This window comes from Urocitellus parryii, chromosome 4, assembly GCF_045843805.1.
Source record: "Urocitellus parryii isolate mUroPar1 chromosome 4, mUroPar1.hap1, whole genome shotgun sequence".
Lineage (NCBI taxonomy): Eukaryota > Metazoa > Chordata > Mammalia > Rodentia > Sciuridae > Urocitellus > Urocitellus parryii.
The window spans coordinates 199704331-200185132 of NC_135534.1; the positions used below are offsets into that span (position 1 = coordinate 199704331).

General features: G+C 37.4%; 10 protein-coding genes, 3 non-coding genes and 4 pseudogenes across 31 annotated transcripts; 8 read left to right on the forward strand and 9 right to left on the reverse strand.

The window, feature by feature from the left end:
- The first annotated feature begins 7844 nt into the window (after positions 1-7844).
- LOC113181075 (olfactory receptor 1N2-like) lies at positions 7845-15739 on the forward strand. Its single transcript, XM_026386444.2, has 2 exons — positions 7845-7864; positions 14803-15739. Exons 1-2 carry the CDS (start codon positions 7845-7847, stop codon positions 15737-15739), a joined length of 957 nt encoding a protein of 318 aa, XP_026242229.2.
- A 5518-nt stretch (positions 15740-21257) lies between these two features.
- Positions 21258-23667, reverse strand: LOC113181076 (NAD kinase pseudogene; annotated as a pseudogene).
- Positions 23668-28734: 5067 nt separating this feature from the next.
- On the forward strand, positions 28735-31350 carry LOC113181077 (olfactory receptor-like protein OLF4). Its single transcript, XM_026386445.2, has 2 exons — positions 28735-28820; positions 30792-31350. Exons 1-2 carry the CDS (start codon positions 28735-28737, stop codon positions 31348-31350), a joined length of 645 nt encoding a protein of 214 aa, XP_026242230.2.
- Positions 31351-41426: 10076 nt separating this feature from the next.
- Positions 41427-42410, forward strand: Or5c1 (olfactory receptor family 5 subfamily C member 1). Its single transcript, XM_026386561.2, has one exon. It carries the CDS (start codon positions 41427-41429, stop codon positions 42408-42410), a length of 984 nt encoding a protein of 327 aa, XP_026242346.2.
- A 6980-nt stretch (positions 42411-49390) lies between these two features.
- On the forward strand, positions 49391-50341 carry Or1k1 (olfactory receptor family 1 subfamily K member 1). The gene has a single exon (XM_026386584.2). The coding sequence runs from the start codon at positions 49391-49393 to the stop codon at positions 50339-50341; it is 951 nt and encodes a 316-aa protein (XP_026242369.2).
- A 14364-nt stretch (positions 50342-64705) lies between these two features.
- On the reverse strand, positions 64706-79930 carry Pdcl (phosducin like). Its single transcript, XM_026386402.2, has 4 exons — positions 79769-79930; positions 77724-77900; positions 68519-68700; positions 64706-66616 (listed from the first exon to the last, which is right to left on the reverse strand). The coding sequence occupies exons 2-4, from the start codon at positions 77893-77895 to the stop codon at positions 66065-66067; spliced, it is 906 nt and encodes a 301-aa protein (XP_026242187.1). The 5' UTR covers positions 77896-77900; positions 79769-79930; the 3' UTR covers positions 64706-66064.
- An 18708-nt stretch (positions 79931-98638) lies between these two features.
- Rc3h2 (ring finger and CCCH-type domains 2) lies at positions 98639-149492 on the reverse strand. The gene is made up of 21 exons (XM_026386545.2): positions 149306-149492; positions 142182-142479; positions 139486-139603; positions 136570-136803; positions 130409-130584; positions 126566-126766; positions 125444-125576; positions 125219-125337; positions 123824-123936; positions 113477-113785; positions 108766-108980; positions 105505-105938; positions 104759-104926; positions 102111-102257; positions 101565-101778; positions 101239-101323; positions 100896-100977; positions 100663-100797; positions 100202-100309; positions 99959-100107; positions 98639-99322 (listed from the first exon to the last, which is right to left on the reverse strand). The coding sequence occupies exons 2-21, from the start codon at positions 142410-142412 to the stop codon at positions 99127-99129; spliced, it is 3567 nt and encodes a 1188-aa protein (XP_026242330.1). The 5' UTR covers positions 142413-142479; positions 149306-149492; the 3' UTR covers positions 98639-99126.
- Positions 125658-125768, reverse strand: LOC113181179 (small nucleolar RNA SNORD90). Its single transcript, XR_003300567.1, has one exon. It is a non-coding gene; the product is annotated as a small nucleolar RNA SNORD90 (small nucleolar RNA).
- Positions 149493-150832: 1340 nt separating the features above from the next.
- On the reverse strand, positions 150833-170680 carry Zbtb6 (zinc finger and BTB domain containing 6). 9 transcript variants are annotated; one of them, XM_077797091.1, is made up of 3 exons: positions 159955-161364; positions 155829-155993; positions 155662-155726 (listed from the first exon to the last, which is right to left on the reverse strand). In XM_077797091.1, exons 1-3 carry the CDS (start codon positions 161324-161326, stop codon positions 155722-155724), a joined length of 1542 nt encoding a protein of 513 aa, XP_077653217.1. In that variant the 5' UTR covers positions 161327-161364; the 3' UTR covers positions 155662-155721. The 9 variants fall into 9 exon arrangements, 8 of the variants coding, with proteins under 8 accessions (XP_026242169.2, XP_077653218.1, XP_026242166.2 ...); XM_026386378.2 differs by adding an exon at positions 170605-170678 and having other exon boundaries at positions 155674-155993; positions 159955-161234; XM_026386379.2 differs by adding an exon at positions 170609-170675 and having other exon boundaries at positions 155674-155993; positions 159955-161234.
- A 148-nt stretch (positions 170681-170828) lies between these two features.
- On the forward strand, positions 170829-334534 carry Rabgap1 (RAB GTPase activating protein 1). 6 transcript variants are annotated; one of them, XM_026386295.2, is made up of 26 exons: positions 170829-171039; positions 194078-194277; positions 218769-219003; positions 219976-220180; positions 222149-222323; positions 223016-223173; positions 226768-226878; positions 227258-227324; positions 228090-228192; positions 228999-229168; positions 241697-241871; positions 245793-245886; positions 250200-250350; positions 296288-296401; positions 299648-299722; positions 302780-302905; positions 303501-303644; positions 305337-305378; positions 305614-305742; positions 320704-320796; positions 321202-321312; positions 328376-328480; positions 329249-329332; positions 329896-329967; positions 331524-331721; positions 332758-334534. In XM_026386295.2, exons 2-26 carry the CDS (start codon positions 194128-194130, stop codon positions 332878-332880), a joined length of 3210 nt encoding a protein of 1069 aa, XP_026242080.1. In that variant the 5' UTR covers positions 170829-171039; positions 194078-194127; the 3' UTR covers positions 332881-334534. The 6 variants fall into 6 exon arrangements, with proteins under 6 accessions (XP_026242080.1, XP_026242079.1, XP_077653219.1 ...); XM_026386294.2 differs by lacking the exon at positions 170829-171039 and adding an exon at positions 180326-180401; XM_026386297.2 differs by lacking the exon at positions 170829-171039 and adding an exon at positions 180329-180401 and having other exon boundaries at positions 194217-194277.
- On the forward strand, positions 267830-268967 carry Gpr21 (G protein-coupled receptor 21). Its single transcript, XM_026386305.2, has one exon. It carries the CDS (start codon positions 267830-267832, stop codon positions 268877-268879), a length of 1050 nt encoding a protein of 349 aa, XP_026242090.1. The 3' UTR covers positions 268880-268967.
- Trnae-uuc (transfer RNA glutamic acid (anticodon UUC)) lies at positions 293712-293785 on the reverse strand. The gene has a single exon. It is a non-coding gene; the product is annotated as a tRNA-Glu (tRNA).
- LOC113180993 (heterogeneous nuclear ribonucleoprotein F-like) lies at positions 311514-312781 on the forward strand (annotated as a pseudogene).
- Strbp (spermatid perinuclear RNA binding protein) lies at positions 318950-479778 on the reverse strand. Of its 6 annotated transcripts, none has more exons than XM_026386303.2 (18): positions 479646-479778; positions 404366-404535; positions 400039-400259; positions 396869-397034; positions 392155-392299; positions 383550-383641; positions 382935-383030; positions 381593-381704; positions 380681-380778; positions 380362-380473; positions 372071-372163; positions 371140-371339; positions 369662-369820; positions 366222-366356; positions 365879-366019; positions 362411-362534; positions 357605-357649; positions 318950-319395 (listed from the first exon to the last, which is right to left on the reverse strand). In XM_026386303.2, the coding sequence occupies exons 2-18, from the start codon at positions 404366-404368 to the stop codon at positions 319391-319393; spliced, it is 1947 nt and encodes a 648-aa protein (XP_026242088.1). In that variant the 5' UTR covers positions 404369-404535; positions 479646-479778; the 3' UTR covers positions 318950-319390. The 6 variants fall into 6 exon arrangements, with proteins under 6 accessions (XP_026242088.1, XP_026242086.1, XP_026242084.1 ...); XM_026386301.2 differs by lacking the exon at positions 318950-319395 and adding an exon at positions 338164-339809; XM_026386299.2 differs by lacking the exon at positions 318950-319395 and adding an exon at positions 354030-355066.
- Positions 336516-336622, forward strand: LOC113181173 (U6 spliceosomal RNA). Its single transcript, XR_003300563.1, has one exon. It is a non-coding gene; the product is annotated as a U6 spliceosomal RNA (small nuclear RNA).
- Positions 429932-433036, reverse strand: LOC113181078 (adiponectin receptor protein 1-like; annotated as a pseudogene).
- Positions 431672-432208, reverse strand: LOC113181012 (dual specificity protein phosphatase 18-like; annotated as a pseudogene).
- Positions 479779-480802: the final 1024 nt, after the last annotated feature.

Sequence of the window (480802 nt, forward strand, 5' to 3'; positions counted from 1 at the left end):
CACTCACAGATTAACCACAAAAAGGAGAAAGCTGAACCAAGGAGACACACTGTAACTGAGAACAAGAATAATTCTAGAATAATCTAGGCACAAATAGATCAGGGTACCCATCCAAATCACCCAACTGGGATTAGACTGAAAACACTAACAGTGAGTGATTATTAGTTTGGGGCACAAGTCCTTGATTCTTTAGTTTTTAAACTCTGATTTATGTTATTGCTTATACTATAATACATATCATCATAGTAAATATGCCAAACATAAACAAATAGGAAAAAGAAAAAACATGCATCCTTCCATTTAAAGACAACCAACCGCTGGGGTTGGAGTTATGGCTCAGTGGCAGAGTGCTTGCCTAGCACATGTAAGGCACTGGATTCAATACTCAGCACAACATAAAAATAAATAAGGATATTGTGTCCATCTACAACTAAAAAAACTTTTTTTAAAATAAAGAAAGAAAGAAAACCATTGGTAATATAGTACTCATTTCTCTTCTATTTCTAAATATTTTTATCTTTTACTTTGTTGAGAAAAATAAGTGCAATTTATATATACTTTTCCACTTAGTCTTATAAGTTATCTCTGTATTATTATTAACTTCCCAAAAAGCTGTCCAAGGTGACATTAGAACACAGATCCATGATTTATGTAACATTTCATTATTGCTGCATGATTGGGGGGTTTCTAAACTTTCAGTATTACAAATAACAATGAAATGAAAATCTCTAAAAAGATTTTGTATTTATAATTTCTCTATTTTGTATTTATAATTTATTACCTCTGATATGTTCAGAAGAAGAATGTCTAAGTAAAACATTCTTAGAGCTCTTTATTCATTTTGCCAAAATGCTCAAATAAGAATGATTTTTATTTACATCTTTTAAGATTTTGATGTTTGATGTTCACATTTTCTCCTTAATATCAATTAATTTGATAGCCAAATAAACGATGGCAACCTCTTGCTTAGTTTGTTTCTGGGTTTTTTGTTTGTTTGTTTTTGTTTGTTTGTTTGTTTGTTGTTACTGTTTGTTTTGTTTTGTTGTTTGTTTGTTTTTGGTATTGAGGATTTAATCCAGGGCACTTTTTCTCTGAGCTACATACAGAATCTTTTTTATTTTTGTTTTGAGATTTTGTTTTTTGGTTTTGGAGGGGTGTTTGTTTATTTGTTTGTCTGTTTGATTTTGAGAAAGGCCTTCGCTAGTTTGCCCAGGCTGGCTTCGAATTTGCAATCCTCCTGCTCCAATCTCCTGAGTTGCTGAGATGATCAGTGTGCACCAAGGCACCCAGCTCAATATATTATTTTTTATCTCATAGTGGAATGGATTGTTTTCTAATGTAACCATGCATTACTTTAGCATGAAATCATATAGTTGAAATAGTTCCCTCTCAATACATCCCTTTCACTTTCTGTAAATCATTCCCCTGCATTCTGTTGTACATTAATAATTACAAGTACTAACTGTCTCTGAGCAGGGATCTGAAGAGGAACCTGGAGCACTGCTCATGATCTGGGTTTGTTGATGTGTGCACCCTTTGAAAAATTCCAATTCGCTATGCATGTATGTTTTTGTGCATTTTCTGTGTACTTTAACAAATATTTGTTTAGTAAAATGTTCACTCAATGTATATACATTAAAAAAAGATTGAAATTAAACAGTTGAAAAATAATATGTTGGAATGGGGCTGAGGCTCAGTTGCAGAGCACTTGCCTAGCATGTGTGAGGCACTGGGTTTGATTCTCAGCACCTCATACAAATAAATAAATAAAATAAATGTCCATCCACAATTAATAAAGAAAAAGAAAAAAGAAAAATAATATGCTGTAAAAATATTGTTATGGCTTTATTATTATTACCAACCAAATAGACTTCCAGGTATTATTACAAATATAAAGGTTCATGTAATAAGAATAAAATCTTTCATTAAGTAGGGAAATATAGCATTTTCATTAATATTTTTTAAGCAATAAAGAAGCCACAAATATACACAAGGAAAAAATTATAGAACAACAAATAGACAAATTCATTCTTTTATGTTTTTTTTTTTCTCCTTTTTGGTACCGGGGATTGAAACCAGGGGCATTTAACCACTAAGCCACATCCCTAGCCCTTTTTATATTTTTATTTAGAGACAGGGTCTCACTGAGTTGCTTAGACCCTCACTGAGTTGCTGAGGCTGGCTTTCAACTTACAATCCTCCTGCCTCAGCCTCCCAAATCACTGGGATTACAGGCATGGGTCACCACATCTGGCTAGACAAATCCATTCTTATTGAGAGATTTTTAACACATACGTTGTAACTGATTGAACAAATTCCTTTAAATTCAGAACTTAATACTTGAAAAGTACAACTAACAATATCAACCTAAAGGACATGTATACAGCATCACCAAGAATATAGCATCTGTGAGAAGTAAAGAAAAATTTCCAAAACTTGTTCACTTACTGAGTCATAACATAAAGCAACTTCAGAAAAGGTCAAAGGGTTGAAATCCTACAAACCATATGCAACTAAGCTAAAAGTCATAACAAAGATATGACTATAAATCTCCACATGATTGAGAATTGGGAACTCATCTAGGAATAATCTAGGAGTAAAAGAAGAAACCAAAGTGACTATTAGAAAAATCTTTTTATCCGGTATCTCATAAAAATAGAAAGGAGACCAGCACGTAAAAGAAAGGGATCAGGGGAAGTCAGGAGGGAAGGTACTAGAGAGTGAAACTGACAAACTTATGCACAAGTACAAATATACCACAAAGAAATCCACGATTCTGTATATAGTATTCATCAATAAAGATGGAAAGTATTTTTATCTAAATGTAGACCAACATAAAACGTTATTTATAAGAAATTCATTACATGTGAATGCTACAAAAGAAACAAAGGATGCAAAACAATGAGCTAAGCATCTATCTTGAGACATTATGAAAAGAATTTAAAATCAGTTCAAGGAGGATAAAAGAGACAAAACAGATGAAAGGAAAATGTAACAAAATAGAATAAAACATAAGACAGAAGAGACAAATGAAGATAAAAGATTATTTCTTGAAAACACAATTTACATCTTTTGATGAAAATTATTCTATGGGGAAAATAGCAATAACCAATACTAGAAATGAAAAAGTGACATCATCTCTGATATTAAAATAAAGAAAATATTATCAATAATGTTAAGCAAATTAATTTTTAATTAAATAAAAAAATGTCTAGAAAAATGTAACTCATCAAGACTAACTTAAGCCATAAAGAAAAATCTGAAAAAACATGCAACCATTGAAAGGGTTAAATTAGTAAAAACAAAAAAAAAAACCCTCTTTCTTCAAAGAAAATTCCAGCCCCAGATGACTGACAGTGAATTCTATAACCAATTCAATTCAAGAAAGAAATCATTTCTGGCCTGCAAAACTCTTTCAAGAACAGAGTACACTCACCAATTGCCTTTTAAGAACACCACCATGCCTACCTGGATACCCAAAGCTGATGGAAAAAAAACACTGCAAAGGAGTAAAACAGGTAATTCACCAACCCTAAGTAAAATACTAGCAGTGCAATGACAATAATGCAAAAGAACAAACAATGTATCATGACCAAGTTGGGTTTTCCCAGGAATGCAAGGCTGATAAAATATTCAGAAATTATTTAAAGTCAATCAACATAAATGAAAAATGAACAAAATTTGTAGGACTATTTCAATAAATGCATTTTAAAAATGTTTGCTACAATTCAACATCCACTTGTAAAAGTCCTTTTAGCAAAATGGGGATAGAGAAAAATCTTAAGAAACCTGCCTTTTTTCAAGCATACAGCGTATATAATGTGTCATGGTGATATATTTAAATCCTTCCTGTCAAAATGAGGAACTAGATAAACTATCAGCTCTCACCACAACTACCTCATTTTTAATTAAGCTTACATTCCATGCAATAAGATAAGAAAAATGCATAAAAGATATAAGTACTGTAAAGGGAGAAACAAAACTACATTTTATTCATAGATGACATTACCATATTATTGCAATTCAAAAGAGTCTATAGATGTGTGATGAGAATTTATAATTAGGCATCCATGTAAAAATAATAAATAAATACTCCCCCATTTTACATAATACACAAAAAATCAATTCCAGTTAAAATGAAGAGTTATTGGTAAAAGAAAAGTTATAAACTTTTTAGAAGAAATTGCCTTTCTGAACTAAGGGAAGAAAGGACTTAAGTCAGACACAAGTAAAGCCCTAAGAAATATATTAAAAAAAAAGGATGAATTCAATATATTTTTAAAATGTATTTATAAAATAAAGCTCTATTAAAAGAGTGAAAAGAGCTGGACACAGTAGTGCATGCCTGTAATCCCAGCAGCTTGGGAGGCTGAGATAGGAGGATCACAAGTTCAAAGCCAGCTTCATGAGGCACTAAGCAACTCAGTGAGACCCTCTCTTTAAATAAAATACAGAAATAGGGCTGGTGGCCAAGTGTCCCTAAGTTCAATCCCTGGTATCAAAAAAAAAAAAAAAAAAAGACTGAAAAGACAAGTCACAAAGAGAAAATATGTATAGTACATAAGGCTAGTATCTAGAATATTTAGATAGTTCTACAAATTAATAAAAAGTAAAGCAGATAACTAAATGAAAAAGAACAAAAATTTAAACAAGCAATTTCAAGATTAGGAAATAAAAATGTAATTAGTATTTAAAAGATACTTGTTCGGGGCTGGGGATGTGGCTCAAGCGGTAGGGCGCTCACCTGGCATGCGTGCGGCCCGGGTTCGATCCTCAGCACCACATACAAAGATGTTGTGCCCGCCGAAAACTAAAAAATAAAATTCTCTCTCTCTCTCTCTCTCTCTCTCTACCTCTTTAAAAAAATAAAATAAAAAAATAAATAAAAGATACTTGTTCTCATCTTTTATCTCATTATTAATCATTGAAATATCAAACAGCAGGAGATGCCCCCAAAACACCCCAAAACGACTTTAATTATAAAGACTAGCGCTAAGTGTTATCAAGGAAGTGACACATCCAGAGCAGCACATATTGCTGAGAGAAGTGTAATTGGGTACATACAGCCTCTTTGGAAATCAGCCTGATATTGTATAACAAAATAGAAGATGTGGGCAATCTAGAAACCTAGCTTTTTCACTCCTAGGTATATGTGCAACAGAAAGGAACACACAGTTTGTATCAAGAAACCGAAGTAAGAATGATCTTTGCAGCATTGTTCCTAATAGCCAAAAAGCAGATTATTCCTTCAACAACGGATTGCATGAGTAACACGTGGGTATAATTACACGATGGAGCAAGTTGTAATGATGAACATGAACAAAGTACCTCTATACACGGTAATCTAGACAACTCACCAATGGAAAACATTGACATAGGAAGCCACGAATACATCATATACGACTACACAAAGCTCAGAAAGGAGAAAAGAGACAAGACTAACATAAAACATTAGGAGTACAGTGATGACTTAACTTCAAGGAGAGGAAAGAAATGATTAGATGGATGCACAAAAGGAGCTTCAGCATACTGGCAATGTTCTGCTTCTTTTTTTATTAATGCAGTATAGCTATACATAATATTAGGGCTCATTTTGACATAATCTCAGATCATGGAATATAATTTGTTTCATTTCAGTCCCCAATACGTCCTCCTTCTCTCCCCATCTCCCCCCACCTTGTTTCCTCTCCTCGATCCTCTTGGCCTTCCCCCCATCTATTTATTGGTTTTGTGAATTAATACTTTATAGGAATATTTAAAGGTGGAATTCACTGTAGTATATTCACGCATGCAAACAGCATAATGTGGTCTATCTCATTCCTCCATTCCTCCCCTTTCCTGTCCCTTCCCCAACCCTTCAACCCACCTTATCCATTCCTCTGAGCTCCCTTCCATTTTCATTGTATCCCCCTCCTTCCTTTTCCCCCTTTTTGGCTCTAGCTTCTGCATTTGAGGGAAAACATTAGAGCCTTAACTTTCTGAGTCTGGCTTATTGCACTTAGCATGATGTTCTCTAGTTCCCCCTATTTACCAGCAAATGCCCTTATTTCATTCTTCTTTTAGTTGAGTAAAACTCTTTTGTGTATATATAACACACATTCTTTACTAAAAGAATATCTAAGGCAGAAACTAAGAGAGAACACACAGGAAGTGAAAGAACATTTCAATGAAGATAGTGAAAAAGAACCAAACAGAAATCCTAGAAATGGAAGACTCAATAAGTTAAATTAAAAACTCAGTTGAAAGCACCAGCAAAGATTAGACCACTTCAAAGACAATTTCTCAGGCCTCAAAGACAAAGTTCATAATTTTGAAAACAAAATAGACAATAAAGAAAAGATGTTCTGTTCAGAGAGGTAGGCAATACCTGTGTCATGATAGACGCTATTCTGAGGTAATAACGTTATACTACCATGATAGGAATCCAAGAATTACCTGTGAAAATGAGGATTCTTGAGCCTCCACTCAGATACTCTGATTCAGTGGACCTGCAATGGGGACCCCTGTTCTGAATCATTTGGGGGGTTCTGAGGATTGAATGCAAGGGCACTTTACCACTGAGCTACATCCCCAGACCTTTTATTTATTTATTTTTATTTTGAGATAGGCAGGGTCTCTCTAAGTTACTCAGAGTCTTGCTAAGTTGCTGGCTTTGAATTTGTTATTCTCCTGCCTCAGCCTCCAAAGTCACTGGGATTACAGATGTGCACTACCACACCTGGCCCAAATCTGAATTTTTAACCAGCTTCATAGGTGATTCTGATAATTTCTCCACTACTATTTATAAACCTTGCCTTAATATGATTGTTTATTCTAGATGAATTTTTATGTTGATTTTGTTCCTAGGATTTCCCTTAGATAATCTTCAAGATTATAAGTGAGAAAATAAAGTTTCTTAATTTGACTCAAGATGTTAAGAGACCATGAACAGAATATTCAAGAAATCTGGGATAACATTGAGAGACAGAACTAAGAACCATTGGCATACATGAAGGAACTTAAATACAAACTAAAGGAATACACACCTTTTCAATGAAATAGCATCATAAAATTTTCCAAATTGTAGAAATGAGATGTAAATACAAATATAAAAGGCATTTAGAACCCCAAATAAATAAGATCAACATTATTCTTTCCAAAATACATTATCATTCAGACACTTCTCAGAAGGTGATACACAATCAATCAACAAATATATGAAAAAATCTTCAACATCTCTTGCAATTACAGAAATGCAAATCAAAACTACTCTAAAATTTCATCTCACTCCAGTCAGAATGGCAGCTATCATGAATACAAACAATACTAAGTGTTGGCGAGGATGTAGGGGAAAAGGCACACTCATCCCTTGCTGGTGGGACTGCAAATTGGTGCAGCCAATATGGAAAACAGTATGGAGAATCCTTGGAAAACTGGGAATGGAACCACCATTTGACCCAGCTATCCTACTCCTCAGTATATACCCAAAGGACTTAAAAGCAGCATACTAGAGGGACATAGACACATCAATGTTTAAAGCAGCACAATTCAAAATAGCAAAACTGTGGAACCAACTTAGAGGCCTTTCAGTAGATGAATAGATTTTAAAAATGTGGTATACATACACAGTGGAATATTATTCAGCATTAAAATAGAATAAAATCATGGCATTTACAGGTAAAAGGATGGAACTGGAGACTATAATGCTAAATGAAATTAGCCAGTCCCTAAAAACCAAATGCCAAATGATTTCTCTGATTTAAGGATGATGATTCATAATATGCTGCGGGGGGGGGGGCAGGGGGATGGGAGGATTACGTGAACTCTAGATAGGGCAAAGGGGAAAGGGGGAGGGAGGATAAAGGATGGGGAAAGATGGTGGAATGTGATGGTCATCATTACCCTAAGTTCATGTATGAAGATATGAAGGATGTGACTCTACTTTGTGTACAACCAGAGATATGAAAAATGGTGCTCTATGTGTAATATGAATTGTAATGCATTCTGTTGTCATATAAAAAATTAAAATTAAAAAATCAAAACTTGTTTTAAATTTTTAAAATGCCTATTATACAGTAAAAGGATAGAATTTTTAAAATTTCAAGAGAAAAACAGCAAGTCACATTTAGATTTACAATTTACAAATCATTTACAATGATTTGTCAGCCTAGACCCTAAAAGCAAGGAGGTTGCTTCATACTGGTTCAGGGAAGCATCCAACAAGATATAATGATTGTAAATATTTATGCCCCTAATATCAGTGCACCTACATACACACGCACACACACACACACACACACACACACAGCTCAAAATAAAGAATGAAATAAACAACAATTCAATAAAACTGGATGATTTCAATACATTTCTCTCAGCAATAGATAAGTCATCCAGATATAAACTAAGTAAAGTTTCTATTTCTTGATCTGGGAAGAAATACACAGGTGGTTGGTCTCTTTTTTTTATTATACCATAACTGCAAGATTTTCATCAACCTATTTTTGGGAATTTTTGTATATCCTACTGGTATTTGCACTTTATGAACTGGTTTCCAGTTTACATTTCTTGCAATTTGATCTACTTTTATTTCCTTACAGTGAAATCTTGAAATATTTTTAACATTTTTGTTATTATTTTAATGGTACATATTTATGGGGTACAATGTGATAATTTGATAGATATACAAATGCAGTGATCAAATTAGGGTGGTTCACATTTCCATCTTCATGAACATTTTCTCAATTCTTGATTAAAATGTAATAATTGTGCATATTTGAGAGGTACCATGTGAATTTCAATACATGCATATAATGATCAAATCCTAGTAACTCATCTCTTTATCATTACTGTGGGTTTAAAGTCTTCAAGCTCCTCTTTTCTAATTATTCATAAAAATTTTAATAGGTTTCTAATAATTTCTTGGGTAGTATGTTTATAATCTATACAGTTTTATCTGTGTGTTATATTTCACTATTTAAATTTTTAAATGTACACAGGGGTTAAATAATACACACCTGAATAGCTATCTGTATTTCCATCATACAGAAAGGTCTGAGAGGACTGGGGATATAGCTCAGCTAGTTGAGTGCTTGCCTCGCATGCACAAAGCCCTGGGTTCAATCCCCAGCAGCACCAAAAAAAAAAGTCTGAAAAAAGGAAAAGCTCTATTAAGGTTTGTGATGAACTCATGTAGCAACAAACCATGATTGAATTTACAGGGGGCTGTCTGTAGTCCTTGTTAATTATACATAACTAATATATAGTAATTAGTTGTACTTATGAAATACTCATTCATTCTCTTGTGGGAGACACTACTTGTTTGACTATGGAGTATTAACCCAGAACATGCTAAGAGACTCTTAGTCAACACATATATCATTTCAAATCCAAAAACTCTAAATTCTTAGTAGGCAAGAGAAAAGAGTTTATAGTGAGGAAATATTGACTGTACAAGGCAGGAGTGAGCATGAACACCCTTCAGCTCCATGCATCCACGTGAATGAAGCTCAGAGAATAACGTTGAACAAAATTAGCAAAAGAAGAATTTTAAAAGCATAATTCCATTCACACAAGGACAAAAACAGGCAAATTCAGGGCTGTCAGGGTCCCAAAGAACCCTCTCATATATAACATCTGAAAGGAATGATTGTGACCTCTGGTCTATTTTATTCTTTACTTGTTTTCTGCAGCACAATATATTTCATCCACGAGGACTGTGCTCTGATTAAAAACTGTGAGCTAAATGGCAGGGAAGGGCTTTGCTCAACGTGAGGCCTGACAACGATGAAACCAACCTGATGCTCACCCAGGGAAAGGGCAGGAGCAGTGACCCCATGAATCCCAGCCCTGGTCACTCTGAATGGAGGCATCAGGGACTCTGGAGACCACAGTCCAGCGGGGCAGCTGGTCATTGGACAATTGCTCCATCTTGCCTCTAACTAGCAGGTCTGGGATTGGGTCCCAGGAGACACTGCTGGTGAAAAGACCGCACCTCCCTGACAGCTGTGGCTGTGCCTGGGGTGACACTAAAGACCCGAGGCTTCTATCCATGTTGCTCCTGCAGGCAGGAGGGGCTCAGTGACTCCAGGCACATTTTCTCGGGTGCCAATGGGACAGTGGGCCCAACATCCTTCGTGGCAGTGGCACAGTCTGAGGCTGGACAGTATTTCCAGGTAAGAACAGAGGCATAAGAGTGGGGAGGGAGAGTGGAACCTACCTGAGGACCAGGTGCATGCACACACACACACACACACACACACACACACACACACACAGAGCTTCTCCTGTTTTCATTTCTCCCCTTCTTTTCCTTTCTCCCTCTCCGCCAGTCATTTTCTGGCTCTTCTGATCAACATGACGGGTGCTAGTGTTGTACTTCAATTATTTTCTTTATACTCCTAGGACAGCCTCAATCCTCAACTTTAATTCATATTCCTGAAAATATCCTGGTGTTCATCAGGTCCTTGATGTTCCAGCCGTGAGATCATTGTGAAAATGAGGTGCGTTCCTTCCCTAAGTCCAATAACGGACCAGCACCCAGCACCTGAGCAATTGCAAAGCATAATTTACTCTCAGCCCACAGGAACAGTGTGGTTCCCAGAATCACTGTCAACCCCCACATCAGGTCTCTGCCAATAATTTACTCCTCTGCATCCATTTACAGTTTACCAACCTTATTCACATCCTTTTCTTCAGATCTGAGCTTGTAGATAGAAATTTATGGGTCTTGTTTATTGCCTATTCTACAATTAATATTATTTGGGCTCTAATAATTATTACTTGACCAAGTAGATACTTGATTTCCAGATGCCAGAAAAAAATATGTTCAAAAGTGGTGGTGGTGGTGGTGGTGGTGGTGGTTATGATAATGATGAGTCTTCAGTTTGCAAGCTCAACACTCAGGCTGTAACCAGGACAAAACAATTAGGACAAAGGACATTTTATTTTAAACAATAAAAATAGTGGATAATATTTACTGAACACTTTCCGAGTTCCAGCCTTGTTCTAAATATTTTACAATTGTTGTTGAATTGAATCCTCATAACTGCTCTGCACAGTCCACTCTACTCTTTTTTGTGTGTTTTCCCATAAAACCTTATTTATCAAAACCAGCAGTGGGGATGGTGTTGTGGCTCAGCGTTAGAGCGCTTGCCTAGCACACGCATGAGGCACTGGATTCAATCCCCAGCACTACATAAAAAATACTAAATAAAGGTATTGAGACAATCTACAACTAAAAAAAAAAAAAAAAAAAAAAGAACAGCATTGAGCCCAGCACAGTGTGCCGGCTTATAATCCCAGCAGCTCAGGAATCTGAGGCAGGAGGATCCCTAGTTCAAAGCCAGCCTCAGCAAAAGTGAGGTGGCTAAGTGACTTAGTGAGATGCTGTCTCTAAATAAAATACAAAATCGGGCTGGGGATGTGGCTCAGTGGTGGAGTGCCCCTGAGTTCAGTCTCTGATACCCAAAAGGAAAAAAAAAAGCAATGAGATTGTCTCCTACTTGGCCACTTTCCTGGGTGCCACTCACTGCATGATAGCCTAGTGCTCCCTTTGCAGCCTTCATCAGCCTCCACTGCCCCACTACCACCCTGCCCTGCAGCCACAGCCCCCACTGCCCCTACCTGTATCACGGCTGACTCGGGACCTGCCGCATGATTAAGTCACATCTTCAATGAGTAAACGTATTTCTCAATTCTGTGGTCACACATTTATGGAGTATCTGCAGGGCAGTGGAGATTACTGCCAGACACAGCACGGCCTCTATGCAGACAAGTGAACTGTAGAAATTCATTACTAGTCCACCAAGTAGCCCCCACAGGAGTGGTTAACTTGGACACAGAAGTGTTGGGTTGAAATCCACAAAGCATTTTACAAGGGTTCTGATCTGGATGGGGTAAACCTCAGTGCACATCCGTTCTGTTGTCTCAGTATTACAGGATCAAAGAATTGCTGCTTTTTGTTAGCAGGTGTATTTTATTCCCCACTCCCAACTTCATACTAAAAGCACTGAGACTATCAAATGGAATATATTGACACTGACATCAATTACTTTGCATCATTTCTGTATTCAATTTTTAAAATTCTTTCATAATCCTATTGAGTGTTTTTTTAACTAAATTAACGTGGCTCAAATAAACTTCCCTGATCCTGTTGGAAGTTACATAAAACATGAGGATCTTTATCACACAAAATGCAACCAATGTAACCTTAAACAAACTTATACAAGAACTTAAGAAGTATGGCATTACCACAATAGTAAGTGAAGCAACTTCTGACACTACCCATGTTCTCGATTGGCTTTTGATGATGTATGGGTTTTATTGAATGCAACAGCTGTTTCTATGACCTCTGGCATCTTTAAAGCACAGCCACATTTTAGGACCGTATTTCTCTAGCTATAAGAGTTGCTTACTGCTAAGATTTCCACGCTGTTTTGTCTTATGAATTGTGCTGAGTCTTCATATTTCATTCCACCTTTAATTAATGCTAGGCAACAAGCACTAGAGCTCTCCCAAGGTCTGCAACACAATGGATAGCAGTACAACAGCCAGGTTCTTCACAAAACTTAATTTTCACAAGACTTAACCAGTCATCAACAATCTGGGTGGATGGATATATAACATCATCATAAGGCCAATAAGGTCTACTCTTATCCCACTTAAACAAGTGTGGGAAATTAAATTGATAGAAGTTACATGACTTTCTCAAAACCACAGAGAGTAGGGATATTCTATCAGACTCCAAAGGGGATATTGTATTTTAATCAATACAATAAACAAATGTGACATGCTGCTACTGAATATTCATTGTATTTGTTACTCTGCACTGTGAAGCAGGAAAGCTGGAATTTTTGGTTTTGATTACATATCATGGTTCAGATGACTTCAACATTTGGTCCCAACACACCTATAAGTAGGATTGTTATCTACATCTTATAGGTTAAAAAAAAAAAGCTAGGCTTCAATGGGGTAAATAGTTCCCAAAATTCAAAAGGCACGTGAAAAACAGAATCAGAAAGCAGGTCAGCTGATGCTTCCCATTACTTTTTGTTCCAGAGTCAACCCATCAACTACTGAAGAATAACAGTTACCACTACCCTCCACAAAGACCTGCTTCCACTTGTATTGTCTCAACAATAACTTCCATACTCTATGAAGAAGTTATACATGGTACAAACTAGGAAACAGCAATTCAGAGAGGTTATATTTTTTTATTGTTGGTTGTTCAAAACATTACATAGTTCTTGATATATCATATTTCACACTTTGATTCAAGTGGGTTATGAACTCCCATTTTTACCCCGTATACAGATTGCAAAATCACATCAGTTACACTTCCATTGGTTTACATATTGCCATACTAGTGTCTGTTGTATTCTGCTGCCTTTCCTATCCTCTACTATCCCCCCTCCCCTCTCCTCCCCTCTTCTCTCTCTACCCCCTCTACTGTAATTCATTTCTCCCCCTTGTATTATTTTTCCCTTTCCCCTCACTTCCTCTTGTATGTAATTTTGTACAACCCTGAGGGTCTCCTTCCATTTCCATGCATTTTCCCTTCTCTCTCCCTTTCCCTCCCACCTCTCTTCCCTGTTTAATGTTAATCTTCTTCTCATGCTCTTCATCCCTACTCTGTTCTTAGTTACTCTCCTTATATCAAAGAAGATATTTGGCATTTGTTTTTTAGGGATTGGCTAGCTTCACTTAGCATAATCTGCTCTAATGCCATCCATTTCCCTCCAAATTCTATGATTTTGTCATTTTTAATGCAGAGTAATACTCCATTGTGTATAAATGCCACATTTTTTTTTATCCATTCGTCTATTGAAGGGCATCTGGGTTGGTTCCACAGTCTTGCTATTGTGAATTGTGCTGCTATGAACATCGATGTAGCAGTGTCCCTGTAGCATGCTCTTTTTAGGTCTTTAGGGAATAGACCGAGAAGGGGAATAGCTGGGTCAAATGGTGGTTCCATTCCCAGCTTTCCAAGAAATCTCCATACTGCTTTCCAAATTGGCTGCACCAATTTGCAGTCCCACCAACAATGAGCAAGTGTACCCTTTTCCCCACATCCTCTCCAGCTCTTGTTGTTGTTGGACTTCATGATGGCTGCCAATCTTACTGGAGTGAGATGGTATCTTAGGGTGGTTTTGATTTGCATTTCTCTGACTGCTAGCGATGGTGAGCATTTTTTCATGTACTTGTTGATTGATTGTATGTCCTCCTCTGAGAAGTGTCTGTTCAGGTCCTTGGCCCATTTGTTGATTGGGTTATTTGTTATCTAATAAGATAACAAATAATTGTCTAATTTTTTCTAAAAATTTTCTAATTTTCTAAAAATTGTCTAATTTTTTGAGTTCTTTGTATACTCAGACTGAGCCTAGGGAATAGAGAAAAAAATCCTATTTCATCTCCAGGAAGCCAAACCCCTGATTCTGAAACAAGAGATGTTGGTATGTGTAGAGTTAATGAAAATTAAAATGATGTATCCCTACTGATGAAGTGCTTTTTGGTTCCCAAACTTCTTGCATCCACATTAATTCACTGCAACGGTGGTCAGAGGCAAAGGGGATCAGAGCTCTCCCAACAAACCCTGAGACCCCTAAGTCTCAGCTGGCTCCTCTCTGAAGGCTTCATTCTTTTTTCTGTCTCCCTCAACATATATACAGGAACATACACAGGCACACATACACACATACACAGAATCCCTGGAATTGTTTACCCGATGTTAGAAACACATAGCAAAGTCATCAGACTCTGAAATTTTCAGACTAGCTCACTTAACCATAATTCTATATTTATTTCTCTTCCTTGGAAGGAAATTAGAAACCAGACCATCGTCTCTGACTTCCTGCTGCTGGGCTTCTCTGAGCACCCAGAGCAGCAACCTCTCCTGTTTGGGCTCTTCCTGGGCATGTACCTGGTCACTCTGCTGGGCAACCTGCTCATCATCCTGGCCATTGGCTCTGACCCGCACCTCCACACACCCATGTACTTCTTCCTGGCCAACCTGTCCTTCGTCGATACCTGCTTCTCCTGCACCATCGTCCCCAAGGTGCTGGTGAACATCCACACGCAGCAGCACACCATCTCCCACACTGGGTGCCTCCTGCAGATGTACTACTTCATGGCACTAGCCCTGCTGGATGACTTCCTGCTGGCTGTCATGGCCTATGACCGCTACGTGGCCATCTGCCTGCCTCTGCACTACACCACTGTCATGTGTCCCCAGCGATGCCTGCTGCTGGTGGCCATGTCCTGGCTCTGCTCCAACCTCCTGGCCTTTTCCCTCACTCTCCAGATGGCTCAGCTCTCCTTCTGTGCCTCCCGCTCCATCCCACACTTCTTCTGTGACCTTCTCCCACTCCTCAAGCTTGCCTGTTCAGACACCCGATCCTTTCAGATCACAATGTTCACTGAAGCTGCCCTCTCGGGCGTGGTCCCTCTCACCTGTGTCCTGGTCTCTTATGCCCACATCATGCACACCATCCTCAGGATCCCCTCTGCTGGGGGGAAACACAAAGTCTTCTCCACCTGTGGCTCTCACCTGACAGTGGTCGCCATATTCTATGGTACCCTCTTCCTGGTGTATTTCCAGCCCTCATCCTCCTACTCAGCAGATACTGGAATGGTGGCTTCGATTGTGTATACAATGGTCACCCCTATGCTGAATCCTTTTATCTACAGCCTGAGGAATAAGGACATGAAGGGGGCTTTGTGGAGATTGTTTGGCTTAGGAAAATGCTGTACTACTCATCAGTAGAGGGCAGTTCCCCAGAGTAGAAGCCAAAGCTCTTCAAAACACCTTCCTAATTGGACTCCTCTATTACAACTTTTGAAGAACTCAAATTCAAGGCAGGATGGATACTTAGCATCACAACGAGATTTAACCAGTGAGAAATGCCCAATTTGGCCAGATTGGGAATAGGACTAACTGTTCAAGGACAGGGCTACAGTTTGGCGAAAAAGAATCTCAAAATCCCTTCAGGATGGAAAGGCAAAAATTTATACCAAACAAATTTAAACAGTAAGGAAGACTTTATTCAAGGCCACCATAATAGAGGGAGAGCCGTAATTCAGTCTGTACTTGAGTTCACTGAAACAAAGGTCAGGAGGACTTTTAAGTGTTCAGGCGAGAGGAAAAACAGAGGTCATCTGTGTCTGCTAATTCACTTTACCAGAAAAAAAAAAAGTTCTCTTATCTTTTCTTAAATGCATTCTAGGTGTACATAATAGATTCATTTTGACATAATCATGCATGCATGGAATATGATTTACTCCATTTCAGTCCCAAGTACTTTCTTTTTCCCTCCTCTCCTCCCTCCCCTTGATCCTTTTCCTCTAGTTTACAGGTCTTACTTCTATTTAGTTATTGTTTTTCTTTTTTTAATATTTATTTTTTAGCTTTAGGTGGACACAATATCCTTATTTTATTTTATGTGGTGCTGAGGATCGAACCCAGTACCTCACGCATGCCAGGTGAGCACGCTAGTACTTGAGCCATTTCCCCGGCCCCTAGTTATCGTTTTTCTTAATTGGTGCTTTATAGATATGCATGAAGGTAGAATTCACTGTGGTATGTTCATATACATACACGGCATAATTTCATCTATTTTTATTCTGCAATTCTCCCCTTTTTTGGTGCCTCCTCTTTCCCTTGCAATTCCCTTCCTCTGCTCCACTAATCTCCCTTCTATTTTTTTTTGTTTTTTTATTTGTTCTTTTTAGATACACATGACAGTGTATTTTGACATATTACACATGCATGGAGTATAACTTTCCATTCTTGTGTTTGAACATGATGTGGAGTTTCACTGGTCATGTATTCATATATGAGCACAGGAAAGTTAGGTCGGATTCATTCTAAGGTCTTTCCTATTCCCATTGTCCCCCTTTTCTTCATCCCTCTTTGTCTAATCTAATGAATTTCTATTCTTCCCTCTCCCATTTATTATGTGTTAGTATCTGCACATCAGAGAGAATCCAAATCTGCTCCCACTTTTTTTTCTTACTTTGATTTAGTTTCCACTTATGAGAGAAAACATTCAGCTCTTTACTTTCTTGGTCTCTTATTTCACTTAGCATGATGATCTCCAGTTCCATCCATAATCAGCAAGTGCCATAATTTCATTCTTTATAGCTGAGTGAAACTTCTTTGTGTATATATGCCACCTTTTGTTTACTATCATCTATTGACGGGCACCTGGACTGGCTCCATAACTTTGCTATTGTGAATTGAGCTGCTATAAACTTTGATATACCTGTATCACTGTAGTATGTTCATTTGTTAATAAACATTAAGGAGTAGGATATCTGGTCCATATGGTCCATATTTCTAGTCTTTTGAGGAATCTCCATACGGCTTTCCAAAGTGTTTGTACTAATTTGCAGTCCTACCAATAACATATGAATGTACCTTTCCCCCACATCCTCACCAGCATTTATTATTTTTATATTCTTGATGATTGCCATTCTAACTGGAGTAGGAGGGAGGAAGGCAAGAAAAAGAGGGATTGTGGGATGAAATTGACCAAAATTATATTATGCACATATGTGAATATATCACAATAAGTTTCACTTTTATGAATATCTATAAAGCACCAATTTTTAAAAAACTAATAATAAATTTTAAAAAAAAACCTCTAGAGCAGAGGAAGGAGAATAGGGGGAGGGAGGAGTGGAGGGAGCACTGAGGACTGAAACAGCAAATTATATTCCATGTATGTATGATTATGTCAAAATGAACCTCAATGTTATATGTAACTATAGCATAATATAAAAACGTGAAAGAATTAAAATAAGAGTTCACCAAAGAGAAGTTTCTCCTACCTATGAGTAACCCAGTGCATACACTGTTCACATCTTGTTTCTTCAGTTGTAGACAAAAAATACAGTGTAGGAGTCACCATCATGTCCTACGGCTTCAATGGCCCCACCTTGAATGAGTAGGAACCGTAAAATTCCTCAAACCCTTTTGTCTCCTACACTTTTAAACTCCCCCAGATACTTAGGAATTGAGGAACACATTTAGGATCATTCAAGAGTCAAAGAAAAATAACTATGTATATTAAATATATATTTTATGTGAATGACAACCAATATGCTGCATATCAGAACATGGGAGATGCAAATAAAATATATTTCGAGAGAATGTATAGCCATGTATTCAAATGTAAAGAAAGGGAGAAAGCTACAAAATAATGTGATACCCATTATAAGGACTTAGGCATAGAATGGCAACATCGATGGAAGGGGATCGATCCTTTTTTCCTTAAAAAACAAAAGTAATGCAGATGAGAGGGGTGGGAAAGACACATAAAGAAGTTCACAAAGCAAAAAGATTATTCTTCAAAAAGCTGGCATCCCATCCCTGCCTGGGAGGCCAAAGGGGTGGTGCCACCACCACTCCATAGGGTTTGTTGGAGGGTATGGTCACAGGGAGGTTGCTTTTTGTCAAATACCAGCATCTTCATTGTAAATGCCAGCCTGTGATGATTTCTGGGTGCCCAGGAATCTGAGATGGCTTAGCTGCCTCCTCTCGCCTTCGCCCTGACATTTGTGGCCATGAGGCCATGATAGAATGAAAGAAAAATGAGGGTGTAGGGGATTCACCTCACTGGTTGCCTGAAGGGAGCTCACAGGATGAGGAATGTCACTTTTTTTTTTTTTAAGCTGGATAGTGTCATCTTAGGAATCATTTTGTTTCTCTTCCTAACTGCATGTATATTATTTTCTTTTGCCTGAAAAACCAACATTGAAAGTAGGTGGAGAAAAAGAAGCCATGGAGAGAACTAGAAGGGTCCAGGGAGCAGGGCCAGGATCCCCTGCACTGTCTGGCCCACTGTGCCCTGAATAAGACAGATGTGCATTCTAGGAGGATCTCCAACCGCCTTCTGTACCAAGAATGCCCCTCTCCCTCCTTACTGTCTTACTTTGTTTGCCTTCTGACTGCAGCATGGACTGCACCATGGGGAAACCCACCCTGATTCCATAATATAAACACCTTGAGAAGAGGAGGAAGTTCCATTCCACACTGACCCTGGCCCAGTAAATAGTTGATTATTGACACATCAGGAAAGAAGAGCTCAAACATCTTCTTGGTTGCAAAATAGTTGTAAACATCTGCTGCAGTCCTGGTGAACTGTTTTGTCTTGCCTTTCCTTTTAAAGGTTTGTCACCTGGTTTCTTCATCTGGGGTCACTATTTGCCTGTTTCATTATTCAGCTTCACAAGAAGACAGGGAAAATCCATTAGCAAAACAAAAAAGTATATTGCAAAAAAAAAAATTATATGTCTGTGGTGAAACCAATCAAGAAAAAGAACAAGCACTAACCAATAAACAGTAATAAGAATGACATCTCAATATACATTACCAGCAGAAATCTTTAGTGTTCATAATACAGAATTCATAAATATCAAAATATTTAAAAGTTTTTTAAAAAGAACATCTCTTCAAATAGGATGTTACAAAAAAATTTCTAATAACAAACTTGAAATTTTAGGTTAAATAGATAACCTGCTTAAAAAATATAACATCAAAACTAATGCAAGAAGAAATTAAAACCCTGAAAGGCCTATAATAAGAAAATTAAATCAGTACTCCAAAATCTTTCCTCAGAGAAAATTTCAAGCCCAGATGGCCACAACAGTGAGTTCAAGTTAAAAAAAAAAAAAAAGTTTTTAAAGAAATCATTGATTGCTATCTTATGAAAGCTCTTCCAGATACTAAAGAGAAAGAAATAAAAGGGGTCAGGCAGGAAGATAAAAGGGAGATCATGAAAGCAGAAGGTACCAGCAGAGTACAGGAAGGGGAACAAGGAGAGAGAGAAAAGGATGGAAAGGGGAGGTACTGGGGAATGAAATTGACCAAATTATATTATGTACATGTATGAATATGTAACAATGAATTCCACTATTTTAATGCACCAACAAAAAATGTTTAAACTCTTTCAGATAATAAAAGTAAAGAACATTCACAACCCTCCTTATTAAGGAGAGCAAAACCTTCATACCAAAAGCTGACAATGTCATTGCACAGAAAGACATTCCAAGCAAATCTCAATGATGAATACAGACTCATAAATCCCAAACAAAATATGCAAAACAAACCCAGCAATGTATAACAAAAGATCATTTTTTATGACCCTGTTAGTTTTTCTCAGTAATTTCCCCAGCAAAGTTGATATAACTTTCAAAAGTTAAAGAAGTTTCTTTTTCAGAAACAATATCTAAAAGCATTGTGTTAGTCAGGCTTCTCTGAGCCATCTTCAATAGCAGGCCTTGACCTTGGTCCTATCCTGTCTTTGGCCTGCATAGACCAACTCTGGAAAGATTCTGCATAGCCCAGTATAGCCAGAACCCTCCCACCCTTGATATCTGATCAGTCCCTCATCTCCCACCTATGATGTATAAGTCCTTGGTCTGCATTTTGCAAGAATCCTATTAAGTCAGTTTAGCAAAAATCTTCCTACCCTTGATGTCTCCTCTTGGTGTTTTACCATCCACAGATTCCTGACCCTGCTGGTTGACTGTAAGTACCCAGTCATCACTGCTGCATTCACAGTTGAATTCAATCTCTCAATCTCTCATTTTAACAAACATCAAAGTAATTATTTTATTTAGCAGGTTTCCAAATGGCCCAGTGCTTGAGATATCAATGTAGGTTATGCTACAATAGAGGCCCTAACAAAACTATTTGTCCTGAACCCCAGGTAATAGGTTTATCTTTTTACCAAACAGCTTGGGAAAGCAATGAAAGTCCTCCTGCAACATGTGATGAGGCCAAATTTGAAGGGTCATTCTATGACATTAAAGTTCAAAGGAAGTTGTCTAAAACAAATAAATAACAACAGCTGGAATCCATGATGTTTCCACGTGTGCTAAATTGTCTGTCAGGATCAAGCATGCTTCTCCTTATTGAGCATCAGAAAATCATTACAAAATATTGCAGACATAAGAACAAAGTCAGAAAGCTAATTTTTTTAATAATGCCATTTTTTTCCCGGGCTGAGGCATTTATTTCAACACAGAAAGACAGATTAATTCATTCTGACCCCTCTGAATTTCAAGACTGATATATGGAAAGTTTCCGACCTGGAGTCGCAGGACCCCTGCTGGGGGAGTGCAGGGTGCCCAGCACAGCTCTCACTGTACTTTAGAAATGAAAAAGAGTTATATTAGAAAAGGTTAAAGAGCTGATCTGGTTGGCAAAAGGCAGACCAGGCTCCCCTGCTGCAGATGACAGATGGGACAGAGTGGCACCATAGCGCTACCCTGCACAGCTAGCTGTCTTCCTCATCCTCCATGAGGGCTGGCTTCTTCCTCATGTCCAGTGCAGACACTGGGGCAGGCTCTTAAACCAGTCACTCACCTGGCCCCGCACACAAATGGAGGGCAGCAGGTGGCAAGAGGCGGTGACGGTGATGCTGTTTCCATGGCAGACTTCCTGAGGCTTCCATGTATCCAAGGACACCCATGCAGTGTTCCTGGCTTCTGGTGACACCATGATCTTCAGCTCGACCCCTGCAGGGACCACCTTGGGCCAGAAGGATGGCAAGTGTGAGCAGATGGGTGTGAGCATAATGGCCGGCACTTTGGGGTGGATCATGGAAGCTCCCACTGCAGCTGCATAAACTATGCCGCTGGTCCGGGCGGACACAATCACTGCATTGCCCTGCACCGTGGTCATGAAGTGTCCGTCCAGGTAGACATCCATGTTGGACAGGTATGAGGAGGGACCTTTATCAGTCATCACTTCGTTCAACTTCTGGTACTGCATGGGCTGCTTCCCAATCTCTGTGTCCAGGCCTGGGGCTGGCAGGCCATTCTCACTGAACGCATTATGGGTGGTCCTCTTCTTGCCTCTGAGCTCCTTCACCACCCTGACCCTCATCCCACTCCGAAGAACAATAGCTGCATTCCCTACTATCACCTGGGTTACTTGGGACTGAAAGTTCTTGAGGTTGAACAGGGTCAGGAAGCTCAGGGAGCCCAGGTAGAACGCTATGACTGGAGGCACTCTCCCTGGAAGAGCAAGGAGGCACAGAGCAGGATCCCATCACCCCCAGGCAGATGATGAAGTCGACCTGGTTGGAGATATCATAATAATCTTCCCAGAAAGTGCAGAACCTCTTCTTCATGGACCCGAAGTTTTGTCACTCACTATAGCAAGGTCTTCCAGCACCTTCTTTTCCATGTACATGATCATGTTGTTCTCTTCCAGGAGGTACACGCACAGCTTTTTGAAGGGCTGCAGCAGACTGGTGTCAGGGACCTTCCTAATGACAAGCATGCACTTTGGAGATTTGCTGCGTGTCAACCTCAGGCTGGCAGGGTCCTGAATGTGCCTGATAGTCTGGGGGATCTACAGCACACTGGCCTTTGGTCCAAACATGGTCAGTGGGCAGGGCTCATGGAGAGAGCATCCTCCTGAACTCCTTGGTGCTGCCCCAGGCAGGCAAGGCCGACAGGCTTCGAGACTTGGTGCTACCCAGAACAGGGTGGCTGTAGCTCCAGGTGTCATCCCCATGTCATGCCAAACAGCAGTACAAAGCCACATCTGGGCCCAACTCCTTACTCACAATCATTTTTTCTGTTCCATTTCCATAGTTGATAAATGAGAACTTCTGCCAGAAAAGCAGACTCCATCCACTTCTTCGCACCCACGGTATGTCTACGTGTTGGGGGCAAGCCCATGGGCCCCACCGTCCTTGGGCAGGTGCCACCGAGCAGCACTTAATAATGCAATTTTTAATTTAAAAAAAATCAAAATGCTTCTGGACACAGTGGTACATATCTCTAAGCTCAGGTAATTGGAGTCTGAGGCAGGAGGATCACAAATTCAAGACCAGCCTGGACAACTTAGCAAGACCCCTTCTCAAAAAATATAAATAAATAAATAAAAAGGGCTGGGGAATGTAGCTCAGAGGTAGAATTATCCTGGTTCAATACCCAGTATCAAAAAAGAAATCTAAATACTTTACATACCAATCAAAATAATTTACGATATTAAAAACAAAAGGACAGATGATTCAACAGATGGAAGAACAAGAATTGATATAACTGAACATTCAATCATGATAACTCTCTCAACAAAAAGAAGACAGGGAGTGACCTCAGCAAGATGGCAGACTAGGACTTTCCAGTGCTTTTTTCCTCCTCTGTGTACAAAAGTACAGATAAGAACAGCTAAGGAATCAAATGAGAAGTTACAGCACATGCCTGGAGCATAGGAATAAGAAGAGACTCATTAAAGATAGTAGGAAGCACAGATTCACATTATCTGGGTCACTCTTCTCCCACAACCAAGCAGGCCTTGTCCTCCACATGGGGGAAAAGAAAGTTAGCTCATCACTGGACTTTGCCACCATCCCAGCACTAGACCTGCCTAGTGAACACCAGTGACAGGTCAGCCCCTGTTTCCCCAGGCACAGGGTTAGATCCAGGCCAGCAGTAACAACATTCCAACCCCAGACCCATCCTGGGCTTCAGACACAACCCAGGCTCCATCCAGCCCCTATAGAGTCATGCTCAAGGCTCATCCCAGCAATAGGGTGGCTCCTGCAGCCCCAGCCAGGAAGCCTACTGCTGTACCAGGACCACCCTTACAACATCAGGCTTCAGACCAGATCCAGACTCCAGACCCACCCACATAAAAACAGGCACAGGAATTGCCCCAAGAGATTCCAGCATCATACCAGCCCCTATATCAGCCTATGCCTATACCAGACCAGCCCCAGCAGATTCAGGCTCAAGGCTGGCCTCAGTGTCTGAACAATGCCCATGAATCTAGGTGTCCCTATGGATATAGGCTCTGGGCCCTCATCCTCACTAGGACCCAGTGAACTGGCCAACTGAAATGGACCCTAGTGCTAGGCCTGCTGCCATAAACTCAAGTGCAAGTCTCACCGCACAGACTCAGGCCAGGCCCATCCACCACTGACCAGACACCAGGCCTGAGGACTCCAGCAGCAAGCCCACATTAGACCCTACCATGTAGCCAGCTTAGAATCTGAAGACAGGCTGACTGATAAAGGGCTTTTCTGGCCAAAGTCAACCTATAAAGACTGAATGAGTAGCTACTTCAACAAATGCACAGACACCGACACAACCAAAGATGATGACATCACTAGGGGAACAAAATAAAACATCAGTAACAGACCCTAAAGAAATAGAGAACTTACAACAATTCCAAATAATTATCACAAAGAAGCTCAGTGAACTACAAAAGAACACAGATGGTAACTAAATAACATCAAGAAAATAACACAGGGACAAACTAGAAGTTTAACAAAGAGATAGAAACAAACAACACAAGCACTCAATAGCAAGAAAACAAACCAATTTTTAAAATGAGCTAAAGACCTGAATAGATATTTCTCAAAAGAAGACATGCAAATATCCAACAGGTGTGTGAAAAATGCTCAATATCACTAATCATCAGAGAAATGCAAATTAAAAGCAATGTGATATCAACTCCTGTTAAAATGTCTATTATCAAAAAGACAAAAGATAAATGTTGACAAGGATGTGAAGAAGAGGAGATCCTTATTCACTCTTGATGGGAATGTAAATCTATATAGCCATTATGGAAAACAACATGGAGCTTGCTCAAAAATTTAAAAATAGAACTGTGATATGCTCCAGCTTCTGAGGAAATATCCAAAGGAAATGAGTATCCTGAAAAGATACTTGCACTCCCATGTTTATTGCAGAATTATTTGCAAAATACTGAACCCACCTAAGTGTCCATCAACATATAAATGAACAAAGAAAATGTGCACATACACTGGAATATTAATCCACCTTAAAAAGAAGGAAACCGTGCCCATTGTGACAACAGGGATGACTTTAAAGGACACTATGTTAAGTGAAATAAGCCAGGCACAGAAAGATGAGTATTATATGACGTCATGCATAGGTGGAACCTAAAAGGCAGGGTGTAGAATGATGGCTTCCAGGGACAAAAGCATGAGAGAAGTGGGGAGATAACAGTAAAAGGGTACAAATGTTCAGTTTCAAGGTGAATATGTCTTGAGGAATTAATGCAGTGTATAGTGACTGCAGTTAATAATTCTGTATTTAGTTACTTGAAATTTCCTAATTGCCCTTACCACACACACACACACACAAACACAAAAGGTATAGCGATGGATCTGCAATTAATTTGATTAGAAATGACCCCTAAGCAGTGTACAAGTATATCAAATCATCACATTGAACCTTGAATATATGATTTTTAGTAGAAAAAATAAAAATAGAAACAGAAACTTTTACTATTTTTTAAAAAGACTGAATCAAGCTGAGCATGGTGACACATGCCTATAGTCTCAGCTCCTTGTGGCTGAGGTGAGAGGATCACTTGGACCCATGAGTTGGAGACCAGCCCGGGCAACATAAGAGACCCCTCTCAGGGGAAAAAAAAAAAAAAGTGAATCTAACAAAAAAAATTACTGGATTCTTAAATAGGAAAAATTTGATATTTATAAATGATCCTCATAACTGGGTGTATAATAGTCATAAATTGAGGGTCCCTGTTATGAGAGCTTCTTCTCTGAATGGTTTAAATCAGTTCAGTTCAATTGAATTAAATTATTCAACAAATGTGTGTGTGTCCGAGCCATTATTACAGCATTTTTCAATTCTGTTTTGTCTTATTCTGTTTTGTTTTATGGTACTGAGAATTGAACCCAAGGAGCTATATCCCTACTCCTTTTTATTTAATCAGTTATTTTAATTTTGAGACAGGGTCTCACTAAGTTGCTAAGGCTGTCCTGGAACTCAAAATCCTCCTGCCTCAGCCTCCACAGCTGCTGGGATCACAGGCGTGCACCACTGTGTCCAGCTACAATATTATTCTTATTGGCAAAATCCTGGGGTATTCCTTCAACAGGAAATTCAATGAATAATACATTATATCATCGCACAATGATGCATCTCACAATAATGAAAATGAACAAACCACAGCTATATAGAAATATCTGGGTGGATCTCACAAACATAAAATGTTGAACCAAAGAAGTAAGAAAAAAACAGACTACATAGTACGTCATTCCATTTATATAAATTCAAAAGCATAAAAATCTAAAATAAATGTTAAGGAAGGGATAGTGGTTATTTAGCTTATAAAGAAGAGGAGTGATTAGCTGAATGGGACAAAGGACAGCTTCAGGAGCAGGCAGTACTCCACATCTTGATCCAAGAAATGATCACAGGTGTTGCTTTGTAAAAACTCATTGGAAAATGTGCTTATGTTTTATGCATTTTTCTGTATATGTCTTATAATTCACTGATTTTAAGAAATAGTTTTGAATGTACATAATGAGATATCATCACACCATCATAATATCTACAGTTCTGATATCCAAAAGACGCTGGCAACACAAAGCTTTTTTAAAAGCCTGCAGCAAACTCATTTAGAAACAAAACCTGATCTAAGTTGATATGATACTTCTAGCCTTTAATAGGCCTACTTAATTTATTAAGTGGTAGACATGCTGTGTGTCTGGTTAACAGAGAGTTCTGTTCAACCTAATGGAAGAATCATAGATGATACACACACATACCATTTAAAATTCAAAAGTCCTGCTGGGTGCAGTTGGTGCATGCCTACAATCCAAGCAACTTGAGAGTCTGAGACGGAAGGATTGCAAGCTGGAGTCCAGCCTGGCCCATGTAGTGAGACCTTGTCTGAAAATAGAAAATAAAAAGTGCTGGGGATGTAGCTCATAGGTAAGGCATCGCTGGGTTCAATTTCCAGATTCAAGGAAGGTAGAGAGGAAAGGAAGGAGGGAGAAAGAAAAAAGAGAGAGAGAAAGGAAAAATTCCGAAGTCCAGAAACCACAACACAGCTGTCAATGACAGCTTGTGTTGGGACGCCTGAACCAGACATCAATAAACAACACTGCTCCACAGCAACGTGCATTAGCATGAACCAACTTCAAACATCTAGTACTGACAAAAATAAGAAAATTATTTAAAATAAAAAAGTTTCACAGAAAGGACAAATGCATGCTAAAAAATGCACAGCCATATGAAATAATGGGCATGGTAATTTGTTTCACTACTACATGATAATTTGTTTTACTATCTGTATGTCTCTTGTGCTAAAAACTTTAAATATACACAGCAAAATTTATTTTAAAAATAAAAATGCATACCCAGATAATATAATTTTCAGTTAGATGTGTGTATGTGATAAAAATATAAAGAAAACTAAATATTCACCATAATGGTTTCCTTTAAGGGGAAAGGAACAGGAATGAGGAATGTTATCAGAGAATGGCAAAGAAGGGGTTTCTAAGTGATAGAAATCAATCATTCTATCTTACTGAACTTCTGAGAGGTGAGAACATGGACATTCATTTTATTTTATTTTATTTATAAATGGACATTTATTTTATTTTCATTCTCTAAGCAGCAAGATATGTTTAGACTTTCTTTCGTATGTAAGACAGAGTTTACAACAAAGATCAACAAATATATCCATGGATTCCCAGATCAGCACCTGTACCTTCCATACATTCTACATATTGGTAATCCTTTGGCTCCATCAGGTCACAAAAAAAAAAGACTGTGACTTCTACAGGACATGTGAAGCTCATGACTATGAACACCCATCTATTTCACTATTACTTTTTACTTGATGTTTTGGCTGGCTTAGATGTGAAATGCCCCAAAACTCATGTGTGAGATAATGCAAGAATGTTCAGAGGTGAAATGATAAGAGAGTTGTAACCTAATCAATGTCTTAATTCACTGATATGGATGGTGACTAAAGGCGGGAAGAGTAGAACTGGAGGAAGTCGGTCACTGGGTCATGCCTTTGGGGTTTATATTTTGTCCCTAATGAGTGGAGCGCTCTCGCTGCTTCCTTGTTGCTGTGTCCTGAGTTGCTGTCCTCTGCCATGCCCTTCTGCCATGAGTTCTGCCTCACCCTGGGGCCAGAGCAAGGGAGTTGGTCATCTATGGACTGAGGCCTCTAAAACCATGAGCCCCAAATAAACTTTTCCTCCTTTACATGGTTCCTGTGAGGTCTTTTGGTCACAGCAGCATAAAAACTGATAAAAACACTGTCTACTTGGAAGGTACTGTGTTTCACGAAGAAGATTGGACTCTACTTAGAAAGTGTGAACTCCAAGACCAGGGCAGGCCCTGTTCAGGGTCAGGGATAATTATGATGAAACCAATTTGAATCTCACCCAGGGGAAGCAGCAGGAGCAGTGGCGGCCTGGCCACTCTGAATGGAGGCATCACTATCACTGCTGAAACTCTGGAGGCCACAGTCCAGAGAGGACATCAGGAAGTTGGACTATTGCCCTATCGTTAACTAGAAGGTCTGGGATTCAGTCCCAGGAGACACAGAGTGCAGAAAGTCAGCAGCTCTTCCTGGATCCTGTGTCTAAGGGCACGGACCTCCTGCCCTGAGTCTTCAGAATGTGCAGAAAGGAACTTGTGGCTCCCATGATGCCTTCTTGGAGAGACAAAGAAGCAGAGAACCCAATCTCTTCAGTGATGGGACCAGGGACAGAGCTTGGCCAGAATCTCTGTAAGCATGGAGGCACAAGACTGGAAAGATAGCAGAGTCTACCTAAGGTGCACACACACACACACTCAAACACACACACATGCACACCCACACCGTACAGCTTCTCCCTTTTTCCTTTTTCCCCTCCTCTTCCTTTCTCCCTCTCAACCAGTCATTTTCTGACTCTTCTTATCAATGAGGGGCACTTACCTCTAGTGCTCATCAGGCCCTTGATGGTCCAACCTGTGATCATTAAGGAGAACAGGACTCAGAACAACTTCCCCAGGCTGCAGCAGTGTCAGAACACAGGACCCGTACAGTAACAAAACCTGCGGACATGAGAACTTTGTAAACTGAACGGCCCTTTGTCAGGAAAGAGCATCTTATTTTCATTTGCCTCATCAACCCTACCACCACAGCATCCGTCGCAACATGAGGCCATGAGTCCCCGGTGGGCATTGTTCCCAGAATCACTCTCAGCCACCACCCTAAGTCAACACCAACACTCTCCCCCTTCATATGCACTTACAATTTACCAAACTCTTTACATCCTTTTTTTAAACCATCAAATAACTGCTTAAAATGTACTTTTTATCCCCGTCATAGTTAATGATATTGGGGATTGAATGATTAAGTCATCTGACGAGTTTGCCCAGGGTTTCCAGACTCCAAAAATGCTTTGCCACTGACAAGTGGGAGTGCAGTCATAATCACCCAAGGTTAGTGACATTGATGATCATGATGACTCTTCATTTTACGTCACCCAACTCACAAGACCCTCTCCCATCAGGTAGTAACCAGAATCAATGGCCCTCTTCATTTACTATCAACAATGGCAAATATGTAAACACATGGAGGACACCAGAAAGAGAAGGTGACCTTCTCAAAGTCACAGGGAGAGTAAAAAGTGAGGAAATCCTGTCCCATTCTAGAGGGCACATTATCCTTGTAATCATCACATTAAGCAGGTATGAGATGAGCTGCTGCCACGGCATATTCCATCTCTTCCTCCCGCTAATAATCAGGAACCTTGGAATTGCTCATTTCAACTCTACGACATGGTTCACAAAGAAATTTTTCAAGTGATTCCAGCCAGCCTGTGACCCCTCAGTACACCCACCAGGCAGGATGATTATATGCTTCTATTTACCAGTAAAGTGAGGCTCAAAGGGGGCAAACATTTACAAAAGTGAAAAGAGGCGAGTGAGAAACTGAGCTGTAAAGCCCGCTGTCTACATGAGCGAGGCGCTGTGGGTCCCGGCTCAGGTGCATCATCTGCCACTGCGCTGGGAGTAATGATCACTCCCACATTGAAGGCATGCCTTTCACATGCTATCTCACGATAACTTCAGTGACTCTATGAAGCTGGTACACACTGCACAGACAAAAAATGGAAGATCAGGGAGGCAAGAGACAGCCCAAGAAGGACAGAGGAAAAAAGAAAGAGAAAAGATTCCCAGCACTCTAGACCTTAAAGCCCATGATCCTGAAACTGATGCTGCAGCTGATACTGTTGATGACAAAAATGACACAATGTGCCCTGTAATGACAAAGGGCTGTTCCATTTATGATGTTCTAACATCCATGTTAATTCATTGGAAAGTTCCTTGAAGACAAAAGGGCAGAGCACTCTCAGTATACCAGGGATTGATCCCAGGGGCACTTAACCACGGAGCCATATCCCTAGTCCTAGTTCCCCCCACCCTCCTCTTTTTGTGTATTTTATTTAGAGACAGGGTCTCACTCAGTTGCTTACAGCCTCGCTAAGTGCAGAGGCTGGCTTTGAACTCATGATCCTCCTGCCTCAGCCTTCCAAGCTGCTGGGATTACAGGTGTGCACCATGGTGCCCAGCTTCACTTCCTTTAAATGCACACTCACATATATAGGTGCACCTCGCATCACCCACTAAATCCTAGAATTACATGAACCCAAAACAAGTTCCACAACATAGAGATTGAAAAAGTTGTTGTAAAATATACAAAGGAATTAAAGCTTAGAGAGGTTCATTCTAGCTGAAATCTAGCTCAGCCTCATTCAGAAACATGGGGGTCAACTTGCCTGATCACAGGAACCAAGTCACCAACACCCCCAAGGTGATGCCTGATTATCATGGTCCATGGTCCCCAAACTTTTCATGTTTGTATACATGTAATTATATCTACTACTGAATCTCAGTGTCCTCTTGAAGGAACAGAGGAAAACAACATCACAGTTCTTAGACTCTGTGATTTTTTGAACCTACTTTTTGTAAACAACAATCTGCTCTATTTTCTCTATCTTGGAAATTAGAAAGCAAACCATCATCTCTGACTTCCTGCTCCTGGGCTTCTCTGAGCACCCAGAGCAGCAACCTCTCCTGTTTGGGCTCTTCCTGGGCATGTACCTGGTCACCCTGCTGGGCAACCTGCTCATCATCCTGACCATTGGCTCTGACCCCCACCTCCACACACCCATGTACTTCTTCCTGGCCAACCTGTCCTTCATCGATACCTGCTTCACCTGCACCATCGTCCCCAAGGTGCTGGTGAACATCCACACGCAGCAGCACACCATCTCCCACACTGGGTGCCTCCTGCAGATGTACTACTTCATGGCACTGGCCCTGCTGGATGACTTCCTGCTGGCTGTCATGGCCTATGACCGCTACATGGCCATCTGCCTGCCTCTGCACTACACCACTATCATGTGTCCCCAGCTGCTGGTGGCCACATCCTGGCTCTGCTCCATCCTCCTGGCCTTTTCAGCAGATTTTGGAATGGTGGCATCTGTGATATACACAGTGGTCACCTCTATGCTAAGCCCCTTTATCTACAGCTTGAGGAACAAGGATATAAAATGGACTTTATGAAGACTACTTTGCTGGAGGAGATGTTCTTGCCATATAGAAAGCCCTTCTGCCTAAGTTCCCAGACTTTTCAACACATTTTCCTCCCTAGACTTACACATTTAATATATGGGGGGAAAATCACATTAAAGCAGATGGATGCTTAACTTGAAATGAAGACTCTGACATTGTAATTGTAAATAGTTAAAGATGCGGCAAATAAACAAATGAAACTGGCCACAGAGATAGCTAAAAGAGCCCACTCTCCCTGGGGTGTGGAGCTCCTAGGGGGCTCTGGCCCTGGATAGCCCCCCTAATCGGGCCTTTACCAATGATTCTCTTAGTAATTCTTATAGGTCCTTGCATTTTCAATTGCTTCCAAAATTTCTTGATGAACCAGATAAATATCTTCACCAGTCAACCAACCATATGGTCCTGGGTAGCTACATAAGACTCCAACCTGAAGGATACCCAGAGGATCACAGAATGACCACACCTGGAAACTATTTAAAAAAAAAAAACCTTAAACCCCATGACCACACTTCCCTACCTGGAGACCACCGCCCCTTCCCAGCTGCAAGTAGCTACAGAAGACTGACCTTCAGCCTTCTGCCATAATAAAACAAAAAGGGGAAAATAATGGGATATTCTAGACATTAGTAACTCCATTTTGGTTCTGGGACTCAGAACCAAAACTTATAAACTGCCAAGAAAAAGAAACTTAAGATACTCTGTTCCCATAACCACCCCACTTCCAAGTTCCCTAAATACAAAAATCTGATGTTACCCAAACACCTGCACCCCAGGTCAATAGCTTGATGCACTCAAGGTCATTTTCAGCTTGCTCTTGTTCCCTGTTTAAAAAGATATAAAAACCCTATTCAAATAATTCTGGCTGCTGTGCCACTCTCCTGGGCAGCCTCACAGGCCTTACCTGCTAATAAATTTTGCTTTCTGAGCATGAGACTCTATCTCAAGAAATTTCTTTGAGCATTCTATCCTAACAGTTGGAAATTCCAAGACTAATTAACAGACATTTAAAAATGCCACTGAAGAAAACTAGAAGAATGGCTTCAGCAAGTTACCTGACATCGATGACAGGATATCCATCTGTTGTTCAAGTGCCCACAGAACACTGACCAAGATAGACCACACACAGAGAGAGTAGCATGGATCAAACCCAAAGCATTAATCTACATAAATAAAATCAGAGACTAGGAGCTGGGGTTGTGGCTCAGCGGTGGCTGAGCGTTTGCCTCGAAGGTGTGAGGAGGTGGGTTCAAGCCTCAGTACCACATAAAAATAAATAAACAAAATAAAGTTATTTTGTTCCTCTACAACTAAAAAAAATATATTTTAAAAAAATCAGAGACTAAAGGCTAGATGTATGCTCCATTGTGTTATAGCAACACAACACTCACTGAGACACAGTGTATCATTGAACTATCAACTCTCTGTGATGGTTTTCCTCTCTTCTTTACTTTCCCAGCAAACTTTGTTAAGTCATAGGTCTCCAAACCTTGCACACAACTATAGTTTCTGAAAACATAGGTGTATCTGAGAAAGATGGCTCCATCTGACATATAAAATACAGAATTTATTGTGCTGAATTTGGTCTTAGGTCATGAAACATTGGATCATAGCCAATTTTTCCCATATGACTCCAGGGCATGGAAATCCCATGTGACCAGTCATTCCAAGAGTATACCAACCAGATGGGCTCTGTTTTATTGCACACAGCTATACAGAATTAGTGTGTCTTGGCGAGGGTAGTGCTGCTGGGGGTTTGGAGTGCTGTTGTTGTTGTTATGTATTGTAGCAATGGGTATCACATAATAGCACTCATTGCCTTGACTAGATTGTATCATTTAGTTCTTTGTTTGTTTTGTTTTTGTTTTTGTTTTCATTATCTTTTTTCCTCTGACAAAACATAAGATTCAGATGTCATTGGCTCTTTGTTCAGAATATGGACTGGTTCATTGAAGACACTCCATAAATATTTATTAAGTCAACAATTGAGCTTTTTTCCTTCCTCTGCATCACCCACCACAGCCCATCACCAAGTTCCATTGATTCTACTCCAAAGTATTTATCAAATCCATGCTCTCAAATCCTCTCTCCTTGTACACTGTCATACCTCAGACCAGATCAATGCCATCTCTGTCCTGGACTATGAACAGGCCCCTGACTGGTCTCCCTTAAATCCTTTCTACTCACACCAATCAGAGTGATCACTTGAAAACGTACATTTCATCATGATGTAGCCCTTCCTTAAACCTCTCAGTAGTTATTCATTATTTGGGGGATATAAAAGAAAGACATATATACCACATGGCCAGAAAGTCTCCACTATTTTGGCCTCTGCCTCTCTCTGTAGGCACAGTAGCACCCCCTCTCACCACTCTCTGAGCACAAGCCCCATGGGCCTTCTTTCAAGCCTTCAAACGTTCCACTTGCATTCGCACTTCCAGGCCCTTACACATGCCTTTACTCTCTCCTGAGATACTTATCTCTCCCCAATATTTTTTGTTTAGTCATCTTTGACCCTTTCTCCCTGCAAGTTTCATGAAAGGGACCACGGCTTTTCCATTCATAATTTTATCCCACACTCTGAAAAGTTCAGAGCATAGCAGAATTAATAAACACTAGTTACAACTAAAGAACACTTTGCTAACCTGAAGGACAGGTTAGCTGTAAGTCACATTATAGAAATTAGGTGATGCCATATCATGACCACCTACTCCCCAGAGCCTGAGTCATTTGGCCCTGACTTTAGGCTCAGCCCCATTCCCATCTCCAAGGAGTGGTTCTTAATCCTACATGGACATTCCAAGTGGTTTTAAATCATGAGAGCTTTAAAAAAAAAATCACTCATGCCTGGACCCATCTCTAGCAATTCTGACTTGATTTCCTGAGGGCTTACTCTATACCTGGCCCTGACCTCAGTTTGCTTCCAGTCTAGGACAGCATCATACACAGTCATCTGGGTCCTTGTCTGTCTCTGATTCATGCTGTTGTGTGAGCATCTTCAAGATGTACAGTGGAAAAGAGAAGCTCTGGGGGCCTGGGGCTGTAGCTCAGTGGCAGAGTGTTGCCTAGCATGCATGAGGCACTGAGTTCAATCCTCAGCATCACATAAAAATAAATAAAGGCATTCTGTCCATCTACAACTACAAAAAAAAAGAGTATCTCTGCTGCAGAGGCAGGAAGTCTTCCTGCAGAAGGCAATATCTGAGCTTTTCCTAAAGGAGGAGTTTATCAGTAGATGAGGAAGAGGCAAGATATTTCGGGCAAGAGGAAGAGCATAACTTGTTAGAACCACAAGAAAAATTGAGTTTGTGTAGAAGGGCTTCAAAGATTCTAAAGCATAGTGAAATATTTATATACTGAGTTGCAAAGAAAGTGAGCCAAAGGGACCCCTTTTGTGGAGTAATATGTTTGTCTTCCTCACATAGAGCCTGGGGACCCACTCAAACTTCTCTAATCTCCCCAGGAACTAAAAAAAGTGAGTCATCCTTGGCAATCCCCTGCCACCCACTGTCACAACATCCACAAGGGATATGGAGATTCTCCATGGACTCTGGGATAGCAGAGAGAGAAGGAAGCTTCAGGAGGAAAACAGAAAGCCATTCCCTCAGGGGCCAAGAAGACTTTAAGTCCCCTCTTCCTACCTCCTGGCTGGGGCGCATCCCTGCTCCCTTCTCTGCCATTTTCACCCCCAAAGACTGGACTGAAGATGCTCTGATGAAGAGCTCCCTACCTACCTCCATTTATAGGTATGTCCTTAAAACCCATAACCACACACCATCACAGGGACAGCAGCTGGTGTCTGGGTCAAGGCATATTACATGACTACATGCTGGGGAGAAATAAGCTAAGAACTCAGGGTTGTTAAGAAAAGGACAAGCCACACATTGAGAAATGGCAGGAGGCCACCTTAACCAGACTGGAAGCTCGGCTTGGGAGGGCCAGATCAGCTGTACATCAGAATCACCCGGAAAAAAATTAGGGATGGGTAGAGATTGAACCCAAGATACTTTAACACTGAACCCAACCCCAGTCCTTTTTTTTTTTTTTTTTAAGACAGGGACTTGTTATATTGCTTAGGGCCTGCACTAAGTTTCCCAGGCTGCCTCCGCCTTCCAGGGGGAATCAGAAGTGTACACCACCCCACAGCTACTTAGAACTTTCTTTTTTCAGTTGCAGATTCCTGAGCCTCACTCTAGATCAATTGTTTAGAATTTCTGGACACTTGTGTAGCAATGTAGCTTTCCACAAAATTCCACCAGTAATTCCAATGACATCAATCCATAGAGTAGAGTGGGAAATGTTGATCTGGTCCAAACTGCTCAATCTATAGATGAGGGGACAAAAAAAAAAAACTGCAGCGAGTAACTTGGTAATTTATTAAGAGGCATATTTATGGTCTCTTTTCAGAGACAGCATTTTAAGGAAATATAAGGAGATCTGAGCTCAGGTTCCAGATCTACCCCTTCATAGCTGTGTATTCTGGGACAAGTCTCTTCCCTTCTGCAGAACTCAAGAAAGAAGGTCAGGCATGTGAAGGCAAAGCCTTTCTTCAGTTACAGAAATGGGTTCCATACAGCATTCCCCTCACACATACTCCTCACATTCCTGAAAGGGAAGAATAATCCCAGGCATAGGGATCAACCATCCCAGTTTGCCAGGAATGGAGGGGTATTTGGAATACAAGACCCCCAGGGATAAAACTGGGACAGTTCTAGGCAAACTGGGACAGTTGGTCACCCTAATCCCAAGCAGGAGGGGTGGATGGATGGAATTTCCTTGGCTGCAGAATGGAATACATAAAAGCCTTTAGCCAGTCACGGTGAATATATGCGGTAGCTGCTTTCATCATTCCAGAAGAATTTACTGAACACCCACTTTGTGCCCAACTGTACCAGATACTTGGAAATAACAGAGAAAGAGACACTACCTCCATTCTCACAGAACTTACAGCTGAAGAGAGGAATACTTCACAACTTTACCGTGATGTTGAACTCTCCAAGTTACCTTCTGCCCACCCTTTCTGCTTAGTTTGCTACCTTTACAACAGGCACCAAAGTAAATTCCAGATGCACTAAACATTTAACCATAAAAATGAAACTATGAGCCAGGCAAGGTGGTGCACGACTTTAATCCCAGAGGCTCAGGAGGCTGAGGTAGGAGGATGATGAGTTCAAAGCAAGCTTAGCAAGTGAGACTTAGTGAGCCCCTGTCTCTAAATGAAATACAAAATAGGGCTAGGGATGTGGCTTAATGGTCAAGTGCCCCTGAGTTCAATCCCTGGTACTGCCCCCCTCAAAAAAATGGAATTATGAAAGTATTACAAGAAAAACATAGGAGATATTTTTACAATCTTAGAATAGATAGGTACATATGTGCATTGATACATAAATACGTAGACTTCAGAAGCTTTAAACCCAGGGACTCAAATATAAATGTGCAATTAAACAAATCAGAAAAGTTGAAAAGATTAGAAAATGAACTTTTATATATAATTGTAATGCACTACTTCAAAATAATAATAATAGAAGAGAAACCATTAGAGTAGAATAATGTGGCTGGGAGGGAGGAGTAGGTAGGGAAAGAGGACGTGCTGGGGAATGAGAGTGATCAACTTATGTGCATGTATTAATATGTCACAATGAATCCCACTGTTGTGTATAATCATAATGCACCAATAAAAAAAACATTAGGAAAAGAAAGTCAACTTTAGACTAAATAGAGCCAGGAGCCTTAAAGTCCAGTCATCTGGTTCCTTGAGCACTGATTGGCACCTGAGAGCAAATCCAGAAATGATTTCTTGTGGAAGCCTGAGTCCTCCTGTTTCCTTGGCAACTCCTACATGGAACTACACACCCAACCTAGAATTTCAAGTTTTCTTCCCATTGGTAGTAAGACAAGAGAGAGAAAGAAAGAGAGAGAGATTAATGGAGAATTATGTTTTACACACACACACACACACACACACACACACACACACATACACTCACTCCATAGAATCTACTTAACTGAAGCTTGAGGATCTTTGCATCAAAAATTTCAAAGCAAAAAATAAAAGCCCTGAAAACTTATTATCCCCATTTTACAGATGGAAAAATGGAAAGGCACTCAAAGCAGTTCTACCCCTCACTTTGTAAAGGTGAGTGATGATGGCTTTGTTTTTTTTAAATTTATATATGACAGCAGAATGCATTACAATTCTTATTACACATATAGAGCACATTTTTTCATATCTCTGGTTGTATACTTAGTATATTCACATCAATTCATGTCTTCATACATATACTTTGGATAGTAATGATCATCACATTCCACCATCATTAATTACCCCATGCCCCCTTCCTTCTCCTCCTACCCCTCTGCCCTATCTAGAGTTCGTCTATTCCTCCCATGCTCCCCCTCCCTACCCCACTATGGTGATGATGGCTTTCCAGATCGATAGAACGAAACACACAAGGGGTTGTCCATCAACTGGGTTCTGCATGCAGAATTTCATTCAGGCAGTTGACTCTGTTCATGGGCAACCTGAAGTTGAGTGGAGCTAAACCCCCACTGTATTTTCCTACTCCTAGAATTTATCTGACTTCCACCAGTGACCCCAAGTTGGAGAATGAAGAGATCCCTAAACACCTATGTTCCTAAGGGTGGAAGGGTGAACTAGACAAGGTACCTGAACTCAAGATGCTCCATTAGGTGGAGGACAAACACTTAGGTAGGGTTATTATAGGACAATGAAGTGCCACACAGTGTGATCGAGCATCGAAACATAGTTCTCTAGTCTGAGCTTTGGACCCTTTGGCATTTCCCCTTTCCCCTTCCTTCCTTGCTCCAGCCTCTAGTAACCACCTTTCTGCTCTCTGTTTCTAAGAGATAACTTTTTAGATTTTGCTAGTGAGTGACTACAGTTTATAATCAACTATTATTATTGTTGTTGTTATTTTGTATTTTCTTATCAATCTGTATTTTTTTTTGCAAGTTCTGGATTTGAGCTTTCTCCATATTGATGCATCTAAGTGACTCCTTTCCCATTTAATCCCCATGAGGTAATTGATAAAGATTGGGTATCACTAATGGTTGGCCATTGTGAAGAGTCAAGGAGTGGATGCACCCTTATGTGTGTCTCCCTGTATACACGTTAATGTTTTCAAAAGTAAACACCCATAAGTGGAATTAATAGGTGTGATGGAACCCCAAATGTGAGCCCCAAATCAATGTTGAAATCCTAATCTCCCCAATATGTAGCTGGTATTTGGAAAGTGGCCCTTTGAGAGATAATTAAGTTAAATGAAGCCCTTATGTTATGGCGAGATTGCAGTAAATCACGGAGTCGATCTTAAAGCAGGAGTCGGAACCATCCACCAGCTGGCAGGAGGCTGCATGCAGGTTTACACCCTTCAACCCCCTCCCAGGGGGTTGAGGTACACCTTTTATAGTCCAAAACCATATTAATCATAAGTGGCTGTTGCCATGATTCAAAATCATAACCAAACGTCATGAAATCTAAAAACATAAGCAGAAGGGGGAGTGGGTCAAAACATCCCTAATTGAGTACAAGTTAAAGAATGGTTACTAATGTCTGGATAATCAATCTCTGACAGGTACATTGTTCAAGAAAAATGAGAACCAAAAAGAGAACAATTTTATATTGTATAAGAATTGCCATTTTGTGTCACCAAACAAGCTATGCTAAGCAACTGTTGATGGGCACAGAGGTGGGGTGTTCCCATGGGAGAAGCATTTCTTACATGATGTGGAGTCTCAGGGTAAAAGGGACTCTGTTTGGTCTTTGCCCATGTACCCTGGCCCATAACACTTAGGGTGGGGGTCCTCATGATAGAATCAGTGCCCTTATAAAAAGAGATCAATGAATGTTCCCTTTCTCTCTCTCTCTCTCTCTCTCTCTCTCTCCCTCCCTCCCCCCTTTCTCCCTCCCTCCCTCTCTCCTTCTCTCTCTCTCTCTCTCTCTCTCTCTCTCTCTCTCTCTCTCTCTCTCTCCCTTCCCTTCCCCTTCCCCCATCTCTCCACTATGTGAAAATACTGCAAAAAGGTATCTGTCTGCAATCCAGAAAGACAGCCCTCACCAGAATCCAACTATGCTGACACATTGGTCTGATCTCAGACATCTCAATCTCCAGAACTGTGAAAAATAAATGTTTGTTGCTTAAGCCACTGGGCCTATGGCAATTTTCTATAGAAACTCAGGCAGGCTAAGAAACTAGGGAATGCACAGTTATAGAAAATGTCCCAATTTACATTCCACAAGCGTGGACCTCACCAACATGTGGTATCAGTATCCTCAAACTTTTTCATCCAAGCTGTGCTTTGTAGAAAGATTTTCATCATCTTCACCAGAAAGGGATGTTTCAAACTTCTAACCTCTATTTTTAAATTAGAGCTTAATAATTATCCATAGTAGTTGGGTTCATCCCAACAAACTCATACATGCATGGAATTCAATTTTAGTTCATGATCCCCCGTTCTCCTCCCACACATCCAACCTTCTGTTAAAGGGAGAGAGAAAAAGCTGGGCGCAGTGGCTTTACATTACACACCTGTAAACCCAGACACTCCTGCAGGCTGAGGCAGGAGGATCACAAGTTCAAGGCCAGCCTCAGCAACTTAGTCAGCCCCTAAGCAATTAAACCAGACCTTGTCTCAAAAAAATAAAAATAAAAAGTTCTGGGGTTGTAGCTTGGTGGTGAAGCACCCAATCCCTAGTACTGAAAAAAGGCGGGGAGGGGAAGAGACTTCACTCAGCTCCGGGCCCTTTGCTACACACCCATTGCCTCTTAGGCAACAGAGATAGGGGAGCCAGAGTGACTTGCTTGAAGTTACAGCAGGAAGTGACGGAAACTGGACTCAAAACCAATCCTAAATGCTGCTAGTCCATGCTCTTCTCACTGTTTTTACACCCAACTAACATTTACCAAGCATTAATTACACACCAGAGCTTGGAAAATCAAAAATGAATTACAGGCCCATTCTTATCACATAGCAATATTCAATAAATGTTTTTCTTAATGATTATTGAAACAAGGAGCTCAAAGCCCCCAGGAGAGCAGACACGTCAAAAACGTTTGGGATTGACTGGTGACATGCTACCATAGATGCGATAGATGCATGTTCCACTGCCACAGGCACAGATGAGGGGGAAGTTTAGATTCTTTTGAGGAGATCAGAGAGGACTTCACCCTGGAGATAGTCTGTGTCAAACACAAAAAGAAGAAATGGGTTTTTAGAGGGAACAAGTACAAAGTCAAGGGAGTGTGAAGCTACATTGCCCTTGGGGGAACTAGGCTGATTTTTGCTTGCCTGGGAGTTGCTTCCTTCCTGTATTGAGCCAAAAGCATCTGACTCAATTCAGTTCAGTTCACTGGAACTTCTATAAATGCCTGTTAGGTACCTGGCCCTGTGTGAGATGCTTTACATGCATTATCTCACTAAATCCTTGCAGCTTTCCCTATTGCCCAGATGAGAAAACCGAGGCTCAGAGAGGTGAAGAGTCAGCACAGTAAAGGAGTTGACCCTCTCTGTTTTTTCCACACCAAACTCTCCCCAAAGGATACCAAGGCTTTCCTTTCCCAGGTCTTACTCCTATGGAAAAATGTCCTCCCAGAAAATGTTAAAGTCCATAATTAGTTGCCCTTTGGATCAGGGGACTTTTCTGCCCATTCCATTTTCTCTTTTCCTCCCCAGGACACTGGAAAGGAAAATGCAGATATAGTCATAAAATTTTTAATCCTTGGCCAGACACTAAATTAAATGTCATCCTGGTTCATTTAACAAATATTTATTGAGCATCTGCTATGTGCCAGGGAATGTTCTCAGTATTGTGGATACAAAAGTGAGTAAGACAGACAGACTCCTGTCTTTGTAAGGACAAACTTGCCATAACTTCTCAGTGTTCAAAATAAAGGTTTTGAGAAGTTATGTGGCTTGTCCAAGGTCTAACGGCAACTTTGTTTCAATTAGGATTGAAACCCAAGTCTACCTGACTTCTGGTGCTTTCTCTTTCCATGATGGCCTCTCATCTCCCTCTTACTTTGCCTCTCCTCAAGTCTCTGTCCAGCAGGATGAGCTCAGAGAATGTCACCTGGGCCAGGGTTGCCCCTGTTGAATTCATCCTCCTGGGCATCACAGATCGCTGGGACCTGCGTGTGACCCTCTTCTTGATCTTCTTGCCCATCTACCTGGTGAGCCTGCTGGGAAACATGGGCCTGGTGCTGCTGATCCATGGGAATGCCCGGCTCCACACCCCTATGTACTTCTTCCTGGCCAACCTCTCCCTTCTGGATGCCTGCTATTCCTCAGCCATTGGCCCCAAGATGTTAGTGGACTTGCTGCTGCCCCGTGCCACCATCCCGTATGCAGCCTGTGCCCTCCAGATGTTTATCTTCGCGGGGCTGGCTGATGCAGAGTGCTGCCTGTTGGCCGCCATGGCCTATGACCGCTATGTGGCCATCGGGAACCCACTTCTCTATTCCACGGTTATGTCCCCACGTCTGTGCTTGGCCTTGCTGGGGGCATCAGGCCTGGGAGGGGCAGTGAGTGCCTTTATCCACACGACTTTCACCTTCCGCCTGAGCTTCTGCGGCTCCCGGGAGGTCAACAGCTTCTTCTGTGACATCCCCCCACTACTGGCCATCTCATGCGATGACACCAGTCTCAACGAAGTCCTCCTCTTCGCCGTCTGTGGCTTCATCCAGACGGCCACGGTGTTGGCCATCGCTGTGTCTTACGGCTTCATCGCGGGGGCTGTGGTCCGCATGCCATCTGCCGAGGGCCGCCGGAGGGCAGCCTCTACCTGTGGCTCCCACCTCACAGCTGTGGCCATGCTATATGGGACCCTCATCTTCATGTACCTGCGTCCCAGCTCCAGCTATGCCCTGGACACCGACAAGATGGCTTCTGTGTTCTACACCCTTGTCATTCCAGCCCTCAACCCCCTCATCTACAGCCTTCGCAACAAGGAGGTCAAGGACACCCTGAGGCGGACCCGGAGTCGATTCTGCTGTCCAGGGAGAGGTACCAGGGACGGGTCCCAGGAGGCTGGTTAAGTCTGACTGTGGAAAGACCAGGACACTCTGCCCCATCACCGCGGGTAAAGAAATCGCTGTTCTGATTTGGATGTCTTCTGTCATTGTTTAAGGGATTATCAAGGGGGAAATGGAAGCAACCAGGAGGGAGACAGGAAGCCATGAGTATTCTATGGCTAGCCCTAGAGCCGGCATCAAGACCAGGTTAATGTTTCTATGGAGCTCCCTGAAGGTCCTCAATGTTCAAAATATAGAAGTTCCCAGATGTTACCGGGTAAAGTCAAATAGCATTATTTGCCACCTAAAGAAGCTGACTGGAGCTGGGGCTGCAGCTCAGGGGTAGAGCACTTGCCTAGTATGTGTGAGTCGCTGGGTTTGATTCTCAGCACTGCATATAAATGAACAAAATAAAGGCCCATCAATGTCTAAAAAAATATTTTTTAGAAAGTTACATTTTTTAAAAAGAAGAAAAAGAAGGAGGAGGAGGAGGAGGAGGAGAAGGAGGAGAAGCTTATCCCCACAAAGGCTAAGGGAGAGCTGTGTGGTCTCCAGTTATTCCTAGATTCTCATGGCCAGTGAGTATGCTCTGAACTCCTTGACCACAGGAAAGCAGCCTCAGAAGCCACTCATGCCAGAGTGAAATGATAAGGCAAACATTCTACCCTTGTGTATTTCACATCTCAGGAAAATGGCTGAGCGGTTGCATGACAAACAGAAGCTCATTCCTAAAAATCCCTGCACTTGGGTTTGGATTTGGCCAAGTTCACACTAGTTCATGCTCATGGTGGAGGTTAGGATCTGTATTATGAGTATGGTTAGATTAGGGTTGGAATTATGGTTAGGATAGCCTTTATGTATGGCTAACAGTTGAAAACTGAGGCTTAGGGTCAGATAGAATTAGGCATTAATCAGGTAATTTATGGATGGATTAAAATTATGTAAATTTTATGGTTCAGATTGGTTTATATTAGTAGCAAATATGGGATAAATTTAGGAGGCAGAGTTTGGATAAACTTAAGACTAGTTAGAAAAGTTGCAAATATCTTGGGGTTAGAACATAAGACTAATTAAATTGGGGCTGTGAGTTACAGTTCAGTTTGTATTAGATGTCAGTTAAGTGGTGTGTGATTAATGATTGTGATAAATTTGAGTCATGGTCTAATTATTTCAGTTAGGCTGGGGTAAGAACTGGAAGAAAGGCCCAAGAATATTTTATGTATTAAACTGGCATGTTTTGGTGACTTAAGACTTAAGGTTATGAAAAATGATTAATGTTTCTTAAAGCCTAAGATATTGGTAATTGGTGGATTTAGTTAAATTTCCTTTGGAATTACAAGCACACTCAGATTAGCATATGGTAAGGTTAATGCTCTGTGCTAAGATCAAGACATCCAGAGCTAAGGTTGTGATGAGGGAAGGGAACACCATCACCCTGACCTCTTGGGCAACAGTAACTGCAGTGCACCAAGTCGTGGTTTAAAAGTACATCCTTCAGAACCACTGTTCTTCGGGCCTTCACACACCCATAGTTCACAATTTTTGTAGACTTCCTTTGTCTTTTTGACTCAGTTTCACATGGGCAAATCCAAGGCACTGCGGCTGCCTGGGAAGCACTTCCATGCAGGAGCAAACAGGAGTTATGGGGCGGGAGCTTCCAAAGAGAGGCGGAACACAGCCAACAAAAAATGTCAACTCCTGCCTTATCACCCTTCCTCTTCCCTGATTATGGATGAGGGGGTTCAGGGTGGCAATGTGTGGGACTCAAGCAATACTTCAATATGACCCCAAAAGGCTCCCAATGGAGTCTCTTCCTTGGGCCCCCGTCTGGGCTAGCCTCATCCCTCCACTTTCCTCTTTAAGGAGAAATCAGCCACCTGGCACTTAGATTGCAGAAAGACTACAGGCTTCAACCTGGCTTCCTGGGAAGGTAATGTTCCTTGTTATTGGAACCAGGGTCCTCTCACTTGGTAACTATGGCCTTCTTGGAGATCCCATGCTAATGGAGAGAAGAATGTAGATGTCTCCTTGAATCTTACAGAACTTCATAGTTTTCCTGAAAGAATGACGACTCATCCCTGTTCGCTCAGAACTATTCCAGTCTTATACTCGAAGTCCCATATCCCAAGATGCCCTCAGTCCTGGGCAAGCCAACACAGTTGGTCACCCTATTTCCTGAAGAAATGGTATCTTGAGAGCAGATACACAATATCCCAAACTCAGCACATTTGGACAAAAGTTTGATAAATAAATTTAAACCCCTTCTCCCAATTACAAGCTTCTATCATCTTTTCCCAACTCCCCAACTCCTCCTGCCTCCTGTCACCATAACAATCCATAAGCCACAACAAAGGCTGGAAGTATTATCAGAAGAGTTGACAATGGCAGGACTGGGAACTTAAGATTTGCCCCCAGTTTCTAATGTATGGATTTTCATCCACTCAAAGATCTCCTTTATGGTCTGTGCTTCTTTCTTGGGTTCTCAGGGCATGGAGCACCCACCACAATGAGGAGAGTTTCCAAAGGGGCCGGTGCCCTACATCTTGGCCTACAGGATGTGTTTAGGTGCTTCCAGAGACAATAACTACATGAATCCTAGAAACCAACCAGAGGAAACAAGTTTCGGGCTATTACACTGGGCCTATTTGATAGATAAGAAAACAAGAAAGGAGAGGGGGGGGTTTGAAGTCAGTAACAGGGCCCCCCTGGAGAACAAAGGAAGAGAAACTGTCAGATTGCCATTTCTAAAGTGAGATACCCAGCAGGGCTCATCCAACTCTGATAACAATATCCCTTTTAACCTCCTTCAACACTATTTACTAGGACAGACAGAAGAACAGTGAGTTTGAAGTGGGGAAAGCTGAGGGTCTTATTTGGAGCACTTACTATACCAGAGGAGTTGGGCTCAGCAACATGAGTGGGAATCGAGAGGAAGGGGCATTATGTTGGGGGCAGGGACAAATGTAAAAGAAAGGCACAGGACTAAAGTAAGGTCAGGTGGGGAGAAGACTCTAAGAAGACCAATTTAACTGGCTTGAGAGTATTGGGAAAGATACAGAGGGAATTTTGAAGACTGTGGATCTGGGATGAGAAGGGCACCTGCAGCTTGGATATGAGGTAGGGGAATTTGGACTTTACTCCACAGACAATAGGGAATCATTGAATTTCATATTTAGAATCTTTCTTTTATGGTGTCATGGAAAGCCATTCCCATCTGGAATGCTACATGTAGACACAATTCCCTCTTAGCACAAACACAATGAGAAAAAACAAACACACCCTCACCCTAGATCCAGGCTCCTATGGGAAACATTCCTGAGCAAAGGGACAGTCTCAGAGGTGTGGCCACCCCCACAGATGCAGATGCAGCTGCACAATTAGACACACTCAAGCTCCTGGATACATATGGTTACACAGGGCCATGCTCTCCCCACACCCAAGCACACACTCTACACACAGCCATGTATATTGCCATAGTCACCAGAGGGACAAACCCTCTCAGACTCCCATACTTCCTATAAGAAGCTGCCAGCCCAGCTAAGGTCACAGGAGGGTTGGCCCCAGAAGCTACTGCTATAAACCCTGGACTCCCCATCATTCTTCTGGGGGTCCAGAGATCTGCCTCATCCTTCTTTCTCACAGGGAGCAGCAGCTTTGCCATACACATACACAGGGCTTCTGAATGTCCCCTGAGTTGGAAGCAGCACCCATCACCTCATCTCCCACCAAATTGGGCCCAGAGAGAAAGGATAACAAGTCCCAGAGCTGAGCTTCTTCCTACTCTAGAGATGAAGGCTGGGGCTAAGGGGGTTGCCTCTGAGGAGAAGTTAAGTTGCCCCCAAGGTCCCCAGACCCATAAGTGCAGCCAATCATTCCCTCCTCAGACTCTCCAGTGGCAAGCTACATCCAGACCCTGCTGCTGCTTCCTCCTGTGATGTGGGAGGGCAGAGGATACACTTGGGGACAAGGGTCAGGCTTCAGAATATGCAGCTGTCCTCCTGTGTGTGACAGTGTGTGTGAGTCCTACGCGTGAGTGTGAGAGCATGTGTTGTTTGTGAGGCTGTGATTGGGCATTGCCGTCACTGCACAATGGTGTCACTGGGAGTGAAAGCAGTGCATATGTGGAAGTGCCCCTCTAGGGTGGCACATCTCTCTGTGATCCATGACGGGCCCAGGTGAGTGTAGCCATATGCGTGAAGGTGCAAGACTGCGGACTCTGAAGCTATGCATGAATGTGTGATCAACAAGGAGATTGGGTGTGAATGGGTGTGCATGAACAGGCACCTGGGAGAGTGTTCACAAAGAGTAAGGTGCCAATGAAAATGTACATGATGGTTCACAGCACATATCATCTGTGTATGGTGATACATGCTGCCACGAACAGGTGTATATAAACAATTGTCGCCCTCTAAGAGCTTATGCAATTGCATTTGACTGTGAGTTTACACGTATGCTGATCTGGGTCTTTAAATCTTGTGGTTCTACTTGCCTGCCTATTTGAAAGTGAATGCATATGTTGGTTCCACATTTCTGGTACGATTGATCATGCCTGTGTATTTGCACGTTTGCACACTTGCTCGGGTGTGTTTGCAACTACATATAAATGTTTCTACAGTCGGCTCAGTATATCTGAATGTTTATTGGGACCAATTTAAACAGGTTGGAATTTCAGTTTCCAAAAGCAGGTTTCTCCTCCATCCTACCCAGTCATCCTTATGTTTTTCACCTCTTGGAAATTTGGAAATGGTTGGGAATTTGTGAAAAGAAGAAGAAAAAGCTTAACAGGGAGACAATGCCAGAATATTCTTCTTAACTGGTAGAGGAAGAAAAGGAGGACCATAAGATAAGGAGGTCTCTATCTGATTGTCTTATTTTTTATAGAGAAAGAGTTAAAATAAGTTAAGAGATCATTCTCCTGCAGAGGTAGTCTCAGCCTAGTCTTCAGCAAACCTGTGTCCCAAATCCTCTCATTTTAAAGCCCCTCTTAAAGGACTTCCCAAAGTGTCTGCAATGAGATTCAGACATGGAAAAAAATAGAAGCATTGGTTCAAGTTGCCTCTGTCCTTAAGAATCAAGCCTCTGTGGATGGGGATGTAGCTCTGAGATAGAGCAAATCACCAAGCATGTATGATGCCCTGGGTTTGATCCTCAGCACTTAAAAAAAAAAAAAAAGAGTTAAGTCTGCACCTCCACAGACATGTCTGTTCCAACAAATTTCTCCCTAAAGCTTGTACCTTGGCACTTGCAAGATGTTCGGTAAGTATTTTAATTTTATGAAAAAAATTTTCCAGGGATATGGGGAATCTTCCAGATTTATTTGCTCATTTTTTTTCCAATGAGAATAACAAAGTCATGAAAGTATTAAAGGGAGTGAACTCCCTACCTGTGTCTGCATGACTCTAGAGACCATTCTTTTAACTCCTATGTCTCATTCCAGTATCATGGCTGGTTTATCAGGATAATGCTTGAATCGTTAACAGCTTCATAGGTATACAATAAACAACTTTAAAAACTTTCATTTCTTTCCTTGATAGTATGATTGGACATTTGTTACTGCATCTGATTTTTTTTCTTTTCCAGTGCTGAGGATGAAACCCTGGGATTCACACATACTAGGCAAGTGCTCTACAACTGAGATATACCCCCAAACCCAGATTTTTTTGTTCTTTTTTTTTTAACAGGTCTGAAAATATCTTCTTTCTTTTCTTATACTTGATTAGTATTTTGGTTTAACATAAAATTCTAAATTCAAAATCTTGTTTCTCCACAATTTTTCAAATATTTTTTAGTTGTAGATGGACATAATACCTTTATTTTATTTTATTTTATTTTTTGTGGTGCTGGACATTGAACCCAGGGCCTTGTGCATGCAAGCACTCTACCAACTGAGCTATATCCCCATCTCTACCTTTATTTTATTTATTTTTACGTGGTACTGAGAATCAAATTCAGTATCTCAAATATACTAGACAAGTGCTCTATCACTGAGCTACAATCACAGCCCCTCTCCATAATTTTAAGATATTATCTAACTGTGTACTACCATCTACAATTGATGAAAAAACTGGTGGCAATCTGATTATCAGAATACCATGGGTGCACTTTACTCTATGCCCTTGGGAAGTATTTGTTATTCTCTTTATCACCAATGTTCTAAAATTCCATTATTTATGTCTAAGAGGTGTGAGCTCATATTCACTTTAATATAACACATGAACCCATAAGATTTGGAGTTTTCCTAAGCTGGGTGTGGTGGCACACACCTGTAATCCCAGAGGTTGGCAAGGTTGATGCAGGAGGATCATGAGTTCAAAGCCAGCCTCAGCGACTTAGGCAAGGCCCTGAGCAACTTAGCAAGAACCTATCTCTAAATAAAATAAAAAGGGCTGGGGACATGACTCTGTGTTTAAGCACCCCTGTCTTCAATCCCTGATACCAAAAAAAAAAAAAAATACACACACACACACACACACACACACACAATTTTTCTAGTATTTCTTTGATATGTTCTTCTCCAGCATCTTGATTCTGGTTTTTTACTGGGGTTTTGTTTGTTCATCTTGCTTTTTACTTTTTCTTTCTTGAAATAAATGCCTATTGGTCAGATATTTCTAAATTAACCCTCTGTTTTATCTTTTGTATTTTGCTTCTTCCCTATTCTATGTCCTTGAACAATATCATTTGTTCTTTTTTTTTTTAATCACAAAATACCAAAGCCAGAAGTGCCCTTGTAGAGTACCTAGTTCAACTGCCTTATTTTCATTACTTTATTTTACAGATTGAGACTCTGAGGCCCAGTAAGAAAGAAGTGTCCAGAAGTGTAATGACTTGCCCACAGTCACATCTGTGTGTAGAACCAGAGCTCCCTGACTCCAAATCCATGACTTTCTCACATCCAGCACGCCTTGAACAATAAAGACCCTCACTTTTTCCCTCAGACATCGTGGACATGGCCCAACCGTAAAAAGGAACCCCTAGGTTCCAGGGGAACATCAAGACCAGCCATGGGCGCTGTCAATGAGTCCTCAGAGGGAGCACCATTCATCCTACAAGGACTGACAACAAGCCCAGGACAGAGGTGGCCTTTCTTTGTGCTGTTCTTGTTCTTGTATGTGGCGGGCATCCTGGGTAATGGGCTCATTGTGGCTGCCATCCGGGCCAGCCCAGCCCTTCATGCACCCATGTACTTCCTGCTGGCCCATCTGTCCTTTGCTGACCTCTGCTTTACCTCTGTCACTGTGCCCAAGATGTTGGCCAACTTGTGGTCCTATGACCACTCCATCTCCTTGGCAGGGTGCCTGACCCAGATGTACTTCTTCTTTGCCCTGGGAGTAACTGACAGCTGCCTCCTAGCCTCTATGGCCTATGACCGCTATGTGGCCATTCGGCACCCCCTCCACTATGCCACAAGGATGTCGCGGGCTGTGTGCATGGCCCTGGTGGGGACAGCTTGGCTGGTGTCCCATATCCACTCCCTCCTGCATATCCTGCTCATGGCCCGCCTGTCCTTCTGTGCCTCCCACCAAGTCCCCCACTTCTTCTGTGACCACCAGCCTCTCTTAAGGCTCTCCTGCTCAGATACCCGCCACATCCAACTGCTCATCTTCACCGAAGGTGCCGCGGTGGTGGTCACTCCCTTCCTGCTCATTCTTGCCTCCTATGGGGCCATCGCAGCTGCTGTGCTCCGGCTGCCCTCCGCCTCTGGGAGGATCCGGGCTGTGTCCACTTGTGGCTCCCACCTGGCTGTGGTGGGCCTCTTCTATGGGACAGTCATCGCAGTCTACTTCCGGCCCACATCCCGATATAAGGCAGAGCGGGGCCGTGTGGCCACTGTCATGTACACCATAGTCACCCCCATGCTGAACCCTGTCATCTACAGTCTCCGGAATCGCGATGTGCAGGGCGCACTCCGAGCCCTTTTCACTGGGCAAAGGATCTCTGCTGGTGTCTCCTGAAGGTCGGACCACACCAAGAATAGATTTCATCAGCCACAGCGACAACTCATAAACGTAATCCTCTGTTCTCTGCTAACCTTCAAAAATCGTAACAATGGTCATCATTTTCTGAACACCTACATGAAGCAGATCCTTGCCTAATCTCACTTTATTACCATGGCAACAGGGAAACAGATATCATCACAAAGTGTTACAGAAGGAAACTGGCGCTCAAAGACAGGAAGTGACTTTCCCAAGTTTACCCAATTCTCAGGGGACAAAATCTGGACACTTTCTGATACATAATGACCTCTTCTAAGAGTCACTCCCAGGCATTTGGACATCTTCTAAAGACTTAGTGTGATCTAGGAAAATACTCAATCCCTGGGACTTGTTCTGTGGGTTAGGGGGACTGGAACTTTATTTTCAATCATATCATTGTGTGTTCTAAAATAAATTGACTTCACAACCATCTGAGACATGAATAAAATTTCCCGTACCCATGTTTGACCCCTCCATACACACAGTCTGGCCCATAGGAGGGGCACTCTGCACATCTGAGTTGAACTACTGTATTTTTACGACAACAAACATTTAGAAGCAATCTGTTTTCCTTATCTTTTTCTCTTCATTGCTATAATGTTGCCTGCTCAGATACACCTGGAAATGCTGTGGACATGATATGGACAAGCACAGTAATAAAATAAAACAAAATAAAAGCAAAGCTGAGAAGAAAGGAAGGTGCAGATGGAAGAGTTACTCATCATATATGTCAGCACTTCATTTATGTTTACCCACAAAGAGCTTACATACTGTTTTTAAAAAAATAAAACATTCCAGTAATTTTAGTCAAGTCAACAATGCAAAAATTTCAATATATAAAATAGAAATTTAATCCTATTAATGATAAAATTCCTTTTGTAGTACAGTTTTATTTTTTTAATCACTATTATTTGTTGTAATCAGTAATACATGACAGCAGAATACTCTTCGATTCATTGTATACAAATGGAGCCCCAAAAGATAAAATGGCCTGGAGACAAATGGCCTAGATAGGTCCTTCTGTCCCTAGAAAGACCACTAAAGAGTCTAGGCCGCTAAAGAATTTTCCCCTAGATCTTTTTTGCATGAAATATAGAGACTAATTTTTTTTTTTTTTTTTTTTGTACTGGGGATTGAACCCAGGGGCACTTATCCACTGAGCCATATCCCCAGCCCATTCATTTTTATATTTTATTTAAAGACAGGGTTTTGCTTAAGAACTGGCTAAATTGCTAAGGCTGGCTTTGGACTTGGAATCCTTCTTCAGGCTCCTGAGCTGCTGGGATTATAAACTAGTGCCAGGGCACCTGTCGAAAAGACTAGCTTTTTAAGAAAAACAAATGTATACAAATGACTGAGTCCCTTCCAAACACACTCCTTGGAAAAGCTTATACTCATTCCAGAGAGGCTAGTTCCATTCAAGGGATTTTGCAGTACCCCCCTCCCACTGCCCCACTTTAGAAAAACCTTTGAGCCACACCAAGAAATCGCCTCTGCCTCTTCTCACTCGACACGTTCCCTGAGCTTGTCCTCAAATGACTTCTGACCATTTCAGAATTAATCCAGCCCTCTCTCCTGGCATTGATATGTTCAGTCCTTTATTTTATTCAAAACAATGTATAGCAGTGTGAATCACTGCATCCCAAAAAATAATAATAATTTCTAATCTATAAAGTAAGACGGGCTTCATGTCAAAAGTATAGTGATTGGAGCGATTTTAGTAGTGAGAGAGACTCAGATCATAAGTGGTAAAGTGATTACTCCTTTGAAAGGAAACAAAGAAAATTTCTATAACCTTAGTCTTCTTTCAGGAAAGGGCTTCCACAGGGAAAATGAACCCATTAGAGTTGCAAAATAAAAACATAAAGATTCTCAATGCAGGAAGTAATGTCTGCTTGAACACTCCTAGAAATGGATCGATAATCCAAGCTCTTCAGGCAAGCTGTTAGCTCACGCTGAACCACTGGCGCTTCCTTTAGCTCACCCTAGCCACATCTCCTCTCCTGTTTTCTCCACCCACTTTTCCTTACTTGTCTATCCTGTTTTCTCCTTTTGGCCCTGTGTTTCTACTTTCTCCCCTCTTTGCTCTTCTTCCTCTCCCTCTCCACTCTCTCTCCTTCACTAATATTTGCTGGGTACAAAGCCCCCCATCGAGGGCACTAGGACCATAGACAGCCTTGGCCCTTGCATACACAACAACAAAGTGGATTATGATCAAAGCCAGAGAGAAGCATGAAGTGCTGTAGGAGCATCAAAGAGGGAGGAGGGACTTGGGATTGAAAGGGAAGGGAGAGTTGAAGAAAACTCATGGAGGAGTATGGAAGATGACATCAGTGACCTCAGTCCCTCACCTGTTCTTGAATCCATGTCCTTGGCCACTTGACTTTGCCCTCCCATTGTGATCAAATAAGTGATTCTTTGGCCACCAGGGTGTTAGGAGCCATGACAGGCAGAACCTGAAAAGTATCCATGATAGTGGGTCATTCACTATGTTTCTTTCGTTGTCTGAGAAGTCCATGTCTAATGTGTCCACTGGTCCCAAGAGGAGGAGAAGAGTCACATGGAACAGGACTGCTCTGGCCAGAGTGACCAGGGCAGAGCCCCCAGCTGACCTGCAGATATAAGAGCAAGCCCAGCCTAGATCAGGGAAGCCCAGCAGTGAAGTTAACTGATTCAAGTTTTAAAACACTGAGTATCAAGGTGTCCACTCTGAAACTCAGGTGGAAATTTGGTCCCCAGTGTATCAAGATTTAAGGAGAGGCTAACAGGTGATTAGATCATTAAAGAGGGATTAATGCCTTTCTCACAGGACTGGGTTGATTTTTAAGAGAGTGAGAGAGTTTGAGCTCTCGTGGAACTGAATTACTTACCACAAGGGTAGAATGTTATAAAGCATGTATTTTATCTCCTCTGCATGTACCTTCTGGCCCCTCATACTTCTTTCATGTTATAAAGCATCACAAATCCATCACAGATTTGGTCACCTGATATTCGACCTCTTGGAATCCAGAAGTATGAGCCCAAATAAATCCCTTTTTCCTTATAAATTACCTAGTCTCATGTATTCTGTGATAGCAAGAGAAAACACTAAGACTGGGTGGTGTGTTACACAGTAAAAACAAACTGAGGCAGCTCCCTTCACTATTTCTGATATTTGTCTTTTCCTCCAGCGCAGCATCTCTCTCTCTCTCTCTCTCTCTCTCTCTCTCTCTCTCTCTCTCAGCCCCTTCTAAGTCCTGAAAATTTATCTATCAATATATACTTTCTTTTTCTCTTTGCTTTGAGGAATTTATATTGGTATTCTGAGCATGTTTCTGCCCTCAAACATAGGCTGATCTACCTGGGATTCTTTGAGAGTGTGAGTTAGTCATGGACTGGGAGCTCCTAGAAGTTAAGCCTTTCCTGTCTCTCAATCAAATCTACTTTCTCATTATAGAGACTCTGAGTCCTCTCTTGGCCGCCTTCTTTGGAGACTTTGAAGTCACTCCCACACGCAGATCCAGACTAAGCTGGGACACTTTCTCTTATGGGGAGGGAAACTGAAACTGGCAGAAGTAGTGGCTGTTAGAAGGAAGGGGTGAACAAAACCAATGACATGCCCCCCTGTGGGAAAGAGACTTCACACGCACACTCCACTGCCCCTTCTCCTCTTCCAGGACCGCAGAACAACCCACAGCTGGCAAAATGAGGACCAAGGTGACCACCACCTCACACCTCATGGAATCGAGCAAGCTTTGACCTCAAAAGGCACAATGGCAGACAGAAGTCAGCACAGGCTGCGTTGGCTTGGCATTCCTTGTACCATGTGTGCTGTTTCATTACCTGGCAGACGTCTGAGGGGCGAGCAGTTGCATGAAGAAGAGACAAAAACATAAGGGGCAGGCTTGCTCTATAACAGCCCACTCTTGTGGCAAGTAATCCAGTTCAGGAGAGCTAGCACTCTCTCACTACCTTGAGAATTAACCCAGTCCTGTGAGAAAGGCAGAAATCCCACTTAATGATCTAATCACCTCTTAACAACCCCCCCACACACATACTTGGCCTTCCTTATGCCATCCGTAATGTAATACAGTATCCCCAGCTTGGTGAGGTCACTTTCCCACAGCTCCAAGCTAGGAAGTGGTAGGACTGATATTTGAGCACATATCCATCCCTAGGCATAAAAGAGGAATAGTGAACCCACCCCCCACCTCAGCCCATTCTTATTCCAGATCTACTTGCTATGGATTCGAATTTATGAATAATCGAAATGCTCAGATAAAATACATATTCTGTCCCTTACCCCTGAACTTTCATCATCAGTGGATCTGGGTGAGAGCGGGGACTTGGTTTTTTGGTTTTTGTACTGGGAATTGAACCATATGTTCAGTCCCCAGTCCTTTAGCACCCAGTCCTTCTTTCTATTTTTCATTTTGAGACAAAGTCTCCTAAGTTGCTGAGGGCTTCACTAAATTGTCCAAGCTGACCTGGAACTTATAATCCTCTTGCCTCAGCCTCCCAGATCATTGGGATTATGGGCATGTGCCACAGCCTCGCTAGGACTACATTTTGAATAAGCATTTTGATGGAAGCCCTAAATCATGTAAAAAACAAACAACCCAAGATTGCCAAAAGAGAGGTGGTAACCTTGTCTTGGGGAAGGCCAACCCGGCCAGGAAGTATTCAGAGATAACACGAAGGCTATAGGAAATACATGCCTATGCAAAAGATGGACAGCAAAGTTTCTCATGAGGAGAAGGTTCTGTGACTCTTACCAACTCTCATTTGATTTACAATTGAGATGTTATAGATCTTCTATTTTGAATTTATAGAAATTACTAGGAACTAGTAACTGACTGCAGGCTGTTATCACAAAATACCATAGACTGGGTGACTTAACCAACAGACACTTACATCTTACAGATCTAGAGACTTGGAAATCTAAAATTAAGGTGCCTACAGATACAGTTGTGGGTGAAGGCCCACATCATGGTCTGCAGCCTTCTTGCTATACCCTCATGTTGTGGAAAAATGAAGCTCTAGCATCTCTTCCTTGTCTTAAAAGAGCACTAATTCAATCCTGGGGGCTCTATCCTCATAACCTCATTCAAACCTGCTTGCCTGCCAAAGACCTCCCCACCTGATACCATCACATTTGGGGTGAGGGCTGCAACATATGAATTTGGAGAGGGAAACATAACATGTGATCGGTAACAATTTAAGCTTTTCTCCATTAGCCCCAGATTGTCGAGGGGAACACTGTGCAAGGGAAAGGGTCTTATCCAATGCAAACTCTGAGTACCAGCCCTTCTACGTCCTCTGTATGCCCCTGTGGCAGGGTATCTGTCATATTCTCTCAAGTCTGTTTCTGTGTCTTTTCTCTTCCCATCCCACCGACCACCTACCACATGCATCAAACTAAGAATCCCATGGGGGCAGAGAGCATATCTGATTTCTCTTCCACCTCAGAATACCATGCATAGGGCATGACCCTGAGTAAACAAATAGAAAATGTATGCTGAAATCAGGAAATGGGCTGAGGGAGGAAGGACTGGGATGGTGAGAGTTGGAGACCTTTCTAGGAGTATCATTTGTAGTAACAAAGCAATGGAAAACAAGGTCACAGGCAAGAATAGCTACATTTCCTGACCACAAACTGCATTAGTCAGCTTGAGCTGTCACAACAAAATACCATGCACCAGGTGGCTTAACAACAGAAAATATTCTCTCAGTTCCTGAAGCTCCAAGTCCAAGATCAAGGTGCCGTCAGGGTTGGTCTCTGGTGAGGGCTCTCTTCCTGGCTTGCAGACTGCCACCTCCTGGGAATGTCCTCACAGAGCCTCTTCCCAAGTTCTGGTGTCTCTTCCTCATCTTATATGGACACCAGTCCTTTTGGATTAGGGCTCATCTTTGGAAACTCATTACTTCCTTAGAGACCCTATCTCCAAATATGATCACATTGGGGGTTAGGACATTAAAAGAAAATTTTGAGAGGATGTGATTCATTTCATAACACCAACTATAGTACAGGCATCCCTTATCTCTTTCCAACAGCTTTTTGGGTGAACACAGTTATTACCTGTTCATAATCAAGACAGCCATGGCAGTAGTAAGATCTTGAGCTCTGAGCTCTGAATTCCTAGTTCCTAGTTCCTTGAGTTAAATGTTTATTAGGTGGCTGGCCTTAGGAAAATTGTTTAACTAAATAAATTATGCTAATTTAATCACTCTTGGGGTTTTGTGAGAATTATAGAATAAAATACGAATAAAATACTTTAGAACGATGGCCTGGCACACAGTAAATCTCAATACGTTTGGGGCATTCTCAGTATTTAAGGCTGAATAGTCATTGAGAATAAATGGTGGGACTGGGATTTGAACCAAAGATTGTGCTCTTAACTAAGGAGATCCATCTCCTGCCGAGTCCTCACTGCACCTGGGGCCTGAGGGGGGCCTACTGTCATCCTCTTTCCTTCTGCAGTCTACATCTCCCTCCCTCTTAACCGACCAAGGTCTGAAAGTTAAGTGTATGTTCATTCATCAGTTTACATTTTGTTTTCTCCTATACTCATTATTTAAAGTATATGGATTGAATTCTCTCTTGTTCTCAGTCCTAAAGATAACTTCTCTGACATTATTCTTACAGCAGTGCTAAACATATCACCCTGGGGCCCTAAATCTCTCATCTGTGGCCTGGTTTGCTCAGCAGCAACAAAACTATTCATTTCTGCTCCTCTGCTGCCACCTTGTGCCCATTTGAGCATTTCCACGTTACTTGGCAAGGGTGGTGTGAGTTGGAGACCTTTTGGATTGATCAAGATCAATCTTGATCTAGTTCTGTTTCTTAGTGAGCATAGGTAATACACCTATGACTATATATATGAAATATTTATGGGAAACAAACATAACAAGTGACCTTCTGTCCCATCATGATGAATCCAGCCCACCCATGTTGCTTTGGGATTTTCCCTACATAAGCAACATATTGATTTTTGACAGGACACAGTCCCTGCCCCACAAGCTTTCATAATCTCTGTGTAATCAAACTTAAAATTCAACTTTGGCAATGCTACATGAAGACAGGGTTACCCAACAAGAAAGGGTGGCAAGATTATTCAAATCACAAAGACTCATATCGTATAGTTAGGGGAAAGTTTAAATGTTTCATTAAATTAAATTAAAATGGAGTCAGACTTCAACTCAATAGTACAGCATTTGCTTAGCATGTGCAGGCCCTGGGTTCATTCCTAGCGCACACACAAAAAAAATTTTTTTAGTTACAATTATAACATAATGACAATAATTTCTCAAGATTTTTCTTTTTTTAAGAGAGAGAGAGAGGAGGAGAGAGAATTTAATATTTTTTTCATTTTCGGCAGACACAACATCTTTGTTTGTATGTGGTGCTGAGGATCAAACCCAGGCCGCACGCATGCCAGGTGAGCGAGCTACTGCTTGAGCCACATCCCCAGCCCCAAGATTTTTCTTTACATTAAGTAAAATACCATATGCTTTCCCAATACTTACTCCTTTTTCTCTTGCCCCAGTGCTGTTGGTCTAACAAGTAGGCTATGCAAGTGGAAAAGAAAAGGTTCTGGCAGTACTTGTGGGCTGCAGGCTTTGAACCCTCAATCCTTTTCTTAGTCAATGACATCATAGCCTGGGGGAACATGTGGTGATGTGACTGCTTCTCTCTGAAGAGTCGGCAAAGACTTATTAAAGACTCAGAAGATGTGAGATTTGAGCTGAGTTTTTAAAGATAAAGAGGGTTTTGCCAACTTGTCAAAGGGGATGAGGGAATCTCGAAACATAAGAGGATGAATGCTTGTGTAGAGTATTGCCATCTATCCCAGCTGCGACCTATGCTGGGTTCACAAAATCTGACTATTACCGTAACTTAAGAAAATGGCGAAGAAATCTCCATACTGCTTTCCATATTGGCTGCACCAATTTGCAGTCCCACCAGCAGTGTGTGAGTGTACCTTTTTCCCCACATCCTCGCCAACACTTACTGTTATTTGTCTTCATAATAGCTGCCATTCTGACTGGAGTGAGATTAAATCTTAGAGTAGTTTTGATTTACATTTCTCTAATTGGTAGCAATGATGAACATTTTTTCATATACTTGTTGGTTGATTGTATATCATCTTCTGAGAAGTGTCTCTTCAGGTCCTTGGCCTATTTATTGGAAAATTGGGAATGGAACCACCATTTGACCCAGCTATCCCTCTCCTCAGCCTATACCCAAAGGACTTAAAAACAGCATACTACAGGGACACAGCCACATCAATGTTTATAGTAGCACATTTCACAATAGCTAAACTGTGGAACCAACCTGGATGCCCTTCAATAGATGAATGGATTAAAAAAAATGTGGCATATATACACAATGGAATATTACTCACCAATAAAAGAGAATAAAATCATGGCATTTGCAGGTAAATGGATGGAGTTAGAGAAGATAATGCTAAGTGAAGTCAGCCAATCCCAATAAAACAAATGTCAAATGTTTTCTCTGATATAAGGAAGCTGATTCATAGGGTAGGGAGGGGGAGCGTGGGAGGAATAAACAAACTCTAGATAAGAAAGAGGGGTGGAAGGGGAGGGAGGGGCAATGAGTTAGAAATGATGGTGGAATGTGATGGACATTATTATCCAAAGTACATGTATGAAGACACGAATTGGTGTGAATATACTTTGTATACAACCCGAGATATGAAAAATTATGCTCTACATGTGTAATAAGAATTGGAATGCATTCCACTGTCATATATAAATTTTAATTAAAAAAAAAAAAGAAAACCATGAAGAAAGCAGGCAAACACACAGAAGTATCTTTTCAAAATCTGGGGATGGCTCTGTGACCTTAGAGGTCCCTGGAAAGAGAGAGAGGGCCACTGGAATTCTTTATTCTTACATAGGGACACACAAGGAGAGGTGCCATGGAACATTCTATCCCAAATAGGGCAAAGGGATGGGATTACAAAAGAACAGAAGGGCATAATTCAGCCCACCGGTGATGCCCACTCCTGGAGCCACACCTACCGTATGGGATAGAGGTAAAGCCCAATGTATTGTGGGGAGCAATACCTGTTCAGTACCCATTTACTCAGGACTTACAGATGTGCACATAGTTTCTGTCCAGAGTGGCTCCCGATAGTAGAGGATGGATAGTCAAGAATAAAAAAGACATTTATGAGATACTGTGCTGAGAACTTTGGCTCACTGAACAGTTTTTAGCCATCCTGAGACCATTACCATGACCTATGAGACTGTTACCATGATTATCTTCATTTGGGATATCCAAACACTGAGGGACTAAGACATTTACCCATAATTATCCACACAATCAAAAATAAATATTTTTAGTGAGTGTGGCAGTGCACATCTGTAATCCCAATGATTCAGAAGACTGAGAGGAGGATTGCAAGTTCCAAGCCAGCCTCAACAAAACCCTGTCTCAAAAATAAAACTAAAACCATATTATATTGTTATATCATGTGCATGTACAAATATATAACAACAAATCCCACTATTATATATAGAGTTATAATATACCAATTTAAAAATATTGGAGAAAAAAATCTACTATCACAGGTCCAGAGTGGCTGGAAAGGAAAAAATAAATAAATAAAATAATTTGAAAGGGCTGGGTGTATAGCTCAGTAGTACAGTGCCCCTGGGTTCAATCCCTAATACTGAAGAAATGGGTAAGTAAATAAATTTTGGTTGTGGAGGGAATAGAAGGGGGATACTGGGGATTGAACCCAGGGGTACTTTACTACTAAGCTACATCCCCAGCCTTTTTTATTATTTGACACATGGTCTCACTAAGTTTATAAGGCTGGCCTCCAACTTCTGATCCTCCTTCCTCAACCTCCTGAGTTGTTAGGATTACAGGGTATGCCACCATGCCCAGGTTGTATTGGCTTTTAAACTGATAAATGTTTTATATGTTCAAAAAAAGTTAAATCAAAAAGGATTTTATAAAAAATTGAATTACACTGAAACAAATGAGTCTTCTCTTGCAGCAAATTAATAGCATGATTATATAAAAAGTATTTGAGGGCTAGAGTTGTAGCTCAGAAGTAGAGCACTCACCTAGAACATGCAAGGCCCTGGGTTCAATCCTCAGCACAAAATAAAAATAAATAAATAAAATAAGGTATTTTGTCCATCTATGACTAAAAACTAAATATTTTTTAAAAAGTAATTGAAATTATTTTTAACTCAATATACTATATATATTTAGCAGGTGTGATGGTTACTTTCAGTGTCAATTTGACTGGATTGAGAAATATCTGGAGAGTTGGTAAAGCCTTATGTCTGGGTGTGTGTCCAGAGGACACTGCTGAGTTGGTAGACTGAGAAGATCTGCTGTCCACATTCATTCAGCCAGCCCATGCCCATTTAGAACAAGAGAGTGACTTCCTCTCACTCCCTGAGAGCTGGGACACTTCCTCATGCTGTCTTTTAACACCACAACTCCAGATGTCACTCCTTTGGACTGCTGGACTTACACCAGGAATCCTCTAGGTTAACAGACCCAAATTTGGCCTCAGCTTCCTTGCTGACTGAGCCCGAGACAACTTGTTGTGGGGCTCTCCATAATCCCATGATTCAATTCCCCCAAGAAAACCCCACTTAACACCTGTATCTATTCTGTTGGCTCTGTCTCTCTGAAGAGCACTAACACAGCAGGAAACTTTCAGGTCAAAAATATAATCATGACTGCAAAGGGAAATCTTGGAAACTTTTACCTATAGTAGTTATTGCTAGTGGCATAGGCACAATTATGTAACTAATATGTGTATATTTTATGATAATAAAAGTGAGTAAATATATACATTGGGAACTGAGTTTCCATTGGGAGTATCAGAATTCTCAAAAAAACTACTGGGTCATCTCTAAAGAAAACAGGAATGGTCTTGAAAAGCATCAAAAAGAATTATGGTAATAGACACTAAATTTTTTAATATCTGTAAGTCCACAGTGAAACTCAGAGAGAATGAAAAGTAGAGTTCTTTTCTGCAGAAGATTTGCAGTAAGTATAAAAGAAATAAAATGACTTAAAAATCACATTTAAGCATCCCCAAACATAAATAATTTGATTCAGACAAGAATTATTAAAAAATTATCAATGGATGCAAAAACTATTAGGGGAAAGTTTGTTGAGAGAAATTAATATTCACCTAGTCTCAAATCATCACATCAAAGATTACTTTCTACCTCTACTGGAGAAAATAAATTTACAGCATAGTGATTTGCCATTGTGTTAGTCAGCTTTGAGTTATTTTAACAAAATACCCATAGTGCGGGGCTGGGGTTGTAGCTCAGTAGTAGAATGCTTGCCTAGCATGTGTGAGGCACTGGGTTAAATTCTCAGCACTGCATACAAATAAATACATAAAATAAAGGCCTATCAACAACTAAAAACATATTTTTTAAAAATACCTGCAGTAATTAACTTTCTAAGAGAAAAGTTTTAACTGGGCATGGTGGTGCACACCTGTAATCCCAGCTACTTGGAAGATTGAAGGCCAGCCTGGGCAACTTAGACCTTGTCTCAAAATTACTTTTTAAAAAGGGCTGTGGATGTAACTCAGCTGTAAAGTGCTTGCCTGACATGTACGAGGCCTTGAGTTCAATCCCCAACACCACAAGAGAGAGAGACAGGCAGACAGACACTAAGTTTTATTTTGGCTCATGGTTTGGAAGGTTATGGTCTAAAACTGGGTGGCCTGGATGCTTTGGGCCTCTCAGCAGGATGACACATTGTGGTGAGAACAGGTGATAGAGCAAACTACTTCAATCACCAGCCAAGAAGCAAAGAGAGGCTCAAAGCCTGGGGTCCTCCAATCCCCTTCAAGGACATGCCCCAAAGACCTAAAGACCTCGCGCTAAGCCCCAACTATTAGAGGTCCACAGCACTTCCCATACCATCATGTTGGGGACCAATTCTTAAACACATGAATTTTTGAAAGACACTAACCTTACTAATCCCAGACTTGAGGCAGTAAGAAGTTCACATTGCCTCTGGTTGTTATTATTGCCCAAAATGAAGAAACAGAATGTGCAACATTCTATAAAACTGTTGGCCTAGGCTCTTTAAAAAGCCACAGAGCCCAGCATGGTGGTGTACATCTATAATCCCACTACTCAGCATACTGGGGTAGGAAGATTGATTACAAGTTGGAAGCCAGCCTTGGTAATATAGAGACTCTGTCTCAAAGTAAAATAAAAAGGGGCTGGGGGTGTAGTTCAGTGGTAGAACACCCCTGGATTCAATGTCCAGCACAAAAGAAAAAAAAAAAAATCCTTGTCAGTGTCAGCCTGTTTTGAGTCTAAGCCCTTACCCTCTACACCACACACAGGGAGTAAAACAAAGTCCAGGCCTTTGCAGAACTTCCATTTTGGAGGAAAGTGAAGTCTGAAAACTACTAGGACACAGTTTGTGTTTTCAACACTATAACCTAAAGATCTGACCAGAACAATGTAGAGGAAGAAAAGTATATTTGGGGCTCATGGTTTTCAAGGTCTCAGTCCACAGGCAGCCACCTCCATTGCTTTGTGCACAAGGTGAGGCTGAACATTGTGGCAGAGGAAAGCAGCTCAGGACATGACAACCAGGAAGCAGGGATTCCCCTCACCATCTAAAATGCAAAAGGCATACCCTCAATGACCCATCTCCTCCAGTCACCCCCTACCTGCCTACAGTTACCGCCCAGTTAATCCCCACCAGGGGATTAATGCATTGATTAGAATGAAGGCTCTCATAACTCATTATTCCACCTCTAAATTTTCTTGCATTGCCTCACACATGAGCTTTTGGGAGATACTTCCTACCTAAACCATAATGATTTATGATAGATAAATATTAGTTCCTCTTTTCTTCCTCCAATTCCATAGCTAAAAAGGAGAATTACATAAAATAAGAGGAAGAGAATCAATTTGCATACTACCCTTTCAACTCCTTCTCTCCTTAACTCTTACTCAAAAAAGATACCAGTAGCAGGGAACCAGTCGAGAGGGGACAGTCACCAACCCCTTCATCCCTAGGTCAGTGCTCCTCCAACTTAGGCCTCAGAATCGCCTGGAGGGCTTGTCATACAGTTTGCCAGGACACTCAGCATTCCTGATTCAGTAGGTCTGTGAAACCACTGAATTTGCATTTCTCATAACCCCCCACACCCACCCCATGATGCCGATTTCACTAGAGGACCATATATAACAACCACTGTCACATAACAGCTCCACAAACAGGTGACTATTCTCATTATAAACATGAGGAATCTGAGCCTCAGGAAGGCTGTGTTCCTCACCAGAAACTACAGAATGAACAAGTGACAGAATCAGAATTCAAACTCAGATCTGCCTGACTCCAAATTCCATGTGGGTTCCACTACATCTGAGTCACAGATGTGATATTTTAGGATTCCCCCATCTCATGTCTGTTCCCTTTATTTTAGAATTTCTATTCCTGAAAGGCAGTCATTGTTGTATGTGTGTTTATTTTCATTTCCAGAGAGAACAGAAGATGGACTATAAAAGCTGTTCTGAAATGTTGCTGTCCATTTGCTCAGTGATTCCTCTTCAAGACGTCTACGAGAATGGCCCAAAACATGGCCTAAAACACAAAGATGATAAGTGCTTTAGCAAAACACTGAGAATTGAAATATCCAGTATAAAAGAACTGGTTAAATAAATTATGGTACATCCAAATGATAGAAATGATGAAGCCATTATAAATTATTTATTTAGAATTTTTATAACATGTCAAAGTATTTATCATATAATATTAAGGCAGAGCTATAGAACTAAATTCAAGAAGCTTTCAGTGTTATGAAAAATACTGAAAAAAAAGACTAGAACGAAAAAAACTAGAACACTAGTAACAGTTGTCTCTGCTTCCGATCATTTTCTGAACCTTCCGCACTTTCTACAATGAACTTCCCTAGTCAGAAAAACCACATTCTTTTTGTTGACTAAATGCTTTGAAGACTTTTCTACAGTTAGTCAATTCCTGAATCACGAGGAAAACCAAAACTGTGAATTTTAAAGTTAATATTTAATTCCAGATTACATCTTCCCTGACGCCAGGATATACATTTTAAGTAGGAAAAAACTTGAATAACAATCATTTTTTAAATTTTACTTTCACTTGTTCTTTAACAACTATTATTATAAATAAACACAAAGACCAGAAAGATAAACCTGTAAAAATAATAACAGAGATTAATTTGGTTAACAGAATTATATGGCTTTTTAAATCTCCTTTGCTTAACAACTCTTATCACATGTTCTACTAAATATCTACTACTTTCATAATAATTTTTAAAAAGTGTTTGCTTTTTTGGGGGGGGCGGGGGAGCTGCGGGGGTACCGGGGATTGAACTCAGGAGCACTCAACCACTGAGCCAAATCCCCAACTTTATTTTCTATTTTATTTAGAGACAGGGTCTCACTGAGTTGCTTAGCACCTCACTTTTGCTGAGGCTGGCTTTGAACTCACAATCCTCTTGCCTCAAGCAAATTACAGCACATCTATACAATATCATAGCCATTAAAAAAAAAAAAAAAGTTAAATCTTATATATTATTAGTTGATCATACTATAAAACAGTATGTTCAGAATGATCCCAATAATTCAAAAACAAATCAATGAAATGTGTAGGTATACACAGAAAATGCTTTAGTAAGAAATATTTATAGTATATCAGAACATTAATAGTGCTTCACTCTAGATGATAGAATTAAAAATTATTCTAATTTTTAGATTTTTTTTCTGCATTTTGGTCAATTTTCCTCTATTAAATATGAATTATTTTTCAATATCCAAAAAGACCAGTTTATTAAAAAAAATCTAGAGTAAATAAAAAGTTACCTTGTTAAATAACAGAGACACAGAGACAAGAAAAAGCACCTCACTGAAAGTTCTCCAGCTCCACCCAGCTCCAGTGTTTGTAAAGAAGATGCTTGTCTTCCAGCATGAGGACAGCATTCAGCATAAATCCTTTCTCCTGTTCTAGATTTCAGAGTGCTGAGCAGGGTACTGACTCTAGCAGTAGAGGCCACCCCTCCTGACAGGGCAAGCACACATCCTCTAGAACCTGTGTGGGCTCTTTGGGTTTTTGGTTGTTTATTGTGTTTCTATAGTACAAAACAAAGCCCTGGGAGTAGAACCCAGGGCTTTGCACCACTAGGCGAGTGCTCTACCACTAAGCTATATCCCCAGCCTCATCTGGAACCTTTATATAAGACCATGGTAGAGCAGAGCATCTGGGGGAATCTAATTACAAGTCAATATAACTACAATCATTTGATTAAGGAAATATACTATTTACATTGCAAATAACATACTAACTAGAGAATTCTACTCTCAGACCTGGCAGGACCTCCAAGGTCAACAGGAGACAATTTCCAGGACAGTCTTTAGAATGCTATGTAAATAGTGACTGGAAACAATAACAGAGATGTCATGCTAGAGAATCTTAAGTAAACAGTTCAAAGCCTAGCTTCCTGTTTATGCAATTTAAAGTCACTTTATTGCTAGCCACAAAGTAATTCAGCATTCTGATCTAATCTAAGAATTTCTTGACTTTCTATGATAAAAGGACTACAAAGAACAGCTGAAAAGTCAGAAGACGAAGAAGGAACAAAAATAAACACAGACATGTATCTTCCAGCCCAAACAATGAGAAATCTATGCAACTAGACCATCCGTTCAATCTATTTCCAGATCGCTGTCTTCACTGTGACAGGTGGCAGAGTTACGCACAGATGTCAGCACCAAGACTTCCTTTTCGGGGAGTAATCCAAATTCCTGTAGAAAAGCTTCAAGGTCCACAGCAAAGAAATCTTCCCCCAGCTGGTCAGTGATGCGCACAAAATTGCCAATCAATTCACCCCCCTTGTAGATCAGCAGGGCAGGAAGGGCATTCCGGGTAAACCGACTGCTGGCCCCGATGACCGAGCTCTTCACCCGACAGAATTTGACAGCTGGGTACTCCCCAGCCAGGCAGATCATGCAGCCATTCATGGCTTCAGTCCCTGGAATGCCATCCTCATAAATATGGACCATGATGAGGGTGCTTTTCTGTTCTTTATCAATCATGTCTAAAAACCCTTCTCCACTAGGGATTTCAAAAACCTGTTTGAACTGGGGCCCCTTGTGGAGCTGCTGCCGCATCTCTTCCATCCTCTGTTTCCGGTACTGCTGTAGAAATTCTTCATCATCTTGGTCCTCATTCATCATGGCAAACTCCTTCAGAGTCATCTGTAAGAGACCAGCAGGTAAGCAGACACAAGTGAACACTTTTGATAAATACTGATGTGCACCTTGTACTTAAGATACATGCAGCACCACACTGAGCACTTTATTTGCATTATGTCTTAATAAGTTGTTGTATTTTAGGAGGGTTTGGGATTGTTTGGGGTTTTTTTGGTTTTTTGTTTTGTTTTGTTTTGTTTCAGAAAAGGAAGTCTTACTATGTCACCCAGGCCAGCCCGAAATGCCTGAACTCAAGCAATCCTCCCACCTTGGTCTCCCAACAAGCTGGGCCTACTTGTGTGAATGCTACCATGCCTTACAATAATCCCATTGGGAAAGAGATTTTATAATTCTCATTTTGCAAATGAGGTTTCAAGACTTATGTTAGCTGCACAATTCACACAAGAAGTATGTGTAAGACCAGGACTCAAACTAGATTTTCAACACCCTGGTTTATATTACACCATACTGCCTCTCAACCCAAGCAGGCAGCATCAGATAGTACCACTTCACTGAGCTATTTTCATTTTGTCAGTCTCGACAGTGGATTGCTTTATTCACTGTTTTGTTTTCATAAAAAATAACAGGACATTATGCAACTTCAAAAGAACACTTATAATCCCTGCCCTGCACAAAACACGTCTACACACAACAAACACCCACACATTCACATACACTCTAAAATTTTTCTTCTTATTATCAGTCACATGCTAGATTAGTTCTGCTCTTAAAACAGAAGCCATGGGTGTACCAATTAAGATATAACCTACTCGGTCTCTTAGCTAATGTTAATAATAAATTCTAAGTATCTCTTCATTTTTCTAAATAGTTTTATAAAATTATATATGTGTCATATTTTGCTTAACCACTCCCCTATTTCTGGCATTCAGGCAGTTTCTAGTTCTATTCAACTGTAGGTAATTCAGCAGGACAAAGATAGCCTCTCACTAGCTTGATTCATGTGGTCATGTGATTATGGCTTCGTTCTGGTCCTTCAGCCCAGGATAAGAAAGCAGCCAAGCAAAGCAGGCACACTGCCCAAGGGCCAGCTTACATCACAAGGCATCTTCCTTCTCCTTCCGGGGTGCAGCAAGACGCCCCTGTAACAAACCTTCACTAAGCCTAATCGTGTACAGATTAGGGGGTGGGGAATAGGGCCCACTCTAGGTCAGAACAGACATCATTACTGGGTCATACTTATTACCAATTTTCTTCCCATCACATAGCTCTCCACTCTATCTCAGCCAGCTATTTCTAACAGACCTATTATGGTCTTTGCCGACTTTCATGCACTGAAATCATCCTCTGGTCAAGGTGAATGACTCCTGACTTAATGCTCCATGATCCTGGCTTGTGCTTTGGCTTTGGGCCACACCTAACTGATCTTGGGCACTCTTAGACTTTCTTCCATGTATGTGAGTAACACAGGCCCTTTAATACTGAGAAGGTATTAGGAAATGTCAGGGACTTGTTCCAAATATCTTCCAGAGGGCCTATCTGCTTCTACTCTAATGCCTCCTCAGAATAAATCCTTATGATAGGCTTCAAATGAAACACAGTAGCATCACAGAAAGAACAAGAAAATTTGAATTAGAATCTTAGTTCCTACGACAGAAAACTAACATTAAATGAGCACTTTTCAGTGGGCCAGTCACTACAATGGGCATTTTATCCACACAGTTCTGGGGTGGGCGTGACCTCAATAAACTAATCAAAAACCAAACTCAGAAAGGAAGAAATTTATTTCCCCACAATCATTAATGGCAGAGCTGAGAGTCAAACCCCAGGTGGCTCTATATTTTCCCCTGTACTGCAAAGCTTCTCAGAGGCAAAACCAACATCCTCTATCTCCCAAATCACCAAGCCCAGTTCTAGTGGCCAGGGCAGCTTCTGAGAAAAGCTGATTACCTTCCCACTGATCTTTTCCTGGAGGTCCTTCTGTTTCTGTTGCTCCTCTTCTTCATCCAAATGGGACCTGCAGGTCATAGACAGCTTCTTGATCAGCCTTTCCATCTCCCGGCACTGCTCCTCTCTCTGCTCAGTTTCCAATTGCTTGTAGCGGCGCCAGTCATTGATCACACCTTTTGGACCTGAGTGACATGAACATGGATGTGACCAAAAATAATGAGCAAAGAATTATGGAGCAGCTCACATGTGCAGGTGGGAGCTCACATCTGTCTAAAGCTTGCACAACTAACACAGAACCTCCATGTACTATGACTAGTATAGCGATATAGCAGTACCATACAAGGTGCAATCTAACCTTCATTGCTTTCCTAAATATGCATCCTAAACACCCTCTTTCCCTTTCTCCGATATCGTCAAAATATTTCAGTCTTTTTTCAGCATTTATAAATCTTTTATGCAACTTCATATTCACTCCACCAAATGCCTTTGAAGAACTCCCATTTGTGATTAAAATATTTCACATCTTCTTAACTCTCTAGTGATTCTGATCAGATTAAAATTGACCATGTTCAGGACTTGGGACAGGTCGGGAAGGAAACTGCTTTTCATATCATATAACATAAAGGTAGCCTTAGTTAAACTCAATACTTTCCTAAAAACCAGGCCTTACTTTGAAAATTGTATAATCATGTTATGGTAAATCATCATTTATTCATTAATTACATATGCATGAACATGTGGGATGGCGGCAAGCGTGGGTCTGAGCAATATCCAACTTAAAATATCTTAAGTTGAACCATTAGTCAGTCCTGTCTGTGGGACCTACTACTGCCCACCTTTCATGTTTGTGAAAATGAGGCACAAGGAAGTTAAAGCAGGAATTGTAGCTCTAGCCTAGCTTCCAGAGTCTTCAGTGTTAACAAGGAATTCTCAACAAACAAAACCTTCTACCATTTTTAGAGTTTAATTGCCATGTCTATGACCAAGGGCTTGATAAGCACTTTCAACTGAAATAGCACATAGCCCATGATAGGGCTACCTTCTTTTTTTTTTTTTTTTTTTTTATTAGTTGTTCACAACATTACAAAGCTCTTGACATATCATATTTCATACCTTAGATTGAAGTGGGTTATGAACTCCCAATTTTACCCCAGATGCAGATTGCAGAATCACGTCGGTTACACATCCACAATTTTACATAATGCCCAATTAGTAATTGTTGTATTCTGCTACCTTTCCTATCCCCTACTATCCCCCCTCCCCTCCCCTCCCATCTTCTCTCTCTACCCCATCTACTGTAATTCATTTCTCTCCTTGTTTATTTTCCCATTCCCCTCACAACCTCTTATATGTAATTTTGTATAGCAAAGGGAAATTGCATGGAAATGAAGGGCTACCATCTTACCAACTCTTCAGGAGATCCTTGGAAACATTTTACTATGAACAAAAATTGTTAACAGTACCCTGTTATTATTATAAAAGTTTTTAAAATTGAACTATAAGGGTTGGGGATAAAACTCAGTTGGTAAAGTGCTTGTCTCACATGCACAAGGCCCTGGGTTTAATCCCCAGCACCACACACACACACACACACACACACACACACACACAAAACTGAACTATAAAACTTAGAGCTATTTAAAATGCTTCCATCCCAAATCATTATTGAAATGCTATAAAAACTAAAATTCTCACAGCTATATTTTATAAATCGAGAGCAATTTTCTGGATAAATTTAACTGGAGAAAATTTATTGTTATATGAACATAATAATACTTATTCCTTTATCTCCTGACACAAATAATGCATGTGATTAAAACAGCATGATAGAGTATTTTTCTTTAAAACATTTTTCTTGGCTCAAGGAAAAAGGGCAAACTATTGAAATGACATATGGGATGTCCTTGTTTAAAAGATATCAATTTCTGACCACTAAAGGGAAGAAAGGGCAGGAAGAAGCTGCCCAGAGAAGTTCTGGGACTCACAGAGCAGAGATGCCAGGGGCTGGAAAGTGCACGAAACCTCTAGTTCTAACCCAAGTGTCTCTTACTTTTTATTTGTGCTCACTTCACTTTACAAAATTCACTATCAACAGAACCCAAAGATAAGAGCAATTCTACATAAGGCACTATGCTTCTATGTAAGTAGTATCCCTGAGATTTCACATCTCCACTCCCTAGATCCCAAGTGTTTGCTCTCCATGACCTTTAGCTGTGACCAGAAGGAGCTGCTGGGTGTGGAGGCTGCATGGCATGTGGTGAAGCACTCAGCTGCTACGCGGCCCGCCCTGCCCACTGGCCCAGCTTTTGCTTCCTGCACATGAGATTATGTAGATGAAGCCATAGAACACTCTGGAATCTCCAATGCCTTGCCCAAAGCTGCAACACCTCCTCCCCACATACTTCAGGGAGGGGTCGGAAGACCAGGAAAAGGATTCCTTCAGCTCAAAGTGAACCAAAGTCTACACTGGCTCAAGGGGAGCATCTCTGCCTATATTCTGTCAAGGGGAGCAAGTCCATGTCTACCTTGGCTTAAGGCAAGTAAGTCCCAGTCTACCCTGGCTCAAAGTGAGCAAGTATATACAGTGAGCAGTAGAGAGAGGTACAGTGGTATAGGCCTAGGAGAGGATAGAGGATGGCCAGTGAGCTCCAGCCTTTGCCCTGAAGCCAATCTCTAAAACAACCACACACACACCAAAAAAAAAAAAAAGAAAAAAAAAATATATATATATATATATTAATCTTTGAAACATCAATTTTATTATATAATCTGTGAAAAAAAAAGGAATTCAGAATAAATTTCTCCCAAAGCATAAGAGAAAGGACAAAGAGCAGAGAAGGAGAAAGTGTCCTAGGGAAAAGTCTCTATGATGTGTTTTGCAGTGGGGGGCAGAATAGACTCCTGGTGGATACAGATAAACTTCGGCCTGGAATCTGTGCAAGAAGCCTGAACCAGTAGGCACACCTCACTCCCACACCATGATGTCAAATCCAAGAGCTCAGGGTCCTCTGGCTGTCATTCAGTTCTGTCTGTCTTGGCTGGGCATTTCAATTAGAGCCACTCTTTTCCTGAACACTAGCAACCAAAGCAAGGTATGCAGCACAGTTGTTGAATGAATTTGGCAATCCTCCTCCTCAGCCTCTTCCAGCCTTTGCTGCTGTCCTGGGATTGCCCTGTGGAGGTGCCTTGGAAGGATGAGCTGCTGGGCACAGGGTCCTGCTGGGAGGCTAGGCTGGGAGGAGGTGTGTCCACATGGAGGATGCAGAGCTGAATGGCAGGCACACTGGCACTTCCAGGACCCTTGTGTGGGGACTGCTTGGTCTCCTCAGGCTGCTGCTGCTCACAGGGCAAGGGAAGGCTCACTGCAATGCTTCTCAAGGCAGACTCTAGGAGGATCCGAGGGCCTGCCCCCTGGATTCTCTGGCACTGTAGCATGAGGTACACAGCCATCGTGATGTCAAATCTTCAACTTGCCACAGACACTCAGGTATTATAGGGGTGGAAACCCATGTTGATCACGATTTTTGTAATTATGGGATCTGGGAGTTTGGGAGTATCTCACTATAAGGACTAAGTGAAGCAGCTTCCTCACCCTGGCTCAACCATGGGTGCCCCATTACCTCTCTAGGTGGGTGGGCTTCTGCATGGGGTCCACTGTCAGGATTTCATTGATGAGGCTCTGTGTTCCCTTGGAAATCCATGGGGGGAATGTCATATGTTCCCTGTATGATCAGCTTCTTTACCTGCTTATTGCTGCTTGCCTCAAATGGGCATTTCCCTGTGAGCATAACATAGAGAACGACACCCAGGATCCAGACGTATGGTGGGTGGGGGGTAGTGCTTGTATTCCTTCCCATGGATGACTTCAGGGACAACATTAGGACAGTGTCCCAGAACCTATTCAGCTTCTTCCCAGCTATGAATCTGGTGCTCAGGCCAAAGTCAATGAGTTTGGTGTTGCCGCTGGCATCCACCACCACATTCTCTGGCTTCAGGTCAGGATGCACATTATCCTTGTCCTGGAAGTACTGCATGGCATGGATGATCTGCCTAAATAGTTTGCAAGCCTCCTCCTCCTGCATGCCATCAGCTTTGGGGATGAGGTCCCATAGCTGTCCCCCACCTGCATGCTCCATGATAAGGTAGATATATTCCATGGTCTCGATGCCCTGGAAGAACTGGATCATGTTTCAGTGGTTCAAGGCCACCATCAGATCCAGTTCAGGTAGGAAGGGGAAGTTCGAGGCTATTTTTGCCAGGACCTTCACCACAACCTCTGTCCCAGTGAAGAGATGGCAGGCAAGTTTCACCTGGGCAAAGCCCCCTTCTCCAATGTCCTGCAGGACCATATAATGGTCCATCCATGGAGGCTGGCTCCTAATAGGAGCCCCACCCCTGCAGCACTACATTGCTCTAACTACTCTCACTGCTCATTCCTAAACTGGAACAAGGATGCGAGCTAAAGAAAAATAAATAAGGACCAAAAATAAAATAAAATAAAGCCCAAATCAAAAAAACAATATCCAAAGACCACAGCCACAAGCCACTAACAACCACCAAATGTGCTAAATATCTGGGAGTCCGACAGGTCACCACCAAGAGCTTCCTGTACTTACAGACAAAAAACAAAACAAAGCAAAACAAACAAAACAGCTGCAGCCACCCTCTTATATATCTGCTGTTTGAAATTTCCTCACAATGGCTCCTTGTGAGGTCAGAGTAAGAAATGACCCAGTCACACCTGGACATAACCCCCAGAGGTCTTCTCACTTTTGGATCTCCAGGACCTTTTCCACTTTCAAAATAATAAGAAAGGACTCTGGAAGATTATTTGCTTTAGTGGGTTATGGAGACTAATATGTACTTGTTTAGAAATTAAAATTTGTATATTACTTCAGTGGTCTCTTCATTTTGAGTCTGAAAATCTGTAATAACTTTGTGGCTTTGAAAGACCTCATCATATCCACACTCAAGCTCTCTGATCCTTTGCTGCCCTGAACTGAGCAGCTTTCCCCATTGGGCCTTTCCCCCATGATGGACTTGGGCAGAGCAATGGAGTCAGCCATCTGACTGAGACTTCTGGAACTGTGGGCCCCAGAGAAGTTTTTCCTTCTCCAAGTTGTTCTTGTTGGGTGTTTTGATCCCAGAGACAATAGAGCTAATGAAATCACAGCCATACATCATTGTACCCAGATGTATGGCGTGCACGTGCACACTCACACAGGAGAGTAGTGCTAGGAGCTAAACCAAATCTTTGCACAGGCTGGAGAAGCTCTCTTCATGTGCACATCCCATCCCCGGGGTGGGAGTTTCCTGGCCTAACCAGCTGTCAACAATGTCACATTAATGTTGAATAGTCAACAGGAATTTTGAAGGGATACACACATTCAAACCACAGAATGAAATAAACTACATCCCAGGGAGTTGGTTCCAACTAGATATGCCCTGTGCAACCCAGAGGACATTAGATAGAAACTCAGATCTTGATGAAGAAAGAAAATCCCTGGTAAAGCAAATTCATGACAATTAAAAAAGCTAGTGCTACTGTTGTTTTCTACAAGAAGTAAGAGAATAATGTATCAAAACACCTCAACTTTATTCTACAGTAAAAAAAATACCTTATATAACACTGTAACATCAGTAACTGAAGGGGAAGGGCTGGAGAGTTATAGCAGCCACATCTGCACACCACTGAAGTCATGTTGCTATAGATTTATATCACAGTGGCATGTCTTTCTCATGTTAAATAGGACCTCCCCATGGGAACCACAAAGAAATTCTAGTAGAGCACACCCAAAATGAGAGGTAAGGGAATCAAAATGTTTCAATACAATCATCAACTAAATAGGAGGGAAGATAATCATATAACAAAGCAAGTCACATTGAATCAAAGCTTGTGCTGCTCTCCTCATAAAGGACACAAGCCATTGGAGCTGGAGTTGTGGCTCAGTGGTACAGAGCTTGCCTGGCACGTGTAAAACACTGGGTTCAATCCTCAGCACTACATTAAATTCATAAATACATACAAACATAAATAAATGCATTTAAAAAAAAAAAAAAAAAAGGACACAAGCCATGCTGAATCAAGGCCCTCCCAGCTGTCCTTATATAGACACAAGCCACACTGAACCAAGGGCCCAGCCCTGATCTCCTTATAAGGACAGAAACCACACTGAACCAAGAGCCATGATAAACATCAAACTCCGGCACATGTCAAAACTTCCAGGCTATAAGCATTTCTCCAAGCCTATGAACTTTCTGAAGTGAGAACAGGGACTGGATCTTCTTTAATTTTCAATGCCCAGTGCCTGGTATAAAATTTAACACCTAAGAGTTTTTCACTTAATTTTGGTTAATTGTTTCTTTTTGGCTGACTGGGTAGGTGGGTAGATAGATGGACAAATAGACAGATGGACAGATCAATGAGTAGGTGGTGGTATGGATGGATGGCAGGAAGGAAGGAGGAATGGTTAGACGAATGGTTATGATACCAGTCTTGAAAATCAGGATGGGGTCCTTGATCCCCTGGTGTTGAAGATTAAACACCCACGAAATGCCGAGGCAAGCTTCAATAGATGAATGGATTAAAAAATGTGGCATTTATACACAATGGAGTATTACTCTGCATTAAAAAATGACAAAATCATGTAATCTGCAGGGAAATGGATGGCATTAGAGCAGATTATGCTAAGTGAAGCTAGCCAATCCCTAAAAAACAAATGCCAAATGTCTTCTTTGATATAAGGAGAACAACTAAGAACAGAGTAGGGAGGAAGAGCATGAGAAGAAGATTAACATTAAACAGGGACAAGAGGTGCGAGGGAAAGGGAGAGAGAAGGGAAATTGCATGGAAATGGAAGGAGACCCTCATTGGTACACAAAATTACATACAAGAGGAAGTAAGGGGAAAGGGAAAAAAAAAAAAACAAGGGGGAGAAATGAATTACAGTAAATGGGGTAGAGAGAGAAGATGGGAGGGGAGGGGAGGGGAGGGGAGGGGGGGATAGTAGAGGATAGGAAAGGCAGCAGAATACAACAGACACTAGTATGGCAATATGTAAAACAGTGGATGTGTAACCAATGTGATTCTGCAATCTGTATACGGGGTAAAAATGGGAGTTCATAACCCACTTGAATCAAATGTGTGAAATATGATATGTCAAGAACTATGTAATGTTTTGAACAACCAATAATAAAAAGAAAAAAAAAAGAAAAAAGAAATACCGAGGCAAGAGCAAAAGGTAAATTTTATTTAAGAAACAGAACTGGGAGGGGGTGGGGAGGGAGACTCCTACAGAGAGGAGGGGACCCAGAGCTGGTGCCCAGGGGAGTGGATATGTCTTGCTCCTTTATAAATTTTAGGTTCCTTTCTTCTCATGCCTACATGACCAAAAGGCAGGAAAAGAGCAGCCCAGGGGCTGATGGCTTGTGTTGGAAAGTGCAATCCTTCCCCTCCTCCAGAAGTGTGAGCAACAGGTTGATGGGGAAGTGCTATCTACTTATTTTTTTCTTTGATAATCAGCTATCTGCCCTTTGCCCCTGACTCAATCAATTGGCAGGCTGGTTAGATGAATGGATGAGAGGATGTAAAGTGTCTAAAGCAGTGCTTGATACATATAATAAATCGCAACTGTATATTTCTATTGTCTTACAGAATATAAAAACCTTATTTTCATATATTGAAACATTTGTGTCTAAAAATTTCCACTCATTTAACCTATTTTAATACTGTTTTTCTCATGATATAAAAAATATACACATTGTGTCATGTTGTGCATAGAACCCAACTACAAATGCATTCTGCATAAAACCTGCTACCTTATGTTACACTGCTAAGCATTAGTCTTTAAAAAAAAAACAAACAATTATTTGGCATGAACTGAAATAAACAGATAGGCTTTTTCCTCAAGGACAAAGCCTTTTTTTTTTTTTTTTTGTACTAGAGATTGAACCCAGGGGAGCTCTACCACTGAGCCACATCTCCAGCCCTTTTTATTTTTTATTTTGAGACAAGGTCTCACTAGGTTGCTTAGGGCCTTGCTAAGCTGCTGAGGCTGGCTTTGAACCTGAAATCCTCTTTCCTCAGCCTCCCAAGCTGCTGGGATTACAGGCATGCACCACTGCGCCCGGCACAGCACTCCTTCTCCTTAGGATCATGTCCACTGACCTTAAAGCTTCTTGCGGAGTGCATCAGTGCCACAGGGCAGAGTGGTCTACACACAAAGAGGTGTGCTACAGCACAGTTCGTAATAAAGGGCCAAGATAATGCCCAACATTAGGAAACAAGTTAAAGAAACTATGAAATAAAGTAACACTGTTCAGGGAAAATAAAGTAACACTCAGAAAGATGAGGCAGTCTATTCCCTGCAATGAAAGATTCTCCAAATATATTAGTTTACATAAAAATGACAAGTCTGGTATAGTAATACTGCCTACAGGCCCAGCTACTCAGGAAGCTGAGGCAGAAGGACTACTTGAGTCCAGGAGTTCATGGACAGCCTGGGCAACAAAGCAAGATTCCATCTCTAGGGGGAAAAAAAATGCCTATTTGTCATCTACCAGGGTGGCAAAAATCAAGAAATTTGATAACCCAGGAAGAAAAATATAAGAAACATTGTACTGCCAGTTAAATTATAAATTAGTGCCACCTCAACTAACAGAAATTCAACAATATTAAATTAAAAGTGGAGTTGGAGACAGCTCAGTGGTAGTACTTGCCTAACATTCAAGAGGCCCTGGGTTCAAGGACCAGTAAAAAAAAAAAAAAAGAAAGAAAGAAAGAGAAAGAAAGGAAGGAAGGAAGGAAGGAAGGAAGGAAGGAAGGAAGGAAGGAAGGGAAGGAAGAAAGGGAAGGAAGGAAGGAAGGAAGGAAGGAAGGAAGGAAGGAAGGAAGGAAGGAAGGAAGAAAGAAGAAAGAAAGTAGGTAAATATGCCATTTCTAGGAGTTTATACTACAAATATACTCACATCTATGATTTATGCCTATCAAATTATTAATCTGACAAATAGGGTTCAAACCCAGGCCAATCTGTTCATTGTCTGTTGCTCTGCACTGTGTAGTAAAAAGACTACAAGCACACACAATGAATGCCAACACTGGTTATCGATAGAAATGGGATAGTTAGAGAGATCAGTAGAATTCTAAGTGATACATACTTAACAGACATTTTAAAATCTGTTCCCAGAGCTCAAGACTTTCCAGTACCTGTATTAACTGAGATGCCTTCACCTGCCAGCTCAGCCTCCACAGGCATGGAACTGCTGGCTGGGGCACCCCTGCCTCTGTCCTTGTCTTCATGGTCACTGTCCTCATCCTCACTGCTGCTGTAGTAGTACTGCAGTTTCTCCCCCAGCAACTTGTCATCCAGGGTTGTCATGATGCCTGGAAGAAGGCAACATATCAGGCTTTTTGTGGGCTTAAGCATGAAGTCATGAATCTGAAGAATAGGGGACCCACTTGGGCTAAGATCCTATAGGAACCTAAAAATTATTTTTTTTCCTAAATAGAATCTCAACAAATCCCTACCATGACAGTGATAGAATTTATTATGTTCTTTTGTAGAAGGTAAAACTGAGGTTCAGATAAGGGAAGTTACTTTCCCAAGCTTTCCAGAATGTGGTGGAGTGGTAACAGGCCCCAGGTATGCCTAACTCCTGTAGCCTGAGGGATGAGTTACTGTCTTCTGAATATTGTACTAGTATCTATTGTTCCAAAGTAGAACCTGATACGGGGTAAAAGCGGGAGTTCATAATCCACTTGAATCAAACCATGTAATATGATGTATTAAGAACTATGTAATGTTATGAACGACCAATAAAAATAAATAAATAAATAAAAATCAAAAAAAAAAAAAAAAAAACAAAGTAGAACCTGTGTTTACATTACTGACTTGTGATTTTATCTATGCTTAGTTTCAGTTTGCCTACCAAGTAATTAGTAATTGAAAACTTCAGTAAGAATCCTCAGGAAATATTTCAAAAGGGATCATAAAAAGTGTGATGCTGGGGACTGAGGTTGTGGCTTAGTGGCAGAGTGCTTCCCTAATAGTGTGAGGCACTGGGTTCCATCCTCAGTGCCACATGAAAATTAATTAAATAAAGATATCATGTCCATTTACAAATATAAATATATATATATATATATATATATATATATATTATATATATATATATGTATGTATTTTTTTAAAGTATGATGTTGAATCTAAGTCAAGCCGTCTCACTGCAAACTTGGATGGTCTCCAAAGCCCTACTAATTCTGACTAGTTAAAACTAGTGTCGATGCCAAGATTTTAATAAAAACCAAGTATATTTAAAGGACCACAAAGCCAGTGTTCTGCATCACAAGCAGCCAAAGGCATTTTTGGGGAAAGTGCAGTTTAGCCCCTTTACAGGCTTGTTTGAGGATCCAACAGGAATAGTTAAAAAAGGAAAAACAAAAACAAAAAACGCCTAACCCTTTAGTATTTCTTCCTCAAAGCATCCCGACATTATGCTGTCTTCATGAAGACTTCTCACAGGGCCTGTTACACTTCATTACAAAATGACTCTCTCCCACAGGCTGAGAGAGCTCTGGAAAGAAGAAACATCCAACAACTAATCCCTATCTCGAACACCCAGCAAAATGCCCCAAAGGATGATGAATCACTGAATCCCGCGACCCCCACAGTCAGACCGGGAGTATGGTGCAAAGGAAGCAAGACTAATTAAGAGAAAGTGCAGGTTCTAGGGAGGAGCAGAACCAAACTTAAGGGAAGTGGGCAAGCCAGGAACGGGACAAAAAAAACCGCCTGAGGGTAGAGAGCGACCTAAAGGAGCCGCGCCCGCTCACAGCACAGACAAAGGAGGGTGCAGAGGGGAGGCGGGACCGTGTAAGGGAGGAGGCGAGGGGCGGACCAATGAGACGTGGAGAGGGCGGGGTCAATGGGGAGGCCGGGGTGAGAAGGCGGGGCCAGCAGAGGGGAGCGCAGAAAAGGCGGGGCTGCTGAAAAGAGCGCAAGGGGGCGGAGCCGGTTGAGGGGTGAGCGAAGGAGGCGGGGTCCCCGGAAAGGCGGCAGAGGGGTGCGCCAAGCCTTGGGAGATCCTGGAGAAGGCCGAGGGGAGGTTGGGGTCGGGAGAGAGGTGAAGCAGGGAAGTGGCGGGGTCCGTGGGAGACTCGAAGACAAGGCAGTTTTATCGAGGCTCGCAAACCACCGTTCCACCCATATTCCACGCCCATCGCTTCCTCCCGGCTGACCCCAGTGCATTTACCCGGACTAGCTCAGTCTGGATCCCTTTGGGCTAGCAGCTCCGGGCACCAGAAAGAACGGAGCGCTGACTTAGAGGAAGAGAAGTGGGTCGGCGCCCAGAGCACCCAAGAGAAAAGCTGCCGGAGTCCTGACTGCGCGGACCAATGAGGCGGCCCTCCTGCGTCATGGCGGACGCCGCGGCCCAATTAGAAGAAGCTTCTCCTGGCGGCTGAGGGAGAAACTACAGGTCCTAGTTTAGGACAAATTACCTGGACAACTTTAATACGCTTGTTTGTCTTGTTTATGTTTTGCTCGGACACACACACACACACACACACACAAACTGAATATATACTCCCAGCTTTGAACGAGGAAAAAATATTTTCTCCCCTCAAAAGTTCCATAGCCAATCCAAAAAAATTTTTAAACAGCTTCATTACATCTATTGAGCGGTAAATTGAGTCAAAAGACATTAAATGACAGCCATTAAGTCAGAAATTAGAATAAAACTAAAAAAAAAAAAAAAAGCAAGGCCTATGACACGTAAACGTAACATGAAATCCTGGATTGGGATCCTAGGACTGAAAAAAAATTAGAATGGGACAACTGATGAAATTTGCATAATATTAATTAATAGTATTAAATTAATAATTTCCATATTTGAACTCCGGTTATCTTGTTAACCTTCGAGATTCTGGATGAAGAGTATAGGGTAACGATAACCTGTTTTTCCAACGGTCTTGTTAAACCTAAAATTATTTCAAATTCTTAGCCTTTGTTGAGATATCCAGTACACAGCTATGAAGTTACTCATTAAAAAAAAAAAAAAGTCTTGTGAAATTGAATCATATACAATATACAAGAATGATATACTATTTTAAAATAGGGTTATTCGGAAAGCTAAGGCAGGAGGGTCACAAGTTCGAGGCTACCCTCAGCAACTTAACGAGACCTGTCAGAAAATAAAAAATAAAAAGGTTTGGGGATGCCGCTCAGGGGTATGTGCCCCCAGGTTCAATTCCCAGTACCAAAAAAAAAAAAAAGTTTTAATAAAATAGGGCTGTAAATTCAGGGGAGAGTATTCTTAATTTGTGGCTATAAGACCACCTGAAATTATCTGCAGTTTGTGTATGTGCATGTTTTTCTGTGAAACTGTTGGTTCAGTCTGTCAAAAAGAATCTGAAAACTCTTCCCCACTGCACTTCAAATTTCAGAATTATTCATTTAAAGAGTCCAATTTGTTTGCACAATGAATGCCTTACTTTAATCAGCTTGTGTGACCAACAGACATGATTATACTTGTGATCTGCACAAGAGATCCTTATAAATAAATATTTGTTAAATGAATTCTCAATAAATGCTTTTGTTTTAATTTGCTTTTATTCAGTTCTCCCTAAAGCAGTGACTTTTCTCATCCATGGCAGTTCCTTGTCCTTCACAGTTCACCTTCTTTTATTCATTCATTCATTCATTCATTCATTCATTGGTACTGGGGATTAAACCTAAGGGCCATTTTCCTTCTAATTTTTTATTTTGAAACAGAGTCTCCCTAAATTTCTGAGGCTGATCTGGAAGTTTTCACCTCCTGCCTCAGTCTCCCCAGTCACTGAGATCATAGGCATGGACCTCCAGCACCCCACCAAAGTTCACTTTTAGTGCTATAATCCTCAAGGGGACCTCAGTGCCACCCAACAATCTTATATTTCCCTGAGCAGTTTCCTCTCCCATTCCAAGAAAAGCAATTCATATCTATTCTCTCAAATTTTCAAAACTTCTACTCCTATCCTGGCTCAACTGACTTGTAATCTTATTTCAACTGAAAAGCAATTAGAAGAGACTTGCCCTTGGTTTAGCTCCCCAAACTTGTACCAAAACCCCCTCATCTATACCAACTGATTGAATCACTGATGAAGTAAATCCCATTCCTTCAGCCCTTCCCCTGAAATTATTTCCCTTCTCTCTCCCCTCTGAATTATCAGGCCTTTTTTTCCTACAGCATATTCATATGCTTTCATAGCTCTCATCTTTAAAAAGGACATATACTCTTAAACCAGGTACAGTAGTGCACACCTGTAATCCCAAGGTGAAGCTGAGGCAGGAGAATGGCAAATTCAAGGGCAGCCTCAGCAATTTAGTGTGGCCCTAAGCAACTTAGTAAAACCCTGAATCAAAATAAAAAGGGAAACAAATGCAGCTCAGTGGTAAAGAACCCCTGGGTTCAATCCCCACCAGTACAAAAAAAAAAAAAGGACTTATACTCTAAGATACTATTTTCTACTTTTTCAGTTATTAAAAATCCAAAAGTTTGAGGCCAGGAGCAGTGGCACATGCCTGTAATCCCAGCAGCTTGGGAGGCTGAGGCAGGAAGCTCACAAATGCAAAGCCAGCCTCAACAACTTAGTGAGGCTCTAAGCAATTTAGCGAGACCTTGTCTCAAAATAAAAAATAAAAAAGGGGGCTGGAGATGTGGCTCAGCGGTAGCGCGCTCGCCTGGCATGCGTGCAGCCCGGGTTCGATCCTCAGCACCACATACCAACAAAGATGTTGTGTCCGCCGAGAACTAAAAAATAAATATTAAAAATTCTCTCTCTCTCTCTCTCTCTCTCTCTCTCTCTCTCTCTCTCTCTCTCTCTCCTCTCTCACTCTCTCTTTAAAAAAAAAATTTAAAAAAAAAAATTAAAAAATAAAAAGGACTGGGGATGTGGCTCAGTGGTAAAGCACCCCTGGGTTCAATCCCCAATATGGAAAAAAAAATCCTAAAGTTTGATCACACGAGATCGGAGGAGGGTCTTGGTTTGTAGAAGTGCAAATTGATTCAACTCATATTATGAGTGGCCATTGAGAACCATCTATCAATGTATCAATGTTGCAAAAATACATATTCAGCAAGTCCTTTTCCAAAGTTTATTTATAAGTATTCTTGCATACTTATATTATTTAGCAAAACAAAACAGAGAACAGTACTTATTATTCTGGGGTCTTCTACATTAAAAAGTGGAGACAAATATTTATTCTGTACATAGAGAGAAAGCAATGAAGGCCAAGCATGGTGGCACACACCTGTAATCCCAGCAATTTGGGAGGCTGAGGCAGGAGGATTGCAAATTCAAAACCAGCCTTGGCAAGTTAAATAAAAAAATAAATAAATAAAAAGGGCTGGGGATGTAGTTCAGTGGCAAAGTGTCCCTGAGTTCAATTCCCAGTACCCCCAAAAAATTGAATGCCCCAAGTTTTAGCCTTTTGGCAACTTCTTTTTATATATACTCACTTTTGTCAAAGAATAACATGGAGGCAGTAAATTATATGTAAACTATTTATTTACTCATATGAAGAAGAGTCAATAGGTGAATGTCAAGACATGTAAAAAAATAAAAGAAATTTAAAAGGTAAATTTATAAAAAGAGGTGGATAGGTGGGATGTTGAGACGCCATGGTGAATCATGTGCATTTTTCAGGAAGCAAATGAACTAACTGGTAGGTTGCAAAGCGATCAGTCTAGGCAGTCTGCCCTTGAGCTGGCTGGCTGAAGTCATCAAAGACAACAATATTATTTCTGTATTCCCCAGAAAACCTTGCACTTGATTTGGCACCCACCCACCCACTCACCAAATGTATTATAAGGAATTGGCTCATGTGATTATGAAGGCTGAGAAACCCCAAGATCTTGAGTTAGCAAGCTAGAAAGCCAATGGTATCATTCCGTTCTGAGTCCAAATCTGAGTTCAACTATAGGATAAGACCAGTGTCTCAGCTCAAAGACAGGCAGACAGAGGGAGTTCTTACTCAGGTTTTTTGCTCTATTCAGGCATTCATTGGTTGTATGTGTATATGTGTGTTGCAAGGATCAATCCTAGGTTCTTGCATGTGCTAAATATGTGCTCTAGCACTGAGCTACCTCCCAGTGCCAGGCCTTCATTAACTGAATGAGGCCAGCCACACCCGGGTGCTTTGTTCAGTTTACCAAATGATTCAATTGTCAATCTCATCCAGAAACAGCCTCACAGACACACGCAGAATAACACTTGACAAAATATCTGAGCACCCCATTTCCCAGTCAGGTTGACACACAAAATTAGCCATCACATCCAGTTTTGTTCCTGGGATATAACTGAATGGTAGGACACATGCTTGGCATGTGCCAAGCTCTTCTTTTGATCCCCAGCACACACATAAATGAGCCACCTATCCACTTTTTGGAAGTACTTCAAGAAGTACATTTGATCATGAGGTTTCACTGTCTTTGATGCAGGAACATCAACTGGATGTTGACTTTAGATAATGGTAGTATAACAACCTTTAAATATCTAAATATCAGTACAAAAGGGCAAAAAGTATGCATACAAACATTTTGAGAAAAACCTGAAATTACTTTGTACATAATTTTTATATGACTTCCTAACTAAAGGAATAATTTGGGGGGGGGGAACGCAGGTTCCAGGACCTGTAATCCAGGGACACTTTACTACTGAGCTACATCCCCAGCCCTTTTTATTTTATTTTTTAAATTTTGAGACAGGGTCTTGCTAAGTTTCCTAGGGCCTCGCCAAGTTGCTAAGTCTGGCCTCAACTTGCTGCCCTTCTGCCTCAGACTCCCAGATCACTGCGATTACAGGCATGAGACACTGCCCCTTGAGGATCTGTAAGTTGTAAAGCAAAGTAATATACTCATAAAACATCTGAGGAAATTCACCTGTGCAGTGGGCACGAAACTTATCCTATACGTTCCCCTTGCTTGTAGGCAAAGTGCAGCTTTCTACTGTACCTTGACCTGCCGCTGCCAAAGAGTGAGTGAGTAATAATATGTCAAAGCCTTGAAAAAATTAAAAATAAAAAGGGCTAAAATAATAGGTCAGTGGTAGATCTTCCCTGCTTTCAATCTCTAGAACCACAGAGAAAAACAAAAAAGGAAAAGAAATGAATGAGTTATCAAGTCATGAAAAGATATGGAGGAGTATTCCCATAAATAAATATCTTAGTCACTTGTACTTTTGTAGCTAAATCTAAAATTTGAGTTGCTTTGTGTAGTATTTGGGTCACAGAGAAAATTAAGGATTATACATTTTGAATGGGAAGCTATATTCAGGGAAGAAATCCTAGCACAACTCAATTAAATAGAGTCTTGGACCTCTCCTGCTAAGTTGTTACCATTGGGGCTGTTTATAAAATGTGAGCAACTAAAATATTTGTTTTAAATATTTGGGAAAATTGGGAGTGAAAGTGCATGCTTATAATCCCAGCAACTCTGGAGACTGAGGAAGGAGGATTGCAAGTTCTAGGCCAGCCTCAGCAATTTATGGAGGCCCTAAAAACTCAGTGAGAACCTGTCTCAAAATTAAAAAAAAAAAAGAGCTGGGGTTGTAGCTCAGTGGTAGAGCACTTGACTCACATGTGTGAGACCCTAGGTTCAATCCTCAGCACCACATAAAAATAAATAAACAAAATATATTGTGTCCATGTATAATTAAAAAATATTTTTAAAAAAATTTAAAGGGCTGATGACATAGGTCAGTTGTAAATTGCCCTTGGGCATCACCCTCCCCCCAAAAATAAACAAATAAATAAATAAAATAAATATTTGGAAAGCATTTGACCAAGTCCAAAACACAAGTCACATTTTGATGTTGTAAGCATAATGAGGCCATCTGAGAGACATCATCCTGAGAATGTCTTAGTAAGTATTAATGATTGTCTGAATTTAGTCCTATCTTTTAAAATCATGTGATTCCTCTATAAATTTATGAGAAAATAATTGGACCATAATTTATATTATGAATCCCAATTTTTATTCTTTTAAAAAAATGTGTCTTGGGTTTTGTGATAGTTAATCTGGATTGTCAGCTTGATCAGATTAAGAGATGCCTAAGATTCAGAGACTGCTCGGTATGTCCATGATGGTGTTTCCAGAGATAATGGGTATATGAGGGGGCAAACTGAGGGGGGAGACCTTCCATCCAATAGGTTAGGGGTCTGGATGGAAGAAAAGCTGGAAGAAGGAGCAAGCCAACACAGACACAAACTCCATTCTTCTTGAGCGGGTGCTTCCATTATGGCTGTGATCCTGAGGACATTGAACTCTAGCTCCTTTACTTGGACCAGCAGTTCTCCAGGGAGTTTCCTGACCTTCAATCTAGAACTGGGGCTGCATCTTTGGTCCCTTTTCTTCTGAGGCTTCATCTTCTTGAACTGAGCATCTACTTGTTCCTACAGGTCTCAAGTCAGTCATTGTGGGATTATCTGGCTTCTGATCATATAAGCCAATCTGATAAATCCCCTTTGGTTCTGTTTTTCTAGAGAGCCCTGACTAATACAGGTTTCTTTACAGGTTCTAAGAAATATGAGTAAACTGTATTAGTTATCTATTGCTGTGTAACAAAGTATCCCAGTACCACTGTCTTAAAACAAGTTTTTATTATCTTATAGTTTTGTGGATTGGGAATCTGACCATGGTTGGCTTATTTGGGTGGCTCTAGCTCAAGGTCTGCCCTGATGTCATGATGTTGCAGTCAAGTTGCTGGCATGGAGGCTGAGGTCTCAGCTTAGGGGTGGGGACAGTAGAGATCCACTTTCTAGCTAATTTGCATGCTTGCTAGCAGACTTTCATTGTTTAACAAGTGTTTCTTCATAGGCTTCCTGAATGCCCTCATAATTGAGGGCTGGTGGGAGGACAAAGACAGGCAGAGGGAAAGAATGAGAGAAGTAGGAGGAGAAGAAGGGGAAGGACAGGGGAAAGCCAAAAGGAAGGGAAGGAGGAGGAGGAAAAGAAACTGCCCATTTTTTCTCCAAAATGTATTCTGCTGTTACTTGCTATTCTAAACTTGTTCATTTGGTACTGGATGGTGGCATTGGGATATTCTCTGTTGTTCTCTGGTTAAAGTTTAATCTTAGCCAGGTCTTATGAGTTTTAGACATATATCCCAAAGGGTTTTCCTATCCTTCTTCTTCTACTGTAGCTATGGGCCCAGTGCAAAATCTTGCAGGAGTATGTTTTTAGGTTTTTGTTTTGTTCTTTTTGTTTGTTGTTGTTTTTAACTCTTTTCCTTGCTCCCAGAAGTAATGAGTTTTCATCTATGCCTTAAAAGCATTTTCCTCCCAACCCCAAATTAAGGCTTTTGTTAAAAAGGGAGATGGATTTAGGTAGTTTCTTTCTTTCTTTCTTTCTTTCTTTCTTTCTTTCTTTCTTTCTTTCTTTCTTTCTTTTTTTTTTTTTTTTGTGTGTGTGTGTCTTCTGGGGATTGAACCCAGGGTATTGGGCTTGAGAGACAAGCACTCTACCAATTGAGCTATACCCCCAGCCCCTAGGTAATTTCTTTTTATGGTACTGAGGTTGAACCCAGGCATGCTTAACCACTGAACCATATTCCCAGTCTTTTTTGTTTTTTATTTTGAGATGGGGTCTTGATAAGTTGCTTAGGGCCTCGCTAAATTATTGAGGCTGGCTTTGAACTTGAGATCCTCCTGTCTCAGCCTCCTGAGCTGCTGAGATTACAGGCATGTGTCACTGTGCCCAGCTGGATCTACATAGTGTCTTGCCTCTTCTGAACAAATACTATTCCTTCTTCCCAGGTCAGAACCATGGTATTTCTTAGGCTCCTTTCTCATAATTTCTCTGCAAGTTGATGTGATTTCTGCAAGGAAAGAAAGAGCCCCCAAAGGTGCACAGATGTCTCCTTCCCCATTCCTACTTTCTGCAACTTCCAGTAATTTTACCCTGCCTTCCTAGTCTGCACTTGACCTTCATGAACTTGACATACTAGCTGAATTCTTAACTGTTCTTACTGGTTGCATCTAACTCAGATGAGAAAGTGCTCAAATTTCATCTCTTCTTATACGTGATTGTCCCTCCTGAGATTTTTGGACAATTGGTTGCTCTATAACCTTAGCTTTGTGATGTGATTAGGCCATAATTATGGTACCCAAGAAGATTCCTGGGACTGAGAATATGATTGAAGCTGATAGGTAGGTTAATTCGATCCTAGCATTAAGAGTTTGTTTCTCATGGTTTCTGTTTTGCTACACTCCTCCTTGCCTTACTCTCCAAATAATTAACCAGTAAAGTCAATCTTGCCTGAAAAGAAGAATGAAGGAAACCATCAAAGAACAGTACCAATCATACAACCTCCTAATTAGTAATCATTTTTTAGGTTTACAGGAACCAGGAGTGTTTGGAATGCCTGGTGACCTGTGGACAACATCCAAACTATGTCAAGAGAATTGATTACTCCCTTAATACCATTGTAGGGCCAACTGGCTATGGCTAAACTTGGACTCCCCAGAAACACCATATAAGCTTTGCACCCGTGACTCCTGGCAAGATGCAATTTGGGTGAAAGCCTCTATCTTCCAACTTTCTGGCTCATTAGCAATCAAACTTCTCTCTCTCTCTCTCTCTCTCTCTCTCTCTCTCTCTCTCTCTCTTTCTCTCTCTCTCTCGTTATTAGCTTCACTGTGCAGCAGCAGAACTGGACCTTTCATAGTTACATGATGAGATAACCCATTGTATTATGTTACCTTATCTGACAAAAGAGAAGATATGAGTAAGGTATTAATCAGTTGACTTTATAATTATTTATTGGTTTACTTAGTTATTGGTACCAGAGATTGAACCCAGGGGCACTTAACCACTGAGCTACATTCCCAGCCCTTTTTTATATTTTACTTAAAGTCAGGGTCTCCCTGAGTTACTTAGGGCCTTGCTAAATTGCTGAGGCTGGCTTTGAACTCATGATCTGCTTGCCTCAGCCTCGTGAGCCACTGGGATTACAAGCATAAACCACCATGCCCAGCTCAGTTGACTTTAAAACAGGGAAATTTGGGCTGGGAATATGGCTCAGTTGGTCGAATGCTTACCTTACATGCACAAGGCCCTGGGTTCAATCCCCAGCACCACAAAAAGGAAATTCTCCTGGATTATCTGAATGGGCCAAATGCAATCAAAGGAGACTTTTGAGAGCCTGCTTTCCTTCCTTCTTCCCTCCTTCCCAGTCTCACTGTATTCCTCAGGCTCAAACACCTGGGTTCAAGTGATTTACTTTTAGATATCACTTGAACCTAATAAGATTTATCAAAACTCAGGGTTAGTCAATAAAATTGGATATCAAGACTATACGATTTTTTTTTTTTTTTTTTTTTTTTGTGGTGCTGGGGATTGAACCCAGGGCCTTGTGCATTCAAGTTGAACACTCTTTCAACCAGCCCCAAGACTGTATGATCTTAAGCATATTTATACTGGGAGGTAGATATTAAATGCTTATATGTATTAAAGCTTAGGAATGATTTTTTTTTTTGTAGTTAATAATACCTGCTATTCCCAACATCTTCATTGGTGTTGCTTCTAATATATTTAGGCTTCTAATTGTATGTTATACAGAAACATAACCAGTGGCGGCTTTGTTGGGAAATTCTCTTGCATCTGTCAGGAATATCGTAACTGTCAGATCAGGCCGGGAAGGCAGCAACCAAAGGAGGCAGATTTAAAAGGGCCGCTGAACAGCTTTATTGAGATATCACTCCGGGGCGGAACTCGATCAGACCCACAGAGGGGACAGGGGAAGGGTCTGAGGAGAAACCAGGTGGAAGCTGAACCTCACTGGACTTTTATAGGGCTTACAGCAGGAAGGGAAGGGCTTGGGACAGGAAAAGGTGTTTGTAGGGTCCCGTGCCCCCTTGGAGTTGGTTAGGGGAGTTGGCTGAACTCCAGGATTGGCCAGGGGGTCCTGCTGATTGACAGGCGTTAGTGAGGAGATCTGGCTGATTGACAGGCATTTCCGCCAGCATCTGATTGATGTTGTTTTCCGGCGCAGGCTGCTTTGTTCTAAGTCGCCACCAAGTCGCCACCACCGACCTAATAGTAACAAGAACCTAAGGGCAGCTTTTGCTAAAAACACTAACTCTTCATTTGGGCCTGCAAACATGAAAAACATGGCAACTCTACCTCCATTTTGCATTTGTCTTTTTTTTTTTTTTTTTTTTTTTAAAGAGAGAGTGAGAGAAGAGAGAGAGAGAGAGAGAATTCTTTCAATATTTATTTTTTTTTAGTTCTCGGCGGACACAACATCTTTGTTGGTATGTGGTGCTGAGGATCGAACCCGGGCCGCACGCATGCCAGGCGAGCGCGCCACCGCTGAGCCACATCTCCAGCCCTGCATTTGTCTTTTTTGCTCTGAGTCAGTCACCTTGGATTCCAGGAACAGGCCTGACTGATAAACATCTTGTAAAGTGATGAAAATATCCCCCAGGCTACCTCAACTTTCTTAACTCCACCCACAAGTTCCAGCCAACCAATCCTGAGGTAATGATCAGCCAATCCTCAGTTTGATCAAGACTGCTTGACTGTGTGTACCTGGTCCTCTCATCTGTTATCTGGGAGCTCATATTATACATGATATGAGAAAACAAGATTTAGTTTTCCATCAACTTTCTTGTGTAACATTTTTTTTCCATTAATATTTTTGTGAATTTAGAACAAATTTGTCCTTTTCTCTGGATCATTATTGTTAAATATAAGTACAAGCATGCTCCAAATAATGACATCTTTGTCAATGATGGGCTGCGTATATATAACTGGTCCCATAAGATTTTGTCACCTAGTGACATCACAGCCTTCTTAGTTTCTTAGTGTATTCTAGGATGTTTGCATGATGAAATCCCCTAACAATGCATTTCCCAGAACATATCCCAGGTTCTTAAGTGATATATGACTGTATAAAGGGTCTAGAGATTTTTTTTTTTTTAAAGAGAGGTGGTTCTGAATGACATCAAGTAGTATGAGGACTGTTTGAGATCCTCTGTCCAGATGGCTTGTCGCTTCCTCTCTCTTCTCCCCCTCCCTCTTTTCATTTCCTTTCTTCTTCTCTTTCTTTCTTTCTTTCTTTCTTTCTTTCTTTCTTTCTTTCTTTCTTTCTTTCTTTCTTCCTTCCTTCCTTCCTTCCTTCCTTCCTTCCTTCCTTCCTTCCTTCCTTCCTTCCTTCCTCCCTCCCTCCCTCCCTCTTTCTTTCTCTCTCTCTCTCTCTCTCTCTCTTTCTTTCTTTCTTTCTTTCTTTCTTTCTTTCTTTCTTTCTTATACCAGGGATTGAACTCAGGGGAGCTTAACCATTGAGCCACATCCCATTTCTTTTTAATACATTTTATTTAGAGACAGGGTCTCACTAAGTTGCTTAGGGCCTCACTAAGTTGCTCAGGGCCTTGCTAAATTGCTGAGGCTGGCTTTGAACTTGTGATCCTTCTGTCTCAGCCTCCTGAAACCATTGGAATTACAGGCGTGCACAACTGCACGCTCTAAATTTCTTTCTAATGTTTTTTTGGGGGAAGGGTGGCAGGTACCAGTGATTGAACCTAGGAGTGTTTTACCTCTGAGCTATATCCTTAGTCCTTTTTGAGACAAGTTCTCATAGATTTTCAAATTCTAAACCAAATTTGTATTCTGAAATAAACTCTATTTGAACTTGCATTATACTTCATGTTTATTTGCATGCGTGTATAATATATATATATCATGTATATGTATGTGTTATATATTAAAATGCTTATCATATAACATCTTAAGGATTTTTACATCTTTATTCATTAGGAATATTAATCTGCAATTTTCCTTGTAATATTGTCTGGTTCTGCTCTCATGTTGGCCTAATAAAACTATTTGGAAGTTCCATCCTCTTCCACTTTCTGAAATAGTTTTGGCAAAATTGGCATTATTTCTCCTTAAATGTTTAATAGAATTCACCTGTGAGCTGGATGAGGCAGCACAAGCCTATAGTCCCAGTGACTCAGGAGGCTGAGGCAGGAGGATTACAAGTTCAAGACCAACCTCAGCAATTTAGCAACGCCCTAAGTGGGGAGCCACTCTGAATGATTCGCGCCTTGCATCCTGAAGCAAGAGGCTTTGACCCTGAAGCAAAAGGCGTTGACCCATCACTAAGTTTTGTAGTGACCTGGACATTGTCCCGGTCCAGGAAGTTGAGGGCGTGTCTTCAGATGTAGGTGTGTCACTCTGGGAGTTGAGCTACACTCACCTATTCCTTGGTAATACTACCCCTTTGCCCTGTTTGGGATAGAATGTTCCACGGAAACGTCCTTTGTGTGTCCCCTTCTCTTGCTCTGCCTTTGGGTATGGCATTCCTAGATGTTAGTCAACCTGCTGACAGCAGACATCATGAAGCTAGACTCAATCCCCTGAAACCTGACCCTTTAATGTGTCAATGTTTTTAAAAACAAACAAACAAACAAACATGGTATCTCCATACCAGGGAATACTAAGCAGTATAAGGAACAAACACATGCAAAAATGTGGATGGATATCAAAGGATGATACCGAGTTGGGGGGAAAGCCAATCTCAAAGCCCATAGACAGTATTTCATTTATTGAGCACCTTTCAAAATGTCAGAATTGTAGAGTGGTTCTAGTGTTTAGAGATGATAATTGAAAGGGAGGAAAACATAAACATGAACATCAAGAGGTAATTCCATATACAAAGGGAATTTTGTATATGGAATTACATTACCAAACCCAAAGATAATGCTCTGTCCTACTTTCAATTCCATTTCTTTTCCTCCATCCCTGCTTATGCTATCAACACTTCTTGCTTATATATTGTTGACCTGGCCTCCCTGCTATTCTATCTCCAACTTCACCTTTCACATTACTGCCCAAGTGATCTTTTTATTACTGAAAACTCTTCTTCAACTTCTAAAACTAACTCAGAGTCTCTTTTTAGTATGGTAGTCAATGTCCTTCAAAGAACTCCCCACCCATCTTCTGTTTATGTGACCGTGGGCAAATTCTCCAAGGTCTCTGCCTCAGTTTTCTAGTCTGCAAATGGCAACAATAATGGTCCTAAGTGATAATATACTACAGCACTTAGAACTGTCTGGAACAAATTAAGTGCTCTAAGGGTTAGCTATATCATCACTCAGTAAATCAACGTTCCTTAAACCCCTTTCACTGTAAATAATTAGGCAAAAATAGGATCCAACCACAATCACGACTTCTTTTGGAGGTAGAAAAAGGACAGACCTGAATCAGAAATCTGACTCTCCACTACCTTCTAGTCATAGAATCTTGGCAATTTACATAACATCTATTAACAAGTATAAAACAGGTATTATAATATTGATAGAGAAGGATTATTATTAAAATCACATGGGTTGCCATACAAGCAAGGCTTTCTTCTCTCATTCAGTGAAATGTTACTCAGTTTTCAAATCCTCAGAAGTCATCTCATAGAGAAGAATCAATCTCTGGAAGCTTGGGAAATGTCTTTCTATGAGCTTCTGGAGAAAAAAACCTCATGCTTCTATTTTTAAAAACTTCATTTTAGAAAGGGCTCATGTTTCATTCACCTTAATAACCTATATGATCAGCACAGACAGGGGCTTAAAATATATCAGATGAGCATATGAATAAAATTACACAAGGCCCAGTAGAAATGCTGTCTAGATTCATTCAGGCCATTCTCTATTCATATTCTGAGATCCACAGAATTGTCTTCATACTTCTGACATTTTGTGGGCATTAGTTATTAGGTATCTTGACTGCAAACTCAGTGATTATCTACATCCTTGTCTTCCACTTAAAAAGTGCTGTTTCTTGGTGTGGGGTGGGGGGTTACTGGGGATTGAACTCAGGGAAGCTCAACCACTGAGCCATATCCCCAGTCCTATTTTGTATTTTACTTAGAGACAAGGTCTCACTGAGTTGCTTAGCACCTCATGCTGAAGCTGGCTTTGAATTTGTGATCCTCCTGCCTCAGATTCCTAAACCACTGGGATTACAGGCATGTGCACTGTACCTGGCTAAAAGTGCTCTATTTTAAATGCAGTGACAAATAGAATTGAATATTTCAACCTCCTTGCCTCCTTGGGTGTACTCATTCATTTCAGATCCTTCCCAATGACACATGGATGTGTGTTTTTATATGTATATATATAAAATATTATATATATATATATATATATGTAAAATGATGCTGGGGATCAAACCAAGGGCCTCATGTATACTAGGAAAGTACTCTAGTACTGAACCACATCCCCAGTCCTTCAGGTGACCATTTAAATCCCCACTTAAGGAGTGTTCTGGTAGCTTTGTTAAGCCAAAAAAAAAAAAAAAAAAAAAAAAAAAAAAAAAAAAAAAAAAAAAAAAACCAAGAAAATTAAGACAATTAAATATACCACAAACTTAACATTGACAATAAACAACTTTTAAGGTGGACAAATAATTTTATTTTGTGCATGCAAATACATGTCAAGTACTGCAAACTTTTCCATCAAATTTCTCTCAAACACTGAAAATCATGATGCTCTATTTTGTGAACAGCCAAAGCTAATTATCTCTTCACTTCAGTGCTACAGCAAAAACACACAGAATTCACTCTTTGCTATTCACTATCATCACAACCCTCATTGTTCCATCTCTGCCCTCCCCCCATATACAGGCCTTATAAATCCTAGCCTTCCCCCATTTAATCCTATTCCTATAGCACAAAGGGAAACATTACAATTTGGAAATTCAAATTGAAATAAATGGAATAGAATTTATTCCCATATATATTCCCCATTTCATTGTACAGAATTATTTTAAATTATAGTTTTAAATAGAAGCTGAGTATATGCCTTAAAAATGAGCATTAAATCCATCTTAGAGATGGTGCCTGCTTTTTACATGATGGGTGTACACCATCTTTAATTTCATTTACATTTCAATCGAACAATAGATTTGCAAAGAAAATGTCTAATACAGACGTAAAAATATTCACACTAGAGCTTCACAATCGGTTGTACAATTGACAAACAGGCCTCTTTTCCCAAACTTTCCAGCTAAGCAAATTTATAAAGTGTAATCAATGCAACAAGAAAAACATTTCTCTTTCACTTCCAGGGAAAAGAATATGCAATAAACAGTATAAATGCAGACAGCAGTTGCTGCAAGCTAACCACGATACTCCCAAGTGGCTGTACAGTGGATATGTGCAGTACAAATAAAAGCCACATGTGTTGTATCACAACTACAGTATAATTGTTTGCCCAGCTAAGAGAATGCATGCACTTCCATGCCTTGGGTTATAAAGTGAGGCCTAATTCTTGACAGGTTGATGGAATATGTGCAAATGACCTTGGCTTTTGGCAGTACTAAGTGCAGCCAGTGTCTGTTTTCCACTGGTTTGGGGATATTTTTTAAATTTTATGTTAAAAACAAAAAACAAAACCCCAAACATACACACACACACACACACACACACACACACACACACACACACAAGCACGCGTGCACACACAAACTGCTAGTTTCGGACTTGGGGGGAATAACTGCTCTTGGAGTAAACACACATCTCCAATCAAATGTGGGGTGTTCTAATCTGTGGTCTTGACTCCTTATATTCCCTTGCCAGCAAAGGGATACAAAGAAACTGCTAGTATAAAGAAGTTACTAACAAACTTATTTATCCAGAAAACGGGATACTCCATGAGCACTCTCATTTGTGTTCTGCTTGCAGAAGGGGTCCTTATGTAGGAGTCACATACAGTAAGTGATCCCATCAACATTCTTCATTCACTAAAACACAAGAAAGTTCTTCCAGGAAACTAATACATAGTTGCAATCCAACTTTTCCCTTTAATGATCAGTTACCAATACTGGTGACAGCCTGCTCAGAAAATGACTTAAGAAGCTAGGGAAGAAATACTCAGATTCAAAATTGAAATCACTCAGAATCTGACTGTTACAAATTCCACCCCTGTTAAGGAGACAACATGGGCTTTAACATTCAAAATGCAAAAGCAAGGCAGATAGTTTTTAGAATATATATTTTTAAATGTTTAAATGATTCAATTTAAAATTCCTATGAATTTCTGTGCATTTTGTATTTTCTCAAGCCAATAGGTAAGACTGGAATGTTACTTATATACTTAACACCACTTTGAAATCTGAGTGACAATTTCAGTTTTAGTATGTGAGGTTTCAATTACTATTCTCTTACTAAAGACCTAATAGAGGAGGAAAATCAGTGTCACTGGCCTAATGAACTATCTTTTCTTGAAAATTACAATGCACAACTTTTCATGTATGACACTGGTTCATCATATGGCATTGAAAGTAAGTCACTGCAGCAAAGGCAAGGGAATCTGATTGGTTTGGGTACCAACTAGGAAGAAATACATATATAACTTTCTCAGAATTCATAAAATGAAATGAGACCACACCACACACACACACACACACACACACACACACACACACACACACACACACAGAACTACTGATACTACATCCATAGCATCTAAATGAGGCAAATGGACTTTGGAATGAGACTTAGAAATTCAAAAAAGAAAAACACAAAAAAGAAAGAAACCACCACTTTCCTGATTTCCAGACCTCAGATTGCTTTTTCCTGATTGGCAACAGAGTTTAGTTACCAACATTATAAAATTTTCTCTCCTGTTGCTTTGTAGTCTTTGATTGCAAATATGTGTACATCACAACATGTTGGTAAAAGGGTCAAATGACCCTGGTCCTCAATGTTAAGTCACACTCTAGGTCTGACTGTACAATTTTCCTTTTTGACATCAGTAGGTACCATTTTGAAGAAAGATTAGATGAGCTGTTTTCTTCTAAAGTGGTAGGAAACCAATGGCTTTACTTCACATTAAAATCCACCATGATAGGCAGAAGGTGGCCACCACATACAGAAAGATGCAAAGCAGAATAATCTCAACACAGAAACAATTCCTATGTTGTTAATGAGAAAGAGAGCAACATATTAAGAATAGGGAGTTATGTTTTATGGGATCACCTGCTGCAAGACAAGCATTATTTTAATATAAATGTTCTGTGACATACCAATAAGGTGGCAGGTATATACATACAGTGATGCAAATGTAATTTACTGGACAAGTAGGCAAACACCTAAGCAGTTTATCCCAACCCCCTCCAGCAGAGCACAACCAAGTTTCAAAATTTCAATTTTAAAATTAAAAAGATAAGGTTAAATACACAAGATCAATTTATGTAGTATATATTCACCCTCAGAACGTGCTGAAGATGTTTTGTGTAGTTCTGTTGCACAGAGGGTTCTTTCCCTGAGGGCACATAAGGAGCTCTCGAACTGTTAATAGGTCTCTATTTTGTAACAAAATAGCAATTTTAAAATCTTAAAAAAAAATACATTACCTTCAACATGGAAGATCTCACTATTAAATATCCATGAAATAGACAGACTGGTTTGCATATCCTTTTTTAGAATTACAAACAGCAAATAAAGTACATTGGAAGCATTTAAAATGTAATATTTATAGAAAGGTTCTGATATAAATTATATAACAATCATGTTCCTGTAATATCCTAGGCTAATTAATAATGTCAGAAATAAGTTAATGTAATAACATGGTTTAAAACTCTTGTTCCTATTCATTTCAGATTATAGAGTGAAATAAATAAAATGTCTTTGTAGGGATGGGGAGCACTGGCCATGGCAAAAAGGTATAATACTAACCAAAGGAAATTAAGTCAAGGCTACTGTGCTGTTATGCTACAAACAAACATCTTCATACATTTGAGTATTAAATAAATGTGTAAGATCTTCCATACTGACACCAGAATATCAAAACTACCCCTTTGTTTCTCAGGTATATTTACAACTTATCAGTCACCTTATGAGCATGTTCATTAAGACAGGTATCAAACACCAGTATTTACTCATTCTGATCAAGAAATTTCAGGGAAATGTCAACCCTCCCACCCCTGGAAATGTGCACAAAACTTTTATCAAAATCTTATCTGATACAATGCTGTGGTTTTGTAAAATAACTAAATAGCTCAGACGACCAATAACATGATCCTGTTTAAGCATCTTGCTAGCAGGAAAAGCCCTTACATACAGTACACCTGGTGAAAGATCAGCTTGGCTTAAAATATTCCAGTACAATTTTCAGAGTAAACAACTTCACAGAAGTTAATTAAAAAAATAATAATAAAAGTCAAACTAATCTTAAAGAAATGAAGGAAAAACAAAAAGACAAACTATAGGCAAGATCACCAGGAAGGAATGCCCAGCTTTTGTTTTCAAATGTTGACTGAAATTTATGTTTCAATAAAATACCTCCTACAAATCTGAGGCACGGCTGGTTGAACATACTGCATACTTTCAGATGCCAAGTCAAAACAATTTCAGTCACATTATGGCAGGGCAGATATTATTCATGTTTTTAAGTATGAGTAAATGTTAGCCAATGTTCTATTATACATGGTTCATAGTCTTATTAACCTAACAGTCAGAAAATAAGGAAAATTAAAACCCCAACATGAAGTAACAATAAACAATATTTAACCAAGATAATGCAATGAACATCCAAATTAATTATTTTAAATTAAAAACCCAGCAATACCATCTTGTTAGTCAGTGCAAACGCTACATACAGGGTTTTCTCAAGAAAGCTGAAAGCACCTGATTCTTTTGCCAAGTCATCAGATTCAATAATGTACAGGCTTAAATCTGCATTTTAAAAAACTGCCATTACATTAGTGCATAATTTATCAAAATTGTAAAAACGATTCTGCATAACTTAGGAGAATTTAATATCTAGTACATCAGCTGAAAGACTTAGGCACTTGGTTATATTTTTAATTAATTACTTCAACAAGTAGCCTGTGTGTAAATATTAATAAAGCAGAAACTATTTTTTGAAAAATGGAAAATCAAAAATTAAATGCTACAGATAAAAGCACTGCACCACACTCCTACATATAATGCAGTAAAGAAAGCTAGTATATAACCCTGTAAAATTCTATGGTAAGAACGTCTAACTCCACTCTTCAAAATTAAAAAAAAAAAAAAAAAAAAAAAGAAAAGAAAAGAAAAAAGAAAGAAAGAAAAGAAAAAAGAAAAAAAATTCATGCAAAGTCCCATGAAAAAGATAAATAAAGCAGCTGGAATGAGATGGAAATTTCTCTCAGTGAAACATAAAATAGAAATAAATAAGTTAATTAAGTCTACTTTCACTAGATGTATCATTGTAGGATCCTGCTAGTTTAATAACTGAGTTGTTAATTTTCTATAGAAGCCATTTAAATAGGAAATGGCTCAGTTACTGCACCGGATTGCTACAAACTCATAAAAAGCTGCTTGAAGCTTAAGTTAAATGTTGTCCAAATTCCAATCACTTCTGGAAAGTGAACGTATTACCCTAGTAAAGTAAATTTTCTTTTTTTTTTTTTCATAATGCTAATAATGCAAGAGGGCTTGAAGTATCAAAGAGTCCACAGGAAATGGATGCCCCCAGTAATATCTTTTTTTTTTAAAAAAAATATACATTATATAATATATATTATATATATAAAAAGCTAGTGTAAATGCTTCCATGGTGTGGTCACAAATTTGAAAGATGAACCTCCTTTCAGCTGTTAACCATCTTCCCATTTGCAACAGGTTTTAAAAAGTCATTTTTATCTTCGGACATAACATGAGTTTTCAGAATGAGGCTGCCAACACTGACCGAGGTGGTGATGGGGAGGCAACTTGCATTGCTAATAGACACTGGAAGTGGCTGGTTAAAGCAAGAAGTTACCGGCAGAATTGTTTTTTGCTCCTCCCTGAGAGAAAATAAATGACAATGAAAACAAATTAGCTTTAAGTGAAAACCTTTTAAGAATAACCATATTGGCTTAATGAAATTTATATCAAACTTTCAAGATTCCCCAGCAAAAAGCAAGTCTTCTTTATCAATAAAAAGTATCAGAAATCATTAAAAAAAGTCCCATTTTCCAAAAAATACAATAAAAAATTAAAATACTGATTAGTTTAAGGCCATACAAACTGTCAGGTTCAAGATTAAACTCATATTTTGGGCAGAAATTATACAAAATGGCAATATGGTATCCAAGAAAATCTTAAAATGATTTTAAAAACAAGAAACATTTCATTTAGGTTCTAATTCTCCATTCTGTAGCCTAGAAGTATGGCCAAACTGAAGACTAACCTAATATTGGAGCACAAACTAACTTTTATCCCAATAAAAAAAAACAAGTTTCATGTTATTACAATGGACTACTCTGTTAGTTCAAATTCACCTTTTCCCCTAAAAATCCAGACTGATCAAAAATCACTACCCTATTATATAAAGTTCTTTTCTCATAACATGAAGCAAAAATGAAACTAATACAGTAGCTATTTCTCTATGTATTCATGCCCTGTGCCCACTGGTTATGAATTTTCTGTCTAACACTCACAGAATCACATGATCTTCACCTAAACTCTGTCTCTTCTGCTTTAGTGGCTCCTTCTGGTGCTGCTGGACTGGATGCCCATTTTCAACTGCAGTTCCATTCAGCAACTGATCATTTTGAGAACTGATACCAAGTTGCATGTCCAGGATTTCCTAGGAAAACAAAGTGTTAATCCTTTGGAATCAAAGTAACTTATACTTTCTAATTTCCAATGAACAAAGCCTTCTAAGTAACTGTGGCACTTACTTCAATTTGTTCACTTTGTCCATCAGGTTCATCAGTATCAAGTGCTGAAAGCTCTAACTCAATATCTCTATCAGGCTTAGTATCTGCTGCATCTTCGGTATAATCACTCTGTAAATAAGAAAAATACTAATTTTATATCTGTAGGGTGTCCCTTTAATTTAAAGTGGGAATCCCAATAATTTAACTAAAGAATGAGTTAGGAAATCTAAGACTACAATCTCATTTTTACTATAAATTTTAAGTGTAATCAATAGTCGACCAGAAAAAGGAACACTAAAATGCACTAAAATAATGGTATAAACCAATGGGCTGCAGCAGAGAGCAAATAGCATGAAGCTGAGAGGTTCAGTTTCTTTCTTTTTTTTTTTTTGGTAATGGGGATTAAACCCAGGGCCTTGTGCTTGGGAGACAAGCTCTACCAACTGAGCTACACCCCCAGCCCAGAGGTTCAGTTTCTTTACCTCTCCATTTCTCAGTTCAATCTCCTTGCTTAGAAGATTTAAGGTAAGGTGACGGCCTTCATCCAGGGAATTCCACTTCTGTTGCATGGCAAGAGCATTAGCCTCCCTCTGAAGAAGTAATGAGTTACTCTTGGCCTACACGAGAAGAGAGGAAAACAAACTTCGCTGCTAACTAGAGCTTTCAATCATCATCCTAGGTTTTAAAAATCAAAACTGAGTTATATAGAGCTTACCTGCTGAAGTTCAATGCTCAAAAGGTCTCCAGTACTGGAATGCTTTCTATGACCAGATAAATCAGTAACAATGAATCTATCCCTTTAAAGAGAAATATGTTCATTGTAATAAAATGAAATACATGCAGCAATCAAAGCAATAATGACCATAATATGCTGTATATGACTGACCAACTCTCAAACTTTCAGTCAATATTCCCAATGTAAACTTTTCTTCAGACATTTATTACATAGCTCAAATTAGCTAAGCATATTTTATGGACAACTCGGGGTAGGTTTTATATTCTGAGGATGCAAACAAGTCTGACAATGGAGAATCCTAAAGAATTAAGAGTAATGTTACCGTTCAATATAGTGCGCTGATGATGTGGCCTCACTGCCATATGAACTCCACCTTGAATCAACAGCATTGACATAAGGGACATAATCTATAGAAAGATAGAAAGAAACAACGAATAGAAATATGAAAAATCAGTGTACAGATGTGAATTATACTTTTCAAAAATGATGTGTATTTTATCCCACTAGCTACAAGATCCTGATTAAACCATTTAAATCTAAGTTTACTATGATTATTAAATGGAAGGAAATGTTATTGGTCTCATCAACTGGGGAATAAAAGCACAGAGATTAGAATATATCAGGCTAAATATTAATTAAATGGATTACCCGATACGCTGATGGGCTTAGTTGCACTTCCTTGGGAAGCAGTAGCCTGGACAGGATCCGTAGTATGGTAACCTGTGCGTGAAGATCGGGAAATTGCACCCCATTTTGAGATGATAGGTCCATCACTAAAGGGAATTATTGGATCTTCTTCTTTTGTCCTTCTCTGAGTTTCAAATAAATGCACTCTTCTCTTAACATCTCCACTGTCCAGGTCCTGCATGAACCAAAGAATATCAATGAAAGACTGCTGGCAATTACTTGAATTAGTGGTACAGTATACGTTATCAAAAGATCTGCAATCAGTTTCTTTTTGGTAAATTTAACACCTGCTGTAGATCTCAATAATAATCCAACAACTATACTAAACCAGAGAACTGTTCATGTACTTTAAACATTAAATGCAATTTATTTCAGACTTACCTAAATATAACCCTGATGCTTACAGAACTACAAAGCAACAGGAAGATAAAACCATTCATTCTAAAACTTGAGTCAACATGCATTATCTTCCCCACCCCCAAATTTCCCACCCCAGAAAAATCATACCATTAACACAGCATTTGAATTAGCAATTACATCTTTCGGCTCTGAATCGATGGCATTTATGCAGGAGCCTATGGTACCACAGGACCAGGGAGAATAATGGGAAAGATGATCTTCTTCAAATTTTGTACCACTCACAGTCTCAGAGAACTGATTGGGGAGAGGAGGAGAAAAAAGGAAGACAGTATGAAACTTAAACTTACAAACTTCTAACTAATATAAAGTAACTATTAAATTAACAATTGTACTTTCAATAACAGCACAGTTTCTTTTTACTTTGTCCTTTAAGTGCTGAGAAGAAACTCTTGACTAATATTATCAAAACCAATCAATAAATATTTATAATCTGTTGCAGACATGGAACAGAGTGTGCTAAAAAAATTTAAAAGGCAAAAGAAAATAAATACATAGGCACAGAGATCACAGTCCATGTCTTAAAGTTTATAATTTTCTTGAGAAGAAAACAACACGTGTGAATAAAGGAACATAACTGATAAACCACACAGTACTAAATAAAGAACAGAAGGAATTCAAATGTGGCTCCAGAGCTAGAAAAAGAGAAGAATAAATTTTAAAGGTACTATAAAGAATATTAAGGGACCAGAATACTAAATTTGTAAGAATTGTTAAAACGTTAAAATAGGGGCTGGGGTTGTGGTTCAGTGGTAATAGAGCACTTGCCTAGCATTTGTGATGTACTGATGTGATGTCGATACTCAACACCACATTAAAAAAATAAAAAAATAAAATAAAATAAAAATAAAAGGTTAAAATAACTTGTTCCAAGTCATCTTGCTAGCTGATAGCAGATCTGAATCTCAGGAAAATACTTATTTCCTAAATCAGTACATAAAAAAATGAAAATATTTTTCTTTTTTATTTTGGTACCAGGGATTGAACCCAGTGTTAAGTTACACTTGACCACTGAGCCACATTCCCAGCCTCCCCATTCCTTTTTTAAAATTTTGAGACAGGGTCTTACTAAGTTGTGTAGGGCCTTGCCAAATTGCTGAGGATGAACAGGCTGGGGATGTGGCTCAAGCAGTAGCGCACTTGCCTGGAATGCGTGCGGCCCGGGTTCGATCCTCAGCACCACATACAAAACAAAGATGTTGTGTCCACCGAAAAAATAACAAATAAATATTAAAAAAAAAAAATAGTTAAAAAAAATTGCTGAGGATGACTCTGAAGTTGTGATACGCATGTCTCAGCCTCCCAAACCACTGAGATTATAGGCATGTGCCATTAAACCTGGCAAAAACATATTTTTTCTATCAAGCAAGTGGCAGTTCTACTGCTCTGTTGCTAAGATGTTTATCTGCTTTGAGGAAGTGGAGAGGAAGTTTGAAGAAGTTTGAGGAAGTTTGGAGAGACAAATTTGAATCTAGTTTAAAAGTTGTAAGTTGCATGCTTTACTGAAATATTTATAGGCAAAAAAACTGTATCTAGGATGACTTCAAAATAATCCAGTTGGGCAGAGTACAGTGGAGCAAGCTTGTAATCCCCGAAGCTTGGGAGGCTGAAGCAGGAAGATCACAATTCCAAAGCCAACCCCAGGAAAAGGGAGGCACTAAGCAACTTAGTGAGACCCTGTCTTTAAATAAAATACAAAATGTGGCTCAGTGGTTGAGTGCCCCTAAATTCAATCCCTGGTACTCTCTGCCCCCAAAATCCAGTTGGAGCAAGTTTGGCTAAGGTGACAGTTGTGGAAGCTGGATGATGGGTAATGATGAGTACATGGAGTTCATTATTCTCTAAATTTGTGTTTGTTTAAAATTTAAAATGAGAAGACTTGGAAAAAAATATTTTATATCAGAACCTCTGGGAGTGGGGAGTAAACTAGAGGAAATGTTAAAAAAAAATAACTATCTTTCTCTAAATATAACAGTACTAAAAACAGCAGTTTAAACTGAAATCATCCTGGCACAAAAAACTTGTTTTTATATTGCCAAGAACAATAATTAACAGTGATGTAAATGGCAGGAATAATAAGCAATTCTGGACCTCTTGTGAAGAACAGAAGAAAAATGCCTCAGATAAAGACTGGGAACAAATACTAGCTACTTATAGGCTGAAAGATCCTTCTCTGAGTAGGAATCTTAATATATAAAATAAGGATAATACCTGCCCCTTAAGGTTTTTGTGAGAATTAAATAAAATAGCATTGTGAACATGCTAAGTATAGTGCCTGGAATGAGTAAGTATTCGATGAATGACACATATAAATCTTAATTTTGGGAGGTGCTGGGGTCAAAACCAGGACCTCCAGCATGCTAAGCACCCATCAATTGGGTCTTGGTGTACACCTTAGTGGTATGGAGTATGTAATGCTTTGGGTTTGATCAGTATCACCAAATAAAACAAACAAAAAGCACAGCATAAAAATAAAAACTATACTGCTGAAAAGATCCTGAATTCTTGGTAAAGGACTATGCCTCAATGGTCTTCAGAGTCTCATAATACTTAACTAACCATTGTATGTTTGTTGTACGTTGACACTCATTCTGTTTATACACTCACTGTTTATTGAACTAAATTCAACTGCACACCAAACCACTGCAAAATATCCCAAATAGCTAGTCCTGATTTGAATAATTTGAAGTCAGCTATTTGACCGATCCCACAAATCAAGTGATTAAAACCTTTCTTACATCTGTGCGGAAGTCTACACTGAATAGAGGAGAAGGTGGTGTTGGTGACTGTGTTGCAACAGGAAGAGTTGAAGAGACAGGTGCTTTCTGAGTGTGGTACTGTGCCCACTGATCTGGCTTTCTTCGTATCTGCTCCTCGCAACTGGTTTTCAAATGACCACAAGGTTCCTAAGTGGGGGATAAAAGAAACAATCTTGATCATCTAGGGAGTAGTGAATAAATTCAACTATGCTCTGTGAAAATAATGTAAACAGTTTATGATATTGCTGGGACAAGAAAAAAATAAAGTTAAAAAAAAGCAGGAAAGTCTCCTAGTCTATTCTCCACAGTTAACAGAAAGTTTAATATTTATTCAACTGATATTAAGTGAAATCTGAGCACTTTTTAGTAGTGAAGTCATTTGTATATACATAGATACTGAAAAAAAGGCTCTGTCCTTATATTTGAGATCACTTTTTATCTTCCTATCAGTTTCCTATTGGAACATATTTATTGAGCATGTGCCATATGTATCAGGCCTAGTACTAAGAGCTTTGTTTTTCTAATTTAATTCTCACAATAGCCTTATGAGGTAGGTACTATTATTTCTACCAAACAGAAGAAAAAACTGAAGCATAGGGAGGTCAAGTAACTTTTGTAAGTCAAGCAATTAGTAAGAGGAGAAGTCAGGAGTCTGGGTGGTTTGACTCCATACACTGGCTCTTTTTCTACACTATAATAGCATTTCTATTTCCATTATCACTTACCCTTGGTAAAGGCATCGTTGTCCTTGGCTCACTTGGTGGCTGACAAGCCACTGAATAATATCCATCTAACGAGTTATATCTTTCCCTCAAAGATGTCTGATAGACAGATGAGTGCATCACATCCATTGGAGGTAAAGAATTGCTTCTAATAATGTCATCTCGTTGGTACATGGGTGGACGCCAGATGCGCCTGCTGTCGTACACAGGAGCATACATTCCAGAAGGTACTGGAGGAACTGGTCCATACTGCTGAGGAGGAGGAGGTTGGTAAGGAGAAGAATTCATTCGATCTCGAGGGGAAAATGTACTGTAATGATCGGCATATGGCATGGAAGCAGGTGGGAGGGAGGACTCTGGAACATTATTGGACCTCACAAAGCGAGGAACACAGGGAGCCACACCAGCTGGTACCGTTGGAGGTGGTGGGTAGTATCCTTGAAAATTGGAAAGAGGAATATTTAATGTTATCTTAGTAAAATTCAACATTTTATAATGGTTTAAACTAAAGTAGCCTTTAATCAGAGGAAATATAATAGTAAGCACTGTTATTTACCTGTAAAGAAGCTACACATTTTCAAGATACCATTATATGAAAATCATTAACAGTTAACACTTTGTTAAACTGCCCCTTAAAAACATCTGACAGAGCTATTAACAGATGGCTGGTAGATTTCCTTTAGGGTAGCCACTGCTATAGATTTTCAATTATTACATCATTGAATCTTATTAACCATTTTGGGAGCAGAGGTCAAAGACCTCTTATAAAATCCATATAAACTGTTCACTTTCTTTCCAAAATTGTATATAAGCATACATAAGTAATATAATTTGCATATCATTTCAGGGAATTTACAGAATGCCTTGAAAAGTTATTCATGGGACTCTATTTGATTGGTATCTTGATAATTCACATGCAGAAGAATGAAACCAGATCCCTATCTCTAACTAGTCTAAAATCAACTCAAAATGTAAGAAAGACTTAACTATGAAAGTGCCAAAAGAAAACAAAGGGGAAATGCTTTAGGACATTGGAATGAGCAAGGATTTTTTAGACAATTTATAATTTTAAGCACACAGGACACAAAGACAAAAACAGACAATAGAATTGTATCAATAAAGCTTTTCCTCATCAATGGAAACAATCATCAGAGTGCAAAGGCAACCTATAGAATGAGAGAAAATATTTATAAAATTTATATCTGAGAGGGGGTTAATACCCAGAATATAAAAGGTATCAGAATATTTAATAGTAAAACAAATTACCCAAAAAATATAAGCAATAGACCCAAATAAACATTTTTCAAAAGAAGACACACAAATGGACAACATGTATGTGCAGAAATGCTCAACATCACTAATAATCAGGAAAATACAAACTCACTCCAGTCAGAATGGCTATTATCAAAAACGCTAACCATAAGCAAGTGCTAGTGAGGAAGTGGAGAACAGGGAACCCTTGTACATGTTAGCGAGAAAGTAAATTAGTATAGTCATTATGAAAAACAGTATAATAGTTACTTAAATAATTAAAAATAGAAGTATCATATGATCCAGAAATCCTACTACTTGGTATTATATTCAAGGAAAGGAAATTAATACGTGGAAGAGACATCTGCACTCCCTGTTTATTGCAGCACTATTCACAATAGCCAATAAATGGAAACAACCTAAGTGCCCAACAACCAATGAACAGATTAAGAAAATGTGGTAATATGCACAGTGGAATACTTTTCAGCCATAAAAGGATAAAATCCTGCCATGTGTGACAACATGGATGGAACTGGAAATCATAATGTTAAGTCACATAACCTAAGCACAGAAAACCAAGTATTGCAAGATCTCACTCATACATGGAATCTAAATAATTGATGTCATATATGGTGGTTACCATAATTTCTCCAGAGGTTAGGGAGAGTAGGGGGAAGAGAGAGATGGGGTTATAGTTAGTTAGGAGTAAGAAGTTCTGGTGTGTTACTGCACAGTAGGGTGACTATAGATACCAATTATGTACTACACATATTTCAAAGAGCTAGAAGAAAGGATTTTGGGTGACTATAGATATTAACTATGTACTAGATATATTTCAAAAAGCTAGAAGAAAGAATTTTTGAATGTTTTCATCATAAAGAAATGATATATATTTAAGGAGATGGGTATGTTTAACCTGATTTAAACCTTAATACAATGTAAACACATTATCAATATATCACATGGTACTCCATTAATATATATAATTTTTATGTTTTTGTATCACTTACTAAAAAGAAAGGAAACAAAACAGGCATAGACTAAAGGGTGGCAGAATACCATGATGTATAACTTTTTGCACAAGGATTATTTTGAGCTGAAGACAAATGAAAAGCAGCTAAACCAAGAAAAAAGATCTCTGTCTTCTTCCTATATGCCTAAACACAGTATATAACATTTGTAATTGTAATCACCAGAGACAATTTTAGATTCTTATTGGCCTGAAGGTGGCACCATGGGAACCATAAAAACCTTACTGACTACCCCTTATCCTCCAGTAGTTCCCGCATTTATCTAGCTTCCCATAATGTGCCACACTAGAAATTTGAAGTCCTTTTCCTTTTTATTTTGGTGCTACTAGAGACTGAAGCCATAGAAGCTCTACCACGGAGCCACTCTGCCAGCCCTTTTTATTTTGAGACAGCATCTTGCTAAGTTGTTGAGGCTGGCCTGAGTCTCTGATTACAGGCATGCACTTGGATACTGGGCTCCTTTTCTTTTCTCTTGTCAGTTTTCTAGTTTTATTGTTCTTTAGTTAAGATGACATATAAGGGCTGGGGATGTGGCTCAAGCTGTAGCGCGCTCGCCTGGCATGCGTGCGGCCCGGGTTCGATCTTCAGCACCACATACCAACAAAGATGTTGTGTCTGCCGAGAACTAAAAAATAAATATTGAAAATTCTCTCTCTCTCTCTCTCTCTCTCTCTCTCTCTTTAAAAAAAAAAAAAAAAAGAAGATGACATATAAGCTCATGTTTTAACCACCCCTTTGAATTACCTATCATTGAGTCTCTTCCTGTGTATTCACAATACATATATTAATGAAAATCTATATACTGGCATCTAGAATCAAAGATTTTTACATCAGGGAGAAAACTTACAGGTCATATTAACGTCAAAAAGATTAACTTTTTAAAGCAAACATTCTAGGAAAATATAAATCATTCACTCATTTATTATAACAAATGTTAGATGACAGTTTCTTTTTTTTCTTAGAATTATCTAAAATTACTTACCTGTCTGTGGGTACTGTGGGACTTCAAAAGGTATCTGAGTCCTTGGATCTTGAAAATACTGAATGTTTTCAGAATGCTGAGGGTATACTGGTACTCTAGTGAGAAATGGGCTGGATTTTGGAGGCACAGAATTCAGTTCTGTTCCAACATTAGAGGGCCCAGCTGAGGTAGCAGTTATGTTACTTACAGGAGTCTTGGGTGGAGAACCAATTTTACTGGAGAGAAAATATAACAAAGGGCAGAGGGTAAATCACTATCTATGACTGTTAAGTCTTCCTCTGTAGAAATTTTTCATAAACTTAAAACAGTGACGCTATTAATAGAAAAAACTTCAGATATTTCCAGTGATAAATAAAGGCAAAGATTTTCACTATCACCTTATACTGTTAATTTACAAGATTATAGTAACATCTTATATTCTGGTGTGGGAAACAAGAAATGTTTAGGCAATATGGTGACTCATCAGTCCCTTTTACGCCTTTTAAACAAAGATTTTTCCTAAAGGAAATTAAAAAAAATAAAAAAAATTCTGTTTAATAAGTTCCCAAGAAAAACATCAGTCAACCAGTAGAATTCTTTGGGACAAATAAGACAGACATAGTAAGCAAGAGTTGTTCTCTATTAAGGATTAGATTAGCTGAAATGTAATATAAGATAATTATTTGTCTGTTTTGTTAACCCTCATATCCCTGGCACCTAGAACAATTCCTAAGAGGTAGTAAACACTTGTTGGACAGATAAAATAACTCCTGGCACACAGTAGATACTCAGTAAGCATCTGCTGAATGAATGAAATGCCAATGAAATAACTCATTAAACTGATGCAAAATACTCAAGCCTTTTACCTTGTTTTAAACAAAACAGAATTTTCTGGATTGAGTACCAAGTACTCAGCTGAGACCATCTTATCATAGCTTGTTATGCTCAAATATAAACAACAAAGTGTATAGACTGTCTTTAAGCCTAGCATGGTAGATTAGCCTAGCAGATGTTTATTTCTATGTATAATTATATCTTAAAGTGTAGAAAATAGGATGGGTATGATGACACATGCCTGCCATCTCAGCAGCTGGGGAGGTCAAGGCAGAGAGACTGCAAGTTCAAAACCAGCCTCAGCAATTTGGCGAAGTTCTAAGCAACTCAGAAAGATTATGTCTCTAAATAAAATATAAAAAAGGGCTCGGGATGTGGCTCAGTGGTTAATCGCCACTGGGTTCAATCGCAGGTACCAAAAAAAAAAAAAAAAAAAAAGTAGAAAATAGAGCTGGGGGTAATAGCTCAGTGGTAAGGCCCTGGGTTCAGTCCCTAGCACTATTTAAAAAAAAAAAAAAAAAGGTAGAAAAAGGTAGAAAATAAATAAGGAAATGTGGGTAAAACAGTACATACAAATATCTTGGCTTGGAGTTTAAAGATATTTTAGGGTTTTGTTTATTCTTTTAAGTTAAACACAAGCAATAAGAAAATGATTAGAATTTCCTTTTAATAATAACAACAACATTTACAGAACAGTAACTGAATACATTTTAGGCACTACACTAAGTGTTCTACATAGATAATCTGGTCGTTCCATGTCAAAATGTTATATACTAAAAATCTGAATTAGTACTTTGAAATGGCAAATAAGATTTATCATAAAAATAAGATTTATCATAAAAATTCATAAAGATTTATCATAAAAAAAGGTAAATGTAACCCCAGAAAAGCATTCAAGCTATCCCCAAAATCCAGACTTCAGGACAAAGCTAATTAATCTTCAGCTACATACTAGTCAGGGAGATAGATGATTTCCAGGATACTAGGTTTTCCTTCCAAACAATTCCCCTTGTAACTCCATGTTTTTGCTTGTGTTGCTTCCTCTATCCACAAAGATCTTCCTGCCTCGCTATGCATACTTTTAGAACTAGTTCAAGTGTTGTCACTTTACCTCTAAAAGTCTTCCACAATATCTCCCTGTAGAATTAGTTATCCTTAGGTGGAGGGAAGTGAAGGGAGGGGAGGATGTATGGGGGTAGGAAAGATAGTAGAATGAATCAGACAGACATTATTACCCTATTGACCAGTGGGATTCTACATCATGTACAACCAGAAGAATGAGAAATTATACTCCATCTATATATGATGTATCAAAGTGCATTTTACTAATTAGAACAAGTAAAAAAAAAAAAAAAGAATTAGTTATCCTTTTTCCTGTGTTCCAATAACAACTGGAATACAAATTTCATTGCAGAACTTTTCGGATTATATTATATGATATCTATTTACATGTCCATCTCCCAGACTACACTGGAAGACCTCTGGAGGCAAGAGTATATCCACAGCTCATTTTCATTGGCTAAACCAGTTGGCCTGGTATTTAGCATTTATTAGGTGACCCATAATAAATGAAGGAAAATAAGGGATTTATTTACTTATATTTATTTATTATCAGCAGCTTTTTCACTGTTAATGTACTTTTTTAAAAATTGAGATATAGGGGCCAGGGAGATAGTTCAGTGGTAAAGTATCACAAAGAAAAATAAACTAAAAATTGATCTATAATTCACCCTTTGAAGGTGTGCAATTCATTGGCTTTTGGAACATTCCCAAGATTTTCCAACTATCACCACTATTTAATTCTGAAATATTTTCATCATTCTCTAGAGAAACTTGACACATTAACATTCAATTCCCATTCCAACACTACCCTATGTCCACAGCCACCATTAATCTATTTTCTGTTTCTATGGATTTGCCTGTTTAGGACATTTCACATAAATGAAATTATAAGTGGTGTTTTATATCCAACTTCTTTCACTTAGCAAAATGTGGATTCACCCATTCTATAACACACAATAGTACTTCTTCTTGATGAACGATATTCCACTGTATGGATATAAAATGTTTTACTTTAACCTTGCCAAAACCCTTTAAAAGTCAATTTCCCAAACATATGCAACATAAGGATCTCATAATCCAACATCAATCTAGCTATCTAATCTTATTTTACACCAATTCCTAATATAAACTTTTATTTCTAAAAGGCTGGTCTCCTCAGTATTCCATATAACTTAACCCATTTTATTGTTTGTCTAAAATCTGCTCCCATGTTTCTCCCAGCAATATAAAATTTCCTAACCTTTAATCCCCCTCCAGTGTGCTTCATTTGTGTAAATGCTGTCTCTACGACAGCAGCATCATAAATCCCTTAAAGGCAGAGATATCTTATGTCTCAGGTATTTCCAACTGTGCTAAAAATGGAATGCACAATAAGTATACAGATAATATTTACTAGACATTATTTTTGATACATATTTTTGTAAGATATCTCAGTGAAGATCATAAGGGTCCTTTAACAAACAATTTCCCTATCATATGCAAAAGTAGAGAATTATTACTTTTTGCCTATTTACCCTTTGTTAGATGAAGTGAGCAGCAGTTTACTGTGTGCACAGCACAGTATAGTACTCATGTAATAGATGCTGACAGACTTTATGGGCAAAAAATCTGAAAATACTTTAACTCAGATTTGAAACCTCAAAAGAATACCAAAGTATGAGATTTTAGAATTAGAAATAACTTTTCAAATCATCTGCAGTTTTAAAAGTTTTTTCTTTGTTGTACTGGGGATTGAACCCAGGGTCTAGGAAAGTGCTTTGTGCTTTACCACTGAGCAACATACCACCCAGACCTAACACTTCTTTTCTCTCTCTCTCTCTCTCTCTCTCTCTCTCTCTCTCTCTCTCTCTCTCTCTCTCTCATATGTGGGACTGAATCCAGGGGATACATCTGCAATCCTTTTAATTTTTACCTTGAGAAAGGGTCTAATTAAATTGTCGAGAGTGGCCTGGAACTTGTGATCCTCCTGTCTCAGCCTCCCCAGTTGCTAGAATTATAGGGGTGCACCACTGCACCTGGCTTAAAACATTTTTATTAAGGCAACAAAACCTTTTGCTAAATCAATCTCATGCTGACACCCAACAACAACAATGCTGGTAAAAATAATAATAATGATGAGGCAGATGTTCATTGAGTGCTTACTAACCATAAGATACAGTTTAAAGTACACAAAGCAGTAAACTCATCTAATTCTCATAACCAATATATGAAGTAGGTGTTCTTTTATAATGTGTGTGGGTGATGTGTGTTTGTGCATGCGTGTATGTATATAGCTGGGAATTGAGCCCAGGGCCTAGTAAATGCTGGGCATATGTTCCACCCCAGTCCATCAAGTAGGTATTCTAATTTTATGAATGGGTAAACTAAGGAAGAAAGATTAAAGTTGAGAAACAGTGAACTATAATGTGAGCCCAAAGAGTTTTGCTACAAAGATTCCCCTCTTTCTTTATTACTATGCATCATTGTAAAGTATGAAGTAGAAGTGCTTTGATTTAAATAGGGCTAGAGGCTGAGCCTCTTACCTGTTTAGGTTTCTACTTAGTTCCTTTCTGGCACCTCTATGGCATCATTCCTGAAGTTCAAGGAAATATGGTATGAAAAACCCAATTCAGGTTCAACCTCCTTTAGTGTATAGTTGAGGAAACAAAACTAGGAGTTGAAGTAACTTTCCAAGTTTACAGAGCTATTCAATTGTACAGCCATGATTAAAACGCAAATTTTTCATTCTATATAAAAACTCTAATTAACTACTGTTCTTCGAGATTAAAAAAAAAAGTACTCAGGCATTTCTAAAAAGGATAAAGAAGTCTTATTAAGCCTTTTACCTAATACCTACTTTTCAGTTACAGACTCTGCAGAGGGCCCAGCAGCATTCTGACCATTAGTGCCAACCTTCCCCACTTTCTTCACAGACTCCAGAGCTCTTAAAGTACTGTCAGTACTACGTGGGATTAGCTGGGAAACACTGTTTTCTGCATTTGATATTCCATTTGTACTTGGAACAATTTTCCCGGTTGTTTCAGTACTTCCTATGACAGAAATGACATTTCCGGCTGTGGTTGTGACAGTGTTGTTTACACCAACTTTATTTAGAAGAGGAAACGTTCTTACAGTCGCATTGATCTTTTTGTTCCTTAATCGATACCTGTTTAAAAACAACATTGGTGAATATCGTTCTAAATCTTATTCTAAGGAAGAAAAAGGCAATGGGAAATATGTTTTAAAAGAAAACAGTTTTGAAAAGTTTCTTTAGCTAAATATCAAATAGTCTATACCAAATGTACTGTTACAAATGTGACACATGAAAATATAGATACTATTTACATATGTCTATAATGTACATGTATACATAGACACAAAAGTAATATAGCAACTAAGGTACACATGTATTCAGAGAACAATTTTTATTGAGTGGAAAGAAAATGCTTGAAGATCTTATATAACTGAAATATAAAGTAAAATATGTAAAACCAACAAGAACCAGCACCAAATTTGATTGGGAAACACAGAATGAAGAGGAAAGATATATAAGAATTGAAAGCATCCTTCAGTTATTTGGGAGGCTAAGTCAGGAGGATCTGAAGTTTGAGGCCAGCCTTGGCAATTTAGCAAGACCCTATCTCAAAAAACAAAAGTCTCACTAAATTGCACAGTCTGGTTCCAAACTTGTGATCCTCTTGCCTCAGACTTCCGAGTCACTGGGATTGCAGCTAACACCAAACACAGCCACAAAACTCAATTTTTTAGCGGGGGTTAGGGTGGAGGGGTTTGTTACCAGGGATTTTTATTTTATTTAGAGAGACAGAGTCTCACTGAGTTGCTTAGGTCTTTGCTAAGTTGCTGAGGCTAGCTTTGAACTTGAGATCCTCCTGCCTCAGTCTCCCATCAAGCTGCAGGGATTACAGGCATGTGTTACTGTGCCTAGCCCAAAACTCATTCTTATTTATTTTTTTTTTTTGTAGGGGGGATTGAACTCAGGGGCATTTGACCACTGAGCCACATCCCCAGCCCTATTTTATTTACAGATAGGGTCTCACTGAGTTGCTTAGTGCCTCACTTTTGCTGAGGCTGGCTTCGAGATCCTCCTGCCTCAGCCTCCTGAGCCGCTGGGATTACAGGTGTGCACCACTATGCCCAGCTCTCTCCAATATTTTTAAGTGGTGAGAAATTAAGTTTTATATGAATGAAAAGAAGTCTACATACATTTGGGGTCATCATTATGTCTAAATGTGATATTAATATTATGCATAAACATAGTAATTTAATATAGTTTTAGTGACAAGTAATGCTTTCATAATAGTTTCCCTTTTAGTCCTTCAACATCTAAAAACAGCTTCATTATTCAATCCTTTCTCTTTCTGTCTCACCATATACATACACTGATAGGGAAGATGAAGCTTAATAAAAGACAAGGGCTCCCAGAACAGGCTGGCTGAAGGTGGAATAATAGGCACATGAAGTTTATAACAAAACAAAACAAAAAAAGATGAAACACAATAAAAACAAGGTACAGTGGCGCATGCCTGTAACCCCAGCGACTTGGGAATGAAGGTGGGTTCAAAGCCAGCTTCATTAATTTAGTGAGATCCTTAGAAACTTAAGGAGTCCCTGTCCCCACCAAAAGGGGATAGGGGTAGGGTGGGAATGTTAAAAAAAAAAAAAAAAAAAAAAAAAAAAAAAAAGCACATCTGAGTTCAATCCCAGTACTATAAGAAGACTGGTGATGGCCAATTTATATGTCATTGCTAAACACTGGGGGAACCAATGATTACTTCTTAGAGGAGGAGGAACATGAGCAGACCTATATTTCAAAGGCAATTTGATGGCATGAAGAGGTCAGAAACCCCTGTGCTTTCCAACATGCTTTCTGAAGGCTGCTTATTCTTCTCTTCCAATTTCTTATACAAAATGCTCAATTGTGCCTTGCTATCCATACTCAAATGACAATTTCAGATATTCATAAGGTGATTAAGCAAGCAAAAAATAAAAGTTTTGTATGTGAATTCTCAAAAAACAGGAATTAGAAGTCAAAACTTAACCAAGTGTGGAAAACTGAGTGAGGAGTCAGGGTTCATAATGAACTTCTAGCATGTGGGCAGCTAAAGGGTGAAACAGAATTTGCAGTTCATACTTGAGAAACCCAACTGCTTCCTATTTTTAAATCATCCATAAGTTCCCTCAAGTACTTAGAAGTACTCCCATCTTAGAATCCAATATCTACCATTAATTCCTCTCTTGCCTGTTCCCAAGCAGAGCAGTTAAATGTTGGTGGAGAAAAAAGGTGCAATATGCTTTATAGATTCTAGTTCAAAATTATGAACTATTTAAAATGGCAAAGCAATTCATTAATACATTTCTTTACTAAATCTACTTTTCTACATCTAACAACCTTTTCCATTCCACCCTCCAGAGTGATATTGTATATTGTATGTGATATTGTATCCCTCCTAACAAAGAAAAGAGATGAATCGAGAATTATCTTACTATAACCAATTCTACTAACCTTCCTGTATCTATAATCAAGCACTCTTTCTAAGAAAGGGACATAGAGTTCCTGTTCCTAAAGCAAATCTTTCCACTTGTGTCTCAAAACGATTTGTCTCCTCATAGACTTCAATTCTGTAACTATCTTTCTATTTATTTCATTACAATGTCTACTTAAATGTCATTCTAAACCATCTCCCATTCAATCATTCTTTCGTCTTGTATAATTTTCTTCTTAGCACCAATCAAAGACAGTATGCTTTCTATTTATTTGTTTTATATTAGCCCCTTCTACATCAATATAAGCCCTGTGAGGACAAGGATTTTGCCTTTCTTATGCACCTCTCCATCTTTAGCACATAATATAGTCTCACGCATACTAAATGCTCAATAAATACTTCTTGCATTAATGTGGAGTAAGCTTCAAACTTTGTATGACCAAAAGAACTACTGATTTTCTGTCTCAAAGCATTTCACATCTCAGTATCATTCAATAATGCACGATACAAACATTTTTCTTTATAATCCACATTCAATCTGTCCATCTTGTAAGCTCTATTTCCAATATATATCTCAAATATGAATACTTTTCATCAATTCCAATACTATAGTCCTAGGATTATGCTATCAGTCTTGCACCTGGCCCACTGCAGAAGTTTAACTGGTCTCCATCCATATAGACATCAGAGTGACATCTCTTTCTTTCTTTTTATTGGTACCAAGGATTGAACTAAGGGCGCAAAACCATTCATCCACATCCTCAGTCCTATTTTGTATTTTATTTAGAGACAGGGTCTCACTGAGTTGCTTAGTACCTCATTGTTGCTGAGGCTGGCTTTGAACTCGAGATCCTCCTGCCTCAGCCTCCTAAGCTGCTGAGATTATAGGCATGTACCATCTTGCCCAGCCAGAGTGACATTTCTTAGACAAATTAAAATCTCATCATTCGATTTGAATAAAATCCTATAATGGCTTCCTGTTGCAATCAGAATAAAATCCATAGTCTTTGCTGTAGCTCACCAAACTGCTAAAATGTATTATTTACATGTTACTGTTCCTGTTTCCCCACTTAGAAGCACTTCAGACAGTACCAAGGCCATAAAAACCTTTTTAAATGAGTTAGTTGATTCCAGATTTTTGACACTTTTCAGAATTGCAACAATTCTTGGGAATAGGTTTCTAATATACTTTTAATAAAACATATCCACTTAAATATTTATTCTAAAGAGGGATTGTTGGGCATTTACATTTTATATGGTTAGAGGGGTATGTAGTAGAGAAAGCAAGCAAGGGTAAAATTAAGTCAAATATATATTTGTTAAGCTTTTGGTGTGTTATGTGAACTAAGATAAAAGAACTTGTCAAAAATCTGTGAGATTAGCAACGTAAATTTTTTAAATCAAGATGACACAGCAACATCGCCTCATTCTCTAATCCTTTGTATGACTCCTATTTGTGAAGCTGTCTGGAAATAAGAAATAGGAACTGTAGATTATTTTATTTTTGACATAAACATTTTGAGTTTATTCAGCTATTTGGTAGATTCAGGAAATATAAAGATAGATAAATGAAGATAAATGAAGCACACAGGTAAGTAACACTTGCAATACAGACATTTTATAAAAACTAGTTATAATTACTACATATGGAGTGTTGCTATGGTTTGAACATGTCTGTCAAAGTTCATGTGTTGGTAACTTAATCCCCAATGCAACAATGTTGAGAGGAGGGACCTTTAAGAGATGATTATGTCATAAGGTCTCTGCCCTTAAGAATGGATTCATGCTTCTGGGCATGGTAGAGCACTACTGTAATCCCAGTAGCTAAGGCAGGAGGATCCCAAGTTCAAGGCTAGCCTCAGCAACTTAGGAAGGCCCTGGGCAACTTGCTGAAACCCTGTCTCAAAAAAGACTGGGGATGATGTGGCTCAGTGGTTAAACTCCCCTCAGTTCAATCCCTGGTATCATTAAAAAAAAAAAAAAAAGAAAGAAAAGAAAAATTAATGTCAATACCACAGGAGTGGTTTCCTGATAAAACCCGATAAATGAGCAAGTTCAATCTCCTTTTGCCTTCCACCATGGGATGATGCGAGAGACCCGTAACAAACGTGTCCCCTTAATCTTAAAGACTTCCCAGCCTCTAGAACAGTGAGCCAAATAAATTTATGTTTATATAAATTATCCAGTCTATGAAAATAATAGAAGAAAAAAACTATAGAAGACACTGAAAGAGGGAAAGACCTCCTATGTTCTTAGATAGGCAGAATTAATATTGTTAAAATGGCCATATCACCAAAACCAATCTACAGATTCAATGTAATATCCATCAAGGTACCAATGACATTATTCACAGAACTAGAAAAAATAGTCCATTTATATGGAAAGAAAAAAGACTCAGAAAATCCAAAGCAATTCTAAGCAAACAAACAAATAAAAAAAATGCTGGAGGCATCACAATACTGAACTTTAAATTGTACTACAGAGCTATAGTAATAAACTACACAGTACCAGCATGAAACAAACAGTCACATAAATTAAGGGAACAACAGAGACAAATCCACATAGATACAGTCATTTTATCCTTGACAAAGGTAGCAAAAACCTATGGAGAAAAGATAGCCTTTTTGGGTTGTTGTTTTTGGTACTGGGGATTGAATTCAGGGGCACTCAACCACGAAGCCATATCACCAGCCCAATTTTTGTATTTTCTTTAGAGATAGAATCTCACTGAGTTGCTTAGTATCTAGCTAAATTGCTGAGGCTGGCTTTGAACTTGAGATCTTCTTGCCTCCGCCTCCCAACCTCAAAAGGTGGCCTTTTAAACAAATGGTGCTGAAAAAATTGGCTAATTATATATAGATGAATGAGACTAACCCTTATCTCTCATCCTGCACAAAAGTATACTCAAAATGGATCAAAGACTTAGGAATTAGACCAAAAACTTAGCAAATGCTCGAAGAAACATAGGGTCAACATTCCAACACACAGGCACAGGCAACAACTTCCTCAATAGGACACTTAAAGCTCAGGAAATAATACCAAGATATGACAGCATCAAATTTAAAAGCTTCTGCACAACAAAGGAAACAATTAAGAACATGAAAAATAAGTCCACAGAATGAGAAAAATCTTTGCCATGTACTCTTCTGACAAAGGATTAATAACTAGAATACAAAAGAACATAAAGAACTTAAACACCAAAACAAACAAAAACCCGAGTCAATAAATGGGCAAATGAACTAAACAGACATTTTTCAAAAGAAAAAAAAAATAACAATAGCCAACAAATATCTACAAAATGTTCAACATTTTTAGCAATCAGGGAAATGCACATCAAAACTATACTAAGATTTCATCTCACTCCATTTAAAATGGTAGCCATCAAGAAAAAAATAAAAATAAATGCTGGCAAGGGTATGGGGGAAAAGGAACACTTGTATACTCTCGGTGGACTGTAAATTAGCACAACCACCATGGAGGTTCCTCAAAAGAATAGAATGGAACCACAATATGACCCAGGTCTACAATTCAGTGGTATTTATCCAAAAGAATTAAAATCAGCATACTACAGCAACATATGCTTACTCATGCAGTACAACTAAATAACAGTCAAATTTAGAAATAGTATAGGTGTCTGTCAACAGATGAATAAATAAAGAAAATGTGTTATATATACACAATGGAGTTTTAGTTGGTCATAGGAACGAAATTATGTCTTTTGCAGGAAAATACATGAAACTCAAGGGCATTATGTTAAGCAAAATAAATCAAACTCCTTGAAAGTCAAGGGTCCTATGTTTTCTCTCATATATGGAAGCTAGAGAAAAAAAAAAGTGTGTGTGGGGGGACAGTCTCATGAAAATAGAAGGAAGACCAGTAGAGTACAGAAAGGGGACCCCAGGGAGGAAGGAGGGAAAAGAAGAGGGGAGGTACTGAGGCATGAAAACCACCAAATATTCAGTCTATAGCATTCTGTTATAGAAGGATGAAACCAGTAAGACAAATGCTATAGCGGCACAGTAAAGAGAACAACCAATATTGCCTAGGTAAGTTAGGGAAGTCTGTGGAGGGAAGATGATACCTAAATATGATAAGAAACAGTTCTCCAGAGAGAAAAGAGAAAAGCACACAATATAGAAGGAACAACATGTGGAAGATTGAACAGTGAAAGAAATCATATGGTAGTCAGCAGTAATTAACTGGATGCACTAAAATTATCCATTATGTACCTACCATGTTTGAGCCCTGGGTTCAATCCCAGCACTGCAAAACAACACCCCTCCCCCACAAAAAAGTAAAATCCAAAAAACAATCTATATCTGTATCTATCTATTTCTAAAAGGCAAAGCTTGAAAGTCAGGTTGGACCAAATTCTGTGATGTACTGAGGAATAAACTAAGAATTTAAAGTAGAAGATAAAAATGACACATCTTTTAGAAAGAAAATCTTGGTAGAAACAGAAAAGACAAGATGAGACATAGAGAAATGTTACTAAAAAACTAATTAACCACTAGGGTACTTAACACTTTTGAGCTAAACCCCCAGATCTTTTTATTTTTAATTATGAAACAGAGTCTCCCTAAATTGCAGAGGCTGGATTTGAACTTGTGATCTTTCTGCCTCAACATCCAGAATCACTGATATTCCAGATGTGCACCACTGCATCCAGTATAATTTGACTATTTTTATTATTAATAAATTTATTACTACATTGAAAGTTGTGTAAGTGATAATAAAGTTCTGAACTAGGTTCTGGGGATAGAGTAGGAAGCAAGCTTGAAAATATGAGAGGTATAAAAGATTTTCAGATGGGGCACTGGTTGAGGGTGGAATGACAATGAAATGAGTTTCCTCTCTGACATTTTAGGACTAAGCAAGGTCCTCTCAAGATCTTTCTATTTGAGCTAAAATGCTTTATTTCAGATATGGATAAACTGAATTTTATCTCCCAGAATCTTAAAAATTATCAATGTGAAATTCTCTATACAGGGCTGGGGATGTGGCTCAAGCGGTAGCGCGCTCGTCTCGCATGCGTGCGACCCGGGTTCGATCCTCAGCACCACATACCAACAAAAATGTTGTGTCCGCCGAGAACTAAAAAATAAATATTAAAAAATTCTCTCTCTCTCTCTCTCTCTCTCACTCTCTCTTTAAAAAAAAAAAAAAAAATTCTCTATACAGAGTTAGACTGGGTGCATACAGCTTCTTTTTTTTTCTTTAGGACTCCTGCAGCCTCTTTGGCTCTTTAAAGTGAGGGGGAAAAAAAATCAAGAGAAGCATGTTTTTGCTCTTGTTTTTTTTTTGCACACACACATAATCTTCTCTATCATGCTACTGCTACTGGAGAGCTCATTAAGTGCAGGGCTCAGTGATAGCCAGGGAGGAAAGGAGACAACAAAAAACAACATATAGGCCATGGAGCTTACACTTAGTTAAGTAAGGTAAGCAAAGACTCAATGAATAGATTAAAGGTTGGATAATTATAGCATGTGGGCCAAAATTGCTTGTTTTTATAAATAAGGCTTATAACCATGCTTTTTATTTTTTCTAATTAAATTAAAATTAGGTTAAATTGTGGTATTGGAAATTGAACCCCGGGCTGCTCTACCACGAATCTATGTTTCTAGCCCTTTCTATTTTGAAACAGGATCTTGCTAAATTAACCCAAGCTGGCCTCAAACTCATGATCCTCCTGCCTCAGCCTCTCAGTAGCTGCAATTACAGGTATGTGCCACCATACCAATTTTACATATTGTATATGGAGGCTTTTTTCTTGCAATTCATAGTTAAATGGTTCTAACAGAAGTTGCATGGCTCTTCTGGGTACAGTGGTACATGTTTGCAATCTCAGCTACTCAGAACAAAGGTAGGAGGACTTATTGCCAAGTTCAAGACCAGCCTGGGAAACTCAGTGAGACCTTTTCTCAAAATAAAAAACAAAATGCTGGGGATGTAGCTCAGAGGCCAAACACCCCTGGGTTCAATCCTCAGCATTAGCCTCCTGGAAAATAAAAAATTATATGGCCTTCAAAGCCAAAAATATTTGCTATTTGGAATTTACAGAAAAGTTTATCAATCACTAAAACAGACCATTAATTAATTGTAAAAATATGACAAAAAGAACCTGGTTCTTATGAAGTAGTAAAGAGAGCCCCCTGAAAACAAGAAGGATAATCAGATCAAAGGAAAAGACCCAAAGGCAAGGCTGGAAGGACTGGCATTATTTAAAAAACAAAAGAAAAAAAAAACCCCAAGGTGTGAAGGAACATGGTATATTTCAGGAACTGACAAAAGTTAAGTGTAGCTTGAGTACAGAGTATAATTACAGAGTGTTGCAAGATGAGATCAAAAAGGCTAGCACAAGTTACATGATGCAGGGCATTAAAGGCCATAACCCAGACTTTATATCTTTATCTGTAAGGCAATGAGAAACTATCACAGATAGCTACAGAGGAATAATATGAGTAATCTATACTTTCAGAAGATTTCTGTTTTGTGGGAAATAATGGGAGAGGAGGTGTGCAATGGTAGATGCAACTTATGGATTAAGGGAATTATAGGATGGACTATAAGGATGTAAAGAAGAACACAGTTGAGGGATATATAGGAAGTGGAATTGGCAGAGTTTAGGGAATGATTAAGCTGAAAAATATGAAGGAAAGACAGCTGACAAAGGTTCTTACAACTTGGCATGTATAACTGCTTGACAGGATACACAAGGGGAGAGCAGAATGGAAGGAAAAGGAGGTATAGGAGGAAAAAATGAACTCAATTTAAGTGTAAAGTGTCTAAAAACAAAATGGAGATGTCCACTTAAGAGTTCATACATGTGCCAGTTGTTTAGTTGAAAGGGTGAGATCAAATTTTTGGTTAGGTTTAAACGATGAAAGTTTTTGCTAACTGGATGTATGTATCATAGCTTATATCTATTACTTTTTTGTATGGAGTAAACAGACATAGAAAAAGAAATTATCCCTAGGAGAAGAGAGAAGACAGCACAGGCGGGAAAAAAGTTAAAAAGACCTAAAGCCAGAAAAAGAAAATGTACCCGCTTTACCATTTTTGTGAGATTTTTCTGTTCTGCTCAACTGAACTCAAAAGTTCAATTAAAGCCCACTTGAATCTAATGTATAAAATATGATATGTCAAGAGTTTGTAATGTTTTGAACAACCAATAAAATAAAATAAAATTCATGCTCAAAAAAAAAAAAGTTCAATTAAAGGCAATAGGGGTATTTTCATTCTATACAGTTAGAAGAAATACAGATTCCCAGCTATAAAATGGTCTCAAAATATGATCCTTAAGTAAGATTTGAAGTCACTTATCATATTACTTTTGAGCCTGGATTAATCATCTTATCGTTAAAAAAGAAGAGGTTATTTTGCATTCTAGAGAACTTAAAATGTTAGTTTTTTCCCTTGGTAGTACTGGGGATTAAATCCAGGTGTACTCTACACCACTGAACTACATCAACAGTCCTTTTTAAAAATCTGACTTTGAGACAGAGTCTTGCTAAATTGTCCAGGCTGGTCCTGAACTTGCCTCAACCTCCTGAGTAGCTGGGATTACAGGTGCATACAATCACATTCTGCTGTGAACTTTTTTCTTTGGAACACTACAAAGTTGAAGACTATGAATGATACTGTCATTATAATGATAAAAAATTAAACCCATATGAAAGAGAATTCTCAAAACTTACTTTTCAAGCTCTTCCTGAGAATGGGCAAATGTACAATTTGTTCCTCGTGGACACCCCCCTTGCTGTCGCAAATCTCGGCACATACTAGTCTTGTACTTGCTATTTGGCTGAGGCTACAAAAAAGAAAACATTCAATTGTGAAAAATGATGATTCCAGTTGTTATTCACTCTTGGAACTTCAGAACTTTAAATCATACACTTAATTCTTTATCACATTAGACAAGTAATTCTTGTGCTGAAACAACTATCATTCCATATGTGACATAACCCCGAGTTAGCATTTTAGACATTCTTTCTGAAGATCATCTGAAATGGTTCAATACAATGCAATATCCATGGATAGAAAGATTTTTCTCACTAACTTATTGCTATATTAAAATTGTGATACCAATATTAAATAATTTTAAAAAGCCTTTTAAAAAAAGTCATAAGCTTTGTCCATTTAAGCTTTCCCAGGAAAGGCAGAATACCATTTTCCTGAAAGTGAAAAATTACCAGTTGTAAACTTGGAGGTACAATTTTATTCTTAGGCTTAAGCTGTTTAAGTTTACACATATAATGAGGAAGACTATAAAAACCTCATAGATGCTAAAATTTGCATCAAAGTCTCAGAAGAGGTCATTCTTATTTTACCATCTGAACAATATTATTCAGTTGATATTTGAATATAATATCTTCTAATCAAATAAGGATAGAAGAGCGAAAGATAACAGACTCTGGGATAGGTTTAATCCAAGTTGTCACTTACTGACATCATCACCTTAGATGTTCTTTAACCTCTTTAAATTTCAGCTTAGGAACAGAAATTACCTTGTAGGTAGCTGTGAGGATTAGAAATAACATACATAAAATATTATACAGAGGGACTGGCCCACATTAACTTAACAAATGGAAGTTATTATCAAAATAATGATTATAATTTAATTTTCTCTACAGTACACTGAAGATAATATCTTATAAATTCAAATGGAAATTCATTCAGGAGATAGCAACTGTAGAAAAGAACTTAACAAAATCTTTGGAGGGAATCAATAAGCTATACTTGGGTCAAAACCATTCTGCTTTCAGTGAACTCATATCAAAGATAACCTCTATACTCTTGCTGTGCTATGTACTTATCAAGTACATTTAAAACTGAGTTCTCTCAAAAACAAAAAAACAAGAGATAATAAAAACATGAGATGGATGGGGATGCACCTTAGTGGCAAAGCACTTGCTTAGTACGCACAAGGTCTTTGGATTTGATCCCCAGCATCACAAAAACAAATGAATAAACAAAAAAGAAGTTTTAAGAGAAGAGTCACAGGAAGAGTCCATTAACCAAACAGGTTAAGAAGTTCATGATGAAACTGCGCTAGAGATAAGAGTAGCCAGAAGTGCAATAAATGTACATACTTGAGGTGTCTCATGGCCTTTTCTGCTATAATTCTGTATGAAGTCCACAAGGCCATGAACCACTGTTTTAACAGCTACCATTGCATTTTCTAGCTGCTCCCAGGTAGGCGAAACAGCATCTAAAATAAGCATCAAGGGGATGGGGAGAATGTGTTAGCAGTAATTCTCGTGTTATTTACCTCAAAGGTAGACACAGTACAAACATTCGAGCATTTTTTCACATACCTGGATTAGGGTCTATGTTTGCAAGAAGCTCTAAATGAGGCCTTAGTCTATTCAAGTTAGCTGGGTCACCGGTTCGTTGCAAAACAATTGTCAATTCCTGAACACTCTTTGCAAATGATTCTGGAGACTGCAGCTAACAAATAGAAAAAAAGAATGGTTTTTACTCTTTGACACATAATATATTCTAACATTTTTAATGTCTCAGTTACTTAACAGGTTTTCAAGTGTCTTCAGATTTCATAGTAGGAGTATCAATGATGAAGTAAATTTTCATCTCAGAATCTGCCCTATGAAACTCATCATTAGACACTTAGAAAACATATTCATAAGCTGTATTAGCTCTCTGGGGTCAGAATACAGATACACTTGAGACCTTGTAAGCCTGGCTGCTTTTATACTGGCATCCTATGTTTGTTTCCCTAATACATTTCCTAGTCTATTTATTTATTTATTACCATTAAGTGGCACTAATCACCGAGCCACATTCCCAGCCTTTTTATTTTTTTCCTTTGAGACAGGGTCTCACTCAGTTGCTCAGGGCCTCTGTAAATTGCTGAGGCTGGCTTTGAACTTGCAATCCTCCTGCTTCAGCTTTTTGTGTCACTGGGATTACAGGTATACACCACTATATTCAGCTGCCCCTAATTTATTTTGAAGGTTAAAAAAGTAATATTTAAAAAAAAATTAGTTTGGAACAGTCTGATATTTAAAAACATGGAAATCTCCACTGTTTGTCTCTTTAGTCCCTTTAGAACAGAGATAATCTTAAGACTTATTAATGGTTTGACTCATGATTTTTCGACTTTACAATGGTGTGTAAGAAACACATATTCAGTAAAAATGTATTTCAATTCCATATTTGACCATTCCCCTGGCTAGTGATAAAGCAGTATGATATTCTCTAATAATGCTGGGCATTGGCAGTGAGGCTATATGATCATTGAGGATAAATAATTGATACTTTAACTGTTTATTCTATGATGATGTTCATTAAGTTAGGTATATTAAATGCATTTTCAACTTAGATGGGTTTACCAGGACACGAGCAGGGGAGCATCTGTATTCTAATACTCTTCTGTATAACAATAATGGTATAAAATTAGCATCTCTAATTTTACAAACCTTGTCAATGATAGATTGCATGTGTGATTTATGAGCCAAGTCACCATATAAAAGTGAGGACCACTGTTCAGGTGAAATACGAAGTCCTGCTTCCATAGCAATATGAACGATTTGGGCATCATGTTCTCTGCGTAGTGCCTCATAACTCCGGAATTCCTCCTTTAGCTGCATCAGGGAAGAGTCTTCATCTCTTTTAGTAACCTAATAGAAAAGCAAAAAATAGAACTCATCAAAACTCATCTGCTCTTTTACCCTCAACCACTTAATTCATTTTTTTGGGGGAGTGAAAGAGTCCATACTACATTAAGAGACACCACACAAAGTAGATAAAAGTAAGATAATGTTCACACCACATTCCTTTTTGGGACAAATTTATTTGTGTAACTAAATATATAGTCCTTCTTTTATGAGTTCAGCAATTGGCAGAGAAGAGACACTTGTAAACAGAAAATTAGGAAGAGTGCTATTATAAAGCTCTATGGCAACATAGAAGAAAGGCAATTAAATGTGATTGTTAAGGGGAGGAAAGTGATCTCTGCAAAAGCCTTCTTCCAGCTACAGACTACATGAACTACATCTTGGAGAATGAACAGGAGTTTTCCAGGCAAAGAAAGATGAGAAATAGAATTCTCAAAAGAGCAGCAGTGATAAAACAGAAACATGAAAGAGCGAAGGAATAGTTAAAGCTAAGATACAGACCAGAGAAAAATCAGATGGCCTTGTATATACTGTGTTAAGAAATTTGAATATTATTCTAAAGGGTATGAAAAGTCACTAAGAACTCTTAAGAAAAAGAGTGATATGATCAGATTCATGTTTTAAGAAATATAACTTTGGTAGTAACAGAAATAGATACAGATAAGCAAGAAATCTAGCCAATGAGGGCTGGGGTATAGCTCAGTGGCAGAGCACCAGCCTGGCATGTACTTAAAAAAACAAAACAAAACAAAACAAAAAACCAGAAGAAACTCAGTCAATAGTCAATGGGTATACAAGAGTTAGTTTTCAAAGAGTTTCACACGAACTAGTGAAACTGTCTAATAACATAAATGTGTAGGTATATGGATGGATAATTTCCACAATAAATGATATGTACTTACTCCTGAACCACTAAAACTTCAGATAAACCGTTAAAACTACTAACCAGTAATGATAACCAAAACTTGGTTAGAATTCAGAACACACAAGACTAGTTCAGGTTCTGAAACAGACTGGAAAAATCATTCAAATTACTCAAAATTTAGGTTCCCTGTTGGTAGAAGAAAATAGTCCTATGCTGAACACTGGGCTGAGGCAGTAAGATTTCAAGTTCAAGGCCAGTCTAAACAACTGTAGCTAAGGGATAAAGAGCCTCAAATGCGATCCCAATTATCAAAAACAAAACAAACAACAACAAAACAACTCCAGACCACCTCTGTGGGTGTTTTATTGCTGTTGTTGGCACATCGGACAATAGTGACAGGCCACCAAGAACATGAATGAGGTAATCAGGTCATAATAAGATCACAATTCTCTTTGGGAATCCATAAATACATTAGAGAAGAGTTTGGGAAATTTAGAATTTTAATTAATACAATCTCAGGTATTTAAGAAAAAGCAGAATATGAGTGTACCTAGGAAGTAACAAAAATCTATGTTCTATCATAACCTACCTAAAGAAGCAATGAGGAAACAAAAGGAGGAATTATCAAAACTTAAATAACAGAAAAAACAAAGTTAAAGATCTAGAGGATGGTCTCCCTCATCTAAGCACCACGTATGATACAGTGTGTACCAGGGGCAGCATAAGAAGTACAGAAGTCAGACATAGGTAGTGAGCAGAACCTGGTCCTATTGAAGTGCTAACATGTATCAAAATCATCTGTGAAGCTTTGAAAGACAGAATCTCAGATCTACTGAATCAGAATCCCTGGATTCAAAGACTACACAATTAAAAAGTATTTTTGAAATCTTAAGTCCAACTTAAGATAAACTCAGTTAGAATTCTTGGGGACAAAGCTCAGCAATGAATATTTTCAAAAGCTCCACAGGTGATTCTAATATGTACCTTCAATTAGGAAATACCGGACTAGGGGCTGGGATTGTGGCTCAGCAATAGAGCACTCACCTAGCACGTGCAGGGCCTTGGGTTCAATTCTCAGCACCACATAAAATAAATAAGTAAAATAAAGATTGTGTCCAACTACAACTAAAAAATAAATATTAAAAAAAAGAACTACCAGACTAAAACTTAGCATCATTAATTCCCCTTGTTCTCATTCCATGTTCAGCAAACAAAGGTTTGATACTTTTTACAAGAAAATATCTACCAATGTGAGAATTCATAGCATTCAAGAACTGCATTTCTCATTACAAATTAATAAAGCTCTTGATGTATTATTATATGCCATCTTCGCTAGATGATCATCATCCTGAAGACAAATGTACTGTACGAGCCCACAAAATTTAGGTATGAGTATGAAGATGAATAACAGACCTTGGTCAATGATGAATCTGTTAAAAGTAAATTTCACCAAGTAAGGCCTTCTGGCAGTAAGTCAACATGATATCCTTTTATTCATACAATCACTGCACTTTAACATTTTAAACCATGTGGCAATAAGGGTGAAATGAGAACATAAAATTGAAACAACTTTCTAAACTAGTGTTATTCAAATATCACTTATCAGGAGCAGTTATAGATATATGCCAATCATAAACCACAAAATCAATATGATGCCTATGAAGAAAAACATTGTATCAGTGATACACAGTGTGAAAACCTAGTCATTTCAGAATGGCAAATGATCTCTGTAATTTGGCTGCTTAGCCAATAACTTAATATTTAAGGAATCAGAGATTGATTTCATGTCCCTAGGGACATGAAATCAAGCATTATAATTGTCATGCATATAAGAGTCCAAACCTCATTATTAGAGTTAAATGAATCCATTTGAATACATTTCTATCATCAATTATCTGTTATCTAAAATTGAATAGTCTGCTAAGGAAATCTCTTTCTGTCTGTACAGTTTTTGTTCTTGGGAATTTAAAAAGAGCAAAATAACCTAAACAGGCTTTGGTTTCAAATTAGATTTGGTTTCAAATTAAATTTCACAGAGGCCCAGGGTCTATTTCTAAGTCCTAGACCTTTCTCAAAATATTACACTCCTGTAATATAGAGAAATTTTAAGGGGATACCTGCTTTCTACCTTTCTGAACACCTTTCACTATCTACCAGCCTGTTAAACAATGAAACATTTTTAAAACATCTTGCCCTTTCTACCAAACAAAAAAACCACAAAGAATGCAAAATAAGGCAACCCCCTCAATTTTTCATTTTCTTGTCATCCTTAGGATTTCCATATTAAAGACTTTAATATTACATAAAATGAAGTATATATACAAAAAGAAGTTTTTAATATAGTTACTGACTCCCTTTTAAGATGACAAATGTAAATAAATTAGGCTTCTTTCTTCCACTTTAAGTTTTTTTTTTCCCCTAATTTAGAGTCAAAAATTCACCAAATTAGGGGCTGGGGCTGTAGCTCAGTGGCAGAGTGCTTGCCTTGCACGCGTGAGGCCTTGGGTTCAATCCTCAGCACCATATAAAAATAAACAAATAAAATAAAGGCATGCTATCCAACTACAACTACAAAAAAAAAAAGTTCACCAAATTATCCTCTGTTCTACTCTGTGTAACTGAAACCATATTTGGTATCACAGATGCAATCAATGTAGAAGGAAAAAAAATTTTTCTCAACTTTTTTAAGCATTCTGTTACCAGATTGGGTAATACAAATTCTAGAAAGCGTCTGACTCACATAGAAGTATGAATTCTTTACATAGTTCCTCAATGCTTACCTTAAAACAAGAAGCTCGATACAGTAGTTGCACAACATGACCAATACTTGTTTTTGATGCCTGAGGAAATCTTGGTTCTAGTCTTTGCACAACAAAAAGTACCAGAACTTTCCTGGAGAGAGCAGAACCATCTTCTAATGCCAGCAACACCAGCTTCAAGGCCTCTTCTTGCATAGCTAGAAATTATTAAAGGAACATTAAATGTTCATTATCCTGCAGATCACGTCTATCAAAGGCATCTCTGAGTATTAGTTTATGGTGGTCCATTCCCACAATCGGTATTTAATTAGCACAAAGAAAGGATGTCACCTATAGATGAATACAGTTTATTTTAAAAATAAGCATGCAAAAGAAAACATATTTCCTACTAATAACCAATCAGAACACCAGTCAAAAGAACTCAAAATTATCATTTGCAGGTATACAATAATCAATTAGATAATGATAATGTTAAGGTGAAAAGGTAATTCATAAAATACTTAGAACTACAGATAATAACATGTAAAGATGGGGTTGGGGTTGTGGTTCAGTGGTAGAGCACTTGCCTATCATGCATGAGGCACTGGGTTCAATTCTCAGCACCACATAAAAATAAATAAATAAAGGCATTGTGTCCATTTACAATAACAACAACAAAAAAATTAAAAAAGAATAAAAATTAAAAAAAATAACATGCAAAGAACATACAGGTGGCATATGCATGAGAATGTTATTCTGCCTGTCAGAAACTACTCTGTAAAAAATTTATAAATGGTTAGTCTCTAGATGCAATACCCAAAGAGGGTATTTATACTGTTTTAAAACCAGGGATATATAGTGTATCCTGAATCAAATATGAGGGAACATGAGGCAAACGTAGATTAAGAAATATTCTATCACCGTGTGTAGTGGCATATGCCTGCAATCCCAACGACTTTGGAGGCTGATGCTGGGGATCCCAAGTTTGAGGCAGGCTTGAGCAATTTAGTGAGGTCCTAACCAATGTGAAACCCTGTCTCAAAATTTAGAAAAAGCTTGGGAGGAGGAGGGGGAAGAGAGGGGAGGGGAGGGGAGCATGGGGCTGGGGATACAGTTCAGTGGTAAAATGCACCTGGGTTCAATCCCCAGTACACACTCCACCCAAAAAATTTGTAAAGTAAATGGCATGTGTTCCTCAAAATAAACATCATGGAAGATAAAGGTTGAGAAGTGGTTCCAGATTAAAGAAAACTAAAAGATAAATGACAAATACATTAAGTATGAACTAGATCTTACACTAGAAGAAAATAAATGCTATAAAAGACATTTTTGGAATAATTGAAAAATTGGAATATGAACTATAAATTGTACTGTAAAAGTTTTTGAATGTGATAAGCATATTGCTATTACATACAGAATATCCTTGTTTTTAAAAGTATTTTGGTCAATGTGGGTAAAGAGCATTCAGGAGGGCTGGGGTTGTGGCTCAGTGGTAGAGCGCTCCCCTGGCATGTGTGAGGCACTGGGTTTGATCTTCAGCACAATATAAAAATAAATAAATAAAATAAAGGTATTGTGTCCATCTACAACAAAAATAAAACAAATAGCATTAAGAAAAAAAAAGAGCATTCAGGAAATTTCCTGCATTATTTTTGCAATGTTTCAATAAATTTAAAATTATTTCAAAATTGAGCCGGGAGTGGCAGTGCAGACCTGTAATTCCAGCAACTTGGGAGGCTGAGGCAGGAGGATTGCAAGTACAAAGACAGTCTCAGCAACTTATGGAGGACCTAAGCAACTTAGCAAGACCCTTTCTCAAAAAATAAATAAATAAATAAATAAAATAAAAAGAGCTGGAATGTGGCTCAGTGGTTAAGTGCCCCTGGGTTCAATCCCTGGTACCAAAAAAAAAAAAAAAAAAAAAAAAAAAAATTCAAAATTGAAATTTAAAAGTACATGGTTATCAATTAAAAAACCCAAAACTTTAGAGCTGAAAATCTACAGTCAAAATCAAACTCCATTTTCCAAGGTGAGGCTATTCAGACCCACAGAAGTTAAGTGACTAAACTAATGTAACACAATTAGTTGGTAGCTAAACTAGAGCTTGAAACAAAGACTTACAAACAAAACAAAACAAAAAAACCAACTTAAGGTAAAATTCACATAAAATTACCCATTCAAAAATGTACAGGGCTGAGAATGTAGCACTCATGCACACACACAACAAATGTATAATTTGGAGGTGACATTTAATACATTCATAATGTTGTATAGCTATCAACTCTATCAAGTTCTAAGAATTTTCATTACTCCAAAGGAAATCCCATAGTCATTAAGCAGTCACTTCTCATACCCTCTATTCCATAGATCCCTGGCAACCATTTAACTGGTTGTCAGGTCTCTTTCACTTACAGTGAAATACTCATAGTATTTCCCACATGCAGCATGCATCAGTAATACTTCAATCTTTTTTTATGGCTGAATAATATTCTATTTATGCATATATCTCATTTTGTTTATTTATCACCTAACAACTGGACTGTATCTACCTTTTAACTATTATAAATAATACCACTATAAACATTTGTGTCCAAATATATTTGAGGACCTATTTTCTATCCTTTTGGGTATATACCTATGAATGAATCTGTTGGGTCATGTTTAACTTTAGGGGAACTCCCAAATTGGTTTCCCCACAGTAGTGCAGTTTACATGTCCTCATCAACAATTGTTATTTTCTATCTTCTAAAATTGTGGCTACCTAAATAGGTGCAAAGTGGTACCCGATTGTGATTTCTTTATTTTTGCAGTGCTGGGGACCAAACAAAGTTCATGACTCATGAATGCTAGGCAACTGCTTTACCACTGAGTTATGCCCCCTATGTGTCATTACAATTTTGACTTGTATTTCCCTAGTAACTAAAGATGCTCATATGTCGAGACGACCAATTAATATTTTCTTACTACAATTAGGAACTCAACCCATCACTCATTTTTATGTCTAAATTGTCCATTTATGTCCAATGTAAGCTTCTTCAAGTTCAAGTCTATGACTTTTTAACAAGATTCTATACGTTTCTGATACCTTTTTTGCTTTCTAGCACAAGATTTTCCAGGTTTATCTTTTACTTTCCCATCTTACAACTGGAATAAGACATTTATTCAAAGAGTCCTGCCTCTTTTTAGGGGGAACTGATATTTATTCAAGCTTACAATATTGGTGCTTTAATTATTAATTGCTTCTAAATCTTTTCAGCAGACAGACAAGGATATTAACAATTTTTAGAAAGAGAAAAACAAGTAAATCTGAATAAATTCTGCCAATTCTAATTTAAGACTACAGGGTTTTTACTTAAATTTCACTGATTTCATAGTCATATCATTTTTAAATGCTGAAAATACTGGTTTCTGATGGCATTAATATAATAATGTAATTGATTTATAAAACCGTGTCTTATTAGTTTCAAAATAACACCACCAGAATTATGAACAACAGGCTCATTGAATATAATTTAGGATTTATACATCCCACTAGGGATAAAGAAATCAAAATATTATGTTCTAAAGTTACCTAAAATAATTTATTCCTATATGGATATGCATTTAACTTCATAAATTTTAGCCTTATTAAATTTTTATAGCACTGAGGATCAAACTCAGGGTCTTGTGCATGCTAGCTAGGTAAGCACTCTACTAAGCTACATCTATCTCCAACCCCTTAACTATATTTTTAGATATTATTTTGTTTTAATCACTTTTAAATTTTGGGGGTGCGGGTACCAGAGATTGAACTCAGGGGCACTCAACCACTGAGCCACATCCCCAGTCCTGTTCTGTATTTTATTTTGAGAAAGGGTCTCACTGAGTTGCTTAGTGCCTACCTGTTGCTGCAGGTGGCTTTGAACTCATAATCCTGTTTCAGCTGCCCAAGCTGCTGAGATTACAGGTGTGCACCACCATGCCGGGCTTCGCTTTTAAATTTTTAAAAATTTTATTTAAAACCTTTATAAGACACTTATGTGGTTCCTAAATTCAAAAAAAGGTAATCAGCATTCTCTGTTCCTTTCTTACCTTTTTTCTTCCACAAAATTTTATTTTTTTAAATTTTCCCTCCCAATGTTTCTTTTGAAGGATTTAAATGAAAAAAGTAGGTAACGATTCTGTCTCCCTCTTTTTCTTACATAGAATAGTACACTATTCTGCACCTTGCTTTTATTTTTTTAACTTAAAAATATATCTGGAGATCATGCCCTTCCTCACTGCTCTCAACAGCTGCATAGCACTGCACCAGAAAGATAAACCACAGTTGAGTCAGAACCTTATTATAGATGTTCAGGTTACTTCTAGATGTCTGCTTTTACAAATAGTGCTTTATAACTTTATGTGTTTTGTATTTTTGCTGTATATTTGGATTGACTCCTTAAGTGAGATGGCTGAGCTAAAGAGTAAACACAAAGGTGATTTTGCTTAATGTTGCCAAATTTCTGTCTTTAAGTTTACACCATTTGCTGCATTCCCACCAGTACTGGATAAAAGTGTTTCCCCACAGCTTGGTCAACAGAATACACTGTCAAACTTTTGATTCTGCCAATTTGATGGATAAGTAATGGCATTCCAGTATGACTTTAATGTACATTTTTCTTTATATAAGAAACACTGGGTATCTTTTTATATGTTTGAAGCCATTTGTATTACTTTTTATATTATATCTTTTGTCTACTTTCACTATTTGTGAATCTTTCCAATTTGATTGCTAGTCTTTGTTTTTTGAGAAAAAATTAATTTTAATGTTTTCAGTTGTTGTTGTTGGTACTAGGGATTGAATCTCATCCCCAGATTTTTTTATTTTTCATTTCAAGACAAGAGTCTGGCTAAATTGCTAAGACTAGCATTGAGCTTGTGATCCTTCTGTTTAAGCATCCTGAGTCACTGGGATCACTGTCTGTATATTTGGAAAAACCTCATATATTAGTTATATTAATCTATGTACTGGATGACATTTATAAATATTTCCCCCAGCTTGTTATCTTTTTACTCCGCTTATAATTTTTTGTGATGCAAATTAAACACAATATCATTCCTGGATTTTGAGTAAAAATTTAAGAAGTGTTCCTATTCCCTACCAGGTTATAAGAGAATTACCTATTTCATTTGTTTTTATTACTTGTATAATTTACTCTGTAATCCCAAGTATTTCTGAACTATTTGTAATTTAGGCAGTGACAGCATATAAGGAATGCATCCAATTTTATTTTTCTACCTGTCCATCCAGTTCTCCCAATCCCACTTATTAAAAAATGTTTCCTGTATGCCAGGCGAAGTGGCACACACCTGTATTCCCCACTACTCAAGACTGAGGCAGAAGGATCACAGGATTGAATCCCTTCTGAGCAACTTAGTGACAACACTGTCTCAAAATAAAAAAAGGCTGGAGATGTACCCTACTATGTGTAGTACACCCCTGGACTCAATCCCCAGTATTGCAAAAAAAAAGTTTTCTTCACAAAATTAAATTCTGCTCAAACTATATTTCTAAATAAGAAAGGTAAAACAAAACACCTAGAAGAAATACAGGGAAGTACTTCATAACTTTGGCATAAAGGTTTTCTTAAGCAGAATATGGACAGAATAACCATAAAGAAATTAACCCCCGGTGACTTATACTTTGTATATTTTCCAATTTTTAAAAATAATCAAGAGATTGATATTTTTTTCCTACAACACACACACACACACAATAATTAACCTTCCTTTACTTATAACCTATGCAATCCTAAACTCCTTCTAGCTCAATTTTCTAATTTGTACATGGTCACCCATCTGTCTATAAGAGATTATAATACATAAGTCATATAGTCCATTATATTACACAGTCTATAATATATAATATAAATTATGATTAACAAAAGCTTTAACTATGTCAAGATGTATAAGGGCTGGGGTTGTTTGTGGCTTAGTGGTAGAGCACTTGTCTCGCATGTATAGGCCACTACATTCGATCTTCAGCACCACATAAATAACATAAAGGTATTGTGTCCTTCACAACTAAAAATCAAATACCCCCCCCCCACACACACACATATACATGTATAAAGATGGGTTGAGTCCCAGGATTTTAATTTTGCCTTAGAAACTGGCATCCTCAAGTTTTTTACTCAAGCCCTAATTATCAATAAAAATGCTAAGATAGTCAGCTATCTTACCTGGCCCTAGAAACTGGCATCCTCGAGCCCTGACAGCAGCCCACAAATTGGCAGACAATTGCTGAGGATTCTGGTGCTGTAATATCAGTTCTGTTACAGTTCTTTCTCCAAGTGAACGGGCTGCTCTCATGGCTCTGACACGACCTTCTTCCTCCACCAGCTGACAGTTCACAAGTGTCACCAGTTTCCTTTGCATTGGACGGCTCAGTGCACTCTGGTTCAAACTAGCTACACCTTTAAGAAAAGGGAAACAAAGAAAACTAAATGTTTTTCAATAAATTAAACAATTACATTATCTATATTTGTATTTAGCCACAAATCTTAACGAGTCCCTTGTAAGTAGTTTTATTTTTCTAACAGTGAGTATACTGTCTGTTTATTACCATTTTGTAATAAGAAGGCAGCTCACTTTTAGTTATTTCAGATTTTATTTAGGTATCATGTTTTCTGGTTTGTCTGTACCCAGATGCAGCACTTTGTATTTATTTAGTTTTCTCTCCATCTTTACTATAAAGCAATTGAAGATAAATTCAAAGATGCCTGAGTAAAAATTCTAACTTATAAAGACTGATTAATCATGGTTCTAATTTTTAAAAATTGTACATGAGACATTTAGAACATTGCTCAGTGATAATCTCATACATCTTACTCCTTTGAACTAACTCGGGGACACTGCTCCAGCAATTCTCTCCTCTTACGTATCATCAATTTTTCCCTCTCTCCCATAAGCATACAATAAGAAAAAGTATGCTATTATTTCATCCATCTTAAATAGAAGTAAGGACTGGTTGTATAGCTTAGTGGTATAGTATTTCCATAGTATGCACAATCCCTAGCTTGATTCCTGGCACCACAAGAAAAAAAAAAAAAGAAATCTTTCCACTGATCCCTCCTTTCCCATTAGTGGTGCTCCATTTCTTTCTTCCCATTTGTAGCAAATCCTCTAGATTTTGTATACTATTTCCAGTTTCTTACTTTACAATCTCTAAAACCTACTCTGATTTTGTCACTATCTCTTGACCAGAATTGAGCACAAGACAATTATCTACTTTGTTTTTTCCCCCCAATTGTCTCTACTTTGTAAATCCACGGTTAATTCTCAGTCCTTATCATATTTGACCTTCCAATAATATTCAACACAGATGATTACTCTTTCCTCCTGTATTTATAAATACTTTCTTTGGTTTCTAGAATACTCCATTCTTTTGGTTTTCTTCCTTCCTCCTCCTTTCCTTCTAACTTCCTTGCAGATTTAAAATCATCTTTTTCCCCTGATTATGTTAAAGGACCTCAGCACCCAGTCTATTTTTCCTATCTAAATTCACTACTTAAATGACCTCATCCAGTTTTGTTCCTTTAAATACCATCCATATATGTCAGTGACTCCCAAAGTTACAGATAGCATCCAAGTAAATATTACAAATCTCAATGTACTATGACCAAAACGAAACTTGACTTCCTACCTAAACCTGATCTAACTTTACTATTCCCTGTGACAACTGATGGCCGGCCACCCACATTTCAGTTACTCAAGCCACAAGATCTAGGAGTCATACTTGACTCTGCACAACTTCTCAAATTCCAATTCAGAAATACTTTTGCCTGTATTTTAAAAATGTATCCCAGATTGAGCATTTCTCACTCCCTCCACTGCTGCAAACGTTGCTCCAAAAGCCTCTTAACTGATCATCCTACTTCTGCTCTTGTCCTTCTATGGTGAATTCTCAATAAAGCACCCAGTGATCATTTAACATTAGTCAGCTATCAATGCTCTGTTCAAAACTCTGCAATAATTCCCTAGCTTTACTCATAGTAAAAGCTTGTCTTTAAACCAACTATAAGTCTGTACATCACCTAAGCTCATCATTTAGTTTCATCTTATATTGCTTTGCTCCTCACTCACATGCCTCCAGGCATACAACTTCTACTTTAATTAATTAATTAATTTATTTATTTATTGGTGCTGGGGATTGAACACAGGGCCTTGTGCATGCAAGGCAAGCATTCTACCACCTGAGCTATACCCCCAGCCTTGCTTTTCTTTAAAAACATGAGGATGCTACACACACTAGTCCCTCTGCCTGAAACTTTTTTTTTTCCTATTCCTAGTACTGGGATTGAACCCAGGGTTGCATGCATGTGAGGCAAGAGCTCTACCACTAAGCTATATCCTTTTTATCCAGAAACTACATGGTTAATTATTTCACCTCTTTCACTTCAAGTCCAAAAGCTACCTTCTTTTTTGGGGGGTTACAAGGGATTAAACTCAGGGGCACTCTACCACTGAGCCACATCCCCAGTCCTATTTTGTATTTTATTTAGAGACCGTATCTCACTGAGTTGCTTGCGCCTCACTTTTGCTGAGGTTGGCTTCGAACTCTCGATCCTCCTTACTTCCCAGGCTGCTGGGACACCACACCAGTCTTAAAAGCCTCCTTCTCAATGAGGTCTATACTAGACAATCTGTCCTTCTATTCTGACTCTGACATTGCCAAACCTTCTAACTGCTTTCTTTTAGATCAGTTTTCACCTATACTATATAATCTTTTTTTATTATAGTCTTTTGCATTTCTAAAATATAAGTGCTATGTTTAAAGGCAGGTATATTTTTCTGTTGCACTTACTAAAGTATGCCAAACACCAGAACAGTGCCTGGCACTTAGTCCACAATCTTCTCCAGGTACAAGATAAATTCATTTACTATCTATTATACCTATAATATGCCCCTCACTGGCTATGTAGTGATAAACAAAAATTAATATTCCACTTTTTGTCATAGCACTTAAAATACTTTATTACACTTGTACACCTATCTCCCTCAGTAGTCTGTAGGCTCCATGAAGGCACACTACACACGCTCAACATTTAAATTTAACAAGTCCTCTTAACCAGTAAAAATGCTTTTTATGAACTTACCTTTTCCTCCACTTAGTGGTTTTAAGTAGAGTGCCAAATCCTCAACACATTTCTTTGCAACCTCATAGTGTTTATTCTCACCTAGATTACTTAACTTTATTGACTGATGATCTGGTACCTAAAAGAATGAAAAATTGCAGAAATACATTTATCCAGCTCATGTAATTGTTATTTATATACTTGATAATAATCTTAGTGAGCACAAAATTATAAAAGAGATAATACATCAAAGTGATTTAAGAAAAACTTTAGCTAAGCTAATCACTTAGCCAAACTGCTTCCCAAAACCCAAGGCTATCATACATAATTGTAGAGGCTAAGTAGATTAATGTGTGTGTGGGGCAACTAGCTAATAGTTATTAATGTTAATTTCAGGAGGCTGATAACTGTGCTATAATTATAAAATATGTTAACACTAGGAGAAAGCCATGGAAAGTTATGCAGGTCCCCTGTACACCATTTTTAAAATAACACTTTTAGTAAGTCTAAAATAAAAAATAAGAAAGAATGCATGAATTTTCTCCCCATAGCAATTTGCTAAGCACCACTTTGCTATATTATTTGTTAGGTTTTAGAATTTATAATCTGTTCCCTTTGCTAGAACATAAGAACCACAAGGCAGTGTTCTCAAAGGTCAAACTCTGGGGCCTGGGGGATATAGCTCAGTGGTAGAGTGCTTGCCTAGCATGTGTGAGACCAAGGGTTTGATCCCCAGCATGGCAATGCAAGAATTAAAAAGGTCAAAAACTTGGGTAAAAATTGCAGCTCTGCCACCTCTGAGAAATCTCGAAAGTTATTTAACTGTTCTTTGTCATAAATTATATATCTGCAAAATGAAGACAAATATCCATATTTTATGGTACCTTTATGAAAGTTCAATTTAATTCAACAAATATTTATATTCATGGAGTACTCACGTTCCGGGGGCACAGTTTTAGATATTAGGTGTCTAAAATTTTGTTTTGGTGCGCAAAACAGAAAATTTCTTGTTCTGTGAAGCTTATACTCCAGTGAAAAGGAATCAGTAAATAAAAAAAAAAAAAAAAAAAACACATACACACACACACACACACACACACACACACACACATATATGTATGGTGTTAGAAAGCAGTGAAATTACACAGCAATGATAAGAAGGAAATGTTGGAAAAGGGTTGCAATTTTAATTGGAGTGGTCACAATAGGTTTCCTTGAGAACGACATTTTAAATAAAGATGTAAAAAGATGGAATGAACATTCTAGGCAAAAATAAGTCACTACAAAAGCCCTAGGTGGTAATATGCTAGGCATATTTGAGAACTGGCTCAGGAGGCCAAAGTAAGAAGATAGTGGTAGATGAAGTTGAAGAAATAGAAGTCACACTGCACAGACTTGTAATAAGCTATTTAAGGATCAACAGAGATAACACTTATAAGGAACATTAACAAAATACTTGATCTATAGTAGATTCTAAATAAATGGTAGCTACTATTACAAAAAGTCCATGTATTTTACTGAATCTAAAATGCCACCATTTGCATGAAGCAATATTAGTTTATGCTCCACTAAGAAAAATATGCTACCAATTAAACTGTAGCATCATTATAGAGTCACCTTGATTTCAGAGTGTCAAACCTGATTATTAACACTGAAAATAGATTTTGTGCTTTAAAAGGAAAAGTGCAAATATCAAGATACTAAGGGGAACAAATAGAATATTTTCAGTTTGAATTTTTAAATAAATTTTCTAATAAATCAGAAAAATCCTTATTTTCTTGCTTTAAAATGTAGCATATAATGTACAAAATTTTATCTTCTTCCTTACTTGTAAAATGGGGATAACAACCACCTAAAGAGCTATGATAAGAGTAGTGATTGGGCTGGGGATGTAGCTCAAGCGGTAGCGCGCTCGCCTGGCATGCGTGTGGCCTGGGTTGGATCCTCAGCACCACATACAAACAAAGATGTTGTGTCCGCCAAAAACTAAAAAATAAATAAATAAATATTAAAAAACCCCCTCTCTCTCTTAAAAAAAAAAAAGAGTAGTGATATGAGTAATAAAAGATAATAAATATTTACCATCATTTATAAGAGTAGACCCTCATTAAATGAAAGTTATTATAATAAATCTAGGGTCTTGCTCTGATGCAATAATATGATTATAACACAAAATATTCATTCCATAGTACATGTGCTCAAGACACTGAACATAATTTGTTACTGACACCCTATTAATAGGTTTTTCAGACATGGACACACACACACACACACACAAACACACACACCCCTAAATAAGACTTATTTTCTCATTTATATTATCTTAAATCAATTAAACTTAAAAACAAAAAACAAACAAAAAAACAAACTTCATCTCAGGGTTCTAGTTGATTGGTTTCTGGCCAGAACTTTATATTTTCCACCTAATGAATAAATATTATGTATGTATATGTAAAGTATTTCTCATTACCCAAACCACTTGTACACATAAATTTTGACCAGAACATTGAAGAAAAAAAAATACATAACTATAAAAGAATTCATGATTTTACATAAGAATTTATTATATAAAGGTATCTTTTTAAAGATTAAAATCATGAAAAGCACATACATTGACAACATTTATGTCTTTTGTATCACTAAACATCTTATACCCAATAATAAACAATGTTTGATGATTACAATAGATACTAAATTAGTGAGGTACTGAAAGTTACCTGGGCTCCAACTAACTGGAGAAGCGCGAAGTTGACAGGAAGTACATCAATGTCTGTGTTGATGGCAGTCTGGTCAAAAGGACAAGCTTTTCGGTGAAGTTTATTCAAGCAGGTCTTGCAAACAGTGTGTGAACAACCTAAACTGATGGGTTTGTGCACATTCTCATCAAATTCATTATAGCAGATTGGACAGGACAGAAATTCTGTCCATTGAGCTGCCTGCACAGGCATTGTGGAAGCTGGATGCTCGGGTTAGCAGTCTAGCAGATCATTATTTTGCTGTGTAGTGTTTTGTAAGCTGGAAATGGACAAAAGTAAGAATTTACTACATATTCATTATTCTCCTTTCAAGAATTAACTGCTAGAGTCAATTCTCATAGCTTCAGAACCTGAAATTCTTAATAGTTTTATATGCTTTGGATGCTTTTTAAAAAACAAAAAACAAAACTGTGTGTTAATGTTGCCCCCAAATAATTCACTACTAGAGATCCTTTCAACTACACTCCATATTGATTGCCACACAATTTTGATTGCTCATCAAAACTTTTATGTATTTTTCTTAAATCATTTTGATTGTTGAGTTAAAAAAAAATTTAAGTGCTTTTTCTTGGATTACCACTAACCCAATACATATTAAGATAAGAATTAAGATAATTAAGAATTAGTAAGCTTTGAAAACTATTGATAAAAACAATATTGTAGTCAAATCAAATGTAAAGGAGGCAGCCTGGTCATATGAAAGAGGAAATCCCTGGTCAGGACTTAACTCAGAGGCTAACTGAGGTAACAAAAAATCTACATGTAAGAGAAGATTGTGATGACAGAGTTGTTTGTCCATAAATGAAAGAACGTTGACTAAAAAGTATGGTGCCAAAGTAAAACAAAGAAAATATTGTTTTAAAAATTTTGTAGTAATTCACTATAATACTTCTAACAAAACTTTATTATTTAGTGATTGATAAGTAGAAATAAAACCTGTCAGGTACAGTAAGAAAGATCAGGAAAATGAAACACTATTCTTACCTAATAATTCTAAGGAGAATATATGCAAAATATAAATTTCTATCTTTACTATGATTATAAATTCAGAAAAAGTGATATGAATATGATTTAAAACTGGAAAGGCACTAGAAAATAATTAAGAGAATTTTATTTCTAAGATTAAAATCTGCTTCATAATTTTTAGCAAAATAAGATTTATTATACTAACTTTACATTTCACAAATTTTCTGTATTTTTCAATTCAAATCTTATGTAAGTCTGACAAAGGCTCTCTGGTGAATAAGAAATCTAGGTATTTAGGGCAATTAAAGAGCTAATACTTTATTTCATAGGAATGTTTACCAACCCAGATATATTAATTACACAGAAATTAGAAGTTTAAAAATGCAGTTAAACTCAGGATAGAAAAGTAGATAACTAAAAGCATTCCCCAATATTCCAAAATAAAAATGAATTCTATTAGTCCCCCAACCTTTAAAAAATTTTTTAGTTATACATGGACACAATACCTTTGTTTTATTTATTCATTTTTATGTGGTGCTAAGAATCGAACCCAGTGCCTCACACATGCTAGGCAAGGGCTCTACCACTGAGCCATGTTTCCATCCCCTCTAATTAGCCTTGTGTTTTTATGTTCACAAAAACTGAGACTCTAAAAATATCTTGGTAAAACAGTCTTCTATGTAAAAAGCACCCTATATAAATTTTTTCTCAAAGTTCTAATGCAAATCTTATAAATTACAATTTATTTTTACACCAGTCACCTTCACATTGTCATACTGATTAAACCAGCAATCTAAAAATCAGTAATTATGATTCCAAGTTTAGAAATGAGGCCTAAGTAGGTGAACCGATAACTTCCTAAAACTAATGTATTTAATATTCAGTTTCCTTTATTGCAAAATTATACAGGGAAAATTTGTAAATCTAAGCAAAAATTAATTTTGTCTTAAATCTACTATTGAGAGCCTCAAGTCAGTTAATAACTTGAACCAACAAACTTTTTCCACAATGGAAAAAGTTATTATTTGGAAATGTTAATTTTGTGGATTAGGGTGTCTCAGTCCACTGGGTAATGGGAAACGGGGCAAATACCTTTCTTTAGTTTTCCAACTACTGTATTCAAGAATGCACTTGATAGTTTGAGCACTTGCCTAGCATGTGGGAGGCCCTGGGTTTAATCTCCAGAACTGGGGGGAAAAAACAAAAAAACAACCTAACAAAGTTTGGGTAATAATTCCTAATAATTCCAAATTTGCCTCCTGCTATATGTCAGATTCTAACTTTTTGACAACAAAATTATGAACTACATTTTCCTTAAATAACTTGATATAATGAATTTTTTGATTTTTTTAAAAAAATTGTTTTTGTTCATTACCATTATCAATAAATTAGATTGCTCAAGACAAAAACATAAAATTTTATCTGAAATACAGAAAAAACTTACATAGTCCATTAAAATGTTTTATGAGTGAGGACAAAATTGGGCTTTAAAAATGGTAATTGTAGGGACTGGGGATGTGGCTCAAGCGGTATCTCGCTGGCCTGGCATGCGTGCGGCCCGGGTTCGATCCTCAGCACCACATACAAACAAAGATGTTGTGTCCACCAAAAACTAAAAAAAAAAAAAAAAAAAAAAAAAAAATTAAAATTCTCTCTCTCAAAAAAAAAATAACCCCAAAAATGGTAATTGTAATTTACCTAGAAAATATTTTTATACCTACCCAAAATGAGAGAGAGAATTTTTTAATATTTATTTTTTAGTTTTCGGCAGACACATCTTTGTTTGTATGTGGTGCTGAGACTGAACCCGGGCCGCACGCATGCCAGGAGAGCACGCTACCGCTTGAGCCATATCCCCAGCCCATATACTAGCACATTTTATGGGATTTATTTGACTCTATGGAAGTCTAAACTGCTGTTAACATTTATAGTTAACACTGAAGTATTCATCTTAAATATACTCCTAAAACATTTCAAGTTGGGATAAAATGGATAAAAGTCCTTGTCACTAAATACTGTAGAGATTACTAGATTACTTAAAAAAAAATCCATCTTTTGTAATAACTAATTTTAGTTACTAGCTTCTAACACTGAAGGACAATAAGACAAAACAAAGAAATGCTAAAGTAGGGGCACAACCTTAAACAAATTTTCCCTCATATAATTTTCTAAGCCATAAGTTCCTTGCTATGAGAGCTAACTCATAAAATAAGAAGAGACATAAAATAGGAATAGACATCTCTCATGATGCAAATTACAAACTGCTTTATTAAGAGCAAACTGCATACCAGCTAAGCACTTTCATTTTCTGTTATTAGTCCACCATATTATGCAGCCAGTTCAGGACCATGGCATTTGATTTCAAAATGTCAGAGTAAAGTTTACATGTTTTTCACTGTGTGTGTATATATAATTTATGTACATGCATATACATACATGCATATTATTTTATAATTCTGTTTATAAAAATATAAACATTGGGGCTCAGGTGTGTAAATTAAAACAATCATTGTTTTTTCATTCTAGTTAACACATGTGAGGATTATAAACTATTAAAATGGATAACAATACTTGTCAATTCAGAAAACTTTTAAAATAATTACCTTTGGACTTAAAATTATATTTAAAGCACCAGAAGCACAATCTAGGTCTTAACCTAAAAAACAAGCAAAGAAACAAAAAACAATCGAAATAATTTGTAAACTCTAAAACTCAGCACCCAAACACATCAAAAGGATTGAAGAAAAAGATACTGAATTATAAACACTGTGATTATATGTGACTTTAACTTATAAATATGTAAGACTCATGTTTTATTTCCTAAATCAATTACGGGGTTGAAACTCAGTTCTTTAAGTGTATGATATAACTTTCAATACCTTTTAATAGGGAAATAATAAGGTAAATTTTTTTCTTTTTTCTATTATTAGTTTTTTAGTTGTAGATGGCAAGCATTCTACCACTGCACCACACCCCAAGCCCCAATGAGATAAATTTCTATTCCAACTAATAAAGTTTTGCTTCTTTAGTGATAGCTTGACTTCAAAGATGGATTATTTTTGAAAAGGAACTTAGGTATTTATTTCTGCCTATCAAATAATAGCCATTTGATAACTTTCTTATTACCAAAGTATTTAGCTCTTTGATTTTTCTAATTATAGGAGTATACTCTGTCAGGTTTTCATGTATCTACTTTTGGTTTTCATATATCTACATTTATTGACTGATTGCAGTTCTAGGGATCAAATCCAGGGTCTCACTCATGCAAGGAAAGCAATATACTACTGACTATATCCCCAAACCCATATGTTTACTTTTATTTAGTTAATTTCTTTCTTTCTTTCTTTTTTTTTTTAAAGAGAGAGTGAGAGAGGGGAGAGAGGGGGGGGAGAGAGAGAGAGAGAGAGAGAATGTTTAATATTTATTTTTTAGTTCTCAGCGGACACAACATCTTTGTTGGTATGTGGTGCTGAGGATCGACCCCGGGCCGCACGCGTGCCAGGCAAGCGCGCTACCGCTTGAGCCACATCCCCAGCCCTTAATTTATTTCTTGAAAAAGTAGTATTCCTCTAGAAAAGCAATGTCCAATAAATACATAATGCAAGGTGTTAGAGGTATAGCTCAGTGATAAGAGTAAATGTTCAGCATATGCAAGGCTATTCAATCCCCAAAACCAAAATAAACAACAAAAAAGCAAGTAATTTAAAATCTTGTCATATGAAAAAAAAGTGAAATTAAGTTTATTAATGTTTTACTTAGTCCAACTTATCTAAAATATGATCATGTACTCAGTATAAATACCAGCTACTATTATACCCTTCTAATACCAGCTACTCAGAAGACTGAGGTAAGAGGATCCATCCCAAGTTCAAGACCTGCCTAGGCAACTTAGTGAGACCCTATCTTTAAATAAAGATAAAAAGGTCTGGTAATGTAGCTCAGAGATTTGTAGAAAGTTTCTGAGTTCAATACCAACTACCATATAAAAGACAAAAAGAAAAAAATTATTGAAATATTAAAAAAGAACTTAGTATTAAATCTTGAAAATCTGTGTTTTTTATTCTTATAGCACATCTCAATTCACACAGCTTCAAGTTCTCAATTTCCACATGTAGCTTACTGGTTAGTAATGGACAGAGGAACTCAGGATTACTAAAGATTATGAAGAAATACTCAAAACTACTTTCTATGAAAAAATTTGAGATGAAAGTCACTATTAAGGCATTCATAAAATTAAAAAGCCCTCATCAGAAAGATGTAACTTAAAACAGACATGAGACTGGGTGCCAAACATCAATTTAAAAAATTTTCAACTAGCTTTATTTTTACAACATGCTTCCTTTTTCCAACATTAGGAAGTGAAATTTCAATGAGTCTAACCAAAACAATAAGCAAGTTCTTATTACAACTTCTTATAAGTTTATTTAACACTTTTACCTATCACAGTTTATGTTCTATATGTGAATATAAATCCTGTGTAAAGAAAAATGCTCTGTCAGTGGAAGACTGCAAATTACAAAAGTAGAATGGGAATTAATGAAAATATGAACAAAGGACATAAGTCTTCTTACATGTCAGGTTAACACAACAGTAATAACAGATCAGTAGTAACTCAAAGGATCCCCTAATGAACACAACTGCAATTAGATCATCAGAGAATAAAAAAGCCTGCTTGAATTATAACATCCGCTTTTTCTAAAGGAGAGTGGAATGTATGTTTAACATTTTGCCCTTCTAGCAATTTTCCAAACTCCAGAATTTGGAAAAAATAAATCTCCAAATCAAAAAAAAAAAAGAAAAAAGAAAAAAAAAGAGGCAATAGTGAAGAAAAGTACTTCGTAGGATGTGAAAGTAAACAACATTAAGACAGGGATACTAGCTTAACTTTAAACTAGATAAAAAGAAGGTGAAAACAGGAGAATCCATGCACTACACTTAATGATTCAAAAAGCCTCAACTAAGTTCTGTACATATTTAACTATAAAAAGACTGCACAAACTAATTTTTCTTTGCTTTTGGGTGAAATTATATCGCTTCGGTCTAGCAATATTAGCTTTCTCAGGTTAATCAAAAGTTCCTATTGGAACTTTAAGTTTTGACTAACACAAAAATGGAAATGATTTAAGCACTTTATTTAGGACACAAAGTCATTCTGATCACAGTGGGTGGGGAACGAGTAGAAATAAAAAAGAATGGACCTAGGTAAGAGGACAGTAGGAGTTAAAATGAGAATCCAGGTGGGTTTTATGAAAATATAAAAAGGGTTGAGAATCAATGGATTAGGTCTACTTTATGTCAGGGATTACTTGAGACTATTTTGGTGTGAAGATTCTGTCTGCCGATACCTTAAACTGGTGATCTGAAGGATGGAAATGACAGCTACCCTCATCTCCTTCCTTCCTGAAAGCTAAGGAGAGAGAAAAGTAAAGCTGCTTCTCTGAGAAACAAAGATGCTCTCTACCATTCTTCTAAGATGGTGGAAGAGTCTTCTCAAGAGGCTTCCCCAAGGAAAAAAAAATATGAAAGGAGGAAAAAAGAGAGCCATAGCAGAATTCCCTGGCTGTGTTTCATGCCATTGCTTCTAGTCAGATCCTCTGTGCAACCACTCAGGTCGGGCCATCTCCCTCCAGGGAGGTTAAGCCCTCGCAGGGCATTGTTTGGCCAAGGTCCCTATTTATACCGCTCACATCGCCTCCACCATCCCTGCGCGAGGGTCTCCGGAAGCCCCAGGGCAGCAAGATGAAAAGCCAGAAGAGGACCAGATTTCGAGGACCTCTTCCAAAGCCCTCTCTTACTAACTGGGGGAGGAAAGGGAGAGGGAAACCTGGCCTTCGCTTGGGTGGGTTCCTTAGTGGTCAGAGGCGTCCTCTCGGTCAGTATTGGAGGAAGGTGGCCATTTGAGCCGGTCGCTCCGCATCGAAAAAGCCCTACCCGAGACAGGGGCCTCCTCAGGCCCGGGGTTCCGTCCGAGTGTCAGGTGCGGCCCTCAGTTCCCAACCCTCGGGGTTCCGGCAGCAGCAGTGCACAGGCCCCCGGGTTGAGACCGGTCTCCCGCCCGACCGCTGGGGACCTGGCACCGGGCTGGGGCCCGAGCCGCATCGTGCCCGCCCCCGCCCTACCTGAGGGGGCCCGGGCGGGGTCGCTAAGGGCCGCTCCCGGGAGCCCCGCGACGGCGCGGCTCGGCGACGGAGGCGCCTCGTCTCGCCGGGGCAGAGCTCGGCGGCGGTTTCAAGGCCTCAAACTCCATCGGGAGCTACAGGGACAGCCCCGTTGGCGGCGGCGAAGGCCGCGGCGGGGCCTCCTCCTCCTCCTCCACCCTCCGCCTCCTCCTCCTTCTCCTCCTCCTCCTCCTCCTCACCACGGAGGCGGACCTGGAGGGATCCCGACTTAGCTCTCGCGAGAAGATTCTCTCCAGTACACGCGAGATTACGCAAGCCCGGGAGTTGGTGAGGGGAAAGAGAAGCTTAGTAGTCCCTGCCACCTAAACTGCGCATTGGCTTCTCTCTGGGCTAACCAATCCACCCTCATCACGTGACGAGGAGGCCCCGGAGCACTGTGGGACTGCTGTGAGGAATACTAGGCTAGGCGAAGGGATTGATGGGAAAATCCCTGTGCATTCATCTGCGCCGGCTAGACACTGTCGTGAGGTACTGTACTGTCAGTCTCCCACAACGAAGCGTGTTCTTTGAACAGAATCTGATACACCCGTGTTACTTTCTACTTCATTCTCCTGTAATGAAATGCTGAGCGGATCCCTCAATTCTTTCACATTGGTACCACGTAATCTGCCAATCACAAAACAAAAACACCAAAATGAAAAAGTTTAATTGGCAGACACTTACACCTCTCTAATCTTATTAAAGAGAAAACCCTGAGCTCCTTCAATGTGGAACTAGATGTCCATCAAAAAGTTCTATGGAAGTAAACCAAACATTAATTAAAATATGCATAATGTTATATAATGAGCTTTAAAAACATGGCTATTACTGCCTGATGACAAGATCAGCGCTTTTGGAAAAATTCATTGGCCCCCATCAGACTTTTATGTATATGTTGTTATCCTTTAAATTCACTTTGCTATATGGAATATATAACAATCCAAAATAAATGTTCCCAACAATCAGCAGTTCATTTTTATATTTTCAACTGGAGAGTGATGGGTGATTATATTTATATAGTTGCTTTCCAACCTATTGTATTTTTCAATTCTATGGAAGACATATATATGTGTGTGAAGACATATATTTGTGGGTATATGCACATAAACATGTAAATACATATGTATATATGCACACATGTATATACACAATTATTTCTATTCCACAGACGAGGGAATATACCTGATTTTTCAAAAGTATACTGATCACTACATATAACAATCCCAACCCACTTTCCCTAGACTTCCTATTTCTATCTTCAAACCCGTTTTCAAAATTTGACATACATTAATTCTACTTGTTTACTGTTTTGTCTCCTTCCACTAGAATAAAAGTTTCATGAGTACAGGGATTTTTGTTTTTACACACAGATTCTAGTACAGATAATTAAAAACTCAATAGGTATTTTTAGAGTAAATGATTAAATAGGAGAAATTGTGACCTAAAATTCACGGACATAGGCAAAACATGAAGTTCTCTATTCCCACATCCACTTTATTATTTCTTATGTAAACATAAAAGCTAGTTACATCAAGGAAAAACAGCAAGGACTTTCTCTTACAACAAAGTAACAACTACCTTTCAAGGTCTTTTATATTTATAAATGCAGTAAATAAAAAAGCTGTTCACAAATAATTTTATCTTATCAAAAACAGGAACAACTAAAAGTGAATATTTTAAATGAAGAAATTCTACTTTGCTTTGCCATGCCTACATATTAAAAATGATTCCATTCACCTGCAACTTTTAAGACACATCATGCAAACATACTCTCCTAGGAATGTTTTAAGATCACTGTTCTAGTTAACAGGAATAAATAATATAAATAACAACCATCACTTTTACAAAACACCCTTCCCCCAAAGCAAAAATCTCAAAGTGCTCACAAAAAAATTTTACAACAATCTTACAAGGCACACATAAACCTAAACATTTTCAACCAAATTTTTCTCAAACATCCAAGATAGTAAATGCCAATTCCTAAAAAAATTCAGTTTATTTTACTCTCTCTTCCCATCCCGAGCCCCCCCACTTCAAAATTTTATCCTAGTAAGGAAAAATAAGTACTTCAAACACAAACTATTCCTGAAAGGGAAATACTTTCACAACTATAAATGGTCACTTACTCAAATGGGAAAGAAAATTAAGCACTGAAGTATTATATTACTCAGTGGAACAAAAACACTACTTTAGAAAAATTCTGTATCCAATGGAGTATTTATATAGCAACATTCATAGACACAAAACTCTCCTCTCTTGCTTTCCTCTTTTCTCAGTTCTCAAATAGAATTAAATATAATATGCAATTTTAGACCTGGAAATGATCTTACAAATTATCAAGACCAAAATTATTATACATAAAGGAACATTAAAGGACAGGTGACCTGCCCAATGTTATTAATTAGTGACCTGGGTAATAAAGTCAGTTTTTCTCATCAAATATGAGACTTAGAATCTTTAAAGTCTCTCCCCAGAGTAAAATTCTATGGAGAGTATCTTTCCCACATGAGTATCACAAAAACAATATTTTACATTTATAACAATCAATATGATTCTTCATGAAATTCTTATAAGTGGTACAAAGTATATTATGTTTTAAAATACAGGACATCAATAGAAATTAATTACAGTAGAAATTTTACATAAAGCTGAGTTAAGTAGAAAAAGCATAGAACAGCCTGAAAGTTAAATTTGTCCAGTCAGGCTTCTTTACTAAAAGTAGTTCCTGCATTTTAGAGGAGGTGATTTGCCCTGTGATATATTTTGATCTTTGTTATGACAACAAAAACAAGTTTTGTATTATATGTAGGCAGGGACATTAAGAGAGCTGACTCAGAATATTACTCCTACTATAGTAATTATATGGTTTTGCTTTTCTGGAAATATCAAATAAAACTCTAAGAATTGGTAAGATTTTTGTTTAAAGAGCAGATAAAAATGCATTAAATGAAAATACCATCACTAATAATTAACATTAGCAGCTATTCACATTTAAACCATTCATCTAGTGACAACTAAAATATATTGACAATTAAAAAGGAAAAAGGGAATGAAAATTGATACCTGCATGAATGAACCTCAAAGGCATTATGTTGCGTGGAAAAAAATCTCAAAAGGGAATATACTAACATTCCATTTATCTGACATTCCAGAAAAGACAAAATTATAGAGATGAAGAACTACTGCCAGGGTTTATAGCTAGGAAGAACTGACCACAAAGAGCAGCATGAAGGAGATAAGGGAAGTGATGGAACTGTTCTATATTCCAATGGCAGTGGTGATACAAAAACTAAAAATTATGATTTAACTGTATTAAGTAAAATCAATAGCCCCATTAATTATTCTAAAATATGTATAATGATAATAAAAATGAAAGTACTTTAAGGAATTTAACATTTTCTAAGGAAATTCTATTCCAAAGTGAATCTGAATTGTGTTCCTTTATAATTTAAAATAATAGGTATCTTGGTGTTTGTTTAGCAGAAAAGGAAAAATGTTCCTAGTAATTCCTGTTCTTAAAAAAAATGACTAGTAATGAATAATAGTGCATTTTAAAATTTATTTTCTTTCATTATTTTGATTAATTAAAGTTATTATATAGTTGGATTTAACATTTAAATTAATTATCTAGACACTACAAATCAGAATCTGCAAATACAGTCGGATCCTCGGTCATCAGAATAAAAAATATTTAAGTAAAACACTATTTCTCAAAGTGTACCACTGGGACTTATATGTAACACACACGACAAGATAAGTCCCATAACTTTTTCATGCCTCTCACAATTTTTTGGAACTGTCAGAAGTTCAGAAAGAATAACATGTGAGGCAGACCTAAAAGGGGAAGGGATGGGGAACAATAAAATTATTACAAATACTGCATTTCTAAAACCTATGAGAATGATACAAAGTTTACAAAGGAAGTCCATGATTCCATTTATAGCAGATCTTGCCTTTTAAGATCAGGTCTAGGTAATTTTTCACCACTACTTCTGCCATGAACAGAGGTTAAATGCTTTTTGAGAGCAGACTTGTGCTTGAAATCCATATCACAACAATGGCACTTGTATGGCCTATCCCCACTGTGTATGTTCAAGTGGTCCTGAAGTGTGCTTTTAGCAGTAAAGGTCTTCAGACACACAGTACACTGAAAGGGCCGAATGCCCATATGCCCTCGAATGTGCCGGTTAAGATTTTTCTTCTGTGTAAATGTTTTCCCACATTGTAAACACAAGAAGAGTTTATGCATCTTAAGGTGGCGCAGGTAGTTTTCTACATGAAGAAACCCTCGTGGACACCTGGGACACTGGTGCCTCAGTGAATAACTCTCCTCTAGGTTCTGAATCTCACTTGCTGTACCATGACTTTCATCAGTATTCTCACAAAATAAACCCTGACCTTGATTCCCAGGAACTTCTGCCACTCTGCTCTCCACTGTAGAATTAATCAATGAATGCTGTGTTTCAGAGAAATACAGGCTTGCTTTTGATGAGGTACAAGGCTGTGAAAACTGCCCATTTTCTCCACTAGCTGTACTGATAGATTCCACATGAAGGATACAAATTTCATTGTCTTTAAAACCCACATCTATTGGGGATAGCTCTGGTGACTTCATTTCCTTTCTCTCTGATGTCAAGCTTTCTACTGTGGTCTGTAACACATTGTCTTCCTCTTGTTTAACATGGAAATCTATGTTTATAGGGCTATCTTCTGAAATTTCAATTATCTCACAGTCCTTATCAGAACTTTCTTCTTCATTCTTAACATCTGGATCAGAAGAGTGACACAGGTCAGCGTGTTGATTGTTGTTTTTCATAGATAGATCAATTTCCAGATACTTTGACAAAGCTTCTGTGCACTTTTCCACAATGTGAACCATCTGAAGGTAACTGGCAGCAGTCAAATATTTCAAAAGCTCTTTCCTTTTTACTTCAAGTGCTCCAGTGTAGCAAGAGAGCAACAATTTTCTGCCAACTTCTGCACTTTGCAGAATGGTGATTCTGACATGTTTTGATTGTGTGAGTAAAAACTGATCTCTCATAAAAGTGGAACAAGCAGCCAATATCACCTTGTGCCCCTGGAACTCAGTGTCATTAATATAAATTGATACATCACAAAATAAATTCTGCTGCCTCAAGAGATTCATTTTCTGCAAGACCACATCTCCTTGCTGTTCAAACTGGAAGTGCAAAACATCAGACTCAGCAGCCATGGTCAAAATCTAAGCAGAATAAAACACAAACATTGATATAAGGATAAGGAACGCTTCGTCCCGCTATGATAGTAAGAATAATTCCCTTCCTCTCCAAAACCCAAAGCTGAAATGGAAAAAAAACCCAAATTGTACTCTGGGTGCTAAGAGTGAACCTCTATATCACCATCTCAAAATCCAGAAAAGTATAATGCATTTGTCTATGACCTCAAGACACATTTCTCATATTGGCTAAATTTTATGTGCCTTGTGATCAAGAACAATTTTTAATATCCAGTAATAGGCAAAGTGATCACAAAAAACTACACTTAGCATGATATCCCAAATTAGAAACTTTTATGTACAGACCTTCTGTTCCCTACGACTACTACAGTTCCTCACCCCTGTTCACATGGATCATTGTAATGTTTTCCCCCAGGCTTCCTCAACATTAACAATCTCTTGTATAACCCTCCTGATTTCCACCCGAATTAACATCATCATCATAAATTAACAACAAAATAAATCTCTCTTCTGATTTAAGTCACCCATTGCTCTCCTTTAACTCCAGGATGGCCTTTAGGTTCTTAAAAAGAACGCACGATCCTTCGCTATTTAAGCCTAATTCACTTTTACATCTTGATCTCCCTCTACTAATCATACTCTTAGTTCCTTAGATATTAAATTCTTCATAATCGCTCAGATAAAAACACCTAAATACACCTCTGCATAGTTACTACTTTCGCGTTTCCAGCTCCTTTTTCCAGCTCGTGATTAGGCTCCTTTAAACATAAAACAAATGAGACTACAGTGACTCCTCCCACAGGGTCAGTAGCTCTCAGAGCACCACGAGAAGACGCCTGATTCCTCCGCATTCCTCCGTGAGTATAGGAGCTACCACAGAGGGGGAAGAGGTCAGGCAACACTGTGGACCTAGCACTAGATCACGGTGGCCCGGACGATCCCTCCGGCTCCGCGTACAGCACGAGCCGAGTTTTCCAGGGCCAAGGCCCTATCGGCCGAGGCACTACAGCACCCAATTAGCTTCTCGGGGGGTCGCGCACTGCCGCCGTCTTCCTCCTCTTCAGGCCTCCACACCTGGCGAATCGCCTTCGCGCTCACTTACCGACCCTGAAAACCGGTGTTGAGGCTTCCGCGGTAGCGGCGGCCGGGCCGGAAGGAGGACTTAGCCTAGGAGGAAACACATCCGGTGTCAATCAGCTTTATTGCTCACTCGGGGAGCCGCCTGGGCGCCCCGGAAGGACATCTGAGACTTTTCCTCAGACCCCCTACCTCCTGGAACGACAGGAAAGCACTCAAATGCCGGCGAGCCTCCTTTCTTCTTCCCAGTTTCGGGACGCGAGCCATTTCCCTTCGTGAGTCCTCCCCAACATCCATGTAGGAGACGAGTGTGAAGTTGGGTCACGGCACTTGCGTTCCAGTACCCAACGCCGAAACCTGTGGAGGGTCCTTGCGGATTATTACGGGGCGGGGTTTTCCTTTACGAGGCTATTTACTTCTTGAAAAGTGGCTGAGGAAAGGAGAAACTACCATGGGGAATCTGTATTCAAGATTGCCTAACTAGTGCCATCACGATCTGGGCCCAAAGTTTGAAGATAGCAAGATAAGTTTCAAGTCCACTCCCCAGTGCCCACCCTCTTTGGTCTGTTATCTTTTTCTTTTTTTGCTGTGCTGGATCAAATCCAGAGCCTTGCTCCTGAAAGGCAAGACCATCTAGCTACATTCCAGCCCCAAAAGAACTGGGGATAAGCAGCGGCTTTAACCATGCAAAGCATTTCTTCCCACTTATCCTAATTGGTTCCCACTCCTATAATCCATTTGTCATCAATACTGCATTTATCATACCTGTTTTGATATTTGTGTCCCATACAGGAGGTATGGGACCTGTTTTGATATTTGTGTCCCATACAGGAGGTACTTACTGATTTTGCTTTCCTAAAGTTTAGTACTTACTTAGTAGGCATAAAATGTCTGAACCAGTTTTTAAAACACCTGCTTTACCTCTCAGCCAATTCTCATGGAAATAGCCGATTCCAGTAATAACTAATTTTGGTTAACTCGTATTTCCTTCTGAAAGTATACTCAGCATATTTGATTAATGTGCTTTAAAGTATACTGGATTCATATTCAAGCAACCGAAAAAGCAGGAGGGGAAAGAAAAGAAAGTAAACCATTGACACCAGAGTTTTAATTGTCGCACTTTTATTAAGGAAACTTCCCCATAATAAGTGAAGAGGTAGTTCATAGTATGTCTAACATACAACAGATTTAGAACAGCTAGTCATGAGCTGATATAAAATGTGTGGTTTGTTTAGGACAAGATTTTAGAAGTGGTGACACTGGTCACCTTCCATCATAGACCTAATGAAGAAACTAAAACAAATTAAAACCACATCTGATTTACCTTAGAACCACTTCAATTTGGAGTTTGTCTTTAAAATTAAATAATAAATAAATAACTGAGACACAGCCATTTTTAAAAACCAAACTGGAAAAGAGTCCTTTCTCCTTCTTAATTATGCTGGGGATGGATGAAATACAAATGCTGAAAGACAAAGATTTTAAAATTATTCTCTATAGGAACATGACTATGTTTGAAAGTCATCTTCCTGTATAAAATTTACTTTATATCAGAAACTTGACCTCTCTGCAACATAATCTAAGAAACATGTATAAGCTAAGAAGGAGAAAAGGCAAGTCTCACCAAAATTAGAAAATGTCTCACAGAAACAAAACACCTCTCCAACCAAGAATGGAGGAGACTGCAGATACTTCAGTGGTTTGCGCTTGCAAAAAGTGAGAATTAAAAGTTTTACCAAGAGAAAATCAGAAAAAAATGCTTTAAGTGACCAAAGAAAACAAGGCAGTTTTATTATTCTAAGTAGAAAATCAAATTGAGACCACATAAGATTATAAGGTCCATTAGGGCAGGGACCATATCAAATCTTACCTTCATATCCTCAGTATCTATATAGTACCTGGCAACAGTAGGTGCTTAATAAATGTTTCTTGAGGCTGAAGGTGTAGTTCAGTGGTAGAGCATGTGCTCAGCATGCACAATCCCCAGCAAAAAAAAAAAAAAAAGAGTTTCTCAAGTGACTGAACTAATTCAGAAATAGTCTCCAACCAGAGACCAATCATATTTGAACCCCTGCCTTTCAGTCTTCAAAAATAGTAACAAAAACAGGAAATGCATATGACCAAAGGAAGCTTTCCAACTTGAAATTTTCCTGTGAAGAAATGATATTCAGAGAAAAAACCCAATACTGGTTGATACTCTAGTCTTACTGTTGCATAGAATTTATAGTCTTTGGATCATATACAAATCAGAATGCTAGAAAGCAACATTAGACTATAATAATGAGTGATGCTGGGCATATAAGGTACCTAGTGATCTTATCACTCAACTGTATTCTCAAATTTTTAAACAAAAGAAATTATACTTCAAATTTGACTCACATGTAAACATTTCAAATTATGACCCATCAGACTATATGAATTAGCCTTTTTTTTGGATTATCTTTGTATGCATTCTCATTGCCCAAAAATAAAAACAAAGTCCTGAAGAAAATGAAATAAACAGTTTTCCAGACAAATCAATTTCACATTGGGAGCCTTCTCACATTATTCTTACTTGCCTTTTCCCTCTCTAACCAATACTTAACATATCAGTCACTTGCTTGAGGAGAATGTAATACTTATCAAACTAAAAAATAATTAATGGGCTAGTGATATAGCTCAGTGGCAGAGTGCTTGCCAAGCATGCACGAGATGCTCTGGGTTTGATCCCCAGCACCACAAAAAATAAAAATAAGATAAATCTAAAAAAAAAAATAACATAAATAAGTCCCTTGGTGATATTTTGTTGGCAAAATCCAGGCTGTCTCAGAAAGCCAACAAGTAAACACAGAGGTGAAACAAACTGGGAGCTTTTTGCTAATGCATTATTCTCCATTGTGTACTAAATCTCTTTAAATCAAGGTATAATGGGAACAAGGAAGGAGATATTAATTTATATTTAGTCACTTATCAATTTTGGCCAGTCTTGGCCAGGACAGCTCTTGAGCTTTGGATGTCCCAACTTAAAATGAAAGAGATGGAATAAATGATTTCTTAGGATTCTCTAAGTACTCTCAACAGTCCTATTGCTAATTCTAACTCAGGGTCTTAAATAAAACTGAAAATTCTATGGCTGAAATGTGCTTTGGGAGAAACAGTTGTTTTGTTTTTCCATACTAGAAGAGCAACTTTGTATTATCAATCTATTGAAAGTGGGAAAGTGGGATGGGGTCCCTTTAAGAGGAGTATCTGAAAGCAAAATTGTTCCAAAAGCACAGATTATTCCTGTGTCCCACCTAACTTTTTTTTAATATATATTTTAGAAATTAAGATACATGAGGGAAGAATTAAGATACTTGTAGTTAACTGGACAAAACTCTATAGCCAGACTCACCTTTCTGATGGCTGAACTCTGATGTAAAGTTCAGAGACTCCTCAACAGCCCCCTTCTAGAGAAACCATTATTCTTTTGCACATTTAAAGTGTGCCTGAAACAATCATGATTTCAAAAGCATCACTAAGCTATGCTTTAAGAATATGGTCTCTTGCTGGGATATGCTACTTGGAAGACATTCCATGTGAGTACTGTTGTATTAATTATATTTTTGTCCTTTGTTAATTAATACTCCTCATGGTGATCTCTGTCTCCAGATGTGGCTGAAAAGTTTGTACTCTGGTTTGTGTGAACAATGAGATGAAGTTGGGCTTCACTAGTGTTGAAAAGGGCATAGACCAACCAACGTACTTTTTGATAGCCAGTTGCAAGGCAAGTACAGATGGTAGGATGCAGACTCATTAATTTATCAGACATGGATGAATTATCAATAGGCAACCAGACGGTTCTATCACATTCAGATCAACAGCAGTATTATCATATATCTCAACCTATTTTTTGCCAAAAACCAAAACTATTCACTTCTCTTAGCATAGCATCTATTAGTGGAGAGTGGGATGATATTGTTAATTTGTTGGTGACCTTCAGACTGCCTGGTAAAAGCCTAAAACAGTGTAAGTCTAAGACAATATTAGGTAGACAAATGGAAGTATTCCTTGGGAAAGGAAAACAGACATCACAGGATAAATAAAACATAAAATGGGAGAGATCAGAAGGAAGGCAAATCCACTCCAAGTGGTAAGTTGCCTGGTCTATTAGTGCTTTAACTCACCCCATACCACCTGCACAGAGGCTTCAGAGAAGTCAAACTAGCAAAACCACTCCTAAAAATACTCAAGACTATTGTCACATTCTCAGTCACTGCTAGTTGTGAGCATTAAGTCCCTACTCAATTCACACAAGTACTATCACTCCTTAAGTTCAGGACAGCTTGGGCCAGTTTACCTGCATCCAGGACCTGTGTTGCGTCAGGCTGTGGCTGACACCCTTTAGAGTCTGTGACTGTCGTACATGCAAAAGAATCAAAATCCACTGTGAGGTCTTGCACATTTCTCTCATTGGCATTATCAAAGCTGTTTTTGCCATGCAGCTGCTTAAGGTGTTTCCTCAAAACTGGCTTATGTGCAAAAACCATGTCACAATAGTTACACTTATGGGGCTTATCTCCACTGTGAAGGTTAAGATGATCCTGTAAGGAACACTTCTGAGAAAAGGTTTTCCCACAGATTTTACACTGGAAAGGTTTAATTCCGGCATGTACGCGCATGTGTCGATGAAGATTGCCTTTCTGAGTAAAAGTCTTGCCGCAGAGTAGACACATAAAGAGTTTGTGCATTTTTAAATGGTTGGCGTAGTTCTCCAGGTGACGAAACACCCTGGTACACTTTGGGCACTGGTGATGCCACTGTAAGCCTTTGTCTACACCTCGAATATTAGGCCCAAAAACATCTTTTGAGGTCATGATGATGTTATCACTGCCTGTATAAGAAAGGGCATAATTGTGGAGATGGTTTTGTTCTATTTCACTTACTCTGTTTTCCACAGTTGAATTTATCAGGGAGTGCTGGGGCTCTGATGAGTGTAAAGCAGTGGGTTCAGAAGAAATAAACTGGTTCTGATCTTTCTTACTTCTAACCTCAGATACATCCCCAATAGATTCTACCTTAACAATCTGAATATCACTGTCCTCCATATCCATACTGTCTTCAGATGGATGAATACAAGGTGAGTCCTGCTTTGGGGAGCCTCTGGCATCTCCCTGCTGTTCTTTTGACTGGGGAGAAGCACTCTGTGGTTCACATCCCTCTTTACTATCCATTGGTTGTTTTGGCTTTATAAACTTCCACAGGGCCTGTGTGCATCGTTCTACAATGTGGCTCATCTGAAGAAAACTCGCAGCAGTCAAGTAATTTACCAGTTCCATCTCAGGGAATTCCAGCACACCACTATAACAGGATAAGAGCAATTGTCTCCCCACTTCAGAACTCTGTAATATTGAGATTTTCACCTCTCTGGAATCATTCAGTAAAAACTGGTCTCTTAGGAAGGGGGAACCTGCAGCAAACACAATTTTATGCCCCTGTACCTCAATATCATCTATGAGAACTGTAACATCACAAAATTTATTCTCTTCTCTTAATTTGTTCATTTTTTGTAACATTGAATCTCCATAATTTTCAAACTTGAAGTGAAGGAGATCTGATCTTTCAGACATTTTGGCAGACCTAAAGAACAAAAATGTAAAAAGGTTGAATTTAAGGAAATTTAAACAATTAAGAAACCTGGATTTACCTTTCAAAACCAAATTTGTTGTCATGCTTTGTATGTATGCATATGAAATTTTCTTTGAAAGAGGAAGCTTTTGATGGCTATTAAAAATTGCTCCTTACCAATATCAAGGGTCAATTGCACCTAAAGAGTAGACATATATAAGTGTAAATAGCTGGGCATTCACTCAAGTTTTTAGACACTTAATATAAGAATATATATTATATTGGATAATGCTAAGAATATTTATTCACTTCTCAAATGAGAATTCAGTCAGGTTTCAAAAGCAAACTAAAACATCCCAACCAAAGTAAAGATGAAGTGATTAGTTTCTTTTGTATGAAACTGTGGACCTCTGTCTCCTAAATCAAAATACTCTTCCTTTGGTTTGTATTTTAAAGAACCACAACAACATTGTTTGCCACATGCATTCCTGGACAGTCCCTTTCCTGTCTAGATCAATGTGAATTCGTTTTATTTTCATTTTTGTTTTGTTTTTCCACTGTGAATACATATGAGTAATTCTGTGATAAAATGAAAAAGTTACAGATGTAGAGGGACAATGTTTGACAAGTATTCAAACATATTTCTTTATTCTGTGCATTGTGGATAAATCTAAACTCTGTTTTAAGAACATTTCTTGAGTTCGGTACCTTGGTACATGCCTGTAATTCCCCTTACTCAGGAGGCTAAGGCAGGAGGATCACAAGTTCAAGGCAGTCTCAGCAACTTAGTGAGGCTTAAGCAATTCAGTGAGATCCTGCCTCAGAATAAAAAAAGGTCAGGGATGTGACCCTTGGGGATTCAATCCCTGGTACCTTCCAAACAAACAAAATCCTTGATATATAAAGAAAATACTTGATACAGAAAAGTCACGTGTTAGGAACATTAGTAGGAGTAATATAGATCTAATCAACCCCTTCTAGATTCTGTTCTTTCCTCTTTTTCCCTATTTACCCATCAGTACTTTCACATGGACTACTAAATCCGATTCATAAGTATTTCTATTGGCTTCCAGTTTCTATTCCCTCTTATACATCACATGCCATCTTTTAAACACATGATTATATCCCACCCTGCATGAAATCCTTCAGTGACTTCCTGTTGTTTCTTGAAAGAAGACTAACCTCTTGAATAAGCTTGTTAACGTAATAATAATTAAGGCAAACATAGGCATAACCTTTTCAACCATAGAGAAAGTATCTTTGCCAAAACCCTTTGCATAGGGCTGGGGGATGTAGCTCAGTGGTAGAGGACTTGCCTAGCATGCATGAGGCCCGGCTCTCTGATCCTCAGCAGTGTTTTTTAAAAACAAAACAACAACAACAACAACAACAAAACACTATGCATATTGGTCTGTTGACATAGCAGTTCTTTTGGATAGTCTCCATGTTCAATTTCCACACTCCAGATTTTCTCAAAACTTGGCTTCCCACGTGTCTCTCTAAAGGGAAAAGATGAATTAACCATACTAATGGTCTAGTAGTCATTGTAAAGAGAATAAACTGACAGTCTCTTTTCATATCTTAAAGTTCTACAATCTCAATACATTTGAAAATTCACCTTGAATTTTTTGTATTCATCAGTCTTTTAGTTCAGTTAAATGAGACAACTAGTTCTCCTGGCCTTATCTAAACCTAAGGCCAATCTCTGACATTTTAAGTTCAATAACACTGATTTTCAGAGGCTCACAGAATATCAGTTCATGATAACAGAGTCCAAGTTTTGTTCCTATTCCTCAGAACCTGGTATGAAAGGTCATTATTCTATTGACTCCACATCTTATCACGTTTCCTTAGTATAGAACACTAACTTCTAGTCAGTTTTTATTTCCTCTGAGAGGCCCTTCCCTGATCCCTTAGAGTAAAAGAGTTGTCTCTAGGGCCCTTAGCAAAGTATTTCTATCAAAACCCTAAAATACTTCATTAAATACTTCCTTCCCCTCCAAATTCTGGTTACATGGCATCAGGGAAACCTCCATCCTATTCAATGAACTAATGCTGGAGCCCATATCTTCTTGGGTGAAATAGTCTTTTCTTTTGCTCTAAATTGTACTTATTGCTTGCCTCATTACTGGCTAAACTCTTCTATTCAAACTGGTGTATACTCCCTTCACCTACTATTATATAAACACACAGCAGGTGACAATTTGTATTGGCTGAACCTATAGGGTTAATCTGAAAATATTAAGAAGGAAGAACTGTTATGAAGACCATTTTATTGCATGCACAGACATTAAAAATCTGAAGCCACGAGGGCTTACAAAGGAATAAAAATGGGAATGATGAGCAAGTAACAAAAGATCACTTAGAGAACTTGAAAACTCACTGGATATAGAGAATGAAAACCATAAATGTGTAGATTATATACCAGGTAGGTCAGCTGAATGTATATGAAAAATGGGAACTAGTATGGCACAGTTGATTAATAAAGTATATGCTTTCCCTCTGTATAGCATTCTGAATATATGGATAACAAATGATCACAATAAGTATTAAAAACTTCACTGAGAAAGAAGGGATGTAGAGAAGCAAATGTATCTAAGGAAAGGCAGTATCAAATATAGAGGAAACTAGAAGATACAAGGAAGTATATCAGTAATCTAAAGCAGCAAATTCTTTGTCATTGGTCAGTTTTAGCAATTGCAGTAGCTTAAAATGTCCACTGTCAAACTGAAATGGTGAATGTTGCAGTTGATAACAACCAGAAATTATAAAAAAGTTAAGTGGTTAAACAAAAATGGGATTCTAATTTTAAGAGTTCAGCTGGTCTTGACTGTATTATACCTGATCATGATACCCTCAAGTCAGTATTTTTCTACTCATTGTTTCCAACTACAGTGTGATAGCACTCACAGTTTTACAGGGGTAATTGTTCCTTGATACTCTAAACATGAGGAATGGTAATACAATTTCATTTACTTTTTATTCATCAGTTCTCAAGAAACTTACCATTAGTAGCCAAACAGATATCTTAGAAAAGTGCTTGCTTTAATCAATCTGCTATAGTCCAAGAATGTGAGGGAAAGTTACTCTTTTTAGGAAATTTAAGAAATACCTGTCATTTTGCTGCATTCAAACTCTTATTTCCAGACCATATAGTGTATCCTTTAATTGTTTCCTGGCATGAGTTCTCTTTTCAGTAGATTGTTAGTTATTTGATGGAAAGGACCAACTGTTGGTTATGCTTCACAAGTTTATTAAACAAAGATCAGCAGAATAATGCACTCGTAATGTTCCCTAAGGAATTATTATTGAGCGATGAAAGGAATGCTCTTTAGTATCATGATACTCTGTTGAGTACTTGGGGTAAAACATTTTTCAGGGGTTTGATTCCCAAAATAGTTTTGGCCACATAAAACCAAAATTTAAACACTTTGTTTTGATGTTTTAAAAATAGGTAATAAGGAAAAAAACAAAAAACAAAATAGGTATTAAAGGGCTGGAGTGTAGCTCATTGTTAAAGTGCTTGCTTAGTATATGCCCAAGGTTCTATTCATCCCTAGGATCACCTATACAGACATGGCCACAAAATATGTAATATAAAAATTATTAAATTTCTAATAAGCTAGCTTAATTTTTTATTTTTTAAAAATATTCATTTTTTAGTTTTAGGTGGACACAGTATCTTTATTTATTTATTTATTTTTATGTGGTGCTGAGAATCGAACCCAGTGCCTCACACATGCTAGGCAAGCACCCTACCACTTGAGCCACATCCCTAGCCCCTTAATTTTTTAAATAAGAGAAATAATAATACCTAACCTTTTCTGCATCCTTGTTATAAGCCAAGTGTAATTCTAAATGTTTTACCTAAATTGACTTGTTTAATCCTAAAAATCTCTATAGCCAGGTATCATTATTATCCAAAACAACTTGCTGAAATTAAGTAGGAAATGTTAAGTGTTGGAGCTACACTGTGTGCCCAAGCTGCATTTATGCCAAATTCCATATATGAAACTAAGCTAGATGCAGTTTTGCCTAAAGGATTATATTTTAACTGTATAATAGTTCAGATTTCTCTCCTCAAGAGTAGGCCAAGAAAATCTATTGAGCTGTATACTTAAGATTTGTACACTTCTGTATGTTTTATTAATGCTTTAATACAAAGCTTATGTTCAGAAACAAAAACTACCACTTAAAGCCAAATTTGCATCAAGTATAAAAAATTTTAATGGTATAAATCATTTCTGCATTGGTTATATTCCTGATTGCATTTAATGTCTTTTGCCTTGTTATACCTTACTTTCCCATCTAACTTTAATATTAGTTTTCCATCTTTTATATATTTACATTTGTTGATTGAAACTTAATACTATTTGCAAATAACACAAAACAAACATGAATATATTTGATTTCAGAATCCCCACCTGTAAGTAACTTCTAAGTATAGTAGTAATTATTCATAATATTAATAAAAATCACTTATACAATTCTGGATTATAGTACGGCTCCTTGTTACTGAAAGAAAGCAAAGAATTCATCAGGTAGAATGGAGACATGGGCACCACATTCTGTTGATTCTTTCCTTAGAATGATTCCCAAATTCTCTTACTTGTTCTTAATGTCATTGCCACAGGTCAGGCCTCCTTACCATCTACTGCCCAGGTTACTGAGATTAAGTCTAAATACTGGGCTGGGGTTGTAGCTCAGTGGTAGAGCGCTTGCCTAGAATGTGTGAGGCACTGGGTTAGATTCTCAGCAACACATATAAATAAATAAAATAAAAGTCCATGACAACTAAAAAAAATATTTTAAAAATTTAAATACTGCTGATAACCATTTCTTTAACATCAATGTAAACAGAGATATTCTCACTTAAGATTACATTTTCTTTGCTTATATTTACACAGTCCTTCTATTAATATTTTAGAACAGAATTAAAATTTTCCCTTTGTTCAAACAGGAATAATCAAAAAGGGCTAATGAATAGCCTAGGGTGGCCAAGCAGTGAGAAAGTACCTAAGTTTCTTATCTCAAATTCCCATAATAACTGCTGCTAAGAGAAACTTTTCTTTCTGGATAATAAACTCCTAAAACCATGCTAGTCTGTTTCCTTATTTACCTCACAGAGGGCCCTTATCCTTCAATTCAGCACTAACAGTGACCTGGTAGTCTTGTTTCTCACTAACATAAGATGCCATTTTCTCAAATAGACTGTATTATGCTGCAGCCTTCCTATCTGTAAACCTCAGTACTTTTCTTCTTTTGAGTGACTTTCATTAAGCTACATTCTCTTAAGTTCTCACTCCTTTGTCTTGTTTGGACTTTTTTATTTTTCAGGGAGGGGGGAGTGCTGGGGATTGAACCCAGGAACTTGTGCATGCAAAGCAAACACTCTACCAATTGAGCTATATCCCCAGCCCTTGTTTTGACTTTCAAATATATTAAATATATATAGAAATATATCCTTTCCAGAAAAATTTTAATCATTGTAGATAAAATTCCTTTTCGCGGGTGCCTACCACTCAATACTTGGTCTTTCCTGATGCTCATTGTCCCTATTTTATAAACAATATTAACACATGGCTACCACAGAAAACATAAACATGTTTCTTATACATAAATTGTTTTGCAACTTGCTTTTTTCATCTATTCTTTTTGAGAGCTAACTGGGTGGACAAATATAGAGCTAGCTCATTCTTTTTATTTATATTATTTCATTTTTTATAGTTGTAAATGGACAGAATGCCTTTATTTTGTTTTATTTTTATATGGTGCTGAGAATGGAACCCAGTACCTCACACATGCTAGGCAAGTGCTCTGCCACGGAGCTATAGCCCCAGCCCTATTTTATTTTTGTGGTGATGGGATTAGAACCCAGGGCCTTGCACAAGCTACATGCATTATACCACTGAGCTGTATCCTTAGCCCTAGTTCACTTTTCTTAAACTAATGTACAGAAGTAAACCAGTTTCTTACCTACTTACCTCAGTTTTCTTTTTTCTTGTGGTGCTGGGCTTTGAGCCCAGGGCTTTGTGCTTGCTAGACAAGCACTCTGCCAACTGAGCTATATCCCCCCACCCCAACCTCAAAAAGTTTTTTTTAACCATTGTTTTGCTAGTCTTTCCTTAAGGATTCACTAAATTAAGTGAAGGAAGTATATCCTTCAAAGCTCAGTCTTGGATTTTTGCAATGCTTTTTCAAGACTTACTCAGAAAGCCTGTATTGTTTCTCAGTGTTTTATTATCCTCTTTATGTTAAGAATTCCTAAACCCACATCCTCATCGGTAACCTTTACCTCAATTTAAGCTACTCAAAAGTGCCTGCTCTAGGCTATTTCTCTATTACTTAAAATGCGTGTTGCCCACACTGTTACACTATATCAAACTCAGCCAATTAAGAAAAAAAAATTATGGAGATGCCTTACAGAACAGTGACTGCACAGGCAAGGAAACCTTTCATATGATGTTATTCTAACAGATTAAGGCAGAAAAGATGAAGGCCTGAATAGAAATGATAATGTGGATGGGCAGAAAATAGATTTAAGAGATGTTTCAAAGAACTAATAATCTTGCCAAGGGTGGCTCATACCTATAATCTCAGCAACTGGAGAAACTAAGGCAGAATGGTAAGTTTGAATCCATCCTCAACCACTTGGTGAGACCCTGTTTCAAAACAAAAGGGTGGGGGGTCTGGGATATGGATCGGTGGTAAAGAGGGCCCCTGAGTTCAATACTCAGTAATGCAATTAAAAAAAAAAAAAAAAAAAGACAATCTTGGTTACCAAAGTGGAGAAGAAAGGAAATAAGAAAGTCAAGATGACTCCAAGCTATTTGATTTGAGTGACTAAATATCTTTGGCTGTCATTCAGTGAGCTAGAGAATACTAAAGGGGATGAATCTGGTATTAAAAATAGTGAGTCAGAAAAGCCTACATAACATCATGTAAAGATTTATTAGCTAGGTGGATTTGGATTCATGGCAAGTGATAAATGAAAGCATAAAAGTGGAAGAAATAGACCTAAGTTGGCATAGAAGAGAGGAAAAAAGTAAGAAATATATCAAACATAAATTCATTACTTACCTTTTCAAATTGTGTCTCCTTCCAAGCCTCTCCATTTTTTTTTTAAAGAATAAGCCTATCTTTTCTTAAAATTTTCATACTTACTCCTTTGCCTCCAAAAATATTGTCTCTGCAAAGTAGTGGAGGCAAAACATAGACTCTTGAGCCATATTTTCTACAAGTAAAACCCTGCTCAACTATAACTATGTGACTTTGTGCAAGTTACTTATCAATTCTGCTTCAGTTTTCCTGTCTACCAATAGTAAATTACTTTATACTGTGGTTATGGAGAATTAAATCAGTTAATTTGTGGGGGGAGGGGCATTGGGGATTGAACCCAGAGGTGCTTAACCACCAAGCCACATCCCAGGCCTTTTTTATATTTTATTTTGAGACAGGGTTTCACTGAATTGCTGAGGCTGTCTTTGAACTCATAATCCTACTGCCTCAGCCTCCTGAGCTGCTGGGATTACAGGTGAGAGCCACCACACCTGGCTAAATCAGTTAATTTTTTTAAAAAGCTTCAAATGTTGTATGTGATCTATAAGCATGTGTTAAGTAAATAGACAAAACCTGTCAGTTTTTATTGTGAAATCCTTCATATGCATTCTTTTCTGATACCCACTTAACCAATTCTTCATATATCATTTTTATTTTTTAATTTGAGATAGGGTTTTGCTAAGATGCTGAGGCTTGAACTTGTGATCCTGCCTCAGTCTCCAAAGGTGCTGTGATTACAAGCATGTGGCACCATGCCCAGCCTAAAATTGACTTTAAAAGGCCACTAATGATCTCTTAATAATGAAATTAATCACTTTTTCCCCTTCTTATCCCTCAGGTGCTTTTGCATGAATTAATCGAGTGGAGTCTTCAATTCTCTTGATAACTGGGTCTTCTTGGTTGCTAGAACCCTCTGTTTCCACTACTGTACCAACTACTACTAGTTACAGTTCTTTTTTAGCTTCATAAAATGCATCCACTACCTTCTCCTGTCAAAATATCCTTCTTCCTCAACACTCCCTTTTTGATGCCAGCTCTTCCTATAGCTTCCACCTGTATGCCACTATGTTTTGGCTGATCTCCAGATGTACACTTCCAACTCTATGCTGGGCGAGTTCTGTGTGGCTATCCCATTAGATTTCAAAGTGTACAAAAAGTGAATTTGTAATCTACACTAACCTTATCATTCTGTTTCTGATTATGGTATCATATTCTTCAAAGGCCTAAAGTATATGAATGAGATTAGATTTGATACCTTTTTCTCCCTCAACATAAATTACCTATGGAGTCTTGACACTGTTATGTCAAGCAACCAATATTACTGTCATAACTCTAATTCAGGAATTTACTGCCATTCCCCAAACTTATCCTATTACCCCCTTTAAACTTAATTACAATAAGTACTTAACCATTATCTTTAAAAGTCCAGATTCAGTTAATAGGAATTTCTTCCTTATAGGCTTATTATAGAAAAAAAATGACTTTTTGCAATGAAAATCAGACTCATCAAAAAAACTGTCATTAGAATTAAACCTTTCACTGTCTGGCCCCAGTCTACTTTCCTCAAACTCCATCTTATGCACAGAAGCTCCCCCAGCCCCACCCCGATTTACTCTTTCACACATTACACTCAGTCATTATTTAGTAGCACTCCAACTGTTCGTTCTAATTGAAAGCCTCTTCCACACTTTATCCTCGCCAAGAAGTATAATTCAGATTTCTCTTCTAAAGTCTTCCCAGAACTGCTCCTTGAACAGTTCGTACATATAAAGCAAACTATCTATCCTTTTTACTTTCCCTCTCTCTCTGAGGTGCACTTGTTTATATATGGCTCACACACTAGACCCTGAAAATTTTAACGACATTTAACGAATCCCCAGCGCCTGGCATAATGCCAACAATGTACAAAGTGTTCTGGCCACTGGCTGAACTGGGGAAATCCCATTGAAAGAGTAACTCGTATTCTCATGGGTTGGCGCTAAAGGCCTTGCCTTAAGCAGGCTCCAGCAGATCGTTTTCCCGGGCCTCAACTCTGGCACTTTCAACAAGACGTCAGGGTCCAGCATCGGGGTCAAATGTTGGGCCCTCGGTTGGGGTGCCAGGATGCGGTCCCTAGGGTATGTTCGGGCTCCCCACTCCAGAAGCAAGGAATGGGGAGGGAGGCAACGTGGGCCGGACTAAGGGCTTAATTAAGTCCCCTAGGGCCTAGGCTAGTCTCTTGGCCCTCTTTTTAGTGCAGGTCCCGGCCGATCCAGGGCCCCAAGGGGTTCCATTTTGAGAGATCCCGTATCCCAGCCCGGTGCTCCGGCCGCGTCGAACTTACAGACCCGGGGGAAGGTCGCCGTCAGGATCCGGCACAGCCAGGAGCTCCGGCCCCTCGGGGCTCCGGGAAGGGGGAGGGGCAGGGAACCGGAGCCAAAGGGGGACCCAACGGAACCGGAAGGGCAGCCCTGGCCGGACAAAGACAACTTCCAGGTCCCGTGGTCATCTCCACCAATCGGAATGCTCGGAGGACGACGGGGCCTCGAGAGGGACTTTCCGCGCTGTAGGCGGGGCGCGGGCAGAATGCCCAGTACTCTTGCCACTTCGTTAGCTTCCCGCTGGAGCTGTGGTTCGTGAAGTGTCCGTGGCTTTGGCCCTGTGTGCTTCTCGAGGATCAGTTGACCCAGGCTCCCTTCTCGGCGGCTTTTCTCGAGCTGGGCCTCCGCCGTCTGCTGCATGGCGTGGGCCTGAAGGGCGCCTCCGCTCTTAAGCCTTGGTAAGTCCCTCCCGCTTAGGGATGTGGACTCGACGCGCGGGAGCCAGGAATGCAGAAAGCAGTTTATTCTCATTTCGGTGTTTGTTAGGAATCTTGCCTCGGGGTTCTTTCTCCTCCCGTGTCAGTCCTAGGGTAATCTCTTGCATTCACATTCCAGATCCTTTACAGATCTCTCTCGACATCCCAGATACCTGTGTTGAGCTCCAGAGCCAACCGTCCAGAAGACATCTTCCAATTGGTTATCCCAGTGTTAATATGCCTTTTGAGTATCTCAAGTTCATCTCCAGACCTGCCTCCACTCAGCCCCTGTAGTTCACGTGTTGGTGAACTGCATCATCCATGGATTCCTCCCTAACCAGAAAATTTTAGTATCATTCTAGAACCCTTTTCATTGCCTTTCAGTCCCATTGTTTACTGAATTCTCCCTATTTCTCACCCCCCCTTGGGGCTGTATTGTGAGAAAGTATAATCATTTTAATCTTTTGTGTTAAATTCTGTGATTAATTACATTCACGATGTTGTGTAACCTTCACCGTTAGTTCTGTTCAACCTTATTCTTTTATGTGTGATATACAGTTTTGTTGAAAAGATGTCTTTCCTCGATAAACGGTCTTGGCATTCTTGTTGAGAATCAACTGGCTACATATACGTAAACGTGTATTTCTGGACTATCTATAGTACAGTGGTCCATATATTTTGTTAGTACATTTATTACTATTAGGATTGAAGTCAAGGGTACCTAACCACTGAGCCACATCCCCAGCAAAGCTGCTGAGGCTGGCTTCAGACTTGTGATCCTCCTGCCTCAGCCTCCTGAGTCAATACTGTTTTAATTACTTTAGTTACAGCTGTTTGGAAGTTGTACCTTGTGAGCTCTTCAGTTTTTTTCTTTTTTCAATATCATTTTGTTAATGTCAGATTTTTTTTTTCACTTCCATCTGAACTGAGAATTGACTTTTCCAGTTCTTCAAAAAAGGCTTTAGGAATTGTATTGAATTTGTACCTTGCTGTGTATATCATTGACAACTATGTATTATTATTATTTAATATTTTTATTTCAGATGGTATTTTTATTTAATTTTATGTATTTTTATATAGTGCTGAGGATTGAACCCAGTGCGGCAAACCTGCTAGATGAGCACTTTACCACTGGGCCACAACCCTAGCCCTACAACTGGATATTACTGACAACAGTTATGTGTACCTATCCATGAACATGGGATATCTTCCCATTCTTTTAGTTCTTTGTTAATTTTATTCAGCTTTCAAGTTTTCAGGATGTGTCATTCATTTAGATGATATTTTGATTGAATTACTTCCTCTTCATATTGTTTATTGCTAGTGTGGAAAACAACTGTTTATGTATATTGTTATTGTATCCCTGGAACTTTACTGAATTTGTTTATTAGCTATGGTAGCTATATTGTGGATTCTTTGGAATTTTCTGCATATTAGATAGTGTAGTCTGTTAGTCTGTGATTAGAGATTACTTTATCTCTTTTCCAATGTAGTTTTTTTTTTTTTTAACGTGTTTGCTTTCTTCTTCTTCTTCTTCTTCTTCTTCTTTTTTAATCTAGTAGCTCTGGATACTGGAACAGTGTTGAACTGCAGCAGTGGAAGTGAGCATTATGTTTTATTCTTGATGTTAAGGAAAAAGCTTTTCATCATTGAGTATGAAGTTTCTCATACTGTGGATTTTTCATTAATACTTCTATCATGTTAAAGAATTTCCTCACTATTTAAGTTTTCTGAGATGTTATGAAAGGGTGTTGGATTTGATCAGATCTCTTTTCTGCACCAATTGGGATGCTTGTATACTAACTGTCTTCATTCTAGTTTTGTAATGTATTATATTAATTGATCTCATGTGGAACTAATTAGGATGAATTCTACTTGGTTATGATGAATAATTCTTATAATATGCTTTTGGAAAAAAAATATATATAATCTTTATTTATTATTTATTTATTTTTATGTGGTGCTGAGGATCAAAACCAGGGCCTCACAGCTTTTGAGGCAAGTGCTCTACCACTGAGCTATAGCCCCAGCCCTGATTTGTTTATATTTTGTTGATTATTTTTGCATTTGTTTTCATAAGAGATATTGATCTGTAATTTCTTGTGGTGCATTTATCTGGCTTCGTCACCAAGGTAATGCTGGCCTCATAAAATGTGTTAAGACACGTTCCTCCTCCTTCAGTTTTTTGCAAGAGTTTGAGAAGCATTGTTAGAAATATCTCCCTAAAAGTTTAATAGAATTCACAGGTAAAGCTGTGTGGCACTTTGTTTTGTTGAGAAGTTTCAATTGCTGATTCAATCTGTACTTGTTATACATCTGTTGAGGTTTTCTATTTCTTCTTGAATCAGTTTAGGAAATTTTTATGTTTTAAGGAATTGGCATGTAATTATTAATACTAATCTCTTATATCTGAAATGTTGAGAGTAAACGCCTCACTTTTAATTTCTGATTTTAGTCATTTGTGTAATATCTTTTTAATTCTTCATTAGTCTAGCTTAAGTAAGGGTCCTCAATTTTGGTGTGTGTGTGTGTGTGTGTGTGTGTGTTTGTTTTAAAGAAACCTTGCTATGTTGCCCAGGCTTGTCTCAAATTCCTGGGCTCAAGCGAAGCTCCTATCTCAGCCTCCCAAGTAGCAGAAATTACAGGCAGTTACCACCATTGATTTTTGTTTGTTTGTTTTTCTGTACTCTAATTTGTTGATCTCTAATCTGATTGTCTTATTCCTTTTCTTCTGTTAGCTTTGGGTTTCGTATGCTCTTCTTCTTATAGTTCCTTAAGGTGTGAACTTTAGGTTTTTGATTTGAGAACTTTCTTCTTTTGGAGGGGGGAGTTTACTGGGGATTGAGTTTAGGGGCACTCTACCCCTGAGCCACATCCCCAGCCCTTTTTTGTGTTTTATTTAGAGACAGGGTCTCACTGAGTTGCCTAGCGCCTTGATTTTTTTCTGAGGCTGGCTTTGAACTTTGGATCCTCCTATCTCAGTCTCCTGAGCCACTGGGATTACAGGCATGCACCACCGCACCCAGCTTCTTCTTTTTTAATATGGTTATTTACAAATGTATATGTCCCCTCTGATCACTGCTTTTACTCTTAACTTATAAGTTTGGGTATATGTTATTTTTATTTGTGAAAATTTCCAGTTTTTGTTCAGCTGCTGTTTTCTTTTTTCTTTCTTTCCTTTTTTTTTTTTTTTAGAGAGAGAGAGAATTTTAATATTTATTTTTTTAGTTTTCGTCCGACACAACATCTTTGTTTGTATGTGGTGCTGAGGATCTTTGTTTGTATGTGGTTATTTACAAATGTATATGTCCCCTCTGATCACTGCTTTTACTCTTAACTTATAAGTTTGGGTATATGTTATTTTTATTTGTGAAAATTTCCAGTTTTTGTTCAGCTGCTGTTTTCTTTTTTCTTTCTTTCCTTTTTTTTTTTTTTTTTAGAGAGAGAGAGAGAGAGAATTTTAATATTTATTTTTTTAGTTTTCGTCCGACACAACATCTTTGTTTGTATGTGGTGCTGAGGATCTTTGTTTGTATGTGGTTATTTACAAATGTATATGTCCCCTCTGATCACTGCTTTTACTCTTAACTTATAAGTTTGGGTATATGTTATTTTTATTTGTGAAAATTTCCAGTTTTTGTTCAGCTGCTGTTTTCTTTTTTCTTTCTTTCCTTTTTTTTTTTTTTTTTTTTTTTTTTAGAGAGAGAGAGAGAATTTTAATATTTATTTTTTAGTTTTCGTCCGACACAACATCTTTGTTTGTATGTGGTGCTGAGGATCGAACCCGGGCTGTATGCATGCCAGGCGAGCGTGCTACCCCTTGAGCCACTTCCCCAGCCCATCAGCTGCTGTTTTCTAACATCATCTCATCATGTTTAGAGAAGATACTTTAGTTATCTATCTTTTTAAAAATAAAAAAACTAGACATGTTTTATAGCCTAATGTATGGTCTGTCCTGGTGAATGTCCCACATGCACTTGAGAGGAATGTGTATCCTATTATTGGATGGGATGATCTATGTCTGTTAGGTCTAGTTGGTTTTAAGATGTTCAAGTTCTCTATTTACTTATTAATCTGGTTATTCTAGCACTTATGGATTATAGGATATTGTAGTCTCCAACTATTATTGTAGAACTGTTTTACTACTTCTTTTAATTGTATCAAGTTTTTGCATCATATATTTTGAAAGTCTGTTACTAGATAAGTATATTTTTATATAATCTTACTGTATTGAAATGTTTATTAATATATGTTATTCTATCTTTTTAACCTTTTTAAATTAAGGTCTGTTTCGTCTAAATTTAGTATAACCACCCCAGTTCTCTTATTTACTATCTACATGGAACATCTTATTTTATTAATTTCAGCCTTTTTCAACCTAATTGTGTCTTAAGGTCTAAATGAGTTGTAGACAGCATGTAGTTGGACCATGGTTATTTGTTGTTGTTGTTGCTATTTATTTTATTTACCAAAGATTGAACCTAGGGATGCTTAACCACTGAGCAACATCCCCAGGCCTTTTTATTTTTTCAGACAGGATCTCGCTAGTTTGCTTATGGCCTCGCTAAGTTGCTGAGCTGGCTTTGAATTTGCAATCCTCCAACCTCACCCTCTCAAGTTGCTGGAATTACATGTGTGTGCCACTGTTCCCAGTTGGACCATGTTTTTTTAAAAACTATCTGCTCATCTCTGTCTTTTGATTGGAGAGTTTAAACCATTTATATTAATAATATTAAGGAGGAACTAATATCTGTCATTTTTCTATTTTTTATTGTTGATACCTTACTGCTTTATAAAGTTCTCATTTCCTCCATTACTATTGCCTTTTCTGTTTAGTTAGTTTTTGTTTAATCTTGAAGTGTTTGATTTCTGCATTATTTCTTTTTGTAATCTACTGATACTTCCTTTGTGGCTACAATAGGATTTAACATCTGTATTAATCTGTTTTCTGCTGCTAACAATATCGCAGACTGGGTAAGTTAGAAAAAAAAAAAAAAAGGTTTATTTTGGCTCACTGGTCTGGTTCAAAGTTGAGGAGCCAGTCTGTTGATAGACTTGAAGCCTGTAGAGTCCCAAAGTGGCAGGGGACATCATTTGGAAAAAGTGTATGTGTGTGCGTGTGTGTACCTTTTCTGGTCTCTCTCCTTTTTCTTATAAAGCCATTAGTATTAAATCATGTAGTCTCCACCTGATAACCTTGACTAGTCCTAATCATATTACAAAGGTCCCATTTCTCAATACCATAATCAGATTAAGTTTCCACCCTCTTAATACCATACAGTGGGGATTGAAATCCATCAATTTAATCATCTAATTTGAATTGACACCAATTTAACTTCAATTCATTCAAAAGCTCTGGTCCTATATAGCTCTGTACTTTTTTGTTGATTGAGGTAAGAGATGACATCATATGTGTCCATTAATAAAGGCATTTTATACATTTGACTTTTAGGTCATTGAAAATTAAAAGTGGAGTTAGAAATTATAATTAATCTTATTGAGGATCTGTTTTTGTTTCACAGGTTGCTTCTTTGTTACTGCTTTGGAGATTGTCTTTGGCTTGTGACAGTTTGGTTCTAATGTTTGATGAAGTATTTCCTAGTAGGAATTTGTTGAACTTTGTAAAAATCATAACATTTGGGGAGTTTTTGACCTTTATTTCCTCAAATACTCTTTCTGCCCTTCTTTCTGTCTTCTTTGGAACTTGCACTTTCTGACTCAGCTTCAAGAAAGAAACAGTATTTGTTTTGTTTGTATGTTTCCATATTATTTTATTTGGGAACCAGACATCTAAGGATTAGGATATTCAAAGCAATCACTTATATGGAGGAAAATAGAAGGCTTTAATCAGGGATGGATACAGGCTCAGAAAAGAACTAAGAAGACCATAAGCTTTTACCTTAGGCTGATCCCCTAGCACAGAGAGAATTTAAACACCAACCAACCAAACAAAAAACCAGCAAACCTGATGGAAGAGAGAGTTTCTGATTTTGAGTCACCATGTTTTAAGATTCAGATGTCCAATTTTCATGAAAAAATCACAAAGCATAAAAGATTCAGCAAAGTATGAACTATTCAAAAGAATAAATCAACAGAAACTGTCTCTCAGGAATACCATATGTCTGGCTTATAGACGAAGGCTTTAAAACAACTGGTTTTTGTTTTATTTATTTATTTGAGATAGGGTTTTGCTAAGTTGCTGAAGGTGGCTTCAAAGTTGTAATTTTCCTTTTGTCAGTCTCCTGAATCAAGTCGCTGGAATCATAGGCAGGCATTCTTACCAGAGTGATCTTTTATTCTGATCACAGATAGTGTCATTATCTTAAAAAAAAAAAAAAGCAAGGCATCCCTGTAACTATAGGTTGAACTTCAGTTTCCTTATTTTACTATTCAAGGATTTTCCCATTCTGCCTCTTGCCTATTGCATTGTGCATTGCTTTTTTTTCATACAGACCCATATTCTACTCATACATTAATATTATTGTTCTAAGGTACAAAGCCACATGCTGAAAAAAGTTAAGCATATTTGAAAACCAAAGTTAGTTTTCTTTTTTTTTTTTAAAGAGAGAGTGAGAGAGGAGAGAGAGAGAGAGAGAGAGAGAGAGAGAGAGAGAATTTTTAGTATTTATTTTTTAGTTCTCGGCGGACACAACATCTTTGTTGGTATGTGGTGCTGAGGATCGAACCCGGGCCGCACGCATGCCAGGCGAGCGCGCTACCGCTGAGCCACATCTCCAGCCCCAAAGTTAGTTTTCTGTGAATGGCATAGGATATTGTAACATATGGCAATGGTAGGCATTGAAAGAGTATATAAAGTCTGTTTGGAAAATGGACTCAAAGATAAAAATAGCATGTATATCATCACTGATTCAATGGCCAACATCAGAATTGCTATATTAGATAAAATACACAATATTCTACAATGTATAATATGTATTCTATCTAATATCAGGAAATAATATGAAGTGTAATATGACATCATATATGATGTGCACTAGTTCAAATGTTTAGCTTGAATCCATTAGGCATTCAGATATTATGTCTAATTTGCAGGAAATATCAGGCATGGAAGAATAAATTCAATAACTCCTTGAGGAAGCAACCATTCAAATTCAGGATTTTTGCACTGCAGTTGACCAGATTTCTGCAATGAAACAGTGCCTTTAATTAATCACTCACTCAATCAATTAATTAATTTTCTGGACACCAGGGATTGAACCCGGGGTGCTTAACCACTGAACCACATCCCCAATTTCTCTCCCCATTTTTGTATATTTTATTTCGAAGTAGGATCTCCTTAAATTGCTTAGGGTCTTGCTAGATTGCTGAGACTGGCTTAGAACTTGTCATTCTCCTGTCTCAACCCTCCAAGCTACTAGGATTATAGGAATGTGCCACCATGCCTGGCTCAGTATCTTGATTTTTTAACTGTCACATTTTAAAAAGCTTAAGGGCAGTAGCTTAAATACAGTGTGTGGATTGGAAACTGGGAATGGTCAATAGAATATTTACTTGTAGTTAGTTAGGTGTTACATGAAGGGAAATTTTCCTGAAATATTACTGATTTGAGACGGCCAGCTGTAAAGATAAAGTTTAACGGAAAATGTGAATGTGATCCACGAATTAGAGAAAAATTTACTCAAATTAGAAGATATTGTGTATCAAATAAAGCAGATTACTAAACTGGTTTCTTTAAAAAATGTATACACACAACAGGATGTGCATGGAAAATACTGATTGGTAGTGGAATTTAATGTTATTTTAGCTTGTCTCTATTTTCTATTTCTTGGCAAAGCATATTATAATGAGTATGTAAGAAAATTTTATTTAAGCAAATTATATTAAGGTTTACTTGTATGTTTGCAGTATATATTTGAATTAAGAAATACAGGGTCTGGGGTTGTGGCTCAGTGATAAGAGCACTTGCCTTGCACATGTGAAACACTGGGTCCTATCCAGCACCACATAAAAGTAAATAAAGGTATTGTGTCCATCTACAACTAAAAAAAATTAAAATAAATAAATACATAAAAGTTGGTAACCAAAATATTAACCATTGTTTTGTCAGGATGTCAGTTCAGAAGGTTTATAACTTTTTTCCTAATATTATTTGAATACCTTAAAATCAGTATTACATAACTATATAAGGAGACATGAAGCAAAACTACTTCCTGCAGGGGTGTAGCCATGTCTACGGTAATAGACAAGACACAGAGAGAGCATAATTTTTTTTTTTTATTGCTTCTCTGTTTGATCTGCATGCACTATCCACAGGGAAACATTTGCAAATGACTAACCAGGAAAACAGCCTATGCCTTTTTAAGAGTAAAAGAGGCCAGAATTATTTTAAACATCAAGACTTGTGTAGTACTTTAATAATCATTGTTTTGTTCCCAGATACACTATAAATTCACTCAGGACAAGGACTTTAAACTTAATTATGCTGTTGCTTTGTATTTCACCATTGAATGCTTTTAAAATAAAATTCCCATTTTCCAGTCACAGTTTGAAATAACCTTGCTCATTCCTATCCTCTTTTTTTTTTTTAAGTTGTAGGTGGGCACAATACCTTTATTTTATTTATTTATTTTTATGTTGTGCTGAGGATGGAACCCAGTGCCTCATATGTGCTAGGCAAGTCCTCTACCATTGAGCTACAACCCCAACCCCATTCCTATCCTCTTCACTGACTGAAATACAAGGCAGCTATGTTGTACCAGTGGCTTTTGGACTTGGGAGTCAGAAGTTTTGACTTAGAGATTTCCTTTATCATACCATCCTCATAGCGTAAAGCTTAAATGAGATGCCTGTGAAATTCTTACCCAGGTACACTGTGGGCTCTCAATAAACTATGGGTGATTTGAGTCACAACTGTTAAGTGCTGCTTTCAAACAGGGCTTACACATGAAAGATGGGCAAAAGATTCCTTGCTCTAGCACGCGTTCTTCCTCTTAAGTTCCTCTCAGGCCGAAGCTACCCCTGCTCCAAGCGGCTGCTGCCATCACAGTTGCTGCCTGTCCAAGTCTAGACATTAATCTAACACCGCACAGGTGCAGCCCAGGCGAGCACGCTCTGCGCATGCGCATTTCCAGAGTCGGGCTAAAAACCGAGGTGGGGCTCGGTGAAAAGGAAACCCCGCCTTGCTGCCCGGGGCTCGGCCAATGAGGTTTCTTGTCTTCGTCCCTAGCCTATGAGACGGGACAGGGGGCGGAGCGGAGGGCGGAAGGAGCCACTTTCACGTGAGTAGGGGGCAGGGTGCGGGGGCAGGGCGGCTGGGGAGGCCCTGGTGGCGGAGCCTCCGGGACGGTGGACAACAGGCGGTAGAGGAGGAGACGGCGGGTCGGGTAGGGCCGCGTTTCCCCTCCTACCAACCCCGGGGGCATTTTGCAGTAGCTCCTGTGGGAAGTCAAGCTGTGTTCTCGCCCCGCGGGTTTAGCTGGAGGCTGCGTTCAGGTCCCTCGACGGGCGAGTTTTGAGGATAGCCGTGATTGGGGCGGGGGTTGGGGCGAGCCGTGGTTGGGAGAGGGCGCATGCGCAGCCTGACGCTCCGGGAGCCCCTGCCCAAACCGGTTCCCCCTGTCTAGGTGGGTGTCTTATCTTCTGAGACCTGCGTTTGCTGCCCTTCTCCCCTTCAGCCACCCCCCCTCCCCAGCGAAGCCGGTTTTGACTTTCTTGTTTTCGTTTCTCCCCTTTGGGAATCAGACTGCCCCTTCCGCCTCAGTTTCTCCCAGTTGCCCACTAGGCCTATATGTGTGGCTGACTTGGGCCTCAGGCTTGGCTTCCTGGGCTGCGCCGAGTATCAAAGGCTTGCTCTTTTAGTGTCGTTCTTTCATCTCATGTTTGTCTTTCTTTTTCCCCGCCTGCAATTAAAGTGCCTTTGACATCCCACTCATCCTATCTACTAGAAGCGTCTGCCTCAACACCTTGTTGCTGTATCTTGGTTTTCAGCAACCTTCAGGGTTTTGTGTGTTAAACTAGAGGGTAACCCGGGCCTCCAGGAGTTCGCTATCCATTGCTTAGTAGTACTTTGGTCCATGGGCTTCTAACATTCAAACTGTTCTAACAAGCATTTGCATACCTCTGGTTACTGAAGATTCCTTTTCATTTATCTTAGAAGTAAATTCCTTTTCATTTATCTTAGAAGGAAACTGTTAAATGATTATGCTACTAGTGTTCCCTTAGTTTAAAATCATATTTCAACTTGAATTTGAGATCTTGGCTTTTGTCAATTGGAGGGTGTGGCGCGGGGAAACTTCACTTGATATTTTCATTTAGACCAACACCTGTATTTATTTTTGTTATGAGTAGAAGTAACGAGTGTGTGCGTTTCCAACTGCTTTCTTTAGGCAGGATAAACTTTACCACATTAAACCGTTGTTTGAAAAGTAGTTAGGAATAAAGTATAGGTGCCAAGAAAGGACACTTTTTTTTTTTTTTTTAATGGAGGACCTTTGCCTTAATTCAGGTCTGTGTAGGGTGCTATAAATTATACTAGAAACTTTAAGTAGAGCTTAAAAAACTGAAAATGAATACAGGAGAGATTGATGATCTTTCTTGTACACTTTAGTTTGTATTAATAAGATTTGAATCCATTATTGATTTGTATGTATTGGTGACATTTAAAATTCACATGTAGCTCTAATACAAAATATTAACTTGGTCTCATGCCAAAGTTGCCATATTGCTAGAGTGTGGTACACTTCCTTTCATTGTTTCAGATTTGTAAGTTTGTAGTTAACTCATTGGTCTTAATAAGAGATGTTTGAAAAGTTAACCTGTCAGCTGTATGCATTTTGGCATATTTGGTATTGTATTTTGTATAAAATATAAAAGTGATTAACAGTATGGGAGTACTCTAATACATGTTTCCTATCTTCTCTGCATGTTGAGAGAAGTGTCTCGTATATATTACATACTCTACCTTCATGAGGGGACATGATTTTCCATAATATAACCAAACTTAACAGCCTGGACTCTTTAGAGCAGTCATTGTCTTTTATTTAGTAAAATTTCAGTTAAAGCTTCATTGTTTTGATAATGGCTTTTGAGTATAGGCATTAGAAAATAATGGTTTAAATCATTGCTACTTTCAGTATCTTTATAAAAACACTGGTATGCTAAGGATCTGACATAGGCTGTACATTATTATGTTTGCAATTTCAATATTATGAGATATTAGATTATCAAGAATGTGGGATAAATGAATACAACACTCTTAAATCTTTCTTGTCTATAGAACTCAAATATTATTTTAAAAGTGCCAATTTAACTAATATATATGAAGCAAAATTTGGCATGTCATTTTGGCATGTTTTAGCTGCTTTGTTTTTTACTGGTTTTACATAGTTTAAATTCAGAGGAAAGGAATTCCAGAACTTAAGAAATTGATGCCCATCCCATGGCTGTACCTGAAAAACAACAATCTGGGTGTAGTGGCCCATGACTGTGATTCCAGTGACTAGGGATGCTGAGGCAGGAGAGTTGCAAGTTAAGGCCAGCCTCAGCAACTTAGGGCACATCCTGTCTCTGAATAAAAAATAAAAAGCTAGAATGTAGCACAATTGCACAGTACCAAAAAAAAAATCACTAGAGCAACTTAATGTGTTTTTAATTTTTTTTAAAAGTTATACATGGGCACAATATCTTTATTTTTGTTTATTTATTTTTATGTGGTGCTGAGGATGGAACTCAGGGTCTCACACGTGAGAGGCAAGTGCTCTAATGCTGAGCTACAACCCCAACCCAACGTGTTTTTTTTTATGTTTGCATAAACTGGTATCTGATCATTCTCTTCCACCTTCATCTCTCTTCTTGTATTGTTATTTAGGAAACTTTTAAGTCAAAACAATATTGGATGGACATTTATATTGTAACCACTCTTATTGGCTCTATTTGCCTTATTTTTATTCCAAATATGGAAGTATGTAAGTCATGAACATGTTTATAGAATTTAGCCTAGAAGTGTCCCTTCTCTTTCCAAGTCAACTACTCTGAGGCAGTCATCAATGAGAATTTCTTGATGTTTCTTCCTTCTCTCAGTCCAGAGTTCTATGAGACCTGATTCCCCCTGCATCCGATTTTCTGATCACCATAGAGTAAAATAAAGCTATAAGCCTGCCTTTAAGTTTGTGCTTGACATTAAATAGTATATATTACTGTGGCTTTAAAATGTAAGTGTATTTGTATGTTTTTGTATGTTGTTGTGGTTGAACCCAGGGCCTTGCACATGCTAGGCAAGTGCTCCACCACTGTGCTACATCCCTAACCTGAGAAATATTAGTTGTATGGCTGTGTTGCCAGATTTGAGGGTTTGTACCTGTCCAAGAGAAAACGCATAATTGTTACATGTTTTCAGTTAGGCTCATACCAGCATCAGCACTGTGTTAGAAACCACTAATCCTTGGGATCTGTAAAACTTTGTGGTAATAACATTTTTCTCCTTACTAATGTGTTACATTTATTAAGATATATTAACAAATGAATTTCTGTGGTAACTTTAATGTTATTTATGTTATTAACATAGCTTAAAAATACCCTATTTAAAACTTTCTCTTTTCCATTTTTATTTATACATTTTGGTAATGTAACTTGACAATCTGTAATTATAAACTTGTTTTCCCTAATCTGAAGATGATGCTTCTGTCACTTAAAGATGAATTAATGTAAGAATGTATTAAATATAATCAAGAGTAAAAAGATCATTCAAGTCTAAATTGTATTGAATATTGGGTACTTGTATAATATTAATAAATAGAGCCATGAGTTAATCATTTTAATATTTTTTATAGAGGTAATAAATTCTCTTGGACCCTTCAGGGTATCTTAGTAAACTGACTCTGGGATTGTGTTATAAAAAAGTCACTTTTGTACTGTGACACATGATTTTCTATCTAGACCTCAAATACACCTGCAGAAGAGAAATGGTTCCTTCCTTATTATAGTTACCTGTTGAATTCTGTGAATTCAGGAAAAGCTGATTTCTGTCTAACCTCAAACTAATACTTACCTCAAAAATTGTCTCCCTGCAGATAGTCTTTTTTATACTTTTTTAACTGTATGGAAAAATCTATCAGATAGGGTTAAAATACCTGTGGAACATAATATTTGTGAATTTTGTATCTTTCTAGTGGCTACTATCTGATGTGAATGAGGGGCTCAGTGCAGTGTTAATGGACTGCTCACTTATAAATGTTCCTCCATTTTTGTTTAACTGTGGATCAGGTCCTCAGATAAGAAGGTGAAGAAAACTTATGTCTTCTGCCAAACATTTTTGGTTTCCCAATGTCCATTTCCCTGGCATGCAAACAGAAATCACACAAAAGAGAAACTATGTTTTACTGCATTATCTTAGATTTTGATAAACATTGGATTCTTACTTGCTTGGCATTAAATTCACTTAGATAAAAGAGAAGTAATACAAAAAACATTTCAGATCTAAGTGCAACAGACAGCTGGATATTCTAAATGAAATAGATTCATTTCCTTACTAAAGGAGAAGGAACTATATTGACTAATAATAAGAAGAAAAGGTTTTAGAAAACCCCTTATTGCTTAAAATATTTATATTTTTATATTTATAAAATGCTATGTAAATTCCTCAGAAATGTGTTCAGAAAAAGGATACTTAAAAATATGCTAGCAAGGTCAGAAGTGTAATTTGACCTTGTAAATGAGTAGTATATTAACACTAAGCTGGTTTTCTTTGTATTCTCAGAGGTAAGTTCTTTTGTGGAAGTGGCTTCCAAATAACAATATCAGTATTTAGTTTTAATGATATTTTATAGAAGTGACATAAAGGCAGCGTACCTGGAGTTCTGGAAAAAAATCATAGTCCTGTTTCCTGAAATAGCTAGAGGAACATGGAGATTTGTTTTTTTTTCAGGTGTCAATCATATTGCACTCACGCAATCAGGCAGAGTTAAATGAATGGCTTTATTTGCATTTCATCCCCTCTTCTTACCACTTGTATCTTTCATGAAAGGAGTCTAGGGAGACTATCGACTTAGGGTCAGAATAACATGGACATCCCAAAGTCTTGCACTTAGCATGTGACTCAGGTAGCTCTGAGACTCAGTTTCTTCATTTGTTAAAATTGATCTTCTTACACCTACCTCAGGAAATCTACTGGAAAAAAAAAACCTGATATTTTCCCCACTTTTCTAGGTACTTAGATTCACAAAAGTATAGAAAGTATTGGTCCCCTCCTATTACATAACTTGATCATAGCATTGCCCAAGTCAAAAAGAGGACCCAGGAATTCAATGTCCAAGTCTGTTTTTTCCTAGTTGTAGATGGACAGAATGTCTTTATTTGTTTAATTTTATGTGGTGCTAAAAGTCTAACCCAGTGCCTCACACATAGTAGGCAAGTACTCTGCCACTGAGCTACAGCCCCAGCACCAGCACCACCACCCCCCCCCCCGGTTTTTTTTTTCCTATTATAATAGTTAAAATCCTAGTAAGGTTTGATTACTCATGAAAAAGTGAAAAATGACTGAAAACAATGGTTTTCTTTAGGCATTTTACTGTGTTTTGTGAGTTTTTGACCTTAAAAATCCCCAAAACTACAGTCAGTCTTTAAATAAACTTTTATTGAAGGATGAATTGATATATGAAATGTGGCATACATACTAATGAAAAGTTAGCCTTAAAAAGGAAGGAAATTCTAACACATGCAACATGAATAATAACACATGCTTACTGAAATAAGCTACTTACATAGAACAAATACTCTATAATTCCATTGCTTATAAGGTACCTAAGTAGGCAGATTCATAGGGACAAAGTAGAATGTTGGCTCCAGAGGCTGTGGGGAGAGGAAATGGAGAGTTACTATTAATGGGTGCACTTTCAGTTGGGAAATATGAAAACATTCTCGAGGTAGTTGGTGATGAAGATTGCCCAATAGTGTGAGTGTACTTAATGCCAAAGACTGTATTCTTACATGTGACTAAAATGATAAAGTTTATGTTATGTATATTTAACTACCAATGTAAAAAGATTGCAACTTGTAAAATATTTTTTAAAAACTTTTGCTTTATAAATTCCTATATTTTATTTCAGATATCTTTTCTATATTTGGGGTGGGAGGGTACTAAGCATCAAACCTAGGCACACTTAACTACTGAACTGAAGTCCCCAACCCTTTTTGAGACAGGGTCTTACTAAGTTGCTAAGGGTGGATTTGGACTTTTAGTCCTCCTTCCTCAGCTTCCAGAGTCAGTAGGATTACAGGTGTGTGCCACTATGCCCCATTCAGGTACTTTTTATAGTTCATCTGGTATTTAAAAAAAAATCATTTAGTAGTTAAAAGAAGTGAACTGTCACAGGCATCATAGGTTAAAAATTGTCTAAGAGGAATTTTTAGATAAGCTGGATTTTCTTGCTTTTAATAGTGAGTTCCATCAAGATAATTAATTTTTTAATTTTTTATTTTTTTTTAGTTTTGGGGTTTTAAAGTTAACCTGGAATCAATCAAAAGGCATAAATTAATATGGTTATCTTAGTTCACAAATATCAGAGAAACAGCCTTCAAATTCAGTCAGATTTCAAACAAAGACACATCTATTATTTAGCAATTAGTAGTGGTGAAAAGGAATTTTTTTTAAAGGTGGGATGGGTTTTCTATTGATTTTTGTTAGATTTGTCTTGCCCTCTCATGGGATAGTCTATAAGAAAAATGTGAAAACAAGTGCAGGGAAACAAAATACAGGGATGGTGGTGTGTGGGGGAGAGTTGATGCTAACATAGTATCATTTTTATAACTTCTTTGTATCCTGCTTGTTTGATTTAGTATTATTTTACTGTGGTGCGGGGATGAAACCCAGGGCCTCTTGCAAGCAAAGCATATGCTCTATCACTGAGCTACACCTTAACTCCTTTTTTAATTTTAAAGGACCATAAACCCCACAAGAATTGTCCTGTTATAGCATCTTTGAGATGTGATTCTTTTGCTGCTTCCTGTCTTGTTCTTTTATTTGAACAGAGAGTAATCTTACCAGGTTTGTGTTATAGAAAGATACATCTGGGAGCAGTGTAAAAAATCGATTGGAATAAGAAAAACATGGAGATTAGGGGCACCAAGGAAAAAAGAGATACAGTCTAGAAATGAACGTAGGCTTCTAGATACCTGGGTTTGGACCAAGTTCCATAATTTTCTCTATGAACTTAAGCAAGTTACCCAATCTGTCTAGACCTCAGTTTGTCTATCATCTGGTATTAAACCCAGAGGGTCTGTGTCATTGAGCTACATTTCCAGCTCTCCTACCTTTTATTGAGACAGAGTTTTGTTAAGTCACCCAGACTGACATTGAACCTGTTTCTGCCTCAGCCTTGGGAGCCTTTCTGATTAGGTTGTGTGCCACAGAGCCCAGCTATGAAATTGGTTTTGAGATGACAATAGGGCACATATAATAGAGCCTTTCTGAATATTCACATGAAACCCTTGTCATATCTTTGCTGTACCAAGCATTATACTGTATTATAATTACTTGTCTATAGTCCATTTTCTCTCCCACTGTAAACCTAGCAAAGGTAAGTAGTACGTTTTATTCCTCACCACAATACTATTCCTAGGGCCTGGCATATATCAGACACCTGATAGTGAATAGAAAAGAAACAAAAATACTCATGTGGTGTTCAAGAGAAAAGATAGGATAGAATATTATCAGCATACAATAGAAAGGTATAACCATGTTAGTTAATGAGATATTCAGATAAAAGAGGAACAAAGGTGGAATTAAAAAAAAATAGGCAGAGAAGCTGGGCATGGCGCTGCATACTTATAACCCCAACAGCTTGGGAGTCTGAGGAAGGAGAATTGCTTGAGAACCTGTCTTGAAATAAAAAATAAAAAGGCCTGGGATGTAACTTGGTTTTAAAGCATCCCTGGGTTCAGTCTTCAGTGAGATAGACAGACACAGAAATATACATACACCAGCAGAAGGAAAGGTACCTAAATAACTAAGAAAAGTTGGTCAGAGGTAGAATGGAAGCAGAAGCTAGTAAGAATTTCAGAATAAGGAAATGGCCATTTTCATTTCTTTATGCAGATAGAAGTAAAGTGAGAATTGAAAAATTCTTTGGGGGCTGGGGTTGTGGCTCAGCAGTAGAGTGCTCGCCTAGCATGCGTGAGGCCCTGAGTTTGATCCTCAGCACCACATATAAGTAAATTAGGTAAAGGTATTGTGTCCAACTATAACTAAAAATAAATATTTTTTAAAAAATAGAATGAAATTACAAAAAAAATTCTTTGGGTTTTGAAATTTTGCATTATTAATAGTTTTTAAAAGAGGTTGCCACATTTTTGATAGGGACTGGTTAGTGATAGTTGGGAATTCCACTGAGGTAGAAGAGGTGAAAGCAGTTAATACTCCTTCAAGAAGAACATCTCAGCAAAACCAAGGAACTAAAGGTCAAACAGTCTCTGAACTAGAGGCTTGGCACTAGCACATTTTGTTTTCACCATGTTAAATTCAGTTATGAGTATCATCTACACTCTTTAAAAACTAGATCACTTACTGTGAGGTTGTTTTTGCTTCTATTAGTTGCATGTTAGCAAATCCATGCCACAAGTTAACTGTTACTACTCAGAATATTAGTAACTAGAAACAAAATATCTAATAGTCCAAAAAAAGCTCATTTTTTAAAAAAAGACAACACATTATCCAGTAGCCAGGTGCTTTTTAAAGATTGTCCAAAGAGACCTTATGGGCAGTTTGTTCCATTTCAGTCTCCAATTAATAGTCTCCAATTAATTCGTTAACTCGGTCTAGAGAAGATGGAGAATGAATATGAATCTTCGTTCAGCAAGAATGAGATGCATTTTTTCCAAGTTCTTTGCAAAAGTGCATAATTGAACATAAACTTGTCACTTAATGGCACAGATAGTGAATTTGGGCAAAAAATTATTAGGAGTTTTGACATCATGAGACTAATTTTCAGTCAGAATCCCTAGTGACCTTTTACGTGACAGTAAGAATAAAAACAGTGAAAGGATAAATGTAAGAAATATAGCACAGTTGAACTTTAGGTATGATTCAGGAGGCAGCATAAGTGAACAAATACCTGTCATCTCAAGTGACTTTATTAAAGGAGTTGTAGAAAAGGAAACATCTTTGAACTTATGCTTACAACATGGCCCTCTTGGAATTGACATGCAGAAACAAACCATCAGTGCCTGCCAGACCCCAAGCATTCATATATATATCATCTTACCTAAAACAGTAGATAATAATAACTTGTCAGCTTTACAGAATTGTTAGGATGAGAAAATGAGGTGATGGGTACATCTTATTCTTTTGTATTATAGAAAGATAAGATGTCTTTATATTGCATATTCCTTTACATATATTTTGATAAAAACGAATTAGAGTATGAAATTAGGAAATCCAAATGTTTGCCCCAGTAATGTGTTTACTAAGTTTGATTTCTTTTTTTAAAATTTTATTTATTTTATTTTTATTAGTTGCTCATGACATTCAATGACATATCATACATTTGATTCAAATGGGGTATGAATTCTCATTTTTCCACGTGTACAGGTTGCAGGCTCACATTGGTTATATATACAGCCATGTATATGGCCACATACAGCAATACTAGTGTCTATTGTATTTTGTTGCCCTTACTAAGATGAATTTCTTAAATCAATTAATATCTTATATTTTTTAATTGGAAGTTGGTTTTGAAAAGCTATGATTTTTGAATGCTTACAGTATTGTATATTGTTCAGTGTTTCATACATATAGTCCCTGATAATTTTTTTATTATTTATTTTTTAGTTTTCAGTGGACACAACATCTTTGTTTGTATGTGGTGCTGAGGATCGAACCCGGGCCGCATGCATGCCATGCGAGCGTACTACCGCTTGAGCCACATCCCCAGCCCCGAGTCCCCGATAATTTTTATAATAGCTTTATGAGATAGAGAGGAAAACTTTTTCTCTTATAGAAACTGAAGCTCAGGGTGACCAGGCTTATGCTATTAGTAGAACTAGTAATCTTTTTTTTTTTTTTTTTTGGTGGGGGTAGTCCTGGGGCTCTCAGTTATAAGCATATAAGCATGTGCTTTTCTACTGAGATACATCCCCAGACCCTAGAACCAGTATTCTAACTTGTGTGTTTTTCTAACTCCTAATTGTTTGCTTCATCATCACACTTATGACTGCTGATTTTATTGTCAGTTTATGAAAATTGTTCTTAACCTTTTCATTGGGTAGCTTTCTTTTTCCATCTTTATTTGCCATTCAATTTCTTTAATAAATGTTGAGCACCTACTATATCAAACATTGCTGCAAGTGCTAAATATACAGAGGTTAATGAAACATGAAAATGGAGCTTAGGTTCTAGTTTATATGATATGTTAATGATTAAAATGTTCAGTGTGTCAAATGGTGAGAGATGCTATGGAGATGGAGCAAGGGGGATATCAGTGCAGTGTTTGTGGTAAGAAGTTTATATTGTCCATGGAAATTGGAAGTACAGATTAAAAAAAAGGGTAGGCAGCTTCTTGTGGTAACTGATATAAGTAGGGATTAAAAATAAAACAAACTTAGGGCTGGAGCTGGGGCTGGGGCTCAGCGGTAACGCACTTGCCTGGTATGTTGAGGCAATGGGTTCCATTCTCAGTACCACATATAAATAAATAGAATAAGGGCCTATCAACAACTAAAACATTTTCTAAAAAGTAAATAAATAGAACAAAATTAATCCTCAGCATCTTACAACAGAAGTTGTAAATCTCTAGAATATTGTCAACCAAGTTCTGGGGCAGCTTTTGGCTAGGAAAGGGGTAGTCTTATACAGAGCTTGTGGCAATCATGGACTCCTGCTTCTGTTCATGGAAGCAAGAGAAAAGGAATCTTATTTTGTGATCCCTACACCCCCACTAGTCTAGTTAGTTAGTGTTTTGATAATCACTAGTTCTTGCTGAGTGATTCAGTTACTTTCAGATGCCAAAACAAACAAACATCTTATGAAGTGTATTTTCCTATCACCTCCTCAAAGAAAATGGGTGAAACTTTAAGCCTGCTAGATCTTCTTTTTTTTTTTTTTTTTTTTTTTTTTTTAGAGAGAGAGAGAATTTTTTTAATATTTATTTTTTAGTTTTCAGCGGACACAACATCTTTGGTATGTGGTGCTGAGGATTGAACCCGGGCCGCACGCAAGCCAGGCGAGCACGCTACTGCTTGAGCCACATCCCCAGCCCTCAAATCTTATTTCCATATCCTAAAAACTGAAATGAATTCTTTTTAAGTTTAGAGTATAATGGAAAGTTATTAATGTCTCAGAGCATAGCTTTAGACAGTTTCCTTGGGCTTTCTGCTATTCTGTTAATCACATTTTAAAAGAGAATAAAAGATTGATTAAACATGAAAACTTAAAGTTCAAGTTCTAAATATAGAAAAAGACTCAATACTGATTGGGGAGAGGTTCAAATTTATGTCATTAAAAAGCATTGTTATATAACAAAAAGGACACAGATTTGGAGTAGTAGATAATTGGGTTCAATATTTTGTTGCCTCTAACCATTTACATTACCTTGAAAAATTATACCATCTCTCTAAACCTTAATTTTCTCATCTGTGAAACTTCTTCCCCCCAAAAGCCTTCACTGATACCCCTTTCCTTCCATTTTTCTGTAGTTCCTCTCACCCTTTGATACACTGAACATTTAATCATTTTGATATCATGCAAGGTAGAACCAATAAGCTCCATTTTTAGAAACATGAAGAGTAAATCAAGACACTCATTATTAAATTATAAAGCAACATAATAGGTTTATAAAAATCAAGTGTTAGATACTGTGGGAACAGAAACAAGGGAAAAAAATTCATATGATTCTGGAGTGAGAATGGACAAGTGGGATGAGAAGACAACTAAAAGAAGGAGGTTTAGATCAAATTGGAGTTGATCAAATACAGAAGCAAGTAAATCACTCTAGGAAGAGAGTCCTATGAGGGTGAATATCTAGAGGTATCAAAGTATATATCCTTAGCCGAGGTCTGAATTATTTCCTCTCTTAGTATGCTCCCATAATTTTCTTACTGTAAATCAGGACCCATTAGCCTTTACAATTTACTTTGGTAAAGTGTAAACTCCTTTTGTGCAGTTTGTTTACTATAGCTCACCATTTATGCACGAGATACTCAAGAAATACTCATTGAATGGATAAATTAAAATAAAATTTTTCTTTTAATTTTTTAGAAGACCATTTTTAGTGTAACATGGGAGTCCAGAATTCTAGTTTTAGCTGTGCCATTAACTAGTTAAATGACCTTACTTCTTCATTTGGGCCATTTTCTTATCTGTTTAACAGTATTGATAATACCTAAGTTTTCTTCCAACTGTAATACTCAGGAATTGTGTGATTTCTGTTGCCAGGTGTTTATATGTGAGCCTTAGAGGGGGATATAGTGTTTGTCACATGGCATGTACTCAGTAAATACATATTCAATTAAAAAGTCCAAATGTATCAGAACTTCTCAGTTGGAAAGATTAAACAGATTTCCAAAACATTATAAATGTAATGAACCTATAAGCTACTTTTCTTTTTCTTCTTCTTCTTCTTCTTCTTCTTTTTTTTTTTTTTTGGTTGTACTGGGGATTGAACCCAGGGCCTTGTGCCTTCGAGGCAAATACTCTACCAAATGAGCTATATCCCTAACCCCTACTTTTCTTAATTGGTTATGTTGTAAGATTCTCTTGATGTGTTGGCAACCAAATGAAAATGGGGAACCAGGTTTTAAAATGGTAGTTTTGTGTTTGAGTTTTATTCTAGGGGTCAATAAATAATTGAATGACTCTTTTAAGTGACACATCTTTATATTTTCTCCTGGGATTTTTGGCCTGAAACTCATGTATTGGATAATGTTCATATTTTTTTTTTTTATTATGCTTTGTTCAGTTTTAGTCTCAGTTATGTATTTGTCCCAAACATTTGAATGCTTTTCTTGGTGGATACATTGAGGGTAAGCTTAATTTCTGTTTATATGCAAAAAACAATTTGTTGACATTTCTACTGCATAAACAGCATTTAACAAATTATGCAACACTGCATCAAAAAAACAAAATGAGGATTTAAATTAATGAACCTGATTTTCTTGATTTTTCCATAAAATCATTTTAAAAGCTACCCTTCAAATAGATCTAAAGTGTTTTTTAAAAAACACTGTGGGGAATCCAGTCAAAGATGTATTCTTTCTGTTGTGTTTGTAAATATAAAAGTAAATAATTAGAAAAGAGAAATAAAAGTCAAAGAAAGAGTCCCTTAAATATACTGTCTTGAGTGGAAATGGCAGGAATTTAAATTGAAATATAGACATTATCCAAATGAGTAGAATCTCAATCTACAAACTTACATATTTTAATCCTTTTTTTTTGTCTTTCTCAGAATCTGTTAGGGTATGGATAATGTTCATATTGAGTTGAGTTTTAAGAAGTTGGTGTGGTTAAGATTGAGTTTCAATGGAATTCTGATTTCTTGTTATGTAAGATATTTCCCAGCTATATTATTAATGCTTGTCCTGACTTGAATTTCTGTCTCGGGGGTGTTAAGGTGAAATTTTGTTTTTTAAAACCATGATGGTATTTTAAATTTAAGTATTGAGAATGCAAGGAAAACCTTAGTTAATACGCTTTCCACAATAATCAAGTGCATTCATTTCATTTATGTTTACAGCTTTACAAGTTAAGGAATAGAAAACAGAAGTTTAGTACTCCATTAATTTTGGAGACTTAAACTTCCAACATATGTCAGAGAAATCACGGTAGATAGGTAGGGTCATTCTGAAGGGAAAACATTTTATTTATTTGAAGTCTAAAATATTTTGACCCTAAATAGTATAAAATTCCCTTATTATCAGAATAGAAAGCCATTATTAGTAAGTAGTGAACATCCTGGGAAAATATTTTGGAAGTGTTGTTTAAAAAATTTTTCACATGTGTTCTGTAAGAATTAAAGCATAATTGACTATCTGGCAGACATTCTATATGAATATCTTTATGGTTTTTGTTTTTCAGGCGTTTTAAAAATATTTAATCATTCATGAGTTGAGCCTCATTCTTGAGTTATGGATGACAAGGCTTCTGTTGGAAAAATCAGTGTCTCTTCAGACTCAGTGTCTACTCTTAATAGTGAAGATTTTGTCTTGGTTTCCAGGCAAGGAGATGAGACACCATCTACAAATAATGGAAGTGATGATGAGAAAACAGGACTCAAGGTAAAACTTAAAAACTTAAGTTTATTTCACTTAGCTTTGCTAAGCCCTTTGCAAAACTTGGACTTAACAGAAAAGGGACATGGTGGCAAAGTGAGAAATTGGAATTAATGTACTTCCTTCTTATAGTGTTAAAGCAGTCTATGTATACTTAGTGAGAAATTTATATTTAGTTAAAATTTCTCTTTGATTAGCTTCTTCTAAATTTTCTAACATTCCTGTCAAACTTCTAATGGTTATCATGTTAAACATTTGTAATTTTAGTATTGTTTTCACTTTATCATAGAATTAGAGGTGCTTGTTTTTTGGGGGAGCCTGTTATGTGTATTGTAAGGGTACTGATAGGTCTGCAATGAAGTTTAAGATATTGAAACAACTTTATTATCTGTGGTGCTGGGGACTGAATATAGGACCTCACATTTGCTAGACAAGTGCTCTACTACTGAGCCACATCCCCAGCTCATGAAATAACTTTAAATACCTGGTCTTTGACCACTTTTGTCTTTTCTCCACCAAATAAATAACTATTACTTCTTTTTCTACACTATATTACTAGTCTACTCTTTATGGATAATAATGAAAACAGGTTATCTGTTAATGGTTGTCATGTAATTTATAAGTAGTTTTTAAAATAGTCCAATTCTCTTGTACATCTGTTCATTCAATAAGTGTTTATTGAATAATGACTGTGTGCCAGGTTTTGTTCTAGGTACTGGGGATTTAGTGGTAAACAACACAGGCAACTCCCCCTTTCTTCTTAGAGCTTGTATTTCTGATGGCGGAAATAGACTTTAAGCAAATAAAAAATAAATATATCAAGTAAATTTAGGTCCTACGAAAAAGGAGGTTACAGTGGATGAGGAATGAATGATTTGGTGGTTGTCTTTTGACCTTTGTTTTCAGAATTTTGGAAACACTTCTGTCACTTATAAACATACAGTGGAATAAGAGAGAAGTAGAAGAAGATCTTAGAAGATGGAAAAATATACCCTGTTCATGGATAGGCAGAACTAACATCATCAAAATGGCGATATTACCAAAAGTTCTCTATAGGTTTAATGCAATGGCAATCAAAATCCCAATGGCATTTCTTGTAGAAATAAATAAAGCAATCATGAAATTCATATGGAAAAATAAAAGACCCAGAATAGCAAAAGCAATTCTAAGCAGGAAGTGTGAATCAGGCGGTATAGTGATACCAGATTTCAAACTATATTACAGAGCAATAGTAACAAAAACAGCATGGTACTGGTACCAAAACAGGAGGGTGGACCAATGGTACAGAATAGAGGACACAGAGACTAATCCACAAAGTTACAACTATAAGGGGCTAAAAGCATGCAATGGAGGAAGGATAGCATCTTCAACAAATGGTGTTGGGAAAACCGGAAATCCATATGCAACAAAATGAAACTGAATCCCCTCCTCTCGCCATGCACAAAAGTTAACTCAAAATGGATCAAGGAGCTTGATATCAAATCAGAGACTCTGCGTCTGATAGAAGAAAAAGTTGGCTCCAATCTACATATTGTGGGGTCGGGCTCCAAATTCCTTAATAGGACACCCATAGCTCAAAAGTTTATAACAAGAATCAACAAATGGGACTTACTTAAACTAAAAAGTTTTTTTCTCAGCAAGAGAAACAATAAGAGGTAAATAGGGAGCCTACATCATGGGAACAAATTTTTATTCCTCACACTTCAGATAGAGCCCTAATATCCAGAGTATACAAAGAACTCAAAAAATTAGACAGTAAGATAACAAATAACCCAATCAACAAATGGGCCAAGGATCTGAACAGACACTTCTCAGAGGAGGACATACAATCAATCAACAAGTATATGAAAAACTGCTCACCATCTCTAGCAGTCAGAGAAATGCAAATCAAAACCACCCTGAGATACCATCTCACCCCAGTAAGATTGGCAGCCATTATGAAGTCAAACAACAACAAGTGATGGCGAGGATGTGGGGAAAAGGGTACTTTTGTACATTGCTGGTGGGACTGCAAATTGGTGCGGCCAATTTGGAAAGCAGTATGGAGATTCCTGGGAAAGCTGAGAATGGAACCACCATTTGACCCAGCTATTGCCCTTCTCGGACTATTCCCTGAAGACCTTAAAAGAGCTTACTACAGGGATACTGCCACATCGATGTTCATAGCAGCACAATTCACAATAGCTAGACTGTGGAACCAACCCAGATGCCCTTCAATAGATGAATGGATAAAAAAATGTGGTATTTATACCATAGAGTATTACGCAGCACTAAAAAATGACAAAATCATAGAATTTGCAGGGAAATGGATGGCACTAGAGCAGATTATGCTTAGTGAAGCTAGCCAATCCCTAAAAAACAAATACCAAATGTCTTCTTTGATATAATGAGAGCAACTAAGAACAGAGCAGGGAGGAAGAGCAGGAAGAAAAGATTAACATTAAACAGAGACACGAGATGGGAGGGAAAGGGAGAGAAAAGGGAAATTGCATGGAAATGAAGGGAGACCCTCATTGCTATACAAAATTACATATAAGAGGTTGTGAGGGGAATGTGAAAATAAACAAGGAGAGAAATGAATTACAGTAGATGGGGTAGAGAGAGAAGATGGGAGGGGAGGGGAGGGGGGATAGGAGGGGATAGGAAAGGTAGCAGAATACAACAGTTTCTAATAGGGCATTATGTAAAATTGTGGATGTGATTCTGCAATCTGCATTTGGGGTAAAAATTGGGAGTTCATAACCCACTTGAATCTAATGTATGAAATATGTCAAGAGCTTTGTAATGTTGTGAACAACCAATAAAAAAAAAGAAGACAGTAAAGGGATGGTGTCAGCTCAGGGGTACAGCACTTGCCTAGCATATGTGAGGCACTGGGTTTGATTCTCGGCACTACATATAAATAATAAGTAAGTACAAAGGTTCTCAACAACTTATAAAAGAAGACAATAAAAATACTGAATGACAGGTACTATTTTAGAGATGATCTTGAGGTGAGACCAGAGTCAAAGAAGGTAGAAAGCCATGGAAGAACTGGGGAAAGAGCTTCTCAGAGGAAGCAGCAGATACAAAGACTCTTGGAGAGAGCGGTCAGAGCACAATGAATGAAGTAAAAAAAAAACATTGCGGGATGAGATCCCAGTGATGGGCAGGGACTGGATCATATAGAACTTGTGGAACTTGGTAGGGAATTTGGACTTAGTTATAAATTTGAAGGGAATTTTTACAAAGTTTGGGCACATGATCTAGTTTACTTTTTTGGGGGGGTGGTGGAGTACTGGAATTGAACTCAGGAGTTCTCTACCACTGAGCTACATCCTCAGCCCTTTTTTAATTTTGAAATTTTAAATTTTGTCTCAAAATAGTTGAGACTGAGTTGCTGAGGCAAGCTGGCCTTGAACTTATGATCTTCTTGCCTTAGGCTCCTAAGTCTACAGGTATCTTATACTACCACACAAGGTAGATTTTAGTCAGCCTTTTCACTGCTGTAACTAAAAGAACCCAATCAGAAAATTGTAAAGGAGGAAAGGTTTATTTAGGTCTCACAGTTTATAGAAGGCTGGTTCCATTCCTTAGGGCTCACAGTGAGGCAGAACATCATGGCAGAAGAGTGTGGCCGAGAGAAGTAGCTTGCTTGTTGATCTCAAGCAGAGAGAGAGGAAAAACTCCATTCTCCTGATACAAAATATATACCCCATAGCCATACCACCAATGAATCATTTCCTCCAGCCACACCCTACCACTTCAGTTACTACTTAGTTATTCCTACCAGGGGATTAATTCACTGATTGGGTTAAGACTCTCACAACGTAATCATTTTTTCTCTGAACCATCTTGCATTGTTTTGGGGGGATGCCTTACATCCATACTATAATATGGGGCTCTAATTTACATTTTTAAAAGCCCATTGGCTGAGAGGGACTTCAGTTCTTATAGCATGTCAGGAAAGCAAAACTGGTGAATATTACTGGGGAAAAAGCCAAAAGTTTAGTCTCTGGAAATGTTCTAAAAGAAGTCAAGCTATTGAAGACAATTTATCCAAGAAAATTTATTAAAATTTGGTAAGAGCAACAAGAATCTGTGTTATTTCATCCAGAACCCACTTCTTCCTTACCTCTCCCAACTGAGATAACTCTGCTCCAGAATGTTAGTCTGTTCCTTAGTTCCAGGCCACTGTCTGTCTTCTGGGGAGGAGTACACGAAACATGTTTCTTCCTGCCTCCAGCTGCTGTTGTTAGCCAAGTGTAACCAAGAGATGGGCCCCCACCCCTTTTCTACTCAGTCCCTGCTCCTGGGACAGAGGCTCTATTTTGGACAAGTGAAGCTGAGATGTCACCCAGTGAGAAGTGTGCCATTTTCCCCACTCCTAGCTCCAGAGCTTTGGCTCAGAGATTTTTGCCTGTTGAGAAAACAGGGCCATAAATCAGCTCCTAATCTCTTCCTGAAGGAAGAGTGTAAAGAAGTTCAAGCCTAAGGTTAGTCTCAAACTGTGGAGGTTGCGGTGAAAGGTAATTGGGAGAAAATTGGTAGATTGATTAGACAAAGGCTTAGATATAGAACCATTAGTTTGCCTGAGAATACCAGCGAAAGACAGAGCTGGGAGGAGACCACCATGGGTCAAAATCTCAAACATTGATTTCTGAAACTCTCTCTTAGAAGGAACTCAGGTTTAATTGGTTTAGTCTGTGGGTCTAATTGGTTTAGTGTACTATTGAAATCAGTAAAGCAGTCAGCTAGCAATTAAAGGAGCTTTAATAGCTAGGCATGGTGAAAAACAGAGCCCTGTCAAAAATCAATCTCATCACAGGGTAACTGTGGCAGTCCCATATCTGAACCCTCTGAGGAGCTGCATTAAAAGTATAACATTCTGGAGACAGGAGTATAAAACTACCCAAAACCAGGATACATAAAGACCAGCTCTAAAGTGGGGCAGTGAATTCAGAGTTAATATAATATGCTATCTAAAATGTCTGCTTTTCAACAAAAACAACAACAAAAAATTAGACATGGAAAGAAACAGGAAAATATAACCCATACACTTAAAAAACAAACAAACAACAACAACAACAACAACAACAAAAAAACAGGTGGCAGAAATTGCTGATATGAGAGTGACCAGTTGGATTTAACATAGAATGCTTTCAAAGTAGTCTTTATGAATACATTCCAACAAATTGCATGAAATCATGCTTTAAAAAAGGAAGATATAGCTGAGAGCAGTGGTGTGTGCCTGTAATTCTAGCAGCTTTGAAGGCTGAGACAGGAGGATCACAAGTTCAAAGCCAGCCTCAGCAACAGCAAGGCACTAAGCAACTCGGTGAGACTCTTGTCTCTAATAAAATACAAAATTGGACTGGGGATGTGGCTCAGTGGTTGAATACCCCTGAATTCAATCCCTGGTTACCTCCTCTCCCTCAAAAAAAGGAGGATATAATGACATCAGTAACGAGATAGAATTATTTAAAACTAAGCAAATGGAAACACAGAATTTTGAAAAGCACCATAAATGAAATGAAATGAAAAATTCACTAGAGGGGCTTAAGAGTAGGTTTAACCCAGCAAATAAAAGAATTAGCTTAAAAGATCAATAGCAATTACTCCAAAAAAAAAAATGGATTGAAACAACAGAGCCTCAGAGAAATGTGTTACAGTAATAATTTCATCAGCATATTCATAACAGACGAAAGAGGGTCGTGAGCAGGAAAAAATATTAAATTAAGTAATATCTGAAAACATCCCAAAGTTTTTGAAAAGAAGTAATCATATGTAGGAAACTCATTGAACTCAAAGTAGGATAGATGCATAGTTACTTCTTAATAATAGCTAATTGCCAAAGACAAGGAAAAAGTCTTGAGAGCAGCTAGAGATAAATGTCTCATCATTTAGAAGCGAATCCCAGTAAGATTTATAGCTAAGTTTTCAGCAGAAACAATGGAGGGAAGACATCAGGGGATAACATTCAGAGTGCTCAAAGAAACTATCAGTCGACCTATTTTTTAGTCATGCCCTGGAGATATTATGGGTTCAGTTCTAGACCTGTATAGAAAAGAATTCCACGATAATGTTAGTCACAGAAATATTTTAGTTTCCCAGTGCATATAAAGTTATGTTTACACTGCACTATAGTCTATTAAGTGTGCAGTAGCATTTGTCTAAAGAAGAAAAAAACAATGTGTATACCTTAGTTTAAAAATATTTCCTTGCTAAAAAATGCTAATAGTCATGAGCCTTCAATGAGTTGTATTCTTTTTGCTGGTAAGTACCATATCTTCAGTGTTGATGGCAGCTTGACTGAACAGAATGGTGATGGGTGGTTTAAGATTTAGGGTGGTTGTGGCACTTTATCTTAAACAATGAGGCTTGCCAGAAATAGTCTCCACAGACTATTCCTCTGTAGCATGTCATACAGTTACAGAGCATTTTACCCACACTAGAATTTATTTCAGAATTGGAACCAAATTTCTCAAATCTTGCTTCTGTTTTTGTCAATTGAATTTTTGTAATATTTTATATTGCTTCTTATCCTTTGAGAAATATTCACAGCATCTTTATCAGGATTAGGTTCTATATCAGGAAACTACTTTCTTTGCTTATCCATAAGAAGCAACTCCTATTAGTTAAAGTTTTATCATGAGATTGAGGTAATACAGTGACTTCTTCAGGATCCACTTCTATTTTTCTTGCTATTTCTACCCCATCTTCAGTTACTTCCTCCACAGAAGTCTTGAACCCTTCAAAGTCATCCATGAGAATTGGAATCCCCTGCTTCCAAACTCCAGTTATTGTTGATATTTTGATCTCCTCCTGAGATTCATAAATGTTCTTAATGCCATCTAGAATGGTGAATCTTTTCCAAAAGACTTTCAGTTTACTTTACCCAGATAAGTCAGAGAAATCTTTTTCTATGGCAGCTATAGTCTTATAAAATGTATTATTGAACAATGACATTTGAAAGTAGACATTACTCCTTGTTCCATGGGTTGCAAAATGGATATTGTGTTAACAGCTGTGAAAAATAACATTATAATCTCATTTTATATCTCCATCAGAGCTTTTTAGGTGACAAGGTATCTTGTTAGTGAGGAATAACATTGTGAAAGTGAGCTTTTTTCTGAACGGTCAGTCTCAACAGTGAGCCTAACATATTCCATAACCAGATTCTAAACAGTTGTGTGGTCACCCAGGCTTTGCTACATTTGTGGGGTATAGGGAGAGTAGATTAAGTGATATTCATAGGATCCTAGGATTTTCAGAATGGTAAATGAGCATTGGCTTCAACTTAAAGTCACTAGATGCATTATTCCCTAACTGGAGAGCTAGCCTGTCCTTTGAAACTTTCTTGCTAGAGATTAATTAATTCCTCTTTACCCAGGAAAATTCTAGATGGCAGCTTCTTTTCCAATATAAGGCTGCTTTGTCTTCACTAAAAACCTTTTGTGTAGTATAGCTACCTTTATCAATTATCTTAGGCATATCTTCTGGATAATTTCTGCAGCTTCTGCATTAGCACTTGCTGCTTCACCCAATGCTTATATGTTATAAAGATAGTTTCTTAAACTTCATGATCAAACCTCTGGTAGCTTCACATTCAGTTCTGTAGTTTCCTAACCCCTCTCTTTTTATAAAATTTTTTCTTCTATTTTTTTTTTTTTAGTAGTCAGTGGACTTTTATTTATTTATATGCAGTGCTGAGAATTGAACCCAGATTCTCACATGTGCAAGACAAGCACTCTACCACTGAGCCACAACCCAAGCCCCTAACTCCTCTTAACCTTCATAGAATTGGAGTTTCCTTTTTTATCAGCAATAAAACTGTTATTGTTTTTTTTATTGGTATGTTTATTGGAGTGGCATTTTTAATTTCCTTTGTTTCCTTCCTTTGGCTGTTTGTCAAAGAAGCCTAGCTTTTAGTCTCTCTGCTTTTGAAATACCTTCCTCACTAAGCTTAATCAGTTCCAGCTTTTGATTTAAAGTGAGAAACTTGCCTGGCTTTTGTTCAGTTAAACTCTTAGAAGCCACTGTAGTGTTATTAACTGGCCTAATTTCAGTATTGTTTTGTCTCAGGGAAAAGAAAGGCCCAAGGAGAGGGAGGCAATGGGGAACAGCTGGTAGATGGAACATTCAGAATTCATGCAGCATTTCTCAGGTTTGCTGTCTTATATGGGTATGGTTCATGGCACCCCAAAACAATTAAAGTAGTAAGATACAGATCACCATAAGAGATATAATTGTAATAACAAATTTGAAGTATCGTGAGAATTACATATGTGACAGAGACAAAACATTAGCACATGCTGTTAAAAAAATGGTATGCATAAACTTGCTGTAGTCAGTGAAACCATGAGCCTTCAGTTTGAAAAAACAAAAAACACAATGTCTGTGAAGTGCAGTAAAGTTAGGTATGTCTCTGTTCAAAACTGAAGGTTAAATAAGACACTGAGATAAAGAAAAATTTAGAAAATTTATTGCTAGTAAACCTGTCCTACAAGATACTAAAGGAAGTTCTTTAGGCAAGTGACTTGAATTGGTAGTTTTTTAAAAAAAATTTTACTTGTTGATGGACCTTTATTTTTTACTTACATATATGTGGTGCTGAGAATTGAACCCAGTGCCTCACACATGCTAGGCAAGCACTCTACCACTGAGCCAAAATCCCAGCCCCCAAATGGTAATTTTAATCCACACAAAATATGTATTTAGGTGTACATATACTGTCTTATATTATAATAAAAGACAGTATACATACATTTCTTTCTTCCCTTTTGCATTATATATGTGTATGTATCTCTGCGCATAACATGCTTAGATACATTGTTGCAATATATTTGCCAATAACAGGAAAAAAGAGTTAGGTGAACTCCATTAGGACTGGGGAAATGACTGTATGCTAACTCAGATACACAAGAACAAATGAAGAGAACCAGAAATGATAAATAACAAAAGCCATAATTATGTATTTGGTCTCCTTTCAACTTTTAAAAAAAAGTGTTTATAGAATTAATGGTAATTATAGTGTGTTGGTGGATATGTAACATTTTATAGATCTGATGTATCTAACAGTACTACAAAAAGGGAGAAAAGGAAGTAGTTAATAAATGTTTCTGTATTTCAGTGAAATTAAACTATTATAAATCAAGAGGCTTGTAATATGTACATGGTAAGTAAGTTACTAGAGCAGAGCTTCTAAGGATATAATTACCAAACTTCATATGGAAAAAAATGGAAATGCTATCTTAGAAAATATTTACTGAATGCAAAGGAAAGCAGTAAAAGGACAAAAAACATGAAGCATGTATAAAACAAATAGTAAAATGGTAGACCTAAGTCCAACTCTATCTAAAATATTAAGGGTAAATTTTTATACAATATAATCAGAAGGCAGAGACTATCAGACTAGATTAAAAAATCATGATCAAAATATGTGCTGCCTACAAGAGACCTTTTAGATTTAAAGACACAAATGGAGTTAAGGTAAAAGAATATGAAAAGGTATCATGCAAACAACAAGCACAAGATACCTGGAGAGGTTATTCTGTTTTTAGACATGATACTTTAAAGTAAAAACTATTAGTAGAGATAAGGGATATTGTATAATCTTACAAGTGTCCGTCCATCACAGACACTTAATAGTTATATAGCTAATAATTTCAGTGCCACAATACACAACATAAATACTGACAGAAATGAAGAGAGAATAAACATCTCAACAGTAGTCATTAAAACATACAATACCATGCTTTCAATAATGGTACGAAAACTAGGCAAATCAATAAAGAAATAGAAGGCTTGAACGCCACTGTTTCTGAGTGGATATGGCAATGGATTCTTAGTATATCAGAAACATAAAGAGTTAAGAAAAACAGTAAATTTGTCTGCATGGGAAAAACAGTAAATTTGTCTGCATGGGAATTAAAGTCTTTTGTGTTTGTATACTATCAAGAAAGTGAAAAAATAACTGGGCATGGTGGCACATTCCTGTAATCCCAGGTATTCTCCCAACTCTGTGGGAGCCTGAGGCAAAAGAATTGAAGCCCAGCCTGGGCAACTTGGCAAGAAAGACCTTGGCTCAAAATAAAACTTAAAAAAATACACACACACACACACACACACACACACACAGCTCAGTAGTAGAGCACTTGCCTTGAACATGCAACACCCTGCGTTCTATCAGCTGTTCCCCCCCCCCAAAAAAAAAAAGACAAAAGGGGGGGAGAAAGAGCCCACAGAATGGAAGAAAGTATTTGTAAATAATATATCTAATAACTTAAGAGGGTATGTAAAGAATCTAAGCGTCTGTCACTTGTTGAATGGGTAAACAAAATGTGGTATGCAATTGAATATTATTCAGCCATAAAAAACATAGGCAACATGCTAAACAACATGTCAGTCACAAAAACCCCCACAGATTATGTATTTCTATTAATATGAAATATTTAGAATAGAAAAATCTTCAGAGACAGAAAGTAGATTAGTGATTGCTTAGGTCTGGGTTTCTGGGAGATGATATCTAAGTTATTATGATAGTGCTTTTTTTATTTTATTTTTCCCTTGTGATGCTGGGTATTGAACCCAGGAGTGCTCTACCACTTGGGTATACTGCCAGTCCTTTTTATTTTTTATTATTTGTAGTGCTGGGGATTGAATGCAGGGTCTCCTGCATGCCAGGTAAGCACCCTTCCACTGAACTATATTCTCATAGTGTTTCTTTTTGAGATGATGTAAACGTCATAAAATTTACTCTGGTGTGGCTACACACATATGCAGATAGGCCAATTCAATAACAAGGACATCATTTTGAGAAAAAGGTTTTACTGCTTTCCTGGCAAAGGAGAAACACAGGAAACTTCTGTCCCAGAGACTGTGATTCTGCCCATCATGGGGAACACAGGGTTTTTAAAAAGGTGACTCAAAAACTATATTCCAGCTGTGCCCTAATTTGGGGGAAGGGGATATCAAAATTCACTTGCTAATTTGGGAGATGGAAAAGAGGAAAAAACATGTTCATTTTTCAGATAACCTCATTGGTAGAGTATCAGAGGTATATTCAAAGCATGAGGCGGACCACTGTTAACAATAAAGGAACTAGATACTAAAGAGAGGAGTTAGGAAGTGATTCTTGGGGCACTTCAGCATTTAGAGATTGAGCTGAAGAGAAGGTAACAGAGAACACTATGAAGAAATAAAGTAGTAGGTTTATGGAAAAGTACAAAAGAATGCCTTGCAATATAAGTGAAGAAAATATTCCAAGAAAGCAAGAGTAATATTTCTGGTTTTTTTTTTTAATTTTTTAGTTGTAGATAAACACAATCTCTTTATTTTTATGTGATGCTGAGGATTGAACCCAGTGCCTCACACATAGAAGGCAAGAGCTCTATATAACACTAAACTCCAAGAGTAAAATTTCTATTTCTGCTAAGAGGTTAATATAAATGGTGACTGAAAAATGACAAGATGGAGGCCTCATTGACCCTCAAGAAGAGTGTCTTTCTGGAAAGATGAGAGCATTACTAGATTGTGGGTAGTAAATGGGGTGAGAAAGAAGTGCCAAAATATAAAAACAATTCTTTCAAAGATTTGTTGTATAAAAGGAGGCAGGCAGGAAAATTGAATGGTGGCTGAGGGGGTTTGGTTCTTGTGATCAATTTTAGGATATATCTGTATCGATAGGAATTATTCAGTAAAGAGGACACATTACTAGTACAAAAGAAGAGTCAAATCTTTGAGTAGGGAAAAGAACTTCCTCTACATAAATGGAAGATTTCGCCTAGGAACAGTTACTGTACTGAAAGAATATAGCATTGCAAGTTCAAATAAATCAATCTTTGATTTGAAAATTTTCTTGTAAACATTTCAATTACTGTTTGATTTATTTTTCCTCTTTCTGATTTCTTGAACTCAAAATTTATGTTACAGATGAAGGATCCTTATGGCTCCTCCAGAGAACTTTGTTTTTGCTCTCATTTATCTTGTTTATCAGAAAAAGGTAACTTCTGATTTTGTAGAGAAGGAAACTGAGGAATATGTTTTCCAAGTTTAAAACACTTTATGTATTTTCACTTAATTTCAGTACATCTGAATGCTGTATAGGCTATTGTACATAGAACTGGTAAGGGAAGATGTAATAAGACCATTGTTAAATTTGTAAACTCATCAAAAGAAGGTATAATAGGATTAAATAGGATTACTGAAGATTATTTGCTCAGTGATACTTGTATTTTTGAAACTGTTTGCTGAGCACCTTAGAGTAACAAAATAACAATAATAAAAACTTGTACAATATCTTATCAAACAGTAAGTTCCAAGGATTTCAGGTTTTTTTCCTTCATTTCTTTGGTTGCATTAAGATACATGCTCAGAACATAAACAGTGACAGTAGGAACATGTTGGATCTAGAAAACCCTTTTAAAGTTCTAAAAAGTCACTTTTCAACCACAAAGTCCCAATTGAGTATTTTGTTGAAAGTTTGTCAACTGGTAATCTGCCATTGTTGTTTTAGCAACTGGGGGTAAGAATGCTCATTTTTGGAAATATGTATTAATCTAGAAACTGTAAAAATGTCCCAATATAAAATAATTAGGGAAAGCTGAAAGAAATATAGCAAACACCCTTTTAGTTGGATAGTGGTATTCACAAGAAAGGAATGAAAATGTCTAAGAAAATGAGGAAACTGAAAACTAAAGCTATACATTTGAGTTGATATTGGAAGGGCACTGGAGAATTTCTGTTCTTTATAATCAAGGTACTTGGATTTTGATAATTGAATTGGGCAAAAAAAAAAAGGTCTTGGGTGTAAAATAGAGAGGTGTTGGATCCACAATCTCATAAAACATCCTCAGAGTCTACATCTTTCCTGAAAGAATGGAAGAAGATTTCTACCTATCATTATGGGAAGAAAATAAGAAAACCTATTATGTCTTAGCTTGGGTTACTTTGAATGGGGGGTCTTGTTGAGAATTTGTGCCAATAGGCTTATGTGTTACTCAGCTTTTTGTTGCTGTGACCAAAATATCTAACGAGAGAAGGAAAGATTTATTTTGAGGTTTCTTTCCACAGTTGGCTGGTTCAAATGCTTTGGGCCTAAGATGAGGCAGAATTTCCTGGTGGAAGGGTGTGGTAGATGAAGGCTGCTCAGCTCATGGCAGCTGGGAAACAGAAAGAGGAAGGGGCCAGAGACAAAATATAGTCCCCGAGGTCATACCCCCCCCCCAGAGACCTCCTTACTCCAGCAATCCCACCTACCTATAATTTCTACCACTTCCCAGGAGTCCATTCAAATTATTAATCCATTAAATGAATTAATGCATTGATGAAATTAGAGCCCCCCGTGATCCAGTTGCTTTCCCAAAGCCCTACTTCTGGACATTTCTGCACTGCAGACTTACTCTCCAACACATGAGCTTTGGGGGGACATTTCATATCCAAACCATAACAGCTTGCTTTCATGTATGCTTGGGGTTTGAATTTTTACTACCTGAAGATTCTTGGGTTGATAATGTTCTTGAGACATTTGAGAGAAGCAATTGCAAAGCTATTCTGGAGGAATGTTTTTGCCATCCAGGCTACATAGTATTCCCATAGATAGTATAATCTCAGTAAAGAAGAGCACACAATCCAAATAATAAATATATACAAAGGACATTTCACTATGAGCAAGTCAACAAACTCCAGCAGGGTTGAATCCCATCAGAACTCAAGCATTAGAATTATTAGGTGTAACCTTTAAGGCAAGTATGATTAAAATAAGAACTTAAAGAAAAACTGAAAATATTAGAAAAAACAAAATAATCAAGAAATTTTAAAGGATTAAGGAAACTAAAATTAGAATTTCTACAAATGAAATTTAGAAGCCAGCAAAGCAGACGTGGCTAAATGGAGAATCAGATACCTGGAAAATGGATCTGAAGAAATTATCAAGAAGATAACATTGAAATATGATAAAATAGAATTTCTTCTACAACGAATTAGCTCTGTGGCAGTTGGTAGGAATTAAAGATTTGTTGGGCCTAGAGTCAAGACCACTGTATATAAAACAATTTATTGTGTTTGTATTTTTCTCTCAAGATCCTAATAGCTTTTGTCACTTATTTTCTCTAAATGTGTGTGTGATATGAAATCAAACAATAAAAAACCTGGAGACTTAAAATCAGAAGGAATGACATATATCTTAAGTGTTCCATGAGGAGAGAATGGGAAAAAGGAAATACTTGATAATTTATTTTCTTAACGTGATAAGAGGTATAAATCTCCAACTTCAAGAATATACTGTGTTTCAAGAGGGAAGATAGCGAAACTGGAGAAGATATTAAAAGGTTGAGTGGACACGGTGCCTGCCTTCAGGTGGATGAGAATTTTTAAAAATCATGTTATAGTTCTATGTACTAGTCTTTGCTTTGTAACAAACTATTTCACTCAGTGGCTTAAAACAATTTATTATTTCTCATGATTTTATGAGTTGAGTGGATGATTTTATTGCTATTGTTATTTGTGTTCATGCCTCTGCATTTTTCTAATGTGTTAGTTGGAGGTTGCGCTTGACTGGTATAGCTGGGTCTCGCTCTCTATGTGGTCTTTTATCTTGGACTTCTTCACAACCCAGTGGTCTTGGGGTAGGAGTGGAAGCTGTAAGGCCTCTTAAGGCTAAAGCTTAAAAATTATATTGTGTCACTTCTACCTGATTCTGTTGTTCAAAGTCAAAAGGCCAGTCTCAATTCAGAGTTTGGGGAAATAGACTATCTCTTGATTACGGTGGTATAGAGATTTTGTGGTCATGTATATTTTCAACATCAATGTAATTAGATGAATGCTGTGGTAAAGGTAAATAAAGGGTGCTTTAGAGTAGTTGAAGCCTAACTCAACTTCAGGCAAGAGTCAGGGTAGGATTCTTGGAGTGGGTAAAGCTTTAGGTAGCCCTTCAAAGAATAATGTTATGTGATGATACGGTTATAAAAAACAAAGACATTTTTCTTCACAAAATGTTTTAACAACTCAAACTCTGAGAACTTGCCATAAAATCAAAACATTTTATATTTTCTCTATCTGACCATAAACTCCTTTGAGATAGCAATCTTTGACTCTTAGCCAGGGATATTCTGTGAATGTTGTTTGGGGTATGTTTATGAGCTAATATTCATTAGGCAGAATAATCTGGTAGAGAATGTAAAATATTTAATCCTCATAATTTTTTTCTTGAAAAATCAAATTGACATTATTTAGTTGGAAGAAAGTTGCCAACTTTTACTAAAATTGTTAGATGCAAAAGTCACTCCATCTTAGTAATAGGTGAAGTAATCTTCTGACCTCAGTTTGTGATATTATTTGTTGTAGAATCTGGTAATCTTGAAATACAGACCTTTTTTCAGTGAGCAATTTTACTGAACTATGAATGCAGTTTAATTAAGAAAGAGGTCAGAGTGGTAATGGTGGAGACACATCTGTGAATGTGTCACATCTGTAAATATGATACAGTTCATCAAAAAGATAGGTAGTGCAAATTTGTGTAAGAACATAATTATTATTATTTTTTTAAAATATTTATTTATTTTGTAGTTTTTGGCGGACACAACATCTTGGTTGGTATGTGGTGCTGAGGATCGAACTCGGGCCTCACGCATGCCAGGCGAGCGCGCTACCGCTTGAGCCACATCCCCAGCCCCAAGAACATAATTATTGACTGAAGAAAAAAGCTGGGTTTCATAGAGTAGATAACAATCGAGCAAAGCCTTGCAGAATTACTAAGAATTTCTTCTACAAAGAAGTAGGTCTGTGGCAGTTGGAAGGAATTAAAGATTTGTTGGGCCTAGAGTCATGACCACTGCATACAAAACTATTTATTGTGTTTGTATTTTTCTCTCAGGATCCTAATAGCTTTTGTCATTTATTTTCTCTAATTATAAAAATAATGTGTGTGTGATATGAGATCAAACAATAAAAAAATTAAAATAACTCACCTGTAATCCCATTATTTAGCAAAATAACAATAAATGTTTTGGGTCTTTCTACTGTTAACTTTTTAGGATTAATTCTGTCCCTCCTCTTTTTGTTTTGCTGCAGTGTTAGCAATTCCTAATGGTAACCTTAGGTTGTTTTTTTTGGTCCTTCCTTTGTACAGTGTGAAAAAGAGAGAGTATTAGAATAGCTGTAGTTATCAAGTGAAGCAATTTATATTTAATGATTCATTTAAGATCACAGAATGTGAATGGATTTGAAATTAGTAACTAAATATTCAAATTGGACTTTTGGTTCATTTGTGCCTTCCCTTCTGACAAAACTAAGCTTTTATTTACTAAGCTTTATATCCTAATGGCTCAGCTTTTATAGTTAAACTAAGCAAGATTATTAAATTTGAACAATTTTTTGTTTATTTTTTCTGCACCAGGATAAAAATATTAGGAACTCTGCAGATCATTAGGATGTTGGTTTTTTGTTTGTTTTAATTTTTGAATCATGTAGGGTTTCTCAATCACAAACTTAGATTTCCTAAGTCTGCTTTTTGAACCTGTTTCCAGAAAAGAGTCCCAAAATGTCTAAAGTAGCCTTGTATAATAACTGGCACACCAAGTAAGGCCTATTTGGTATTATAGTAGTAAAGGGAAACAAGGGTTCTAAAGTTAGAAATAGAAGATTAAGGCCAGGAAATGACTCTGGCTGTTGCCTGTGGAACATTTTGGGCTTTGTTTCCATAAATGTAGTTTTGCTCTCAAGGAAACAGACTTGTAGCCAATTCTACCATATAAGTTATTACTTTTATTTGGTATATTTAGAAGGACATGTTATTCCAATAGGATTTCTTTTGCACATGAAAAATAGGTGTGTTCTTGGAATTCTCTGAACCAGAAAAAGAATTTCTTGTTCTGTATCTTCACTACTAGTTTTTTTAATTATTGTTCTCCCTTTTCAAACCTGAAGTCTAGTAAGTGAATCAGAGTTTATTTTGAAAGAGCTGCGTGGAGTAGGGGATACTAATACTTGGATGCTTACTAATTGGCAGGTACTGTGATATAAGATTTAAATGAGATAATTCCTGTAAGAAACACATAATGCAGTTGCCTGAAATACATATAATTGGTACTGTGTTCAGTTGCATTTGCTACATACAGGATAGTTCTTGAGTGCACAATTTGATTAGTCCATGCTTTGAATTGTGCCTCCTAGAGTTGTGCTATATGGAAGTTCTGAGCCCCCATTATTATTCCTCCTATGCTTTATAAGCAGTAGGAGTAACAAGTAACTCATTTGCCAGGCTCTGTCCTTAAACACATTTATGTCATATGCATAGCATTTATGTCTGTGTTAAATTGTCTATTTTAGGTTTATTGTTTGTCTTCCCAATTCAGGACTTTCTTGAAAAACTCTTCTTTCCTTTTAATATAGATTATGTGGAGATGAAAACAAATCTAAATGTGACCTTTTTAATAAAAACTTTGTGTTAAGTGATTAAATCTCTGTGGAACTTGAAAAATATTATTTATGTATTGCAGCATGCTCTTTGGTCTTCTTCACTGGAGTTTTTTTCTTTTTTTAGCTCCATTTTCTTTTTGTGATGCTGAAAAGTGAACCCAGGTTCTTATGACCGAGGCAAGCACTCTACCACTGAACTACATCCCCACCCCACCAACACTCTCATTGTGAATGTTAAATCTTAATGACACTTGCTTAAAATGGGAAATGATGGTGTTTTTGTTTTTAAATAAATTTAAAATCATTCAGATTTCTTTTGCTATAACTGAGCCAAGTTTTATAGAATGTCCAGTATCATGCTTTGGCTTCTGTTCTTTGCATTTTATAAAGTTTATATAAAAATGTGTTTCATATGTATCCTATATCAGTCACTCTTCAAAGCTTTAAGGATTCAAGGATAACTTGAATCTGGGTGCAGTTGCACACGCCTGTAATCCCAAAGGCTTGGGAGGCTGAGACAGGAGGATCACGAGTTCAAAGCCAGCCTCAGCCTCAGCAACAGTGAAGTGCTAAGCATCTCAGTGAGACCCTGTCTCTAAATAAAATACAAAATAGGGCTGGGGATGTGGCTCAGTGATCCAGTGCCCTTGAGTTCAATCCCTGGTACCAAAAAAAAAAAAAACAATCTCTGTGCAGTATAGAACATTCTCCAAAACAAGCAGCAATACTAGTAAATATGTGTGCTAATAATATGGTAGCCCTGAGAAAGAAGTGATTAAATTCTGTCTAGAGTGGTTAAGATCTCCCAGAGGAAGTAACAAAATTTAAGATTGATCTTAAAAAATACATAAGAGAAAGAGGCCTGGGCTAGGGTTGTGGCTCAGTGGTAGAGTGCTCGTCTAGCGCTTGTGAGACCCTGGGTTCGGTCCTTAGCACCACATGAAAATAGATGAATGAAGTAAGGATATTGTGTCCAACTACAACTAAAAAATAAACATTAGAAAAAAAAGAGAGAGAGAAAGAGGGCTATCCAGAAAAGGGAACAGTCTATACATGAAAGTTTGTTTCCTAGGAACATTTAGTAGTTTGATGTGATAGATAAATGACTGGAAAAGATAGGTTGGGCAAAGTTATGAAAAGACTAGTAGAATAAACTTATGAATTTGAGCTTTATCCTACGGATTTTAAGGAGCTAAGGAAGGCTTTAAAAATAAGGCAGTGCTTGGTCAGAAATAAAATAACTTGAATGACCATATGAAAGAGTAAAGGGGAAGGAAGGCATGGAAACTACCAACTTCACTTATACGAAGTGATAGGCTTTATACTAAGTTATTAGCTATGCACAGAGATAGAAGAAGAGGAAAATATATGAGCAAAGATCAGTAGGATTTATGAGTTGTTTGGGAATGAGGAGTCAAGGATGATTGTGATTCTTTGGGCAGGGAGTATATAGTAGTACAATCACTGACAAACAGATGCAGGAAGAGGATGGGAGAGTGAGTTAAGGTTTGGACAAAATACATTTGTAATGTTTAGCTGATGCTCTCTGTCCAGTAGCAGTTGAGGAAGAAATTGTAGATAGATTTGGGACTGTTTGTATATCATTGGGAGTAGATGCAGTGGAATCTCTAAGAGGAGGTTAATTGCAAAGCCAAAGTCTTAGATAGGGATCTTTTATGGGGCAGATTATTTAAAAGAAAAACAACAGTTATATTCTCAGCTTTCTTCTTTTTTGGAAACCATATATATTTTTTTAAATCAAATTTGGAGGGGATGTTACTGGGGATTGAACTCACGGGTGCTTCACCACTGAGCTACATCCCCAGCCCTATTTTATGTTTTATTTAGAGACAGAGTCTCACTGAGTTCCTTAGCTCTTTGCTTTTACTGAGGCTGGTTTTGAACTCAAGATCATTCTGCCTTAATTTGCCAAGCTGCTAGGATTACAGATGTGTTCCATCGCACCAGGCTAAATCAAGTTTTTAGTAAATGCAATCCTCTGAAGCATACAATTCTATGAGCTTTAATACGTATAAACTCTTAAATATACAGCACCACAGTCCAGATAGAAAATAATTTCATCACTCCAAAAAGTTCCTTTGTGCCTTTTTTTTTTTTTTAAAACTCTGCCCCCCAATTTCCAGTCCCTGACAACCCTTCAAGGGAGGCTTGAAAACTAAACTACTCATTTCTGTCACTATAGTTAGGTCTTCTCTTGGATGCCATTTAACTGGAATCATTTAGTTTGCAGACGTTTGTATCTGGCTGTTGCTACTTTTTTTCTTCTTCTTCTTCTGACACTAGGGATTAAACCCAGTATCATCATACATGTGAGCTACATCTCCAGCTCACCTTATTTATCTATTTATTTATTTATAGTATAAAAAATGTTGGATATAGTTGTACCATTTTCCATTCCCACCATAGTATGTGAGTTTTCCATATTATTTCCAGTTCTTATTATTGTCAAGTGTTTTTTGTTGTTTTGGTTTTTTGTTTGTTTTGGCCAATATAATACAGGTATAGAGGCTTCCTGTTGTGGTTTCAGTTCCTCCACTGGTTAATGATACTGAGTTTCTGTTCATGTGCTATTTGCCATCTTTACATATCTTTGGTGAAATGCTCATTTTAAAAATTGAGTTATTTTCTTACTATTGAGTTTTCAGAGTTCTCTGTATATTCTGGTATAAGTCCTTCATCAGATACATGATTTGCAAATATTTTCTCCAGCTCCGTGGCTTTTTATTCTCTTAGCTTTTGTTGTTGTTGTGCTTGAGATGGAACCCAGGACTTCTACATGCTAGAAAAGCTCTCTACCACCAAACCTTGTCACCAGCCCTCATTCTAATAGTTTATTTTCTCAGTTGTTCCCTTGATGGTTCATACTTTTTGTGTTCTAAGAAATTTTTGAATCCCAAGATTACAAAGATTTCTTCTGTTTTCTTCTTAAGTTTTATAGTTGTAGGCTATACTTGTATGTCATTCATTGAGTTTATTTTTACATATAATATGAAGTGTTGGCTGAGATGTATGTCTCACATATGGATATCAGGTTAAATGTTCCAGCACTGTTTGTTTTATTTGAGTAATTACCTTTGTCCATTGAATTACCTTGCCAACTTTGTTGAAAATCATTTGATCATATATGTTTGTGTCTGTTTCTGGATTCTGTTTCATCTGCGTGTTTGCCCTTTCTCTAATACCATACCATCTTAATTACTTTATGTGAAACCGTATTTTAGAGATGATAGTTGTATATATCAGAAATGCTATTGACAGAAGGAAAGAAAATGTCCGCCATCAGTTTTTGTAAATGAACTTTATTGTAGCACATCCACACTTGTTTATTTGTTGTTTATGGCTTCTTTCATGTTATAGCAGATTCGAGTAGTTGTAACAGACTACAGACACATGGACACGTGGCTTGCAACACTTATAAAAAAACTGTTTTTGTTATTTTTGCAGTATTGAACTGGGTATTGAATGAACCCAAGTCCTTATATTTGCTAGGCAAGGGTTCTACCACTCAGCTACCTCCCTAGCCTTTTTCATTTTGAAAGTGTCTTCCTTAGTGGCCCAGGCTGTCTTGGAACTTGGTATTCTGCCTCAGCCTGGGATTATAGATGTTTGGCTGAGTCTAAAATATTTATTATCTGGCTCTTTATAGAAGAAAATTTTCAACTCCTGATCTATACCATTAAAGACCAAAGTTTGTTTTTTTTTTTTTTTTAATTTACTCTATTGATTTTGGCTTTATTGACTTTTTGTTCTGATGTCCTCATTGTCACAAGACTTCTCTCAGGGTTCCATATTCCTATTCCATGGCAAGGGGATGGTACCAGTCATGGTATTTTTTTCTTTTTTCCTTTGTGTTCCTGGAGCATGCTAGGCAAGTGCTCTACTCCAGTCTTCATTCCCAGCCTTCATGCTTGGGGGAAAAAAGTCTTCCAGAGACCTCCACAGACAACTTCTGTTTATCTCAGTGTCTAAAATTGTCTGATATAGTAAACCAGAGTTATAAGGGAGGCTTGAAAACTAAACTACTCAATTTTTCAGCCACACTAGCAGAGACAGGCAAATAAATAAATGAACTCTGTAAGTCCTACCAGTGATTTTCACACTTTATTGCACATAAAAAAATCTCATAAGATGCTTTTTTAAAAATATAGCTATTAGTGGCCCATGCAGAGAGAGATTTCTCAGGTAAAGTCAAGTGATTTGCGTTTTCAGAAAGTGCCAGAGATTATTTTGATGCCTATGTGGAGCCTCTGAATAAAATACTATGTTGGCATTTTAGTTTGATTTTGATCTATGGCAGTATTTCGCAGTATATCAGAATCACATGTGGTCTTAAAACGAATATACCTAGGCTGTCTATTATCTGATACTGATTTAGTTGTGGGGGTGGGAGGTGGGGGACTAAGGTAGGAGCAGGTATTTGTAAATGTGTTAAATAGTCAAATTAAAAATCATTAATTTAAGATTGTTTCCCAGAGTGAATTCCCTAGGTCAACAGCATCATTATTTCCTAGGAATTTTTTAGAAATGCAAAAAATATCAGGCCCTATCCCAGATTTACTGAATTGGAAACTCAACATGTTGAGGGATCAACATGATCATTGTTGAGGTATTGTATTTGACCTTATTATCTAAGGCTTTGGATAGGTTGCTATTTTTAAAAAATTTTTTTTAGTTGTAATGGACACAATACTTTTATTTTATTTATTAAGTTTTATATGGTGCTGAGGACCGAACCCAGTGCCTCCCACGCCTGCAGGGCAAGTACTCTACCACTATCATGCCAGCTCCAATAGGCTGGTATTTTTAAACAACTCTTTTTTTTTTAAATTTATTTTTAGTTGTAGGTGGGCACAAGACCTTTATTTTATTTTTATGTGGTGCTGAGGATTGAACCCAGTGCCTCACTCATGCTAGGTGAGCACTCTACTTCTGAGCCACAACCCCAGCCCCTTAAACAACTCTTAAAAGTCAAATTTTAGCTGGGCTCTGTGGCACTGGCCGTTAATAATCCAAGCAACTCCATAGACTGAGGCAGGAGAATTACAACTTTGAGGTCAGCCTCAGCAATTTAGTAAGCCTCTGTCTCAAAAAATAAAAAGAACTGGGGTATAGCTCAGTGGTAAAGCAGCCCTGGGTTGAATCTCCAGTACCAAAAATAAATAAATAAATAAATAAAATTTGTATGCATATGTTACATTTTCCTAGCCTTTATGGAAAAGTTAAGGAAACATAAGATAATTGTTTGTAAAATTTTTAAACTAGGGAAACATTAAAAGTAAATATGTATAAACACAAAGACAACATTTTATGTATACTTTCAAAGTAGGCATATTCTGTAATTGGTAAATATATTACAGTGGAGGCAGCCTATCCCACAGAACACTTGGGTTCACTTACCTCATATACCAAAAAGCAAAAGAGCACTTTGTAGCATGTGAAATAAATCTTTCTATTTTCTTTCTAGTTGTAATTATTAATTGCTTAAAGAGGGAATCTGATATCTTCTCACTTTTTGTCTTCAGGAAGTTGTAACTCCTATATTATTTCTCCTTACCCTTGGAAGCAATTTAGGTTCAGTTAAGCTCTGTTTTGTTTAGTCCAGGTGAAACACTATTTTACCATCTTTAAAAGAATCAGAGGCTTTTTGAAACTGAGTTCTGGTTTGTTTTTTAGGTGCTTTGAAAACTATTTAAAGCAGAACTGGAAAAATTCAGCTTTTAGAAATATAGAACCAGGTTTAACAAACAGTTAAAATTACTCAACCCACTTGTAGTTCCAGTAGCAATAACTTCCATCATAAAATGAAATTCACAGAAAGAAAAGCTGTCATTGAAGACAAAGATCTTTAATTCCATGACAAAAGTAGTTGAAATGCTAGAATTTTCTCAGGAAAATATAGTCAAATAGTCTAAAAACTGTTTCTCAATTAGGATTTATAGGCTAAGAAAATTGAAGTTTGTAGGATTACAAAAGCCCAAAGCATTAAAAGATGTTTGAACTGGATTCCTTGGTAGCCCAGATGTACCCAGATGTGAATTTTGCTTTTTAACTTTAATTTTGCTGAATAGTCTTTTTTTTTTTTCCCTTTAACAATCCCACAGCCAACCCATTTTAATTTTTCAGGATTTAGTCTTCAAAAGTCTTCGGCTTAGAAGTCAGCCCCTTCTTTCTTTCCTTCTAAATTCTTTTGTTAATTTTTCCATTACTTCTTGAATAAACAATTAGTGACAATACTAGATTTTGTCGTGTGGTATTTCTTAGTGTTGGGCAGTCATCACTTGATTTTGCACTTGTTTTACTTCCTGTTGAGGAACTAAATAAACCATCATGACTCCAAAAATACTTGATGTTGAAAACAGTGCTTTTATTCTTCAGTACTTTTTTACACTCATCTCCTCAGCTTTATTCGTGTGTTTAAGAACTTTAAGAACGTGTTCATATCAAAGAAGTCTCCTTCAGAAATACAGCAGATTTATTTATAGCAAAAGTCTTAAAAGTGCATGTGGAAATCGATTACCTTATAGGAATATTTCTGTTGATAAATTGGAAAAAAGCACATTTTTCTTTTTTAAAAATTTTTTTTAGCTGTAGATGGATATAATAGCTTTATTAATTTGTTTGTTTGTTTATATATGGTGCTGAGGATCGAACCTAGTGCCTCACATTTATGACGCAAGCACACTACCACTCAGCCACAGCCCCATTATTTTTTTCTTTAGGTTAAAAGAAGCTGCTAAAGATATTCCTCTTAAAAACATCACTTCTCATTGGACAAATAAAATTAGAAATATTTTAATTGCCCTTATTTTAAGACAGTGTAAAAAACATTAACAACATTGGCAGGCTAATCCATAAATTTCTGGACAGTGGGCTCAATCAATATACTTCTGCATGAAAAACTGAATTAAGAGAGCAGCTGGAGTCCTTATTTGTAGATCTTGATTAATTCTATTTTTAAAAAACATTGAGAAGCTATCTTTTCATTACAAGAAATGCTGATAATTTTCTTTAGAATGTGAAACCATTTTAATCTGTATTGACACCACTCTTTTCTCACTTTGCTGATTTTTGACCTGTAGATTGTAGGGAATGGAAGTGAGCAACAGCTGCAAAAAGAGTTAGCAGATGTGCTGATGGATCCTCCCATGGATGACCAACCAGGGGACAAGGAACTTATGGAAAGGTCACAACTGGATGGTGAAGGAGATGGGCCTCTTTCTAATCAACTCTCAGCTTCTTCCACCATTAACCCCGTGCCATTAGTAGGGCTCCAGAAACCAGAGATGAGCCTGCCAGTGAAACCTGGACAAGGAGGTTAGGATTGCTGCATTGCTTGCGTAACTGAAGGTTATTGTTTTTAATATTTGAGTGTCTGCACTGTATTAGAACTTGTCTGAGTTCTCCAGAATCTCCAGATACTAGGGAGCTGCCATTCTCATTCATTTTCTCTCCCTCCCTCCCTCCCTCCCTCCCTCTCTCTCTCTCTCTCTCTCTCTCTCTCTCTCTCTCTCTCTCTCTCACACACACACACACACACACACACACACACACATACATACATATATATATTTCTCATTTCCCTTTAAATATATTTAAGTTATATAGAAAGAAAAATAGTAATTAAATAAAACTGAGGTAGTCTTTTTTTAGAATGCGTGAAGATTTTTCCAGAAGAGAAGGAATTTGAATACAATATTGGAGTAATAGAGGGATTATGCTTGGTGAATAGATGTTTGCTTCATGCCTATATACTCTCTGAGAGTTGTCTCCAAGTTGGAAAAGGGAGACTAGTACAAGAGATAGGCATAGCAAGGAAGGAGGAAAAGGACAGTTAAGTTTTATTTGGAAAAGTAGGGTGTTAAAGCTAAATGTTATTGGGAAAGTGAAAGCAAGGAGATTAAGAGAACCCAATAAAGTGGCTAAGCTGTTAAAAGAAAGCTTTAGAACAGAGTAGATAAGTAAGACAAAGCAGAGGTATGATTTTTCAGAATGGTAAAATACTGCTGTGTATTTAACTTAAATGTAAGTAATAAAGTCAAAATTCAGAAGTGAATTTGATATGAATCTGGATTGACTCCTAGAAGTACTACCTAAAAGTTTTGGTGTTATCATGAATTCTAGTGTGAGCTTTCTAGTTTTTGTGGACTTTCCTTTAGAGGTATGGCATTTTATCTCATTAGTATTTGATTTAGAACCTAAATGTTGTTTGCAGATTTTTATTTGCTGTTTATATCAACAAAATGTCAAAATGAAAATAATCATCTTCTTATTCTTTTTTTCTTGCAGATTCTGAAGTGTCAAGTCCTTTCACACCAGTGGCTGATGAGGACAGTGTAGTTTTCAGTAAACTAACTTATTTAGGCTGTGCCTCAGTAAATGCTCCTAGGAGTGAAGTGGAAGCTTTGAGGATGATGTCCATCTTAAGAAGCCAGTGTCAGATTTCACTAGATGTAACCCTCTCAGTGCCTAATGTATCTGAAGGAACTGTGAGGTGAGACATGGCCTTTAAACTCTTTGTCGTATTCATATCAGTTCTCTGATGTTTTGTTTTACAAACAAGCAATAGTGAATAAAATACATTATTTTATTCATGTAGTGTTTAATTTATTTGGCACCAACATTATATTTACCAAAGATTACGATCTTCATGAAAAATGGACACTCATTTGTATCAGTTTGTATACTATCTCTATCCCAATCCTGTGTAGTACATTAGTGAAGTGAATTAAATAAGCTTTAAGAATATATTGACCATCAGAGTTTTCTTAACAAATTAATATATGTTTTCCTTGTCCCCCCAGGAAAGATACTAGTTTGACACATTGTTTCAAAATGGAATTTCATACTGATTTTGGAAATTAGAAAAAAATCCGTTGGTAAATATTAGCTATTCCGGTATAGCCCGTTCTTTTTTTTTCCTTGCAGTACAGGGCTTGAACATGGGGTGCTCTATCACTGTACTACATTCCCAGCCCTTTTTTATTTTTTATTTTGGGTAGGGTCTTGCTAACTTGCCCACACTGGTCTCAAACTTGTGATTCTTCTGCCTCAGCTCCTTAATTGCTGGGATTACAGGAGTGTGCTACTATATCAGGCAGTTTTTGTCTTTTAATGAGAAAAAGCACTAATAATAACAATAACTAACTAATTTCTGTTGGGCACATAAATGCATTATAAATAATTTCCTTAGTATAAATTTCTCAGATATAGATTTATTGGGTAATTTTTATTGCTTTTGATATATTGCCAAATAGTTATCTAGAAATATTGATCCAGTTTATACTTCTGTAAGCAGTGAATTTGTGTCTCAGTACTTCAGAGGCATTTGGGGTTTTAATGGTAAAAGAATATAGCTTCATGTAGATAGTAGTCAGTCTGCATAATTTTCTCTGTGAGTAAAGAACAATTGCACAAAGATTCACAAATTCTAATTTTGTATTTGTTAAAAGAAGCTACTAAAAACAAATAAATATTTGTTTTGCAAATGCCAGCTGAAGCTTTATACTTTAATATTTTTTAATTCTATAAAAGCAATGAGAAAACTAATCTGTCTTGTCTCACATTTTCAGAGCTTTCATGAAAGTGCCTTCAAACCTGGGTTAGATCCCCTTTCCTTTATGAACAGGGCCCTCTGTGGCCCTGCAGTGTTGACATTATGTAATTCCCCCTGTCCCCCCCACCCAGTGCTTTTCACAATTGTGTCCTTTTTTTTTTTTTTTTTTTTTTTTTTTTAGAGAGAGAGAGAGAGAGAATTTTTAATATTTATTTTTTAGTTCTTGGCGGACACAACATCTTTGTTGGTATGTGGTGCTGAGGATCAAACCCGGGCCACACGCATGCCAGGCGAGCGCGCTACCGCTTGAGCCACATCCCCAGCCCACAATTGTGTCCTTAGTACCCTGAACATTGAATGGAATATTTTAAGTATCACACAAATACTTGATGAATTAATAGACTTGGGTGAATGGCATCCTTTTTATTTTATTCGTTACTTTTTTCAGGAATTAGCATTTTATATAATCTCACCTTATTTTCATGAATCAAAACATGCTTCACTCTTGAAAAAGACCTTAGTTTTTCTATTTTCTTAAATAATAATACATTTTAGGTAATTCTTTGAAATTATAATCAGAACACAACTTTACTGATCTACTTTATAGTCTAATTTACCAATGGACCTTGTCTCTATTTAGTTGCAGGCTGCAGAAGAAACATGTGCTTATTGATATTATTTCAAACCTTTCTATTGGCCTCCCCAAGCCATGAGACTATTTAGTTTTTAGTAACATGGAACTATATAATTAATCACTGTAGTATTCTACATACAACTTATTTTCTAAAATTTAATAGGATTAGCATACAAAAGTCCTGTATGGTTATCTTGCTAGAATCATAATATGAATATGTTGCAAATTGTTCATAATGCCTCTAATCTCTTTATGTCTTTTTTTCTGAACAGACTGCTAGATCCTCAGACAAACACTGAAATAGCAAACTACCCTATCTACAAAATCCTCTTTTGTGTCAGAGGGCATGATGGAACTCCTGAGAGTGACTGTTTTGCTTTCACAGAAAGTCATTATAATGCAGAGCTCTTCAGAATACATGTCTTTCGGTGTGAAATACAAGAAGCTGTAAGCCTTTTTTTTTTTTTTAATTTTTTTGTTGTAGTTGACACAATACCTTTATTTAATTTACTTATTTATATGTGCTGAGGATCTAACCCAGGGCCTCACACGTGCTAGGCAAGTGCTCTACCCCTGAGCCACAACCCCATCCCAAGAAGCTGTAAGTCTTTAAGAGAAAATCGTGAATATGAAACTTCACTATTTGCCTCTGTCACTGATAGTGACAGAGGAAATTGGTTAGCTGCTACTTGATTGGGTTAGATAGGCATCCTGGTGCCATCAGTGACATATTTGCAAACCATTTTTTAGAGCTAAATTTATTAGAACTATTGAGGGTGTAACTTCATGGTAGAGCACTTGCATAATATGTCCAAGGCTCTGGGTTCAATTCCTAGTATGACAAAAAGAAAAAAATTGTTAAAACTATTTTTTATGATAATATATGTGTTCAGATATCTTCTATCAGAAAGTGATTTATCATTTGGATTTCTAATTTTTTTCTCTTTTCTTAGGGAAAAAATACTTTCTGGTGAGGTTTGGTATTTGCTTTTGAGGCCTAACAAATTAGATAATTTTCCAAAAGTATCTTATTAGTAGGGGGAAGATGATTACCCCCCTTCAAAAGTTGATCACCTTCTAGACTTAATCAAAACAGTGTCTCATGGTAACAGCGCATTTCTTAACATGTCTGGTTTCAGGTAAGCCGGATACTCTACAGTTTTGCCACTGCCTTCCGTCGTTCTGCCAAGCAAACCCCACTTTCAGCCACTGCTGCACCACAGACTCCTGACAGTGATATCTTTACCTTTTCTGTGTCTTTAGAAATAAAAGAAGATGATGGTAAAGGTTATTTTAGGTAGGGCACATTATTTTATTCATTTTATTGAGTTTGTATTAGCATGCTCTATTATATGTCATTCAAGGGAAAATCCAAGGCAGATCACATATACCTTTCATACCATAAAATTATTGCTTTTACAGGGAGAGTTTCTTTTTAAATGTAAATGATAAAAGAAAAGAAAGAAGTTTATAGAGGCAAAATTTGAAGAATTTTCAGGCAATAAAAAATCCATGTGACCTCAAAGTAGCTGGCTGACTACTCTAAAAAATTATGACTAGCCAGGCACAGTGGCACACATCTATAATCACAACAACTCAGGAGTCTGAGGCAGGAGGATCTTAAGTTCACAGCCACCATCAGCAACTTAAGAAGGCCCTAAGCAACTTTGCAAGACTCTGTCTCAAATAAAAAATAAAAAGGGCTAAGGATATGGTTAAGTGCCCCTAGGATCGTCTCTCATACCCAAAAAAAAAAAAAAAAAGTGACTAAAGTTCAGTCAGCTAGATCAGTAGCTCTATTTGTTTTGCTCATTTGTTTGGTTGATTCGTTTGGTTTACTTGATTTTATTTGAAGAGCGTGAGGCTTTTTTTAAAAGAGAAAAAACTTTTAAGTTGTTGATGGATCTTTATTTTATTCATTTATTTATATTTGTGTTGAAAATTGAACTCAGTACCTCACACATGTGAGGCAAGTGCTCTACCACTGAGCACATCCCCAGCCCAAGCTTAAGGCTTTAGAAATCAAGTTTTACCATTAAAGTTTATCTGGACACAGTAGAAGGAAGGTTTTGTCTGAAGTGTGACCTACTATATAGAGAGTTGAAAATAACTTGTTTAGGTTTTTAAGCGAAATAATTATTTGTTGGAAAACCCTGGAATAAAAATAAAAGCAGGTTTAGTTTAATTATTGCCACTATTAACAGTATGACTTTTTCTAAGTTTCTTCACATCACTTGGCAGTAGTTTCCTTACTTATAAAACAAGAGGCTAAACTCTCAAATCTTTTCTTGTTTTAAAGTTTTATGGTTGCAAATTCAGTTTTTACCTTTATATATCACATATTACAAAATGAGTGTTTATTAGAATCATAATCAATGTCATAGTTAGATACAAGTTTTTGTTCCTCCACAACTCTCATAAAATGTGTTAAAATGAAATGATATAAAAATATAAATGTTGTTTATTAATTGCTTTTAAATTAAAAAGCACAGTGACTCAATTGTGGGAAAAATCGTTATCCTTGGTCTCCTTTCAAACTTTGATATTTTCATGCCATCTGGTGGCCAATTTAGGATATACTGGAGTATCAGTTTTTGTTTGAGGACTAAAATGTTAGACATTTTGTCTGTGCCTTCTCATTAGCTACATTTCCAGTCTGAAAGCAATACCATGAGGTAATAATTCCTACAGTGTGCATTCATGCCCTGGGAAAAGAAAATTGCAGTTAATACCATTTTTAATATTTTTCCTTTAAAAAAAACAAAGTAGTTTCTTTAAACTTATTTTTTGAAGATATTTGTGTAGTTCCTCTTGTAAAATTTCATAAGCATCCCTGTTTATCCCCAGATAAACATCTGTTTATCCTCAGATCAAGGAGATTTTCTTACAGAAAATTGTTAGATGGTCTGATTTGCTTATCATTTGTTTGTTAGGCCTTTGTCATCTTTTTGGTGCATGATTTTACTGAACTTGAAGTTTAAGGTAAATACTAGTGTTAACCCAATCTAGTGATGAAATTGTTAGAAAATATGCTTTGCTTTGTCAGATTGAATTTGTCTAATGCAATGCCTTTATCTAGTAATTAATATGTATGGGAATTTATATATAGAAATAATTATTCAGTACCCAAAAAATTAGTCCACATGAATGTTCTCCTTAACACTGTATATAATAACAAAATTAAAAAATGGAAATTAAATATTGACAGAATGGAGTGATTAAAATATGATGGTATATCCATATGATTTACCATATATTCCAGAGATGTATGTGTATGAAATTAACCACAAGTCTGATAATCAGGTATTTTTTATAACATAAATTTAGATAATGTGCATTGGGAAGAATGAATGTTTTCTTCCCTCCTTATTTCTGAAAAAATAATTCTTCATTATTATACTTTTTATCTTCTTAATTTAGCCCTCATTTATATTTATACCATTGAAAGCAGTTTTATTTATTTATACCGTTCAAAACACTTCTCCTGTGTGTGTGTGTGAGAGACAGAATATTTAAATTACCAAGCAACCTCATAAGTTAAGTTGGGTTGTTAGTATTATGCTTTTCTTATAGGTAAAGAAAATCAGGGAAATTAAGCCTAGACCTTGGTTTCTTAGTTTCTACCACAGGAATTAAGTGTCGGATCCATTCAATGACACAATTATATGATTGAGGCCCCTGACATTTGTTCAGGTTCACTGATTATACTTTAAACTCATATGTTGATGTAGTCCTTTTAGAGTCAGGAAACAACTTTATATATACTAGTTTAAATTGATAAATGATGAGATTTTATTTACTTATAACTTCAGTACCCATAGAACTTAGAGAACAGTATCATTACTGATAGTTTAAGTTGAGTTCCTTTCCATCTCAGGTGAGAATTTTATTGGCCATGAATTTTGCTCTGCAAAATTTTTCTTTGAACATGTTTGTCCTTTCTACACTGCATTGTTAATATTTTTTTTTGTAATCTGTTATAAAATGTTCTTAATTTTGTTAATATACAAATGCAGATGGGTTTCAAAAATTTTCAGAACCACCTTCAGTAGGTGGTTAGAGCTTTAATATAGTACTTACTTTAGTAGGTACTTAGCTTTAATATAGCCATATATTTTATCTACTAATTGTTTTGTTGCCGTTATGTTAAAAGTTCTACAGAAATAAAATACAGTTTAGACTTATTTTTGATTACCACATACAGGTTTTTGTCTTTGAGAACAAAGGAGCTAGTGAACATGATGTGTGGGAGACTAAGGGATTATTTTGATAAACTGTTATTTTAAGAACGTTTTTTATTTTTTTATTAAGCTGATGCTTATAAACTGTCATCAGTGTTTTTATAATTAGTTACAAAGGTTTATAATAAGGTTATCACTGCTTAAGAGAAATGTTAGCAGCTTATCATTGGCCATCTATTCCTCATTCCTATTATTTTTTAAAAATAACTTGTTTTGATACTCAAAGGGTCTATGATTGTCTTTTTGTTCATTATATATTTAAACAAATTAGGCAATAATAATTTATTTGTAAAAACAATTACAAAATATATTGGTTGCTATGCTAGGTACTTTGCAACTATTTAATTTTCACTGCAACAAAAGACTAAAAAATAGGGATGGGAATATAGCTCAGTTGGTAGAGTCCTTGTCTTGTATGCACAAGGCCCTGGGTTCAATCCCTAGCACCCCCACCCCCCCAAAAAAAAGACTAAAAAATAAATCTACATTTTAGGAGACACAGGAGTGTTTTTTGTTGGTGGTGGTGGTGGTGTTATAAAACTAGTCATAGAAAAAAGAATTAGAGATTTGAGGTCTTTGTTTATAAAGATCGTTTTAATATGTCGCAGGAAAATACTTTGCAAAAATCATTGAAATATGTTTGTCTACAGTGCTGTTCCCAAAGACAAGGACAGACAATGCTTTAAACTACGCCAAGGAATTGATAAGAAGATTGTCATCTATGTACAACAAACAACTAATAAAGAACTTGCCATTGAAAGGTAAACAATTTTAGTAAGTTTAGCGTAAATAAAATTTTTTTTTATTTTTAAAAACCTAATGAGAGAAACACTTTTTAAAATGTATTTGCAAATTTTTTTGTCCTCAGGGATTATTTTTGCTTATTGAAGTAAATACTTTTTTACTTTGAAGTATTCAAAGTAAATTATTAACTAATATGCGAATCTCAATTACATGGTAATAAGAGACTTACTTAAGTTAAAAATGTGAAAATTATCATTTGATCAGCATTAATGTATTGCTAATTCTAATAAGTGTCCTTTTCCCCCATAAGAATTTTTTTAAAAAGTGATCCAACTTAAACATTTTAGTGTACTTTGTCTTTTCCCCAAAAGTTATGGCAGTTCTTTTTTTTTACAGGTGTTTTGGCGTTCTCCTTAGTCCAGGAAAAGATGTACGAAACAGTGATATGCATTTGTTAGATTTGGTGAGGATTTATTTTATTTTTTGTACTGGAAGGTTAATACTATTTCTGTAGGAAAGGTTGTTGTACTGTATCATCAGAATATAATGTTAGAACATGTTTATGAAGGTATTATATGTAAGCTATAAAACAATACACAAAGATAAGGGGATTTCCTTATTCTTAACATTTGTATTTAGAAGTCTGACCTTGGATAAACATCTCAGCTTTTGTTTCTGGACTGTGTACTAGTGTTAATAATTATCTAGTTTTTTGGTTTTTGATTGTTTACCAGTGATAATTAAAAAATAATTCTTGTTTATTGGGTAAGATTGATGTGAAAATTTATCAGAGAATTCTTTTGCAAACTACCATGAGTTTTACAAGTAGTTGGAGATATTAGGATTAAGGCTATTAGATGAAATCTTTATTTTCAAAACTAAAAAGTATATGGTGATTATATACTTGACAGAAGAATTCATCATACTTCTAAATTTTATTTATTTTTGTAGAGATAATCCATGCACATATGATTAAAAATTGATGTTTATTCAATTTAGTATGATTTTCAAGCATTTAATTTAAATGTAACTTTTTAGGAACAATTGTACAAATAAATGGCACATCTTTAACTATAATTATTCACATGCACTTCTTTAACAACAAAAAAAAACTCATTTTTTTCAACTCCTATTTAAGTGTTTTTTAAAAGCAACAAAATGGGTTAGCTGTTGTTTATCCACTTGAGTATTAAGATGTAATTTTCCTTTTTTTTTTTTTTTTTGTTAGGAGTCTATGGGTAAAAGTTCAGATGGAAAATCATATGTAATTACTGGAAGCTGGAATTCCAAATCCCCACATTTTCAAGCTGTAAATGAAGAAACTCCTAAAGGTGATACAGATTGCTGACATGAACAGAAATTTTAGTTTCAGGATAATACTTAGATCTTAGGACCACTTGCTTGACCTATCTCCAGTATTTACTCAATTCTGGTGAAACAAAGAAATGAATAGTTCTTGTGTTTATTGTTATTTTTGACCTTTAAACAAAGTACCATTTTTGGCTATTCATTTTCCCTTCCTTCTCTTCATTTTCCCTCTTCCTCTTTTTTTAAATTTCTATTTATATATTCATCATACTTCTAAATTTTATTTATTTTTGTAGAGATAATCTATGCACATGATTAAAAATTCAAAGGCTATATAGCGCAAAGTGAGTCTAGCATAGTCTTTATCCCCACCCAACCCAATGAGAATCACTATTAGCTCTTTTTTTTTAATATAACTTTTCAGATATTTTGTACAGAAAGAACTTTTTTCAAAATATTTCATACTCTTCCCAAATGATCTTTAATGGCAACGTAATATTCTGTCCCGAAAATGTAATGTTACTTGCTTAATCAGTCTGTCTCATTGAGCATTTCTTTTTCTCCTTCAGTTTTTCATGTTATTAGTAGTAACATAGTGGATAAAGGATAAAACAGTTCTAAAGTATTTTGACTGTTGGTGAGAGAGGTATATAAAAGAAGCCATACATTAATCATGTATACAAAACTACCTGACAGTATGTTTCTTTAGTTGATGGTTGATCATAAGATATCTTGAATGTTTGTGATAAAATTACTTTTATATTAATAGTATGACTAAGTGCATTTCTGTATCTTTTGTTTCACTCATCATTTTTCTCACTTTCTCTAGATAAAGTGCTATTTATGACCACAGCTGTTGATTTGGTAATAACAGAAGTACAAGAGCCTGTTCGATTTCTCCTAGAGACAAAAGTTCGAGTTTGCTCACCTAATGAAAGATTATTCTGGCCCTTCAGCAAACGTAGTACTACTGAAAATTTTTTTTTGAAACTAAAACAGGTACTGAATTTTTTTATTAATATAGAGGGGGATGGAAAGATGAATTCATTTTTGAGACTAACTTACAATTAAGCTGTCAATCAGAATTCAAAACAGTTATGTGTATTTTAAATATAGTAAGGGGGGGGAATGTCACTTTTAGATCTATCCACCTTCTTAAAATTTTTGTTGCTCTAATTTTTCCTAACAATTCAATTTCTCATTTGGTCTCATTTACCCTCACATGAAGAACTTCTTTTAACATTTCTTTTAGTGCACATCTGCTAAGGATGTATTCTCTTAGCACTCATTCTCTGAAGATGTCTTTCCTTCACTTCATTTTAGTTAGATATTTTTACTAGATTGAAGATTCTGAATTGATTGTTTTCTTCTTTCAATGTTTTCAAATACTATCCCACAGTCTTCTGACTTCTGTTGTTTTGGATTAGAGGTCATTTATATTATTATTCCTATATATATATATAATATATTGTTTCTCTCTGGCTTTGAAGATTCTGTATTTTGGTTTTAAGACATTTAACAATTATGTGCCTAGTCATGATTTTTTTCTGTTTATCATTCTTGGAATTTGCCAAACTTCTCAAATGTCTAAAATTTTTAAAATAAAATTTTGGAAAAATTTGGCCTAGTGTTTCTTTACCTTTTTGTCTGCCCAGCTCTCTTGTCTCTCCTTACAGTATTTCAGTTCCCAAAGTTTTAGATATTTTGAGCTTAGGAGTATTGAACCACTAAGCTACATCCCCAGCCTTTTAAATTTTTATTTAAGTTGCCTAGTCTCTCCTCTACCTTAGCCTCCCAAGTTGCTGGGTTACATGCTTATGCCTTTATACCTAGCTGCCTCATTTTTAAAAAATTTTTATTTAGTTAGTTGTTGATAGACCTTTATTTTCTTTTTTAAAAATTTATTTGTATGCAGTAGTGAGAATCAAACCCAGTGCCTCACACATGCCAGGCAAGTGCACTACCACTGAGCCACAACACCAGCCCTTCTAGCTGCCTCATTTTTAATTAAAAAAAAAATAATAATGGGAGTTATTGAGGATTGAACCTAGGGCCTCATACATGCTGGGCACATGTTCTACCATTGAGCTATATGTCAGTCCCCTCCTCTTTTTCCTGCTTCATGGTTGTTTTCTCCTGAAATTTAACTTTTGTTTTTGCTTTGCTGTACTAGGGCTTGAACCTGGCATGTGCTGTCACTAAGTACATCCCACCCCTTTTTAAATTTTTTATTTTGAGATAGGATCTCACTAAATTGCCTAAACTGACTTTGAATTTGGATAACTTAGTAAGATCCTCCAACCTGAGATTATAGGAGTGCACTACTGTGCCTGGTCATTTATTTTTTTATGAGCAAGTTTCCACTTAATCCTAGAGCATCATTGTAGTATAACTGCTTCAGAAATCCTTGATTGCTAATTCTCAAGTATGATGAGTAACATTTTAAGTGATATATTGTAGAGATTTTGGATTCTAGTGTTTTCTTCTGAAAAGTATCTCATTTTCTTTTTTCTTTTTTTTTTTTTTTTTTGATCAGGTAGTTAACTTTGTCAGTCAGACTTCTTACTTGTGTTTCCTGTGGTGGGCAGCAGCTGAAATATCTGTTTCATTCTCTTAGGTTTTCTTGGCTCCTAGTTGTGCCACCACTTACTGCCCTCCATTCCCTACCCCCTACCTCCCTCCTTGTCTTCCTTTTTTTGTGGTATTGCAGATGGAATTTAGGACCTTGCACTTGCTAGGGAAATGTTCTACCACTGTGCTATACCTCCAGCCTTTCTACCCCCATTTTACTTTGTAGCTAGCTAGCAGAACTCTTAGGAAGAAATCAAGGTGCCCTGTGACCTTTTAAATTGCTAATCTGAGTCATCCTCCTCTTTACCTATCTTCAATATTGGATATAGGTAATCACTTCTTTCTTAAATACCCCTTCTTTGCTTAGCTTTCAGGATATCTCAAACTTAACATGATCAAAAAAGGTACTCATTATTTCTTCCCCACCCTCAGATGGCTCTATTTATCTGTCGTTAGTGTTTCAGCTTTAGTTGTATATGCCAAGAATTTTACTTGTATTTCTTAAACTTCATATCCAATCTGTCAGGAAATCCTTTTACTTTAGTGTTTCAGTTTTAATAGTTGTTTAAGCCAAGAATTTTACTTCTATTTCTTAAACTTCATATCCAGTCTATCAGGAAATCCTGTTTACTTCCAAATACAGAATAGGTACCACCTCTCACCTAGATTATATTACCTTACATTTATTCTAATAACCTCTTTACTCATCTGTCCCCATATAATCTGTTCTCAGCATTTTTCTGCCCAAAACCCTCAAACCCTATTCTGTTCATTAAAAGCCAGTTTTCATGGTGGCTTACCAGATCCTACCTGATCTGCTGCCTGTAAGGTTATAAACAGATTTCTCTCTTTCATTGTTCGCTCTACTGTCACCATACTCTTTTGAACTTTGTTATATTCACTGTCCCATCTACTTGGAATGCTCTTCCTTTTTTAAAATTTCTATTTATTTATCTATTTATTAATTTTGTGGTTGTAGATGGACAGAATGCTTTTATTTTGTTTTTTTATTATGTGGTACTGAGGATCAAACCCAGTGCCTCATGCACATGCAATCGCTCTACCACTGGAATACCCCCTGGAATACTCTTCTATGTTGTACTTCCTAATACTCACATGCTTCAGGTCCTTTAGTCGGTGTTCAGATCTACGTCTCAACAATTTACCCTTACCCCTCACTTAATACTGCAATTTGCCTACTCTTCCACTAGTACTGCCAGTTCTCTGTACCCTTAAGTGATAGATGTGTGTGTGTGTATAAATAAACATTTGTTTATTAAGTTTTTTATTTTTTCATTCTCTGCTACAGCAAGATTCTTAATCTGTTTTGTTCACTGATTTATACCAAACATTTAAGACATAGTAGTTCCCAGTTATTTACTGAATTGAGTTGTTTACATGCAACATCAATTTTTTATTACACAAAATTAGTGTTATATATGGATTCACTTGAATGTATATTTACTTGGTTATATTTAGGAAAAGGATGCAAGCAAAGCAGGAATAGAGATTTCTTCCCAGTGTTGTCTTGAGAGATGGAATGTCAGCCCAGGTCTTAATAGGAGCAGAGGATTATCTTAGAGTCATCATCTAGGACTTGGATATGGAGTCAGAGTCTGGATTTTACCACTGACTGGTATTACGACTTTGAGGAAGTTCCTGTAAATTGACAGCAATAGTAGCATCTCCCTTGTAATAGTATTGTGATATGAAATGAGAAACTGTACATCACACTTATTAGAAGTTAACAGTACATAATAAATTTTCCCTACATTTTAGTTATTATATTTGGAGAGGTACTGTGGAACCTCCGTGGGACACAAGAAAAATGAAAAAAGCACTAAATCTTGAAATCACAACAGCATTGATTATATAGGTGGAGAATCTGTGCCAGAAGAAGAATGCTTCAGATGTTAAACTAGTTTATAAACATTACTGCACGTTTAGGCAGTGAAAGGAAACGAGCAAGAAGCAGTAAATAGGGGCTGGGGATGTGGCTCAAGCAGTAGCACGCTCGCCTGGCATGCATGCGGCCCGGGTTCGATCCTCAGCACCACATACAAACAAAGATGTTGTGTCCACTGAAAACTAAAAAATAAATATTAAAAATTATCTCTCTCTCTTTAAAAAAAAGAAGCAGTAAATAGAAATTAATTGAATAATATTTTAACATAAATTTGTATATTAAAAATTTCTCTTTAATTAGCATTCTGTCTCTTCAACCGTATTTTAGTGAATGTAAAATAAACTACCCTGATCTTAAATTTCCCTTAGGGTCTAATGTTACACAACCTTGACTTCAAAGACTATATGAGTTTATAGGAAAATTAGTGCTGTGGTTGAGTGTGGGATTATGTATTTTTTTCTTGAAAATAAATTTGTTTAATTTCATTTCCATGAAAGATTTACAATTTATTCTAATATAGTATGTTATTCTGACACTTTCTGCATATTTATTTTAACTAGGCTAAAAAAGACCTAATAGGATAAACTAGCCAAAAACATACCCGATATATAGTTCAGTAGACTTCTTTTTCTGTTAAGATTACAAATTAAACATAAACCTGATTGTCAGTCATTTATTTGAAAAAAAAATCCCAGAAGTATATATGTGGAAGCTGGGAGGGGGACAGGAAATTCCTGATGATAATCTTTCATTTTTCTCCTTATTTGGTTAAGTCTTTATGGATGTGCACGAGGGGAGAGGTGAGGGCAAAGAGAGTTAGTATGTGAAGACCTTGAATAATTATGTACTGTCTTGGAGCACTTGTACTATTGTTAATCTTACATAAAATGGAAAAAGTTTGATCATCTTTTTACTGTCTTATAACACTTAGAGCACTATTAATTTAATCCCCTTGTAACTTAATAAACTCAGTTGATTGTTTTTTATATCCATGCCATGAAAAAGTAATATTTACCACTAATTGGAGTCCTACTGTGACCATTACTCTTCTAACCACTTGGCTTTCTTTTTAATGTAACTTGCACAGTGATGCAACAAGCATAAATAATATTCTCTTTTTATGGACAAGGAAACTGACATCCAAAGATGTAAATTCGTAGATTTTATGGAAGTTGCTTCAATGAGAACCTTCTAAGGTTCTCATCCAGGCTTCTTTCTATAGAAACATGCTACTTTTGTCTTTGTTTCTAAAAGAAGACAAAATTTTAAGATTTACTTGAATGAAGCATAATTTAAAAATTTTAACCATTTTCAGTTCTTATCAAAATGAAAAGGAAACAATACTACCAAGCAAATTTTAAAATATATAATGTATGTTATTTCTGGTTTTTGCAGCCAGTATGGGAAAACAGTCATACAGATTTTTAAAATATCTTTGAAATTGGTTTTTTTTTTTTCACTTAAATTATATGTTTTAATCAGAAGCCTTCCCATTTGGGGGATTATTACATTAAGATGGCATCATATTAAAGAAGATGCTTTTAAAATTAGTAAGAAAAGAAAGATTGCTTTCTTGGTTTTAAGTTTCCAGATACCATTTTCTGAAAGAGGAAGAAAATGATATAAATACAGACTGAATTTTCCAACAATGACATAAAATGAGCAAACGACTAAGTAATCTTGGAACTATAGAATTTTTATTGCCAAAGAAACTGTAGGGGACTTAAATCCTTTATAAAATTACTATTTTATAAATGAAGAAGGTGATGTCTGAAAGACTAAGATCATGCAGACAGGTAATTAATAGTATAGTTGGAACTGAAAACCTGGGCCTGTTAAATGCTATTTGCTGTGTGTGTGTGTGTGTGTGTGTGTGTGTGTGTGTTTTGGATGAATGTGCATTTGTACTGTACACACATGTACGTACACGTGCACTAAATTGCTATATCTCTTGAAAGATAAATGTCACCATGCTTACAGTTATACCATAGCTCTTCCACTGCTAAATCAGGAGGTTTATAATACCAAGTTGTTATACTTTTCTGATGAAAGTGTGATGATTTGATAAAAGTGGGACCACTGGATTTTTTCCTTTGTAAAAATTGAATTTTCTCTTCATATTTAGCAGTTAGTCTGTAGGATCTTACTTTGGTAAGATTCAGTAACGATTACTTGAACACAAGCACTGTAGTACTCGGTCTGATAACCAAGGTGTCTACAAAGTGACTAATAGAAGGGTAGCCTATTCAGTGTGGATATACTGCACAAAAGGAAGGTTCACATGCTGGGTAGGTTGGCATGAGATAGCACAAGATTTCACCACACTGCTCAAAACAGCACATAATTTAAAATTTTATCTCTTGAATTTTCCATTTAATATTTTAAGATTGCAATTGATGGTATTTTGCTAAAACTGGAGCAGGTAGAACAAAGATAAGAGGATTCAGTTGTATCCTGTTCTTCAACTTTTTTTTTTTTAATATCTTTATTTTATTTTATGTGGTGCTGAGGATTGAATCCAGTGCCTCATGCATGTGAGGCGAGCGCTCCCCCTCTGAGCCACAATTCCAGTACCCTCAACTTGTTTTTAATATTCAAATCAATTTTATTTCTGTATATCAGCAATGAATACTTGGATTTGAAATGTAAAGCACAATACAACTTACACAGAACCAAGAAATAATAGAAAAATATGAATTTGACGAAGATCAATATAACAATACAAATTTCTGGAAAAAAATTAAATGAATAGAATGTAAATAAATGGTAAGTTAGTCTATGATAATAGATAAGAAGTTTAATATTATTGAAATGTCAGTTATCTCCAGTTAGGAAAAATATATTGAACACAATCATGATAACAATCTCAACTTTTTTAAATATATATTTTTTAATTGTTGATGGACCTTTACTTTATTAATTTATTTACATGTGGTGCTGAGAATCTAACTCAGTGCCTCACATATGCTACGCAAGCGCTTTACCACTGAGCCACAACCCTAGACCACCAGTCTCAACTTTTAAACTTATGTTCTAGTATCCATTGTTGATACTTGCCTGAATTATAGTTGAGTTCATTTACATATTTTCAATAATACTTTTAACATTACATTTTTATCTTTTTAATAAATTATTAATGAAATTTAAGATTTTTGGGAGAGGGAAGTACTAGAGCTTTGAACCCAGAGGGCTTTTACTACTGAGCTACATCCCCAGCCCTTTTATTTTTTATTTTGAGACAGGGTCTCACTAAGTTGCTTAAGCTGGCTTCAAACTTGGAGTACTCTAGCTTCAGCCTCCCAAGACACCAGGATTACAGGCACATTCACTGTGCATGGCTAAAATTTAAGATTTTTACGGAACTTCTTTTTGTCCTTTGAGTGTGTTGCAGTAATATTATAAAATAGGAACTTAGAATAATTTTTTGTTTGTTTTTTGGTGCTGGAGATCAAACTTAGGAACTTGAGCATGCTAGCAAGTCTTCATCTTCAGCCAGAATAATTCTTTTTTGTTGTGGTTCTGTTACATTTGACATATAGTTAGGTTTACTTGTTTTTACTTATTTTCAATTTGGGGCTAGGATTTTTTCGTTGTGGTGGTGAGTACTGAACACAGGGATGTTCTACCTCTTAGTTACATCCCCAGACCTTTTCTAATTTTTAAAATCATTTTGAGACAAGGTGTCTGTCTAGGTTGTCCAGGCCAGTTGAATGTGTGATCTTTCTTCCTTCAGCTTCCCAATAGCTAGGCTACAGGGGTATGCCACCACACCCAGCTCCTTTCTTTTTTTTTAATGTCTGCATAATACTATGTTGTTTGGCTAAACCATGGTCTTTTTAGTGAATTTCCTATTGATGGGCACATAATAATGTTTTATGATCTGTTGTTTTTTTCCCCATCATTTACTATTTCGTGTCATGTTGCAGTGTTAAAATTTGTTGTGCATTTGTCATTTTAAAATTTTATTAAAGTGCATTTTAGAATAGTTTGCTTTTGATAGAATTGCTGGCACATAAGGTCAGTGTATATATAATTTTAATTGTCAAATTCCTCTTTATGAGAGTTGTAATTATAAGGATTAGTAGGTTTTGAGACTATTGTTTGTTTGTTTTTCATTCATAGACTTGTTGAAAATGTGTTTCAATTAAGGATCTGAATTAGGTGAGTCATTGGTAAATAAAGAGTAGTTTTAGTTGATTAGTGAGGTCAAGCCATTTTTCATGTTTATGTGTGACTTTCTGTGTATTTCCTATTTATATCTTTTATCCATTTTTTTTCTCCTAGATTTTAGTATTCTACCTCTTAATTTTTAGAAGTTTTTATTCATGAGATTAACCTTTCGAGATACACTGTTTCTCGTTTGTCACCTATCTTTTGACTTATATTTTGGCAATTTTCTTTGGGTTTGCCATGCTGTTTTTTTTTTTATGTACTCAAATTTATCAACCTTTTTCTTTAAAGCTTCTGAATTTGGATCAAAATTAGAAAGAGTTCCTGTCCCCAGGTTAAAAAGAATTTACACATCTTTCACCTGGCATTTACATCAGTTCATTTCATTACTGTTATTTAGATCTCTGATTCATTTTGCATTTTATTCTGGTAACTCCGGTGTTTAGTTTAAAAAATGACCATCCATTTATCCCAATACTGTCCATTAAAGATTGTAACTTTCAGTCAGGCATGGTGGCAACACTCTTTAGTCTCAGTGACTTTGGGGACCAAAGTAGGAGAAGCCCAAGTTAAAGGCCAACCTGAGCAACTTAGTGAGAACCTGACTCAAAATAAAATTTAAAGGAGGCTGGGGATGTGGTTCAATGGTAGGACACCCCTGAGTTCAATCCACAGTAACTGAAAGAAAAAAATTGTAACTTTCCCTTCAGTGATTTCTGATGCTGCTTTTGTTATATTTAACTTTCAAGTGTACTTTAATCTCTTTCTGGTTTTCATGTTCTGTTCCATTGGTCTTACATCAGTATCACACTGCTTTAATTATATGGATTTTATAGCGTTTTAATATTTGGTACGGCCACCTTCCTTTCTAAATGTTTTGTGTGTGTGTGTGTGTGTGTGTATGTGTGTTTGAGAGAGAGAGAGAGAGAGAGAGAGAGAGTAAGAAGAGAGAGAATTTTCTTGCATGTTTTAAATTATTTATTTTTCTTTTAAACCTGAGCAATAACTGATCTAGCTCTGGGGAATAGCTACTAGTATTTTTATTGGAGAAGAAGTCATCTCATCCAGGAACATGGGTTTTCTTTACTTATTTAAGTCCACTTTTCTTCTGTCTTACCAAATTGCTTTCTGGTATTAATTATACATATAATTCACATATTTTATATGTATCATAACCTACAATTTAATGTTTAAGTTATATGATAATTATATATATGATCTCGTATATATATGAAATCTGTATTATTTTTATTTAAAAGCTTTTTATTATAGATAATTCAAACAAATTTTATTAAAATAATGTAATGAGTCTCATGTACTGTGGCACAGCTTCAACAATGAACATTTGTTTTTTTATAGAATTGTTTTTTTATATGGAATTCTTGATTTATAAGGTTGGTCTCATCCTTGACTCCGTTTAGCTTCACAGTTTATATTGCTCTGGTCATTGTGAATCATAGAACTGTTTGTAGGTGAACTTCATTGGTTATCTCTTCTATTATCTTTTTAAAAATGAAGAATTCATGCTGATTGTTGAACTGTTTTATATAACAAGTAATGTTTCAAAGAGCAATATATAACAAAACAAATAAAATTCTGTTCTCTATCAAAGTACAGTTTTTGAAAATTAAAAATCATAAATTTAAAATGAACATATGTCAAAGATTTTAATTGGATTCATTAATTAGTGAGAAAACCAGAAAATTGGTAACTGGTTCTAAGTATTTGAGAAACAGGTTTTATATGATCCTTCCTTTTAGACACACACACATACACACACACACACAGAATAAGATTGCTATATCAGAAACAAAACTAGTTAATGTCCCTTTGGGTTGGGTTTTTGTTTTTTGTTTTTGTTTTTTGGTAATAGGAATTTAATCTAGGGGAGGCTCTATCAGTGACTCACATTCCAAGCTCCTTTTTGTTTTTTATTTTGAGACAAGTCTTGCTAAATTGCTGAGGCTAGCCTTGAAACTGTGGTCCGCCTGTCTCAGCTCCCAAGTTGCTGGGATTACAGGCATGCACCACTGGTCCCAACTTAGGTTGTCCTTTGTTTTGGTCAGAAATTATTTACATATCTTCTGGGCACAAACTTACAAGTTAATATGTAACTTCTGAGAGTCTGAATTCTTATTTTTTAAAATTTATTTATTCTAATCAGTTATACTTCAATTCATTTTATACAAATGGAGCACAATTTTTGACTTCTCTAGTTGTAACCAAAGTAGGGTCACACCTTTTGTGCAATCATACATGTGCCTAGAATAATGATGTTTGTCATTTCACCATTTCACCATAGTGGTAGGAAAGATGGTGAAATGACAAACATCATTACTCTAGGCACATGTATGATTGCACAAATGGTGTGACCCTACTTTGGTACACTACCATCATGTTCCCTCCCCTCCTCCCCTTTGCTCCAACCAACCATCCAAAGTTCCTCCATTCATCCCATGCCCCTCCCATATTATAGATTAACATCCAATTATCAGAGAAAATTCGGCCTTTGTTTTTTTGGGATTGGCTTGATTCACTTAGCATGATCCATTTACCTGCAAGTGCCATAATTTTATTCTTTTACTGCTGAGCAATACTTTATTGGGTATATATAACTCAATTTCTTCATCCATTCATCTATTGAAGGACATCCAGGTTGGTTCCACAGTTTGTCTGTTGTGAATTGTGCTGCTATAAACATTGATGTGGTTGTGTTACTGTTTTCAAGTATTTTGGGTATAGACTGAGGAGTGGGATAGCTGGGTCAAATAGTTCCAATCCTGGTTTTCGAAGGAATCTCCATACTGCTTTCCACATTGGTTGCACCAGTTTGCAGTCCTACCAGCAATGTATGAGCGTGCCTTTTCCCCCACATCCTTGCCAACACTTATTGTTGTTTATATTCTTTATAGTTGCCATTCTGATTGGAGTGAGATGAAATCTTAGAGTAGTTTTGATTTGCATTTCTCTAATTGTTAGAGATGTTGAACATTTTTTCATATATTTGTTGATTGATTGTATATCTTCTGAGTAGTGTCTGTTCAGCTCCTTAGCCCATATATTGATTGGATTGTTTCTTTTTTTGGTGTTAAGTTTTTTGAGTTCTTTATATATCCTGGAGATTAGTGCATTATCTGATGTGTGTGTGGCAAAAATTTGCTCCCAAAATATAGGTTCTGTGTTTACCTCATTGATTGTTTCCTTTGCTGAGAAGCTTTTTAGTTTGAATCCATCCCATTTATTGAATTCTTTATTAATAGTAAGTAGATAATAGTAATTGGCATATTTCTCTAGAAAATTAAGTAATCCTCAGACATGTTAAACCAAAGTAGGAAATGATAGTGGTTTAAATTTTACCTGACAGTTGATTTTATAAAGTTTCTTTGGAACACAGTCACACTCCCTTAATTTGCATGTTGTTTATGTCTGCTTTTGCACTCAAATGGCAGAGCTGCATAGTTACATAGACTACCGGCCCACATACCATTAGGTATCTGTCCTTTGGCCCTTTATAGACAAGCTTACCAATTACTGTAATCGCTTCAGGATGATACTGAAAGGACATATTTGGCAGTTGAGGCCTTTCTCTCAGGATTGAGATTTGTTGTTTTGTTTGTTTTTAGAATCCAAGTGGACATATGCCGTGATAACTGGGCATGATGATGTATGCCTGTAATCCCAATTGCTCAGGAAGCTGACACAGATGGATTATAAGTTCAAAGCTGACCTAAGCATTTTAGTGTGGCCCTAAGCCTCTATCTCAAAATTTTTTAAAAAAAGAAAGAAAGAAAAAAAAAAAACTGGGGATATGGCTCACTGGTTATACACCCCTGTATTCAATCCATTGTAACCCCCCCCCCCCCCCCGCAAAAAAAAAAAGAATCTGCTCTGATATTTTGATAGCTTATTAACCTCTTATTGCCCACTCTTCTTTTCTGTGTTTTGTGTCTTTGGTGTAGCCACATTTCTAGTTTTTTTGTGCCTTTTCTTTTAGAACTTTTCTTCTCTTCTTGCCCAGTATTTCACTTTATTTTTTTCTCTCCTTAACATTGACCATAATAGTAATGTTAGTATATTTAAAATATTTATCGTATTGGTAAAATCTTATATTCCTTGTCTTTAATTTAGGTGAGTATAAAAATTGCCTCAAAATAAACCCAAACTACAAATCTGCTGGAGTTATCAAAATTTTTGTGTTTTTTTTAAATTGATATTGCCTGCCATTAACAACTCCCCATCCCACTCCCACGCTGATTTATGGCTTTCAATTGAAGAAGTTGTTCCTTACACTACTTTTTTTTTGGTGGGGGTGGTACTGGGAATTGAACTCTGGGACACTCGACCACTGAGCCACATCCACAGCCCTATTTTATATTTTATTTAGAGACAGGGTCTCACTGAGTTGCTTAGCACCTTAGCACCTCAGCACCTCACCATTACTAGGCTGGCTTTAAATATATGATCCTTTTCTCACAGCCTCCCTCGATGCTGGGATTAAAGCGTGTGCCATTGTGCTCGGCTTCCCTACACTACTTTAATTGAAGAAAAGAAGTGGGAAAAAACATGGAATAAATGTCATGTTTTAGAATAATTTAAAACTTATATAAAGCATCTTGGAAGATACAGAACAGCTATGTAGTTTACATCGAGTAAATATTAGTAGTTACTTGGCACATAAAATTATAGAACTAGAATTCTACTCAGTAAATTTTGTATTTTTCTAAGGGGTTTTAAATCTAACATGCTTTTCTATTTAGAAAATGTTAGTGATAGGTATTCAGATAATCATTATTTATTCTTACAACCTATTTGAAATCAGAACTGGTGATCAATTAAAAACAAAGTATTAACTGCATAATAAATACTTTTTCATTCTCAAGATAAAGCAGAAGGAGAGAAAGAATAATTCTGACACTTTATATGAAGTTGTGTGCTTGGAAAGTGAATCAGAAAGAGAAAGAAGGAAAACCACAGCCAGTCCTTCAGTTCGCTTGCCACAGTCTGGATCTCAGAGTTCAATGATACCTTCTCCTCCAGAAGATGATGAAGAGGAAGGTAAATGGAGTGCTAAATTTATATTTGAGGGCAGAGGACCTAGCAGACTACAGCATTGTGTTATGGAGTTGATAATGACGCCTGGCATTTGGAATTCATTGTCTCCTATGTCTTAGAGCAATGGGAGATTAAAAAATGATTAACATTGGAAATTCTTTAAAATCAAATTGGTAAAATTAGATTGTATAATTAGTGTTTTTTAAATAATCAGTTTAGTTTTAACTGGTTGGATTAGCACAGTTTTAAAACTAATTAGACACAGCTCTAAGTAAACATTTTCATTTCAACTGACTCCTTTTACAAGAATTATTCAAGTGCCAAAACATGACTTCCACATATACCCTTTTACCAAACATTTTTTGTACACACAGTTGTATATTATTGTGTTTCCATGCTGATAGACAATTTATTGGTTCATTTTTCTTTTTGTTTCTTTATTTCATGACTAGATCTATTGAATTGTCCTGTCAGTTTTATTAAGACCTGGTGTATAGAAGTGTGGGAAGAAAGCACAGAGCACAGAAGAAGTGAACATTCATATTTCAATTTATAACTTAGTACCTGGGCTTAAAGATCAATTATGAGGTCATAAAATGCTTGTATCTGTGTGAGGTTTGCAGGAAATGTTCTGGAAATTTATAGAGAATCAATTTTTCAGTGTGGAATATATGGTGGTACATCACGAAGAATAGTTTTGAGCTGGGATTTTAAAATGCAAGAAGAATTCATCAGGGATAAATGGGCTTCTTTAGACATTTCTTTTCAAAAAATTGCATTAACAAAGATATGGAGATGGGAAGGATGATTGGTTTGGTTTAAAGAAATGTATATCCATGATTATATGTACTTTTTTTCAAATTTAGAGTCAGCACTGATAGCCAAGTTTCCATTGTTCTGTTGAGTAATCACATTCTAGTGAGTAATCACCTAAGAGTCATGTATTAGTAATACCAATGGCCACTAGTTACTTGATGCATATTATGTGGTAGGCAAATGCTTTGTTTATTTTACATAATCCTCAAAACAACAGTAATTCTGAAAATAGAACTTATCCTCATTTTATACATGAAGAAATGGAATCTTAGAAAAGCGAATTTTCCCATGGTTACAGGGTAGAAGAATTTGGAGGTCTTGACTTGAATCCAGATCTAAGATTCCACAGTCTGAATTATAGTCTATCACAGTCTCTTGCATTTATTTCTCATGAAGCATTTTGAAATGCAGGAAAGGTACATACGTTGTTTTGAAGTCAGAGATGCAGTTTAGAGTCCCCTGCAGAGCCACTTTAAGTTAATGTGATCTACATGGGAATGGTGGAATTGTTCCTCTGTTTGAGACTATCTGCTGTATAAATGGTAGTCTCAAGAGTTACAGTTTCTCTTCTAAGTAATACTGGTTAAAATTGCAGGCTGGCAAAATGTTTACATAACTCTCCTCCCTTTAACTAAGCAATAAAAACAAAAGAACCAAAAATGAAGAATGATACTCCCTTTGTCATGAAATCAGAGAATGCTCAAATCTTCATACTGTAGATTTAGAGGATTATCTGTTGGTTACAAAGAAATTTGGGCTCAACTAATGGTTGCCATCTAGTTTTAATCTATAGCAGGCAGAGATTTTTCTTATTTTTGAGGAAATTCAAAAGGCCTCTATTGATAGTTCTTAATTAGGAGAGATGGGACTAACAGCAAAAATCAAAGAGTATCTGCTTTTACCCCATATTGTTTCCCTGGTGTGTACCACAACACTTGGTATGCAGTGGGTGACCAATAAATATTGGCAGGCTGAGCTGTTCCCTAGGATCCATTTCCATCGTTTTTCCATAGTAAAAAACAAAAACAAACAAACAAACAAAAAAAAAAAAAAACAAAGAAAAACTAGTGACAGGTGAGCTTCAGAAGAAATTGCAGGCATGCCATTTTCCAGTTCTCTCTAATCTGGATTACAAACCAGGGAAACTGCCTTCTTGTGTTCTGATTGCTACCTGGAAAGAAAAGACTAGTTCTCTAGAGAGGCTTCTTACTCATGGGACAATAGAAAACAAGCAGTTATAAAATGGAGTTTTTCAAAAGCAACATTCTGAAACTCAGATTGCCTTTTGGTTCCCCATCTTTCCTCCATTTTATGCAGAATGGGACTCTACACACAGATTTCAAACTGCTACTATCTAGATTTGTTGAAATCATCCAGAAAAGTAAAAGAGAATTTTTGAAAGATGGGTCTTCCTAGTCTGTTTGAAGGAATTGTGATTCCTTGTAAATTTTAATTTTTTTTTAAGAATTTCTTTTTTAGGTGTAGATGGACACAGTACCTTTATTTTGTTTGTTTATTTTTTAAATATGGTGCTGAGGATCGAACCCAGTGCCTCACACATGTAAGGCAAGCGCTCTACCATTGAGCCACAACCCCATCTTCCTCAAAAGAATTGTATGTAGTATATCAGTACTTAAATAGGTAGAAAATTATTTGAAGAATTAAAGTAGTCTGGAAAGCTAATGAAAGTTGGGGAAAATTTACCTTAGTGCCCTCGAGCCTTTTTCTTTTCTTTAAATTTAAATTATTCATCCATTTACAGAAATCTCACATCTTTTTCTGTCTCACCATTGAAACTAATGATAACGTCCAAGACACTGTATAAAGAAATTTTATAATAAGTAGCATGGGCTTCTGAGTCTTTAAAATCAGATCTCAGATACTGCCTTCTCTAGTAACAGTTCAAATTCATGATGCAGTCATCAGAGGTTTGCCAAATTTTATGTAGGTATGTTGAGTGAAAAACAAAATAGCAAAACCCAGCTTGACGAGGACATGTGGAATCAAATACTGTCGCACCTAGTTAGCAGAATGTAAATTGGTAGAACCATTTTGGAAGACAGAGTCAGAAAATTTCAAAATTCTTTTACAAGTATGTGGTGTTTAACTCAGGAAGTCCACTTTTAGGCATATGTCCAGTGAATTAGTATATCCATTCTGATACTGTTTATAGCAAAAAAGGTGAAAATATCTCTAGTATCCAACAGAAAAGAATTGTCTTGGTCTATATTTTTTTGTCCTTTCATTATTCTTTTCATGCCTGTGTCAGTGTCACTGTTTTGTTTTTGGTTGGATTGCTTTTGGTGCTGGGAACTGAACCAGAACTTCACACATGCTCAGCATGTGCTTTACCACAGAGCTACCTCCCTAGCCTTCAGTATCACTTTTTTCACAGTCTTCATTCATATCTTATAATCTCTAAATTCTTACTTGAACCTACTTTTCTTTGCATAAGTTTAAAGTAGTTCATCTTGGTCCTTTTAAAATATTTTTGTGCTTTCTATTAATGTGTACCATTTTGTAGACTTAGAAAGTCATAGATATATAACAGAAAAGTATCAATCATAACTCTCAGAAACAAGAATTATTAATGTTGTGGTGTAGTTCATTCTAGTCTGTTCTATTTTTTAACAGACACATGGAATATTTAATTTCATTTTTATGTGGTATTTCGCATGTCATTGTGTAATCATGTCATCGTGCAATTACCTTGTATACATGTGTCATAATTTATTCCATCATTCTCTACTCTCCTCTTTTGAAGATTTAGGTGCTTCAAAATTTTAATCTGGTATAAATAAAAGTGTGGTATTTCCATACATAAAGCTACTTGCTTTGGAATAAGAATGAGAACATACCATATCTTGAGTCTTATAATTTTATTATTAAATGACTCTTTTCTATAATTGACATACTATGTATGGACCTATATGAAAAGCAAAAGAAAATCAAAGAGGTTACAAAAATAGGACCATTTTAATTTTATTTGTAATTATGGCTGTATACTCCCAGTAGAGTCTTTAAATTTGACTGTTAAATTCCCATGTCATTCTTTTGGCTAGTATAGCCTCTTCTGTTATCCTTTTTTATGTGTTTTATTTATTAAAGATAACGATGAACCTCTCTTGAGTGGATCTGGTGATGTATCCAAAGAATGTGCAGAAAAAATTCTTGAAACATGGGGAGAACTGCTGTCAAAGTGGTAAGTTATAATAGCATAGTTCTCCTTTTCATCTGCAATTCTCATTGTATGTTTAGAAAATCTTAACTAAAATATTCAATTTGGAACCAATAATAGAAACTACATATGAGGCTTGCATTCTAGAGTCTCTGTTTTTAGAGGTTTATAAGGATAATAGTGAAGACCTGAAATCGGTTCTCAGAATATTAGAATCCTGGGCTGGGGTTGTAGATCAGTGGTAGAGTGCTTGCCTAGCAAGTGTGAGGCACTGGGTTCAATCCTCAGCACCACATAAAAATAAATAAAGATATTATGTCTATCTACAGCTAAAAAAAATATTAAATAAGGAAAAAAACACTTAAAAAAAGAATATTAGAAATCTAATAAATTCTCATTGTTGGAGAAAATATTTATCCAAACATGGAACTTATGGGCAGAATAAATTAGAGAAGAGGCGTGTTAAAGAAATTAGCAACTGTTAACTGGTCAAGTGGCTAAGACAGTACACAATAATCAGGAAAGTTTAGAGGACGTTCAGGGAACACACACAGGCCTTAGATGCGTCTTTACTTTATTGTGGTATGTACCTGCAGTGGCAGAGCAGAGAGTCAAAAGTATGGTTTGTTACCTGTTCTGTCAATTACTTTTCCTAGTAACATGTTTAAAACTCAAGAATTTCCCATCAGCTCAAGAGATGCTTGACAGTAATAAGAAGCGCAAGCCTCTACATTTTCTAAAAATAATACACCAACTCCAGGTACTTGTTAACATAACCAAAGATATTCTGTTAAGTCAGATTGGTAAGACATTTATGTAGTTTCCCTTTCTCCCTAGGTAAGATGCCAGGGAGGGAAAAGAGCCTGAGTATGGGTCTATTTCTGATGTTTTGGTTATTAGGGTAGTCATATAAGCTCCTGTGGACCTACACTTTGGTATTTAATTTTTCTCAGAAGTTTTAACTGTTGAATTCTTTCACTCTATTCTTGGTAAAGCTGTGTCTCAGCATTAAAAAATATATATATATATTTCATGCCCTTGACAGGACTAGAAATGGGCATCATCTGCTCCCTCATTCTTTTTTTTTTAATATAATTTTTTTTAAGAGAGAGAGAATTTTAATTTTTTTTTTTTTTTTTTTTTTTTTTTTTTAGTTTTTGACAGACATAACATTTTTGTTTTGTATGTGGTGCTCAGTATCGAACCCAGGACACACGCATGCCAGGCGAGTGCGCTACCGCTTGAGCCACATCCCCAGCCCCTGCTCCCTCATTCTTAACAATGCTTTACACATTTGGGAAATGTCAAATAGGTACAGGAGAAAAAAGCACACCAAAGCTTGGTTCGTCTTCACACAAGTGGTTTTAATACGTGAACTCGGCATAAGTGCCCAGAGCAGTAATTCTCATGCTTTTGATACTTCTTTACAATCAGGAGACAAAACTGCTGACACATTTGTCACAATTATACTTTCCAGTTCAGTCAGTTTGGAGGGTTTAGGCTGCTGTTGCCAGGAATTTCATCCGTATAAAAAGGTTTCTGCTCTAAAACAAATGAATTCAGTCTTGAATTGGTTTCATAATACTATGTTTAAAACCATCTAGTATACTATTTAGATTCTAGAATTATACTTCATTAGAGTAACCCACCAGCATTGTATATAGTGTCTTAGAATTTGTTTTGTTATCATACTTCGATATTCATTTTGCTACTTAACAATCAACTGTCTTCTCATTCCTTCATGTATATTAATTAACTGAGTTTGTCTCTACTGTCTTCAGGTTGTTTAAACTGTATTTGCTTGTTTTAGTCTTCACTATTATAGCCTCTCTTCATTTCATCATTATTTTTCCCATTATTTATATATGTTTTGCAGATAGGAAGCATTGTAATATCATGGAATTTTAGAGCCTGATAGATGTGGCATCATATCCTATCTTCTACTTCCTGTAGGGTAGCGTCTCGGGCAAGTCACTTAACTCTTCTAAGTGTGTTACTTCGTTAAGAAAATAGAAGTCTATAAAACTAACATTGAGGATTTTTTTAATTTTTGAGAGAGAGAGAGAGAATTTTTTAATATTTATTTTTTAGTTTTCGGCGGACACAACATCTTTGTATGTGGTGCTGAGGATCGAACCCCGGCCGCACACATGCCAGGCGAGCGCGCTACCGCTTGAGCCACATCCCCAGCCCACATTGAGGATTATTACAGATTAAAAATAATGGTATATCATCATTATAGTAATCATTAATAAAAAGCAATTTACCATCAGCTAGGCAGTATACTAAGTTATATGTTATATTTCAATTCTAACAACTTAAGAACTGAAATCCTTTTATTGGTACTGGGGATTGACTTCAGGGGCACTCTACCACTGAGCCTCATCCCCAAGCTATTTTGTATTCTATTTGGAGATAGGGTCTCACTGAGTTTCTTAATGCTTGCTATGTATTGCTGAGGCTAGCTTTGAACTCATCCTCCTGTCTCAGCCTCCCCAGCTGCTGGGATTATAGGCATGTGACACCCCACCTGGCATCTGATATCCACTGTTATAGGTGAAACTGACTCATAGGTTAAGCCATTGTAATTAGTAAACTGTCAGAACAAAAATTGTTAACACAACAGGTCTGATCCCAAAGCTGGCTTACTGAACTCTGTTTGGTTTTAGTGGCGGTATTAATTAATATGTCTTTGAACTGTAACTCTTCAAGTTCATTTTAGTGTGACTCTTAGCAGATATGAGGTCCAGTGTTCTCATTATAATATAGTATGCTGAGTTGCATAGATAAAGTTAATTAATATCAATGAAAAAATTATTCTGGAAGCAATTTTACCAATATAAATTGTTAGGGTTAGCAGACTTTTTTTGTGAAGGGCTAAATACAACTGTATTAGACTTTGCAGACCAATAATAATCTGTCACAACTATTCAGTTCTGCTGTCATAGTGTAGAAGCAATCATAGATAGTACCAAAACAATTAAGCGTGGCAATGTTTCAATAAAGGTTTGCTTATAAAAAGAGATGGTGGGCTGTATTTGACTTAAGAGGCCATAATGTACCAATCCTTGAATTATGTAACAGACTACTTTTGGTTTTTTTGTTTTTTTTCTGCTGGAAACTTTTCAACTTTTCATTCATATACATGTAAACACACATGCATATATATTGAAATCTAAGCAAGGAAAAATATTGAATTGTCTGTAGCTCTCACATTAGGGTACAGTTTCATAGAATCAATCATTTTTAAATGTACTCCACATTATTCACATAGAATTCTGGAAATGTGAGAAAAGTCTCACCTCTTTGTAATTTGATAGTGGTTCTTTTATGGCAGTGACTTCAATCTGATACTGACTGGAGCTTTTCTTTGTAAGGATCCTGCTTCATTGACTATTAATAGTGGCTTTCAAATGACAAAAAAAGAGCATTCATTGGTCTTAAGAGTTTGAGAACTACCTCAGTGATTTAATTGACCTTCCTGACCTTTTTCTCCATCTGTAAAACTAAAGATACAACACCTACCCTAGATGGTTGTTACAGGGTCAAATGAGATATTGTATGCAGAAGCACTTTGAAAATCTATACCAACATTTTAGCGCAGGCTTTATTTTCTTAATTTTATAGATGATATAAATGAAGCATAAAGACTTTTAGTAACTTGGTTTTTATTTTTGTATGGTACTGGGGATCAATTCCAAGGCCTCACATGCTACCGCTGAACTACATCCCCTGCCCTGGTAACTTGTTTTGATGTAGCAGTAGTGTACTAGAAACAATCTTAGCTACCACAGGTATTTGGAGAAGTTATGTGAAAGAAGATATCATGAAAATTGCTGAAAATATACTCAAAATATTTTAACTTAGAACATATAAATATGCAGTTCACTTGTCAATTTTAATATAGGGCCAAGCCCTTATCTTTAACTATGTGCTTGCTAGTTGCAACTTTGCTTTCTGTCTTTCATGATGCTTTTTTTTTGGGGGGGGAGGGCAGTGTAGGGGATTGAACCAGGGCCTCACACATGCAAGGTGAGCGTACCACCAAGTTACATCCCCAGCCCTGTCTTTTCTTAGATGGGCCATGACCATAAAGCATCCTCTGTGGTTCCCTGTTTTGCTTTTTTTTTTTTTTTTCTTTTTTCTTTTTTAAGTAACAGTTGAAAGATAGTTAGGAAGCAGTTTTCAGAATTCATGTATACTTTTATTTTTTCTTTCACCTATTTTGGTCACATCTAATCCAATAGCATTTCATCTTTTTCTTTATTGTATTGCCTTTCGAGTATTTAAAGACAATTTTCCTTTTATAAATTTATGAGTTACAACTTTATTTTTAGGCACCTCAACTTGAGTGTGAGACCAAAGCAATTGTCATCCTTAGTAAGAAATGGTGTCCCTGAGGCTCTTCGAGGAGAAGTCTGGCAGCTGCTGGCAGGCTGTCACAACAATGACCACCTGGTAGAAAAATACCGAATTCTTATAACAAAGGTAAGGAAACAATAATTCACCTTCAGCAGTAATGCTTTTAGAGATTTGTAATGAAAGATCATTGTGACTATTTGACTTCCAAGAATTTTTTGTAATTTCTTTTAGAACTATTATACTTCTAGTCCCAAGATGTTTCTTCTGTTGGCACAAAGGCACAAGGTTTTCTTCCTTGATTGGTGTTACCTTAGAGGGAAGGGATATCATCTAACCTACAGTACATTTGAATTCTTTTTGATAGTAATTACATTTTCAGTCAGGTAACTTGTGCCATGCAATGTATAGTTCTTATCACATTTCATTTGGTAGGGATCCAGTTTCTGCAATTGTGAGTAAATAATTCTGTAATCTTTTTTTTTTTCAATATTTTTTTAGTTGTAGTTGTACACAACGCCTTTATTTTATTTATTTTTACATGGTGCTGAGGATCAAACCCAGGGCCTCACATGTGCTAGACGAGCTTTCTACCCCTGAGCCACAATCCCAGCCCAATTCTGTAATCTTAAACCACATTTGTTTTTGTCTCATTCCTCTAAGTGAAAAAATCCTTATTTTTTCTGTATCCCTTTCTCAGGTTGAGGTGTTCTTGAGAATTTTGCTAACAAAGCAAGAAAAACTATTACTGTCTGACATACAAAGTTATTTTCTGCAAGATTAGGCAGTCTTTTGTGTCTTTGAATGCCCTGAGTTCCTGGTTTTAGTTTTAGTTTTCTCAAATTCTTCAAATGATTTCTTTAGGAAGCAGTTTCCCTGGTGGTATGCAAATCAGAAACATGAGTTAAGAATGCTTTGCTTAGAATCTGCAGTAATATTTGAGCATTTTTCATTGTGATAAAAGGTGAAAACTTTTTTAAGTTAAATTTTATAAAATATGAATAACATCTTTATAAAGATGTTATTTGAAAACAAACATAAAACACCTTATTAGGGATACAGCATTTAAAAATGAAAATTGAAACTTTGTTCACCAAAAAATTATTTTTCTGTTCTCAGAATATTAATGTTCCTTATCATCATCTTAATTCCAAACAGATTTTTGTTTATTTCACAAAGTAATATGCTGCTTCCTCCCATTATGTTGATATAATTATCTTAACCAGCATTTATTGGGCATCTGTTACAACCACAGTCCTGGAGCTAAGAGGTTAAACATGAGGGCAATTGACTATCATGTGATAGAATATGTCTGAAAAAGCACAATGGGAACCATCAAAAGGAGTGATTAATTTAGTCTAGGAGAACAGGGGAATCTTTATCAGGAATACAACATTCTAAACAGGTTCTAGAAAAGAGCTCCCAGGCATAGAAGGATGGAAGAGAAGTTTATTATCCACTAGAACGAATGAAGGCTCAGAGAATGAGGTTACATAATGTGTGAGCTAAAAAGATATGCACAGTTGATTATTTCTTTTGTTGGCAGAGCATGTTTTGGATTTGTAATACTGTCTTTCTAGTTCTACTTTGGAAGTCCTTTGAAATGTTTCGCCAGAAATGACACCCCCCCCCCAATGCCATTGGTACTTATTGGTACTTGTTAACTATACAGAATGGTAAAATTATTTGATCAATTTTGCTCAAAAATTGTTTCTTAGGAGATCATTGCTTTAAAGATTGTTGGTAGAAACTCTTCAAATAGATAATCTAAAGACATAAAATATCTGTGATTGTTTATAAAAATGATAACATGTTTGTAGAAAAGGAACCTGGCAGTTATGTGATGTGTAAAAGACCATCTATTAACAAAGTCTGCTATGTTTGAATAGTGACTTATATACACTGGCAATATGGACTTTATATTTCACATTAAACTTCTGTTATTGTACGTTTGGCTAGAACCTTCAAAAAGTTTTAGTTTGAGTTGTTGGTGAATGATCAGAAAACACAATTTAATCATAATAATACTGGTGAATGCTCTTTTTTTAAACACAGTGATATCCTGTGAAAGTTGGTTATTGTCCCAGAAACAATATTCACCTTATATGGAAATGGTTGTAATTGACATTTTTTAACTTAATCTGAAAAAAAAAAATTTTTAAAGGAAAGAGCACTACTTTAATTTTTTAAATCAATTTTTATAGCAAGGTATAATTTAAAAGGGCAGAATACAACTTGAAAGTGTACAGCTTTATGACATTTTCCATATAATACACTGCTGTGATTATTGCCAAGAGCAGGGAATACCCATCACACCCCTCATAATTATTCTTGTCCATTTCTTATCATAACAAACACTTCTATTATCACTGTTGTGACTTTTTCTCTCTTTAAACTGTTCTTGAACTTCATTAAAATGCAGGTATAAAGTATATACTTGTTTCTATCTAACTTCTTTTGCTCATTCCTTTTGGGAGTGTGTTAGAAGCTCATTTTCTAAATTTGTTTTCATTGTTTCAATTGCTAGGAATATTTCATATTAATAAGTAACACTTAAAAATCCATTCTACTGTTATATATATTTGGATTTGGGGTCCAATTTTAGCCATCATGAATAAAGCTGCTGTGAATGTTCTTGCAACTGTAGTGGGATTTGTACATATTATTAGACATATTTGACATTTACCCATATTACTCAATTTAAGAAATTATTGTGAATATGGCTTCTTTGCCAAATACTTGCTTTGTAACCTATAGTTTTACATGTGTTATTATGTTACAGTTTTTAAAATTTGCTTAGCTTCTTCAAAGACTAAATTTACAATAGGAAAAATAACTTACTGAGTGAAAGCACAAAAATTGATTTGGAAAAAAAACTGATGAATGTCTTTCTCACCATCTTGCTATAATTGTCAGTCGTGTCTTGTGAGGGGTACACGTAGGACTTTTTTTGAATATCTTTTTTTTCCGCCCTTTGGTGTTGGGAATGGATTCCAGGGCCTTATGCATGCTATGCATGCACTCTGTCACTGAACTACATCCCCAACCCCACATTCCTTTTGTGATCCAAGGATAAATGATGTTTTTAGTAACACAAAATACATTGCATATTTTTAAAGGTGTTTCTTATAAGCAGTGAAGTTATTTTGGAGGCACTCTTTTCTTTCTACTTTCCTTTTGAAAGTGAAAAATGTTTTATTCAGCTTTTGTACTTTGTGCAGGGATCCAGCAGACAAATGACATAACAATAATAATAGTTACCTTTTTTGAGTGCTTAATGTGTGTCAGATGCTACACAGAGCATTTTATATCCATCATCTCTTTAATCCTAAGAAATTCCTTGTGAGGTAGTAATTACTATTTCCGTTTTAGAAAAAAATAAAGAAATGTTGACTCACTGAGGCATAACAATATGCTATCATTCACTTAACTAGTAAAGAAGTAGAGGCAGGATTTGCACCACTTAGTACTGACTCTACCTCGAATTCTTTCCCATAATCCTATTTGTTTATCTTCAAACATAAGTAAAAATTTCTTTACAAAAATGTAAATATACATAATTTTATGGAATCACATAAATATGCTATATACATTTTTATTTTGCTTATTTTTAAGTGTCTTTTTTTTACTGGTGGGCCTTTACTTTGTTTCTGATTTTTAGCTTTAATTTTGTTCTCTTTTTTTTTAAGGTTTTTTTTGTTGTTGTTGATGGACATTTATTTATTCATTTATTTATATGTGGTGCTGAGAATCAAACCCAGTTCCTCACACATGCTAGGCAAGCGTTCCACCACTGAGTCACAACACCAGCCCCATGTTTTTAGCTTTTAAATAGTGCTTTACTAAATATTCTTATACATGTTCTAAATCTTTTGAGTTTCATGGAAAGGTTGTAGGAACATGAACGCTAGATCAAAGGGTGATGTATTTTTAAAACTAGTTAGTTGGTTGGTTTGTTAATAGTTGGTACTAGGGATTGAACCAAGGGACACTGTACTCTGAGCTACATCCCCATTCTTTTTATTTTTTGAGACAGGATCTTGCTAAGTGACCGAGTTGGCATTGAACTTGATATCCTCCTACCTCAGCCTCCTGAGTAGCTGTGATTAGAGGCATTACCAAGCCCAGCTTGGTTATTTAATTTTGTATTTAATTTACTTATTTTCTGTTTGGCTTTCAGGATGTGGTAGTTTATAGTTCCACTAGCAATGTAGTTCCACCAGCCAACGAACCTATTGACATATCCCAGCCTGTATTATTATTATTGTTATTGCTGTGTTTAATTTTTGCTATCAATAGATGTGATACCAATGAATTGTTAGTTTGCAGTTCCCTGACTGCCAATAAATGTGATTTTGCTCTTCTGTGAATTACTTCTTCATATTCTTTGTACATTTTTTTTTTGCTATTCACATTTAAAATTTTTTTTTGTTGTAGTTGGACACAATACCTTTATTTTTGTTTATTTATTTTTATATGGTACTGAGGATCGAACCTAGCTTACACAAGCTAGGTGAGTACTCTACCGCTGAGCCACAACCCCAGCCCCATGCTATTCACATTTTTTATTGGAGATTATTACAGTTGTACATAGTAGTGGGATATGTTGTTGCACATACATGCACACAATATAACAATATAATTGGGCCAATATCACTCCCCAACATTGTACCTTTGTCTATTTAAGAGGTTAATTTCTGATCACTCTATAAATTATGAATATTAATGTTTTGCAACTGCATTATACATATTTTTAGTCTATTTTTATTTTTTTATTCTAATTTGTTATGTATGACAGCAGAGTGCATTACAATTCATATTATACATATAGAGCACAATTTTTCATATCTCTGGTTGTATACAAAGTATAGTCATACCATTCGTGTCTTCATACGTGTACTTAGGTAATGATGTCCATCTCAATCCACCATCTTTTCTATCCGTGTGTGTGTGTGTGTGTGTGTGTGTGTGTGTGTCTATACACGCCACATTTTCTTTATCTATTCATCTACTGAAGGGCATCTAGGTTGCTTCCGCAGTTTAGCTATTGTGAATTTGCAGCTATATACATTGATGTGGCTGTGTCCCTTATAGTATGCTGTTTTTCCATCCTTAAGGTATAGACCGAGGAGTGGGATAGCTGGTTCAAATGGTGGTTCCATTCTCAATTTTCTGAGAAATCCCCATACTGCTTTCCACATTGGCTGCACCAATTTGCAGTCCCACCAGCAGTGTATGAGTGTACCTTTTCCCCCACATCCTCGCCAACACTTATTGTTGTTTGTATTCTTAATAGCTGCATTCTGACTGGAATGAGATGAAATCTTAAAGTAGTTTTGATTTGCATTTTTCTAATTGCTAGAAATGTTGAACATTTTTTTCATATATTTGCTGATGGATTGTATGTCTTCTTCTTTTTTTTTTTTAAAGAGAGAGAGAGAGAGAGAGAGAGAGAGAAAATTTTAATATTTATTTTTTATTTCTCGGCGGACACAACATCTTTGTTGGTATGTGGTGCTGAGGATTGAACCCGGGCCGCACGCATGCCAGGCGAGCGCGCTACCGCTTGAGCCACATCCCCAGCCCTGTATGTCTTCTTCTGAGAAGAGTCTGTTCAGTTCCTGGGCCCATTTATTGATTGGGTTATTTAGTTTTTTGGTGTTTAGATTTTTTAGTTCTTTATGTATCCTAGAGAGTAGTGTTCTGTTTGATGTGTGTATGGTAAAAATTTGCTCTCAAAATGTAGGCTCTCTATTCACCTCACTGATTGTTTCTTTTGCTGAGAAGAACCTTTTTAGTTGAATCCATCCCATTTATTGATTCTTGATTTTAATTCTTGCACTGTAGGATTATTATTAAAGAAGTAAGGGGCTTAATCCAACATGATGGAGATTTGGGCCTACTTTTTCTTCTGTTAGATGCAGGGGCTCTGATATAATTCCTAGGTCCTTGATCTACTTTGAGTTGAGTTTTGTTCATGGTGAGAGAGAACAGTTTATTTTCATTTTGTTGCATATGGATTTCCATTTTCTCAGCACATTTGTTGAAGAGGCTATCATTTTTCCAATGTATGTTTTTGGTGCCTTTGTCTAATATAATATAACCGTGATTATGTGGGTTTGTCTCTGTGTCCGTTGGTCTATCAGTCTATTTTGGTGCTAATACCATGCTGTTTTTGTTACTATTGCTTTGTGGTATAGTTTAAATTTTGGTATAGTGATGCCACCTGCTTCACTCTTCTTGCTAAGGAATGCTTTAGCTATTCTGGATCTCCTATTTTTCCAGATGAATTTCATGACTGCTTTTTCTATTTCCGTGAGGAATGTCATTGGGATTTTCATTGGAATTGCATTAAATCTGTATAGTGCTTTTGGTAGTATGGTCATTTTGACAATATTAATTTTACCTAAGAACAAGTTAGATCTTTCCATCTTCTAAGGTCTTCTTTAATTTCTGTCTTTAGCGTTCTATAGTTTTCATTGTAGAGGTCTTTAACCTCTTTTATTAGATTGATTCCCAAATATTTTTTTTTTTTCTATTTGAGGTTATTGTGAACGGGGTAGTTTTTCCTCATTTCCCTTTCAGAGGATTTGTCACTGATATACAGAAATTCCTTTGATTTATAGGTGTTGATTTTGTATCTTGCTACTTTGCTGAATTTATGTACTAGTTCTAGAAGTTTTCTGGTGGAATTTTTTGGGTCTTCCAAGGATAGAATCATATTGTTGGCAAATGGTGCTAGTATGAGTTCTTCTTTTTCTATCCACATTCCTTCAATTTTTTTCATCTGTCTCAAAAAAAAAAATGACCAAGCATTACATCTCAAAGCCCTAGACAAATAGGAAACAAATCAATACCAGAAGCAGTAGACGACAGGAAATAATTAAAATCAGAGATGAAATGAATGAAATTGAAACAAAAGAAATAATTGAAAAAATTGACAAAACAAAAGTTGGTTCTTTGAAAAAAATAAATAAAATTGACAAACCCTTAGCCATGCTAACAAAGAGAAGGAAAGAGAAAACTCAAATTACTAACATTGATGATGAAAAAGGAAATATCACAACAACACTACAGAAAGACAGAAGATAATTAGAAATTATTTTGAAAACTTTTACTCCAATAAAATAGAAAATGTTGAAGACATTGGCAAATTTTCTAGAGTCGTATGATTTGCCCAAATTGAATCAGGATGATATGCACAAATTAAACAGATAAATTTCTAGCAATGAAATAGAAAACGCCATCAGGAGCCTACCAACCAAGATAAGCCCAGGACCGAATGGAAACACAGCTAGTTCTACAAGACCTTTGAAGGAGAACTAATACCAAAACTCTTCAAGTTATTTCATGAAATAGAAAAAGAGGGAGCACCTCCAAACTCATTGTATGAGGTCAATATCACCCTGATTCCAGAACCAGGCATAAACACATCAAAGAAAGGAAAACTTCAGACCAATATCTCTAAAGAACATAGATGCAAAAATTCTCATTAAAATTCTGGCAAACATATCAAAAAGATAGTGTACCTCTATCAAGTGGGATTCATCCCGGGGATTCAAGGCTGGTTCAACATACAAAAAAAATCCATAAATGTAATTTATCACATCAGTAGAATAGGAATCATATGATCATCTCAATGGATGCAGTAAAAGCACTCAACAAAATACAGTACCCCTTCATATTGAAAATACTAAAAAACTAGGGATAACAGGAATGTATCTCAACATGGTAAAAGCCATTTATGCTAAGCCCCAGGCCAACATCATTCTAAATGGATAAAAATTGAAAGCATTCTCTCTAAAAATGGGAGCAAGAAAGGGATGCTCTCTTTCACCACTTCTATTTAGTCAATTTTTAATTGACTTTATTTATGGTTTCATGCCTTGCAAAACATTTTCAATTCCTATGTAGAAAATGTGTCATGGTTAAGATATTTCCTATCTCTTGCCAGGCATGGTGGCACACGCTTATAATCCTGTGGACTCAGGACGTTGAGACAGGAGGATGGCAAATTCTAGGCTAACCTCAGCTACTTAGTTAGACCCTGCTTCAAAATAAAAAGGACTGGGGATGTAGCTCCATGGCAGAACGCCCCTTGTTTCAATTCCCAATACCAAAAATAAAAGGGTATGTAGTTTGGTGGTAAAAAAACCCTGAGTTTGATTCCCACTACTACACAAACTTAAAAAACCTCTCCTAAGAATCTTTTGTAAATGTAATTTGGAGATTTTGATACAATATTTTTATTTTGCATGTTAATTTTTATATCTTTAGTCCATCTGGCATTTATTTTTGAACACAGCATAAGATAGCATTCCAATTTTACTTTCTTCCAGATGGATAACCAGTTGTGTTATTCCTATTTTCCTACTGAGTACAACTACCATCATTGTCATATCTTACATTCTATCATCTATACTGGGATTGTTCTGTTACTAACCTGTTTGTGTTTTCCTCTCTCAATACTCTTTTGACTAAAGAGGCTATGATTTATGTTCTGATACTTTGTGAAGCAAATCTTTTCTATTTCCTATGAATTACTTGACTATTCTTTCAATTTTAATCTTCCACAAAAGCCTTAAAATCATTTATCCAATCTCATCACCACCACTATCTTATAAGGTTATGTAGTGATTCTAATTTGAATTCATTAATTGACATTGAGTGTGTAAATTGAAAATTGTTATTATATCTTCACAACTAAGAATAATGGGATGTCTTTCTACCTGTTCAGTAAAGACTTCAGATATGCCTTCTTGTGAGTCTTGTGCCTTTTTTATTTTATTCCCAGATTATCTTAGAGTACTCACAAGGTAAGTGGAGGGTGTTTTGTTTTTTGTTTTTCCATTTGGTACAGTGGAGAAAAAACATTGATAAATTTTCTCTTCATCTAGCTGTTGAGTTTTGATGATTTCCAAAAATGCATATTTTAGATTTCTAAATATACAGTAAAAATGTTTCACCTCTTTGATTTCAGTGTCTATGGAAGCTATCGGTTGTCTTGATTTTGTTTTTATATGTGGTAGAAATATTAAGACAGTGTCAGATTTGATGATGGTGATAATTAAATTCCTTCTCTAATTCCTGATTTTAGTTAAAATGATTTTAGCTTTTCAATCTTTGGGGGAAATATGCTATTTATTTTTTATAAATAATTTTTATTTAAGTTTTCTTTCTTTCTTTCTTTTTATTTTTGTTTTTTTTTTTTTTGTTTTATTCTTTGTTGGAATTTGTTGTTGGTGGTGGTGATGGTGCTGAGGAATTGAACCTAGGGGCACTGTACCATTGAGCCATATCTCCAGCCCTTTTTATTTTTTGAGACAGAGCCTTGTTTAGTTGCTGAGGCTGCCTTGAACTTTCAATCTTCCTGTCTCAAGTCTTATGAATTGCAGGGATTACAGGGATGCACCACTGTGAGCAGCTTAAGGTTGGAATTTTTATTAGGAATGTCTACTGAATTTTATTAAGAGCTTTTTCAGCATTTCATGAACATGATTTCCTTTCATTTGTTGATGGAGTGCATAGTTGATCAACATGATAGACTTGATATTGTCTACAGTTGGCTTCATGTAATAAATTTCTACAGAACAAGTACCTCTAACTAAATTCTTTGTGTTCTTTTCTTTCTGGTCTTTGGCCAGGAGCTCTTCAGTCCTGATCTTTAGATGGTACTAGTAAGACTCCAATGGAAGCCTCTTAGCTCCAGTTGCCAGTTATCCTAGGGTTTGGTGACTTATGTTAAGTTGGAGTTGAGAATAAAGACAAAGGAAGGCATTTTCTATTTCCAGAATCATCCTGTTCCTTCTTTGTTTTGTTTTGTTGTTGGTGGTGGTTTTAGTTTTTTTTAGTTGTTTTTTTTTTCTTTAGAGAGAGAGAGAATTTATTTATTTTTTAGTTTTCAGCGGACACAACGTCTTTATTTGTATGTGGTACTGAGGATCGAACCCAGGCCGCACGCATGCCAGGCAAGCGCGCTACCGCTTGAGCCACATCCCCAGCCCCAAGTTTTTTTATTTTATGTAAGTATATCTTTCTGTTCCTTTTAAGTCAGTGTTTAATAGGCAAAATTTACACCAAACTACTTCTACAACAGATTTTTTCCCCCCAGCTCTTTTTATTTTTAAGACAAGTTCTTGTTAAGTTGCCCAGGCTGACCTGAAACTTGGGATTCTCCTGTCTAAGCCTTCCAAGTAGCTGGAATTGTAGGCTTACACCACTGTGCTGGGCTCGATGAGACCTTTCTAATAATGAGAAAATAATGAAATAGCAATGTATCTTGATGTTTTTCCTTCCTTCCATCCTTTTGGCCTTTTTTCTGAAACTAATCTGCATTGTTTTCTTCAGTGATTGTCAATTTCAGTGGAAGGAACATTTTTGCCATGAAGCTTTTATTCAGAACCTAACTAGTAGCAAGCTCATATAACCAATATTTACATTTCTAATTGTTTATTCAAAGGAGACTATAAAGGCCCAGATGCAATTTTACAAGTCTGGAAAAATAAAATATTAGTTATGATTTCATTATCAAATTATTAGTTATGATTTCATTATAAAGCAGATTGATTTACTAGGCAGTGATTAAATAATACTTACTCACAGGAACCTGCCTGTGGATGCCCAACAATAAAAGGGGATTGATTTATCAAGAACAGTGCTGGATGTGAAGTTTGAAATCCTGAGTACTAGTCTTAGTGCTCTAACTGGCTTCCTTGAACTCAGATGGGATTCTGTACCTATGACCATTCATCCATTTCCTCTTTTCTAAAATGAGGTTCCTGAAGTAAGTGATTGATCCTTCTTTAAATTTTAACATTGTGGAAAATCAGATACTGTTGGTCCTCTATATCCACAGATTACATATCTGTGGGTTCCATATCCCCAAATTTAACCAATTAGAGATTGAAAGTGTTAATTGAAAAAAGTTGCTTCAGTACTGAATATTTACACACACTTTTTTTTCTTGACAATATTTTTTAAACAACATAATAGTTAAATAGCATCTACATTATATCAGTTTTACAAGTAATCAGGATACAGGAAGATTATGTAGGTTAAATGCAAATACTTCACCCTTTTTATAAGGAACCTGAGCATCTACAGATTTTGGTGTCTGACACAGTTCCCAGAACTAGTCTCCCTTAGATACTGAGGGACCATTGGAGTGTTTGAGCCCTGCCTCAAAATACAGGCCATGATTCCAGTGTTTCACAGCTGAGTTTTTTTTTTTTTTTTTAAATATATGACAGCAGAATGCATTACAATTCTTATTACTCATGTAGAGCACAATTTTTCATATCACAGCTGAGTTCTTTTGCGGTCTGGTTCTATAGGAAATTAGGTTGTTGTGAACTTTCCGGTGCATTGCATGCTCCAATAGAGCAATTAACTATAGTAGATCCCTTTAAAGTTTTATTTGTGAAAATAATTTTAAACCATGATGTCTCTATGAAGTCATTTCTCCTCTAGGGAGTTCTTGTAAGTAATGTCTGTCTAGGGAGCTTTAAAGGGTTTTTGTTTTTTTGTTTGTTTGGGTTTTTTTTTGGGGGGGGGGAGTGTTTGTTTGGTACTGGGGATTGAACCCAGGGACACTTAACCCAATGAGACAGAGTCTCATTGAATTGCTTAGTTTTGCTAAGTTGCTTAGGCTGGATTTGAACTAGTGATCCTCCCGACTTAGCTTCCTGAGTCACTGGGATTACAGGTATGACCACCACACCTGACATAAAAGGTTTTGAACTTACTGGAATGTAAATGTAGAGCTGGGCTTGTAGCTCAGTGGTAGAACGTTTGCCTAGAACATGTGAGGGCACTGGGTTTGATCCTCAGCACCACATAAAAATAAATAAAAGTATTGTATCCATCTACAACTAAAAATGTATCTTAAAAAAAAAATATCGGGGCTAGAGTTGTAGCTCAGTGATAGAGCACTTACCTTGCATGTATGAGGCCCCGGGTTTGGTCCTTAGCACCACATAAAAATAAAGATATTGTGTGTAGGAGACCAACCTTACACGTGACTGGGTCACACTCCCTGGCTGGGTGCTGAGGCGCTCAGTCACAGAAATGTGGTCGGTGTCTCGTGCATGGGTATGTCTTGCTATAGCCCCATGGGTGAAGCTATGCTTACCTGTTTCTTTGTAATATAACCCCTTGCCCTGTTTAGGATAGAATCTTCCATGGAAGTGCCTTGTGTGTGTCCCCTTCTCTTACTGTGTCCTTGGGTATGGCCTACCCAGGTGTCAGTCATCTGCTGACAGTTTACATCATGAAGATACTCAGCCCCCTGAAACCTGACCCCTGGCCTCATTTGAGTAACTTCTCCTCAATAAAAGGGGTCAGCACGTGCTCTGGCTCTCTCTCTTTCTGCAGACCCTTAAGGTCAGAGGAGCCGTCACAGCGACCCCAAAGAAAAAGGTATTTGTGTCTCTTGTGTGGTTATTTCGTGCAGCCCAGTTAGCCCAGTTTAACTGGAGTGACCCCTGAGCCCTTTAGTCGCGAGAGCAGAAACCCGGCAATTGTGTTCATCTGCAACTTAGAAGAAATTTTTTTTTTAAGTGTATTGAGCTTGATCATATTAAAATTGCTGACTTTTACCATGCAAAAATGTCATATACCTTAACCTAATTGAGTATTCCTTGTCTAAAATGCTTGGGACCAGAAGTGTTTCCTATTTTGGAGGTTTTCGAGTTTTGGCATATTTGCGTAGTCTTTGCCAGTTGAACATCCCTAATCTGAAACTCTGAAATCCAAAATGCTCTAAAATATAAAACGTTCTGAGCATTGTATCAGTACTCAAAAATTTGAAATTTCATAGCATTTAGATTTTCAACCTTCACATTAGGGATGCCCTACCAGCAGTTAGAATTATCATACCAGATCATTACTTGAAAGATACTCCAACCTAAAAGCAGAACTGTTTTTGTATTAGGCACCTGTTGCTTATTCAGTCAAAAATAATTGAATGTGGTGGCACAGCTTAGGTGGCTGAGGCAAGAATATCAAAGCCAGCCTCAGCCAGAATGAGGTGCTAAGCAACTCAGTGCTACCCTGTCTCTAAATAAAATACAAAAGAGGCCTGGGAATGTGGCTCAGTTGGTTGAGTGTTCCTGAGTCCAATCCCCAATGCCAAAAAATAAAAATAATAATAATCGAATGCGTTCAGTTTCCTGCAAATTAACTTGAGAACATTATGTTAAATAAAATAAGCCAAACTCAAATAAAAGGTCATGTGTTTTCTCTCATATATGGAGGCTAAAGAGAAAAAACGAAAAGAAAGATGTGAGTTGGGGGGGTGTTTCCAATGAGAATCAGAGGGGAAATATAGGGAGGAGAGGGAAGGGGAAAGTACTAGTGAATGATATGGACCAAATTGTATTGTTATATCATGTGCATCTATAAGGTCTCTTTTTTTAATTATTTTTTTTAAAGAGAGAGTGAGAGGGAGGGGGAGAGAGAGAATCTCTTAACATTTATCCTTTAAGTCCCCGGTGGACACAACATCTCTGTCTGTACGCGGTGCCGAGGATCGAACCGGGCCACACGCGCGCCAGGCGAGCGCGCCACCGCTTGAGCCACATCCCCAGCCCTAAAATGTCTCTTGTTTAGAAATGTTATTAGGAGGTAGATAGTTGGGGTAGCATAGAGTGCTACATGGCAGGCATGATGTTAAAGTCTGAGGAATGTCATGTACTCAAAAGGCAGAAAAAACTTGCCAATTTCCGAAAGCCTCATGGGTCAGTGTTATTTTAAAGAGAAAATGTTCGTGTGGATTTTTGTAAGAATATGGATTTACTACCTTTCCCAAGCCACTAATATTTTATCTTTTTGGAACAAAATATTTTTCTTCAGTTCAAAACAAAACATTTAATTATTGACTGATTTGCCTACCTATAGCTATTAGCCCTTTTCATTTTTTAAGTTTTCTATATGAATATTTTGATTGTAGTTCCGAGAGTGGTTTGTTAGAAAAATGTTGAAAGAACTGAACTCTTTAGTTTTATACAAAGGACCCTGAGATGTAGAGGGAATAAGCTGCATGACCAAATTCACAAGTAGTAGAAAATTCTGGATTCCTTACTTTATCAAATACTTGTTCCACTTATTGAAAATAAGTAATTCAGAAATCATTCCTTTATTAATTCAATATTTGTTAATCCCTCAATAAAAAAGGGTTTAGAATAAAATTTATGATGAGCATATAGAATAGTGAGTAACCTGGACTGATTGGGGGAAGTGGAATGATAGTATCAGATTGGAAAAGCAGTAAGGGAACCATTGACTTTTTTTTTTTTTTTTTTTAAACAGTGGAGTACCATAATAGAATGTATGCTTTTGAGTATTTTATCAGGAAGAAATGAAGAGATTAGGCAAATGAACAAAGCTGGAAAGTTATTAATAGTGGCTTAAATTAAAAACTAAAAGGAAGAAATAAATTAGAGAACAACTGTAAAAAATTCCAGGACTTGGTAACTAAGAACATTGCATTGAGGGAGAGAATTGTCAAGACAATTCCTTAATGTTACGCCAGAGTGCAAAGAGAGGATTATTTGTGGGAAAAAAAAAAATGTATTTGATTTTGGACATATTGCAGATAAAAATCTGCAAGGGCATGTAGTTGAAAGGAAGATGTAAGCCTCAACAGGCAAAACTGTAAATGAAAGAGGGAGCTTAGCGTGAGATTGGGGCTGAAGACCACAGCATAGCAATTATTTGTGTAGAGGGAATAATTGATACCATATTATTCTTTCTTCTCTCTGGGTATCTTAACTGTTGTTGTTGGTTTTTTTTTTTTAAGATATTTTTAGTTGTCAGTGGACTTTATTTATTTTTATGCGGTGCTGAGAATCGAGCCCAGTTCTTCAGGTATGTGAGGCAAGTGCTCTACTACTGAGCCACAACCCCAACCCCATTTTCACTGTTTTGCATATGCATAGCCTTAATGTATTTGAATAATGCATGACAGTATTGTATCCAGAGAGCTGTTGTGTGCCTTAGAACTTTGCAGTAATAGTAAGAGAGGACGCTTCAGGATACAGAGGAGCCCAGCCTCAAGTAGTGCACTGGCTCTTGGGACTACTATTTCAGTTGCAAGGGCAGAAGGTGAACAGTTAAATACCTTGTATGTCATAGGTGTTTGTAAGTCCTTTGAGTTTGAGTGCACTTTTTATTTCCCAAAAACCTCGTGAAGTGGGGGGAGTATTGTCCTGATCTTACAGATGTTGAAACAGAGGCTGAGAGAGGCTGAGTAAAATCAGAACAGAGATGTTCCTTCAATTATTGATCTTTTTACTGTGCCATACTTTGCCATGTTTTCCAGTAAGACCTGTTGGATGTTGCTGTCAGGCTTATGCTCAAATAGTTTTTTCTACTTAACTGCTTTCATGTAGTAAGCACAGTATTTTAGATTTGAAATGTTATTCATTGAATTCTGATGGAGTGAACTTTTTCCTGGAATCAGAAAGCCACATGTATAAAATGAATAAAATTAAAGTTGGATCACCTATGTCTCTACCCAGGTGTGCATACCTCCTAGAATACTTACAAATGTCAGCATTATTTTCTTTTACTCTACTGGGTATGGGGAACTTTGTTTAGAAAGATGAATTAAAAGTTAAAAGAGGGCTGTTGTTGTAGCCGAGGGTTGGTAGAGTGCTCACCTAATGTGTGTGAGGCACTAGGTTTAATTCTCAGCACTGCAGGTAGATACGTAGGTAGGTAGGTAGATAAAATAAAGGTCCATCAACAACTAAAAAACAGTTTTAAAAAAGGTTCAAAGATATCTGGAGGAAAAGATATTAAAATTACACCATTTCCATAGCATCCAACTTAACTGAAAATTGTCATTTATGACATTACCAGAAGAACCACAGTATAACTCCAGTTTATATTGTTTTAAATAGGCAGAAACAAGATTTTTTGTGTATCATGATACAAACACTGATTTGCACCATGAAACTTCCTGTAATTTTCAAGCCTAGGTGGAAATAGAACATTTACTTATTCATTTTTTGTATATTTGTGTACTGCTTCTCAGTAAACTAGAAGCAAGAAATGGTATCTCAGAACTAAAGGATAGTATTGAATATGGGAACAGTGTAAATTTTCTTCTGTGTGTGTGTGTGTGTGCTTTTTGTAATATCAGATTGGGGAACATTTTCTTTATTTTTATCTTGAAAAACTGATTTTAAAGTTTCTTAAAACTGGTGAATATCCAGTGAATCATGAGAGAGAAAATGCTGAATGTTTAACTGTTCAGCTAGAACTTCTCATGCAGCTGAATTATGATTTCTCACTTACCATGTACAGTTAACACACTTCTTCTTTAATATTCTTTGTTCCTTGGAAAAATGCTAAAAGAAAATAGGAATTTCCCATTGTTGCCTTTGTGGAAATGTATTCATATCTAATTCCTGACTCACTGCCCTGGCTACTACCCATTTTCCTTGCTTTTCTGCTTAAGAGAGGGATTCCAGACAGACGAGGAAACAGCTTTTAAATGCTGCACTGCGGGTGTACTAAGCCATTCCCCCAAGGTGCAGTCTGGAAATCCAGGAGCACCTCTCTGGCAATGCATTCTAATGAGTTGCTAAAGATGCCAGAGCATGTGCATGCATTTTCTTTCCCCTCCCCCTTTCTTCCTTTTTCCAAGCCCCCTCTTCTCCCTGTTTCCCCTCCTTCTCCTTTATCCCCTCCCTCTGTGTCTCAGTTCTGCAGTACACAGGAGGGAAGCACACTCCTGCATTGCAAGGCTTTCTCTTAAGGATGTATTGTGGCTTTTGTTTGGATTGCAGCGTGCAGACTTACAGGTAACACTGAAATTGAGTTAAACAGTTATATTCTATTAAATTGTTTTCAGATGTAAAATATTACATTGGGTTTCATGGAAAAAATAAGTTAATCTTGGCTAATTTTACTAGTGATTGTAATGAAATGTTTTCAGAATTACCATAAGCAGATTCTATAAACAACTCAAATGAAAGAAAATGGGGGTAGATCGATCTGTGATTGCTTTTGTTTTATGTTGATCTTGAAAGCTTGGTGTGGTGTTGCTTCTCTTTAGAGTGTTAACTGTGGGGTGTTATCGATTGTAGCCATGATAGTGATATCAGAAGGGGTGGAGTGGGAAGGGTGACAGCAGCCCAGGCTAGCTAGGTTCTTCGATTTAGGGCACTGGATGCAAATGTAAATTGCTTTCTCCTTTTCTTCTATCAGCTGTTCAGAGGAGACTCATTACAACTCCTGCTGAAGCTCCTAATCTTCCTCCCTTCTTCTAGTCCTTTTCTCTACCCTAACTTGGCCTGAAGACATTGTCCCCAAAATTTACCTTTCTCCCTTGGTGCTATATGTATGGTGAACTTGGCACTATGGCCTCGTCTGGGACTGGCCAGACGACGGTTCTTGGCTCTCCCTATTCCAAGAAGGATTTAAAGGGAAATTGCACTGCAGGCAATGCATCAGAGCAGCAGCATCGGGAGCTTGGGGACTGAGGCTCTTCTGGCATTATTATACACATGCACAGCTGACCGCAATGACAGCAGCTGCTCCTTTGAACTGTTGGCAGCAGCCAAGCGGCAGCATGAAGTGAGAGATCACTCCTGAGCTCAAGATGAACTCCACCTTGGATGGTAATCAGAGCAGCCACCCTTTTTGTCTCTTGGCATTTGACTACTTGGAAACTGTCAGTTTTTGCCTTTTGGAAGTGCTGATTATTGTTTTTCTAACAGTATTGATTATTTCTGGCAACATCATTGTGATTTTTGTATTTCACTGTGCACCTTTGTTGAACCATCACACTACAAGTTATTTTATCCAGACAATGGCATATGCTGACCTCCTGGTGGGGGTAAGCTGCTTGGTCCCTTCTTTATCACTCCTTCACTATTCCCTACCATTAGAGGAGTCCTTGACTTGCCAGATATTTGGCTTTGCAGTATCAGTTCTGAAGAGTGTCTCTATGGCTTCTCTGGCCTGTATCAGCATTGATAGATACATTGCCATCACTAAGCCTTTAACGTATAATACCCTGGTTACACCCTGGAGACTACGCCTGTGTATTTTCCTGATTTGGCTATACTCCACCCTCATCTTCCTGCCTTCCTTTTTCCACTGGGGCAAACCTGGATATCATGGAGATGTCTTTCAGTGGTGTGCGGAGTCCTGGCACACAGACCCATACTTCACCTTGTTCATCGTGATAATGTTATATGCCCCAGCAGCCCTCATTGTCTGCTTCACATATTTCAACATCTTCCGCATCTGCCAACAGCATACAAAGGAAATCAGCGAAAGGCAAGCCCGCTTCAGCAGCCAGAGTGGGGAGACTGGGGAAGAACAGGCCTGTCCTGATAAGCGTTATGCCATGGTCCTGTTCCGCATCACTAGTGTATTTTATGTCCTCTGGTTGCCCTATATTATCTACTTCTTGTTGGAGAGTTCCACTGGCCACAGCAACCGCTTCGTATCCTTCTTGACCACCTGGCTTGCTATTAGTAACAGTTTCTGCAATTGTGTCATTTATAGTCTCTCCAACAGTGTCTTCCAAAGAGGACTTAAACGCCTATCAGGGGCTGTGTGTACTTGTGCAAGTCAGACCACTGACAAGGACCCTTATACAGTTAGGAGCAAAGGCCCCCTTAATAATGGATGTCATGTCTGAAATGGCTCAGTCACTAGTTCACTAAGAAATCGGGGACAGAATAATTTGACTAAGCAATAGCACACAAGTAATCTATCCAAATATCTTTTTTTTTAAGTTTGCATGAAATTTTTTCCTAAATGTGATTTTGAATCAGAAGAATCAGGATCATGAGGATAAATTTCTCTTGTTCCAGTTTTTGAAATGTCATGGAAATGACTACATTTCTCAGATTTAAAGGAATAAAGCCATACCTAACACCTCTCTCCAGCTGGCGTGACTGAACCTGGGTGTGAAAAAGCGTCAGCATTTTAAAAGTCATCATTCTCTTGTCACTTTTCTAGATTCTTTCCAGCATTTGGACTTCCTGTGCAATTGATATCTTTCAACAGGGAATGTTAAAACATACTGATAAATTAACAGAGATTTTTTTTAAAACACTGCAAGTTTCAACACTGTCATTTAGACAGCCAAATGTTTTGCATTATATTCTCTTGAGAGAACTCTTAATGGGGTGAATAATGTGAACAATTAAACATTACTTTTAAAATTTTGCAATGAACCACAGAAGTAAAAGTGCAACAAACTCATAGTTTATGAAACACTGAGCTACTTTTTTTGTGCTATACTTCACAGAGATTTTGATACATGTGCATATAAGTAATTGATGCAATATTTTTGCCCAGGTGTTTGTGTATATTGAGAATATTTGAATTGAGTTAGATTTCTCATTCATGACAAAATGTATTTCAGTGAGCTAAAATTAATTGCAAGCAGTTGATAACGGTGAAAATATATAAAAATGTGACTTTAGTGTTTTTTGTTCTTTTTTATCCAAAGACTTTTGAAATATTAGAACAGCAAGCAGAAGAGTGCCATAGGTAATCAAGTCAGAATATATTATTGGCTGGAGGTAGGGCTCAGTGGTAGAATAACATGGTCAGTATATGCAAAGCCCTGAGTTCAGTATCCTGCCCAGGGAGTGGGGTAAATATGTATGTGTACACGCACTGTAATATACTCATTTTTTAAAATGGAGTCAATTGACATGTTTTCTTCATGGTTAAATAGAATCAACTAATACAGTAAAAAACTAATTTTGGAAAGCATTCTTTCAGTGTTAAAGAATCCATGTTGAGTGAAGGAAGGGGAGATTCTGGTTAATCTGAATCTCTTTTATTGCTTTTTTTTTTTTTACTGGAGAAAAAAATCTTTTGGCATACAGTTTTTTCTTTAAGTCTTTTTTTCATTTTTGTTTTTCCAACACACTGGCAAAATCTGTAGGATTTTATTATCATTTTCTAGAATTATTATCAGAATGGTATGTGTTTGTGTATAGTATCATGTTTTGTTCTTAAAAATGATTATCTTTAAAGCAAGAAGTTTACTTTTCTAAAAGGAGAGAAGGATTTCTGGCAGCTCTAGGCATAAAATATTTCCTCCACTTTTCTGCCTGTTTTAGTTTTTAGAAATCTTCAGATGACTTATTTGATCTCTGCCTTTGGCTAAATGTTGGTATCTTAATGCAGCAATGGTGTTCAGGGAGATGGAAGATAGAAGAAACCCAAGGGACGTGGTCTAAAGTGGATTTCTGAATCCAAGAAAGGACATGGATATTTATAGAACAGGCAGATATGTTTTAGTTTTCCATCCTGATGTTAGAAATCTCTTGCCCTTTTAAAATAAAAACCAACATTTGTTTGATTTTAGGTTCAGTTAAAATCAGTTTGATTTTAACCTCAAATGTCTTCTCTTTAAACTTTTTTATTTTAAGTGACTATTATATAAACATTCAAGCATCAGATTTTCAGTTCTTCTCAAAAGCTTACTGGCTCTTTATATTTAGTGTTAGCAGATTCGATTCTAAGCTGTTTCAGAATTTAGAACTCATACTGAAATTGCAAGTTAGGTTAGAAATGACTTTGTTGAATTGCTGTTTCAAGTGGAAAACCTTTACTGCTGGATTCTGAAAAATAGTTTTTATCATACATATTTCATATTTGTTAAAATGGTACAGATGTAAAAAAAATTACCTTTTTTCATATCTGCTAGAGAGTGTAACCTATTCAGATTTGCAGTTTGCTTATGAATTTTTTGTTCAGTAAATATGGGAATCTTAAAGACATAGAAAATTGATGTTAAATCAATGGATTTTACTTTCTTAAGATCAAAGGAGCTGGGCCTTTTTAAGTTTTTGCTCTGATAGGGGTTCATTTTGTAAAAAGAAAATAATACCTATTTAAATTTTTTGGTAATGGCTAACCAATGTGGTTTTGTTTGTTTGCTTGTTTTGGTACTGGGGGCTGAACCAAGGGTGGTTAACCACTGAGCCACATCTCTAGCCCTTTATATATTTTATTTAGAGAGAGGGTCTCACTAAGTTGCTTAAGGCTTCTCTAAGTTGTTGAGGCTGACTTTGAACCTGCTATCTTCCTGCCTCAGCTTCCAAGTTGCAGGGATTACAGGCATGTGCCAGTAGGCCTGGCCAATCTGTTTTTTTGTTTGTTTGTTTTTTTTAAATGATTGCAAAGACAGTTCTTTTAATAAGATCTTTTTAAAGTAGATATTTTCATTGTTTTCCTAGTTCCAAATTTGGATTTTATTAGACAGTGTTTTTAACCATTAGAATATCTGTTAATATCTGAGTCCAACAAAAGTGGAAGCAAAGTAGATCAGTAATTTTTAAGAAAAATAAAAAGTGTCCTCCCCCACCTGATGCTTTTTTAATAGCAGTTTTCTTTCCAGTTTATCTTGTCTTCAGGGAAACCTAAGATTTCTTCCAGGTATCAGCTCTTTTATTCTCACATTAATTTTCTGTACTGCCATTTGTTCATTTTGGTTTTTGTTTTGTTTATGTGCATGTATTGGGTGAGGGGGGACAATAGGTTCATAGTTCCAGTCTTCAGTGGTGCGATTACTTTCTGCATGATACATTGGTAGTTTATCAATGCAGCATTTAATAACATTTAGTTTAAATACCAAACCAACTAGTTCAGAATGAGAAAACAGTATATTTTTAGACTCAAATACTTTGAATAGCTCATTTAACTTAATATGGTATAAGACTAGTATCAGAGGACTTATTTAGAGATTATATCAGAGGAATACTGTTAGAGATTGTATTGGAAATTATTTCATAGTAAATTTTAAAATAAGATTATACTGTTTTATTTGTAAATGAGTTATATGTTTTAATGCAGTGATTTCAATGAAGATATGTTTTTTCCTTATAGACATAAAAAGCAATTATAAGTGAACTAGTGCTCCACTTTAGTAAGAACATTATCTTATACCAGAATGGATAATTGAATTTTTAAATTTATTCTTTTATTTTTTATAGTGGGGTTAATTTTATTTATTTATTTATTTATTGAGTTGTAGATGGACACAATACCTTTATTTTATTTATTTTTATGTGGTGCTGAGGATCGAACCCAGTCCCTTGCGCATGCCAGGCTAGCGCTCTACTGCTGAGCCACAGTCCCAGCCCAATAGTGGGGTTCATTTTGACATAATCATAAATGCATGTAACATGGCTTGCGCATTCTCATTCAGTCCACAGAACCTCCCTTTCCCTCTCCTCCTTCCCCCTTGATTCCCTTCCTCTACTCTACTGGTCTTCCATCTATTTATTATTTTTTACATTGGTCCATTATAGTTAATACATAAAAATGAAATTCATTATGATGTACTCATAGATGCAATATAGGATAAGTTGATCAATTTTGTTCTGCATTTGCTCCCTTTACTCATTCCTCCTCCCTTCCCCTGGATCTACTCCACTGTTCTACTTTTTGTTTTCCTGATATCCTCCTCTCTCCCCACCTTTTTTTCCTGTAATTTCTCTCTAGCTTCCATGACTATTTGAATTTTTCATGATCCTGTTGACTCTTACCCAGAATTCTATATGGGTAAGAGTTTTGGAAAAGGTTTACTTTAAGCCTTATTGCTTGATAAATTCTTTTTTAAGTCTTTTATAATGACTTTTCATTTGTACTTGAATAATGTATCTCATTATTTCAAAAATTGGGAAAACTTGAATTTTCATACCACAAATGCATTGTCTATCTCTTTGAAATTGAAAATTCAAGTGACACAGGCTTCCAGATGGTAGAATGATTTTGGAAAGAGTTTACTCAGCTTTTTAGGTTTATTTGAAAATTTTACACAGTGACTTTGTAGAAAATATCTTAATTTCATTGACTTTGTGTTTCTGTATCATAACAGATTTGTGAAATAAATTATTGACAAACCAGAATTTATTGTTATATGAGCAGATTTTGGAAGGCTTAAGGATGGGAGAAGTGTGGTACTGTGACCTTTTTAAAAAGTGTTCATAAGTCATTTTGTGATTTTATTTTTGCATAATTTGTCTATTTCAGGTTGAGGAAAACTAAATATTTATTAAATGCATATTGTAAGTATTTTCCAGATCCTAGAAATACTGTAGATTCTTCTTATGGCTATAAATGAGTCATTTGACCTTTCATAGTTTAAGTGACACGGGGCATCATGATAGGATTAAAAAGTTTAATTTGAAGATCTGTTTGTCTTACTGTTTAGTTCATTAAGCTTAGTAAGAAAGCACTTAATTTCTTCCTGAAAAGAAACTAATGGTCTTTTAATACCTTATAGGATTACTTACTTAGAAGATTAAATTCAGATAATGAATATAAAAGTACTTTGAAAGTTGTAAAGTGATTTGCAGATAAAACTGATTACTGCTATTTGTATCTGCCATGCTTTTACAAGTAAGGACATAATAGCTATATGTCATGATGACCTTTCCCCATTAAAATCTTTGAAGCTCAATGGTAAATCATACTCCATGCTATTTAGCAATTTCCAGACCTGAAAAAAGAAACAAAAATAAAATTCTCATCTTTTAAAAATGATAGTAGCCTTAAATTCAACATATTGTTACTAGACTCCTCATCCAGAGACCTGACGGCAAACCGGGGTTCCAACAAACCAGGTTCAGTCACTATAAACACCAAACAGAAAGGGTAATGATGAAAAGCAGGAAAACAAATGTGAATCAGTATGGCTCTATGGGGAAGGCAAGTGAGATCCAGCATCTCAGCCCTGACTTCTAGGCGCTGATAAGGGCTTTAGGTTCAAATCAAAGAAGAATTGGGACAGGGCAGATTAATGCATAATTAAGCAGTCTTGGTCAGATGGTGGTCCGGTTATCATTCTCTCAGTTCTGGTTCTGTGAGTGGCTCCAGAGAAGTTCTTTGTCACTTGAGGGGAGCAATTTCCAACTGTTGCTCAGGATGTTTACTTCTCAGACCTGTGTTCCTGGAAGAAGGCAATGACTTGAGACTTTTAGGCACCATTCCAATAGTCTGATGCAGCAAAAGCTGACAGTCAGATGTTCTTGCAAGTCTTGTCTTGGTCTTGATGGGTTAGGTAAATTTGGAGCTAATAAACCTTGTATTACTGATTTTTAAATGAACATTCCTTAGATGATTAGCATGTCTATGTGCAGAGCTGAGCAAGAATCTGAAGACAAATACAAAATGAAGACAGATGCCAAGCTTAATCCTGCTTTAATTACCCATTGGTCACTAGCAGGCCTAAGTAAAGAGTCAGTGCTTTTAGCAAAAGTGGTATCTCTAAGTTACTGTTAAACACAGTACTATGCAAGAGCAGTGGCTTTTAGGGAAAGTTTAAGAAGCAGTCCAGAAGTACTTATCCAGTAAACTCTGCTGTGTGCCAGGCAGTATCGATTGCCTCAGAGAGGGATGTAAAGAAGTGCCATTGTTTTCTTGTAGAACTTTATACTCTCCAGATGTTTTATGTGGGAAAATTCTATGATTATCTGTCTCCCAAGAAGCCTCACAGAGTGACTTTATCTGGTGGAATTCATCAAAGCCTCCTGTTGGGACACAAAGTAGGTCCTGATTCTTAGGGTGAGTTCACATGGTGCTGACATGTAAAATCATTATGTCACTTTATTATTTCAAAATTAGAAATAAATGCTAGCAATAGGGAGCATTCTTTCCATGATGGTGGATCTTTTTGGGAAGCCAAACCATATGCAGATGAGGAGAAAATCTCAGAACGTGATTCTGTAATGTGTTACTGGTATCAGACTAAGGCCAAAGACCAGTCTCTACATTTAGGAAAACCTTATCATTTGGATCATGTTAAAAGTTGAAATCATCTTTGTTTCCAGTAATGATCAACCTGCTTTCTAATTGACATACTATTTTTTAAATTCAGTTACTTCTTTTGTCACATTTTATTCAAATTCCTTGGAACTCTGAGTAGTCTTGCTAACCTGCAACTCATTCTTTTCTCTTTAACTCGTTATGCCCTATCATCTTATATAGAACTTGTGACTTAATGGATTAAGATTATTTTATATCACATGTATTATCTTTTACCATAAAACATACTCATTTTATGTTTGATAATTATTCAAAGGGCAGACTTATTAATCTCTTTATGTTTAGGAGAACAGCTCATTTTGGTTTTCATGTAGTGCCTACTTAGAAAAGTAAGATATATGAAAATATCCACAAAAATTAGGTAAGTCACATAATTAGGGTTGAGACATTAAATATATAGAATGTCAGATCGTGTCTAGCAAAGGGAGGATATAGGAGCAGTTAAATGGAAAGGACCTTAGAATAATCATTTAGTTTCATTCTGTCATTGTGTAGACAGGAAACCAGCCCAGTGGGCACACATCTGTTTATGATAAAACTCAGACTTCTGCTTCTAATTCATTGCCTTTTTCTAGTATACCATGTTACTTTTGCAGAGGAGTTGGAATTTGGCTTCACTCAGCTATGCCCTGGGATATGCACAAGTAGGTGTATGTGTATAGTTCTAGGCATAGGTAGCATAAACAACAAAATAAATGTTTCCTGAGGCTCATTATTGTTTCAAGAGATTTTCATAAACCTTATCAAATTAAATCTACCAACACTGTATAAGCTAGTGACTATTAGTGGTCCCATTGTATAGATAAGGAAACTGAGATTCAGAGTCACATAGCTTGTAAGCAAAAGATATGGAATTTTAATCCAGGTCTTTCTGATTCTAAAGCCTAAATTCTTACCTCAGTAATTCTCACAGGAACCTCCTAAGTAGTTATTTTTAATTTTCCTGATTTATGTGTGAGGAAACAGGCTTAGAGAGGGTAAGATTCTTCCAAGGTTACACAAATAGTAAGGGAGTGTTAAGATTCAAATCCAATTATTTGACTCTAAGGTCTGTGTATTTTAGCAATGGATAAGCCAACTCATGAGCTTTGAAATATAAACTTCCTGCTAAAATATGGCAGATTGAATGTGCATATTTATATCTGTTAACTCCACCATAAGAATAGAACACCAAAGGTATAATGCATATGGCAGATGACTAATGCCAGTAAAATTTTGAAATATAGAAACCCAGTGGACAAGTGGTAACTGACTCCACATAATCAGGAAAGCTGAATCCTGAAGTCAAGACGTGGGGAAGGGCCAAAAAAAAAAATGAAGAAGAAGAAAAAAAGCATGCTTATTTGTCCATGGAACCCAGTAACTAATTTGGAATTAGATTCTTAGGATGCCCCTTCAAGCATAGGGTAGTATGAAACTGAAGACAGAATTGATAGAATTTTATATAACGTTTAGACACCATTACCCTACACCTGTGCCCCACCTACCCTGATTCTCATCCTAAGCTGGCACAAATAAGCAACTGATTTTTACCATCCCAGCAAAACACAGGAGAAATTGAACCAGACACTCCAGATGCCAGTCATAGCTGAAGATAGCACAAAGATATCTTGTTGAAAACCTCATTAAGATAAAAATTTTTATGAGAAGCCAGGCGCAATGGTGCACACCTATAATCTCAGTGATTTGAAGGACTGATATAGGAGAATTAGGAGAAAATTTGAAGTCAGCTTCAAATTAGAGAAACCCCATCTCAAAATAAAAAGGATAGGGGATGTAACTCAGTGGTAAAATGTCCCAGAGTTCAATCCCCACCCCCACTCCCATCCCCAATGGTTAAGTCTATGTGTGAAATAATTACTTCCTGTCCAACTACACTCTCACACTTAAAGAAAAAAGGCAAATGAGTTTTAGCAGAAGAAAAAAGAAACCAGGGAGGAAACCTGGGCTAGAACATAACATACTGCTGAAGTAGGAAATGAAGGCACACTAGCACTAACCACCTATGGCTCATTATAGAGAAGTTTCCTATTCATCATTTCATTTCATCCTTCCAGAAAGAGACAAAGTCAATATTTTTGCCCTTTTGTCAACATTTTTCAGTCTCAAAGAACTTTTTGGTAAGAATCTACTATATCATCTGCCTCGTGTGAATCTTCTCAGATTTTTTTTAAAGGTGTGTATGTTTTGCCAGGAATCGTGTGTTAGGCAAGTGCTCTATTACTGAGCTATGTCCCCAGCCCCTTAGTTTTAATTTTACTAAGAAAGACAGCAAATACATATTTTTTCTCCCTCCCTCCTTCCCTCCCTCCCCATCTCTCTCCTTCTGTACCCACCCCCCTTCTCTCTCTGTTTCCTGGTACTGGAGATTAAAACCAGGTGTACTTTACTACTGAGCTACACTCTTAGCCCTTTTAAAATTTTTTAATTTTGAGACAAAAATCTCACTTGGTTGCTAAGGGTTGCCTTTTCAGTACTCTTACCTCAACCTCCCAAATCACTGGGATTGCAGGCATGTGCCTCTGTCCTCAGCTGTATTCTTCTTTCATATCATGAGAAGGAATGCATGAAAACACATATATTACATATATGTGTGAATGTAATACATTCATATGTATGCATATGAGTATATGTGTTTACCATGCTGGTGCTTAAGTATATCTAATACAAAACCCAGCATTATGAGATCATGAGAGGAATGCGTAGTACTGTCTGAAGTTCATAGGTAAGGAGGTACATGTTATATGGATTTCCTTCCAAGACAGTGTATAAGATGGGCGAGGTTGTGAGTAGAGTAGGATTTGTTTCTTTTGTTCCTTTCCTCAGCCTTCCCATTCTTTGCATGAGATTGACATGGACTGTCCAACTGGAGAGGATTAAAGGAACCCAAAGGATCCCAAAGGATCAATAGAGAAAGAACATAATAAAGTGATCTACAACTTATTAAATGATGGGACATTAAAAAGAAACCTTTACAAAGCAAGAAACATAGCTTTAGGTTGAATAATCATGATTATAGTCATTTAAGGTCTTCTTACAAAGAGATTATGTTGGCTTTGCCTCAAATGTGAAAATAATAGTCTTTCCAAAATAAATCTTCAAATTTTGTGTCTGCAGTTTTTAACAAACAGTGAATTGAATTGAGTTGGTAAGACAGTATTTTGTGGAGAAAGCATTTAGACAACATGATGTATTTCTGAAATTTTTCCAGAAAAAGTAAGGAAATCCCCATTGCTAAAGCCATTTATGTAGAGCTAGGAACCCTCTTCCCCACAAGAGAAAAGTAAGAAGGCCATTTGTGGCCTCTGGGGAACAAAATCTGACCCAAGCCTTTTTCATTTTTAAAGGTTTCCCTTCTTCATGACATGGTATTTGTAGGAATTGAAACCATTCCACTAAATGTTAACATCATTTTATTGAGGATGTGTGTTGTGGCCTGTAGAGCACTGGAAACAAAACCAAATTTAGACCCTGCTTCTGATAATTAATTAGATAATCTGTCTGAACTTCAGAATGATCCTCATCTTTGAATGAAGGTGACACTATCATACTAGTCTCTTCAAGATGAAGTGCATGTTACATTAATAAATTAATCTTGAAATTGTTCATGTGGTTACTGCATATTCTTATATCATCATTTCTCTTATTTCTGTCCCTCCGAAAGGGGAAGATAGTGAAAAGAAGCATGGACTTTTAGAATTTGAGTGCTTGATTTTCTATTCTATAAAATAGGATAACATTTCATTAAAATTATTGTGAAAAGTAGATACTGTCACATCTTAAGTATGTAGGACTGTGCTTGGTGGCATGGTCAAAACTCAGTAAAAGATTGCTCCTAGTTTTTTTTTTTTTTTTTTTTGGCCAGAGTTCAGTATGTCCTAGTGACTTTCAGGACTGCAAAAATTGGCACAGACCCCCAGAAGAAAGCCCCATTGTGAAAGTGGAGCAGCCTGGTGTGCTTCCTTATCTCAGGGATTATAAATCCCTCAAGTTTGTCCTGTGTTGATGATTTGCTCCAGTTCATACTGATGTTTTATGTTTTTTGTCCTGCTTTCAGAAAATGCTTTCCAAAACGGTGCTGCTATACAATTCGTGGACATTAAGATTCACATACAATATTTAGTTGTACTTCATCAAAAAACATTGGGGTTTACAGTGAGACCTTTAATATTTCAGAGATAGAAAGGAAATTTGAGGCCAAAGTGCTAAAAAGGTATTGATTTAATGTAATTGATCTCAGGAGGAAATTAAAGTTTTGGTTTTTAAGCTTCAAAGGTTTCATGAAAGGGAGCTTTTTGTTTGTTTGTTTTGTAGGACTGGGGACTGAACCGAGAACCTTGTACATGCTGGGCATGCATTCTACCACTGAGTAACATCCCCATCATAAGAGGGGCCATTTATATACTTAAGGAATAAAGACACTGCGTTATGTAATGATTTAAAGTGTATGCTTGAGATGGGAATAGATCTGGATTTGAATCTTAGCCCTGCCACTTAATAGCTGTGAGACTTGGGGTAAAGTACACAATTGCTGTTAGTTTCAGTTGTCTTAACTAATAACACTAATAACATTCAAGTATTGTGAGCATTAATTGAGCTAATGCATGTAAAACTCAACATGGTACATCGTACACAGTAAGCATTCAATACATGTTAGCTGGTGCAGCTGTCTTCCTTGTGAATAGGGTAAAGGAGTAGAGGATTCAAATTGAGGTCATAGTGAAGAATAAAGTCAGAAACAAACTGATCAAAGCCTGAAATAAGTGACTAACAGATTTGGATCTAATTAGGAATTAGAGGTAAACTTATGATTTTTGCATAGGTAATGGGACAGTGCTAAAAGATCCCTTAGGGGCCATACCCAGAGTAGTGACAAAGTTAGTTGCACAGTTGGGATTGGAATCCAGGATTAGATGTCTCTTAGATTCGGTAATACCATACAAATAAGTCAAAAAAGTTGTTCAACATTTGTCTGGCTCTTAGAAACAGGCGTTTCCAGCAGATTTAGAAAGAAAGGAAACAAATGTTAGGTTTGGAGTTCAGTAAAATAAAAATAATCTTTCCATTGGTGCTGTCCATCAAAAAAAAATTAAAATTTGACATTGTGTTCATTTTTTAGCTAAAAAGTTCTCTTGATTACTGGTAACAACCTCAGAAATGTTTGTTAGAGGAAATAAATGAAATTGATGGTCTAGAATGTCTTCATTGATGTGTGTAATGTGTGTACTGCTAGTGAGATTGAAGAGCAGAGATTTTGCTTAAGTGAAATTGAAGATCACAGTTTATTTAGTAACATTTAAAGTTTTTGTTTTCCAAGAATTTTAAGTAGAAGAATATAAGAATTTAATCCTAGGAGGGCCCATTAATACATAGATCCTAGTTCTTTGACTGAATGATTTCCTGTGTGACAAGTTTTAAGTTTTTAGATTGATAGAAAAAGATCTAGTTTGCTTAATAATTTATATATTAATGATAAAATAATATAGATTTAAGTATTTGTTTCTCAAGATTAATTCTTCATTAGAAAAGTTAAAATCTTAAACCGATTTTTTTTTATTCCTTTGGGCTCCAGAAAATATAATTTTTACCTGAAAGCTATATAAAAAATATAACTAAAATAAACATTGATTTTCAGAATATATACCTTTCATCTGGAATATGTATATGAATACAAACCTTGTACAGAATTATGAATGCAATTCTGCAATTTGCTGATAGAAATATTTTGGAACCACTGTCTTTAAAACATACATTCCTATTTAATTTTTTTAATTCATTTTATTATTTTTTTAAATACACGACAACAGTGGAATGCATTACAATCCTTATTACACGTATAGAGCACAATTTTTCGTATCTCTATATATAAAGTATGTTCACATCAATAATGTCATTTAATTTTTAAAAATATTTTAAGAGCAGGAAACTTCCATAGAGTTGTAATTATGTTTTAATAAGTCTAGCTATTTTTAAGGGGCTGTTTATTTTTGCTTCTCAATAGGCACACTTAATCTAACTTTAAACTTATTAATTTCAGAAGAAACTGACTTTTTGAAACAAAACAGAAAACATAAACATTTTTAGAATCATAATTAATTAGGTTGTGTGGAAATATAGCTTAAAGAATGTGATACTTGATCCTGTGTGTGGGTAGTATGTATAATGAGTACTGTATATTAGTTGTGGGTGATTTTAAGGATATTTTTATTCATGATACATGATGCTTTATACAGCCCTCAAACGAATAAGTCAAATAATACAATCAGTGTTAAGCTGTATTAATAAGCAGTTTACTCAGTATCATAAATAATAAAGTTGAATGAAGTACTTTAAATTATCAGAATCATTTGTTTGGAATATGATTTTGTACATAGAAATTCTGTTCCTTCTGATTTGGCTGACTCATAAATTCCACCCCCCATCCTCCCACCCCAGCCCCCATCACCATCACCTTTTTTACTCAGTGGCACCGTGTGTGTTCACTTTTGTCATTGAACACACATGACAATCTTCAGTATTTCCTACCTGTTGGGCCTCCCTATGATGGGTTGCTGTGAAGGACAATCAGTAATAGTGTCACTTAGGAAAAGTTAGGCCTTGCAGTTAGCCTTGTCTATACATGATTTGGAATAGTTCTGTGAAACATTGAATAATTTTCCTGTGGGAAACTTGAGCCCTAAAAGGAAATGAACGTAGCTAAAGGGCTGCATATCACTTGGGATTTGGACTTATTTTTAGAAGGGCACTATACTGCCATATTTGGACTAAAACAATGTAATAGAAGTACATTATTTTATTAAATAGCCATCTTTTCTGAAGAAGTCAGTTACTTTTCTATTACATTGTATGCCATAGAGTCAACATAATACTTAAGTAACCATTCAGCTAATATAGTTTTAAATTATAAAATTTAGAGAAGCTGTTTTGCAAATGTTTCTAGAACAGGCTTATCAAGTCTGGCTTCTGCAGTAAAGGTTCTGTGACAGTTCATTAATGACAATACATGGTTGCCTTTTGTTTTGCATGTTTGGGATAAATTGTTTACTGGGGGAAGTAAAGAAAGGGTAGAGATGTTTGGAGTTGCAAAATTATTTGATAGTCTTTTAATTAATTTTTTAAATTTATATATGACAGCAGAATGCATTACAATTCTTATTACACATATAGAGCACAATTTTTCATATCTGTGGTTGTATACAAAGTATATTCACACCAATTCGTGTCTTCATACGTGTACTTTGGATAATGATATCCATCACATTCCACTATCCTTGCTAATCCCCTGCCCACTCCCTTTCGCTCCCACCCCTCTTCTCCATCTAAGATTCATCTATTTTTCCCATGCTCCCCCTCCCTATCCAACTATGAGTCAGCTTCCTTATATCAGAGAAAACATTCGGCATTTGTTTTTTGGGGGGCAAGATTGGCTAACTTCTCTTAGCATTATCTTCTCTAACTTCATCCATTTACCTGCAAATGTCATGATTTTATTCTCTTTTTATTGCTGAGTAATATTCCATTGTGTATATATGCCACATTTTTTTAATCCATTCATCTATTGAAGGGCATCTGGATTAGTTCCACAGTTTAGGTGTTGTGAATTGTGCTGCTATAAACATTGATGTAGCTGTGTCCCTTATAGTATACTGTTTTTCAGTCCTTTGGGTATAGACCGAGGAGAGGGATAGCTGGTTCAAACGGTGGTTCCATTTCCAATTTTCCAAGAAATCTCCATACTGCTTTCCACATCGGCTGCACCAATTTGCAGTCCCACCAGCAGTATATGAGTGTACCTTCCCCCCACCCGCATCCTCACCCACTTATTGTTGTTTGTATTTTTAATAGCTGCCATTCTAACTGGAATGAGATGAAATCTTTTTGCTAGCAATGTCTTGATATAGAAGAACTTCCTAAATCACAGTAATAATGTGGAAACCCAAGTGGATTTTACCTCTGACAAATGATCTACCAAAAAAAAGAAAAAAAGGTTAATTAGCAAAAGTATTTCATATTGAGCTCTACAGTGTGTTTGGATTAGTATGATTTATAAGCTAAAAAGACAAAAACATTTCTTATTGTATTATATTTATAAGTGTCAGGTTTTTTGCTACTGGGTTTATCTTCTTTAAAATTTCACATGATTATAATAAAGTATAATGTTGATAATATATAATAGATTTCAGAATTACTTACTGTGATTGTAGATTCCCCCACAGGGCACTAAGTCCCAAACAGGAAAACCTGCCAAATACACATTTTGTCCCTTGGCATCTCTCCCAAATTGGAAATGGGCCAGCATCATAAATCTCAAATCTTGTGGGAAAGAGTTACCACTGATGTATCAGGCCTTATGCCACCTACTTTCTGTGCCATATTTCTTTTGCTTCTGATAAGCCTCATGAGTCAGGGGAAATTGCATAGATTTTATGGATAGAAAAGGTTCAGATTAGTAAGTGACTTGCCCAGAGTCATGCAGATTAGTAAGCAGAAGAGTTGGTTTTTAGATAGAAGTGCCTAACCCCAGAGAGTGTGTCCTGTACATGACATTGTGAGCAAGGTAGAGCATCTGTATTCCATTTTCTTCATTCCTTGTCTGTGTCCACTATGCACACATTGTGGCCAGCTTTTGAATTGCCTTTAAGTTACCCATGTTCATGTAAATATTATTCCAATCTGGTGTGTGTTTGATGTATTGAAGCTTTGGAGTTTTGAATCCTTCTGCATCAGCCTCTCAAGTTGCTGGGATCACAGGCTTGTGCCACTGCACCCAACAAAAATACTGATTTTTAAAAATCTGAAATCATTGGGCTGGGGACATGGCTCAAGGGGTAGCGCACTAGCCTGGCATGCGTGGGTCACTGGGTTTGATCCTTAGTACCACATAAAAATAAAATAAAGATGTTGTGTCCACCGAAAACTAAAAAATAAATATTAAAAAAAGTCCTCTCTCTCGAAAAAAAAAAAAATCTGAAATCATTAAGATACATGTGAAGGATACCTGATATTTAGAAGAAATAGCCATTTCTCCCCTGTAACATACAGAAGAGAAGAGCCATTCATTGAGATTTGACGTACTTTTTTTTTTATATTTAAGAACATCATATATGTCTCTATCTACATGTTATTAGAGACAGGTGTTAGTTTTTCTCCTTTTTGATAAACATTGGACAGCCTTCATCCAAGGAAGCACTTCGTATGATTAAAAAGAAAAGGCCTGTTTTCTTTCCTTCCTTCTTTCTTTCAAACCCAGGGGCAGTTGGCTTAGGCTTTTTTTTTTTTTTTTTTTTTTTTTTTTTTTTTTTTTAAAGACAAGATCTCACTAAATTGCTGAGGCTGGCCTGAAACCTGGGGTCCTCCTGCCTTATCCTCCATGTTGCTGAGACTGCAGGCGTGCACCACCATGCCCAGCCAAAAAGCCCATTTTCAAAGTTTGTTTTATGTAGACTTTTTTTTTATTAGTTGCTCAAAACATTACAATGATCTTGACATATCATGTATCATACATTTGATTCAAATAGGGTATGAATTCTTATTTTACTTTTTTTTTAAAGAGGGAGAGAGAGAATCTTTTTTGTAGATGGACACAACACAATGCTTTTATTTTTATGTGGTGCTGAGAATCGAACCTGGGTCCCGCCCGTGCTAGGCGAGTGCTCTACCCCTGAACCACAATCCCAGCCCTATGTAGACTTTAATTAGAAGAATTTAGAAGAAAAAACATACATTATCTACTGGTGAATTTAAATGTTACTTACAGTTCAAAAAGTGAAGGGAATAGTTTCATTTTTATAATATATTTATTTGGGGTAAGAATATGGGCTAGATTTAGATGCGTCAAGTCTGTGAAGATGCATTTGTCAATAAGAAATTACTTGTAAGTAAGTGACTCTGAATCCTATTGTCTGTTCTATATCCCCTTGAAAATTAATATTCAACAAGTATTTGTTGAGTGCCTCCTGTATGTTACGTGTTTTTTTTTTTCTTCCTTAGTTGGAGATAAAGAACAAAACAAATCTTGACCCTAATGAAGCTTAACATGCTAGCAGATTTGTTAAAAGTGCTGAATACTCTGCTAAGAAAATTGCACACAAAACTTTCCATACAGTATCAAAGAATTTACGGTAGCCACAATTCTGTTCATGAAATCCCAGGCTGATCACACTGTACATAACTTCTTTTTATTGTGTCATAATTCTTATGTGGCATTTCTTAAAGAAGAGTATAGTGTTTGATTTTAGAAGGCAAATCAATTATTACAATTTTCTTTATCCCTTTTTTTTTGGCTCTATAAAATTAGAAATGCTATTAGATGTAATGTGACCTTTTGAAATAAAATTTCCAGATTTTGCAGATTTTTTAGGACCATCTTGGTCTTCCCAAAACAGGTACATCTGTTTTCACAGGTTTAACAGTCTTGTTCTTTATTTTGTTCTCTAAATCAGTTTTACTTCTAAACATGAATTTTGAAATTACACTTAATAAAACTTGGTCTTCAAATCATTTTTTTTTTAAAGAGAGAGTGAGAGAGGAGAGAGAGAGAGAGAGAGAGAGAGAATTTTTAATATTTATTTTTTTTTAGTTCTCGGCGGACACAACATCTTTGTTGGTATGTGGTGCTGAGGATCGAACGCGGGCTGCACACATGCCAGGCGAGCGCGCTACCGCTTGAGCCACATCCCCAGCCCCTTCAAATCATTTTTAACAAGTTGTTGCTGAATTTTTATTTTTTTAATTTATTCTGATTTGTTATACATGATGGCAGAATGCAATTCATTTCATATTACACATATAGAACACAATTTTTCAAGACACTGATTGTACACAAAGTATTTTCACACCATTTTTGTCTTATACATGTACTTAGGGTAATGATGTCTAATTTAAAACGAAGATGTATCCAATGAATTGTTGTTTTATTCCTGCAGAATATATTATAAAAGCTATGTGTGGTGGGACACATTAGTGATCACTAGCTACCCTGTAGGCTGAGGCAATAGGATCATAATTTTGAGGCCATCCTGGGCAATTTAGGGAAACCTTGTCTCAAAGTAAAAGATATAAAGGGCTGTTCAGTGGTAGAAGGCTTACCCAACATGCACAGTAGTAGTAGATTTGCTTTTATTTGGGGTAAGAACATGGACTTGAATATGGGTAAGAATTCGGGTTTGATCCCTAATACCTTACACACACACACACACACACACACATTCACAAGCACACAGTAAAGATAGGTATGTTATAATGTATTGGAGTGGGGTTTTGGTGGGGGGTTGGTTTTATTTTGTTTTGTTCAGTATTACAAGATGACTTTTAATAAAGCATCTATAGATACTAATACATTCAGGATTAGTCTTAAGAAGAATTTTTCTTTGGGCAACAAGCAACTTAGAAAACAGTAATCTTTCCTGAGTTGGTTATTTCTCATGGCAGCTGTCCACTGCATTTTCTTTGTTTGGGTACTTTCTTTTTCTTCCTGCCTTTCTTATTAGCTTTCTATTTTTCAACTTGGGTTTACAAAGAGTATCTACTCAAAGGGTTTCCTCCAGTTCCCAATACCTTATAAATCCTGAGAAGTTACCCAGAGGGCCAATTCTCACAGTAAGGTATAAAAATAGTCATCCAGAAAGATTGCAGAAGTGGTACCCCTGAGTTTTGAACTTGTGAATAGCTTTTAAAAGCAGGATGAGAAGAATAAAGCACAAATGTTATCATTTCCTTAGCTTTTTGTCTGCACAAACTATTTTCAAAGAGCTTTAAAATTTAAGAAATTGTAACAAAGTCTCACCATTGCTTTATCACATAATACTAAGAGAACCATATTTGGGACCAAGAAAAAAGTCTCTTAGAAATTAAGAGATGGAGGTAAAGAGGATTGCTAATTCAAAAGTCCAGCCTCAGCAATTTAGCAAGGCCCTAAGAAACTCAGGGAGACGCTGTCTCAAAACAGAAAGGGCTAGGGATATAGCCAAGTGATAGTGCACCCTGTGGGTCCCCAGTAACCACATCCTCCACCCAAAAAATTAGTCACATGAACAGAGCCTACCTTTGATTACTGTTGAGCATATATCCATAGCTTGAGCACCAGTTTCATTCTACCAGTTCAAGCCATTTTACTGAGTGCCTTAATAAGTGCTTAACTTGGGTGGCCAGGTTATAAACTCAATTGGCTTAATCTAAGTCTAAATTTCTGACCTGTATAATAAGGAGGTAATGGGTTTTCTCTTTTAATAAACTTTATTTTAAAGAATGTTTTAAATTTACAGAAATATTATGAAACTAGTGCAAGGAATTCCCTTCTACCCTTTCACTAACTCTTGTTACTAATATCTTATAGTGGGATGATAAGTTTGTTAAAATTAATGACCCAGTATTGATATATTACTGCTAACCCAAGTCCACTTTATTCAGGTTTCTTTAGTTTTTATAAAATGTCCCTTTTCTTCTTTAGGATTCCATCTTGGTTACTACATAATTTAGTCCTCTCATATTCCCTAGGCTCTTTTTTTTTTAATATTTATTTCTTAGTTTTTGGGGGACACAACATCCTTGAACCTGAGCCACACGCATGCCAGGCGAGCGCGCTGCCGCTTGAGCCACATCCCCAGCCCCCCTAGGCTCTTTTCACCTGTGACAGTTTCTTAGATTTTGATGACTTTTTAAAAAATATTTTATTTTTTAATTGTAGTTAGACACCATACCTTCATTTTATTTATTTTTATATGGTCCTGAGGATCAAACCCAGGGCCCTGCACGAGCTAGGCAAACATGCTACTGCTGAGCCCCAGCCCCAGCCCCCCTTTTGATGACTTTGACAGTTTTTTATTTGTTTTTGTTTGGTACTGGGGATGGATTCAAGGGTCATACAACACAATGTTTGACTTCACATATACTTTATCTTGATACTCATGACCAAAATGATCTTATTGGACTGTGCTTTAGGAAATTAAAATTATCTGACACAGGGGCTGGGGTTATGGCTCAGGGGTAGAGCGCTCACCTCGCACATGCAAGGCCCTGGGTTCCATCCTCAGCACCACAAATAAATAAATAAAGTTAATTGTGTCCAACTACCACTACTAAAAATAAATATTTAAAAATAAAATTATCTGACATAGTCATGCTGATAGAAACAAAGAGAGAAGGTCATTGCTGTGGTCTGTATTATTTATGCTCCCCTGAGTTTGTATGTTGAAACCTGATTACCAGTGTGATGGTAGGAGGAAAGGAGGCCTCAGAGAGTTGATTAAATCATAAGTTTGACTCCTCAGGAGTGGGATGATAAGTTTGTTAAAATTAATTAAACAAATAACAACACCAGAGATCCGGCTTGCTCCTTCTACCTTGTTAGGGCATACAAAGAGTTAGACATGGCAAGAAGGTGATATCTAAAGACCCAGAAAGGTGACCTTCAGCAGACATTAAATCTACCAGCATCTTGATCTTAGGCTTCCCAGGCTTCAAAACTCTGGGCAAAAACTTTGTTGTTTCAGTGACTTAGTTTATGGTATTTTGTTATATGAACAAAGGCATTCATTCAGGCTATCTACTATTCTCCATAAAAACATAGGCCTGGCCTTGGATGGTGCATTGGATGTGAATAGGAAGAGACAGAATCCATACTGTACTAATCTCTAGATCAGTGATCATTTATGGGAGCTGTTATCAGAAACCTGTGAAGTTCTGGGCCTGAATGACAGAGAAGGTGGTAAAACTTTCTTTAGTAGAAATAGAGAAGTCTTAAGAAATATTGATGGCAACCAGTGGGGAATGAGATTAGTGTTTTTGTAAGCATAGTACAATTTACATACAATAAAACTGTATACTTCTTTTAAGTGTTCAGTTTGATTTGCTTTGACTGTTGTAAATGTCTGTGTAACTACCAGCCAAAGAAAGTATAAACATTTCTATTGTCTGCGATCATTTCCTCCTGTCTCTTTATAGCATCAGCACCCCAGGTATCCACTTTCTGATTTCTATCACCATAGACTTTTGCTAGACATAATGATTTTGAGATTCATCTATGTCATTATATGTATTAGAGGTTCATTTTGTTGCCAGATAGTATTTCATAGTTTGAATATATGACTTTATCTCTCTTTCTGTTGATGGACATTTGGGATTTCTAGTTTGGGCTATTAGAAATAAAGTTATTAGGAGTTGAATATCTGGGTCAGCATAGATGTATATTTAATGTTATAAGAAACAGCCATGTAATTTACCAAAGTAGTTGAATCACTTTACAAACACCCTTATCAGTGAGAGTTCCAGTTGTTTTATGTCCTCATCAATATTTGGTATTTTTTTTTAAATTTTTGTCAGTCAAATGTGTGTCATTGTATATGTTTACAGTTTCTGAGCTGTATATATAATTTATTTTGTTGCTTAAAATGTAAGAGAAAATATATCACTATAATTACAGAGTTTCATTTAAACCTTTCTACATTGCATATACAAGACTTTTGAAGAGTTGACTTTTGCAAGATGCAGCAAATATTTTTAACATACATTACTACATGAAAAAAAAGCAAGTGTTTAAAGGGGTATACATTTCAAATTATAGCAGGTTATTTGTGATAGTTTCTGGGCAAAATGTGTAAAATTAATCAACAGTAGCCTATAATTGCATTTAAAATCATGAGAAAAAAATCTCTCTGGTCATATTGCCCATGACAAATTACTGTGCTGTATAATTATATCAGAGGTTGGCAAATTGCTGCCTGGGGGCCAAATCTACCATATCTCTAGTTTATGTAAATAAATAAAATTTTATTAGAACATTGCAGCGCTCACTTATTTATATATTGTCTATGGCTGCTCTACAAAGGAACAGTTGAATACTTGCAACACTGAATGGCCTGCTCAGCCAAGAATTTTGTTGTTGCTGTTCTACTGTTTATTTTAAAACAATTTTTACTTGTTCTTTTTAGTTATACATACAGTAGAATGTATTTTGATGTATCATATATACATGGATTATAATTTCCCATATCTGTGGTTGTACATGAATTAGAGTTCACTGATCCTGTATTTCTATATGAAAATAGTAAGTTAATTCATTCTGTTGGGTTTTTTTTATTCCCATCCTCCCCTCCCCTTTGTTTCCCTTTGTCTAATCCAGTGAATTTCTATTACCCACTCCCCACCATTCCCCACCCCACTTATTGTGAGTTAGCATCTGCATATCAGAGAAAACATTTGGCCTTTGGTTTTTTGGGATTGTCAGCCAAGAATTTCTGCTATCTGACCTTTTAAGTTCACAAGATATCAGAATTGTATAATCCTGTGGCATTTTTGTTTTCTTAAGGAGATGGAGGCTGTTTTTCTTGAGATAGATGAAACAGCCAAAACAAAACTAGTTGATGAAAAAAAACACTTCTGTCATAATGTCCATAATTTATTGTCAGGACATATAACTTGACGATAGTTTTGCCTTTCATTCCTTGTATTTACAGCATTTACAGCAGGTTGAGAGGATGTATCTGCTTGACTTGATCAGTTTGCTCATGATCAGTTTGCTCATGCACCATGTGTTATACCACAAGCTTTTTACATCAGCTACATCTATGTTTTACTTCTTCGGAATGAAAAGAATATGTGTTCTTGCATCAGGTTTAATTTTATATGCACTTGATTAGAATGTTTTGCAAGAAATCTTTGTTGTGTTCTCTTAGGAAAGGGATCATCCTTAATGTTGGTGTGATTTGTTTTCAGAACCTTTTCAAATTTAATGATGTCATTATTCTGGTAGGAGCTTACTAAATTTGTCATTGTTAGAATTTCTAGATCGTTTTTGTAAGGGCTTGAACTCTGGTAATTCAAATGGATTTCTTCCAAATTCTTCAGTATATTTCCTAAGACCAAATATTTTAAGCAAATGGTTCACATGGAACTTCTTAGTTTATTATCATTCTTGAAGTCCTCAGAAATTCAGTATGTGAATTTTCAAATTGACCTTCTCTTGAGAGCATTTTACCCTTTCATTCTTCACTGGCTCCCATGATCAGTAGATAAGGAATGATTGATGAAAACTGAACGATTATAGAGTGTTTTCAATTTTTAAAATTTTTTTCCATCCTATGTGCATTTACATTTCCAAATAGTATTTTTTTCTAGTAATTATATCCTTTTTCAGATTGTCTTCTATATCATTAGTCTGGTAAAACTGATGCAACTGGTGTAAAAAAATTCAAAGATTTTCATATTCCTATCACTTCTTTTCCTTTCAATTCTCAATTCCTTTCCATTAAGAATTTTCCTTAGAAGTTCAAATGTTCAGATGGAGGTATAATTCAAGAATAGAGTTAATAAGCTTTGGCTGGGGGGGTAGAATTTAGTGGCACTTGCTTAGCATGTGTAAGATCCTGGGTTCCAGCACCCAAAAAAAAAACAAAAGAATTAATAGACTTTTTCACAAAATTTCTTAAAACTTCATTTTGAATATAGATCAGTAATAATATATGTCTGGCCAGGCATGGTGGCACAGACCTATAAATCCCAGCAGTTCGGTAGTCTGAGGCAAGAGGATTGCAAATTCATAGCCAGACTCAGCAACTTAGCAAGATCCTGTCTCAAAATAAAAAAGGTCTTGGGCGGGTGGTATTCCTCAGTGATAATGGGTTCAATCCCCAGTTCCAGAAAGAGAGAATATCAATGTATGTCTGTTCATCATTTCTGGAAAGTTTTGCTGGTTAGAAATTCATATTAAGCATAGTTAGTACTTTAAGCATCCACTTTTTTTTCCAAGTTTCAGGCTCCTTCAGCGATTGCTTACTATCCCTTTGATGTTTTTTTTCTTTTTTCATTATTTATTTTTCAGTTTTCGGAGGACACAACTTTGTATGTGCTGAGGATCGAACCCGGGCCGCACACATGCCAGGCGAGCGCACTACCGCTTGAGCCACATCCCCAGCCCCATGATGTTTTTTTTCTACAACACTTTCAAATTAGAATTCTGATTTTCAGAAATCCCATAAGTATTCCAAGTAGTAGTCCTCCTCATCTTTGTATGAGCAATCATTCTCCCTTTGCAGACATCTTGTTTGGATGTCTCACTGTGGTTTTAAATTAGCATTTCTCTACCTTTTCATTTATTTCATTTATTTATTTGTGTTTGTCTATTTTCTTCTGCAAAGTGTCAAGTGTGTCCTTTTTATTAAGTTGCCTTTCCCTTTGAGTTCTGTGTGCGTATAAATATATTGCTTGCTCTTCTCTTTTTAAAAAATATTTTTTAGTTGTAGACGGACACGATACCTTTTTTTTTTTTTAATATTTATTTATTTTTTAGTTCTCGGCGGACACAACATCTTTGTTGGTATGTGGTGCTGAGGATCGAGCCGGGCCGCACGCATGCCAGGCGAGTGCACTACCGCTTGAGCCACATCCCCAGCCCGATACCTTTATTTTATTTGTTTATTTTTATGTGGTGCCGAGTATAGAACCCAGTGTCTCACAGGTGCCTGGCAAGCACTCCACCACTGAACTACAACCCCAGCCCTGCTTTCTTCTCTTAATGGTATTTTTAAGCAGAAATTTTAAATTTTAATGAATTCTAGTTCATTTATTCTCTTCATGATGCTAAGGGTAATGTAAACTCTTGGTCATGCTCTAGTTTAAAAGATTCAAGCTAGTACTCATGGTTTGCTGTAGATTAGTTGTGATTTTTCCCACAAAGTTTTATGTGTTAGAACCTTGGTCCTCGTTGTAGTGATGTTAAGTATTGGTGGTATCTTTTAAGAGGTGGGGTCTAGTGGGAGATGGTTATGTCATTGGTGGTATTGCCCTAGGACAAGATTAAGGTTGTCCTCATTGGAACCCAGGTAGTTCCTGAGAGAGTGAATTGCTTCCTGTCTTGCCACATGATGTCTCTTGTATGTGCTCCCACCATGGTGCCTTTTGCCCTGTGGTGACCCAGTCAAGTGACTCCTCACCAGAAACTGAACCCATAGTGGGTAGGTGTCTGATCTTGGACTTGCAGCCTCCAAAACTGTAAACCAAATGACCCCTTTCTTTCTAAAATATCTAGCCTCTGCTGTTTTGTTATATCAATGAAAAATGTACTAATACCTGGTCAGTCCATTGTTGTTTGTTTGATCTATTGGTAAATTAAAGATTTGTTAAACATAAAAAATTTTTTATTCACTACCATGTAATATATGCTCATGTCCATGATTTTATCTGTGTTCTGTTTTACATTGTATGTTCAATTTGTTTTATTTGTTTATTTTTTATGTTTTATTTGTTTTATTTGTGAACCCAGTCCCTCACACATTCAAGACAAGTGCTCTACCACTAAGCCACAACCATAGCCCGTGTATGTTCACTTTAAAACTGAGTTCATTACTCCATTATCAGATGTATTTTATAGGTATTTCATCCTGGTATGTGGCTTACCGGTTCATGTTATTAACAGTGGATTTTTGAGTAGTGAGATAGTGAGATTTAAAATTTTTTGATGAAGTGCCCAGTTTATCTTTTTTTTTTTAATGATTTATGACTTATAGGGACCTTTCTAGGTAATTCTGCAGCTCTCTGTTCATCTTCCTTTCTTAGTCCTATGCGTCACACATTCTAGCCTCCTTGTCCTCCACAAACACCACCTGTGAGATTGTTCTTTCCCTATCTCCCCCAACTCATTTTTATTTATTTATTTATATGTTTGTTTATTTATTTATTTATTTTTGTGGTACTGGGGATTGAACCCAGGACCTTGTGCACGAAAGGCAAGCACTCTACCAACTGAGCCATATCCCCAGCTGTCTCCCTCAACTCAGGCAGGTAGTCCCTATTTCTAGCTCTGATTCAGTTCCCTATCTATGAGTTGTCACCTGGAATCTGCCACCATATAGTAAGCTGCTGTAGTCTTGGGTCTTACCTTTTTTTTTTTTTTTTTCCTTTTGTCAGGGATCAACACAGTCTTGAACTGCCTTAACTGTTATTAAAACAGTGTTAATAACTAGTAATAACATGTGCCAATAAAGCAGTTTGGCAGTCTTGCAGGAATAAGTAGTTTATCAGAACTTTTAAAAACATAAGCTTTATATGTTATATACCACAGTGAATTTCATCATCATGTATATCCACAAGACACTAACATTAAAAAAAAAAAAAAAAAAGCCTAAGTAAATTCCAGAAAGTTCAATAGAGAGAAGGGATCATGGAGAGGAAGGAGGAAAGGAAAAGGGGGCGATACTAGGGATTGAATTGGAACAAATTATATGCTTTTATAATTATGTCAAAATGAATCCTAATGTTATGTATAACTAAAAAGAACCAGAAAAAAAAGTATATAAAGTTTTTCAGTTCAAATTTCACAATTGTAAGATACTCATGGCCCTAGGAACATGATTATCCCAAAGGCTAGAGAAATTACTGGAAGAAAAAAATTATCACTTTCATTTTTCATGTTAAAACCAGAATACCATCCAGGCTCTTGAATAGTATGCTGCTTATGATATATTCTTATCAAGAAGAATCAAGTCTATTTCTTAGCTAAGAAGGCAGTGCATTATTGAAGTTCTTTAGCATGTGAGCAAATAGGATTTAACAAGGGAAGGAATTAGAAATATCTGGGTGATTGGTATGTTTCATGAAGGATTCCTAACTATCATTTGTTCAGTTTTAGTTAACTCATTATAGAAAAGGAAGCAGTTTTTCTCCATTGGCAAAAACAAAGAATACTTTCTCATAGCATGTTTAAATTCCTTTTCATTTGGTGATCTTGTTTCATACCATGTTGATTGCTACATATATTCTTATGCCATTTGCTCCAAGGACAAACCCTAATTAAGAAAATTCTCTTTTTCATTTGACAACTGGTACATGGGCTTCATGTTCAAGAATCAATGAAAGTAGCACTTTTTTTTCTTTTTCTTTTTTTTAACCATACAATTTATTTTTATTATTTTTTAGTCATACATTTCAGCAGAATATATTTTGACATATAATACATACATGGAATGTACATACATCAGTCATATTGTCTATTCTATTCTGCTGCCCTTCCTATCCCCCCTACTCCTCCCCTCCTCTCCCATCCTTTCTCTCTATCCAATCTAATGTGACACACTTTTTTTTTCTTTTTCTCATCACAACATCATATATGTATTCTGTATAACAATGAGGTTCTCCTTCCATCTTCCGTGCAACTCCCCTTCTCCCTCTTTTTCCCTCCCACCTGTCTTCCCTATTTAGTGGTGGTCTTCTTATGCTCTTCCTCCCTATCCTATTTTGAGTCACCCCCCTTATATCAGAGAAGACATTTGGCATTTGTTTTTTAGGGACTGGCTAACTTCACTTAGCATAATCTGCCCTAATGCCATCCATTTGCTTGCAAATGCCATGATCTTGTTAGTTTTTAGAGCTGAGTAATATTCCATTGTGTGTAAATGCCACATTTTTAATCCATTCATCTATTGAAGGGCATCTAGGTTGGTTCCACATTCTAGCTATTTGAATTGTGCTGCTGTAAACATTGATGTGGCTGTGTCCCTGTAGTATGCTCTTTTTAGGTCTTTTGGGTATAGTCTGAGAAGGGGAATAGCTGGGTCAAATGGTGGTTCCATTCCCAGCTTTCCAAGGAATATCCATACTGCTATCCAAATTGGCTGCACCAATTTGCAGTCCCACCAGCAATGTATGAGTGTACCTTTTCCCCCAATCCTCGCCAGCACTTATTTTTGTTTGACTTCATAATGGCTGCCATTCTTATTGCATTTCTCTGATTGCTAGAGATGGTGAGCATTTTTTCATGTATTTGTTGATTGATTGTATATCCTCTTCTGAGAAGTTTCTGTTCAAGTCCTTGGCCCATTTGTTGATTGGGTTATTTGCTTTTTTGTTTAAGAAAGTAGCACTTTTTGTCATCAGTTATTCTAACAGAAACACCTTACCCCTCCGCCTTTTGAAGTTAGATTGAGTATTTTCTATGGGAAACTGATTTTGAATATCACATTTTCTCTCTTACAATAGAAAGGTCACCGGCTACACTTCTTTGCATTAAATATGGAATATAAAATGAGGTTTATAGAGTAAAGGAGTTGCTTGTCTTTCATTTTCCCACAACCCCTTAACATTTGCTTTTACTTTGGCTTACGTGATTAGCCCTAGAGAGGCAGTGACTATGGACATGCATGTGTACATGTGTATCTTTGCAGCATTTTAAAATATGTAAAAGAAAAGATCGTGTTTTATAAACCAAACAAATATCAATAGTACTGACCCACTAAACCTTTTCTTCCCATATGTTTTTCTACAGGAGTCTCCCCAGGACAGTGCTATCACACGGGATATTAACCGGACATTTCCAGCCCATGATTATTTCAAAGACACAGGAGGAGATGGACAAGATTCCTTATATAAAATATGCAAGGTATTTCATGTCAGAAAAAAAAATTCCATTTTGAATGGCGTTCTGGTTCTTTGAAATTATATGATCACAAAGTGTAGTTCGTATTTGATGGTCAAGAATGCAGAAAGGAGAGAAAAGGCTATAAAATCAAAGGTATCAACATAATTTTAGATTCATTAAAGAACAGGAAATAGTTAGAAATTAGTAGTAGAGATTTTTTTTTTCTCCCTTATAGTTAGGGTTTTCAGATGACAGTCCTCTGGATCCCTATTTATACTTTTGCTTATATATTAAGAACCTCAGAGCCGTGTAACATAGCATCTTCTTTGCAGTATTTACATTGTACATGCTAAACTTTTCACATTGGGTATAGTCCAATAGTGGGAAGTGCCAGGATGCATCCAGGTGGATTTATAGCACTGCACCATGGTGGAAAATACTGAATTCTGTCAGAAGCTCTGTACCTCAGCACTGTAAGGAAAATGATAGCCTGTTTCACTTCAGTAATCTCGTTTTCAAAAAGAAAATGATATATCAGAGATATAGAGATAAAAGAAAAAATTGGGACCAGTTTTTCAACTTTGACCTAGAACTAGAACTAGTTTTTAGTCTTTTTTTGCTAGAACTAGTTTTTAGTCTTTTTTTCCCCCACAGTATTAATCAAGTAATTATTCAAAATCAATTATGTAGTAGACACCTGTCCTTAAGGAACTTAGAATTTTATGATGGAGAAGGAAAAACTAACAACTGGTTTTAGGATAGGATAGCAATAAAGGATGGACTCTCCAATGATGAAGAATATGATATGAACTCAGAGGATAACTAGAGTTGACAAATTTTTCTTAAATTTAAGTTAAATTTCTACATAAGACACACATAGCTCAGATTTTTAATCTTGTCTGATATAGACACTTCTTTTTCTTTTCTTTTTTTTTTTTTTTTAGTTGTAGATGGACACAATATTTGTCTATATATAGTGCTGAGGACCGCACCCAATGCCTCACACATGCTAGGCAAGTGCTCTAATACTGAGCCACACTACTGCCCCCCAACCCTTTTTTTTTTTTTTTTTTTTTAAGAGGGACTTGCCGAGTTGTTTAGGGCCTCCCTAAGTTGCTAAGGCTGGCTTTAAACTTGCAATTCTCCTGCTCAGCCTTCTGAGCTGCTGGGATAACAGGCATGTACCTGGCCTTTTTAACTTCTCTTCTTAGTTGTATTTTCCACTTAAGTAGTCACTCTTGTCATTCCTCGCCTTATTACAGATGACCCAGAAGGAAACCTCTGGTCCCTCATCTGAGCCCTGCAGTCCAGCCCGAATCTCTCTCGGTGATTTTCCCTGCAGCTGTCTCCTCTTGACTGGTCATACTCTCACCTCTCACAACTTCACCAACTCCTTCTCCTGCTCTCCTTCTCTGCCTGACCTTATGACAGAGTCCTTCCCCTGGGTGTTCACTTGGTAGTTCTCTCCAGCTATGCACTGTCCCCTGGGAGATCCCTTCCATCTGAAAGTAGCAGCTATCACAACTGCATTGGTGTTCTCAAATCTAGCTTAGCTCACAGTCTTAAGTCTCCGTGTCAGGGTATATCAAGTACATCGAAAAAATGAGTGTTAAAATAGAGTTTATTTTAAAACATGTTTTATTATGAAAATTTTAAGACAGACATAAAAGTTGACCAGTATTCTGAATTTATGTATATTCCCCACACAAAGAGCTGTGTTGGCATGTGTTACTACCAGTTTTTAACACAATCTTAACAACTTTGGAATCAGCATTTGTTCATTTGTAATAATTTGTTAGATGGAAAATGGTATCTACTTGTATCGTAAACAGATCATTTCTTAAAGCCCTCTTTGCATATCCTGTCTTTGGAAAAGTATATGTTTCTCTCAACCTATGTCCCTTTCATCAGATAAGCTGTGATAAAGTGGGAAATCTAATAGAATTACATTTGATTCTATCTGAATTTATGAAAGCATGATTATATGTATGTTTAAAAGCTATAGTTTCACTAAAAGATAATGATGAAACCTGTTCATGTATTAACTAGATTATTATCTGATAAGAAGTGGCATCACATTTTGCTAAGAGATAATTTAAACATACCCAATTTTAAATTGTTTTCTTGGGACACAGGAACCTTAGTACAAAAAAGTAGGTGGAGAATAAAGTTTCACCAGATATAAACTTATTAAATAGGGAAGAACATCTTGAATCTGTAGGGATTCTCTTTCTACATTAGAACTGCCACTACTAATCATTTAAGATAATGTTCAGAGGAGATGGTAGTAATCATCTCCTGCCAAAAAAAAAAAAAAAAATAGGATTCCAGAGGAACGCACAAATGTATTCCCCCTTACCAGAAAAGTTATTGCTGACATTAGGGGAAGAATTATATTTTGGTGTCTTTGCCAAAAGACTTTTTCCCTGAAAGAAAAATGAGTGACATTAACAGTGTTAGTAAGTGCCTGCTATGTGTAAGGTGCTGCCTAGGTTGAATAGGACATCATCCCAGACCTCAGAATATTTACAATCCAGAGAGAAGATAGTGGGGTAGGGAGGGGGAGCACGGGAAGAATAGATGAATTCTTGATAGGGCAGAGTGGTGGGAGGGAAAGGGAGGAGGGGCAGGGGATTTGCAAGGATGGTGGAATGTGATGGACATCATTATCAAAGTACATGTATGAAGACATGAATTGGTGTCAGCATACTTTATGTACAACCAGAGATATGAAAAATTGTGCTATATATGTGTAATAAGAATTGTAATGAATTCCACTATCATTTATTTTTTTTTAAATCAATAAAAATAAATAAATAATTAAAAAATAAGATGCAGTGTGGTAAGTGCTATAATAACCATGGATGTAGTGCCACAGAAGCACAGAGAAGAGAGGAATTAGTGCTCGGTAATTAGAATATGGTAGGGGCTTGTAGGAAGACTGCATTTTTTCAGACAGAGAAGAAGGGAATCTCTAGGGTACAGCATGAGCCATCACAAATTTTCAGAACCTTTTTCAATGCTGAAATTGTTTTTCGCTTAATCTCCACTCCTTGGCCACAGGAAGTGGTGTGATGTCAGTTCTGTTTATTGTAAAAAAAGAATTGCAATTGGAAAGAGGTATTGGCACCATTCATTGGTCATCCAAATGCCCCAGTGGAGTGTCTGTAGCATCCTCCAGACTTCTGTGTTCAAGATCCTAGAGGGCAACCATGGCCCATGAGTCACTGCATTCCTTTAAATTTCTTGTTTTTCCCCCCTCCTCAGGCTTATTCTGTATATGATGAAGAGATTGGTTATTGTCAAGGCCAGTCATTTCTTGCTGCTGTGCTGCTTCTCCATGTGAGTAATTAGGTCTCTCCTATGATTTACACCTGGTAGACTTAGCTTATACTTATCTATAGGCTGGAGGATAGTCTTATTGGGTTTGGCCAGACTCTAGGAGTTTTAACTCCTGTATCTGAAAACTACAAGAGAAACATGGTGAGAATAAATGACAAGTGTTGAAAACTAGTACAATGATAGACTTTCTTTTTATTACTAGGAAAATTGGGTAGATTTTAGTATTGGTTGGCTCCTTGGGGATACTCTGTTGTCTCTAAAGGAGCCACTATCATTAATGTTTGTTTGGGGATTTATGTATTGGGGTGAGAAGAAGGCAGAGAACTTGGCTTGCTTTATTGCCATTTTATTCATGCCTTTATTCACAAAGACCTTTACCCTCCAGATTTTTAATTTTCTTTTAAAGCCAAAACAAAGTTGAAAAGTGTAAAGGTAGAGTACTCTCCATCTATTATAAATAAGTGTTTTCCACACTGATTTCTCTTTTTGTCTCTCTCTGCATCTCTTTTTCTCTTTCACACACACATTTTATTTTTTATTGGAAAAAAAATAATTGAATTTTGCTTTGTTTTGGTACCAGGGATTGAACTCAGGAGCACTCTAACCACTGAACTACATCCCCAGCCTTTTCTTTATTTGGGTCTTGCTAAGTTATTTAAGGTCTAGCTGGGTTGCTGAGGCTGGCTTTGAATTTGGGATACTCCTGAGCCTCCTGAGCTGCCAGGATTACCGGCTTGCACCATGAATTTATTTTTTGAAAGGAAGTAGCAAACAATGAGATTCTGAGCATATGACTTGTAAGGACATGGGCATTCTATAGCATAACCATAATATAATAATCACATCCAAAAATGCCATGTTTATTCAGTAATGTCACAGTCCACATTCATTTTTTTTCCCATTTCTACTTGGCAGAGTTCTTTACAGTCCTTTTTTTCTCATCATTATCCAGGGAAGATTTGGACATTGTATTTGCTTATTATTTCTCTTTTTCTTTTAATCTAAACTGGCCCACTTTCCTCTTTTGTGTTTCCTGCCATTGATAGTTTTGAAAAACTCAAAAAAAAGTCGTCTTGTAAAATGTCCCATATTCTTAATTTATCTAATTATTTCCTCTTGTTTAAGTTGAAATGTGTGGCAAGAATACCACATAGGAGATGTCAGCAAAGGGTTTTAAGTGCTGTGCTGGAGGTCAGAGGTGAATAAGTAGTGGACATGATCTTCATCCTAATGGGTGTAATGCTAGTGACTTCTCCTAGTTGTAAGGAAATAATCATACAAATTTCCGTGTTACTGTGAAGGTAAAATAAAACGTTTAATAAAAGATTGTAACAGAGAGCCTTATTTAGATTTAAAGGCTTCTCTGGGGAGGTAGCCTTGCAATATACCCTGAAACATGAAAAGGGGTGCTACACTGTTTTGTACTTTTCAGTGTTATTTTTTCCTTTTTAAGTTGTTGTGGAGATAAACTATTTTAAAAGCATGAATGAGTGTGGAGAGGAGAGCATCACTGGCAAAGGGAATAGTATAGTATATAGAAGCCCTGAAATGGGGAACCACTTGTGTATGGAAGGAATTGGAAGAATGTAACTAGAATATCCTACATGGAGGGAGGAAGGGGTAGGAGCTGGAGAGGGAAGCAAAGGTTCCCCTAGGAGGCCCTGGAGGCTAGGATCTCATGTTGTTTCTCTAATCAGCAGGAATCCATTGAAGGGTTGGGAGCTATATTATGTAGGTTGTAATACAGGTAAAGCAAAGGCTACTTTGTAACTCTTCTCCGTTGTGAACCCAGCTTGGTAGTATTTTGATTATATAAAAAGCTGTGATGTTAATAAAGAGTTCATATAAAAATATGTTAAAGCTGTGATATTAATAAAGAGGTCAAGTTTTTAAAATTTTGTTTGGTTGTTTTAGTCAAACTTTATCTTGGTCTCACAAGCCTGTGTTGTTTCTTTTGCAACCTTAGTCCAGTGACATCCCCACTTAAGTACTATAACCCATGGAAAATGGCTTTCCCAGATTCCCCCGGTTTTGATTTGAACTTCTGTTGCCTGCTGCAGTGTGAAGATCAATGCTTGTTTCAGTGTGAGGAGAATCAGAAATCCTGTGTGGTCAGGCCACTTCTCTCACATGTGGGAAAGTGAAGTTGCCTTCTGTGATGAAGACCTCAAAAGATCTGATTTATTGAATAATATGCTATGTTTCTCTCGTTTATTCCTTAATCTGGTTTGCTCTTTGGTCTTCTTTATTCTCAGTGATTTCTGTGCTTACCTAACCTCCCTACTCTTGTTCCACAGAAGCCTGCCCACCTTCCCAACTTTTGAAAGGCTTGTTGCTGTCATACCAATCCTTAAATAACATTGTCAGTGCTTTTCTTCTGTTTTGAAAACTAGACATCTTGCTAGGTTCTCAGGGAAATATTTTCCCATAAAGCTATGAAGATGTATCTATTAGTATAAATAGATTATTATAAATATGTATTATTTATAAATAGAAGTAAAACAGGGGTTTTTTAGCTGTACTGCAAACATTCCTTTGATACTTAAGGCATTATGGTAAGCCTTAACATGTGTAATGTTCTTTTATAACAAGCTGTGTTTTCAATAGTGATGGAGAAGAAAAAAAATTTTACTAGAAAATAAAGGCAGCTAAGGGAAGTACAATGATTAAATGGAGGTCTCATGATTTAGGAAAGATGAAACCTTCTCTGTGTATCAGCCTGTTCCTAAACTCATCTCAATTCCTGTCCTCCCCACAAAGCCTATTCCTGACTTCTGGCAGATGCAGATCTTCCTGTCCTGTGTTCTCACTGATCCTTCTACCTAATTCATATTACAGTTACTATATCCTAGCTGTACGGGAGGCTCCTTGAGGACAGGCACAGTGCTGACACAGAGTAGGCATCATTGAACATTTCTTGCCCGAGTAATCAAAACTTTAGACCTGAGGTTCTGCAAACTACATTTCCTGGTAAGACAATAGAAGGACGGATTTACTATACTGAGAAAATTTGTGTGTATGTTTTGTAACTTTTCCCTGGTTGCCTGTCTGTTACAGATGCCTGAAGAACAGGCATTCAGTGTTCTGGTCAAGATCATGTTTGACTATGGTCTCAGGGAACTTTTCAAGCAAAACTTTGAAGATTTGCATTGCAAATTTTCCCAGTTGGAACGCCTCATGCAGGTAAAAAGAGAAACCAGCTTGCCTTCAATAAAAAGAGCGGGGTAGGGAGAGCTAGATTGTGGACTCAGTATCATCCTTGATTAAGAACAGGTTTTTGTTTCTGTCAGTTCTCACTGTGGTGAGGAGGTCAAGATTAATATAATGTGAACCTGATGGGATGAGCTGATTTTTCAGTCTCAAAAACAGCCGAAAGAGCAAATGACTTTGTAAGGCCCTTTGTCACAGCACATTCAGGCAAGAAGTGCTCACTCACCATGGCTGTGAAGCTGGTTAGGAATTTCATAACAAAAGTGAAACAAACTTTCCCAAACAACTTTCCCAAACATTTCATATCTTGGAAAGAAAAACTGGCTTTCCAAATACTTGTCACCATGTGGGGAATCCTTCTTGCTTTAGAGCTAGTTTGTGGTCTGGAAAAGAGGCTGAGTGCCAGCTTAATACCAGATGATAAGTATTCTGAGCATTTCAGAGATTTTTTTGAAGAACACAAGTATATGGATTTTTTGCCCTATTTCTGGCAGATTTATGAGCCTCCCAAGAGGGAGTAGGATGGCTACACATGTGCCCAAAACTAATTAGAGGTTTGCTATTTCAGGAATACATCCCTGACCTGTATAGCCACTTCCTGGACATCAGCCTTGAAGCACACATGTATGCCTCCCAGTGGTTCCTTACACTTTTCACTGCAAAATTCCCTCTCTACATGGTCTTCCATATCATCGACCTGCTTTTATGTGAGGTGTGTATTAGAGGCCACAGCGCTTTGACTCTTGTCTGCAGCATACTTTCTGTGTCAGCTCTGTCAAGAGTTTATTCTAAGTTATGTTATTTTGTTGCTGGGAAATCCAGGCTGAAGTGAATCTTCCTTGAGCGAATACTATTCACATTTGTTGAAGTGCTCTCTGTTGAGAAAAGATATTGTAGACATTTGTATTAGTTAGAGTTAGGCTTGACTGCATTTTATAAAGAAACTGAAAATAACAGTGACTAATTAAAACAGAAATTTCTTTCTCAGGTAAAAGAAGGCAGAAGGTTCCATCCTTAAATGGAATAGAGTTCCAGCCTTCATATCTTTTATTATGGCCAAGAGTGGAGTGGGGGCAAGTGCTTCCCTTTTTAAGAAATCTTCTACAAATTGGCCAGAACTTCATTATATGACTGTTTCACCCTGTTTTTTAAAGCTTGGTAGGAATTTGCTAAATCTGGGGAGATATATTATTAAACAGAAGAGTGATTCAGAGTAAAGAACAGTCTTTGCTGAGTTTTGGGTTTTGAGATGTAATGTGTGTATTTAAGAAAAAACTAAATATAAAAATAAAATGTTCATTATAGAAACTTTAAAACATGAGCAAAAAGTTAAAATACTTCTGGTCCCACTTTCTAAAAGTTAACTACTTTAATATTTAGTTATGTGTCCTTTCAGCCTTTTTTGTGTGTTTATATATATTCATGTTTATAATTTCTATATGGGTTACTGTGTTTTTCCATTTGGGACACACATAATGTTATGGTTCAATGTATATACATCTTAGAACATGATTATGCTATATATACTATTCTGTTTTTTCATTTCAAATACTTGAACATCTGGGAACACACATACCTATATTGTCCTTTTTGTCTCATTATGGCATATTCAAAGCATACAAAAATCCATGAGGAATTTATATCTGTTAGCCTCATTCATTCTTATATTACCAACATGCCATTATTATTACTTGCTACCCAGCACCCCATTATTTGGATATGCCATAATTTATGTAACCAATTTCTGATCTCCAAACTTTAAATTATGTCTAGGTTTTCATAATTAGAAATAATCATCTGTTAAATAGTTACTAAAGGCCAGGTGGCTTACTAAGTAATTTACATAAACTTTGCAACTAATTATCTCAGAAAACCCTTAGGAGAACATTGGTTTTGGAAACTGAGGCAAAGTGTTTAACTTGATCACAGATGATAATGCCTTTTTCATAGTTTCTTTGCCTCCATGATTCCCAGATTGGTTAGATAAGAGGAGGCAGACTGGAAGGAGCTCAGAGCAGACACAGGTCTGGGATCTAGAGCTCAATGGATTTATGTACTGGGATTGGGGTAGCCCAATATACAGGGCAAGTCCACCAGGAGTTATTTTTTGGTCATTCACAGTTTTATAATTCTCATATTTGATTTGAAATCATGGCCTACTTTGGAGAAGCATTCTTTCTTGTCAAATGTGAATATAGGGCTAGAAAAGCTCTTCTCTGAGAAAACCAGGAGAATGGGTTGACTTTAAGTGACTTTTCAGTGATAACCCTGCAATTTTTATTTTCCAAGATAATTCATTTCCTAACTTATATTTTCATAATTTCTCTAAAATCGTGGGCTAATCTGAGGACTAACCACATGCATCACATATGACACTGAAAAAATTTTTTACCTTCTCTTTCAGGGAATAAGTGTTATTTTTAATGTCGCCCTTGGATTATTAAAGGTACGTGTTTATTCATAAGATGAATTACCTGGCACACACCCTGGCTCTATTAGTCTTAGTCTCATCTAAGTGGTTGCTGTGCTCTGATATTATCACTGATGGTGAATATGCATAGGTAGCTAAACAAGAAGAAATATCATCTGGGTATTTTTTAAATGCATGATTTTAAAAGCTTCCCAGGCATCTTCACAGCGAACCTTTTTATTCCGTGATTGTATTTTTTTCTGTCTTCAAGACTTCCAAGGATGACTTGCTATTGACAGACTTTGAAGGTGCCTTGAAGTTCTTCAGAGTTCAGCTTCCTAAAAGATACCGCTCAGAAGAAAATGCAAAAAAACTGATGGAATTAGCTTGCAACATGAAGGTAAAATAATTTTTGCGCTAATTAAGAATCTTATGGGGCTGGGGTTGTGGCTCAGCGGTTGAGCACTTGCCTTGCATGTGTGAGGCACCGGGTTCAATCCTTAGCACCACATAAAAATAAATAAACAAAATAAAGATATTGTGTCCACCTACAACTAAAAGAAATATTTTTTAAAAAAGACTTCTTTTGTTCAGTTAATTTTCTCACTTTTCCTGATGAAACTCTTTTAACATTTATAACATGTATATCTCTTATTCCAAATGGTTGGTGGCATAACATTTGGGATTGCAGATCTTTCTAAATCCCAAATTCATTTGTTTATATATACCTTACCCACAGCCTGAAGGTCATTTTATGTAGTATTTTTAGTGCATCTGACTGATGCATCAGATGAGGTCAGGTGTGGTGGAGTTTTCCACTTGTGGCATCATGTTGGTTCTCAGAAAGTTTCAGACTTTAGATATTTTTGATTAGGAATGCACAACCTATGATAAATAATGATGTTTTCTTTTGTATGACATCATGTTTTTCTTTCCAAATTCTTTCATATACAGCCGGCCCTTTGTATCCATGGGTTCCACATCTTTTAGTTCAGGCACAGATTGAGGATATTCAAGGAAAAAAAAAAATAGGTCTGCACTGAATACATATAGGCTTTTTTCCTTGTCATTATTCCCTAAACAATACAGCATAATAACTATTTATATAGTATTTACATTGATTAGGTATTGCTAATTATTTAGAGATGGTTTGATGTATATAGGAGGACATACATGGGTTATATGCAAATAATATGCCGTTTTACAGAAGGAACTTGGGCATCCTCATATTTTGCTATCCAAGGGGGATCTTGGAACCAGTCTCCCAAGACACTGAAGGATGACTGTATATGACTGTATTATATAGTGTATATAATTACTGTATTATATAGTCATTAAATTCAATCTCATTGCCCCACTTCCTGAATTCTAGGAATGATATTACTATCCCCATTTTGAAAAGAAACCAAAACACAGCAACAGTGGTAGCCCCTTTGACATACACCTAGTTAGTGGCAGAATTTAGCTTTCATGATTTCTCTTGCATTGTCCTTTTACTTTCAGCATTTGTTGTTACGGCTAGAAGTTCCCTAAATTCCCTAAATGAAACTAATAATATGTGAGACTCCCCACTTGATTTTATTACTTCATATAGCTTTTATGACATGTATAATTCTTTTAAGATAAAAACATTATTGCCTTTTGCTCATGTGTTAATAAAGTTGTATTTTTTAAGAAAGAAAAAAATAATTGAAAGTTTAGTTTGGAATTTCAGGGTGTAGGCAGGGATAGAGTAAATTGTTATATTCAGATTTCTATAAGGTACATACATAGGACATAATTGTACCCTCAAGTAGAACTAAGATTCATGTGTCAAGGCAGATATGGGGGCAGCTTCACTATCTACAAAATAGAGCAGGGGTTTAAATTCAAGAGTTACTTCACCTCTGTGTAAGGTTTCATTTTCTCTTCGATAAAATAATATTTAACTGCTGGTTCTGATTAAGTATCAAATTGAGCTAATTCAGACTACCTTTATTCTTTGAACACAAAGAGGCTAGACAGAATACAACCCAAGAGATGTTCAAATACTTAAATGAACTTGAAAAAAAAAAAGGTAGATAGAGAGGCTTGGGGCTGTGGCTCAGTGGTAGAGCGCTCGCCTAGCACATGTGAGGTGCCGGGTTCGATCCTCAGCAGCACATAAAAGTAAATAAATAAATAAAATAAAAGTATTGTATCTGACTACAACTAAAAAAACAATTAAAAAAAAAAAGATAAATGGATGTACTGGGTGCCCAAAAGAAAGTAGCTCAAAACTAATGTGTGTAAATTCATACGTCAGCATCCCAAGGGAATATGGAACCATGTTGTTAGGGTTTTAATGATCACACATACATAGTAGACATGACTTCAGGCCCTTAATAGGCATTTAAATCTGAGACCTCCACATAGGTGGGACTTTTTTCCTGGTCTATTGAAGGGAGGATACAAAAACTCTACCTATTAACCCAAGAAACAATAGAAGGCATAATATAAAGTGACTTGAGAATTTGAAAACAAAAAGAAATAGAACTTCTGAAAATTCAAATTATCATTAAAGTTCCATTCAGATTAAAATTATACATCACAGATATTATGGCTAACGTTTAATGATAGTTCACCATGCATCAGATCCTATGGCTAAGCTTGTGTGTGTGAGGTAAGGGTTAGCTATAATTTTTTCATATATATATATATTCTCTCTCTCTCTCTCTCTCTCTCTATCTCTCTCTCTCTCTCTCTCTCTTTCTCTCTTTCTCTCTCTTTACGGTGCCTGAAAAGAAATAATGGCTACTACTATCACTTCCTCTCTAGTTTTTCTAACAGACATCAGATATTGTGCAGTAAAAAGTTTAAAGCAAATGGATTGCACAGAACATAGGCCCAAATAAGTTCTGAGATTCAGAGTCACTCTTTCTACCTCAACCTGGCTCAGCACACAAGAAGGTGCCAACTCTTTTGCTCTTAATGTCTTCCCTCTAAAACCTTCTTTTTCAGTGTCCCCATCTTAGTTAGCGGTATCTAGTTGCTTAGGCCAAAAACCTCATTGTCATCCTTGACTTCTCTTTCTCACACTTGACATCTTCACACTCCACATTAAAGTATATCCTGACACTCTGATCAGCCTTCATCATTAAGAGCCCAATCTCACTGTATTTCATTATTACCACCATTTCTTGTTTACATGGTGGGCCTCCTTGCTGACTTTTCTCTGTCCCTTTTTTTCCTTGCTTAAAACTTTCTAAAGGCTGTGTGTATTTGTGTGTGTGTGTGTATTAGTGATTGTAATCATAATAATGGGATTCATTAATCCACATATGTACATGTACATAACACAATTTGATTATTCTCATTTCCTAATACCTTCCCTTTGACTCCCCTCCTCCTTTCCCTGATCCACTTGCTCTAACTCTACTGACATCCCCTCTATTATTGTTGTTGTTACTACTAGTAGTTTAATTAGTGCATAATTATATGTATAATACTGTGGTATACTCATACATGGACATAGCATAATTTGGTAGATTTTGTTTCATGATACCTCCCCATCTCCCACCCCTTCCTCTACCCTATTGGTATCCCTTCTATTTTCATAAGACCCCCCCCCTCTTTTTTCTTCCCTGATAGCTTCTTATTTTACAACAGAACTCACAGTTCCTACCATGTCCTGCAAGTCCTGACAAAGTCACGTGCATGACCCACAAGGTCTGGCGTGGGATCTCATGCTGCTTTCTCTGTTTGCTCTTTTGACTTCAGATCCCCCTGGCCACCTCACTGTTTGGGTACATGCCAAGCTTGTTCTCCCCCCTCTGGTCTTTACCCTGGCTTGTCATATTCTCCTAGCTGTCTGTGTGGACGGTCACCTCATCCAGTCATCAGCTCAGATATCAGAAGCTTTCTGTAGTCACAATATCAAAAGTAGCAGTCTCCCCAGCCCTTTATGCCCTTGTCTCATACCCTATCTGATTTTCTATCCCTAGAGTGGGGGCCCTGCAGCAGAACAGATTTTTGAATTCTTAGAACCAAGAACAGGGTCTGGCATGCAAATACTGATTGAATGAATGAATATGCTGTTGAGTTTTTCTAAAGTGTTTTACAAGGAGGATTTAAGGTGAATTGGGGCAAAACTTAAAAAATAGCTTCTAGCTAGAGGCTTTAGTCTGGATTTTCATTAGCTTGAATCACTTTAATAGTATATAAATTCTTTATTTCCATAATCCAGATAAAAGGTATCTGATATCTTTTTTTTTTCCCTTGCTACACTTAGAATAAAGTAAAGCTAGCAAGGCTGTCTTCAGGGTGTCTTCATAGCACATATATTTTGTGCATAAACAAATAATTCCTTCCAGCCCTGGAGAACTTTGCATATTTGAGGTACACTTTGGATGATTTTCCCTATTTGCACATATTTTAGACAAAATAATAATTTTTTTCTTGAAATTCAGTCATAGCATGGAAAGCCTATAGATTCACCAAGACATGAGAGAATACTGGGAATTTAACCCAGGGGCGCTTAACTTCTGAACCACATCCCCAGCCCTTTTTGTTTGTTAGTTTGAGACAAGGTCTTGCTAAGTTGCTTAGGACCTCAATAAGTTGCTGAGGCTGGCTTTGAACTTGCAGTCTTCCTACCTCAGCCTCCTGAGCTACTGGGATTACAGGCAGTAATCTTGGCTCCAATACCAAGAAATATTAAGGGAGATGGAGATAGTAGTTGAGCCAGTTATTGTCAGAGTGATAATTCACAGTGATTGTGTTCCAATTCAAAGTTAAAAAAGAATCACTGGCAAGTGCACTTCGATCTGTGCATGCTGTGGCATGCATGAGGTAGGAGGCCTCAGTTGGCACAGAATGCTCCAAATCATCTATGGCTTGGAGCCCCCTTTAGACATGGAAAAGGCACTTCATGATTTGAGAATGGTTGGGAAGCTAACTTTTGAACTTCTGGCATAGAATTTGCAAAGGAAACTTTGGATGTGCAACTTGTTGATATCCTGTTCCATTATTTTTAAATTGTTCCTTGGTTTACTCAGTTGTATTCCCTGATTAAGGTGAGAATTAGGAGCACTTTGCTTCATGTGCCTAGGAAACAAATAGTTTACTTTTGTCATTGTTGTGTTTTAACATTGTGATCTTATTGCTGTAATTTCTGATATTTGTGTAATTCTTACAAACATCTTCTTTCTTTCTCCCAGTATTCAACAAGTAGGGTGTACCAAGTGTAGAAACAGAAGCTTACGGAAGTCATGTAGCTTACTCAAATGGTACTGGTGGGACAGTGTCAGGAACCCTAGTAGAAATTCTGATTCCACATTCCTAATGCTTTCTACTCCATTCTGCTGCCTCTTTTACAAAAGTCTAATGAGAGTTAAATTTGGTGTGGCAATATCTGAAATGGCCACAAGATGGGTGTGTTGCTCAAAAAGACTTCATTCTCTGCCCACAGATCTTTCCTTTCTCTGTCAATCTGCATGCCTGACTTGGGTCTCTTTACTTTTTTTTTTTTCCAGACCTTTTATTTCTCCCTTTCTCCTTCTTTCTCCTTAAAATGTGAACTTATTATGGAATCTTTTCTTTCTTGAAGAGTTAGATTCCCTGTTCTTAAAATAAAACTTAATATACATCAAGACTCACTTTGCTGTTTTTGTCAAGTGTGTTCTTTCCCTTTATGGGTCAGTGATGTGAGATAGAAAAATTGTTTCCTTCCACTGCTGATATAATATCCACTTCTACTTTAAATGTATTGTTCTAGATCATGAACAGCCCTGGGAGTTCCACAGTGCTTTCATACTCATAACTATGTCATGCATAGTTTGTTGGTGTGGGGGGGAAAGGATGGTTGAAAAAAATAGTCCTGTGTCTTAAAACTGGATTCAAGAAATTTGAAGCTTCCGCTCCTATACTTGAGACCCAATGGCCTAGCCTGGGCATGGTGAGCTGCGCATGGGATAAGAACAAAAAAGATGCACCTGGACTTTCCCCGGAGACTTCTACGTTTTTTAAGTGTTGGGTGGAATTTGCATTCTCTGGCCACGAGCCACCCTTGCTTAGCAAAAGTAGAAATCAGACCTACCTTCCTCAGTGGACAACTTATTACCTATTTTAAGGGTCTCCCACTGACAGCATCCATCATTCCTTGAGAAATCTGTGCCCAAACTTGTCTGACATCTGCCTTGTCAAGTGTTCATCATGCTGGTAGGCCCTGAGGGAGGTGAAGGTTTTGTGGTCAAGCTCCATGGCTTGCCCTGCTCCTGATCAATGGGGAACATGGAGAACTTTCTCTCCGACTGCCTGATCCATGATGGTTGCAGGTGTCCATTTCAAGTACACTAGACAAGCCAGGCAGAGGGGTGAGGCTTTTGTTGAACTTGAATCAGAAGATGTAAAAATGGCCCTGAAAAAAGACAGGGAAATTATGGGACACCAATACATTGAGATGTTCAAGTCACGCAGAACCAAGATGGATTGGGTGTTGAAGCAAAGTGGTCCATACAGTGCCAGCACTGCCAAAACAGCTTTGTGTGGCTTTGGGGACTCCTGTTTGGATGCACAAAGGAAGAAATTGTTCAGTTCTTCTCAGGGTTGGAAATTCTGCCAAACAAGATCACATTGCCTGTGGACCCCAAGGGCAAGATTATAGGGGAGGCCTTTGTGCAGTTTGCTCACAGGAATTGGCTAAAAAGGCTCTAGGGAAGCACGGGGAGAGAATAGGGCATAGGTACAATGAAGTAAGGAGGAATTTAGATCATAGTCTGATCCACCTCTGAAGTTCATGTCTGCAGTGGCCCTATGACCAGCCAGGTACAGCCCGGAGGTACATTGGCATTGTAAAGCAGTTGGGCCTGGAGAGGATGAGATCTAGTGCCTCTCATGCAGGATATAGAGGCTATGAAGACTACAGCGGCCTGAGTGATGGCTATGGCTTTACCATCAACCTGTTTGGGAGAGACCTCAGTTACTGTCTCTTGGGAATGTATGACCATAGATATAAAGTCGGTGAATTCATGGTGCAGAGGAAACAAATAGTTACTTTTATCATTGTTGTGTTTTAACATTGTCATCTTATTGTTGTAACTGTGTCCATTCAAGGGGGGCTGCCCTACAAAGCGACTGAGAATGACATTTACATCTTCTCTCCACTCAACCCTCTGAGAGTCCACATTGAGATCGGCCCTGATGGTAGAATAACAGGCAAAGTAGTTGTTGAGTTTGCCAATCATGAAGAAGCTGTAGCAGCTATGTCAAAAGACAGGCCAACATGCAGCACAGGTATATAGAACTCTTCCTGAATTCAATGACAGGGACCAGCAATGGGGCTTATAGCATCCATGTGATGCAGGGCATGGGGGTATCAGCTGCCCAGGCCAGAGAGCCAATCAGTGAGTGGCTGTTATGGGGCTGGCTGTAACAGTCAGAACAGCATGTGTGGATATGACTATTTTTGTAGTAACATTTGATTTATTTCAATCAAATTTTTACAGGCAGTCAACAAGCAGTGAAAAGCAGTTTATAACTAGAGGAAGCTGTGGGGCTTATTTGCACCATGAGTTGGTGAAATCTGGATTTAAAAATTACCTCTGCAGTGTTTTCTCATGCAAACTTTTCTTCTAGCATGTGATATTAAGTAAACTAAAAATTACTTTCTTCAGTTTTTCTTGATTAACATTTTGGTAGTATTCTTCAGAGTGATGTTATCTGAGTTAAAGTAGTTTTAAGTATGTTGAATGTGGACTTTTACACAACACCACAGTGAACACATTGGGGAAGATATACTTTTTTGGGAGAACTCAAAGGTGCTAGGTCCCTAATTCAGAGAGAAACATTTCTCATGTTATAATTTTTTTTCTTCTTTATTTAAAATTTTTAGATTAAGATTAAGCTTTTTAAAGTCAGCTTTGAGAACTAAGACACAATACTAATCTGTAGGAATTGGTGAGGCCTTGACTTAAAGCTTTCTTGGTATAGTGATTTCCTTTTGGGTGTATTTTGCTAAGTGAAACTTGTTAAATTTTTTGTTAACTAAATTTTTTTCTTAAAATAATGACTTTTTCACATACACAAAGAAATTTGAGAAGTGCTTTCTTTGTTCTGTGTAAGGATTTTTGACAAGTCTGATGTGTGGTAGTAGTTTAGAAGAGGCAAGAACTATGCTGTAAGAGATGGCTCAGTGAGTTCCTTAAATCATACCTGAATAATGGGGCCTAATTTGTTTGTGTGTACTTGCTTAGAATTATGCCTGAGACAAAATGGAATTTCTGAACCATTGTCTCCTTCGAACTTGGTATTTCAAAGAAAAAGTGAATGTACTAGATTGCAGACTACTTATAAGCAAAAAGTTTACAAAAACCAAATAGCATTATCTCTAGATTAATGAAGTTTGTTATTTGGAGAAGCAGAAAGATCTTTGGCATTTGTTAGTATTTGCCCTTAGGTCATATTTTTATTCAAGAGCTAAAAGCTGGATGTGAGGGCGATCTGGCTGCGACATCTGTCACCCCATTGATCGCCAGGGTTGATTCGGCTGATCTGGCTGGCTAGGCGGGTGTCCCCTTCCTCCCTCACCGCTCCATGTGCGTCCCTCCCGAAGCTGCGCGCTCGGTCGAAGAGGACGACCTTCCCCGATAGAGGAGGACCGGTCTTCGGTCAAGGGTATACGAGTAGCTGCGCTCCCCTGCTAGAACCTCCAAACAAGCTCTCAAGAGCTAAAAGCTATGCTAGTTTGAACTTCATTCTCTTTTCAGATCATTTGTGTGATCAGTAGTGTACATTAGGATCTTAAGCCCCATGAGGGCATTGACTTCTCAGTCTTATTTCTTGATGTGGTCACAGAGTGAATTAATCCTTACAACTGTTGTGGTCCTTTTAGAGAGATGCTTAGAAAATTGAAGTAAATTTCAAAGAGTATTAGTAAGCAATGGAGTTCGGTTTGGATCCCAGGAAATTCAGACTTTACACTCAATGCATATATAGTCATTGTGCTTTGCTATAAATGAAGGATTGAACGAATGGAACAAAAACGTGCTTTTGTATTGGCTCCCTTTTTTTATGTTGATCATGTAATCATGGGTAATTCAGTCTGTGTCAAAGTTGAAACTTACTCTATACAGTGTAGCTAAATTCAGATGTCCTTTCAACTAGACCACACTACAATGTTGTTTCTTTGTTCATAGCTTTTAACTAGGATTTTATGGAATAGTTGAGTAGGTGCCCTCTTCTTTTTAACAGCCTAAATGTTGCCAGTTGATGCAAGGGCAGCAGTGATACTACCTTCTTTCTTTAATAAGCTGGTGTCCCTTGGTCCTTATCTTGGTCCTTACCTGTTGTGGCCTCCACTACTAATTTCCTTCTTGTATTTTAGAAAAACATTCTGATAATAGAATCAAAATGCCTTAATTCTGTTTTGTGATCTTTCAAGGAGTTTGAGTGTAAAAACTATTTGAACAAATTTTAAAATGCCAAAATGAAATGAAATGTTTGTTCATTTCAAGCAGTTAAGAGTGCAGGCCATGGAGTTCCAAAGGGTTGGCTCCTATCCTGACTTTGCCTCTGTTGCGTGACCCATGACCTGGGTAGGTTGCACAGCAGGGTTGTAGTGAGAGACAGAAGTCAACCTTCCCTCCCTCCAGTGAGTCACTGCTGCTCACATCCTTCAAACCCCAATGGTCTTTTGGCTGTCCTGTTTTGACAACCTCTGAACAGGCATCCAGAGTACTGTCCTAAGTCAGTGGACTTCAAACAAGCATTTATGAATTTTCTTATGTAGCAGTACTTATAAGAAACAGATAATTATGGAATAAGAATCACCCTAGATTCGTATTCTTGTGCTAGTGTTGCCACTTAACACTGGGTACTTGACTTTGAAGAAGTTATCTATCCAGATCTCTATTCCTTATCAGTAAAGTGGGGTAATAATCCCTGCTTTGAGAATTAAATAAAACAGAAGGTATAGAGACATTTTATTATCTTGAAAAATATGATGTAAATCAGATTCTTTTAATTAGCAACTGAAAAAAGCACAATCCCTGCCCCAGCATTCTTAAGCAGGAAGGTGGGTATATGTCAGATTTATTTAGCTTCCTGTTAATTCTGCCACACAAAACACTCAGGATTTTGTAGTTGGGATCTCCAGACCTTTTCTTATTTAACCCTACCATCCAGCCATTCAGCCACACAACGTGTACAGCAACTAACATTCAGCCTCCCTTTGCTGGACTCCCTATGACTCCAGCCCTGCAGGGGTTCTGACCTTTTCAACACATGCTTAAGCCAGACCTGGAAATCAGCTCCTCTTCCAAAGGGCAGCCTATTTCATGCTTTTCTTGTTAAATGGACCTTGTCTGAATGACTCACTGTTTGCAGCACATGTTTAAAGAATTGTTCCTTCTCTTGATTCAGGACAAGATGCCAGATAATAAGAACACCAACAAGTAATAACTACTATTTTATTGAAAAGACCTTGCTATTACTGTCTCTCTCACTACAAAAATACTAGGCAGTCTTCTGAGCACTGCATATACATTTTTGCATCATCTAATCTTCATAACAATAGTTCTCATAAGGACCATTGATTTTTATTTTTAGTTGAGGCTGAGATTAGGCATCTTGCTTCAGTTATATAGTTAGTCACTGGCAGAACCAGGACTTGAACCTTGGTCTGTTATCTGCACCAAGTTCAGCTCTTTTTCTTTTCTTTTCTTTTTTTTTTTTTTTTTGCAGGGGGTGGGGGGTAGTAGTGGGATGGAACTCAGGGGCACTTGACCACTGAGCCACATTCCCAGCCCTATTTTGTATTTTATTTAGAGACAGGTTTTCACTAAGTTGCTTAGCACCTCAGTTTTGCTGAGGCTGGCTTTGAGCCTGCAATCCTCCTGTCTCAGCCTCCTGAGCCACTGGGATTACAGGCCATGCACCATCGTGCCCAGCCCTAGTTCAGCTCTTAAGTGAACAGACTGTACCATCTTTCTCCCACACACACCAGTAGACACTTTCTTTTTCCATCCTTGGTGGCACTACCTTTTTCAGAGGCTGAACAAGGACCAGCTTCCCTAGGACAAGTAGCATATAGTTTAAGAGCACATTGTCAAATTTCCTATGACAGATTTATGACCCATGAGTGACCAAAGGAGAGGTGTTCTAGGCTGAATTTGCACTTATACCAAAATATCAAACTGGCATGTACAAATCTCTACCTCCTAATTCAAGGTTTCTTAACCTGGGACCATGGATTGACTTCAAGGGTCCCATTAGCCCTCAGAAATGGGATGTAGAGCACTTTGTTGAGGGGAGGGAGGGAAGGTTGACTTCTGTGTTCAAAAAGGGAAGAGCCATGTGCTGAAGAGACTTTCAAATTGGTGTTGTCTCTAACAGTGTTAGGAGCCACTAGGCTAATTGCGCTGGGGTATAAAATTGGTTTACCCAAATTACAAATCCAGTCTTCTCCCAGGAATTTGTTAAGGTTCTTTTCCCTGTGAAGGTACATTTAAACAGAACAGGATTGAATTTCAAGTTTGATTTTTATTTGAGAGCAAAAGTATCTCTGTGTGAACCTATGGCTTCCAAAGCCTTCAGAAAGAAGTCAGGTAGCAGTGGGTGTGACTCAGAGCTCGGAAGCTGAATCTACAGCTTTTCTTGTTTCCTTAACTCAGTTATAGTGTCATTTTTTATAAGTAAGAGACAAAAATGAATCTTGGGCATTTTTTCCCCTTCAATCCATTTATCTATTTACTCATGTATATTTATAGGACTGGGGATGGAATCCAGGGCCCCACATGCTGGGCAAGTGCTCCACCACTCAGATACATCCCCAACCCTTTTTATTTATTATTTTGAGACAGAGTTTGGCTAAATTTCCCAGGCTTGAACTTGCAAGCCTCCTGAATAGCTGAGGTTACAGGCCTGGCTGCTACACCTGACTGAATCTTGGAAGTTCTAAGAGTAGAGACTTTGTCTTTGTTCATTAAGTGCCTTCATGCTTACTATAGGACAGGCATTAGGAATTTCACAATGAATGAAGTTCCTGCCTTTGTGAAGTTTGCATATGGGAAGCTAGGTACATTTCATATTGCTAATACATAGCAGTGAGCACTGCATGTGGTTGTCTCAACTAGTGGGAAATGTCAATGTCTCTACTGCACCCTTACTAGGTGGAAAGGAAGGCCTTCACTCTTTTACCTTTGATTTATTTAACATCTGATTACTGAGTCCCAACTGTGTTCCAAGCATTGAGCTAGGCACTGGAGGAGGTACAGCAGTTAGCAAAATAGAAGTGGCATATTAAGTAAGCACTGAAGTAATTGTGTACTGTGGAGAGGAATTCAGTTGATACTCTAAGAAGATATAATGAAAAGACCTGGCCTGGAGTGTGAGGGAAGGGTTCCAGAAGTGGTTTTGGATTCTGAACTGGAAGGTGAATAGGCGTGAGCCAGGTACATCCCAGCAGAAGGAAGAGACTTGCACTGTACATCCACTCGGGTTGCCATTTCCACTCAGAAGAATGGTCAGTGCAGAGAACAGGGGGTTTTTTCTCATTAATTTAGCAAGCATTTCTGGGTACTTCCTGTGTACATGGTAAGAGACAAGTGAGATGGTTCTGGCCTGGAGAAGATATTGATAATGTGACAAGGAGACTGAGAGGTGCTGCTTTCTCCTGGCTGCAGCCTCATAAGGAGGCTTGAAATTTGAATTGTTGCTTCTGCTGCTGGCACTTCCTGGTCTGCATTCACAAGACAGGCATCTTTTTGACAGGGTTTGTGCCTCAGAAATAGCCTGAACCATTTGGTTCTGGTTTGCAAACACATGCTCCAAAAGTCAGCATCAGCTGTGGGTCTATGAGAAGTCATGGTGTGTGTTTATGTTGTTTGTAGTGGGAGTGAGGCTGGGAGGTTAGGCAGTGAGGCATTTGAGGGAGAAAGAATGAAACTGAAAACGAGTAAGGCTGAAGGATGGGGGATGCTGAGCTGGTAAAGAGGTCAGAATTCTGGACCAGCAAGCTCTGGAGAAGGTGGGAGAGCTTTGTGTATATCCATCCCTGAGAAGTGACCCCTGTGGACCAATTGAAGAAAGGGGAGGCCATTATTTAGAGAAAAGAGCAGGGCCTTGTCTTAAAGAGCTCAGAACAATTGTGAGAATTTATTTTTAAATAGCAAGTTTATTATTTCTTATAAAAATAATTTATGTTCAATGCAGAAAACATGGGAAAAGCAAAAAGAAATGCCCACATCCTATCACAAAAATGTAAGATCCAATCAGATGGTGTATGTAAAGGGTCTGGCATTTCCCAGGCACTCCTTAGCTTTTGAGTAAGAGTCGAGTCTTTTTCTGTGAGAATGAGGCAGTTTTAGTCAGGGATAATGAAATGTAAAAGATTATTTGGCAATTAGTCTTTTAAAATGTATATTTGTGGGGGAATTGTTAATTCTTTATCCAAGCATAAGACTGCAAAGTTGAATTCTTGTTAAGGTTTGGGAAATGTTTTATAAGATTTGGTGTCAGTTGTTTTTTTAGAAAGTGCTGGGGAACACAATACCCACCGCCCTCCCTTCCCTTTTACCAAGACTGCAAAGAGCACTGGGAGGGAAGTGTTTGCTACCCAGAAGCCTCATTTATTTTCTGTTCCCCTACTATCGATTTGTTAAGGTGGTTTATAAATTTTCTGATTACACAGATATATTATTTAGGTGCTTTTATTGTGAATCACTTAGGTACACAAAAAAAGTTTACCCCAATGTTGGCCTTAAACCACAAAGACCTGGGTTGAAAGATGTCAACTGCCCAGCTTGTAGCTTACCGTAAGTGTTTGATAGGCATCTTTCTCCAGACTGCAGCCTGAGCATAGGGCTGTCTTCTTGGCCTCCTGCTCTCCTGCAGCAGGCACGTCCTCAGAGGAGAGCTCCAGATGAGGAAGACCTGTGAGCCTCCAAACTAAAGAGGCATCCACAGAGCCAGTAGGAGTAAGAACACTGGGCGGCTTGAAGATGACAGAAATGGGGACAGAACAGGGAACTGGAGAAGCCACATGAACATGCTGCAAATCTGGACCCATCTCATCCCCTTTGAAGTCTCTGTTTTTAATCTGTAGAAAAAAAAAAAAAAGTTGAGCTAGACTAGCTTCTGGTTCCTGGACCTGGGCCAACAGCAGATCAACTGTTCATTGCTAACAACTGAAGCTTTGAGAAGGGAAAAATGTTGGCTTTATAGTCATTCTTTAAACTCTACATGCCTGTTATCACTTTTCTATTTGTTATATCTCATAATTTAAAAAAATATATAATTTAAAGAACACCATATGAAATGGATAGTAGTTTAAAAGAGGGAATCAAACAAAAGAGAATTGCAAATCATGATAGGTTAACATGGATAATTCAGAAAGAAAAAAAATCGCATCTGGACTGGAGAAAGAGAGGGGGCCAACCAGTAAAAAAGAGAGAGAAGCTGATAGGAAGTAGGAGAGCCAAGAAAATAGAAAAAGAGAGACAAGTTTCCTAGAAGGAAAAGGAGTGTTTGTCGCATTGAAGCATGAAAATCCAGGAGTTGCAAAGTTCGAGCAGGGGAGCGGTAGGACCACTAGGATGGAGTGAGAAAGAACCGCCTTTCTCCTGAGCACTCAGCAGAAGCCTGATTGAGAGACAGTAGGTAAGGAGGTTGTGAAGCTGTGGAGTGGAAGATACAAGCCTGTGGTTGGTAAGAAAAGGCTTGAGAGAAAGAGGACAAGAGTTGGTTGGGGAAAAGGGCTTCTCAGTGCAGTGGCCCACAGGTTGATGTGCTTAAAGTCAAAGGGTATTGTGCCTCTTTGGAAGTAGCACAGAAGGAGCTGGTAGACAGGAAAAGGGATGGACAAGTGGAAGGAGAATGAAGGGGCTGCAGCTTGGACTTCAAATGGAGTTCAACATCCTGGCCTCAAATTCCAGATCTGCCAATCCCTTGTTGAGTGACCTTGGTCAAGTTGTACAACTTCCATATGGCTCAATTACCTGCCTATATATGAGGATAATTCTTTAACTCCTTGTTATAGAATTTAGCAACGCTGTTTGTATGTACTAAATAAAATGGTAGTTTATTATTATTATTATCACTAGAGGCAACTAGAACCCAGAACTCTGAAGGGGCCATCTGTACGGTGTTTATTTGAATACTTGTCAGTGAAGACCTTAGGAACCAAATATCCCCAACAGGGTTCTGGGCTGCAAAATTGAATTCTTGTTACGGTTTGGGCGTTTACTGGGTTTCACTTTTCCTGCTGTGATGATATCCAAAATGGGAAACACCACTTCTTTAGTATCTGGAGTCACCCAGGTTGAGTGGAGAGTTAGTCTTCATCACAGGTACTGAAACATCACCATGTTCTGATTCTTCTTAATTTGTGCTGTGGTTTATTCTATAGATTGGTCAGAAGAAGCTGAAAAAATATGAAAAAGAATATCACAACATGAGAGAACAGCAGGCCCAACGAGAAGACCCCATTGAGCGATTTGAGGTTTGTTTGCTTATGAGCTAGATGATGTAAGAACTTTTGACTTTTCATGTCAGATACTTTTTAAAATTCAGTTCCACTGTTTCTGAACTCAAGTTGCAGTTTGAGTTTGCAAATAAGAAAGCAAGATCTATTTTGCTCTAAACCAACTACCTAGTTTGTTGCAATTCAGTGGCCTTTCATCAGTTAATAAGAAATAGCTGCTTTACAAGGTCACTGGAATCTGTTAAGTATTAATTTGTGGAGATAGAAAATAGGAGATTGTTTATTTGGAGACACATTAGGACCAGCCACATCTCTTTATTATTTCCATAGGACTCAGAAATTCATTTTGAGGTTTAGCTCTGAGAAATTGTGGTTTCCGTTTGGTTTTGTTGTGTCTATAACTGGTTTCTCTCTGCCCTTCAGCGGGAGAATAGGCGGCTACAAGAAGCTAACATGAGGTTGGAACAGGAAAACGATGACCTGGCTCATGAGCTGGTGACTAGCAAGATTGCTCTGCGGAAGGACCTGGATAATGTAAGTGTGACAGGTCTGAAGGGAAAGATCACACAGAGATACTTCTCTTCAGCGACTGGAATCCTTGCAGTTCATTGCTTAATCTCCAGTTACCTGCAGAGCTTCTGATAACAGCTTGCTTGTTGATTGTGCGTCACTCCTTCCCCAGGGTATCCTGGTTGTCCCCTAAGCCTCCTCACCATATTCCTCTCTTCCTGTACACAGCTCCTAGGCATCATGGGATTAAGAGACCTTTTGACTGATTCTGAGGCTATCCACATAACTTCCCCTAACCCCAAGACAAGAAATGATTTTGTTATCTGGTGTATTTTGTACCAATTGAATAACCATTGCTGATTGGAATACAGTTCAGTGCCTGAACAATGTGTAATCAGTAGTTTACACCCTGCCCCTGTTCTCTTCTCCTTTGCTTCTCCTAACCTGAAAAATTTGAGATGATTGTTTTTCCTGGCAGGGTGCTTTTCTATTTTCTTAAATTGCAAGCTTCCCTTAGATAAAGCACAGGTTCTCATTCATGGCTTAGTTCAGGCTTAGCAAAACTTTTTTCTAGAAAGGGATAGATTGTAGGTATTTAAGGTTTTGTGGACCATATGGTCTCTGTTGCTACTACTTAGAATTATGACATCAGTGTAAAAGCAGCCACAAACAAGATGGAAATGAATCAACATGGCTCTTTTCTAGTAAAAGTTTATTTACAGAAATACGTGATAGGGGCCAGTGAAGTGGCTCAGTGATAGAACACTCTCCTGGCATGAGGCACTGGGCTTGATCCACAGCACCACACTAAAAAATTAATTAATTAACTAATTAATTAATTAATGGTATTTAAAAAATAGGCAATGGACTTGATTTGACCTTGGGCTGTAGTCTGTTGGCTTCTACCTTTGATTTCCTTACCAGGCTCCTAGAATTACTGTTCTGCTTGTTGGTTTCTTAGGGATAGGGATAGGTTCAGGCTGCTGAGTGTTTACTGGGGTTTCACTTTCTATATGTTGACTCTGTAGAGTCCATGAACTTCAGGAAGTTCTTGACATCCACCAAAAGTATATGAAATCTTATGTATTAGAGTGTAGATGACACTAGTAATAATATTTGAAACCTGACCTGAACAGTGTGAAACCTTTTTCAAGGTGTCTTTATCCTGATAAAGTAGTCAAAAGAACTAAGTCATATACCTGACATCAGAAATGAACAATAATAATAGATGTTCCCTTTTAGTGAGGATCTGTGCTGCCAGGCACCATTTATTTATAAATACTTCACTAAACTCTGATACCTCTTCTCCTTGCCTCAGCCTTTTAAGGATAGTAACATTGGCTCCATTGATGGATGGGAATTTTTTGTTAAGTCATAAAGCTTGATACTTGAAGCACCCAGAAAGAAGCAGAGCTGAGTCTAACTCAGACCCATCTAATTGGAATGCCAGGCCTCTTCCTGTGATACCACCTGTCCCCATAATAAGTAGGAGAAAGGATCGATGACTAATGATTCTGACACATTGACAAGTGCTAGGCCTTTCACTGAGTGCTTTATATAGACCTTCTTGCTTAATCCTCAAACAGCCCAGATTGTAGAAGGGGTATCCTGATGTCTCTTTTACTGATCAGGAAGCTGAGGCAAAAATGAATTAAATATCTTACACACAGTCACCCACCTAGTCAGAGGCAGAGCCCTCAGATTGAAACCTAGAGCTCCCAGTCCTCAGCAGGCCCAGCAGCCTCCTCCAGCATTTACAGGGTCAGGAGACATTCCTTTCTAAGTTAGTCATCTCTCTTGATTGTTTGGAACCATCACCAAAAATCAGCTCAGTTCTTCCTGTCACCACAGTGAGAATTGTGGGTCCACTCACCTTTCTTTTGACTTCAGGGTCTCAGGTTTTCAAAAGAACTTCATTCCTTTCAACTCTCCCCTTCCTGCATCCCAGAAAAAAGCGATAGCAAGGCTTACACAATCTCCAGAAGCCTCCGTGTATTTCAGTTGATTTTATATCACTTTTGTTATTCATCACCTGTCACTTTTGCTGTTCTTCACACAGCAGTTGTGGAGAGATTCCACGTCAGCCCTTTAATCCCTAAGTAACTTCAGTCAAGATTTCTCCCCTGTGCAGTAGGAATGATGGCTAGAAGTGACCCTGGTGCTGAAAGAATTGAGAGGGAATCTACAGAAGGTCCTAGGCAGAGGGTTGACAGGACTGTGTCCCAGTCCCCCCTGGTGTGGTTCTTCCTCTGCCTTAAAACAGAATGACATGAGAGCAAAGGAAACCAACTCAGGAGCCTACCTGCTTACTAGTTCTGTGACCTTGAACACGTTGCTCAACTTTGTCCATTAAGTTACCTTGACCCCTTTATCAAAAATCAGTTGGTGCTGTGTGCAGATTTACTTCTTAATTCTCTTTTCTGCTTCATTGATCTGTATGGCTGTCCTTATGCCAGTACCACTCTGTGGCTTTATAATAAATGTTAAAATTGGGTCCTGTGAGTCCTCCAACCTTGATGTTTTTGAAATTCACTTGGTGTTTCTATATAGAGATTAGAATTAATTTGTCAGTTTCTAGAAATAAAAGCCATCTGAGATTTTTAGTGGGATTTCATTGGATCTATGAATCAGTTTTTCTGAGAATTGACATTTGAACAATGATTGAGCCATCCAATTCATGAGCATGTTGTAATTTTCACTGAATAAGGTGTTTTTCATAGCAGTGCTTTTTAGTTGTCAGTTTTGTAAGACTTAAACCTGATTTAATCTGTTATCAGTGGTGGTGTTTTCTTAATTACATTTTCCAATTGTTGCTAATCTGTAGAAGTACAGCTGATTTTTTCTTTTCAGGGGGCAGGTACCAGGGGTTGAACTTAGGGCACTTGACCACTGAGTCACATCCCAGCCCTATTTTGTATTTTATTTTGGGACAGGGACTCACTGAGTTGTATAGTGCCTTACTTTTGCCGTGGCTGGCTTTGAACTCGTGATCCTCCTTCCTCAGCCTGCTCAGCGGCTGGGATTACAGGCGTGTGCTATAGCGCCCAGCCAGTACAACTGATTTTTTTTATTATTATTATTATTTTTCTAGATGTTGATGGACCTTTATTTTATTCACTTATTTATTTGCGGTGCTGAGAATTGAACCCAGTGCCTCACACGTGTGAGGTAAGCACTGTACCACTGAGCCACATCCCAGCCCTACAACTGATTTTTGATCTTGCTGAAATCACTTCTTAATCTAGTAGTGCTTTTTCCCCCCACCACTTAGGTTTTCCCCCAATACAATCATGGCATCACCAAATAAAGACAGTTTCACTTCCTTTCCAGCTGTTCTTGCTTCACTGCCCTTACTGGGATCTTCAGAGCACTGTTGCATGGAGAAAGTAGATGTCATTGCCTTCTTCCAGATGTTGGCGATGGGTTTTACACAGAGCAGGCTGAGAAGGTTCTCCTCTGTTCCTCTTTGCTGAGAATTTTTGTCATGATGAATGATGAACTTTGTCAGATGGTTTTCCTGCATCTGTAGAAGTACTTGTTGCTTAGTTTTTCTCCTTAATTTTATTAATATGGTGAAGTAAATTAAAGTGTAAACCACCCAAACGATCCTAGGATAAGCCCAGTTGGAGTTTCTATTTTTTTTATTAAACATTTTAATTTTTATCAGTGTTATGTGCATCAGGAGTGTTTGGAATTTTCTGTAATGTTTTTGTCTGGTTTTGCTCTCATAGAATGAACTAGGCTTGAAGTGTTCCTTCCTGTTTTCTTAAGGACTCTACAAAGGATTGTTCTTTGATTAAATCTTTAGTTCCCTATTGAAGTCATGTGGGCCTGGAATTGGCTTTATAGAAACCTGTTTAACTGTGAATTCAATTTCTTTTTGGATAATAAAGCTACCCTGATTTTCTGGTTCTTCAGTGCTCATTTTTATGGTTTGTCTTTCAAGTAATTTATCCATTTCATTTTAGTTATCAAGTACAGTGATATAAACTTTTATTTCCTTCTTTGAGTATTTGTAGAGTCTGAAGCGATGTCCCTCTTTTATTCCTGATATTGGGTAACTTATGTTTTTTTTCCTGAATCTAACTAGAAATTTTATCAGTTGGATTGATCTTTTCAAAAGTCAGCTTTTAGTTTCATTGATTTTTCTCTAGTGTTTGTCATTGATTTCTGCTTTTTATTTTTTCCTTCTATTTTTGTTAGGTTAATTTACATTTTTTCTAGCTTCTCAAAGAGAAAGGTTGAAAATTCCATTTCTTCTTCACAAAAGAACCTTTCTTTTCTGAAGTAAGCACTCAAAAGTTAGTTATCTCCATGTAAGCACAATTTCCCTCCATATTCACTGCATTGTGTGTTGTATTTTTATTTTCATTTAGTTCTTGTGATTTTTGTCTTTGACCTAGACAAGTGAAATAATGTGTGTTTATTTTCTAATTTAGTTCTCTGGTTGTCGGAGGACATGCTCCATTTGAACGCAGTCCCATGGCTCACCACTCTGCATGTGGAGAGTGGGTCCTGTTGCTGTGGGTCAGCTGCTCTGTGTCAGTCAGGCAAGATGGTTGAAGACTACATTTAAGCCTTCTGTAGATTCAATGATTTTTCTCCCCACGTGTCTTGTTACTGACTGAGAGAGCAGTGTGGAAAGTCCCCTTTCTCTATTTATGCATTTATCTATTTCTCCTTTCAATTATGTGGGGTTTCATTTCACATCATTTGAACTTCAACATAAATTTTAGATTGCTATGCCTTCTCCATGTAGTGACTCTTGTATCATTAGGACCCTCTTTGTCTCTGGTAATACTCACCATTCTGAAACCTACTGTATCTGGCAGGTATACAACCGCTCTAACTTCTGTGGCATTGCACTATATATCTTTTTCCATCCTTCAGTTTTTAACATCTTTGTCTTTATATTTGAAATGAGTTTTTGTGTATAGCAATTTGTTTTCTATTTGTCCTACTTGCTTTTTTTCTCTTTTTGCTTTAATTATGTGTTTACAAAATTTTGGATTTTCTACAGTTTTCTGTACTGTTGCATGATTTTCTCTTCTCCAGAGCTCTGCTTCACAACTCCAAGCCACCTCAGCCATCCCCCTCCACGGTGTGCTGACCTTCTGAGGCCCTTACACTCTGCTTGGAACCCAGGCAGAAGCCAGAGTGGGAGTAGTACACACATTTCGGTTTTTTCTCCTAAGAACCACAGTTCTGCATTTATTGTTTTCAGCATCTGAAAATAGTTGCTTCATATATTTTGCCCAGTTTCCTGTTGACGATGGTAGGATAAATCTGATCCCTATTAATCCTAGACTAGAAGTCTGGATCTGTGTTTATGACCCAGATGTTCTCATTTGCTCATGAGTGTGGTGCTATCAGAAGATGCTGGTTAGATCAGTAACTTCTGTGCACCTTCCAAATGGCACAGTGCTGAGAGGCAGCTCTGGGAGTGCAGGGACAGATGCTGGGCCCAGAGTCTGGTGAATTGGAGGCAGGAGCTGTGCCAGGTGGGCCCTGAGAACCTAGCGGAACCTCCTCACCTTTCTTCTTCAGGGTGGGCACTCCTGAGTTAGAAGACCCAGTTCACCTGGGGCTTCTGTCCCTCCCAGAGTCCCAATAGTGATCATCGTCTCTGGTAGTAGTGAAACAGGAGAAAACCTCAGTGCACAGCCCAGGTGCTCCACCGTGGTGCATGAGATGTTAACTGAGTCTAAAGCAGAAATTATAGGTTCCTTTGATTAAAATGGAATAAAAATCTTTAATTAGTCTTCATTCTACTTACTAGTTGTTTCCCCTGCTGCTTGAGTCTCCTCATTTCCCCCTTTGATTGTGCATTGGGCTTGAGCTACAGAAGGAGATGGCAAGCTATCCCCAGAAAGGGCAGCTCTTAACTCTGGTATCCCATTTAATTATGTTCCTGTCAAGTTTGCCAGACATAGTGGACTTTTGAATTGCATGTCATACTAATTCTCAGTTCCTTATCTAAGGTCGTTTTCTGGAAATCTGTTCACGTTCGAGGAAGCCTGGGGAGCAAAGACCCTCTCATCTAGATCTTGACCTTGTTCTAGCATGGTTTAGGGGGTCATTCTTCAGTTTTCCTGGGAGGGACCAGTGTCAGGAGCTCAGACATCAGACACAGGGATATGATTTTTCAATGGATGCCCACCAGATGTTTGCATGTATTAGAAAAAAGGACTGGGGTAAAATGTGGTCATTGAAAGGAAGAAAAAAGAAAGTGCCAGGAAAGAGGCAACCTCTTGTATGGGGCGACCTTAACAGCAAAATGCAGAACTTACTGGATGAAGCACAGGAAATACAGGCAGTTTGGAAGAAGAAAACCAGCCAGGCATCGTGGCACATACCTATAATACCAGCAATTTTGGGAGGCTGAGGCAGGAAGATTGCAGGTCTGAGGCCAGCCTGAGCAACTTAGTGAGACCCTAAGCAACTTAGACCCTGTCTCAAAATTTTTCAAATAAGAAGGGCTGGAGATTGGCTTAATGGTAAAGCATCCCTGGGTTTAAACCCATGTACCACAAAAAAATTTTTAAATGATGCCAGTGTGGCTCAGGGGGCTGAGGCGGGAAGATTACAAGTTCAAAGCCAGCCTCGGCAACTTAGCAAGACCCTGCCTCAAAATTAAAAATAGAAAGTGCTGAGAATGGTGGGATGTGGCTCAATGGTTAAGTGACCCTGGATTCAATCCCCAGTACCAGAAAAAGAAAAAGATGACAGGGATCTTTTATTATTGAGAGTTCACTTATTCTAGGCACTATGCTGAGTACTTTTAATGCTTTGTCTCTGAGAGAACCCGAAGTTTAGAATTCTCCGTGGCGTGTCTGGCACTTCGTCAGTGAACAATGGCAGTTGAGCCAGCCTGTTTGCTACCCAAAGCTGCACTCCTGGCCCATATGCACTCCGCGTGGGAGGCTGGCCCACCATTGTACATGAGCTGAGGCTCACTATGACAGTGGGCATGTGGTTTCCCCTATGTGGATCGGTTTCCCTGTCTTAAAATGGGATTGTGCTCAGTAATTTAAGCCCTCTTCAGTGCTTAGTTCTCTACCGTGACAGCATATCTTAAATATCACAGGCGGAAGAAAAGGCTGATGCACTGAATAAGGAGCTACTGATGACTAAACAGAAGTTGATTGATGCAGAAGAAGAGAAGAGACGGTTGGAAGAGGAGTCTGCTCAGGTGAGGGAAGCTTTGCCTGCCATGCTGCTCCGTGCCTGCCCTGCTGGAGAGGTGGGAGTTCAGGAGAACCTGGAGATAGCTGACTTTAGGTTCTCTCCAAAGGGCTTTTATATTTAGTCTGTGAAGTATAATGGTTCTTACAGTTGAGGAGGTGACAGTGGGCCAAAGCCTGTCCTTTGTTGGGTTCAGAAAAATTCCTGTGCATCAGCACAGGAGTGTCACAGAAGAGGAAATGTCTGGCTTTTCTGTACCTTGTCCTCTGAGGTCTCCCTCAGGGTACCAGTTACTAGGACACACAGCCGTAGTCACTGGATGAGCTGTGGGTGCCATGTACCTTGGAGCTAGCCCCTGCCCTCTCTCCCCACAATCCTCAGGGGTGGTATACCCTGTCCATGGCAGGTGGGACTGACTGGGCTGAATGTGACAAAGGCTCTCTGAGTTAACAGCAAGGCGCTAGGAGAGCTGCAGCCGTTACATTAGCTTGTTTCTGTGTTTGGTTTGTGCTCCTCCTAAGCTAAGGTGACACTCAGCTTGGGGAGTAGCACCAGCAGGAAGGACTTCAGCAAAAGCCCCAGTTGCCAGTGGGGTTTGGCATTTTGGGAAGTTTGTCCCTCTCCCAACAACAAGAACAATGGATTAAGGACGGAGAAAGAAGGTGTGGGAATTCAAGCCCTTCCTGAGTTGATCGAGGTACTTTTTGGAAGGCCCAGCACTAAGCAGTTAGTTATTTCTCTTAAAACATCCATTTTTGTTTTCTTATGTGTTCAGTTAAAGGAAATGTGCCGTCGGGAACTTGACAAGGCAGAATCTGAGATTAAAAAAAACAGTTCTATCATCGGTGACTACAAGCAGGTGGGTCCCTAAACCTTGGCTGTGTACCCTCCCCTTGCTCTCCCCTTAATGTCAATTGTAAAATGAGAAAAATAATCCCTGTCTCAAAGTGCTGTTATGAGGATTCAGAGAAATAGACTCGTAGAATACCTGGCATGGTGCCCATCATATAGTAGGTACTTAATAAATTAAAACCACTGTATGTTTCGGGGCATTTCAGAGTAAGATTATGGACTTAAGTTTTACTTGCGGTTGGAAACGAGTTCTCTCTGGTTGAGTTTTGAACCATCACTGCATTAAGCTTGCTCCTTCCTATGCCAGGATTTCACGTCTGCAAATGTTCCAAAACCACTGATTGTTGAGTACATCTGCAGATTCCTGCAAGCCCTGGTGATGCAAAGGGGGCACAGCTGGAGAAGCTTCTGCTAGTCTTTCAACTTCACACCCCTCCTGATACAGCCTGTTCAGTGCTGTGTTAGTTCCATTTGGCATATTCCAACTGCCCACTGTACAATGTACACCAAGGCCAAAGTATACATGACTGCATTGCTCCACAGATTACTATTTTCTCTTTGTTTCTTCAGATCTGTTCTCAGTTGAGTGAAAGACTGGAGAAGCAGCAGACCGCTAATAAAGTGGAAATTGAGAAAATTCGGGTAAGACTTCCTTTACCAAAGAAACTGTACACGACCTAGTTCATTTTATAGTTTTATTCAGCACAGCAGGTTTTATGAGGCGCATTGAACTACTAAGTGTGAGAAGCTGAGGAGTAGATGCAGTCCCTGTCACAGCCTGGCTCGGTGTTTATCAACTGATATTTTGCCTGTTTCTCTGGAAGGGAGGATAGATGGAACCCAGGGAGTCTGGCTCTATGTCTCAAACTACAAGTGCCCCAGGATTTCCAGATGTCATTGGGAGGACAGTGGGCAGGGTGCAGAGGTCAGGATCATGTGCTAACCCTCCTCCTCCACCAGTTTCTGTGGAAATCCTCCCCTCCTTTCTGCTGTAGCAGATGTAAATTATCAGGAAGACTTTAATTTTTTAATATTTTATTGCCAAGATAGGGAGATTTTATCACTTGATACTTTCTTTAAGCTATATCTGTGTTAGAGTTCTTGTCAGATTTAACAAGGTGAGTGACAAAGATGCTGTACAAACATGTACAACTCAATGGACAGTAAAGTTTCGTGCCCGTAGCCATGTTTGCAAAAATCACCATGACATCCAGAGCAAGGTGGCATCAGCCTGCATTGTTAAGTATTGTTTAACCAAAAGCATCTATTTTTAAAATACCATTTATATTCTGATTCTAAAACTTTAATAATGCGCTTCCAGAAAATTAGGGAAATGAGAGCAAATATGTTGAAAAACCCTTATATAATGCTATTACCCACCAATGAGAGTCTTTTTGTATATATACTGGAGATTGAACCTAGGAACTTGCACAGTGCTATTAAATATGTACCCCACCCCTGTGCTATACTCCCACCCCCTAATGTAGTCATTACTAGCACTTTGGTGTATATTTTTTTCAGTCTTTATTCTGTTTCCTATAACATGTAAAATTTCATAACTTCTAACGTGTATTTCACATTATCATTGCTAAAATTGAGCTTTTTTATGATGGCTAGCTTTTTGTGGCTTACTTGACAAAATATTTTCTTAAGAGAAACATAAAATAATGTTTATTAGTCAGTGGCACCTTATTTTGATGACATGGGATATTATTGGTAACCATATTTTATATTTCTGTGACCTATTTCTTTGAACTAGCATTTAGCCATTTTCCCGTATTAGGAAGTCTTTCTCAAACCTTTTAGCAACCGTGTTCTTCCATAAACAAACACAGCACAGTATATTTCATTCTCCCAGTTCTTGGATCGTTGGAGCCCTCCCCCCTTTCCCTATCCCTAGTTCTGCAGTGAAACCTTGTAGGTAAATCTTATCTAGTCATTGCTTCCTTTTCTTAGCTGGGTCCCCGGAAATGTGACTGCTGGGTCAAGACAAGAATATTTGTTTTCTTTCAGTGTACACTACCGGGCTAGCTTTCCCAGTGGGTTGTCTGCCAGTTTCCAAAGAAAGCCAGGTGTCAGAAGCTACGTGCTCAACAGAGATGCCCTTTCGTGGATCTCCTGCCCCAGGGGAGGTGCTTACAGCGTCCCCAAGGGCTGGTTTCTCTTCTTTGCCTCTTTATCTCTGACTTCACTTACAGCAAAAGGTGGATGACTGTGAGCGCTGCCGGGAATTTTTCAACAAGGAAGGACATGTGAAGGGCATCAGCTCAACCAAGGAGATGTTAGATGAGGACACAGATGAAGAGAAGGAGACCCTCAAGAACCAGCTGAGAGAGATGGAACTGGAACTGGCACAAACCAAGCTCCAGTTGGTGGAAGCTGAGTGCAAGATCCAGGTAATGTCATTGGCACTCAGATGCACGCTGTAGGCCAGATTCCCTGAAGGGGATGAAAAGCCCCAGAAATGACATTTATAGTGTAGGTTCTTTTTCATCATTTTTAAACTTTTCATCGTAATCCTCCTGGAAGAATGCCAGTGGTCAGTATCTCAGTGCAGTTCAGGTCCGGAGCCGCAGCAGTTGCGCTCCCACTGTATATTGTCCCTGGACACCTGCTCTTTGCCAGGCCTGTTCTCCTGTTCTAGGTCTGGGATTGCAGAGCTAAGCCTTCCTCATGGAACTGCCCAGGACAATCAGGAAAGGCATCCCCAAGGCAGCAGTCAGTGTGTGGGCTGTGGTCAGAGAATGGCCAGGGCATGCAGCTGCAGCAAATGAAGCACGAGCACCAAGGCAGGAGGTCAGGAGTGGCTTGTTCCACAGCCAGAAGAAGGAGAGGACTGCCCAGTGAGGAGACAGTCTTATGGGAGACCTTCCATGTAGGAGGAGGGGATGGAGGTGGGTGCTAAGACTGGGAGAGAAGATGTGGGCCCAGGGTATGAAGCATCTCAATTGAACTTTAAAAGTTTTAGTTGGAAATTAATGGTATAATCAAGAGCTAGAGCATGAGCTGTCTGCTTCGTGGATAGAAGGGGGAGACATTCAATTAACAGACCATTGGTTTTAATAAATACACCAGACAAGAAATGAAGGTTTAGCCAGGCACAATGGCACATTCCTGAAATCCCAGCATCTCAGGAGGCTGAGGTAGAAGGATTGCAAGTTTGAGGCCAGCCTCAGCAAGTTAGCAAGAATCTATCACAGATAAATAAAAAAACTGAGGATGTAACTCAGTGGTAAAGTACCCCGGGTAACAAATCCCAAGAGACAGAGGTCTATCTAGGAAAGCTCCCCAATCTCTAGCTATTACAGACCTTCCTCTGCCAGCTTGAAGCAGGGGAAGTTTCCAGATGTAACTTTTACCTGGCTCAGTTCTGGGGAGGCAATGTCATTGACACCAAAGCTGAGATCCTCATATTCATCTTTCCTCCTACAGGACTTGGAGCACCACTTAGGCCTTGCTCTCAATGAGGTACAGGCAGCTAAGAAGACCTGGTTTAACCGAACCCTGAGCTCCATAAAGACGGCAACCGGCGTACAAGGGAAAGAGACTTGCTGAGAGCCCAGGCTGCCTCCAAACACCTTCAGAAAACATGCCACCTTTTGTTGCCTTCTTTGGCCAGATGTGTGATTCTGTGACATGTCCCAGGACCAGAATGTACCTAATTCAAATCTGTTCACACACGTTGGTAGGTCATTGGACCAGGGCTCCTGAGCAGGCAGCTCTGGGTAAGGCTCTCCTAACTGCTGATACCAGCAGGCCTGCCAACTTAGCTGATGCTCCGGACACACCAGAACTCACTCCTCAGTGTGACCTCCCAGGCCCTTCCGTGTAGGTCAACACCTCACCCAGTCGAAAGGCTGAATTTACATTATCAGCATTTGGGGATCCTTCAGTGTGTTGATTTTTTTTTAAACCAGTTTTTTTTAAAATATGCATTATATACATGGGGGCGGGGGAGCAGGGATCAAAAATTAAAATAATTCTTATCTGTCTGTGCCAGCAGGTGGTCCCCAGGTAGATATGAGAAGCACTTTGTTTTAACAGGACGGTTTCCTAGTTATAGCCGAAGCCACCTAGTTTTACTAAACTATACGAGAGACAGGTTTTTGGTTTAGCATTATTCACATGTTTCTGATAAATTCTATGCAATTCTCGTAGTTCCTGTTTTTAACATTAGCTGCCAAAATGATTTCACAAGGCTGGGTGGATGATGTGACTTGCAAAGCTGGATTAATCATAATGTGGACAAATCTTATTTTGCTTAATGTGTCATGTGTACATATATATATATAAATATCTTCCCCAATGTACCCAGCTGACAGTGTTTAAATCCCAGACTAGGACTGCTGATCTGCTCAACTTTACTGACATGGTTACTTGGCACTTACTTTTACTTGAGTTTTGTTGGGCCCTGCTCTCCTCCCTGCCACTGTGGGAACTGTGAAAAGGGCCCTCACTTCCAAGATTCCTAGTGTATTTGCACAACAGGTTGTACAAGTGAGGACTGCACTGTATTTATGTAAATGTGAGCGTGCACCGGCCTTGAGGTCTCCACCCTCCTGGCCTAGTCCCTCCTGACTTGGCTTCTGAGCCCTCCGGGAATGTGTGGCTGGGCACAGACTTCATTGTCCAGATGGGCTGCAGGTTCTCATTTCAAAGCTATGATGGAGGTTTTAGCACCTTTTTTATTAAAAAGCAAAAGACAAAAAACTTTTAATTTATATAGTGAAATGCTGACAGGCTGTCTGCAAAATGATTGTCCTCTTCTTGGCATTCAGTGCAGAGGTGGCTGGTGACAGGAGGCACTGGTTGTATATAGAGACACTGGGCTGCTGTTCTGTATCTCTCTTCCTGTTGGCTGTACTAACGCTTGCTGAGGTCTTCTGAGAAGGGAGATAACAAGTGGCAACACCCCCCCACCAACACCAACGACCATCCCCTCTGCTGCTTTCTGTCTTCTGAGAAGGGAGATAACAAGTGGCAACACCCCCCCACCAACACCAACGACCATCCCCTCTGCTGCTTTCTGTGTCTTTCTTATTCAGTTATCAAAACAGCTGTAAGCCCATCTAATCCTAGGTGTGTGGACATTGTGCTAGGGTAGGTAGTTTGTGTGTCAACTTTACGAACTGAAATATAAACCAGTAAAATTGTATTACTATTTCTTTTGTTGGTTTTATTTTAACAGCATATTCATTAAATATTTTGGTACAAACAGCATTTCTTTGTAAAATCCAGTTTTCTCTTTACATGTTCCTCTTCCCTTCCTCATCCCACACAGCACAGGAGTCAGTCAAGAGAGGACAAGACTGCACTGTCTTGTGTGAGCATCAGGCAGCACCTTCTGCCCACCAACAGGCATGTACCTGAGGTATGCCAGGCTGCACGGGGGAGAAGACACAGCAGAGGGGGGAGTCCCTACAGTTGCTGTGCAGTGCAGTACTTCGGTGACTGAAACAGATGGAAACCTAGGAGTCCTTGAGGTCCAGGGAGGGTCTTACAGGAGAGAGGAAAGGAAGGGTGGAGTTAGGCCTGAAAACACAAAAGCATCTCTTACTGTGTGGTGAGGGGAGAAGGAGTGACAGGGCAACAGCCAGAGAGCAGTAAGTAGTTAAGTGTAACCAGGGCCCAGGTGTGCTCTGCCAGGTCTTAGGGAAACTGGTAGCATGGCTTTCTCCTCACTGTGGTCCTTCAGCATACCTGCTTCGGTCTCCCTCCCCGTTTGACCTGCTCTCCATTATCTGCCCCCCTAACACATAGCCTTTGAATGGAAACAGATCCAAATCCAGAGACCACGGCTTTATGCCTTCAGAAAGAAAGGGAGCCCATGCAGGTGTTCTTATAGAGGCCAGGCCAGTTTCACAGCTGGGGTCCTTTGAATGCTCACAGGCTAGAGGGAATATTTCTGGGGTCTATTGCTGGCCAGCCTGCTCCATGCTTTTCCAGTCCCAAAGGTCCCATGTTGAGGAGTATAGTAGAAATCCTGATCCCTGCAGCTCTCCCCTGGCCCCAAGAAAGGATTCCATAACTCAGATGAGTGTCCCCCTTTCAGGACGGGGCCCTGGTTAAGACTGGAGAGAGATTAATAATTGAAATGCCAAATGGTAAGTACTTCCGGAGGTACAGAACCCTGTGAGACCACTAAAAGTATATTTTCAGGGCAGACAAGATGATCGTACCACAGCATTTTGCACAGTATTTTGACTAGGTGATTTGCTGGATAAAGGGGCAAGAAGATGGAATTTGGAACAGCTGTCTGTCTTGGAAGAGACAGTGATGAAATGGAACTGGGTAATTTGAGGCCACACCAGAAGTTGGAAGGGAACCCTGGAGAGTTTTACACCAACTCTCATAGGGACGTTCCTCATCAATGCTTTAGGGAGAAAATTGGGAAAAGTTAGTTTGGGCAGGGATGACAGAGAATGGAGTCAGGGAAACTTGGTGAGTGGAAAAAGCACACCAGGAAGATAAATGTAGCTTTTAAGTGCGTGGATTTGGAGATCCCTTGGGACGTGCAGGGTGGAGATGTCTGGAATCTGTGGCCCAGAGTTTCTGAACTCCAGCACAGACGTTTGGCTGACGGTGGTAAAGGTCAGCTTGTGCGGCAGGGCTGAGCACCATCACAGGCCCCTGCCCAGCATCACAGGATGCCACAGCCCGGAAACAACCCCAGGTGTTACCAGATGTTGGGGACTGGGAGCAGTCACTCCATACAGTCATTCCTTTAATTTGTAACCTCTAGGCAGGAGAACAGAAGATACTGCAGATAAGACACACGTTAAGCATGGGCTACACAGGCCCAGGAGTGGAAACTCAAGGGAAGGAAAGGAGTGGGCGCTGTCTTGGAGTGAGGGCAGCTCATTACAGGACCATTAGATCTGGGGAGGTTGCCAGCGGCTACCACAGTGGAAGCGAGGAATGGGGAGGGAGAAGGCAGAGCCAGGCGCACACACACAGATATTATGGAGCCTGGCTATGAACGAAGTGGCCAAGGGCAGCAAATGGCCAGAGACCTGTGGCAGGAGGAAGGGCAGTTCTGGGAATTCCTGCTCTGCTTTTGACACTGGGCACAGTTCAGGCTGCTCTGAGAGGTGGTGAGAATATGACACAGGCCAGGCTGCATCCGGCAGCCCCTGTTGCAAGCTGAGCTGATGCAGGGCACTGTCAGTAACACCGGGGGAAGAAGGCAGGTGCCCCCTTCAGCAGCACATATACTAAAATTGCAATGATATAGAGAATGTCAGCAGGGCCCCTGCACAAGGATGACACCCAAATTTGTGAAGCAGTCCATATATATATGTGTGTGTGTCAAAATTTCAAACCCTAGTGGCAGTGGGTGAGCAGTGGGAGAAGGAAAGGAGAATCCATGAGGGCTCAAGGTGGGTCTACAGCATTCCTGGTTCTGAATTGATTCAACAGTTGCGAAAGCAAGAGCCTCTGCCAAAGGGGTATGGTAGGTAATTTGGGCCCCTAGTGGCTTAGGAGAGTCACTTCGCTGCTCAAGAGATTTGTGTGTGATGCCGACGTTGGGACTACTCTTGGACTCATGGGGTTAGGGTAGGGGCAGGTGGTAGGAGATGGAGCAGACAAACATGAAGCTTGGAGCCACGCAGAGTAATGACTAAGGTGCTTGCTTGAAGAACAGGCCTGAGCACTAAGCTCCCCACCCTTCTCCCATTTTAAAGATGAGGAAGCTGGGGCTCATAGGGCCCAGGCCACACAGGCTGAGGTGTTAACTCCAGCAGGACAGCTGGTTCAAGATGACCACATGGACACAGCTCTGCACCACACATTCATGACCTTGGATACATCTCTTCCCTTCTGTGCAGCAGGCTCCGCCTTTCTCAGGTTGCTAAGCTGCTGTGGCGCTCTTGACTCATGTACTCCCTCCCCACAGTCGCTGTGACAATTATTATCACTGCCAAATTTCAAAGTGAAGGTCTGCTTGTAGCCACACAATCTGGGGGTCCTGTTTTCCCTGCCATGTAGGACTGCGACCTTCTCTTCTGGGGTTCAAGACCAAGAAAAACAAGCCTGCCCCCTCCTATTCTCCAGGCCCCCCTCAACAGCCTGTTTCTACAGACAAGAAAGCCTGGCTTCCCCTCAGGCCCAGAAAGGCAAACCCGGGATGGAAGGAGCAGAGGTGGGCTGGCCTGGTCAGCTCTTCTTCTGGTCAATGCTAGTAGCATGGCTGGAAAGCCAAACTCATGGTGTGCAGGGGAAAAGTGGGGCAAGCACCCAGTGCCACTGTCCACTCAGCTCCCCACTTACCTGCAGGCAGAGGCAGGAGTTTCACCCTGGTCTTGGGCTCTGCTTCCTAGGGCTGCTCATTTACAGGAACCTTGCAGGGGCACCGCAGAGCAGGCACTGGCAGGAGCAGAAGCAAGAGCTCCAGGTTTGGAGTCCCATTGCTGCTGCCCTCTAGAAGCTTGATGCTCTTAGGCAAGTCCCTTTATCTCTGAGCCCTGGGTTCCTGATCTCATCTGAGGCTTGCCAACCCCTGGGATGGTCCTGAGGACATAACTGTGAGGGGTGTGAAAAGCTCCAGGCGCACTCTTGACCTCCCACTCACTGAGCCAGGCTGCCAGCTTGAAGTTTCATGTGGAGTAAACTTTTTTCACTTACGAGCAGAATTTTAAGGACCACAGACAAGAACATGAAATAAGGTCTGGTCCCACTGGCTTTGTCAGGAGCCCTTCATCCTGTGTGTGAGGGAAGATCTTGTGAGACGTACTGAGCTGGTCTTGCAGGCCAGGTGAGAGGGGCCAGCACTTGAACCTTTTGAGCCAGAGTCTCTGTTCCGCCAGGGTGGGTCCTGCACAGAATGGTTCAGTCCACTGCCATTAACACAGAAGCATTTATTTTTATTCATCCAAAGAGGGGTAATGCAACATGTCAGGGCATTACAGACAAACTGCAGCAGCCAGACAAGAGTTATCAGTCTACAGCAGAGTCCAACATACTCAGCACAAAGTAGCCACAGTGTGGGTGCTGCCTGTGGAAGTCGGGGCAGCAGGGTCCCTTTGGGTGAAGGCCAGGCATCTCTGGGCGAGGCACTGGTGAGTCCACACATGCAGGCTGCTGCTTCAACCACGCTGACGGTGTCAAGTTCAGTCCTACATGTGACCATTGCCCCGGTGGGGCAGACAGTCCATGGTGGATGTGGTTTCCAATGTTTTTTAACATAACACATAACATAAAGTTATTGCCAAGGACTTTGCACTGCAAAATTATACTATTTACACTTGTATATTCAGGAAAACACAATAAATAGATATGGATATTTTAAATAGACTTCTAAAAGCTAATTTCATCACCAGACCAGAGCGAGCTACAGCCAGGAGTTGAATGCCACGTGTGTAACCGTGTGATGGGGAAAGTTTTTCTACCCACGACCACACATGGCTGCCTCCTGTACCCTGGCCCTGGAGCTGAGGAAGGGCTGAAGTGAAGCCAGACCACCCTACTATTCCTTAAGAGGGAGCCCCATCTTAACAGCCCAGAGCTTCAGTTCATACTTACTTCTCCACTCCTTCCCAGTCAGAGCTCTGTCTGCTTGTGAGTGGGTGAGAAGCAAGCCTAACAGGCCCTGCCACCAGAACACTACAACACAAGGCAGGAAGACCCTACCACAGCAATTGGGCTGGGGGCCTGATGGCTTGAGGCCAACCCCAGGCCAAACCCCCAAGGATATCACTGCATTTGGGCCCAAGAACCTCAATGTTCCTGGCAGTGCGCTTGCCCTAGCATGGAGCAAGAAGACCAGTCTCCCAAAGGAGTGGCTGGGCCCTAACAAACCACTTAAGAGACCAAAAGTTTAGCACAACAGGGCCAGACAGATGGATCCAGGGTGAAAGGCCTGAATGCAAAGATGCTCTGGGGCTCTGGTAGAGGCTAAAGTATATGTCTGCCCAATAGCAGGTTGTTCCCACCTGGACTGAGCAGTCACTTTGCCCACCTGAGCCCTGATGTGCTGTTGGAAGAAGTCCCTCTGGATACCACTCGCCAGCCACAGCCCACCCTCATCCTGTGAGATGGCAAGCAGGCCATGAGGACACCCACAATCACTCCCTAGCCCAGTTTCTACAGATGAGCCTTCCTCTCCATGAAATGAAGTAAATGGAGCTAAGCACCACTCTCACAGCAATGGCAGATCCCATGGCTGAAAAGCTGCCATACTAAATGAGCCAGGAGAAAGCAGCATTCAACACCCCAAAGATGTGGGTTACATAGGGCCAATCTCAACAGGTGATGGAGGGAAAGGAATGCATCCTATAGCAGCATATCTGGTGACAGCAGAGGATGTTGGAAGCAAGGCTCACCTGGCTTTTACATGGCACCTCACACATGGGCCCACCTGGGGTGGCCAAAGCTACAGCTGAGGGAAGCAGGGTCCAAAGAGATGTGGATAGTATGTCAAGGAGACCAGTGTGGCTGAATCACTTGTCTTGTCACAGACCATGAGCAGAGATCCAGCATTAGACCTGGAAGGGTAGAGAGGGTGAGCCACCCAGAAGAGGGGAAAGAGCTAGAAACAATCCAACTTTCTAAGTTATAAGAGGAGAAGAACCTTAAAGATATTCTTCCTAGCCACCTAAACTCCTGTCCCTGCTCTTGATTCATTTCCTTAATTTTAACCCACAACTTTCTGACCATCTGTTTCCCTGCCCAGAAAGAACAAACGACATTGAGCCTAGATTGAAGGCTGGCACAAGGTCACCCAGGTGTGGCCTTAGTTCTGTAAGTGACTCGCAATGCTGACAAGAGCCTTCCTGTGAAGTACAGCACAGCACAGTACAGAACTGGCTGCCAAGGAAAGGCCACATCTGGTGTATTGGCCGGGGACAGGCTACAGTCTTCCAAAGCCAGGGCCAGTCTCCATCTATACCAGCCTCAAGTTTGTCATTTTCTCTTCCGTCAATCCAGAAACTTTTTTCTCTAGAAAAATGCAAGGACTACTTGTAAGAGATGAGAAGTGATACAGCTGTGTCAGGTCCTGGAGCCATCCCACATCCCCAAGAGAAGACAAGAGCAAAATCCAAGGCTTACGCCCCCTCCTAGAAAGAGCGCTGGACAAGACCAAAGACCACAGCCAACAGGCCTCAAGGCACGTTTTCTCTAGGATTCCTTCCAAATCCTTCACAGATTAACAGTCTCACTGAGAGCAAGCAGCTCCCAGCGCCTTAGGCTGTCACCAATGGTCTCTGAAGATCTATGAATATAGCTCTTTTCAACCTGCCTAGAAACCCCAAGGAAAAACACTTTGCAGAGCAGGAAGTATGTTTACCTGGAGAAGTCCTTGTGGGCCCTTGTGCCATGTCTGATTCACAGCAGTCCTGCACCCCACACAATGTGAGGCCTGGCCCTGAGCAGTCTGTGATGTACCTAAGTGGTACCGGCTTCCACCTGCCTTAAGTAATCTGCAGGCTCCTGGAGGGTACAGACCAGCACCTGCAGGCAGCACCCCAGCCTGGCACACAGAGAAGGGAAGCAAGTCTGCTCCACACAGCAATACCGTGCCCTGTGACTTGATTCCAAAGCAAGGGGGCATAGTCTCTGTTCATTTTTCCATCACACACCAAGGCCCTATACCAAAGGTAGATTTCAGACAAAATGTTTTTAAAACTTTGTTTTGCCCCTCCTAATGATCTTCAGTATCACAGGCCAAAAAAGCCTGAAGTGGAAGATTTGTCAAGCTCTGTCATTTCAAAAACAAAAATGAGGCACTCAACTGACCCACTAAAGCCAATGGCTAGAAAAACCATCCAAATCTCTGGGTTTTGCTTTCCAACCCCAGGACCAAGAGTTACCCATCCCTTGGTGAAAAAGTCTAGACTAAACTTAAGAGGTATAATTTGTACAGATGTGATTTCCCAAGACCAGAGTGATATTTCTGAATGCATCTGTGACTTTACCTTATTGAATACAACATCCACTGGCTGCTCACTGCCCAGAGAAAAATGCCTGCACTCTGTGGCACCTCAGATCCTTCCCAAGCTGGCCTCCATGCCTATGTGATGACACTCAAGTTCCCTCCATAACACAACTTCACCCACCATCTGAGCTATTCATTTCCTGAAGGAACTGTCCCTCCTCTTCTAAGCCTCTAGAGCTGCTTTCTCCCTAGAGCGTTCCCCAATCATTTCAGCACTTCACTCCTCTGAGGGCTATCACTGAGAATCTTCCTGAGCCCCGCATTGGATTTCAATTTTTAACCACAACTGTACTCCCCTTTCAGTGTCCCACCTGTCACTCAAAATTGAAGTTCCTTCTTGGAGGGGCTCCACCATCCTCCTCCTTAATGCTCACACAGGAGAAGCGCACAGGAAGCCACTACAGAAAGATACATAGGCCTAGGCAGCAGATAGGAAGATAGTCTGCCACTACGATTAAGTCAAAGGGTATGTCATCTCTGCAGTCTAAGGCAAAAGATGGAAGATATGGTCCTGTTCTGGTTTTATTGAACACAACATCCACCAAGTCTGAGGCACTTCTGTGCTACAATGGCAGAGGGGAGTAGCAGTGATAGACCACACAGTCTGAAAAGCCTGGAATACTGACCAGAGTGTCTGATGCTGCACAGAGGTGCAGGCTCCAGAGCTAGAGTGCATCCATAATCGTCACACTGTAACACACGTGAATGACACTGTGTGGCCCATGAGGGTAAACAGACAAGGCAACTGGAATTCTAGCCACCCAAAGGATGGCAGGGATGTGTTTGTGTACACCTATAACCCTTTCAAAGTTCTGACCTAAGGCTTCAAAACCAGAGCTGCCCAAAAGAAACAAGGAGTGTGAAGAGAGAGCCTACAGAATAGGAGACAGAAGATATTAATGCTACCTGCTCCTCAGGGCATTCATATCCAGAATGTACCCCCCCCCCAAAAAAAAACCTCAAAAAGCTTAATACCAGTGACTGGGGCTGTAGCTCAGTGGCAGAGCGTTTGCCAAGCATGTGTGAGGCACTGGGTTTGATCTCCAGAACCACAACCACATAAAAATAAAGAAAGGCATAGTGTCCATCTACAACTAAAATTAGAAAAAAAAAAAGAAAAACTCAACATCAAAAACAAAACAAAACAAAAAAAAACAAATAACCCAATCAATAAAGTGGGCAAAAGAACAGATATTTCTCAAAAGAAGAAATACACATGGTCAGCAAATACATGAAAAATGTTGAACATCTCTAGGAATTAGGGATATGCAAATGAAAACAATATTGACATTTCATCTCATTGTAGTATAACAATTATCAAGAATACAAACAATGATACATGTTGATGAGGATGTAAGGGAAAAAGTACACTGTTGGGACTGCAAATTAGTGCAACCACTCTGGAAAGCAGTACAAAGACTCCTCAAAAAACTAGGGATGGGTCAGAACCATGTGACCCAGCTATCCCACTCCTCAGTATATATCCAAAAGATTTAACATCAGCATACTACAGGGACACAGCCATATCAGTGTTTATAGCGGCACAATTCATAGCTTGGCACAATAGGCCAAGCTATGAAACCAGTCCAGGATGCACTCCGATACATGAATGAATAAAGAAAATGTGGCATATATATATATACACACACACACATGGAATATGAGTCATAAAGAACAATGACATGGCATTTGCTAATAAGTAGATGGAATTGGAGAATATCATGCTAAGTGAAAATAGCCAGTCCCAAAATGACAAAGGTCAAGTATTTCCTATGATATGCAGAAACTAATCCAAAATAAGGGGTTGGGGGCGAGGAAAAAAAGAGATAACGTCATCAAAATAGAAAAAGGATCAGTAGAGTAGATGGAAAAGGGGGGGCACTGAGGGGAAAAAAAGGAGGGACAGGAAAAGAAAATAACAGTGGAATGAAATCTGACCAAAGTTTCATATGTACATACAGGAACGTAGTACAGTGAATCCCAACATAACTATACAGACCCACAAGATACTGGGGGAAAAAATAAAAGCAATAGACATGGGTGGCATACACCTATAATCCTAGTGATTCAGGAGGCTGAGGCAGATGGATTGCCAAGTTCAAGAACAGCATCAGCAATTTAGTGAGGCCCTGAGCAACTTGGTGAAACTCTGTCTCAAAATAAAAAAGGCTGGGGGACATGACTCGGTGGTTTAAGTACCCCTGGGTTCAATTCCTGGTACTCAAAAAAAAAAAAAATACACTATAAATAAATTGCAGAAAGATTAGTAGAGGGAGGAAAGCATGGGAAGCTGGGAGAGAGTGCCAGGGACTGAATTAGAGCAAAATATATTCAATGTTTTTGTGATTATGTCAAAATGTATCCTAAAGTTTTATATATAACTAATTTTAAAAAACCAAAAGGGCTGCCTCTTGAGCTCTAGTCCCCAGCAGAGGTGCAGAAACCTACCCTGAATGGCTAGACATGATGGAGCATGTGGCTCTGGGTTCCTTTAGAAGCACTATAAAAAAGGAGCGGGGGCTGGGTGTGTGTGTGTGTGTGTGTGTGTGTGTGTGTGTGTGTGTGTGTGTAGGGGATAGATGGGGAGGAACACAGGCTGATTCCATCAGCCTGTCCAGGACAAATCAGAGGTAACAGGACTGAGACACACAAAACTGAGGATCAAAGCAATCATAATCTCAGCCTCCATTTTCTCTCTCCTTAAGAAGGCCTGCACTCTCCCACTAGCAAAAGACCTTGTCCCACAGATGATGAATCTAATAAGTGCTAGCCCTCACCCACATGGGGGCGGGGATGGGAGGGCATTGTTTTTTGAAAAGCAAAAGGCCTTGGTGTAAAGGAACAGCCAGTACCTATCCCTGTGCTGACTGGCAAGCCCAGCCAATTGAAACTCAGGGAAAGGGTAAAGAGGTCAACCAACAGAGATGCTTCCCAGCACAGCCCCATCTCCTAACCCAGCAGAAACAGCTCCTGCTACATCCCAGTGCTTTGCACTCTTAGCAAATTCCTCCTTCCTCCATCTTGGTCCATGGCACCTTCAGTTGCTCTGTCACCTGCTGAACAGTAACCTGGAGAAGAGCTCTAGCAGGCTGTAGGGTGTCCCTGCTCAATCAGCAGAGAAGCCTGGCTCATGTGGAGACCTCACTCCTGCCTCCCTCTCTGCTGGGAGCTCCGTCAGCCCCTCACCCTCACTTGGCATCAGCAACAGCCACTTCCTCACCAGCCCTGCCTCGTCCTTAGCTATCCAAATCAATTCTCCAGAATAATCTAACCTGTTGGTTGATGAGAATCACTGAAGTGCACAGCACTCCGGGCCTTTCACAAAGTGAACCCTAACTACATATCTCAACTGCCACCTCACCCTCTTAACCAACCGAGACCCCATAACAAAGCACTTTGTGCTGCCCAGTGGAGCATGCTTTTCCGTGCATGCAGCTCCCCTGGTAAGGTCCCTTCTCCACTCGCTCACCAGGCAAACACCCACCCAGCTCCATGCAATCCTGATGGGAAGATTATGCCACTTGGATCAGAGCTGCTGTAACTTTTAAGCCCCTTCTGTCAGATCAGTCACATCACAGGCCTGGCGCCTCTCCTGTCAGGGGGGAGGACAGCATCTCTAGGCAGGGGTCAGAGATAATGATGAGAGCCTACTACAGGAGACAGTTCGGGTTCTGTTCAAGCCCCAGGCATGCTCCTTTACCCTTCTGCACCCTTCCTTCTCCCTCAATGGTCTCCCCTTCTCAGTTCTCTAAGCGGAAAACCTCCAACTACTCCTTCAACCCAACACAGAGCCTGGCACAAAGTAGCAGGTACAGTGAATGTTTTCTCAATAAATCCATATGCCCAGGAAGAGTGATGCTGTCTCAGCAATGTCAACAATCCCATCAAAGTTAGGTCCAAAATGGAATGAATCTCGTCTACACTGTCCAAACTACTGGCAGGTTTTTTGTTTTTTTGTTTTGCTACTGAGGACTGGACTCAGGGGTACTCCCTCACACCCTCATTGTGGCACATCCTCAGTTTTTCTTATTCTGAGACAGGGACTAAGTTGCTGAGTTTGGCCTCAAATTTGTGATCCTCCTGCCTCAGCCTACCAAGTCGCTGGGATGACGGGTATATGCCACCATGCCTGGTCCTAACAACTGGCTTTGTGACCATGCTGATGACAAGGAACTCATTTCTCACCCAGCCTGCTCTCCAAAGAACTCCATCTACCCTCGTGGGAGATGTGCTCTAGATCAAATTGCCCTTAAAATTGTGAGTACCCACGTTTGTCCCAGGCCTCCCCTTCACTAGCCTCGACATCCTAATCCCCTGATTTCATTTCAAGGTGCCATCAGCTTTCCTGAATCCCTCAGGTACCAACCTCCATAAGTTGTTTTACCTCCTGAATGATGCCCTCCAGATTTCCCCTTAGGACACAAGGGATTTTAGAAAGTAGAGTGACTTCTGCAATTATCTACATAAAGAAAAACCCCTGCATCAGAGAACTTGGAAAGCATGTCACTAGGAGGGTGACCGCTTGGCTAGGGCACATGTTGAAGGTGGCCAACAACCAAAGTGTAGAGGAAGCTGACCATGAAATCATACCTCTAACAGCATGTGCCCTGCCCGGCTCCTTCCAGCCCAGGCATCTCCTCAAGCAGCTGATACTGATCATTCACTTTATTATAGTTTCAATTATGGTATGAAAAGATGATCTGTGGAAACAGACTCAAACTTGCAACTGAAAAAACCAGGCTGTCTGGCCCAGGAAGTCTTAGTTTTATGGAGGCAGAGGAAAGTCAGAGAGGGTGGGTTGATTTTTGCTTGTTTTAAGTCCTGCAGGATACAACCACAAAGTGTAGAAAAAAGATGAGGTCAATGCTTTAGAGAAAGGGGACACTGGTGCCTAATAGCCTTGGAAAAACAGGACAGTCACTGCCTGAGTGAGGGATGTACATACAGCACTGCTGCTTAACAGGTAGCATCAGAGTCTACAGGTTCTGCCACGGAGAGCTGTGTGATTCGAGGCAAGTCACTTTATTTAAGCCCCATTTCCTTACTGGAAAGGGAAAAGATTTCCAGATCCGACTGCTGGAGAGTTCAATACTAAACTCTCAAAACAGCATGAAAAATGTTATTTCTTCTGAGTGCTTATAAACTCACTATTAGGAACCAGAGTATTTCACCACAAATAAGCAGGATGGTTAAGAGAGACTTCTATGCATCTGTCTGCGGAGCAAGAACTGCAATTCTTGCATCACTGCTTCTCCAGGAAATGCAATGTAGAGTGGAAAGGGGCTTTGCAGAGTCCTGTGTTCTAACCATGCCAGGTGGCCGGACTCCTGCCTGCCTCACACATCAGTGCTCTACAACTCGGTTTAAAAGATTCCCTTTTCTTTCTCCCCTCCAGGATGACAGTGGGCTGCTCAGAAAACTTGCCAATTATCAAAGACAACAATGACTTGGGCTGGTGAGGAATACTTTTCCCTAAAAAGGATTCTGAATCCATCCCCATACACACCTACCCCAAGTGGAGACTGAGTTGGGATCAACTAGCAAAGAAGCCGGGCAGTGATTTGCAGCAGCAATACAATCAGACACACACAGCAGAATGGCCTGCATGCAGCAAATTAGAGACCCCAGGGCTTTCCATGCCAAGTTCACCAAGCACAGGCCCAACAAGGGGAAGATGCAAGCTCCAGGCCACCAGAGCACCCTGATGTCCACTGTAAGGGAAGCTCCTGCTAGTGAGAACAGGCCCTGCAAACTGCCACTGCCCTCACTCTCTTTGTCCCTATCCAGGGATGTCTCCCTATACCCGCACCCCACCTACCTACCTCTCTTCCCTTTACCATGCAACCAAAACTTCACCAGCCTCCCTTCAGAGCCAAGTTTCAGTCTTTGAAGACATCCCCATAACCTTTTCCAGCCAGGAAGCAAGTATCCAAAACCATGAGCTAAGGAAAAATGTACCTCAGATTCTCATTAATATTCAAACAGAAGAAGCAGCTTTAAATACAAAAGCTTCCTCTGCTGATACAGCCCCTTTCAGTTCATCTTTCCAATTTGTTATTGTTCTAAAAATGATCCCTGTTTAAGATCAGGGTTTCTGGTCTTGGTTGTCCCCAGATCAGAAGGCTCAGGTTCCAGGTATAGCCTTCATCCCCAACCTGGTAGTCCATGACATACCTAATATAAATAGACTTTGGCATTGAATAGAGTTGACTTTCATTTCTAGATCTAGCACTTGGAGCATCAGATATTTTCATCTGTAAAACAGAAATAATACCAACTCCAAGAAGGTTGTTGGAGAGTTAAGAAGAATGTCCAGGTACGTGGATGTCCAGGCTACCAACTCTGGCAACTTGCCTTCCTCTCTCCCATTCTGCAGGCTTTAATCTCCTGACAATGGCCCAAAATGACCTACACAGAAGGCTGCAACTAACTGAATGACTTTGGGCCATTAGCTGACACTGGAATACAAATCAAGGTAGGAAAACCTAAAACAAAACAAAGAGAGACTGGACCCCTAGGCAATGCTGAGGATAAAGTCCTAATAGTGGCCACACTAATCCTATTCCTTCCTGAAGGCTCCCAGCACCATACATCTCCAGATAGGGCATGCAAGTTAGACATGTTTATGTGGCCTGGGCCAATGGTGGAAAGCTTTACACAACCCAGCAGAGGCAGCCATCGGCATTTGCACATGCAGCAAAGTTCTGCTTAGAAAGACCACAACATTCCTCAGGAGAAGCAAGAAATTAGGATGTTAATAACTAATCAGGGGTTGGGGGATCATCCCTCAATGTTGGTTCAATGAAGCAAAGATTCTACCAAGAGCCTCAGCTAAGGAGAATTCAGTGACTTCTGCCAGGTCCACTACCTTTTGGTTTACCTGTTGACTGCAATGCAAATCTAACTTACTTTAAAAGTAATATTTATAAACTTAGAGCATTTCACAGCTCAATCTGTGTTCCCCACTTAATTCACTTCCTACCAAGAGCCAGGGTACACCTACCACCTTTCTTCAGAGTCTCCTGAATTATTTGCAGACATGTGTAAGCCAGGAATGGAGAGTAAGCTGTATACTTTATATTCAGTCCAACAGTAGCAATATCACTATCTAACCATTTTTCCTCTTGCCAAACAGCAATGTCCCAACTGTAACCAACAGGTAGATAAATAGATAAATGGACAGAGAGTTGAAAAGACTGACAAACGTTTTTTCCTAAGATTAACAGAAGGGAGGCTCATGTGATATCAAGTCTGGGTATTCCCCCCAAAGTGTCAAAGCAAACTAAAGATGAGTGCAGGGATCTCTTCAGAGAAGCATCTGAATACACAGCCTTCTAAGCATTATCACCTAGGGTGGGCCTCTCCTTTCTGTGGCTTGGATTAACTTGTTCTCTGCCCACCAAACACCATGAGCCCTGAAGGTCAGATTCTGGTGGTAGCTATAATCAAACACCAAGGGTTTTTTAATTATTAATGCACTGGCAGGAAACTTAAGAATCAACAGTATACTGTCTAATCTCAGCCTTGTGAAATTCTAAACATCCTTAAGTCCCAAAACAACTATTTACAAACCCTTGGCAGCAGACTGGCTGGTGATTAACTACTACAGCAGAAACATGAGCAATGCTTCAGTTTTCCTGCCACAGTAGCAATCAGCAGAGCTTTGGTTTGTGTTTCTTATGTAACTCCTGAAGCTAGGAGTACCCTCACTGATCATGGGAACAAACACAGTTCCATCCTAAACAGGTCATGCACCTGCTTCTCAGTCACCTGTCAGCAGAGCCTTGCCTCCCACAAATACCTTCCACTTTGGCCAAACATAGAAGACTCAGCATTTATGGAGTACTTCCTATGCACTAGGTACAGTTCAAAGCACTTTATGTGTATTAACTCATCTGATTGCCAAGCCCCAGGGGAATGTGCTGAAGTGAGAAAAATAGTTTAGCCCAGATTCCCACATGGTTTCTATTCCTTATTTCTAGCTCTGCTGTAAAGCTTATATAACCTAATTTGCATTATGGTACTATTTTTAAAAACCTCCAAAGATCACTACTTCAAACATCAATGAAAGCTATTAACTCCTAACTGAAACCACAATGTGGAAAAGGATATCTAGTCTTACAACTAACTTAATTTGAATTCTTGACTTAAAACAGTATTTATGGAAGATGCTGTTAAAAAAAAAGGAAGAGACTCATTCTTACATAAGAAGCTCTGTGCTCTGTAAATAAGCATTAGAGAGAAAACACACCAATATTGAAACTCAACTCAGCAGCAGTGAGTGTCTTGGCTGTTATTCATTTGCCACCCATCTTTCTTCCAGGTCTCCTGGTAATACTGAGCAACCCATGGACACTATATGGCATCACATTATTAATAAACAATGATGAGAACACCATGATACCTTTCTTGTTCTGGATGACTTTAGAGATGCCCCCACCTCCCGTAGAAGGCACTGGCATAAGAAGAATGGGAATTACAAGAAGACCATTCACAGAACAAGCTGTTTTCAGCTTTAACTGCTCTTAATGCCCCTGGTGTTTAAGGCTCTGGATTGCTAGAAATCCAACTGCCACAAGGAAAAAAATTTTTGCTTTTTCCCATAACTCACTACTGAATATTTTCCTCTACTACATTTACTAATGAAATGTGAAAAACAGGGAAATTATAATGAATGATTAATTGTAAGAGCAAAACTTTTCCAAATGTCATCAAATAATGTGGTACAAGGCTAAAATATATTTTTCTTTGTTACACTATAAAAAAATGCTTACTAAAGTATTTATCATTCATTTTGTTCAGTTCACGAATTTGGACAGAGAAGTCCATGAAGAAAACCAGAGCAGGTTTCAGGCCCTCAAAAGTGCCAGGGAGGGCTGGGGTTGTGGCTCAGCAGTAGAGCACTCACCTAGCACATGCCAGGCATGGGTTCAATCCTCAGCACCACATAAAAATAAATAAATGAAGTAAAGATGTTTTTTTTTTTTTAAAAAAAAAGTGCCAGGGAAATATATTAAGTGAGTGAATTTCCAAGTTATGCCAATTTCAGTGATGTCAGACAGGCTGCACTGTTCAGTAGTTTACAATGCCATTAACTAAATTAATATTTTTTGCCACAGCTAACCACACACTATTTGCCTCACAAAGTAGGATATTTATAACAGGACCAATTCTAACAACAAGGAGACTCTCAGACTTAAAATGCTTCACTGGTTGAAGCCTAGTTCTCTGGCACCCAGAAAAGCACCTCCACACATTGTAGGCACTGGGCTGCTTGAGTAGAACTGGGCTGCCCTGGGAACTAGTCAACTCTACCATGTACAACCTTTTATAGATGTCAAAGCCACGTGAAATGTACACACGGATTCTGTACTGGGAGAGAAAAGTTGTTCTAGCAATCTTACAGTTAGCAATAAACAGAAATTGCTACTTAGAAACAAATATACAACATGAAATTTACACACACACTCACACTCACTCAAAGTCTTAGCACAGAACATCTAACACATAATGAAATACATTTATGGAAACACTAAATGAAGTAAATCCTTATTAAAATATTTGGCCTAACCCTCACATATTTTAAACGAACCCCAAGATGGCTAAATGAGGTGGGAAGTAAATATTCTAGCTACCTAACCTGGAAGAGACAGATGAATTGCCTTAAATCTATTTGGTCTCCATAGAAAAGTTATTCAACTTTCTGAGTCTTGCAAAGTTGGTCCTGCAAATAATTAGCTTAACTCAGTCAATTATCGGTTTTCCCATAGTTACCTTAATGGTTTGGTTTTTTTCATTTTCTATTGCTTTTTTTTTTTTTTATGGCTTCTTGCTGTTGTTGTATTTGGACATACAACACAGATCAGAGATTTTGATTTCTCAGAGAAGTTTCTCTCCTTGAGAAATTGGCACTTTGATCTTCATTTCATATAATAGCTACATATAGAGATCCTACTAGCATGGTCACCAATCTTGCTACTTCTCAAATTTCAGCACTTTGGCCAAGAGTGGCCTGTCATTAAACTCCTCTTAGGTGAACTGCTCCTACCTACCATTTAATTCTTATATTTAAACAAGTACCTGTATAATTTACATACATGGTATATCTTAGTTTCTACACACATACACACATTTAACTCAGTGAACGTGAAATGTCTCTCTTGAATAAAAAGCATTTGCAAGGGTATTAAAACAAATACGGAAGCTAACTCTTTCACATTTAGATCATAAATTTTTTAAATGTAATGTGATGACGTAAGTCCTAAGAGATCAAATACATCATATATGATTGTCATATATGCAGGGTGTGTTAATTATTTTTCGCTTTAATCAGAAAATAAAAGTGCTTACCTTTGTATACTGAGATCACAGCTTACAGTCACTATATCTCAGCCTATTTTATACAAGTGATATGGCTACGAAGGTCCGAGGAGAACGAGAATAAAGTGAGATAAACGTGCTGAAAACTGCTTAAAAGTATTAACCTGAAATACACAGAGGGTCCAACACCAATTTTAAAAATACATTAACGAGGTATTCCCAGCTCTTCAATTAACAATGGTGACTGATTCGTGATTCTCAAACATTCACCCAAAATTTTTAAAAAGAGAAAAAGAATTGGCTAATGCCAGCAAAACTGATTAGTCGTTTTGTTCCCCAGGTTAACAATTTGAGAGAGATTATAAATATCAGGAACCACGTCAACCTGATTCCTTGCTTTTCCATACTATTCGCTCCACCTCGTCAGCATGAGGTATGTTGGAAATCTATTGGACCATTACCTGGCATGAGGAATGGGTGCTCCCATAACCACATCCCTAGTGAGGCGCCAGCCCCCACAAAAAGATATGGCTTCAACAAAGGAGAACCCTTAGCTTGGAAAAATAATAGTGCCAGCTGACTCAGTCAGGAATGTAACTATTCAATTTATGTGCTAAAAAAGTTTTAAAAAGTGTCAGATTAGCACAGCTCACACGCAAATTCTTAAATTCTACATTGGTCTGTAAACTCCCTGACAAGAGCTACACTAAAAGGGGTTAAATACAGATATTGCTAGGTTTCCAAAGGAAAAGTTTTTAAACAGACACCGTGGCTTTGGACAAAGTATTGCTCTTCTTTAAAATGCTCAGTCATTGCTTTCAAAAAGAAGGTGTCAGAGTGGTGTATCTGAAAGCTGGAAAGCCTCAGGGTATCACATTGCTCTTAAGACCAAGACAGAGAAATTGCCATTTCAAGCCAGACAACCTGATGGTTCTAGAAGTCAGAGAAGAAATCTTGAGGGCCCAAGTGAATAATAAATGGTGCGACGCTCAGAGGCTGGCAATAGGGGCTGTCAATGAAAAAACCACCTACAGTGGAGAAAAGAGCAGAGAAGCAAAACTTTATGTTAATTTCACACAATTTGGTGAAGCCAAGAGCTTCATTTATATTTCTCTGCTCTTTCAGCTGTAAGTGGAATTTTCATTACAAAATGGAGGGGTGGGAAGGGTAAAAGGAAGGGGGACACTTAATTCATTACAGAATTTTAACAGTTGAACTTGCATGGTTATCACTTCTAACGAAAGACTGACAGCTCAATTATTTTAAGTAAAGCAGAGAAATGTAAAAGTTTGCAGCAACTGGGCAGGTTTACAACATGGTTAGTAACTTCCAACAAACAACAAAATTAAAAAAAAAAAAAGACTTGGTAGAAACCATTTGAAATGACTGCCATCATGTTGGAAAACAGCACAGCTCCCTTTTCTCCATCAGAGAGGGGTTAAGTTCTGAAGCAGAGTCAGCTACTTCAAAAGAATTTTCTAAAGAGAAATCTCCAGGGAGATTCCAACTTGGAATCCAAATTTGATGATCAATTTCAAATAACAATACAACCGCAGCTGCCAATTATTAGTATTCCAAAGAAAGAGAACGACTGTAAACATATAATTAATAAAAATTGGACACTACCAGCCATGCTTTTTCTTCTCAGTGATGGCTCTGTTTCATCCATAGGTCAGCAAAACGAATCAATGAAACATGAAAACTCCCAGCTGAAATGGGCCCTTCTTGTTTATGTCTAGCTGCTAATGCATAGGATGAGAATGACAAATTACAGCTACTTCCAGCAAGTGATGAGGTTTTATTAAAGTATCACCCACCAATAATAAAGACAAAAGGTCAAGAAACAATTATGTGATATACATCCGAGAATTGACATTAACATCTGTGTTGCGTTGCCCACTTCACCCTCATTTAGTGGTCCCAAAAAAATCTGACATGTTAAATTTGTCAAATTTTGTGAAGCCCACTTTCACTGATGGGCACTGCTCAGTTCTACAAAGCACAATTTAATAGGCAAAAGGAAAGTTAATTCATAGTTTAAAAAAAAAAGACATTTTTAAGACAAAGTGACGAATATTGACAGGGGACCACACTGTTGCCTTCATGGGGGTGAGTACCTTAATGAAACCATTACCTTCTAGTAACATCATTGGCTTTCCAAACAAGGTGAGAATGCAAGTGGAGGTCTCCGGTCTGCACCCTTTACAGAACAGCACAATGTTACCAATTGATCAATTTCCACCAGCATAATCAGGTGTCTTAAAAATAAATGCTGACCCATGGCTGAAACCTGTCACTTTTCACAGCAGCACTCAACAAGAACTGGGACAATCGAAGAGCAAGTTTTTATGGGGACCCTGTTGCTGCTTTAGATTCTGATGTAATTGAAGAGGAAAGGAAACCCTTCAATGAATCCCAGAAAAATCAATCACTAATCTTCTATCTGCATGAAAAAAGTCAGGGAATGAACACAGTATCTTACAGAGTGAAGAAGGCCACAAGAACAAAAGAGGGTGATTGATTGATTAATTTATTTTTTAAAACTTGGAAATTCGTAAACTAAAATAATCACATTCCTCCTTCCCCATCTCTGGGTAGTGCCATCATTTTAATAAGCAATGCTACGATAACAGAATGTAACCTTTATTGTGGGGACACCCTTGTACATCCAGAGTACATAGGGTTTACAAAGTAAGTAGACTAGCTGGAACTAACAATCGCTTTTGCCTTGTTTTAGCAGTTTGCTTACAAATGAATGGGTTTCTCGGGATAAGTTATTATTAGTTTGCAATTCCTTATAATTTGATACCAAAGCATATCAAAAATAATAAGCTAAAACAATATTCAAACCCATATTTTATTGGCTTTAATTACACACTTCAATATTTACAAAGTTAAAGTTTAAATGAAAAGTCTCTATTGTTTTTTAAAAAAAAATAACTACAGCCCGAATTAAAGTGCCCTGGGGCAAGTACATATCAATCAGCTAAGAATCAGTGACTGCATCAGGAACCAGGCAGTACTCTGTGTTACAACAAAGCAGTTTATTTGTGATCAGTGTTTGAGACTATACATCCTTCACAAATTTAATTTTACATAATCTGATACTCTCTTAAAACTTAAAACTTTGAACTGCTAGACTTTTATTTCCTTAGAACAGAAGGGCTGGTATAAATTATTTTCCAGAAATGAGGTACCGTTTCACAGAACTGGTTTCTCTTTTTTTGTTTGTTTTCAAGTTTTAAAGAACTAAATTTGTATTTGTTAAAATCAAAAAGTAGGAAAGATGTTCTTTACAAATAATTTTGATCAAGTATGTGTTCAAAGAAAGCAGGATAAAAAGGCTTTTTCTCTAACATTCTGAATTGTACTGTATTGGTGTTCAATAGGAATGAGCTTCTGTCATTTGCTAAAAGAATGAGTAGTGGGGAACAGGATATGTTGGGAATTTCATAACGGGTAACAGAACCATTCTCTTGGGCAAACCTACAGAGAAAAGAAACGGAGAGGACTCCAAATAAGTTTAATACTCCAATAAAAATTTCAAAAAAAAAATACCTTACAGTAAATATCATTAACCTTTTCCAGATTAGTCATTTAACATGTACCATTTTGGAAGAGGCCCACAAATCTCTTATACATCTCCAATTTTGAAATTACTCTTGTATTTCAATAAATAATATTTCCTACTCAAAAGTAAGATGGCTACATAAGAAGAATGATATTCAGAAATGACATTTGAGTAAGCTGCCATGAATTCTACACATCAAAGTGATGCTATTAATATTTTAAAGTAACTCTAAAAATCCATATTAGTTCTCAGTTTGGCACATCACATATTAAAGGAGAAACAGGGATTGTCAAGATGCAAATCACAACTTTCTGGGAAGGCCTCAGTTACCTGGAAGTCGGCTCCAAAAGGAGCCTCAACCAGGTGTTTAACTTCTCAATGGCTACTGCCAATATTGGCATGGCAAATCTGGAAAGATTAATTATTTTCTTAATTTGTAATTAATACGTTCTTGTGGCCTCACAAACTTCTGCATACTCATGTAGGATTTGAAATCTGCTCCTATTCCTATTCTAATATTTAACCTATGGAGAAATCACAAAGCAGCAACAGCAGGTATTTAAGAGCACCAGATGATCAGAGGGAAATTATCCCACATGCAACAGCTTTACAAAGGCCAAAAGACATATTTACCTTACAGCCAAAATAAAGCATCATTTTAGTAGGTTTGCATCACAGTAACATTTAAAAACCAAATCTTTTATGTGAAAAATGGGGGCATCAAATTTTACCAGCTTTGGAAGTCAGTTATATGGCACGTGGAAGAGAGGAGCCTTCTGAACGGAGGCTCAGAGGCCACAGGGTGAAAGTATAATGTTAAAGGAGGAAAGGGAGGACCAAGAGGGGAAAATTAAAGAGACTGAGGGGAAAACATGGATGGTAACTTAAGAGGATAGATACCAAATATTTTATAAAGGGAAAAAATAAGCTCTCACAAACCTTTATTAAAGAATCTGAAACTTACTGTATGACTGAAAGACACAAACCTAAAATCCTGCCCTGGGAGGCACATGCTCTGGTCCTCACATAAGAAACAGAGCACGTGAGTCAAATGTGCTATATTTGGATAAACTGAACAGACCCCATTTGGGATTGGGGTGGCAGCTAACTGAAGGGCAAGAGCCAATGGCCAAGCCAAAAGGAGCTAGACAGTATGAATTCAGAAGGAAATCTGGGTGGAAAACATATATTTGAATTAGTCCCTAATTCCCAATCACCCCATATTGCTCCAACTCAGTACACGGGGAGGCCTTCGCCACACTGAGTGTGCCAGAGAAGACATAAGGAAAAGGATGTTAAGTCTAGGTTTTGTAATTGCTCCAAATATTTTACCCTTGCTATTTCTCTACATCTTTCCAGATATACATTTTCTATCTTAATGGGCAAGGAAGTCAAACTATTCATTTTCTACTTATTTCTACAGTTATGAAATCATATGAAGCTTCAGTTTAGCAGTGTCTTAAAGACCCACAATTTTCATCCAAATAAAAATGGCAAAGCTGATGTGTGGAAAGAAATAGCACAATGTGAAGGTCTGAGGCTCAAGTAGAGAATTCATGCTACAAATAGCAATACACAGAAGGCCTTTGTCTTCTGGGTGCATGCACACCCAGCCTAGGGCTGAGTGGACAAACATCCTCGTGCATGTGTGCTCACACGCACGCACACTCACTCTCTTCTTCTCTCAATGACAAACATCCTGCAAATGGTTGATTCTTTAATGTACAGCACCTGAGTTACGAAAAATGTCTAAGGCATATCACTGACTCCAAACCTACTGCCTCCATTGCCACATAAACCTCATTCAAAAGTTAACCAAAGGGCCACTGAGGTTCATTTGCATATTTCCTTTCTTTATTGAGGGGGTAGGACAGTCCTATGATTGTATAGCATGAACTACTTCTGCAGAAGGAACTTAGGGAATACCATTGGTGAACCTCTATTATCTCCTCCCTAGGATAAATGACATCCATTTATTTCATCCCCAAAGCAAAAATGTATAAAAAAGGATGATGGCTACAAAATTTAAGTGAGCATTTTCTATTCTTGACTCAAATCACCCACAGTTTACACAATTCCAAACCAGAAACTTAAATATAACTATATAACTGGCATGCGGCCAAGCTAGAAACTGGTATGGCCCTTCAGTAGCCTTTGAATGGAGTGTAAGTTGGCTGTAAGAAGAATTACTTAAAATACTTAATTTCAATATGGTCAAAAACAGGCAATTAGAACAAGCAATCCTTCAATCAGGCAAAGCGGAGAGAAGAGCAACTCCAACCAAACCAAGAACCACAAGGTTGTGGCATTTTCAAAGGGAATTTAAGTTGGGTCACTAGAATGATTAGGTCTGAGATTCTTCAATTCATGTGCTGAAACCCTGGATACAACTGTGCTTTGGATTTCTGTGAAAGACTAGCTAAGAGAAGAAATGAGTAAGATGGTGTACATACCATAGGCAGGGGCAGCTGTGCTGTAACCATATGGTGTTCCATAGCCTGGTGCAAAGAAGAAGAAGGCAGATCAGTCCAGGACCAAAGGGAGCCAGAACTTGCCCAATTCATAAGCCACCTGGTTGGGCACCCCAGGCCCTCAGAACTTTTTCCAGAAACTGTCCATAAGAATGATTCCCAGAGTGGTCCTAATCTAGAAGCTCTCTGTGCCTGACTGATGCAAAAATCATAGCCTACTAGGCTCTCCCTGAACTACCACAACATCTACATCTAGAGTCTCCCTGCAGTTCCACACTATACTGTAATTATTGACTCTGTGGTTCCCATTAGAGTGGCAAAGACCAAGTTTTACTCATCATTCTATCATCTGAACCTAGCAGAATGTACAGCATTTGTTGAACAAAAGAATGCTTAGAACTAAATTAATTTCTCAAATTTGGAAACAGAATTTTCTAAGTCTTGTTTTTAGAAAACATCAACAAAGAAGATTGAGGCCTCAGCTGCCATTAAAGGAGGTACATGGGTCAGGTCATAGGCCCAAGGGCAAATTCTATGACTTGTTGATCAACATCTGAACAACTGGCCCCAGCACAGGGTCTCCCAGTAATCATTGGTGAACTTGAAAATAGCACCCAGTGCCTATGAAAAATGTTCATTATTATTAAGTTAAAACTAATATAAAGAACACAGATTTCCTCTACCCCATGGTACTGGGAGTTGAATCCAGGAGCCTCTACCACTGAGCCATATCCCCAAACCTTTTTTTATTTTACTTTGAGGCAGGTTGTCAATAAGTTGTGTAGGCTGGCCTAGAACTTGCAATCCTTCTGCTTCAGCCTCCTAAAAACCTGGGATTACAAGCATTTGCCACTGCACCTGGCCACAAATGCTTTTGGGTCAACTGGTTCTAACACCAGTTTCTTATATGTCCTCACTTAGACAAGTAATGTCTGAGTTGCCATTTTCTCATCTCTCAAATGAAAAATCTCCCAAGCTACTTTGTAGAATTGTTATAGGAATAAGAAATATCGTCTTAATAGATTAAGTCATAATTTTTAATCATTCAGGAAAAACATCTTAAAATATATGAATACAAAATTGCTTGGGTAAATCTCTAGGGGGAAAAAAGAACAAGGATATAATATCTACAAGGGCCCTACACAAATCTCTACCCAAAACAAATCTAGCTTTTTCATATTATAACTCCTTTTTCTAGAATCATTTCTGCTATTCACAATGTTTCAGCTCCTCTCAGTAACCAACTGTAACTCATTCCTGAGATTAAGATGTCGTATCAATCCCCTGGGAAGTCTCCCAGGCTCGCTGCCCACTCCTCTGCTCATCCAGTGCTGCAGCTTCCACTGATATTGCACTGTGCTTATCCCAGAATCTCTCCCTGCCTCCCTGACCTTGGGCACTAGGGATAGGTAGGCTAGGTCTGAGTCATCTTTGAATGCCCAGTTCTCAATGTCCTGTTTGGGGGAAAAAAAAAACAACACTCAAATGTAAGCTAAAGAGGTAAACTGCTTTTATGCACCAAATCAAAATATTTCTTGAAGGATGACAATTTTTTTTGCCATTTAGTCTATATTTAAATCATGTAGAGTTAGAGGGAATACAACTCAGTTTTAGTGCTCACTAAATTGTGTATTTTAAGAACATATAATACAGCTGAAATAAGCAGTAGGAACTGAAGATGGTAGCAGAAGCCAAAAAGAGAAATTAATGCTTTAAAGAAGGTTGTATAGCAAATCAAGAACTGGGAGCTGTTTTTCTAAGGCTAGTTTGAAGAGTTTTACCAAAACCCTTAAAAGAAGATTAAACTAACTGTTTAGGGGGTCACTGATCAGATGGGCCATTGGGATTCTAATCCTGACTTCACCTTTAACTAGCAAGGTGTCTTTGTACCTATTATTTAACTTTTCTGAGCTTCAGAGTTGTATTCAATAGCTGAGTTGGTAATCAACAACCTATGACAGTCCTTGCTGCATAGACTATACTCCACAAACAGCATATTTCACATTCATCATCTAAACTGACCTAATCTGAATCTTCTCTAGGCCATAAATGAATTTCTTTTTTAAAAGCTTCAGGATTCAGCCCTTGCAGAGAGATCAAGGTAACGGCATACAGGCAAGAGAATCTGGAAGCCACCAGGTACATATAATTTCTCTCATGATGACTATACTTGACCATAGCTGCCTACCCCTCAAGCAGGAGGCAAACAGCCCAAGATCCAATAACAAAAGATGAGACCATATTAAGCCCTCATGGAACACACTGTCAAAGACAAAGTTCATCTCAATAACTTGCCCATTGTTGTTTAATGAAAGTTCTGGCCTTTCTATAATGCAATGAATGGGGCTAAAAATATTAAGTTTCAGTACAGAACATAAAAATGTCTTAATTTTAGAAACAAAACATAATACACTATAAGAAACTCATGCCATTTTCCATATTTTAGTGGTTGGGGTTTTTTTTAGTTTTGTTTTACATGGGCGTTGCTGGGGAATGAACCCAGGGGCGCTTTAGAACTGACCTACATTGCTCAGCCCTTTTTAATATTTTGAGACATTATCTCCCAAGTTGCTTTGGGCTTTGTTAAATTACTAAAGCTGGCCTCAAACTTGCAATCCTCCTGCCTTAGCCTCCCAAGTCACTAGGATGCCTCCCAGTTCCTCTAACTAAAAAAAAAAAAAAAAAAAAAAAAAAAAATCCTACAGTGGTACATGCCTGTAATCCCAGTGGCTCAGGAGGCTGAGGTAAGAGGATTGTGAGGTTAAAGCCAGCCTTAGCAATGGCAAGGTACTAAGCAACTGAGACCCTGCCTCTAAATAAAATATAAAATAGGGCTGGGAATGAGGCTCAGTGGTCGAGTGCCTCTGAGTTTAATACCCAGTACCAAAAAAAAAAAAAAAAAAAAAAAACACCCCTAGGCAATACCTTTGAATCCTCACTCTTTAACATTCTATATATTCACTTCATCAATTTTGTTTCCTAAACATTCCTTCAGTCTCTTTACTTCTTGCCACCCATCTACTCCCCTGCATCTGCTGGGTTCCACTATCTCTTGCCTAGGAGATCCATCTACAGTAGGCTTCTAATTGGTCTTGTCATGCCCATACCTGTCCCTGTAATCTATTCTTCACACTACAGAAGGTGTAATCTTTACAAATAAAGTCTGACTTTGTCACTTCTCTCCTCATGACTTCCTACTGCACTTAGGATTCTAAAACCAAAATCCAAGGCACAGCCTATAGTATTGGGACTGAGCTCCCACTTCAACTCACACATCATTCCCCCACCTCTCCCTTTACCCACAGCTCTCCACACTCCAGACATTTTGGCCTTCTCTGCTTCTTCAAATGAACCCATTTCCCCACCACCAACACCACAAAGTCTCTGTACGTGCTATTCCCTCTGTGTGCAACACTCTTCTATTCCAGTCCTCTGTCAGTTAACACCTACTCATTCTCCAATGCTATTTTCCAGTGTCACTTCTTCAGGGACCCATGAGACTAGATCAGGGGCCTCTGTTACATATTCTCAGAGCATGATGTCCATCTTCAGTTTAAAATTGTTATTAACTTAAGTAATATGTCTCACTCTTCACACCATAAGCTGCAGGAGAGCAAAATTCACGCCTGGTATGTAAAAAAAGCAGGCACACTCTTATACATCTATGAGTGATACAACTGCATCAACTTCTAGAGGTATAATACCAAAGCCACATTATTGATAAAATTTCTTAAAAGACCAATTCTTTTCTTAGAGGAAAACACAATCTAAGAAAATTTGGAAGGACATCACTTAGAAATAATGACTAAATAAGATCCAAAAGTACAAGTGGCTTACTCATCAAGTGAAAACTTCCACAGTTTCAATATTGCAAAGAACTTCATTTTAACAAGATCGTTGTACATTCACTGCTAAAGTGACATATGAACTAAATGGAAATAGGGCAGCTTCACAATCTCCTGCAAGCTATGAGATAAAATGGGAATAATAATACAAACTTTGGAAATACAAGCCCCTGCAATCAAATTCTAACTCTAATGCTCAATAATAGTTTCACCTGGGACTAGCTATCTTATCTCCCCCCTTACTTTCTTTATCTGGACAGTAATTTCTACTGTGAAGGTTAAAAGTTAAGTGAAATAGGGGCTGGAGTTGTGGCTCAGTGGTAGCGCGCTTGCCTGGCATGCGTGAGACACTGAGTTCGCTTCTCAGCACCACATACAAATAAATAAAATAAAGGTCCATCGACAACTAAAAAATATTTTTTAAAAATTAAGTGAAATAATTTATATAAAAATACCTGACGTATAGTAAGCTCTGGATAAATAAGTTCCCCCTTTTCCCCTTCTCTGTAATTTTTTTGTCTCTGGTGATACACTAAGTTTAACAAATGCTACTGATGCCAGGCTTCACCCCAATTAAGAAGACTCCTGTTTTTTCTCTCTCAGTATAACTAACCTGATCTCTATGCCCCCATAGAATATTCCTGCTCAGGTGTTCAAATACCTCAATCTGTGGAACATCTTTCAGATTCCTCATTTTCAAAATATGTTCCCTTGACCTAGGTGCAATATTGCTTATTTGTCTCTCCCTCTGGGAAGGCTCTAATTACGCAGCAGATTCTAGGGAAAAAAATATGAAATTCTGTAGATCCTCTTCAAGTTGTATACACTTATCTCACACCTGTGATGTTATTTCCAGAGATCCTATACAACCATGGAAAATGAAAATGCTATTCTTCAGATCTGAGTTCCAAAGAGGCAGCCATCTCTTGCAGTTAGTACTAACCTGGAGCTATGTAGCCAGGAGCAGCTGTAGCCCCAACAAAAGCTCCCCTTGTCAGAGTTCCTCTTCCTCTGCCCCGAACCGCCTGGACTGCTGCAGACACAGCTGTATTCACGACACCCTTTGCCTATAAAAAGGACATTTTTCATCAATGACAGGAAGAAGAGCCATCAGCCTCTCATCTCTTTGATGCACAGCCATGATAAGAAACTATGGGCTAATCAGGTGAGACAATCAGTCATCTGTAACAAGGATCTTTGATGTGTCACAGGCAAATCGGAAATGATACCTACCTTACAGAACTGTTCTGAAGAATATGCTGGGCACATAAAAGGATACAAATAACTTCTTTTCACAAGGGTTAACCAGAAAAAGGTTATACACACAAATTTCAATAGTGAAATCATATCCAAAGTCATTTTAGGCTCGACAAAAGTCATTACAGACAATTAATACCTAGGTTGGAAAGCACTGAATTTTCTGCCTAGAGGCAGAAAACATTCCAGCAACAAACTACCCAGCATTAGGTGCAAACCTAAGTGATAAAAATAGAACAGACCAAGACAGAAAGACCAAAGATGTGGACACCAGTTCCTCATCTGTGACCTTAGGAAGATCATGGATTTTCTATGAGCCTATTGTTCTGCTGTTGGTATGTTTCTATCAATCATTAATAAATACCACCACCAGTCCTCTTCTTGCTCTAAACTGGTGAATTTACATCATATCTCCCTCTCTCCCTCTCTCTCTCTCTGGCAGTACCCCCACTGTAAAATGAGGATAATGATATCCACTTCATTTTCCTTAAAGTAGAAACAGTAACTGAGAGTACAGACATGAAAACAAATTAAAAATTAAAACTGGGAAATCAAGGAGCAAGAGTACAGAAGACTACTAAAACACCCCTTTCCCAAAGAGAAAATTTAGAAAAATCAAAAAGAATTTAAATTTAAATATTATAGTTATTTTTAGTGCAAAAATGCAATAAAACTCAAGCTTGAAACCACTAAGATTCCTTAAAGAAATAAGGTACATAGAAAGTGGTGCACAGCTTCAAAGCACACTGTCTGATAAAGTCAACAAGAGCCTTCAAAGAAGACAGAATCAGAGGATACACACGTTCATCTCACATGGAAAAATCATCATCCCTTTGTTCTCCTAAGATAGCTGCTACCTCTGATATGACTAGCCAGAAGATACTTCCAAGGTCAAATATATCATGCACGGGGATTGTCGTTTTCCTCTTTGCTTGAAATAAACCAACCCACACATCCAAAATAGACTGCTTCTTGACTGTCAAACACATTGAACACATGAGTTTTACAGTTTCTAGTACGAAAAATTTCTAAAACTGAATGAACTTCATATAGACTTTTTAAAAAAGAAAAAATAATACAGCTTAGTTGAAAATAATTAGGAACCAACAATCTGACAGCAGCAAGTGTTTCCACCCAGGTTGAACTCCTGATATGAGCAACAAGCTTCACTATCTAATAAATACTTGACCCTACACTAGGCTTTTTAAATTTTTTTTAATATCTTTATTTTTTATTTTTTTTTTATTTTTATGTGGTTCTGAGGATCGAACTCAGTGTTGTGAGACAAGTGCTCTAACACTGAGCCCCAACCCCAACACTGCTTGGCTTTGTAAAGCACTAAAATTAACTGACCACATCCAAGATGTAACCTATGGGGAAAAACAAAACAAAGCAATGTAACAATGATTTTTGTGCTTAATCTAGAACATAATTTGTCCTATAGTTACTATAAGATTTTAGGAAAAGAAAATATTATTTTCTACATATGTGACACCATAATTTAACAGCTCTATTTTTATTATTATTTGGGGGTAGGATTGAACTCAAGGACACTCAACCACTGAGCTGCATCTCCAGCCCTACTTTGTATTTTATTTAGAGACAGGGTCTCACTGAGATGCTTCATGCCTCACCATTGCTGAGGCTGGCTTTGAACTTTTGATCCTTCTGCCTCAGCCTCCCAAGCCATTGGGATTACAGGTGTGTGTGCCAATATGCCCAGGTCTAGTTTTATTTAATCTTAGTAAAAGTTAATTTTCTCTTTATATTTTAAATCCTAGAGTTTAATCAATGTTTATTACAGCTGATATGAGAAGTTTAAGTAAATATAAAACAAAAATCTGGATGGATATCACATGCAATAGAAACACCCACAGCCTTTCAACAGAGACCACCCAGTTTGAAAGGGAACCTCTATCATCAATTAGCTGTATGACTGCATCCAAATTTCTTAGCTTCCTCTTCTGTAAATGAGATAAATTATACCCTCCTACAATGGACTTAGCAAATGGATAAAAGGGCCTGAATATAATTTTTTTTAGTTATAGTTGAACACAATATTTATTTATTTATTTATTTTGATGTGGTGTTGAGGATTGAACCCAAGGCCTCGCACGTGCTAGGCCAGCACTCTACTACTGAGCCACAATCCCAGCCTCATAAAAGGCCTAAATATAATTTTTAACATACAAGTTTAAATAGCTAAGTTCCTTCTATTAATCTAAGCATGTTTAATGTCTCTATCACATAGTACATTCAGATATTATTATTACATTAGCACTCTCCATAAATCAGAGAATGTGTCTTATATTGACTTACGTATCCCTTTTCCCCTCACAATCACACATAACGTACATGTCCAGAAACACACACACACAGGGGGACGTACTGGAGATTGAACATAGGGGTGCTTTTACCACTACGGCATCTCTAGCTCTTTTTATTTTTTTATTTAGAGACACTATCTCACTAAGTTGCTAAGGCTGGCCTTGAACTTGCAATATCCCTGTCTCAGATAAAGTCACTAAGATTACAAGCATGCACCATTATACCCCACTTAGAAAACATTTTTTAAATGAAGGGATGGAAGAATTTCATATGCAAAAAACATGTAAGGAGGGAGTTATCTTTTCCAAATACCCTGAGAAGATCCTGGGTCTTTAGTAGCACTGACATTCCTAGCCAGTAATTTATACAAGCAACAGAGTGTCATCTTTTTGTGCCGCCCACAGAAGGAAACCCCAAGTAAACAATGTCAAAATACACAGTAGAAAGAAAATGGAAGAGGAGATGAAAAGTTGCAAGAAAAGTGTGAATCCTAAGCAGTTTGTCAGCCTCCTGAGCTAGACCAATGCTCACACCTACCAAAAGTCCAAATCACCTCAACATTTCACCTCATCAAGAATGACCCCAATCCTTCAAATATTGCTATCTGCCTCTCTTACAGCTATACAATGTGCCTTAAAAAAAAAAAAAAAAAAACAGAACAGGGAACAACTGGTCTTGATATATATTATTCATGAGCTAGCCCCTCAAAAAAGTTGCCAAATAAATGATAAAGAAACAATTTCAGAAAAAGGTAAAGGAGCAAGTGTACAGGAAATTTCTTACAACATTTTTCAAACGTTTTGTAAAGATTTAGCCAAACTCATACCTGAGGAATGATCTTCTTTTTCTTATTATTTGCTGCATTGGGTCCAGAAAACAGCTTCTCCAGGGCAGCTAAGGCTGCACTTGCCTTGGCCACTTTCTTATTTGGACCTGCACCTCTGAATTTCTGTCCATCTACTTCTACCTGAAATCAAGAATTCCACTTTGCAATTATCCCATGCAATTCCTCTATGTAGCTTTTATTTAAACTCATACCATGGAAAACAACAGAAATCAGATAGTACCAAAAGAACAGATTGAGTCTAACAATTTTTTTAATATGTACGTTCAGGATATCCTAGGTCTGTCAGAAGAAAAATAAGACTGCACATTATCTAGAAACACACCTCCATTACAAAGCGCTTGTCATGGCTTCCACCAGTTTCTGAGATGAGTTCATACTTGAGACCTCTTCTTTTTTCATTGAGCTCCATTACAGGATTTTTGCCACTTGCTGTGAGGATAGGGCCCTGAGTTCTTACCTAAAAAAGAAAGAGAATCTGGAAGTTCAAATAAGATTTTAAACTATTAAATTCTTTTTTTAATTATTTATTTGTTCTTTTTAGTATATATGACAGAAGAATGTACTCTGACATATCAAACATACATGGAATATAACTTCCCATTTTTTGTGGATGTTCATGATGTGGAGTTATACTGGTTATATATAAATTTCTTATTAATATGATTATGATAAAAAGAAAATTCAAAAATTCAACTTTAAAACATTTAGGGTCTAGGATGAGTCACTTAAATATAGTTATGGCAAAATATCAAAGGTGTGGAAATCTACAAGCAATAAATGCTGCTGTCAGCCTGCCTTTGAAGCAAGTCTATCCCAACAGAAGAGTACTCAAACCCAATAAAATTTAGCCTTGTCACTCCACGACCATGACAATGCTAAGTGACTAAAAAGGAGAATAGAACAACTGGGATTTATATGACACCACATTTATATTTTCACCTTTTGGGTTAGGAAGAAATAATTGGGATGTGAAAGGAAAATATTACTATAAACCTTTCAATCGCTAAGCATATTGAAGAGCACCTATAGGAAAAACCAGTAGACTATAGACTATGAATTGTGAAATATTAAAATAACAATATTGGCATCATTCTCTGTCCTATAGGAGCTACAGTATACTGGAAAGGACAGAGCTAATCACTATAAAACAATGTATGTTAGAGAACAGATGCATGCTGTGGAAACACAGAAGGGATCACTTTCTAGAGCAATCAGGAAAGTTTTCTTGGAAGTAACACATGACCTTAAAGGGTTAAGTACCAGACTATCCTCAGGAAAAATCAAGGAGAAAGGGCATTCTGGATGGGAGAAACAGCAATGTAAAGGCCCAAGAGAGGCAAAGAATATTTGTTTGGAGAAAGATGGAAAGTTGGGCAACATGCGGCAGCAAAAGAGAAGAAGTTAGTGTACTAGGACCTGATTGGAAATACCCTGGAAGGGACCAAATCACATAGGACTTTGAATGCCAGAAAATGAGCCTTGACTTTATAATGGACAATCTGGAGGCCAGTGAAAGAGTTTAACCTGGCAACTGACACAAGGAGAGTTGTATTGTAGGGAAATCACTCCAGCAATGGTACAAAGAATTGGCTTGAAGAAGGATGTGATTATAAATTGGGGGGGGGGGGGGCGCGGGATTTCACTTAAGTATGTGAAGGTTTAAATGAAGAGAAAGATTGCACCAAAACAACAACAACAAAAAAAGAAAAAAGAAAAATGCTGGGAGTATTATTTTGAGAAAAGAAAGACCTGACAGACTGAGTACTCTTTGAGGTCAGAGATCGTGTCTGTAATTCCACTACAGAAATTTCTCAAGACATACTGAACAAACAAAATGAATGCCCAAAAATGAGATGATGCATATAAACCTAATGAATATCAAGAGTTTCTTAATAATATACTCTGTTGATTAAGTAGTTGCTGCTATAGAAGTGAAACAATGGACAATATTTCACTTCTATAGCAGCAACTACTTAGAAAATTGGGTCTTTTGCAATATACATCCATTCATGATCAGTTTTCATAATTTACATTTTGAAATTTTCATGGCCAATTTCCAGTCTCCATCTTTTAAAGATAATAATGAGTAATTTAAAAAACTAGACCTATATAAGCATTCTCTGCTTCCCAAACCTAAAATAACTTTTATAAAAATGAGTCCAGACAAAAAAAGTATTTGAATTTTAGGGCTAGAGGTGTAGCTCGGTGGCAGAGTAAATGCTTAGCATGTGTAAGGTCCTGCATTCACACACATGAAAAAAAAATTTGTTAATCAGTAGTAATCAGTTCCTAAAGGAAGAAATTAAAAAATAAGGATTTTTGTTCCCTGCCATTACCACATTACAGAGAAACAAAGTATAGATGGAGCAGCTACCAAAACATCCATACATTCATATGGCTGCTCTTAATGCAGCTCACCTAGCTCTCCCTTCCTAATTATCTTTGTACTTAATGGTCTGAATCACGTAATTTACAAGGCATTTCTTCTCTTTGATTTATATGACAGTGCCAGCAAAATAACACCTCACCCTGTGCTTTCCACAGCCAGGAGCCACTTTTGTTCTCATGGAGAGTCCAGTGTGACTTTCTCAGGCTTCAGCCCCATCAGTCCTCTCCACACTGGCCCACTTGGCACTTTCAAACATGTACTTTCAACTCTAGGTCTTTACATCTCCTCTTCCTTCAGTCCAGAATTCCTCTTTCCACCTTTCCCCACATGGCAAAATTTACCATCTATGACCTTGCTCATGTTGTACTACCTCTGATTTTACATAACTGTGTAAGTGTATGTGACAGTCACATAACCACTTCCTTGAGATTTCACCTTATATATTCATTTTGCAATTACAGTACTTTCACAATATTGTATTATCAGTTGTTATTAACATGTCTTTTTGCCTTTCTAGCCTGGGAACATCTTCAGCTTCTGGAAACAAGATCCTGCAGCACCGGCCCATACTAAAAGGGGTTTATGGACTAAAATAATTAGTATATTAAATGACAAAGTATGTTGGCACAGAGTTCTATTTAGGCCTTTTTGTTTGTTTGTTTTTGGGGGGGGTTTTGTTCTTACAAATGACAAAGTTAAAAAAAAAATTAAATGCAAGCTCTGTTACGCCAAAGCCAATTTCCTTGACAGAGAATCCAGTAAATGAGGGTTCCATGAATCCCTCAATGTGCTGTGTATGCTCAGTACTTAAATTTTGTCCCCATTCTATTATCTGTGGTGATAAGCTCATATGTCAGGACTTCCTCAGATTCTAAGGTACATTCTGAGTCGGGCTAGGCCCTCCTTCAGGGTTGTATCAACTAAATGACGACCCAAAATGCCCCACAAACACACACAGCTTAGCACACACCAAATAATCCCAAATTTCCTCCATTAGATCTGGCCTTCAGTTAGTACTGAGACTCTTGATATGTTACAATTATGAAATACCAGAAGCACCTTCCATGGCCAACAACAGGGAAATGCTAATTAAATTATGGTATATTCATTTGTTATGCTGACAAATATTTTTAGAAAAAAAAATCAAGACTTAAAACTGCATGAAAATATAACTATCTTCATTAAAATATTCATAAAATAGATCTGGGTTGAAATAAACCAAAATATTAATAATATCCACTACTAGGATACAAAGTTAATAATATCTGCCACTAGGATTTTTTTATTTATTCTTTTCCACATCTTTTAAATTTTCTACAATGCACCATATTACTTTTTTTTTTTTTTAAGGAAAAAAAAACACGTAACTATACCTCTAAGGTACTGGAGGTTTCAGTTGTAGAATTTCCAGTATTATTGCTTGAGTTTGAAGACACTGTTTCATTTTTGCTTTCATTGTCTGATTTTTCATCGGAACTCATACATTCAATATCTGCATCAAAGCCTGTTGGATATCCCATGGCCTGTAATACCTGTGCAAATTACATTAAGGTACAGTTTTATTTAGATACCAGAGATCACAGAGAATAGATGTAACATTGAGAAAAAAATTTCAAATTCATAACATTTTGATTCATAAAATACCTTTGAGGAAGAACAAGATTGTGCTAAATCTGTAAATCTTTGGTTAAATAAGGTACACTTATCAGGGTAAATTTCCTCAGAGTAATTAGGTTTAAATAAAAAATTATAGAAATGCAAACCTGAGGTTGTTCCTAGTTCATTTAATTTGAATGTGAGAGGTACAGAAAATAAAGAGCACAAGCAGGCTCAATCAATGAGATGAGAAATAAAGTAAAACAGTACATTGTCAAGTATACTGAACTAGAAAAGACCAAAGAGTCTAATCCTGTATTTCTCTTCTACTCCTTAATTTTCCAATCTGCAAACCAGGAAGACTGGATTGCTGGCCTCTAAATTCTATGACTCGGGCTAGGTGTGTAGCTCATTGGTAGATCACAAGCCTAGCATATGCAAGGCCTTCAGTTTTGAGCCCCAGAATCACAAAAAAACAAAGAATAAATTCTGTGACTCAATTCCATGAAGGGAAACTGGCCCAAAAAGGGAATCAAGATATTTTTTACCTTTCAACACCTTTGTGTGTTAATTACAAAATAGTATCTAAAGCTTTAGTTACTTTATGGTAGCTTGATGAAAAATCTGGAAATGGCAAATATCTGATGATAAAGAAATATTTGAACAAATAACAGAATATCCATATCATGTCAATCAAAACAGCCATTAAGGTGCTGGAGCTGGGGCTGAGGCTCAATGGTAGAGCGCTTGCCTGGCATGTGTGAGGCCCTGGGTTCGATTCTCAGCACAACATACAAAAAAATAAATAAATAAAGGTCCATCAATAACTAATAATTAAAAAAAAACAGCCATTAAAAACTACTTATGAAGATTTCATAAACAAGAAAACACTAAAGTTAATGGAAATATTAGAGGAAAAAATTATATACATAATTATATAAATACTGTGAGCCCAACTTGAAAAAACAAATAAGACAGGGAAGGGCTGGAAATAAACCTACACATAAAAATACCTCTGCCTCAAAAAATGCAACTGACATATTTTTATTTACTTTTTTATGTATTTTCCATACTTCATATAATCAATGTATACTATTTTACAGAAAATAATAATAATTTTATGATTCAGAGGTAACAAAAGTTTCTGTTATTGGTATGAAAATCTTAAAGATACCATTCATTTACTCCAGGAAAATAAGCATATTATTTGGAACATTAAATAACAAAACATTGTTAAGGAAAAGAAGTACAGTACCTTCACTGCTACGTGAAGTTTTGCTGTTTTCTTGGATGGTCCTGAGGCTTCATATGTTGTGCCATCCACATCTACAGACATTGTGAAGACTGGGGCATGGACAGGGCCAGACTGAGACAAGAGCTTATACTGAAGCCCAGGCCTGATCTGATTTAGCCTCATTAGTGCATTCATAAGGTCTATTGCTTTACTATCCAAAACTATTAAAGGAAAAAAATGAGAAATTAACTACAAAGACATTTTGTCTTAAGGTAAGCATTTGTAATTATTATAAGTTTAGTAATTATTTAGCATTAGTAGTTATTATAAGTTTACCATTTTTTTAAACTGAGAATTTCAAAACACAAATTTACATCACCTTGTAAATAGTTCTAAAATGAATTATTATGCTAACATCACTATAAAACTAACATGCATTAGTATATACATTAATTTCCACATGTGTTACTAATGTGTGTCTTAAGCAATAAAGCTTGGAAACTTGTGAAAGTTGTTTGATGATCAATTTCCCAGTGAAGAGCTTTCCATTTTGGGGGAATACTGGGGATTGAGCCCAGGGATTCTTGTATGATATGCAAGCACTCTAACACTAAGCTACATTCCCAGCCATGTCTCTAATATTTATTTCTGAAACAAGGTCTCAGTCATCCACCCAAGCTGGTCTTGAACTTACTATCCTCTGCCTCAGCCTCCCAAGTAGCTGAGACTAAAGGAGTACCCCACTTGAGATCTTATTCTTAAAACTAATCAAATCAATCAAATTCTTTTTTATTCCCAGTGTTGGGGATTGAAACCAGCAACTTGATCTTGCTAAGGAAGCACTATCACTGAGTTGGCACCCCTAGCCAAAATCCTTCCACTTTTTATTTTCCCTTTCTGAGGCTGTAAACTCTCTCTAATACACATCAATAAGGATAAAGAGTTTACACACTTTTCCTTAGGTTTCGTTTCATCTTCTTATTAGGATCTTTATCATCTCCTAATCCATCTTCAAATGGCCTCTTTAGAGCTGAAGACCCAGCACCTAAAAAATATCATGAGAGTTTCACTATCAGTTGAAACAATGATCTTATTTATTCTAATATATTCAGGTAGGAAAACATCAGAAATTACAAAGATCACACATATTTTTCACTGACCAATTAATCTATCATATTTATAATCTAGAAGAACAAAATGTTTAAAAGCCAGTCTTCTAAACACAATTTAATATTATCACTTTTTACAAATATTTATTTTCCAAATTTATTCATTATACACATATAAATACCTATGCATATGATATATGCTCTGATCTCCACACAGTGGTGCTAAGAACTGAGTATGTGGCAAGTAATCAGGTCATTAGGGCAGAACCCTCATGAAAGGGACTAGTACACTTAATAAAAGAGGCCTGAGTTTGTCCCTTCCACAATATGAGAATACATAGCAGGTGCCATCTGTTAGGAATAGGCCCTCACCAGACACCAAATCTGCATGAATCTTGATCCTGGAATTCCAGCCTTCAGAAATGTGAAAAATAAACTTGTCACTTATAAATTACCCAGTCTAAGGTAGTTTCTTATAGCATCCCAAAGAAACTAATATAGCATATATTTACATCTATCACATGCATGAACAGCAAAAGTGTGGAAAGTTATACACCAAAATGTTAAAAGTAGTTACCTCTGATAGAATTATTTTTATGTGTGTCTTCTCAAATATTTCTAAATCTTAATATTTGCTTCTTATATAAATATTAAATATCAATAATAAATCTTATGCCTCCAGAAATCTGATTATCAAACTATAAAATATCTTCTGCCTCTTCAAATCCTATTTAAGATTTTATTTACAATACCCCTTCCTCCATAAAGTCTTTCATATTGACTTTTCTAACAAAGTGTCAATGGGATCCAAAATAAGCCTGTATTGTTGTCTATACCATCTATATATTCTTGTGTGTCTTTAGTGCTCTTTGAAAGTTGAAGATATTTTCTCCTTATCTTCTACTTTATAAAGTATCTTAATCCAAGACTTAAGAGACAACTTAATAGGTATGGAATAAGAAGTAATAAAATTAATCAATATCTTGGAAAAAGCTGTCAAGCAAAAACTTGATAATTTTTTTTAATAATAGAGAAAACCTCTCATCAATCTGTCCCAGTATGAAAAAGACTTTTCTGTGCATTAAACTTAATAGGTGGTTGTTAACTTTTTCCTAAGGAAAGCCGTGCTCGAGATATTCATGCCACAAAATTTCTAGATACTTCTAGTGAAAATCTGTACTAATATTGAGATTAATTATCTATTCTCTGATTATCAAGACTTATTGTCCCTTGGGGTAAACACTGACTTTGGCATTTGACTGAGTCACTATTTACCTCTCAGGTCAATCAATCTTCAACAGAAGGTAATATTTGCTTAATACTGTATTTTATTTGCATTACATAAAACCATGAGTGTGCCAGTCTGCCAGAATGCAGCCTTTAAGAAATAGAAGTAAAAAAGGAATTGTGTCTATTCAATCACTCTCTTGCTCATTAAATTACAATAAAAGTAGCTCCCTGACTGGAAATCATAAGCTTGTTAAATGCACAGAGTTATTCTCTAACTCTTCCAGCTACATAAATAAAGCTCAAGCTAATTAAGCTTCATTCTATCATCCCACCCACTGAAAAAGGGCTGAAAAATCTCAGGTTAATGATAACAGTAATTGGAAAAGGGGGGAGCTTGCTTTACAAAAAGCTAGTTTTAAAACCTTTTTATTATCTAATAATAAGAAGTGATCATTTCCGAGACAAGAACATTTAAAAATAACAGTTGAGTGCTTACATCTACCTGCCTGGCACTACTATTAGTACTTTACACATATTGACTTAGTTAATTTTCACAAGCACCTTATGAAACTGGAACTTTTATCAATCCCATTTTAAATTCATTCATGTATTCATTCAATAACAAATTTTAATTATTTACTATGCACAGGACAATTTTAGATGCTGAACACTTAACAGAAGACAATCTTCCTCTTCCCAAAGAGCTTAGGCAGGGCAGTAGAGACTAATCACAACATGACATATAGTAGTGAATATAATGAAGAACACTAAGAGGGGCTTCATGGTGAAGAGGTGTTGCTATTTTATGTATGGTACTCATTAGAAGGGTCAGAATGGCATCACTGATCAGGTGATCTTTTGAGCCATTTGGCAGGAAGCATCCAAGCAGAGAAAAGAGCATGTAGGTCCCAAGGCAGAAACACACTAAGGAACATGATAAAGGCTTGGGTGATGGGAGTGGCACAAACAAGGAATAGGTAGTAGCAGGAGATGAGGAGAGCTGGATTACATTAGGTTCTCAACCCTATGCTATTAACTGACAAAATGTCAAGGTTCCACTTCCAAGATATGAGAGTAAGTAAATTAGAAAAGAGTTCCTGATGAGATCCTTTAGAAAGGATGAGATGTTTACAAAGCTAAACAAAACTTAGAATAAATATCTGTTCTCAGACAATGAAGAATTAGTCTTGAGAGGTAAAGGAAACCCTGCACTGGGGGCCACATTTCCCCTATGGCTATTTTCCAAATCCAAAATAGTGTACAAAGAACTGAACAGACTTCTTCCAACAGGTTCCCAGGTCTCAGGGTTCCAAAACTGAAGTTCAAGGACCACCAAGAAGAGAAGGCATGGTGGATCCCCATAATCTAAGTTGGGCTTCTAAAATGTTATAAACTAAATGTAAGATGATCTGGAAATAGTCTATACTTCACAAAGACTGAAGCCCAACTTCCATCACCTTAATCCCAGAGTGCAATAAAATTATCCAGGACTGCCAAATCCATTTGCCATCTCACATTAAAATTAAATAAAATCAGGCTTTAAAGTCTCTATAATTTTCATCTTAACCTTCAACATTTATTATAACCAGGCACATGAGAAGATTTTGTGTTCAAAAATCCAAGAGAAAGCAGAAAACATAAACAGACCCAAGAAGGACCCAGGTGATGGACCTTTCAACAGCAAACTTTATTACAAAGAACTTCTGGAAGAAAATATGAAAGTTAATACTTTATAGCCAAAATTCTAGAAATGAAAACTACAACATAAGCTTAAAAACTGACACACCAGCAAGAGGGTTGTGGTGGGGATCTTTCAAACATATGCTCAGATAATGGCAGAATAAGTAAAAACTCAAAAACAAAAAGTTAAATAGAAAATGCTCATTCGTCTGGAAATGAAGCAATGACATTTAAATGAACAATGTGTCTAAGAATTAACAATAAGGGAAAATAATAAATGGTTTTAACTAAATAATAATAAAAGTATCAAAAGAACATGATGCACTTAAAATCTGTGCTTAAAAGGAAGCTTACCCACTTAAAAGTATATGCAATTAAATAAGAGACTGAAAACATAAATAATAGAACAGAAAAATAAGAGACTGAAAACCATAAATAATGGTAACAGAAAACAGAAGGCAGAAAAATTAAAGTAAGCACAGAAATCAGTGAAACAGAATATGAACATACAACTAACATAAACAACAAAACCAAAAGTTGATTTTTAAAAATCATAAATCCCTATTGAGAGTGATCAGGAAAAAAAGAAGATATGAAATACATGAAAGCAATGCAAATTTTAAAAGGATTGACTTACGAACTACTTTATTTCAAAATATTTTTAAATTTAGGTGAAACAGACAAATTCCCAGAAAAACAAAACTTACCACAAATGTTTAAAGAACATGACACTCCTATGCCTATTAGATCCATGATTTAAAACTTCCCACAAAGAAAACCACATGCCCAAAGGCTTCTAAATATTTAAGAGGAAAAAGTAATATCAATTCAAAAGAACAGAAAAAGAAGTTAATAATAACTGGAAGTTATTGTAATAAACAAGGTAAGAGATGATGGTAGCTGAGGCAAAAATATTAGCAAAGAAGAAATTAAAGAAAGATGAATACTGGACAGACTTTGAAATAAACAGACAGGGTTTGCTGGTGGTTTGAAGATGAGTAAATGAAAATGAATTCAAAGGTAGATTGAAAGATGTGGGTCTGAATACACAAGGTGGAGAATTTCCACAACTGGGACAGGGATACTATGGCAAGAGAAGAACAGTGACAGAGTGAGGCTGGAGTATGGATTTTAGAAATCTTAGGTTTGAGATGTGTTAGGCAGCTATGTGGGAATACTGAGGCACTGAGTTGAAGGACTGGAAGTCTGGGATGTAAGTAAATTTGGGAAAATCTACAGTGTACAAAAGAAATTTCATGAAGAGCGACTAAAGGAGTCAGTGCAAATAAGGTCGAAGAACTGATTCCTGGGACACCTTAAAATTTGCAAGTTAGATGAGGAAGAACAAGCGAAGATAACTGAGGGGATGCCAACAGGGCTAGAAGAATGAAGAGAAAGTGATTACCTGGAAGTCAAATGAAAATTACTATTTTATTTCAGGAAAAACTGTCTGGCAGTATCAAAATGGTGCTAAGGATACAGGGCAACAGAAGCTTTGATACACTTCTGGTGGGAGAGTAAGCTGGTATGTGTAACAATTCACTAAGTCACTTACTGGACTACAGTAATTCTAAGACACATACCTCAGAAGACATGTCTAAGAATACTCATAGCAATACTGTGAGTGTATTGCTAACGATCCTAAACATCTTGCAAAAGTAGAATGAATAAACTTTAATATACTTAAATATGTACTGCTGAGCTATTAAAATGAATAAAATAATGCAGCACCATGGAGTAATAGCAAATAATGCTGGAGAGAAAGAAGCCAGTCACAAAAGAGTAAATAAACTCAGTATAGTTAATTTCTAGAAAGTGCCAGGCAAAATCAAATTATTTAGGAAAGCATATGTAAGTAGGAAAGTGATAAAACAATCTAGGAAATGACTGGCAAATTGTTGGGAACGATAGTTCATGTGGCAAAAGAAAGTAATGGGGCAGAGTAAACAGATGGTTCCCAAGGAGCTATGATGTTTTATTTTTTTAACTGATTTTTTTAATAAATGACAGCAAAATGCATTACAACTCTTATTACACATACAGAGCACAATTTTTCTTATCTCTATTTATATACAAAGTATATTCACACCAATTCGTGTCTTCATACATGTACTTTGGATAATGATGTCCATCACATTCCACCATCATTGCTAACCCCATGCCCCCTCCCTTCCCCTCCTACCTTTCTGCCCTATCTAGAGTTTGTTGATTCCTCCCATGCTCCTTGTTCCCTACCCCACTATGAAATAGCATCCTTATATAAGAGAAAACATTTGGTATTTGGTTTTTAGGGATTGGCTAACTTCTTAGCATTTATCTTCTCCAACTCCATCCATTTACCTGATGTTTTGTTTATTGACTATGGCAGTGATTAAATATTTTTTTTAAATAATTACTTTTAACCCGTATGCTTTTTCTATTTATGTGCAGTATCTCATAATAAAATAAACATAGGTGCCAAAAGTTTCTGAAAAGTTGGCTAAGACAAAGACTGAAACCCAACCCCAAAATGTGGTAACATGAAGGTCACAAGCAGTAGAGGGTGAGGAAGAAAGTCTGATTAGAACAGGTTCAAAAGGGAACAGAAAATGAGGAAAAAGAAGTAATAGGCCACTCTATCCAAAAGTACAGCTCTAAAAGTGAGCTGAGAAATATAACTCTGGTAGGGGCAGCTATAAAACTAAAAGAGTTTGTTTTGGCTTTGGCTTGCAGATGGGAAATACTATAGCAGGTTTTTATGTTGATGAAAATGACTCAATAGACAGGGAGAAACTGACGTTGGTGAGAGAAAAGAGAACTTCTGGAATAATGTCCACTGACAGGCAAGAAGGAATGCAATACAGCAGACAAGTAGAAAGGTTCATCTTAACTCCAGATTACTACTAATGTGAGAAAACAGAAGCTAACAAGGTCATTGGATGAGAGTAAGGATGGGGAGTTAGAGATTTGAAAGAGCTATCTAGGAAATTTGGAGAACTCTTGATTTTATGGGAGAATTGTCAGACAACATAAGTAGTCCCCATGAGGTTAGTGTCACAGACTGAAAGAAAAATGGTCAACATGGCTGTGTTTTTTATCCCCAACTATGTTCATAAATCTGATGTAGGAAGAAAGATGGAATTCAATCAGTTAGAATATTATCAGGAAGAGAGGATCAAGGAAGTGAAAGTACATGCCAGGGAGTGATCACAAGGATATGCCAGAGAACACAAGCAGGGTATAGACAGAAGGGAGACCATGAGAAGAATAGGGACTATGTAAAGATAATAAATCAATGGTAAGTTCAAGAAATAAGAGTACTAGAGAGAGTAACAATAAGAAGAAGCTGGAAAGGGTACAGGAATAGTTATTGCTGAAGACAAGGTCAAGGGTGCATCCATAGAATGAGTAACTGAGTAAGTGTAAGATAGAATAGAAAGTAATTATGGGAGAGGAAGTTAAGGAATTGAGAATGTCAGAGTTTGGCGGAATAAATCACCTGAAAGAATACTGAAATCACCAAGAATTATAGAAATTAAATTGAAGTATAAATGTCAGAAAGCTAGGTGCTAAAAATATGAAATTGTGAGGGATATCATCTTATAATTAAGGCACAAAATGAGAAACTGACTTGCTCAGATCATGCAGCTACTAAATGATACGGGCTACAACAGGAACACTAGGACATTCTGACTCTATTTTATGCTCTATGTTGACAAATTAGCAGTTCCCAAACCTCTGAGAAAGATCTTTAAAATTAAAAACAAAAACAAAACCTAAGTCACATGATGGCAGATATAGTGGGAGAAAAAAAGTACTGTGAATTTGGCAACAGAAATTTTTTTTGCTACTAATCATAAAATATACATTTTTTAAAATTTTTATTCAATCATGCCATTCATAGACAACTCTTAATGTGGCATGATTATGTAAATCCCTCTCAGTAATCTCATTGTCAACGTGTGAATACACTCTTGAAAAAAGAAACTTTTTCTTCCATAAATTTTATTGAGCACTCCTTTATAACAATGATATGGTACAGTGTGGAGGATTCTCTCCCCTGATGAGTTCACAGTATAAGGCAGTGATTCTCAAACTTTTTAGTTCAGGACTATTTTATATTCTTTTTTCCCATATTTTTTATTGGTGCATTAAAATTGTACATAATGTTAAGATTTGTTATTGCATATTCATTCACACAAAAGGACAATATAATTTGGCCAATATCATTTCTACTTTATAGTCTTACCTTTGCTTTTTGGGTAGTATCTATTTAGCATTATAGAAATTAAAATAAAGCTTGTTAGCCTCTAGAAAATTGTACACTCAGGAAAGAGTGGAAAAGAAACAAGAAAAGTTAATAGTATTACTATGAAACAATTTTTGATCTTGTGGATTCCTTTTAGATCTACTGGAAATCTAGTGTCTAAATAAATAGATTGAGCACCTGCATTATTTTTGTCATATAGAAATTACTAAGATAATGTCAACTGTGGGAAGTGGGCTGGATTCTAGGTGGTATTAAATATCCCACCTTTTAGTATAACGTGAGAGACAAGAGAACAAAATTAAATATTTTCTGTGGCACAGTGAGAAGAGTAAGTGGATTCAGACTCAAATATTTGCTCTATTCCAGGCAGTGAGCCAGGCATTTTCACCTGACAACAGTCAATAAAGTAAGAAAGACTAAAGTAATATGTCTACTAAAAGGAACTAATTGCTCAAGGCCTCAAACTAGTAGGTAGTTGATTCCCACTGGAATCCAGGTCATACTGATCCTATTTTTGTTCAAACTCTGAGTTCAAACAGACTAGTACAAATGGAAGATGGTCCTGAATGGTCCAATATTCATTCCTTCTCCTCCTCTCTATATATTTTGGTTTTTCTGTCTTAATTACATCAAACTTTCAAGCATGAGAAAGATCATTAAACTGATCAGTGATGATCTCTTCTCCTTGGATCATATGATCTGCAAGTATGGTCTCTAATTCAATATGTAATAACAAAATACGGCTAACACGGACAAATGAGCTGATCATTAATAAGAACAACTGACAGCAAGCTACTGTCACTGATGGAGATATAGGCCAACAAAGTCAGGCGGGAGAGGAAGCAATAAACTTTCTTATAAATGACTTAGATAAACAAGGATTAAGTTCCTTAAACTCTAACAAGAGAGGCATCCCATAACCATCACTGCGAATCCCCACCCAACCCTAATATAAGACATTTAGATTTAGCTCACCTTCTTTATCAGTAACTGACCAGGAATACTTCTGAAAAGGCTTACTAGAAGGAAGGGGGTCCATCTCCAGCACTTTATAAATCTGGCCAAAAGCTGATAGTCTAAGCGCATGCTAAAGAATAAAATATTGATTCAATCAGATTTCAGTAGCCATTCATAAATCCACTAGAACATCTAGCTAAAATGACATTCATTAAATGCTGATATGATGGTAGAAGTCCCTAATAGCATGCAAGAGAAAAGTGTTCAATCTGAAGAGTTAGGAAAATTAAGTTGTGATATATCTCTAATAAATCATCATGTGTGCCAAGTCTTCTACCTGTGCACTGTGGGTAATATCTTCTTTTTGCTGGATGGTCATATAGCTCAGAGCATCTGTTGGGTCTCGCTCACAAGGATCATGAAGACCGGGACCCCCTTTGGCAAAAGGCAAAGGCAAAACATAAATATCATTTAGAATTGGGTTGAGAATTCAATAAACTAACACAAAACAGAGTGAGAAAAGAAAAGGGGAAAAAAAAAAAAAAAAGGAGTAAAAGTCTATTCAATTAACTGGAGTTTTAAGGACACTCTCATTTTTGATACGTTAGCACTAAACTGCCCATATTTTATACTGGAAGTCCCTTGTATATTTAACAACAGCATGATGAATCATTCCAAAAGGATTGCATATGAAAAATAAGGCCAAGGGGCTGGGGATGTGGCTCAAGCGGTAGCGCGCTCGACTGGCATGCATGCGGCCCGGGTTCGATCCTCAGCACCACATACAAACAAAGATGTTGTGTCCGCCAAAAAATAAATATATATTAAAAAAATTCTCTCTCTCTCACTCTTTCTTAAAAAAAAAAGAAAAAAGAAAAAAAAAAGAAAAAGAAAAAGAAGGCCAAATTTAATTTTTCCAAATTTAACACCAGACTGCAAACAGAATGAACTTCATACATTTTGTATCAACATCTGCATTTTCAAATTCAGACTTCTAGGTAAAGCAAATTCATAGCAGACATAAGATCTTATTAGTACCCTTTATGTTAGTACATAAAAAAAACAAATTATAATTATTGAAAAAGTTTAATAGCACTTTTCCAACACACAAACATTCTACTTGCTAACATTCTAACCAAAATAGCTCCCTCACACCATTTTCCTATGTAGAGGACAAATTTAGCACATATTTAGAAAAATAAACTAAAATTAGATTTTTTTTTTTGCCTCCAGAGTTTGAAACCCTTACCAGGAAGTAGTATTCCAGATGCCAAACACTCCATTACTCGTCTCAAGGCCTCCCCAGCGCCCAAAGGTCTATTACAAGTACCTATAGACTTTTCACATATAAGCTCTAGTGGCTAGAAGATATTAAATTACAAATTAGTACATGCACCAAGTGTTAAAAGGATTCCAGTTAAATGTGAGCTGACATTTGTATCTACAAGGGAAGCCAAAAAAGTCAAAAAGTCAATTTAATATTTAGGGACCACTTCACTCTTCCCCCATGATTAAAAAAATTTTTCCCCAAATGGATTTCAGGAAGCGGGGAAGGCAGTGCTTGGGGCTGAACCCAGGGATTTGCATATATTAAGGAAGTGTTCTACCATCACTGAACTACATATACCCAAAACCCCCCAACCAGTTTTTAAATTGAGCATTTATTGAGATATTCTCAAATGACACTTTAGTAACAAAAGCCTTCTAAATTTAGTTACCCTGAAAAAATTACTAAATAAATTATGGTCATCTAATTCATTTAACAAAAATTTAATAGAGCTTTGTGTAAGGTAGTAATAATAACAAGCCAATATGCAAATCCAGTCCACCAAAATCCCACATAATTTATTAGGAAATTTTCAAACTATAAACATCTCAATGTAAGAATAAGAGTTCATTTTAGATAGTCTGCTCCAAGTACTCTAATTAGAATAAACAAAGAACCAAATCTATATTTAATAAACTGAAAACTAATGATACTTTATCAAAGTAATAATTGTTAGAGATTTATGTATAAATGACCCTTTACAGCCTTATTTGAATTGTTTTACAGAGTTCTTAAGTTGTAGTCTTGATTGGGGTCCAGTATAATTTCCAAATTTAGTCAATGTTACAATATATATCATAAATTAGGTCCACAATTGGCTTGGAGTGCACAATTTGCCTGACTTTAAGTACTAACATGATAAGTTAGCAATTAACTGTGTCTCCACTTGTCAGATAATTTCAACTATAATGGAAAGAGGCACTGAGAGAAATGGGTCAGCCAATGAGGCTTTTGTGGGCAGCAGGTGACCAATAAGTGATCAACCATCAATGAAGAGCTGAGGGCAGGAAGATACTTATCAAAAAGGTATAAAACTTTTTGTCAGAAAAAAATCTGATTCTGTAACATGAATATAGTATGGCATATACAAGTTATATGCATAATAATTCAAATAAAAGATGCATAATTTTCCCCCAGAGAAAAAGAGATAACACATACCTTACTAACACAGAAGGTAGTCATTTTATAATAACATACCATTCTTATAGGATTTCCTCTGCTACAGCTTTGGAACTTGCTTTTAACTAAATATTTAAGTACTTACCCATCCTTTTAATGGTGCCCATGTGGGGACTCTGTTGCACAAATCACGCAGAATGCGAAGGACAATTACACATGATTTTAATCCATTTGCCCTTGCCTAAAACAAACAAAATGATTCCAATATCCCTGTTGAAATCCATTCTTTATTTTAAGCATATTGATCATGGATAGGTTCTTTAAGTGAATACTAATTAAAAATTAACTAAATATTTGGTTTTCAAGCAAACCAAAATATCAAGCTATCAAAAGTAGTAAACAGCAGTTCAGAAAGGTAGATTTTAAAGTAAAAGGAGCTTCCTTTTAAAATTCCTTTTGTAGCCTTATGGCAACTCCATTGCAGGAAACTATTTTTATTTTTAGCTTTTTTACCCATGGTTGTATTTTACAAGTCATCATTTAAAAGTCAGAATAATTTTAAGCCAAAATGAATTATATGATAACAAAACATCATCATTAACTATTCCAGGCACTTCACCTAAGTTAAAACTCTTACTCCAATAACCCTATGAGGTGTAAAGTACCCCATCTTACATAGTACACAGAAACCAGTGTTGAGTGCTCCAAGTGAAATCTGCACAATTCTACAATAACAGTAAGATAATAACAAAAAGCCAACCTGAAACCATTTGGCATGTCGAAGAGACGCCAAGGCGTTCAGGCATTTCTGCCTGTCCAATAAGTCCGGAGGATCTTTCATCGCAACATTTTCTAATGGTAAAATGGGATAGAGAGAGACAGATACAATTTGACCAAGGGGTTCCTGTCAAATTTCCAAACAATTTAAAAAAAAAGAAGAAGAAGAAGAAGAATAGCAGCATCTGAGTGAATAAGACTCCCAGAAAATTTCATGGTTTGGTTTTGTGCTTCTTATTTAAATTACGTGCACAATTACGTAAGTAAACAGGAACAGCATTTGTGCACAAGTACAATGGAACATACAGGAATTCATTTTGTCAACAAATCAGTGACCCTGTTTCTTATAATCTGGGATCTTATTAATAAGCATGTATAATATCATGGCACAAAATAAGTACATAGCACTTTTTCCTTTGTTAAGACATAAAGAAGGAAAATTTAGGACCAACAGCAATAACAACTTTTATTTACAGAAAAAAAAATTGATCACTGATTAGTTTTTAAGGAAAACTGGAGCTCTCATGTTAATGGTCAACTTGAGATTTACTGATTAAACACTGATTATGCCAAAACACTTTTTGCAACTAAATAAACTCATTCAAAAAATAACCATTACTAGAAACTTTACTCCACTGATGAGAACGTAAGTGTTATCCTGAAGTTCTCATGTCTTTTCTGAACAAAATTATTAAAAATTACAAATATAAAACAAATTGAAATAAATTTCCAATTTTATATACCTCCTTTTGAAAAAAGGCAGTTCAAAGACTACTATCTGGGCTGGGGATGTGGCTCAAGCAGTAGCTTGCTCGCCTGGCATGCTCAGGGTACTAGGTAAGATCCTCAGCACCACAGAAAAAAATAATAAGGGAGGGAGGGAGGGAAGGAAGGAAAATAAGGGAGGGATGGAGGGAGAGAGGGAGGGAAGGAAGGATAATAAGGGAGGGAGGGAGGGAAGGAAGGAAGGAAGATGGATGGACGGGTGATGTGTCCACCGAAAACTAAAAAATAAATATTAAAAAAATTATTTCTTTCTCTCTAAATACTACTATCTAATTACAGCTATTTGACTTGCCTTAATATTTTAAAAATTGGTTTAGATGGAAAAAAAATTGGTTTAGATGGCCCAAAGCAGCAAAATTAAAAATTCAAACATGATTAACGACCAATACCCACACTTAAGATACTACATGATACTAAATCCAAGTTTGGAAAGGCAAATTTATTTCCTCTAAGCTACAAAGAAGTAGGCTTTTTTTTTTTTAAGTCTTGATGCATATTTAAAAGCATACAATACACAAATGTTTCTTGGGGGATGATGTTTTATCTAATCTAAATCAGATTTACTAATTTCTTTGAAGAACTCTTATATTCAAGAGAGCCCATCTACACTTCTTCCTAGTATTCCCCTAACAGTAGTAGGCTTGGTTATACATTTGTGTGGGCCAGCTAATACAATGTAAATATTTTTAAATGAAGGACAAGAGCAGTGATACTTTTTGGTTTCTTTAGTTATCAGACTCCACTATAGCAAATACATTTATTCTAGTGGATAAAATATCATTATCTAAAACTGAAGGCATATGCCCAATAGAAAACAAATCTCCAGCCAGGCATGGTAGCAGACACCTGTAAAACCAGCGGCTCTGGAGGCTAAGGTAGGAAGATCGTGAGTTCAAAGCCAGTCTCAATAAAAGCAGGGGGCTAAGCAACTCAGTGAGATCCTGTCTCTAAATAAAATACAAAATAGGGCTGGGGATGTGGCTCAGTGGCCAGGTGCCCCCAAATTCAATTCTGTCACCTCTGTTGACCAAAAAAAAAAAAAAAACTATATGGGCTGGGGATGTGGCTCAAGCGGTAGCGCGCTTGCCTGGCATACGTGCACCCCGGGTTCGATCCTCAGCACCACATACAAAGATGCTGTGTCCGCGAAAACTAAAAAAATAAATAAATATTAAAATATTCTCTCTCTCTCTCAAAAAAAAAAAAAAAAAGACTATAAAGGACGAAGTGCTACACGCTTATTTTATGACAAGGTGAGCTCTACAGCAGATATCTGCACTGTTCCCCATTAGCCCTGCCGACAAAAGTCACAATACAGGGAATCTCATTTTACTACCCTCGCCCCCTCCTTTTTTTAACTCTTCAAATGGAAACCCTTGTAAAGAATTATTAATGTGGATTTATTTATAAACATTCATAAATACAGTATGGGTATTCACAGGTGATCCAGCTCCTAGAGAATTTTGTCTTCACAATGACACAAAATGTACAACTAACCCATTTTAATGATTTATGTCAAAATGTTTAACCATGGTCAATACAAGCATCTCTGTAAAGCTCACATACCAGATAAAACAAATTATGAATGATTAGAATCTTAAAAGTTAGACATGACAAAGGTTGACTGACTGCGCTAAGTAATATAATCCAAATAAAAGATATAGAATGATTATTTTCTATCATTTCAATTTTTTAATTAATAGGGAAAAAAAAGTAAAGCAAGCTAAGCTTTATTCTATCATCTTACCAAGTATGGATATCGGGAAGAGGGAGGCAATAGAAGAGGGAAGTAAGGCAGAAGTTTTGATAGAAAAAGGCAAGTCAAAACTCTTTTTGTGCTTTCTAGTATTTCATCCAGTGGTCAGAGTTCATAAATTATACCTTAGATTGATTGTATTTATAACAGATATTTATAACAAGACAACATAAAAATATTTCAATAAATTCTTTCATCTCTAAGTCAGAGTCTAACCACAAACTCTTATAAAAAAAAAAAAACTCAAGACATCAGCTTGCTACAGACAGTCAACATTTGGAGACAATAGATTCTACTAAAAAGATATGAAAGGGCAGACACTGGACAGAAGACTTGCAACAGATTCCCTTTACATCACCATCAGAATGGTCATGTTTCTTCATGCTCTGATAGTCAAAAAGTCAAAAGATCCAAATGTTTCAAGGGTCATAAGATAGGAAATAGCAGAGGAGATAAAATAACTCATCTCATTTTATATTCATAGTTTTTTATATTACACAAAATAAACTTATATGGTACAATAGTGCACCTTATTAGTCCACCATGTCTATTTCTTTTATGTGGTTAATAATATACAGTTTATATATTTTCATTGATTAAAAAGTAACTTCATTATTAATATGGCAATCATAGGACTGGTGCTAGAATTTAATACTTTGGGATTTCAAAACAAGAGTTTCAATTTTGTAGTAGGGAAAAAGCTATTCTGATGAAAAGACAGGGGAGTCCCCCATGGAATCCTTAATAGAAACAATGGAATTGTGAGCCATTTCATTTTTTACTATGGTGACCAGTGAAACAGGTAAAAATAGCATAGGAGGTTCTAGTGGTGGAGTATTGGCAAAAATGCCAAAGCAAAAAAAAAAGCTTTTGAAAATGTTTTTACTCAGGAACCTGGCACCAGGGCATGAAGGTACACTCAACATTCTGAACAATGAAAGCATTGGAAAGAAGTCTGTTATACCTAACCATGTTTATTTGGTTAGAGGTTAGATCAGTGAACAGAATCACACCATACTGCAGGAAATGTTGGTCAGTTTCTCTCAGTGCCTCATTACATGCAAACTACCTGGCCCTTTTAACAAAGTCACTAGCCTGGAGATGGGGGCAGGAAAAAAGCCAAACGTGGCTGGGCTCTTTAAAGGTAAAATAATTTAGTTGGGATATCATGACAGGCTCCTTGACAATCTGGATGAAACTGAGTTACTGGGTTCATGCTGACATAATTTTCTAATTAGCCTGAAGATATCCTGGCAGCCCCTCCTCTCTCAATTCCTTAAAGCTTTCTGGAAAGAACACATTATGCCCAATGGCACTGTCCATGCAAAGTAACAGGACACAATAATGCAGGCAGTAAATGTAGAAACAAGGTAAAAGAGAGACTGTTCTAATTTATGCTAGTAATGTCACTCAGGATGACTTTTCTTCAGTGGCAGTCAAGCATTGGAAAGATATGGCCAAAGGTTTGCCCTGGATAAACAACCAGAGCAGCTGGTTAATAGCTGGGGAAGACAGAAAAATAAAGCCTACAGCATCAGTTGTGATGTCTAGACTGAGAATCTACTGTCTCAAGACACCCATGCTAGTGAACTTCTTCTGCCAAGAAGAGTCAGAAGTTTACAATGTCAAGAAGAGTCAGAAGTTCACACTGGCACCAATACATAAAAAGAAGACTCTCAGGCAACTTCTCCCTCAACCCCTGCATACTCCCCCTCACCCTTGACCCCCAGTTTGGGGGACAGAAGTTTATATTAGCCTTAAACAGAAGAGTCTCTATTTTCCCTATCCACCTGGTTTCAAATTGCTTTATAAATATAATTTTAAAAATGATTTATCATTCCCAATCACATATACACTTCTGGTTTAAAATCACAAGCACCAAAAGAAACTTGAGACTATAATGTTCAGAAGGATTAGATCTGGTAAAGCACTCATGCAGTAACCCCAGACAAGAATGGGAGAGTAGACTGCACAAGGAACTTTGGTTCATAGGACCTGGGCAAAATGTGAGACTTTCCTCATTTATAAGGCAGGATAGTAACTAACCCAAGAGGGCTGCTGTGAGGTTTTTTTGTTTTGTTTTAAATAAGTCACATATAAGGAAATGCTTATCACAAAGTAGGTGATAAAATACCTTGAAAGACAGAGATCTTAAAAAATCTATTACTTGAGCTTTAAGATGTTACTCACTGTTAATGCTTCTTTCCTACATATTGGACAGTCCTATTTTAATCAGACAATATGGTAAGTAAGTACATAAATTCACTTCACTGATTTATATGTGGTATTGCTTGATTGCCTCCTATGTGTTGGTCACACGTTAGTTGTAGGTACTAAGGAAAAAGATTAGCAGTAGTAAAAAAGAAAGATACCCACTCTCAGTGAATCATTAGCTATATAATGAGCATTCTCACTATGAGCATTATAGAAAATCTGTATACTGATTCTATTATTATACACTTCAATGAGTTTTTAAGAATTTAAAAATGTTTACCTCAGGTTGCTAGACCTACTGTGTACATATTACTCACATTATTAACTCAAGGAAGTTTGAATAGGTATGTTTGTGCTATGAATCTTTAATAAGCTGAGTTATTACTACTATTTACTGAATAGATACTTTGTGCCAGTTATACAAGTCACATTATATAAATTATCTTATTAATCTCTGAGCAACTTTTTCAGGTATTTATTATCACAATTTAAAATGAAGAAAACATGCCCAAGGACACATAGCAGTAAAAACTAACAGAGTTAATACTGAACGTAAGGCTGCTGCACACCAAAGTCTGTGCTTTTTCTCCAATGCCTTCTTTTTTGGGGGTGGGGGGACCGGGATTGAAATCAGGGGCACTTGACCAGTGAGCCACATCCCCAGCCCTATTTTGTATTTTATTTAGAGACAGGGTCTCACTGAGTTGCTCAGTTCCTCGCTTTTGCTGAGGCTGGCTTTGAACTCGCAATCCTCCTGTCTCAGCCTCCAGAGCCGCAGGGATTATAGGTGTGCACCATAGCGCCCAGCTTCTAATGCCTTCTTCAAAAAGAATATATGGGGCTGGGGATGTGGCTCAAGCAGTAGCCCGCTCGCCTGGCATGTGTGGTGCACTGGATTCAATCCTCAACACCACATAAAAATAAAAAATAAAGATATTGTGTCCACCTAAAACTAAAAAAAAAAAAATATGTAGTAATGAATGAGAAAATTATTATTCTACAGGGCCTATAAATAAAGGATTAGAATGAAAGAAAACTGACTACAAGAAGGAGCTTTACATATGAAATTTTAAATAATATCAAAGATTTACTGTGTACTCTGGCAATTTAAAATATATACAGTAATTTGGAATGAGTACTTAAATCCACTACTGCACAGATTCTAACACAAAAGATATAAATTTGATTTTCTAACTTGTCCCAATCCTCCGGTTCTACCTGCTATTTTTTTCCCTTGTTCAGATTTTACCCAAATGTGTGGCAAGAAAGGGAAGAGAAATGCATGAGGTGTGTATCTACTGTGCATTGTTTATTTATGGATAATCAAAAGGAGTCCAGATACTATAGGAAAATGTTTCCAAAGATCAAAGAAGTTACAATGGATATGTTTTTTAAACTTTGGAAAATGAGTAGAAATTGAAAAATGTGTTTACCTTTCGGTCCCAGAAATCCCTGGAACCTGAATATTTTTCCCCCTCTCCAAAGAATTCTTTTTTCACTATACCATTATTCTATTTACTTATTTTTATGTGATGCTTAGGATTGAACCCAGGGCCTCACATGTGCTAGGCAAGCGCTCTACCACCTGACTGAATCTTGTGCTTTCATCCCATAAAGCTGCAAATAATTGCATCAAGGAGCTAAAGGATGCCTACTATGAGCAAACAGAGTTGTAAAAACACATCTCCATATTCAATCATGATGAATCCTTCAAGTTGCCCAAGAATCTATAAAAACTGCTGGCAAAGGACAAAAAGTTTCTTTTAGACAAAGTGAGTCAACAGGGTTGGGATGTTAAGGATAATGCAAAGCAAAAGTTTCTGCCATTCAAAAGGTAAAGTGATATGTGTAAAACATTAAATCCAAGATGGTTCCTTCACCTTACTTGACCCCACACACTAGCTGAGTCAACTCATAGGTGTCTTTGGATCCTTAGTAACTCAAAATACCTTGAACAGAAACTATGTGACTCTCCTGTTTTATTATAAATGTCATTCTTTAATAAAGTGTTCCAGTGAGGGTACAATGCTCTAAGAATCTATTGCTAAATTCTCTCAACAGAAATTAAGGTTATAAATGCAACAGACTAAGCTTAAGGATATCACTGCAAGCTATGACAAAATCCCATGTAAATACACAAAACCACAGGGAAAAAGAAGCCTGACATTCTCTTAATACCTTCTAAAGGTAATGGAAGGAATATCAACAGGTACAAGCAAATATATAATTCACCTAGTCTTTGGCAACTTCAGTCTTTTTCTTATCCCCCTATAATCAAATTTTTAATAATGCTTATAATTACAATTCTACTTAGAAATGTTTTCTTTTAATTTTGTTGTTGTAGTAGTAGTTGGACACAACACCTTTATCTTATTATTTTTTTAATGTGGGTCGAACCCAGTGCCTCACACATGCTAGGCAAGTACTCTACCACTGAGCTACTACCGCAGCCCAAAATGGTTGGTTTTAAACTACAGGGTCAAGAGAACACAGCTTACCAGAATTAACATTTATCTTGACACATCAGAAATGAGAAATCATAGTTCTGCTGTTAAAAAAATTAAGTCATTTAATTTTGGTTCTTCAGAAGTGCTATGGATACATATATAGAGAAAAAAGTACTGTCATAAACCCAATTATAGATTGGATACACTTTGATTAAAATGATTCATGAATATATTTAGTTTATTTTTGTGGGCATAGTAGAGCTGACTTTAATCATTCAAATAAAAAATATTTTTTAAAAGGTATCACTTTTAGTTTAAGGAGCCTATGAATAATGGCTACCAAAAATTTAAAATCTAAGGTAAATATGCTTTTCTACCCTTATCATCAACTTTATAAATAAACTATGAAACTGACCAATATTTCTTACTACACTGGTGGTACTTCAGGTAGGGGAATAAGCAATGGGACTTGTTGAAATTCAAGAGATGAAATAACAGAGAGTTCCCCCAGGCCCAGATAGGCTGCACTGCCTCTAAATTGTCATGACAGAGTAGCCAGTTGGTCAAAGGTCTGACACAGGAAAAATACCATATGGCAAGTTTCTAGGAACAGGACTGAGAAGCAGAATCAAGCTAACTTGACAGGATAATAACATCAGAAAAAGAAACCCACCACACTTCCATGATTACTTCTCAAAGATATCAAAAGCTGAATAATTTCTCACTCTACTTTTAGAGGATAACACTGCCATACAGCAATTCTTTTTAATTTAAGAAAGCTAGTTGAAAGCATGATTCTTGCATATATCAGAAACCTAAAAAATTTACTAAATATTATGCATTGATAAAAAAAAAATTAATCACCAATTCATATTCCTTACACTATAAAGCAAATCTACACATAGGCAACTAAGTAAAAACAAAATTTTGCAAGATTATATAGCTATTAGAAGTTAAAAGCAATATGCAAGTGAGTAATTTTGGAATAATAACTAAGTGAATTTGAAAATAATGCCATATTGGTCCACATTTAATCCTGAAATCTGGCCATTAAGCCAAAATAACAGATTGGTTGATATCAGCAATGTAATACAATACTAGATAAAGTAAAACAAAACACCAAAGTGGTATAAAAATTGAGAGTTAAGGCCCGCATTTGATATGCACAGGTTTTTGGAATAACCTACTTTATATTTTGAAATTAGACATGTTCAAAAAATACATTAATCATTTAGAAACAAACCTGTTTAAAATACTATGAGTGGCATAAAAACAAATGAAGAGTGATTTCCTAAACCCATAAAGCAGAGCTAACAAACCACTGGGAAGACCTCTTACACAAACAAAATAATACGATATATATATATGCATACACACACGAGTACCTCCATCTTTCTTCTCCAGTTCGTCCCTTATTAGGGGAGAAGTAAGTATCACCTTCAAAGTCAGTATGGGCTCTTTAGTGTTCCGGATTACAATAGATGCCTCATTTATACATTGTTCCACTTGATATTTCTCTTCTGTAAGTTTCTGAAAAATCACCAAGATTTCCATAACACCTTATAATTAGATTGAAATCTCAATTGCATTAGGTTTTCAAATGTCATTAACTATGGTATTACTGTACTTAAAGACAATGTCCGTAACTAGTTTTTAGTTTTGAGAAAAACTTCTCCCAACCTACAAGCAAATCCTTTCCACCTCTCAAAAAGCAACCACAATGTCAACCATTCCAACAATTATGAAACAATGTTTAAAACTATTCTAATATTTAAAAGTAAAATGTCAACAGCATCACTGAAATTATTATAGAGAAGTGCTTTAGAATAATAAACAGCTGGGAATGTTTTCTAAACCAAAAGGTTTTCTTTTTTCTTGCAGTACTGGGGAATGAGACAAAAAGCACTCTACTACTGAACTACTTTGAGACAGGGTCTTCCTAAATTGCCCAGGCTGGCCTCAAACTTGCAGACCTCCGCAATCAGCCTCTGGAGTTTCTGGGACTATAGATGTGAGCCACATAGCTTTTTTTTTAGAACTAAAGAGGAACTTCTACTTGCCAAGGACTTGCAAATATAAGATTATATGGATTTCTCTAATAGAAATTGAGTAAGCATGAATGAAAAAGGATCTTCTTTTTAAATTTTTTAAACTTTTTTTTAAATTGTAGATGGACACAATACCTTTATTTATTTTTTAGTGTGGCTTGAAGCCAGAGCCTCACACATGCTAAGCAAGTGCTCTACCACTAAGCTATGACCCCAGCCCTAAAAAATGATATTTACAATTTACTTACCAGAAAAAAAAATGTGTATAAACAAGTAGTTTTCACACTTCTCTTACAAAAGGACTCTCAGCCACAAAGAAAAATAAAATTATGGCATTTGCCAGTAAACAGATGAACTAAGGACTCATCATGCTAAGTGAGATAAGCTAGTCCCAAAAAAACAAAGGCTGAATGTTCTCTGATATGGAAATGCTAATGCACAATAAGGGTGAGGTAGGAAAGGAAAACAGAAATTCATTTGATTAGACAAAGGGGAATGAAGGGAAGGGAGGAAGGGATTAGGAAAGACAGTAGAATGAATCAGACATATCTTTCGAATGTTCATATATGAATACACAACCAGTAAAACTCCACATCATGTTCAACCACTAGAATAGAATCCTAATTAAGATAAGTTATACCATGTTTGTGTATTTTAACACTCTACCGTCATGTATATCTTAAAAGAATAGATTTTTTTAAATTTTTTTAAAAAGGTCTCAGTGATTGTCACACTGAGACTTATCTAGCATTATGAGACAAGTCATCTGTCAGCCACAGGGAAATTTATATTGCTTTTTTGTGTGTGGTGCAGGGGATATATTGCTTCTTTTAACAAATTATAATAAACACAGAATTTGCACAAAATAATCACCCAGTTAGAATCACATATTAATTTATATTTAATATTATTATGTATTAAATATTTAATAAGTCACATAGGGCCTTCCTTAGTGATGAAACTTTCAGTATCTATTCCTGAAGGGAACCACTACTAGATCTCTGATCATTGGTGTGTATTAAAAGAACTCAAAGTCATTTACACAAAAATAGCATTTTACTATTGAACAGTTCCAAAAAAGAAAACTCATTATCCTAATTTTGAATATAGGAAGCCAAAAAAAAAGGAAAATTCACAGTAAATGAAAAAACAAAACCTATCTAAAGCAACATCATAAAACTGCTCACATTCATTTTGCCAAAAGAAGAGGTATATAATAAATTTTCAATTATGCATGTAGATCCTTACAATGCACAGAGTAATAAACATGGTATGAATTTTAGACTAGACTAAGTGTTTTCTAGTTTTGGTCATCCTCAAAATCACCCTAGAAAAGAGTATAGAGGGAAAGGTATGTTTCAGCCTTATTTAATTAAGGTACTTAGATAAATGGAGGTTTTGTTCTAAATATTCAGGAAAAAGACTTTTAATCCATAAGAAAATAAGATCCTGTCAGATATTATTACACATAAACACTAAGAAAACAGAGTGGAGGGTAATATGTAAAAGTCACACTCATTATTAGAGAAACCTCCTGGTTAAATTAATGTCTACCATTGGTCCTAATAGTTCAGACTTTTTTTTACCTTCCCTAAGATAGCCCCTTCAAAGAACTAAGAATATTTCTTTCTTTCTAAATCTTCTCTTCTTTAGCCTGAAAAGCTCCTATTTCCTCAATGGATGGCATTAGAGCGGATTATGCTAAGTGACGTTAGCCAATTCCTAAAAGACAAATGCCGAATGTCTTCTCTGATATTGGGGGGGGGGGGTAGTGACTCAAAATGGGATAGGGAGGAAGAGCATGAGAAGACTACCATTAAATAGGGAAGACAGGTGGGAGGGAAAAAGAGGGAGAAGGGGAGTTGCACGGAAGATGGAAGGAGAACCTCATTGTTATATAGAATACATATATGATGTTGTGATGAGAAAAAGAAAAAAAGTGTGTCACATTAGATTGGATAGAGAGAAAAGATGTGAGAGGAGGCGAGGAGTAGGGAGGATAGGAAGGGCAGCAGAATAGAATAGACAATATGATTGATGTATGTACATTCCATGTATGTATTATATGTCAAAATACATTCTGCTGTCATGTATGACTAAAAAAAATAAAAATAAATCATATGGTTTAAAAAAAAAAAATCTCCTATTTCCTCAAATTTGAGATGGTCTCCACAACCTATACTCTCTCCTGGGTTCTTCCCTTGAACATATATACTAGGTCCAAAAGAATATTTTAAAACTAGTGCCCAGAAATAAAAACTGCCCAGGAGAGGAACAAGCAGAGTTTACATCATTATGTTCTGCGCAAAGAACACCCTACTGGTGCAGAGCAAGGCTTGACCCAATCTTCCGTATCTTCAAAGCTGGAGAGATGTGACAGATTCTTAGTAAGAAACTCTGGTTTATTATAGCACTGAATTTCAACCTTTTTCTCCACTTTGACACATCTGATGATGAGAAATATGACCATTCTCATAGAAAACAATACTTACAAAAAGGAACAGAAAAGAAAAGGTTGAGATGGCTTAAAAAGCCTTTATTACAGACTTGAGATAACAATGTTCACCATAATAAAAGCAGAAATGCAGATTAAATTCTAAAGCAATAAAAAAAAGGAAACAAGAATTTTAATAACATTCTGATAAGAACAGTACTGGTAGATAGCTGTTACTGAGCTTTTCATTTCATAAAACTTCATTATATTTCATGTCCCTTATCATTGTCTTTCCTCAAATGACCACAAAAGGATGAAAGAAAGAAAAAGGAAGATGTTCAACCCTATTAAAAAAAAAAAAAATCAGAAAAATCTCTCTCCATCAGTACTTAAAGTGGGAAAGATGAAATGTTCTGTCACTTAGAAAACCATATTTCAAGGTTTATGACAGAATAATTAAAAAAAAACAGTGCCCTCAAAATTAACATAGGAAAAGGCATCAACAAGCGATATAAATTTGAGTACCAAGAGTGGTAGATCTTTAAAAAAAAAAAAAAAAGATAGTTTTGAAATTCAGTTGGTAATATTTTTTAAAAATCCAGTAACAAATCATATGAAAACAAATTCAGAATTCATATTACTTGAGCAGGGGAAGAACCACTTTCAGAAGAAGTACAAATAAAAGAAACTAATAAAAGAAATGGGAGAATTCAGAAGCAAGAAGTCTGGACCTGGGGGTAGACATCTACTTCTGTGACGTGGATATAAGGACAAACTGAAATGATATCATCAAACAGCCACAATCTAATTCAGGAGACACACATCTTAAACTAGAAGATGATCGAAGCTGCCCTAGAAGATGATCACAACTGGCCCTTAGGATGGCTGGCAAAGCAGAGCCTAGGAGCCTTCCACCTTTGGTAGCATCCTCCAAGGAGCAAGGCAGCATTAAAATTTTTTTCTAAATACGTCCCAGTGTGAAAAAGGTTTGGAAACAAGGAATTAAAAGTGACTTCCCATTAACAGTCATATTAATTTACTTTTAACTATTATAACTGATAAATATAGTTAAAACTAATCTATAGGGCTGAGGCTGTAGCTCAGTGGTAGAGCATCTGCCTCGAATGTGTGAGACACTGGGTTTGATCCTCAGCACCACATAAAAATAAATATATTAAGATATTGTGTCCATCTACAACTTTAAAAAAGATACTTAAAAAAATATTTTAAAAAACAAGTTATCTATAAAAGTCTCAAGTTGTCTAGGCTCTTTTTGAGTTTTCAATTTTTGTCTGCATTTCACCAACCCTTCCAAGTGTTTTATAATGCTGAGAGATCTAGTGGAAAAAAAATGTCTCTCAGCAAGATAAACTTGAAAAGTTTAAGACTGTACCTTAATAGTCATCTTAATTTGTTTAACTATATCCTGAGTACTAATCACCATAAATGTGTTTCAAGTATGATGAATTAAATCACAGACCCAGAGTAGTGGCATTTCTTTTGTTTGTACCTGCCCCTAAATTTTGCACCAATTCTTGTTAAAAAATTCAATCAAGGTTACTCCCTATTTTCACCTTTTCAGAAATTCTTCTAGAGGTGCAGTTAAACTGTACTCACCTGAATCTGAATAGGAAGATTATCTTTGACTGTATTTAACAGGGTCTCTGTGGGTTTGTCTTTGCACATTAAAACCAGCTCCAAATCCATATCATCCTTAATCAGCAAGCCTTTTGCAACCAGGCCAATCCTCATTACACCACACAATGTCCGACCACCTTGATCCCTAAAAATAAAACCTATTAGCTTGATCATCATTTGGTTTCCTGGATATTCTTATGAATTGATAAGTATATAAATCCAGACATCAAAAAATCTACAGATTAAACTCTCAGATTGAAGAAGCATAGAGTATCTATCTTGCCTTAAGGATTCAACTAGGAGTATATTTCAAAGTGTATTCCTTTAGATTCTGAACTACATTTATATTCCTTAAATGACCAACATATTTTATCTCCTTAAATAATTTTCAAATTATTATTTTTAAACTCCCATTATTTTTTAGAAATAAACTAAAGAATTTTCAAGAAACATGAATATCATCGAATATTGAGAATTTTTAAGACAGAAATCTAAACTACCTGAATTCTACCCCTGGCAGTTCCTACTGGCTTAGTAACCATAAATGTCAAATAGCTATTGGCTAAATAAGCAAAGTTCCCTCCTAGCTGCATCACTATAGGAATTCACAAAAGTTTATGGGGAAAACTGAAAAATGTGAAGAGTTGAGGAAGGAAATAATAATCTCTCAATTATGCATTCCAAATCCAGCAGAATATCAAGTTATGAATAGAGTGCATAAGAAAAATATGCACCTAGGGCTGGGGCTATAGCTCAGTGGCAGAGCACTTGCCTAGTATGTGTGGGGCACTGGGTTCAAACCTTAGCACCATATACTTTCCAAATAAAATAAATGTATTCTATCCACCTACAACTACAAAAAAAAATTTTTTTTAAAGAAAAATATTCATCTATCTTTGGTTTTAATTCTATAAGCTTCTTATTGGTTCATTTTCCTTAAATCACAAGTGAAAATATTAATTAAGCTTGGCAGTAATTCAATAAGTAAGGCAAGTATTGAAGCATATGAAATATACTAAGGACAGCCAGTCTCTCTTGCTGGTTACACAGTGGTTAAATTACCAAACCAATCACAGATTAGGTACCATACTTAAAAGAGAAAGACAAAGAAACATCTGAGAACAAACCTCATGCCATATATTCTCATTTAAACCTCACAACAGAAAGTTTGTAAGACAAAGAATGTGAACATCAGAAAAGTTAATTGTTCATATTCACAAAGAGGGTAAAAAGGCAAAGCCTGAATTCAGACCCAGATTGGTTTGACCACATTTAGGTGATTTTTTACACTGTTATGATTGTTTGCCAAGTTTAGAAAGGGAGGGGTTAAAATTAAAAGAGATCAAGCAAGGCAATGTGAAATGGAGTCTAATTCGACAAGATGGGAAAAAAAGACAATTTTAGCTAGAAGCAAGAATCATCAATCAGGCAAAAGTCAGTGGAGTTAAGAATGAAATGAGGAAGGTAAAGAAACAAACTGCGGCAGTGGAAACTAGATAGGAAATTATAAACAATGCAGCCACTGATTTGGTATCTGTCACACCTTAAAGATTCAATAAACATTAAAACCATAAAGTTGGCAAAAATAAGCATTTTAAAGCAAGTGAGCCAAGTGTAGAAACTGATTGTTTCACTGTATCCCTGTCCTCTCATCTCTCATTCTCCCTAATCTAATAATGGTTTATAAATTAATCCTCCACCATAGTCACCCTCAAACCACTGTGTTCAAATTGTTCAGGCTCTAATTACCTTAAAAGTGTACTATCTCAATCACCTCCACCTCATCAGCTTTACTTTGACTCCTCTCTGCCATCCTCAACCTACTATATACAGTATGCTACAACCAGAATAATCTTTGAAAGGCATTACACCTCTTATTTTCCTTAGTGAACATACTGGGAGGCAATTTAGAAGGCAGTCTGACTTTCTGGTTTGAATCCTGGCTTTGTTACTGACATTGAACAAATTACACATACCCGACTTCTTTGAACCTGTTTCCTCATTTTTAAAACAAGAATAATCCAAATATCATTAAGGCATATCACAAATTCAGTCTCTGAATATTGCTAATTAACATGAACTCGAAATTGGACCATAACAATTTTAAGCTATCATATGAGAAAAATTGAATTAATTCCAAGAACCTTCAAACTGACACCAGATATAATGTATAAATTACTTGTAACCAGTTAAAAAATAAATTATATTTGCCAGCAAAAAACTGACAGATTATCTTTCAACTAAAGATTAAAAGGTTACACTACCTTTCAGTGAAGAAAATAAATGTATCAATACATTCCCACTATTCTTTATAAACTTATCATGCTGATTTAGAATTGAAAGCTGGAAAGAATCATTTTATAACCTTCTCTTCCACTTACAAAAGTTACAGGTTTAAAAAATAATGTTTTAAACCTATTAATATGGTATAATAAAATCATATGGGCTTCTTCTTTCACAATAGGATATTCACTTATTCCAAACATAGTGACATTGCTCAAAACCATCACTCTACACTTAGCATGGCACAGTCTCATGATCTGACTCATTACCACTGCTGTTTCATCGCCAATTGCTTCTGTTATTACAACAATTAGAACACTTTATTGTAACTGAAATATCTGGCTCCCATTAGACCTTCTTTCATTCCACAAATATATTAACATTTACGATATGCAAGACCCTGAACTACATTTTGAATCCACAAGGCAGATTTCAATAAGGCAAAAATACCTTTAAAGGTAGACATCAACAAGGCAAAAATATCTTTAAAATACATTTTCATGTACTCCTTCTTCTACACCAGGATTAAAATCTCTGATAAAAAGAAGTATTTCCCCCATGATCTAAAACACTATTATTTCAGAACTTTGGAAGCTGTACCAACACAGCAAAAAGATGACATATCATAACCTTCAAACACAAAAGGACTTGGGTCTCAAAAGGGATCCTAACTAATCCATCTTCTTTTTCTGGCTCTTATCATTATACCTTCCTTACTTTCCTTTCAAAATTAACTCAGAAAAACTCCATTTACCTCTCTGGTTATAGTCACACATATGAAAAAACCCAAGGAACAATATATTGTAGGGACTCTAGGGCTTTTCTGGGTACTCCAGTAAACCATCACAAGGCCAGTCCACACTCACTTGGAATAATTTTCTACAGTTTCATCTTTCTTCACTTCTGTCTCGCTCTCTGGTTTTGTGCCTTTATTTGTTTCATCCAGCCAATCTGAGACATGTTTAAGAGCACATTCAACAGTAGACACCATATTTTGAACAGCTTCAAGTTCCTCTGGAGATGGATAAATTGTTGAATGTTTCACCATAACATGGCGATCATCATTGGCAAAAGATCGAATAGATCTCTGTCAGAAGGAAAAAAAAATTGCTTTAATAAAAGAAATGTCACCTAAAAAGTATAACAGAAAAAGATAATTTCAGTCAAATCATGCCATCAATTGTCAAACAATTATAAAACAGTTAACATCAAGATACTAAAAACTTGCTCAGGAATGGTGTGGAGTTTAATAAAATGGGCTTATTAAATTAGAGATCTTTCATTCATGTTTTGGTAAGGCTCACCTAGGTCACACCAAGCACAATATGACCTATATAGATATGTTTTGGCTAAACCTGCACCTTCTGAATACCCCTTCAAAAGAGGGCATCCATTTCACACGACATTTGCAAAAAATGGTCTCTAGGAATACATATGGTGACTCATGACATTGAGTCACTCCCTTCTAAACTGGTGGAGACTTTCATACCTTAAAAACTTGAGACTGCATAATACAGAAGAAATATAAAATATAAAACTATGTATGAACTATAGAAAATATTAGAATGCTGTTTAGGGCTATTCCTAACCCATGTGGGCAGCTGAACTTATGTGAATTTCCAGGGACATCAAATAAAACACAGACACACACTTTACCTTCAAAACGGCTTCTTCACTCTTGGCCTCAGGCTCCCCAAATGAGAGAGCAAGAGAAAGTCACACATTCAGAAGTGGGCTTTTATTGTGGGGGACCCTTATTCTTAGAAAGTTCCATCCAAAAAAGGTCAGAAGGGGCAGGATTACAAAGGACAGGTGAGTGTAATTTGACCCAAGGGGCCATGGGGCAACACGCCTATGTCTGAATACCTGCCCTCAAACTTCTGGGACCAGGGCAATGTCCAGGTCACTATGAGATGTAGTGACAGTCAAAGCCCCTCCACTTCCAGAATGTAAAGCAGTTTAGTATTTGACATTAAAACCTCTGGTGCAAGACCTTATTTAAAAAAAAAAAAAAAAAGATTAGCAGGAGACATTCCAAATTCCAGAATGGGGAAAATACATAATGCAAAAACAGCTTCCCAAGCTAATTTACACATGTATCACATTCTAAATCAAAATCTTCTTAGAACTGATTTACTTAAATCTCAAAGAAAATCATTTTAAAGCTCATTGAAAAAACAAAATCAATAACAGTATTAAGAAATATTCTACAAAGATGAATTAGTACCATTATACTAAATAAAATATCAAAAAATCTTAAAAAGCAACAATTAAATGATTGCTGGCCCAGAAATCAGTGGAGCAGACAAATACTCAGAAATAAAATAAATTTCATAAAAATAAAATAGATCCTCCACACACAAAAAAACCCTCATGAGTCACACATCCATAAACCTTTTAGTAGTTCCAAATTTACAAATATCATGAAGACACTTGTACCAGCATACCCAATTGAACCCTGAAGGATAACTTGGTGGATTTTCCATAAAACCCAAAATATTCCTTTTAAAGGATGGTTACAGTGTCTTTACTTACCTGAAATTGTGTGATAACAGATGGAAAACATTTTGAAGTCTCCACCACAAAACAAAAAGATTCAAAATCTTTATCAATCCTCTCTTGTTTTTTAACTATCAATGTTTAAAACATATTAGTTTGGAAACTAGAATGTTGACACTACAGTGTCACTGTCCCCTATAAAATGAAGCAAACTATAATAAAAAAGATATATGAACCTTTGAAAATATCAATTGTTATATAAATCTAGAACTAAAATCAGTCATAAAGCTTTCCTTTTTCTTCTTGCTTAACATGCAGGATCAGTTTTCCAACTGGAGCCTTTTGCCACAAAGAAAAAACGTTTTAATCCCTTCATGAGAAGATTTATTAATTTATCTAAGAACAAGTAACCATATTATGAGTTGGATTTTAGGTTGTTACCTAGACTCATATATGAGCTGAATTCCTCAGTCCTGTACACCAGCCTCATCTAAGCAAAATTACATAGTCCTACATCACACAAACATTTGGTGTTTCACAAATAATTTAGACTGCCAATGTTAAATTCAAAAAGATTAAAACATAACAGGGTCCCCGGATACAACAGGATAAGCACTGTGAAACAAAGGTGTGAGAGGAAGAATTGACAAATGGTATAACAAAAAAAGAAGAAAAATCTTATTTACTCAAACAATATATAAATGGATTTTTCAAGTATTTTAAAAATTAAATCTAAAGAACAGAAAATTCCCATTCAATTCATTCAACTCTAGAGAGGTAAGGAGCAAGAAATAGGAGAAAATGGAAAATATTCACTGATTATACTGAAGCAAAAAATTTCTTGTCAGAAAAATCTAGGTTAATTTAAAAAGAACCAACCAGAGAAGGAACTCCATCAACCATTACAATATGAAGCATTTCTTTACACTGTAAAATTACTGAAACTATAAGAAATGAGTTGAAAAGACAAATAATTCTCATGGCAGGCAACATAAGTTTCAGGGTATTGGGGGGGGGGTGTTTGTTTTTGTGTATGTTTTGGTTTGTTTTTTCAGTCTTTTTGTCCCTCATTTTACCATAAAACTAAAAGGACAGAGAAAGATAACATTTCTTTCCTCATCAATCAGATCTAAGATATTAGTAGAATTTCTTCTCTATAAAGAGCAAGTTGAGGGCTGGGGATGTGGCTCAAGCGGTAGTGCGCTCGCCTGGCATGCGTGCGGCCCGGGTTCGATCCTCAGCACCACATACCAACTAGGATGTTGTGTCCACCGAGAACTAAAAAATAAATATTAAAAAAAAAAATTTTCTCTCTCTCTCTCTCCCTCCTCTCTCACTCTCTCTTTAAAAAAAAAAAAAAAAAAGAGCAAGTTGACTTATCACCCTTGGCACAAAGATTTCAAAAGGCAAATGACATTTAAAGAAACATCATCAGATTTGCCACAACACATTCAAAATACATTGATACTTTTTTGTGCTTTTTCTTCCACTTAAAATTTCTCATAAGGGGCTGGGATTGTGGCTCAGCGGTAGAGCGCTCGCCTAGCACGGGCGGAACCCGGGTTTGATCCTCAGCACCACATAAAAATGTGTCCATCTACACCTAAAAAAAAAAATTAAAAAAATTCTCATAAAATCCCTTTCTCTTTTAGGGAAAAAATTCACACAAAATCTCCAGAATGAAAATACTAGGGGGGCTGGGATTGCGGCTCAGGGATAGAGCGCTTACCTTGCACGTGTGAGACCCTGGGTTCAATCCTCAGCACCACATAAAAATAAATAAACAAAATAAAGATATTGTGCTCATGTATAACTAAACAAATATTTTTTAAGAAAGAAAGACAGAAAAGAGAAAGAAGGAAAGGGGGAGGGGAGGGGAGGGAAAGGGAAGGGAAAGGGAAGGGAAAGGGAAGGGAAAGGGAAGGGAAAGGGAAGGGAAAGGGAAGGAAAGGGAAGGAAAGGGAAGGAAAGGGAAGGAAAGGAAAGGAAAGGGTAAAAATTTCAACACATTTTACCAATTAAAAACCTAGGCACCAGGGGCTGGAGTTGTGGCTACAGGTAGAGAGCTGGCCTACCATGCGTGAGGCACTGGGTTCTATCCTCAGCACCAAATACAAATAAAAATATTGTGTCCACCTATAACTAAAAACAGAAAATATTTAAAAAAAAAAAAAACCTAGGCACCAGAGATGGCCTTATCTAACATAAATTCAATGCAAGTATGAACTCTCCACAGAAAGTATCAGTTTAGTACTCCTAACAATTGTGATATAGATGAGAGTCTTTGAATTAAACACATATTGTATTAAACCCCTACACCATTCATGTCATCAATTAAAAGACCAGTTCAGAATGGGAAAAAACAGATAGAAAGATAGATAACAATTACTTAATTTCAAGTTCAAGATCACCTAGCTATTTGTATTGGTTTGGGGATGCCAGTTTTACTTGAAAATATTATTTATGAGCATTGCCTCCCTTGCATTTAATAATTTATGGCCTGTAGACTCATGGGGCTTCATCTTGTGGCTTAAAGGTCTCATAATAAATCTAAACTCATTTGATTTAAATAGCAGAATGCCATCTATATCTGATGCACTGGAGCCAAAAATTAACACTGTTGTTTTTCCTTGCCCTCATTGTTAACCCTTCCAATTTTAAATCACTGAAATCAAGGAAATGTAAGTAACCTACCATGGTTTTCTATATTTTAGCTTCTTTTTTCGATCCTTTCCTCTCTTTCTTGTCGTCTTCACTAGACACTGTTTTGTGTGACAGTACCTCCTCATAAGCCTGCTGAGTCCCCTGACAGCTCAGCATCAAATATGGCAAAAATGTTTTAAGACTTGTTCTCTGGAACACACCTGTAAGAGAAGAGAAAACAACTTTTAAAGATGCTTACTGACAATTATCTTCAAATCTGAGTGTGGAACCATAAGCATGCTATTGGTTTACACTTCATAGAGGAAAATTACCTATTTCAAACAAAACCCAACATCCTTTGGAGGAAAATCACCTCACTTCAAACAAAAACGTAACATCTTTTGAAAGCCTAGATCCAAGAACCTAATTGATTTGGCTATAAAAGTAGCCCTCCTGGTAGTCACAATATGACTAGTAGTCACAATATGATTCAAGCTGGCTGACTTGAATTACATGAGATAAATAGATCTGCAGATACAGACTTAGTCAAGAAACACCATCTGAAAGAACAATGCTGCTACTGATGGCAAGAATGTTGCTTGCAATTAACCATCAGACTACCAATTAAAAGTTGGCAGTAGTCAGACCTGTGTGGAATTTCCTTAGACACGGCATCTAAAGAAATAGCAACTGTGTCATGATGCTTTTCTGCTTGACACAGCCATTAGACAAACAGTACATGTTGACATGGTTTCTCCTTTAATTATTTTTAGGCTTAAAATTCAGAATGTATTACTAGCTCTGTTCCCCTGACTTCAAAGAGACCCAACACCCCTTAGCCTATGCACACCGCTATGCCAAACTCCTGAATACTTCCTAGATCCTGACTTCCTGACCCCCTGAAGTCCCTTGCCAAAATCCCACAGCATATTTCTTCCCAAACTCCTAATTATCATTCTGCTACACACTTTGGTTCTACCTATGTGACTTTATTTTATTCCAGACAGAGTAAACTAAGCTCTTCTGAGTATTGATAGTGTTTATATAAGCCTAATAGTATAAATAATCAATCAAGGGCTAATATCAAAACAGAACAGATGCACCAAGCATGGTGGTGCATGCTTATAATCCCAGAGGCTCAGGAGGCTGAGACCGGAAGATTGCGAGTTCAAAGCCAGCCTCAGCAACAGCAACGTGCTAAGCAACTCAGTAAGACCCTGTCTCTAAGAATATAAAATAGGGCTGAGGATGTGGCTCAGAAGTACAGTGCCCATGAGCTCAATCCCTGGTACCAAAAAAAAAAAAAAAAACAGAACAGATGCTTTAACAGTGCAGATATAAGAAGTAACTTACACACTATATCTCATTAAAATTCACAAAGGAAATAGCTTCCTTTTCATCTACATATTTTTCCATTTAAGCTTCCTTTAAGTAATGAAACCCTGTTAAAAGACCATTGTTGGTAACAGTTTCTGAATATCACAGCTGCTCTCTTAAAGAATTGCTTTTTGGGGCTGGGGATGTGGCTCAAGCGGTAGCGCGCTCGCCTGGCATGCGTGCGGCCTGGGTTCGATCCTCAGCACCACATACCAACAAAGATGTTGTGTCCGCCGAGAACTAAAAAATAAATATTAGAAAAGATTCTCTCTCTCTCTCTCTCTCTCTCTCTCTCTCTCTCTCTCTCCTCTCACTCTTTTTTCTCTCTCTTTAAAAAAAAAAAAAGAATTGCTTTTTGGATTTTGGGGCCTACAAAAGTTATAAGTATGACATTTAACTCTCCTCACTACTTCAAATGAAAACACAGGCCCACAACTATAGTCAAATGACACTTAACTGTGAACTAAACAAAGCTATTCATGTCCTATAAACAACTTCCCTAATTCTGGTTTACAAAATCTACCTGAAACTTTGAGAGGAAGGAAAGAAGGAAGGGAGGGAGGAAGGGAGGGAGATGAAACTGAACAGTTTCTAATAAATGAACTTACTTTGATTATTACACATATCATATTAATGAGGAAATGAAAAAATACTAATGGGGTCCTTCTGTACAACAAAGTTAAGTTAAAACATGATCCCATGGTAAGAAATACCTCAAAATTATTCTTGTCGCTAAAATTATACCTTCCATATAGAGTCTATAGTACACAACTTTGGAGACTTCAGGATTTCCCATTCCTATTTCATTCTAAGGGATACAACTATTCAAATTTTAACTCTAAATCCAATAACCAAAAAGATTGTTTTGTGCAGTTAAGGACTGAATGAAGTCCACAAATTTTACTCTTTAAAAAAAAATGAGGCCAATAAACCAAACATATAAAAAAAGCACATTAAAAGCAGAAGCAGGAAGAACAATGCTAAGAGAGAGTTCTTATGAAACGGAAAAATTGCGATCACCAACATTTGGCAGTCATTTAGCATAAAGAATGAACTACCCTATGGACATGTATCAAGAACCTCTAGAGGACTGGAGTTGTGGCTCAGAGGTACTGCGCTCGCCTAGCATGCAGGAGCCACTGGGTTCAATCCACAGCACCACATAAAAACAAAATAAAAATATTTCTCCACCTATAACTAAAAAATAAATATTTTTTTAAAAAAGAACCCCTAGAAGCTTCATAGTATGGAAGCGTAGTACAATAATTCATGATAAAAGCACAGTGTCTCAAAATCATATCCTATTGGGGCTATAAAATGAACTCAGAAATCATCTAACCTAATACTCCTCTCAGTTTACAACTGAAATAGAATTAGACATTAAGGTCACCCAGCTAACCAGGTACAAGAAATGGGCTACCTAAGTTATAGCCCAGTGCTTTTTCCCTACTTCATTCATCTGATTGAAAATAATGTCAAATTGTCAAATTATATTTGATACACTTGAAACGGAGAAACTGCAGAGCATTTTTTAAAATAGTTTCTCTAAAATTTTTTTTTTAAGTTTTAACTTAGCAGATAAAATTCTGGACTTGAAATTAAAATAACAACTACTTTGTGCCAGGCACGGTGGCTCACACTTATAGTCCCAGTGGCTTGGGAGGATGAGGCAGGAGAATCGGAAGTTATAGACCAGCATTAGCAACATAACAAGGTCCTACACAACTTGGTGAGAACTTGCCTCAAAATAAAAAATAAAAAGGAATGGGGATGTAGCTCAGTGGTAAAGTACCCCTGGGTTCAATCCCCAGTACCAGAAAAAAACTTGGTCATTTAATAGCCATGTGACTTTAGAAAGGTGTGTGACTCAAAGTCACTTCTTCAGGGCTAGAGTTGTAATTCAGTGGTAGAACACTTGCCTAGCAATGTGTGAGGCACTGGGTTAGATTCTCAGCACCGCATATAAATCATAAACAGATCCATTAACAACTAAAAAAAAATTTTTTTAAGTCATTTCTTCCCCTTAATCTATAAAATGAGAAATTATTATGCACTAATTAATAGATAATATTTATGAATCTCAAGCTTCAGGGTCCTGTTCAAAAAACTTTTTATACATTAACTCATTAAATCCTCTCAACAATCTCAATTACTATCTCCATTTTACACTTAAAGAAATTAAAGCATAAAAAGATAACACAACATAAAGAAAATCACAAAGAAAATAAACAGCAGAGTCAAGATTCCAGTCTAGACAATGTCCTTTATGGGCAGGCTTTGGAGTCAGACAGGCATGAAATCAAGTACCAGCTCTGCTACTTTACTCTTCCACACCTGAGTTTTCTCATCTGTGCAATGGAAAAACTCAAACTAAATGAGATGGCTTACACAAAAATACCTAATATCTACCAAACAGTATATACACTTACTAAATGATTTCAGAAAAAATAACATCTCAAATTTCCTAAAGTCAAATGAAAACATTTTTATCTGTCAGATATAAGTATACTTCTCTGAAAAACTATTATTTTTTATAGCAGTTTTAGGTTTACAGAAAAATGAATGGAAAGTGGAGAAAATTCCCATATGCCCCTTCTTCTCACAATTATATGTTGTACATGTACAATTTCATGTTGTACCTTCTTTGGTTTCAAATTTTGAAAATTATAAATAAAGTTGCTAAAAACATTCATGCACAGGGTTTTTTATGGGAATATAAGTTTTCAACTCTTGGGTACACAGCAAGGAGTTTGACTGCTGGGTCATATGCAAGAGTATGTTTAGTTTTGTAAGAAACTGCTAAACTATCCTCTTAAGTGGCTGTATCATTCTGCATTTTCACCAGTTAACTTATAAGAACTCCTGTTGCTCCACACTCTTGCCAGTATTCAGTGCTGTTAGTATTTGGGTTTTGGCCATTGCAATAGTTATACAGTGCTGTCTCACTGCTCTTTCAATTTCAAATACCCTAATGACATATGATGTTAAGCCTCTTGTCATGCTTATTTGTTATCTGTGTAGTACTAGCAATTCTAACCAGAGGAACTAGGCAAGAAAGCAAATAAAAGGAATAAAAATAAGAAAGAAAGAAAGAAGTCAAATTATTATTACTGTTTGCAATCTGATCCTATACACAGACTGTCCAAATCACATCACCAAAAGATTGCTAGAGCTAGTGAACAAATTTGGCAAAGTAGCAGGTTAAAAAAATCCACATACAAAAAAACAATAGCTTTCCTATGTACCAACAACAAATCTGCTGAGAAATAAGTCAGAAAAACAATTCCATTCACAAAAACCTCACATAAATAAATAAACAAACAAACAAACCAAGGAGGTGACTGACCTCTACATGAAAACTACAAAACACTGAAGAAAAGAATTGAAAAAAGACCTCAGAAGACAGAACATATTCATGGATAGGCAGACTTAATGTTGTTAAAATGACCATAATACCAAGAGCAATATACAGATTTAATGCAATCTCCATCGAAATACCAATAACATTCTTCACATCACTAGAAAGAACAGTCCAAAAATTCATTTGGAAGAATTAAAAAGACCAAGAATCAGCAAAAAAAATTCTAAGCCAAATAAGCCACGCTGCAGGCATCATAATACCTGACTTCAAATTATACAACAGAGCTAGAGTAACAAAAACTGCATAGTAGTGGCATAAAAAAACAGACACACATACCAACAATATAGAATAGAAGACACAGCAACCAATCCACACATCTACAGTCATCCGATCCTTAACAAAGGTGCCAAAAACACACTGACAGTCTTTTCAACAAATGGGGCTGGGAAAACTTGTTATCCATATATAAAAGAATGAGAAGACTCTATGTTTCACCTTGCACAAAAATGAATCAAAAGGGATCAAAGGCCTAGGAATTAGACCAGAAACTTGCAACTCCTAGAAGAAAACACAGGATCAACACTCCAGCATACAGGCACAGGTACTGACATTCTTTTTGGTACCAGGGATTGAACCCAGGGACACTAAAGCCACACACCCTCACCCCTTTTTATTTTTTATTTTGAGACAGGGTTTTGCTAAGTTGCTTAGGACCTCATTAAATTGCTGAGGCTGGCTTTGAACTAGTGATCCTCCTGCCTCAACCTCCCAAGCAGGTGGGATTATAGGTGTGCATCACCACATCTGGATAATGACTTTCTTAATAGAACCCCTAAGGCTCAGGAAATAATGCAAATAGTTAATAAAAAGGGTAAGCATCAAATTAAAAAGTTTCTGCATAGCAAAGAAAAACAATTAGGAATGTGAAGAGAAAACCTACAGGATAGGAGAAAATCTTTACTAAGTATTAATATCTAGAATATATAAAGAACTAAAAAAAAACTCTTTACACCAAAAAAATAACCCAACTAATAAATGGGCAAATAAATTAAACAGACACTTCTCAAAAGAAATACAAATGACTAACAACTGTGAAAAAATGTTCAGCATCATCAGCAACTAGGGAAACGTAAACCCAAACTACACTGAGATTTCATCTCACACCAGTCAGAATGGCAGTCATCAAAAATACAAACAACAATAAATGCTGGAGAGGATCTAGAGAAAAAGGAACACTTTTATACTGTTGGTAGGATTGTAAATTAGTACAACTGATTTCAAAGAGAAATCAGTGGGAGGAAAGGGACCAAGGGTTGGAGTGGAGGGAGGAATAGTGCTGGGGTATGATACTGATTGAATTATATTTTATATTGTGTGCATATATGAATATGAAACAAGAAATCCCATCTTTATGCACAACTATAATGCAAAAACCTTCCTTGACTTCTTTGCTTCACTATAACTACTAACCAAATTCTCTGCTCCCCTTTTTTGTTTGTTTGTTTTTATTTTTTGTTTTGTTTTTGTTGTTGTTTTTTGTTTTTGACTTCATTTCATCTCCTTCCATTCTCTTTTAAATCCACTCCAATTAGGCTCTCACCCCAAATTTCCTCAGAACCAGCTCCTGTCAAGGTCCCATTAGACTTCCAAAGTGCTTGATGCAATGAACAATTCTTGATCCTCATCTTAGCTGACCTCACTGCAAAAGGTTACACAGTTGACTGTTCCCTACTTGAAACATTTTATTTCCTTTCACTTCCATCCAAAACATCATTCCCTTCATTCACTTCAAACTTCTTTTTTTTTTTAAAGAGAGAGTGAGAGAGGGGAGAGAGAGAGAGAGAGAGAGAGAGAGAGAGAGAGAGAGAGAGAGAATTTTTAATATTTATTTTTTTAGTTCTCGGCGGACACAACATCTTTGTTGGTATGTGGTGCTGAGGATCGAACCCGGGCCGCACCCATGCCAGGCGAGCGCGCTACCGCTTGAGCCACATCCCCAGCCCTCAAACTTCTTACATTACTCCACTGAGGTCTCCTTTTCTTATTATCTCCACACCTCTAAGTACTGGCTTGCCATCAGGACTCAGCCCCCTGACTTCATCTCTTCATAATCTAACACTACTCTCCGCTGGCAATATCATTCAGATTTGAGGCTTTAAATACTATCTGCATGTACCCTGAGGACTCCCAAATTTCTACCAACCTGAATTTCAAACTCAAATACATAAGCAATAGGGCTGGGGATGTGGCTCAAGCAGTAGCGCGCTTGCCTGGCATGCGTGCGTGCGGCCCGGGTTCGATCCTCAGCACCACATACAAAACAAAGAGGTTGTGTCTGCAGAAAACTAAAAAATAAATATTAAAAAAATCTCTCTCTCTCTCTCTAAAAAAAATACATAAGCAACATATAAAACTGGACATCTGACAATCATCTTAAACTTAGTGTCTCCTTAAAATTAACTCTTGGCATGAGTGCTCACTCTCACATGAGCTCTCTCTCTCCTTGCCACACACAAACTTTGTTCCTCCCAAGAGATAACTACTTCAATCCTCTGATTGCTCATGCCAGAAATTCAGGAGTCATCCTTGACTCTTGGTCTCCTCTCACACCCCCTATAATATGATCCATCAAAAACACTTTTACCTTCTAACTGACTACTTCTACCCTACACCAGTCTGATCCTGGTCTGAGCCAAGGACATCACTAAATTAGATTATACTAATAGTTATCCTGCTTCTCCACCTAGAGTATATTCTCAGCAAAAGCATCCAAGGTTTTCCTTTAAAAATCTAACTTGCGTTATAACATTCTTCTGCTCAAAACCCTTCAATAGTTCCTCATCTCTTAAGTAAATACTTCAAGGCTAAAAAGCTCCAAGAATCTGCTTTCCACTAAGTTCGTGGCCTCATCTTCTGTCTCCTCATTCATTGTGCTCCATCCACACTGGCATCCCTGGGCCTGTATGCCTGCTAGTTTACCCCCAATATCCACATAACACCTCCCTCACACATTACTGTCTCCAAAAAGCAGGTATATATTTAATTTTGCATAGTGAACTTTTAAAAGCCCAACTTCACATCTATTCCTTTAAAACATGATTAGACATTTAAAAGCACTAGAACTATACATGCTACAGAGGCTATTTATTTTCCTCTGACTACAAGGCTGTAGAGGTCATCGGACACTAGAATTTACAAATGTCAAGACAATTCTGACCAAACAAAGGGGGGGGGGGGTAATGTGCCAAGAAACAGTTAAAAATTCAAGTATTCTCTGTCCTTCTACACTATATCACACTTAATACTAAAGAATAAAAAACACCTTGGTAAAAACAAGCTTCAAACAGTGTCAATGGTTCTCAAAAGACCTCTGTTACCTCTCTGCAGAACAAAGCAAGGCAAAGAAACCACATCTTAAGACAGAATGAACACAAATATAACGTACAATTATGTTATAACCAATCAGTAATGTTTCAAATTACCAATTTTAGGGGTGGGGTTGTGGCTCAGTGATACAGTGCTCTCCAGGCACACGTGAGGCACTGGGTTCAATCCTCAGCACCACATAAAAATAAACAAAGAAAATAAAGATAGTGTGTCCATGTGTAAAATTAAAAAAAAAATTTTAAATAAAATTACCAACTTTAAAACAAATAAAAGTCATTTTCTTTTATCTTGGCAAAGTAAATTGGTTTTGCAAAAAAACCAGATTCACTAAGTATTATGTCAATACAGGAAATTTTTTCTTATACAAAAGTGATAAAAATTAAATCTATTAAATCCTTCAATAATATAATAATTTAATTTCCAGATTCTTGTCAAAATTCATTCTTTCTGGCACTGTCTGCCACAATTGGAAATTATGTATTTTACTCAGAATAGACAAGTAGCTGGGAATCAATATAACAAAAGAGGTGAAAGACCTCTACAATGAAAACTAAAGAACACTAAAGAAAAAAAATTAAAGAAGACCTTATAAGATGAAAAGATCTACCTTGTTCTTGGATAGGCAGAATTAATATTGTCAAAGTGACCATACTACAAAGTACTATACAGATTTAATGGAATTCCAGTCAAAATTCCAATGACATTCCTCATAGAAATAGAAAAGATAGTCATGAAATTCATCTGGAAAAATAAGAGACCCAGAATAGCTAAAGCAATCCTTAGCAAGAAGAGCGAAGCAGGTGGCATCGCTATACTACAGAGCAATAGTAACAGCATGGTATTGGCACCAAAATAGACTGGTAGACCAATGGTACGGAATAAAGGACACAGAAACTAACCCACATAGTTACAGTTATCTTATCTTAGACAAAGGCACCAAAAACATGCATTGGAGAAAAGATAGCCTCTTCGACAAATGGTGCTGGGAAAACTGGAAATCCTTATGCAACAAAGTGAAATTAAACCCCTCTCTCTCATCATGCACAAAACTCAATTCTAAGTGGACCAAGGGCCTAGGAATTAAACCAGAGACCCTGCATCTAATAGAAGAAAAAGTAGGCCCAAATCTCCCATCATATCAGATTAGGCCCCTACTTCTGTAATAAGACTCCTATAGAGCAATAATTAAAATCAAGAATTAGGGCTGGGGATGTGGCTCAAGCGGTAGCGCGCTCGCCTAGCGTGCGTGCGGCCCGGGTTCGATCCTCAGCACCACATACAAACGAAGTTGTGTCCGCCGAGAACTAAGAAAAAATAAATAAATGTTAAAAAAAAAAATCAAGAATTAATAAATGGGATGGATTCAAACTAAAAAGTTTCTTCTCAGCAAAAGATACAATCAGTGAGGTGAACAGAGAGCCTACAGAATGGGAGCAAATTTTTACCGCATGCACATCAGATAAAGCACTGATCTCTAGGGTATATAAGAACTCAAAAAGCTAAACACCAAAACAAACAAATAACCCAATCAATAAATGGGCCAAGGACCTGAACAGACACTTCTCAGAAGGTGATAATCAATTAACAAATATATGAAAAAAATGTTCAACATCTCTAGCAATTAGAGAAATGCAAATCAAAGCTACTCTAAGATTTCCTCTCACTATTAAGAATACAAATAACAATCAGTGTTGGTGAGATGTGAAGAAAAAGGCACGCTCATACATTGCTGGTGGGACTGCAAAATGGTGCAGCCAATATGGAAAGCAGTATGGAGATTCATTGGAAAACTGGGAATAGAAGTACCTTTTGACCCGGGCTATCCCACTCCTCAGTCTATACCCAAAGGACGTAAAAACAGCATACTACAGGGACACAGCCACATTAAGGTTTATAGCAGCCCAATTCACAATAGCTAAATTGTGGAACCAACCTAGATGCCCTTCAGTAGATGTAGTACATATACACAATGGAATATTATTCAGCAATAAAAGAGAATAAAATCATGGCATTTGCAGGTAAATGAATGGAGTTGGAGAATATAATGTTAAGTGAAGTTAGCCAATCCCAAAAAAAACAAATGCCGAATGTTTTCTCTAATAAGGAGGCTGATTCATACTGGGGTTGGAAGGGGGAGCATGGGAAGATTAAATGACCTAGATAGGGTAAGGGGAAGAGAGGGGGTAAAAAAGATAGTGGAATGAGATGGACATCATTACCTTAAGTACATGTAAGAAGATACAAATGGTGTAAATATACTCTATATTCAACCAGAGATATGAAAAATTGTGCTCTGTATGTATAATATGAATTGTAATACATTCTGCTGTCATATATAACAAATTAGAATAAAAAATTTGAAAAAATAGACAAGTAGCTTTTCAGAACAGTTCAATATCTTTGGCTCAAGTATTGATATTATAATTCAACCCTTTCACAAACCCCTTTTAGAATAGGCTCTGACATAAATCACAAGATTAGCATTACTGATATTTATGAAAAGCCAATGGGAAAAGTACCTATAAAACTTAAAAAACTGAGAGAGATAATGGACAAAAGAAAAATATAAGATAAGGCATACAATATAATCAGTGTAAGAGTAATAGATTTATGGTCAGAACTATGTTCTACTTTGAGCTGCTACCAATGAATGAGTCAATTTTTAACAAACCTCAACCTCTCTGTGCCTCAATTCCTTTTTTATAAAATAAAAAGATGAAACTATACCTAGATTACTTTCTAGGTACTGCTTGGTTAGACAGGATTCTATGATAAATGAAAAATTTCTAAGCACATTTCATATGAAACTGATTCAACATTCTGTAAATTGTGGGGAGGGAATAACTAGGGATTAAACTCAGGAGCATTCCACCACTGAGCTACATCCCCAGTCCTATTTTGTATTTTATTTAGAGACAGGGTCTCACTTAGTTCCTTAGTGCCTCACTGTTGCTGAGGCTGGCTTTAGCAATCCTCCTGGTCTCAGCCTTCTGCACTGCTGGGATTATGTCTAACTGCATTAAACCAAAGCAAGTAAAACTCTAAACCTACCTTGGAGAGCAACTTAATAATAACTAATAAATTCAAAGATGTGGATATTTGCAGTAAAACTGTTTCTGGCTACAACATCTAGAAAAACACCAACACATAAACCCAGCAACACCAACGTTCTCTGTAGCACTGTTTATAATCACAAAATACTAGAAACCTAAACACCCATCAACAAGAAAAGGATGATCATAAATTGAGTAGCTTTGGAATAACTGGGACCCATTTTATCATGCATAAACTCAAGACAATGCTGAGGGGAAAAGCTACTTACAAAATAATATGTACAAATTAATGCTTTTCATATGAGGTTGAAAATCCCCAAATGTCACATATAATTTATAGAGAGAAATATACACTTTTTTAGTATAAAAACATTCAATGTAATGACAAAAAAAAATCAAGAGGGTAGTTATCTCTGAAAAAAAACAAGATCAGGGAGGAATACATATGCAGTACAGATGAGCTACTATTTCTTGGGGCAGAAATCTGAAGCAAGTTTGGCAGAACATTAGAATGTAGAAAAGCTGCATGTGGTGAATACACAGTTATTTATCATATTCCATTATCTATATGCTTTTAAACAATTTATAATTTAAAAAGACTTTTGAAATTATGTTCAAGAACAAAATATTCAAAAACAAAAGGAAACTTTAGCAGGAAACTACTTTAGCTTTGCCCTTAACCTTTAAGGATTAGCAAAATAACTAATGTAAACTAATATTGACACTAAGTAGAAGCCAGAAGAATTTTTTTATTTTTTAAAGTGGAATGAGACATATTTTGAGTTATCTAGAGAAGTAATAATTAAAGACACTGAAAGTATCAAAGGGTTAAGACTAAAGTCACTATCACTACTATGAAGATCCCAAAGCACACAGTAAATATTGCTTCCCAAAACCTTTTCCTTTTTTTTTTTTTAAGGTATAAAGTCTAGTAATACTTTTTATTTTTTTCTAATTTTTTGTCGTTTTAGGTGGCCAGAATGCCTTTATTTTATTTGCTTATTTTTATGTGGTGCTAAGGATCGAACAGCAATGCCTCACACATGCTAGGCAAGCACTTTGCCACTGAGCTACAGCCCCAGCCCCAGTAATGCTTTTCTTAAGGCAGGTCTATAGGAAGCCAAAAATGTTTCCCAAGTTCCTCCACCCTGACATAAATCAATCTCCAAGTTCTGATTCCCCTGAAGACTTTGTCAGAAACTGACTATAAGCTTGGGTTCACAGCAGGCCTTAGCCTAGAGCAGAAATCAGCAAACCTTTTCTTAAAAGGGCCAAAAGGTAAATATCGTTGCTTTGTGGGCCATACCATATTTGTGGCAAATACTGAACTTCATCACAGTAATGCAAAATTAGCCAGAGACATTATATAAATGAACAGGTGTTTGTTTTAGTAAAATTTTATTGCTATAGTTTGCTGTATCACCAGATGACTGTGGTATTGATTAGGTCTCTTAATTGTGGCTGGGGCATAGTGCCAATATCCCCCAACTATACACCTTTACTCTCTCTGTTCCACTGCCAATGCTGTAGCAGCCACCTGATAAACCTTCCATAGTCTTTCCCCAAAATGAAGAGCCCTCTGTCAAAAATTCACAAGGGACTCACATACAAACATTTGTGAGCCTCTTCTATACAGCTTCCTTTTCTCTACCCTGAAATTTTAGCCCAAACCAATTCTCTGCCTCCTTAGCACACTTAGATTACAGTCTGTGCTGTCTGTTGCCCAAAGGTCAAAGGGTTATTTCATATATTTTTTCTAGTTTCTTGGTGTTTATGGTTGCTCTATCATACCCAGATGCGAAAGTCTTAATTAATATTTTAGCATCTAAAACTACCAAGATCTCAGCTGAGGCACAGTGAAGAATGAAACTATATTGTAATCCAAAGAGTATTAGAGTAAGAATAACTAGCCATTCATTCATTTATTCATTCATCTATCCATCCATACATACACCCAGCCTACCAGCCAACAAATACAAAGTGCCTACATGTACCAGGAAAAGGCTAACATAATGCCTTTGAGTCTCAGTATTAGCCAAAAGTAGGACTACAACCTGCCCTGCTAGTTACATAGGTTTTAGGTAAGAATTAAATATAAGAAAATGCACATAAAAGCTCTTGCTAAAGCACTACACAAATAAAAGGTAACCTTGTACTGGCAATGAATCATACCCTTTAATAAAGCACAGTTCTTCTGTGTAACTTTTTCAACAACAGAAATAAAATGCATAGGATGATGATTAAAAAACAAACAAACAAACAAAAAAGCATAGCAGGGCACAAGCACTATGACAGGGGACTCCAGATTTCCAATCTGCTAGAGAACAGAGTGCATATATAGAAGTGACAGGTGGTATGTGGATTTATCACACAAATGCTGTTGATAAGCTGAGTGCCTAGCACAATACCATTTACGTGAAACAATTTTTTAAATTTAAAATTGGGGTATAAAGAATTATTTTTAAAATGTTTTATTACAGAAGATTAATATAAATTTCTTAAAGTTTAGCAAAAGAAATATTTTCTAAAATAAATAACATGAATACATGTAGTAGCCGTTAAAATTTTGTCTAGATGGACTGTAAAGGTCATACTCATTTTCTTACCAGACACTACAGAAAGAAAGAAAGAAAGAAAGAAAGAAAGAAAGAAAGAAAGAAAGAAAGAAAGAAAGAAAGAAAGGAAGGAAGGAAGGAAGGAAGGAAGGAAGGAAGGAAGGAAGGGGCTGAGAGAAAGGGTAAATCATTCAAGAAACATACACTGATGAGAATTTAGCAATGCTAGTAGACTAGTAAACCCTTCTAGGGTACTTGAGTTCAAAACACAGATGTGAATCTAGCTTTTAACAAATTATTTTTATCTAGGTGTTGGGGATAGGCAACACAAACACAAACACACACACACACACTACACACATGTGTATATGTATTCTAAAATGCTTCCCATTCTGCTTTCATTTTCTTCTTTTCTGCTGTTCTACCACTGCAATCTTGAAACTTTTTAAATAAATGTCAGCTATAGTGGTAACAAACACTGACAATATGAAAAAAAAAAAAAGAAAAGCCAATTATTTCTTTTTTTTTTAAAGAGAGAGAGAGAGAGAGAGAGAGAGAGAGAGAGAAGTTTTTAATATTTATTTTTTAGTTTTCGGCGGACACAACATCTTTGTTGGTATGTGGTGCTGAGGATCGAACCCGGGCCGCATGCATGCCAGGCCAGCGTGCTACCGCTTGAGCCACATCCCCAGCCCAAAGCCAATTATTTCTAAAAGACACAAGAAGTGTGACTATAAAATAAATCTGAGTACATTAAAATCAAGAACTTCTGTTCATCATAAAAACTGTAGGGGTCTAGAAATGTCCCAGCATCTCTCTCACACTCTCAAACACACACACATGCGCATGTGCACACGTGCGCATTCTCTCTCTCTCTCAATACACACACAAAATGTATATAAAATATATATGATATACATATAGCGTGTGTGTGTGTGTCTATTCTACATAACATAAAAAGAAAAGTTACAAACCAGAAAGAGTTTTAGAATATATACATCCAACAAAAAGTAAGCATGGAGAATATAAAGAAGTCTTAAAAATCAGAAATAAAAGCACAAACAACCCAGGAGTTCAGGTGGTGGGGAGTAGGGATGAACAAGCATTTCACAGCAAAAAAAAAAAAAAAAAAAAAAAAACACAAAGCCAATAAAAATGAAAGAAATGTTCATATAAAAAGTAATCAAATAAATGCAATAAAAGTGAAATACCATTTTACATCCATTCAAGCTCCAAAAAATTAAAAAGTCTCAGAAGCAAGAGCTAAAAAGGACAGAGATCCCATGGTTTTTTATGCATCGTAGCTGGGGGAAATATTTGGTCTCATTTCTGCAAACTGAATACCACCACACTTTATAATCCAGGGACTTTACTCTTAGTTTTACATCAAGAGAGATGTATACCTATACCTCAAGAGACATGTGAGAATGTTCATAGCAAACTGCTCACAATAGGGAAAAAAAAGAACTGGAAAACATGCAAAATGCCCATAACACAGGAGAATGAATTAAGATATATATACAAACATATGTAAACAAAAAAGGTTTTTATTCAGAAAATAATCAATGAATTGCAATGATATGTAACAATAAGAATAAATGTTGGCCAGGCACAGTGCACAAGCCTGTAATCCCAGAGACCTGGGAGGGTGAAGAAGGAAGATCACAATTTAAAAGCCAGCCTCAGCAACTTAGTGAGGCCCCAAGCAACTCAGCAAAATCCTGTCTCAAAACAAATATAAAAAGGGCTGGGAATGTGGCTCAGTGGTTAAGCACTCCTGAGTTCAATCTCTGGCAATAGAGGGGGAAAAAGAATAAATTTTAATAATACAATATTAAGTAAAATGCTAAATCCCAAATGATTAAATCATAGAGTAATTGTTTTATTTCATAAAATAAAACCAAAATTAAAAAAGCTTTTTTCTAATAGGTATAAATGTGATAAAATTATACAAAAACTGAAAGCAAGGTGGGCATAGTGGCACACGCCTTTAATCCTAGGAGTTCAGGAGGCTGAGGCAGGAGGATCCAGAGTTCAAAGCCAGCCTCAGCAACTTGGTGAGGCCCTAAGTAACTCAGTGAGACCCTGTCTGTAAAGAAAACAAAAAAAGGGGGGGGGCTAGAGATATGGTTCAGTGCCCCTGGATTCAATCCCCAGTATCTCCCCCCACAAAAAAAAAAAAAAGGCAAGGAAATGATGAAGACAGAATTCAAGACTGAATTCTATGGGGGAAGGCATAGAATAGAATGGTTAAGAGAATCTATACAGTCAGATGTAGAATACTACGTACCTACCTTTTTCCCCAGTAGTGAATAAACAGCTGCCTAAGTTTTAAAAGTAAAATTAAAAATAGTCTATACATGGGCCAGTGAGATCATGTCAAAAACAAGAATTATGGCTGATTCATTATCCATCCTTTAAAGTTGTTTGGCCTAAATTTTTACTGAATTGAGTTTCTGTCCTCTTAAGTGAGGTGTGTGTGTGTGTTTCTCTATACACACACACACACACATTTTTTTTTTAAGTCAAATTTACTTGACTATGAACAGTTGCTGGGCTAGGGACATAGCCTATAAGAATACCTGCCTATAAGGTGTGAGGCTGAGGCAGGAGGATCCAGAGTTCAAAGCCAGCTTAGTGAGGCCCTAATAAGCAACTGAGTGAGTTGAGGGTTGAAGATGTGGCTCAGTGATTAAGAGAGGTAGGGGTAGGGGTGTGTGTGTGTGTGTGTGTGTGTGTGTGTGTGTGTGTGCATATGCATACCTCCCTCCCCTCAAAAAAAAAAAAAAAAGAATTTGTTCTAAAGAGTTTCGACTGCTGCATTTAATCCTCTTCCAGTTAATATGGCATTTATAGAACTTTATATTCTATCTCTGACAGTTCACGAGGGAAGCAATAATTGGTAAGTACTCAAGAACAATGATTTTCACACGTGAAAAGGGTCCTCTTGTCCAAATTTCTACTGTAAAAACAAACTTCAAACCTCTAAATAAATGTACTTATTAGCTGCAAGGCTTTAAACTATCCAATCATCGGGTAATACTGAGCCGAGACAGAGACAGAGAAACACAGGGATAGAACAAACAATGCTAGCAAATGATATGAAATGAATTCAGTCATTTAAGTGTTGTTATTCACTTGTCAAACACTCACAGGTCTCCAAGGCTTTCCTTAGACCCTTTACATCACTATCAAGAATAATAACCCCCAAATAAGCATTCTAAGAACATTAAAGGTAATCTAGAAATAGGAACACTTCCTTCCTACATTATCAGTAGCAATCAACAAAGCTACAAGTGAATAAATTTGAGTGTTAAATAAATATTTCCATATAACATTCTATTAAATAATTCTGATACAGCATTATGCAAAATAAATTCAGCATCACAATCCTATGTAGTTCAAAGTCTTAACATTTGGCAGACAGAAAAGACAAACTTAAATGTTGGATGGCCATTTACAGCCATAAAGACCTTTTTTCTTCTGCCTCCGTGAATTCTGCTTTCTGAAAAATAATACCTCCTGCATGATATGCTCCCCAAGGCTACTGTGAAATAACTAACATTCAGGAAGTAGTCTAAAAAGTACAATGTCTAAAAGAGGAAGATTACCCTTTAATCTTCCAATTTTCTGAACTCAAGGAACAGTAATACAATACACCATGAGCTTGTTACTGGTCCTTTCTGTCTCTAACAAATTCTGCAATTCAACAATACTACTAAATTTCCATAATTCTAAATATCCATTATTTTAGGACTAATAAAAGGAAAAGTATAACCACTTGATATTATTAAGACAGAAAAACAGAACAGGCTAAATTCCCTCAGCCTAAAAAGACCTTCCCAATAATCCCTAATAGTAATAATGGCAAAGCATTCAGCTACATATTTTACATGCATTACTTCATTTAATCCACATAAACCCTCTATGGAAACTACAATTATATCACTTGCACAGAGGAATTGATCATTTCAAGGAATGAAATAACTTATCTGAGATCAAGCAGCTAGTCAATGGCAGATGCAGAATTTGAACCAGATCACCTGTCTGCAGACATGGGGCTCCTTCATGACTCATAATGCCATAAAGTTTCTTCCAAAAAATCCCACCCACCTCAATGCCAGCTCCACAGAAAGCCTCCCCTCATCATATCCCAAACATAAAATTAATTCTTCTTCTGTGCTCACAAAGCACTTTTTAGTTCCTTTCTGGCAACATCTGAACCTACTTATAGTCAAATGAACAAACAAAAATAAAAATCTGGGGGTTGAGGTTGTGGCTCAGTGGTAAGAGCCTAGAATGCGTGAGGCACTGGGTTCAATCCCTTGCACCACATAAAAATAAACATATAAAATAAGGGTATTGTGTCCATCTGCAACTAAAAAAAAAATTTAAATCTTAAAATAAATAAAAATCTATAATACACATACATAGATTGGAATACATATACCAACATACCATATACCAACATATGTGTATATACACCCACACACATATATGTGTCAGTGAGTTAATGTGTTTAAGTATATTTTGTATATATAAAATCCTGGGGAGAGGTTCTTGTTTTTGTTTTTTGTTTTGTTTTGTTTTGTTTTGTTTTTTTGGAATTCAGGATTGAACCCAGGTATGCTTTGCCTCTGAGTTACACCTCCAGACCTTTTAACTTTGAATTTTGAGACGGAGTTTTGCTAAATTGCAGAAACCAGCCTGGAACTTGTGATCCTTCTGTCGCAGCTTCCGAAATAGCTGAGATTACAGGCATGTACCACTGCACCCAGTAAAATTAAAAACAAAATTTTACTTGAAATCCATAAGCTTACTTTGCATTGTAGTTTCTGGTATCCGCATCTTAGCCCCTATTCCTTACCCACCTCATTAATAATCAGAGATTCTGGTCTAAATAGTGATTACCACCATTCAAGGGTTAATGGCCTTGAGCAAACATACAAATTCTCTCAATCTCAGGTTCTTCATCTCTGAATAACCACTTTACTTCAGAGGAGTTTTTTGTTGTTGTTGTTGTTAAGTTTTTCTGCAGTTGCAGATGGACAGAATGCCTTTATTTCATTTGTTATATGGTGCTAAAAATTGAACCCAATGCCTCACCAGTGCTAAGCAAGCACTCTGCTACTGAGCCACAACCCCACCCCCCATACTTCAGAGTTATTTTAAAACTGGACAATCTTGTCTTTAAAGAGCTCAATGGAAAGATTAAATATTTTGCCCAAAATCAAGGGCTAGTGAGTATCAGAGCAAAGATATAAATTCAAGATTCAAAGATATAAATTCAAGCTTATGTTTCATAACCTGTGTTACTAAGTCAGTTTCGTGATTCCAAAGTCCAATTTTTAAGTACTACCTACATAGCTCCCCAACTCATTATGGCCTCCCAGATCTTAATTTTCAATGCTTGGAATCAGGATAGGGATCTGAACCATGAAAACCTCACTTATAGTCCAATGAATGTTTCTTGCATTGATTATGAGAACTCAATAAATACAGTACTGGTAATATTCTAAAACTGCATGAGCAAGAAGGCACTAAGTTTCCAAGTGAGATTTCAGACTCTTGCCTTTACGAAGTTATTTCTACTTCCAATTCTCAATAACATTAAAATAAACTATTTCATAAATCTGATTTCTCACTCTTCTGCTAAAAATAATATTCAACTGTACTTACTCTATAATAAACTACCTACTCTCACTAATAAAATGTTTATCCCTTGAAATTAAATTTTTCAAAATACCATCCTTAACTTCTTAAGTTATGAAAGAAATGATCATAACTCTCCACAATAACCATACACTCAACATAGATAATGCCTTCTCCCTAGGAATCATCTCCCCTGATCTTGACACCTTTACCCACTTCCTAACCCTATGCCTAGTTTGGACTCAATTAAGGAACACTTCTATGTGCTCTCACTGAATCAGTTTTGTCTTATGTTGTACCACTTATCAGCTCTCTATGTACATGTTCCTTGAAGCCAGATATGCTTTTTTCCCTGCTACATTCCTAGTACATATCATAACACCTAGATAATAGGTTCTCAAATATTTGTCAAATCAATAAACAAATGAATAAATGACTGACAACCCACTTATGACTTTAATACCTCTGGTGGATAATATGTGCAAGTCCTCATCATTCTCTAGAGCTGTAGCACAGCTAGACACATAACTTAAAAACAGTCTTGTCACTGATTCTCTCTACCAGCTCTAAGCATTTTACACACCATGACCATAGCTTCAGTGTGCTTACCACTTTTTACTGAGAAGCAAATCCAAGTTTACAGGAATATGCTTTAAAATTGAAATGCTGACCACAGTCATCCTAAAGGGTACTTTATTTCCAAATAATTCATTTAAGAGAACTGTTCACATAGATAGCAAGCACTGCTACAATGTCATGCACAATTGCATGACCAACTTTGTAAGCTGACCACCTTGACAAATGAATCTTCATTTTTTGATCTCCCATGTTTCACAGAATAGACAAGATGCTTTACACTAATCATGTAATTTAACATTTACATCAACACTACAAGGGGAAAACCATATGATCTGTCTTCATTTTAAGAATTAAGAACAGAAACTCAAATAATTAAATAACTTGTCCAAAGGCACACAGGGGCAAATCTACAATTTGAACCCAAGTATGCTATATGCCAAAACCTGTGGTCCTCCAAACTAAAATGCCCTGAAGTAAAATATAGCAACCTTATCTGCCTCATAATTATTATGAATCAATTAAAAATTGCTCTAAGAGTGGGGGATGTGGCTCAAAAGTCAAGTGCTTGCCTAGCATATGCAAGCCCTGTGTTCAATCCCCATACCACAAAAAATAAAGAATGAATGAACTAAGGAGTCAGGAAGAAATGATCATCCAGTAACATAAAATGTAAAGCTAGGTTTCCCATTTAGCATTATTTATACTGCAAAGTCAACCTAAAAGATAAAAGCAGCTTTAAGAATCACTATAAAAATGAATAATAGCCATACAAACCTAAATGATATTGTCATATGAAAATATAAGATGGGTTTTTTTAAAAAATGTTATTCAAAATTATGGAATAGGGGCTGGGGTTGTGGCTTAGCATTAGAGAGCTCTTCTAGCACATGTGAGGCGCTGGGTTTGATCCTCAGTACCACATAAAAATAAATAAATAAAGGTGTTGTGTCCAACTACAACTAAAAAAATATATATTAAAAAATTATGGAATAGATGGAAAATCTGTTAACAGGAGAGTTAAAGGTTGGGAAAGCACATTAGAAAGGGGGGAAAAGTCTCTTATTCCAAGAATAACAGGCTATATTCAAAAATACTCGTTTGCCAATTTATAAAAAAACAAAAGGATTATGGAAACAAATAGAATGTGGCTCAAGTGGTAGGCACTGGGTTTGATTCTCAGCACCACATAAAAACAAAATAAAGATATTGTGTCCACCTAAATCTAAAAAATAAATATATATTAAAAAAAAGAAATACTAGTAACAGACCAGAGCAGACCTATAATACATTCTTAAGAAATACACCATGTGTTTAGTTCTTCTGGACTTACAGAATGTCCACTGAAAGGCAAATTCTCTAGCCAATGCAAATTTACATGATCCTTAATAAACAATCACATGATAAAGTTAAACCTCACTTAAAATTACAATTAGCTACTCATTCATTTCCCTAAAAGCATTTAATGCTGAACTCATCTACTATTAAAAATAAGTGGTGGGGCTGGGGATGTGGCTCAAGGGGTAGCGTGCTTGCCTGGCATGCGTGTGGCCCAGGTTCAATCCTCAGCACCACATACAAAGTTTCCGCCGAAACTAAAAAATAAATACTAAAAGTTCTCTCTAAATAAATAAATAAATAAATAATAAGTGGTGCCCATTCTCACATTATTTCCCATTGCCCGTCATGACAATATTTGAAGATGGTAGCCTTTTAATATTGCAAATCCACACTGGCTTCTCTGCCACATGTTTCCTTTTCAACTTCTTAAAGATTAATGAACTGTCATGTAAACGCTTTTCTTGCCTATTAGTCTTGATGCTTCAAAAACTTTAAAAAATTTCCTTTGGAATAAAATTTTAACAGAGTAGGCAGTTCTTTAATACTTCAAATTAAACAGTGTCCACAGATGATATTTCCAAATTGAGCAACCACATTTTTCTTATGACATTTTTAGGGATTTCTTTTTTGATTTGAACTAATAGTAACTTCTTTCCTTTTTTCTACAATTCTTAGAATGTTTGCTTTGCTTTGCTTCACCATTGTTTTTATTAACAAAATGAATTAACTTTGAAGAGTGAACTAAAATGACACAGAATATGTAATAACAAAATGATGTACGGGGGAAATAACCTTTAAGTGAACTGTTAGTTATACAGTAAATACAACTTTAAGGGTTTTAATTTGCTGTTAAATACAGAAGTATTAAAATATAATTTGGTTACTAATATGTATTCTACTGGTGACCAGAATTGTGATTACCCACATGCCAGACATTAGGGTGAATATTAACATGCATTTAGTAATGATTAAGATGATAATAACAGATTATGCCTAACACTTAAATAGAGCTTACTATGTTCCAGGCACTGTTCTAAATACACTGCACATATTATTTCATTTAATCTTCATAACAACCCTCCAAAGTAAGTACTATTATTTCCAATTAAAAATGAGAAAACGGGAGACTTTGAAAAGTTAACTAAATTACCCACAATATAAGCAAGAAACTGACAAAGCTGTAATTGAAATTTTGGTTGGAATATAAAGTCAAGCTGTTGTCCTCTAAATAATCATTGAATCACCCCCCTCCCAAACAATTCTTCAAAATACTACCTATTCCCTAAATGATGAAGAAACAAAATTTATGGTACTCCATAACAAGGCACCCATCTCACATACAATTTTATAGCCAAAAACAATATTTAAACTTCAACTATAGCTAAATTGATATTGTCATCAGTCCCTCAAATCCATCATTCACTCCTCTACATCTTTCTTCATAACTTTACTCCTGACTAAAATAACCTCTACAATTTTCACCCCAAACTCTGCCTGAGATTCAAACCAAATTCCACCTCATTCATAAGACAGGTCCAGTCTGAAATTGTTTGCATAAACTCTTATTATTACAATAAGCTATCATTATTAATTACATACAACCTCATATTTTAACTTTAAATATGCTTTTCTCCAAACTATAAGCTGAGGGCTATAACTATGCTTCAAAATCTAGTATACCTACAAAAGCTGAAAAAAATACTGTTAAAAACAGATGAAAATGCATTTTGACTTAGTTAGAGCTAGTAAGGCAAAGTAAGTAAAGTAAAAGATTTTTGTGACAGACCTGAATTTTAATCTAATCCATTTTTTAATTTTTTTGTGTAGTTGTAGATAGACAGAATGTCTTATTTTTATGAGGTACTGAGGATTGAACTCAGTGCCTCACGCATGCTAAAAAGCGCTCTGCCACTCAGCTACAGTCCCAGACCTAATCTAATATTTTCTAACTATTTGACAGTGGTAAATAATCCTAAATTTATATTCTCGTCTATACAAACAAAAGTAAAACCTACATCTCAGAGTTGTTACAAAATTTAAATGAGAAAATAGATTACCTTGAAAGAAGGGATAGACTGACAGTTCTCAGTGTTAATAATAAAAGCTAGAAAACTGAGAAACAGCATCTTTAATGTGCTTAAAAAAAATGCCCATAAAGAATTCTATACCCAATGTATATATTCCTACAAGAATGAATGCAAGCAAAAGCATTTTCAGAAAAACAAAACAGACTATACCATCAGCTAACTGGTACTAAGAGAAAATTCTAAAAGGTATTCTTAAGGGTAAAAAAAATTACAAAAGATCAAAGGTCTGAAATTCAGACACGAAAACAGCTGAGAAAATGCTACAAATATGGGTAAATCCTAGTCAATACTAACAACTCTACTATTATTAAAACAGTATTTAATACTTTAACTAATTCTATATATTAAGTATTTAGAATAAAGTATACAAATAAAATTAAGTATAGGTTGAAAAGGGGTAAAGGGATTCTAAGATGCATACAATGCCAGGATAAAGATTAATAATAGTATCTATTAACAATAATTCAAAGATGTACACTGCCATCTACGTCCACCATTGGGTGCAATGATAGGGAATTCATGCATTTTAAGTTCGCTCAATAATAAGATGTGTATCCTCCAACAAGTTTCCTATTTCTGCACTTTTTTCCCCAAAGGAAAATGAGAGGTTGAATTATATGATGTCTTAAAATACTTTAGACTCTCACATTTTATTATCAACGTTTTTTAAAATCCACCTTTTTTTCCTGCTCTACTTTTATTATCATCATAGTCTTAGCATCAGGAAACATAGAAATGATAGGTTTTTTAATATTTTATTTTTGTTGATGAACATTTATTTATTTATTTATTTATTTATGGTACTGAAAAATCAAACCCAGTGCTTCACACATGCTAGGCAATTGCTCTACCACTGGAGCCACAATCCCATCCCAGCAGGTTGTTGTTCTGGGGTTTTTTTGTTTGTTTGTTTGTTTTTTAATTTATTTAGGTATATGTGACAGAATGCATTTTGATTCACTGTACACAACAGCAGCACAATTTTTCATTTCTCTGTACACAATGTAGCGTCACACTATATGTGCAGTCATACATATATCTAGGGTAATAATGTCCATCACATTCCACCACCTTTCCTGTCCCCATACTCCCTTCCCCCTCCTGTCCCTCACCCTTGTTCAATCAAAGTTCCTCCATTTTTCCCCTTCCCCCACTCCCACTATGGATCAGCATCAACTTATCAGAGAGAACATTTGGCCTCTGGTTTTTTGGGATTGGCTTACTTGGCTTAGCATGATATTCTCCAACTCCATCCATTTACCCCAGCAGGTTTCTTTTTAGAGCTTAGTATTAAATATTAAATATCTTTCCTCAGTTTAATTTTACCTTACTCTGCCAAGAAAAAAAAAATTAAAACTCAAGTTATTTGAAGCCTGGACACATTTCCATGATTAGTTGTGCTGTGTAAAATTTGGTGTCTGTATTCTTCCTGCTATGTAAGCAGATCAAGGCCCAAGAAAGATAGAAAAAGGTTATAACTGTTTCTGGAAAGTGTGCTACAGGGGATTGGGGCTGTATCTCAGTGGCAAAGCACTTGCCTAGCATACGTGAAGCACTGAATTCAATCCTTAGCACCACATGAAATCAAATAAAGGCATGCTGTCCATCTACAACTACAGAAAAAAAAAATTTTTTTAAAGAAAAATATGGAGGTGGGGATGTGGCTCAGTGGTAAAGCACTTGCCTAGTATGTGTGAGGAACTGGGTTTGATGATTCTCAACACCACATAAATATAAATAAAGGCCTGGGGATGTGGCTCAAGTGGTAACGCGCTTATCTGGCATGCGCAGGGCGCTGGGTTCAATCTTCAGCACCAAATAAAATAAAAAGATGTTGTGTCTACCGAAAACTGAAAAATAAATATTAAAAAAATTCTCTCTCTCAAATAAATGAATGAATAAATAAATAAAATAAAGGCATTGTATCCATCTACAACTAAAAAATAAATATTTAAAAAAAAAAATGAACAGCTTCCCATTTCACTCACAGTACAGGTTTTGGGCCTAAAAGGACTCACATGATCTGCTCCCTTCCATTCATTTTCTTTATCTCTCAGACCTCATCTCTAGCTGGTCCCCACACCTGGCACCCGAATTCAGCTGCTCTCCTAGGGAGACTCTGAACTGGTGATCACCATGCTTACGCCCCTACAACATGGCCTTAGAAAAGCTCAGGAAGCCCAGGGAAGATATTACAGGGTTTCAGCTTTTCTGTGTCTTTGAACAGATTAACAAACATAGGCATCTGGTATTTCATCTGGAGTGGTTCTCATGCTTGTTGTGGGTGGGTAACTGCCTAGGAGGGTGATAATTGTGTTGACCATCCCACCCTCCCCAGCTAGAAATGGAAAGTTTATTGCCCACTGGCTATGAAAAAGAGCTGAAGCTTGACTGGCACTGAATTATCTAAGAAGTTTCTTCTAGAAACATGCAATTCGGACTCTTCCTGTCACTTCAACAAAGAAGTTATTTTTAAAAGCACTTGGGTTCAGGGGCAGGGAGCAGGGCTCAGAGGTAGAGTGCTCGCCTACCATGTGTGAGGCACTGGGTTCAATCCTCAGCACCACATACAAATAAAATAAAGATATTGTGTTTGCCTGTAATTAAAAAATAAATATTAAAAAAAAGAAAAAGAAAAAGCACTAGGGAAGTTCCTCCTCCACCCCAAGGTGGGAAGGCTTAGAGAAGTACAGCCACCTTCTAGGCCGTATCAGAATTCCTGAAGGTTAGAGACCCCACAGAAGTAGACCAAATCTGCTGCAACCATCAAGACATGGAAAATCTGATGCAACTGGAACCAAGTGTTAAACCACGTTAAAGAGCTCAAGAATCCAAGCAGCATAAAGTTCAGCTCCCATGATATACATCATAGCCATGAGGAAGAACCAGCCCATCTGGCCCACTGTAGTGGCCTTGATAAATCCCTAATAATGAAGTGCATGGTGAGTATAACATCACTCAAGCCAAGTTCCAGGAATATGCCTGCTCTTTTCTACTTGTGCTTAGGAGTGGGAAACCAGTCCCACTATGCCACAAAGATGACAGAGATACCCAGGACACAGATGATGGAGAGGTAGAAGAATCGAGGCTATGGGGAACAGTAAAAGGAGTAATAAGAGTCAGAGGACAAAGCTCCCCATAATCAGGAGAGCAATTAAGGAATAGTCCAGTTTGGAAAAACTATGTGAGACATTCTCTGAATGACAATAGACAGTGTGGAAAAACCAGAAGAGCACTATACCCAAAAATATGCCAAAAAACACTTTCTCCTGAAGAGAGGCCATGAAATACATATTTGGTCTAAGCATGGTTAAGATTCCCAAAAAGAGAAACAGCACGAAACAAGTAGAAGGCTCCAGGGGTTGCCAGGTCCTGTGAGTATGTGGAAGAGGCTGCTTTTATTTCAATAACAGTGGAATGTTTATTTGAAAACTATATTCTGTGTTAAACCTTATCTAGAAAACTAGAATAGGGTCACTGTGGTGGATGTGCAGTTCTTTGGAGCCCCTAAGATTCCTAGAGAACTAGTGAAGACCACTTATCCACTTATTGTGAAAAGTTCAGGGGGTGTCATGATGCCTAAGGTTCTGGCTTTTGGGTTTGAAAAAACAAAGCAGGACTGCAGCAGGCTCATTTCTCCAGTCCAGGTAAGGGCAGCAGGACTCCAGGCATTGGGGCACTGGTGTCTTTGTCCAAGATATCATCTGCCTCATTTCACCCTCTGGCCAGCAGCCACGCCCTGCCACTCATAGGGTAGAAAACGTATCTTCACCATCTAACAATTGAGTTTAATCTTTTAAAGATATGAATTCCAAAGTTGAAAGCTGTGGCATCACTTTCTTTTTTCTTGCCCTTAAAAGACATCATCTGGTATATTCTTGTATCAACAAAGATTGTTCAAATTCAGATCCTGATATAGGATCAACAGGTCTAAAAGCTGACCCTAAAGCAGGAGTTTGGGGGATGATTTATAGTGGAATCATCAAACAGACCTCCTTCTCATAGATGTCAGGGATCATTCCCACTGGGGAGCTAACCATGTGTACAGTATTCTTGTCATACTGCTGAATGGTAGATGAGCTGCTCCCAAAAGCCACCGTTGGGTTGGATGATGGGCTGACATGACTAGGTCCACAGGGTTCTTCAAGAGGTCGGAAAGGTACAAAGTGGTTGAGTGGCTCATGCCACTGGCACAGTGTAGCAGTGTACAGCTCTGCTTCATTTCCATACTGTGGATATGGTGGGTGAAGGGTTCAAAGAAGTCATAGAGTCTGAGAGATGCATACATCAGCCACAGGCACACACGTGGACTGGATATCCTCATAAGAAGGTATTTACCATCTCTACTGAGACGTTGATGACTGAAGAGATCTGATTCCTGGATAGCAAGAGCTTGTTATTGGCAGCCACACCAATGCTGATGTACAGGCTTCTGGTAATCTGTGAGAAGCCACTGACTGAGGGCTGCCCAACTAAACTAAAAAGGTGCACAGGGGTGCTGTCATCAAAGCGGTGGGTCAGCAGCTGGTGACATATGAAGCCTGCATCTTTTTACTAAGCTGTGTCCATGGAAAATTCTCTCCAACAGGAGTGTGAGGGGGTTCATTCATGAAGAAGCAGCATCGATTATACCCAGGCAAGGGTTTCAGGGAGAAGCCAGTTCCAATTCTAATCCCAGGAGCCAAAAATCCCAGCTGGCCCAGCAAACTGGTTTCCTCAAGGGGAAGAATCAGCTGCCCAGAAGATGCTCATAAAGCAAGCCCAAAATGAGGGCATGAGTGGTCTGTGGCCATGTAGCAGATGGTCATTGTCCTTCAGTCATTCAAGAAGTACGTTATATGGGATTGACCCTCCAACGCCCCTCCCAGATTTCACACACTAACTAACTCCATCTTCTCCATGGCGTAGTGGGCCTGCAGGCAAAGCATCAGTGCCCATACCTCTTCTTCTTCTTGGGGCCCTGGGCATATTTGCTCTTCTTCAGCCTTGTTTGGGTTGGCAATTACCGGCTAGGACTTCTCTTCTAGCAGCAGTCCCAGTTGAGCCAATTCCACTGAGTCAGTTTCCCTATTACTGGCAGAAGCCCCAACTGCCCTGTGCCACCACAGATCCTTTGTGTGAAGATATCTGGTAGGTATCTCAAGTTTCAGCTTGGGAAAAGGCTGGTGTCTCTCAGTCCCAGGGGCAGAGAATTTCCTGTGATGGCAAACGAGTCCTGTGGGCAGGCGTGCTGAGGGCTGCGGTCCCCCAACTACATCCCGCAGCATTGGAGGCCACCTATAACCAAGTGGCCCAGGATCTTCAGCACTCTCCTGGCACTGGAAGGAGCACATGATCACCAAAATCCACCTTTCATTTTCAAACATTAAGTCCCTCAGAAAATGTTCAAGAATATTATAATTAACACCTTTATACCCTTCACTTGACTTCACCAATAGTTGAGATTTTGCCACATGTGCTATAACTATTTTTTGTGAAACCATTTAAAAGTAAGCTGCAGTCCCCTTGACCTCATCTCACCCTAAATACTTCTACATCTTCTAAGAATCAGATCACTCTCCCTCACAATCACAATACCATTATCACATCTAAGAAAATTAACAGTTCAATGATATCAATAAAGACATAATAAATTTTCTCTGTTTCCTAAATCTTTTAAAAGTTTTTTAATCCGAAATGCAATCAAAATTCACATACAGTATTTTTTGTCTCATCTAGTCTCTTTTAAGCTAGAACAGTCTCCTTTATCTTTGTTTTTTCATGTCAATGATTACATGTCCAGACCAAATGCCCACATGCTGATTCTTCTAACTGTTGCCTCATTCCTAGCAACAATGTACACATATGTGATATTGGGTGTTTCAGTTCTGAGGGTAGTTGATATCAGTTCATTGACCTTAAATTTAATTACTTGATTAAGGTAGTAAATGTCAGATCTCTATAATATGAACTTTCTCTTTCACCAATAATGGTGACATGATTCTTTGAAACTATGTGAATATCTTGTTTCCCAACAATCTAAACATCCACTGATACTTGCTTGAACCCAATTATTACATTTGAGTATGCAGAAAGGTAATTTCCTAATCTTACATATTCCTTTCACATATATAACCTGGCCATCTTCTGCAAAGAGCTCCATCTTTCTCATTCCCTTTGTCCCGTTCTCTAGCTCTCTGTGATACAATATCTACTACCATCATGCTTTGTGATACCCAAATTGTCCCAAATTTGATGAGTGGTAGCCTTTACAAGTAAATGTCTGTGCCTTTTCCTAGTCTTTTCCTTATTTTTTGATAAAATATCCCAGACTGTTGCTGATCATAATCTAGAATGACACAATCTTGAAAGCCATAATCCCAAATGTTAAAATCTTGAAAGATCAAAACTGTGTTTAAAATTCTCAAAATTACAATCTCAAAATACTAAAAATCCCCAAATGTAGAAGTCCTAAAAATCCCCAAAACCACAATTTCCATTTTTAAAAAGGCAAAGAGGAGGAAAAAGCCAAATTCTTTTTAAATTAAAAAGTTTTTCTTGGGGCTGGGGATGTGGCTCAGGCGGTAGCGCGCTCACCTGGCATGCATGCGGCCCGGGTTCGATCCTCAGCACCACATACCAACAAAGATGTTGTGTCAGCCAACTAAAGAATAAATATTAAAAATTCTCTCTCTCCTCTCTCACTCTCTCTTTAAAAAAAAAAAAGATCAAAAGTTTTTCTTATTGCTATGTAATATACCAATAGAAAAACTTTTTAATTTAAAAACGTGTTATTTGTTGGCACTGGCATTCCTTCTGGCTCATGAAATTCCAGCACCCTTTAATAAGTTAAAGCTTCATTTGGTTGGGCACAATGGTACACACTTGTTAATCTCAAAGCCTAGGGAGACTGAGACAGGAGGATCTCAAGTTGAGGCCAGCTTCAGCAACTTGATAAGACCATGTCTCAAAATATTTAAAAAAAAAAAAAAAGGGAATGGAGATGTAGCTCTGTGGTAGAGCACCTATGGAGTCAATCCCCACCACCACCATAAAGGGGGGTAGAGGAGAAGCTGCATTTACCTAAAGAAGCCAGCAAAGTTATTGACTAGTTCAAAAATAAATTATGTACACCACAGGATAAGACACTTAAGTAACAGAGTTGCTAGTTTATCACCAGTATTGTTTCTGCCGGATTTATGGCCTATCTATGAGCACAAACAGGATGAATTGCCATATACCCAAAACACCACAGAAGCATGACACAAAATTTAGTATGGAATGTTTGATATGTACCAGATGATAGAATTTTGAAAAGAGCAGCACCACACTGAAAATGATTGTGAACCTATGCTCCAAGGAAAGTTGTGACCTTAAAAAAAAAAACAAAAAAAAAACAAAAGCAGCTATTCATCCATATATAAGACTTCAAAATATAAATTAAACAGTTAAATTCAGCCAGTTCTTATAGACTACCTCTATGCAACTGCCCATAATCACCCTTCAATACATTTTTTCATATTAATTTCTCTTTTTAAGTTTTGGGTTTTTTTTAAGCTCCCCCCGCCAACGTACACATACACACTGTTTTAAATTGTATTATTTTACACAATTCACTATACTAGGCATTTCATCTTTGCATCATTTCCAATATTGAAGGTATATACTATGCAGAAAATTTTAACAGTCCTAATTCATTATATGTATTTTTTTTCAAATCAGACTCCTTGAAAGTGCATTTTCACAATGATGACTTTGTGCATAAGCATTGTACATATACATGAAAATGATAAAACTTCCTCAGCAAATGAAGAGATGTCTTTTTTGTACATATTCACTTATGAAAAATAAAAATTCTCCAAATTTCAGTTTTTTGGGTGACCATTAATTAGTATGTTTCAAAATTCTGAATACTGTAATGCCACAGGAGACAGAGTATAAAAAAGAAATCATCTATTCATATTAATATATTAGTTTAAAAAACTACAAGGTTGATGAAAGCCCCATTTCATAAAGAAATTAAAACAACAAGATTAAAGTTTGTTTTGTTTTGTTTTGCAGTGTTAGGGCTCCAACCCAGGGTTCTTGTGCATGCTGGGCAAGCACTTTACCTCAGAGCTACACCCTGAGTTTTAACATCAAGGTTTTTGATCAATCTCATCAAAAGACTTAGGTTGGGCTGGGATTGTGGCTTAGCAGTAGAGAACTTGTCTAGCAGGTATGAAATCCTGGATTTGAATCTAAACACTGCATATAAATAAGTGCATAAAAATAAGTGAATAAAATAAAGGTTCATCAACAACTAAAAATATACATTATATATAAAAACAGTAATTTTAAAAAAGACTTGGGTTATCTGTCATGGTAATTCAAATGACCACAATTATAAAGCTTGGTACATGCAATTACAAACCACATTGATATTTGTTTATGCAATCTGTTATGTGAACTATTTCTTCATGAATAGGGTTTATCTACTTATAACTTATGCCTAAAAAATAATAACTTATGCCTACACAACTGTCACTAGTATGCCTTAGTATTTGTTTTTTAATATGTATATCATTGCCTATTTTATTATATAAAGTGATCTATACATTGTTCTATGTTTTATGTTCTCAGATATAAGATAAATGTATTTTTAAATAAATTTGCTTTTTTCAGGAGTTATATTTTGGGAATTGTGATCCTCTTTAAGATTTTAAACTTTAGGGATTTTGACCTTTAAGGATCTCAACATTCAGGATTATGGTAATAAGGATTGTGACTTTCTGGATTATTGATCAAACCCATCCAGACTCCGTACTTTTTTGGCCCCACACCTGGAATCAGCCATTTCTCAAGGTTCCTTCTAGAGAGAAACAGAATTAAAAACAGAATTAAAAACTAGGTATGTTTGTCTCTTCTGGCTGTCACTGCTTCTACCCTTTTGGTGAATAAAGCAAGAAAATACATTTATTTCATATGGATAATCCAAATTCCAACTTAACTTTACAGAATGTTTTGTTGTTCTTGTTGTTATTCTTGGTTTCATTTCTTTTTGACTAAAAATACTGAAGCTTGGGGCTGGGGTTGTGGCTCAGTGGTAGCACACTTGCCTAGCATGCGTGAGGCACTGGGTTCGATTCTCAGCACCACATACAAATAAAATAAAGGTCCATCAACAACTAAAAAATATTTTTTAAAAAATTTAAAAAATATTGAAGCTAACTATTAATTTACATTTAATTGATGTTTTATTATAATAAAAACTATCAAAAGCAATGCAGTGTATTTTGTAGGACAAGCCTTAAGAGATGAGACATTTCATACCACTTTATGTTTTATTTATTTCTAATGTAAGCAGAACCAAAAGTGCTAGCACAAAAAACAACGCAAAAGAGAATACAGAACCACTCCAGAGATACTATAGAATTACACATGGATTACAAGAGCAGAAGCTGAATTTCCTTTCATATATCATACACTATGTGTTTCAAAACTCTTGAATCTTGTAATGTCAAAGAATATACAGAGAATTATAAAAATCTACTCATATTTGCATATTAGTTCCAATCATCACAAGATAAAAGAAAGACGAAAACCCTATTTCATTAAAAAATTTAAACTACAAGATTAAACTGACCAAAGTCACATAATCACATCTTGTATATCTGTCTCCAATTCGGGGCGGAGAACACTTCTCTAAACAAAAACACATTCCTTATTCAATGGATAAAACACCTTTCAAATAACTCTCTCCCAACTCAGGAACTAAAAATGGCTACCAGGGCTGGGGACGTGGCTCAAGCGGTAGCGTGCTCGCCTGGCATGCGTGCAGCCCGGGTTCGATCCTCAGCACCACATACAAACAAAGATGTTGTATCCGCCGAAAACTAAAAAATAAATATTAAAATAAATCATATCTCTCTCTCTTTAAAAAAAATGGCTACCAATTACCTACAGATTCAGATCACATTCCACCTGGATTAAATAATCCTATCACCCTCTGTTTCCATCACTTCTAATTCCACTCAGACCAGTAAGTTCTCACTTCTAAAAACTGTGGAGATTATTCCATCTCCAGACATACTTCTACTCATTTTTCCATGCAACTTCACTATATGTCTTTTGTGCCTGTACTAAGATAATAGAGGTAAAACATGAAATCTCCCTCAAAGAGATAATGAAAGAGATACACAACTGATTAGGTAAACTCGAAAAAGTATTATCCTGTGGCACAAAGTCCTTCTGAAGCACAAAAAGATGCAAAAAAAAAAAAAAAAGATATATATGACCAATAAAAACTCATGTATACCATGAGAAGAAAGAGAAAATGGAAAAACTACTGTAGAAAAATTTTGGCATGTTCTCCTACCTAAAGCTGAACACACAAAGAATCCTTGGCCCACTAACTCAACCCATGTTATATACCCACACAAATGTACATGTGCAAGCCAAAAAAGACAAGTACATAACACCACCTAACTGATATTAGTCAAAAAACTAGAAATAGCTTATATGTCCATCAATAGTACAATGGATAGTGTTATATTTGTATAATGGAACAATATCAACAAACTCCTGCTACACAAAAAGAAAATGGATGGGGTTGGGGCTGTAGCTCAGTGGTAGAGCGCTTGCCTCACATGTCTGAGGCACTCCGTTCAATCCTCAGCACCACATAAAAATAAATAAATAAAAAACAGATATTGTAACCATCTACACTAAAAAAATTTTTTTAAAAAAGAAAAGAAAATAGATGAACCTCACAAAGCCTGAAAGAAAGAAACCATATACCCAGAATACACAGCTTTGATTAAAGCTTGAAAATAGACAAAACTTTCTGGGCACAGTGATACATGCTATAATCCCAGTTACTTGGGAAACTGAGGCAAGAGGATCCAGCCTAAGCAACTGAAAAAGAACCTGTTTCCAAAACTTAAAAAAAAAAAAATTTTTAAAGGGATATAACTCAGTGGTAGAGCACTTGCCTAGCCCTGGATTCCATCACCAGTACTACACACACACACACACAAAAAAAAAAAAAAAAAAAAAAACACTAAACCAGTTAAATAAAGTCAGAATAAATAATGATTACCTGGTGGGAAGTAGGGTTCCATGACTAGGAGGAAAAGGGTTTTAGAGTGCTAGTATTGTTCTATTTCTTCTTCTGGGTACTGGTTTAAAAAGGTGAATTCACCTAATGAAAATTTATGAAGCTATACACGCATGATTTATATATTTTGTTATTACACTTCAGTAAAAAACTTACTTACAAAAAAGATGAGACAAAAGGAAAACAGGAAGATAAACTAGTATTTATATTATGCTAAGCAAGGGCTGGGAATGTGGTTCAGTGGCAGAGTGGCAGGACCTAGATGGTGATTCAAAAGCTAATGACTCAAAAGAAGGTAGATCCTTAGAGAATCATTCCGGTAAGCTGAAAGCAGAATAGCAGCTTCCTCCAGATACTAAAGGCAGCAGTTCTACTTGTAATGTCTAACATTCCTTAATGGAGTTGGCAATTCAAACTCCAGCGACTGTTCCTAGGATAATGTCCCTGGATACGTAAGTTCTGAATCTTGTCTCTCCAGCTCTCCAAGAGAGTCTATGAGCCATCTAATATCCTATTCATAAGTTCTTCTGCCAGAGTCAATTTCCGGTTTTGGCAACTAAGAGTCCTAATACTCCATTTGATGAGTATGAAAAAGACTCACTCATCACTTTGAAAAACAAGTTTTTATAAAGTTAAATTTACTCACCATATAGCCCAGCAATCCCATACCTACTTATCTTCCCAAGGGGGGGTAAAAATGTTTATAGTGGCTTTACTCTATATGTTCAAAACCTAGAAACATCCCCAAATCCACTAACTACTGTATGAATAAATTGTGGAAAATCCATACATTGAGATATTAGTGGGCAATAAAATCAGCTCCTGATACATCCAATAACTCGGATGAATCTCAAAACCATTAGGCTATATGAAAACAACTCAAAATGATTAACATTTAATAACTTCATGTATATCACATTCTGAAAAAAGCAAAACTAGAAATCAGATCAGAGAATGCCAGGGGCAGGAGGGGATGAGAGCAGGCTGACTACAAGACTACAAAAGGACCCAAGAGCACTTTTGCAGTAATGGAAATATTCTACAGATTCATCCTGGTGTTTACATGACTGAATATGTGTGTCCAAATTCACAGAACTGTAAACCCCAAAAGGGTGAATTTTATTATATATAAAGTATACTCCAATAAAAATAACTAAAGGGCTAGTACCATATAAAAATAAATAAAATAAAGGTCCATTGACAACTTAAAAAAAAATTTTTAAATAACTAAAAAAGACTCAAAACTAGCTAAAAAGTGATGGGCACAGTGGTGCATGCCTATAATCTCAGTGGCTTGAGAGGCTGAGGCAGGAAGATAGAAAGTTCAAAGCTAGCCTTGGCATCTTAACAAGACCCTGTCTCAAAAAAAAAGGAGAAGAAAAAAATCTTGCTCAAAAATCATATATACAGATATACAATCAGGCACAGTGGCTCACGCCTGTAATCCCAGCAGCTCAGGAAGCTGAAGCAGGAGAATCGTGAGTTCAAAGTCTGCCTCAGCAAAAGCCAGGCTCTAAGCAACTCAGTGAAACCCTGTCTCTAAATAAAATACAAAATAAGCCTGAGGATGTGGCTTAGTGGTTGAGTGCCCTGAGGTTCAATCTCCAGTACCCAACCACCCCCCCAAAAAAAAAATTACAGAATGTTGAATCAGTTTCATATGAAATGTACTTAAAAATTTTTCATTTATCATAGAATCATGTCTAACCAAACAGTACCTAGAAAGTTCCTAGAGTAACTTCCTTGAACAGTTGAGAGGGGGATGATATCTAATACATAAGTGAAGGGCTTGTCTTTGATAAAAAGACAGATGATTGGTTATTCTATGCTAAGAGGAGTTAAGGGCAAATGCATAAGTACAGAATGCTTCAATTTTCTTAATGGAGAAAGAAGCAAGGTCTTCAGCTGAATGGGAGAGAGCTGTCACCAGTTTTAAAAAGGGGGGATAAATCAAAACTAAATACATAAAGGAGTAAAAAGGAAGATCAATAGAGTAGAGGAAGGAGAACAGGAAGAAGGATGAGGGGGGGAAAAGGGAAGATGGAGATTAATATCAAATTCCTTGCATGTGTTATTTTGCCAAAATGAATGAACCCAAATACTATATGCATAATTATAATGTTCTAACAAAAAGAAAGAAAGGAGAGTGAGAGAGTAAATGAACTAGGTACATACAATTGCCTGACAGCATTAAGGGCCCACTTAAAGTTCAAGCTCATCAAATGTATGATATGTCAAAATAATTGTACTGTCATGTGTAACTAATTAAAACAAATTTTTTTAAAAAAGTTCAAGTTCATAAATTTAAAAATATTACCAATCAGCATGATTGTGGATGTACAGGTACGTTTTCCAGAAACATTCAGTTGTACAGATGCAGAATAAGAGGGGAGTCAGAATTTTTGCCTAGTGAATATGTTTAAATTATCATGGGCACGTAGGTATATGCAGAGGAGACTGTATAATGATTGACTATGGTATTTAAGATGGATGAAGAAGAGAATGAGAACAACAAGGAGATAAAGAACAATGAAAAGGGTAGTATCAGACTAACCCACAAAATTATAATTATCTTATATTAGACAAAGGCACCAAAAACATGCATTGGAGAAAAGAGCTTCTTCAACAAAACAAATAACCCAATCAATAAATAGGCCAAGGAACTGAACAAGACACTTCTCAGAAGATGATATACAATCAATCAACAAATATATGAAAAAATGTTCATCATCACTAGCAATTAGAGAAATGCAAATGAAAACCACTCTAAGATTTCATCTCACCCCAGTCAGTATGGCAGCTATTATGAAGATAAAACAACAGTAAGTGTTGGCGAGGATGTGGGGAAAAAGGCACACTCATACATTGCTGGTGGGACTGCAAAATGGTGCAACCAATATTATGGAAAGCAGTATAGAGATTTCTTGGAAAATTGGGAATGGAACAACCATTTAACCCAGCTATCCCTCTCCTTAGTCTATACCCAAAGGACTTAAAAACAGCATACTATAGGGACACAACCATATCAATGTGTAGAGCATCACAATTCACAATACCTAAACTGTGGAAACAACCTAGATACCCTTCAATAGATGAATGGATTAAAAAATGTGGCATATATACACAATGGAATATTACCCAGCAATAAAAGAGAATAAAATCATGACATTTGCAGGTAAATAGATGGGGTTAGAGAAGATAATGCTAAGTTAATTTAGCCAAATAACAAAAAACCAAATGTCAAAAATTTTATATGATATAAGAACGATGATTTATAGTGGGATAGGGAGGGGGAACATGGGAGGAACTGATGAACTCTAGATAGGGCAGAGGGGTAGGAGGGGAAAGGAGGAGCCATGGGGTTAGAAATTATGGTGGAATGTGATGGACATTATCATCCAAAGTACCTGTATGAAGACATGAATTGGTATGAATATACTTTGTATACAACCAGAGATACGAAAAATTGTGCTCTATATGTGTAATAAGAATTGTAATGCATTCTGCTGTCATATATAAATAAAAAATTAATTAAAAGAAAAGGGTACTATCAACAAATCTGAGACCCATGGTACAAGGAAAACAAGATTACACAGAGAAGAGAAGAGTACTCAAGGAACTGAGAGGCCAACATGTCAGAAGAATCACCTATGTTTAAGTCACCCGAAAATTCTCAAGCCCAAAAAAAAAAAAATCACTCCAGTCTCTGGCAAGTATAGTTTTATAATTACCATATAATTCGGCTTTCAAATTTCTTTTATAAGCCATACCCAACTCAAACACTGGGGGGACAAACTTAATGCAAGTTCCACGCATTTTTACCTATTTGCTTTATCTAATTTTTTATTCAGTAACCTACATAAATTCCCTAGCAGATTTCCAGACAGCAGTTGTTAATAAATACTCATTGGGGTTGTGGCTCAGTGGTAGAGCACTTGCCTTGCAAGTGTGAGGCCCTGCATTCAATCCTCAGCACCACATAAAAAATAAATAAACGGGGCTGGGGATGTGGCTCAAGCGGTAGCGCGTTCGCCTGGCATGCGTGCGGCCCGGGTTCGATCCTCAGCACCACATACCAACAAAGATGTTGTGTCTGCCGAGAACTAAAAAATAAATATTAAAAATTCTCTCTCTCTCTCCCCTCTCTCACTCTCTCTTTTAAAAAATAAATAAATAAATAAATAAATAAACGTATTATGTCCATCTGCAACTGAAAATTTAAACAAAAAGATACTTATTGATGGATATAAGCCCCTGGTGGGTTATAAAGCAACGCAGTAAGGGAATGAAAAGACAGATGAGTAAGCAATTGTCTTTTCCATATCACAGATACCAAAGATTGTTTTCACCATTTATAGCTGTCTGCCTTTCAGACTACATCACACAATTTACTTACTAATCACCTTCCTTCATATTCACTACTCAAAGACACTTTAGGATGAGACAAGTTTCTATGTTTGGCTGCAAAGGCAGAAAAGTCATAACTATCTAAATTAATCAAAGGAAACCTTCTGTTTTAAAATTGTTTTATTAGCAGCTACTATAGCAGAAAAAGCAAATAGGTAAAAATGCGTGGAACTTCCACATATTTTTCAAAAATACAATGCATGATTATTTTAATAAAAAGCATACTTTTTCTATTCATGGTATTGATGAGGTGAAAGAACTGTGTTCAAAACAAATTTTAAACCTGTGTTATGATCTAAAGCAATTACAAAACTCTATTTTTGCAAAACTCTATTTCTCAGTCATGGATTGTAGAGAACAAGTGATCTTCCTGTAACCCAATTGTTCTCTAAGTGTTATAAATAAAAGTACATGGGGCTGAGGATGTAGCTCAGTGGTGAAGCACTTACCTTGCATGTGTGAGGCACTGGGTTCAATCCTCAGCACCACATATGAAGATATTGGGTGTCTATCTATAACTAAATAAAAAATTTAAAAAATAAATAAAAGCACAGGCAACTTTTAAACCTAGATATTATGTTCTCACTCCCAGAGATCAGTTTAGTTGGTCTATGGTCAAATCCAGGTTATCAGTATTTTTTTAAGCTCTCCAGAAGAACCTAATGTACAGCCAAGCATGAGAACTACACATCTAACTTAATCTTTTCATTTCTATCTATTGGCAGCCCAAACTTCTCTACTGCACTTCAAATTTCACATCCAATTGCCTTCCATGTATCTCCATCTGGAAGGTTGCAAGGACAACCCAAATGTCAAAGTCCAATCCTAAAGTCAACAATTTTTCTCTGAAATTTATTTTCTCCTATGTTTCTGTTCTTCAATATTTTAGAACATGAAACACAATTTACGATTAGAAAAATGCATAAAATATATATGCACAATTTAATAGTCCTGGAAAAAAGTACACTTGTAATCATCAGTGAAGACAAGAAACATGATATTGCCAGCATCTCAGTCTCCTGTGGTTTTTTATCTGTTAACCATATCCGGAAACCAGGGGACATCATCTTCCCTCTCCCTGATATCAAATAAATCCCAAATTCTGAACATTCTACTGACTAAATATCTCCTCTCTTCATTTCTGCTGCTGCCATTTTCTTAATCCAAGCTCTCAAAAGATCTTCTGTCTGCCCCACTTGCCTCCGGTTCATTCAATGAAATGACACCAAAAGGAAATGAATCTGATTGTTGTCGGTAATCTTCCCTGGCTCCCCCTATCTTGCAAGGTAAGGTTTTCCATGAACTAGCCTCATCTCCCTCTCTGGCCTCGACCAAAGCCTCTCCACTTCAAAACTTATCCTACAAAGGTACAAACCTGCTAATAGCTACCTAAAACACACTATGCCATTTCCTGTCTTTCTCTTGCTGCTCTTCTATCAGGCATATCCTTCCTTCCCACTAAATTCCCACTGCATTTGAATTTATCTTTCAAAACCCAACACCAATTTATCTAGGAAGTTATCCCTGACACCACCCCCCCCACTCCAACCTAAATAGTGATTCATCCCCCTCCCTTTTCTTATCACACAGTTAGAAGCAGTTTTCAGTTTCAGCCTACAAATGACTCCGGAAGTTATCTCTGCTATTCCTCCTACCTTCAGCATCTACAAAAGCAGGCTTCCATCAGGAAATATATACTGAAAAACCCTGCCCTCAAAACAAATGAGCCAGGGCTGGGCCAATCAGATTTCACCTTCCAAGAATATGGACATGAAATAAGACAGAATACTGGTATGTCAATGTAACTGAGAATGGTTAAATGTAAAAGAATGGCTGTGAGAGGCAGTCAAACATATGTACTAAAAAGAGAAACTAGATCTTCAAAGAGAAGAATGGAATGAAATGGATGACAGTGAAAAAAACAGACTTTTTTGCCTTCCAGTTCTTGGTTCTAATCATATCCAAAAGCCCCTATGAATTCCTTGCCTTTGGTTCTTCCTATTATTTGCAACTAAAAGATCCAAATAAAACAACTACTATACTGAACTTCCTTTCTTACAAGTCTCTCCTGTTCATTCCACTGGCACCGTGAAGGCAGACACTGTCTTATTCATCTATCTACAAGAGTAACACAGACCCTGAAAAATGTCAGGTGTTCAATTAATGACTGCCATTCATGGCACAGTTAGAAAACTGTGTATTTTTACATGTGTAAATTTCAACCAAAAAAGCATAAACAAGTACTGAATTCTAGCTAATAATATAAATGTTGAAATGTGGGGAGTAAACAGTAAGGATATCTGCAGCTTATTTTAAATTGCATTGAAAAAATAAGGTGGGGGACAGTTACTAATATGGCATTATGTAAAAATGTGGATGTGTAACCAATGTGATTCTGCAATCTGTATTTGGGGTAAAAATGGGAGTTCATAACCCACTTGAATCTAAAGTATGAAATATGATATGTCAAGAGCTTTGTAATGTTTTGAACAACCGATAAAAAAAAATTAAAAAAAATAAGGTGGGGGAAAAAATTAAGATGGGCTGATAGATGCTGTATATATAGATGGATAGTGGGATGGACAAATGAGAGATAAAGCTAATAAAAGATAATGTTAACTGTACAACCTAACTTGCATTAATTGTAGAATAAATGAATGTTCACTGTACAGTTTTCACCTTTTTTCATAATAAAAATGTAGAAAAAATTTAGCAATACATCTGCACATATTAAATTATTTCATCACCCATAACTTAAGATAAAAATTCAGAAGAGGGCTGGGGTTGTGGCTCAGTGGTAGAGCACTTGCCTAGCACATGGTAAGGTACTGAGTTCAATCCTAGCACAACACAAAAATAAATAAATAAATAAAAATAAAATTATTTTTTAAAAATTCATAAGAACCTGAATAAGCACAATAAGTGAATTTCTTTCATTGAGCAGTAAGCTTTCAAAGCATTTTGTCCATCTTTACAGTTTTAAGGCTTCTTTTAAAATGACAACAGTGAGGCACAATTAAAACATAAAACTAAATGCTTCTAATTTAGTGATTCCTTTAAAACTAATTTTAGAAAACATATAATAATTCAAATCAGTTTTCTATTATCATAACTCTTCATCAAAACAAAAAAAAAAAAAACAAGCCACTCATACTGTTAGCCTCCCATACTCCCATATAAGAGAGAGAGAGAGAAAATATGAATCACAGGCTGATGTGGTCAAAACGATTAATACAAGAAACTTATTAATCAAGAAAAAAACTAAGGCCCAGAAAAGTGTCTTGCCTAAGATTATCAAACAACATATTAGCAGGTCTGACTCAAACTCTGAACTCACAGTTAAAAGTTTAGCTGTTTTTTTTTTTTTTTTTTTACCCTAGATTGTAGTCTTAAACTTTTCCTTTCTCTCCTCCTACCCTTTGGAAGAATAATATTACATGAAATGCATCATGTTAGCATAAATATTTTTTGTTTGTTCAATTGGCTTTTTTTTTAAATAGGCATTCAGGTTATGAATATAGGAATCACATTATGACCAGGATTCAAATGACATACCTTAAAATTTGATGTAACTCAACTTCATTAAGATGACCTGTAAGTGTTATCTCATCATTTAAAGCAAATAAAGAGAAACGAAAAATTTTTAAAACATTGCCACCAGGCATGGTGGTACATGCCTGCAATCCCAGCAGCTTGGGAGACTGAGGCAGAAGGATCACAGGTTCAAAGTTAGCCTCAGCAACTGAGTGAGGCTATAAGCAATCTAGTGGGACTCTGTCTTAAAAATAAAAAGAACTAGGGATGGGCTCAATGATTAAGTGGCTCTGGGTTCAATCCCTGTTACCAAAACAAACAAACAGATACATACTTCATACTTGCCTGCATTCTTTTTGTCTATAGCAGAAGGCCAAATTTTACATTTAACTTTTTAAAAAAGTAAATAACTTGTGGCTCAGTGGTAGAGTGCTCGCCTTGCACATGCAAGGCACTGGGTTCGATCCTCAGCACCACATAAAAATAAATGAAATAAAGGTATTGTGTCCAACTACAACTTAAAAAAAAAAAAAGTAACTCAAAGCTACACAAGTTGAAAAAATTTTTTTTTGCTCCATCTATTTTTTCAGCTTATTTTTTTTATTTAATATACATGTCAAAATAATGAACTAAAAAAGATCTGGATAAAGAGATTCTTGCAAAGTATTCAAAGAATACTAGCCTGAGTTGTATAAGGACTCCAATAAGGCTTCAGTGAATTTATAATATAGCCACTGTATTTCTTTTGCAATCCTATGAGACAACTGAAAATCTAAGCAAAAACTGGATAAGGCACAACTTTAGCATAATACACTAGTTATAGATCATTACCCAGGTGCTAAGATAATATATTTGTTTGTCTGAACTCACAGTTAAAAGTTTAGTATTTTTTTTACCCTAAATTATAGTCTTAAACTTTTCCTGTAGAGAATGTCTAAAGGATGGTTTATCTATATAGAAAATAAACTGAAATCATATAATTTCTATTAAAATCAGCTATCCTAAAGTCACCTCTTCTGAAATAATTTAATAAAAACAGTGTTAGCAAGACAGAATTCCAACAAAAATAATCAAAAATAAGAAAATCTGAATGAGTTTTCTGTCTTTGTTACCTGAAAATGGGAATGTGCACAAGGCTGGGGTTATAGCTCAACAGCAGAGCACTTGCCTCGCACATGTGAGGCACTGGGTTTGATCCTCATAAAAATAAATTAAGAAAAGATATTGTGTCCATATTTTTAAAAATCATTTTTAAAAAATGGGAATGTGCAGGTGTCTCCATCTTACTTTTTGATTAATAATCCATCTGGTACAAATACTTAACATTCTGCCACAGTCCACAGCATTCAATCCCTAAATCAGATTGCTATAAACTCTACAGCTAAAAATGCCCCAACAAGAACATTTCAATACTGATGAAAATATACAAAATGCTAAAGAATGGCACCTTGCCTCTTAGTGTCAACAAGGAGAATAAACTCCTCCAGCTGCTCATAAGCAAAATATGTTCTCAGCTTGTTGGGCAGCATATACTAAAGTAACTTTTACCACATAGCACTGCAAAATAATCTGTGGAAGTACACAGATAAGTACTGTATTTCATAATACATTTTTTGTACTAAAAGAAAACATAACTGTCCCAATATTTTATTTCTATTTTTATGTCCTATTTTATTTCTATTGTTATCCCCTTTGCTTTTTCTACATGTCATTTTATCTCCTGAAAACAAGAATATAAATCTTCTTTTTTTAATATTTATTTTTAGTTGTAGGTGGACACAATACCTTTATTTTATTTTTATGTGCCTCACGCTAGGTGAATACTCTACCCCTTGAGCCACAACCCCAGCCCCTAAATCTTAACTTCTAAGGAGAGTAAAAGCTGTTACCTGTTATCCCATTAGGTGATATACATCTAAAGTATGACATTAAGTATGAATGTAATGATGACTGTGAGGCAACGCAAGTATTTCCTGAATCTTCAAAATAAGATCAGTATATATTGGACATCTGTAAATACTGAACACACTATTAAGAAAGGACACAAGAGCAGTGACCACAGTAAACTGCTATACAGAATTTTCTGCCCCCCCCCAAAAAAAAAGGTGTTTTATACAAACTATACTGGCTGAAGCCACAAGACCTAGATTTTAAGTCCCAGCTAAATAGTTTCCTACAACACTTAATCTCCCAAGCCTTAGTTCTCTTACTTACATTAGGAAAACCAACACCTGCTTTATCTACTTACTTACCTCACAGGTCTGACACAAGAATATAAATTGAATGTGTGCAATAATATGTTACAATGTGTAGCAGTGGGCTGTTCGGGAATTCTTGCTGAAATTCACAGTATTATAGCTACAGCAGAGACTGCTGACTCTCCACCAAAATCCACCCTCAATTTCTTCCCAAGGTAAGTTTAGGATGAGGTGCCCACTTTCATATTCTAAGCTGAAAATGTACTCCCAAGAATATTTCAAAACTGATGAGATACTCAAAATACTACAGAATGATACCTTTCCTCCTAAATTCAACAGGGATAAAGAACGTTACAATTACCAATTCCTTTATAGCTACTTAAGGTAATGAATTAGGAGCTTAGCATGGAAGTGAGCACAAATTATATAGGTACAACTTTCACCTCACAAGCTTAAGAGAAAATTTCTTGTCCTGTACTTCCAGTGAATACCTTAGAAGGAATGCATTGAAGACAGTAGATAGTAAATGCCTATATAAAATAGAGCCACAAGTTGACGTGATAACAACCATCCAGACTAGTAAACACTGAATTTGGAGGTTTTAGCCATTGCATTTCAGGATTCTAATTCAGCAGCTAGGGTTATTTAACAAATACAATAGCCAACTCTTTACATACATAGAAGAATACTACTACTACTACAAAATCTTAACAGAATGTTATGATTTAGACATGAAGTGTCTGCCAAAAGCTCATGTGTAAGAAAATGTAAGAAAGCTTAGAGGTGAAATGATTGGGTTATGAGAGCATCAACCTAATCATGCATTAATCCTCTGACAGGGATTAACTGAGCAGTGACTATGGGCAGGTAGGGTGTGGCTGGAGGAGGTGGGTACATGGGAGCCTGCCCTTGGGGTTTATATTTGTTCCTGGAAAGAGGAGCTCTCTCTGCTTCCCGGTGCCAAGTCTCAAGCAGCTTTCCTCCACCTCATGCTTCTGCCTTACCTTGGGCCTGAGGAATGAAACTGGTCATCTACGGACTGAGACCTCTGAAACCATGAACCCCCAAATAATATTTTCCTTCTCTAATTGTTCTTGACAGGTCTTCTGGTCACAGCAACGAAAAGCTGACTAAAACAGAGGATAAGCTTCTAATGACCGCATGCAGAATAATACATTAAAGGGCTGGGGATGAGGCTCAACCGGTAGCGCGCTCGCCTGGCATGCATGCAGCCGGGGTTCGATCCTCAGCACCACATACCAACAAAGATGTTGTGTCCACCGAGAACTAAAAAATAAATATTAAAAATTCTCTCTCTCTCTCTCTCTCTCTCTCTCTCTCTCTCTCTCTCTCCCCCCCCCCTCTCTAAAAAAAAAAAAAAAGAATAATACATTAAAGATAAAATAAAACTCCCACTATGAGTTTCCCAGAAAGGCCTTATCTGAGGAGACCATAAAGCATATTGGATAAGAGAATATGTAGAGTATATCCTGACACCAGACAACATGGGTTCAAATCCCTGTTTCACCACTTGCTAACCATGTAACCTTAGAATAGGAACTTAAACCTCTCTGTCTCATCTTTAAAGGGGAAATAAAAGCAGTACTCACCTCACTGAGCTCTTGAGATGTTTAAATGAAAAAAGAAAGAAAGGCTAGAGTTAAGGCTGCTTAGCAGACTGCATGGCGTACAGCACTCAATGTTAAACTATTAATAAAATTATAAAATCCATCACGATACTGCACAGTTTCATGAGGCTGATCATGTATCAATAAGACACCAGAATGTTATCAAAAATTCTCTTTGACATACTTGGTGGTGCAAAGTATTCTAGTAGACATGCAATTAAATCCCTAAAGACAAACTAGGAGACAATAAATGAAGAAGACAGCTACATAAATGAAGCATGACCTAGGGTCTGGCTACTTACAAAACCATCATAGTGACCAAAAGAGAACAATGTGTTGTACTAGGACAACCCAGTTTCAGCACAGGCTGTACAGGACTCTACTAGAACTGTTTTTCAAAACAAAAAGTCATCCTAGAATCAATCCCACATATGCACATGAATTCAATAGCTGAGGTCCAAATAATTTAAAAATGTAAACAGAGACTACTCAAAGAAATTTCAGAAATTTACCCTGCCTTTCTAACAATAAATCTTACAGTATGAAAGAGAACTTTTTTAATTTATACGCATACAAAAAAATAGATATTAAAACTAAGTCTATTATAAAAACAATTCAGTTTTTGTAAAAAGGTACCCCCCCCCCAAAAAATAAATTCTACATTACAATGCCATCTGGAAAGCGGACACAAGTTCATTAAACTGTACAGGCAGAAAGGTAAATTCATTTATAACACTACAAAAAGTTTACGAATGAGAATGTTTTTAAGTATTACAATAGCTTTCTACAGCACTGGCAGTCACATTTATACTTCTGCCTCTAAAAATAAACAGTATATAAAATAAATGCTTTCTTAATATCGAATGCCCACCCATGTTTATTTTTCCTGGGTTACATTTAGTCTCATTGACACAATGAAGCCTGTACCAACTAAAATGTACTTACATTTAATTTGTTCATACCACAAATTTAGGCACCAGAGCACAGACTGTCTTACATTTTTCCCCAATTTCTTATGACTTTTCACCAAGATCACAAACTCCTGAAAGACAAGGATTATCATCTTTTTGCTATGCTATTCTTTTCAACAGCCAGGTGGTAATAATGTTACCATCTAAAATTTATCAAATGCCTAGCAATGAACTAGGAGCAATCCATAAAAACTTTTTAATAAAAGTTTTAATATATTTGATAAATACAAAATATGTATTTATAAAATATGTTCATACAATTAAATATCTGAAAACCTGACCTGAAGTAAGAATTAGTACAACACTATTACTGTTGAAGCTACTCATAGTCTCATTTTCATAATAGTCCTTTGTCCACATAGGTTTGTCCACAGAGAAAAATGGGCTCAAAGAGGTCAAAGGAGTCGTCCAAGGTTAAAAGCTCTTAAATGAAAGTCCTCATTAAATCAGGTCTTCTAACCAAAGAGCCAATTTTCTTCCCATAATTTATACTATTCTATTGCCTGAATTAGCTTTTATCCTCTACTTAAGTCCTACTTATTCTTCAGGCCCCAACTCCTTCAAGAAATCCTATGCAACTACCAGTTATATTTTAGTATTCTTTTTTTACTTTTTCATCCAAGTTCAATGAAAGCAAAGCATGTTTTTGTTTGTTTTAACCTCTGAGCCATATCCCCAGCCCTTTTTTATATTTAGAGACAGTGTCTCACGGAGTTGTTTAGGGCCCCACTAAATTACTGAGGCTGGCTTTGAACTCAAGATCCTCCTGCCTCAGCCTCCCAAGCTACTGGGATTACAGGCATGCGCCACCATGCCCAGCACAAGGCATATATATATTTTATACTCATTTTTGCATTCTCCCTCAAATTTAGCACTATGCTAGACCCAGAGTAATCACTTAATATATATGATGTTTTCTTGATGAAACCATACATTGTCTTGTATAAAAATTCTTAGCATTCTGCCCACCACACCAAAATATACAAATCCTGCATTTCCTGTAATGTTTTCAAGTCTATAAATTCCATAGGACAAATGAAAAAGAGATCATGCCCACAAAGGATGTGATTCTACTAGCATTCACTGAAAGCAAACATCATTAACTATTTTTCTAACAGACAGTAGTTTCTAAATGTATCTTCTTATCTGTTCCTCCAACTTCACATCATACCCCCATCAGTGGATATCACAAAACTTTCTTATATTTCAATGAAGGCATTTAAACATTCATTTTTCTATATCTTTATCTTCTATAACTTTAGCCACAACATAATAACATCACCAATGAATAAACGTTTTAGGCTCTACTGCCTCTACCTCCATCCATCTCTTCCAGATGTCAGAATGTGCCAGTGCTCCAAGACTCTGTTCCAGGCCCCTTTTCTTTCATCACACTTTCTTTTCAGTGATGTCTCTCAGTTTCACAACTCTATGTCTATATACAGATCACCAAATTCCATCTCCAATCCTGGCCTCTCCCTGGACTCCAGACTTGCATACCCAATTGATGACTGATATCACTGAAACATAAACATAAAGCAATCAAAATAGGACTGTAGATTTTTTTCCCCTCCAAAACTTGTTCCTTTCCCTAAGTCTTTCCTAATCTCATTGAACACCAATAATCACCAAGTCTAGGCATTATCCCCAATTACTCTTTCCTTCAGTTCTTATATAGATACCATCAACATAACCTGTTGACTCTATCTCCAAAATCTATCAAATTCTTCCCTAGGATCACCCCTAGTCTGAAACAGCCTCATAACTCATCTTCCTGCTTTTGTTTTGCCCCTTCCTAAAATCCCTTTCTCAATACAAAATTCAAGTCACCTTTTGACAACATCAAACTGTTTCACCACCTTCCTGTGGTTTCTCATACTCAGAATAAAAACCATTCTCCTTACCCTGGCTTACAAATTCCCAGTTGATCTGGCCTCTGCCTACTTCACCAACCTCATTTGTACTACTCTTCCTCTCACTCATTACACTCCTGACACTCTGTCCTCCTTTTTTGTTCCTCCACTGCATTTAGCTATTCCCTCTGCCTAGAATAATCTTCTCCCTTTTCTTCCCAAGGCAATCAAGTAGCCACCCCATTTACTCTTCTATTTTAATATCCTATTTCAATTGTCTGCATGCCCTTCTTGATGTATTTTGTGATCACTTGTTTACCATCTTCCCACTGGAATAGTGTAAGATCAATCAAAGTTGGGAGAGTGTCTGTTTTATTCACCACTATATTCTAGTACCTAGACTCATGTCTGGCCAAAACAGACATGGAATGAATTTATGTGTGGGAAGCCATTTCTGACACGTGATTGGGTGGCTCCCGTTAAGGGTCTGAGGCGTTCTGGCTGTGTCGGAACTTTCCCGGCCCTTTCCTGATGAGAGAGCCCATCCGTGTGTGGGGGTGTGCCTGACCACTGACCCCGGGGGCCCAATCACTGACCCTGACCTTGGAGTGCAGTCCCCCCTCAACCTTCATTGGATGGAATTCTCCCCTAAATCTCTTGTTCCCCAATAAAAAGCTACTCCCAGGCGTGTTCAAACTCTCTCTCTCTCCTGCTAGCCCTGAGTAATCCTTGCTGCCCTACTGGGCGGTTAGAGGAGGGAACCAGAGAGGGGAGCCGTCTCAGACCTGGCAATAGAAATAAGGTAACTGAGTCTGTGTGTTTTATTTCGATCTCATCTAGCTAACTTTATGCCAAGAACCTCATTAATGAAACCACTGCGCTGGCCGCATGGTGGATTTATGGAATGAATGAAAAAATACCTTCAATTTCCATTGATCTATTAATGGTAATTTTTAACACAAAAAGGAAAGTAAGGACTTTAAAAGGTTAATATTTTGCTAATTACAAATAATCTTTAAAGCAATTAGAAGACTGTCTCTATAGAACTGCTTCTCTCTAATCTCATTCCAAACTCTCATAATAGTAAAGGCACTCCACAGAAAAGATATGCATTTTCCCCAAATTGATCTATGAATTTAATAAAATTCCCATCGCAGATTATAGACATAGCCAAACTTACTCTTAAATTTACTTACTCTAGGACAGCTTTTAAAATTTTTTTGAAAAATAATAATAAAAATGGGAGGAATCACTCTACCTAATTTAATGTCTACTACAATCAAGATTATATGGAATTGAAGAAGGATAGACATGGGCTGGAGTTGTGACTCAGTGATAGAGCACTTGCCATGTATGGGGCACTGGGTTCGATTCCCAGCACCACATAAAAATATATAAATAAAATAAAGATATATCAACCACTATAATAATATTATTTGTATACAAAAAAAATTTTAAAAAAGAATAGACACAAAGACCAATGGAACACAGAGAACCCAAAAATAGGTCCAAAAAAAAAAAAAATCTGTCCAAGTAGTTTTCCCACAAAAGGACAAAAGCAATTCAGGGGGAAGAAATGACAATCTTTTCAACAAATGAGAATGTAGAACTGGACATCCAAAAAACAAAACCAAACAAAATGTGATGCATATACCAACCATGCTTTCTATAAAATCTAATTCAAAATTAATTACACACTCTAACGTAAAACTACACAATTTCTAGGAAAAAAAATGTTTTTAGGGAAAAAAATCTGGGACATTGGGCAAACTGAGTTTTAATAACAAAAGCAAGATTCTAAAATAGAAAACCTGATAAATCGAACCTTATCAAACCTAACTTTTGTTCTACGAAAGACCCAGTGCAGAATATGAAAAGGGATTGCAAAGGTAGCTTGGGGTAGAGTGCTTACCTAGCATGCACAACGCCCTGAGTTCAATCCTTAGCACCACCAAAAAAGGGAAAAAAAAAAATCCATTATTAAGGAAATAAGAAAAGACAACATATATCCAAGCCTGGGAGAAAAATAACTGCAAGCTACCTGTTTGATAAATAATTTCTAAATAGAATATATAAAGAACCCTCAAAATGCAACAGTAAAAGAAACAAGCAATCAAATCAGAAAATGGGCAAAAGACATGAACAAACCTTTCACTGAAAGGACATACAAATGGTAAATAAGCACACAAAAATATTTTCAATATCATTCATAATAGATATGAAAATTAAACCACAATGTGATATTACTACAATCTATATGAATAGCTAAAATAAAAAATTAATTAATTGCTGGTGGGAATGCCAAATGGTATAGTCACTGTGGAGAAGTTTGGCTGGTTATTACAAGCTAAGCATAGTCTCATCACATAATATAGGAACTGCACTCCTAGGAATTTTCTCAGATGAGTTGAAAACTTAGGTCAACACAAAAGGCCACAGACAAATGTTTAGATAAAGTCACTTTACTCGTAATTTCTAAAACTAGAAACCAAGATATCTTTCAACCAATGAATGGATAAATTGCACATGGTACAGCCACAGTTGAATATTGTGGTACATCCATTATGGGATATTATTCAACAACAAAAAGAGTTTCAAGCCACATAAAGACCCAGAGAAATCTAAAATATACATTGATTAGTGAAAGAAACCAGTCTAAAAGAGCTCTATATACTCTATGACTTCAATTATATGACATTCTGGAAAAGGCAAAACTATAGAGACAGTAAACAGTAAAAAGATCAGTTGTTGAGCTAGGGGAATTGCTCATTGGTAGAGCGCTTGCCTAGAAAGCATGAGGTCCTGGGTTCATTCCTAGCACCATAAAAAAAGGTGGAAGAGGGATGAACAACAGCTAGAGCACAGGGGACTTCCAGGCAGTGAAACTAGTACTATAATGGTGGATACAAGACATTGTTCATTTGTCATCAAAAACCTGTAGTAGGGCTGTGGCTCAAGCGGTGGTGCGCTCGCCTGGCACGTGTGAGGCCCAGGTTCGATCCTTAGCACCACATACAAACAAAGATGTTGTGTCTGCCGAAAACTAAAAAATAAATATTAAAACACTCTTTTCTCTCTCTCTCTCTCTCTCTCTCTCTCTCTCTCTCTCTCTCTCGTTCTATCCTCAGCACCACATACAAAGATGTTGTGTCTGCCGAAAACTAAAAAATAAATATTAAAACACTCTTCTCTCTCTCTCTCTAAAAAAAAAAAAAAAAAACCTGTAGTATTGGGGCTGGGGTGGTGACTCAGTGGTAGAACGCTTGCCTAGCATGTGTGAGACACTGGGTTAGATTCTCAGCACTGCATATAAATAAATAAAATAAAGGTCCATTGACAACTAAAAAATATTTAGAAAAAAAAAACGTAGAACTGTTCAACAGAAAAAGTGAACCCATATAAACTATGGACTTCAATTAGTAATAATGCCTCAATACTGGTTCATCACATGTAACAAATTTACCATAATAATGCAAGATGGAACTCATGAGGGAGAAAGGTATATATGGAAACACTCCTCAATTTCTGTAATCCTAAACTGTTCTCAAAAATAAAGTCTATTAATTTTTCTTTAAAAATAGTGATAATGGCAAATGTTGGTGAATACGTGGAGAAACTGGATTGTTCATACATTGCTGGTGAAAATGCAAACTGGTACCACCACTCTGAAAAAGTACAGCAGTATCTTACAAAACTAAAAACACACTGACCATACAACTCAGGATTTATTCAAGAAATGGATAATTATGATAATACAAAAGCCTGTCCATAAATGTTTATAGTAGCTTTATTATTAATAGCCAAAATGAAAGCAATCTAAATGTCCTTTAACAGATGAATAATTAAATCAACTGTATGATACATACCTACCTACCATGGAATACTACTTAGCTATAAAAGGGAACAAACTACATAAAAAAACTTGATGGATGGATCAAGGGAATTTGCTGAGGAGGGGAAAAAGAGCTAATCTTAATTACTTACATACTGAATGATTCCATTTATAAAACATTCTTGAAATGACAAAATTAAAGAGATGGACTACTTACAAAAGCATGTGAATCTACAATTATCTCAAAATTTAAAGTTTATAAACTCCAACAGTAAACATATATTCTCCAAAATTTCCCCCTTAGGTTGGTTAACAAATTTCCCAGAAAATCAAATGCATATTGGAATTACCTTTAAAAACCCAGATGTTTAAACAGAATATTAAATCGGAATCCCTCAAGGATTAATTAAATCAGAATCCCTCAAGGTAAAAATCTAAGCATTTGTATTTCTCTAAACTCTCAAGTAATCCCAATATTCAATCAAGAATGAGAACCACACCAGTGTTGTGGTATTACACACCTGTAATCCCAGCAGCTCAGGAGGCAGGAAGATCCCGAGTTCAAAGCCAGCCTCAGCAAAAGCAAGGCACTAAGCACTGAGACCCTATCTCTAAATAAAATACAAAATAGGGCTGGGAATGTGGCTTAGTGGTTGAGTGCCCCTAACTTTATCTCCAGTTACCCCACCCCACCATACACACACACACACACATATATACACACACAAAAAAAAGAAAGAATGAGCACCAGCATCCACCAGAGCTAGAAAGTATTATAAAAAGTAAAACCCAGAGCCAGATCCAGTTGTGCTCACCTGTTCCAAACTACTTGGGAAGATAAGGAAGGAGAATGGCTTAGATCATGAGTTCCTGGTCAGCCTGGGTAATATAGCAATGACCGGGTTAGGAGGAAGAAGAGGAGGAAGTAGCAGGAGCAAAGTGTAATTATTAGCATGCCAATATTATTAAGAGTTGTTAAGTATCTAGCTATTAACAATTTGCTAAAATCTTAGCAACAAAAATCATTTCACCAATAAACAGAAGTTTTAGCCCAAACCTCATCCACCTTCCAAGAAACAAAAGAAGACAAGCCCACAAAACAATAATTCATTAGGTATATTTTTAAATAATGTTCCTACATGGCAACACAGTCTTGAGTCAGGAGCTGAATGATAGGTTCATTTTATCTATGAAACTTCTATAAATACAAAAATGTAACTATTAATCTGGCTTTCCAAAATATTTAAAGCAAAGAGGTTACCGCAGCCCATGTCAGATATAACCTTAAATCAAAAGGAAGGATTTAAAATAATCTCATGACTCTCGCAAATTTAACTACCTACACACAAATCCTGAGAACAAACTACTGAACATTAAGCATTTCAAATAAAATAAGTATTCTTTTCTACCTGCATGCGGAAAAGCAACAGTAACAGTATCAGAACCTAATGTCTGTATGAACCTAAATGTCATACAAAAACACCCAAACAAACCCACATACCACATAATTCTATACACCTAGGCAGCAGTCAGTAAGTAATGGGATAGCATGGCTACTGCAAGAATTTTGGCAGACTAATGTAGAGAAACTCACATTCACTTATTTTGGTTTTTAGGTTTGTTTTGTAGTTGTGAGTAGTGGGTTCTCAGTATACTGCACAAATTATTAACTTAAAAGGGATTCCCCACCCAGGAAAATTAAGTAAAACAAGAACACTATAACATAACAAAATGTGACACTATGTGTTGCTTAAAACATTAAAGTGATAAGGTCACTTAAATATGTGTAATCTTTTTACAAGTTCAGAAGAACCACAAATTATGGAGCTACAAACCACCAGCTATTCAAAGGAAAATTGTAGCTTATAAAATATTGGCTGACTGCCAGTACAAATGTATTTTTTCCTCAAATAAGCTTTGTAAGCCACAATACTCCTTCAAAAGTGACTATAACCATATTATCCAATCAAACAGTAATGTTATTAGATGGTAAAGGTAAGTCAATTCTTGGCCAAAACAACCTACAAAAGCCTACAAACTGGTCTTCACCAATATAGTAAGACTGAACAGAAGATTTAGAAATTTTTAATTCATTACTATTTTCCCATAATTTCATTAAGTAATTAAGTGCCTTAATTATTTTTTTAATTGGCTTTGGGGGTGCATTAGTAGAGGCCTCAGCTGTTTGAGAATGTGCCTTCTGGACCCCCAAAACCACAATAGGTGCTGCATTACACAAGTCACCAGGGCTCTCAGCACCTCAACTTGCTGCCAGTCCCACATTCCCATTTGGTCTCAGTACTATGATGGTGGGTCTGGGAGAGCTGAATCAAAGCCCTACCTAAGGCCCACTCCCACTTGAGGAAAGGAATGTTTTTGTTTTTTTTTAACTTTTTTTTAATATTTATTTATGTATTTATTTCTAGGTGTAGATGGACACAACACAATGCCTTTATTTTTATGTGGTGTTGAGGATCGAGGGTTCTACCGCTGAGCCACAATCCCAGCCCAGGAATGGTTTCTTTAAGTAACATATTTCTCAATGTGAAGAAATGCCCTGGGCTGAGGGTGGGGCTCAAAACTTGTCCTAGCATGCAGGAGGCCCTGGGGTTCCATTCCCAGCAGAACACCCACCCCACCAGCCAAAAAAAAAAAAAAAAAAAAAAGCCTTTATTTTCTAAGAGAATAAAGGTGATTTAAAAAAAAAAAATGGCTTTGGAATCCAAACACCAATCAATACATTTTTTTTAAAGCACAGAAGAGCCACCATTCAACACCTCCCCAAAAAAAGCTATCCATAGAAAAACAGCTAAAAAAAAGTTCACTACAATCCAAAAATATTTCAACTTACTGCCACAATGGAAAGGTAAAGGATGAAACTCTGGAGACAGAGATATGGGTTCAAAGCCAGCTATACATCTTACTTTTAAGGACCTATTACAAGCAATTAACCATCCCAGCCCTCAGTTTTCTCACTTATTAAATGGAAACACCACTGCCCACCTAACAGTGAAACTGTTTTAAGAACCTAAAGACGAAATGCATGTAAAATGCCTAGTACAGTCAGTACCTGAACATAGTAATATAATCTCCATAGAGTCCAGAATAGTTGGATTACTACCTTCAACAAATGAAGAGATCAGAATATTCAAAATATTGAGAAGTCGAACATCTTATGATACTAGTACACTGAAGAAAACTCTGAGCTGAAAAAGCCATATTAACAACAATAATAATAGCTGCCGTATGTGCTTTCTGGTGCTAGGCACTTTATAAATTTTTTAAATATTTCTAACAATTCAGTAAGGAAACAAGTAGGCAAAGATGTACACAAGGTACTTCGTGAAGCACTAAAATACTGTGGTTCTACAAAGTCTTAGATGAAAATGCCTAGCCTAGGGACTGGGGATGTGGCTCAGTGGCAGAGCACCTGCCTTGCACATGTGAGGTACTGGATTCGATCCTCAGCACCACATAATAAACAATTTTTAAAAAAAGAAGAAAATGCCTAGCCTAGTTATTCTATATGAATTCTCCATTCCAACCTAAAAAGCACTGCACTTTCCCATAAAACAGCCTCATCTCTCCTTGTATGTCACATTTGTGACAGACAACACAACATTAGTCGTCTTTTCATAAGATTATGTATCTTGCCCCTCCAGCTAGACCATAAATTCAAGAGAAGAAATTCTTTCTCAAACTTCATGTCTTTTAACAGTACCTAATACAATGCCTTATTTTTAAAGAACATTCAAATATGTAATAAAAATTCACCACATTTCAAAATTAGGCTGCTCTTTATTTCAAGGAATAAGATGGTTTCTAAGATTAAGGCTTATATAACAATCTACTCCATAGTAATTTCCAGACTATGTATTTATTAAAGCTGTGTCTGCAAACATGGTTACTCTATTTAGTTTATCAATAGATCCAACTTCATGGTTCTCCAAGTATGGCGTACCTTTTGAAATCTTCAAAACACTTTCAGGGATCTACTAGGCCAATACTAATTTTCATAACAGTATAAGGTTACTCTCACTCTCTCTTAAGTATAGATTTTCCAAAGATTACATAATGTATGAAGACGGTTTATAATGAAATGTGTCAGATTTGGAAGATCAACATAATTCAGTGAACTAGCATTTTCCAAATGGCCAATTTCTTTTTCATATCCTCAACCAGAACATACTACTACAGACTAAATGCAGAAGCAGCCATTAGAACCCAACTGTCTTCTGTTACAGACACTAATGAAATTTGCATAATTGTAAAGCAACACTACTTTTCTCACTAATTTTTTTTCACCTTGGATATACTTTTAATTAGGAATACAGCACTTGTTATGAAGCCCTGAATTCAACTCCTAGTATTCCAAAACAAAATCAAAAACAAAAGGTTTGAAAAATGCTGGCTCAACTAAATGTAGGTTGATTTTAGTGTTCTGTGTACTAGGCTCCCTGGCCATTTAACTTGGAGCAATAGTCACTAGGCTCTTATTTATTTATTTATTTATTTATTTATTTATTTATTTATTTTTAGCTGTTTGTTTATTTTAGTTGTAGGTGGACACAATACATTTATTTTATTTATTTATTTTTACGTGGTGCTGAGGATCAAACCTAGCACCTCACATGTGCTAGGCAAGTGCTCTACAATTGAGCTACAATCCCGGCCCATCACTAGGCTTTTGACGAATAATTTATACTCATTCTGCTGTGAGCAGTATTCTCCTCCAATGAACAATAGCTTAAGATTATTCAGAGAAAGGCTTTGGCAAAAAAACATCAACATTCTCATTGATTCCCATTTCATAAACAATAATCACTTAGCCATATGACCTGTTCTAAGTAATCAAGAAAAACAGTACAGCAAAACAGACAGCATTTATTGAGCTCAGAGCAAATGCCAAGCACTGTGCTATAGTTACATTACCTCATAATCCTCACAACCCTGCAAATAACGTAACAGAAAAGTGACTCAGATTTACTTGTCAAAGGTCACACAGTTAATAAATGGTGGAATTAGAACCAAATCAGGCTGATGTGACTCCAAAGTCCAGGGCTCTCTCCATTCAACCAGGTTACCTTCATATCACTGGAACAAAAATCAGACTTATAAGTGACTCCATTTCCTTGAGCAAGCCACAACTTCTCTCAGCCAGCTTTCTCATCTACAAGATAAGAGGGTTAGTCTAACTGATCTCCAAAGTCCCTTCCAAGGCTAATAATCTTAGATTCTGATTCATCATAACTTCAACCCTACAGTTACAGAGTAAAAGTTTTTTTGTATGTTTCTCTGAACTGAAGTGAGAGAATTGATACAAACAATAGGCAAGTAATGAGTAAAATTAATATTCTAGAATATAGCTTTTCATGCTTTAATATTAACAATCATCATAAAATATACTATAAGCATTGAGTAGGCACCATGTACTTCTTTCATTCCAAACAAAAAGCTTCCTTTTCTGACATAACCTCAGGCATTCTGCCAAGTGAAATCTTTAAGTCTGGAAAGCACCTGTTGGCATGCTGCACAGGAACATCTAACTGAAGGACTGCTCTCAGGGAGCAAATGCCTCATCATAAACTTGCATAGCACCATCTATTCTTTAACGTAAATTTACATTTATCAATGGAGACATATGCCAAGCATTTCTGAGAAAAGGAGAACAAGCTTCAGGAAATAGTGAAAATAACATACAGCACTTCAAAAAATAGACACACACACACACACACACACATACACACACACACACACACACACTCCAAGAAGAAATGTACTAATTGCAGGACAGTGTGCAGATGAAGTTTTATTGATTTGTATTACTGTAGCCTAGAATATTGTTTAGGCTACCAAAAATTTAGGCTTTTGCCTAAAACAACTACAATTTGAACACAATTTACTACATGCCACATACTGGGCTGAGCCCTTTAGAAACATGACCTTTAATCCTACTGTGAAGAGTTGTAAGGCATGATATTCATTTTAAAAGGTGAAAGAAAGTGACACATTTATTGAGTGTCAGTGAAAAAATTGAAAACAATTCTGAACAACTCCAAAGCCTAGATTCTTTATATTTCTTCTGGTTCCAGAGAGAACAAGAAGTTCTACACCAATCAGAAAAGTGCAATATTTGGGTCAAGTTATAAGGGCATTTTAAATGTTTTGGATAAAAGATTTTAAAAACTCAAAGTCCATTTATGGAGATACCTATTTAGACATTAGCAAAAGTTATAAGGTCACTATCAAAATCTATACTTCTTTGGACAGCTAGCAATACACTTAAATACAGGACATTTGTAGATGGTCAGTGTTGCTGTGGCTTATATTCTTGTTATACTTACAAAACCTTTTTAAGAAACCTTTTGTCCAAAGTAGCTACCACCCTTTTACCTAAAACCCAACATCTTACACCAGTGTCTATTCCTAAACAGAAGAAAAGTTACATCATTCAGGCAAAAACGCAAGAGAAAACTAACAAGGTTTATACTACTTGGTGACTTAACAGTTTTTTTAAGAGGAATGGCTGAAAACTGGTATACCAAATGTTCTTTCACTGGGTGCAGTGGCACATGCTTTTGCAATCCCCATGGCTCAGGAGGCTGAGGCAGGAGGACTGTGAGTTCAAGATCAGCCTTAGCAACTTAGTGAGGCCCTAAACAACTCAGTGAGACCCTGTGTCTAAATAAAATACAAAAAGGGGCTAGGAGTATAGTTCAGTAGTAGGGTGCTGCTGGGTTCAATCCCCTGTCCTACCAAAAAAGAAAAAAAAAGTGAGGCCTGGTGGCGCACACCTGTAATCCTAGCAACTAAAGAAAATGAAGCAGAAGAATCACAAGTCTGATACCAGCTTTAGCAATTGGGTGAGACTCTGCCTTGAAATAAAAATAAAAAAGGACTAGGGTATAACTCAGTGGTAGAATACCACTGGAACCAATCCCCAGTACTATCAAAAACAAAAATAAGGGGCTAGAGTTGTGGCTCAGCAGAACACTCAACAAGCATATGGGAGGCCCCGGGTTTAATTCTCAGCACCACATTAAAATAAATAAATAAATAAATATCATGACCAACTACAAATAAAAAATAAATATTTTAACAAAATAGAGAGAAATCAAGTTCCATACTAATATTTAACTACTCAGAACATTAATTTTAGGAATTTAAAATCAAATTAATGATTCACTAAAAACAAACAAGAAGAAAAAAAAGAATTTCTAAGAACAAATCTCAGAAGCAATGTTGTAATTTTTCTATTTATAATAATGTCCACTAAAAAAGAGTTCCAAAAGCTATTTCTTATTTTGTTTTTCCCCAACTGCCACACAGATCACAAATGAACAGAAGTGGCTACTAATGGCACAAATACTAAAGTGGACTAGCAAACTCAAATCTTCTTCCCTTATATTTGCACTGTCCTAATAAGACTATACTGAGTCGACTTTTGCCTGCTCACTCCTAGATTCAGTGAAAATAACACCCAACTTTTCAAGTCAAAACGACATGAATTTGAATCCTGAAACCACAATTTATCGGCTGGAATTATTGAATAAACTTTAGTTTTCCATCTGAAATATAGTAACCATTCTGAAAGGCTAGCATGAAAATTAGAGATTAAAACAAAACACCATATCTGCTATCAGTATTATTAACAGTTATGGCCTTTTAATGTTGCAGTTGTTTCTAAGTATAATACATTCAATACTAAATAACAAAAGGAAGATTCTACTTTTTTTTTTCCCCCGGTGGTTGGGGGGTTTGTTACTGAGGATTCAACCCTGGGGCACTCAACCACTGAGCCACATCTCCAGCCCTATTTTGTATTTTATTTAGAGACAGGGTGTCACTGAGTTGCTTAGCACCTCACTTTTTCTAAGAATGGCTTTGAACTTGCGATCCTCCTGTCTCAGCCTCCAGAGCCACTGGAATTATAGGCATGCACCACTGGAGAAAGACTCCATTTCTTTTTCTTTTTTTTTTTAAAGAGAGAGAGAGAGAGAGAGAATTTTAATTTTTTTTTTTTTTTAGTTTTTGGCGGACACAACATCTTTGTTTGTATGTGGTGCTGAGGATCGAACCCGGGCCGCATGCATGCCAGGCGAGCGCGCTACCGCTTGAGCCACATCCCCAGCCCAAGACTCCATTTCTTAATGGCAAATCAGAAATAAGTGCATGAGCACAAACTTACTAGAGCTGAACTTATTTTTCAGGGCAAAGACTCATTCTAATGGTTTAAACTTTTTTCAAACTGCTTAGTGGGCAAGGGATTTTACTTTGAAGTGATGGAATTATTCTGAAACTACATAAGATAGTATATTCAACATTGGGAATATACTAAATATCACTGAAGCATTCCATTTTGAATGGTTAGTTTTTTTAAAAAAAAAAAAGTATTTTCAGCAGGAATGAGGGAAATGTATTTCTAGTGAACATTATTAGGGGTTAGAATGTAAATAGTAAAGGTTTTCTGGTCCACATTTCTAAAAGTAGGAAATGTGGACCAGAAAGGTGGAAGGAGCCCAAGACTTCCACCTCTCACACCCAACTATGCTTCTAGTTTGTATGATTTTTAGACTAGTACCTTAATTTCTCTGAAGAAAAACCAGGCTAAAAAGATCTCAAAGGAAAAATATTTAATAGAGAGAGAGAGCCAATATCACCCTTTTAAACAAAGAGGGTAAACTGCAAGTTTTAATAAACTCCGATGGTGCCTTTTTTCAACTAATAAACAGTGCATTAAGTATAAAATAAAAATATCATGCATCATTAACCTATAAATAAAAATTGTACTTCTTTTCCTATAAATAACACTCATGAGTTTAAAAACACCTCTGGTTTCAAGGTTCTAAAAAGTATACAAATCTAAAAGAATCTTATTCTGTTCTTGAATTTGCCTGGAAATAGAAGCTAAATCCTCATATCTTTTGTTAAAAATTTTTTTAAGTATAGGTTGTTATAGAAATGTTTTAGCAAATAACACCTTAGCTATTATTAATTAGGTTAGAAGGCCTCTCCTCTTCCAATGTAGTTCTATCTCCTAGGTAGTTTTAAAAACGGAGTATAGCGTAATTACACAAACTTTTTAAAACTAAAATCAGCAGTGCCTTCATATTAACACGTTGATCAAGGTTACTAGTTGGGAACTCCCATCCGTTGTCTTCAAAGGAGTGACAGACATTAGACAGCTATAGCCAATGAAGCAGCAATAAAGAAAAGTTCAACGGATAACATTTAAATTGCATCAAACTGCTGAGAATATATGAGGTGCTTTTAGAACACTTATCTAGGGCTGGGGATGTGGCTCAAGGGGTAGCCTGGCATGGGTTCGATCCTCAGCACCACATACCAACAAAGATGTTGTGTCCGCCGAGAACTAAAAAATAAATATTAAAAATTCTCTCTCTCCCTCCTTTCTCACTCTTTAAAAAAAAAAAAAGAACACTTAATCTAGTAAAATTAGTGAAACAAGTTAAGCCACTTACAGCTCAAAAGAAAAATTCAGATGACTTGACAGAAGTATTTATTCCACATCAATTAGCTAGATTCTGACCCCACCAATAGATTCAGCAATTGAGTCTTCTCTTTCTAGCAGTTATCTGTATCAAAATGAAGGCACCAAAGCCACAGATGCACATCTTATTTTCCTTTCATATGAATAATCATCACCTGGATGGCACCATCACACCTGCAAACTCAATACTAAAATGAAACATTAATTCCCAATCTTACTTATCTTGGGTTTCCTACTTCTGTTAAGGGCACCCAATCAACTAGATTTGAAATGCTGTAGTTTTCAGACTTGTCACTCAAACTTCACATCCAGTTACAAAGTTTTCATCTGTTCCAAGGCAGCCATTCTATACCCACTTCAATTGCCAGATTAAAAGACAATCCTAATAATATCCTTCACTGAAGCCACACAGCTAACAGAACAGACTGGGTATCTTATCTTGTATGCAAGGCTTTCCATCAGTGACTAACATTCCTCTCCAAACTTACACTCTACTAAGTCATATTCCTTTATCTTTAACTAAATGAACCAGTTATTTCTCATACAAATTTTTAACAGTCTTATTTTGCAAATTCCTTCCAAATGGAATTCTCTTTTCCATTTTCTCATAATCAAATCCTACTTGTTTTCCAGAGATTCTACACAAATACCAGATACCATATACCACATCCCTCTGAGGGCTCTCCTTTATTCCTCTCAGCTAGAAATAATTTCTTGCTCTTCTGCATTACTGAGCCAGGGCTGAGATGTGGCTCAGTGGTAGAATTCTTACCTAGTCTGGGCAAGGCCCTTGGTCCAATCCCTAGCACCACAGAAAGGGGAAGGAGAGGGGTTGTAGTGTCATCTGAATTCCTAGTCCATTTCATCTCTTGGGTACTCATCTTTAATTTTTTGAAGCACATGCTATCATCTCCCCTAAGAGAATATAGGCTCTGAAAGGCAAAGGTCTATGTATATTTTATCCCCCAATATAACCAGCACAGGGCTTAATAAGGGCTCACAAATTAGGATAAATTAATAAGGGTACTCTTGAAGAAAAAAAAACAGAAATACATCAAAAATACTTTAAAGGTGCATAGTACTCCAAAGAAAAACTGAAATTCCAACTACAGCACTACAACCATGGCATCCTTTACCAAGTAACAGATTGCAATAAAACTATTAAGTGTCAGGCACTGTTTTACCAATGCTTAGAAACTGCAGAAAACAAACTCCTCATAGAGCTTATACTCAAGTGGAGGGGAAAAGGTAACAAAATAAGAAAAATCTATTATAAATTAAATGGTTTAAGTGATATGGACAAAAAGGGACTATCAAGAGCCAGAAACAGAGGAACTGCCATTTTAATAGAGGTAAGAGAAGGTATCACTGAGAACGATATATATGTTGGAGCTAAGCAATTATCTGAGAAAGGTATTCCAGGTAGGTTAAACACCAAATGCAAAGGACCTAGCATGTTAAAGGAATAGCAAGAAGGCCATGAATAAACATAAGATGGGAGTCAGAGAGCAAAGAAGGGATCAGATCACAAGAGGATCTGATAGTACTTGGCCTTTACTCCGAGCAAGATGGGGAAATCACCAGATAGTCTTGATCAGAATTGACAAAATCCAAGGTTTGTTGTTGTTGTTGTTTGGTACCAGGGATTGAACTCAGGGGCACTTTACCACTAAGTTACATCCCAGTCCAAAAAATTCATTCTTGCTACTATATTGAGAATAGTCTATAAGGGAGAAAGAGCCAAAAGTGGCTACTGCAGCAATTCAGACAAGCTTAGATCGGTGAAATCACGAAAAATGGCCAGAGTCTGGATATATATTGAAGACACAGCTGGCATGGTTTTGTGGTGGATTAAATGTGGCATGTAATAGAAAGTAAATAAAGGATGATTCCAAGTTTTGACCTGAGCAACTATAAGATGAAGTTGCTACTTAACTGTGATTTGGAAGACTGTTAAAAGGGGCAATAAAAAGACATAATAGGGTAAAGATTAGGAGTTTAGTGTGTACAAAAGGCCAACCATGTAACACATCTGTAATGCCAGCAACTTGGGAGGCTGAGTCAGGAGAATTTCAAGTTTGAGTCCAGTCTCAGCAACTTAGTAAGACCTGCCTCAAATTCTAAAAAGCAAAAAAGACTGAGGATGATGGGGATGTAGCTCATGGTAAAGCATCTCTGGGTTCAATGCCCAGTACAAAAAAAAAAAAAGAGAGAGAGAAATAGATACATAACTCAACTGAAGTGATAACAATATAAACAGACAAAATAAGTTTGCATACACTGAGGCAATGAGAAGAGTGTCATATCTGTCACCTGAATAATTATTCAATGCCTTTAATGATAAGATGCAACCCTGATTTCAATTTGTGAAAAATGCTATCTTAAAAACAAATGACTGAGGCCTAACAGCTGGGGAGGTGGAGGCAGAAGGTCCAGAGTTCAAAGCCAGCCTCAGCTAAGCAATTCAGTGAGACTCTGTCTCTAATAAAATACAAAACAGGGCTGGGGATGTGGCTCAGAGGTCGAGTGCCCCTGAGTTCAATCCCTGATACTCAAAAAAAAAAAAAATAAATAAAGACTGGTTTGGAACAAATTCAGTGTGAATACCAACAAAATATATAAGAGGGAAATGTAATTTCTTGTAGTAGGATAGCCTGGAGTTCCAGGATAGGGGGGAAAATGTCAGAGTCATCAACACATACATGGTATTTTTTTGATTGGAAGAGAGCACCAACAGAATGAGAATAAAGAGAAGAGACCCCTAGGGTGGTTCAATATTAAGAGGCAGGAGTGTCAGGCACAGTGACACATACCTATATTCTCAGCTTCTCAGAAGGCTAACACAGAAGGATCAGAAATGGAGGCCAGCCTTGGCATCTTATCGACCCTGTATCAAAATCTTAAAACTAAATAAATGCAGGGGCTGAGGATGTGGCTCAAGTGGTAGCGCGCTTGCCTGGCATGCGTGCAGCCCGGGTTCAATCCTCAGCACCACATACAAAGATGTTGTGTCCGCCGAAAACTGAAAAAATAAATAAATACTGAAAAAAAAACTAAATAAATGCAAAGATCTGGGGCTATAGCTCTATTCTAAGGTACCCATGGGTTCAAAGGGGGCAGAGATAAAGAATGAAGAAGAACCAACAAAGCAGACTGAGAAAAGGTACACAAAAACAAGCAGTGTGGCATCCTATAAACCAAAGCAGAAAAGTGTTTCAAGAAGGAAGCGAAATGTTTCCACAGATGAATTAAGCTTCATGGTTTTAATAAGAGCAGTTTTATCAGACTAATAAGAGCTGTAAGTCTCACTAGAGCATGTTCAGGAAAGAATAGGTGATCTGCAGTTGAGAAGAAATAACTTTTTCAAAAAGTTTTGCAACAAAGAAAAGCAGAGAAATTGGGTAGCAGCTAGAAGAGACGGTGTAATCAAGAAAGAGCTGTTAAAAATATACATACAGGGCTGGGTTTGTATAGCTCAGTGGTAGAGCGCTTGCCTTGTACAAGTGAGGCCCTGGGTTCAATCCTCAGCACCACATAAATAAATAAATAGATAGATAGATAGATAGATAGATAGATAGATAGATAGAAAGAATCTAGATAGATATTGTGTCCATTTACAACTAAAAAATTTTTTAAAAATACACATATAGAAGTAAAATACAGTGTGTGCTGAAATGGAATGAGTGTTATATAGAAAAATAATGATGTTTCAGGAAAGAATAAACAATTTAATTTTTATTCTCTAAATTTACTGAAATTTAGAGAATTTCACTGGAAGACTCAAATAGCCCAATGAAGGTAAAATTTAAATAGGCTAAGTGGATAATAATTCCAGAATACTCTTACCTTTGCAATACTAAAGAAGGGTAATTCACATGCCATAGGAGGTTCTGAAGAGAGCCTGGGCTACTTACTGAGAACATTTGTATCAAGCAGTTTGCATATTATTTCATTTAAGCTCAAAATAACTTGATAAGGCATTGTATCTACATGTTACAGATAAAAAACCAGAAGCTCAGAGGGCACAAGTAATATGCTTAATGCACAAAGCACAGTGGTAGAGCTATGTTTCAAATCCAGGTCTTTCTGTGTACAGGATAAAAAATTATTGTTAATTGGGTGGGAAGTTAAGAGTTTTTCTGGTTCTTACTGGTTAGAAATATGTGCAAAAGTATTAATGGATGGAAGTGTGTATGCACATCGCAAACACTAAAAAAACAAAGTAAATGTAATCAAAAAATGTAGGGGCTGGGGATGTGGCTCAAGTGGTAGCGCACTCGCCTGGCATGCGTGCGGCCCGGGTTCGATCTTCAGCACCACATACAAAGATGTTGTGTCGGCCGAAAAATAAAAAATAAATATTTTTTTAAAAATGTAATAATGAGTGAAGGACCATGAAATTAGGGCAGCAAAATGCTGTTAACTGTTGAAGCTGGTTGATGATATGTGGAAATGCATAGTACTGTGGGGTATGGTGACACGGCCTGTAATTCCAGAAGCTCAGGAGGATCATGAGTTCAAACCCAGCCTCAGCAAAAGCGAAGTGCTAAGCAACTCAATGAGACCCTGTTTCTAAATCAAATACAAAATAGGAATGGGGATGTGGCTCCCTGGTCGAGTGCCCCTGAGTTCAATCTCTGGTACCCACCCACAAAAAATGCAGGATATTATTCACTTTTATGTACATTCCAGGACATTCTGAGTCAATTTTCTACATCCCTTCAAAAACTGCCCTCAATTCTGCTCAATCCTCCCTTTGAAAGCAATGTTATATGCTTTGCAATTTACAATTTTTTTCTTTAATCCTCACTTTACACATTAGAGGTTTTATTCCAATTTTGGACATGAGAAAAGAGAGACAACTAAAAAACACCAGGATCTGACCTCAAAGCCACATTTTCTAGTGTCAAAACCATTCTTCTTCTAACACACCAATCAAAGTCACACACCAGGTGCTCAGAGCAAACTTATAAGGACAGTCCACCCAGAGTCAGCCTTTTTCTTAGGTTCATTACTATTTCCATAATCCTGGGATCCTGAGCTTTGTAACATGGCTAAGGATTATCCCACACAGTCCTTGAATACATTCACTGAAAGAAGCAAACTTGCTCAACCAATCAACCTTCCTCAATAAAGCAAGGTCTAATAGGAATTTTTTATACACTTCTTCTGAAAGTGTAATCTGAAAGCCTGTCTCTCTTTGCTTTAGAGTCAATTCCTTGTGCCTCCATTTCTCCAAATGTAATTATCTGCTATTCTTCTATATTATGTAGCTATTATAGAGACCAAAGTCCAGGTATATGAACTGAGTTCTACAAATAAAGGATATCACTAAACATAAAACTCACCAATTTCAAAAGTTAATTTTGTATAATTCCACAATATTTACCCAAAGCTGGCAGATTAGAAAACATCACAATACTCTAAGATATCATCTTTTTAAAAAACCTCATTAGTAATATGTTTAATATCTGTTCTTCCATGCTAACCATAACATTACAAGTTTATTCATAGCCTACTTCAAAAACAACTGAAAACATGCACATCACAGGCATGTTTCAGATGTTTATTCTCTCTGGCTGCTAATCTACATCAAAATTCTAATACCTTTTCCTCCTGCTCATTAGCTTTGCCAACCAAAATTGAGTTATCTGTCCAGAGTTATTTAATTCAACAACTACCCACTCCCAAAACTTCATTAGGTTAAAATGTAGGCAGGCTAAGCTGTACAGAAGCCTAACATTAGATGCGATGTTAGATGAGTTACAATTTACTCGAATTTGTAAAATCTTACGAATGAAATGCTTCCGTTTTAACTTTGAAAATTAACCACTTCTTTATTAGGTAACATACTGATTTTCAGTTAGGCTTGACTAAACCAAAGACTTCATTTTCATTTTAAGAACCAATCTATCAGCCAGGCACAGTGGTGCATGCCTATAATCCCAGTGGCTCAGAAGACTGAGGGAGGTGGATCATGAATTCAAGGCCAGCTTCAGCAAAAGCAAGGCACTAAGCAACTCAGTGAGACCCTGTCTCTAAGTAAAATATGAAATAGGGCTGGGGATGTTGCTCAGTGATTGAATATCCGAGTTCAATTTCCAATTTTTTTTTTCTCACACACACACACACACACACAAAAAAATCTATGTAGGGTTGGGCGTGTGGCTCAGTAATAGAGAGCGCTTGACTGGCCATGTGTGAGGCACTGGGTTCGATTCTCAGCATTACATATAAATAAATAAATAAAGGTCCATTGACCAAAAAAAAAAAAAAGAACCAATCTATCTAGAGAAGGATCTCTTCTTTACTCAATAAAATACTACTGAACATTAAGAAATCTTAAGCTTGGCACAAACATGTTTCTGAGTCTAAATGCCAATGCATGCTTTGAGTTAAACTGGCAAAATAAGCTTAGTAAAAGAGGCATACTTAAAAAAAAAAAATCTAGAGACACCTTCATTACTAGAATATTACTAATTGCTGTATATGTCAACAGAACTAACTTGGTAATATTAAATTCATAAACAAAATGCTGATCTGCCCAATAGAACATTGTGAAAAATCTTAGCACCTGGAAAACTGCAGAGAACAGGAAATTCTGCAGGTACAGTAACAAACTACATCTTATCCATGACCTAGAAATGCCTGAGAATTTATTACACAACCTGCTGCAGAATTCTCACTTTTCAAATGGAAATGAACCATGAAGTCACACAATGCAATGCTCTGTTTTTATTATTGATATAATCAACTGTAACCTTTCAAGTTGTGCTAAAGTTAACTAAAGAAAGCAGATTTTTACATAGTGTTGGTTATGTCAGAAGTTAAGAGAATTTGAACATCAAATAATTAGATTTTAGAACAGCTTCATTCACTCAGCCACACATACGTATGCAGAATCTTTCATGAGGTATACTTCTCAAATATGGCGCACTTAAATGACTCTTAGGAAAAGAAATAATTCAAATTAGGCAGAAACTGACAAATTAGTTATCTTAAAACATACCGATTTTCAGTTAGGCTTGACTAAACCATTCCATGCAAGATCCAAAAGCTAGATTAAAGATTAACAGACTTTTCAGGCTCAAATAATTTATCTATATCACCATTAATTTAGCCTCATTATTTTACTGGCTTTTTATACACACACACACACACACACACACACACACCTTTATTTTGTTGTGTGTGGGGTTTTTTTTTGTTGTTGTTGTTGTTTATGATGCTGAGGATCAAACCCAGTGCCTCACACATGTGAGGCAAGCACTAGACCACTGAGCCACAACCCCAGCCCAATATTGGCTTTTTATTTGTTTTTTTGATTGGTTGGGTTTGTTTTTGTTTTTTGGTACTGGGGATTGGACCCAGGGGTGCTTTACCATTGAGCTATATCCCCAGCTCTTTTTATTTTGAGACAGGGTCTTGCTAAATTGCTTAGGGCCTCTCTAAATCACTGAAGCTAGCCTCAAACTTGAGATCTCCCTACATCAGTCTCCTGAGTCAGTGGGATTACAGGTCCATGCCACCACACCCAGTCCTACTTTCTTTGTTATAACTGACATAAAAATTTAACTTACATATCTCAAGAAACAGTTTTCTAAAATTAGAGTGAAGTATGAAGATACCTGTGGTTACCTACCACAGTTTTTCCACAGCTAAAGAAATTTTGGAAAACAACCAATCTTTTGATAAAAGGACCTGTGCAAAACAAAAGAAAACAGAAGAGCAATAAGATGGGTAATTAGGGCCAAACATGTGTTACATAAGACAGTAAACTAAATAGTTTTGTCCAGCATATTAGGTCACAATTCTTGATTAATTTTTTTAGTTAAAGATCACACATGTTATATGATTTTTATACCAAAGAGATAGTTGCTTCAGTATTATAAAAATAATTTTCTTATCTATTCTGAAAGTTGCAATTTTTAAAATGTATAAAAATAAACTTATTAAAAGAAAAAAAGACAGTAAACTATTATATTAGATCAGCTATCACAATGAAACTATAGTCAGAGCTGGGTGTTACCAAGCTCAAGGCAAATTAATGTCTAATAAAACAACTTACTATTTACATTTTTGCAACGTCAGTCATGACTAGCATCTGGTGGCTCCTTATAACTAATAAACCAAACATAATATTGAAAACCCCATCCTGTGACTCAGTGGTAGAGCACTTGCCTACCATGTGTGAGGCACTGGGTTAGATTCTCAGCACCACATAAAAATAAATAAAGGATGGGGGCTGGGGTTGTGGCTCAGCGGTAGAGCACTTGCCTAGCATATGCAAGGCGCTGGGTTCAACCTCAGCACCACATAAATAAATAGATAAAATAAAGGTATAAATAAATAAATAAAGGCCCACCAAAAACTAATAAAATATTTTTTAAAAAAAGAAAGAAAGAAGGGGCTGGGGACGTGGCTCAAGCGGTAGCGTGCTCGCCTGGCATGCGTGCAGCCCAGGTTCAATCCTCAGCACCATATACAAACAAAGATGTTGTATCTGCCAAAAACTAGAAAATAAATATTAAAAATTCTCTCTGTCTCTCTCTCTCTCACCTCTCTTTTAAAAAAAAAGAAAAGAAAGAAAGAAAGAAAAAAAGAAAGAAAGAAAGACAGACCCATTAAAAAAAAATCATTCCTCATCAAACACAGTATACCCTGTCGATGAACTTGGAGATATCCAATGATGGGGGATGACTTGATAACTAAAATTTTAAAAAAGGAAAAAGTATTCAATAAATCAGAAAAAGGGAGCTTAATGTCTCTGACAGAAGCAACAGCTCTATTTTTCTGTTCATGCCACTGAGAATCAATTCTCTGCAAAATATATATGAACTATATATTTATTATTCCTAATTTAAGAATTGAATTCACTGTCTCTGCAAATCATGTCTAGAAATGTTCGTGAACTTACAACTAGAACTCAGAATGTCTCCCACAAACTTCTGCTGGGGCTGAAGAATTCAAATCAACACCAACACCCAGCTGCAGTTATTCCTGCAGTTATTAAGCCAGGAAAGGTAAGAACAAACTTCAATTTGCAGACATCTCTGATGTTAAAGTCTCATTTCTAACAAAGTTTCTCACAACAAATCACTCCACCTAATGGCAAATTTTGAAGCACTAATTAATATCTGACCTGTCTAAAGGCTGCAGGGCTGGGATAGAGAGGTAAAGAAATGGACATCTATCCCTATATTTACATAGTTCTAGTCTTCTGAAAAGACTTAAACTTGTTTTATATAAACCATCTCACTACCTTGGGAGGTAGATAAAGAGTCAGGTTTCTGGAGAGAGAAATAAGAACAAAGGGATTAAGTGTCTTGTCCAGCAAGTTACAGTAAAAATAAAACTAGAACCCAGTTATTTATCCTACAAAATCTAAATAACCTGCCTTCCTTAGTTCATAAACTCAGTATAATATTTTAAAGTGCCTGAAAATTACCTCAAGCTAACAATACATATAATCAGAACACTAAACCAAAATTGAATATTTTGAGCAAGAAAGTACTGCTTAACCCAAATCAATAAGATGAACAAAATGGACTTAAAATACACAAGAAAAAAACAATGTCCATATTAGAGAGAATTTCCAAAGGTCTCTATTTATCTTATACCCTACTGTTCAAATTCTCTGCCAACGAACAAAGGGACCAGATATGCTTGCTATCTATAATTATATTCTAAACATATATCAAATCTCAAATATTCCAAGAGTTCCAATTAACAGTATACTGTACTCAAAAACCTTTTCCTCCAAAAATGATAGAGCAATGCATTATTTTGCTGCCTACACGGCACATTTCATGACAAAATTCAGATTTTTAAAAATCATTACCTTCACAGATTACTTAAAATTTTGCTCAATCCTTGTTATGTTTAGGCAAGATTCCTATTTCCACTCAAATATTCTTTGAACATGCAAAGGCTGCATTAAGATACTTCCTAAATTGACAAAAGAAGAGAACTAATCAACCCGGAAAACTCCCAAATTTCCAAAGCAGACAATTTGTATGAAGTCAGAGTAGCTACCATAATACTATGCTGAATGAAGCCCACAGAGTAACAACTGAGGTTACTTCTGCAACATGATGAAATTTACTTTTTAGCAAAATATGACTAGACTTAATTTTCAACTGTCAAAAGAGAAGTTGTTTTCCAAGATTTTAGGAACCCTGCTTACTGAAGCAATCTCAGAGCACTTTGCTTAATCCTTTCAAATCCCAAAGAATTTAACACAAGCCACAGAACACTGAAATGTCTATGCTCAAACTCCTAAAGGTTACTTTCCATGTGTCTGGCAAGCTGACAGCCATATGTACATCCAGCCTGAGGTGTCTTTTCTCAACAAAGCTAAAACCATGCTCTGCAACACAAATCTAAATACCAGGGAATCCAGAAACCTCCAACTAAATTTTACTTTGGGAGAAAAAGCCAATGACCCAGTAGCATTTATTCACCCTTTGAAAGAGTCAAAAGGCTCCATTTCTGCCACTTCAGGAGATAAGTATATATTCCTTCAGTCAGCCTGTAGTATGAGACTCAGATATTACATCACCCAATGCCTAAATACTGCCCCATTACCCAGAAAGCACCAGGATTATCTGATAAACTGCACTAAGGTATCCCTTCCTCCCTCTCTTATACACAGCCCTTGAATGTTATTGTCCCTGGACTCTCTCTTGCAGCTTCACAAAGACATATGCCCTGCATCTGCTGCAATCCCATTTCCATTCACTTTTGGTGCACTCCTCATGACCCTCTATGGCTCTTCTAACTGTCCACCCATCAGATAATTATGCTAGGAGGACAGATACATACCACACACCTATTCCAAACTTCAATGGGGCATTCGACTCTCCCTAACCCATTCTCCATCTACTGGTCATATAAAAAAAAAAAAAATCAGTTTTCACGATCTCCCCAATTGTAGTAGCATAAACTTTGAAATATATATATGTAGTTTGATGCCCTCCGTTTTCTATTTACAACATTCTAGGATCCATATTCCCTGCCCCTTCGTTCTCAATTTCCAGTTTCTCTGAGTTTAGATGTAATGCTCTCTTTAGTTGGTTGTTTCCTGCCCCCAACTTCTGCACTCAGCCTTTCCTTATACTTTTAGTGACTTAAAAATTTTGGACCTTTCAAACTCTCAAGACTCATCCAGTCTCTCCCCACACTTCTATACCTTGGACTTCTGTACTCTCAAAAGCAACCTGTTTTCCTAACTCTCTCCAACCTAAATAGTTATTTTCTGTCCTAAACCTGGACATCCTACTTCCCCCCACCACCACCCCAATCCCATACACCTTGTCTAATCACAGACATGCCCACACACTTAACTACCTCACCCCCCCCTTTTCTATTAAAAGGTACTATGAATTCCTTTATACCCTCTACCCCAAAACATCCTGTCTTCTCCACTTCCTTCCCACTGTTCCCTGCCTACTCCCTTCTCCATTATGGTGCCCCAAACCTCCCTCCACCTATGATACTCCAGACCTGTACACCTTCCCTTCAACCTATTCCACCACCATCCCTACTGATTTCCTTCACACACACACACACACACACACACACACACACACACTTCTTTCCATACTTCCTGCCCCAGAAATATTTCCATCTGTCCCATCTTGCCTGCCACTCCAAGAACATTTCCCTCCTCCTTTCTGCCCACCACCTCACACCCTCTCCATCCTGCCCCACACACCTGTTCCTCCAGTGTCCCCACAACCTCCAAATTTCCCCTCCTACTGCTCCCCATTTTCATCCATTCTTCCCAAATGAACACCTTCCATCTCACTTCTGCTGCTTGTTAACTGCACCACATACACCCCACCCAGACAACTTCTCTCCATTCAAATTACCCTATCTCATTGTCCCTATTCACTCCCCAAACCCTGAAACTCGGTCCCTGCTCAATTACCCTCCCCCTTTCACCTCATACTCCTTTCCCCTGAGGATCAAACACCTGCCCATCTCCCCTCGAATGTCAACCCCCTCCTCTTTCCTCCCTACACACCTCCTGCCCAGCCACTCCTCTCGGGTTTCCTGGGGCCCCTGGGCCTACTCTCGAACACACCTCCTGCCTGAACACCTCGTTTCTTTCCGCACCACTCGAGACCCCCAGACGCCCTCCGGCCCTCCCTGGCTCCTCGCGCTCGGCCTGCCAGCCGCACTTCCCCCTACCGGGACCCCCTCTTCCACCATTCCCCTTCACGCCTCGGGTGGCCTTCCCGGTATCTGCCCCTCACACGCAACGTTAACCTGGCATCGGCTTTCCATTTCTGCCTCGAGTCCCCTGTCTCCTCCTTCCACGGCCACCCCGTTCGCCCCTTGCCCTCCCAAAACCCCTCACAACCTCCTGAACCTCTACACGCTGTCCCCACCCGCCAGAATGTCCTCCATACCTCTCGCACTCGCCCTTGCCCCACGGGCCCCCCAAACCTACCCGAAGGCCCTCCACCCTCCACTGGGCTGGATCCCTGTACCCGCCACTCTCCTCCAATCTACCCACACCCTCGGCCCGGCCCCCAAGCCTCTCCCCCAGCTCCTGCCCCCAATGTCCTCCAACACCTGCCCGGAGCCCTCCAGCCGACCCAGAGCTCCCGGCGCCCGTCCCCCACGCTGCCCACGCCCTCCGGGTGCTCGGGGCCGGGACCCCATCCCCCGAAGGTGAGGAAGGCTGCCCGCTGCCATTCCCCGAAGCGACAGGGGCAACACGGCGGCGGCCACAATGCCGGAGCCGCGGGGCCGGGACTGCGCCCTGCTCCCCGCCTCGGCCGCCGCCGCCGCCGCCGCTGCTAAGGACGCACAACAAACAATGCGGGGCCCGGCCGGCACCGCCAACCGCCTCAACCGCCGCCTCAACCGCCGCCCGCCCGGGACGGCCCGCCGAGCAGGCGCCTGCCCCGCCGCAGCCTACCCGCGCCGCCGCGCTCTGCCCGCGCCCGGTCCCCGCTCCCTCTCCGCCGCCGCCGCCACCTCGTCCGCCCGCGTCTCCGACTCCTCAGCCCAGCGGCGGCGGCTGCGGCGGCTGCTGCCCTGGTGGCGCTCGCGGCTCCGGTCTCCGCTTCGGCGGCGGCGGCGGCGAGCACGTGACGCCGCCGAGCGCACCCATTGGCCGGGCCGGGGGGCGGGCCCGCGGCTGCTGGGGAACGGAAAGCCCGCCCCTCGCTCGCCGCGCGCCCCCTCCACGCGCGCTCTGCCGCACCTGAGAGCGCCGGCCAGCGCCCGCCGTCGCCGGGCCGCGCCGCCGCCTGCGCCAACTGCGCACCTGGGAGCGCGCAGGGAGCACGCGCTGGCGGCGGCCACAAGCACCTGTGAACCGGTGCTTACGTAAACTGCGTCCCCGCCTTCCTCCCTGCGCCAGGCCCCTACCCGCTGCAGCACCTGAGTCCTGCTGCGCTGGCGGCGTAACCGCTGGGGAGTGGAGACGGGATGCGGTGAGAGGCGAGTGAAATGTACGGAAACTTCGTAACTTCCGAAACTGGGAACAGCTCCCGCTGGAGGCGGTGAGCCAGCCTCCCTAGGCCGGGTGCCCCAGTGCGGGACGCTCCCCAGCCCCAGCGGCTACGCAGACGGAGTAAGCGCCGCATTGCTCCCCGGGTGGAGGAGGGGCAAACCAGAGCTTTGACCTGTTAAAAAGATTCGGATCCCCAGCCTCTGTTCCCTGCCCCCTTGCCAGCTGTGTGACCTTGGCCAAGTTATAAACCACTCTGAGCTTCAGTTTCCTCGTCCGGGAAACTAGGACAAGAATTCTGACTTAAGAGTTGTTGGGAATATGGTATAAAACAATAGTTGTGCATTCTCCCGGAACATACCAAGCACTGAACAGAAGTTGCCGCAATCACCTCTTCTACCCCCGCCTCTTCTGGACCTCCCCAGGAATTGAGTTTGGGCCCAGAATCTCCTTACAGTTGGGTTCAGACTTTGGATAACGCTTACCTACACTGTTCCAGGAGCTGTGCTGGAGGAGAAAAAAAGATTCATTCCTTTCGTTTGTTTGTTGAGGTCTAACCACATTGCCCAGGTTGGTCTCAAACTTGAGCTCAAGCCATCTTCCCACCTCAACTGCCCAAA

What these genes read in the sequence shown, in the direction of transcription:
- Gpr21 (XM_026386305.2), top strand. Translation starts at nt 267,830, where the DNA reads ATGAACTCCACCTTGGATGGTAATCAGAGCAGCCACCCTTTTTGTCTC.
- Strbp (XM_026386299.2), bottom strand. An exon ending in ATCTGGAATACTACTTCCTG is followed by an intron (nt 380,779 to 381,592) that starts GTAAGGGTTTCA and finishes CTTTTGCCAAAG; the next exon opens with GGGGTCCCGGTCTTCATGAT. An exon ending in GTCAGTTACTGATAAAGAAG is followed by an intron (nt 372,164 to 380,361) that starts GTGAGCTAAATC and finishes GATATTTTTTAG; the next exon opens with GTGCTGGGTCTTCAGCTCTA.
- Zbtb6 (XM_026386377.2), bottom strand. Translation starts at nt 161,326, where the DNA reads ATGACAACAAATTTGGTTTTGAAAGGTAAATCCAGGTTTCTTAATTGT. An exon ending in AACACAGGTCCTGGATGCAG is followed by an intron (nt 155,994 to 159,954) that starts GTAAACTGGCCC and finishes GACCCTCCACAG; the next exon opens with GTTTCGGCGTTGGGTACTGG.
- LOC113181077 (XM_026386445.2), top strand. Translation starts at nt 28,735, where the DNA reads ATGGTCCAACCTGTGATCATTAAGGAGAACAGGACTCAGAACAACTTC. An exon ending in CAGAACACAGGACCCGTACA is followed by an intron (nt 28,821 to 30,791) that starts GTAACAAAACCT and finishes CTTGGAAATTAG; the next exon opens with AAAGCAAACCATCATCTCTG.
- Rc3h2 (XM_026386545.2), bottom strand. Translation starts at nt 142,412, where the DNA reads ATGCCTGTGCAGGCAGCTCAATGGACAGAATTTCTGTCCTGTCCAATC. An exon ending in TCTCAGGAAGAGCTTGAAAA is followed by an intron (nt 113,786 to 123,823) that starts GTAAGTTTTGAG and finishes GTTTTTAAACAG; the next exon opens with GTATCGATTAAGGAACAAAA. An exon ending in TAAGCCCATCAGCGTATCGG is followed by an intron (nt 101,324 to 101,564) that starts GTAATCCATTTA and finishes ATCTTTCTATAG; the next exon opens with ATTATGTCCCTTATGTCAAT.
- Or5c1 (XM_026386561.2), top strand. Translation starts at nt 41,427, where the DNA reads ATGAGCTCAGAGAATGTCACCTGGGCCAGGGTTGCCCCTGTTGAATTC.
- Or1k1 (XM_026386584.2), top strand. Translation starts at nt 49,391, where the DNA reads ATGGGCGCTGTCAATGAGTCCTCAGAGGGAGCACCATTCATCCTACAA.
- Pdcl (XM_026386402.2), bottom strand. Translation starts at nt 77,895, where the DNA reads ATGACAACCCTGGATGACAAGTTGCTGGGGGAGAAACTGCAGTACTAC. An exon ending in AGGCATCTCAGTTAATACAG is followed by an intron (nt 68,701 to 77,723) that starts GTACTGGAAAGT and finishes CATGTCACTCAG; the next exon opens with GTCCAAAAGGTGTGATCAAT. An exon ending in AGGAAAAGATCAGTGGGAAG is followed by an intron (nt 66,617 to 68,518) that starts GTAATCAGCTTT and finishes GGTCTCTTACAG; the next exon opens with ATGACTCTGAAGGAGTTTGC.
- LOC113181075 (XM_026386444.2), top strand. Translation starts at nt 7,845, where the DNA reads ATGGGGAAAGATGGTGGAAT. An exon ending in ATGGGGAAAGATGGTGGAAT is followed by an intron (nt 7,865 to 14,802) that starts GTGATGGTCATC and finishes GAAGGAAATTAG; the next exon opens with AAACCAGACCATCGTCTCTG.
- Rabgap1 (XM_026386295.2), top strand. Translation starts at nt 194,128, where the DNA reads ATGGATGACAAGGCTTCTGTTGGAAAAATCAGTGTCTCTTCAGACTCA. An exon ending in CCTTATATAAAATATGCAAG is followed by an intron (nt 296,402 to 299,647) that starts GTATTTCATGTC and finishes CCCCCTCCTCAG; the next exon opens with GCTTATTCTGTATATGATGA. An exon ending in AAGCTGAGTGCAAGATCCAG is followed by an intron (nt 331,722 to 332,757) that starts GTAATGTCATTG and finishes TTCCTCCTACAG; the next exon opens with GACTTGGAGCACCACTTAGG.